We start from the raw sequence: 440,006 nt of genomic DNA, 5'->3' as shown, positions 1-440,006 counted from the left end.
GAACTCCACTTCCTTCTCCATTAGAAGGGAGAAAGTACACATGCATTTGAGTTGAGAAAGACAAGAGAAGGAATAGATGGGTTGGAGAATGCTTTAATCTATCTGCAAACAAACCATTCTGAAAATGAGTGTTTACTCCATTGTAGTTCTGTATCTGGAACTGTGCAGATGAAGATGATGAGGCTGACTGGAAAGCTTAGTCAACAAACAGGAAAGGATTGTTACATTGACTTTATAGTAACTAAAACTGAAGCTCAAGTGGGTTATCTTCCTTCCCCGGGTCATGCAATAAGTAATGTTGAACCAAGACTCAACCCAGCTTTTCTGATTCCAAGTCCAGTTTTCTTTCCATCATTCTAAGCCTCTCTCTCTTTTACATATCATTGTCATACCCTTTACCCCCAAGCAATACTAAGGACAGCTCATCAATTCCCAAGGTAAAGAAGAAACAGTTGATCATGTATTTACAGTGAAGAGCAAAAGACAAGTTTTTGTTTTATTCTTATTTCCACTTGCTGCTCCTCTTGTTGTTAGAGCAACACACAAGGTCAACTCTAGGAAATTAATAGCCGTTTTCAAAGAACTGAAGATACTACATCCCAAGACTGCAATGATGGAAGAAACCAGCACATACATCCCCATGAATATTATCTGAGACTTGGGTGAAGTTCTCTGAATGTCTCTGGTGCATGTTTACTCTATTTTAGGACAAAACTATTTTTCTGGGGCAGGGGCAGGCATGCTGGGGATTAACCCAGGGATATTGCTACCACTGAGACACATCCCCTGTTCTATTTATTTATTTACTTATTTACTTATTTTGGTACCAGGGATTGAACTCAGGGGCACTCAGCCACTGAGCCACATCCCCAGTCCTATTTTTGTATTTTACTTAGAAACAGGGTCTCATGGAGTTGCTTAGTGCCTCGCCATTGCTAAGGCTGGCTTTAAACTCGAGATCCTCCTGCCTCGGCCTCCCAAGCCCAGCCCCTTCCCCAGTTCTTTTTAAATTTTTTATTCAGACACGGGTCTCACTATGTTGCTGAGGCTGGCTTCAATTTGCAATCCTCCTGCTTCAGCCTCCAGAGTCACTGGGATTACAAATGTGCCACCATGCCTAGATTAAGAAACAACTTTTTACTAGTTCTACTTACTCTGGCTGTTAAATGAAGCCTTAGGCAAGTTCTTTAATCTCTTGAGCCATTTTCTGTCAAACAGTTAAAAAAAAATTCTTAGAATGGTATTGGACAAGTAGATGAAAATAATGTCCTGCTTCTTTTCAATCTGTACATCCATATTAAAGTAAGATATCATCATCATTATCAGCCAAGAATCACCCAGCCAGAGTTATACTAGTTATTCTTTCTTTCCAGATCCTTAAAACACTTGCAATTGAAAATCCTGTCAAGAGACTACCATAAGGAAGGGACAGTGGAGAAGGAGAAGCATATTAATTTTCTCATTTCTGAGAACTGAACATGAAGGGAAAGAATGTGTGTTATGCTTACGACCCCTGTGACTTTGAGCAGATACATGAAAAATATAAACACATTCTGTGACATAATAATGATAGCTTGGATGTATACAGTTTTTATCTTCCCAAGACTTCAAAGTCCTTTCATATATATTATTTCATTTATCTTCTCAGCTTCCCTGTGGAGCAGTAAAGACAGATATAATTATCCCCAAGTTGCAGATGGGGTGGGGGATGGGGGACAAGAAATAACAGAAGTTATTGCTCTTAGTGGTAACACAAATCAGACTGTAAAAGTCCCAGCCCGATGTACTCTTCAATAGCTCTGGTGCCATGCTTATACATGCGCACACATATGTGTCTGATTATGATTTTCCTTCAGAATTTTTTCCTCCTACAGTAGCTATGATATTGGTAAATGACACATTATTTGTCCAGTTGCTCAAACCAGAAACCTAGGTGTCATCTTTGACTTCTCCCTTTTTCTCTCCATCCCGTTCCATCAACAGATCCACTTGCTTCTCTCAAAATATTTTTTCAGTCTCTACCCACTCCCTTTACCTCCGGCTATGGTTTGAACCCTCCAAAATTCTCCCTGAATTTAACAGTGGTGGGAGATGGTGGAGCCTTGAAGAGATGTTAGGGTCATGAGAATGCCACCTTAATGAAGAGATTCATGCCTCTCTGGTGAGACTAAGTTAATTCTAGAAGTGAGTTCGTTCTCCTGCGTGACTGGATTACTGAGAGAAGATTGTTATGAAGTGAGATCATTCCTCAAGCTGTCTCTTCTTCATGTGCCCACTTGCCTTCCACTTTTCCACCATGTTATGATGTAGCACAAGACCTTAACCAGAAGCCAGAAAATACCAGTGCCATGCTCTTGAACTTCCCACCCTCCAGAGCTGTGAGCACAAATGAACCCTTCTTCTTTATAAATCATCTAGTCTCCAGTATTCTGTTAGAGAAACGGCAAATAACTAAGCCACCATCCATTGCCTCTGGTCCTCCTAAGTAGCCTCTTTGCTTCTACTCTTATTCCCATAGTCTTGTCTGGAAAGTAGTGGCATTCAGTATAAGTTGCAAAAAAAAAAAAAAAAAAAATTGGGGGAGCCGGGTGTTTTAACATGTGATGTTACTTCCTTGCTTAAAATTCATTAATTATACCTGAAATGAAAATTGAACATCTTCCATATCTTACAAGATCCTCTGTCACCTGGACCCTGCACCATCATGTTCTGCCAAAGCATTTATTTACCTTTCTTATAGTACTTTTTGCTAATTTTTCCATTATTTATTGCCTTCGTCCTTTACCTGAATATAAGCCAGGGACGGGGTCCATTGAGAGTTCTGTTAAGAGTTTTTGTTACAATCTATCTATCTGTCAATAAGTTTTATGTAGAAGATGAGAACACATGATTCTTCCTCATGCATTTCACTGTGAAGCTGGAGAAACAGCTAAATAAATGCCAGCTCTTAAACACAGAATGTAAATGCAGTACCAGTTCATCTTCATTCTAGGTCTTAATTACGGTGTCACCATCTACTTAGTTCCCCAAGCATGCAAGAAAATTCACAATTATCTTCATCTCTCCCTTTTCTCCCGATCTCTCCCATTCTCACCTTCTCCATATAGATACCACAGAGATCATCGGAAGTGTCTGGTGAATCTCTCCCCATACTTCTTTCAGGCCTGGTTATCACCCACCTGGACAATAACTATTTGCCCTGCCCCCAATCTCTCCAGTACTTGATTCTTAGAGGTCAGAGGTTGTGCCATCTCTTAACTTGACCTTGGGAAAGTTCATCTTCTCTGACTGTAATTTCCCTTGTACAATGGGCATAATAATAATAATAATAATAATAATAATACCTCAGGGTTTTGAAGTAATTCTTACCTAATAAAAACAAAATGGCTAGACTATGTCCAACACATTGTAAATGTTTAATGTATGATTTATTGTTTTTATTAGAAACAGATTCAATCCTGGATCTACTACCTGTTAGCTGAATGACTTTGCAAATTTCTTTAATTTCCCGAATTTCAACATCCTTATCTATACAAATGAATATCATACTATCTACTTTGAAAGCTTGTTGAAAAACCTAGCACAGCACTTCTGGAGAATGTACTCAGAACTCAATAAAATGGTTTGCTTTCTGCCTTTTTCCCCCATGTATCTGACTGCACCCATTTTCTTTCTTTCTTTCTTTTAATTTTTTATACCTTTATTTTATTTATTTATTTTTATGTGGTGCTGAGGACGGAACCCAGGGCCTTGCACGTGCTAGGCGAGCGCTCTACTGCTGAGCCACAACCCCAGCCCCACTCATTTTCATATAATTAGAGAGTGGCTTGGGTTATGTCTAAGGTTCTTTCCAGCATTTATTTGCAACCTAATTGCATTAAGGACATCCAAGGGCAGTGGAAATCCCCTTGTACAAAGCCAAATGGTCATGAGGCACCAGAGCTGTCATGAAGCAGAGCTCCTGGAGTCAGGCAAGCCCAGAACGACTATTTTGGTCTACAGTAGTGGGAAGGTGGTGTCTGGCAAAAACTCTGAACAGATGGAGTATTTATAGGCACTTCCCGAGGATTTCAGTTCAGTCAGAGAGGATGCTAGGGAGAAAGTTAGATGGTGAGTGGGAAGCAACTGAGCCGCATCTTCTGCCAGCCCTCTTGAATCGTGTCTGAACATTTGAGAAGCTGTGTTTGACAGCGGAATACCTGGGAGAACTGCAGCCCTCTAAAACTGACTAATTCTAGCCCGATCTTCAGGGAGTGTTCTTGAAATTTAGCTCAGAGTTCACCTGCTAAGCTCCTTACAGGTGTGGCTGCTCTCCATCAGTCCTAGGACCAGCCTAGGTTCAAGAATGAGGAGAGCCTAATGTAGCTCATACTAGCACCATTATTCAAGAAAGGCGAACCTAGACTCACCCAGAGGCATATTAAAAAGGAAGTAACCAGATGCTGATTAGACAGCTGATCCAGAAGGGGCACCCTAGGGCTCTGGCTTTGTTGAGAAGAATAAAGAATCTTGGACCCAGAGCTCCTTTGCTAAGGATAATATGAGAGCAATGACATTGATATTTGTGTTCATTCCACTCCACCCCCCACTCCCCTGTCCACCCCACCATACACTGTTCAGCCTTTCCATTTAATAAATGTTGGACAGGTAAAAGAAAATCTGTTTTGAAAAGGAGCCAGAATATTAGCCTGCCCAGAGAAACATACATGACTGACCCAAAACTCAGCCCAAGTCCCCACAAGTGGACAAGAGTCAGCCACATCACCCACATTGCTAAGGACTATTCAATTCCAATGAAAACATAACTGAAAATTATTTGTCCCTAATATATTTCTGACCCAAGTTCACTCAAAGATAAATTTAATCTATTTGGGGGAGTTGGAGGGACAGGATTATTTCCTTTCTACTTAAAATATTTTATCTTGTCAAGTTCCATTATCATTTTAAAAGCTTAAACCTGGAAGTAGTCTTTTTTGCTTCTAAGCAAACTTTACCTAATCCAAACTTTCAAAGAGGAAGTAGATAAATGTCCATCACTTTATCTAATCATCTTTAGGAAATGAAATTTCATAATCTTTCTTAGAAACCCATCTTTATATATTAAAGATTACTTATCAATTTTCAGACTTCTTTCTTTCTGATCGAGTTTAAAGATACAGGGAGATTTTTCTAATGCAGTTACATAAAGCAGTTTAAAAATACACACAGGAGGAAGAGATATATAAATTCCTTAGAGTCTCAAGAATTAGAGCCCAGGCCTTTTTTATTTTTATTTTTTTTAATGATAGTATTAAGCAAAAGATGTGGGCCTTTATCAGTTCACCCACCCTTATTTACACACAAGTACGCACAAGTCAAAGCCTATGTTTGGCGACCCTATAAGTAGAAATGATCCCATCATAAGATTTTCTTTTGTCTCTAGCTAACTCTCCACCTTTTTCTTGCTCTTTAATAAAATGTATGTTTATTCATGTTCATAAATGCATAATAATCATCACACCAGGCACTGATAAGGCCATACTCATACCTCATTTTCCTAAAACTTGCCTAAATTCACTGTTATTTTCCTTCTTTCACTGAAATCAGTTTTCTTATTATTTTTCTGTCTCAGAAACAAACATCACTGGGCTGGGGCTGGGCCTCAATTGTGGAGCGCTTGCCTAGCATGTGTGAGGCACTGGGTATGATTCTCAGCACTGCATGTAAATAAATTTAAAAATAAAGTTCATTGACAACTAAAACATATTTTTAAAAAAAAAACTTGCATCACAAAATTTTCACCTGATATCCACATGATTCCTTAGGATTTCTGTCCTTATATCTTTTTTTGTTTTGTTTTGTTTTCTGAACTCTCACACAAATTGGACTCAGGCAGGCATATCAAAGTTAGAAGGGCAATTTGAAAAACAATTTTTTAAGTAATAAACATAATTTTAAATTAAGTTTCCCTCATCTTTTTATGCCATATAAATTGATCTTATGGAGGATCTAATACATTTATTATAAGCCATTTCCTATGTAAATTATATAGTATGTAATAAAAGTACTCATTCATCAAAAATATAGTAATGGTTGATGTTACTGAATTAAACCTACATATAACACAGAAAATAATACTTTTAATGACTCAATGAAAATAATATCTTTCTTCTGTAATCCAATGAGTAGCTATGGAGTGTTTTTTTGTTTTTTGTTTTTTGTAAATTGGAACCCAAGATTGAATCAGTCCAGTTGACATTCTTTCTCTTTGACAAGATTGTACAAGACTAAAGATTAAGATAATTTCATTGTTTTCCATGATGCTTTTATGCAAAAATGATGATTTGCATAATTTCTTTTCAGTCTCAATTGAATTTCTGAAGCTATTTTTCAAGCAAACTTCCACATGTCTCCAGTGTACACCATCTGTCTCATCTCTCTTTCTCTCTTTTTTTTTCAAGTATCACAATTATCTTGTAACAGGAGCTGTCAAATCTTTATTCCCAAAGGATTCTTTTCTTTTGATAAATGAAAAGGAACTGTATATATTGTTACGTGTGGTTGTACAAATGTGACGGGGGGTTAAGGAAAGGTTAGATGTTCAAGGCAGTTATGGCAGAGTTGACATATTGGAGGAAATGTGATCAGGTAAGATGGTTAGTCTTAAAATCAGATTATTTACTTTTGGAAAATAAAAGAATGTTTAGTGCAAAGTTTAGGCAGAGGAGGGGCTCTTATAGCAAAGAATTTGCAAACAGCTTTAGTGAGGGTTCTGTGGTTCATACTATGAAATATTAGAGGAAATATGAAAGTAAAGAGAGATGGTCTTCACTGGCTGCAAATTGCTTATAAAGCCTATTGGCATTTGCAAGCCGTTGTTGCTTTAACTAGGGGAATCAAGTTTTATGTTTACATAGTAAGTGTATACTCAGCAGGAACTTCCAGGAAATCACATGGATTGCCAAGAAAAAGTCCATATTGAAGTATTATTTAGAAAAAAATTCCTGCCAAAAACACTAAAGAGTCTTTTCTAAATTGAAGTTCACGAGGAAGTGCAATAGATAGAATTTACGCAGTTCTCAGAATTTACAACCAATATATTTTATAGCATTGCATAAAAATTTTAGTTGCCATTCAAATTAATTTGTAGCACTCCAATTACTGAAACAGATTAAGAAGCTTCAAGATACAATTAAAGCTTCATTTATCCAAAGTCATTCAAGAATGGGTAACTCTGAAAAAATGTTTTGTTTTGTTTTGTTTTCCTGCAGTACGGGGATTGAGCCCAGAGGTGCTCTATCACTGAGCTGCATCCCAGCCCTTTTGTCTTGCTTGGAGACAAGGATCTTGCTACATTGCAGAGGATATCCTAGAAATTGCAATCCTCTTGACTCAGCTTCCAGAGTTGCTGAGATTATAGATGTGCACCATGGAGCTCTGCCAAAACCAACTTTTATTTAGATAAAAACATTTGAAATAGAGTATATTTCTCTGACTTGTGAAATAGAAGACACTGAATTAATTAACATTTATCCTCCAGGCCATCATTATAAATAAGTCATTGTGCAACCATTGAGCTATGTCCCCTGTGCTTTTTATCTTTTATTTTGAGGCAGCAACTTGCTAAATTGGCACGGCTGGCCCAGAACTTATCATCCTCCTGCCTCAGCCTCCCAAGTCATGAAGTGCATATTTTTAATGAGTGCTGCCCGATTTTACACTACAAAAATGGAACACTTTAAATATTTATCATCAAAGTATGAAAATACCTATTCCACATACCCAAACTATCATTGCTGGCCATCACTCTGTCAAGATTGTATCATTTTGGTTGATGCCTATGATACCTAATCAATATTTTAAATTGCACCTTCCTATCTGCTATTGAAGTAATATCCTTTTTTATTAAGGTAATGTCTTTAATATCTTGTTTGTCATTGGGATTTTCTCTATTCGAACTTGTTAGTATTTGTCTTTAGTTTAATGCAAGCACCAGATTGTATTAACCCCCATGTGATATTGACAATGTTAATATTTTTTCCAATCTGTATTTAGTCTTTACAATTTCTCTATAACATTTTTTTTTAAATTGAAACTATCAAACTTACAGAAAAGTCATGATTACACTACAAAGAACTTTCATTTCTCTGAAGCATCTGGGAGTAATTTGCCAACACAATATCCCATCAACTCAGAATCGTCCTATATAAGCAAAATATTGGCCTTAAAATTGGGACATCAGCATTCATATCACCACCAATAAATTTATTGATATTAATAGTGAAGTCCACTAATATCCTGTAGAATAAAACACCATCCCGTTCAGAAATCTGCAGGGCATTTGGGTATCAATCTCTCTCTCTCTCTTTTTTTTTATTAGTTGTTCAAAACATTACATAGCTCTTGACATATCATATTTCATACATTTGATTCAAGTGGGTTATGAACTCTAATCAACTTGGAAATCATTTCTCTTTCTTGAATCTTCGTTGTATTCATAAGTCAAATATTTTGCAGAATTTGGGTTTGAACATATTTCACATAAGATTCAACTTACCTACCTTTGGGAAATGAAATCACAGCTGACCTACATTCCTCTCTTGGCTTCCTACCAGGAGGCACATGACTTAGATCTGGTGTTCTGCAGTTTGATAACTTGTTTAAGATGATGTCTTCCAGTCTTCTCTCCTGTGAAGTTGTTTTTTTTCTTGGGAAGGACTTTGAGACTAAGGATACTCCCTTATCAAACTTTGCATTTCTCTCTATATGTATCTACTCCAGGTTTGCAATGTCATTCAAAGGATTGAGAGTGTTCCTCTCATTAGTTATTCTGGTGCTTCATTTCTCTCCATCTGATGAAGGAAGATACCAATGGACGCAGCATGCAGCAGCCTTCTTGAACTGGCCAGGCTCAATCGGGGGCCTATTGGACTCAGCTTTGTTTCTCGCATCTTGCCTCACACATTTTCTATCAGAAACTTTCCCTGGCTCTTGGTCACGTTTCCAGTAGATTCCACGGCTTTTCAGCCTCTTTTCTGATTATAAGAACAGTCCCATATTTAGATATTAATTAATTTGATCCAATCTAAATTAAAACTTCAGTATCTCATCCAGTTCAAAGCTTCTCCTCTCTGCTCTCTAAACCAGCAGTGAGGACCCACCTCATCTACTCCCCCAGAATCCCCCGAGAGCTGGGGTAGGGAGCATGTGGAAAGGACTGCTGCAGCCCACATTGTTCATATTCTGGTTCTTTCTTTGTGTTCAGCAGTTGAGCCTTTGGAGATTTCCCTGGGGTTTTATCTGTGCAGGTAAGTCTTTCAAAAGATTAGCTTTTAAATATATTTATCCTTTGGACTTCACTTATTTTCTGTGTATTGCTACTTTCCATCTTTATCCTCTCTTCCAGTTTTTGTTGGTTCATTTTACATTCGTATTCTAGCTTTTCTCTTTTGTTTCTTTCTGTTTGTTTTGGTGGTACTGATGATTGAATCCAAGGGTACTTACCACTGAGTTACAACCCCAGCCCTTATTTTATTTTATTCTATTTCATTTTATTTTGAGATTGGATCTCACTAAGTTGCCCAGACTGGCCTCAAACTTTCAGTCCTCCTGCCTCAGACTCCCAAGTTCAAGACTGCAGTTATATACCACGAGGCCCAGTGTCCTTCTACTATCTCAAGTTGAACTTAATTTTATGCTTCTCTATGTCTTTAATAGTAACATATTTAAGGCTATGAATTTCCAGAAGGAATAATTTGAAGTGTGTCATGTATGTTTCTTTTTGTTTTTGTTCTTTTTTAGATATCCATGATGTCGTGTATGTTTTAGTATAATCCTTTCTACGTCGTTGCTTTTTATCTGGATGATGATTTCAGGTTTATTTACATTTTATGAAGGATTATTTAAAATATTGTTTTAATTTTCCAGGTAATTGAAAAATGGAGGGGTACCTTCCCTTTTCATTATTTATTCCTTTTTTCCCCCTTGATTATATTGGGTAATATTGCCTATAAAATTTCTACTTTTGTAAATCAGCTTAGGTATCCTTTAGGACCAAAGATAGGATTAACTTGTATAAATACTCCATTTAAATACAAAAGAAAGATAGTGATGACATGTCACACTGCATACATCTTTCAGGTCAAATTTGTTGGGTTTTTTTTTGTTGTTGTTGTTCATTTGGTTGTCTTTTTATTTTATTTTATTGTTCTTTTTTTTTTATTGGTCGTTCATAACATTACATAGTTCTTAATACATCATATTACACGGTTTGATTCAAGTGGATTATGAACTCCCGCTTTTACCCCGTATACAAATTGCTGTATCACTTCAGTTACCCTTCCATTGATTGACATATTGCCTTTCTAGTGTCTGATGTATTCTGCTGTCTGTCCTATTGTCTACTATCCCCCCTCCCCTCCCCTCCCCTCCCCTCCCCTCCCCTTTTCTCTCTCTACCCCTTCTACTGTAAATCATTTCTTCCATTTGTATTCTCTTGACTTACCCCTCCTTTCCTCTTATATGACATTTTGTATAACCCTGAGGATCGCCTTCCATTTCCATGCAATTTCCCTTCTCACTCCCTTTCCCTCCCACCTCTCATCCCTGTTTACTGTAAATATTCTTCTCAAGCTCTTCGTCCCTACCCTGTCCTTGTTTACACCCCTTATATCAAAGGAGTCATTTGGTATTTGTTTTTTAAAGATTGACTAGCTTCACTTAGCATAATCTGCTCTAATGCCATCCATTTCCCTCCAAATTCTATGATTTTGTCATTTTTTAATGCAGAGTAATACTCCATAGTGTATAAATGCCACATTTTTTTTATCCATTCATCTATTGAAGGGCATCTAGGCTGGTTCCACAGTCTTGCTATCGTGAATTGAGCTGCTATGAACATCGATGTAGCAGTGTCCCTGTAGCATGCTCTTGTTAGGGCTTTAGGGAATAGACCGAGAAGGGGAATAGCTGGGTCAAATGGTGGTTCCATTCCCAGCTTTCCGAGAAATCTCCATACTGCTTTCCAAATTGGCTGCACCAATTTGCAGTCCCACCAGCAATGAACAAGAGTGCCCTTTTCCCCGCATCCTCTCCAGCACTTATTGTTGTTTGACTTCCTAATGGCTGCCAGTCTTACTGGAGTGAGATGGTATCTTAGGGTAGTTTTGATTTGCATTTCTCTGACTGCTAGCGATGGTGAGCATTTTTTCATGTACTTGTTGATTGATTGTATGTCCTCCTCTGAGAAGTGTCTGTTCAGGTCCTTGGCCCATTTATTGATTGGGTTATTTGTTATCTTATTGTCTAATTTTTTGAGTTCTTTGTATATTCTGGTTATTAGGGCTCTATCTGAAGTGTGTGGAGTAAAGATTTGTTCCCAGGATGTAGGCTCCCTATTTATCTCTCTTATTGTTTCTTTTGCTGAGAAAAAACTTTTTAGTTTGAGTAAGTCCCATTTGTTGATTCTAGTTGTTAACTCTAGCGCTATGGGTGTCCTATTGAGGAATTTGGAGCCCGATCCCACAGCGTGTAGATCATAACCGACTTTTTCTTCTATCAGATGCCGTGTCTCTGATTTCATATCAAGCTCCTTGATCCATTTTGAGTTAACTTTTGTGCACGGCGAGAGATAGGGATTCAGATTCATTTTGGTGCAAATGGATTTCCAGTTTTCCCAGCACCATTTGTTGAAGATGCTATCCTTCCTCCATTGCATGCTTTTAGCCCCTTTATCAAATATAAGATAGTTGTAGTTTTGTGGATTGGTTACTGTGTCCTCTATTCTGTACCATTGGTCCACCCGCCTGTTTTGGTACCAGTACCATGCTGTTTTTGTTACTATTGCTCTGTAGTATAGTTTGAAGTCTGGTATCGCTATACCGCCTGATTCACACTTCCTGCTTAGTATTGTTTTTGCTATTCTGGGTCTTTTATTATTCCATATGAATTTCATGATTCTTTTATCTATTTCTACAAGATATGCTGTTGGGATTTTGATTGGCATTGCATTGAACTTATAGAGAACTTTTGGTAATATCGCCATTTTGATGATGTTAGTTCTGCCTATCCATGAGCAGGGTATGTTTTTCCATCTTCTAAGGTCTTCTTCTATGTCTTTCTTTAGGGTTCTGTAATTTTCATTGTATAAATCTTTCACCTCTTTTGTTAGGTTGATTCCCAAGTATTTTATTTTTTGGGGGGATATTGTGAATGGAGTAGTTGTCCTCATTTCCGTTTCAGAGGATTTGTCGCTGATATACAGGAATGCCTTTGATTTATGCGTGTTGATCTTATATCCTGCCACTTTGCTGAATTCATTTATTAGCTCTAATAGCTTCTTTGTAGACCCTTTTGGGTCTGCTAGGTATAGAATCATATCATCTGCAAATAGTGATAATTTAAGTTCTTCTTTTCCTATTTTTATGCCTTTAATTTCTTTTGACTGTCTAATTGCTCTGGCCAGTGTTTCGAGGACTATGTTGAACAGAAGTGGTGAGAGAGGGCATCCCTGTCTTGTACCAGATCTTAGAGGGAATGCCTTCAATTTTTCTCCATTCAGAATGATGCTGGCCTGTGGCTTATCATAGATTGCTTTTACAATGTTGAGGTATGATCCTGTTATCCCTAATTTTTCTAGCGTTTTGAACATAAAGGGATGCTGTACTTTGTCGAATGCTTTTTCTGCATCTATTGAGATGATCATATGGTTCTTATTTTTAAGTCTATTGATGTGGTGAATAACATTTATTGATTTCCGTATATTGAACCAGCCTTGCATCCCAGGGATGAATCCTACTTGATCATGATGTATAATTTTTTTGATATGTATTTGAATCCGATTCGCCAGAATTTTATTGAGGATTTTTGCGTCAAGGTTCATTAGAGATATTGGTCTGTAGTTTTCCTTCTTTGATGTGTCTTTGTCTGGTTTCGGAATCAGGGTGATGTTGGCCTCGTAGAATGAATTTGGAAGTTCTCCCTCTTTTTCTATTTCCTGAAATAGCTTGAAAAGTATTGGTGTTAGTTCCTCTTTAAAGGTTTTGTAAAACTCTGCTGTATACCCATCCGGTCCTGGGCTTTTCTTAGTTGGTAGTCTTTTGATGGTTTCTTCTATTTCCTCTATTGTTATTGGTCTGTTTAGGTTGTCTATATCCTCCTGGCTCAATCTGGGCAGATCGTAAGACTCAAGGAATTTATCTATGCCTTCACTATCTTCTATTTTATTGGAGTATAAGGATTCAAAGTAATTTCTGATTATCTTCTGTATTTCTGAAGTGTCTGTTGTGATATTGCCTTTTTCATCCCGTATGCTAGTAATTTGGGTTCTCTCTCTTCTTCTCTTCGTTAGCATGGCTAAGGGTCTGTCAATTTTATTTATTTTTTCAAAGAACCAGCTTTTGGTTTTGTCAATTTTTTCAATTGTTTCTTTTGTTTCAATTTCATTAATTTCAGCTCTGATTTTAATTATTTCTTGCCTTCTACTTCTTTTGCTGTTGTTTTGCTCTTCTTTTTCTAGGATTTTGAGATGAAGTATGAGATCATTTATTTGTTGGTTTTTTCTTTTTTTGAGGAATGAACTCCAAGCAATGAATTTTCCTCTTAGAACTGCTTTCAATGTGTCCCATAGATTCCGATATGTTGTGTCTGTGTTTTCATTTAACTCTAGGAATTTTTTAATTTCCTCCTTGATGTCTTCTAAAACCCATTGATCACTCAGCAACCTATTGTTCATTCTCCAGGTGATGCTTGCTTTTTCCTTTCTTCTTTTATCATTGATTTTCAGTTTCATTCCATTATGATCAGATAAGATGCATGGTATTATCTCTACCCCTTTGTATTGTCTAAGAGTTGCCCTGTGACATAGTATATGGTCTATTTTTGAGAAGGTTCCATGTGCTGCTGAGAAAAAAGTGTAGCTACTTGATGTTGGGTGGTATAGTCTATATATGTCAATTAAGTCTAGGTTGTTAATTGTGTTATTGAGTTCTATAGTTTCCTTATTTAACTTTTGTTTGGAAGATCTGTCCAGTGGTGAGAGAGGTGTGTTGAAGTCTCCCATGATTATTGTATGTTGGTCTATTAGACTCTTGAACTTGAGAAGAGTTTGCTTGATGAACACAGCTGCACCATTATTTGGGGCATATATATTTATGATTGTTATGTCTTGTTGGTGTATGGTTCCCTTGAGCAGTATGAAGTGTCCTTCTATATCCCTTTTGATTAGCTTTGGCTTGAAATCTATTTTATTAGATATGAGTATGGACACTCCTGCTTGTTTCCGCGGTCCATATGAGTGATATGATTTTTCCCAACCTTTCACCTTCAGTCTATGTATATCTTTTCCTATCAAATGCGTCTCCTGTAGACAGCATATTGTTGGGTCTTGTTTTTTGATCCATTCTACTAGCCTGTGTCTCTTAATTGGTGAGTTTAAGCCATTAACATTTAGGGTTATTATTGAGATATGGTTTGTTCTTCTATCCATATTTGTTTATTGATGTTACTAAACCTGATTTGTTATCCTCTTTGACTACTTTCCCCCCTTTACTGTCCTACCTCCCATTGTTGGTTTTCAATGTTATTTTCCATTTCCTCTTCCTGTAATGTTTTGCCAAGGATTTTTTGAAGAGATGGTTTTCTAGCTGCGAATTCTTTTAACTTTTGTTTATTGTGGAAGGTTTTAATTTCATCTTCTAACCTGAAGCTTAATTTCGCCGGATACACGATTCTTGGTTGGAGCCCATTGTCTTTCAGTGTTTGAAATATGTTATTCCAGGATCTTCTAGCTTTCAGAGTCTGTGTTGAGAGATCAGCTGTTATCCTGATTGGTTTACCCCTAAATGTAATCTGCTTTCTTTCTCTTGCAGCTTTTAAAATTCTCTCCTTATTCTGTATGTTGGACATCTTCATTATAATGTGTCTAGGTGTGGATCTCTTATGATTTTGCACATTCGGCGTCCTGTAGGCTTCTAGGATTTGGGATTCTGTCTCAATCTTCAATTCTGGGAAGTTTTCTCGTATTATTTCACTGAATAGACTGTTTATTCCTTTGGAATGGAGCTCTGTGCCTTCCTGTATCCCAATGACTCTTAAATTTGGTCTTTTGATATTGTCCCATAATTCTTGGATGTTCTGCTCATGGTTTCTTAGCAGACTTGCTGAGCTGTCTATGTTCTTTTCCAGTTGAAATACTTTGTCTTCATTGTCTGATGTTCTCTCTTCTAAGTGATCTACTCTGCTGGTAGTATTCTCAATTGAGTTTTTAAGTTGGTTTATTGTTTCCTGCATTTCTAGAATTTCAATTTGTTTGTTTTTTATTACCTCTATCTCCCTGTGAAATTGATCTTTTACTTCCTGGATTTGTTTGTCAATGTGATCTTTCATTGTCTGATTTTGCTGTCTCATGTCTTCCTTGAGACTCCAGATCATCTGAAGCATATATATCCTGAACTCTTTATCTGATATTCCATCTGTTGCAGCTATTACCTCTTCTAAAGTTGAGTTGACCTGCATTGCTTGTGGTCCTTTCTTTCCTTGTCTTTTCATACTGCTCGAGTTTCTTTCTGCTTGGTGCAACTGTTGTGTTTTGAAATTTACCCCCTATTTATTTATGTTGCTCTTGTATACTTGAAAAGTCTCCCTTGCAGGTGCGGGCGGCGGCTGTGCCCCTACTCCAATTGAGGTGACGTGTCTACCACGCTGGCGGCTCTCTGGGCCTGTTCCGGGAGTGGAAGGCGGCTCTGCTCTGTCCCTATTCCAATTGGGGTGTCGTGACTACAATGCTGGCAGGTCGCTGGGCCTGTTCCGGGCGTGGGCGGTGGGCTTGGCTGGCGGGATTCCACCTAATGGCAGTCCCTAACCTCCCTGCTTGCTAGTTAATGGCTTCTCTGAGGCGCCACGCCTTCTGTAGCTGCGGGGCAGGCCGCGCGAATCAGTTGGCCTGGATCTCCGGGGTCCTGCTGCTGGCTGTTTTGATGTTGCAAGCTGTTGGAGAGTGGTGGTGTATTCTTCAGCTTTCCCGGATGGTGGCCGCTGACTGCCTGGATGGAGTGTCCGCTGTTTTGATGTTGCACTCTGAAGGAGAGTGGCGGTGTATCCTTCAGCTTTCCCGGATGGTGGCCGCTGACTGCCTCGGTGGAGTGTCCGCTGTGGGGGATGGGACTGTACCGCTTCCTTCCCCTTCTGAGATCCCGTGCTCGGCCCAAGGGTCCGTGTGGGCTTGGCTGGTGGGATTCCACCTAATGGCCTTCCCTAACCTCCCTGCTTGCCAATTAATGGCTTCACTGAGGCGCCACGCCTTCTGTAGCCGCAGGGCAGGCCACGCGAATCAGTTGGCCTGGATCTCCGGGGCCCTGCTGCAGGCTGCTGGGATCCCTAGCACTCTATCACTTTGATTTTTTCTGCTTGCCCCTCCCCCAGCGCTGGCTAGCCAGGTTTCGTTTTGGCTGCTACTGGGAGGAGGGGTTGGAGGTCAGGTGTCTCTGGTTTCCCCCTAGTCTGTATGGAGGCTCAGCTTGATACTCCCTCTCCCGGCAAGCCTAGGAGAGATTTTATGCGAATTCCCGCTGTCTGGGGGGTGAGCTGAATGACACCGACCTGTTTTGATGTTGCACTCTGAAGGAGAGTGGCGGTGTATCCTTCAGCTTTCCCGGATGGTGGCCGCTGACTGCCTTGGTGGAGTGTCCGCTGTGGGGGATGTTTATTGTTCTTTTTGTTGTTTTCCTTCTGTGCAGGAGATCAAGCCTTGGCCCTTCAGCATTTGAAGCAAGGCTTCAACCACCAACTTACACCCAGCCCAAAATCTCCTGTTATATTTTTTACTACATTCTCTGACTAGATTTTGCTTTAGATTTTTAATTTCTTGACTGGTAAACATGGTTTGTGGTTGTTATACCTATAAATTACCTTTATCTTTACATAATATTGATACTTGCCCTATTTGGTCTGCTATCAATACTGCCAGACTTGTCTTCTATAGGATTGTATTTGGCTCTATCTCTTCACACAGCCTCTAAATCCTAACCTTTCTTTATCACTTTGTTTAGTGTGGGTTTCTTTTTTCCTTCTTTTCTTTTTGGCACTGAGGATTGAATCCAGGGCAACTCCACCACTGAGCTGCATTCCCCCCACCCCAACCTTTTTGTTTTCATTTTGAAACAGGGTCTCACCACATTGCTGAAGCTGGCTTCAAACTTGTGCTTCTCCTGCCTCAGCCTCCCAAGTAGTTGGGATTACAGGCTGTGCCACACTGCTCAGCTAAAATGGGTTTCTTGAGTAACATGTTTGGGTTTTTAAAACTGTTAAACCATACTGACAGTTGTCAGTAGATTATCCTGTTTTCTGAATTCAGAGTTGCAGATAGCATCTAAAGCAGTCTGACTCTTTTTCTGCCAAAATAACTGGTTCTTCCTGTCTAGAAGAGTGTGGAGCTTGGTCAGTATCTTAGGAATTAGAACATTGCACTGCAATCTCTACTGTGTTCCTTTTTGGGTCCCTATTTCCTTGGAACTCAAAGAATGCTTTCTATTGGAAAATAAAATCTTTCTTGGCTCTGTAAGATTTTTCTTCACCTATTTGTTTAAGTATTGTCTCTCCTCTTATTGCTTTTTTTTCATGAAATTCCTATTTATTTATATATTACAACTTATGGATCTATCTTTCTGGTCCTCTTATATTTACTGTTATCGTTTCTGTCTGTAAATTTTTGCTGTTTTGTGGGTTTTTTTTTTTTTCACTTGTTCTTCCTGACCTCTGTTCACTTCTCAATTTTGTCCTATTTTCCTCCTATATCTGCTGTATTTTTAAACCTAAAAAACACGTTCTTGAGTTCCAGCTGTAGCAGTTTGATGCCCTAACTGGAGCCCTCTGATTGCACTCACTACTTTTCTGTTCGAGTTGCCACATACACCTCTAGCCGTTCTATTTTGCCAGCAGCTTCCTGTTCTGGGTACTGTGTTCTTTCTTCCACTTTCTGGCTGTTATTTTGCCTACCTGCAGTATTATTCTCCCTGAAGCCAGGTCTTGACCACAGCCATCCTATAAAACTAGGAGGCCCCGTGGTCTCCCATTTTGTAGACCAACAAGTTATCAGGTGGAAACTTCCTGGCTCCCCAGTTCCCTTAGTTTTGAAGGTTAACTTTTTCCCATTCTTAAAGATATGGAAATTTGCTGGGCTCAGTGGCACACACCTGTAATCCCAGCTGCTCGGAAGGATGAGGCAGGAAGATCTCAAGTTTGAGACCCACCTGGGGAACTTGGTGATATCCTGTCACAAAATAGTAAAGGGCCGGAGGTGTATGAATTTCAAGTCTGGGGTGCTTTCCTGGCATGATGAGGTCCTGTGTTCAATCCCTGATACTGGGAGGTGGGGGAATATATATAGTTTATATGTATGTAAACTTTAGGTCACCTGTTAACTCACCAGTCACTCCTAGAGGGCCAGAGAGACCACATGGTCCTTCCTTGGAGAGTTGAGATAGCTATAGGATTATCAGATAAAATAAATTCCATAGGATATACTCATGTGAAAAGAATTTGTCATCACTGTTTTGAAATTCAAGTTTAACTGGATGTCCTGTATTCCTTGTGGTTAAATCCAGCTTTCTTAGCTACACTATTCTTTCTCATCTTTCTTCTTACCTCTGGATCTCATGGGTCAAACTTTCACAGTAAACAGAGATCTCTGATCCTTGCCTCAAGGCACCCCTCTTAGGCCCCAGCCTAAGTAAAGATTAAATAAAAATGTTTACCAGTATAACTCTACATCATGTATAACCACAAAAATGGAAAGTTATACTCCATGTGCATATGATATGTGCAAGTATATTCTACTGTCATGTGTTACTAAAAAGAACAAATACATAAAATTTTAAAGAGACTGAAAAATAAATAAATAAAAATGTTTATTTTTCTTGATATACCAGATGATAATTTGTTCAAAATAATAATAGCATTTTATTGTATTTATGTTTACTTATGGATACATGAAGTGAATGACAATAATTATATGAAGGACAAAAAGGAGAAATTAGAATTATTTTGTTATAATGTACTTGCACTATCCATGAATCAATTTAGTGTTATTTGAAAGTGCACTGGGATTAGTTTTAGCTTTAAATGTATATTGTAAACCCCAGGATCACCAAGCAAATAAGTAGGATTTTTAAAAAGCTATAAAATATGCTAAGGAAGAAAATAAAATGAAGTAATGTAAAAGGCTCAATTAAAATCACAAAAGGCTGAAAAAGAATGGAAGACAAGAATAGGAAGAATGAAAAAGGGCATAAAGAGAAAACAGTAATAAATATGGTAGATCAATAAGACTTTGAACATCAGTGTTCTAAATAAACCAGTTAAGAGACAGAGTTTGACAGAATGGATCAAAAAACAAGGTCCAAATATCTGTTGTTTATGAGAAACCCAGTTAAGACATACATGCTTAAAAGTAAATGGGTAGAGAAAGATACACCATGTTAACACTAATTGAAAGAAAGCAGGAATAGCTACATTAATTTCAGATAGGACAAACTTCAAAGCAAGGAAGTTATCAGGGATAAAGAGGGGATTACTTATGATAAGAGAGTCCATACTTCAAGAAGACATGACTATCCTTAATGTGTAGGCCCCTAACAAAGAGTATCTAAATGTGTGAAGTAAAAACTGATAGAACCACCAGGAGAAATAGAAAAACGTAATATTATATATAATCAGAGATTTCAACACTTCTCTATCAGAAATGGATAGAACCAACAGGCAGAAATTCAGGGCATAGTTGAGCTTAACAACCACATCCATCAACCGGAAATAATTGACATCTACAGATAACTTCTTCCAACAACAACAAAATGCACATTCTTTTCAGTCTCATGTGGGACATTAACCAAGACCTCAATCTGGGCCATAAAACACATCCCTGCAAGTTTTAAGACTGGAGATCCTACAAGGCTGCTCTCAGAACACATGAAATTAAACTGGAAAGTAGTAACAGAAAGATAAATATCACAGCACTTAGGGAATGAACAATATACTTTTAAATAACACAGGGGTAAAAAAAAAAAAAAGAAATCTCAAGAGAAATGTAAAAAAAAAAATTTTCCCCCAGTACTGAACCCAATTACCATTGAACTATATCCCCCAATCCTTTTTTTTTTTCTTTTTTGAGACAGGATCTAACTTGCTATTATCCTGACTCAGTTCTTGAGTAGCTGGGATTATAGGTGTGCACCACCATGCCCTGCTTAAAATTGTGTGTGTGTGTGTGTATGTGTGTGTGTGTGTGTATTTCTTTTTTTGTGCTGGAGATTTAACCCAGGAGCACTTTATCACTGAACTACATTCCCAACCCCTTTTGTTGTATTTATTTTTTGATTTGTTTTGTGAAAGGGTCTCACTAAGTTGCTTAGGGCTTCCCTAAATTGCTGAGGCTGGCCTTAAACTTGCAATATTCCTGTTTTAATCTCCCAAGCTGTTCACTACTGCACCCAACTTAAAAAAAAATTTCATAAATAAAAATACACATCAAAAATTGTAAGAAGCAGCAAAGTCGTGCTTAGAGAGAAGTTTATAGAACTGAATACTGATATTAGAACAGAAGATCTAAAATCAATCATTGACATTTCCACCTTAGACACTAAAAAATGAACAGTAAATAAAATCCAAAGGAAATAGAAGAAAAGAAATAATAAAAATTGGAGCAGAAATCAATGATAGGGAAAATAGAGCTGGGGATGTTGCTCAACGATGGAACATTTGTTCAACATGCAAGAGCCCCAGTGTTGGAGGGATTAAAAAAACAGGAACTGAGACAGAAATGGAGAAAAGAATACAAGAAAATAATAGAGAAAACCAATGGCATAAAACACAACAACAAAAAAAATGGTTCTATAAATGAAATCAATAAGCCTCTAGCCAGGCTAAGTAAGAAAAAAGAGAGAGAATACAAATTACTAATAACTGAAATGAAACAAGGGACATTATTACAGATGGCAGGACATTAAAAGCACATAATCAAGGACTAGCATGAATAACACTGTCTCATCTAACCTAGATGAAATGGAACAATTTCTTGAAAAAACTACAAGCAGAAATGGCCAATCTTAATATGTCTATATTGTTAAGAAAATTAAATTGATTAGTTAGTAACCATCCCAAACAGAAATCACCTTGCCAAGATTGGTTTACTGGTGAATTCCATCAGATACTAAGGAAGAAATGATGCCAATTGTCTATGGTCTCTTTCAAAGATAGAAGCAGAGATTACTTCTAAACTCATTCTGTGGGGCTTGCATTATCTTGATACCAAAACCAAAGGCATTGTAAGAAAAGGAAATTATGGAACAATATTTCTCAAGAACACAAATGCAAAAATCATTACTAAAATGTTAGCAAATCAAATCCAATAGTATGTAAAAAGAGGTATTGATCATAACCAGTGGGATTTATCCCAGCTATGCAGGCCTGGTTCAACATTTGAAAATCAATTAATGTAATCCATTGTATCAACAGCCTGAAGAAGAAAAATCTCAGTACATGCAGAAAGAGCATTTGAAAAAATCCAACACATTCATGACTTAAAACAAACAAACTAAAAATCTCCCATTAAACTAGGAACAAAAGGGAACTTTCTTGCCAGGCATGGTGGTGCACAGGCCTGTCATCCCAGCGGCTTAGGAGGTTGAGGCAGAAGGATCATGAGTTCAAAGCCAGCATCAGCAAAAAGTGAGGTACTAAGCAACTCAGTGAGACCCTGTTTCTAAATAAAATACAAAACAGAGCTGGGGATGTGGCTCAGTGGTCGAATGCCCCTGAGTTCAATCCCTGGTACCCCCCCCCCACAAAAAAAAAGGGAAATTTCTCAGCATGATAACGAATATCTACAAAAGACTTATACCTAGTATGATGCTTCATGGTGAGAAATGTGAATTTTTTTCCACTAAGGTCAAAAACACAGCAAAGGTGTCCCCTCTCACTACTGCTTGTCACCATCATAATAGAAGTTCTAGCAAATCCAATAAAAAATAATTTAAACATGTACAGATTGGGAAGACAGAATTAGAACTGTCTTTGTTCACAAATGACATGATTGTCTATGTAGAACATTCAAGATCATTGAGTTTTTAAATTTCTGGAACTAATAAGCAATTATAACAAGATTTCGGGACTCAAGATTAAAATATAAACACCAATCATCCTCCTGTATGCCAGCAATGAAAAAGTAATATTTGAAATTTTAAAAACACACAATACCATTAGCATTCTCTAAAATGAAATACCTAGGTATAAATCTAACAATACATTCAAGATCTATTTAAAATACAACAAAACTCGGATGAAAAATAATCCATGACATACTCAATAAATATTGAGAGATTCCAAGTTCATGTTCAGAGTAGACCACAGGCTGTTCTTTCTAATTTGATCTGTAGATTCAACACAATCAAAATCAAAATTGAAGCAAGTTGTTCCATAGATATAGATAACGTGATTTTAAAGTTTATTGGTGAAGGCAAAAGCCCCAGAATAACCAACACAAAATTGAAGGACAAGAACAAAGTTGGAGGACTGACACTATCTGGGTTCAAGACATACTGTTAAAATACAGGAATCAAGACAGGATGATATTGGTAAAAGAACAGGTCGGTAAAACAGAATAGAGTCCATAAATAGATCCACATAACTATAGTCAAATTATCTTTAGCAAAGGTAATAGAGTGGTGACTATTTGTCTCTTTAAAAAACCCAACTCACAGTGGATCAAGGACCTAGGAATTAGACCAGAGACACTGCTCCTAATAGAGGAAAAGTAGGCCCAAATTTTCATCATGTCAGATTAGGGCCCAACTTCCTTAACAAGACTCCTAAAGCACAAGAAATAGAGTCAAGAATTAATAAATGAGATGGATTCAAACTAAAAAGCTTCTTCTCAGCAAAAGAAACAATCAATGAGGTGAAGAGAGAGCCTGAATTTTGGGAGAAAATTTTTGCCACACGCATGTCAGATAGAACACTAATCTCCAGGATATATAAAGAACTCAATAAACTTAACACCAAAAAAAACAAAACAAAACAAACAAACAAACAAACAAAAAACAAATAACCCAATCAATAAATGGGCTAAGGAGCTGAACAGACACTTCTCAGAAGATATATAATCGATCAACCAATATAGGAAAAATGTTCAACATCTCTAGCAATTAGAGAAATGTAAATCACAGCTATTCCAAGATTTCATCACACGCCAGTCAGAATGGCAGCTATTAAGAATATAAACAACAACAAGTGTTGGGGAGGATGTGAGGGAAAAGGCATACTCATATATTGCTTGTGGGACTTAAAATTGGTGCAACCACTCTGGAAAGCAGTATGGAGATTCCTTAGAAAACTTGGAATGGAGCCATCATTTGACCCAGCTATCCCACTTCCCGGTCTACATCCGAAGGACTTAAAATCAGCATACTATAGTAATGCAGCCACATCAATATTTACAGCAGCTCAATTCACAATAGGCAAATTATGGAACCAACCAAGATGCCCTTCAATAGATGAATGGATAAAGAAAATGTGGTCTATATACACAATGGAATATTACTCAGCATTAAAAGAGAATAAAGTTATAACATTTGCAGGTAAATGGATGGAGATGGAGAATATTATGCTAAGCGAAGTAAGTCAATTCCAAAAAAACGAAGGCCGAATATTCTCTCTGATAAGTGGATGCTGATCCATAATGGGGTGGGGCAGAGGGGGGGAGTGGAGAAACTTTAATTGGGCAAGAAGAAGGGAGGGGAGGGAGTATGGGGACAGGAAATATGGTGGAATGTGATGGACATTATTACCCTAGGTACATGTATGACTGCACATATGGTATGACGCTACATCATGTATAATCAGAGAAATGAAAAGTTGTGCTGCAATTGTGTACAATGAATCAAAATGCATTCTGCTGTCATATATACCTAATTAAAATAAATAAGTAAATTTTTTAAAAGAGTGAAAAAATGGAACAACTGGACATTCATGTGCGAGAGAGAGAGAAAGAGAGAGAGAGAGAGAAAGAGAGAGAGAGAATTTAGACACAAGTCTTATGGCCTTCACAAAAACTAATTTGAAATGTATCACAGGCCTAAATGTAATATACAAAACTGTAAAAGGCCTAGAAGGTAACACAGCAATAACTATAGAAGATCCTGGATTTGTCAATGACTTTTAGACACAGAACCAATGGCAAATCCATGAAAGAAAGATTTGATTAGCTGGATTTTTTATTCTTTTCTTCTTCCTCCTCTTCCTCCTCCTCCTCCTCTTCTTCTTCTTCTTCATGTGTGTGTGTGTGTGTGTGTGTTTCTGTTTTTACTGGGGACTGAACCCATGATGCTCTACCATTGAGGTACATTTCTAGCCCTTTTGTCTTTTACTTTGAGACAGGGTCTTCCTCAGTTGCTTAGGGTCTTGCTAAGTTGCTGACACTGGCCTTGAATTTGCCATCCTCCTGCCTCCGCCTCCCAAGTTGCTGGTACTCACCACCATGCTTGGCTCACAAAGAACTCTTAAAACTCAACTTTAAGGAAAAAAATATTTTAAAAATAGGCCATAGACCTTAAAAAACAGTTCACTAAAGAAGATAAACAGATGGGAAAAACATCTGAAAATATGTTCTATATCATACGTCATTAGGGAATGCAAATTGAAGTGAGATATACACCTCTTTAGTAGGGAAAGAGAGAACTCTTAATGCTGAGATACATTAGTAAGTGTTTTGCAAAGAAACAGAACCTGCAAAGATTAAAAGAGATACATTTAGGCACAATGTGATGCACCATAATTCCATTGATTCTGGAGGCTGAGGCTGGAGAATCACAAGGTTGAGGTCAGTCTCTAAAACTTAGTGAGACCCTCTCTTAAAATTAAAAAAAAAAAATTAAAATGATTGGGTATATAGTGCAGTGATAGAATGCTCCTGAGTTCAATCCCCATTTCTACAAAAGAGAAAGGGTAGAGGGAAGATTATGAGATTTATTAAAGAAAATTGGCTCACCTGATTTTGGAGGCTGAGGAGTTCTACCATCTCTGTGGTCTGTCAGCTGAAGACCCAGGAAAGCTGGTGGTATAATTTACTTCACATCTGAAGGCCTGAGAACAAGGAGGACCAATGATATAAACCCCAGTCTGAGGCAGGAGATGATTTGAGATGTCCTGGCTCTAGCAGTGACCCCTCAACTGATTTGATGATACCCAACACTTCGTGGAGAGGAATCTGCTTTACTGAGTCCACTGATAACCTGCTAATGTAACCCAGCAGCACCCTTATAGAAATACACAGAAACAATGTTTAGTCTTGGTCCATTTAAATTGACACATAAAATTAACCATCAAGTATCCCTCTGTCAACTTGGCACCCGTACACATCTCCTTAATCCATACTTAATCTCCAAATAAAGACAAAAATAAGGCCATATTTCTGCCTAACAAAATGCAACTATTCCACATATAATTAAAAACATACTTCTGGGGCTGGGGTTATAGCTCCGTTGGTAGGGTGCTTGCCCTGCATGTGTAAGGCTGTGGGTTCAATCCCCAGCATCACACATACACACACACACACACACACACACACACCAAAAAAAAAAAAAAAAACATGCTTCTGGTGAAGGTGGTGGGTTAGAGGCAGGGTGCTATTCTTAGACGTTTCTCAGTTCAAGATTCAAATAGTGGAAAGACTTCTCGGTGGGGTGGGTGACTAAGGGAATTCATTGACATTCAACATTGGTCAGCCAAATAATCAGAGAGACACAGAAAGTTGGAAACTTCGTACATAATATAAGAAAAAATACATGAGAGACACACCAGCCTGGCTGGCGCTGCTGTCCCCAGCTCACTGCAGAGGGGAGGGAGAGCACAGGCAGGGGGAGAGGAAAACCAGGTGAAACAAAATTGACTTGGAGGAACCTGTGGGCCAGAGAGGGAGGCTGATTTGAACTAACCCAGAGACAGTGGGGAAGAGGGTGAGTGCAAAGCAATTCAAAGCATTTGACCACTCAGCAGAGCCCAGCCAGAATCAGTCTTCGCAGTGGCAGGAACCAGTTTTTGAATGTCTGTGCAGCAGCAATCAAGGCTGGAGATTGGGAATGCATAAAGGAAGTTGCCAGTCTGACACAGCAGTTACCTATTAGGGGACCCAGAGTGTGCCTGGACCAGTATGTTTGAAAGAGGCACAGAGAGGACTGTGCCTGTGCAGGCTGAGGACACTGAAGAGGAGAAGCCCTGTCTGTGCTGGCGTCCCATAGGAGCATCTAGAAGGATGCCAGAGACTGATCAGACAGGTGTGTCTATACTCCAGGTCTGACCCTGGTAATTCCTAACCACGGAGATGGAATATGTGAAGCCTACAAGGTTTAGACTTTTTTTTGGAGATCCCTGAGATCCAGACATCCAGCAGAGATGGCATCTCCCCAGGAACAAGAGGGTGAGGAACAAATCTTAAATATCTACCGACGGAGTTCCAAAAGCCAGACAAGACTACACCCCCAGCTACTGGAACTTCCAATTTAGAACTCCATGTGAGCTCCACTACAGGATCACACTACAAAGACTCCCCAATTATCCCATCCTATACTGGGAGATGGAAAGCTGAGAGCTACTAAATTGGCTTTGGCTCCTGGCCACCATGATGGGCAGCTTGGTAAGAAGCAGAGATGTGGGACTTAGCAACCCTCAACCCTTGACCCAAGCATTACAGAACCACGGAAAAAAAATATACAAAGAATGGCAAAACAGCATAAGCAACGAACATCTATCTACCCTTGCCAACAGTTTCGACCACCTTGGTGGAAACAAGTCGGGAGATCGGAAAAAAGGGGGTTCGGAAACAAGGGGGAATCAGAAAAAAGCTTCATGATAACAAAGATTTTTCCTCTTTTTAAAAATTTTTGATTTTATTTTTACTTTTTATTATTATTTTACTTTTTTTTTTTTTAGTTGTAGCTGGGCACAATACCTTTATTTAATTTATTTTTTTATGTGGTGCTGAGGATCAAACCCAACGCCTCACACGGGCTAGGCAAGGACTCTACCACTGAGCCACAACCCCAGCTCCTTATTTTACTTTTTTAAAACCCTTTTTTTCATTTTATATGATTGCATGAGTGTGTGTGTTCTCATGGTGAGGACAGGTTCAAAAATATACAAGCCTTCACCAAATTTTTCTTTCATTTTAATTTTTCTCTTTTTCACCCATTTACTATCTAGACGTCATTTGACTTTGTGGGGAAAAAAATTTGACATGGGTCTGATTTGTTTTGATGTTTTATTTGTTTGCTTGCTCTTATGTTGGTTTTTGTTCCTCTTATAACCATTCTTCACTCTATTCCCACACTAAAAGTCAATTTTTTCTGTTCCCTTTTCCCCTTCCTTATTTTATTACTTTTGCTTTTTAACTCCTCCACCTTTATAGTTATTGTGTTTTACCTATCTCCTCCCTCTCCTCTGTTCACTTCTTAAATATTTCAAACTGACTCTTGCCTTTCTACCATATTTTCTCTTCACTTAAGGGAACTTTAATTCCACTATCTGATGGAATTATGTAGTAAATGTAATTCCTACCCCATTAATTTTGTTGTACTAATATAGTGGATAACAAGTAAAACCCTGCTGTTTAATATCTGATCTATTTCATGGTTATCTATTGTTGGCGCTGATCTTAGACGCTGACCCCACCATTCCTATATAGGTGTTGTAAAAGTAGACATTGGACATTTATTTTAAGTTTATGCATCGTTTACATTATTGCTATTCCTTGTTCCTCCTTTCTCTAAGAGGGGCTGAGAAGTAATTGGGACATTTTGAGTTCACAGAGTAGAGAGACTCCTACCAAGAAACATTCACAACTCAGCCAAGTGACAACAAACCTCACTCCATACACAAAGTAGCCTCACTTGAACCTCAACAATACTTTATCACATAGAATAGGAGAGAGGAAACCCCCAAACCAACAACCAGGTCCCAAGTAGAAGCAACTAGTGGGGGAAAGTCAGAGCTCACTGGACATCTACTCATATATCAAAACCAGAGAGAAGTCCCTAGAGCAAAAAAAAAAATAAGTACACACCCAAGGACACATATGTAAAAGAGGAACCCATCTCAACAGATGCATAGGCCAGACCTCTGAAAACATAAGTAAGCCAGCAAACAAAATCCTCCCCCCAAATTCACAATCCCCCAACAAAGGAACCCACAGATATGGGAGAGGGTGAAATTCCAGAGAAAGACTATGAAAACATATTATTAAGATGAATGATGAACTAAAAGATCATCTAAAATCAAGAAGGGCTTGGAATGAGATATTCCAAGCTTAAAAATATTTTAAAAAATTAAAATTGCCCAGCCAGTGGGCTGGGGTTGTGGCTCAGTGGCAGAGCGTGTGCCTAGCATGTGTGAGGCAAAGGGTTCAATCCCCAGAACCATAATAAAATAAATAAACAAATAAATAAAGGTATTGTATCCATCTAAAACTAAAAAAATTTTTGAAAAAAATTATCAGCCAAGATTATTATAGCCAGCAAATCTCTCTTTCAGAACCCACAAAGAAATAAAACTTGCCATGAAAAGAATGAACTAAAAGAATTCATGTCCACTCACCCAGTTCTACAGAAAATGCTTAAAAATATGCTGCACACAAACTCAAAAACAAACCCCAAAGTCCTCAAATATATGAAGCTTATTAAAAGAAAAACTAAATGAAAATCAAGACAGAGTTAACCAGCAACCAAACCCAAAGGGCAAGGAATAATAAATATCTATCCATAAAAATACTAAATGTAAAGTATCTCAACCTATAATTAAAATATATGGGCTGGAAGAATGGATTTAAAAAGAAAATCCAACTATATGCTGTTTGCAAGAGACTTATCTAAAAGGCCAAGACATTTACAGACTAAAAGCAAAAGGATGGAAAAAGTATTCCATGCAAATAGAGTCTGAAACCAAGCATGAGTAGCTATTCTTATAAAACTGAAGAGCATATTTCAAGCAAAAATTAATCAGAAAAGACAAATAAAACCACTACATACTGGTAAAGGGAACAATTCAACAAGAAGATATAATAATAGTAAATACTTATGCCCCAAACATCAATACACCTAATTATATAAAAAATGTTTCTTGACATTAAATCCCAGTTAGACTCAAATATAATAATGCTGGACTATTTTAATACATCTCTATCACCAATAGAAGTTGGGCACAGTGGAACACTGTACCTATAATCCCAGTGGCTTGGAGGCTGAGGCAGGTAGATTGCAAGTTCAAAGTTCAGCAACTTAGCATAGCCCTAAGAAACTTAGCAAGACCCTGTCTCAAAAATTTAAAAATATATACATATAAAAAGGGGATGTTTTTCAGTGGTTGAGCACCCCTGGGTTCAATCTTGGCTACAAACAATAAAAATTAAAAAATGGATAAGTCATTTAAATAAAACCAATATGGTTATTTCAAACCTAAATAATATTATAAGTCAAATGGACCTAATAGACATCTACAAAACATTTAAAAAAACAAAAGTTAAAAAAAACACCCAGAAATAGATTAATTCACTTTCTTCTCAGCAGTTCTTAGAAACTTTTCTGAAATAGACCACATTCTAGGTCACAATGTAAATTTTAGAAAACACCAAACAATTGATAAAATTATATGCATCCTTTCATAATGGAATGAAATTAATAATTGACAGCAAGAAAAATTATAGAAGCCACATAAACACATGGAAATTGAACAATACTCTTTCAAATGAGAAATGGATCATAGAAGAAATGAGAAATGAAATGAAGAAATTCTTAGAAACAAATGAGAACAGAAATAGAACACAGAAAAATCTCTGAGGCAGTATGAAGGCAGTTCTACGAGGAAAGCTTATACCATTAAGTGCCTATGTTAAAAAAATAGAAAGATCCCAAGTAAATAATTTAATGCCATATCTCAAAGCCTTAGAAAAGGAAGAAAAAACGAATGCCAAAATTACTAAAAGACAGGAAATAATTAAAATTAGATTTTAATTTTATTAAAAATAATGAAATTGAGAATTAGAAAAATACACAAGATAAATGCAACAAAGAATTGATTCTTTGAAATGACTGATAAACTCTTAGTCAAACTAACCAAAAGAGAGAGAAGATCCAAGTCAACAAAATAAGAAGTGAAAAAGGAAATACCACCACAGAGATTTCTGAAATCCAGAGGATTATATAAATTTTGAAAATTTGTACTTCAATAAACTGGAACATCTAGAAGACATCAACAAATTTCTAGATATATATAATCTGTCCAAATTGAACTACAATGATATAGAAAACCTAAAAAGACCAATATCATGCAATGAAATTAAAACAGCAATTAAAAACTTTCCAACAAAGGAAAGTCCTAGACCAAATGAATTCTCAGCCTAGTCTACCAGATCTTTCAAGAAGAACGAACACCTGTATTCCTCAAATTATTCCATGAAATTGAAAGAGAGGGACTCCCAAATATTTGCTTAGAAGTCAGTGTAACCCTGATATCAAAACCAGACAAAGACACATCAAAGAAAGAAAACTACAGACTAATATTCCTGATGAACAAAGTTGCAAAATCCTTTATAAAATATTAGCCAACTGCATTCAATCATACATCAAGAATATAGTACACCACTGAGATGAAACTAGATTCTTCACTTCTTTGGGCAGGTGGTGTCTGTGGAAGCTACATGTATCTACAACTGAGAAGGCCCATTTTAGTGTTAGCAGCTAATCAAGGCAGCTCCAAAGATCAAAGCCAGCAAGGCCAGATTCTTCACTACCATTGAGGGACATGTTGCATCTATTAATGGTGAGCTATGCCCTCCTGTGTAGACACCAGCAGCTCACTGCCCATTTCTTCTGCTGGGTTCTTGTCTCATGAATTCTAAGAATGAAATCCACAAATGAGAAAGAGTGAGTGTAAAGGAGTAGGATTTATTGAAGTGAGAAGGAAAGAGACAGAACTCTCACTGTGGGGACCTGATAGGGCTTGCCGCTTGGGCGTACTAGTCTAGGAGTTTATATAGTTCTTGGGTCAATGCTATAGGTCCAAATTTATGCTAATAAGATTTGGGGTTGAATGTGGTGGCCCAGGCCTGTAATCCCAGAAGCTTGGGAGGCTGAGATAGGAGTGTTGCAAGTTCAAAGCCAGCCTCAGCCACTTACTTAGTAATACCCTAAGCAGCTTAGCAAGCCCTATCTTTAAATTAAGAAAAAAAAAAGAGCTTGGGATGTGGCTCAGTGGTTAAGCACCCTGGGTTCAATCCATGGTACCAAAAAAAGATTTTGGAGAGTATGGACATTATTAGTTAGCCCTTGAGTATCTTTCTTGCAATCTCCATTCCAGTTTTCCCCCACTTCCATTTTTCTTCCACTCATTGGGAAGTGGGAGGTTGAGGTCAGTAGATGGTGGATGCTTGGAGGTGCTGGGCTGTGGTGCTCCGTGGAGTGGGCATCCATAGTGGGCATGGGCTGAGCTGCTGTATTGCGACAGGTTGGCACACTCCAGCTTGCCTTGGCCTAAGCTCTCTTTGCCTCCAGCCTGCACCAGCATGACGGGCTCCACACAGCCTCAGCCTGTGCTCATTGCCCATGTTCCAGTCGGCCTGAGCCACTGCTCCACTGCTACTTCTACTTGGACAAGGACTTGGATTCATTATGATCAAGTGGTTTTCATTGCATGGATTCATTTGGTTCAAAATACACAAATCAAAAAAAATAAAATAAAATAAATCATCACATAAATGAAGTTAAGAGTAAGAATGATACGATCATCTCAACGGATGCGGAAAAGGTCTTTAATAAAATCCAGCACCCATTTATGTTAAAAACACTGGAGAAACCAGGAATAGAAGGAACTTACTTTAAAGTACCAGGGACTGAATGCTCAAGCACTGACACATATCCTCAGCCCTTTTTAAAATATTTTATTTATAGACAGGGCCTCACTAAGTTGCTTAGGGCCTTGCTAAGTTGCTGAGCCTGGCTTTGAACTCATGGTCCTCCTATCTCAGGATCCCAAGCCACCATGATTACAAGGCGTGTGCCACTGCACCAGGCTAGTTCTTGAAACTCTAGCCAGAACAATCAAGCAAGAGAAGGAAATTAAAGGGATATAAATAGAAAAAGAAGAAGTCCTATTTATCTGTTTGCTGAAGACATGATCCTATATCTAGAAGACCCCCAAATTCTACCAGAAACCTTCTAGAGCTGATAAATAAATTTAGCAAAGTAGCAGGATACAAGATCAACATCCATAAATCCATAGCTTAGGTGCTTCTCAACAGATGATTGGATAATGAAATGTGGAATATAAACACAAATGAGTTTTACTTAGCCAAAAAGAAGAAGAAAATCATAGCATTTGCCAGCAAATAGACAGAAGTGGAAAATATCACGTGAAATGAGATGAGCCAGACTCAGAGATTCAAGTGTTGAATGTTTGCTTTCGTATGCAGAAATTAGAACAAAGTAAGAGAATAAAAATGGGGGGTGGGCGGGGGGAGGAATACATACCATAAAGATCATAAAGGTAGAGGGGATAGCAGTGGAGTAGAAGAAGGAGATTTAGGGAAACGGAGGAGGGGCAGGAAAAGGGAAGAAATACAGAATAAATTTGACAAAATTTATTTATACATGCTCTATGTGTATGTATAAATATACCACAGTGAAATATATATGCATGTATGCATGTATGTATGTATGTATGTGTGTATGTGTGTATATATATATATATATATATATGTGTGTGTGTGTGTGTGTGTGTGTCTGTGTGTATGTGTAAGGTAGACCAGTAGAGGAAAGGGAATAGGGGGAAGAGAAGGGGAGGAAAGTGGATAATCTGGGACTAAAATGGAGTAAATTAAATTCCATGCATGTATGATTATATCAAAATGAACCCATCTATTATGTACAACTATAATATAGTAATAAAGCCAACAAAAAAACAACCAAAAATTTACTTCTTCCCCAGAACAGAAGGTAAAGTCCTTCAATGATACTCTTCTTGATATCTCAAAACTCAACCACTATGACATAAAGTACTTAAATACTACAATATAAAACCAATACATAGGCATTGCTAGGATTTGTAACCACCTTCTTCTACTACTCATTCTGTATTCCCTTTGTCTTCTGTAAGTACCTCAGCTAGCCATGTTTCTTTCCTCGTGTGCTGACCCAAATCTTCTTTCCTGAAGGGTCTGGGTTATTAGTAATTCTGCCTGGATTGAGCTGCTACAGTTTTCCATTGACCTTAATCACAGAGCATAGTAATACTGAGAGATGCCCTGAGGGATTTCCTGTATTCCAGACTTACATTTCCTTGCCTCCACTGCAGAAGAGTAATACAATTTCCCTTTGGTAGTCAGGAGCAATTACACCAGCCAATGTCATTACTCACTTCCAAGAGGAGACTCACAATGATTCCACTGAGCTGTTGGGATCCCTGCAACAGAAACTCTTTTTTTTTTTTTTTTGCTGCTGGAAATGCAAAATGGTATAGCCACTTTGGCGGGTAGTCTGGCAGTTTCTTACAAAGCTAAACACGCTCTTAATATACAACCCGGCAATTGTGCTCTTTGATATTTACTCAAAGGACTTGTATTTTATTTCCACATAAAAACCTGTACACACATGTTCATTGCAGATCTACTCATAATTGTCCAAACTTGGAAGCAGCCAAGATATCCTCCAGCAGTTGAATGAATAAAGGAACCGTGGCGCATCCAGACAATGGAATATTGTTTAGCAGTGAGAAGAAATGAGCTGTCATGCCATGAAAAGACCTGGAGAAGCCTTAAATGTATAACATTAATGCATATTATGAAGCCAATAGAAAAAGGGCTATATATGCGTTTGATATGGAAATATAGGACATTTTGGAAAAGGCTAAAATGTGGAGACGGGTAAAAGATCAGTGGTTATCGAGCCTTGTGGGGAGGGAAGAATGATGAGGTGGAGTGCAGAGAATTATTAGGGCAATAAAACCACTACATACAATACTTTGATCATAGATATATGTTGTCATAAATTGTCTAAAACCCATAGAATGTACAACAGAGAGTGAACCCTAATGTAAACTCTGGACATTGGATAATGACGTGTCAATGTAGGTTGGTCATTTGTAACTAACACACCACTCTGATGGGGTGTGCTGGTAATGGTGAGGTGGTGTATGAGTAGAGACACAAGGTCCATGAGAAATCTCTGTATACTTCGGTTAATTTTGGTACAAACCTAAAACTGGCCTAAAAAATTAAAGTCTATTAAAAACGGCTTTGGGCTAGTGATGAAAAACCCCATGTGTGCAATTGTAGGATGCATCCACATCTCTTGGTATAAAAGCCAAGATTTTCAAAATCTTCACTTGCCTTAGTTTCTTCATCTGTTAAGTGGGGTCAATAATGGTGAGTGCCTTAACGGACCATGGGGAGGAGTAAATGAATTAAGGATAGAAAATAGTGCCTAGGACACCGTAAGAGCAATTTCAGTGCTAGCAATTGTAATTAGTGAAGGTCAGCAATGCTTTGTCTATTGGAAAAGTAAGCTCAAGTACAGACAGACCGGTAATAGGAACATTATAAACTTCTAATTGTCATAAAAAGTTATACTATACAGATAGAATGCAAAAAAAAAAATTAAAAACTCCCTTAGCTATTGTAACTTGGTTAGTTGCAACACCAGTATGTGCTCGACTGACATCTACTTGAAAATTGTGTACATCGAAAGAGTAAAATGATAGATTTGGGGCCATTTTGTCCAAAATAGGGCAGTATTTTCCAATAAAGCACTATATCATATTGCGAAAAGAAAAACTAATATCAAGCCAAATATAGACTCATACAAAACACAAACTAAGAGAAATTTTATGCTGATACAACATGCTACCACCTGCTTCTGGGGCAACACTCACAAGGCCCTGAAATCCTATGCGCACAAGGTTTGCTTGGGGAGTGAAACTGTCCCTGTGACCTCATCTTGATTCAGAGCCTCTTGTTTATTTCTGGTTTTAGTCATGCCCTCAGCATAATTCAGATGCTCAAAAATATTTATCATACTTGTTCACGTTTCCAAAGAGAAAGGATTTGCTGTTCCCTGTCGTGGGAGGGGAACACAGAGTGAGGACACCTGCTGTCTTTCCCGTGCCAGAGGGAGCCCCTGGCATTTCCCAGGCTTTTCTAAAAGACAGGGTCTCAGGTCCCAGGTGGCCCAGCCCACAGCTCTGTCGGGCCTGCTGGCCATCAGGCAGCCTGGGATTCCCTTGCATGTCCAGTGTCCTCTATGTCGTCTTCCTCTTCTCCTTCTTCTCCCTTCTGGCAACCAGGAGGATGAGGCCAGCTTGAAGTTCTGTGTGGCTGCTGCGTAAGTGGATCCAATGGCCACCCTCCAGGTCTAGATTTCATGAGGAAGTGGACACCCCCACAGGCTTCTGTTCTAAGCCTCATTCTCCAAGAGATTCTTAGAAATCCTGCTCATTCATTGATAAAAATGGAGCTCTGCTCCACATTGAACCAGTGAGTCTTAGATTTAGCTTTTTTTTTTTTTTTTTTGTATCAGGGATTGAACCCCGGGGGCACCTTACCACTGAGCCACATCCTCAGCCCTTTTTATTTTTATTTTTTATTTTAAGGCAGGGTCTCACTCAATTGCTTAAGCCCTCCCTGAGTTGCTAAGGCTAGACTTGAACATGTGATCCTCCTGCCTCAGCCTCCTGAGTTGCTGGGATTACAGGCATGCACCACCATGCCCTGCTTAGTCTTTCCATTTCTGAAAGCTCTAGAGAGGAACTCCTAGTAGAAGGCAGGTAGTCACTAGTAGTTATATGCCTACTATCTCATGAACTTAAAATTTTTATATAAAACATTTGGAAGGGGAGGGAAGGATAAGTAGTTAATGTTTAACAGGCATGGAATTTTGGTTTAAGAAGATGAAAAACATCCTAGAGAATGGATGGTGGTATTAGTTGCCAACAATGTGAATGCACTTATGTTAACTAGATTGTACATTTTAAAATGGTTAAAATGGTAAATTTTATGTTATATATACTTTGCCACAACAATAATAAAAAACCTCAGAACAACAACATTGTAAAGCATGCATCTATACATATAAATTTAAAAATGTATTTTTTCATCTGTTAGGTTCTTATTAGAATGATCAAGATGACAATAAATTTTCTCATAACATTCCCAGCAGGTTGGTGTGATGCTTTTGAATTGGACAGTCCAGATCTGAATTCTAACTATGCTACCCATCAGGTATATAACCTCAGGCAGGTTACCAATCTTCTTAAACTGCAGTTTCCTGATATTTCAAAGGTATAGATTTTTATATATGTCCTCAATTTTCAATGAACTAACATGTAAAGGACTTTGAGGCAAATCTGGAAGAGAAAGGGCATTCAAGTGTTCCATCCATGTGCATGTAGGGTGCCCTGCATGTGGGTTCTACAACCAATCCCCCTGCCTCTGTAGATTTTTGTGCCCTATTCAGCTAGCTCCAGAAGTTCTGTCTGGTCTATGGTAAACCCAATCCAATTTGCTGTCTCTAAGCTTACCAAAAGCCAATCTAAAGACATTGTGGGCTATTTTGTAGGAAGATTGGAGCTACACCCTATTCACAAAGTGTTTGAGATAATAGATGATCTCTTTGAAAAATGTTTCTAGCTTTAGAACCACCAGACAGCATCCCAACAAGAACTACTCTGGGTTTCATGCCCAGACAGTCTGTACCTTAACTAGTCAGGAGCCTTATTGTCAAGATGGCAGTATGACTGCAAAGCAGATACCAGTAAAGTCCAAAGAGCCTAGAATTGCTGAATTCTAGATATTTGGTTGGTGCAGCAGGTTGACTTCAGAGGCAGCCAATCTCTATGTACATCCCCAGCTTGGTAAGAGCATGAAAACAAATTAAGCCAGAATCTCCTCAAATTAAATAATAAATTAAACCTCTTCTATGAGTCAGATTATGATTAACAACTACTCTTTATTGTCAGGATAAGATAAAATGTGAAAATTTGTATTTATAAGAATGCACGAAAGTCACAGAATTGTTCTATGATGGTTTGAAGAATCTTCAAGCCTTACATTCTGTCCATCTAGGCCGCTCTGCTATCTTGGAATTCCATTCATAGGTGATTAGGTTTAAGGGAACTAGCCCGTCTCCTCTGTTGTCAAGTGAGGTCACTATAATCTGTCAACACTGAAGAGAGAGGACCTTAACACAAGGCCTGCTGAGGTTCAGGTGTCAGGGAGTGTGTGGATGTGAGGACAATGAAAGCCAGCTGGAGACAGATTAGAGTCAGACATCCAACGCATTTTGGAACCAACTCGTTCTCCTGGCCGCATCAGATATGTCACACCACTCACCACCAAACAAGTCACTCCTGAAGGTTTTCTGTGTCCATGGTGGGTGATCAATTGCATCATTTTTGAAAATCTTTTCCACACCAAAACTATTTCTGCCCTTGCTTTGTGGTTTTAGGGACTCAGAACCTCAGAGTAACATTTATTTACTCAGGTGGTCCAGACCTGTTCCTGAACAACAACAAAAAAATCTATATTTGTGTGGCCACTTTAATGTCAATGTAGGATATCTTCCCACTCGGTCAAAAATAAAGGCTAAGATCCACAACTTTCATATTTGAAAAGTATCTGTGTATGAGTTCCTGCTTTGTTTTCCTAAAAAAGAAAAAAAATATATATCCCCACATAGAACAATATTTAGGGAATGTCACAGGGACCAAGTATCTAGAATTCAGCAATTCTAGGCTCTTTAAATTTGACCTTAATTCAAGTTAGTCCACTAAACACTGAATTTTAGACCCCATTAACTCAGTGCTTAGTGCTAGGATCATCTTGACAAGTTTATACGTCAATGTTCAGCATTCAGATTTTATTGAAGAGAACTGTAAGTACCACTCCTTTGAAATCTGTTTTTGTATTTGTTGCAAAAAAAAAAAAAAAAAGAAAAAAGTAAAAATCCTACAGAGGACACCATTTATTCCAATGGCATCTCATTACACAAGCATTTTACTTCGAGAAGCAGCCATTCGTACTTGGACAGTGGGTAGGGAGTGGGAAGTAATTTCAATGATGTAACTTAAAATAATATAAAAGTTATATTTCACATATGTTCTATTTATTATATACTGCATAGTTCCATATATGTTATATTTATGTATGCTTCACTTTATGGACACCATAAGGAGTTTTGCAAGAGTCATTTTGATTAAATGCAATTTTTCCTTATACCCATTTAATCTGGAACTTATGTGGAGATCCAGTCGTCATTATCTGGACCTGTGCCAGATATCATTAGTTAAGGCATAGTCTCTGGCCTGGTGAGGCCCCTAATTCCATGAGCAAGGTCCCACATGAGAAGCTGCCCCTACTGAGAGTGGTGGTTTCCTGCCTCAGCCCAAGTGTTCTGGCATCTCCCTAGTTCAGTCCACTTCTTAGACCCGAACTCCACCCACCTGTTAATGCTGCTGCTTGCTCAGCTCTTTCTCCTGCGTCACTTGACCATTAACTGCTTTGGAACAGGACCGGTCTAACTCTATGTCTCAACAATCTTTAGCACAGTATCTGGCACCTAGGAAATGGCAAATAAATATGTGGAACAGAACCTGCAAGGGCTTTATCATTGCTCCTGTTGCTGCATCCTTGAGAAAGGAGCTACCAGCAACAACCTCCCATCCAGCAAGCATGCCTTTCTGTACCAGCTTGAAAGCAGCCCTAAGAGTAACCTAGGCATCTTGTCTGTAAAATCCCTGTGCAAGAAATACTTAGCATCTAGGGCTAGGAAACTCCCACTCCAGGGACTAGTATATTTACCCTCTTCTAATAATGAGAGTCATGAAAATTATTCATATATTCTTTCTCTCTCTCTTTCTCCCCCCTCCTTCTCCTTCTGCCTCTCTCTCCCGGGTAAGAGTTGCTAAGACCCTCAAAATAACCTGAAACTCAGTCAGAACCACTGTATCAATCCCATTGGTTACTATTTGGGAGTACTTTCTTCTCTTTGATCCTGATTTTCAGTTTGGGGGGATTCTATTGCAGTTTTTCTCCAAGTTCCCCCTGGAACTACCTGCAGCAGAATCCCTATCAAGTTCATTTGAAATGCTTTATTCCTCAGCCCCTCAACAGACTTTTTCATCAGAATCACTAGAGGTGGGACTCAGGAATTTGCATACTACAAAAACATCCCAGGTATTTTCATGCTCAGTGAAGTTTGAAAATCCCTGACTCATTTTTATATATTTTTTGTTATAAACACCCATATTCTTAGAAGAAAAGGGAATGTAGACAAGTGGTGTCATCTAAGAAAATATCCTACACAATATGATGATGATGGTGGTCTTCAGGTAAGTTAATAGCATTACTTAATATAGTTACAGATATATCATCTTCATTTTCACTTGACTTTTCTACAATGTGTGTGAAATGGTTCTCCACCAAGATTTATGTTCACAATGTTCTACAAATGCATTACAGTGGTATTGAGTGGGCATATTAAGTAAAACAAGAAATTGATGACTAAGTGCTAGAAATAAATGATGATCTATACAATCAATAAAATATGTATCGAGGGCTGCTATACATCAGGAACTGCCCTCAGTCTGGAAGCCACTGCAATGAACAACACACAGTCCTACCCTCAGGTTGATTATGGTCTAGTGGGAAATGTAGACATGTAAGCAGAAGAAACCACTCCCTTGTGCAGAAACAGGCCAGGGACATAAAGAAAATCATCTTAATCTCAGCCACACTGTGTCCAAAAAAAGGATACAAAATCAATTCCTTACTCTCCCAGAGGAAAGAATGTTGCAGTCCATATAGGAGCAACTGGAACACCCCAACCCCTCACCCCCACCCAAGATCATGGTTACCCTGAGCCTCCTCTCTTGTCCCCACTGTATCCTTAGTTCTGGCTTTTTGTAAAAGACTGGTCCTAGTCAGGTCTAGTGGTCCACACCTGTGATCCCAGTGACTCTCCAGGTTGAAGCAGAAGGATTGCAGATTCAAGGACAGCTTCAACAACTTAGTGAGACCCACCCTCAAAATAAAAACTAAAAAGGGCTGGGGATGTAGCTTAGTGGTAAACCACCCCTGGGTTCAATCCCCACTACAAAAGAGAGAGAGACACAGGTCTAACAGACTGCTCCTGAAAGCTGGTTGTGGAGAGGATGCCTGTCTCTGATTCTTCCCATTGGAACATCTAAAAGATATTTTTAGATGGAAACTGTCCCCCCCCACCCCCCCAGGATCTGCTGGCTCACACAAAGTCTGTTTTCTTTAGCAAGGCCCCGCTCCATACTAGTCCTGGGATGTGTGGGAAGACTGGAGATGGAGGAAAGTTCATCCCATCCTAAGTGCCACTCAGGCCATTTCAGCACCTTGGGCAAGCTCTGCAGCACTGGGAGTAGCAGGTCTAGCAAGAGCACAGGAAGGACAGGCCTGAGTCCTGTGAGCCATCACAGAAGCCAGAGGTGGCTCAGGGAGCAAAGGCAAGGAGATTCATGGCAGAGGGACTGTGTGTGTAACAGCCTGGAGATCAAAGAGGACACAGGAATTCAGGGAATTTCTAGCCATTCTAAATCCCCAGAAAAGGTTTTCCTTCAGTGGGGAGCCTGTAATAGAGATTTAACCCAGGGCACTTTACCACTGAGCTACATCCCCAGCCCCCTTTAGTTTTAATTTTGAGATATGGTCTTGCTAAGTTGCTTAGGGTCTTGTTTAGTTGCTGAGGCTAGCCTCAAACTCAAGAACCTCCTGTCTCACCCTCCTAAGTCACTGGGATTACCTTTATGCACCATCACATCCAGTCAGGATAATAAATTTAACTCCTACTCATATTTCAAGATTCCACTTAAATAACACCTTATCTTTGAATTTCTCTATACTTAACTGCTCTCATCCATTTCCTTCCTAAGCATCTACAATATCTATCATTGTATTGATGACTTGACATTTCATTGTATATTCACTATTACTGAATTATCTGACACTTGTTCATTTATATGATATGAACATTCCAGTTCCTTCAACTAGACTATAAACCACAGGAAAGCAGGGACCATACTTTATAGTTTCATTCTTTAGTAATAATATTATTGAGCTGTAATTCATATGTCACACAATTCCACCATTTAGAGTGTACAGTTCAATGGTTTTAGCATATTTAGAAAGTTGGGCAACAATTCTCACAATTTTAGAACATTTTTATCATCCCCAAAAGAAACTTGTACCCATTAGCAATCACTCCCCATTTGTTCAAACTGTGGGCTTCTGAATTGTGACCCCCAAAACGGTATGTATCCTAATCCCTAGAATTTGGAAACATGACCCAGTTTTGAAATAGGTTCTTTGCAGATGGAATCAAGTTAAGATGCAGTCATCCCGGATGAGGATGAGTACTAAGACTGATGTGACCAGTTTCCATATCAGAAGAGGGAAATTTGTATTAAGGAACACAGACATACAGGGGAGAAGTCCACATGAGGATGGAGACAGAGATTGGAATGACACACCGTTAAACCAAGGAATGCTGAGAATTGTAGGCAATTACCAGAAGCTCAACAAGAAAGGTTTTCCAGGTTCATCAATATTGTAGCATGTATCAGTATTTTAATCATTTTACTGCTAAATAATATTCCCTTATATGGGTATACCACATTTTGTTAATCCACTCACCAGTTGATAGATATCTGGATTATTTTCACTTGTTGAATTGTGTGAATAATGCTGCGCTGAAGACTCATGTACACGTTTTTGTGTGGATTTCTCATTTCCCTTAGGCATCTACCTAGGAGTGCAATTGTCGGGTCATATGGTAACTTTATATTTAAGAGTTAAGTTTGAGGAAATCTCACTCTTTTCTGAAGTAGCTATATCATGTTACATGCTCACACTTCTTGTGTATAGGAAGATAGGAACTTATGGCAAACACTTGTTATGATCTGTTTTTTACTTTTTATTTTTTTTGCTATGCTGGGGATTGAACCCAACACCTTGTGCATGCTAGGTAAGCAATTTCCTACTGAACTACACCCCCAGCCCCTATTTTAAAAATTTTAGCTCTCCTAGTGGATATGAAATGATATTTCATTGTGATTTTGATTTGCATTTCCCTGATGACCAGGGCTGTTAAGCATATTTTCACATGCTTCTGGGCATCTTCCTTGGAGAAATGTCTATTCAGATCTTTTGGGTGTCTTTTAATTGGGTTATTGTTTTCGTCTTGTTGATCTGTAGGAGTTCCTTGAATATTCTGAATAATTTGCTTATCTTTATTATTGTGTTATTTTTATGTCTTAGAGTTTTAAAACATTTACCCGTGTCCCTATATAATACTGAACAAATGATGGGGGTTGTTCATGCTGTTGGACATTTTTGGTGTCTAAAAGATAATTGGGTTTTTTTATTTCATGTTCAGTGAATGGGCTGGAATAACATCATCCAGGGTTGTTGGGTCAAAGTTGTATATAGAGAGGAACCTAGTATTTATGGACGGCCCACTAGGCAGTATGTTACCATGCGATCCTCACCATAACCAAGGAGATTCTATCCCCAATGAGCAGACACCCACAAAGACATTCAATAACGTACCAGACACCATACAGGTGAGGGCAACGGTGCTGCTTTTGTCTCTATTTTTTAAACATCCTGCACTTTTTAAACATCCTGTCCCTCTAACCCCCTTCATGATATAGCAAAACAGATAAATCAAAGCCAGACTCCCCTGGCAGGTTTCTGATGCATGCAAAGTATCCCAAGTTCATGTCTCATCCAAGGACTAGGAAGTAGTTTATTTGGTTTTCAGTTCATAAATTAATAAAATCCATTCAAATACTTCCCAGAAGTGAACTATAAGAATAGAGAAAAAAATGTGAGAATAAGATTAATTGGCCATGTCAATAGTTTGACTTATTTTCGGAGGGCTGTCCAAACAGTGATTTGAAAAAAGGAATTATTTTGTCATGAGACACCCTAAATCATCCCTGGGAAAGAGAACTCACAGGAACATTTTAGTTTCTTCTTTCATTCTCCCCAGTTCTTTCTTTAAAAACTGAAGCACAGGGCACTGGGGCTGTAGCTCAGTGGCAGAGCACTTACCTAGCAAGTGTGAGGCACTGGGTTTGATCCTCAGCACCACATAAAAAATAAATAAAGACATTGTGTTCATTCAGAACTAAAAAATATTAAAAAAAAAACCTGAAGCACTGAAATGGGAACATGTCTGTAGTTAACAAACAGGGAAAGAAAGAACGTGTGATTTTGGAGTTTAGGTGGGGAATGTATGAACTCTACAGAAAGATGGACTTACTTTAGAACCTTCCAGCACTTTCTAGGCCATACAGAGTGCAAATGGTTTCTGCAGCTCATAAACCTGGCTCCAGGCCAGCAACTTGCTCACTTGAATTGCAGCCAAGTACCCTGGACTCATCGCCCGAACATGTGAGTGGCAGGCACGTGTTCCTGCGGCATCCTGTCCTCTCCTGGAGAGACGCTGACATCTAATTCTCAAGAATCTCATTTCATTTTTTATAGACAAGTGTCTTCACCCTTCTAACTCTAAAAATAGAGGTGAGAGGAAGACACAGTTTGGAGGGCCTTCGAAGTTCTGTATAAAGTCCTCCAAACATTAAGAATCCTCAGATTCTTCTCTGGGAAATAGCACATCAGACTATTTGAATAGACAGCTTATACTGGAATATACAGCTACTTGGAAACCATTCCTGTTTGTAAAAATGGTATTTTCCTAAAAGTCCAAGGAAGACAACTGAAAGTGTAAAAAGAAATAGAAAGTGAACTAATTTCTTGAAATTAGCCAAATGGATTAGGAGTAAGACAACCTTTAGTACTCAGAAAAAAAAAAATACACAAGATTGTGATTAATTGGCCCTCTCAAAACTTTTGACTTATTTTCACAAGGCTGTTCAATCAGAGACAAAGCAAGGAATGATTGCCACAAGATAAGGCTTAATCACCCCTGGGAAAGGGAATTTGCAGGGACATATTTGCTTTTACAAGAAGGGCTGTGTCCACACTGGAGGCCTCTTTGAGGTTTTCCTCACATTGTTTGTGCCTGTGGAGTTCTGGACCTACTTCTGGGTTGGGTGCTCCCCCAAAGTAGGCTACACCTCCATCTGCAGCGAACTACTTCTTCAAGAATTCCTAGGCAAATTGGACAATGGGATTTTACTCCTTGATCTTGGAAAAGTGCAAAAAAAAATTTTTCTGTTTTCCCCAAGGGCCGCTTGAGAAATGTTCTGTTGCCCCCAGAAGTCCAGCCTTTGACCTTCCTCACTGCTGAGAGTCCATCAGCACCTGCGGGGTCCTTGCCCTTTCTTGATGACAGATGGGTGTAGTTTTGAGATGTCCCTGGGCCTTATCTCACTCAGCTCTTTGAAGCCCCTGACAGCTGCTGCTACTGCCACTTTCTTATCCTGAGAGAGGAAGTCGCTTCTGAAGGCTCTGGGAGCCAGTTCACAGTTGGGGTGTTGGCAGGGTGAAAGGTCATTTTAATGTGACTTTTCAATTTATGCAATGCTCAGCTTTTTAATTCCATATTTCCAGGAGGAACATAGTAATTGAAATTGTTGTCATCTAAGGCAAGAAGGGATGAAGACTGATGGGAGATTTTCCTCTGATTGCTAGCTTTCTACCTTTTCTTTCCCCCCACTGAAGTGTCACGAAGTTCTGTCTGTCACATCTGAAAACCTAGTCTGAACTTTATTTTTATTTTTTAAATTTTATTATTTATTTTTCGGCGGACACAACATCTTTGTTTTTGTATGTGGTGCTGAGGATTGAACCCGGGCCGTACGCATGACAGGCGAGCGTGCTACCGCTTGAGCCACATCTCCAGCCCTAGTCTGAACTTTAAAATGGAATTGAGAGGAGCAATTGAAGAAAGAATGCCGTTTTCTCTAATAAAATGTATTCAGTGAGTGCTAAAAATTTGAAGGTCTTATTTTGATTGAATTGTTGGTGGTCAGTGAAGTTAAATAGATTAGTTCTTGTAAGAATATACAGACTGCACACAGAAAAGCATGTATAACATAACAATATATAAAGTAATTATTTTAAATATAAATATGTATTCCTGATCATGTTGATGAAATAATGCATTTTTGTTTGTTTGTTTTAGGAAAGTACAAACTCACCACATACAATTACAATTATCACCTCTGGGATAATGATACTGATTTATTGTGCACTTACTATGATGTTTTCAGATGCGACAGACAGAACTTCGGGACACTTCAGTGGGAGGAAAGAAAAGGTAGAAAGCTAGCAATCAGAGAGGAAAATCTCCCATCAGTCTTCATCCCTTCTTGCCTTAGATGACAACAATTTCTAGTCATTTACTGATTATTCTTTTTAAGCATCATATGGTAAATATTATGCCTATTTTTGCTAAAGTTTAGAGTGAGATAATTTGCCTAAGAACTGAGCCCCATAGGATTGAAAATAAAGTCCACGGGACTTCATCAGACCAAGTAAATTGGAAGTTCCTAACATGAACACAGTAGAGGACACAGTTATTTAGAATGAACACAAAGTGCATGATTCGTGAGGACACAGGAAACCCAATCATCTGGGTATCATCCTGAAAATATGTGCACCACTGCAGTACCCCTGTCTTTGCACATAGTCAAAGGTATGAGGGGTTGGGAAAGTGAGATACAGTCACAGAGAGTATGTAACTGAACATCGAAGTACAAGAAGATGGATTTGGAAAATTCATTTTGGGTAAGATTTGAAGGTGGTGAATTCTAGGAAAGGACTTTACCCTATGGGTGATGCCACACAGCTGCTAACATCTTGAGTAGTGTTAGATAAATGCCTCCATTTATGTGATTGCACTTGACCCTGAGAGTGTGAGAGTTGGTGCTTCCAGAGAGGTTAGGTGACTCTCCCAACACTGCTAAAATGGAATGACCTGTTTCTAGAAAGTTACCAGTGGAGGTACCTGTTTCTAGAAAGCTTGTATTTTTTTCTATTTTTTCATATTATTTACTAGCTTCTAAAATATGTAATCCTTTGGGATTATAAATTGCCATCAAAAACCATCAATAAAAAGCAAAGTATTTTGCTGGTCATGGAGGTGCACACCTGAAATTCCACCAGCTCAGGAGGCTAAGGCAGGAAGATCTCAAGTTCAAAGCCAGCCTTAGGAATTTAGCAAGGCCCTAAGCAACTGAGTGAGACCCTACTTTTAAAAAGGGCTGGGATATAGCTCAGTGGTTAAGCATCCCTAGGTTCAATTCCCGGTGCTCCCTACCCCCACCAAAAAAAAAAGAAATGAAGGAAAGAAAGAAAGAAAGAAAGAAAGAAAGAAAGAAAGAAAGAAAGAAAGAAAGAGAAAGAAAGAAAGAAAGAGAAAGAAAGAAAGAAAGAAAGAAAGAAAGAAAGAAAGAAAGAAAGAAAGAAAGAAAGAAAGAAAGAAAGAAATATTGAGAGAATAGCACATGGCCAAATCATTATTCTGTTAGCATGGATTATAACAGTTTTCCTAAAAGAGAGCTAAGTCCAAAGGAATAGAAGCTAGGAACAAGAAAATAGTTACTTATGAACTTTTTCTTATTAATTAAAGTACTAAATATTTTATTAAAAATTTTAAAAATAAAAAAGAAGAAATCAAAACTCACCTATAATTATACAATCAATAGATAATTTTAACATTTTTTGGTGCATTTCCTCCCCGTCTTTGGTATACTCTACAATCTGAATTGCATCTAACCCATCCTAGTCCTGTGACCTATCTTCTGAATATATCTCCGACTCACCAGAGTCCCCGGGCCTCTACCCTTATGTAGGCCGCCACCATCTCTGCCTGGATTACACCTCTCTCCTCCTAAGCATCTCCTTACCTCCATCTGCTCCACTTTCATTCCTTAGCTGAAGCCCGAGCAGCTTTTCTAAAATGCAAACTGCTTCACTGTCTTAGGTGCTCAAACTACCCTGGTTCTCAAGGCCCTTGGCTTCGTGGGGCCCACCTGGTCTCTGTCCACTCAGGCCTTCACGCTCCCACCACCAGGTTGACAGAAAGCTTCTAAACCAGGCTCTGCCTCTCACACCCCTGGCATTCACCAAGCCCTAGTGCTCTGCCCCAGACTCCTCGCCTACCTGCTTTTCAGCTTTCAGACTCCACTTCTTATTTCAATTCCTTAGGGAAGATTTATTTGACCCCCCTGCCTCTCTCTCTACAGGATTAGAGACCCCTGCTTGTCACCAGCTGGCGGGGCTGGCGAGGTGAGCTGGGTTCAAAGGAGCCAGCTGCAGAAATAAACTGAGAAAACAGCGAAGAAACCACAAACACAAACATGAGTTTCGAGGGTAGGACTGCCCAGTGACCTCAAGGGTCAGCTCCACGCTGGATAGCACTGGAAGGAGCAAGAGAGAGAGAGCACACCCAGAAGCCCCCTATTTATTGGGGGAAAGACATTCAATAGAATATTCCACCCAAATAAGGCAGGGATAGGGTTTTGAAGGTGGAGTCGTGCTTGGTGATGTCTTGTGGTCAGCAGATTGATTGACATCTTGGTAAGTCACACCCATCTCAGGTGCTGTGTGGGATCACAGGCAGCGGGAGAGGAGAGGCTCTCTGTGTCACACAGCCCAATCAGTGTGCGACACAGACCAGTCCCCTCATATGCTCAAATGTGCATAGCTCACCCACACAGCCCATGGATGGCTCGCAACTCCTGCTACCCTCTCAAGTCCCCCTCCCCATAACAACACTTATCTCAGTGTATTCTCACTTTTGTATTCAGCTGCTTACCTCCTCCACTAGGTAGTAAACTTTTTTTTTTCTATTTTCTGAAACAGTGTGTACATAATGGAGATGACCTGTTCCAAAATGTTGGGCAGAACTTGTTTTTTAAACACTATCTGGACCTCACACATCTGTTATCTATATCTATATATGTCCATTAACCAAAGCTTGTCAATTATTTTACTCAAATCATCTGTATCCTGATGACTTTGTCTTTTTAGGACTTTTAAATTTGTCTTTTAAATTTCAAATTCCGTTTTCTACAGTAAAATTTCCTCTGTAGTGCCTTCATAAGTATTTTAGTTGTGTCTTACTATTGTTTCATCCATTTCATACAATTTTATTTGTATCTCAACCCGAATTGTTTTGTCTTTAAATGTATCTTCCATGTCATGGGCTCAAAAGCTTGTTTTGGGCTCATGGTTTCATAGTTGGCCAGCTTTACTGCTCTGGGCCTGAAGTAAAACAGAACATGGCAGAAGAGGAGCTGCTCAACTCTTGGCAACCTGCATGTGGGGAGTGGGAACAGGAAAGGCAGGAAGGGCGGAGGGTGGAATAAGATGAAGAAGCAGCAGCTGAAAGTTAATATGGTCTTGTAACTGAGATCACAGAGAAGTTACTTTCCAAGTCAGCTTCCATTTCTTATGCTGTAAAATCTTTCAAGGTATACATTTGTTTTGCATCTTTAAGGATGTGCTCATTTATTTATTTATTTTTGGAGCTTTTAGGTTCCTGTAATGTTGTTCAGTTTATTCATTTTTAAATAAGAAAATACGTTTGGTCATGGTGACACATGCCTGTAATCCCAGCTACTGGGAAGGCTGAGGCAGGAGAATTAAAAGTTTGAGGCCCGCCTTGGTAACTTAATGACACCCTGTCTCAAAATAAAATTTAAAAAGGGCTGGGAATGGAGCTCAATGCTTGCCTATCATGTGCAAGGTCTGAGTTCAATCCCTAGTCCTGAAAAAAAAAAAAAGAAAGAAAGAAAGAAGAAGAAAGAAAAGAAAAAAGCTGTTGGCAAACATATGGATACTATATATCTGTTACTGTCAAGGTTATAGAGGTTCTAAAAAAATATCAGAAAGGTTACTTGTCTGTGTTAGTCAGCTTTCTGTACTGTAACAAAATATCTGAAATAATCAACTTATAAGTAGGAAAGGTTTATTCTGGCTTATGATTTCAGTCCATGGTTGCTAGGCCCTGTTGATTTGGGGTCTGTGGTACAGCAGAAGATCATAGCAAGGAGTATATGGTGGAGCAAAGCCACTCACCTCATGTTGGCTGGGAAGCAAAAGAGACAGAGAGAGAAACAGAGTCTGGCCTTTCACCATCTCCTTCAAGGGCATGTCCCCACTGACCTAAGACTTCCCATTAGACTCTATTTCTTAAAGGTTTCTCTCACTTTCTGATAGTGTCAAGCTAAGGACCAAGCCTTTAACACCTGCGCCTTTGGGGGACATTCCATATCCAGACATTCAGGATCACCATAGGATGGTGTGCATACTCTACACAATATCTTACTCAGATGGGCATTTTTCACAATACTCAGTGTTTGACACAGTCCCAAGGAGCACAGGCCAACACTGTTTTTTCAATCTTGTGAAATCTTTTATGCAGTTTTATCAATGAGAATTTCACATAGGTTCTCCCTCTGCAGATTAGCCAAGGCATTTTTTTAAAAAAATGAAACAAAACAAAACAGGGAGAGAAAGAGATCATCAGTTAATTGTCTTGTGACATCCTAGCTCTGAGGAACTGGGCCTCAACTCGTGTACCAGCTCCAGTTGGCTGAGAGTAGCTGCCTGAAGCTTGTTGAAAGAATCCTGATGCCCTTTCTCGCTCAGAAGGAAGGAGTGCTTTGATTAGTCACCTGGGCTAAGGGCCTGGGAGCGGGGCATGGCTAAATGAAGACCACAGATTTGCTGCTCCTATCTAATGACAGTTAATGGGGGTGACATAAAACATAGCAATTTTTAAAGGACCTTGGCCTCCTTAAATCTTATAAGGGACTCATATCCACATGACTCAGTGGATTTGGCTTGCGAAGTGCTTGTGCCAGCCATTAGTGATCTGAAATTGGCCCCAAATCCAGAGACTGGCTGACTAAATCCAGGCCAGTGAACTGCGTGAGCATCGATGGGTCTAGATGTGAACTCATCTAACTTCACAGCCGTCTCTGGGCTGTGACTACAGAAATGGCATCTATTGTCAGAATTGCTAGGATCTCCACCCCCCATGCTTCCATCCTTTTATCATCCTTTAGGGGAACTTGTCTTCCCCATGCCACGTAGAACCCATCAGTGCAGAGGATTAGGCACACGACCCCGTCCTGCCCAGTATTCGTTCAAAAAGTGGTCCCCAAGTGGGCATGCAGCCTAAGCTGGAACCAAGAGTCCTTCTCTTAGATTTCACGTCTGAACCTTGAAGGAAACCACTTTCTCTCAGCTACAGTAGCAAGCTAGGATGATAGAAGCCTGGAGCTCTCTGATGCCCACCTTAGGAAACACACCCCTGTGTAGTGAGGGAGAAGGAAACTAAGCAGAAAAGCAGAAGCAGAGACACAGAAAGGAGAGGGGACACCTGGTGACATCATCAGAGTTTCTTGAGCCCTTGATTTGTATTACACCCCTGACTTTGATTTTTTCTTTATTTTTGGTACCAGGGATTGAACCCAGGGGCACTTAACCACCAAGCCAGATCCTCAGCTTTTTAAATAGTTTATTAGAGACAGGGTCCAGCTGAGTTGCTTAGGGCCTCGCTAAGTTGCTGAGGCTAGGTTTGAACTCATGATCCTCCTGCCTCAGCTTCCCGAGTTGCTGGCATTACAGGCATGCACCACTGTGCCCAGCTTGGACTTTGGTTATGGAGTCAGTAAATTTATTATTAATTGAACTATTTTGATTTGGGTTTATGCCCCTTATCACTTAGTCTCAATAAATATAGTACTTACTCGTTTCATTAACTGTCCATGTAGGTTGGGACTGGTTAGTTTGTCTCTTTATTTTAGAAGGGATTAATGAGCAAAGGCTCTGTCACTTGTATTGCCACCACTGTCCTTAAGGCTTTCCAGATGCCCCAGGCATCCACCCTCTCCACCCTCAGCCATATGGCCTGTGGGGAATGGGTAAATGTGTTAGGAGGAGTCCTGCAGGCAGGTGGCACAATTTTTGTGCCTGAGAGTTCCCTATAGTATTGAGTGGCCATCTGGCCTCTGGTTAACCCTCCCTATGCCAGGTGGGGGAACATGGTGGCAAGACCTTTAGCCTTTTCCTACTTCTGTATTGCCCTATCTCCTTCATCAATGCAAAACCCAGAGTGTACATGACATAGACATTTCTCAATCCAGTCCATCAAAGATATAGCTTCCCAGAATTTAGCATATGGCTGTCCATCTAAAAGGTTGCTAGTAGATCTTCTGGCCCTCTCCAGGAGCTATTTCATTAGAAAGCAAGAATGGAGGTGAATGGAGGATTGTGGGTTTGCGACAGTGACAATTTGGAAATTCCCAGACAGGTATGTTTCAATGGTATTATGGGGATTCAGAAAGGACCAGAATTGGACACTGGAGGTGACTACCTTGGGCAGCTGGGAAGTAGCCTGGAGATCCTGGTGAAAGGTGTTAACACAAGAAACAGAGCGGGCGGTGCTGGAGACACACTTAGACAGCTTTATGACATGGGCTCTAGCCTCCCCTGACTGGCTGAGGCTTGTTCACTAAAACACGCTTCCTATCTCTTCTCCTGCCTCGTTTGGAATGATGACAGCATTGTTAATGCGATGCATTCACCACATTGAACCACACAAATGGCACCAACCAGTTATTTCATGAAGTTCAGCTTGCACCAGTACAATGTCTTCTCTTCATTATCTGGGGTTGGTAGGGGCCAACTAGAGGGACGGGAGTGGAATTTGTATCTCTAGCCTGAAGTCAAGTTGTCAACAAGTCAGCGCTTCATCCAGTTTGAGGTGACAGGTAGGGATGATATAGTCTGACAAAAGAACCCTTGACTCCATACAACTTGGTAGAGATAATAAAAGATGATCCTCTTCATATGCTCATCAATGTCTGTACTCCTGGACTTGACTGTTTTTCAGATGCAAAATTTTTCTTCTTTATGTTTCCCTTCCCTCCCCCTGAAACATGAGATACCTGTAGGAAATTTTCTCCCAACAGTATACAACATAAAGTTAATCTTGCACGGTTCTGGAGGTGAGGGGTCTGTTGGCTTAGCCATGCTCCCTCCAAAATCTCTAAGGGAGCACCCTTCCTTGCCTCTTGCAGCTCCTGGTGCTCCAGGGTGGTGGCTGCATTTCCCCAATCTCACCTCCATCTTCTCTTGCCTCCTCCTCTTCTCCCCGTGCCTCCCCTCTGTATGTCTCTGATCAGGACACTTTTCATTGGATTTAGGGCTTACCCAAATAGTTCAGAAGGATCTCATCTTAAGATCCTTAATTTAATTAACCTACAAGGAGACTTTTCCTGAAGTGAAGACACATTCACAGGTTCTGGAGGTTCAGACATTTATTCGAGGGTACATTTCTTCAAAGGCCACCATTCAACCGAACTCTCTCAGCTTCTGTTAAATTTTCCCATGAACACACCACTCCATAACCCGTGGTGATTCATCTGAGAGACTAAGACCAAATTCACTCAATTTGCCTCAAGCAGATCTTAATTAAAGCGACCACGAAGAGCACTCTAAGGATGAGTTCAGGTTACAGTGTTGACCTCTCTCATACCTCTCCAAAGTCCCGGGATTGTGAGGAAACCAATTTTAGAAACCCTCAGGGTCCACCTTGGAAATCCAAGTGTCTTGCTCTCTTTGTTTTGACCTTTGGCTGGAGGTATTACATTCTATCATCAGTAATAATCCTGGCCAGTGAACTAAAGTTATCCGATTGCCTTGCAAGGCTGAGGTTTTCCTTTCTTAAACTCCAGGAACTCTTTTATGACTATGCCTCATTTGCATACCACTATGTTTCCAGAAGGATGCAAAGATACCTGGGGGGGGAGGGGAGGGGGGATTTTTTTTTCTAATTGTTGGTACCCCATAAATCGGACCTCCATGGAGATGACAGACCTAACTGGCTAGTATGAACTAGGATTCCCATTGCAGGAGAGTAATTGAATCTAATGCTTGTTTTTGAGACATTGCCTAATACCACTCTGTACAAAATGTCCTTTTTGTCTATGTCACCAGCTGAGTACCACTTACTTGCTCCATGGGATAACTGACTGATGCCTACAATATTGGGAAGGAGAAAGACATCCAGAGGTATTGGCAACCATGTTGCCTGGGTTAACAAGAACTGGGGATATTCCTGTAGCTTCCATTAGATTTTTTTGATAATGTTAAGGGGAATAGAGATCAAATCATGGTTAGAGTTATCTGGTGAGAAATGGCAGGCCCAGCAACCAGAGGCAAGGTATTCAGTACAAAAAGACCATTTTCTTTTGTGGGAAAAAATTCAGGGTGATTCTGAAAGACAACAATTTTCAATGCCCTTCATGCTTTCTGGGGTCTCAGTTATGCCAGGTCTCACTACCACAAACTAAGTATGTCAATTTCAGTAGTTAAAATTTGTTTCTAATTATCTCCTCCTTGTACCCAGACCTTTTGTCTAGATAGGTTAGGTGCAAGAGGGACAAAGGCAATTTTATAAAACATACAGAGACCCATTATATCCTTCATTCTGACCCATGTGAGCCAGTATAGGGAGACTCAGTGGTTATTATCATGGTCACCTAAGGCACATCAATGCAAGAAAAGACTCCACAATTCCCAAAGCCCCATTTTAAAAGGTTGTCACACCTACACATTCAGCAATAGAATTATTGTACCACATAGTACATTAAACTGTTCCAAAGGGCCCTGGCACAAGACTACTTTAGCTTCCCATTTCCTCTGCAAACCTTGCCCAAACTCTATCATTTGAATTCGGGAACCCTTACTGTCACAGGACCAGTTAGGATAGTGAGTTTGGTACCCACATTCAATGGAATCATACAAAGTTAACTCCTCCTTACTCCCTCCACCCAAACTCTAGCATATTTGGGAAGGTGAGCATCACCCGTAATTCCCCTTGTAGACAGGGAAACTTCAGCTTCATGTTTGTTTTTCTCCTTGAAGTGCTTAGAATCAAGGTGGAGGAAGAGGGCATGAAGAATTAGAGCATAAAGAGAGAGAGAGCAGAATGTCCTCATGGCTGGTACCCTTGATTGCAGAAGGTATATATATCCAGGACAAATCTGGGTACTACTTGTTGCAATGAGGTGGACATGAGGCTACCACCAGATTGGCAAAGAAGTCCTCCATCTGGAGAATGGCCAGCAACAATGAGGGCCCTGTTTGGGTAGCCATCTTTGAACCCACCTCTAATATTCAACTGCAACCACCTTTCCAATTTCCCCTGATCGACCAGACCAGTAATCGTGTGGAAGACCACTTGTTGATGTAGTGACCATAAAATTTAGTCAACATGCTTCCTGCTCTCTCCTGTGGACTTCCTCCTCATATCACCTTAGCTGGCTTAAAAGGCCCTCGTCCATTTTATTCCAGAAAGGCACATCTCTGTCAGCATTCCAACCTTTTCACCAAAATTGTCAAGAACTTGGAAAGGTGAGTTAATACATGAGCCTGGTACAGTTTCATACATGGTGTTAGAAGACATGAGATTCCTGGAGTAGAGGCAAAAGACAACTTATTACTCACAGCAATAGAAGTAGCCTGAGTATTGCTATTTTGTCACTGGTTCCCTGAGTCACAGTTCCTATAGAGATATAAAGTCCAGAAGATTCCTGCATATGCTGTGGGTTGTGTTATGTGAGAGAAAACCTGAGCTTAGGGAACCTACATATTTTCAAATGGACAAGCATGCCTATGCTTTGCTGTGAAGGGAGATACTCTAGGCTCCCTAAAGAGTAAGTCCTGAACAAAGGGCAGTTAGGGCCTTGCTTTCAAGATGTGCAGCCATGTAAGAAGTCCATGAGGAATTACCTCCCCAAAATGCCTGTTCTCATTTGACAGAATACTGTGCCAAATGTTCATAATTATTTTGCAATGTATTTCTGTGGCATAAAATATCACAGACAATGCAACAAAAATTTTTTGCCATCAACACCATTAGGAGAGAATGTTAAATATTTGCCTCCAGAATGACTCTGACATGGATAATGATAAAGCCTCCCTCTCTGCCAGTAATGCACCTAAGAAATGGCAGAGTTTTTTAAAAAAATCAAACATTTTAGGGCTGGGGATGTATCTCAGTGATAGATTGCCTGCCTGGCATGTGTGAGGCCCTGAATTCAATCCCCAGCACTGAAAAAAAAATTAATGTTGAGATAAATGTAGATTCACTTGTAGCCATAAGAAACAATATGGAGAGATCCTACTTACCCTTTACTCAAACTTCCCCAGTGGTAACATCTTGCAAAATCATAGAACAACACCATAATTAGGATATTGACATTGGCAGAGTCACGATGCAGAAAATTTTCATTACTGCCAGGATGCTGCATGTGTCTTCGTAGAGTCAGTGAGAGTGTTTAAACCTCCCCAGTTCTCTCTAAATATTATTTTCTTGGATAATCCAAACCTTCATTTAATCTGCTAAGATATGGAGTCTTACGCAACCCATCTGTCTGGTTTTAAGGTAAATCAGTACTTTAGCTAATTAGACTGATGGCCACAGACCAAAAGGATAGAATGTTTTAGACTATGATGGAAAATAATTTCATGCATTCTTTTTGAAAATATAAAGAAAGTAGTTCATCATAGAACATTTAGAATGCATGGAAACAAAAAGAAGTAGGAAAAAAAATAGCTACCACCTCTATTGACCAATTATCTTTTTTCTGTGCTGAGAGCGAGAGAGAACTACATTTATTTATCTGTATATCTAACTAGGCATAAATATATTTTGATACTGCTATGCTTTGACTATCCCCACCAAAACTCACCCTGAAATTTAATCCCAATTGTGAGACATCAAGAAGGTACAAATTTAGCCAGGCGCAGTGATCCATGCCTGTAATCCCAGCAACTCAGGGGGCTAAGGCAGGAGGACTGCAAGATTGAGGTCAGTCTCAGTAATTTAACAAGGCCTTAAGTAACTTAGCAAGATCTTGTCTCAAAATTTAAAAAAATAAAGTGGACTGGGGATGTGGTTCAGTGGTTAAGCACCCTTGGTTTCAATCCCTAGTATCAAAAAAAAAAAAAAATGGATGCTTAATGACTATGATATTTGGAGATGGGACTTTTGGGAGATGATTAAGGTAAAATTAGAAGCCATAAGGGTGGAACCCTAATCCAGAGGGACAGTGACTTTCTAAGAAGAGGAGGAGAGACGTGAGCTAGGACATTCTTTTATTTATTTATTTATTTATTTATTTTTGGTACAAGGGATTGAATCCAGGAGCACTCTATCACTGAGCTACAGCCCCCACTTTTAAAAATTGGAAGCAGAGTCTTATTAAGCTAATCAGACTGGCCTCAAACTTGCAATCCTCCTGCCTCCACTTCCAGAGTAGATGGAATTTCAGGCGTGTACCACTCTGTCTTGCCATGTGATGGTCCACAGAGTTTTGGATTCTGTGAAGTCTTTACTAGCAAGAAGGATCTCTCCAGGTACAGCCGTCAGACCTTGAACTTCTCAGCCTTCAGACCCAGGAGCCAAATAAACCTCTATTCTTTATAAATTACATAGTCTCTGGTATTTCTTTTTAGCAACAGAAAACCTACAGAAACAGTTTTGTTCTTGAAATCAGTAACATCATTGAGGGGGACAGACGATTCTTATACCCTTTTCCTCTCATATTTACTGTAGAGACAGTGGATGGGGTAGCAGGTTCTGTGGCAGTACTTCAGACAGCCCTGACTACAAGGAATTCCACTTACCCTACAGAGACTACCTGTCAGCAGGCAGATGGCCAGCAGCTTCTGATAAGCTGAACAAAGAACAAGCCCACTGGCTTCTGGGTTTGGCCAGTGATAAAAGGGAAACTGGACAGATGAGGAAGTGGTTGCCCTCCAGAGAGGCACATTTTTTCAATCATCATTAAGTTTATGATAAAAAAAAAGATGGTAGAAGCAATAGTGTAAAATGCATAACTCTCCTTGAAGGTCAAAGCATGAGTCACCGTGAATTAGGCAGTCAAGGCTCTTTTTAAAAGCACTCAACCCAGTCTCTGACTACCCTTCCTCCTTCAATGCCAGCCCCTAACCACAGATCTGGTGGTGCTGGGGGAATTCTGCCAACAGTGTTCCAAATGCCAGCGGGCTGATTGGTCAGTGCTTACTCAAATGAGCCTTCCCAGTGAAACCATAATTACCTCCCACTCCCAGAATAGGATTTACAAATGCAGTTATTTATGTATGATCCTTTTACACATGATCTCATGCATTTTACTCCTGCTAATGAATATTTCCCATGAGATTTTATGTTTCTTAGGAGACTTTACTCTCAGAAAAATCCTCTTATATGAATGCCATTATAAATAACTTATTGGCATAAAAAAGAACCTTGTTAACCACAGATTGCCACGAGGGTAAAAGTGTTTATCCCTTCATGCAATCATACATTTCTCTTATTTTAAGAATGCTTTCTTTCATTTGAGTCATGAATGAGGCTGGGAATCAATTAAGTTTCAAGTGCTGAGATACCGGATATAATTTCTAAAAATAAAACAAAATAAATTTGGATGTACTTTAGAAGTAAATCTAATAGGACTTTATTCAAAAGCTTCCAAATATAACTATGTGAACTTATAAAAATCTATCTGAACATCTATTTCATCATCTATAAAATGGAGGTAGTTTATGCCAATGTCACAGGATGCTTAGATTCAATAGCGAGGCTTGTCTTGTGTGGTGGTTCCAGAAGTCCCGGGGACAGATGCTTTGCAGTGTTCTGATTTAGCCTATAGAAGCCCTGCTTGTGAAAGTCTCAAGTTCACATACTGGCCTTGGTCCTTATCAGGAAAAAGGAGCTAAATTGATGCTTTGAACTTAATGTCATTAACCAGCTGGTGCTTGTGAGCAAGGCACAAACTCTCTGGATCTCACTCCATCCACAAAATGAATGTGGTAGGGGCTGGAGGGCAGCTAAAGTGGATCAGAGGTATTTAATCTCGACAGCACATTAGAGTCATCTGGGGATATTTTAAAAACGCTAATGCTCAGACCACACCTGAGAGCAATTAAATTAGAATCTGTGAGGTTAAATCACATCAATGATTTTTTTAAACCTCCCCAGGTAATTGCACAATCCTGCCAAGACTGAGAATCACTAGACACCATTCAACTAAAAAAATTCAATGATTCTAAACATTTTGCACTCAGAAAAGTAAAACATTATTAATGTTGTTATTGCTCCATAAAATTCCAATTCAAGAATCACAGTATTTTCCTGGGTTAAAGATGTTAGAGGTGGACATAGTGGTTATAAGAGATCAAGATTCTTCAGAGGGGGATGGGCCTCACACATCCTCAAACCTGCTTCAGCCATTATGGTCTTAGTTAGCCTTTTGTTGCTGTGACCAAAATACCTGACTCAGAGGAAGAAAAGCTTATTTGGGCTCACAGTTTCAGATGGTCCGTCCATGGTTGGCTGACTTCATTGCTCTGTGCCCAAGAAGAAGCAGAACATAGGCAGAAGGGTGTGGCCAAGGAGCATGGCTCCACTCATGGCAGCCAGGGAGCAGGTAGAAAGGAAAGGGCCACAGGGAGATGAACCTTTCCAGGGCTCACCTCCAGGGATCCACCTCCTTCAGCCATGTCCCACCTGCCTACAGTTACCACTTAGTCCGTATAAACAAGGATGGACTGATTAGGTTACAGCTCTCATATCCAATCATTTCACCTCTGACTATTCCTGCATTAACACAGAAACTTTGGGGATAATGCTTCATATCCAGACTGTAACAGATCATGATTTTGAGAGGAGTCTATCATAAGATTTTTAAGTACTGTGGTTGCTGATGCCACAGCATGGTCTTGGGCAATCAGTGGCATCTTATTGACACTTGCCCTCCTCTGAAATTGGGAGCAGTGGTAGACTAGATTTTATATATATATATATATTTCCCTCCAGCTTTAACTTTTTAGGGGTTTTAATGCAGTATTTTTTCTTACTTCTTTTCATTTTTTATTTAGAGACAGGGTCTTCCTAAGTTGTTTAAGGCCTTGCTAAAGGCTGGCTTTGAACTTTCAATCCTCCTGCCTCAGCCTCCCAAGATGCTGGGATTACAAGTGTGAGCCACCATGCCCAGATGTTTTTTTCTTATAATAGAACATTAAATGTTTGTGCCAAAATACTTTTCTAGGGGGAAGGTATGGAAATGTGGCTGGTAATTCTACTACTATATAAGGAAACAAAAGCCTATTGCATTAAATTATGGAGAAAAATTTCAAGAGGCGATTTTACTTTTCATCCTTAAAGAGGGATGTTTGCTATGTTTTCAAAGTAGTCAGATAACTTAGAGATAGATATCACACATGTGGCTTTTATATTTCAAAAAATTATTATGTATGCAAATTAACCGTAGTTTTATGCTGCATCTTGAACACATCTGATGCTGGAAACTCTGCTTATTATAATTTTATATGCAAAACATAGGCAATACTGTATAATTAAATCACCTATAAGAATAATGAGGTCATAAATTCCAATAAAACATAACATTCTATCAAGAGCAAGCTGCAGCTCAGACTCATAAAATGATAGCCATATTTGCATTATTACGAGAACGTAACCCAGGAGACAACGTTTTGAAGTCTGTTTTTATGTATGCACAAACTAATGGAACACAAAGTTTCTATATTGATTAAAATTTCTCTATCTTGATGGATTTTATTTTCTGTAGAATATGTAGGATTGATAGTACTCACTTCTATATATATGTGTGTGTATATATGTATATATACATATATATTATGTATATACACACATATATATATAAATTAAATTTTATCACAGATACATAATATATATTTATTTATAAAAATAAATAAAATACAGGTATTATGTTAATATATATACACAAATATATAATCTCAATATATATATATTGTCTCCAACTAATATATATATATTATATATATAATATATATATATATAATTTATTTATTTTTATGTGGTTCTGAGGATCAAACCCAGTGTCTCGAATGTACTAGGCAAGTGCTCTGCCACTGAGCCACAACCCCAGCCCAGTACTTACTTCCTTTTAATTGCATGTTATACATTTCATCTAAGTTTAAAGTTTCTCTGTTGTCTACATTACTGCATATAAGGTGTGTTTTTGATTGTGAAACATGAATAGGTCACAGATCATCCGTCAAGTTTGATCTAAACTGGAGGGGGAGAAAAGCTGTCTGTAGTGATTCATTAAACTCTGAGTTGTATCCCAGTAGGGAGAGGTGAAATGTATTTCTTTCCTGTGTGTTTTGGTTATATTTTCACCCTTTTAAAAAATACAGGTATGTTAAAAAAAAAAACAGGTGTATGGATTTTGTGCTTCCTATATTTGGGAAATTCTCCCCTGGATAAGTGTGGAAAGGAGCAAAACCTTTTTTCACTATAAAAAGGTGAAAATATTAGATGAAGAAAAAGATTAGACAACATCAGTATGACACCCATTTTCCAACAAGGGAGGGATCATATGACCTGAGCAGAGCCACTGAGAGGATTCTATCCACAACTTTGAATCACATGCTGTGATACAAGGAAAGGAGGCCACAGGGAATCTACCTGTTGGCAGCAGGGGCAGCCGTCCTGTGCTGCTGGGACAGGATGCTCATAGAGGTGTCCACAGTTCAGAGTGGCAGCAGCCTCCCTTCTGGCTCCGGCTTTTCACAGTGATAATACTGTCACTTCAGCTGCTGGGCTCTGTCTGAAGTTCTCCAAGTAGTCCTGGTGATTTTGTAACCTACTGGGTATCCTTTAAGTAAATTCCTTCTCTACTTGTAATCAAAAGCCCAGAATAGTAAGGCTGTATAAACAACTTTGATGAGTATACTTGGGGTGGAAAAATAACACAGAGAACAAGGAAATCCTTCATCCTTAGGTTTTGTCAAAGGAAACAGACAAGATGCTTTGGTCTTTTGTTTTTGTTTTAACTTTCTTGTCCAACTGATACATAAAAAATAAATGAACTTTCTTTTCCAAATGGTGCATGTGTGTGTATATTTTATATACATATATATACATATATAACCTTTTCCATAAGGCTTAAGGCACCTTGTAAAAATATTGTAAAAATATATCAAGATCACATTAAATGTAGATAAAAATGTTCCAAAGGGGAAAAATTGATGAGACATAAAGTAGAACCCAGAATGAAGTTCATGTCCAAAGATATATAATGAAGTCCTATGTACTTGCTAAACATTAAGCAACAAATTTGATTCTAAGTTTTCTACCAGCCAAAAGGAAGAAAGAAAAGCAATCAATCACAATTTGTAGTTGCTTGTGAGAAATGCCTCTATTTTTAGTATAGCAGTCCCCTCTCACCATGGCTTTGCTTTCCTCCGTTTGAGTTACCCGTAATCAGCTGCAGTCTAAACATATTAAATGAGAAATTCCAGAAATAAACAGTTTTAAATTGCATGCTGTTCAGAGTCGTCTGATGAAATCTCACACTGTCCTGCTCTGCCCTGCCTGAGAAACCCTTGTCCCTTTGTCCATGCTCTACACGCTACCCACCTGTCAGACACTTGGTAGCCACTTAGTTATCACATCCACATAGAGGTGCAGTGCTTGTCAACTACCTCGGCTTTCTAGCTTAATGCCATGTCACAAGGCCTGCGTCATTTACCTCACTTTGTCTCACTGCACACACACTTTATAATCTCATATTATCACGAAAAGCTGGGTGGGGACAGCACAGTAAATATTGTAAGTAAGAGAGACATAGTCTCATAGCTTTTATTACAGTATAATTGTCCTATTTTATTCTTAGTTGTTAATGTCTTACAGTGCCTACTTTATAAATTAAATTTTACCACAGATACTAAGTATAGGAAAAGACAGAGGATATATAGGGTTCAGTACTTTCTAGTTTGAGCATCCACTGGGCGGGGACGGGTCTTATGCCCATTGGGTGAGGGTGAGTACAGTACTCTATTAAGATTGGGTCATGGGAGGGCTGGGTTGTGGCTCAGTGGTAGAGTGCTTGCCTAGCATGTGTGAAGCCCTAGGTTTGATCCTCAGTACCACATAAAAATAAATAAAATACAGGTATTGTGTTCATTTACAACTAAAAAAAATTAAATAAAAAAAGACTGGATCATAATTTTTCCCAAGGGTCTTAACTAGCAGGATAGAGTATAATAAAATGAGCACAAATCTCAACAAAGAAGAATTGTAGGAAATTTTGAGTGTAGTAAGTAGCTATGTTTTGAGTGACCAAGTTAGGGAATCTCCTTCATTCTTTTTAATTTTGCTAATATATTTGCAACCATGTCATTTGTGCACCAGGACTATTTGAGATGAAATTTGGGGGGAAGAAAAAGGAAAAACATCTATTGATTTCTCACTGTGGGCCAGAAACTGTGCGAGGTATTATATATGTTACCTTGAAGACCCTCATCTATACTCAAAGGCAGTCCCATTTTATAGATATGCAGACTGAGAAGTAACTTGGGTTAGGGCACCAGGTTAGAATTCACTTTTCTCTGAAGCAAATTTCATCAGTCTAAGGGATTTCCTTAGGATGCATTTTTGGTTTTATGTAAAAGTTGGTGACCCAAGAGGCCTCTTATTTGTATCAACTACCTCAAGAATATTAATAAAACTTCAACAAGTTTATGAAGCTTCATGCTGAAAACTTGAGGAAAATAAAAGGGAGCTATAGATAGTCCCTTCCCCCACCTAGGGAACACATGACTTAAAGTGTTAATCTTTCTGATATTTTGAATAGGTAGGTATATATTTCAAATAAACATGAGAAGTCTGTTACAAATTTCTGTGCTCACAATTCTTTATTCTGTGTTACCTTACTTATTTTAAAAAAACTATTTTGTCTTGTCATGGTTGTTGGCTAAAATGACGAATTAGTTGACTCTTTAACTTTTAAATCTCCAAAGGAGCAAAAAGGCTCTGAATTGGAAATTGATTCCCACAAAAAGGGCTGGGGAAGGACACAAGATCTAAATCACTTATGCTGTAATTCAGGGGCCCTTCTAGACGAACCCTCTCCCACTACAGTGTCTGCTATAGAACAGGAAATCTAGAGTTTCTTCCTTAAGCGGCTTTAAGACAACTTCAGAAAGATGGACCACTAACCCAATTTGCATAGATATGAGATTCCAAACTTTCTGGACATCACTTTGAGAAAGAGAAGAATGATTTTCATAAGTAGAAAAACAAGATGAAGAGGTGGGAGAGTACTCAGCAAGACCCTGGGTAATGTCCCTAGCACACACACACACACACAAAAAAAAAACAATTTAAAAATTAAAGTCCCCCCCACCAAATAAATAAATAAATAAATAAATAAAGGACATGCAGGACTACTGGAAGGCGGGAGTAGGGCCTGAGCAGGCGAGGGCCAGTCTGAGTGGAAAAGATGTGAGAAATGAAGAGTAGGTAAGATGTGGGGAACAACAGATGGCATTGCTGGGACATCAGAGTTGGACAAGGAGAAGCTAAAACCTGAGAAGCAGAAACATTTTCCATGTCTAATCCGACGAAAAGCCAAAAGTATGTATCCCATCTAAGCAAGTTCTTTCCTGCTTTCCTCAATATCTGTAAGTCACCTTTAATCAGGTACATTCCATGATAATAATCCCAAGTCTCAGTGTTCTAAGAAGCATTTTTGTGCCATCAAGAAAGAGGAAACGATTGGTTTTTAAGTCATTGTGATTCCTTCAGACAACAAGACTGGGCGCTTGGGAGTAATCATGGCGACTGGCTTATGCAGCTAATTAGCTGATGACCTCTTTGGAGTGACGTCAAGGAAGGGCATAACCGGAGCCAGGGATCCTGCATTTGGCAAGGCAGAGAGGCATGACTGCCAAAAGGTGCTGTTTGTGAAGCGTGAAACGAAACCAGGGCAAGATAAAAGGAGCTTAGTCCTTATAAAAATAGTATTGTTTTCCTTTAATGAGCTCTTTTTAATCAAGCAGTCTTAATCAAGAAAGCTTTTTCTCAACTGAAGTTTTAAATTTTCATTTTCAGGTGAGATCCCTTCTGTGCCAAATGTAAAAGTTATCTGATGAGGCACAATAACTTTTAATGGCATGCGAGAGGGAGTTTATCATTTAATTGCTTTTGTCTAATTAATAAAAGATACAAACTTCATACTGTAGTCAAATTATTCTTTCCCAGAATTTCCACAGGCTATAAAAAAAAGTCTTCATTCATCCAGTCAATAAACATTTATTGAATACTTATCGTCAACTACACATTTTTTAAAAATATTATTTTAGTTGTAGATGGACACAATAACTTTATTGTGTCTATTTAGTTTTATGTGGTGCTGAGGGTCAAACCCAGTGCCTCACACATGCTAGGCAAACACTCCACCACTGAGCCACAACCCAGCCCCTTAACCACACAATTTGCAGTACTCTAGAAATGCAGAGGTGAGGGATAGTCCTCGGGCAAAGAAGTTCACGAATCAAAAAAATTGAGGTGGTGTAAGAAGTGCAAAAAAAAAAAATTTTGCAGTGTGGATAAATTGTGGAGGGATTCACAGAGAAATGGAGAATGAGTATCATTTCAGGTTAGTAGGAGGGCACAGAAAATGTCAAAGAAGACCAAAGTGACAGCACCAAACGACATGTTAAAATGAAAACTAAAGTGCAACCAGTGTGAACCAAACCTCACTCATCTTTGTATGAATTTAATAGTTTGTATCTTATCTACATATCACTTATACCACTATTTATTTGACACTGTTCTTTAAAATGGCTCACTAATTACATGTTTCTAACAATATTTGCACCAGGCAATATTCTCCTTTCTGACTTTTTTTTAAAGTATCACTTTTTCACATTTTTTGCCACTCTTTCTAGGCTTCAGTGCTGCTTTTTCTTCTAGCAGTCAATATGTGAAACTTTCCTTTCACCAACTGCCCTCCTGCTACTGGAGCTACTTTGCCTCACATGCAAATAGCACATAAAAATGCTTAAATATTTGCTGAGTAAATTGTGAGGAGTTATACTAGTCAGAATGGCAATTATTAAGGATACAAGTAACCATAAGTGTTGGCAAGGATGTGGGGAAAAAGGTACACTCATATATTGCTGGTGGGACAGAAAATTGGTGCAAACACTCTGGAAAGCAGTATGGAGATTCCTCAGAAAGCCTGGAATGGAACCATCATTTGACTCAGTTATCCCCCTTCTCGGTATACACCCACAGAACTTAAAATTGGCATATTACAGTGACACAGCAACAGCAATATTTATAGCAGCTCAATTCACAAAAGATAGATACCCTTCAACAGATGAATGAATAAAGAAAATGTGATATATATACACAATGGAATATCACTCAGCCATAATGAAGAATGAAATTACAGCATTTGCTGGTAAATGGATGGATTGTCATGCTAAGTGAAATAAGCCAATCCCTCAAACCAAAGCCTGAGTGTTCTCTCTGATATATGGATGCTAACACACAATAAAATTGCATACAACTTTCCTGTATTCATATATTAATACACGACCAGTGAAACTATGTCATGTACAACCACAAGAATGGGATCATAATTAGAATAAGCTATACTCCATGTAGGTATAATATGCCCAAATACATTTTACTCTCACGTATATCTAAAAAGAACAAATAGAAAATTTTTTTTTAAAATTGTGTGGATGATGTGATACAGCAATTTGTATACGGGGTAAAAGCAGGAGTTCATAATCCACTTGAATCAAACCGTGTAATATGATGTATTAAGAACTATGTAATGTTATGAACGACCAATAAAAAAATAAATAAATAAATAAATACTTCAAACAATGCAAAAAAAAAAAAATTGTGTGGAGAGTTGAGGTCATGGCTTTGTGGTAAAGCGCTTGCCTAGCATGTGTGAGGCACTGAGTTTGCTCCTCAGCACCACATAAAAAAAATTTAAAAATTAAAAATGTGTGGAGTTTTAAAAAACATAATTCCAAATTTAATTTTCTATTAGAATTCTTCCTCTGATTGCTGAATATATTACTATATATGTCTATAAATCTAGTATAGGTAGACTTATGAGTATTTTTTAAATTTTTTATTCTAATTTGTTATATATGACAGCAGAATGTATTACAATTCATATTACACATATAAAGCACAATTTTTCATATCTCTGGTTGTATACAAAGTATATTCACACCAGTTCGGGTCTTCATACATGTACTTTGGATAATAATGACCACCACATTCCACCATCATTTCTACCCCCATGCACCCTCCCTTCCTCTCCCACCCTTCTGCCCTATCTAGAGGTCGACTATTCCTCCCATGCTACCCCCTCCCAACCCCACTATGAATCAGCCTCCTTATATCAGAGAAAACATTCGACATTTGGTTTATGACTGTTTCATTAGATAAAAAAAATAGGATTGGTATACCATGGAGCATTCCCTATCTATCTTGGTCATTTTTGAGGATCTAAAATCTTTGAAAATCAACTTTTATACCTGGTGAAGGCGTTCCACCTCCCACTGTCTTGACAAGGTCATAGTGAGGAGGGCAAGTGTTTGGCAAGGTCACACTTTCGGGAAACCAAAACCATGAGAACCTTTTTTATGTAATTGGGACTTTTTATTTTATACTCAGCCTGACAGAAGGCATGAGTAGACCTTAAATTCTAGATGGCCAAGAATATAATAGGTGGGTTCATGACTTAAAGGCTGTTTTACTATCTGTCAGGACATTGAGGACAAAACAGAAAAATATCAACAATCATTCTAAGAACTGCTGCAGGAACTCTAGGTTCCACAATTGATTATATCAACTAAGAATCCAAATTCATATCTTCACTCTCTCAAAAAGCCTAAGCAGATAGTTATCATGCCTATTGCACGAAGCCCACCATATGTAGCCTATTTGATTAAGGATAGGTTATGGTATTCATCCAGGGGAGAAAAGGTTGGTAAAAATATATTTTCCTACTAATAGGCCCTCCTTAACTTTACAGAGGGATTTATGATAAGCACAGTTAATGTTAGTGGTAGGGTATTGACATGCAGAGCCTGCCCTTTAGTTAAAGATTAGTAAAGAACTGGTGTACTTTGACTAAGGAAAAAGGAAACTCTGAGAAAGCAGCTCAACCAGTTTTATGAGAATAAATGTAGGCATTTTAGATGCTTTTAAAATATATTATAAGAGGACTTATAGATGGGATCTTAAGTACAGGTGTGCTTTACACTTAAAGGTTAATGACAGGGTAGGAGACATAGAGTCTGGTTACGTAGTTTGGCATCTGTTAAATAAGGAAATGTCAAATCCTGGGAAAATCTGGAAAATGTAAATTGATGACGCATTTTATTAATGATTCTGTACCCATTTTGATGAGAAAAAGTAGAATAAAAAGAGATAGAGAGAAAGCAGTTTTAGAGCTCTTTCTCTGGAGATTGCTCAAAAGGAACTCCTTGTCTCATCCCTTGCGCAGATGCCACTCATCCTTCAAGACCCCCTGGGCCCTGCTGGGGCAGGACCCTGGCATATACCCAAAATATTTGTATGTATATAATTCCATTTTACCAACAGTAAAAGATCAGATAACGGGCTCAAGGTTGTCTGCACTACTAGCACAACTGATTGTCCTTTAGCCGCATATGAATAATAGAAGAGGAAATGGAAAGTCCATAGGTCATCCTCTCAGAAGATTTGTTTGAGCCTAGATTTTCCTGTCTTGTGCATATCACAGATACAGAGTATTAATTTCTCATTTTATAAAATAAAAATAGTAATATGCTCCCTCTCTCTCATAGGATTGTTACAAAGATTAAACTTGCTAATTTACATAAAAGCTGGCACAAATTGTTAGTATGATATCACTACTAATAATCATACTTTTTTATTATAATTTTTTTCTTGGAGTCTTATACACAAACTGTCTTTAGTTCATATATATCTTTCAAGTTACATATATTTGAAACAGAAGTAAAAACTGTATTAGTAAAGAGAATGATACTTGAAACTAAAAACGAATTTCAAGCAAGTAGTGACAGGAATGTAGAGCTACTGAAACACTTATTCAACATTGTAGGGAGTGTGAATTTGGTACAGCCACTTCTGAAAACTGTTCACAAAATGAACATATGCCCATCTTTTTTTTTCTTAGCTGTTGATGGACCCCTTTATTTTTATTTTTTTTTTATGTGGTGCTGAGGATTGAACCTAGTGCCTCACACATGCTAGGCAAGTGCTCTACCACTGTACTACAACCCCAGCCCATGTATGCATATCTTAAGACAAAAATTTCATTTCTAGTTTGGGTGTGGTGGTACACATCTGTAATTGCAGAAACTTGGGAAACTGAGACAAAAGGATTGCAAGTTTGAGGCCAGCCTCAGAAACTTAGAGAGACCCTGTCTCAAAATTAAACAAACTAACAACAACAACAACAACAAAAAGGATGTGGCTCAGTGGTAAAGTGTCCCTGGGTTCAATCTTGAGTCTAAAAAAAAAAAAAAAATTAATTTCTAAGCATACACTTAACAGAAATTCATGTATATGCTCACTAAAAAATATTTTGAACACTTATTACAGCTGTATTAAAAATATAAAAAAAACTGGAAATAGCCTGTCAACAGTATAGTGAATACATAACAGAATCTTTTCTAACGTGAATGAACCAAGTAAACAACCTACACTAAGTACAACAACATGGATAAATCTCAAAAAACACAATTTCAGGCAAAATGGAATCAAACAAAAAAGTTCATACCATATAATTCTGTGTATACATATTTCAAAACAAAACTATGGTATTGAAGAAAAGAGTAGTTTTCCTTGAAGGGTGGAGTAGAATGGGATTTCTGGAGTACTAATGATGATCTCTGTCTTCACCCCTGTGTTGGCTGCATGAGTATTTTAGTCAGCTTTTTTTCACCACTGTGACAGAAGACCTGAAAAAAACAATTTTAGTGGAGGGAAAGTTTATTTGGAGATCACAGTTGCAGAGGTCTTAATTCACAGACATCCAGCTCCATTGCTCTGGGCCTGAAGTGGGGCAGAACATCATAGTGGAGGAAAGCAGCTCAGGACAGGACAGCCAGGAGGCAGAAAAGGACAAGATATATACCACAAAGGCATGTGCCCAACGGCCCACCTCCTCCATACCCTACCTGCCTACAGTTACCCCTCAGTTAGTTCCTATCAGAGAATTAGGTTAAAACTCTTATAACCCAATCCTTCCAGCTCTAAACTTTCTTGCATTGGCTCACACATGAGCTTTTGGGGGACACCTCATACCTAGACCTTAACAATGAGTATAATCTTTTTGAAAAGCAACTGAGCCGAATAATTATGATTGGTCACTTTTCTGTATTTTTTTTATCCTTCAATAACAAATTTACCTAAAGGAAAAACAATTAAATGGAAGGTTCAAGAGTAAATCAGACTGAGTAAATTGGTTTTCAGAAAGGAAAAAAAAAAGCCTTGATTTGTAACATTGGCCAAATTTTTTAATGTAATTTCTCTTACAATGTTTAGCTTTAGGATGTCAATGATTTAACAATTATCTCATAAAAGTCCTGAATACTTAACAATCAGATCTCACTGGAATAAATCAATCCTAACACACCAAGTCGACAAACTGATGAGAGAATTAACTCTAGGAATGCCTTGTCCCTTATAGTTAACTAATGGTCTTTGATTCTAAATATGCTCAATAGTCCTCAAAAGAAAATCATTATATTATCACAAAAGGTTCAGTTTATAAAAATGGTATAAACCTAACATACCTAACAGTGCATCAAAATATATAAAGTAAAATGGACAAAACTACGAGAAAAATGCATACAAATCCATGATCATAATGAGACACTTTAATATATCTATTTTAGTATTTTATAGAAAATCAATAAAAATTAATAGATAATAACAATTGAATAACACTAAATTTAAATGTTACTAATGGCTGTGTAGACCTTGAATCCCATTTTTGCATAATGCACATCATTTTAGGAAAGAACACACCTCAACAAATTTCACTGGTATCATGTAGAGCAGGGGGAAAAAAGGTCAGCACACTATGTTTTCTTGGGCCAAAGTCAGCCCATTATTTGCTTTTGTAAGTAAAATTTTATTGAAACAAGTCATGCTCATTTGTTTACTTATTGTGTATGATTGTTTTTGTACTAAGATTTAAAGGATGGAAAATAATACATAGTAACACTAACTGAAGGCAAATAGGAGTGGCTCTATTAATATGAGACAAAGTAGACATCAGAACAAAAAATATCAGGGATAATAAGGATCATTTTGTAATGGAAAATGGATTGATCAATTTATTAAAAGGATATAACAATCCTCAAATGTTTACGTACCTAATAATAGAACCTTAAAAACATAAGAAGAAAATGAATATAACTGCAAGGAGAAATAAATATAATAGTGTATTCTTTTTCTATTGCTACATAACAAATCACTACAAATGTAGCACCTTAAAAGATGATCTATTTATTATCTCATAGTTCTATAGATGAGAAGTCTGGCATTGCATGGCTGAATTCTCTGCTTAGGTTTTTTTTTGGGGGGGGGGGGCAATACGGGGATTGAACTCAGGGGCACTCGGCCACATCCCCAGCCTTATTTTGTATTTTACTTACTTAGAGACAAGGTCTCCCTGAGACCCTATTGCTTAGCACCTCGCTTCTGCTGAGGCTGGCTTTGAACTTGTCCTGTCTCACCCTCCTGAGCCGCTGGGATTACAGGCGTGCACCATCATTCCTGGCTCTGCTTAGGATTTTTCCAGGCTGAAATCAGTTTTGGCCTACGTGAACTGCTATCTGTAGGCTCTGGAAAGAATGAATTCCCAAGTTCATCCAGGTTATTGGCACAGATGAGCAATTTGTAGTCATAGGACTGATGTTCCCGTCCCATTGGCAGTCAGCCAGGGGCCCCTCTCAGTTCCCCAAAGGCCACTCAAATTCTTCATCACCCCGCTCTCACCAGCTTCAAGCATGCTGAATTCCTCTCACATTTGGAATATGATTTCCTCTTCTGTCACCAGAGAAAATTCTCTCTTTTTAAAAGGCTTGTGTGGTTAGATTCCTCTTGGATAATCTCCATTTTTTTATGGAATGTAAAATAATTGTAGAATGCCATTTCTTCGTATCTATAGGTTCCACCCACACTCAAGGGATGAAGGGATTATACAAAGCTGAGGGTCATGGGAATCATTCTTGGAAGTCTGCCTATGATAGTCTTTCCTCTGATTTCCAGTGACTTACAACCATCCCACATTAAAACACACTTACCTCAAGGTCCTCAAAAGTCTCATCCCATTATAACATCTATCCCTAAATCCAGATTCTCACTGTTAAAATCATCTAAGTCAGATGTGGATGAGGTTGTGAGTATAAGCTATTAAGTACAATTCTTATGACACAATTTATCTTTATCTGCTGTAGGTTCAAGAATTAAAGAGGAAAATGGTCCACTCCAGTACTTTCAATATACAATGGCATGACAACCAACTAGTCGCAGTGGTGCCCACTGTTATCCTAGCTACTCAGGAGACTGAGACAGAAGTTGAAGGTCAAGGCAATACAGCGAGATACTGTCTTGAAAATGAATTATATATATTCCATAATTGTCAGATAATTCATAATTTTGTAAACAAAATGAATTATATATATTCCATAATTGTCAGATAATTCATAATTTTGTAAACATAGATTGATATAAACACTTGTGTTTTCTTTTCTATGAATTTGTGGCTTAGACCAGAACACAGAGACAATTTCAAATGGATTAAACATGCAGAACTACACATTCCACCATTGTGACCTGTGAATATAGAACCATCCATTGTTCTTAGCTCATGTCAAACAAGAGACAAACTGTTTCCTAAAGATACATGTGTACCCTCTTGAAGATGTTTATTCTTTTGAACTTTGACAGTCTGAATTATCCACAATAATTTTACACAGAGTATTTTACCAAGAAAGAAGAAGGAAAAAAATGGAAAGAGTAATAACAAGAAGGCAATCACGGGAAAAGTAACAATAGTTTTAGATAGCTCAAAACAGAAAATTAAGTGAAGAGTTGATCAGAAGAAATGTATATCCCCAGGAATCCCAGAAAACATATGCTGAGTTTTCCATAGCACTTGGAATAAGTATCCAAACTATTTTATTTAAGTATTGAAAGACAGTATTTACTGAGTACCTATTGTATATATAGGCCCAATACCCAGTGTCAATAATGAGTCTTATTTCTCAATGCCATTCTTTTAATACCTTTTATATTTTCAACATTCTTTTGCTAATCCTTATAAATTTAAACATCCCTATTAATTTGGTTGATTTTGCTTTAGCAAGAATTTAATGACAAGAAGAGGAGAAAATTAACCTTTTGGAATTCTATCCCATCTCAATAGCTAAACATACCATGTGCACACAAAGGAATGAACACGTTCTAAATGTATAGTTTAATAAATTTTGGCAAATGTAAACACTTGTGTAACTAAATAAGTTCCATTTTTCCCTTCTCAGTTATTCAACACCTCTCCCACTTATTCCTAGGCAACCACTAGTCTATTTTCTATTACTATAGATTAATTTTTTCTAGTGTCAAATGAAAGATTTGGTTCAATTCTACAGTTGTTTAGAATATTTTTGTACTAAACCATACAGTATCAATTGATGATTCTTATTTGTTGTTGAGTAGTATTCCATTTTATGGATGTACCACAATTTATTGATTTGCCAGTTGAGAATATCTGGGCTATTTCCAGTTATTGGATTATTATGAATAAATTGATATGAACATTTATGTGTAAGTCTTCATGTAAACATGTTTTCATTCTTATCAAGTAAATGCCTAGGAAAGAAATGAGAGGGATGTATGTATGCACAGTGTACATTTAATAAATGAAACTGCGAATTCACAGAGTGATTATATCAGTTTTCATTCTCACCAGCAGAGTATGAGAGCTTCTGCTATATCACATTCTCAGTAGCCTTTCATTTTAGTCACTTTACAGTTATATAGTATCTAATGTAGGTTGCATTTCCTAATAAGTATGAGAGTTTCCACTTGTTCATGATTTCGTAGTCAACAGCTTCAGTTACCCATGATGAAGACTGAAAATATTAAATGGAAAATTCCAAAAATAAAACAATTCACAAGTTTTCAAAATGCAAAAGGCACTTTATGGCTTCTCTTTAGCATATCCAAGTTGTCAGCATAACTACTCCTGTGACTTGGAATCATTATAAAGTAAAATAAAATTTACTTGAACACATACATACACTGGTTACAGCAAGAGTCAAGTAAGTGACTATTAAGTGACTAATGATTCTATCTGTGAAACTGTGAAGAAGAAAAAGAAATTTGTGATACTTTTGCTATTGCACCTTCAATATTATAAACAATGCATAATTAAGAAGGAAAAGGCATTAAATTTGTGGGCGGAAGAGAACAGAATATGCATCTTGATTGAAAGCAATAGTTTGTTCCAGAAAGCATTGAGGTTACATGAAGACTTCAGCAAAGAATTCTATGACATGAGTGACAGCAAGCCATTTGCTAATGCAAGTAAAGATGGTTTCACAGATTCAGTCATAGGTTTGATCTGAAAAATATAAAAATTATTGGAGAACTTATCAGAGGGTGGGAATGGGAATGGGAAGAAGTGGATGGAGTGAGAATGGTTAACAGGCACAAAATTTCAGTTAGATAGGAGAAATAAGTTCTAGTGTTCTATAACACAGTAAGATAACTATAATACTAATTTACTGAGTGTTTCAAAATAGCTGTAAGAGAGGATTTTGAATGTTCTCACTACAGTACCTCATAACTATGTGCAATTATGTTTATTAAAAGTAAGAATTTTTAAAAAATGTCCTTTATTCTTGGATGAAGAATGGAAAATCTTTTTTTTTTTTTTAACCCTGCAAAACCTGGAGAGGCTGCGTCTTCATGAAGAAGCTGTTGCCATATTTCTGGCTGAGTGGAAGAAGTTGATTAAGTGGGAAGGATATCATCCCAAAGAAGTCTTCAGCTGTGATGAAACTAGACTGTTCTGGAGGAAGATGCCCAATGGAACCTACTTCATAAAATGAAAAGAGGGAACCAGGGCAGAAATCATGGAAAGGCAGATTAACTCTGGTGCCATGTGGCAATGATGTAGGGTAAAAAATAAAGGCAGGCATAGTTTATAAATCGAAGAATGCATGTGCTCCAAAACAAAACCAGAAATCACCTCCTTGTTTTCTGGCAACATAACCAGAAAGCATGGTGACAACCATCTTGTTTATGGAATGGTTTCACCAATGCTTCATTCCAGAATGAAATAATACTTATACAAAGAGGAGTTGGAGTTTAAAGTCCTATTAGTAACAGAGAATATGCCCGGCCGTCCTGAATTTGTTTGACATGAAAATTCAAATGTTGAGGTTGTAATGTTACCTCCAAATACAATCTCAATGCTTCAGCCCCTTGACCATGGCATTATTGTTTGTCAAGGCCACATACATCCAACTTGTTACTTGATCGCATTATGTTAGCAATTGGTACAGAACCTACGCTGGACATAATGTAGTGCTGGAAATGATTCACTATTGCTGATGCAACAACATTCATCAAAGCTGCAATGAATGGACTAAAACCAGAAATTGTAAATGTCTGCTGGAAGGACACATGAAGCAAATCAAAGGCTTAATGGGGATGATGGGAAAAAATCATTCGTGCCACAAGATGGGTTGGTGAAGGATTTGCACACATGGTTGATGAAGAAGTGGAAGAACGTATTGAAGGCCATCAAGAAGTTATTAACAGAGTCTGGGTCTGGGGCTCAGGGGTAGAGTGCTTGCCTAGCATGTGTGAAGTACTGGGTTCGATCTTCAGCATCACATAAAAATAAATAAATAAAATAAAGGTGTTGTGCCCATCTACACTAAAAATAATTTTAAAAAAGAAGTTATTAACACATGAAGAATTAGAAGAGCTTTATGAGTCACCAACAAAGGAAGAAGATGATGAGAAAGGATCTGAAGCAGAATTGGTGATGAGGATATTATTGTTATTTTGCTCAAGTATTTTTAAAATTTGTTCTTTTTAGATATACATGAGAGTAAAGTGCATTTTGACATATTATACATACATGGAGTATAATTTATTCTAATTAGAATCCTATTCTTGTGGTTGTACATGATGTGGAACTTCACTGCTGGTATATTTATATATGAACATAGGATAGTTGTCTGATTCATTTCAATATCTCTCCTATCTCCCCTCCCGTCACCTCCCTTTGTCTAATCCACTGAACATCTGTTCTTCCCCTCCCTGCCCTTTTGTTGTGTTTTAGCATCCACATATCAGAGAGAACATTTGACCTTTCATTTTGGAGATTGGCTTATCAGTTAGCATGATAGATCCAGATCTTCCATTTACCAGCAAAAGTCACAAAGTCATTCTTTTTTATGGCTGAGTGATATTCCATTGTGTCTATATATCACATTTTCATTATCCATTCATATACTGAACGGCAGCTAGGTTGGTTCCATAGTTTAGCTATTGTGAGTTGAGCTGCTATGAACATTGATTATGGCTGATCACTGTGGTATGCTGAGTTTAACTACTTTGGATATATGCAGGGAAGTGGGTTAAGTGGGTCAAATGGTGGTTCCATTCCAAGTTTTTTGAGGAATCTCTATATTGCTTTCTAGAGTGGTGGGACCAAATTGCAGTCCCACCAGTATGAGTGAACCCTTTTCTCACATTCTATTTATTGTTGCTTGTATTCTTATAAGTACCGCGTGCTAACCGATTGCGCCACTGGCGCTCCATTGCTTGTATTCTTTAAAAAAAAAATTTTTTTAGTTTTTTTTTTGGCAAAAAAGCTTCAACTACAGAGGATCCTCAGCCATCATCTGCTACTAATATCCAATGATATTATGCTACTAATATCAATGAGCCAGGATCACTAGATCCAGATGATCCTTCTGATATATTGTCAAGAAGTCAACAGTAGGGTTTGGGGCTATAGCTCAGTGGTGGAGCGCTTGCCTTGCAAGTATGAGGCACTGGTTTTGAGTCTGAGTACCACATAAAAATAAAAATAAATAAATATATTGTGTCTATCTAGAATTAATATATATATATATATATTTTTTTTAAGTCAATAGTAGCCTAATGCTATGTCACAATGAATGTTTTGGTTTGCCTCATTACATAACCATTGTATTATTTCATATCATCACAAGAATAGGTATGAGAGACCAAACGTGTAGTGGCCGCCAATCTACCAACACATGGCTGTCCTGGATGCTTCCATTTAGAGACAACAGTCAGGACCAGAGAGACCATCACCAAGGTCTCTGTAGACCTGGTTACACCAGAGGTGAGGTATTGGTAACCTGAAGGGACATTACAAGATTATAGTATAGAAGCCACTTCAATGTTTATAGCTGTACAATTCACAACAGCTAAACTGTGGAACCAACCTAGATGCCCTTCAGTAGATGAATGGATAAACAAAACAAAACATTGTGTGTGTGTGTGTGTGTGTGTGTATATATAAACGTTTGGGTAAACAAAACGTGATATATATACACAATGAAATATTACTCAGCAATAAAAGAGAATAAAATCATGGCATTTGCAAGTAAATGGATGGAGTTGGAGAATATCATGCCAAGTGAAGTTTAGCCAATCCCAAAAAATCAAAGGACAAATGTTCACTCTGATAAGTGGATGCTGATCCATAATGGGGGGTGTGTGTGTGTGGGGAGAATGGAGGAAGTGTGACTGGGCCAAGGGAAGGGAGGGAAGTGGAGGGGGTATGGGTGTAGGAAAGATGGTGGAATGAGATGAACATCATTACCCTAGGTACACGTATGACTGCACATGTGGTGTGACTCTACATCATGTCCAACCAGAGAAATGAAAAGTTGTTCTGCAATTGTGTACAATGAATCAAAATGCATTCTGCTGTCATATATACCTAATTAGAATAAATAAATAAATTAATTAAAAAAGAATCCATGATAGTACAGTAGATGAAATATCAGAGGAGTTCAGAATGTACATAATCAAAATGATCTGTGAAGCACAGAGAGCAACTACAGGCAACAATTGATCACTCCAACAAAGAGAAAAGAGAGCAAATATAGGTAGCAAAAATTTACTTCAAGAAAGAGATGGAGGGCTGGAGCAGTAGCTCAGTGGCAGAATGCCTACTTAGCATGTGTAAAGCACTGGGTTCAGTCCTCATTACTGCATACAAATAAAATAAAGGCATTCTGTCCATACACAATTATAAAAAATAAATACATAAAATAAAAAATAAAAAAAGAGAGATAGAGACTCTGAAATTCTTAAAATGAAGGAAACAATAATCCAAATGAAAATTCTATAGAAAGCATCACCAACAGACTAGATCACTTGGAAAACAGAACCTCAGGCAATGAAGACAAAAATATATAATCTTGAAAATAAAATTTGGGCTGGGGATGTGGCTCAAGCGGTAGCGCACTCGCCTGGCATGTGTGCGGCCCGGGTTCGATCCTCAGCACCACATACAAACAAAGATGTTGTGTCCGCCAAAAACTAAAAAATAAATATTAAAAAAAAAAGATTTAAAAAAATAAAATAAAATAAAATTGACCACACAATGAAGATGGTAAGAAACCATGAACAGAACATCCAAGAATTGTGGGATAACATGAAAAGACCAAATCTAAGAATTATTGGGAGAGAGGAAGCCACAGAGATACAAACCAAAGGAATGCACAATCTCCTCAATGAAATAAGATCAGAAAATTTCCCAAATATGAAGAATGAATTGGAAATTTAAATACAAGAGGCTCACAGGACACCAAATGTACAAAACTACAACAGTTATGTGTGTTTATATTGTTGAGTTATACGTGTTATGTATTATATGTGAGATCTTTGTCATATTTTACAAATATCACCTAGTCTGTGATTTATTTTTTAAATAGAATCATTTGAAAAGTTTGTAATTTTGATGAAGTCATTTTTTTCTTTTGTAGTTTGTATTTTTACCTGTTTCAGAAACTTTTGCTAAACCTAAGATAACCAAGATTTTTCCTGTTTTCTTGCAAACAACATTGAATCTTTTGATTCACAAACAGGATATATATGGCCATGTAGGTTTTCTTTAAATTTTTCTCACCAATGTCATATAATCTTGGTACTCAAGTCCTACACAAATTTTGTTAAGTTTATACCTGTGTTTTATATTTTTGATGCTATTATAAATAGTATCTTCGAATTTTCAGTTTCTGATTCTCATATACAGAAATAAATGCTTAGCCTTGACCTTGTATCCTGCCATCATTTTTAACTTTTTTGTTCTTACAGCATTTGTGTAGATTTTTTAGCATTTTCTACATGTTATGACTACCAAATCCTTTAAGTTTTATTTCTTTCTTTTCAATCTGTTTGCCCTAATGTGTGTGTATGTGTGTGTGTGTGTGTGTGTGTGTGTGTGTGTGTTTCATTACTGCAAAAACTAAAATCTCTGGTTCAAAGTGGAAAGCAAGTGGTGCAATCAGAAATCCTTGTTCTTTTTCAGTTTCGGGAGAAAACTTTGTTTTCATCATTAAGCATGCCAGATGTAGATTTGTTTGCTTTTTAGATGACCTTTATCAGACTGATGAATTTCCTTTCTATTCCCAGTCTGTGGAGATTTTATAGGAAATAGACTTGGATTAAAGATTTTTGTTTTCCTGCACCAATTGAGATGATCAGGGGCTTTTCCTTTTTTAATCTAACATAATGAATTCCATTGATTTTTAAAAAAATGTTAAACTAATCTTGCATTCCTGGCATATATTCCACTTGGTTATCATGCATTGTTCTTTTTATGTACTTTTGGGTTCAACTTGCTAAAATTTTGTTAGGATTTTTTTCATTAATGATCATGAGGTGGTTGAGTGTTCTCTTTAATTAGAATACTCCCTTTTTTCTGGCTTTAGGAACAGGTAATATTAGGCTCTTAGAATGGAGAGACAATTTTACCTGCAGTCCTGTATTTTGGAACAGTTTGTGTAAAATTGATACTATTTCTTTCCAAAATACTTTGTGTAATTCATCATTGAAGCCATCTGGGCCCAAAGATTTGTTTGTGGTAAGGCTTTAAACTAGAATTCTATTTTATGGTTTTATAGGGCTATTCAGATTTTCTATCTTTTGGGTGTGCTCCCCCCAAATTCATGTTGAAGCTTTCATCCCCCAGTTTGGCACTATGGGGAGAGGGGGTTCTAAGGAAGTAATTAAAGTTAAATGACAGCCTAAGAGTGGGGTCCTGATCCTATAGGCTTATTGTCCATATAAGAGACACCAGAGAGTGTATGTCTTCCTCCCATGCATCACACAGTGAGAAGGTGGCCATCTAGAAGCCAGGAAGAGAACCCTTGTTAGAAATCAAATCAGCTAGAAATTTAATTTTGGATTCCTAGCCTCTAGAATAATGACAAAATAGATTCTGTGGTTTAAGCCACTCACTTTATGATATTTTATGGTAATCTATTATAGGTAGTTTTTGGTGTAGGAATAATACATTTTAACTAAACTTTCAAATATATTGGCATAAATTGTTCACATTTCCTTGTTATCTATTTACTGTCTCTTAGTACTACTCTTTCTCATTCCACGTTTCCAATTATGTCTTATGTCCATCCTCCCTATTCTCCCTGTGGTACTGGGGATTGAATCTATAAACTTGCACGTGCTAGGCAAGCATTCTACTACTAAGCTACATCCTAGTCCTATTAAAATCTTATTTTGAGGTAGGGTCTTGCTAACTTGCTACATTGTTCTTGAACTTGTGATCCTCCTGCCTCAGTCTCCCATGTAGCTGGGATTATAGGTGTGTGTGTACCACAGCACCCAGTCTGTCTTGAGTATTTTTTAGTCATGTTGGAAATTTATCAGTTTTATTGATGATCTTAAAGAACTAGGTCTTGGCTTGTCTAATTTATGTTTTATTGGTTCTTGTGACTTGAAAACATCATCCCCCCCCCTTTTTTTAAATCTATTTTGGATGAGTTTTCTTCCACATTTTAAGATAGAAGCTTAAGTTTTTGGAAATTTTTTATACTATTGTTTTTTAAAAATATTTATTTTTTAGTTTTAGGAGGACACAATATCTTTATTTTACATTTACGTGGTTCTGAGGATCGAACCCAGTGCCTCGTGCAAGCTAGGCGAGTGCTCTACCACTGAGCCACAACCTCAGCCCTGTATTAAGTGTTAAATGTGAGAAATTTCACTAATCCCTGCTTTAGGTGCATCCCACAAATTTAAGTGTCATATTTTCATTCAATTCAAAATATTTTTTAATTTTGGTATGATTATTCATCTGAGCCACAAATCCTTTAGAAATACATTTGATTTTCAAATATTTGGGATTTTTAAACTTCACTGTGGTCAGAAAACATACTTTGCATGACTTGAATTATTTAAAATTTCTTGGTATATTTTTTAGGTTCAAAATATGGCCTATCTTGGGAAATGTACTCTACCTCTGAATTCTGGCTGATTTAAACTCTAACTTTTGTATCCCTATTTTGGGAAATCCCTGGATTTTTATGCTCCATCTCCATTGACACTACCCCATGCTGTTTCTCTGCAGAAAACCTGAGAAATCATGGTGCCCATTTCATTTTCCCCTTCTTCTATGGCACTGACCTTTGTTGACTGTTGCATGCTGTTTTTATTTAGCCTGGTGTTGTAGTTGCCAAATGTTCCAGGTAAATCTGCTTGCTTTTGCTTCATCATGGTTAGTGGTTAGTCAAAATTCAATATTTTTTCACTCTTAAAACATTTTTGTTAAATTTTGGATTGGTTTCAGAGTCTCCAAAGGTTCCTATGTTGGAAGTTTGTTTCCATAGTAGTGGTGTCAAGTGATGGTCTGGATGGGGCCTGGTTTTAGTCTTAGTTCTTCTGTATTGTAAGGAGATATCCTTAATAGAAGAGTTTCCTAACAGAATATGAAGGCCCTAGGCATTGCCTTCTACTTGCTTTGCCTCTTGAGTCTGACAGACCAAAGTATAAGGTGATATACACTCTTTCCAGTGGATTTATTTTCTCCATTATTCCACTTATCTCTCTGGCTTGTGGCTTTCTTCAAAGCTTTGGCCTAGCAATATATTATCTTTTTACCTTCTGTTTTCCAGGTTTATAACAAACACACAATCTTGAAAGATCCATTATCAATAAGGTGATGAGGGTTAGAATATGTGTTAATTTATGGGGGAAAAAACCTAACTTTACCACTTAAAAATATTCTCAGCAGGGAAGTGTGATATTTAAAATTCTTAAGGCATTAATGCCAAGTGTACTTTTCCTTATCATTCTTTAGAGGAGCTTGTTTCCTTATTTATTTGTCTAAAGTGTTACAGATTTAACCCAGGGCACTCTACCACTTAGCTACAATACCAGCCCTTTATTTTTATTTTTTTGGGGGGTCTTGCTAAGTTGCTGAGGCTGGCCTTGAACTTGTGATCCTCCTGCATCAGCCTCCAGAGTCCCTGGGATTATAGGCATATGCTACCCCACTTAACTAGAGAAGATAAATTTTAAGTGAATGTACAACTCAGTAGCAAAGCTATATAACCAACCTAGGTGCCCTTCAACAGATGAATGGATAAAGAAAATGTGTCATACATACACAATGGAATATTACTCAGCCATAAAGAAAAATAAGCCAATTCCCCCAAATCAAAGCCAAATGTTCTCTCTGAAATATGCATGCTAACACACAATAAGTGGGAGAGGGGAAGAACAGAAGTTCATTGGATTAGACAAAAGGGAATGAAGGGAAAGGAGTGGGGGTGGGAATGGGAGAGCAAGTAGAATGAATTGGACATAACTTTCCAGTGTTTATATATGAATATACAACCAGTATAATTCTACATCATGTACAACAAGAAGAAAGGGAATTTATAATCCATATATGTATAATATGTCAAAATACATTCTAATGTCATGTATAATTAAAAAAGAACAAATAAAAAATTTAAAAAGGAGAGAATGGGCAACTAATAGCATATAAGGGAAATTGGCCTATCCCTGGCCCTTAATGTATCTTAATTTCATGTTATTACTCAATGTCCTTACCTGTTAATGGAGATAATACTAAATTATCCTAATAACCCCTTATTAGCTCTAATATTCTATGAATCTAGATGCTTCCATAGTTTACCAACAATACCTATAATAGACTTTCCTCAACAATAATAGTCTAGCCCGCAGACGCAAACTTTCCATAACACTCCAGTCTTTCACTACCAACTGACTACAGATGAAACAAATCCTATTTATCATCCCTATTCATGTAAATACGACATCTTTTGAAATATGGTTACAATAGCCTTTTCTATTGTTATACCATTATTTGCTTTTCTAGTAGTTGGAATAGTTTATGAATTAACAAATAATCCCAACCCCAATCATTTCTACCTTTTAGGATTATAGAGAATTAAAGTGAAGAATTAAAATATTATTTTTTAAAAAAAATTTTCATACTTGTACAGAATGCCTTTATTTTATTTGTTTATTTTTATGTGGTGCTAGGGTTTGAACTCAGGGCCTTGCATGTGCAAGACAAGTGCTCTGCCACTGAACTACAGACCCAGCCCTAAAATATTCTTGCATTTAAAAAAAGTGTGTGTGGTGGGGACTAATTGGGTACAAAACCAAGCAATTATTCTCAGCTTTGTGTAAAAGCATCTTATTGAGAATAGTACTGGGCTGGGGATGTGGCTCAAGCGGTAGCGCGATTGCCTGGCATGCGTGCGGCCTGGGTTCAGTCCTCAGCACCATGTATAAACAAAGATGTTGTGTCCGCCGAAAAACTAAAAAATAAATATTAAAATTCTTTCTCTCTGTCTCTCTTTAAAAAAAAAAAGAGAATAGTACTGATAAAAGACAATCAACAGTATACTTCAGGTAGATAATAAAAATTTAATAGTAATATAAAATAAACATATAAAATCAACTGTTTATTTTTGGATGTTAGAAATAATATACATAATAATTCTGACATAATATGATAGTGCTGCAAGATAAGATTTTATGTTTTGAATTACAGATTATGCCAATCAGGCTGATTTGTACTCAGTGGTTCAAAAATTCTGCTTTTATTACTAAAAACATCTGGACTGTATCCATCACTAATACAATGATGTAATACTTGGCATATTATACTTGAAGCTATGTGACCTTAATCTTAATGACCTAACTCCTCTCGTGATGGAAATAAGAGGCAAAAAGTTCCCCATACTAGTTACCAAAACTGTCACAATGTCAAAAAAAGAAAAAAAAGATTCCTTTCTCCTTTTTCATCTCATATTGCTATTGAAGCATATGCATGGAAGAAGTTAAAAACCAAAGGGCAACTTTATGATATATGCTAGGTCAATTTTAAAAATTCGCAACCTTGTTTTAGATATAATATTCTTGGTTCTAGTCCTTAAAGAGAAACAAAAGTATTTAATCAACGTTTTAAATATCAGGAAATATAATTTTACTTTTTTCATAATCAAGTCTTTCAATGATTTCTAGGACTATTTCCACTGAGCTAGTTCAGGAGACACAATGGTTGATAAATGGCTTAAGAATATCAACTTCAAGGTTAAAAATACCACTTCAAAATTAAAATAGAGCCCTTGACAAGGTTACTTAATGAAGAATTGCTGGTCAGGATGAACAAGCATTAGACCGAAAGAAAGGTCATGCTTAAATACTTAAACAAAAAATCTCAGGTAGGTCTTCAGTGACATAGGTAATTTTTCAACTTAAAGAAATTTTCTGAAAATCAAAATTCCTTATTGCATGGTAATTTTCAAAACCACTAACTCCAGTTCTAGGTCAGTCCTTTGGTTGGATGATTTAATCAAGTATATATTCTATAGACTTCAACTACAGAATTCAAAAAACAAAAGATAGTGTTAAAATCTTAACTGAAAAATTGCATGTTTCTCCATCTTTTTCATGCAAAAAGCATGCCCATCTTAAATATGGTATTTCTTATAAATAATCTTTGTATTTCCCACTGAAGCTTGATATTCTGATGAGTCAAATTCAAATGCTTTCATACACATGAAGATTAAAGAATGTCCTGAGGATTATTCATCATTATCTGTAGAAAAAAGAAAAACAATTAATCCACTTCATTTAAAATCAAGCTGTGTCTGCTCAGTAAAACAATAACAACAAATCCCCACATCCATTCTTTTTCACACTAGAGGAAGAAATTTAATGAAGGTTGTTATTTTTTATTTTTGCAGTACTGGGGATTGAACTCAGGGCCTTGTACACATAGGCAAGTTCTGTGTCACATCTCCAGCCTTTAATGCATTTTAAATGTAGTTTTTATTGTAATTGCACATACTAATTGTAAAATATTGAAACAATGTATTGGAGAACAAAGTAGGAAGCAAAAATCATCAGAGAAAAGAGAATCAATGTTAAGAATTATACATAAATCTTCCAAGACTGCTTTCCTAGGTATTGCTTTAACACAAATATCTTTTAAAAAATCACACCAAAATGCAGTTTTGAGACATGAGTTTTTCCACTTAAAATACATAATGAGTGGAAAGATAGATAAATGAGTGCTAGAAAGATGCTAAAGATTATAAAGTGTTAATGGCAGAATCTACTCAGTGAGCATACAGATGATCATTATAAAGTTCTTTTAAATTTTCTACATGATAAAAATTTGAATAAAATGTTGTGAAAGAATAAGCCATGAGCCATGCACAGTGGCACATGACTATAATCCTAGCTACTCAGGAAGCTGAGGCAGGAGGATAGAAAGTTTAAGGCCAGCCTTGGCGACTTAGTGAGACCCTGTCTTGAAGAAAAAAAAAAAAAAAAAAGGGCTGGGGATATAGCTCAGTGGTAAAGTGCTGGATCTAGTACGGGGGGGGGGCGGGGAGAATAAATTATGGATATATTCCACATCAATTTTGATGTCTGCATAGTATGGCATAATGACCATTCATACTCATATGTTTTGGTTATCCCCAATTTTTCTTTATTCTATAAAATATAAGGTTGAATGAATTAAACAGGTTTCTTAATGTAATCTTTCAAAACAAACATTATCTTCCACATTCTGGAAAAGTGATTATTCATTGAAGTCCAAGTGCCATGTCAAATCACTGTGCAGCTTAAAATCCTTCACTAGCTCCCTATTGCCTCAGGATAGAACGAATACATACTTCTTAAGGAGGGCTGAGAAGCTTTTTATCATTCTAGCCTTATCAACTTTCAGTTTCTACCTTCCCCAAATGCCCTCATAATTTATGTTTTAGTAACAATGAATTGTTTATAGATCCCCTACTACAACATTTTACATCCCTGTATGTATTAGTACTCATACTGATTCAGGTAAAATTTACATTCTTCTTTGAAAATCCAATTCTGATATCTTCTCCCTCAGGAAGACCTATCCTGTTATCATTATATTTCTTTCAATTGCTGGATCATTGCTTTATACAACTTATATACATTTAAAATTTTTAGAATGTTATTCTTATCACTCTGTACTATAATTTACTATTTTTATAAGTATAAATGTTTAGAATAATCAGAAAATTAATGAACACACATGTACCTGATACCCAGAATTAATAAAAGTTAACTTTGACTCTCCTAGTTTAGGCTATTAAGAAGATACAGAGAGGACCATTTTTTAACCTTATTGCCTTCACCTCTTCTCCTGATATTACTGTATATTCTTCCTTCCCATGGCTTTTCACTCTCATGCACGAGTAAATAAAATTGTTTTTAAAACATTACATAAATGGTATCACATGTTACTTATTCAACTCATTGTGTTAATGCGTATATTCATATTGATAGTTGGAAACTGGACTTATTCATTTTAACTGTTGTATAGAATTTCATTACATAAACACAGCATAGTGGTTCTATCCAAAATGGATGTGGAGGAAAGGTATGTGTATCCTTTTAAGAATCTATAAGCTTGCACCAGAATTGGTGGTGCATGTCTAATCCCAGCAGCTGGATATGGGGTCTTAACATTTCCAATAAGAAAAGCTCCAAAATAGATATCTAAAATAGATATGTAGTCAGTATAACATTTAACTTTCTAATAATTAACCATGGAAAAGAACAAGGTAACTTATTCAGATAATGCATTATAGATTTTATACTAATTTACTTAGTGCCTGGCTACATTAGTAAGTTATAACATTTTATGGGTTATTATTTTAAAAGGTTGCTAGGGTGTGTTTGTGTTTAAAGGTAGCCATTTGGTTTTTGTAATTTTACTTCCCCCATCCCCAGGCTAGAGAAATTGCCACCAAGTTCTAAGATACAAAACACTGGGGTCCTGGTTTCCTTTGCATTTGTGTGCTACAAAAGATGTGATATTGCTGCTGCTTCTTTTATCTTTACTTTAAACCATTGGTTTTTAAAATTTGTTCTTTTTAGTTATACATGCCAGTAGAGTATATTTTGACATATTTATACAAGCATGGAGTACACCTTATTCTAGTTAGGACCCCTGTCTTGTGGTCTGATATTGCTTCTTTTTTATTTATTTATATATATATATTTTTTAGTTGTCAATGAATATTTATTTATTTATTTATATGTGGCATTGGGGACTGAACAGTGCTTCACACATGCTAGGCAAGCACTCTACCACTGAGTCACAACCCCAGTCCCTGATATTGCTTCCTGAAGAATATATTAGCCTAGTCTGATTCTTGGCCTCTGCAGGGCAGATGGCCTATGTAGGCAAGCATCCTTTTGCAGACACTCAGCTGTCAAAAGAGAGTGTCAATTTTACTTCATGGCTCAGTTAATTGTTATAGCTCTCCACTTGAGGGGGGAAAGCAAAATAAAAGCTCTTGCAGGCTGAAATGAAGCCAAGCACATGGTTGTTGATTACTGTGAAAAGCTCTATTAAAATAATACTTAGGATGAACCGTCTGAAGGATGGACAGACTATATATGAATAGAACTGGTTTGATACTCAATGCAGATTTACTTCAATGACATCATTCTCTGGCCTCATGGCATTAAATTATACCATGAACATACTATGAGAAATCTCATGAAATCCAAATATTATACAAATTACTGAGAATATTTTTCATTTAAATATGAGTCCAAGACCTCAGTAAAATCAGGAATCTGTAAGTTCCCAATAATCTTTAAATTTTAGATTATTATTTTGATGATAAAATAATTTTTTAATTTTGGAAAAATGAAACACCTGTTTTACAGTTCTACTGACAGACATTTTCAAAGGCTAACAGTTGAGTACACACTGTGGTCTATGGACCTTTGGATTCCTGTGCCTGGAAAATTCTTTTCTCCTTAAACGCAGCCATGTGTTACTCTAGTTTGAAGAACATCATATGACAGTTCCCCCTTTTTAAGAATCATGGAATTTTTTTTCCTCTGGTCAATACCAAAAATAGCTGCCCTCTGAGCAATGAATATGCATATCCCAATGAATATGCCTGGACTCATTCAATTAAGTTTCCTGCTTTGCCAGAAAGATCTACACCAAACTTGTGTCCTATTTTCAGAAAATGTAGAGATCTTTTGAAAATAAATGTTGTATTATTTTTCATTTCTGGTTTCATATATTGCTATATTCATTTCCTCAATATGCTGACTTACTCAAATACTTTTAAAATTTAATTTTATCTTGTACCTATATGTTTTTAAGTGTAATCTGAAACTTTTTTTGTAATAAAGTGGAAAATAAATTTTATGAAAATTTGATTGCTAAAACTAAGCATCAACATTTAAAATCCTCTAATTTGGTCTATAAATTAAACCTTTAAAGAAATAGAATTAATTTTTTGTGACATTCTTGAAATGAATTCTTGTTCAAATTTTTACCTATTTCTTTATGTGTATAAAAGTTTAATATTATCTCTTTGGTAAGAATTTTTCTAATTTCTTGAACTGCCCAATTAGGAAGCATTAAAAAAAATCTCATACAAATGTTACTTATACATAAAATAAAAAGATACTGACTTAAAGAATCTAAGACAATAAAAGTATATGACAGGGGCTGGGGTTGTGGCTCAGCGGTAGAGTGCTCGCCTAACACACACGAGCATGGAGTTCAATCCTCAGCACCACATAAAAATAAATAAATAAAATAAAGGTTTGTGTGTCTAACTATAACTAAAAATAAAAATTAAAAAAGAAAAGTATATGACAGTGTTAATTTTATAACTACTTAAAAATAATAGATATAATTCAAATACAGACTTCATCAAATGCTTGTGATATAATTTTATCAATTTACATTTTTCATCTCATTTAAACATCTGCATTTTTTTCTTTTTTTTAAAAATATTTTTTAGTTGTTGATGGATCTCTATTTTATTTATTTATATGTGGTGCTGGAATAGAACCCAGAGCCTCACACATGCTAGGTAAGCACTCTTCCACTGAGATATAACTACAGCCCCATAACACCTGCATTCTTTTTGGTGTTTTTTTTGGTGGTGAGGATCAAACCCAGTGTCCTGATGCATGCTGAGCATATGCTTTATACTGAGCTATATTCCCAGCCCTCACATTTTTTAAAAATATAAAGACGTGAGAAAATCTTACCTTCTTGATAGGCTCCATCTGCCATGACTAAATGAAGAATCTTGGCATAAAGATGCTGATGTTCATTTCCCAAAATATTCTGAACTATTGTTGAACAAATTTCAATATTTTCATCTTCATCTTCATGAATAACCTATACCAAATTTCCAAATATTAATTAAAGTTTGAATAACTTTTTATAATCAGAGGCTCCATTTATTATATGTTTATGATAAATCTAATGACCAATAAAGACAATCAGGGCTGGGGCTGTGGCTCAGCAGTAGTGCACTTGCTTGGCATGTTGTGAGGCACTGGGTTCGATTCTTAGCACCACATGTAAATTAAAAAAATAAATAGGGCTGGAGATGTGGCTCAGCGGTAGCGCGCCCGCCTGGCATGCGTGCGACCTGGGTTCGATCCTCAGCACCACATACCAACAAAGATGTTGTGTCCGCCGAGAACTAAAAAATAAATATTTAAAAAAAAAAAATTCTCTCTCTCTCTCTCTCACTCTCTCTTCTCTCTCACTCTCTCTTTAAAAAAAAAATAAATAAATAAATAAATAAATAAATAAAGGTCTATTGACAACTAAAAAAAATTAAACGAAAAAGATAATCAATATCTCTCTAGTAATCCAACAGAGCACATGTCAAAAGTAAATTTTTTAAAAATTATTTTTAGTTGTAGACAGATACAATACTTTTATTTATTTGTTTTTATGTGGTGCTGAGGATTGAACCCAGTGCCTCACATATGCAAGGTAAATGCTCTACCAACTGAGCTACAACCCCATCCCCAAAGTAAATATTTTAAATGACATTGTGCTTACCTTTATTTTCTCATAAACCTCAAAGAACTTCTCAAAACCCATTTCTTGCTCCAGGTGAAGTCTCAGTTCCTCTAAATGGTTAAAGACACTATCATATTCACATTCACTGGTAGTCTCACCATCACTGTTATCTAAAAAGCATAAATAAAAAGATACATTATGATTAAAAAATACTTAATAATTCTTATCTCAATCAAATAAAATTCTATGACAAGTGAATAATGTCACTGAGTTACATTACTTCTATTTTCAATACAAACAACTGCCACTATACTATTTCTCAATTATATAGATAATCAAAGTATATATAAATCTGTCTCAATGAGAATGTTACTTTGGGAAATTTTTTTATAGAATTAATCTTTTTTTTAAAATAGAACTTTCTTTTGTAATACTTTTTCTTTTATAGTGAATTTGGTCTAGAAAAAAATTCCTAGAAATATAATTTAATTTAGTGAAAAATGGAAAGAGCACACCTCTATATTTTTCACTGAAGCAACCAATCCTAATTTCTATGTTTTAAAAGTTGATGTAAACATGGGCCACACATGCAAAAGACAAATGACCTATGACACACATCATAACATTTTAGGAAAGTTTCTAGAAAGTTATAAGTACCTGATATTTTTGTCACATACATGCTACAGATATTTGAGAAAAAATTATTTAAAAACATTTTTTTCACATTAATTCTTCCCAAATAAATATAGGAGGTAAAATATACAAACTTTCCATGCATCTTAGGTGTAATGCTATGAAAAAAGAATAATCTAAAAAAGAAAAGAAACAAATAGAGGGCTAAGAAAACTAAGTTATTTATTATCTTTACTATTGAAAAATAAGAAATACCAAACAACTGAATAAAATGTGTCAAAAAAATCACTGCCATAGATAATGGGAAAGAAATAGAATAACTGTGGATGCACAGTAGGGTTTAAAGAAAAATAATGAAATAAGGGCAGACACACAACATGAACAGTTTTATTTAAAAATGAAAATGGTTCATAAAGAAAAATACACTCTACTTGAAGTGTTTATATACACTGAAAAAGAAAAGGCCCATCTTGATAAGTTTGGTCTGCCATGGTCACACACCTGAGTGCCATTCCTCATTCAGTGCACTTTCACTGCTGGGATTTTCATCATCAGCTAGATCTGTCCCATTTGCAGTCTGCTCCATGTCACTGTTTTTTAAGATGGACTCTTCCTCCTCACTGTATTCTTCACCAGGTTGTTCCCTCAGTAACTGCTCCATGGAGGCCTGAAGTTCTTGTAAATCTGTGTCAGTTTCTTCAAACACACTGAAATAAAAAAAAAATCAAATTAAACATCATTGAAACTTTATTTTTACGTATTAGTTCAAATCAATATGTATGTGCCCCCTTCTACTTAAAAGTATTAATCATAGATAAAAAGAAATTTTAAATTCCTGTATAGTTTTTAACCAAAGAATGAATACAATTGGTAAATATAGCACATTCCACATATTCTGGAAAATATAAGCCAGAAGACAATTTGCTTAAAATGATACTGATTTGCCAAAAAAAATCACATAACTCAATATTATTAATTGCTTAAATTTGGAGCAATGTTTTGATATTTTAAGAGGACAGACTAATGATGTTATTCACCTGCTTTCAAAAATAAATATTTAATACTCAAAAATTTAAAATGTAATTTTGAAAGTTCATCAAAATCTTTGTGTGGCTGTATAATAGTTGTAAAACTATATGAAAAGCTTCCCACGTAAATGCCTACTGGGCATTTGAACTTTTAGAAATGGAAATACATAAGGAATTATATATTTAGGTTAACAGAATAATCACTGAATAAAATGTTTACCAGAAACATTATTACGTATGTTTTCTTGAAAACATTTCTAAAATACATAATAAGTAGACTTTCCTGTGTAATTAGAACATACAAACTTATCACAATATTCACTGGAGAGTCCTGTTTTCAAGGCATTAGGGTATTAATTCTATTTTCATGGAATTATAAATGCTGGGATAGACTAATTTATACATATAGTACCTTATATTTATGTAGTATTTTAGCCTCTTAAGCAGTTTTATCCTATTATTTAAATTTTATCTACACCAAAACTCATGTTAGAGACATGGAAACTGCAATCTAAGAATTTAAATGGCTTGCTCAAGGCCACGTGATAAGTGACAAACAGGATTGAAATCTAAGTCTCTGAGCACTTCTACAATACTCAAGAAGCATAGTTAAAAGCTTTTTGTCTCTTATGACTTCTTTTTCCTAGCGTGACATACATAGAAACACTGTATGTTAAGAGAGTTAATTGAGGTTTTTAGATGTATGAAGATATTTCAGAGAGATTATGGACTCAAGTTGAGGATTTTATCTACTAGAAAAATAATGCTAAACAAGACATAAGGGTTGACAATAACCTTCTAAAAGTTTAGACTCAAACCAATGTTTACTGAAGAATTAAAATATAAACAGTATTTTACACAAGATTTTGAATACAATTTACATTAATAAAAAAAGAAAATAGCCTTTTCTTATGTATAAATATATTTATTTTGTACTTACACATTCAGGCAATTGACTTTATAGAAGCTATAGAAAAGCAAAATTCTAATCAGAAGCAGAAGGAGTGTCTAATCTTTTAGATCATGCCACTAGTATCATTTAATTTAATAGTTAATTACAAGAGCTGCTTACCATGTACACCTGCTATATCCTATTGCTACAATGACGAAACACTGACCTGTCCATAACATCTTCTACTGGCTAGCCTAGAGGAGTTGGTGCCCAATGCAGCTGGGAGTCAAGTAAGTGAGGCTGCCAAGGCTGCTACTACTAGAAAAGTATGAGGAGATTACAATTTTATAAAATGAGAGCTCAAAATTCTGTTTAAGGTACTTTAAAATTTGGTCATGAATTTGGCTTAGTTTACTTCCTTATTATAAAAAAAAATTAAGTGGGAACCAAAAAAATTTCCAAAGACAAATATCAAGTGAAATTTTCCTATAAGGATACATTTTAAATAACATTAAAAATTACGGTTTTTGGATTTTTCAACTAATACTGAAGGCACCTCTCTACCTACTTACATATCTGTGGTAATGGAGATTAAACCCAGGGCATTTTTCAAGGGCTATACCACCAGTCCTTTTTATTTTTTATTTCAGATACAGGGTTTTGCTAAATTGCTCTGACTGGCCTTGGACTCGAGATCCTCCTGTCTCAGCCTCCTGAGTCTCTGGGATTACAGGTATGCACCATCACAATACAGAAGGCTTCTAACTTATATTTTAAAATCAATTCTGTCATCAGCTGGTAAAAAAACACAAACCATGAATATGCTATAGTTCACTCAGATAAAAACTGATGATTCTATTAAAATTTTTGGGAGGAAAAAACCCTGTTATTCAGCACTTTGTTAATCATAAAGGTGCTGGATGTTGTGTTCACCAACAGTTACTAAAAACACAAAATCAAAGTGCTTAATGACCATGATCAAACAGAACAATCAAAGATAAAAAGGTAACTTTCCTTACAAATTGGAGGTCTAGAAAAATATGTAGTACTCTATGAAAATTGAAAAAAAAACTACAAAAACTTTATACTCTTTTAAAATTCAAGTTTTATTAGAAGTTTAAAAAGCAAAGGACAGGCCTGACACTGTGGTGCACAACTGCAATCCCATCAGCTTGAGAGGCTTAGGTAGGAGGATTGTAAGTTCAAAGCCAGCCTCAGCAATTTAGTGAGAACCTGTCTCAAAATAAAATATAGAAAGAGTGTCTCAGTGGTTAAGCACCCCTGGGTTCAAACCCTGGTATCAAAAAAGAAAAAGCAAAGAACAGGCTTAAGAAAAACAAAAAACAAAATAAAATGTGTCATATGCAATGATCCTGGCTCATATATAATAGCAGGAAAAATTATAACATTGATAAAATGCTTTTAATCAGGTAAATATTCTAGGGTCTTTCCATTTAAAGGAAGAGGTGAGAAGCTAAAACTTAAGTTTAAAAAAATAAAATAAATCATATAATTCTAATATTTAATAATTTATTCTTGGAATAATTTGAATATACTATATGTTTTCAAATACTTTATTCCAGGATATTCTGGTTTTATTTCCCCCCAAAGTTTACAATACTTGTCTGAGGGATTGATATTGAAGAAAGTATAGGAGGATTTTTATCGAAGGAGTCACCACTCTCTATAACTCTCCGAAGTGTTATCTGTTAAATTCCTTCTTGAAATCTAAATTCCCCATCGATCACAAAGAAAATAATTTTGTGAAGGCAATCGAATCACATGCAGAATACATCCCACCCCAAATCACCTCTACATATCTGTGCAGGTACATTCCTCCCCTGCCAATTCCCAATTGACATGGCCCTAAAATCAAACATGATAAAAGATACATGTGCAGCTTTCTGGTAATTTTCCTGGGAGGAGAAGTGCAGTGTATTAATTACTTCAAAATTTCCCATTGCAATCCTTGTATCACTATTAAACAGTCATTATCCTGTTAACATTTATTCATTTAACCAAATATTAAGCACTTACTATATCCAAGGTAGTATGCTGGATACTCTAGAGGCAGATATACATTCTCAAAATTTCATGATTACATTTTAAATAAGTTGTAAAAAGTTACAAGTAATAAAACATCAGCTATAGATCATTTAAAAAACTGTCTAGGGGCTGAGGTTGTAGCTTAGTGGTTGAATGCTTGCCTCGCATGCATGAGGCACTGGGTTCGATCCTCAGTACCACACAAAATAAATAAATAAAACAAAGATATTATGTTTACCTACAACTAAAAAAAACAATAAAAATTAAAAAATAAAAAAGAAATGTTAAAAGGACTTTAAAACATTAAAAATAAACTGTCTAGTTAACCTCTCTTAAGTTTTAAAAAATCATCAATTCAGAAATTAGTGCTAGTATTTATTAGTGGCATTATGCTTACATGTCTTCAGAATCAGAAGGCCCTTCTTTAACGTGCTCATCTTCAATTTCGTCTATCTCAAGATTGTCTTGATGAACATCTCCTACAGTGGGAACATCCATTAGGGTTCTGAACAGCTTTGAGAGATCTGGCAGTGAACATGTCCTCAGCATCTAAAAGAAGTTGACAGATTACTTATTTAGAGTAAAAGAATTAAAGTTGAGAAAGAAAATTAAAACTAATAGTAATTTTATATATAATCATATATTTAGAACTAAAGGATCCAATGGTAACTTGCCCAAGGTTAGAACCTAGTTCTCTGAAATTCAGCTCAGTATTTTTTCACAGAGAAAACAAGTTATGATTGAATTCTAATACAGACAAATTCACTTATATCACCTTTAAAGGGTAGGAAGAGGTGTTTAGTTATATAAGTGAACTGGAAGTAGAAATCTATCAGGAGTCAGGGAGTTCTAGAAATTGCCCATTCTCTCCTTATCACTCATGGCTTATGCTGTCCCTCTTTCATGGTATTTCTAGGTGGTCTTCTCACCTTCCTATATGGTCATCTCTCCTCATACTGTCTTGCTCAAATTCTGGAACAAATTCTCTTAGGAGTGGATATGCACAATTACACATAACTGTATCACTTAATCATAGGAGTTGCTGGCTAGCTAACATTGGTTAAACCTGGGGCCTCAAATCAGTGTCAAAAGAATCCTAGTAACACTTGCCTGGACATGGGCTCTGAATAGAGCCTGCCCACTCAAATGGAAGGCTGGAAGAACAAGCACTTTGATGTCAGTACTGAGAGTCACTTATAACAGCAGAGAGAAGGCACTCAGCCAACTATGTTGAGAAAAACACAGTTCACAGTTGAGGTGTTGAAAATTTAAATTTGTGATGGATAAGACCAGGGATAACAGGCATAGCCTCTGTTCACCAACCTTTCAACAATGAGAATGTGACAAATAGACAGGGATATGAAACAAATAACCACATACTTAAGTCTCTGGACTGGGTTAACACTAAAGGAATTCATGAGGTTTGAAACTTGACTACTAAGGCCCTGATAAGAACTCTACACCAGATGGAAGACTTTGAAAAAAACACAATGTTTAGCATATTAATGAAAATTTATATACTTGGCCAATTTTATTAGTACAATCTGTTTTTGAGAATGATGAAGGATAGATTTCCATTATTTGAACATAATTTACATATTATAGCACTCAAGGGAAAAATGGTTTTGAACTACAAATTGGCAAAGATGGTAAAGATGATATACTGCTTTTTAAAGCATTTAATAATAGTACTGAAGGTATGTCTTTTGCTGATTTTCTACTGCCAGCAGAATTTACACTTGACTTGTTTATTACTTTATGGTTTTAACCATGTATATTATGAGCCAGAGGCATGCAAAATAGGCACCCAGTAACAATTTCCTTAGCTAATTACTAATCAACAGAAATAAATAGCATATATGCGTTGTATACCTAAATTTGAGGGGATTATATGAAAGGATATGATAAACTGAGAAAAATCTGAGCTAGCCCTGGTAAAGTAATCTCCTTTTACTAATTAAAATAATCTTCATAACCTATCATAAAATAATACAGTCAGAACAAAATTTAACTGGTCATGTAATTTGACAACCTATCTCTTGAACAGGCTTATATTAAGCCACTAATCCAAGAGCTATCAGCAGGAAAAACCCTTTATGTCTACATAAAAGTATGATAAACTTTATTTTCTTATTTTTATTTTTTTAGAATTTAACCTTTATTTTATTTAATTGAACCCAGGGCCTCACCTGTGCTAGTCAAGCACTTTACCACTGACCTACAACCCTAGCTTGATACACTTTAAGTATGATCTTCATCTTTAGTCACAAATAAGGACCCTTCTTGCCTCTTTCCCTCCGGCCCTGCAAAGTACAACTTCACTACTGAGGTATACCCAGCCTCCTTTCAGTTCTATAATTTGGATTTTCCTAATTTTTTTCATGTTTAAACAATAATATTTCATAGTTTTAACATCCACAGAAAGAAATCCTCTTGAAAATGTTAGCTCATTCCTAACATGTTGCCTGAGATCTCCATTTATAATTTTTTCCTGTAGATTCTCTGTACCACGATAATTTGTAAAGCTAGCATTTAGTACCATTGTAAAATCCAACAGGAAAGCAATGCTTTAGGAAATCTTTAAACTCTTTTTTTTAAATGTATGTTTTCTTTAGTTTTAGTTGGTTAGTTTTATTTTTCTTAAAAATAGAAAACCACAAATATAGCAAATGAATTAAATACCAGCTTATTCACAGAATTTCACATCAAATTCCACTTAAAAGAATTCTGTTAACTCACTTTTTCATCTATACAGGTTTTCATATAATATTATGACTTAATACTGTTGTAGTTATATCATGAATCAAACAATGGGCAAATTTGTTTAATACTTTGTTCAGTGAAATTAAACTGTAACACTGTTCTCTCAAAATAACTTCTACAAATATTTCCTTACTTCAACCCATAAACCCCAACCTACAAATAAATGTAAAACAATTAAAAAAAGTATTAATCTTTACCAAAGGCAAAAATTAAAGATATTGTCTAAGGATAGATATTTGAGCAAACCCAAAGAATCAACATTTGGGCTGGGGCTGTAGCTCAGTGGCAGAGCACTTGCCTAGCACATGTAAGGCCATGGGTTTGATCCTTAGCACCACATAAAAATAAACAAATAAAATAAAGACATGCATCTACAACTACAACTACAACAACAACAAAAAAGAATCAACATTTAAGGCATGTGTACTACTTACGAATTGTACATTAATTGTTTTTCCCCATTTTGCATTTACTATAACAAAAATTCTCAAGTTTTCATAGTGATGTTTTCCACTTCACTTTCCAGAAGGTAAAAGTTTTCGGCATAACACATCTGTTCTCTTTCTATTCCTTATTCACTATCCCCCACTAAAGTGAGAATGAACTGACTCAAGGCAAATGAGAGAAGGCACTGCTAAAAAAAAGTGCCCACCCTTCCTACTCATTCTTAGATCTGCCTGCCTTGAAGGGTATGTGTCTTGCTTCCCTTATGCTGCTTTATGGTAAGTACACCAGGTTAGGACCACCTGCCTTCTGCAAGTAAAATCGGCCCAACCTTCAGTTTCCCTGAAGCTGTATTTGGTAAGGCATAAAGCAATAATGTGTAAAAAAAAAAAGTCTCTAACTGATGACTATATTCTATCCACTGATTATTCAGCAAAAATTTATTCAGCATTACCATGTGTTAGACACTGAACATATATTGGTGGTGGAAAATAGATCTAGATATTGCCTTATGATATTTTCAGTGTAGAAAAATATCGTGACTGAGAATTGTGAACCTAGAGAAGCTGTCCCCATGAGATCAGAGAACAGCTGTGTCTGCATAAAGGATTAAAAGCATTATCTAAATATCACAAGCCATAGTTCTCTCCTAGAATAACACTGATAGGTGAGAGGAGTGGAGGAGGAGGAGAAGAGCAAGCAAGCCTGGGAAATGGAGCTCACTGAATGAACAAACAGAAACACCTAAACTTTTCTAAGACTGTTCTGGTTTATGGGCTAAAAACTTTGCCAGTCTGTTCTGTTAACCGTAATTAATACCATAGGTATATTAGTTTACTCCATATTAAAAAAGACAAACCCCTCTAATCCTTCAAATTATATTTATTTTTTGAACATTACACCCCAATTTTATAGCACTTTCCTCTGTAACAAATTTCAAGCTTTCCCAGGCAAGTTTTTCACATAAAGCAGCAATGGCAAGAACTATTTCACCATTGACCAATGTTATTTTTATGGCAAAACATGTTATAAGCAGTTAAAAAATATATTTTTTAGTGATGTTTAACCATCTTTGTCTCTGTGTAAAGAGATTGGATCAATTTAACACTGACTTTGTGCTATTAATACGTCCCCTCAAAATCTATACTGACCTATGTATGATGTGATCTTTCATCATCCTTATTTTCTCATGTTTAAAGTGGGATAATAGCACTTATCTTACAGGGTAGTTGTAAGAATTAAATTATTATATTTAAAGTAAGGTAGAACAATAGCCAGAATACCACAGATGCTTGATAAAGTTGGTTATTATTACATTAATAATTAGTGTTACATATTAGGTACTTTTGTAAAGTCCAAGTAGGTGACAATCATTTTCCAAGAGATAAAATAATTATAAATAGTGAAAAGCTGTTTTCTGATCTCAAGTCTATGTATTTTGCTGGAATTTTAGTGAATTAGAATTATATACCCCTTTCAGGAACAAGAGAAAGTTAAGTAAACTCTGTATTACTGTGATAATATGGTCTTCACAAACTAGAAATGGACATGATTACAATTTGGTAGTTGTGTTGCTGTCAGACAGTGAAGTAAAAATCACATTAGCAGCCCCTTTCCACAATTTAAGTGGCTGCTATCCAATAACTCAACACAGAAAATTAACTTGCTTAATAGTTATATGGATGTATTTGACAAGATGTTCATCATGGCAATCCATCAGAAAGGCACTCAAAACTGGACATTACTTGGGAGCATTATTGGTATTTTTAATAGCTAAGCAGGGAGACACCACGCTTTAAACACTTCAGGCCCTAATTAGGTCCGCTGCGCTCTATGACAATGTTTCCACAGTGCAGAGGTGGACCACTAAATCCAGAATCATCATTAGTGCTAGTGCGTGGCAACAATGTATATTCCTAACTCTGCTCCAGATACATTAAAAGAGACACCCTTGAGTTTATAGGGCAGAACATCTGAAACAAACATGCCAGACAATGTCCATGTTAGAGTTTAAGATTAATACTCACTCTATGGTTCAAAACAAATTGGTCATTAATCACTGCTGAATGGACCAGAAAGAAAGCTTTGTTTCTTGAAGAAGCTGTAGTTCTGATTGGTAAATCTTGAATAAAAGTGGCTTGCCACCTATGCAGACTAGCATCTAGGTTAAATTATAGTCATTTTCTACTATGGCTACCAACCTTATCATTTCCTTATTTGATTCTAAGTTACAAAGACCTTTTATCAACCAGCAATATACATGCCTTTGCAGCGCCATACACTGAGTAATCGTTGTTAAAAGTAAGCTTACTGCAAAATGTGATTTAAAAACAAAAAAGCAGCTTATTCATTTGGCAACACAGATTCCGTCTTTATGTGAGCAAGATCACGAGGAAAACCATGACTTTAAATTTATTTTTATTTTGACCTTTTGCTAACTTCCTTTCAGGGATTTTCATTTAATCAAGTCACTACTACAACTACCTTAAGAAATATGCTATTGTATTTACAGTAGAAATGGTACTGAAATTATAATGTATCAAGTAATTATATAAAAGCCCCAAAGAGAAATCTTTTATACAGGGAAGATCCAATCAAAGCTTTCCTCATGAATGACTTATATTTTCTCTTCTTTGAGAAATATGGCAGAGTTTATAACACTTTTTACTTTGACTACTACATAAATCTTATACTGAACATTAACAACTATGTATAATAGTTGCTAGTGGCTTGCTGATTTGTAATGTATGTTCATTCTTACAATTTATGTATTTGGATATAATCTTTAATTGTTTTTGTTTGAGGCAGGGCATAAATAATGTAAAAGGAAGAGCAGTCTTTGTTCCAGGCCATCATTTATATATAGACCCTCTGATGGATGGTGGCAATCAAAGCATTATTCTTACTGCCAGTTTTACAGTGATTAACTAAACCACTAATTACTATCTTTATCAGTGCTTAGACATATAATTTGGTTTACTATCATTACATTTTGGTTTCTGCAAAAAGAACCATTTAAAGTACATTAAAAGAATGCCTTAGTATCATGATCCAAAGCACATTTCCATAACCCTAGAATTCTATAGATTTGTTTAAGGAGCCACTTATGAGGTATAGAATGGGGTAGAGGCGAGAGTGCAGGGAGGACCTGAGTAACAAAACAGTTCCTCCTTTCTCTTCCAAACATTGAGTTGCTGTATTCTGGGACAAAAAGACTTCTGAATAGCAGGAAAGGATCCCACAAATTTGAAAACTACCCCTTAAGAACAAAAATGACTGGAATCCCACTCCTTTCACACTTTAGTAACAAAGAACTTGTTGTGATACCTCAAATACACTATGCTGTTCCATGTTTCATGCCAGTTTCTTTTGCTTTAATGTTCTCTATGCCTTTATCATGCACGCTTCTGCTTGAGAAACCTGCCTTTCTTTGTTCTAAGGTAGAAATAATAATTACCTCTTTAGTGTTCTCCCCATTCCATGATTCATCTCTCCATTACAATAATTACTAAAAGTGTTTTTACTTCTTTGTTCTCTCTTATAGCAATGAACACCTTATCACAAATGCAAACTCAGCACCTATCATAAAGCAGCACTTGATAAATATTGGTTGAATTAATGATAATGATTTACTTATACCCTGAAACACTTGAAAGAGATAAAGTGTGGTAGATTTAAAAAAAAATTTCCTAAAGAACTTCTTATATTACCTATAAAAGCAAACTGAGGGCAGAAAGGCATAACAACATATATCTTATTTAAGACAAATCTTCTGTATACTAATTAACAATCCTCACTTTAAATGTCACAGATAAATACATTTCTAGAGGTAAAACCTTTTAGCCCAAATATTATTTTTCAAAATAATGCCTTTTAGAAATTTTTCATCTATATCAAATAATCAAAGATATTTAAGAATATACTCTTACTTTTGGTTTTTTGTAACCACAGTTTTATTTTTAACATATTTATTAATTTTTGTTCTTTTTAGTTATACATGACAATAGAGCATAATTTGACATCTTCATACAAACATGGAGTACATCTTATTCCAATTAGGATCCCAGTCTTCTAGTTGTACATGATGTAGAGATTCACTGTGGTATATTCATATATGTTCATAGGAAAGTTATGTCTGAATCATTCCACTGTCTTTCCTATTCCTTATCCCCCCAAAATTTATTTTTAAATTGATACATAAAAACATAAAATTTTACATATTAATAAGGTACCATGTAATATTTTAATACAAGTATACACGGTGCAGTATTTAAATCAGGCTAAACATATCTCTTCAAACATTTACCATTTTTTGTAAGAGAGAGTTATGGGTATAGGGGCACTTTACCTCTGAGCTATATCCCAAGCCTTTTTTATTTTTGAGAAATGGTCTCATTAAGTTGCTATGGCTAGCCTCAACTTGTGATCCTGCTGCCGCAGCCTCCCTAGTTGCTGGGATTACAGGAGTGCACCACCATAATCAGCTGTGTTTATCATTTCTTTAAAGTTAAAACATTCAATATCCTTTCTTCTAGCTTTTTTTTTTTTTTTTATGGTGTGGGGAGGGACTGGGGATGGAATCCAGGTTTTTTTTTTTTTTTTTTTTTTTTTACCCCTGAGCTACATACCCAGTCCTTTTTATTTTTATTTTGAGAAGAGTCTCACTATGTGCCTTAGGGCTTCACTAAGTTGGTTGAGGCTGGCCTCAAACTTGCAATCCTCCTGCGTTAGCCTCCGAGTTGTAGGGATTACAGGCATGTACCACCACGCCTGGCTTTCTTCTAGCTTTTTGAAATGCATAGTATATTATTATTATTTATAAGAATATAGTTTAAAGTCAATGTAATAAGTGAAGCTGAAAAGCTAATAAATACTATATCAGAGTTTCTTGCATCTATTAAAATAGCATGTCCTATAACTAGGACATGATAACCTGATGACCATGATGATGACACCTAACTTTACTGAGCCCTTATATGATATAGGTGCTTTACTTATTTTATTCTTTCAATGATTCTCTGAGCAAGGGATTGTTATTATGCCTACCTTACATATGCAAAACTAAGGCACTTAAATCACACAACTATAAGTCTTCAGCTAGAATATGAACTAAGCGATTTGACTTCTTACTTTTTTAACTATGTACATATTTGATGTTTATTTACTTTTTTATTTATTAAAAATATCTAGGCCATGGTGGGTAGTAAATATATGTGTAAAAATCTATATAGTTATGTATAATAAATAAGGTTCTTAACCTGAAGAGCATCACATTCTATTGATGGACAGACATTAAACAAATGAGTAAACGAAATTACACTTTGAAATGCTGCTACAGGAGTTGTGGCTCAGTGGTGGAGCACTCGCCTAGCACATGTGAGGCCCTGGGTTCGATCCTCAGCACCACATATAAATAAATAAAATAAAGGTATTGTGTCCAACTACAGCTAAAAAATAAATATTAAAAAAAAGTTAAAAAAAAGAAATAGCTGCTATAAAATAAGTAAGTAATGGATGGAAATTACTAGGAATGGAAATGGAGTCAAGTCCCATTGATAAACATATATTTGAGAAATGAAACTCAAAAGGCAATAATGAGTCAAAATTAAGAGAACAAAAAGAAGCTCCTTCCAGACCAAGATAATGGCAGCACAAAGTCCCTAATTCGGGAAAGGATTTGATGTATCAGAGGAAAAAAAGGAAAAGAGAGTGAAAGGTTCTGAGTTGAGGAAGAGATAGTAAATGCCATATCAAACCTGTAGATGATGGTAAAGAGTTTGAATATAATTATAAGAGCAGTGGAAAACCTCTGAAGTCTAAACATGTCAGTGAATTAATGATTCATAATATTAAAAATCAATTTTGGTTTGTAATTTGGACAATGGATTTCAGACAGGCATGAACTGCGGGAGATTAGTTAAGAGACAACTGCTTGATTTATGGAACAGATAAATGATCTGTAAGAAAGAGAGGAAGAAATAAAGTTATTAGCATTGAAACGATATTTAATGTCAGGGATTACTTAGGGAAAATAAATTATTTGGAGACTTCCTGCTCTAGACACAATGAAACATGGACCAGACCCAACCGCCCACCAAAACAACTAGAAAGCTGGACAAAATACCTGAGGCATAGTTCAGAGACTGAACAACAGACAGGCAAGAATGATCCCTTACTTTTCCACTAAACTGGCCTTCTGTTTGGAGGAAAATATCTGGACTCTGTGTGTAGCCTTGCCGGATCAATGAAATAAAGTTCAGAAAGGAGAGAGTTTCATTGAAAAAAAAAAGCTAGACATGGTGGCACACACCTGTAATCCAGATGCTTGAGAAGCTGAGGCATCAAGAGGTCAAGGCTGGCCAATGTGGTGAGAACTTGTCTCAAAAATGAATGAATGAATGAAAAAAGAAAAGGCTGGAACACATTCCTAGCAAGTGTGAGGCCCTGAGTACTCAGGAAAATCCAAAAACCCTGCAGAAAATTCATAACAAGGTAACTGGTAGTTTTTCTGAGTTGCTGAAGAAGAATAGGTTGTATATGTATAGAGTTGCCTGAAACTTTACAGGGCCAGGCAAAAATAACTGGGGCCCTGTAGGCTGAAAGATGTTCAGAACTCATGCAGATAGAGAAAATGATTAGATCTAACCAAGAGAAGGGAGTTTTCCTCAGTGATCACCTGGGTATATAGTGGAGGTCTCAAAGGGTCACAAGTCATAGGGTAATAGCTTTAAAGACAAGATGACTATATATCTGTCCCAGCAAAGCTGAAAAACAAAGTCTGAAAGTATAAAATAAATTCAAAAGTAAATAGATGTTAAAAAAAGCCCAACATATTTTAAAGAAAGAAAATAAAACCCAGCAATATAATATTTACAAGGTTGAGCTTCAAATAAAGAATTACAAAACATGTCACAATGCAGGCAAAAAATGGCCCATAGCCAGTAGAAGATTAAATCATCTACTGATCCACAGTTAGTAGAAATGGAGATACAGCTTTTACCTCTTTTGTTGTTTCCCAAGTATTTTATTTTATTTTTTTGAGGCTATTGTAAATGGGGTAGTTTTCCTTTCTGAGGATTTGTCACTGACATACAGAAATGAATTTGATTTATGGATGTTGATTTTATATCCTGCTACATTGCTGAATTGATTTATTAATTCTAGAAGTTTTCTGGTGGAACTTTTTGGGTCTTCTAGGTATAGAATCATATCATCAGCAAATAGTGCTAATTGAGTTCTTTTTTTCCTATGTGTATCCCTTTCTTTCATCTAATTGTGCTGGCCACTGTTTCAAGAATTATGTTAAATAGAAGTGGTAAAAGAGGGCATCCCTGTCTTATTCCAGTTTTTAGAGGGAATGTCTTCAATTTTTCTCCATTTAGAATGATGTTGGCCTGGGTCTTAAGAAAGAAATCAAAGAAGACCTTAGAAGATGGAAAGATCTACCTTGCTCTTGGATAGGCAGAATTAATATTATCAAAATAACCATACTACCAAAAACATTATACAAATTTAATGCAATTCTGATCAAAATCCCAGTGGCATTCCTCATAGAAATAGAAAAAGCAATCATGAAATTCAATCTGGAAAAATAAGAGACCCAAAATAGCTAAAGCAATCCTTAGCAGGAAGAGTGAAGCAGGTGGCATCACTATATCAGTCCTTAAACTATATTACAGAGTAATAGTAACAAAAACAGCATGGTATTGGCACCAATTAGACTCATAGACCAATGGTACAGAATAGAGGACACAGAGACTAACCACAAAATTACAATTATCTTATATTAGACAAAGGTGCCAAAAACATGTATTGGAGAAAAGATAGCATCTTCAACAAATGGTGCTGGTAAAACTGGAAATCCATATGCAACCAAATAAAATTAAATCCCTATCTCTCACCATGCACAAAACTCAACTCAAAATGGATCAAAGACTTAGGAATAAAATCAGAGACCCTGCGTCTAATAGAAGAAAAAGTAGGCCCTAATCTCCATCATGTGGGATAGGACCCAACTTCCTTAATAAGACTCCTATATCACAAGAATTAAAACCAAGAATCAATAAATGGGATAGATTCAAACTAAAAAGTTTCTTCTAGGCAAAAGAAATTATCTGTGAGGTGAATAGAGAGCCTACATCTTGGGAGCAAATTTTTACTCCTCACACATTAGAGCACTAATCTCTAGGGTATATAAAGAACTCAAAAAGGGGTTGGGGTTGTGGCTCAGGGGTAGAGTGCTCACCTAGCACATCCAAGACACCTGGGTTCTATCCTCAGCACCACATTAAAAAAATAAATAAATAAAATAAAGATATTGTGTCCATCTTACAACTAAAAAATAAATAATAATAAAAGAAAGGAACTCAAAAAAGCTAAACACCAAAAAAAATCCCAAATAACCTAATCAATAAATGGGCCAAGGACCTGAACAGATTCTTCTCAGAAGATGATATACAATCAATCAACAAATACATAAAAAAATGTTCATCACAGCTAGCAATTAGAGAAATGCAAATCAAAACTACTCTAAGATTTCATCTAACTCCAGTCAGAATGGCAGCTATTATGAATACAAACAACAATACTTGTTAGCGAGGATGTGGGGAAAAAGATCCACTGTTGGTGGGATTGCAATCTGGTGCAGCCAATACGGAAAGCAGTATGGAGAAAAAATGATGAGTAAACTTGAACACATATAAATGGAATCAACCCACAATGAAACACAAAGAGAAAAAAGACTTAACAACAAAATGACCACAATCTCAGAAAACTATGAAAGTACGGAAGTAGTCTAACATCTATGCAATACTTCCTGTATGTGGTTGTAACTCAATGGTAGACTGCTAAAAAAAAAAAAAAAAAAAAAAAAAAAGGCAGACTGACTAGCCAACAAATTTTTTATTTGATTAAAACTATGACCCATAGGGCCATCAGACCCCAAGCAGGATAAAAACACCCCTCCCCACAAAAACCCCCAAAAACCTTACCAAAGTGTTTCAGAGTCAAATTGCTAGAAACTAATGAGAAAAAATTTTTTAAAGAAGCCAGAGGGAAGAAGAAACATTACATATAAAAAAGGAAGATAAAAAGACGGGCTGGGGTTGTATAGGCTCAGCAGTAGAGTGCTCGTCTAGCATGTGCGGTGCCCTGGGTTCAATCCTCAGCACCATATAAAAATAAATAAATAAAATAAAGGTATTGTGTCCATCTACAACCAAAAAATAAAAAAATAAAAAAAAATAAAAAAAGAATCACAAGCCAGGCATGGTGGCTCATGCCTGTCTGTAATCCCAGCAGTTTGGAAGGCTAAGGGAGGACTGTAGCCAATTGGTACAGCCAATATGGAAAGCAGTATGGAGATTCCTTGGAAAATAGGGAATGGAACCACCATTTGACCCAGTTATCCTTCTCCTTGGTTTATACCCAAAGGACTTAAAAACAGCATACTATAGGGACTGAGCTACATCAATGTTTATAGTAGCAAAATTCACAATAACTAAACTGTGGAACCAATAGATGCCCTTCAGTAAATGAATGGATTAAAAAAAAAAAAACATGTAGCATATAAACACAGAGTTCAGAGTCAGTCTTAGCAACTTAGGGAGGCCCTAAGCAACTGAGTGAGACCCTGTCTCTAAATACAATATAAAAAAGGGCTGGTGATGTGGCTCAGTAGTTAAGTACCCCTGGGTTCAATCCCAGCACCTAAATAAATAAATAAATAAAAACAGATACAAATTTCCTGTCAGAAATAATAGAACTTAGAAGACAATTTAATTAACATATGTGTTTTTAAGAGATTAAAACTCAACATTAAGCAAAGCAGCCAATAAGAAATATTACCAAACAGATAAAAATTCCTTTTGAAAACTATACTTGCCTTTGGATTGTTTGCATCAAAAAGACCAGTTGAAAGTCCAATCAGCAAGGAATTCTTGTTTTTATTCCTTGGTGGTGAATCAGAGTGAGAACGAAGTGGAATGGATTCCTCTGGTAAACACTGAATTGACTGACCTTGAGAGTCTAAATTCAATTTTTCAGAATGAACCACTTTATGGAAAAATGGTTCTGGTTGTATAGATTTATCTATATCACAATTAGAGTGCTGAGAATCATCTATTCCAGGTTCTAGGGTATAAAAGAGAGATTATGTGATCAGTCTGAACAGTACTTAAATAAAGCTTTAAATAATTTTGACAAGGCATAGTATTTAACAAGAATTATATAAAATAAACTCACATCTATTGGGAAAACAAAAAATTTGTGAGTATGCTATCTTCTAAATAATCTTTATTATTATTATTATATTGGAAGTCCTAAAATATAGACATAGATCCAAGCATACGTGAAAAACACACTTAATAATGGATTAGGTATTCATATTTTTTTCAGTTTATCTTTGTTCTTATAGAAGAAAATTACATTTCTCATATTTTAAGTAATACTATTTTTAAAAGAGAAAAAATTATTAATGTCCTTAGTATATTGGTTTAGTTTTCACAAGGAATTCTTTCCATAAATACTCAATAAAATAATTTAATAATTTTTCCTGCCTATTTTGTTATAAAATCCAGATTTATGAATGCAGATTCCAATGCTTTACACATACTACATTTTAATGCTAAGTGAAGTTAGCCAATCCCAAAAAACCAAATGCTGAATGTTTTCTTTGATATAAGGAGGCTGATTCATAGTGAGATAGGGAGGGGGAGCATGGGAGGAATAGATGAACTCTAGGGCAGAGGGGTTGGAGGGGAAGGGAAGTGGTATGGGGTTATTAATGATGGTGGAATGTGATGATCATTATTATCCAATGTACAAGTATGAAGAAACAAATTGGTGTGAATATACTGTGTATACAACCAGAGATATGAAAAATTGTGCTCTATACATGTAATAAGAATTGTAATGCATTCCGCTGTCATATATAAATAAAAAAATGACTATGATGACTGATAAGGAATGTTCTGTATGTATATATTGCCCAAATGAAACAAGTTGGTGTTAACCTTTCAGAAAGAAATCAGACTAATGCAATGATACTTACCTGTATGACTCTCACTAAAGTGGTCCACATTTCTCAGGATTCCATCCTTAGAAACTTCATTTTGCTGAATGGCTTCCCTATCTTCCAATCTGCCATAAATGGGTACACCAGTTCAAAAACATAGTTTACCAGAAATAAAAGTGTTCTAATATAAAGAAAACAGAACTCAAATTCATTAGCATCCTGTGATCTCTCTTTCAAATATTTTTCTCACTTATATATATATTTTTTCTTATAAGCATACCATATGTTTCACTTTGTTCAAACTCTAATCATTCATATACTCTGAGAATTCAAACTGATACAACCCCTGGGAAAAAAAAAATAACTAAATTACAAATGCAATCTGTAAAAGTGCAATTGACCCAGCAATAATATTTCTGTATTTTTATCTTACAGATACACAAAAAATTTCTTTATGTAAAATATTATTCATTGCAACATTATTTGCAATATTGCTAAATGTCTATCAAGCAGAAGACTTGATGAGTTAGAGTATCCATACAGTGAAATACAAAAGAGGAGGAAGTCGTTTTTATGTACTAATATGAAAATATTTCTCATATGTATTAGTGACTAAAAATAAACAAGGTAAAAAATATTACCTTATACTCGTAACTATATTTAAAAAGGAAGAAAGAGTGTATATTTATTTATTTATTTATTTAAAGAGAGAATGAGAGAGAGAATTTTTTAATATTTATTTTTTAGTTTTCGGCAGACACAACATCTTTGTATGTGGTGCTGAGGATTGAACCCGGGCCGCATGCATGCCAGGCAAGCGTGCTACCGCTTGAGCCACATCTCCAGCCCATATTTTTGTTTACACATACCTAAAATTATCTGAAGGAAGAAAATAGTGGAAATTGGTTGGATAGAAATAGAGGCAGGCAAGAAATTTTATTATATTTCTTCAAATACTTTATGCACTTGTTAATTTCTGAACCATGTGAATATCTATTAAGAAATTAAATTAGGGCTGGGGTTGTGGCTCAGTGGTAGAGGGCTTGTCTAGAATGTGTGAGGCACTGAGTTCGATTTTCAGCACCACATATAAATAAATCAAGTTCACTGACAATTAAAAGAAATTTTAAAAAGAAATTAAATTATTTTATGGGGTATTGTAATATTAGGATATTAAATTACAATATTAGGTCATTACAGTATTTTTTTAAAGTAATATAAAAGGGTCTTGAAATGTAAGAAAAAAGATACAACATACTTAGTTTCCTTTGTCTCTTTTTCCTCACTAATCCACACATCAGTAACAATACAAGGCAAGCTCCCATCTTTGTTTTTCCTACTTGGTTCCTGTAGAACTTCTGTTTCCAAATCAGGTTCTGCAAAGGAAAAACGGAATAAGAAATGGGTCAAAGCACAGTTTGTTGAAAGAATATGAATAAACATTTAGAAAATATTACTATTTTTAGACTAATATATTAATTATAATAGAAAAATCAAATATTTTATCTGTCAGTTTTTCTTTGTTATTGTATTAACTCTATTTCTGAAAAGACACATTAATTTTTCATCCTTTTCACAATAATAAAAATATTCCAAATAAGTATTTTTTCATTTCATAAAAATTTTCTCTTTATTAAAATTTTAGTAATATGTAAACTGGTTTAAAGAAGGTATAAAAACTAAGTGAAAGAATATGGACATCTGTGGTAATAAGTATATAAGAATACACTATGATATCACAGAAGAAATTTAAATCTTAAAATCTTTCAACAATTGGGGCCAAGGTTGTAGCTTAGTGGTAGAGCGTTTGCCTTGCATGTGTGAGGCACTGGGTTCGATCCTCAGCACCATATAAAAATAAATAAATAAAATAAAGATAGTACCCATCTACAACTAAAAAAAAACATTAAAAAAAATCTTTCAACAACCAAAACAGGGGGAAAAAAAGGAGTAGAACTATTACCTGGATTTTTTTAAGGATACAGAGAACGTAACTGGAGTGCACTAAATCCTCCTACACTTTCAAACAACTAATAACTAGGGTGCTGCTTCTGTTGTAGGCCTCCTCTTCTGACACTAAGACCATTTTGACACTCCACCCTCATGGCCTTACTACCTCCCAAAGGCTGCACCTCCAAATACTATCACATTGGGGATTAGATTTCGACATGGAATTTTTGAACATACATATACACATACACACACACACACCATAACAAGTATTAGTAACTATGACTCTAATGAATAAAATTATTTAAGTTACTGTGGTGAATTAACGATGGTCACAGAATGCAAAGGTCTTTAACATTCTTCTTATCTAGAGTGAGCTGTGTTTCTCTTACTCTTTGATTTTGGTTGGCTTTGTGATTGCCTTGACTAATTGAATACAGTGGGAGTGATGCTGTGCCAATTTCAGGCTAAATCTTTAAGAGAACTGGCAGCTTCTGCTTGGCATCTGGAAGCCTAAGCCATCATGAAAGAAATTCAACAACTTTGGAAAAACCATATGGCAATGCTCTAACATTAAAATGAAGAAAGGGGACCCAACTGAGCCCCACCAAGAAGATAGGCACAAGAACAATGTCTTCTTGCACCTTTCAGATAAGCCCAGCTGATGGTTGAACACCAGTGAATGATAGCAGAAGAACCTTCCCAATTCCTGACTCATAAATGTATGAGATAAAATAAAATAGCTGTTTTAAGCTAAGTTTTAGGAATAATTTGTGTTATAGCAATTGAAACAATTACATATCTGAAAGTTGGTGCAGATATAAAAGCTTAAAACACGTGCACTGGCTTTGGGGCTCAGCAGCAGGCATAAGTTGGAAGGGCTTCATAAAGATTGCTGATGGGAGACTGGCCAGTAGAAAAATGCTAGTGGAGGCTGGAGAAAAAGGGATTCTTGGTCCACAGAAATAGGAAACTTGGTACCTACAATAATAAGGAGGATAGAAAAGAAACTTTATGGATTTAGTGACCTAATTAAGGAGCTAGCTATCAATGCTGAACATTGAAGGTACTAGCTAACTTCTGCTACCAGCCTTATCAGAGTAGAAGATAACAGCTTAATTGAAGAAAAAAAAACTCTTTAAATTATGAACAGAATTTAGAAGAGATACAGAGGGCCCAGAATAATTCCTTTCAGGTAGCAAAAGCATTTCAAAGGAAGACATAACCTCATGACAAAGAGTTAATATAGGGCAGTAAAATGTGGCCTCATGGCAAAGAAGAAGTCAAGGGTAAGACCATAAGCTCTTCTGTTTTGGCACAGGAATATTAAGACATACCTTACAGACCCTTTTTGCTGCACAAAATGATTTATAAAGACTAAAGAGTACTGTCTCAGAGCAACTTCATAGACAAAAAAAGTTCTACTTGTGTATGCACACCAGCTCAGACTGAAAGGTACAACTGTTCAGAAAAGAACCCTTGAGGGGGCTGGGGATATAGCTCAGTTGGTAGAGTGCCTGCCTCCTATGCACAAGGGCCTGGGTTGTATCCCCAGCACTACAAAAAAAAAAAAAAAAAAAAAAAAAAAAAGGTCCTTGAGGGCATCAGTGTTTGGTGCCATTAAAACAGGCTAACAGTGCTTCTGGCCGGATGTCAGAATTTCCATCAACCAATGGCAACTATGTGCTTCCCTTCTTCCCTGGTTTTGAAAAGAAGTCTTTAGGCCTGTCTCACCATTTAATGTTGATATGTAGAAGGCAATTAAATTGACTTTTTATCTTACAGGTCTCCAGATTGAGAATACTTGAGGAATGGTACCCAAGAAAACTCAACATAGGGGCCTGACTCTTCTAGCATCACCCTTTGGCTCTGAGCTGTCATAATGAGACGAGGCTTTGAGAGGGCTGAGCATATTTTGCACATGGGAATAATGTAGAAATTTGAAGGCAGAGGGCAGACTATGGCAGATTAAATATGGCTACAAATTCTTTAAAGCTCTTATCTTTGAGAAGTGATTCCTGTTTTCCCTGTGCTGGTTTTGACCAAGGGAGCATTACAGAAGTGATATTGTGCCAATTCTCGGACTAGCTTTTCAGAGAACAAGCAGCTTTCACCTCAGCATCTGTGAGATGGCTGCAAACTCTTTAACACTCTTCCCTTGGGAAGTGGGTCCTGCTTCTCTCTCTTTGAATCTAGCTCTGGGCCCTTGAAAACAGGTCAGACTACCTTACTAGAAAGAGTCACAGAATGGCCCTGAGATTCCATGGAAAGGGAGGGAGGCCCATCTTAATTCAGCCTTCTAGCTGCACCTTACAAGACAGCAGTAAAGCCATCTTGGATCCTTTAGATGGCCTCACTGCCAGCTGAATACCATACCAAGGGATCTTTCAAATAAGGGAACATGAATTGGAAAAAATCATCTGAGTCAAGCTTTAATTCAGTCTCTGACACATAAGATAATAAACCATGGCCAGTATAAAATAAAAGTATAAAAACAGCAAACTTAATTTGAGGTGAATTAACCAAACATATATACGAATCTCGATAATCTGTTTATAAAGAAGAGATTTAAGTATGAGTAAATCAAATCTAGCTTATTTTGAGGTATTAAAACATACCTTCTATATTTCTTTCTAGTTTCATTGATATCTGTGGAGATGCCTCACTAAACTTAGGACTTTTTGTATCGATGGAAGAGTCAACAGAAGCTGATGGATTTATTTCATGTGAAACACATTGTATTTCTTCTCCAATAATTAAGGGTGTGTATTTTTCTCCTTCAGAAGAAATCTCTGTAGAAACAAAAAATGAAAAATTATGCTCTCAAAATGATTTGAATTTTATTTGTTATAACTTTTAGAGCTAGGTTAAAAAAATGCATTCTTCCAATAGGTACCTATTAAATTCTGCTATTGACTAGAAATTAATAAATAATAAGATACATGATGGTCAAATTTTATTTCAATTGTATATGATTTCTAGGGTGGTTAACAAGGTTGACATTCTTTTTTGGGGGGTGAAGTAAATACATGTATATCAGAATAGCATTTTAAAAATTAACTAATTGTTTTTGTTCATATGTAAAACTACTAGTTACTTTTAATTGCTCAGAAGCTCTTTATACTGTTAACTCATGGCAGGAGAGAATGGATTCATCACATATTAACTTATTGCAGTTATCTACCCTCAAGGTATTCTTCTTCATTTATTGAACATTTTACTTTCTGACTCACCATCTTTCCAATACTAATTCTGTCATAACTAATTAGACAATGTCTATATTTGCAACAACAATCCTTCTAATATCTACAGATAGTTCACTGAATTTCACTGTACCTCTATCTTCACTCTAACTTGGTCACTCCATCGGTCAAATCAAGGAGATTTTATCATAAATTACAGTTCCTGAGAATTTCCAGTTTTAAGTTCTACACTCTCCAGTCTCTAATATTCTATTTTTGTAGTTATCTCCCTCAACTATCCAACTCTGAAAATATTTTTACCCTGCAGTTGCCTACAATGCACTGATCCTGCCACATCTTCCTTCTCCATCATTCCCATTAAGATCCACTTAAAGGTCATCATTACAATTTTTTTTTTTTTTGCATACACCCTCAACTCACTGTACTCACTTTATTGTACTCAAGTGGTAAAAAACCCATTTCTACATATATGCATTTGTATGCCTACCATATCTCCAACACCTGGCTGAAATGCTTGGAGAAAATGAGAGATCCATGCTCATTGGCCTCAGTTTCAATTTATCATTCTACATGTGGTTTGGATATGGTTTTGAAGACTCAAGTATTGAAAACCTTCAGAGGTAAGTGTTAAGGTGGTTAAATGTTAAATGGTGGTGGGACCTATAGAAGTAAAGGATAAGGAGAGGTCACTGAGGGTGCTGCCTCTGGAAGGAATTGGTGTGGTATGCCTGATATCCATGTCAACATAGTTCTTTCTTTTTTTTAATTTGTTATTTTTAGTTATTTTAGTTATTTTTAGTTATGCATGACAGTAGAATGTATTTTGACATATTAAACATACGTGGAGTATAACTTTCCATTTTGTGGTTGTACATGATATAGAGATACACTGTCATGTATTCATATATGAACATATTCATATATGAACAGTTATTTTCACTTCATTCTATGGTTTTCATATTCCCATCACCCTCTCTTCCCTTCATTCCCCTTTGATTAAAATCTAATGAACTTTTATTATTCCCTCACCACCACCCTTATTGTTTATTAGCATCCGCGTATCAGAGAGACCATTAGACTGTTGGTTTTTTGGGATTGGTTTATTTCATTTAGCATAATATTCTCCAGCTCCATCCATTACCAGCAAATGCCATAATTTCATTCTTCTTTATGACTGAGTAATATTCAATGTGTATATATGTGTGTGTGTGTATGTGTATATATATATATATATATATACATATTTTTTTTCACATTTTCTTTATCCATTCATCTGTTAAAGGGCACCTATCTTTTGTGAATTGTCCTGCTATAAATACTGATTTGGCTACCTTACAATAGTATCTTGATTTTTAAATTACTTGGGTACACGCTGAGGAGTGGGTTAACTGGGTCAAATGGTGGTTCCATTCCAGGTTTTATGAGGAATCTCTCTCTTTTTTTTTTTTTATGAGAAATCTCTGCTTTCCAGAGTGGTTGCACCAATTGTCCAACCTGCAACGGATGAGTGTACTTGTTTCTGCACATCCAATTTACTGTTGCCGGGCTGGGGATGTGGCTCAAGCGGTAGCGCGTTTGCCTGGCAGGCGTGCGGCCTGGGTTCGATCCTCAGCACCACATACAAACAAAGATGTTGTGTCCGCTGATAACTAAAAACTAAATATTAAAAAAAATTCTCTCTGTCTCTCTCTCATCTCATCTCTCTCTCTCTTAAAAAAAAAATAAATAAATGGCAATTTACTGTTGCCGGTACTCTTGATTACTGCCAATCTGCCAGGAATGAGAGGGAATCTGTGTAGTTTCAATTTGCATTTTTCTAATTGATAGATGTTGCACTTTTTTTCATATATTTGTATTTTTTCTGTGAAGTGTCTTTTCAGTGCCTTTTCCTGTTTATTGACTAGGTTACTTGTTCTTTTGGTGTTAAGGCTTTTGAGTCCTTTATATATCCTAGAGATTAATGCTCTATCTGAGGTCCAGGTGACAAAGATTTTCTCAGATTCTGGAGGTTCTCTTGTCATATTCTTGATTGTTTCATTTGCTGTGAAGAAGCTTTTTAGTTTGATAACATCCCATTTATTGATTCTTGATTTTACTTCTTGTGCGCTTTGAGTCTTGTTGAGAAGTTGGTGCCTAAGTTGATATGATGGAAAGTTGGGCCTATATAATCTAGTAGGAGCAGGTTCTCAGGTCTAATGGCCAGGGCTTCAATCCACTTTTGAGTTTTGTGCAGAGTGAGAAATAGGGGTCTAATTTCATTTTGCTACATAGAGATTTCCAGTTTTCCCAGAATCATATGTTAAAGAGGCTATCTTTTCTCCAAAATAGGTTTATGGCATCTTTCTCTAGTATGATTCTGTGTCTTCTATTGTGTTTCATTGGTTTTCATTCTATTTTGGTTCAAAAACCACACTGTTTTTGTTACTGTAGCTCTGTAGTATACTTTAAGGTCTGGTGTAGGGCATGGCTGCCTGCTTCCTGGTCTTGAGGCCACACATGTGGCTGGGGTGGCTTCTGGCAATCAGCCAGGAGGCGGTGCTGTGGGGGGTGATGGAGGAGGCGGACCACATCCAGGATAGGTCCAGGACTCTTCTGCCTTCGTGGACAGCTCATTCCTTCCCTTGTAGACTATGGGATGGGTGTACACGTGAACTTGCTCCACCCCTCTGACCTTTATTCTGATTGGCTCCTGTGCAGTATATAAGCTGTGTGTACTTCCTCATTAACCAAATCCTGCTTTGACTGTTCTCCCTGGCATGTCTGATTGTCCTCTGGCAAGGGAGGGCTGGGTGTGGGTGGCCAGTCGACCTTTACCTTTCTTGGCTCGTCCTGGTCAGGGCGTGCTTTCCTTGCTTCTCCCGCCAGTCAGGAGGAGATGGGGGGCTAAAAACCCCCGACAGTCTGGTATTATGATGCCTCCTATTTCATTTTTCTTGCTAAGGATTGCTTTGGCTATTCTGAGCCTCTTATTTTTCCAAATGAATTTCATGACTGCTTTTTCTATTTCTGTGAAGATTGTCATTGGGATTTTAGTAGGAATTGCAATAGATCCTTATAAGGCTTTTTGTAGTATGGCCACTCTGACAATATTAATTCAACTTATCCAAGAACTTAGGAGATCTGTCCATCTTCTAAGATCTTAATCAATGTCTTTCTTTAGTAGACTATGGTTCTCATTGTAGAGATCTTTCACCTCTTTGATTGATTCCTGTATATTTTATTTTTTCAAGACTATTATGAATGGGATAGTTTTATTAATTTCTCTTTCAGTTGATTCATCACTCATATATAGAACACAATTGATTTATGGGTGTTAATTTTATATCCTGTACTATGCTGAATAAATTTATGAGTTCTAGAAACTTTTTGTTATTTTTTGGGGGGTCTTCCAAATATAGAATATCATCAGCAAATAGGGATAGTTTGAGTTCTTCTTTTCCTATTAATAGCCCTTTAATTTCTTTCTACTTTCTAATTGCTTTGGCTAGGGTTTCAAAACTATGTTGAATAGAAGTGGTGAAACACGGCATCCCTGCCTTGTACCAGTTTTTAAAAGGGAATGTTTTCAATTACATTTTTTAATTTAGACTGATATTGGCCTTGGATTTAACATATATATCTTTTACAATGTTTAGGTATATTCTTACTATTCCAAGTTCTTCTACTGCTTGGAGCAAGAATGGAAGCTGAATTTTGTCAAATTATTTTTCTACATCTATTGAGAGAACCATGTGATTCTTACCTTTAAAGTCTATTGATGTGATGAATTGTGTTTATTGATTTCCAGATGTTGAATCAACCTTGCTTCCCTGGAATGAACCCCACCTGATTATGGTGCACTATCTTTTTAATATGCTTTTAAATGCAATTTGCCAGTATTTTCTTAAAATTTTTAAAATCTATGTTCATCAGGGATATTGGTCTGAAGTTTTCTTTCCTTGATGTGTCTTTGTCTGGTTTTGGTATCAGAGTGATACCAGCATTGTAGAAGTTTGGAAGGGTCCCTCTTTTTCCATTTCATGGAATAATTTGAGTAAGATTGGTGTTAGTTCTTTGAAGGTCTTGTAGAACATGGCTGAGAATCTGTCTGGTCCTGAGGTTTTCTTTGTTGGTAAGCTTCTGATAGTGTTTTCAATTTCACCGTTTGAAATTGATCTGTTTAAATTTTTTATATCCTCCTGATGGGCAAATAGGGATAGTTTGAGTTCTTATTCTTTCCTATTTGTATCCCTTTAGTTACTTTCTTTGTCTAATTGCTCTGGCTAGGGATTCAAGGACTATGTTGAGTAGGAATGCTACAGGGCATCCCTGTCGTGTTCCAGTTTTTAGAGGGAATTCTTTTTATTTTTTTTTTAATTTGGAATGATGGTGGCCATGGGTTTAACATATATAGCTTTTATGATGTTGAGGTATCCTTATTTTTTTAGTGTTTTGAGCATGAATGGTGCTGAATTTTGTCAAATGAGTTTTCTGCATCTTTTGAGATACTTATATGATTCTTATCTTTAAGTCTATTGATGTGATAAATTATATTCATTAATTTCCATTTGTTGAACCAGCCTTGAATCCCTGGAATGAACCCCACTTGACCATAGTGACCTGACTTTTTAATATGTTTTTATATGTGATTTAACTTTTCTTTCTTTGATGTGTCTTTGTCTGGTTTTGGTATCAGAGTGATACCAGCATTGTAGAACAAGTTTGGAAGGGCCCCTCTTTTTCCATTTCATGGAATAATTTGAGGAAGATTGGTGTTAGTTCTTTGAAGATCTGGTAGAATATGGCTGAGAATCTGTCTGGTCCTGAGGTTTTCTTTGTTGGTAAGCTTCTGATGGTGTTTTCAATTTCACCGTTTGAAATTGATCTGTTTAAATTTTCTATATCCTCTTGATTCAATTTGGGGAGGATACAGGTCTCTCAAAATTTGTTGATTATCTTCATGATTTTCCATTTCATTTGAGTATAGATTTTCAGAGTAGTTTTTGATGAATGTCGGTATTTCAGTGGTGTCTGTTGTGGTATTTACATTTTCATCACACATTTTAGAAATTTGAGATTATACTCTCTTTCTCCTTGTTAACCTGGCTAAGGATTTGTCAATTTTATCTATTTTTTCAACCAACCAACTCTTTCTTTGGTCAGTTTTTGTAAATTGCTCTGTTTTTTTTTTTTTGTTTCAAGTTCTTTTGATTTCAGCTCTGATTTTAATTATTTTCCGTCTTCTACCACTTTGGGTGTTGATTTGTTCCTCTTTTTCTACAGCTTTGAGATGTAATGTTAGGTTACTTATGTGGTGATTTTCTACTCGTTTAATGAGTGAACTCAATGCAAGGAACTTTCCTCTTATAACTGCATTCACAGTGTCCCAGAGATTTAGATATTTTTTGCTATTCTCATTTGCCTCTAAGTATTTTTATTTTTTGATTTCATTTCTGATTTCTTCTGGTATACATTGGTCACTCAATAGCATATTATTTAGTCTCCAGGTGTTACAGTAGCTTCTATTTTTTATTTTATTGTTGGTTTCTAGTTCCATTCCATTATGATCATATAAAATGCAAGGTATTATCTCTATTTTTTTATTACCTAAGAGTTGCTTTGTGGCCTAAGATATGATCTATTTTAGAGAAGAATCTGTGTGCGGCTGAGAAGAAAATGTATTCAGTCATTGATGGATGAAATACTCTATACATGTCTGTTAAGTCTAAATTATTAGTTGTGGTTTTTAGTTCTATAGCTTCTTTAGCTGTGTGTACTTCCTCATTAACCAAATCCTGCTTTGACTGTTCTCCCTGGCATGTCTGATTGTCCTCTGGCAAGGGAGGGCTGGGTGTGGGATCCTTGTTTGAAGGATCTATCCAACGATGAGAAGTACATTAACGTCACCCAGTATTATTGTGTTGTGGTCTCTTTGGTTTTGAAATTGAGAAGAGTTTGTTTGATGTATGTAGATTCTCCATTGTTTGGGGCATAAATATTCACTATTGTTACATCTTGTTGGTGTATAGTTCCCTTCAGCAATATGAAATGGCCTTCTTTGTCCCTTCTGATTAATTTAATTTTGATTTGAAACCCACTTTATCTGATATGAAGATAGAAACCTCTGTTTGTTTACAACATCCGTATCAGTCTGTGTATGTCTTTGTCTATGAGGTGAGTCTCTAGGAAACAGCACATTGTTGGGTCTTGTTTTTTAATTCAGTCTGCCAGTCTATGTCTTTTGATTGATGAGTTCAGGCCATTTATATTCAATGTTATTATTGAAAAATGCTTTTTATTCCCTGTCATTTTATTTCTGGTTTTTAATTAGAATTAGTTTCTCCTTTGATTGGCTATTCTTCTAGTGTAGCTCCTCCCTTTGCCGGTTTTCTCTTTTATTTTTCATTTCTTCATCATGAAATATTTTGCTAGGAATGTTCTGTAGTGCAGCCTTTCTATTTGTGAATTCCTTTCTCTTTATGAATTCTTTTAACTTTTGTTTACCATGGAAGGTTTTAATTTCATTGTCAGTTCTGAGTCTTAATATTTTGGGTTATAATATTCTTGGTTGACGTTCATTTTCTTGCAGAGATAGGTATATGTTAATCCATGACCTCCTAACTGGGTTAGAAGACAGATAAGATCAGATTGGTTTTGCATCTAAAAGTAACCTGTCATTTTTTCTCTGGCAACCTTTAAAATTCTGCCCTTATTCTGTGTGTTGTGCATTTTCATAATAATGTGTCTTGGTATAGGTCTGTTGTGATTTTGTACATTTGGTGTCCTATAAGCCTCCTGTGTTTGATTTTCCATTTCATCCTTAATGTTTTAGAAATTTTCAGATATTATTTCATTGAAAAGATTATGCATTCCTTTGGTCTATATCTTCAGGCCTTCCATCTATCCCAATAAATCTTAAATTTGGTCTTTTCACATTATTTCATATTTCTTAGAATTTCTGTTCATGGTCTATTAACACCTTTCCTTCATGGTCAACTTTATTTTCTAGAGTATATTTTGTGTCTTCAGTGCCTGAAACTCTGGCTCACAATTCATTTAGTGTGCTGATGATGCCTTTCAATAAATTTTCCATGTGGTTTATTGATTCCTTCATTTTGAGGATTTCTGCTTGGTGTATTTTTTCCCCCCAGAATCTCTCTCTTTATTCAAGTAATCTTTTGCTTCCTATATTGTCTCCCTTACATCATCTTTTCCCTCACGGATCGGTTTAACTCTGAACATTGTAAACTCCTTCTCTTACATTTCTTCCAACTCTAGGGCCCAGCAATTTTTAGTCCACGCTGGAAATAGAAAATCTAGATAACTTTGGGTTTGCCAATGACTTATTTTAGATACAACACCTAACATATGACCTGAAAGAGGATGAATTGTTAAGGTAGAGTTTGCTAAATTGAACAATTTGTGCTACATTAGACAATGAGGATATAAAGCCACAAACATGGGAAAAAATATATATTTGCAAAAGACATCAGATAGTGATTGTTAACCAAAGTATTCAAGGAACTATTAAAAGTCAACAACAAAACTAACAATTAAAACATGGCAAAAAATTGAAACAGATAACTTACCAAAGAAGATAAACAAATAACAAATAAGCATATGTCAAGAAGCATACAAAAAAGGTGTTCAGCATCATATATTATTAGGGAATTGGATTTAAACACCAATAAGATACCAGTATACACAAATTTAAATGCCTCAAATCCAAAATACTGGCAACAGCAAATATTGGAGAGAATGTCAAGTAAGAGTACCTCTTATTGCTGGTAGGAAAAGTTACATGATTTGTTAAAAAACTGAACATGTTCTAACCATATGATCCAACAATCAAGTTTCTTCATATATTTACCTATACGAGTTGAAATAGCATATCCATACAATGTCATAAATAAATGAACTATAAGACAAAAAGTTATGGAAGAACCTTCAGGGCATATTACTGAGAGAATCCATTCTGAAAAATGCTACATATTGCATGATTCCAACTACATGACATTCTGGAAGAGACAAAACTATGCAGCCAGTAAAATGATCAACAGAGGACAGAGATGGGGTATAAATAGGTAGAGCACTGAAGACTTTTAGAGCAGTAAACTATTTTGTATGATTCTATAATGGTGGATACATGGCATACTTCATTTGTCAAAAAAACCATAGAAAGTATAACAGGAACAGCAAATCCTAATGTAAGCTATGCATTCTGACAATAAATATGTCAATATTGGCTCATCAAATGTAATAAATGTACAACTGTGGTGTGGGATGTTTATGGTGGGAAGGCTGAGCATATGTGGGAGAAAGGGGTATTCATCAGGAATCTCTGTACTTCCTATTCAATTTTGCTGCAAACATAAAACTGTTCTAAAAAAAGTATATTAAAATTTAAAAAGACAGCTGATATAAAAATATTGGACTTTTGAAAACATTGGACTTTAAGAAAACAGTTGGACTTTTTCTAGGAAGAAAATAAAGATACTCTTTGAATATTTGAGTAAAAAGACTAAGTCACTTATCCAGGAAAGAAAATAATACTGTCTATGGACTTTCTGACCGAAATGCTTTATGCCAGAATACAGTGATGTCATATATTAAAGATAATAAATTTTAAAAAGTCAAGGATTTTATATTTATTCAAAATGATCTTCAAGAACAAAGCTGTAAGACAAACTTAGGGACAAAACATCAAGATCTCTGGGGTATAGTGTTCACAGTAGTCCTTCCTACATAATCAATTACAAAGAGAGCTTCAGAGACTCAAAATGACAAAAGACACTGACAAAACAATTAGAAGACTACAGAACATCACAGTCTCTCTTTTAATTCAAAAACAATCTTTGATAATAGTGCTTCTAATCTACATAGGGAGAAACTGAATGTCTATGTTAAAGGAACTTACCCATGACTGCTTAGCAACTGACAGAGTCAGAATCAGAACCACAGCCCATACTTTTTCCACACAAAGCGGAGAAAGCTGGTACTCTCACAAATGCATTAACCACACCTCTGTGTCTTTGCATATACTGGCACTAAATTTTGTTCTTTTAAAAAAATTTCTTTGACTTAGCTCAAAATAACTTGCTTTCTCTGTAGATTTTCCTAATCCAAAAGGGCCAATATATTATTGTTAGTCCAACTATATTAAAGTAAAGTTTCTTCCTCTGTGGCCCCAGAACATGTCATATATAACATTTTAACACAGACTCTGACACATGTTATATTCACAATGCCAAGAATTCTCACTTTTTTGTCTTAAAATCTCAGTATAGAGCATATTCTTCTGAGTAAATGTAGTTGGGGAAAAAATAAAAAAAGAGAGCAGCTAACAAGCCTGACTTTTCAAGATAAAGTTACTTACTTAAACATCTGCGAAGTACCTTTGAACACTGTGCATCCTTTTTATTCTTGCCCTTTTCATGCAGTGTTATAATTTGTTTTCATTTTTTTTCTATCCTCTTGAGCTCAAATATGAATTTTTATTTCTTTGTGAATTCACCATATCACACATAATAGTGTGGATAGCTAATAAGTGTTCAATAAATAGTTGAAGAGCTAAATTTTAAAAAGTCAGACAAATAGTAAGCTATTCCTGTAGATAGATTATGGTGAACATGGAGAATGAAAGCCCTATTTTATGCTGCTTAAGTTTTATTGTATATCAAATTATATACATTTAAGTAATAAAAATTTATATGAGAAATCAGAATCTGATATTTTAAAAGAAATATTTCTAAAGGACATGAACATATATAGGACTTTTAGACTATAAAAAGATCTGACATTTTTATCGTTATTTAAGAAAGTCTTTATATCCTGGAGACATTTGTATGCTGGAATAAAACCTGAGGCATTATGAAAATCAGGCTAGAATAAGGTGTATTAAATTATTAGAATTTTTGTTTTTGATAGTGTTAGCATACAACTACACATTTTCCTGATGAGTTTGAACAAATTAATTACAAATTAATTATAGGTCTATACACTTTGTGCTTTTGCTCTTTAGCCAAACAAATAATTATACTAACCCTTCTTTATTCATAGTATTTTCCCCTTAATATAAAAAAATAAAATGATTAATTGCTAAGAGATGCATCCTTAATAAGAAAATAGCAACCTACTTTTGCCCCTTTAGTAACATGTGCATAGGCTCATTTCACTAATTATCAGCATCTAACTAATGTCATTATAGAACATGTCAATAGCCTCATCTCCTTGAGCTTCAGAATGAGTTTCACTATAAATTTTAGGGAGAGACAAAGATCAACAGAGAAAAACAGCACAAAAATTCACACACACACACACACACACACTCTCACTCACACCTGGACATACTTTTCCAAAGAGGAAAACTACGTTCAATATACTTATCATGTGGACAAGCTGTTTAATTTGAAAACACTTGTTATATATATGGAAACTATTCCTTATGCATAATTGTAATACCAAATCCCATAAGACTCATAGATCATGAAGGTTTTCCTTCTGCCTCATAACTCTCCCTCCCCATTCCTAGAATAATGTCTATCACTACTACTACTACTGATCTTTTCATCAAATGAATTCCTGAATCTACATCAAAACATAAACCATTCATCTTTAAAATTGCTCCTATATTTTTCTTCATGGAAAACATTGTTCTGGTTAGAGAGAGAAGATGGGAGGGGAGGGGAGAGGAGGGGAGGGGAGGGGAGGGGAGGGGGGATAGTAAAAGATAGGAAAGGCAGCAGAATACAACATACACTAGTATGACAGTATGTAAAAAAGTGGATGTGTAACCGATGTGAATCTGCAATATGTATACGGGGTAAAAATGGGAGTTCATAATCTGTTTGAATCAAATGTATGAAATATGATATGTCAAGAGCTTTGTAATCGGGCTGGAGATGTGGCTCAGCGGTAGCGCGCTCGCCTGGCATGCGTGTGGCCCGGGTTCGATCCTCAGCACCACATACCAACAAAGATGTTGTGTCCGCCGAGAACTAAAAAATAAATATTAAAAAAATTCTCTCTCTCTCTCTCTCTCCTCTCTCACTCTCTCTTAAAAAAAAAAAAGAAAAGAGCTTTGTAATGTTTTGAACAACTAATAAAAAAAAATCTTTAAAAAAAAAAAAGAAAACATTGTTCTGATATTTCCAGCTTCCCCCATGAATTTTCTATTCCTTTTTTTTTTGAAAGATAGGGTCTTACTATGTTACCCAGGCTTGTCTCAAATGCACAATCCTCCTGAGTAGCTGAACCAACAGGCATGCACTACTGTGTGCCCAGCTTCCTATTTCTTTTATCTTTAGATCCTGTTCAGGCCACAGGAGTCAAAACTCATGACACTACCATGTAGTATATCAATTCCCCAGAAAATTAAATCATTATAGAGATATTAGTGAAATATTATTACAACCAAAAAATGATCCATTTCAAATAATTCACTATAAATGGAAACATCTTAAAGCATACAATTCAATTTTTAATATTACTTCTAGTATAGAAAAACAACTACTTTCTGCTTACCACTTTTAATAGTTGTATTTTCTAATAATTCTGTCTGGAGTTGTAGTTCTGCCTCTCCAAGTATCTTCAGAACTGAATCTGCAGGGCTTTTACCCCAGACTTTTCTTGGAGATCCACTAGGTTCTATTTTAACAACTTCTCCCACTGTATGCTCTATAAAAAAAAAAATACAAAGAAGTAATTTTCAATGATAGAAATAATAAATCTGCACTGGAAGATTTGGTGTCTTTTATCTAAGTGATTGCTTAAGGAGAAAAAAAATTATATCCAAAAGATATCAGAGAATAAATATTAAGATACATATGCTTGTGGATTAAAAGTAGAAAAAGTATTTCTAGTAAAATTTGTTATATTTTATATATCATTGGACACTTTTTGACAATAACAATTTGGCGTAAACTATTTTAATAAAATTTAGTGAAGTGGGCCAGGGTTGTGGTTCAGTGGTAGAGCACTTACCTAGCATAATGGGTTTGATCCCTGCATCACATAAAAATAATAAAATAAAATAAAGGTATTGTGGCCATCTACAGCTAAGAAAAAAATATTTTAAAATTTAAAAAATTAGTGAAGCATTAACTAGAAAATTATCTACTAAAGTCTGAGTCATTGGAACATTTAGTAGTAAAACATAAAGCCTATAGGTACCAAGGAGTAATACACAGGATACAATATATTATGGGGCATAAGTTATACAACCTTTCAATTATAAACTATATGGTTGATACAGTTTCTTTGGTACCAGTTCCATGAAAGTAAGTATATGAAAAATAGCAGGTAATATTCGGTTTTGTACAACCAACAAACATGACCCCAATTAGGAGTTAATTTTTAAAAGGATGATTAAACTGATAACGCAGAAACAGATCCATACCTTTAAAGTCATCTGATGTTTTTTTTTCCTAAAAGTATTTTTTTTTAGTTGTAGTTGGACACAATACCTTTATTTTATTTATTTATTTTTATGTAGTGCTGAGGATTGAACCCAGGGCCTCGCACATGCTAGTAGGCAAGTGCTCTACTGATGAACCACAACCCCAGCCCCAGTCATCTGATGTTTGACAAAGATGCCAAAACAATGCAACTGGGTGGAAAGAATCTTTAAGAAACAATACAATTGAATGTATATAAGAAAAAAAAAAGAACATAAAGTTCAACCCTGTAAATGCATGGAGAGAAAACTCAGGTGGACTCAGTGGTCTAAGATGAGAATACAGAGCCTAGGGAGGCCAAAGTGGCTAGTGTTTGCAAGATAGTAGTGCTGAAGAATAGAAAGTTACACAGAAAGAGAACTCAGGAAAATTGTAAAAAACCATTTCAAGATTTTAGCTGAGCACTAATAAGCACATCAGTATATCATTTGTAAGAAAATTACTGGTATCCAGAGAAAAGACCACACAAAAGGAGTAGAGGGAATAATACTTTGGAGTTTACACAGGGCCAGAAATAGTTCTTATTTCTAAGCAGGAAAAGAAATACTTACGATTCACAAGGCATCAGGCAAATTATTAAGAAAGGTTGTTGACTTAGCTAAGGGCAAGATTAGCAATAGACTAAACACTGTTCTGTTTCACTTAACAAAGCTTAAAAGCAAGACCTAAATGGGTCAAGTTATTCACAAGTAACTAAATTGCATCCCAAAATAAAGGTCAAGAATATTTATAGGAACCCAAAAATATATGTACTACAGACTGAAGTTTATAAGGCTTGGCCCCCCAAAATCACCCTAGCAGAATACAACCTGTGATAAAAGAAAAAAAATAAAGTTGAACAATTGAAATGAACCGTATTAATGGACAAGAACATTTATAATTGTCATTAAATCATTATATGAATTCCATATGTTCAACAATATAAAGAAAAGACTGGCCATGGTAACTCAAAATAAGGAAAATATTAACAAAGATAAAGGAAAAAAGAAAAAGAAAAACAAGGACAACAACAACAAAAAACCCAAACCTGGAACAGCTAATGCTCCCAAATTTTCCAGATTTGATAAAAACTATAAACTCATAAATCCAAGAAGGACAACAAAACTCAAGCAAAACAAACTTGATGAAAATGACATCGAGGGTATCATATTCAAATTCACTACAAACAAGGTTACAGGGAAAATCCGAAAAGCAGGGGAAAGAAAAGACAATATATAAGAATAAGAATAAGAGATGATTTCCCATCACAAGTAATACAGACAGTGGGGACATCAATAAAGTATTAAAAAATTAGAATATTTGCAAAATAAAGGAAAAATATAAGTTTTTACAAACACATAAAAACCAGAACAATTCATCACTAGCAGGACTGCACAGTAAGAGGTCTTAAAGGGAGTATTACAGGACCATATTAATGGACAAGAACATTTATAATTGTCATTATAGCTGAATTCCATATGTTCAACAACCTAGAGAAAAGACTGGCCATGGACAGAAATTTGTCCTACACAAAAGAATAAAGAATAATGGAAATGGTGAGATTATGATAGATGAAAATAACCTTTTCTCAGTAATTATTATTTAAATTGCTTCAAAGGATAGATGACTTTGAGATATTATGGGATATGTAGCATAAATAAAAAAACCAAACAAACAAAAAACAAAAATCCAAAACAATAGCACAAAGGTTGGGAGGCAATAAATTTAAGAATATTGTTGTAATGTTCTTACATTACACTTGAAGTATACTAAATCACTTGAAATTAGATTGTGATTTCAAGATACTACTAACTCTAAAATAAACACTAAAATAGAACAATGAGCTAGAGATAATAAATCAATGATAAAATGGAATTACAAAAGTATATTCAACTTGTAAAAAATTCACGAGCAAAGAAGAGGAAAAAGGAATAGGGAAGAAAAATAGAAGGTCCAAACAGAAAACAAATAGCAAAATGGTAAACTTAACATTCTATTGCTTGTAAGTAGTGTAAAAATACCAGTAAAAGGTTGTAAGAGTATTTTTAAAAAGGCAAACCCAACAATATTCTGCGTATAAGAAACCCACATTAAATATAAACACACAAATAGATTAAAAGGGAAAGGAAAGGATAAAGGTACTCCCGGGCTGCCAGGAACTAGGTGCAGCCCTGAAATCCCAGCAACTCTGGAGGCGAGACAGGAGGATTGCTGAATTCCAGGCCAAGCTAGGCAACTTAGAGACCCTGTATCAAAATTTAAAAAATAAAAGAAAGGGCTGGAATATAGTTCAGTGATTTCAGAAAAAAGTTGCCTCTGGGCAACTTCTGAATCACTACTGACTCAAAACCATATTGTCAAATGGGCAGACACACAAACAACATGAAAAAGCAACTTCACTGAAAAAAATCACTTAAAGCTGGGCACAGTGGCCCATGCTTGTAATGCCAGTGGCTTGAGAGGCTGAGGCAGAAGGATCCTGAGTTAAAGGCAACCTCTTCAAAAGCAAGGTGCTAAGCAACTCAGTAAGACCCTGTTTCTAAATAAAATACAAAATATGGCGGTGGATGTGGCTCATTGGTTGAGTGCTCCTGAATTTAATCCCTGGTACCAAAACAAACAAATGAACAAACAAACAAGAAAAACACCTCAAACAAACTAATAGAATTCAATAACAGAATCCATCAACAAAATAGTGGAAGAGATGACAGAGAAGGAGTTTAGAATGTTCAGAGTGAAACTGATCTGTGAGGGAAAAGATGATGTAAGGAAGAAAATATAGGAAGCAAAAGATTACTTGAATAAAGAGAGAGAGATTGGGGGGGAGGACAACCAAGCAGAAATCCTCAAAATGAAGGAATCAATAAACCACATGGAAAATTTATTGGAAGGCATCATCAGCACACCAAATGAATTGTGAGCCAGAGTTTCAGGCAACGAAGACACAATATATATTCTAGAAAATAAAGTTGACCATGAAGGAAAGGTGTTAATAGACCATGAACAGAAATTCTAATAAATATGATATTTAAGATTTATTGGGATAGATGAAGGCCTGAAGATGCAGACCAAAGGCATGCATAATCTTTTCAATGAAATTAATATCTGAAAATTTCTAAAACCTTAAGGATGAAATGGAAAATCAAACACAGGAAGCTCACAGGACACCAAATGTACAAAATCACAACAGACCTACACCAAGACACAACTAATAATTTAGACTTAACAGACATATATAGAATATTTCATCCAAATGATGAAAGAAAATGAATACATTTTCTTCTCAGCCGCACACAGATTCTTCTCTAAAATAGATCATATCTTAGGCCACAAAGCAACTCTTAGGTAATAAAAAAATAGAGATAATACCTTGCATTTTATATGATCATAATGGAATGGAACTAGAAACCAACAATAAAATAAAAAATAGAAGCTACTGTAACACCTGGGATGAAAAAACAGTCATGAAATTACTTTGGAAAAATAAGAGGCCCAGAATAGACAAAGCAATTCTTAGTGAGAAAAGTGAAGCAGGAGGCATCACAATACCAGACTTTTAATTATACTACAGAGCTACAGTAACAAAAACAGTGTGGTACTGACACTCAGACAGACATGAAGACCAATGGAAAAAAAAAAAAAAAGAAGACACAGAATCATACCCAGATAAATAAAGTAATCTCATACTAGTCAAGATGCCATAAAGTTATTTTGGAGAAAAGATAGCCTCTTCGACAAATGGAGCTGGGAAAACTGGAAATCCTTATATAGTAGCATGAAATTGAACCTCTATCTCACCTTACACAAAACTCAACTCAAAGTGGATTAAGGACCTAGGCATTAGACCAAAGACTGTGCCTACTTGAATAAAAGGTGGGCCCAACTCTCTACCATGTCCTCTTAGGAACTGACATCCTCAATAAGACTCCTAAAGCACAAGAAGTAAAATCTATAATCAATAAATGGAACAGTATTAAACTAAAAAGCTTCTTTACTACTAAGGAAACAATCAAGAATGTAAAGAAAGAACCTAAAGAATGGGAGAAAATCTTTTCCACAAGCACTTAGATAGAGCATTAATCTCCAGGATATAAAAAGAACTCAAAAAACTTAACACCAAAAACAAACAAACCAATCAATAAATAAGCAAAGGAACTGAACAGGCACTTCACAGAAGAAACAATAAGAACTGTCAAAAATATATAAAAATAATGTGTAACATCTCTAGCAATTAAGAGAAATACAAATCAAAACTATACTGAATTTCACCTCAACCCAGTTAGAATGGCAATTATCAAGAATACAAGTAATGATAAATGTTGGTAAGAATGTGGGAAAAAAGGTTCACTTATACTTTGCTGGTAGGACTGCAAATTGGTACAACCATTCTGGAAAGAAGTATGGAGATTCCTCAAAAATCTTAGAATGGAACCACTATTTGACCCAGTTATCCTATTCCTTTGTTTATACCCAAAGGACTTAAAATCAGCACACTATAGTGACATGGTCACTTCAAGTTTATAGTAGCTCAATTCACAAAAGTCAAGCTAAGAAGACAATCTAGTTGCCCTACAACAGATAAACTGGATTAAGCAAATGTGGTATATATATATACACAATGGAATATTACTCATCCATAAAGAAGAATTAAATTATGGCATCTGCTGGTAAATGGATGGAATTGGAGAATATCATGCTAAGTAAAATAAGCCAATCTCAAAACACCAAAGGCAGAACATTGTCTCTGATATGTGGATGCTAACCCACAACAAGGGAGGGGAAATTAGAAGTTCACTGGATTAGCTAAAGGGGAATCAAGGGAAGGGAGGAGTGGAATAGAAAAGACAACAGAATGAATTGGACATATCTTTTTAATCCTTAAATATGAATGTACAATCAATGTAACTTCACATCATACACAACCACAATAACAGGATCCTAACTGGAACAAGTTATACTTATTCTATGTATGTATAATATGTTAAAATATACTCTACTCTCATGTATATCTATAAAGAACACATTTTAAAAACTGGACAAAAAATACAAACAATAACAATGCTGAAGAAGATGTGGATAAAAAGGACCATTTTTACGCTTTGGTGGGATTATAAATGAGAACATCCACTATGAAAATCGGTATGGAGGTTCCTCAAAAGACTAGACATGGAACCACCATATGACCCAGATGTATCACTCTTCTGTATTTATCGTAAAAAATTAAAGTCATCATACTATAGGGATCCATGGATGTATACCCATGTTTACAGCAGCACAATTCACAATAGCCTAACTATGGATAAGAAAAAAGTGGTTTACCCACATAAGAGAGTTTTATTTAGCTATAAAGAAAAATGAAATCGTGTCATTTGTAGGAAAATGGATGGTACTAGAGACCACTATGTTAAGCAAAATAAGCCAAGGGTTATATGTTTTCTTTCAAATGTGAAAGCTAGAGAGGAAAAAGGAAAAGAAAGATGGGGGGGGAGGGCTGAAATTTCACGAAAATCAAAGGGAGATTAGTAGGAAAGGCAAATAGGAGGAAGGGGAGAAGAAAGTGTGCTGGGGGAAATATATTAGTCATATTATATTTTTATATTGTGTGTATGTACAACTACTAAACCACAAATTCCATCATTATATACAATTATAATGCACCAATAAAGAATGTAGAAAAAAATTAAGGTGAAATACTTTCTCAATATACAAGAGTTTAAAAAATCTCTTGTTTTATAAGATTTGTAAAAAAAAAAAGTCTTTCAGGCAGAAGGAAATAATATGGAAATACAAACTGAAACAAAAAAATCATGAGCACCAGAAATGATAACTAAATGGGCAAACACAAAAAGATTTTGAAAATTTAAATCTCTTAAAAGATAGAGTTCTGATTTCTACTAAGATGGAAAAGGCACACATCAACCCATAGCTCGCATTAAATATAGCTATAAAAACTAGGACAAAATGCATAAAGCAACTGAGAACTCTGAAAGGCAAAAGCAGCTGCAGTGGGGAAGACAAAAATTCAAAGTACCCTAAACCAGTGGTGAAATACTCAGTGTTTCCCAGTTAAGATTCAACACACCACAACCCCAGAAGTAGGCACCAGACTGCAAACACAGGAAGTACAGGAGCAGCTTTCTTGTTCTAGCTTGAACAAAGGGAAAGGTATATCCTAAAGCTCAGATAGAATACAAAAGTCCCCAACATTTTTCAAAATTTCTTTATTCCTTTATTTCTTTTCCTAAATCCTATACAATCCCGTGGTAGTGGGAAGAGCAGTTGATAATGGGAACCCACAGGAGTCAAAACCGGGAGAGAAGCTTCCTTTTTGTCCAGAGGAGATATGGTATCAAGAAGACAGGGCCAAATCCCATTTTTCTCTCTAATTTCTGGCCACTTGGCTCCAAGTATACAAACAGCACCAAGTAATTAAAGTCCCAGCTTTCTGACCAGATGAGGAAAGAAAGGAGTTCCAGGAAACTAGAAAATACTAGGAGATAGTGAAGACAACAAAATTCAAGAAAGTGACCCCATAAAGCAATTCTTTATTACTTCAACTCATAGTTCAATATGCACATGCATGAATCTGATCCTTTCTGGCATCTCAAAAGACTTTGGAAACTAAATTAATAGATTATACCCTAGGTCCCAGAGTAGTCAAGGGGTGGTACGCATGGTCAAAGTTAAGAAGTTTAACAGATACCATATTGACTGTAAAACCTAAAATATTTATTATCCGGTAATTTAGAGAAGATATTTGCTGATTCCTGTTTTAATAAGTCTCCCCTCTGCAGTAGGAGTTTGAGTCAACAAGAGAAACTGGAGTCTACAAAGGAAAGAAAGGGAAGAGGTGTAGGAAAAATATTTGAGGAAATAATGGCTGAAAACTTATAAATTTTACAAATATTATGAAGTCAACATGTAGGACCCCCCTCATTATCTAGAGAGCTAGATAACCCCCAGAGGGTTATCCCTTCCAAGTCTTCTTGCTTCATTCTTTGTCGTGAATTTTGAACATTAGAAATCCATGTTGAATTACATCTATTTCCCTGAGCTTCTCCTGTATTTTTACTCCTGTCCTAACTATTCCCTGCCCAAAACCCTCTGTATGGGTTTGGTTTAGCTAATTACTTCTTTCCTCAACATATAACATTTTCTGGTAATCACTTCCTTAGTGTCCCAAGACTGACATATGTCCTTGCAATTATTCTTACAGTAACCTATGATTATTCCTGGTATATTACTTATATTATTTATCAGCTCCAGTTGCCTCTTACTTTCCATCCTTCCCACTAAACACCAGCCACCTTAAGAACAGGAATTGTGTCTTAACCATTATCGTATCCCTACTGCTTAAGAGTGTGTGGCATGTATAGGTACTCAATAAAGAACTGCTGAATAGGGCTGGGGTTGTAGTTCAGTAGTAGAGCACTTGCCTAGCATGTGTGAGGCACTGGGTTCGATCCCCAGTACCATATAAAAAATAAACAAAATAAAGGTATTGTGTCCATCTTCTATTAAAAAAAGAGGAACTGTTGAATAAAGAAACAAAACAAATGCTATCAAGTCTTTGGGGTTTTCTCCAATGTGAGAAAGACTTTGGCAAAAATTGCCCATTAATTTTTTTTCCCTTAAAATTAGGCTTGTCCATGCCCTTTTAGAATATAAGAATCACAAGTGCACCTATATTTCTGTTTTATGCATTGGTGTATCTCTGGTGCCCAGGATAATGTAAAAAAAAGAGTGGGTACTTGGAAATTATTGCTGGATAAATGAATCATTAAATCAGACCTTTTCAATATCTCTGATAAGTTCTCAAGGGACCTTCCTGAGATTTTACCAAAGTTCACTACTCTAGTACTTATTAATTATTCCCAGTAACAGATTAATCTAACCTGGTGTAAAGGGCTAAAGTAACATCATTAGTTCTCTTTCACACTATATACTTTGTATAAAAATCCTTATTATTCTTTTTTTTAATCCTTATTATTCTTAACGCTGGATTATTTTTTACATTCTTCACATTGCACTAAGAGAGGGAGATACTTCTCTAAGAGGAGAACAAACCAGAATGCTTCCAGCCTCTCTCAGTCTCTCTAAGTGCTGGTTCCTTCAGATAGCCATTCTACAAAAATTTGTATTTATGTGCATGCTAAACCAAAATAGGTCATTAATTTGTTCATACATACTTTCAGTTGCAGAGAAAGATGTATCCAGTGTTAATTCATCCAGGGGAATCACAAGTTGACCTCCCACCTCCCACTTCTTTCGATCAGATGAAACTGGTTTTTCTTTTTCACACTCTTTGGTATCTTCATGAACAATGATCTCACAAATATCAGACTGATGCTGCTTTCCTTTTTCATCTTCTTCTTGAGCTTTAAGATTTTCATTCAACCTACGTAGTATTTCTCGTTTACTCTGAAACAATTATGTTTTATGCAAATATTATTAAGTAAAATCTTTTTAAATTCATTTTCAAGCATTTTTTAAGATGGACACAATACCTTTATTTTTATTTATTTATTTTTATGTAATGCTGAGGATGAAACCCAGTGCCTCAAATACACTACGAAGGTGCTCTAACACTGATCCAACCTCGGCCCCTTAAGTAAAATTCTAACGTGTATATTATTAAGTAAAATGATTGACAGAGAAACTCTGAAAACAGCACTTACTGAAATAGCATTGTTGTTCTTTTGCATTTCTTCTGAAGTTTCCTGGGTATCAGTTAAATTTATGTCCTTTAAACACAGACAGATATAGAATAAAAAATAATGTTATCCTAAAAGTCTGCCTTAAAAAATATTATTTTTGGTTTTTCATCAAATTGCTCCTTGTTAACTTCTTTTTTCCTGAAAAATGTTAATACAGCATCCTTCATTATCAGCAAAGATAAACATTTAAATATTATCAACTAACAGGCTTACTATAGAAGAAAGGCCAATTCTCAATTATTTGTAATATCTTCAATTTACTGCTCACATATTTAAATTTTCTTCATCTTTCGCAAGTGATTTTTGGTCATTAAAGTCAATGGTAGAAATAAAAAAAATTAATTCACATATTTTAAAAATTAAAGGTAGAGAAAAATCTGATAGACAAAATAATTGAAGACAGACTTATTTTAAAATCGTCTTTTTGTTACACACACACACACACACACACACACATACTTTTGTTAAGACACAGCATTAAACACAAGTGGGAACTGGCTTTCTTCCCTAAGAGGGTAATAAGAATGAGTTCTGAGTCCTTTGTATTATTAATAAATATTGACTTATGATTAACATAATGAAATCATTCTAGATCACCTAGAATTTTTTTTAAAAATGTTATTTTTTATACCTTTATTTTACTTGTTTATATTTACGTGGTGCTGAGGATCAAACTCAGTGCCTCAAGCATCCTAGGCAAGTGCTCTAAAACTGCACTAGAGCCCAGCCCCTAGAATTTAAAAATATAAGAAAAAGAGAATTCATAGTAATTAAGTTTTGAAAGCAAAGATATCTGGAAGATATCTTTCACTAAGAACAATTTTCAAAGTTTTAAACAAGCAATGTTAATTGATTTATTATCTTAAGAATAGTCATTTTAGTTACATGGATTACCTCACACTTTGTAATATTCGAAAAAAATATAAAACAATGCAGTGGTCAGTTTTAAAGTAACATGTAAATGAGATAAGGAACATTTTACCCAGTAAAGTAGTCAGGAATTAGCAGTCATTACAATCAGAGAGAGCTGAACAACTACTTGAGATATGAGACTGGGTACCAGGAAGGAAACCACACAGTGATATCTAAAAGGTTGAAGTGAACAATGTAGCACATGCAAAGTTGTTAACAGAAAGAAGAAGAGACAAAACCTACTTGAAGAACAATAGTTTCTTATATGAAGGTCTGGAGAGTGGTCAAGAAACAGATTTTTCTACTCAGTCTTATTTTCAATACAAGCACAAAGGCTGTAAAAAAATTAGTGTACTAATCAAAAATATTGGAAGTCTGCAAAAACTTTTGAAACTCAAAAAATAAAAGACATTGACATTAATTACTAGGAAAGAAGCAAATGAGGTTAATGTGTTATATGGTTCAGTAATTCTTTTCCCTTCTATCAAAATGTTGAAATCTAGACAGAAACTCTACATTATAAGCCTGTTTCTCTTAAGCCCAGAACAGAACCTTCTTATGTTAGATCAATACATATGTCTAAGTTCAAATTTTTACTTGTCCATATATCTTTGCTTCACTATCTGTATAGCATGTAGATTCAGAAGTAGAAGGCAACAGGAATAATTGATGAATTAAGTATAATTACACTGAATCCTCTATCATTTGTTATATAACAACATTTTAAATAAATATAAACATGTGTTGGACTTGTGAACATTTGTTAATCATGAGGGGCTGGGATATAAAAATATTTGTTGCACTGTTTTCAGTACATTCCTATATACATTTTATTTGTTCAATATTCAAAGTAGGCAAAAAGAGAATTATCCGCAGTATATGTGAGGGATGGGTTCTAAGACCTTCCTATCCATACAGATACCAAAATCCATAGATGTCAAGCACCTTATACAAAATGGTGGAGTATTTGCACATAACCTACACACATCTTCCATATACTTTAAACATCTCTAGATTACTTATAATTCCTAATACAGTGCGAATGCTATGATTTACTTTAAATCACCTCTAGATTACTTATTATACCCAATAGAGTGTAAGTGCTAAATAGTTGCCATATATATATATATATATATAGATAGATAGATAGATAGATAGACAAGAGTAAGTTTGAACATGTTCAATGTAAATATAATCATCACAGACCTAACCACACAGTACATGTCATCAACAACATAACACTCATTTTTTAAAAAGTATTTTTGATTGGTGGTTGGATGAGTCTGTAGATGTGAAGCCCTTGGAAACAGAGGGCTGACTATATTGCTTAATTACCATGTAGTCTTAGATATAAAAGTCTATGAGCAGAAAGGTTCTAATATTCATAGTAAACCAAAAAAAAATCCTAAGTAATCTTTTCTCTAGAAAACAAGGGGAAACATTGTGAAATTACTGTGATTTTGTTAGATTTAATTTCCTTTTAAATAATCTTTGGACTCTAAGGAGTATCAAATTTTAGGAAACTTACCATACCCACTTCTTTCAAAGCTGAAGTCACAGAAATAACTGATTTCATCTGATGCTTTGAGGGAGAGCCACCTGTTTCATGCTGTCCCAAAGGTGGAGAAACATCAGAACTCTTTATTCCTTTAGCCACCAACTATAAAAAAGAATTTAATTAAATACATGGGGAATTTTATATTTGCACAAAAAATTAAAAACCTACAAGATCAATGTTTATTCACTCTCTATATACAAGTAGCTTTCTCATTACTACATTGTTTATTAAGCAAGGCAAATGACAGATACTAGGGATAAACACTGAGAAGAGAGAGAAACTTCTAGCCTCATAAGTAAACATAGTCATGCATCCTAACTTGCTTCCACTGAATTATCAATGTTTCACAAAATGTTCTTAAAAAGTAGGCTGCTACAATACTCACTTTTAGTCCTTCACTTTAATTTTAATTCATTACAACTTTTGGTGGGAAGAAAACTATTTTATTTATTAATTGTATACCTTAAAAAGAAATGCTTCTGCAACTTCTGCAAATTTTGGTAAAAGCTCCTTAAAGATTAAACATGAATGACCCAACATAAGACTGCTTACTACAAAAAAATGTCAACATAAATAAGAATGGAAGGAGTGACAGTTGCATATGGTAAGATCTGCTTCACTGAAAATGCTGTTATATTCATATATGTGTTTGTTTTTGTCTTACCATTGAAACTTTGAACAATATGAAGTAAGATTCTGAACCTTACTAAAGTAAGAAGAAATGACATTTGCAGGTATGCTAATAGTAACATGGCAGGAAGTCTGTTCTCTATTTCTATTCTTCCTTAAATTAGTAAATAAGACTTTCTGAAAAGTATACATTTCAAACACAATATTTATTGAACATCTTCTAAGAATAAAGTAGTAATATCATTCCATTATTTAGGCTTCTAGATTTTCTTTTTATATTCAATATCTATTTTGTTTAAAAACAGAAATAGAAATGTTGCTTTAATCTCATAGCTCAACATTAGTGAAAAGGTATACTGCTTTTTAAGATGTGAGTATAAAAACTTTTAAAAATCTAGAGCTTACACAAACAAGTATTCTCATCTTAAAAATTATATTAAAATATTTTGAAACTTTATTTATGAAGTTTTATAGGTGGATATATACTGAAAGGTTTCAAAAATTCTGAAGGGAAAAAAACCTCCAAAGTTGTTCTCAATGCTAGCAGCATTTTTAGAATACACTAAAGGTTACTTCTAAAAACTCATTTGTAAGAAAAACTGGGCAGATACTTACAATAGAATCATTAATAAAGAAGACTTTAATAATATATTTGTTATACTTTGGATATGAGGTGCCCCTCAAAAGTTCCTGTGTTAATGCAGAAATGTTCAGAGGTGACATGACTGGATTGTAAGAGCTGAAATCTGATTAATTCATACGAGTTTGAATGGACTTACAGGGTGTAACTTTATAGGCAGGTGTAGTGTAGCTGGAGGATATGGGTCTATGGGGGCATGCCCTTGGAGGGGTACATGTTTACTGCAGTCTGACCCATTCCCCTGCTTCTTCCTCTCTCTGCTTCCTGGTTGCCATGCCTGGAGAAGTTTCTCTACACCACACTCTTCCTCCATGATGTCTCACCTAGGCTTAGAGCAATGAACTTGGCTAACCATGAACTAACCCTCAAGAAATGTGAGTTTTCCTTGCTCCAAGTTTTTCTGGTATGGTATTTTGATTACAGCGATACAAAACTAACACAATACTGTTGTTCTGAACATTAGCATCATTTTAGAACCTAAATTGCATTATATCAATTCTCTTAAGGATTTGGATTTTGGGGGAGTGGGCTGGGGCACCGGGGGGTGAACTCAGGGGCACTCGAACATTGAGCCACATCCCCAGCCCTGTTTTGTATTTTTTATTTAGAGACATGGTCTCCTGAGTTGCTTAGTGCCTTGCTTTTGCTGAGGCTGGCTTTGAACTCTAGATCTTCCTGCCTCAGCCTCCTGAGCCTCTTGGATTACAGGCATGTACTATCTGCTTTGCTGCATTATATCAATTCTCTTAAAGAAATTATTTCTGCTATTTCAATACATGAATTTGATGTGGATTTTTAGGAGAAAAATTCACAATATTTTAAAAATTACTTTACCAGTACATTAAAAGATGTGTTAAGTACTTGTTAGTGCCAAAGATAATTCTAGAGAATCAATATACAAAATGAATAAGATACAGTGTTTTCTCTCACAGGATTATAAATCAGAAGAGAAAGAGGAATATATACATTAACCAGAGAAATAAAAGTAAGGAGATGTATATCAAATATCTGAGGTAAAAGAAAACAAAGAACTAAACATGTTAAAGCCAAGAGCAGGGTTAATAAGAGTAGCCTTCACAGAGTTGCCAATGTTTGAACAGACATTCTTTCAAGAAAGCTATCAAGTTCTCAGAAGATGATATACAATCAATCAACAAATATATGAAAAAAATGTTCATCACAGCTAGCAATTAGAGAAATGCAAATTAAAACCATTTTAAGATTTCATCTCACTCCAGTCAGAATGGCAGCTATTAGTGTTGGTGAGGATGTGGGGAAAAAGGTACACTCATACACTGCTGATGGGACTGCAAATTTGTGCAGCCAATATGGAAAGCAGTATGGAGATTTCTTGGAAAATTGGGAATGGAACCACCATTTGACCCAGCTATCCCTCTCCTTGGTCTATATCCAAACGACTTAAAAACAACATACTACAGGGACACAGCCACATCAATGTTTATAGCAGCACAATTCACAATAGCTGTACTATGGAACCAACCTAGATCCCCTTCAATAGATGAATGGATAAAAAAATGTGGCAATATACACAATGGAATATTACTCAGCATTAAGAGAATAAAGTCATGGCATTTGCAGGTAAATGGATGGAGTTAGAGAAGATAATGTTAAGTGAAGTTGGCCAATCCCAAATAACCAAATGCTGAACATTTTCTTTGATATAGAGGCTGATTCATAGTGGAATAGGGAGGGAACATGGGAAGAATAGACGAACTATAGATAGAGCAGAAGGGTAGAAGGGGAAGGTAAGGGGTATAGATTATAAATGAGGGTGAAATGTGATGATCATTATTATCCAAAGTACATGTATGAAGACAGGAATTGGTGTGAATATACTTTGTATACAACTAGAGACATGAAAAATTGTGCTCTATATGTGTAATAAAGAATTATAATACATTCCACTGTCATATATAAATTAAAAAAAGAAGACCAACAAGCAGTTGAAGTAATATACTTCAATACTCAAATCCCCCAATTCTCATTTAACAGTCATACAATTTTTCATTATTTCATATCTTCTCTAAACCTCAAATTTTTTGCTCTCTAAAATGAGAATGCTATACCCATCGTCTCCTGGTTGTAAGAATTAAATAAAACAATTTTTGTAAAGCACACAGTGGTGGATCTGATAAATGGTAGTAATTATTACTTATTTAGTTTGTATTAAATTAGGTTACTTGACTTAAACACCAAAAGTCTGGTTTTAGTCTCTGATGAAATGAATTAACTTGCAGAAAGCAAATTTCTGATACTTAGAACACAGAATAAAACAAAAACTCTCCCATCCGTGAATGATCAGAATTTAAAATGTAGGCAATGCATAAAGACATTTTAGGACACAGAAACCCAAAAGCCAAATACTTCACATTATAAACTGAAAGAAAAATACCATTTAAAATTATTAAGAAAGTAATTTAATTAAATGAATGTTTAAACAGGAAAGATAATACAGATGTAGACAAATTTACTAAAGTAGGAATAGCACCAACTTCTCTAGTCAACCTATAATACAATTTTCATTCATACTCATATAGGTTATTTTATTTTATTATTTTTTATTTTTATTGATTTTATTTTTTAAAAAATATGACAGTGGAATGTATTACAATTCTTATTACACATATAAGCACAATTTTTCATATCTCTGTATATAAAGTATGTTCACACCAATTCATGTCTTCATACATGTAATTTGGATAATGATGTTCATCATATTCCACCATCATTGCTAACACCCTGCCCCCTCCCTTCCCCTCCCACCCCTCTGCCCTATCTAGAGTTCATCTATTCCTCCCATGCTCCCCTTCCCTACCCCATTATGGGTCAGTCACCTTATATCAGAGAAAACATTCAGCATTTGTTTTTTTGGGATCAGTTAACTTCACTTAGCACTATTTTCTCCAACGCCATCCATTTACCTGCAAATGCCATGATTTTATTCTCTTTTATTTGAGTAATATTCCATTGTGTATTTATGCCACATTTTTTAATCCATTCATCAACTGAGGGGCATCTAGGTTAGTTCCACAGTTTAGCTATTATGTACTATGCTGCTATAAACATTGATGTGGCTATGTCCCTAATACAGGTTATTTTAAACGTCATTCTAAAATTACCGGGCAAACCATCTATAATAGAAACATTAGGAAATGCTTAAGAAAAAGAAATCACCCACACATCTACTACTCCAACTAATTATACTTCAGTTATACATATTCCTTAAAATTTTTCTTTTAGGCTAGGGATGTGGCTCAGTGGTAGAATGTTTGTTTAGCATGATAAAGACAGTAGATTTGATCTACAAAACTGCAAAAAAATTTTTTTGTTCTTATAGACACACGTAATTCTTATACAACTTAAATAAGGCATTAGCACAACTCTCTGAAATTGTCAGCTTATGGCCTAAAAAGAATTTTAAAAACCTCTAGGGAATACTTAGCAGATTTTATTCTAATTTAAAGAATAGCATAAATCACATAAGGGGATTAAAAATCCTTTATCTAGACCTTATATTCTTAAGTGAGCTATAAAATATGCTGAGTAGAGGTAGTTCTGCATTAATCTCAATCTTAAGAGAAAACCAACATGGCAAAGACAAAAATCTACTTCTTCTTCTTCTTTTTATTATTATTATTATTATTAAAAATGGTATAAATACAAACCAAAGATAATCAGATTTGGTACAAGTTGTGGTTTCTATTTAATTTTCTTCACACTATCATTGTACCCACAGAAACACACCTTGAGGCAGGAAGATCTCATGTTCAAAGCCAGTCTCAGCTAAAGTGAGGTGCTAAGCATCTCAGTGAGATCCTGTCTCTAAATAAAATAAAAATAGAGCTGAGGATGTGGCTCAGTGGTAGAGAACCCCTGAGTTCAATACCCGGCCCCATTTTTTTTTAAATGAAGAAAATGTTCACATATTACCATTAAAATTTTACATTTTTTTTAAAAGCTATCTGGTTTCCATATATATGCTAACAACTAGTATACAGTCTGTGATCCAAAGTATCTGGTCCAATGTGTAAGACCAATTTATTGGTACTTTATAATTTTGGTTGACTTCCAGCAGCTTTCAACAAAAGCTTATCCTCTATATTCATCAAATTTATCTGGGTCAACTCAGCTGAACAGATGAGAAGAACCTGAACTTAGGGGCACAGAAATTCAGACATGAACTCTAAACCAGAAAGCAGCAATAAACAGGTCATTCTACTACTAAAATTACTTAGTAACAAAACTTGGTCAGCTCTTGAAAATTTAAAGGTAGTTCAAGACATGGTGACCTCATCCTAAGCCAAGGTCATCCATATCACCAACTTATTAGAACTTGGGCCTTCTGTGTAAATAGCATGGATATTTCATTTATAACCACAACCTGAAGGCTGTTCAGTATCAACCAAATCTTGAGACAGAAGACACACTGTTAATTGTCAAAGAAAAAAATATTAAACATTCATTTAGAAGGTTGATCAAGCATGAAAAAATGCAAACATTACATTAACTAAACTAGCAAAACAAAACAGTTTCACACAAGATAAAAACATAACTGAAAAAAGAACTATTTTTTTTTTATAAAACCAACGACACAGCTAAATCCCTGTAAGCAGTGTTTCAAAACTCATTTTTAAATATAACAACTTGTAAAAGGAATAAAATATTGACCTGAATGTTTCACAAATCAGTTTTACTGGGGATTCAACCAGGTGCACTTAAACACTGACTCACTTCTGAACCCTTTTTATTTTGAGACAGGGTCTCGTTAAGTTGCTGAGGCTGTTCTTGAACTCATGATCCTCCTGCCTCAGTCTCCTAGGACTTACATCAGTTTTTTTCTTTTTTAATATTTACTTTTTAGTTGTAGTTGGACACAATACCTTTATTTATTTATTTTTATTTGGTGTTGAGGATCGAACCCAGGGCCTTGCATGTGCTAGGTGAGCGCTCTATGGCTGAGCCACAACCCCAGGCCTTTATCAAGTTTTTTTTTTTCCTTTCATGAAAATTTTTACTTATTTATTTTTTTTTAATTGGTTGTTCACAACATTACAAAGCTCTTGACATCTCATATTTCATACATTAGAATCAAGTGGGTTATGAACTCCCATTTTTACCCCAAATACAGATTGCAGAATCACATCGGTTACACATCCACATTTTTACATCATGCCCTATTAGTAACTGTTGTATTCTGCTACCTTTCCTATCCTCTACTATCCCCCCTCCCCTCCCCTCCCATCTTCTCTCTCTACTCCATCAACTGTAATTCATTTCCCTCCATGTTTGTTATCCCATTCCCCTCACAACCTCTTATATGTAATTTTGTATAACAATGAGGGTCTCCCTCCATTTCCATGCAATTTCCCTTTTTTTCTCCCTTTCCCTCCCACCTCATGTCTCTGTTTAATGTTAATCTTTTCTTCCTGCTATTCCTCCCTGTTCTGTTCTTAGTTGCTCTCATTATATCAAAGAAGACATTTGGTATTTGTTTTTTAGGGATTGGCTAGCTTCACTGAGCATAATCTGCTCTAGTGCCATCCATTTCCCTGCAAATTCCGTGATTTTGTCATTTTTTAGTGCTGTGTAATACTCCATGGTGTATAAATGCCACATTTTTTTTTTATCCATTCATCTATTGAAGGGCATCTGGGTTGATTCCACAGTCTAGCAATTGTGAATTGTGCTTCTATGAACATCGATGTGGCAGTATCCCTGTAGTGTGCTCTTTTAAGGTCTTCAGGGAATAGTCCGAAAAGGGCAATAGCTGGGTCAAATGGTGGTTCCATTCCCAGCTTTCCCAGGAATCTCCATACTGCTTTCCAAATTGGCTGCACCTGTTTGCAGTCCCACCAGCAGTGTACAAGAGTACCCTTTTCCCCACATCCTCGCCAGCACTTGTTGTTGTTTGACTTCGTCATGGCTGCCAATCTTACTGGGGTGAGATGGTATCTTAGGGTGGTTTTGATTTGCATTTCTTTGACTGCTAGAGATGGTGAGCATTTTTTCATGTACTTGTTGATTGACTGTATGTCCTCCTCTGTGAAGTGTTTGTTCATGTCCTTGGCCCATTTGTTGATTGGGTTATTTGTTTTCTTATTGTCTAATTTTTTGAGTTCTTTGTATACTCTGGATATTAGGGCTCTATCTGAAGTGTGAGGAGTAAAAATTTGTTCCCAGGATGTAGGCTCCCTATTTACCTCTCTTATTGTTTCTCTTGCTGAGAAAAAACTTTTCAGTTTAAGAAAGTCCCATTTGTTGATTCTTGTTATTAACTCTTGTGCTATGGGTGTCCTATTGAGGAATTTGGAGCCCGACCCCACAATATATAGATCGGAGCCAACTTTTTCTTCTATCAGACGGAGAGTTTCTGATTTGATATCTAGCTCCTTGATCCACTTTGAGTTGACTTTTGTGCATGGCGAAAGGAGGGGATTCAGTTTCACTTTGTTGCATATGGATTTCCAGTTTTCCCAACACCATTTGTTGAAGATGCTATCCTTCCTCCATTGCATGTTCTTAGCTCCTTTATCAAATATAAGATAGTTGTAGCTTTGTGGATTAGTCTCTGTGTCCTCTATTCTGTACCATTGGTCCACCTGCCTGTTTTGGTACCAGTACCATGCTGTTTTTATTACTATTGCTCTGTAATATAGTTTGAAATCTGGTATCACTATACCACCTGATTCACACTTCCTGCTTAGAATTGTTTTTGCTATTCTGGGTCTTTTATTTTTCCATATGAATTTCATGATTGCTTTATCTATTTCTACAAGAAATGCCATTGGGATTTTGATTGGCATTGCATTAAACCTACAGAGAACTTTTGGTAATATCGCCATTTTGATAATGTTAGTTCTGCCTATCCATGAACAGGGTATATTTTTCCATCTTCTAAGATCTTCTTCTACTTCTCTTTTTAGAGTTCTGTAGTTTTCCTTGTATAGGTCTTTCACCTCTTTTGTTAGGTTGATTCCCAAGTATTTTATTTTTTTTGAGGATATTGTGAATGGAGTGTTTTTCCTCATTTCCGTTTCAGAAGTTTTGTCGCTGATATACAGAAATGCCTTTGATTTATGTGTGTTGATTTTATATCCTGCCACTTTGCTGAATTCATTTATTAGTTCTAGTAGTTTTTTTGTAGACCCTTTTGGGTCTTCTAGGTATAGAATCATGTCATCTGCAAATAGTGATAATTTAAGTTCTTCTTTTCCTATTTTTATGCCTTCAATTTCTTTTGTCTGTCTAATTGCTCTGGCCAGTGTTTCGAGAACTATATTGAATAGAAGTGGTGATAGAGGGCATCCCTGTCTTGTTCCAGATTTTAGAGGGAATGCCTTCAATTTTTCTCCATTCAGAATGATGCTAGCCTGAGGCTTAGCATAGATAGCTTTTACAATGTCAAGGTAAGTTCCTGTTATCCCTAGTTTTTCTAATGTTTTGAACATAAAGGGATGCTGTACTTTGTCGAATGCTTTTTCTGCATCTATCGAGATGATCATATGGTTCTTATCTTTGAGTCTATTGATGTGGTGAATAACATTTATTGATTTCCGTATATTGAACCATCCTTGCATCCCAGGGATGAATCCTACTTGATCATGGTGCACAATTTTTTTGATGTGCCTTTGTATCCGATTCGCCAGAATTTTATTGAGGATTTTTGCATCTAGGTTCATCAGAGATATTGGTCTTAGTTTTCTTTCTTTGAGGTGTCTTTGTCTGGTTTCGGAATCAGGGTGATGTTGGCCTCATAGAATGAATTTGGTAGAGCTCCCTCTTTTTCTATTTCCTGAAATAACTTGAAAAGAATTGGTAATAATTCTTCTTTAAAGGTTTTGTAAAACTCCGCTGTATACCCATCCGGTCCTGGGCTTTTCTTGGTTGGTAGTCTTTTGATTGCTTCTTCTATTTCATCCATTGATATTGGTATGTTTAAATTGTGTGTATCCTCCTGACTCAGTCTGGGCAAATCATATGACCTAAGAAATTTATCAATGTCTTCACTGTCTTCTATTTTATTGGAATATAGGTTCTCAAAATAATTTCTAATTGTCTTCTGTATTTCTGTAGCATCTGTTGTGATATTGCCTTTTTCATCTCGTATGTTAGTAATTTGAGTTCTCTGTCTTCTTCTCTTCGTTAGCATGGCTAAGGGTCTGTCAATCTTATTTATTTTTTCAAAGAACCAACTTTTTGTTTTGTTAATTTTTTAGTTTCTTTTGTTTCAATTTCGTTGATTTCTGCTCTGATTTTAATTATTTCTTGCGTTCTGCTGCATTTGCTGTTGTTTTGCTCTTCCTTTTCTAGGGCTTTGAGATGAAGTGTGAGCTCATTTATTTGTTGGTTTTTCCTTTTTTTGAGGAATGACCTCCAGGCGATGAATTTCCCTCTTAAGACTGCTTTCATTGTGTCCCATAGATTCCGATATGTTGTGTCCGTATATTCATTTATCTCTAAGAATTTCTTGATTTCCTCCTTTATGTCTTCTGTAACCCATTGATCATTCAGTAACGTATTGTTCATTGTCCATGTGATGTAGGATTTTTCCCTCCTTCTTTTATCATTGATTTCCAGTTTCATTCCATTATGATCTGATAAAATGCATGGTATTATCTCCACCCCTTTATAATTACTGAGGGTTGCCCTATGGCATAATATATGGTCTATTTTTGAGAAGGATCTATGTGCTGTTGAGAAAAAAGTATATCCACTTGATGATGGTTGATATATTCTATATATGTCAGTTAAGTCTAGGTTATTGATTGTAATATTGAGGTCAATAGTTTCTTTATTCAACTTTTGTTTGGAGGATCTGTCCAATGGTGAGAGAGGTGTATTGAAGTCACCCATGATTATTATGTTGTGATCTATTTGATTCTTGAACTTGAGGAGAGTTTGTTTTATGAACATCACAGCGCCATTATTTGGTGCATGAATATTGATAATTGTTATGTCTTGTTGGTGAATGGTTCCTTTTAACAGTATATAATGTCCTTTCTTATCCCTTTTGATTAACTTAGTCTTGAAGTCGATTTTATTCGATATTAGGATGGCCACCCCTGCTTGCTTACGAGGACCGTGTGCGTGGTATATTTTTTCCCAACCTTTTACCTTGAGCCTGTGTATGTCTTTTCCAATCAGATGTGTCTCCCGGAGGCAGCATATTGTTGGTTTTGTTTTTTTAATCCATGTTACCAGCCTATGTCGCTTTATTGGAGAGTTTAAGCCATTAACGTTTAGAGTTACTACTGATGTATGGTTTGTACTTCCAGCCATGTTTGATTATTTATCTTCTTTTAGTTTGTTTCTCCAAAATTAGCTTTTCCTCTGACCTCTGACTTTATAGAGGCACTTCCCACTGATGGTTTTGGTTATTGTTATTCATTTCTTCCTTGTGTAATGTTTTGCTCAAGACGCTTTGCAATGCTGGTTTCCTGGCTACAAATTCTTTTAGCTTTTGTTTATCATGAAAGATTTTTATTTCGTTATCGTACCTGAAGCTTAATTTTGCTGGATACAGAATTCTTGGTTGGCATCCATTGTCTTTCAGTGTTTGAAATACGTTGTTCCAGGATCTTCTCGCTTTCAGCGTCTGTAATGAAAAATCCGTTGTTAACCTTATTGGTTTACCCCTAAATGTAATCTGCCTCTTTTCTCTTGTAGCTTTTAGTATTTTCTCTTTGTTCTGTATATTGGATATCTTCATAACAATGTGTCTTGGCGTTGGTCTACTGTGATTTTGCGTGCTTGGTGTCCTGTATGCATCTACAATTTGTATATCTGTTTCCTTTTTTATTTCTGGAAAGTTTTCTGTAATTATTTCATTCAGCAGGTTACTCATTCCCTTGGTATGAATCTCTGTGCCTTCCTCTATCCCGATGACTCGTAGGTTTGGTTTTTTTATGTTATCCCAAATCTCTTGGATGTTTTTCTGGTGATTTTTAACCAGCCTATCTGAGTTGGCTAGACTCTTTTCAAGATGATATATTTTGTCTTCATTATCTGACGTTCTGGCTTCTACTTGCTCCACTCTGTTAGTGATACTCTCGATTGAGTTTTTAATTTGGTTTATCGTTTCCTTCATTTCTAGAATTATTGTTTGATTTTTTTTATAATCTCTATCTCCTGATAAAGATGCTTAACTTCTTCTTTTATCTGTTTATGTAATTCATTTTCAATGTGATCTTTAAGGTTCCTTTCCATCTGTCTAAGGTGTTCCTTGAGTTCTTTATATGGCCATTTTTCTGATGACTCTAGGTCCTCCTGACTATTTAGGCTGTCCTTCGTTGTTTGTACTCCTTTTCTTCCTTGCTTTTTTATGCTCATGTTACTTCTTGTTCTGTTTGACTGCCGAGCTACTGTTTACTCTTATAAATTTATTTGATGCTTGGGAGGAGAGATATTAGAAGGGAAGGGAAGAAGTCACTAAAGAGAATGAGTGTACGCAGGTAGAATTCAAGATAGGGGGAATAAGAAAATTGAAAAGAAATGAAAAGACAAAAGAGAAAAAGTGAAAAGAAAGAAAGAAAAAACGTAAAAATAAAAATTTAAAACAAAAAAAAATTTATAATGATTATTAAAAAATGGAAATTAAAGTTTAAAAAATAATAGTAATAATAATAGAATAAAAAGAATTAAAAAAAATTGAAACCATTAATAAGAAAGTTAAAGAACAACAACATCAACAACAAAAAGTGAAAAAAAAAATAAAAAATTAAAAAATTAAAAAAATTACTAATAATAATCATTAAAAATAATAATAATAAATGCAGTCATAGAGCTCGATTAACTTCTCTTCCAGTAGGTGGAGCTATGCCCACTGGGCCAGGCTTCTCTTCTTGATAGGTGGGAACCAATCACTGTGCCTCAGGTTTTCTTCCCAGACTGTGCGGGTCTCCAATCGAGAGTGCCTAGGGCCTTCTCTTGTGGTTCCTCAAGCCAGGCCCCGCTCACCTGTGGCGCTCACCACAATACTGGCTACACGCCGGGTCTGCTGCTCCTGGGAGCCCTGTTATCATGGATGCCTGGACACACCCTTTCTGTTTGCCTCCCTCAGACCCTAAATTTGTGGGCTTGGGGCTGAGGAAGCAGGTGAACCAGAACTAGAATGCAGCCAATCTGGGCTCGGTGTGTTCTGAGAAGGGCAGACTATTCACCCGGGATCTCCTTCAGCTCAACAGTGCCTAGTGGTCCTGATCGAACAGTATTTTGACACTTTACTTCTCCCTATGCCCGCGCAGCTGAAGGGGTTAGAGACTAGATCTCTCTGCGCCCGCCGCCATGTTGGATCACTTAGATTTTAAATTGTCACTCACTCATCATATCAGCTGTTCCATTTTACTCGGCAGCTCACTCTCGCAGTGAAGAGTCTGCTCTAAGCTGCTCCGCGGGAAGCGCCGCGGCGGCGGCAGCCCAGTTGTGGCCGTCGGGACCCCTGGGGAGGGGGTGCAGGCTGGGGGAGGGGAGGCAGCGCCTCGGGGCCGTGCGGGCCGGGTACTGGGTACGCGAGGGGGGGGGGGGAGAAATTGAGATCAAGATTTAGGGAGTGAGCGTGGGAGGAGAGACGGCGGGGGATAAGCAAAGCGAAAAGGTGGAGAGGAGAGGGAGAAGGGGCCGAGGGAGCCGGGCAGCTCAGGGGCTACAGCCTTACTGCTCGCACTGAAGTCGTGATGGACTCTCTCCACCTTGGCTGGAGTCGTGGCGGATACACTCCACCTAGGCCCTTTTCTTGACACGGTGCTGAGTCTTTATCGACAGATCTCCTTTAATGATCTTTACTTCTTCTTTTAAGACGCGGCAACATACGCTGTGGGCGCTGTGGCGCGGAGCACGGAGCGGCTTACTCGCTTCCCGCCGCCATCTTTTCTCTCCCATGAAAATTTTTAATGATGTCTTGCTATTCCTTAGCATCAAGTTCAAACTCCTTACTATGAAAAGACCCTCTAGTTGGCTCTGTTTCCTTCTCAGCCTCACTATATTTTAGCTCCTTCCACTTATGGCTGATTTCATTCACTTCAGTGAGTTCATCCTTTATCAAGTTTTTAAAAATGCTTTAGATGCTTTTTCATTTCCTACCAGTTTTACCACAGGTTCATAAATTTAAGACATTTCCACATTATTTATATCTACAAAAGGATTTTAATTATCACTGTAAAACTGTTTCTAGTTCATGTGCCAGTTTTACAATGTGCTCACAATTAATCACCAGTGCCACCAAATGGCAAAACATAAAATTTCACCAAAATGTGGGACCAGGTTACATGATACTACAAGTTTACTTACTCTTGAAGCACAGAACAATAAATACTATTTCATCTTTATATGCTGACTTATTTAAGTATTTAATAATGTATGTTAAAAATATTAATATAGCCTGATTTCATATTTTCAATTTATAATAATTTCACACATAGTTTTATATAGCCTAAAACTGTCATAGCCAAATTTTATCAAATTGAAATTTTATGTCTCAAAACCCTCTGTGAAGAACCAATTCAGGTTGAATATTCCAAATCTGAAAATTCAAAATCCAGTTAAAAAAAAATTCACACCTGACCTCATGGGATGGGTTGTAGTCAAATATACAACAGTATTAAAAAATATTGTACTAAATTACATCTGGTATAAGGTGTATGTGAAATATAAATGAATTTTGTGTTTATACTTGAATCCCACCCTAAGATGTCTCATTATACATATGCAAATATTCTAAAATCCCCTAAAATTTGAAATCTGAAATCCTTCTTGTCTCAAGTATTTTGGATAAAGGATATTTAAAAGTATTTTTAAGCAAACAATTTTTCTGAATTAATATTGCTATAATACTTATATAAGAATATTTAAGAACAATTCAAAGTAGACCTAAGTGGGAAAGTATGTCCACTACAAAGGAATCCTTAGAGAGAATGCAAAGCCTGAAAAATAGGACAAAAAGAACTAGAAATGAAATACTCAAGAAAGAGGTAAATGCAATTAGAAAGGAACTTATCATATTCAAAACAGTCTCCAACCTAAAACCAAAATAGGATTTCCCTGATTCTACTTTTTACTGAATTTTAATTTCAAAATATATTGCTGCTTGTTTGTTTTGTTTGTTTATTTTTACCAGGATTGAACTCAGGAGCCTTGCACATGCTAGCCTACTGTTCTACCACTGCACTGCTACCCTTCAAAAAACCTGAATCTATCTACATGCTAGCTAAGAAAGTCAACACTAAGCCAGGCATTGTGGCACACACCTGTAATCCCAGCAGCTCTGGAGGCTGAGGCAGGAGGATGGCAAGTTTCTTCAACTTAGCAAGGCCCTAAGCAACTCAGCAAGATCTTGTTTCAAAATTTAAAAAAAATGTTACGAGCTAGTGATGTGGCTCAGTGGTTTATGTGACCATGGGTTCATTCCCTGGTACTAAATAAATAAATAAAAGTTAAAGGCAGAGAAAAGTGTCAAATGGCATGTGAGGGAATCTCTATTAGATTATTAGAAGATTTCTCAGAAGAAACTTTTTAGACCAAGAGAGAATGGGATGATATATTCAAAGCACTGAAGAACAAAATTGACAGTCAAAAATACTATCGGCAAAGTTAACCTACAGAAATGAAGTAAAAGTCTTTCCTAGACAAGAAAAACTTGAATGAATTCATCATTACTAGGCTTTCCTTACAAGAGTTTTAAGGAAGTTCTTCAACCAGAAACCATAGGTCAATAATTACTAACATAAAAACATATGTATAAAACTCACTGGTAGAGGTAAATTCACAGTCAAATTAAAAATAATCCATTACCGGGCTGGGATTGTGGCTCAGAGGTAGAGTGCTTGCCTAACATATATGAGGCACTGGGTTTGATCCTCAGCACCACATAAAAATAAAATAATGGTATTGAGTTCACCTACAACTAAAAAGTAAATGTTTTAAAAAAACTCCATTACAATAATGGTAGTGTGTAAAATAGTTATTACATCTATAAGATGCTTTATGTAAGCCTCTTGATAATCACAATGTAAAAAATTATAGCAGATATACAAATAAGAAAGAGAAAGGAGCCAATGCATAGTATTATAGAAAATCACCAAATTTCAAAGGTAGATAAGAATAAAGAAAGGATTTACAAAAAAAAAAAACCTTAAAAATACTAGGACTAAGTTCTTATTTAGCAATAATAACCTTGAACATAAATGGATTAAACTCTACAATTTAAGGACAAGGAGTGGATGAATGAATTAAAAAAAAAAACAAAACAGATCCAACTATATGCTGCCAAAAAGCAACTTACCTGAGCTTTAAGAACAAAGACTGAAAGTAAAAAAATAGAAGATAGTCCATGCAAATAGTAACTAAAAGACAGGAGGGGTGGTTATACTTAGATAAATTAGACTTCAAGTCTAGATGGGCATGAGATAAGGCTATTGTTTAACAATAAAAGGATCAATTCATCAAAAGGACATAACAATTGTAAAAATATATAAACGTGTATGTGTGTGTGTGTGTGTGTGTGTGTGTATCCCCAACACTGGAGCAACTATACATACAAAGCAAATATTAATGGACATAAGGGGAGATAGATAGTAATACAATACTAGGGCATATCAATACCCCATTTTCATTCAGACAAGAAAAGATTTTACACCATTTTTCAGTGCCTAGATAACAAAAAATTTCAAGGGTTTTTCTCTTGTACTGTATAATAAGTATATAAATGTTCTTGAATGTTGGATGGGTGTAATGGGGCCAGTGTAGTCTTTAACTAGTAGAGAACCTTGGCTCCAAACGGTCATTTGAGAACACTGAATTAATGCCACTGCATAGTTGCCCAATAAAAATATATATAAAGAGAATGTAAAGTGCTTTTTTCAAAGCTGAATCAGTGGTTGACATAATTTGAAAAAAATGCATATTCATTTGTTGAAATATAAACTCTAAGAGTGCTTCCAGAGGTGACCCTACTCCCTCATAATCACTACTATCACCATGTGTACAACCCTACTCCCTCATAATCACTACTATCACCATGTGTGCAACTTATGTTCCTGTTGCTTAGGGAAAGTTCATTTTTGTGAGGAAAATCATCAGAGTACAGACTTTGAAACAGAGGCCCTAAGTTTAAGTGAAATAGTGATTCTTTCTGATGTATTTGCATCCTTTGATGTTAAATAGTCATATCTCTGGTAGTACATTATCACCCAGTAACAGCTGACATAGGGAGCATGGTTGCAAACTGAACTCAGGATGTTTCTCTTTAAGTGAATTAGAATGATGGCAAGACTAAGGATAAGAGTATTCTGAGGTAGCCAGGAAGGAGGAGGCTGCCCATCCTGGAAGAAGCCTTATAGGCAATAAATGGGAAGTCTGAAGAATGGTACAAAGATATAAATAGAAATAAAATAATCAAAAAAGTTAAATAAAGAAGAAACTCACTGTATTCAAAATATAGTTTCTGACCTAATGAAGGAACAGAGTTCCACAGATATGTTGCCTAAATTGATGCTATGAAATATGCAGATTTGGCCCTATGCTATAACAACTTAGATGAAAAAGAAGGTAAAGAGATATATTTATATACTTATTATACAGAATAAGATGCAGAACTACAATTTAGAGATACTGATGGAAGTGGTGAACACAAATGAGAACAAGAAGGTAAAGAAATGAAGCAGTAAACCCAACAGATTATGAACATGGCTAAACGAACACATATATGTTTACCCTTACACATTGGTTATAATATTGTTGAATGAGCAGGAAAATGAGAAGTTTAACAAGGAAGCCTGTTTGGTGAGTTGCTCTTTAGAAAACTATTATATAAGACACACTTAAAACCACATTTAAATGTGTGTGTGTGGGCAATATTTCTTCCTACCAAGAGCAGATTTTAGGAAAGAAATATAAGTTCATGCAGCATAACTTTTGAGTCATTCCAGTGAGTGCATGACTGGAGAAAAGGAAACAACTCCCTTCAACAAATTGGCCAAACCAATATGCCACAAGCCGATCACAGAATGAACTAAGACCCAGTGATTCATTCTATTTTGAGGGAGTACAGGTAACACAGTAAATCGAGTAGAGTATATAGGCCTGCTGCCAAAACAGGGCCTGGGCATGCACAATGATGAGAGTAGATATGAAGTGGATGATTCAGTCTCCAAGACTACGGGGTATCACATAAGCAAAGCCATGTGGGCTATTATCTAATACTTTGATTCACACCACAATCATTATGCTAAAGAGTTCACATTTTTAAAATAAAATTGAACTGCATTGAGTACAAGCTCATCATATTTAAATGGATAAAGTGATATCTCAATCCCTTTCATGGGTTATATAGAATGTAAGAGTGCTTTATTAAAGACTAAAGTAAAATCTATAAAGGGGAGTTGGGTACCATGGTGCACAATTTATAACACCAGCTATCTGTAAGCTTGAGGCAGGAGGATCGCAAGTTTGAGGCCAGCTTGGTCAACTTAGCAAGACCCTGACTCAAAACAAACAAACAAAAAAATTAAAAATTAAAAAAAGGACTAGGGGCGTGGCTCACTGATAAAACATTCCTACTATCACAAAAACAACAAACGAACAAAAACTACAAGAGGCACTGGGCCTCAAAGTTTGCAATTGTGATATTGTAGCCGAATACAAGGATGATAGCATGAGGAAAAAGCTAACTAAAACACACACACACACACACAGTTTTACACTGATTGGACTTAGTTATAGTCCTTGTCCACTTATTAACAAGGGCTGGGATGTTTCTGTTTCTTGTGCTTAACACATAATTCCAAGAGAATTAAAGCAGATTGTTTTCAACTGCTATGTATCACCAGAAGTGGATTCACAATTACCTTCCACATCAGGTTAAGTTCAAAAGGGATTTGGATATCAGGAGTAATTGCTGCTGACTGTGAAGAGAAATTATTTCTACTTCTGACAAATTTGGTTGCTATAACTTTCTCTTTGGAAAAAAGTGACAAATCATCACATTTATTATTTCATACTAATGCCCTATTCTTATTATATCTGAAATAAGGGGAAGGAAAAAATGAGGAGCACGACTAAAAATACTGTTCTAACAGCGTGAGAATCTTTAAGTCAGGTAACATTATGGTAAATGGGCAAGGAATAATCACTAGTCACTCTTGAGGAAAATGGGACCCTTGTTGCATTATTCAAATATCATTCATGCCAAGTCTAAAGCGAAGGAAAGAAAAGGGGGAATAAGTTGAAAGGGAGTTCTCCACTGATGGTTTATTAAAATCAAAGAGAAAATACAACTAGTAGAGGGTGGAGAACTCAGAATGGTTATCACCTAAAATTACTTTGAATAGGAATAAAAGAATGGATTGAAAAATTATTCGTCTTATTTCTCACTTTTGGAGTTCTGACTCTTTCACATATATCATTTTTATAACAGATTTTTTTCCTTTGGCAATTTTGTAAGAAAAGAATCTCCCTGCATATTACATCAATGAGTAGATTAAGAAGAAACATATTGATTTAACAGGTATTTAAAAAAATCACTTTTGTAGGATTACAAAACATACTTTGATTAAAAACTGTCACGATGTGACATAAACATGCTTACTATCTTACTTCACATAATGCTATTATGAACAATTTCCATTAAAGACAGGAATAAAATATTATACCCATTACTACATAATATTATCCTGGAAATTCTGGCCAATTCAGTAAGAAGCAAAATGGTAATAAAAGACACACCTTATAAAAAGCAGGGAAAATTCCATAAGAATACAGACTTTGACATTAAGCAGACCCAGGTTCAAGTCCTTCATCTGCCCTTACTGGAAATGTGACTTCATATCATCATCTTTTCTATATCTGCTTTGTAAAGTTGAAAGATTAAACAAAGCAACATGATGATTATAATGAACCTAACATACTATAAATAATAAGTTGGAAGAACTGTTATCTGATGTCTATCATGACCATTTGCCAATGAGATAGCTGCATGCTAAATAAAGACTCAGAAAATCAACTGAAAATTGGTAGAAGAGGAAGAATCACAGCATAAAAGATAAGCAAAACCCTAAAATTTCTCCAAATATTAGCACTATTCTCTTAGGGGAGGAAAAAAAAACTTTAAAAACAAGGCATGGAGGGACTAGGGTTGTGGCTCAGTGCTAGAGCACTTGCCTAGCACATGTGAGACACTGGGGTTCATCTTCAGCACCTTATGAAAATAAATAAATAAAACAAAGGTATTATGTCCATCTATAACTTAAAAAAAAGAATTTATGACATGTAATTATAAAATATTTAGAAATAATCTTTGTAAGACATACAACAGATATGTATAAAATGATCAAAATTGTTTTGATATAAAAGAAACAATGAATAAGGGTACAAATTTAATGTGTTTCTGGATAAACTATTGTAAACATACCAGTACTTATCATGTTAAAAGTAATACCAACAAAAATTCCAAAAAGAAATAAAATTTATCTTAAAATATATTAAAAATTAAAACATATTCTGAGAAGACCCAGAGAAAAACCCACACACCTACAGTTATCTGATCCTTGACAAAAGTACCAAAAACACAAGAGAAAACACAGCCTTTTAACAAATGGTACTGGGGCAACTGATTATCCACATGTAGAAGAATGAAACTAAACCCTATCTCTCACCCCACAAAAAGTTCAACTCAAAATGGATCAAAGATGTAGGATTTAGAACAGAAACTATGCTACTCCTAGAAGAAAACATAAAGTCAACACTGTAGCATATAGTCACCGGCAATAACTTTCTAAAAAGGACAACTAAAGCTCAGGAAATAATGTCAAGAGTTAATAAATGAGATGGGACCAAGTTAAAAAAGATTCTACACTGAAAATAAAACAATTAGGAACTTGAAGACAAAATCTACAGAATGGGAGAAAATCTTTGCTAGCTATTCTTCTGACACAAAATTAATATCTAGAATATATAAAGAACTCAAAAAACTTAACATCAAATACCCAAATAACCCAATTAATAAGTGGGCAAATGAATTAAACAGTCACTTCTCAAAAGAAGAAATAAAAATGGCCAACAAATATATGAAAAAATGCTCAATATCATTAGCAACTAGGGAAATGCAAATCAAAATTACCCTGAGATTCCATCTCATACCAGTCAGAATGGCAATCATCAAGAATAAAAATAATAATAAATGCTGGAGAGGATATGGAGGACAAGGAACACTTTTACACTTCTAGTGGGATTGCAAATGAGCACAGCCACTATGGAAATCAGTATGGAGGTTCTTCAAACAACTAGACATGGAACCACCACATGACCCAGCCATATCACTCCTCTGTATTTATCCTAAAAATTTAAAGTCATCGTACTATAGGGATATACATATGCATATTCATGTTTCTAGTGGCATAATTCACAATGACTAAACTGTAGATAAAAAAAAAGTGGTATATACACACAAGACAGTTTTATTTAGCCATAAAGAAAAATGAAATCATGTCATTTGTAGAAAAATGGATGGTACTAGAGACTGTTACAAAATAAGCCAAACTCAAAAGGTCAAGGGTTATATGTTTTCTCTCAAATATGAAAGCGAGAGAGGAAAGAGGAAAAGAAAGGGACCAGAGGGAAGAGAAAAGTGCTAGGGAGTGATACTGACCAAATTATATTGATGTATTATTGCATGAGTGTATGAATAAGTAACAATAAATCTCAACATGTACAACTATAATGTACCAATAAATATGTGGAAGAAAAAAAAGCCCACCAAAAAAGACAAGGCCAAAACACATATTCTGAGTCTCTAATACAATAAGATTCTGATAGAACAAGCAAATAGAGAAATAAAGTAGAAGAGAAAGCCCTCCCCCCAAAATACCTTGCTGCACATATACTAGGGGTTAATTTTCTAGTGTATATGAGAATCTAACAAATCTTAAAGGTAACATTCTAAATAAGTGGCAGAAAGAAGGTGTCATCATTACATGATGATGGGACTTTACTATTTGGAAATATGTAAATAAAAAATTAAATAAAGTTGTTACCTCAAATCAAATCCTAAAGAAAACTTCCTAAAAGATTATCCTTAAATATGAAAAAGAAAAAAAAACAGATAAGAATGAGAATTTTAAAAAAATAGAAAAAAGGAATTAAAAAATTTTATAATACTGATTTCCAACACAGTAGCAAACAGAAGAACAATAAAATAAACAGGATTAAGAATATGAGTTAAATCTTACATGCTCTTCCCACACTTTCTTTTCTCTTTCATATGCTTCCTTTCTCTTTCTCTCTAGTTGTTCTTTTAGTACAGCAGCACGTGCATTTGCTTGGGCCTGAAAATAAAGACAAAATTAGTTATCAGAAAGAGGACATGTGGTTTCCTTTCTATGCAAGTCTAAAAAGATACTGACTTATTAGCCACAAAGAAATGTGCATGTAAGCTCACTCTATATCCCCAATACCTTGAATCAGGCTTGACATACAGCAGGCCTGTCATACAAGCTCACTAAATATTTACTGAATTAAAATAAATGCAAGTACATTTGAATGAAAATTAAAATGTAAAAATATTTATTATATAAAATTTCATTTATCTTCAGAGAAATAGATAACTGTGTATTTCATTTTTAAGGTTATTGTTTTTTCTTTTTAGGATTACTTGTGTCATACTTTTACATATTTATGCCATGACTATGTTCAACTATTATTCATAAATATGTTATACACAGAAAAACACTGTATTTCAAAAACCAATCAGTAAAAGATGAAGTGGAAGGAAAAATTAAAGCAAATGAATAATGTGTTCTAACTATGAAAAACTTAAGAACATAACTTTCTATTTCAATTTTCTCTAGAAAGTGCAAAATTATTTCTAGTCTATACCTTAAGTGATTCAATTTTTTTGCGCCTCAAATCAGCTTCCTCGCTTCCTTCTTGTCCTTTGGAATTATTCGTTTCTTTCTACAAAATAAGTAGATAAGCATACCACTTAGGACAAAACCATCAAGTTCAGTGCAGAGCTCCATGACAGATAATATGAATACTGACATTTAAAAATGGGAAATCATTCAACGCTGTTAATTTTCTCCCAAAGCTGAAAATGAATTCTCACAACTATCAACCCTGTAGACAACTGAACAAAACGTTAAAAACAGAATGATATAAAATGCACTTTAATCCTTTGAAGGATAGTGGATAATTCTGTTCTCTCACAATTCCTCTGCAAAAAAAAAAAAAAAAAAAGTTCTTATCAAGTTAAAATCATATAAATACGACTTACTTTATTCCCTGAACAACTGTGTGTGTGTGTGTGTGTGTGTGTGTGTGTGTGTGTGTGTGTGTGGTGCTGAGGCTTGAACCAAGGGCCTTGTACGTGCAAGGCGAGCATTCTACCAACAGAGCTATATCCCCAGCCCGGAACAACTTTCATGTTCACTGTATTCATCTTTTTGTTGTTGTTGTTATTGGCATAGCATTTCTAATCTTAAACTAATTTTAATCTAATCTAATGATTAATAATATCATTCAGTTACTTTTTATTTATTTCCTTTATGGCAGTGCTAGGATTTGAACCCAAGGCCTCAAGCATGCTAGGTAAGTGTGCTATCACTGAGCTATGTTCCCATCCTCGATTACTTTTTATAAAGTCTCAAACTACCTTTTCACCACGAAGTCTGGCTTTAATCTGCTGGCGCTCATTGAAATTCTGTAGTCTTATTTGCCTTAGTCTTGCCAGATAAACCTACAAAGAAGAAAAACACACAACATATTCATGTAAAAGAAAAACTATTAACATTTTTACTGCTAAAAAATTTATAATTCAAGGGAAAGTGTTAATCTGAATATAAGAAATAAAAGTTCTGAAATCTGGTTAACAGAAATGTAATATTAGCTTTCAAGTGCTTAATTTAGAGCAATTTATTTCTGAAAAGAAAGAAATATAATTAAAAATTTTTAATTTGATCAAAAGAAAAAAATTAAGCTTACAAGACTGAATAACAGTTATAAGGCAAAATTATGACACAGCATGTCAGTTAAATTATAGTAACAGGTCCCTATAAACTTACAAAATCTTTAAACAATTGTTAAGAATTTAAACCATGCAAGAAAAGGAGGCAATAAACTCAAAAAAATGGCTGTGTGATGGAGGTAGCGAACATGCGGGAAGCATACCTCTTCCTCTTTGTTTCTTGGCTTCCCTCCTCTTGAAGAGCTGGACCTGCCTCCATACATAGCTGCCAGGTTTTGCAGGATTCCCTGTTTATCATTTAATGTACTAAGTTTAAAGAATGACTAAGGCTATGCCATCATCTTACCTATGAATAGCCATGTGCCACTTAATTTCCTTTGGGCAAATACTGACCATTTCTAGATGCTAAACTCTAATAAAAATCGTGGCATTTTCCTATATCAATTTAGCAAATACATTTAGTGAGAAGTGAAGAAAGCAATTAAGTCTCAAATATAATCATTCAAAACAGAGACCAGTTGTTTTTATTACTCAATTAAGAGGGTTTTAGAACTGCTTTAGAATTAGGTAAACACCAAATCGATTTTTTCCTCTAAAAAAGACCCAATTCATTTCTTTATGTCTGTGAATCAATCTCTCACACATGCACAAATATTTGAGCTTACTGTTCTTGAATTCAACAAATGTGTTGTATATTAAAAAATGAAATTCTGAATCATGATTAGTAATGAAATCTGGTAAAATGAAACTTTTTGGTCTCAGTCATGTCCTGTTACTATTCTGGAAATTATCATACCCAGGCACAAGCTTACTTACTTTTGGCTATAATTTACCACTAATGTGAAATTATCTTTTTAGAAATTACTAATATTCTTCAGTAAAACTATCAGATTGTCAAATTATTTACTCTTTTTTTTTTTAGCATGTAAGTGTGCTTCAAGATTCTCCCCCCAAATTCTTAGTCCTACTTCTCATCAGCTTGTTGTACTTTTTTATGCTTATACATCTCCCTTTTCCTGATGGCAGTTTGATTTTTTAACCCCCTGAAATCTAGTTTCCGATTCATGATTCTGAAAAAAATTTAAGGTCACCAATCACTCAGAAGTGATTTAAATTGAGTCTGTTGAGACATTTTTGCACTTACTTCCACTGAAAAACTGTTTTGACTGAATCCATTAAATTGAGTATATAATACTTTTCTCTTATAACAATATATATTCACTGTAGAAAATTTATAAAATAAGGAACTGTGAATCATTTATAATTCTAATATCTGAGAACTTGTAATTTAAAGACATTCTAAATTTCCTTTTATTCATATGTATGAATGTATACGTATTTTAACAAAAACTAGGATTTTACTATTTTTTATTAATGTTATATTCTATCTTTTCCCATATTCAATTAATACTTCTTATAAAAATTACTCTTAAATGACTAAACACTATTCACAATATTCTACTTAATAAATATTCTGTAATTCACATGTTTTTAAGAAAAAGTCTATCTTTCAGTATTTATAACAGCAATCTCTCCTAGGTTCCTCTATCTTTGCTGTTTTTCACAGGCATCTTTTTTCCTTTCTTGGCTCCTTGCTAAATGTCACTGTTTTCTTGAGTTTCATTCTCTGGTCCTTCTCTTCTCATCCCCAGATTTTAACATATGTTGCTGATTCCCAAAATTAAATCAATCTCCCACCCAGCTACTCAAGAGGCTCTGTCAGGATGAGGCCTCTGGGGAATACAGAAGGCCCTGTCTCAAAATACCACCATCAAAACAAAACTTCATAGTGCTTTTTCTTCTGAATTATAGAACTTGGGAGTTTACTAAACTGTCATCTGGACATTCCACTTTTATGTAGCAAAGATACCTCAAACAATTTACAAACCTGACTTTTTAATCCACTTTTCTTTTTTTACTATGTTTTTTTATTCCTAGCTTATGCTAAGCCACATGAATCAGCAAGACAGGAGTTATCTTTTCCTCTTTCTTACCAACAATATACAAATGACTGCCACATTTCCAATCCGATCTCCTAATCCTCATAATTTATACCTTTAATTTCTGTCTTAGCTCAGGATTTCTTCTCTTGAATTTATAAAAAATTTTCCTAACTTAACATCTTACTTCTAGTCTCCCGTCTCCAATCTATTCTTAAAAGATATTTGAAGTTACCTTTCTATAATTATTTTTCACACCAGGTCTCACATAAGTCTTTCAATGGTTCCCATTATTTTCAGACTTTAATCCATTCTGTTGAATGGCAGATTCATTTCTGTCCCTACTCAATAATAAATCCTACATTCTAGTCAAAAACCGTGTGTGTGTGTGTGTGTGTGTGTGTGTATACACACATACATGCATACATACATATAATCTCACTGGTCATCTTAAAATGATTAACTCTATTCATCTTGCAAAACTCAAATCAAATATCCCCCTGAAAAGTTTTGCCAAAGCTTTCTGTAGTGAATCAAGTTGCCTCCTCTGACCTACATATCAATGTTTATGTAGACCTCTCACAGCAGTACTCATTAGCATAGTATACTATGACAGTTAAGAACATGGTCTACAGACTATGAAGTCTATCCCATTCATCTTTTTGCCAATGGCAACCTTACGCAAAATTACTTAAACTTGCTAAGTCTGGGCATAGTAACAGCATGTACTTCAAGGATAATAAAGAGCAAAAAAAAAAAATTACTGTATGAGCATGTTCTGCCTTTTTCCTCTTGAGAAAACACTTTCAACTCACCCAGTTCACCCCACCTTCAAGAAGGTCCTGGAATCAGCTTATCAGTTATTTGAGCTTTGGGGATATAGGTCAGAGTTGGGGAGGCAAAGGGAAATAAAAAATAGGCAGTAGTACATAATGATATGAGGTGAACTAAAAAGATATGGAAGTATCTATGGCATTCTTGGAAGTGAGCTGAGTATTACTATGGACTTTTATCTTTCTCAGTATTTGAGAAATAGAAGAATCTGAGTAACTTTGAAGTTAAAAAAAAAAGTGCTCCTTTTTCAGTTCATGTTAAAAAACTGCCTGGTCAAAAATGGCCCTAAAACTATCTTCTGTCCCCTTTTTTTAAAGAAGTTTTATGTTTTATATCAAAACCTGATTGAGAGCTGGGGTTGTGGCTCATTGATCTACATACCTATGCTTTCACTAGTACTAGATTATGTTGATTACTATAGCTAGAAATCAACCTTAACATTAGAATCATTCCTTTTTAAAAAAAAACATAATTGTTTTTGTCCATTTTAGGACTAAAATTAATTTTATGTATTTGAGGGGTACTGGTAGAGCACTTGCCTAGCATGTGTGAGGCACTGGATTCAATTCTCAGCCCCATATATAATAAAATAAAGGTCCATTGACAACTAAAAAGTATTGAAAAGAAACCTGATTATCAGTCTTGAGCTATTTTATAAGGTGTGAAGTTTAGCTCAAGGTTCTTCTTCTTTTGGCAATGGATGTTCAACTCCTTCAGCAATAATATTGGAAAGACTGTCCTTCTTCCACTGAAGTGTTTTTCTTTGTGAAGAGCAAATCAGGCATATTTGTGTGGATATGCACTAAGCTGTTCCACTGATCTACATACCTATGCTTTCACTAGTACTACATTATATTGATTACTATAGCTAGAAGTCAGCCTTAACATTAGGATCATTCCTCTTTTTTCATCACAATTTTTGTCTATTTTAAGGCCAAATTAAATTAATTTTATATAAATTTTATTTATTTGAGGGGTACTGATGATTGAACCCAGGGGCACTTAACCACTGAGCGCATCCCCAACCCTTTCTTATTTTTTAAGACAGGGTCTTATCAAGTTGTAAGTCTCCTGCCTCACCCTCCAGAGTTGCTTTGGTTGTAGGCATGCTCCATAGTACCTGGTTATCATATGAATTTTAGAACAAGCTTGTCTATATCTATTGAGAACTTCTGGAATTTTAAGAGTAATTACATTGAAGTTCCAGGGAAATTTAAGAAAAACTACCATTTTTACTATGTGAAGTCTTCTAACTCATGAACATAGTATGACTTTCCAAATTTTGTGATTCTTAGCATCTGGGGTTGTGGCTCAGTGGTAGAGCGCTTGCCTAGCATGTGGGAGGCACTGGGTTCAATCTTCAGCATCATATAAAAACAAATAAATGTCTATCAACAACTAGAAGAATTTTTTTTAAATTGTGATTTTAATGTCACAAATCTTGCAGATATCTTGTTAGATTTTCTTTTTTCTTAATTTTGTCTGAAGTACCTATAAGTAGGATTGCATTTTAAAAATCAGTTTCCACTCAATGTCAGTAAACAAATTCAATAGATTTTTTGTTTATCTTATAACTATAATTAATTCTTTTTATTTCTAGAATTTTGATAGAATTCTTGGAATTTCCTATGCAGATACTCGTTACTAAATAGCATTGATTTTATTTCTTCTTTTCAAATCTATGTTTTTCTTTTCCTTGCCTTATTGCAGGAACTAGAACCTATAGTATTATGACAAATAAGAGTGGTGAGAGCACACATCATTCCCTTTTCTGTGACTGTGGAGGGAAAGCATTCAATCTTCTACTTGCAAGTATGATGTTATATTTAGGTTTTTTTGTAAATGCTTATTATGAGATTGAGGATGTTTCTATTTCTAGTGTAAGAACTTTGATCATGAATAGGTCAAAAGATTTCCTTTATCAATTGATATATGATTTTTTTCTTCTTCAGCTTGTGGATACACGGATCACACTGATTTTTCTAACACTGAAATAAACTTGTAATATCCTGACTAAATTCTACTTGGTTGTAGTGGGATTCAACTTACTAAAATTTGGTTGGATTTTTTCATCTAAGTTCATGAGAAACAGTGATCTATATAGCTTCCATTTTCATGTCTGTTTGTTTGGGTGAGTCTGTTTGTTTTTATCTGTTTGTGTTTTTATCTGTTTGTTTGTTTTTTGGGGTGGGTCTCTTTCCACAGCTGAGAATGATTCACTGCACTACTATTTTTTGAAAGACAACTTATCACTACATTGAATTGGTGTTGTTCTTTGAATGTTTAGTAAAACATTCCACTCCAGTAAAAACATGAAGGCCTGAGAATTTCTATTTCAAGAGCTTTAAAATCACAAATTAAGTTTCAAAAATAGTTACAGAGTTATTATCTATTTTTTGCTAGTTTATGGCCTTTGAAAAATTGGTCATATTTATTCTTAATTTGTTCTAAATTATTGAATTTATAAAGTTGTTTTTTATTATCCTTTTAATTGCTATAAGATCTGTAGTGACATCATTTGTTTTACCTTCAATACTGGTCATTTGTTATTTTTTTTTTTTCCATCTTTGTTAATCTTGCTAGAAATTTATCATTTTTACTCCTATTTTTTTAAGAACCAGTTTTTTGTTTCAGTAAACTTGTCAATAGTATTCACTCCACTCTTCAATTTTATTGATTTCTAAACTTAATTAACTTCATTCTGCTTGCTTTGGTTTATTTGCTCTTTCTTTCTTTACTATCTTGAGGGAGGGACTTAGATTATTAATTTGAGACATTCTTCCTTTTTACTGCAAATGTTTAGTGCTATAAATTTCCCTCTCAGCAGTGCTTTAGCTATATTCCACAAAATCAGACATGTTGTATTTTTTCATGCAATTCTGTGTATATTTATTTAGAAGTGCATTAATTTTCTAGTGACTAAAGATTTTCCTGTCCTCTTTCTGTTTGATTCCATTATGTTCAAAAGGTTAATAATTCAGCTTTCTGTCTATCTCAGGGATTTTTAAATGAGTGCTTCAAAAAATGATTATTCTGCTTTTGCTGGGAGAAATATTCTGTAAGTTTAGAGCTTGATGGTAATTGGTAGGATTCAGCTATTTTACATCCTTGCTGATTTTCTGTTCAATAGTTCTAGAAATTGTTGATAGTAGGGTGTGAGTCTCCAACTGTAATTATGGATTTGTTTATTTCTGCTTTATATACTTTGAAGCTTGGGGTATTTGGAGTATATACATTTAGGATTGCAGTAACTTTTTAGTGTACTGACTCTTTTATTATTATATTATTATATAATGTCTCCTTATTTGTTCTTAATGCCTTTATTTTGTTCTGTTACCAGAAAATTCTTTTAGTTTTCTTCATTTAAGAATGCCTTTATCTCCGCTTTATTCTTAAGGGACATTTTAATCAGATATAGAATTTGAGATGGACAGTAGTTTTCTTTCAGCACTTGAAATATGTTGTCTCACTTCTTTCTGATATCCTTGGCTTCAGATGAAAAATATGCTCTCAATTTGGTGTCCTTTCTCTCTGGCTACTTTTATTTTTCACAGTACTAGGGATTGATCCCAGGGCCTAGTGCATGCTAGGCAAGTGCTCTATCATTGAGCTACATTCCCACTACCCTTTCTGGCATTTTAAAGGTTAGTTTTCTTTTGTCTCTGACTTTCACAACTTTAGTTTTTGAAAGTTATTATTATTTTTTGGTTATGGATTTCTTTGAGTTTATCTTATTGTAGGTTCACCTAGCTCTTTGAATCCGTAGGTTTCTATCTTTCACCAAACATGGAAAGTTTTCAGCTATTACTTCTTCAAATACATTTTTCAGTCACACTTTTTCTTGGCTTTTCAGTTCCAGTAAAACAAATACTAAATCTTTTGTATTATCCCATAACTTCTTGAAACTATGATTTTTTTTTCTGTTATTTTTCCCTCTGTTGTCCAGATGAAATAAATTTAATCAATCTGTCTTCAAGTTCACTGATTCTATCTTCTATCATTTCCACTATACTACTATTTTGTGAATTTAAAATTCTGTTATTGTACTTTTCAGTTCTATAATTCCCAGTTGGTTCTTCTTTATAACTTCTATTTCTTTGCTGAGCTTTCTTTTTTCATCAAGAGGATCTGTAATCGATTATTACAGCAGTTTTATGACAGTAGCTTTAAGATCCTTGACAGAAAATTTCAACATCTGATTCATCTTGGTCCGATGAATGCTTTTCTCACTCAAACTATTTTGCCTTATCCTTGGTGACAAATGCTTTTTAAAAATTGTATCTTTAATATGGTTATTATGTTAGAAGACTCTATCTTATTCATATCTTCTATTTTAACAGAAAGTAGCCTGCTCTAGAGATAGCATTCAGGTTCTGGACTATTTTTTCTGGGCTTGAGTTACAGTGATAGCTGGAGCTCTTGCTCAATCCCTGTTGATACTTTCTGATAAGGATGGAATTTGCTTTCCCAGGCCATATGCTGTTGCTGGGAGACTTCCTGAAAGTGGAGGCAAATGCCTCTGGGTCTGTTCTCCTTATCTAACTAGATGGAACATATGGAGACAGGCAGCTTTACACTCATTGCTACCAGAGGTAAATGGAATCAGTTGTTAGCATTATACTTGTTGAGATGGGATGGCCCAGGGCTTTGTCACTGGTTGAGGATTAAGCTGGTCTTCAAGTTAAATGTCTATGCCCAGTTGTGAAGTGGAGTTGGGACCACTTGAGACTTTTACTGCTGCCTCCAGCTTGAACCACTCCCCAGGGGTCTGGTGTGTAGAAGGTGATGGAGACGCCCATTTCCGTTGGAATTCTATTTTCCTAAAACTTAAGGGATGAATGATGAGTGAAAGCAGTCTTTTCTTGTTTCTTTTTCTTTTTTTTGTCTTTGTTTCTGGCCTCTATTTAAATCTTGGATAGACTCTACCAGTATTGGGTATAAGAAGATGAAAAAAAAATTCAGAGAAACTTAATGTTATTCTTCAAGTCCTCAGTCCCTAGCTAGTTCACCTTCTTGACAGCATTTAGAATTATATCATCATTGTATGCTAAATAACTGCTAAGTTATTTAATTGTATTTAGAGGGGAAGTGAATGGAAAAGTGAATCTATGCCAGCTGTTCTGGAACTGGGAAGAAACTGCTTTTTGATAGCTAAGATTTTGATACTGCAAAATACTCTATGGTATAAACAGTACATCAAAGTTCAACAGAGTTATATGGATTGTTGTAAAGACTGAAAGAGATTTTTATGAGTTGACCTGTGTCCCTCTACAAATTTATATGTTGAAATCTAATACCTGGTACTTCATATTGATCTTATTTGGAGATAAAATTTTTACCAATTTAATATTGGGGGTAATAGGATGGGCGCTAATGTAATTTGACTAGTGTGCTAAAGGGAAAATTGGGAGATAGACTCACATAAAGAGAACACCGTGGGAAGACGAGGTCAAAGGTCAGAATAATGATTCTAGACACCAAGGAAAGCCAAAGATAGCCAGCAACTACTAGAAGGTAGGAAAGAGGGATAGAGCATATTCTTCCTCACAGCCTTCAAAAGTAAACAACCCAAATGACACACTGATCTTAGTCTTCTTGCCTTCAGACTGTGAGATAGTAAATTCAATTGTTTAAGCCATTTAGTTTGTTGTATTTGGTTATAGCACCCCTAGCAGACGAATACAAAAATAATGTTTTTAATAAGATCATTAATATAAGTAAATTTCTATTAGTGATAAATAAATACAATATGATTTAAGATAAGTTCATAAGAAAGTAACAATTTTCAAGAGAAATAATACTGCTTCATGATTTTTTGGTAAAATTCAGAGGTTCTTCTGCTAAGTTATTCCACAAAAACAAAAGCAAACAAAAAAAACCCCCAGATATCCAAGAAAAACTCTTACACACAGCAGAAGACATCTATAAGAATATTCAAAGCAGAACTATGATCAACTTCAATAAATATTGTAAAGAGAATTAATAATTATGATATAATCACACAATGGAATATTATACAGCTATACTTAATTACATGTATGAATCTTAGGAAAATGCTTAATGAAAAATAAAGGCTCAATTTACATTATTTGTAATATTTATATAAATATTATATAAAATAAATAATAATATATAATATAAATATTATAAATATTTACAATATTTATAATGCCCTAAAATAAGTAAAACTGAACAATATATTGCTTAGGCACATATACATGTGTGAAAAAAAGTGTTTAAAAAATCCAAAGGAATGGTAAATCCAAAATTCAGAATAATGATGCAACAGAGGCAAAGGAAAAAGTTAGGATGCAACTGGCAAACCATAGCCTATGGGCCAAAATCCAGTTCACCACTTCTTTTTCTATAGCCCATAAACTAAGAATGGTGGGGAAAAAAATAAGAGTATTTTAGACACATGCTAATTATGTGAAATTTTAATTTCAGTGTACATAGATAAAGCATTATTGAAACACATACATGTTCATTCACTAATACATTGTCTTTGTTAATTCTGTATTGTGCTGTAAAACAAAATTCAATAGCTATAACAGAGAACTTATGATCCAGCAAAACCATGAATATTTACTATCTAGCACTTTCCATAAGCACATCTGCCAATCCTTGAGGCAGAGAAGAATACATAAACTCCAGGGCTATTTTGTTCCAACTCTAGGGTATACTATAGTGTTCCAACTCTAGAGTATACTATTTTGCGTCCTAATTTACACATATATTACATATATTCTTTTCTATGTAACAAATGTTATTTTACAAGGATTAAAAATATTTTTAAAGATCTAGAAAAATAAACAGCAATGTTGAAGAATTAATTTACTATGTAAGATACTCTGTAACAAGGACTAGCAACCTATAGTCAACAGGTCAAATCTAGCCTGCTGTCTAATTTCCAAAATAAAGATTTTCTAGAACATAGCTACATCCATTTGTTAGTTTTTCACTATTATGGTAAGACTGAGTAGTTGCATAGGGCACCATATGAACTATAAAGCCCAAGATATTTACTATGTTATATTTTAAAGAAAATATTTGCTTATCCTGCCTCTATAATATCATCATATCTACAAGTTTTATCTAAATTAAAGAAAATATTAATATAAAAATTTAAAAGGAATAAATAACAGTAAAATAGTTTAAAGCATAATCTTTTTTTTAAAGAGAGAGTGAGAGAGGAGAGAGAGAGAGAATTTTTAATATTTATTTTTTAGTTCTCGGCGGACACAACATCTTTGTTGGTATGTGGTGCTGAGGATCGAACCCGGGCCGCATGCCAGGCGAGCGTGCTACCGCTTGAGCCACATCCCCAGCCCTAAAGCATAATCTTAAAAGTCAGACACTGACTACTTCTTGGGCATATTATATGACCGTGGGCAAAGTACTAATGGTTCTGGGTCATCAACCCATAATATTGGAGTAAAAATCTCCACCACAGGGACTGCAAATTGATATAATCACTATGGAAAACAATATGGAGAGTCTTAAGAAAACTTGGAATGGAATCATTAATCCAGTCATCCCACTCCTAGATTTACCCAAAGGACTTAAAATCAGCACACTATAGTGATACAGCCACAGCAATGTTTACAGCTGCTCACGTCACAATATCTAAACTATGGAACCAATCTAGATGCCCTTCAAGAGATGAATGAACAAAGAAACAGTGGGGTGTGTGTGTGTGTGTGTATGTGTGTGTGTGTAATGGAATATTACTCAGCCTTAAAGAAGAATTAAATTATAGGATTTGCTAGTAAATGAATGAAACTGGAGAATATTATGCTAAGCAAAATAAGCCAATACCAAAGAACCAAAGTCCTAATGGTTTCTCTGACATGCAGATGCTAATTCACAATAAGGGGGTGGGGTTAAGAATAGACATATTTTGGACTAAATAGAAGGGAGTGAATGAGGGGGTTTAGGGGTAGGCATGATAGTAAAATGTACATTACTCTATGTGTATATATGATTATATGATCTGTGTAACTCTACATTATATACAACCAGACAAATGATAAGTTATACTTCATTTATGCATGATGTGTCAAAATGCATTCTATTGTCATATATAATCAGAACACATTTAAAAAAGCATTAAAAAAACTCTAACACAGATAATTGTTATCAGGAGTAGACTCTCAGTAATATTAATTAACATTTATAGATAATGTCATAGCAAAATAAACAAACCCCATAAAACCACACACACAAAAAAACACCACCAGCACAATTACCACCAAAAACAGTTGAATTGATGTATTCTTTGTCAGAACTTTACTAATATGCATTTCAGCTGCCTGTGTAGGAAAAAGTTTGAATCCACATAAAAGCATATAAAATAATTTTTAAAAACCATGACTTCTTTAAAATGTATCCTAAAAATCCCTGTTGTTCCAAATGCTTATTCATAGGTCAGAGGCTTTATTTGCCATAGAAATTAAGTTTTAATTCATTGTGGTTTCCCAAAGAGATTAATAAAATGTACTGATCAAATAATTTATGGCAGTTTTCTGTTCCAGAGTTAATCCTTAAGACTCAAAAAACTTCGTCTTGGGCTGGGATTATAGCATGTGTGAGGCACTGGGTTCGATCCTCAGAACCACATAAAAATACATAAATAAAATAAAGGTATTGTGTCTATTTACAACTAAAAATATATATTAAAAAATAGTCTTAACTGTTTAGGATTATTCATAATATGATATTAAAAGTACCAGAAAATATTAGATTTAACACCTGAATCTCTTTTAAGACTGTATCTTTTCATCAACAGATATTTTTATGAGTAATTATAAAAATAAACATACAATTTCATGCATAATTCCAAATTATTGAAACAAATTATGGATATTTATATTTATCAATGGAAAAATATTTAATATATGTGGCCTTAAATCAATGATGTTAATATTTCTTCCTAAGGAGTTAGGCCATTATCATAAATATCCGTCTTAGTACTGTGCTAGAGATATGCAGCTACTCCATGAAGAGTTCAGCAGTTATAATGTTAAACTGAGAAGCAACAGTTACCATGGCCCCAAAACATGCATGAATGACTACTATAAACATGCCTTAGTGGATCACTATAAAATTAGTCCCTTCATATCCCTCCAATTCTCAACACCAGCTTCTATTCATACTCTTCATATCAAGATCTCTGTTGGTTAATCTTTCCCTGGGTGTTGAAGATTGTGAATATCTGATAATATAATGCACATCTAACTCAAATCCACTGATAGGGCTAGAATGTAGTTCAGTGGTAGAGTGCTTGCCTAGCATGCACTAGGCCCCTGGAATGATCCCCAGTAGTACACAAACAAAAATCAAAAATAAATCTGCTGATTAACAAAATTGAAAATCTTGCCAAAAATGAAGAATTTCATGAAACAATAACATTGATAATGGAAACCATTCAAATTCACCTATAAAAATGACAGAGTTACATAAATTAATAACCAAGTAAAAGAAAATTGCAAAGAATTCTGAGGTTTGTGCTTCAGAATTGTGGGAGTATCAAGACAGTAAGAAATGATCTTTGGAAAACTGGCACTTTTATAATATAGCTCTTTTATAATATAGTAAAAATAAAGCATAAAGTAAAAAATATACCATATCTCATTGTCCTAATACAAACTTTTTTTTTTTTAACATCTCTGAAATGGGAGTGGAATCTTTATAGTCAAAGGTATCTGACAGTCACTGTTGACCAGGCAGCACTTAAAAACATAAATGTTACTGCCTGAGTAATGTATCAGTTTTGGGGTGTGTGTGTGTGTGTGTGTGTGTGTGTACAAGACTGTATGCAGTCCCTTAAAGTTTCAACTGATAAATCACTTATGGGTTATTTCAAGAAGAAACACAGACCTGGTAGTTATTAAAACCTTCAATAATACCTTCAGATAAAAGCAAGAAAGTGCTAACATTAAAACTTTCAGGTTAGGGTTGACTCCTTGAGAGAAAAATCCCAGAGACAAAAACAGGAGCACTCTGTTAGAAAATATTATCATCTCCATGTGCTTGGAGACAACAGAGGATAATATTATGTGAGAATACATGAACACCATGTGACCCTGATTTAAAAAAGACTGAAAAATCAAATTATGAATGTGAAGCATATTTAGGAATGAATACAATTATCAATTGACTTAATTCACAGTTTCCTTTTTATAGATGCACAATAATTATATAATAAAAAAAATCTAAGACAGGCATTTTATCAAGTATAAAATAAAAAAGTTGAGTAACAAAAAGCACTACATCAGCGAAATTAGAAACTTTTTCCTTTTTCAGTTATTTGTAAAATAAACAGGCATTTCATCAAGTATAAAATAAAAAGGTTGAGTGATAAAAAGCATTTTATCAGCTAGATTAGCAATTTTTTTAGTTATTTGTAAAATATAATGTGCCCTACATCTGTTTCCTCTTTAATTTTTTTTTTAATAGTGCAGGAGATGGAACTCAGAGTCTCACACATGCTAGGCAAGTGCTCTACCATTGAGCAACATTCCTAGTTTTCATCTTTAATTTGATAAAAATAGATAGAACTTATTATATTATGCTATCAGAAAAACTGAAATCTTCTCCAGATTACTAATTTTCAGAATTAAAACAAACATAACCTAAATTCTGATAGATAAAATAATTAAACTGCATTTTCAAGGTAAAATCTCAATTAAATACCCCAACTTGTTCTAAAAAATGTAGAGCTATATTTTAGCTGGATTTATTGTAACTGATCTCTTTCTAGTATCAATGATCAAGGAGGATCTTGTAGATATGACAGAGAGTTGAAGAACAATATGTCACTATTAGGGATTATTCCTACAGACTTCTGAATTTGTTTTCAAAGTGGATTCTGAAACTCTCTATCCTCTTCTCCTTCCCAACTAAGAGCCAATACACTCTAAGAAAGGGTATGCCTTACTGTTGTATCCTCAAGATCTAATGCCTCAAGACCTAAAGGTATGTCTTACTGTTGTATCCTCAAGACCTAATGTGTTGTACTAATGCTTGTACAACACAGATGGGCAAGACACCTTATTTAATAAGATCAATTCTTTTCTTATGGTAATAATATAACATCTGTATTATGAAGGTGCTATGAAGATAAGTGAAACAAAAAGATGTTTTGTAAACTATAGAGCACACTATACATATTAATAATTGTTTCTACAAGAGATTGTCATTTCCTCCACTGCATTAGAAATTCAATAGTACTAAAAGTAGATTTACTTTGTTGCCTCTCTGTCCCACATCTTGTACAGTAATACCCAAGCCAACAAAGCAACACAGAAGTGCCACAAACTCTCTCTAAGAAGAGCAATGGTATTTCAGGTAAGAACAAGAGAAACATGGCACTGTCAACTGCAAACAGGTACTACTCAAGTTTGAGGGATAAAAGAGGAAAATCAAGAGAGGTAAGAGAACCAAAAGATGAAGCTTTCTGCACCTGAAAAGTTTTTAATTTATACTTTAAGCAATAAAGAACCACTGAATAGCTTTTAAAAGATGAGGAATGTGTTTGATTTCATTTTAGAAAGATCATTTTTACAGCTTTAATAAGAGATGCATTAAAAGGATCTAAGGGGATTTTATCATGGATTTTGTGTGTGTGTGTGTGTGTGTGTGTGTGTGTGTGTTGGTTGAATACTGACAGAAGGTAATAAAAGGTGGGTTTAATTTCCTACTGGGACTCAAAACTATCTACACCTCAAAATAAAACCATCTTTGTTGGTGATGCTCCACAGTGAGAAAGGCAATACAAAAAAGACAGCAAGTTTGAAGACAATAAAATGAATTTAGTTTTAAAAATGTTAAAAGAGATGTGAGAAAATTCTGGTATAGGTAATGTAGAATAAGCATGTGTCAACTTTCTCTTTCACTGAATAAAACTCTAAAATCTAGACAGAACTTTTGAGGAATCTAAAAAAGTAAAAAGTGGTTACACTAGAGAATAGCAGAACTAAAAAGTACCACCTACCATGTAGTGAGTACCCCATTTTCTAAAATTGATGTTATCCCATAGTCTGAACTGAACTTGGCTGACAACTTGAAACTGAGTACTCTGGAGATGGCAGAGATACAAGAGAAACTCTTTAGTTCTGGCTCAAGGAGTGGGGAATGGAATGCCTAAAACCAAGGAAGAAGGGAGTAAATCTCCATTTTTTTTCTCTCTCCTCCTTTCCTTTTTTCCTTCCTCTTGTGCTCCAGCACCCAGGAAACCTAACTGTTGTGAGAACTGCTGCAACAGAAGATCATAAGAACCAAAATTTTGAGGAAAAGCATCTTTGTCTTTTGTAACATGGATGCTCCCAAAAGGAAGGGCCAAAACCCATGGCTTCTCTCTTTGTCCTCCTGCTGCTTGCTTCTAGAGGTGATGATATAGACTGTGGGTTTAAAGCTAGGAGAGTGAAAGTTGAACCCCAGGAAATGCGAAATGATCAAGGAGAGGAAAGACTGGAAGGAGCCCAGGAAAATAACCACATATCCCATACTAAAGTTCTAGGCTTACCTATAATCTGTATGTGAATGGATCTAATCCTATTGGGCATATCACAGACTTTGAGCACTGAGCTACCTAGATCTCAAAGCAATCACACTGGGTGGCACACACATGGGACAGATCTGAAGAGTAGTACTAGGCTTTGAGATAAAGAAGTGTAACTGGAGCCACACGGCACAGAAAGAAAATAGAAACTTGTAACTTGAGCCTGATAGTTTGACTATCTGCTAAAGTAAATACAATCAACAATATCCATAAAATTTAACAAAGTCCTGAGTTCTAATAATGTAATATTCTAAATGTTTAGGATAAATTCAAAATTAATCAGCATATGAATAAATACAAAAATTTTAACTTACATGGAAATAGATGATAAAAAGATATATTAGATGACCCATATAATTATCTGACAAAAACTTCAAAGACATGATAATAAAAATGTACAAACAATCCAATCATGACCACTCTTGAAAAAAGGTTCAATAAAGTGCTATAAGCAAAGAAGTTGAAATAAAAAGAAATGAAAATACAATAAATGAAAAAATATGATTACCAAATGAAACATTTGCTGGATGGACATAATAAGCAGAATAAGGTTAAGAGAAAACATGACTAGCTCTCTTTCTGCTTCCTGATTGCCATGTCCTGACCTGCTTTCCTCCACCATACCCCTCTGCCCATTTTGGTCCAGAGCTAATCTGAGATAAAATAAACTCTACCCCTACATTGCTCTTGTTAGATTTTTTGGTCATGATGAGGAAAAAGCTGGCTAAAAAGAAATTGAGGGGTTCAGGTTGTGGCTCAGAGGTAGAGTGCTCGCCTACCATGCATGAGGCACCAGGTTCGATCCTCAGCACCACATAAAAATAAGATAAAGATATTGTGTCTACCTATAACTAATAAATAATGTTTTAAAAAAATTGATACTGAGATGTGGAATAGTTGCTGTGATTAACATGACCATGTGGTTCAGAAGCTTTTGGAGACTTTTAAAGTTTATGTGAAGAATTTTGAAAAATTTAGATATACAATCTGGAAAAGCTGTAGAATATTGTAAAAGCACAATCTGGAAAAGCTGTAGAATATTGTAAAAGCAGAGCTTAATAGGTGATTCTAGTGGGAGCTCAAAAGAACTAGAATGCTAATAGGACTGTGGACAATAAAGACTAAGGTTCCAGAGGAGGACTCTGTAAGAACCCGGGAGAATTTCTGTGAGGCTGAATTTAAAGGTGGTAGACTAATTAATCTGGTGGAAGAAATTTCAAGGCAGCACAGTATTTAGGGGTTATAATGTATATATTGCTGATGGCTTTTAGACAAATTTACCGTGATCATAAAGAACAGAAAGTAAAGCAGAAAGATTTGAAAAACTTGGAGTATGGCCAGAATAATGCCAAGCAAAACTGGGTCTAAGGAAGGCATGGTTGTTAAAGAGATTACAGCCACTAAAGAAATGCTAAGTACTTTACCCAGAAATGGAAAAGATGATTTAAAGGCATCTCATGAATTGGCAAGACCATATCTATCTCAGACTCAAGGGTGTAAAAGAAAAAAAATTCCTTTGTGTGGAGGCCATGGGAGCATTCTGCTTGCACAGCAGGACTTAGGAAGTTTTTCACCATGCTCAGCTGCCCAAGCACTCAGAGGCTGCTGTAGCTACGGTCCCAGAGACTTGGCTACTGCTTGAGATGGTTGCAGATTTTGGTATCAAACATGTGGTTCTGAAGGAATACAAGATGATAAGTTAGGGGGTCATGGAGGCTTTGAACTTACACTAGTAACTCTCCAGGGCACTCTCAGGATTGTGCCTCAGAGAGGGAACTGCATTATCAACCTCTCTTATTCTGAGGCTTCTGGCTTCCTGAACAGACGCACTACTACTTTTCCTAGCTCTCAGAAGGCCATTGGGAAATTTTTAGCTTCTGTGATTATGGAAGCTAATCTAATAAATTATCTCTTACATAAATATATCATCTATTGCTTCTGTTTTTCTAGAGAACTCTAATATAATAGTGTGTATATTCTGGTGCAACATTAAACCATAAATTAATCTAGAGATAACTTAGAGTGAGCTTTATATTAAGCTTTTATTAAGTTTTATTATCCCTAATAATCCCAAACTGCTTAACAATTTGTTTTGTTAAATTAGTAAATCAGCAAAACAGATAATATAATATATATACCCAAGTACATGAAAAAGCACAGATTCTTCCTTTTTGCTATATCTTTCTAAGTCAAAGATTTATGTACAGATTTAGTCATCAAGAAAATGAAGAAATTCAATGAAGTTTAACAGAATGAATTTTGATACATAAAGATCATTATCAAAATACATTGCTAAAATGAAAACACAATAATAAAATGAAATAAAGCAACTGCTGTAGCATTGGAGGAGTATGTAGATACAGTTCATTGAGAAAAAGAGAAAGAGAGAGGAAAAGAGTAAATTACTAGTTAACCAGGAATACACCTAGAGGTACCTTTCACTTTGTACTATAGCATCTTGCCCAGGCAAGGGAGAAACATTTCCTTCTTTTATTTTTTATTATATAGTTCTGGGGACTGAACCTAGGAATTCTTGCATGCTAAGCAAGTGTTCTACCACCAAGTTATATTCCTTGCCTGAAATATACTAATTCCTGATTGCAAGATGACACAGTGAACAGTTCAACTTCCCTTCTTGCTCATTTCTAGAATAAAATAACTATGTATAGTTTTAGGTTTTGCTTTTTGTGTTGCTAGGTTGTTGTTCTTTTTAAAAGTAAGTACACATAAGTAAGTCCTAAGTAAGTACATATAAAGCAAAACTCCTGGTAGTACCAAAATGAAAAGATATCCAGAGACAAGGAAAATGCACAAAATCAGTGTGAAACTTATAAAAGCAAAAGCCTGTCAGGAAGACTGTTACAACAGAAGATGTGAACAGCATAAAGCATGCTCCATGACATGTTGGAAGCTAAGAGTATGAGAAGGTCTAACAGCAGACAACAGTGTATATAGTAAGAGGGTGACCTCCAAGACACTACCCATCTCTATAAGTCAGGAAGCAGTGCCAGTTAACTTGACATAGGAGCAGTAAGAGAGAGCTTGAAGTGAAAGGATAAGCTAATGGTCTGGGTGACTGATGAAACTTAGGAAGAACAAGAGACTTTTGAGCCCAGAAAATAATCTATCAAGCTATTTGTAATGACAGAATATCCCTATGCCCCACCCATTCTCTACTCTTACTGAAGATTATAGAAGACGGGTTATAGCAGTAGCACACTGTTACAAACTGACATTTCCAAACATGAACACACTACCAAGAACAATAAACATCTGAGGAGTGCCAACACTATGAAATAACTAACAAAACCCAAAGAAGTCAAGCTAATGCAGCTAATAGCTCACTAAGAACAAGACTATAACAACTATAATATTAGGGAATGAAAGCACAAACAAGGATTTTAGGAGAATTATTAGAATTAATGGGCAGGAAAAAAAGTGAAAAATCTTTAAAGGGATTTTTATTTGATTAAAAAAAATTCTTTTAAAAAATATTTATTATAGTAGACTGCATTTTGACATATTGTACACAAATGGAGCACAACTTCTCATTCCTCTGGCTGTACATGGTGCAGGGTCACTCCAGTAGTGTAATCATACATGTATACAGAGTAATAATGTCTGTCTCATTCTACTGTCCTTCCCATCCCCACAGCCCAATCCCTCCCCTCATTCTTCTTTTTCTTTCTTTCCTCTCTCTTTCTCACCCCCCTTTTTTTGGGGGGAGTGGTACTAGGGATGGAACCAATGGGCTCTGCCACTGAGCTATATCCCCAGCTTTTACATTTTTAAAATTTTGAGGCAGGCTCTCACTAAGTTGCCCAGTCTGGTCTCACACTTGCAATCCTCCTGGCCTCAGCCTTCCTTCTCACTGGGATTATAATCATGTGCCACAGTGCCTGGCCATTTGATAAAAAATTTAAACCCAAAGATCTGAGAAGCTCAATGAACTTTGGTACAAAATAAACATAAATAGAAATACACAAACTACATCATAATCAAATTGCTTCTAATGATAGGAAAATTTCAAAAAGTAAAAAAAAAAAAGGGGGGGATATTACACACAGAGGAAAGAAAAAAATGACAACAGACTTTTCCTCAGAAACAAGGTATGCCCTGTTAAATAGGTAAGTAGAGAGATATATTTAAAGTACTTACACAAAAAAGGTTCAACCTATAAAACTAAGCCCAGAAAAAAAAAAAAACTTGTCAAAAACAAAGGCAGAATATTTTTTTAGACATAAATCATGAAGAAAACTAAACCTAGGGCAGAATAGTAGGATATAAGAGACTGTTGAAAGAAATGATTAAATCTTGATAAGTCTAAACTTATTTTAAAATATTTTAAATAAAAATCTGCAATCAAAATTTCAAATGTTATTAACCAGGAGATAGAAAGGAAAAAGGCAGGAGGAGATTCTCTTCTACTATCTAGAGGAAGGATACAAATACAGATTAATTCCAGATGTTAGGAAAACAAACTGAAGTATGTGTGTTAAAAATAGAGGGGGTAAAGGCTGAGTTGTGGCTCAGTGGTAAAGCACTCGCGTAGCACATGCAAGGCACTGGGTTCGAGCCTCAGCACTACATAAAAATAAAACAAATAATAAAATAGAGATAAAAAAATAGAGAGGGTAACTATTAACAATTTATCTATCTTCCTAGGATATGATTTCAAAGAAAAAATTTTAGATTGAATAACTACTAATAAGTTTACAAAGTTATCAAATATAAACTTATTACAATAGATATGTTAATAAGTATAATCAAAATATGTTATCAACTAATTGGCCTATTTCCTACATTAGTGTAATGATTCATGGGGTTCTGAGCTGAGAGAAATAATAATTGGGAAAAAAGGAAACAATCATTGGTTGTTTTATTTTTTAAAAAGGTAAAAAGGCACTTATGCACTTCTATGAGTCAAAACTATTAACAGGTGCAACTACTGAAATGATTATTCAGAAACAATATTTTCTAGGACACATGACTTAATTCAGTTAATTTGCATAATCAAAGGCTTTAATATGATTTTGTTTCCAATTGCTTTTGAGCAAATACATGGTTAAACATACATTTACCCAAATATTTATTTCCCATTGTTCTTCTAACAATTCTTGGCCACTAAGAAGTATTTAAAACTAAGTACATATTGGGGAGAAATCCAGCAATTTAAGAACTTATTTCTCTAATACGAATATCTGAGTTATTATACCCACTTCCACTCTTTTTAAAGAATAGAAAACAAAGTAACAATATAATGCCACTCTTCATTTAAAAGATATAGCAAAAGACAGGTTAAAATAAGAATATCAGAACTTTATACTCTGCAAATTATTTTGAATATCTTTCCTATTGTTATGCATAGACTTCTTGATTATAATTTTTATTTATACTTACATTATTCTAGAACTTTACTTTGAATATTAATATGTTCAAAATTTCAAAAAATTATCATACCATCCCGAAGGCCTGCAGCAGGAGTTGACACAATGTGATTTCTGCCCAGTGCTCTGAATGCCAAAGAAATTCAGTGAAGCACGGGTAAATGGGGGGAGTAACTAGGACTCTCTTAAGGTAGCCAAATGCCTCATCATCTAATTAGTGATGTGCATGAATGGATGAAGGAGACTCCCACTGCCCCTCCCTCCTATCCAGTGTAACCACAGCCAAGGGAACAGGTTTAGCAGAATCAGCGGGGAGAAGACGATGCTGTAGAGCTTGTCTGGCTTGGTGGAGAGACATAAGAGGTGCAGATTAAGTGGAAGACTCCCAGTGCAGCTCTGTCCCGAGAAGGGGCCGGGCTATCCCGGCTCATTTTTTTCACTGACCCAGTGAAGGGGAGGTGGTGAGGATGGGCAGCAAACCGCAACCCAGGGAGGGGGGGGGAGTTCACTTCTGGTGCCAAGTGCCAAGCTGTATGCTCAAGGGACAGTGCCAGGTGGGGAGTTTGACTGGGGCAGTAGATACACCTGTCAAACCCTACTGCAGGTGTCCTCTGGAGAGCACAGGGAGGACACAAACCTCTCATGGAGCAGAAGGAGAAAAGCTCGCTTGAACTTGATTTTCAATACAGACAGTAAAAGTGGGGCCTCAGGATCCTTCTGACCTTTTTGGGTTTTAAGCAGGAGGTGTCAGAAAAATTACCAAGCGTTCATAGCCATGTGGCTTTCTGATCCTTTGATATCAGCTCTTCCTATCATTGTGAAGCAGAATTCATCAAGGGTTGGATTGTTCACCCACTACTAGGGAATATGAGCTGGGTTTAGACCGTGGTGAGACAGGTTAGTTTTACCCTACTGACTATATGGAAAAGTTATAAAGACTTAGGCCAATGAAGTCTACCCATTAAAAAAAAAAATTTGCCTTATACCTTATGAACAACTGTGAAATTGTTGGCTCACAGAAAGTCTGACAATAAACAGTATGAGCTAAATATATATTATATATATATATACATATAAATATATATAAAATTTAAAAAAATTATCATACCATATGTCCTTCAGCTCGGGCTTTATTCTGCATAGCTTCCCGTTTTCGCTGTAGAAATTCTTCCACTTGCTTAGCTCTTTCTATATCTAGCTGCCCTTTTTGCCTAATTTGGACAAATCACAAAGTCAACAATTATGAACAATAAATATTTTAAATCATCCAAAATTTATACTTAAATACCTTTTTATTTCTTTGCAGAATATGAAAAGATTAATGTAAAATAAAAATTCTCTGGGGCTGGGGATGTGGCTCAAGCGGTAGCGCGCTCGCCTGGCGTGCGTGTGGCCTGGGTTCGATCCTCAGCACCACATACAAACAAAGATGTTGTGTCCGCCGAAAACTAAAAAATAAATATTAAAATTCTCTCTCTCTCTCTCTCTCTCTCTCTCACTCTCACTCTCTCTTTAAAAAAAATTCTCTGTAATGAAGAAATCACTGTATGTGTATTGGTAGCTATTACCTCAACTCACTCTTTACTATTATGAACAGAAGTGAAAGCTATGATATCATTCCAAATCTTGACAAGATTTCTTTCTTCAGGTATTGGGGGTTCTACCCAAGTCCTTGTGCATGCTAGGCAAGCACTCTACCACTGAGCTACATTCCCAGCCTTACAAGAAGGTTTCTTTTACAGTCAGCTATTCTACTTACACACATATATTATTTTAGGCTGTATTACAGAACACTCTTCAAGTTTCCAAGTTTATTTTAGAAATATCAAACATAGTAAGAATTTTATTTAGTCAGTATTGAAGTCAAATGAAAGTACCATAGGAGCAATTAAAAATAAAAAAGAATGAAAAGTTTATTTAAGTGTGAGTTTTCAAATATTTAGCAAAAGCTATGTCTGAATTCCCTAAATATCGTAAGTACTGTGAAGCAAAATGGATAGATTAGGGAAAAAATTAATAGCATATGTATTTGTTTCAATCTTCTCTAGTTTATTTCTACATTTGTCTTCCTTAATTATGAGAACACAAACATGTGAAACTTAAAAATATCAATGACAAACATTTATTAAATACCTACCTACATGATACCAGTTATTAAGTATGGAAAACACAAAAATAAGTAAGACACAGCCCCAGTAATCTTAGAACTCACAGCACAGTATCAACTGTGATTAATTTTGGAGATGAGGAAGAAAGGTGAGTAAATTACTGGCTGTGCTTCTATTTGGATTCTGAAGTACAGCACATAAACTTCCTGCAGTCTCTTTTTGAGACTATAAGGTATACATGAAATCATGCTTTTTCTGCAATATTTAAACACTTGTCATTTTCATGCATCAAGTAATAATTTCTTTACCACTGTTCTCATTTCTAAATGAAACATAAAATTATTTTAAATATAATAATGAGCTGTAAAAACTTAAAATCTACTAACATATCTATAAATGATACTGGTCTAAGGTTCATTTACTTTATGTGATACTTAAGAGATTCTCATGAAATTTATATCATAGGAATTTTCTAGGATAAATTTCTATAGCCAGTTTTAAGATCCTATTACTACAACTCTCAGGTGTTTCTATATAATCTAATTCCACATCAATAAAATCAGAAATGCATTTCTCCAACGCCATCACAACTCAAGTAAGTTGAGAATAATAAGTATTTGTTCATGCCTCTGAAATGTACATGTGCTATCCTCTAGCAGTCATATTATACACTGTATACTCTGAGATTAATAAGGCATATCTGGGCTGAATACAACATATCTCTGCATATATCCAGGCAAAGCTGTATTCTGCTTTGCCACAGTCCCATTTATATAAGCCTGAGCCTGAAGAGTGCAGATAAAGTACTAGGTGTCTTGTTCAGACATGTCATCTGAAGTTGTATGATTTCCAGTAAGCCTCTTTTTGGTGGTCCTGGTAGCTTAGATCACCACAGGCAATTAGACAAAATAGCTGATATCTCTGCTATGTATCCTAACTGCAATGACTTCCTTCTTTAACCTTTAAAGTAGTAAAACATATTTGATTTCCCATTCTAAGACATTGTCTATGTACAGCTTTTGTCAGTCTAAAACTCTAACTGGCATATGTTAATATAGCAATTGCACAAAATTATTTTACCAAGAACCTGGTCATCCATGTAATGGCTTTGATTTTCAGGTTTTCACATCATTTATTTATATATGGTACTACCTGCTTTATGTATTTATACAATTTGTGTGGTTTCACTGAACAGTGATTTCCTTAAGCTAGATCAAATTAGTAAGTTTATATTACTGGCTGCTTTCAAATACAAATTTAAAATATGTAATGATTCTTTTAACACTATTTTTAACTTTCATTTACTTAACAAATATTTATTAAGTGTCATCTTTCTGCCATATTTTATTAATCTTTGAAGATACAAAGACGAATAAAACAGAGTTCTGGGAAGCACAGTTGGTTCAACAAATGAAAACCAACCAGGGTTCAACCAATTCTGTGACTATGTTTAAAAACTTATAAATAAAAGTGTACTTTTCATATGTATTACTGATTACCACTTTATAAACACCAAAAAGAACTCACAACTCATATTCTTGTATATTCTCACTATTCTCTAAAGTAGTAAAACTGCTAATTGTGGGCATAAATTATGATATGTGCTAGGCTCATGAAGATAAAGAGTCAATTTACTTAGTAATAGTCATTTTCTTCATTAAAAACTATTAAGAATTCATATACAAATGCTCTTTTACAAAAATTGGACTATATCCAAAATTATTGCTTTTAATAGCAGCAAAACATTGATCTGAATTAATAAAAGAATGATAATATAAACATTATATAAAACAAGTATACAGTAAGAAATTAGGAATTTGGATAGTAAAATACAAAGACATTAAAATGGGCCATAAATGTTATAAACAGGAAAAGGAACATAAAACAATGAAGCAACTGAAGTATGGTATTATTCTGCTGAGAAATATATTCTAAGACAAACTTTTCTTTTTTTGTCCTGAAAAGAGAAGTAAAAAAGATTTTCTTCCTTTTCTCATTGTAAATTCATGAAGTACCAAGATCTGGGTGAAAACGTCATACCTCATATTCATGGTTCAAATTTTTACTGATAAGGGAAATGTAAAACTTTTAAAAGATAATTATAAGTGAACATTTTAAGAGGTGAAAAACAACATAAAAATAGGTAGCAGTCTAGGTAACAGATAATCTGAGAGGAAAAAGCAGTAACTATAGTTATAATAGAAAAACTGGGTGGTATTGGGTTAATAGTAAAGACAAAATGATGCAGAGGATTTATTTATTAAGCTTCCTCTTCTCTGTAAGGAACATAAATTGTCTATCAGATGGAATGTAACAGTCAGTTTTACTCAAAAGAAAAAAATTTCAAGACAAGAAACAATTTCAATTCCAAGACAAGAAGACTTGGAAAAGTAAAAGTGCTATAAAAAACAAATGTTAAGAGGCCCTACTATAAAGTAGTCTTACATGGTTTGAGGTCTTAACATTAAAAAGCTAATAAAAAGATCATTAAGGCATGGATAAAAACAGAGCTGCACTAGATAGAGTTACTGATAAGAAAGGAAGAAGAAAATAAATAACATAAAAGAAGAAATAAATAAATATGGGGGATCCAAAATTGTGAGGAAAGAAAATTCAAAGAGTCCTAATGACTGTAGATTTGTTTGCCAATTAAGCTTGAATCAAGGAAAAGAACTGACTAGGAATGACAATGCCATAAGTATTACAGGAACCAATTATGACAGTGTGGAGAAATGGCCACAAAAAGAATAAGAGATGTTGGATATTGTGTCATGCACCTGTCATCACAGCTATTTGGAAGGCTGAGAAAGGAGGATTGCTTGTATTCAGGAGTTTAAAGCCAGCTGGGGCAACCTCACAAGATTGAAAAAAAAAAAGACCAAAGAGTTAACACTCAGATTGGAGAAACCTTAGGTATTTACTAGTTGAACTATCCATTGAATAAAGTGTTCTCATATTACCATCTAAATGTCCTGTCACTTAAATCTCTGGTTCATATTCCCAGTTCTAAGACATTAAATTCCACACAGGTCCTGAACAGCTTTCATAATGGACTAAAATCTATTTCTCTCCTTGTTTAGTCATAATTATTCTATCTTGCAAAAATATAAAGAAGTCTAATTCCTCTTCTATGCGACCGGCACCCAGTTTTTCCATTTGTGGAACTAAATAGATGACAAAAAGGACAGTTGTTTATAGTATGAAGGCTGAAACATGAAGGCTGAGTACATTTTATTAGTTAAACCTTAATTGGGAACATGAGAATTGGGCCACTCAAAGTTCTTGAAGTTCTGCATTGGGCCACAAATGACCATGAAAGTTCTGCAAGCACTGATTTTAGGGTTACAAAGAAATTCTAACAGTAAGCATATTCACAAACACGGAATCCATGAATCATCAGAATTGACTATATATATAAATTTTTACTAGAACAGGTCCTGCCATGGGAGCCTGATTAAAAAGCTGCTGCTTTTTACTATTATCATCATTTCCATCATCACTATTCAAATTGGTATACAGTTTGTCATTATCCTACTATGTAACAAGTTCAGATTGCAGAGAAAACTTCATTTTCTGTACTACTTTGCATTTAAATTTGATACTTTCAAAAAACTTCTTTATTTTCTAAGAAGTTACTGGTACTGGTCAGAGGGCAGCAAAATCAGCAAAATGGGCACTATCATAAATGATTAGATGGCATATAATAGGCACATATAATAACATTTCTTTCTAGAATCTTCAAGAACATAATTGACCTAATCCTTTAATCCAATGACTATACTTTTAAGATTCTATTACACAGAAGTAATGAAAATTGAAGAATTAAATGTGACAGAAAAATAATTTAAAAAGTGAAATATCTTCAACTTGTTGTACTAGGGAATTTGTTAGAAAATTTACAGTACATTAAGAAATTGAGATTTTACACGACATTAATACTTGAAAACAATTTTTAACAAGAGAAATAAATATGGTAACATGAATGCTAAATTTAAAAAGATACAAAATAACATGTGATTTGACTTCCACTATAGAGGAGAAATAAGTAAAAAGAATGCATGTAAATTAGACCCAAGTCCTCCAGTGGTTTTCTCTGTAGAGATCAGGAATAATGCTTCTGCTTGTTTCCTAATATCTTCCCTACACATTCCAGTATTTCTAGAACTATCCTAATCACTTTGGTAAACACATAAACAAGACAAAAAGTTACTTTCTTTGTCTTTCCTTTGAGTTTTCTTTTTCCTTAGGCAAAGGGAAAGAAAAAAGTACAGTTTGAGTAGTCCTTTTCTGAAATGTCTGGTAAGAGAAATGTTTCAGATTTTGTATCTTTTCAAATTTTGGAATATTTGCATGTACATTATATGAGATGTCTGGGAATAAGATCCATGTCTAAAATCAAATGCATTTGTTTCATATATCCTTTATACACAGTCTGAAGATAACTGCATACAATATTTTTAGTGTGCCTATGACTTGTCACATGATATCAGGTTTGGAGTTTTACACTTGTAGCATCATGTCAGATTTGGGGGCATTTCAGATTTTGGATTTTCAAATTAGGCAGGCTCAATATAAATGAACATTTGGTTAAGAATTGTAAGAATGATGAGAAAGTAGTCAGCTGCTGACATTTTAAAAACAGAAATATATGAACATTCTTGAACTTGACGAAGAAAACAATATTAAAAGGAAATTTAAGGATGAGAGGATGAAAAATAAAATAAAATGCCTCTGAATAAAACAAAATACTGGGCTGAGGCTACAGCTCAGCAGCAGAACACTTGCCTAGCATGTGTGAGGCACAGGGCTCGATCCTCAGCACCAAAAAATAAACAAACAAAATAAAGACATTCAGTCCATCTGTTAACTACAAAAAATAAAAACAAAAACAAAAACAAAAAACCCAAAATACTAAAGGACAAGACAATAGCTTAAGTTTGGAGTACTGAAAATTACTAATCCACGACAGTCAAAAAGGATTACACTGTATATGTAAATATGAGACAATAAATATTAGGAAGTATGAGATTAAAAGAATATCATATGCATCATAGTTAAATCATTTTCTTATCAATTATTGTAAAGTATGAGCATTTTATAGCAAGAAAATAAGTAGTTTGAAGGATTTTCTACTTTTTCATTTACAAGTTTTCAGGAAGAAGCAAATCTTTTTGATACGTTTCAGATTGTTAACGTATAAAATTATTTTTTCCTAACTTAACCTGCTGGAATATATATTGATAAAAGATATGATAAAAATGGCCTGGTACAGAGCAAGCCTTTACCAAAAAAAAAAAAAAGAAAAGAAAGAAAAAAATGATAAAAGAAAAAAGTCCGACTTCTTTCTCAATATTAAAAGGTTAAAAAAAAAAGACTGTTACAGCCACCCAAATAAAACAAAATGGTTTTGCTGGCAAAGATAAAAGTTTTGTTGATATCTGATCATTATTCATATATGGATTAAAAAACCATCTTCCATCTTAGATGATGACAGTGGTAATGGTGAGAGTGATGAAGGATGCCAGACAAACCCTTTGGTAATGCTATCTGAAAAAGGGCCAAGGAAGGGATGCAGAACTCATAGTTTTAAAGCCTCTTCCAACAGGTTTATTTCTATTATATACTTTGTCCCTGGCTCTCCTGTTTTCTCTTTTCTTCCTGGCTGTCATAAGCTGAGAAGCTCTGCTCCACCGTGCCCTTCTGCTATGATGGAGATGCTGACCATGAACTGAACCTCTGAAACCATGAGCCCAAAATAAACTTTCCTCCTCTATGTATTCTTGTCAGGTATTTTGGTCACAGTATTGAGCTGACCAACACAGAGGAATATTGCATGAGTTTTCAAGAAGATATAACAACTCTTAATGTATATACACTTAACAACAAAGCATCAAAATATGTGAGGCAAAAACTGATAAAAGTGAAGGAGAAATGATGAATTCACTCTTAGAGACATTATTACCCCTCTGTCGAATGGACAGATCTAGTAAGCATAAAAATTAGTAAGGTATAATTGAACTCAATGTACATTTATAGAATACTTCAACAATAGAATACACATTCTTCTCAAGGCCATATGAACATGCCCAAGAGACCCCATTCTTGCCATAAAACAAAACTTAACAAATTTAAAAGAACAGATTTTTACACACCTGCTCTTACACTTAATGGAATTACTAGATATTAATATTAGAAACAGGAAAATCCAAAATATGTGGAGATTAAACAACACACTTCTGAACAACACTGGGATCAAAGAAGAAATCCCAAAAGAAATTTAAAAAAATTTTTTAAATTGTAGGTGGACACAATACCTTTATTTTATTTATTTATTTTTTACGTGGTGTTGAGGATTGAACCTAGTACCTCACACGTGCTAGGTGAGTACTCTACTACTGAGCTGCAACCCCAGCCCCAAGAAATTTTTAAATAATTTGAATTATTTAATTGAAATTTTATGAAAATAAAAACACAACTAATTAAAATTTGTGGGATTCAACAAAAGCAGGACTTATTGGGAAATTTTTAGTACTCAGTGCATATTATTAGAAAAGAAGAAAGATTTATATCCTCTTCTGAGAAGTGTCTGTTCAGGTCTTTGGCCCATTTGTTGATTGGGTTATTTGTTTTTTTATTGTTTAACTTTTTGAGTTCTTTGTATACCCTAGAGATTAGAGCTCTATCTGATGTGTGAGGGGTAAAAATTTGTTCCCAGGATGTAGGCTCCCTATTCATCTCACATATTATTTCTCTGAGAAAAAACAGAGCAGATTATGCTAAGTGAAGTTAGCCAATCCCTAAAAAACAAATGCCAAATGTCTTCTCTAATATAAGGGGGGTGACTCAAAATGGAGTAGGGAAGAAGAGCATGAGAAGAAGATTACCACTAAATAGGGAAGAGAGGTGGGAGGGAAAGGGAGGAAGAAGGAGAACTGCACAGAAGATGGAAGGAGACCCTCATCATTATACAGAATACATATGACGATGTAACGGGAAAAAGAAAAAAAAAGAAGTGTGTCACATTAGATTGGGTAGAGAGAAGTGATGGGAGAGGAGAAGGGGGAAGGAAGGACAGCAGAACAAAATAGACTTTATTATTGCTGTATGTATATATGTGACTGTATGACCAATGTGATTCTGCAACCTGTACACTCAGAAAAATGAGAAATTATACCCCATCTGATTCAAATGTATGGTATGTCAAGATCATTGTACTATCATGTGTAACTAATTAAAAAAAAAATAATCTAGCTAGGTTAAAAAAGAAGAAGAAAGATTTAAAGTCAATTTTGTTACCTTCCACTTTAGAAAATCAGAAAGAAAAGAGCAAATTATACCCAGAGTAAGTAGAGAAAAAGAAATAATAAAAATCAGAGCAAATCAATAAAATTGGAAATAGGAAGTCAACAGAAAAAAAAACTCAATAAAACCAAAAGTTAGTTATTTTAAAAATCAATCAAATAAATAAGTCTCTAGTAGGGCTAAGAATAAAAAAAGGACATAAATTATTAATATCTAAATGAAAAAGTGACATCATTACAGTTTCATACACACTAAAAGAATAATAAATATTATGAACTATGAACCCAAATTTGATTAATGTAGATGAAACAGACCAGTTCCATGAAGAACGGATTTGCAAAAAACAATCTGTTCAATAAGAAACAGACAACCTAAATAGGCCCATATCCATTAAAGAAACTGATTCAATTATTAATAATTTTCTAAAATATACCAGTCCAAATGGTACAATGCTAAATTTTATCAAATTTTTAAGAAATTATACCAATATTTCATAACTCTTTCAGAAGACAAAAGTAGATGAAATACTTCCTAACTCATTCCATGAGGTATTAGTCTACTACCAAAACTTTTGAAGACATAAGAAGAAAATTACATGCCAATATCTTTTATGAATATAAATATGAAAATCCTTCATAAAACATTAACAAGTCAAATACAACAAGTATAACAACATATAGCAGCACCAAGACCTAGTAAAACCAGATGTGCAAGAATAGTTCAATACATAAAATCCATCATATTGACAAACTAAAGAAAAATCATATGAGCATATCAATAGATGCAAAAAATTTTACAAAATCCCATTCGCATTTAACAAAAAAAATGCATTTTTTTCCTACAACTTCATAAAAAATCAAAATATAACATCATACTTAATGGTGAGAAACATGAAGCTTTCCTGTTAAGGTCAGGAGTAAGACAAAGATGAGAGATTGGAAAGGAAGAAATAAAACTGGTTTTGTTATTATTTTAAAATAAAATAAAACTGGTTTTGTTTACAGATGGCATAACTCTGGAAAATCCAAAAGAACTGACAAAAAGTGCCCCCTGAAATTAATAAGTAATTGTAGCAAGGTTCCAGGATACAACATTAATATGCAAAAGTTAACTGTTTTCCTACAAATCAGCAATGAACAAGTGGAATCTGAAATTAAAAATATATTGCCATTTACACCAGCACCCCCCAAAATTAATATGTATTTTATAAGTCTGAAAAAAGTACATACAGGAAAATGAGGAAAACTGAAACAGTCTAATGAATTCAAAGAATTAAATAGAGAGATAATACAGGTACAACAGAAGAACAGAAAGACTCAATATTGTCAAAATGTAAATTCTTCCCAAATTGATCCATAGATTCAACACAACCTAAATAAAAAACACAGCAAGTTATTTTGTAGATATTGACAAACTAATCTAAAGTTTATATATAGAGAAAAAACTAGAATAGCCAAATCAATATTGAAAGAGGAAAAAAAAAGTTGGAGGATTAAAACTATCTGACTTTAAGACTTACTATAAAGCTACTTGTTATGATTTGGATATGAGGTGCCCCCAAAAGCTCCTGTGTCAATCCAGGAATATTCAGAGGTAAAATGATTAGACTATGAGAACTGTAACCTTATCAGTCCATCCTAGTTTGGATGGAATAACTGGGTGGTAACTGTAGGTAGGTATAGCATAGGTGGAGGAGGTAGGTCCTAAAGGCATGACCTGGAAGGATTTTTTTTCCCCTACAGGCTCCTTCCTACTTCCCCTATCAAGAAGAATGGAGTCAGCTGACCATGGACTGAACTTCTGAAACAATGAGCCAAAATAAACTTTTTTTTCCCCAAGTTGTTCTCATTGGCTATTTTGATCACAGCAAGGAAAAGTGGACTAACACACTACTATAATCAATACAGAGTGGTATTGGTGAAAAATTAACAACAATATATCAGGGGACAGAGAAGAGAACTCAAATAATTCCATATAAACAGAGTCAACTGATCTTTGACAAGGGAGCACAGTCAATTCAAGGGAGCATAAATAGTCTCTTCAAAAAATGCTATGGACCAAATGAATGTCCCCATGCAAAAAAAAAAAAAATGAATCTAGACACAGGCCTTAGATCTTTCAAAAATTAATTCAAGGGGCTGGGATTATGGCTCAGTGGCAGAGCGCTTGCTTCACACATATGAGGTAGTGGGTTCGATCCTCAGCACCACATAAAAATAAATAAATAAATGAATAAGTGGATAAATAAATAAATAAGTAAATAAAGGTACTGCGTAAAAAATTTCAAAATTAATTATAGACTTAAATGTAAAAGACAGAAGTATAAAAATTCCTAGAAGATAACACAGGAAAAAACCTAGATGAACTTGGCTATGGTGGTAACTTCTTAAATACAAGGCCAAAGGCATCACCCCCAAAACAATGGTAAGAGGAATTTCATTAAAATTACAAATGTCTGCTCTGTGAAAGATAATATCAAGGAATAAGAACACAAGCCACAGACTGAAAGAAAATATCTGCAAGAGACATTATCTGGGGTGGGGATGTATCTCAGTGGTAGAGTGCTTGCCTAGTATGACCAAGGCCCTGAGTTGGATCCCCAGCACTGCACAAGGAGGAGAAAGCGATTTGATAAAGAACTGTTATCCAAAACTCGCAAAGAACTCTTAAAATTCAACAAGAAAATCAACAACCCAATTAAAAAATGGACAAAATACCTTAACAGAAAACGAACTAAAAAAGATATACGGATAGCAAGAAGTATGTGAAAAGATGTTCAACATCATATGTCATTTGGGAATTATAATTAAACAACACTGATAGCAAAACACACCAATTAAAATGGCCAAAATCCAAAACAGGGACAACACTGTTCATTGTTGGTGTGAAAGCAAAATGGGACAGCTACTTTGGAAGACACTTTGGTTGTTTCTTATAAAACTAAAGGTACAGGGGCTGGGATTGTGGCTCAGCGGTAGAGCGCTCACCTAGCACGGGTGGGACCCGGGTTCGATCTTCAGCACCACAAAAAAATAAAGGCATTGTGTTGTGTCCATCTACACCTAAAAAATAAATATTAAAAAAAACTAAATGTACTCTTAACATAGGATCTAACAATCTGATCTTTCATGATTTGAGAACTTATGTCCACACAAAAACTTGCATATAGATATTTGTAACAGGTTTATTCATAATTGTAATAACTTGTAAGCAACGAAGATATTCTTCAGCAGGATAATGAATAAACTATTCATCCATACAATGTAGTATCGTTCAGTGCTAGTAAGAAACGAACTATGTATCATCATGAAAAGATATGGAGGTACCTTAAATAAGTATTACTAAATGAGAGCAGCCAATCTGAAAAAGTTGCATACTGTATGATTCCAACTAAATAACATTCTAGAAAAAGAAAAATTATAGGGACAGCAAAATAATTACAAGATTGCCAGAGGTTAGAAGGGAGGGAGGGAGGTAAAAATAGGTAGAGCACAGAGGATTTTGAGCATAGTGACATTTTTAAATATAATACCACAAGGGTGAACACATGGAATTATACTTCTGTCAAAACCTACAGTTCAACACAAGAGTGAGCCCTAACAGAAACACTGAACTTTGGTGGTAATGGGTCAATGTGAGCTTATTGATGGTAAGAAATGTTGTTCACTCTGGCTAGGATGCTGACAGGGAAGTTGTACATATGTAGAGAAGGTGTGGACGGGAACTCTATATTTTCCACTCAATTTGCTGAAAACCTAAAAGTGCTCTAAAAATAAAGTTTACTAATTAAGAATGTATATGTAATAGAAAGATCAACCCTACAGGAAGATAAAAACCTCACAAAAAATTTGCTTCACCATTCAGCAAAAATAAGCACATTTGTGAGTCTGTAGCCTTCCTTTGTAATGCAAAAAATCTTTTAATCAGTTTCACAATTTAGGTTTCTGTATATAATATGTAATGTATTCATAATGTAATTTTACACTTAACTCAATTATTTATTATATTCAAATACATTGGTTTTTTTTTCTTTTTCATTTAGTTTTTAAATGTGCTCAAGTACACTTTATAATAAGAGGACCATAAAGATTTTTATAGCACCGTAAGAAACAAGGAAAAGATGATGTAATTAAAATTTCACAAAACATTACCTGTTCTTTCACAACTCATCACAATGCTTTTAAATGAAATGGGACTACCTTAGAAAACACACATGCAAGTATACTTAACAAAAAAAAAAAAACTGTGTGGATTACAGCTATGTTAGTTACCATTATTTAATTAACTCAATAGAATGATAGGAAAAATCTGGTGAAAAGGATCACATATCAGAGATGGATGAAGAAGAATATGTTAAGATAACAAAGAGAAAGCTTACTTCTCCATGATGTGCAAAAGACAAAAAAAAAATGAGTTTTGCATAAAATGTGATTACATTTAAATTTATATTCTGATTTACTTAAACCAAGTGGATGAAATTATTATAACCATATGTTGGCTGAAAGTTATAACATGTTCCTTTAATAGTATGTGCAGTATAAACATATAAATAAGCCATAAAAATCAGGCTGATTTGAAGAGCTAAATGTTTGTCATAATATAATCATGGACCAATTTTATACCTAAGAAAATTACTGCATCCAGGAAGCAAAAATTATTCCATGTAAACAATGGAGAACACATCTACAAGTGAGAGTAATAAGTTATATGTGACAAAAGACAAAATTACACACAAGGATGAATTCATGGATCACCACAGTCCAACCTGTTTGCATTGGCTTGTTTAGACAGGGCCTTCAATCTTTTCAAAGTTTTTCTAATAGCATCAGCATCAGGGAAATGGTGATGACCTGCAGCCCCTTTAGGAAATCCTGGACGAACTCCAGGTGGAATTCCTCTGTAGATAGATATGCACAGTGACTTTCATTGCTTTCTCTGAAGTAAAGCATAAGAAATTTCTGCCGAACATAGTCATACCTTTCTGGACGACTACGTATTTCTCCTTTCCATTTCACTTCATTATCTTCTGCTCTTTGTTGCTGCATTTGATCAAAAATGGCATGGTAATGTTCATACTGTCCTCGAGAAGATGATGGAGCTACAGCCCCTCCACTGCCAAAAAAGGAAGCCTAGGGATTAAACAAAGAGCTCTTACAATTTATCTTACAAGGCCCAAAAGGCCTATACCATTCTCAAAATAAAAACTAAATTTCAAGGCTTAACTTTAAAAAAGCAATTACCTAAAATTTGAGCAAATTAATTAACATGACCAAAAAGCAAGATGTTTTCTTATTATGCTATAATAATTAACAATAGAAAAGTAGAATTTTCTACTGGTGTGACTCTGTACCATTTACAGCCAGAGAAAGGAGAAGTAGTGCTCTATTTGTGTATAATGTGTCAAAATGCATTCCACTGACATGTATAACTAATTAGAACAAATTTTTAAAATTTAAAAAAAGAAAAGTAGAATTTTTGTTAACAATGAAGCATAAATTAATGTGACAAACAAAAACATTAAAGTGTTACTACATTCTTTTAAATGTGAAAAAATTTGGTCTTACTAAGTTTTGAAACAAATATAGATTATATACTTCATGTAATTCTGTTCTATTAAGTTTAAATATGTAAAGCCATTATATGCAAAGCAGAGCATGCTTATATAACACTTAAAATGACGTTTGACAAAAATATTTGCATATGACTTTTACTATGCTTCAAACTTATTCACCAAGTTAATGTGAAGGTATAAACACTACTGAAACATATTCTGTGTATAGATAAAAGAGCCAAAACTTCATATCTATCGGTAAATAGTTTTCAAACAAGTTGGGAAAGAAAACACAAAATGGGAAAAACATTTTAATCTTTTGGTAAATGAATGATTATAGAGACATTCCAAAGTAGTATATACTAAGCAAATTCATAAAATGAAAAAAAAAAAAGATGAAAAGCAAAATCCCTATTTAAGAGAAAAAAAAAGTCTTGAAGAAAGATATTATTTAACTTGGCCTTGTGATAACAGAGAGAGATATTAGATATGAAGCTAGGTAATATAGCAAAAATAAGCAATAGATGTGTATATCTGGATGCCAGAAATAGAGGGAAGAAGGAAGTATGGTGACAAACATAATCAGAAGGAAGACAAGGAACACTAAGCTTGACTACAAAAGCTTGGTTGGTAGAGACTAGGTGCTATTGGCCCTGGGTATATGCATTCATATATAAAACACAACTGGGCTGGAGCTGAGCTCAGTCACAGAGAACTTGTCTAGCCTGTGTGGGCCACTGGGTTCAATCCTTAGCACTATGTAAAAATAAATAAAGTAAAGGCATCTGTCCATCTATAACTACAAAAAAAAAAGGAAAATTAAAAAAGAAAAACAAAAATCATTTCCAAACTTACTAGCAATAGTAGTATACTCTAAAACATCTTCTAAAAAGCTTAAGTCAATATTATGCATTATGACATATAAGAGGAAAGGAGGGGTAAGACAAGATAATACAAATCGAAGAAATGATTTACAGTAGAAGGGGTAGAGAGAGAAAAGGGGAGGGGAGGGGAGGGGAGGGGAGGGGAGGGGGGATAGTAGAGAATAGGACAGACAGCAGAATGCATCAGACACTAGAAAGGCAATTTGTCAATCAATGGAAGGGTAACTGATGTGATACAGCAATCTGTATACGGGGTAAAATTGGGAGTTCATAACCCACTTGAATCAAACTGTGAAATATGATGTATTAAGAACTATGTAATGTTTTGAATGACCAACAATAAAAAAAAATATATTATGCATTATAAGCAGAAATAAGCAATATACCAAGGTAGAAAAACTAAAGGGCTGTTGCACTGACACCAAGCCAAGAAGACCAGAGGTAAAAAAGAGAATCAATGAAAAAAAGTAAATGCTGAATGGACTTGTGAATTCTCTGCGAGAACAACAAAGGATAAAGGTAAAGATATAAGGACACAGCCACAGAGAAACAAAAATTCAACCACATGGAAACCCCATAGTCAGAAAATAGAGACATTAGAAATGGTTAAGAGTTAAAAGTAAATAAAGAGTATGATGCTATAGAAGTTACAGTGAAAGAATTTCATTGAAAAGAAGAAATCAATGATCTGAAATGCAGAGGTCAAAAGCACTGCAAATAAGATAGTTCTAAGGTTGAGTGATAGCCTTTTAAAAAAAAACCACTGTGTGTGGGGTGGGGGAGGAAGGGAGGGAGGAGAAGGGATGGTGAGAAAAGAAGCTAGAATACGGAGAATTGAGGAAATGCTTTTCCTGGTAATAACATTTTATTTAAGAAGTCTGAGTAAGAAAAAATACAAAGAACAATATTAGAATCAAATAAAAGAAACTTTAGTGTAACCCAGTAAGAGGAAATTTGTTTTAACACCTTAGCACAGTAAGCACACAATTTTATGAGAAAACATGAATTTTTAAAAATAATTTTAAGGGATGCAGAGATAATTAATTAAAGATGTTCAAATAACAAGAATGGAAGCTGCTAGAACCAGGAAAGATAAATGATTAGGCTGGAAACTCCATCAAGGAGGTCCTCCTCATGTACATTCTCAAAATATATATTTCAAGTCAAGAATCAGAAGAATGACTCTGTAAAAAGGTGGTCACATTTTTTGTGGAACTGACTACACTTACAGTTCTCTACTAATATTCTGGCTTTGAGTGTTCTACTGTGCCTCATTAGCAAAAGCAGGTAAATATCTCTCAAAGACTTTTACTCAAAATAAAACTGAAAATATTGTACTAAAATACTAAAGCAATATGATCTTTTAAAAATAAGTTTTAGTAAGGCATGACTTATACACAATAAAATTCACCAAGTTTAAGCACAGATTGAAGAAACATGCATGTAACCACTGCCATAGTGACAATTATCCCAGAAAGTTCCTCATATTCCTTTGTAGTCAATGATCTCTTACTGCCAGAAACCAATGTCCCACTTTGTGACACTATGGATTGGACTTGCCTTTTCTATAACTTCATATAAACATAATCATACAATATATATTCTTTTGTCTGGCTTCCTTAACTCATTTTCGAGATGGATCCATGTTGTTGCATATATAAACACACTATTCTTTTTTTTAATGCTGAATAGTATAATTGTGTGTGTATGTTTTGTTTTGTTTTGTTTTGTTTTTGGCACACGGGATTGAACTCAGGGACACCTCAACACTGAGCCACATCCCCAGCCTCATTTTGTATTTTATTTAGAGACAGGGTCTCACTGAGTTGCTTAGCCCATCACTTTTGCTGAGGCTGGCTTTAAACTTGCCATCCTCCTATCTCAGCCTCCCAAGCAGCTGGGATTATAGGAATGTGCCTCCATGCCTGGTGATATATCTTAAATCTCTTACATAAACCTCATACATACTCTGATCACCAGATAAATAAAAATATACATGTGGATTATATCACAATTTTTCTAAAAACACATTCATAAGAAAAACACTAAAAGCAGAGAGTACAAAGAAGTACTAGATATTGTAAATACCAAATAAAGTCAGTCAAATGTTTGCACTTGAATATCAATGCTTATTTAGAAGTGTGTAATAACTGGCTTATTGTAGTGGCACCTGTCTGTAATTTCAGCTACATGGGAAGCTGAGGCAGAAAGACTCCAAATTCAAGACCAGGTGAGGCAACTTAGTAGGACCCTGTCTCAAAATGAAAAATAAAAAGGTATGGCATTGTAGCTCAGTGATAGAGCACTTGCTCACATGAGTGAGGCACTGCTTTTGATCCTCAGCACTGCAAAACAATAAATAAATAAAAATATTGTGTCCAACTACAGCTAAAAAAAATATTAAAAGGTCAGGGGGTGCTGGGGATGTAGCTCAGTGGTAGAATTCCCTTGGATTCAAATCCTAGTATCCCCCTCACACCAAAAGTGTATAATAATCATATTGATCTTGAAATATTTCCCTTAATGTTTACTTTTAATTTTATCTTTATTTGAGGAATTCCTTAATTTGATTCTCATTATACTGAGCCTCTAGGTTCTAGCAATCATGTAGAAATCAAACAGCTTAACAAGAAAAATATTTCAAACTAAGGAATAAGTACATAAACTAACAGAATTTGTTTAAATCATGGAAAATAAACTGCTTTATTATCAACGACAGCATTATAGAAGTATATTAAGTGAAGCAAAAATCTATTATACACAAAATGTCTTTTGAAAAACTAAACAAGATTGATAAATCTGAACTTTTAGGATTAAATATAGCTTTAGACAAAACAGAGGAAAAAACACTTAATTACAAAAGAGATATATGAGGAGGAGAAAAATCACAAACATCACACCATTTATCATGGACATGACACAAAGTCCTTAACTATAGTTTTCACTTCCCAATTAGGTAAGACAAAGGATGAACTGATTTTAGAATAACCCAAATTTTGTACGAATCATTTCCTATCATTCAAAGCAGTAAATTCTATTTAATTAGGCAACACTGAACTTACTAAAAACACTATATAAATCTACATTAAAACAGAACTGGAGGGGTTGAGGATGTGGCTCAAGCGGTAGCGCGCTCGCCTGGCATGCGTGTGATGCGTGCGGCCCGGGTTCGATCCTCAGCACCACATACAAACAAAGATGTTGGGTCCACCGAAAACTAAAAAATAAATATTAAAATTCTAAAAAAAAAACAGAACTGGAACAGATGACTATTACTGAAATTTCGTTATGTTATATGAAAAACTGCATCTCAACAGACTAATTCAGTACCATATGTGTGGATAAAACAAACAAACTTTTATTTAAATCATAACTTTTGGGCTGGGGTTGTAGCTCAGTAGCAGAGTGCTTGCCTTGTATGTATAAGGCACTGGGTTCGATCCTCAGCATCACATAAAAATAAATAAATAAAATAAAGGTATTGTGCCCATCTACAACTAAAAATATATTTTTTTTAAAAATCAGAACTTTGGGGGGAAAGAAACAAGAACGCTAGTCAATTCAACTTGACAAATATCTACTGTATACCTAAATATCAAGGTTAATGGGCATGGTTCAGGTGACTTTACAGTTTAAAGACATGTTGATTCAATGATAGAAATTAAAATAATACAGAGGAATAATAGTGCATTCACTTTCTATTGCTGTGTAACAACAAACTTACCAGCTCAAACAATATTCATTTATTATCTCACATTTTCCCTGGCACAGGAGTACAGATACATTTAGCTGGGTAACCAGCTCAGAATCTCACCAGGCAGAAATCAAAATGTCAGCCAGAGTTATAATTTCCATTTGAGACTCAGATCTTTTCCAAGCTTACTGGTTCTTTTCAGATTCATTTCTTTGTGGCCCTATGACTAAGGATATCATTTTCTACGTAGTTATCAGTCAGAGACCACATACAGCATTTAGAGGCCACCTATACTTTCTTGCCATATCAATATTTGCTCCCGTCTAAGCTAACAAAAGTATCTCTCCAGACTTCTCCTTCCTGGTCTGCTGTTAGGGAGTCTTACACATTAATAGAATAATGGGGTCAACTATTCCACAAACATTTCCTGCTAATCAAAGGAGCTGCTACAGATTACACTCATAATTCAAAGAGAGGGACTACAAGGTATATACACTATGGGTTTGGCATCCTGGCAATCATCTTAGAGTTTGGACTATCACAGATACATAGATAGATGAGATGGGATGTTCTGTGAGCAAAAGAGGAAGTACAAGGCTCAGACTGACAGAACAAAGAGAGGAGGAGTAAATTATTGTCTGAGCCCTTGCTAGCCAAGCTCTGGGGGTAGGGGTAAAGGGTGGGAGATAGCTAAGAAACTGAAGCTCAGAAAAGTTAAGTAGCTTGCCCAATGTTATACGGTCTGTATTTACCCAAAGGAAATGTTTGAACAAACCAAGTTTCTGGTTGCCTAAGTAATAAATAGGGCAGGGATGAACTTGAGGAAGAAAGGAGGATGTCATCTAGTAAAGAGAAACACAAGCTGGGCATGGTGGTACACACCTTTAATCCTAGCAACAAGACAGGCTGAAGCAGGAGGATCACAAGTTCAAGGCCAGCCTAAACAACTTAGTGAGGCCCTATCTCAAAGAGAGAAAGGGGGGAGGGGCAGAGGGAGAGAGAAACACAAGGGCAAAGACAAAGAGATTCAGCAGACGCATACAAAGAAGCTTCACATAATATAGCATTAAGTAAATGGAAGAGATTACAGATGGAGATGAATTTGGAAACTGGCAGGGGCCACTTTTAAGAAGAGTCTTCCAAGAACTTAACATACATAAAAATCAATGACAAACTTTCATTTTGCATTTGATTTGTATTTGTGATTCCTCTGACAGGAACAGAGTATCACAGTCTTCAAATGAAACTTCTAAAAGCAATTTTTAGTGTCGCATATTAGTTAGCATCAGTTTCATATCAAATAAATGCAGGAGAGCTAAGAAATAATATTAAATGTTGGAGACCTCTAGATAAATTAACTGTGCAGAAAAAAAAAGAGCAACCAATAATATATATTTTAAAGAGAAAGATGAAACTGGAAAAAATAATAACAGTAGTATAACTATGTTGGTATTAAATACCTACCTTTACTTCACTGCTTCCACCAGCACTTAGCACATTTTTCCATCCTTGTTCCCTGGCCCTATTTATTCTCTCCAACTTTTGGGGAAAAAAACAAACAAACAAAACACCATTTCAAGTATTTAACATAAATACCTGAAATATATTTAGCAATAAAATTAAAATCAGTGCATTTTTCTCATATTTTTATTGGTACATTGTAATTATACATGATGGTAGGATTTGTTATTACATATATGTACATGCTCAGTGCATTTCTTTAAAAATATATGTGGGGGAGAGGAAGAAATGTACCACGAAAAAAATGAATTATCCCCTTACCCTTTCCTTTTCTTGTCTTTTCATTTGTTCAGCCTTCATTAAACTAATCTGTAACAATTTAAAGACATACTTCTTAGAACTCAAAAGTATTCTCACCTACAAGTTGGCAAAAGAAGAAAAATAAGGAAAAAAGGTTCCTACCTGATCCTTTTGCTTCTTCTCTTTTTCAATAAAGTCCAATCTTCTCTTTCTTGCTTGTTCCTTAAATTAAAATAATAATAATAATAATTTTTACTGATAATAATTCCTACTTTTCTATTTTCTTCAGGAAAGTCAGTATGCCAACGGCAGATGTAAGCCCAAGGAAATTAGGAAAAAATGCTTTTTTGTTTGAAAGAATAAGGAGGAAAGGTTTGGAGGTTTTATATTGTAAGATTTTGTTTCTGTTTTTAGTAATTACTTTTGCAAAGCTTTAAAATAAGCAGACAGATGTCTTTATACCTCAAACATTTTCCTCCTTTCTTCTCCAGGATTCACTTTCTTCACTGGAGTTTGATGGGCCTGGACAAAAAGTAAAACTACAAATTAGATAAAGACTTTAAGACACCCATTTAAAAATTCCCAACTTATGGAAATTTAAAATAAGAAATAGGTAATGTCAATACTGACATAACTTTTTTGAAAATTATCTTTATAAAAAAGAAACACTACTGTTTGTATTTGAAATGTTTTCTGCTAGAAATGCTAGATTTAAAGAAACTATGTAAAAGTGTTCTTCCCCATTTATCAACTAGTTTTGTCCTCATGTATGGATATTAATTGTAAGTTTTCTAACGTTATGATAAAATATTATTTTAAAAGTCCAACAATAAGGAGATAAAGTTTTCTTTGAAAATTACACAGTAGTATGTTCATTAATAAAATTCAAATAAGAATAAAAGGGCTGGGGATGTGGCTCAAGCGGTAGCGCGCTCCCCCGGCATGCGTGCGGCCTGGGTTCGATCCTCAGCACCACATACAAACAAAGATGTTGTGTCCGCCGAAAACTAGAGAATGAATATTAAAATTCTCTCTCTCTCTCTCTCTCTCTAAAAAAAAAAAAAAATTTAAAAAAAAGAATAAAAATTTATAGTCTACTTAATTCGCCATTCCAGAAGTAATTGTTAATATTTTCATGAGTATCCTTTCATTTCTTATGAACTTAAATATATATGTACCTATATACATATACAGAATTTTAGCTTTTATAATTTTACATGTGTAATAAAAATGTGCTATTAGATTGTAAAAAAAAAAAAATCTAAACAATGTGCCTTGACAGTTCTACATCATGTTAAGCAAACTAACAATGACAGTATTCTACATGGAGCTCTAATTAATTTAACCATTCCTCTAAACAACAGCCACTGGGCTGTTTCTAAAATTTTCCCTCTTTATATGCAAAAAGGAACTACTTTGTACATACAGCTACATGTTGAGTCTTTTAGAGGGCATGTTTTAAGAAATGGAAACACAGCATAAAAAACATTTCAATGTTGAAAAAAAAAAAAAAAAAAACGCCCTCCCAAAAAGTCTTTTCCAATTATACTTCCACCCATTTCTCCACATTCTCACAAATACTGAATTTTCAGACTATCTTGAAATTCTGCTCCTTGAAAAGGCTAAGAATATCTCTGGTTGTATACATAGTATATTCACACCAATTTGTGTCTTCATACATGTACTTTAGATAGTAATGATTCATCACATTCCACCATCATTTTTGTGCTCTATATATGTAATAAGAATTGTAATGCATTCTGCTGTCATATGTAAGTAAAAAAAATTTACAAAAAAAAGAGAAAAGGCTGGGGCTGGGGTTATGGCTCCACAATAGAGCACTCGCCTCGCACATGCAAGGTCTTGGGTTCGATCCTCAGCACTACATAAAAATAAATAAATAAAAGTTATTGTGTACAACTACAAAAAAAAATAAATATAAAAAAAAGGCTAAGAATACTTTCCAGTATATCAGATATGTTTATTTCTTCTTTTATGAATGAATTATCACCTAATTTGGGGGTTATACAACTTTAGGAGCTCTTTCTATATTATGAAAAGTAAGATGGCCTATTATAGGTATTTTAAAATACTTTTCCCACTTCTTTACTTTAATGCCTGTCTATTATTTTACTGCACAGAAGTTAATAACTTAAATACAGTTAAATCTACCAATCTTTCTCTTTATGGTATTCTGCCTTATTCTATCTTGGAAAGGAAAACATTTTTAATTTTAAGTTTCCATTTTACATTTAGATCTTTATCTGAAATACATTTCTGATAATGAAATGAATAGAAATCTTTTTTTTCCTTCAAAAATCCAATAATCTCAACAACTTATAGAGAAATCTCTTTCCCCACTAGTTTGAAAGGCCTATTTTATCATATGATAAACACACACACACAGAATCACCACAAATACATATTAGTTTCTGGAATTTTCTGTTCTGTTCACTTATCCATCTTCTCTTTTTCATTCCTTTTTTTTTACACTGTGATATAAAACCACCCATAGAAAAGCAGATAAAAGACAGAGATTTAATTAATACAAAGGAAATACCCATGTAATCATCACCCAAGATAAGAAACAGAATACTGACAAAACTGAAGTCCTCCAAGTACCCTTCCAAACCCCCTACCTTTCCTACTGAGGTAGCTGCCACTATGACTTCTGTTATTACCATTCTCTTGGTTTCTGGTATTATTTTAAGCCTGACTAAAAAAACTAGTTTGTTTTATAAAAATGGATTCATATAATACATATTATTTCAGCTTTTTCTTCTTTTGATCAATATTGTTTTTAAGATTTGTTTTGAATCCACATTCATTTTCTTCATTGACATACAGTTTATTAATATAGATTCTTTTCTTTCACAATTATCTTGTACCTTTCTTGTAAGATCTATTCTGAACTTTGAAATGGGGGTTACTATTTATTTCCACTTCATTTTCTAGCCAATTATTCATTTTTAAATGTTGATCTTCTACCCAACTACTTTATTGAATTCATTAATATAGTTGTCTGCTGTTTCATTAGAGTATCTAGATGGCAATCATATTATCAGTAAATAATGTATGTTTTCTCTTCTTTTCCAATGTTTATGTTTCCAATTTTTCCTTTTAATTTCCTTGACTAGGACCTGGCAAAACATTTAATGATGCCAGTGATAATAAACACCCATGACTTATTCCTGACTTTAATGTTTCCAATTTTTCATCATTATGTATAATGCCTTTGGTAGATAGCTGTGTGCGTGTGTTTGTAACACTGTATTAGCTTAAGAGCTTTGTCTTCTACCTTTTGAATCGAAGAATTTTTAAAAACAAAGATTAGTGTTAAATTTACTAAATTTTTAGATTGTACTGAGGTGATTTTTATAAAGTTTTCTCCTCTAATTTGCTAATGCAGTAAAATTCTAATAATCAAGTTTTCTACTATTGATCCATTCTTGTATTTCTGAAATGAGTCCTACTTTATAATCATTATTCTCTGGATAATTTGCTTGATTTTAGTTGTGATTTTTAATTCTTTTTTAGGATTTTTTAATGCGTGCTCAGAAGTATAACAGACTTATGATTTTCTTTTCTTTTTATTCTGTTAACTACCCAATTTTGTGATCAAGGTTAAGTCATTAGATTAATGCATTAGATTAGATTAATGCATAATCCATTTTTCCAAAAATTTAAAATATAATTTTCTACATACCAAATAAGATAAAAATTATTTATAAAAAAATTTAAGTTATATACGTCCATCTCACATTTCTCAGCTATAGAATAAATGATATTCTAGAAGAATACTGTATATATTTTTTTGTCTGTGTTGGGTTTCAGTACAAAGGAAAGCAGATGCTATTCATATATATTTTTATGCTATTCATATGTATATTTTTAGTTTTAAATAAATATTTATTTTTATATGTGGTGCTGAGAATTGAACACAGTGTTTAAACACATGCTAGGCAAGTTCTCTACTATTGCACTTGACCCCAGCACCCAGATGCTACTTTAAAAAATTACTTTGTATAAAAAATTCTTCATGGTCATTTATATTATTATTCAAACAATTCAGCATTTGATTAAATCATGCAGTAACAACTCTGTTTCAATAGCAGCTACATTTTAGCAAATGTCAATGTTATGAAAAAGTAATTTTAAACACTATTCATTGTTTGAGTTTTCTAAATTTTGTAGAATGACCAACATAGGTAGGCACTAAAAATCTGAAAAGCAATTCAGACCCTTACAAAATAAAAATGACACCTATACATTAAAAATTAATAAGGTTGGGCTGGGGATGTAGCTCAAGTGGTAGCACGCTCGCCTGGCATGTGTGGGGCACTAGATTCGATCCTCAGCACCACATAAAAATAAAACAAAGATGTTGTGTCCACTGAAAACTAAAAAATAAATATTAAAAAATTTTCTCTCTTTAAAAAAATTAATAAGGTTAATTTTGAAACTATAGCTGTTAAATTATATTGCTCACAATATATAAAGAATAACTAGAGCCAGGTGTGGTGACGTATACCTGTAATCCTGGCAGCATGGGAGGCTAAGGCAGCCTCCTGCCTTAGGATCACAAATTTGAAGCCAGCCTCAGCAACTTAGTGAGGCTCTAAGCAAGTTAGCGAGACCTGGTCTCAAAATAAAAAATAAAAAGGGCTGGGGACTGTGGGAAGCCATTTTAACACGTGATTGGGTGACTCCCGTTAAGGGCCTGAGGCACTTTGGCTCTGTCGAAGCTTTCCTGGCCCTTTCCTGATGAGAGAGCCCATCCGTGTGGGGGTGTGCCTGACCACTGACCCCGGGGACCCAATCACTGACCCTGACCTTGGAGTGCAGCCCCCCCCCTTCAACCTTCATTGGATGGAATTCTCCCCTGAATCTCTTGTTCCCCAATAAAAGGCTACTCCCCGGCGTGTTCACTCTCTCTCTCTCCTGCTAGCCCTGAGTAATCCTTGCTGCCCTGCTGGGCGGTTAGAGGTGGGAACCAGAGAGGTGAGCCGTCTCGGACCTAGCAATATAAATAAGGTAACTGAGTCTGTGTGTTTTATTTCGATCTCTTCTAACTAACTTTATGCCTAGAACCTCATTAATGAAACCATTGCGCAGGCCGCGTGGTAGAATGGGGACGTGACTCAGTGGTAAAGCACCCTGCAATTCCTTCTATGAAAAAACTAAACAAAATCCTACAAAGGCACAAAAGTTCACTCGTAGTGAAAAAAATTCAAAAAGATATTTAAAGTTTCTGTTCAAAAGGAAAGCATGATAGATAATGTAAATGGTACATAGTGCATCTTCTACATTTGTGGGTTCCATATCTGCACATTTATAGATCCAAAATATTTTTTTCAATGTATTTATACTGAACATGTCCAGACTGTTTTTTCTTGTTATTATTCCCTAAACAATACAGTATACAACTATTTACATCAGCACTTGCATTGTATTAGGTATTATAAGTAATATAGAAATAATTAAAAATATATGGAAGAATGTATAGATGTTATAAACTAACACTATGTCATTTTACATTCAAGAAGGACTTAAACATGTGTGGATTTGGGTATTTGCAGGGACTCTTGAAACCAATCCTCAGAAGATATACCAAGGGTTGACTGTATTTCCCTTTTATGAAATGAAATTATTTGGCTTCAAATGAATATATTATTTAATGAGTCCAGTATTATTTATTTATAAGAAAATAATAAAATATATAAAACCATCTAGTTGGTTCATAAACTTATAAAAAGAGAATGATTCTAATATGCTTTGGCATTTTTACTAAATGACCACCATAAACCAATCTATTTTACTGTTACAATATTTTGCCTCAAAGCTAAAATGTGATAAATAGTACTAAGTTTAAAACTTGATTCCACTCTCATGACTTCCTGACAAAATAATCCAAGCAGTGAGTCGCCAGAACCATCATATCACACATGCTCACTGTATTACTAGTCCCTAACTCCTAACCTCCAATTTTGACTAGTTATTTCAATTCAACTTCCATTTAAGCTAACCATGTACCTTACCACTTAACCCAGAAAGAGACACTAGAATTGATTAAACGCGTGCTCAAAGATTTAAAGAATAGTGGCTTTCAAACTTTTTCTAAAAGCAACCCACAGTAAGAAATATGTTCCCACCTGAACCTAGAGAAGAAGTGTATGCACATGTATACACATGTCCAAAGTTTCATAAAAAGTCACTACACTTTATTCACTAAAATGATTTTGTCACAATTAGTGGATAGAAACCCCCAGTTTAAAAATAGTTATGAGAGACCTCTGGAGACACTATTTTTGAAACACAAGAAATAAAAATTGTAGATAATGCTCTTCATAATATTTTAAAGACTCAGTTAACATTTTCAGGCATGTTCTATGTATAAAGAATTTAAATTAGTGGATACGGGGAGTAGGGGTATAGATCAGTGGTAGTGTGCTGGCCTAGAATATGTGAAACCCTGTGTTCAAACCTCAGCATCAAAGGTAGGGGGGGTAGTAAAATGGTGACAAGTGTTACCCAGGAACTTTGTTAAACATACACACACACACACACACACACACACACACACACACTTATATATATATAAAACAATGCCATAATCAGAGCACTAAAGTTGATTTTCATTGTTAGAAATGCTATTAGGTTCCAATAATAATCATGGTTTTCAACTTCCACGGTTTTCTGATTTTCCTCCTTTGTTGATATGAATACTCAAAAACAATTTGGTTGTCTTTAAAAAACAATATATAACTGATTATCTTGATTTTGTTAAATTTCAGATTTAGGTAAACACAAATAATTATATAGCATCACTGGCCACAACTGCGGCACTGCACACTGTACTCATTACCTTAAAACACTTAAGTGTCAGCAAATGCTTTGAAATATTATATGTTATATAGGTTTATTTCTTTTCTTTTTATTTTTTATTTTAAATTTATTTACTTATTCTAATTTGTTATATATGATAGTAGAATGCATTTCAATTCATAGTACATATATAGAACACAATTTTTCAAGTCCCTTGTTGTACACAAAGTAGATATATATATTTATTCTATAAACTCCAAAAACTCTTACATAATCATCTTCTGTAGAAAGAAAATATATAGTATAAGTATTCCACGCAAATAAATATTATTTGGCAAAAAGAAATAAAACAGTGACACATGCTAAAACATGGATAAACCTATAAATACTATGCTGACTAAGAGAAGCCAGCATAAAAGACCACCTATTATACTATTTCATTTATATGGAAGAATCAGAATAAGCAAATATGTAGAGACAGAAAACAGATTAGTGATTGCCTAGGGTTGTGGCAGGAGTCCTTCTCCCATTAGTAACTGCTAATGGGAGAATTTCTTTTGGGAGGAGATTGGTATGTGCTAAAATTGGAAAAATGGCTACCTAAATCTGGGAATATGCCACAAATTATTTAACTGCAAACTGTTAGTGGGTGAATTATACCGTATGTGAAATATATCTCAATAAATCTCTTTTTTAAAAATACATATCTGCTGGATACACTGTAATCCAATAAATAACTTAGCAGGCTGATGAAAGAGGATTGAAAGTTCAAAGGATTAAAAGTTGCCTGGGTGACTTGGCAAGACTCTGTTATTAAACAAATAAAATAAAATGGTCTGAGGATACAGCTTAGTGGTAGAGTGCCCTTGGGTTTATATACTGGGTATGAACGTGTGCATAAGCACACACACACACACACAAAAACAAAACAAAACAAAACAAAAACCCAAATCAACAAACAACACAATAAAAAATACATGATTTCTAAGAGTTTCTGAGTCATAATTTTTGGACTCAGAGCTCTACATTATATATTTTGACAAGTTCTAAATGTTACTTCATGTAGCCAATTTAGCACCAGTATATTTGTGAATCACAGATACAATATTTAACCAAATAATTAAAAAGTATGAATTTGAATAATACAGCAATTTGGTATAAATGACTAGATTTTATACTAGTATGGGACTAGAAGAAAAGGCTTACCTAAGATATAATCTTAGGTAAGTTACATGAAGGTAGACATTTTCATCTTTTTTTACATATAAAACATCAAAGTAATCTGAAAATAAAAATGCCACGCTGTTCCTCTGAGATCATGTAGGTATTTTCAGAACACTATTTATACACTGAAGAAAAAATATAGTAACATAAAACATCTACACTTAAAAATCAGAACCAAAGTACTGAAATGTATTCATGGAGCTCCCTCTGGTGGCTTAATAACCACTCTTGTTTTAGCTGTTAACTAAAAAACAAGCTGTGATTATAGGAACTAAAGCAAAGAAAGTCTTCTGATACGCAAATATTTTGATGAAATGCTGAGTATTGCAACAAAACTCATCTTTTGGTTAAGTAGTTATGGTTTTCCTTATAAATTTCCCATTTCAAAAAAAAAAATTCCCCATTTCCAACCTAAAAATTTAAAAATTCCAGCAAGTCTTGTAAATCTAAATTTAAAAGATATTTTGTAATTGCTGGGGGAAAAAGAAGTCTTCTAAACAAATACAAATCCTATAACAATCAAGGAAAAAAACCTTAAGAATCATACTTAAAATACTTTAGAAATTTGGTAACTGTTCCCCCCAACCCTGTTTAATTCTTTTAACTGTTAGAATATTTGAAATTTTCTTCATACATTTATTTGTTATGTTTTCTTGGGGTTTTTTTTCTGTTTATTTTCCTTTATTTTTTTCTATTTTTTCATTGTGGTAAAATATATAACCACACTTACCATTCTAACTATTTTTAAGATTCAATACTGTGGAATTAAGTACATTCACATTACTGTACAAAGAAATTTAGTTTTAAGTGTTCTTAACATAAGCTATACAATATTCCAAGTTCTAATACTATTTAGTTTTCAATGGTCAAGCTTCCTAAAAAAGCTTGAGACCAATGACTTCTCCTGAAGCCCAAACATTTGTAACTATCATCTGAATCACTTGTCTATTATTCAGAATATTTGATAGATGGCATCAATTATGCAGAACATTAGGAAATGGAATCTCAAAATTCCACAGCATGCTGTTCTTGTATAATAAATAAATATTAACTGAAAATGAGGGAAACATTAAGAAAAATAACATTATATGATTCTAAAAGATACATGACAAAAACAATTATATATCTATTTTTTTTTAAAGAGAGAGGGAGAGAGAGAGAGATGATTTTTTTTTATATTTATTTTTTAGTTTTCGGCAGACATAGCATCCTTGTTTGTATGTGGCGCTGAGGATGGAACCCGGTCGCCCGCATGCCAGGCGAGCGGGCTACCGCTTGAGCCACATCCCCAGCCCTATATATCTATTTTTAAGATGGACAAAATGTCTTTACTTATTTTTCATTTATTTTTTTTGTGGCTGAGGATGGAACCCAGTGCCCTCACATGTGCCAGGCAAGCGCTCTACCGCTGAACTATAACCCCAGCCCCAGAAATTATATATTTGACTACAATACTGCTCAAAGGTGATGAACCTTCTATTATATCATTAGTTCAGCTCACCAAAATTCTAAGTTCTCTCAGACTAATACATGGCCATCTAGAGATAAGATAACTCTATTTCTAGAGTTCAACAAAGTATGTATTCCTCATTGATAATGGCATTCTCTGGCCCTCACCAATAGTAGTTTTCTTCCCTGGGAGGGCAGATATTATACATGAGTATATTCCAAATCTTAAGATGGATTTCAATTGTAAAAACTATATATCTCAAAAATTAACCATGAAATAAATTTACTTTGAACACACATTTTACTGAACTCTATTTAGAAGAACATATTCCAAGGAATTTAGGATCCAGGACCTGAATTTTTTTAAAAGGACATTTGTAAGAATACAACCAACGTAAATTATTTCATTTCAACAATATGTAATGCAACCACAGAAAAAAGTTATCCCTTTAAAAGTTACTTCCCTAAAAATAGTTAATAAATATTTTAATTTTCTCTGTTCAAATCACTGTGTAATTTTTGTCTCCTGACTCCATCCTGACTTATATAACTTATTTGAAGACTCATTTACAGTAATCATTTAGAATTATTTTGTGACAGATTTTTACCAAAGTGATGGATTATTCTGACTATGAAGTTTAACTTGTTCCTACAAATATATACAGATACGTGTGTGTATGTATACATAGTCCCAAACAGGTCCCATATATCACAGCATACAATACTGACATGTAAAAAACATTAAATATTCTACAACTGACACTGGGTTCTTGCGCATGTAACTTAAATGTTTTCATCTGAAATATGATAGAGTAGACTGTATGACTATATTCCTTCCAGCTCTATGATTTAATTTGTGAGTAATCATTTACAAAATTTCCCCAGATGTTTATCAAGTATATCACAGATATTTACTTCTTTCATGTACAAACCAAATGGTTCAACTCAAGTCATTCAAAAGTGATTACATTTATAACATCACTTTATTTTTACTGCACGAACTAGTTTCTTAATATATCTATTAAAAGTTTCTGCAAGACTTCTGTAAGACTCCTTAGTATTAGAAGACTAGTACAGTGGAGAACAGTAATGTTCCTTGATAATTAATAAAAACAATCCCATGAATATCAAGATAACTCAACTGAGCTACTATAAGACCAAATTGATTTGTTGCTAATCAGAGTTTGTAACATGATCATACCTGTTTATATTTTTGAAGTGGTTTCTTTTCAAGTAATTTTTTATCTCCATGTTTCTTATATGTTAAAGGTATTCCATATTTAGCAGCAGGCTTTGTGATTTTCTGAGCAGGCATAACAGAAACCAAGCTTTGTCCTGAAGTTGGCCTTTTACCTACATAAAAAGACATAAAGAATTTTTATATTAAATTTTTAATTAAAATTTTTCAAGATGGCACTTTTTCACTTTCTCAATTACAGCATTTGAAACTTTCTATAAAATACCTTATTTATTCCTGAGCATATATCAATGACAACTATTTTACACTAAATCCACCTTTGGAAAGAAGCAAAGAGCCAAATTCCCCTAAGATGCTGAAATTCCTTAAATATTAAAAACAAAACAAACAAACAAAAAAACCTAAAATTGACTGGGGGTAGGAGGGTTGTACGTATCCGTGAATACATTAAAAAAAGAAAGAAAGAAAGAAAGCCCAATAAATTGTAAATTCTAAATGGGTAAAGTTTATGGTATATGAATTCTACATCAATAAAACTGCTCAAAACAAATTTTATTTTTTTTTATAAATTACTTTAAAGCCAAGCAAAGTGATATATTCCTAGAATTCCAGCTATTCAGCTACTGAGGCAGGTGAATCGAAATTCAAAACTAGCCTGGGCAATTTCATGAGATCTTGTCTCAAAATAAAAAAAGATGGGCTGGGGATGTGGCTCAAGCGGTAGCGCGCTCGCCTGGCATGCGTGCGGCCCGGGTTTGATCCTCAGCACCACATACCAACAAAGATGTTGTGTCCGCCGAGAACTAAAAAATAAATATTAAAATTCTAAAAAAAAATAAAAAATTAAAAAAATAAATAAATAAAGATAAAAAGAGTTAGAAATGTAGCTCAGTGGGGAGAGTGTCACCTCCCAGTCCCTCAAAAAAAAATAATTATATTAAAAAATCAAATCATAAAATTCAAGAGCAACTAGTAAACATTAATTCCATCACTATGAGCAATTTTCCCCCCTTCATATATGGTCTGAATAATGTTTATACCTAGAAGAACAAATACCTTAAAACATTCATTAGCTTAAGGCACCACAAGATAGGTATCTTTATACATTGTTGGTAAAAAATAAATAAATTAGCCAAACTTTCTGGAGGACAAATCTATATCACAACCACTGTTTATAAACTGACTTTAAAGAAATAATTAGAGAAACATAAAAATTTATGCAAGAGAATAAACCTTACAGCATTATATATTTAATCCTTATTGAAGCCAAGATGAGATTCGGTCTAAGAACAATAAGTTGAAGAAAAGTAAAGAAATTCAAAGGAAATTCTACTATTTATTCACATCTCTCAAGGATATTAAATGAATTCAAAGAGTATGAGCTACATCACCCTTACCCAAACCCTCTTTCCTCTTCTATTTTCCACATCTGCCAAGGTACCTCTGTGCTCAAACTCCCCCACAGCCTGAGTAGGAGCTTGCTTTCTTTCTTCCTCTTCCAGCCCACTCTCTAGCTCAGGATTTTATCATGTGCTAAATCAATTTAAATCAATCTTTTCCAACAAGTATTCTTCCTTTTTAGGAGGTGAAAGGAGAAAAAAAATTTAACTGGTAGTTTACAATAAAATACTACCATTAAACTCAGATCTTCAAAGAAAATGTAATTGCAATAGAAAGTGTCATCATAATAATGTGAGTTAAAATAAACAAAACTTTGTTTATAACATAATTCTAATTCAAAGTCATTATGAATATGTCATCACAGAAAAATATATCAAATAACAGTGTGTGTTAAAATTGGTGTATTTTTTTCTTTAACATTTTTTTTAAAGTGTTAAACATTTTTTTAATTTATTTTTTAAGAGAGAGTGAGAGAGGAGAGAGAGAGAGAGAGAGAATTTTTAATATTTATTTTTTGGTTCTCGGCAGACACAACATCTTTGTTGGTATGTGGTGCTGAGGATCGAACCCGGGTCGCACGCATGCCAGGCGAGCATGCTACCGCTTGAGCCACATCCCCAGCCCTTCTTTAACATTTTAATAATGAATACATATCATTAATATAATTTAGTAAACTATTTCAAAAACAAAAAAATGTTAGCAATTTGGTTGGCATGTTAGAGACTCAGAAATAATTTATGTTGATGATGTGTTACACAGTGTGATGGGGTAAGGTTTTCAAATTATATAATTACATACACTGACCTGGAAACTAGTAAGTGTGAGAAATTCAACCACATGATCAAATTAAGAGATTCAACCTACGATTGAATTAGAACACAGATATACAAAGTCACAATACTGTAACTTGACTAATTGTACTAAAATAACCACAAAAATGTGTGTGCCAGAAAAGTGACTGAGGGCACAAATGCATAAAAATGATGATTCCCAAGATACAGATATGAATAGTTCCCAACCCCGTTCCAGAGAAGAGGGAGAAATATTTATCTGATTTTTGAGTACTTCTCAGGTTTAGTGTCAAGGTTGCCTCTAGCAAGAAACAATGTAGAGGCTGGAGTCCATAAAAATATTTATAAACCCACTAGCAATACCACCTTATTTTAGCCCCATACTATTGAACAATTCCTTCTTTCAAATGCTCTTAAAACAAATGACTTTCTCTTTCGAATTCCTACATAGATTTATCCACATGGAAAGAATGTCTTGACTGATGTTGGGTGTTTTCAGCTTTTGACAATGAGCTTTTTGATTAAGATTTGACTTATGAAGCTTGACTGCTAGGAGAGATCATGCCAATTCTGTTATTCTTAGTCTCTTGTGAAATTCTGTGTGGAGTGAGTTATTTCTTAGGGACCTACACACTATACAATGAGAGAATGAGTTTAAGGGTCATTAAAAGGAGCTAAGTGGAGTTGGGGATACAGGTGAGGGGCAGGACACTTGCCTAGCATGCCATGAGGCCACATATTTCAGTATCACATTTAAAAAAAAAATACAGCTGGTCTTCCTGAGAACAAACTGCCATGCCATTTCCATTCTATATGGACTCATGTTATGATAGTTATATGTATTAATCTATCCAAACTCAAAAAAATATATTTCTCACACCTTACATAACGTTTCAATGATTTTAGAAATCACACCTTTCAATGATTTTAGAAATCTATTCTGATTCTATGCAGGAAAAAATAGTTTCCTTCTCACACAAATGTGTGTGTATGAGTATATGTGTGTATGTTTATGTATATCCATGCATTTATATAGGTATAGGTATAGTTAATAACCACATAGGCAATACTACAAATTTAATGCCAGTAGTCACACTTAAAAGAAAACCTATGCTTAATAAATTCATATAATATAAGAAAATTTTAGAATATGAAGTATTTAAAGAAAAATAACTTACACAAAGATTTATACCTATACTGGATAGTCTATAACATTCTATAACAATGTTCTTAGCAGAGCATTTGACAAATATATAAAATTGCAAGCCAGGTTTAATTTTTAAACATTTTTTAGTTGTTGATGGTCCTTTATTTTATTTATTTGTAATGTGGTGCTGAGAATTGAACCCAGAGCCTCACACATGCTAGGTAAGTGTTCTTCCACTGAGCCACAACCCCAGCCTTCAAGCCAGGATACATTTAAATAAGACAGATAAGAAACAATTTTTAATTTATCAAAAAGTATTGTACAGTGCCATATATTGTAAGCAATTTTAAGGCATATATCTTCTAGTTTAAATTTAGCCTACAATCATCCCAATTTCTTCTTTCTTTTCATCTATATGTCTACATACATTTCTAATATAATTAGGATTGATTGTCACAAACAGATGAAAAGCCCATTTACCTGTTATAGGCTGTGCTCCAAACTTTGAAAATGTTTTTAGACAAAATTCTTCTGCAATAAGCTTAGATTAAGAAAGGAAAAAAAAAAGTTAAAAAGATTTTAAATTTCCAAAACCAAAAGACCCTATCCATGCATCACAATACAGTTTTTCTTTTTTTCAGTCATATGCTGCCAAAAGAGCTGTTCAAATTAAAACCAAATAACCCATTCAAAAGTCTCAAGCTAACTCCCTCTATCTTTTTATTTTTATTTTTTTTTAGTTGTAGTTGGACATAATACCTTTATTTTATTTGTTTACTTTTTATGTGTTGCTGAGGATCAAACCCAGCGCTGCGCATGTGCTAGGCAAGTGCTCTACTGCTGACCCACAACCCCAGCTCCAACTCCCTCAATCTTACCAACTTATTTTTATTACTTCTCCAAGAGAAGTTTCTTCTCAAACTAATCTAATGTACAACCTAGACAACCATTTACCACTTACTTGCTTTGTATGCAAATACTTAAACAAAATTACCTATCTGGAATAATCTCTATGTCTATATGCATTCATATCCATCATTTACTTCAAAATGCTTCAAGAGTCATGTGTTATCTAAAGATACTCAGAATCATTTCAGCATATTCAATGAGTTCACACACAAAAATTGTGAATGTTACTGGATATATATTCTTACATAATGTTTTTCAAAATATTTTTTTAGTTGTAGACAGACACAGTGCCTTTATTTTATTTATTTATATTTATGTGGTGCTGATTGAACCTAGTGCCTCACACATGCTAGGCAAGTGCTCTAGCACTGAACCACAACCCCAGCCCTACTCTTACATAATTTCATAAGTGTCTCTTTTCATCCTTACTTTAAACATTTCATTACTTGTTCCTCATCATGTGCAAACATTTTCAGAAGCAAAAAATCACTTACACTTCCTGAAAGGAATTTTCTCTCTCTACTCCAAATTTTTTTTAAGTGTAAAATTATGAAACCAACCAAGATTTAGCTTCATAAGCTTGCATTTTTTGTTTTTTTAAACTGGATAAAGACAGGAAAGACAAATGAATTTTCTCTTTTTCCAAGAGAAGTAAGGCTAGTGGAAAGAATAATCTTATAGCTACAATGGACCAGACTGCAATTGGCAGAAAACCATAACCTAAGATGGTTTTCTTTCCCATTAAATATCACCTATAGGGGGCTGGGGTTGTGGGGTTGTGGCTCAGTGGTAGAGCGCTCACCTAGTATGTGTGTGGCCTGAGTTCGATCCTCACACCACATAAAAATAAATAAAGGTATTGTGTGTCCAACTTCAACTAAAAAATAAATATTAATAAAAAAAGAAAAAGAAGATCACCTATAGGTCTCAAACCAACAGAATTAGTATTATCGGGACTATTAGTTATACAAATTTTCAAGCTTTACCTCAGAATTACTGCAACAGAGATTGTGATGGGTGAACCTGGAAAACCCCTCCAGGGGATTATGATGTGTGCTAAACTTTGAGAAACCAGTACAGTAAAGGATAAGTGTAGGTGAAAGTGGTTCACAGGTATTATAGAGCAAGTATGTGAATGTTTTCTCTTCTGAACATCTGCATTTTTTTCCCTTTATGGATGAAAATGGATGTTTTATGATCTCCACCTTGCTCCAAAATTGAATAATTCTTCTTACTGAACATGAGTCTTTTCTCTTGTTTACAAGCTCATGTGAATTGAGAGATAAAATCATAGAATCCAAGAAGATTCTGGAATCCTTATGTTGTGCTAATACAATATCCACTATATATGTCTATCTTTTGAATTAAAATTTAAAATAAGTGTAATTTAAAACTCAGCCCCTCAATCACACCAGCCACATTTCACGTGCTCAACAACCACAAGTGGTTAATGGCTATAATGTTTGAAAATACTGATATATGGAACAGCTTCATCTTCACAGAGTATTCTAATGGACAGAACTTATATCCACGATTTGTCAGGTAACATCCAGGAAGAAATGCCAGGGTGTACAAGATTGAGAACTAGGCCCTAGCAACCTTGGCTTATGGCACTGAGAAAATTTAGGTATTAAAAATTAAAACTGTACAAACCATTACAAAAATACTAGAAACAAAAGTTATAGTAAAATCACAAATTGTGTCAAAATTACAGCCTTAAAAAAATTACCACATACTGGGCACAGTGGCCCATGCCTATAATTCCAGCTATTCAGGAGACTGAGGCAAGAGATCACAAGTTCAACTCTACCCTCAGCAGTTTAGCAAAACCCCGTCTCAAAATAAAAAATAAAAAGGGCTGGAAATGCAGCTCAGTAGTAGAGTACCTCTGGGTTCAATCACCAGTATAAAAAAAGAAAGAAAATGTCACAATTTTTCTCTCCTGAACATGAACAAGTAAAATGTAACAAATAAAAAATGAACTCAAAGAATAAAAGATGTAAGTTTTCATGAAAAATGAAATCTAAGAGGTACTTAAGTACCAATGAGGAGGGTCAATGTATATATTAAACATGTAACATTAAAAATTCCATTTGTTAATAATCATAATCTGCTCATTCCTCCAATGAATTTTGCATATTTCAGGCTTTAATATTTTCCCTTGTATTGCTAGCTCACTGAATTCCAGTGTTTTGGCCTTGGATTGAGTGTCCTAATTGCTTGAATGGGGCATAGAAACTTTTAACAAGATTAAATGAAGTCACTGTTCTTCTCTAGTAGCTGTCCCAAAAACAATACACTACATCATAAAACTGTCCCTATAAATGTTACTTATAACAAAGAACTCTTATAAGACACCCACATCTCAGAGGTTGTTGCTATGTTCTATACAAGTAAACTTTTAATTGGCTTTCTTGCTTACTAATGCATTCTTTTGGTATTAATAGTGAAATCCACATCTCTGTTTTCTGAGGAGCATTTGTTCGCAGGAATGTTCTCTTAAGCCAGAAGGATATAAAGTTATACAACCATGATTTTACTACAAATTTACAAAATTGCTTAAGGTTGGTTATTTTAATTAACAAATGTTATATTAAACAAGAAAAGTAAAATAATTCCAATTTCAAAGGATCACATTTTTATGAGTAACTCATGCTAACTGATTTGATATACACTGATTTATAAAACTGGTCACATTAAAATTCAGTTCAACTCAACAAATATTTATATATTTGAATACGAGAGGAAAAATCATGAGTCAATAATCTAATACACATACATAAAAATGCCCACAGAACAATCATTTCCAATCATTTTTTGTCAAGTAAAATATAATTTTAACCATATAAAATCATGTTGATAATATATTTATATAGTATAACAGATTGATATATAGATGGCATCTAATATATATTAAATATTTGGAGCACTTATGTGCTAGACCATTGAGCATTCTATTGTACTATCTTTAATTCTCCTAACTATCTTACAATATAGATATATTTATAATCCCACTACAAAGAGAAACAAAAAAAGGTTTGATAAATTTACAGTTAGAAACAGAGAAATGATGTACAACTAGGAAAGCAAAGAGAAAGAAATGGAGTTATGTAAGATGGAAAAAGGAAAATGACACCAATAAGTTTGAAAAGGCATCTCATTCCCCAAGGTTCTGATATGCTTTCCATAAAAACAAAGTGCAGATTCTAAGTACCATAACCCTATTGTTTAATTTTAATTATAAAATTAAAAAAAAACATACCTGAGGTGAGAGAAACTTTTCAATGCGCTTGGCTATAAAACCTTTCTCCAATATGGAGTTGACTGATGGTCTATCCCTAGGATTTCTTTTAAACAACTGAGAGAGCAAACTGCGGAGATCATAGGAATAATGCAAAGACACAGGTGGGAAAGATCCAGATATTATCTTCAGTACCAGGTTTTTCATATTGCCAGCTTCAAACTAAAAATCCACAAAATAAATCAACATATATGAAACATAAAGAAACTGAAACTGGGATTATCATCAAGGAGAAATAGTTTTTTCCTATTAACAGAATAGAAATATAAAGCTCTTTCTTTTTTTTTAAAGCAATTTATTTTTAATATCTATCTTTCTTTTTTTTTTAAAGAGAGAGGTGGGGAGAGGTGGGGAGAGAGAGAGAGAGAATTTTAATATTTATTTTTTAGTTATCGGCAGACACAACATCTTTGTTTTGTATGTGGTGCTGAGGATCGAACCCAGGACGCACGCATGCCAGGCGAGCGCGCTACCGCTTGAGCCACATCCCCAACCCCTAAAGCTCTTTCAAATAATTTAATCAGCATGTGTTCTTCTGCATATCTATAAATGTATTTCAAAACGAATGTTAGTTTTCAGAAAACAAAATGTGATAATTTACTCTAAGAGTAATTTTTACTTATTCAAAATGCTAAGAAATGAGATAGAATTATTAATGAGAGATTTTAGACAATAATCAAGATGATTAAAAACTATGTCTTTGAGGTAGGAAAATTAGGGTCAAAGAACCAGAAAGGAGGTGATGTGGTTGTGGCTCAGTGGTAGAGTGCTTGCCTATCATGTGAGGCACTGGGTTCAATCCTCAGCACCAAACAAAAATAAATAAATAAAATAAAGGTCTAAAAAATACAATAACATTATTTTAAAAAAAGAACCACAAATGAGGGGGTGGACAACAATCTTTTAGTCTTCATTTAAAACCTTTATTCCTATGCTTCTGTTGTAATATCTAGAATAGATATTAAATATAAAAGTATTTAGGCAAAATATAACAAATAAACCTGCTAAATACTTTCCTATTAGTCAGTGTCTATTATAAATTTTGTGTTTGATGCTCCAAGCTATAGAATCAGCAATATGGCAAACATTCCAACATAGAATACAAGCTATGTTAAGAGTAATATACAAGCCAGGTTCAGAGGCACATGCATGCAATCCCAGCAGCTCAGGAGGCTGAGGCTGGAAGAAGGCGAGTTCAAAGCCAGCCTCAGCAAAAGCGAGGTGCTAAGCAACTCAGTGCCTCTACATAAAATACAAAAAAGGGATGGGATTGTGGCTCAATGGTTGAGTGCCCCTGTATTCAATCCCCAGTAACCCCCAAAATAAATAAATATATAAAGAGTAATATATATTTTAGGATTAAATACAGTATAAATTGAAGTTTAAAGAAAACAGAGGTAGGGCAGTATAAGATCTAAAGATTTCATTTTGAAAAACAAAAGCAAAATTATACTTTTGATAACTATGCTAAAATAACAGAACCGTTGTATACTCCTGATATGTTAAAATACACATTGAGTTAAATGTGCCATAAATTAAACATCAGCCATTATAACAATTATAGAGAGTTCCATTAAGTGCTAAGCTCTCCCAGAACATTTTAAGAATATCACTCAGTTTATAAAAATTAAGGTCAATTTTATAGAAATATCTGTATACCTAAAAAGGAATCCTAAATGCATAAAAAATATGATCCTCTGATAAACTTTCCTTTATGTCTCAACTAACAAACTCTTCATAAATAAAGATTACTTAACCACAGGTGTCCACTAAAGAGTAAATAATATTAATGAAAAATTTAAACACACAAACATTTAATGTTTGTACCTAAAATGATGGTATCACAGAAAAACTAACCAATTCATTTAAACACATATCTGATAAACACTATTCCACATCACTTTGGCAGCTTCTGCATTTTTTTTTCCTTAAGAAAGAAAAAATGAAATCTAAGCCAATATAGTTAAAGTATATACACAGCCATTAAAAAGAATAACAAAGAAAAATAGATCCCAAATAATAAAAATAGGCTCTAAAACTGCTAAAGCCCCAAGATTCTTTATATTTTTATGTATTTTCTTAAATTTTTGGTAACAAAAATTTTTTTTGTTTAATCAGTGTGAAAAAACATGTTAAAAATAATTTTGAAATGAAGAGTGATTAATATTAAATCTATTTGTGAAGAGTATTCTTCCTTTTTTGTGTATTTTTGTGCTGCTTTAAAAAAAGATAATAATAATAATAAATACTCTGACTTAAGGAATATTTAAATTGATAAAACTCTTGGATGAATGTGTTGAATGAAGTTCTTTAACTTAAATAACTTAAGTGATTCTAAACTCAAATTATTTGGGTACTCTGAGAGAACTTGCTAAAATGAAACTAATAAAAAAATTTAAGTTTAAAATGCAAATTTATAATAAATAAATTTAACATTGAGGACAAAATATATTTCTATCATCAGAAATAACAGAAAAAAGTATAAAATATATAACAGTAAATATATAACATATTCATCAATACTAAGGGTAAACCAATTTAGATTCATACTTCAGAAAATACAGCAAATTTAAAAACTGACTTAGAGAAACATTTTTAGTATATGAGGTCATCTGAAAGATAATACAATTTAAAAATACTTCAGAAACTTGTACTTACTGCATGTTTAAGTGTACACATCTCATAAAGGACACAGCCTAGAGCCCAAATGTCACTAGAGAAGACAAAAATGAGAAATTTCTTCTTAGTATATATTTAAATTTTTTTTTTACATTTAAAGGAAACAAAAGCAGCATGGGAATGTTTTAGAAAAAGATATACTAGATAAAACATTTCCTTTAAAACTGAAATTTTCAACCATCATTAAATGACAAGAACAGCTGTCTCAGATTAGAAAATATTGTTGTCTAAATAATCATTTTAAAGTGTCATTAAAGAATTAAAGATTTAAAAGAAAAATATCAAAACTTGGGGCTGGGGATGTGGCTCAAGCGGTAGCGCGCTCGCCTGGTATGTGTGCGGCCCGGGTTCGATACTCAGCACCACATACCAACAAAGATGTTGTGTCCGCCGAGAACTAAAAAATAAATATTAAAAATTCTTTCTCTCTCTCTTACTCCTCTCTCACTCTCTCTTTAAAAAAAAAAAAATCAAAACTTTCATGTCCATTCCATGTAGTTATTTTTATTTTGCAAAAGTCAAGTGACCTTATTCAATTGTTTGCAAAATGCCATGATTTTTAAAAATACTACAAAAGCAAAACATTATTTTAATTAACAAAAAAATATTAATTTACTAAAATCAAATCTAAAAGAAATCTATAAAAGCCAACTAACATTTCTTGGTTGGGATTTTCCAATTAGAAAGAGGAACAGAAAATAAAGGGTGACTAAAATTCAGTGTCAAGGCTGCTCTTTCCATCCACATATTACACAATCTGTTAAGTCATAGTTCAGATCAGTGATTATGGATATAGGCACCAGATAGTTAGTTTTGATACTGGCCCCACCACTTAGTAGGCTGAGTAATTTCAAAGAAGTTAGTCTATCTCTCAGAACTTGGTTTTTTAATACAGAAAGTGTTTAAAACAATATCTGACATATAGAATGTGTTCAACAAAACTTAGCTATAATTCAATAGGAACTGACTATTGAGAACATTCTATTTCTAATTATAACTTAATAAAGTGATTCTATCTATAGTTCCTTTTTTTAATAATTTCCTTCATCATACATGTGTGTGTGTGTGTGTGTGTGTATATATATATATATTTATATTTACATATGTATGTTATTGATTTTAGAATAAATCTCAAGGTTCACAAATAGAGTATAACAGAAAAATTTAAAGGAAAGATAACATATCATTTTAAAATACCTTTTATTATTATAAGGTTTGTTTTCACAGATTTCAGGTGACAGATAGTATGGAGTTCCTATGCAAGTTCGAGCCAGCTCTACAGTACTAGAACAACAACAAAAATCACAGAAGAAACTTAAGATGTTAAAGACATAATAAATTTCCATATATACATAATCATTGATTAAAGTTTCACTGAAGATATTAAATCAAAACAAAGTTGAAAATTGATCTGTTACCTATTGAGAACTCTAGCAATTCCAAAATCCCCAAGTTGTACTGTCCCATCTTTGGTTAGAAATATGTTCTGTGAAAGAAAGAAAAAAAAAAAAACACCCAAATATTGTTACAGTCCAGTTCATTGTCTGAGTCAACAACGTTTTTCATAAAAATTAAGCCAGTAAAAAAAAAAAAAGCTCGAATAACTAAATTTTAACATGTAAAAGAATAAATGTAGTCCCCTACCTCATACTGTACACAAAATTAATTCCAAGTGGACTCTAGACATATAAAAACAAAAAATACAAAACTCCCAGAGAAAATTTTAATTGGGATAGGCAATGGTTTCATACACAATACCAAAAGCACAAGCAAAAAAAAAAAAAAAAATTGGATTTCATCAAAACTAAAACCTTTTGTGCACCAAAGGACACCATCAAGAAAGTGAACAGACAACCCACAGAATGGGAGAAATGTACTTGCACATTACATATCTGAAAAGAACCCTTAAAGTCAGCAACAAAAAGACCAAAAAAAAAATCCTATTCAAAAATAGGCAAAGACAAATATTTAAATAAAATGTTCCATTTAAATAAAATGTCATTGGGCTGGGGATGTGGCTCAAGCGGTAGCGCGCTCGCCTGGCATGCGTGCGGCCCGGGTTCGATCCTCAGCACCACATACCAACAAAGATGTTGTGTCCGCCAAGTACTGAAAAATAAATATTAAAAAATAAATAAATAAATAAATAAATAAATAAAATGTCACGTATGTAAACTCATAGAGACAGAAAATAAGATTCATGATTGCCAGGATCTAGTTGGAAAAGAAATGAGTTGTGACAACTAACTGGTATAGTTTCTCTTTGGAGTCATAAAAATGTCTGGGAATTAGAGACTGGTGATGGTTTCAAAACTCCATGAATATATTAAAAATCATTAAACTGTACACTTTAAATGAGTGAATTTTATGATATGTAAAATATACATACCCTGGAAACACCCCACCCACCAAAAACCTGCCTAAAAATTCAAACTAGTCTAAGTGTAACCAGTCAGCCTTAAGAGTTTCCAGTAATTTAACCAACTATTTTGCATTCATAAATACAAAATTCTAATGTTTGGTAACAGAAATTAAATTTCATTCTTTTGGGGGGCAGGGTGTTTGACCAGGGATTGAACACAGGGTCGGACACTGAGCCACATCTATAGCTCTATTTTGTATTTTATTTAAAGACAGGATCTCACTGAGTTGCTCAGTGCCTCGATTTTGCTGAGGCTGCTTTGAAGGTGTGATCCTCCTGCCTGAGCCTCCCAAGCCACTGGCATTACAGGCATGTGCCACCAAGCCTGGCATTTTCCAGAGGAAACATTCTCCTATCAAAAACGTAGAGCATTGCCAGGCGTGGTCACGGTGCACACCTGTAATACTAGGGACTAGGGAGGCTGAATCAGGATCACTGAATTCAAAGCCAGCCTCAGGGACTCAGCAAGGCCCTAAGTGAGACCCTGTCTCTAAATAAAATACAAAAAAGGGTTGGGGATGTGGCTCAGTGGTTTAGCATCCTGTGAGGATGGCCTTAGGCCTGAGCTTAAACAACTCCATTTTAAAAACTCCAGTTTAAAACCTGCAGTCTCACCAGGCACATCCAACAGATTCCTCCAAAATGGCCTCAAACAAGTTACTTCCCCTCACCCTGATAAACAGAGTGAAGCCTCTGGCAGGCTATCCTTGCCTGATAAGAGGGAAAGGTGAGAAGATCAGGGTGGAGACCACCAGACCAGATGTTTCTGACCCCAGGGTAAATGATGTCATGGAGAAATCAGATGGTAGCTGATAAGGATTGAAACGGGGTCAAAAGCCCCAAAACTTAGTATAAATAATAGATCTAATGAACACGGATTCAGCCAGACGAAACAAGGATGCACTCAAGCTGGAGGCCTGATGAGGACCTGATATCCCATCACTTGTCATCGTTTCCTGATCCTCTGTGTGATCCTCACTGCTCTCAAACTCTACTGCCTTCTTCTGGACCCTGGTGAGAGCTGCAACTTCTCCTACAACCCCCTCCTCAACCAGTTGTCCACTCCACTCCAGGAAAAACCTGCCTTGGTTCCGGACCTGATCACTGCAGTCAGAGTGTGCATCTGCTGGACATAAAGCCTAAGGCTTAAGACTTTTGATCTGACATTTGAACTTTAGCATGCAGAGGGAATATCTATTATTAGCCTGTCATGATTAAGTGTGTTTTACAGTGCTTAGAATTAATCTAGAATTGTTTGCTGTGAATTAATTAATCCAGAATTGTTTACTGTGAGTTGATTATGTCTATTGCAGTGCCTAGCATTAAGGATTGTCGTTTTCTTGATTAAGAACCTATAGAGTGAAACTGTATTGAGTACTTTGAGGGGATAAAGCACTGAAAGGGGCAGAAGCTCATGGACATCCTTTATTTCCCCCCTCAACTGCATACGTCGCAATTCTGCCCCCTCAAAACACATTCCTGGGTTCAATTCCCAGTATCCAAAAAAAAAAAAAAATGCAGCATTAATGAAAGAAAAGTGAGCCTCACCAATGTACAACACTGTGAAGTTTCATAATAGGAACAAACAGAACATCCTAAAATCTTTCAGAGAAAAGAAATAAGGATAAGAAATTATAATGGCTTTAAATTCCTGAATAGTAAAACAAAAAGCCAGAAACCAAATGAGCAATATCTTCAAAATTTTATAGGAAAACAATTCCCTACCTAGATTCTTTGTTTGTTTGTTTGTTTGTTTTGGTTCTACCAAAAGCCACACTCTCAACTCTTTTTATTTTTAGAGATAGAGTCTCACTAAAATGCTGACGCTGGTCTTGAATTAGCAATCCTTTTGGTTCAGCCTTCTGAGTTGTTGGAATTATAGGAGAGTGCCACCATCATGCCCAATCTCTTAACTGGAAGTTTATTCCATTAATGAGAAATAGAATAAAGTAATCTTCAGACATGCAAAATCTCAAAAATTCTACCTCCCATACATTCATTTTTTATTGTGTTTCATCATGGGGAGAGAGGAAATCAAAGAGAGAAAGATATGAAAAGGAAGCAGGCGATCTAACAGAGGATTATTAACCCCAAAAGAGGATTTCTAGAACTAGACTGAAGAAGGAACATTGAAGAAAGACAGATAACACAATGCACATTGAACAGGGTTCAAAATCAAGCTCAATACATGTTCCATGTCCTTATCCATTCAGAACTTACTAATGACAGAATAAACATACCTGTGATTTTATGTCTCGATGAAGAATTTTTCTATCATGTACATGTTTCAGAGCCAAACATATCTGTACAAACCAGTCCAAAATCTAGGAAGAAAAATCAGATCTGTCATATCTTTTAAAAGTTACATATCATGGTATCTTTCCTTGATCATTGAAAGGATTCAGGAACATATGGGGTTAAGGAAAACTAAGTTGCTAAAAAAAATGGGGGGCTACAATTTCTTTTTATTTTTATTTTATAGACACTAACATTAAGTAGATATTCAAGTAAACTGACTTACAGAATGTGCAAGAACACATACTAAATCTTAAATGAAAGAGATACTATTGAAGCATCTCATAACTCAAAGTATGGAAAGAAACTTGAGTCAAAAATGTAATTTATATTTTATAATAGTATGAAGATAGGTGACTTTTCTTCATTTTTTCTATAATGCTTTTTTCAATATAAACAAAAATCAAACACAAAAAAAAATAAGGCTAGAAAATGGGAAGACATCTCTCACTTTTCCTTTCCCCTTATTCACCATGTGTATATAGCCTCTGGGGCTAGCAATTTGGAAGTTTAAAAGGGCTTAATTTCTACCTCGATCCTAACACCGAAATAATTCCAAGATAATGACATTTTTAAAAAATACTTATGTTTTAATTGTAGTTGGACACCATACCTTTATTTTATTCATCCATTTTTACGTGGTGCTGAGGATCAAACCCAGCGCCTCGCACATGCTAGGTGAGAGCTCTACCACTGAGCCACAACCCCAGCCCCCTAAATGACATTTAATTTTTTTTTTCTTTTAGTTGTAGATAGACACAATACCTTTGTTTTATTTATTTATTTTTATGTGGTGCTGAGGATCAAACCTAGTGTCTCACAAGCACTCTTCCACTCTTCCACTGAGCCACAACCCCAGCAGCAAAGTCAATGGCATTTTTAACATGAAAATCAAACTGATAAAAGAAAACATAGGCTAATTTTTTATAATATTTGAAGCAGGACTTCCAACACATGACAGAAAACTATTAATAGCATAACATAAAGACTGATAAAGTTGACTACATAAAACTTAAAACATCTACATGGCAAAATATATAATCAAATTTAGTAATAATTATTAAAAAATACTGCAGCATGGGCTGGGTACAGAGCTTGCCTAGCATGGGTGAGGAACTGGGTTTGATCCCTAGCACCACATAAAAATAAACAAATAAGAAGCCAATTTGGAAAGCAGTATGGAGATTCCTTGGAAAGCTGGGAATGGAACCACCATTTGACCCAGCTATTCCTCTTCTCGGACTATACCCAAAAGACCTAAAAACAGGATACTACAGGGACACAGCCACATCAGTGTTTATAGCAGCACAATTCATAATAGCTAGACTGTGGAGCCACCCTAGATGCCCTTCAATGGATGAATGGATAAAAAAAATGTGGCATATATACACAATGGAATATTACTCAGCACTAAAAAATAATAAGATCATGGCATTTGCAGGGAAATGGTTGGCATTAGAGCAGATTATGCTAAGTGAAGTTAGCCAATCACAAAAAAACAAATGCCGAATGCCTCCTCTGATATAAGGGGGGTGACTCAAAATGGGGAAGAGAGGAAGAGCATGGGAAGAAGATTACCTCTACATAGGGAAGAGGGAAAGCGAGGGAGAAAGGGAATTGCATGGATGGTGGAAGGAGACCCAAACTGTTATACAAAATACATGTATAAAGATGTAAGAAAAAAAAAGAATATGTGAGACACTAGATTAGGTAGAGAGAAGTGATGGGAGGGGATGAGAGGGGTTGGGGAGATAGGAAGGATAGTAGAATGAAACAGACATTATTATTACTGTGTGTATATATGTGAATGCATGACCAATGTGATTCTGCCACCTGAATACTCATAAAAATGAGAAATTATATCCCATATGATTCAAATGTATGATATGTCAAGGTCATTGTACTGTCATGTGTAACTAATTAAAACAAAACAAAAAAAATAAACAAATAAAATAAAGGTATTGTGTCCATCTACAACTAAAAAAAAAAGGATAAAAAAAACCTGCAGCATAATTGACAGATTGCTGATTCTGCATTACGTAAAAGTTCTTCCAAATCACTGAGAAAAATACTGACAGCCAAAATAAAAAGTGTATAAAAGACTGGAAAGGCAAACACAAAGGGAAAAAAGCTGAATAAAAACCTACATAAAATACTAAATCCCCTTCAAATTGAAAATAACAAGATATCATTTTAACTGAACTTGAAATAATTTATAATATCAGTCAGATATAGGAAAATAAGTCTTTTTATGCACCATTTATGAGAAATTTAATTCTAATCACTTCAAATCAAATTTTAGATTCACATACCATTTTAAATGCAAGTTAAATAAATAATTGCAATTTCAAATTTATTCTACAGATATAGTGTCAGAAATACCAAAATACATGCATAAGAATGTTTGTTATAGCACTATTAGATCCAAAAATATTTTAAATAACAGGCCACAAAGGAGCGTGAAATACATTGTGATACATATACTAGAAATATTCTGCACCCATTGAAAAGAATGAAGCAACCAGGCGAGGTGGCACATGCCTGGAATTGCAGTTGCTCTGGAGGCTGAGGCAGGAGGATTGTGAGTTCAAAGCCAGTCTTAGCAAAAGTGAGACACTAAGCAACTCAGCGAAACCCTGTCTCTAAATAAAATACAAAAAATAGGGCTGAGGATTATGGCTCAGTGGTTAAGTGCCCCTAGTTCAATCCCTGGTATCCATCCTCCACAAAAAAAGAATGAAGCACATTTATGTATAGTTTATATAGTGTTAACTAAAAAGAGTTGCAGAATACATAGTATACAAATGCATAGTATACTCCTATATTTATAGCACATACTTGAGCTCTATGTGATTATAATTTTGTGTGTGTGTGTGTGTGTAGGAAGGAAAGAAGGAATAAAGTTAGGAAACAGAAGGACAGCTACCAACCAGAAAACAGGGTTTACCTCAGGAAAGTGGATTTGCAGGGAATTAAATAAAATGTAACAAACTTTAGTTGTTCAAATTTATAGATATGCAAGTAAAATCTGGTGGAAGATATTATGTTTTGTTTCCTAGCCTTGGAACAAATAATAAATAGTCTTTAAAAACCCAATCCAAGATTCTTTATGAAAATTTCTAGACAAAAATAAAATCTGTGGCCTTAATAACTATTTGATACTATAAGACTCTAAGTTTTTAGAGCAAATTCAATTAAAATTAAGAAGGGGTGATAATGAGAGATGAATGGAAGGAATTTAGAGAAGGAAAAAACCACAGAAAATGAAGAATATTTAAAGAAGTTGGGACTTGAACTGAACTGGAAAAAAATAAAGGCAGCTTATTAATAACAAAGAGTTAGGGGAAAAACATTACCAAAATAAAATAAGTAATCAGAACAACTATAAAGACAATGAGATAGATATATAAACATACAGCCTAGTGGCTAACACAAAGTACCTGCTCAATAAATATCTCCTAAACTAAACAAAAGAGGTGGAAATTTAGGGAATAATAGAAAAAAAAATAAAGCTACTTAGATAGGGTAAGGCTATACTTCATTGATCTTGGAAATCAAAACAGAGATTAGATTTAACAGTTGCCAGTGCAAGCCTTCCAGAGCTAGAGTTATGTAGAAAAGCTACCTGTTGGGGAAGATTTGATCTGGCAGCAGTAAACCATATTGTTGGGACCCTGAAAAATTAAACACTTAAAATGAATAAATAAGTTATATACATATAGTCAGGTGTGGTAGCAGGTGCTTTTAATCCTAGCTACTCAGGAAGCTGAATCAAGAGGATCACAGGTTATACTCAGCAAGACCATGTCTCAAAATAAAAAATAAACAGGACTGGGGATGTGGTTAAGGGGTAGAGTGCTCACCTGGCATGTGCCAGGCCCTGGGTTCAATGCTCAGTTAACACAAAGAAGAAAAAAAATATACAAATATATATACACACATAGGATACATGTAAATATACATAATATACATAGGATGTAACACATTAACATATAAAAATATACTGTTACAGAACTAGAAATGAGATAGAGAACTATACAAAAGTGGGAGTTAAATAGTCAGAAATGTGCCAAAGGTATTGAATATACCAGGCTGCCCTAGTTATTACAATTAGCATTTGTAGTTAGAAATAGATACACACATAAATAACCAAATAGCTCATTTTTGAGCTATTTCTCAAAAACAGGGTAGGAATGAAGCTCCTACATACTCACTTACCTGATCCTCTTGAAACAAAATGCCTTTCTGAGCATTTATCCGCTTAAACAGATCTCCTCCTTCACAATAATCCATCACTATGTAGAGAGAGCCATTTTCTACAAAATAAAACATTATTCCCTTTTTTAAAATGTATATCAATGGCCCAACTAACTTAAAAGTACTTAAAAATTTACTGAAAAGCAACCACTAAGCAAAAAGTGCAGAACCACACTCATAAGAATTAAGGTGCAAGTTTCAGGTACACTGTTATAAAGACTGTATAATGACAAGTTATGTGCACTCAATCATGTTTTTTTTTTCCAAATCCAAGAATACACTGTCCTATTGAAGAAAGGTGTTCACATTAACTTTAACATCTCTGGAATACAGATAAAATGCAGAGATACTTGATTTCATTCAATAATGAATAAAATAAGCTTCTGAAACGTCATATGCAAAATCATACTTTTCTACCTATTTGTCAGATATGAGTTATCTTAGTTTCCAAATGACCATTAATTTTCAGGTTTTTTTTAACCCACATGAATCAATTACTTATAAAATAAATGTGATAATATATATTGTGATAAAATCTGAAGAGCTTTCTTACATTTTACTCTCTTTAAAAAATGGTGTATAACTTGTGAATGAACATGATGAAGGGGCTCTACCTTATTTACCTTTATATCCTGATTCACAGAGAAAGAGACTTCCATGTCTCTTCCATGGTGGAAGGGACTAGAAACACTTTTTTTTTTTTTTTTTTTTGGTACCAGGGATTGAACTCAGGGACACTTGACCACTAAGCCACATCCACAGCCCTATTTTGTATTTTATTTAGAGACAGGATCTCATTGAGTTGTTTAGCATCTCGCTGTTGCCGAGGCTGGCTTTGTACCATCTCAGCCTCCCAAGCTGTTGGGATTACAGGCCTGTGCAATCACACCCAGCTTAGAGAAACATTTTTAATCATTCTTTGCACTCCTATGTGGCCAATATAATTTCTTACATTTATTGAACCACTACTTACTAGTGCAACTATCATAATTCAAAGCAGAGTTTTCCACTTCTCATTTCCTTACCATCTGTTATGGCTTTATTCTTAGTAATATTTATTTTACACTTTGTGGTGGTGTGTTCATGCTCCTATATCATATTTTGCTACACTGCTTAAAATACACTATTAGAATTGAGAACTTGTAACTGGGCATGGTGGAATATACCTATAATCCCAGCAGTTTAGGAGGCTGAGGCAGAAGGATCGTGAGTTCAAAGCCAGCCTGGTAACAGTGTTAACTCCAAGAAAAGAACAAAACTATGCTAAGGATAGCAAAAGAAGGTAAACCTTCTACTGTTCTGTAACCTCTGAATTTTGTACCATATGTATATAATAAAAGATAAAAACAAAAAAATATGTGTAGGGGGAGTTAATAGGACCTGAGAGAGGGATGGAGAAGCAATCCTCCCTTTAAAGGAACGGAGCTTTAATATATGAACTCAGTAATATATTTTGCCACTAGATATTATTTATTTTTTAGATTAATACTTATCTATTCTTTATTCCAACATCTTACCACCAATTATTTACCAGGCATTTTGCTAGGTATATACAAATACAAGACACTTCCCTTTATCACCAATAAGTTTGTACAGTAATAAAGGCCCTCCCCAAAGTCAAAACAATAATTCCACCTAGAAATGGCTTAGAGTTATAGTCACAAGGCTAAAAGGCTATATAAATCAAATGATAAAACCCCAATGAATGTTAGAGAAAAATGGTAATGGGGACTGATTTATAATCAGTAAAGCATGTACTCTTGGTTAGCTAACACAATAGCCAATTAGAGCACTCTTTTCCCTTCACCACTCCTCAATTTAGAAGCTAAAAAAAAAAAGCCAGATGTTTTAGCTCCCGTTTCCCATCACAATTAGAGGTAGTCATCTGACTCAGTTTGGGTCAGTAAAATCAAAAGTAATTCTGAAAAGTGGCTTCTGAGAAAGCATTTTTCTAATTAAGGAACAGAATCAAGATGTGCTGCTGTTGCCACCATTTCCTCTTCTTTTGGCCTTGGATGCAGACATGTGCCTAAAATTGCAAGTGCTATCTTGGGACAAGAAAGCATGAAGCTGAAAAACTTATATACTAAGGATGGCAGAGTAGAATGTCAGAGCCTGGATTATACTAACACAGATGAGCTGCCATGCCAAAGGTCTGCTTATCTTAAGACTTGTTACCTGAGACAATATCTTTCTCACTTAAGCCAACAGTGGTCAGATTTTCTATTACCTGCAGCCAAAAGTAATCCAAATTTAACTCCTATGAGAAGTCTTTTTTTCAAGTTAATTAGATATTGGCAGCAGCAATGGGGAACAAGTAAAATGCCAACCTCTATATCAATGAGATTGGCATGCTTGCAAAAAGATATAAAAACTAGAAATAAGAACTCAAACAAGAGGATAAAGGCAAAAAATAAAAGCAATTAGAAGATGACAGTCAAAGACAACCAAAACCAGAAAATTATATATTAATAATGGAAGCAGAAAGTCAAAAAACTATACCATATATAAACCATACACTCAAATATCTGGTCGTATGAAGCAATCCCCTATTTTCCCAATCATAAGATCAAAATTTTTACTTATATGCATTTATAAATGGAAGGAAATCAGACGAAACAGTCTAATGCCTATAATAATTAAAATTAAAATCTATCATACACTTATATTTTAAATTATACACACACACACACACACAAATAGTCTTCTACCCACTTTCAAGGTTTTATCAAATAATTTCATCCAAACTATTCCAGTTTATTTTCAAATCAATGCCTTTTACTGATTCACCTATCCATTTTTCCAGTCCATATGATCTGCACTTAACTGAAAAAAAGAGAAATTTTTAATCTGTTTGTCAATGGAATTTCTTCTCATGCACTAATTCCCAGGTGCATAATATTGGGATTTTTAAATAAAGCATTCCCAGATAGTATGGTAGCTCAATGGCAGAGTGTGTACTTAGTATACACACATACACAAATCAAGAAGGCTGTAGGTGTGATTGTCATAACATTCCACACTCCCTTGTAAGTAAATTTAAAAGGCTATTTACAGGATTGGGGTGTAGCTCAGTGGTAGAGTGCCTGCCCAGGATGTGTACTGCCTCTTCATTCAATCCTCAGTACATACTCCCCACCTAAACACACATACCAAGGCTTACTTATAATGGTATCTAATATCTCTCGCCCACATCCTGCACAGGTGGCACAAATGGGGTTCCCCTTAGTGGAATGGGCTGGCTGAGAAATAAAAGCTAAGAAAAATAGAACGACAAAAAAAAACCCACAGGACATAGAAATGAACCTGAGGGTTGGGGTGGAGGAGGCAGACCTCCATTTGTAGCCAGTCAGGCAGAAGTTCCAGAGGTCTGGACTTATGAATGGGTCAAAGTAGAGACAACCTCAAGTACTGAACTCTTAATCTCAAATTGAGTTAATCTTTTGAGGTCATAGAAGTTTTTTATATTGATTACAGAGAAAAAAATAAGGTAGTTTATTTTTATTAATACAATATATTTTGCACAGCCATAGAAAATAAAGAACAAACACTGAATTGTTAATAGCGCTTATCCCTAGGGAGTAGGAATGAGGATGGAATTACAAAAATGGAGTACTTACCTTCTAGTCATGCATGTCTATACTTTTTTAATGTTTTTCATGAGCATGTATTCCTTTAAACTTAATAATAAAATCTTAAAGAATGTGCATCCCTTTTCAATCATTCAGATGTTTCTATCTGTAGTACTAATATAAATACAAAATATCTGCTGGAAATTTGTCAACATACAGTCAAAACCTTTTAATTTGATTAAAACTGTGGCACTAAGCTGGATGTCCTGGCTCACACATGTAATCCCAGCAACTTGGGAGGCTGAGAGTGTGGATTTCAAGTTCAAAGTTTGCCTCAGCAACTAAAAAGGCTCTAAGCAACTCCTTGAGACCTTATCCCAAATTTAAAAATAAAAAAGCCTAGGGAGGGAAGGGGTTGTGGCTCAGCAGTAGAGTGCTAGCTTAGTATGTGTGAAGCCCTGAGTTCCATCCTCAGCCCCGCATAAAAGTAAATAAATAAAGCAATTATGTTTAATTCAAATTCTAATTCCTTAGGAATTTCTTAACTTAAAAAAAAAGGCTAACATCTTTACTGAAAGTTAATAATATTTTTTTAATATTTATTTTTTAGTTGTGTCCAACTAAAAAATAAATATTAAAAAAAAAAAAGGTCTAGGGATGTGGCTCAGTGGTTAAGCACCCTTAAGTTCAACCCCTGGTACCAATAAATTAATTAATTAATTAATTAATCAATTAAAATTGTAGAGCTAAAAGAAAAAAATTAAAAGATAGATGGTGGGGAAAGATAAATACAGGAAATTCAAGGTCCTGAGAATGACTAACATTTTACTCTTTCACATAAGATAAAAATCTTCAATTTACTGTCATCATAAAAGTTAACAATATGATGTGTTAATTTAACAATATTTTTAAAAGTATCTTTTCATTTAGTAGGTATTAAGTTTATCTAGGAACAAAGTAATTTTAGCTATAACTCATACTCTGAAACTAGTATGTGATTCAACCTTGAACTAGTCATTTCAATTATCTTCTACCTTTACTTTATCTTTCTTTTGTAATTTATAGAGATTTATGATAATAATGGAAGTGATAGGACTTTATTGAGTAGGACTTGAATAAACTACTTTGAATTGCCTTTCAAAAAGCTTTGCCCTATCTTACTTCCTACATTATCAAATATAATAGCATATAGTTCCAAAATAGCCATGACAATTACTACATTTTAAGAACTTGAGAAAATATTCAATATATTTCAATGTTATAATGAGGGATAGCAGAACATACTAATACAAAGGGTACTTTCTAAAGATGAGAACATTTTCTCAGTGGTAGTGTTTGTATGTTTAAAGGCAGTTTAGTTTAAAAATATGTTAGGGATGCAGACATCACTCAGCGGTAGAGTACTTGCTTAGCATCCATCTACACCTGGATTCAATCCTTAGTACCATTTTAAAAAACAAAGATAATTACTGTTTTGCTTCTTCAAATTCTTGTACTTACTATACTGCTTCATTTTAAGCAATCACTAATAAGAACAAGTCAGAATTAAACTACCAAGGAGATGGTATGGTGTCAGTATTATCTTAGAATCAAGCTGATATTTATATGCATATGTGCTGAAGCAAAAAAAGATACTCCTTTTTTTTGTACCTGAGAATACATCCACAAAATGAATCCTTACAAGGAACATATCCAAATTTATCAATGGCTTAGGACTTATATTGAATTGTCTTGCAAAATTTTTCTGACCTTCAAATGATTCTCTATATTGGACAATATTTGGATGCTTCATGTTTGCCAAGACAGCAACTTCTCTCCTTGATTCTTCCCTTTCTTTACTGGACATCTTAAGTTGGAGAAAAAAAGGAAAATAGTAAATCAAACCATTAGTAAGAGAGCTAATAAAAAAAATAATGGCACTAATATAATCCAATCAACAAAAATAGCAAGGAGTTAAAAAGGATGAGCTGCCAGGCCTGGTGGTGCATGCCTGTAATACTAGTGGCCTGAGAGGCTGAGGCAGGAGGATCACGAGTTCAAAGCCAGCTTCAGCAACTTATCAAAGCCCTAAACAACTTAATCTTATTTCAAAATTAAAATATAAAAAGGACTGGGGATGCGGCTCAGTGGTTAAGCGTCCCTGAGTTCAATCCCTGGTTCCAAAATAATAAAAATAATATTTTTTTAAAAAATAGAAAGCATGAACTGATTCTATATATAAAAACATTTTAAGATATTTAAGCTAGATTAAGTTACAGGACAATAAGCATACTTTTCTAAACACAAAAACACAAGGACATAAATCTGACTATTCTAAAATCAGTGGTACTCTTTAGGATTATGGCAGCCTTTTGCTTTAAGGTATACATTGCTATTTTTTTTCAAGTCCTCTAATGAGCTCCATGTAACCAAATCAGTACTTGTGTAATCGAAGTAAAAATATACTTACTCTTGAGATGCTAATTTCCTTGATAACATATTGTCTGCCATCCTCCGTAGATTCAACAAGAATGGCTTTCCCAAATGAACCTTCTCCGATCTTTTGCACTCTAGCATACTTCTCCATGGTTCTTTTTCTAAGGCATTTTTATGGGTATACTAAAAAGAAGGATAAAAACAGTTAAAAGAGCAATTATGTTTAATTCAAATTCTAATTCCTTAGGAATTTCCTAACTAAAAAAAAAAAAAAGCTAACATCTTTACTGAAAGTTAATAACCTTTATCTCAGTTTCACTCCTGCAACATAGTTACAACCCAAAAGCCAGACAGTGACATTTCAATTTTGTAAGAATGCTTTGGAATTTCAAATATTTTTCATACTTAAAATTATGTGCAGAGAACAGCAAACTTTTTCCTACATAAACGACTTAGTAGCGATATTTTATTATATCTAATAAGAATGTAAGCTTAATAAGATACTATCTACCAAAGTTATTTGTTTGCTATTATAAAACAACTTCAGATAAAATTTATGTACATATATTTTAGTGTACTTACAAGGATTTCCTTAGGATAAATTATAAGTTCAGAGAATATACACATTTGAAAACTTTCAAACATAGTGTCATACAAAAATGTCTACCAATTTATATTCTAACTTGCAGCATTTTTGTCATACAAAAATGTCTACCAATTTATATTCTATCTTACATACCTTCATTAATACTGGCTATTAATTATTAAAATCTGTGAGAGGCAATAAAGGGTAGTAGTTAAAGAGCACTGAAGAGAGATTGTGTTTAAATCTGGCTTTATCACATACTATATGGTCTAAGACAATTGACCTATCTTTACATGTTCATCTATAAAATGTAGATAACCATAGTATGTACTTACAGAACCACTGGGAGGATTAGTTAATATAAGTCATGTACTGAGCACAATGCCTGGCATATGGCAAACACTATGTCACAATTTGTTACTCTTGTTTGATGAAGGAAATGATGTTTCATTTTTATTTGAATGAAATAATGCTTAACTGGTAAACTTAAAAAATTCTTCCACATTTATTGAACATTTGTATTTCTTCTTTTTTGAACTATTCATCTATTTTCTTAATCCATTTTCTACTAAGATAGTATTCTTTTTAATAATTTGCAAAAACTCCTAATGTAATCAAATCCTTCTGCTTTAGATATTATACATATACCCTTACCATACCTAAGTAGTTAAAGTCATCAGTAGCTTCAGCAACAGTAATTTCAAGAGAGCGATAATTTCAGGAAAAGCCCAAGTACACTACACTAGATAGTAAAGCTTAAAAAAATAAAAAGTAGTGTGTGGGGGGAATGGGTGGTAGAGATAGGGAGCAATAATCAGCATAGCCTGCTGGCAAGATTACCTTTAATGTGGACATACATGAATTCACTATGTTAATCTGAAACTCCTTCTAAATATTTCAATTACCCAACTTGCTCTCTTCTATTTCCATTTACAGCAAACAAGTTTCCAGTGTATGATTCCCTTCTGGGAGAAAATGAGCTTCCCAGGAAACTATTTTAAATTTCTGTGACAGTTATTATATTTCTTTCTCATTCTAAATTAATAAATTGATGCTGTCATTTCATCCATCAATACTAAATTTGTTTAATTTTATTTTGCTTCTAAAAAAAGAAAGGCTAGGGGGCCAGGGTTGTGGCTCAGTGGTAGAGCACCTGCCTGGCACGTGCAAGGCACGGGGTTTGATCCTCAGCATCACATATAAATAAATAAAATAAAGGTATTGTGTCCACCTACAACTAAAAAAAAAATTTTTTTTAAAAAGGAAGACTCAATCTCAATAAATAACAAAATTCATAGTCTAGGCCTGTAAAACCAAAGGCTAGAACACAGCCTGTGGTAAAAATTGATGGGTAATTATACTGTATGAAATTTTGTGGGAGTCTTCCTCTACTTTAGAAAACATGGCCATATTCCATTTCAAATTTCTATAGGAAACAAGAATGTTTTTAGCAACTTTAAGAGAAACAATAAAAGAAACATTATCAGTGAGTTAAAGAGGAAAAGTCATTCCAAACATATTAAATTCAAGTTTTATCAACTGGTATAATATAATGTTTAATGTCTATCTGGGAACCATCCAAAATTTAAACAATTATGTCCCATTGTCCCATTTATGGAACACCTAAAAAACTTATACTGAGCAAAAAATATACCACTTATGGTAACTATGAAATGCACAGTTATGCTTTTAGAGTTCTATTCTTTTGAGAAAACAGATGAAAAACAAGTGATAATATACACTAGTATTATTTGTAATAATAAATTATATAAGCTATAGATTAAGACTTCTAACCTATTTTAACATACCTGTGACAATTTCACTGAAATAGTCATGGAATTAAAAACTTGGGATTTCATGGGTTAATGATTTCTCCAGGACAGGAATGTTCAATATGTCACATTACTATGCTACTTAAGAAAATAAAAAAATCAAGATACACTCATCTTAGAAAACTAAATTTCATAAAATAAATTATAATACATACTAATCACATAATAAGATTATTTCACAATCATCACTATCCAGTGACTGCCATGAAAGGAAAAACAAAATTAGTCATTTTGGCCTTTCTTAAAGTTTAGTTGCCAATTCCTTTCCAGGGATCACATGAAAACATGGAAGCTCCAAGAGTCCCTAACATTGCATTCTACTGCCAACTACATTACTGCATCTCTTATTTATAATTAATTCAGTAAAGCAGAAGAGAATCTACTACCCCTGGTATTGATAAAAGATAACTCTAACTGCAATCAAAATAATGGCACAAATACAAACACCTGTCCAAGTAATAAAAGACTTGTGGCAGATGAGTTTCAGAATAACTGACATGCTCTCCTTTTTTGCAGTTAACATACATAAGAGGAAATAAAAGGAAAACCATGAAAAAAATAGGTTATTTTCAATGTCTTATAACATATTTAATTGAGCTACTTATTTCTTTGTGGTAAGACTTCTCAACTGAATTATAATCCTAAAAAAATTTTCCAAACAAATGAAATAAAACAAAATGCACTGTCCACATTATAACATGTAACTGACACAACACAGAATCCTGTTCTTATTTCATTATGGTAATAAACTAAATTCTAAATAAATGTTCATCTTTTCAATGCTTACGTAAAATCACAATTTTCAGTATATAAAAACCACAACTCACCACTAAATATATGAGATTGAACATACTACTTCTTCTCCACACTAAAGGGGTCAAAAAGACAGAACAGGATCTCAAGATAGCAACAGCAAAACAATTCTGGAAACTGGCAAACAACACACGCAAGGCAGCAACAACTGACTAGGAACCAACAGAAAGCTGTATTTTAAGCCAGCAGAGGGAAATAAGAGAAATAAGAATGCAAAAATAATCAATTAAATAAGTTGATTCCCTCCACATATAGCTCAATACCCAGGTGCACATGAACGTCGGCTAATACTAGGATTAAAATAGGACTGGTTGAAAGGCTAAGCAACAGCCACATATACAACGTGCCTCCTTCATCTCTCCCAATCAGGGAACTACATATCTTCCATGTTGGTAAAAAACTGAGATGTCTCTAGACTGGGAACCTCAAGTTCAGCTGGGAGATTAAGAGAACGTCCACAAAATAAATGTTGAGACTAGACTCTGACCATCCCACCTCCAAAAGCAATTTAAAACCTAAAAAAAATGTATGATGATAATTATTGAGAGGTGGCAACTATTAATAAGTTCTACATTCATCCTAGCCTTTTCTTCCCCTGAAGACATCTCCCATGTGCCACAGTGAAATAGAACTCTAGTATAAAGACGCAGTCTTCCTGGGCTGAGGAGAGAAATGAATTAGTTTTCAGAGCTTCCAAAATCCTAGAAAGAAAAAAACAAAATAGGAGTCTAAAAATCTGCAAGTAAATCCACTTCTGTCAGCCCATTTCTAACCTATGCATGCACACAAAAAGACTGAGACATAGTTCTAACAAAACCTCAGAACCATTGATAGGACGGGAGTGTTAAATAACTGAAATAGAAAAAATAAAACCATAATAATAATAAAATAAAACACAAGAGAATGAGTTTTTTAAAAAATCACTGAGTGGGTAGTTGAAATATACCATAAAAGCAAAAAGTCTTAATGGATTAATGACTACTAGCATTAACTAGCATAAAGCAAATAAGAATGATAAAAAGTATATGTTTTAGCTCATACCCCCAAAGGATCACTTTTTAATAAATAAAAAGCTATGTACTCATAGGCATAAAAGAAAAATCCAACAGAAAAGTGAACAAAGAAGATGAAGTTACTTAGGATGTATGTAGTTCAGCAGTTTACCTAGCATGCACAAGATCCTGATTTAAATCCTCACCACCAAAAAAGTTAACAAAGCTGGGCACAATGACACACAACTGTAATCCCAGCAACTCAGGAGGCTAAGGGAGGCAGAAGGATTGAAAGTTCAAGGATAGAGTGGACAATTTAGCAAGACTCTGTCTCAAAACAAAAATATAAAAAGGGCTGGGAATTTATCTCAGTAGTAGAGTCCCCCTAAATTCAATCCCCAGTACCAGCCAAAAATAAAAAGTAAAATGATAATAATAAAAAGAATAAGTTGTAGGGGCTGAGGTTGTGGCTCAGCGGTAGAGTGCTTGCCTCCTATATGTGAGGCACTAGGTTCGTTCGATCCTCAGCACCACATAAAAATAAATGAACAAAATACAGGTATGAAAAAGAATAAATTGTATATAAATTATATTAACATGCACAAAGGTAGCCAGGCATTGTGACTCATGCATGTAACTCCTGTAGTCCAGGGACCTGGGAGGTTGAAACAGGAGAACCGAAAGTTCCAGGCCAGCATAAGCAATTTATAGCATGAATGTGTTTTAAAAAAAAAAAGTACAAAGGTATCCAATCTTCTGTAAAGAGTAATCAAATTTGAAGAAGAGATAACTTTCATCTTATGCATATTTTACAATAAGAAAAAAATTCAAGAGAGCATTTTTCACCCATCAGATTGGCAAAATTCAAAAAATTTATTATTGTACTGTTTTGGAGGGAAATAGAAAGAAACAATATGGTGATGCAACACCGTGGTAGTGTAAACTGGTCTACATGCTAAGGAAAATGATTTGATAATATCTCCCCAAACTGTAAATGTATAGACACTTTGATACAATAATTCCATTCCTAGGAACTCACACTATAAATACTTCCAAATGTACAGAAAAATGATATATTTACAAAGTTATCCTCCACAACAGTTTCTAATAGCAAAATTTAAATAACCATAAACAATGAAGCAGCATTTGTATTAATATAGAGTAACTTCTAAGTATTAAATTTTTAAAAAAGATCAAAATAATAAATGTGTATATAGTACTCCCCCCTTATCCACAGAGGACATGTTTCAAGACCCCCAATGATGCCTGAAACCACAGATAGTACTAGATCTGATGTTTTCCCTATACATATCTATGATAAAGTTTAATTTAGAAATTAGGGACAGTAATAGAATAACAATAAAATAAAACAATTTTAACAATATACTGTAATAAAAGTTACATGGTTTCTCACTCAAAATATCATATTGCACTATTACATTTTCACTTAAAGGAAATACTTTATAGCTTCTGTTTGTCATATCCAAATTGCCAGCATCACTACTCTTGCTCTTCGGTGATCACCGAGTAAAATAAGGATAACCTGAATACAAGCACTGATAGTCAATGTGATAACCCATAAGGCTACTAAGTGACAGGCAGGTAGTACATATGGTGTGTGAATATGCTGTATAAAGGGATGATTCAGGTCCTGGGCAAGACTGCTTGAGATTTCCTCATGCTACTCAGAATGGCATGTAATTTAAAATTTATGAATTGTTCATTTCTGGAATTTCTCATTTAATATTTTCAGACCAGGGCTTGGATTGTGACTCAGTGATAGAGTGCTCGCCTAGCATATGTGGGGCCCTCAGCACCACATAAAAAATAAATAAAATGAAAATATTGTGTCCAGTTACAACTAAAAAATAAATATTAAAAAAATATTTTCAGACCAGTTGATTACAGGTAAATGAAACTGGATAAGAAAGGACTAATGTGCTATTATTTATGTAATAATTGTAAATATATATATATATTTATACATGTGTGTATATACACACACATATGTATACACACACATATGCACATATATAATAAGTCCTCATCAACTGTTTTACAAGTTGTCCTGAAGGGAAACATTAGTAATGTCAGAGCAACAGATTTCACGAAGTCTTTTGACACTGTCTGCAACTACAATCCATACATACTCTTTTCCTAAAACAATAAATACCAATTTGAATTGTGGGAGAGGGCCAATTTATCTTCTCAGGGAGGAAAAGTCCCTCCCTTTTTTCTCATTACTCAAAAAAGCAAAAAACAAAAATGGAAATACTATTGGACTTTTTTTCCTAAATACTTGGGTTTTTTTTCTAATATCTATCTATTCAGATAACACTCAAGAAGGCCTGTAGTGAAAACTATCAACATGTAAATAAAGCTTTTATATTCATGAAAAGGTATCATGTTCATGACAGATTAGAAGGCAGATTAGACAAGAGTAAAATTTACTTGGAATACAATGTCAATGTATTATTAACATGACCTCAAAAGAACTCCTGTGGTCAAGTTCCATAACCTTTACAAATTTCTGATGGTAATTTTCACTGTGCAAAAACTTGTTTTTCCACAATATAGGTTCCTTATTTTTCACTTAGAACAACAGACAATTCTAAATGAACTAGATCTGTAGATCTTCTAAGACCAGACAAATAAACTAGAAACAAAGAACTACTTCTCTTCATATTTGGTTCCCCTCCATCATCTCTACAGTATTGCTGCATCATAAGAAAAGGCCATTATTAGCTTAGGTTGGATACTACTTTTAATCCTTCATAAATATTTCTGATGAATTTACCTAGGCAATAAAAAAATTATTCTTCTTGGGAAACTTACATTAGAAAATAAAATTAACACCTGCATTAAAAAAAGACTTATGGGGGCTGGGGCTAGGGCTTGGTGGTAGAACACTTGTCTAGTATATGCACAAGTCCCCAGCACCCCCTCCACACACACACACACACACACAAGTTGTGATTAACACTTAGAAGTAGTAGAATCTTTAATACCTTACATATGGAAACTGTCAAATCATGGAAATAAAAATATAAGATTATGGGATAACTAGTTAAATACTATTATCTCCTTCTAATTAAAATGCAGATAATTTAAGATTGGAGATATCTAATATAACCAATTTAAATGACTGTTTTTCCATATTAAGGTTTATATTATTATTTTAATTCCATTATCATTTTATCTTTTAAAAAATGTCTAAGGAACGTTTTGAAGTACAGTTAGTTCTTTCAGAGAATTACCATTTTAATGATGTGAAGGTATTATTCCCGCAAACACTTAAGGTGACTATCCATGCAATCTCTACACAAGCAAATCTAAATAGGTCTCCTCGTTTCCACTATGATTTTACTCTTTTGCACATCATTGCTTCCCCCAAGTGCAACTCACCTCAATGTCACAGGAATTTAGTAGGAATAACGGTGATGATCAAAAGCATCGGTCTAGAGGTGGTAGTCAGTTCCTAAGAGACTTAATGAGGCAGAGTCACCATTCTGCATTTTGAAAATAACATCCTGAAAGAGAAACCAATCTAACTAGCAGCAGCTCACAGCCCAGACTGAAAGGGAGCACTGAGACCCCCACACACAAAAAAAATCACACCAGCCTTTAGTTGACACCTCAGGGTTGACCCCGTCCCTCCTTGCACAACCCGGTTGGGACTGACCCACACTACCCAAAGGAAATAAACACACTGTTTTCTGACCCCCTTGGAAACGGCGGGTGGCAGCAGGGGGAGTGCCTCCGTTACCGCCCATCCAACTTCACAGAGGTCGTTGCTAGTGGCCAAGGAGGGGTGGAGGGCAGGCAGCACTTGGGACTGTGAGGCTCCCTGACTGCCACGTCCTCCTGCCTTGCTACAGTGGCTCTAGTTTCCGGGATAAGGGGACAACAGCTTGGGAATACATGGTAAAAGTAACGCACCCAGGCGCCCGCACCCTGGAGCGAGTGCAGAAGAAGGGGGAGCGGCAGGCGTGTCACCGGCGCTGGCGTGTGACGTCAGCGCGCGGGAGCCGGCGCGACGCGGAGGTGGCTGGGAGGAGCGGACGCGCGCGGGGCGGGGCCGCTCGAGGCGGGGCGGGGCTGGGCTGGGGCCGAGTGGGGCGGGGCCGAGTGGGGCGGGGAGCGAGGCGGAGCTGGCCATCGGGCCGAGCTGGTGTGGAGGGAGCGCGGAGGGCGTGGCTGATGGTGAAAAGGAAGGTCGGGGCCGAAACGTTGGGGAGAGTTCTCTAATAGAAGCTAATTTGGACTAAAGCATTTTATTAATTTTTCCCGCATATAGTACACATACAGGTTTTTGTTGTTGCTGTTGTTTTTAAATCTTAAGGGCTTCCGACATATGGCTGTGGCTTTTTTTTTTTTTGGTACCGGGGATTGATATTTTATATCAATATTTTTATATCAATATTGATATATTTTATATCAATATTTTATATCAATATTGATATATTTTATATCAATATTTTATATCAATATTGATATATTTTATATCAATATTGATATATTTTTATATCAATATTGATATATTTTTATATCAATATTTTATATCAATATTGATATTTATATATTTTTTGAGACAGGGTCTAGCTTAGTTGCTGAAGCTGGCTTTGAACTTGAAATCCCCGTCTCAGCATCCCAAGCGGCTGAGATTACAGGCATGTGCCACTGCGCCAGGCAGAGATGTCACATTTTATAAGTAATTTGTTTAAAAAAAAAAAAAAAAGAAGTTTTTTTCCCAAATATATTTTGGCAGATTAGAGCAAGGAAGTATTTTGAATCCTTGAAATTAAAAAAAAAAAGTATAAAGGTATAATTGGTTTTCTATGCCTTTACATCATTATGTATGTTGAAGGGTTTGGCGGTGTGTTGTATTAAGTACATTTCTTCATTGCAGGACTTGAGAAAATACTTGGGAACAGATTCCTTTTAAATCAAATCTATTTTCCTGAGTAATTGAACTCAGTAATCTAGCAGCCCGTTAGGCTGCCTCACCTAGAGTAACCTGGAGAATTTGAACTTGAAGAGGATAGTGGCTTGTTATTGCTATCTCAGTTGCCCCAAGCACTGTATATGGCCACAGTGGAGAGACAGCAGGCTGCCAGAGACCTTGGTGGAATGTTTCAGATCTTTGTTTCAAATAAATTCACCTCTTTCTTTCCCATCCCCTTACCTACACCATAGACCCCAGATAACTCTGGGTTCTCATGGCAGTCTTTAAATGGTGGTGCTCATAAGAAATACTTTATTGCTAGCATGCAAATTGAAAGTTTTTGGCTTCTTTGCCAGAAGATGGCACTAATAGTCATCCAAACTGGCACACTGGAAAAATTATGCCTTGGTTTCTCTCTCCAACCTCAGTGAAGCTATAAAAGACTTATTTTCCTTAATCTTTACTTTTCTGGGCTAATTTTTGAGCCACTCCCACTCCTAGTTAGTCGTTTGAAATTTTGGTGTCTGAATGCACAATAACTTTTGTTCTACCCACATCCCACGGTGCAGTGAAATGACTTGAAAACATTGCCAATTGCTAATCTAAGCAAATTCTTTTTTGCTGCTTACAGAAGGAGTGGGTTGTCAGATAGTTTCTTAGATAATTCTTTAGGCTCCTGTCATAAACTGTTGATGAGAATATAAATTGCTAAAATCGTTCTAGAACGCATGCTAGTAATACAGTTATCCTTAAACTCGGCAATTTCACTTTTAGAACCAAAATGCCAGGAAATTTTATAACCAGGAAAAATTAGAGATGTAATGTCTAATGAAGAATTTATTGAATAACTTATAATATATTCAAACAATGGAGTAGTCTAAAGCCATTACAAAGGATAAGAAGGATCTATTTTTATTAACATAGAAATATATCCTTGAGGGGCTGGGATTGTGGCTCATCGGTAGAGCGCTTGCCTAGCACAGGCGGGACCTGGTTTCATTCTAAGCACCACATAAAAATAAAATGCATTGTGTTGTGTCCATCAACACCAAAAAATAAATATTAAAAAAAGAAATATATCCTTGATATTTTATTGAAAAAATAAATCAGACTGCTTTACCAGAGTTATAAACAGGATTACCTGATAATTTCCCCTTCTGATTTACAAACCTTTATGTAGTTTAATGTTTTTTTACTTTTTTGAGGGGATACTGGAGATTGAACTCAGGGCCACTGGACCACTGAGCCACACCCCCAGCCCTATTTTGTATTTTGTTTAGAGACAGGGTCTCACTGAGTTGCTTAGCACTTCACTTTTTTTATGTTGAGGCTGGCTTTGAACTCGTGCTCCTCCTGCCTCAGTCTCCTAAGCTGCTGGGCAATGGTTTTTACTTTTTACAACAAAAATGGTTTGAGGTTTTTTTTTTTCCTTTTCTTTAAATATTTTATTGGATTTTTCTTCCAGACAAAAGCAGCTTTTGCTCCTAGCAACAACCCAACTGCAAAAGTATACAAAAAAATAAAACTTGCAGTCTCTGTAATGCCAGATTCGTGGGACCCCAATAGAACTCTGATCCGATGCAATCACACAAGAGTCTTTATTGCAAGCTTGAGCCTGGACTCACAACCATTTCCGATGCAGAGGTCCCAGGGAGTGAGTCCTGGTCCTTTATCCAGAGAGATTTTATAGGTTTTGTGGTGATACTCTATGTGTCACAACATCACACAGCAAATCATTCCATACAGCAGGAAAATCAAATAACTCCTCTTAACATTGATTAGCACATTCACTGGTGGGAACAAGTTGGGTAGGGGTGACTGGTTAGTAAAAGAGGGGGATTCCTTTGAACAGATTGGTTTAAGCCACGAGGGGTGTACATGCTAAACTACATGGTTTCCCAACATGTTATCAACCACCATAAACTACTGGGGATCATCTGGCATCCCAAGTATTTTCCCTGTCTCATGCTGATTGGTGGTTGCTAGGGGGTTACTATGGGTCTTCACCTAGCCTGAGTCAGGGACACCTGGCACTGCATATCTCTCCTGTTATTTGCAGACAAGCAACTCAGCAGGGTAGGTATGTGCCTAGAAAGGCTCTGTGGGTTTTTCCAAGGACAAGGGTCAAGCTCCCTTCCTTAGGACAGGCCTTGAGGTAGAAGCTGCTGTTATTTATTTATTTTCAAAAATGAAGTCACATCAGTTTCTCATCTCCATACTCAGAGTTCACCTCTGTGCACACTGCTCCATGAATTCAATATTAACAGTTTTACAAATATCATCTCCATTTTCTCTAAGTTCATAAGAACATAAAGAAGCCTGTATTTATGTGTTTTAGTCTTAATCCTTTAAAATGCATTTATACATATTATTTTGCAACTTACATTTTTAACAGTGTACCATGAACATCTCAAAGAGATCACCCAATTCTTGTCAATGATATTAATATCCCACGATATGGATGTACCAAAATCTATTCAACCATACTCCACTCAGTAAAAGAGACTGTTTTCAATGGTTTTGTTATTTCTAAGGTAAAGATTTCTAAGAGTAGTTTAACTGTGTCAAAAAGTATGCATTTTTCCATTTCAATAAATACTCTTGTGTATTGGATATATACTTTTGTGTAAGAAACCACTCTAAAACATAGTGGCCTAAAACAACAATTGACTATTTCTCACAATTTTGTGAGCAGGAAATCAGGGAGAGTTCTGCGGGGCAATTCTTTTGTTCCACGTGGCTTTAACTGACTTATCTCTATTCGGCCAGCAACTGTGCTGGACAGGGTGGTTCAAGAAGCTTCATTCATTTGTTCCTCCACAATCCTTTCAAAAGTCTAGCTAATTTCTTAAATAGCAGCTAGTTTCAAATTAGGAGAACATAGAGTTGCCCATCTTTTTGAAAGCTAGGTGAGGAACAAGGGTGGCATACTTTTGACACATTCTTGGTAAAAATAAGACTCACAGGCAAAATTTAAAAGGTTAAAAAAAAATCAATGGCAGCCACATTTGGAAATGATCTACCATGTGGGAGACCAACCTTACACGTGACTGAGTCACACTCCCCGGCTGGGTGCTGAAGCGCTCAGTCACAGAAATATGGCAGAGCTTTCCCCACCCTTCTTGGATTCAAGGGTCATTGTCTCATGCATGGGTGTGTCTTGCTACAGCCCCATGGGTGGAGCTATGCTCACCTGTTCCTTTGTAATACAACCCTTTCCATGGAAGTGCCTTGTGTGTGTCCCCTTCTCTTACTGTGCCCTAGGGTGTGGCCTACCCAGGTGTCAGTCAACCTGCTAACAGTGGACATCATGAAGATAGACTCAGCCCCCTGAAACTTGACCCTTGCCTCATTTGAATAGCTTCTCCTCAATAAAAGGGCTCAGCTCCTGCTCTGGTCAGAGGAGCTGTCACAGCGACCCCAAACAAAAAGAGACACAATCTTGTGTGGTTATTTTGCGCAGCCCAATTTTTTTTTTTTTTTTTAAAGAGAGAGAATTTTTTTAATATTTATTTTTAGTTCTCGGCGGATACAACATCTTTATTTGTATGTGGTGCTGAGGATCGAACCCAGGCCACAAGCATACCAGGCAAGCGCGCTACCACTTGAGCCACATCCCCAGCCCTGCGCAGCCCAATTTAATTGGAGTGAACCCTAAGCCTTTTAGTCGAGAGAAAAGAAACCCAGCACTACCACATTCTGGGTTATTAGTCACAAGTTTAATAAACTTGAACACAAAATAACTTTATTTTAAAAAAATGCCTATTTCCACAAGCACTGTTTGTTTCTCTCTTAATTTTGCAGTTTGTCCCCCTGCCCCCTTTCAATTTTGTGGTACTAAGGATTGAACCAAGGTATGTTTTACCACTGAGCTATACCCCCAACCCCTTTTTAAAAATTTGAGACAGGGTCTTACAAAGTTGCCCAGGTTGGCCTTGAACTTGCGACTCTCCCATCTCATCCTCCTGTGCTGCTGGGATTATAGGCATGTGTCATCATGCGTGGCTTAATTTTGTAAAAATTTTGAACTTCTCCCTGTGATCGAATTTCAAATCCTTTTTCCTTTTCTATTAGGTTATCTTTTTCATCAATTTTGCCGCAGTCTGGCTGGGCACAATTCAGGAGCCACTTGTCAAAAGAAACGAACTTTATTTTTAGAACCACACACGCCAAACAAAACAGCTCCTCAGGAAAACCTTCAGCGCCCAACTGCCATCACCAACTTCCCACAAGCCTCTCCACCTCCCCCAATCCTCCTGCTCTTGAGGCTGATTGGCTGGGTCGTGTGGGCGGAGCCAAAAAAGTCCCCCAATGAGCAGCTCCGTGGTCTGAAAGGGCAGGGAAACAGCCCAATGAGCATCACCTCAGAGGAGCCAATCAATTGGCAGCTAGAAGTTGCTGGGGCTGCTGTGAGCCAATCATCAGCTGGCAGCTGGAAGTTTGCTGGCAGCTGGAAGTTTGCTGGGGCCCCTTCCGGCTGTGGCTCTCAACAAATTTGAAGGAGCTATTTGTAAAATATGGAAACTATTTGTCATATTGTGGAACAAATGTTTCCTGCCAGTCTCTAATGTTTTAATTTGTTTTATGGTATTGTTGGACATACAGAAATTTTCTATGCGATCAATCTTGTCATCCATGTTTCCCATTTTGCCAATAAGATACTTCTTTGCCCATATGGTTATCCAAATACACTAAAATTCTTTTTGCTTTAATATCCTTGATACATTTGAAATTTATTTTTCTATAATTAACATAGGAAAACCAGCTTTGTGTCCTTTAGGGGGAAAGCTAGTTAAATATTATTTCCTTTTCCACTGATTTGTAATGTAACCTTTATCTTATATTCAATATAATATTTATATTTGTATATATTTCTAGATTTCTCTTCCATAACTTATTGTACTCTGCCTTAGTACATTTCTATTGCTTTAACAGAACATCTGATACTGGTTAATTTATAAAGGAAAGAAGTTTATTTAACTCATGGTTCTGAAGGCTGGAAGTCCAAGACCAGGCAGAAGCATCTGGTGAGGGCCTTGTGTGGTATCATAAACATGGCAGAAAAGCAGAAATGTTAATGGGTATGTGCAGAAGAGCAAAACATGAGGAGTGGCCTTGCTTTTAAACAACCTGCCCTGGAAGTGGTTAATCTAGTCTCTCATGACCCAAACACCTCTTAAAGGTTCTACCACCTCTCAACACTGTAATATTTGGGAATAAATTCCAACATGAACTTTTTGGGGAACAAATCACAGTCAAACTATAGCAATCTCCTACTTTTTGTCATTTGAAAAAAAATGATGTTTGTTTTAATCAAGCAATACTGTAATAATATTTTAATATAAGGAAATGCCAATATAAACTAACTTATTAAAAATCATGATAATTATAATGGACTCCAAATATTAAAGGTAGTCTTAAGTTATGTGCCTCTTCTCTGGTAGAAAAAATTAAATTTCATTAATCTTTATTAATAGTGGTAGTATAATATATCAAGGGGAAAGGGACTAGTGTAGGTACCTAAAGAGTTTTCTACTAGAAATAAATTCTATCCTGCATTCATCATGAATTGACTCCTATGCTAGATTATGGGGACACTCAGGAAAGGGTATTGTTATTTATTCTTTCCAGAAAGAAAGTGATAAGTTGAAACAAGCTAGATAATAACAAATTACAGCAAAATGTTGGCAATAGAACTACACTGAATGTTTTCCCTTTGTGAAGTCACTATGTAAATAATAATTTTATTTAAAAAGCACGAATTTATGTAGGTAGATGTGCTTGAGTAAACTGTGCTGACAAAAAACCAATCACTGTGATTGGAGGCAAGAAGGACCTAAAACTTTATCATGAAGAAAAGCATTCTCTAAAATTCAGATCTCTTACAGACACGCAATATTCAAGTACAAAAAAAAAAAAAAAAGAAAAGAAAATCGGTGTCTTTTCGTTTACTGTTCCATCTTCTTCCAGAAGAATTTTTTAGCATTAAGCTAGATTCCTGAAAGTCTACTCTAACCTTATGTAGTTTAAACTAACAATTAACTATGTACTTGGGACTGTAGCTACCTGATGAATTTCTGGATCTTAATCAGCTAGGCCGAGCTCAATATGCAAAGATAAAATATTAGGCCCTGGGATCCGGGCCCAGGCCCAGAGTAGGCGCCCTTTGAGCAGCCTCGGGATGAGCCCCCCACGCCCAGAGCCCTGAGCCCACAGTCCAGCGCCTGGGACCCTAGCAGCTCGCAATGGTAGGTCCCCGAGGAGGCCTAGCGCCCCCTGGAGCAGGATCTGAGCGTCTACTAGGAACTGCTTGACTTCTACAGGAGCCCGCAGTGTGAGAGCCACCACACTAACTGGCACCACATCATGGTGCCACACTGCGACCCCGAGGTCCCTATCAGCTATTCCCCTTCTCCCCACCAGCCCCGCCCCCACCACAACGGCTTGGGCTCCAGTTTCTATCCCAAGCTGGGGCCCTACAGCTTCTGAATCCCGGATCAACGTGCTACTGGAGCACATGACCCAACTCAAGGCAAGCCACTGTTGGTTTCTTGGTTCTCTTCTGCTACCCACCTGGCATGGCTGATGATATCACAGAACCCTCAGATGACCTTGTACCTGCTCTTCTGGACCCGTCACATGGTATAACATCCTATGGCTCTCCTAGTGCATTTTACAGGTATAAGAACATGGGCAAGAGCCTCCGACTTTTTCATATCTGGGACTCACACCTGAAGGCCCTGGAGGCCTGGACACATCTCCTCACACCAACCGGAAACATCCCCTAGATAGGTCTTCCCTCTCTCCTGGTGGAGGATGGCCACACCCAACACCTCCAGGCTGCAGGATTCAAGGGTATGTGCATTTGCTTTGCCTCCAGCCCTTTCTCCTTTGGCTCCTCCTATCAGACTGTAAGCTGTGAAGAACTTTTGTGCCGACAACAACCACGCTGTCCATTCCTAGCGTGGCATCTGGCTACATTGACACGGGCCCTACATTCCATCAGGGTCCTGGAACACACATTACTTGGAACAGACTAAATGGTAAGTATTATGAGACAGCCCTGAGGGAGCCCTGACTGTGGGGCCCTAGATCATCTCCGTCACTTCTTTCAATGAGTGGCAACTTGATGGGGGCCATTCCCAAGAAAAGGCCAGCCAACTTTGTCTGCACCTGGATTATCTGCTTCATCAGCCCAGATGACCCAAGACTGGGCAGAAAACTTCTTTAAGAAGGAGACTGGTTGATGTGAGGAACCTATGAAGAAGAGCATGAAGTGCGAGTGTCCAAACCTGGCTTGAAGGTGTAAACCATGTGGCTGAGCTGAGGTTATAGACACTCATTGGTCCCCAAGTCAGCAGTGGGGTGCTTCTGGGTCGGCCATTAAGCAAAGACGCCTTTCCTCAAGCAAGTAGTGTTAAGGTGCTCAGTTGTGATGGGAAGCAAAGTAGTATTTCGGAGGACAGAGTAGAAGCTGGCAGGTGATTGCACTTAGCCTTGGCAGCTCTATGTTCTAAGCGTATACTCTCATATAACCTCTGGCTTTGAACTCTGCTGCATGTGGTGGTTGTATAGTGGACTTACCCAGTCACTGCTCTTGAAAGTGTTTCTGCCCTCAAGACCTCACAGTTTCTGATTTTAGATTCTGTGAAAAACTGACACATGGGCTGGGCTGGCAATAGGTTTAGCACAGTGAAGAGTGGGTTTTCTTAAGATCTTACTAGTATACCTAAGGTTTCTAGAGGGACTAGTGAACTGGTGCTTATTTACAAATAAAATAATATGCTAATTGTGTTAAAGCAGTACCCAGGAACATGAAAACAAAACAAAAAACAACAAAAAAAGTTGGTTCTTGAGTTTCTTGCTTTCTGGGTCACCTGCAAGGGCTCACAGTGAGGAGAGTTAGCTAGCTGGAGAGGGTGATCATACTATATTTCTAGTAAGAATAAAATGAAATGCTGAATCTTTACCTGTGCAGAACATGAGAAAGGAATCACTTTGTGAGAATGTTTTGAATATGTGAATCTCCACCTGAGGAGGCTCAGGAAGGATTTTATAGAAAAGAATCACATGGAACTGGAAAACTGTTTGCCATGTCAAAGGCCTCCAATATAAACAGGAATGCAAAGCTATTCTACATACCTTGATATTATCTTTGTGAAAAAGACAAAGGACAAGAAAAGAAAAGATCATTATTCAACTATTTCCCTGGGGCTGGTAGAATCTGGAGACAAATCTAGATTAGAACTTCGATACTATTTCATTGATAGAGTCTTTTTTGTTTGTTTGTTATTATTTTAACCCGGTCTATGTTGCCCAACTAGCCCCAAACTCCTAGGCTTAAGTGAAAAAGAAGCCAAAAACTTTCAATTTGCCTCTGGGATTACAGGCACATGCCACCTCATTTGGCTATTAAGAGTCTCTTTATCCTTTTTATTCCCTTTTCCAAGTGTATGACACATAAGCAGTAAAAGTTCTTGTTTTGAAACAATTCACAAATATATGAGGCAGATTTATGCCTTGCTTGTTAGTCTCGTTTTCTGTTGAAATTTAAAAAAATGTATTGTTATTAAAGGAAATAATCCCATCTTGTTTTTTCACTTGAAGAAAAGTTCAGAGAAGTTTGACTGGGTCCTATAAGTAAGAATCTAGGAGACACTGAGATATGATTTCCAGTGCTCTTTTGGACTTTTTTTTTTTTTTTTTTTTTGGCCTGTTCTAAGAAATCCAACCCACCATTTCCAGAACAGAATTACTGACAAGAGGGTAAGGTTTAACTCACTTTCCCTCACTGGTCATGTCCACCATTCATTTCTCTCTTTATCTGCTAGGTTACCAGCAACACAACTAAACAAGCTATCCTAGATCTGGTTGAAATTGCTAAACTCTTACTACTATGAGTTAAATCTTTTTCTTCTTTTCCTCTTCCTTGAGGTCTTAAGGATTTGGTTGATTGGGGGGTTGCACATGGGGAGTAATCAGGGAGGAGTAAAGCTAATTTGAATACTGGTTGAGTTTTTCTTATTATTGCTTAAGGTCAGTCCTAACAACAACAACAACAACAACAGCAAAAGCCCCTGTGACTTAAAGTAGAAGAAACTGACTTATTTGGATAATTTATTTTGCTATGTCTTCAAATACTTCCTGTATACTGAGGGCTTATAAAAATATATATTAAAATTGGGCACTGTGGTGCACATCTATAATTCCAGCAACTCAGGAGGCTAGGGCAGGAGAATCATTAAGTTCAAGGCCAGTGGCAGCAATTTAGTGAGACTCTGTCTCCAAATAAAAAATAAAAATGGCAAAGGGCTGGAGATGTAGCTCAGTGCTAGAATTTCCTGGGTTCAATTCCCCAATACCCAAGCCAAATAAAACAGAATTTTTGGGAAGGGGACTTAAGCAAAGATATTTTTTTGAAACTCCCTAAAGGGTTCTGATGCAAAGTGAAGATTGGAACTTCTAGTGTGATGATTCTGTACACCAGAAAGTATGCATTTTAAAACAAGTTCTTAGAGGTGAATAAAGTGTGCATACTATAAATAGTTTTACAGCAAACCAAATATACAAGTAGACTTGTTTTTGTCCACATAAAAGTTACCTTGGGATAATCCACCAGTAGGAACTAACACTACTGTAAAAGAATTCTTTTTCATCTTTATAGAAAGCAGATGATTGACAGACTGACTACTGTCTATTGTAATCAAAATCTAAGTGATTCTTTCCAAAATTAGGCTACATATCTACAATGAGAAAAGAAAACATAAAACATCTGCAACTCTCTTGTGAAAAATTTCACTGTTTAGAAAAATTTTTGCTTGATTTCCCACATTTTCTAAAAAGAAGCTAAGAAATTTACCTAACAATGTTTAAAATGAAAGAAAATTATGCTTCTATAGTATGATGGTTTCACAATTCTACCTTAATATAAGTCATAAAAGCAATCATAAGCAGCTTGACTGCATTGTGAACACACCCACCACCACCGTGGGCACTATGCTAGCTTTGAAGCCCTGGCCATGTTTGAAAATACACAACATCCCCCATTTCCCCACCCCGGCAAAAAGGATGGAAAAAACTCACTTGTTAAAACAGACAAGTTGCTAACCTATGATAAAAATTTGATAGAGAATATGTATGTGAATATAGAAAATTTGTAAAGACTAAGACATACATAATATTAACAAGATACTTCTACAAAAAGCAGCTGGTATTAAGTATTATATTTATATATTCATAAAACATTAATTATAGATAAGCCACTCAACATTCACAGATCTTAATTCTGCCACCCAGCGGTGGTACGCATACTGCTCAAGAAGTGCAAAGCCTGCACCAGCTCACCAAAGTGGCTACACTTTTGTAGCCTAGGCGTTCTTCCCCCTGCAGCTTTTCGCTCTGCATGGGAATATAGCTCCTTGAGCACGAGAAGCTGGCATACTGAATTCTGTGACAGGATATAATTGTAAACAGAAATAATTCAGATTATATATTTCTCCAGAATAATTTTCAAGCGTTAGTTTTGAAAGTGCGTATTGCTAAATTTAGGTTATCAGTTTTCCTCCCATGTATGTTGAGTGCACAATCAGCGACGACGATGTGTAAGGCGAGAGGACACTGGTGCATTACTCTGTCTGCGACCTAGAGGCACAGATATTTGGTACAGGTCTAAATTCCAAGGCCCACATCTCTTGATCTGTTTGAGAACTAGAGCTCGTTGACGGCTGCTCTGGCTTTTCCCTGCTGCGCCCAGGGCTCTCTGGTGTCCCACGCGCTGCTCCCGGGCACTGTGGTCTCTCGCCGGAGTGGAATGCGAGTTTGCAATGACACCAGAGTGAAGCGCATCGGCAGCCTTTTGAAAATGCCTCCCGCTGCAGGCCTCCTCCGGTCCTTTACCGAGGTCACCGCAGGGGCAAGCAAGAATGCGTGAGTGACGGTGAGGTGATCGCTGAGCCAGGGCTTCGCAGCCAGCTCGCCCACTCCTCCTCCTCCCCGCGACCCAGCCCCAGCCCGCCCACTGTTCCCACACCGCCCAATAGGCGCCGACGAAGCTCCGCGAGTGGCCTGAGGAGGAGGTGTAGGGGCGGCTGGACGCTGAACGGCCGTTCACGTCAACGCGTTGACGTCACGCGTCGACGCCGGGGACGTACCTGTGGGGCTCCGGACTCTTGCTGCTTCTCTTCCCCTTCCGTGGGTCAGGGCCTGTCCGGTCCGGAACCTGCAGCTCCTTTCTCACAGTCCTAGTTCGTCTGCGGCCTGGAATCGGGCTGGATGATGAGGAAGGAGGGTGTGGTGGCTTGAAAGCTATTCTGTTTTACCCCTGGATTGGAGCATGGATTCAATTTTCGTCTTTTAAGAGGGGAGTGTGGTTGGAGGTTTTAATTTTAATCTTGGACAGAAGCAGGTTGACTCTAGGGCCTTGCAAAGCAAGAGGATTTAACTTAATGCTGCTCCCGTGTTTGAAGGAGGACAAAAAAAAGTCCCACCTGGCAAAATTTACGTAATCTCTTCAGTACAAAACACCAGGTACCTTTTAAATCGCGATAGCGATTTCATTGTGTCAGGTTTCTGCAGGTGAAGCTCCCTGGGTAGCTAGGTTTTAGGTTTGAAACAGATGCAGAATCCAAAGGCAGCCCAAAACACAGCCACCGATTTTGCTATGCCTCTGAGCTGCGAGGTGAGTTGAATTGTACCAGCGAAGATTCGTTAGCTGTCATGTTCACGGATTTGGGGTCAACTGTGAGGCTAGGACTCTCATGATGGTTTATTTTACAACAGATATACCTAAGTGATGTTAAACTCATCCTGGTTACGGATGTACCCTCATTCATACTTGAAATTTCACCCTTTTTCTTCAGGACGTCGAAGAACTTGAATAGAATGGAAGTATGACCCAAGAAAATATTAATTTTGAACTTAGTGGATTTTACTTTCGCTAAATTTGCCCAAATTTAAGCATTATATTCAGTTTTTCTATTTTAGATTTATTTGTGTATATAAAAACATGTGTGTGTGTGTGTGTGTGTGTGTATGTGTGTATATGTGTGTTTTGATGTTAAAACTTGTTGAACCACAGAAGCCAATGCCATGTGGTTCTGTGGTATTCTTTATTTGTATGCCATTTTAAAACTGTGGAGCACATAGAAAATAATTACATATACATGATGCATATCAAAAGCTGACATTTGTTTTCCTTTGAAAAGAAATTCCTGTTTATAACTGAAGCAGTAGTGACCATGTATAAACACATATATGAGATTCAGAAGTTCACTTCTACAAGCAAACTTTTTGAGCCATGCAGCTCAGTTCCTGCAGCATCATTGTGGCTTATATAATTGTTTGTTGACTTGAATGCTTTTCCTTTTATGCATAAAGAATTAATTTAGAAGTTTATTTTCTAGATGATGAAGTCAGTATGGAAATAATTTAACTGTCAGTTCTACATACCTTTTTAAGTCGCTACAATATAATAGTATTTGTTTAGTTCAAGAGTACGTATGGGAGTTTAAATGCTTGTGTGTGTCTTGTTGACTTTCATCTTAAAAGGTGCTACTGCTGCTACTATTATAGGAGTATGGCTTAAAAACCATGTGTGTGACCTATAGATAGGTATTTTCTTAAATTGAATATACTTATATGACCTTTGGTTATTAGACACAGTTACTGTTGGCAGAATCTATTAAAGTTTGCATTCCTCTTCCACCTCTTCCTCCCTATATCCTATCTAAAAGACTGATTATTTACTTGAACTATGGGTCAAATTATTTGAAGAGGTCACTATGAATGTATTGTATTTATCTTTATGTGAAAATTGTGCTTTAATGTGTGTTAATCATATATAACTCATTAGGAATAAAAATATTTAACTCATTTTGGATACATACAGTTCAAGGGAACAGATTTGTTGAGGTTTTGGGTTTATGTTAGAAAATTGGCAATTGTCCAGGTCATGTTGGTGATAGGCTTTCCATTTCCTGTTGTGACATGTTGGGAATAATTTTCAGACCACTCAGGAAGCCAGATTTGATCTCTGTGGTGGGTCATATATCAAAGCAGTATCCTGTGGGGTTTGGCAACTATCACTGCTTTGTAGAACCTCCAGCTTAGTTTGTAGTCAGACTTGTCAGCAGGCATCTCAAATATATAATATAATACAATATAATAAGTATTAATAATTGAGCATGTTCTATGGTTCAGGCTCTTTTCGAAGTGTTTTTGTGGGTTATCTCAATTTTTACACCAAAGCCAAGAATGATGTAGGTGCTTTTCACTATCCCCATTTTACAGATGTTGGAAACTGAGGCACCAAGGATTTAATTAACTTGCCCAAGGCCCCACAATAATAAATCAGGATTGAGACTGAAGCTCAGCAGTATGATTTCAGAACTCACTGTACTCTACAGCAGGAACGACTGCATTGTACTGCAGTTTCTGCTGGTCAAAATTTCAGAGAAGAAGAATGAGAGACATGACAGAATAGGGCCATTTATTTTTATTTATTAAGGAAAAGACATTGTAGAAAATAGTGGTTTTAAAAGAAAAACACTCTGCTTTCCTTTTGAGTTTGACCTACTACTTTAATAAACTCTTTTGTGAGCTGGGTATGATGGTGCATGCCTATAATCCTAGCTATTCAGGAAACTGAAACAGGATAGTCTTAAGTTCCAGGTCAGCCTGGGCAACTTAATAAACCCTGTCTCAAAAATTAAAAAGGTCTGAAGATGTAGCTCAGTGGTAGAATGTTCCTAGATTCAGCTCCCAGTACCACAAAAAAGAAAAAAAATGACCCCCCCCCCCCGTTTTTTGTATTTTTTAATGTGCACATTCACATCTGTACATAAACGTTATACCTATGATAATTTTGATTCTTAAAAAAATATTCTATTAATGTGAATATAGCATGACCATCACTGCTTCACTTTCATTGATGAAATATGGAGAGATTTGATCAGCAACTTTGAATGGAACCAAGTTAAGTAAATATATTTCTCATTATCCTCATAGTTGAACAATTTCTGCTTTTTTAAAAGTCATGAAAACTAGTTTTCAAAGTCTCAGTCTTCTCTAGCATCTTTTTATTGGAGTATTGTTTTACATTTCTTCCTTTTTCTAATCTGACCTTTATATTCGTGTTTCCTTTGCCCTTTTAAAATTATCAAGCATTTAACTGCCCCTCCTTGAATTTGTTTCTTTTTATGTATTTTTAATTGACAAATCATTATATGTATGTATTTATGGAATATAATGTGATGTTTTGATAAGTCTATACAGTTGTAGAAAGACCAAGCTAACATCACCTCACTTGCTTGTCATTTACGTGTGTGTGTGGCCCTGAGAACACTTAAAATAGTAATTTTGAGATACATAGATCACCAAAACTTATCCTCTTGCCTAACTGAAACTTTGTATCCTTTGAACAGCCTCTCCCCCTTTGCTTATCTACACTTCTTCAGCTTCTGGTAACCACCTTTTTACAGTACTTTTGAGTTTGACTCTTAGAGTCCACATGTGAGATCAGGCAGTATTTGTTTTTTTGTGTCTGTTTTATTCATCTGTTGCTAGACACTCAGGTTGTTTCCATATCTTGGCTGTTGTGAATAATAGCATTTAATTTAAAAGATTTTTTTTTTTTTTTTTTGGTACTGGGGCTTGAACTCAGGGACACTTTGTCAAGCTACATTCTCAGCCTTTTTTATTTTTATTTTGAAACAGGGTCTTGCTAAGTTGCTTAGGGTTTTGCTAAATTGATGAGACTGACCTTGAACTTGCAATTTTCCTGTCTCAGCCTCCCAAGTTGCTGGGATTACAGGTATATGCCACCATGTCTGGTCAATTTAGAAGGTTTTATAAGTCTTAAGAGATTTTCTCTAGATAGCTAATTCATTTAACAAGTTGTTCATTTATGTTTGAAGAAAATATATAAGATACAATTTGAAGTATACCTAACTAAAGGAACATAAAGGATAAAATATCAAATAATATTTTTTGGGGAAAGTCAGTTTGATTATTTTATATCTTGTTAACATTTTATCAAAATGTATTTTTTGTTTTAATACCCTATGAATTTAATTAACAAACATTTCTACTCTTTCCTCAGTATCTTATTCTTTTACATCCCACCTTTTTTTTTAAATGTCTTATTTTCTGTCTTTTATTGTGTTGCTTTACATGGTTCATGTATGTAGATGAATTTGATAATTTGCTTAAACATATTTCTACAAAGAATGCAGTTTTTCTGTTTTTTTGTTTTCTGTTTCTAAAATGAGAGACTATTCATGGCTTTATCATGTTTCTGATAGAAATTAGTGACACTAATATATAATGAATTCTTTCAAGTATCTCTGTTGTCTACATAAATGCAGTGGAAGATCTATTATATCTCAAGAAAAAAATTATAAAAACAATTATCAGATCAGTGTAGCAAGGATTAGCTATGTTGACTTTACTTTAGTACTTTGAAAGTTTGTTTTAAATTGAGTCTGGTCAATGATCACACTTAAATTCTGTGATATAGTCGTTGCCCTTATGACCTGTCTTTTCTGATATTTTTAGATCTGAGTTTTCTTCAAAAAATTGTATTATTAGACCATCACTGAGATATTTGAACTATTGCATTAAATTTCTTTAGATCTATATACATACTTAAAAAATGGTTTCTTTTACTATATAAATACTATCCTTAATGTCTCATCAGTCTTATACATCTCAAATTAATTATCTGGGATGTTCAAAATATGTGTATTTTATAATTAATTTTCATTTTACAGTGATTTTAAAATAAAGTTATGATTGTTCTGTGTATAATTAATTTGTATTAGTTAATAACTATTTCTGCATGATTTTAATATACTACTTTCTTTCTCATTTTGTTTTGTAATTACTTGGTTAGGTAAAGGAGAAAAGAAAAGATCTCTTCCTCAGTATGAAATCAGATGGGAAAAAGAATATGGCACAAACTCCCAGTGGGAATTCAGTGGATTCATCTGCCCACTAAATAGATATTTCTATCCAGATATCCTGATCATCACATATGCAGTGTGTTCCCCAACTTTTCTCTCTGTTTTCTTCTCCAATTACTTTATACTTTTCACTTTTCAATTTCTAGAAAGACATAAGTCTTTTCATTAAAAATAGAGGAGCTGGTCATGGTGGAGCAGGCCTGTAATCCCAGCGGCTCTGGAGGCTTAGTCAGAAGGATCTGGAGTTCAAAGCCAGCCTCAGCAATGGTGAGATGCTTAGCAACTCAATGAGACCCTGTCTTTAAATAAAATACAAACCAGGGCTGGATATGTGGCTCAGTGGTTGAGTGCCCTGAGTTTAATCCCCAGTACCCCCCCCCCAAAAAAAAGAGGAAGAAACATAAACTTGTGAGCCATTCTGCCTACCTAGTTCCCATTTGAGTCCAGATTTTCTGATTTTATTTATTTATTTTTTTTGGTGACACTTGAATATAAGTTCTTTTCTGTTTTCATTGTGGCTTTAGATTCTTGATAATGATGATTTTTTGTGGTTCTGGAGATCAAACCCAGGGGCTCCTGTATGTTGGGAAGGTGTTCTACCTTCACTCCCACTTCATTTATTATTTTTTATCAGAATGGTTCTGAAACATCTTAAGTGTATACCTGCCTTCAGTCTCCACTTGCTGGTACATTACTTACACAAATGCCATTTAATTCTTCAGAGAAACCAGTTATGGATCATTCCTTTGTTTAGCTCTTCTACCTCCATTTAATCTGGCATTCTAGTTCTATTATACTTAAGCTTTGATTTCTTTTTCTAGGATTTCCCCTTTTTCCATCCCTACATGAACTTTAGTACCTTGTGTATAAGACCACCATTCCATTCCCAAAGTACATATATTGTGAGGAATACCTTTTGTGGTGTGACTTTGAACCTGCAATCTTCCTGCCACAGCCTCTTGGGTAGCTGGGATTACAGGAGTGTGCTGGTACCTGGCTTTAAGAACTTTTCTTATGCTTTTAGCCATTCCAATTTTAGATGGGGAGTAAGGAAACCTTTTATAGGACTAGTTCTCTGTAAACATACTCACTTATTTACAAGTGTTTTTGTTTCTTTCTCCGTAACTTGACTCATGTCACTCATTTTGTTTCAGATAATTTCTCCCATCTCTGCACCATAAAATTCCTGCTTACTTTTAAAGGTCTGATTCAGGTGTGTCTCTTCCAATAAAGGTTTCTTATTATTAATCACAGTGAAATTTGTTTTTTGGGATTTGATAACAATTCTGTGTCTTCTGTGACATCTACCATGTACTGCTTTTGATTATTGGAATGTATACTAATGTATAGGAAAATATAGCAACATCCCCCTCAAGGATAGTATATAGTAATTTACACTGAAGTGTGCTGAAAGCTGAAAGCTGTAAGGCCAATACAAAATACAGTTATTAAGAAGATAAAAATTGTGTTTTAGTTTGTTGTAATTTCTGCTACTTTGATAACTCTTCTATAAACATTAGCCAACGAGTGATTATTTTGAAATTCATAATAGTTGTCACACTTTAATGTGTGACCAGTGCCTCACACAGAGTTTTTAAAAATTTTAAATGAGAATACTTCTTATATACAAATGGTTTGATCAAGGTTTTTATAAAACCTTCCTGCCCCATCGCTGATCTTGAGACTTTTGTTTCATCTTTCTAGTTGCTGACATTGAGGATTTTCACTAATTCTTTCACCCAGATTGTGACCTACTTTTCTGCTTAGCTTACTGTTCAGACAGTTGACAGACATACCTTTGGTACTTAGCCACGATCCTCGGTTCTGCCCATTCTACTTTATGGGAGAGACAGAACTTTGTGGGGAGCCACAAAACTGTGATTATCTCAGGTTTTGGGCCCCTTAAGATACCTGTTTCTAGGATCTTCCTATCGCTGCTTCCCCCACCACCCAAATTCAGGTGGTATGCTACTTAGTATTTGCCGTTTGGGAGCTAGATTGTTGTACTGAAGGTAACCATACTTCATTTAATCTGACCTTAAGCAGAAAATGAAGCTTGGATTGTATAATACTAAAGTTGGTTAGAACTCTGTAGACTTGAGTCCTGTGATTTAGAGAAGGCTGAAATTTATTTATGTCACCTGGTTTAAAATTAGTTACTCAAGTCAGAAACTTAGTCAATATCTTAGATTTCTTCTTCTTCACCATTCCATACACTTTATTATTTAACAACTCCTCTTAAAATATTAAAACTTTTTCTGCTTCTCTATATTGCTGGCTTAGTTCAGTTATACCCTATCTCATGTTTAGAGCTATTTGAAGGTCTGTTCTCATCTGATTCCTGTCTGTAGGCCATCAATCTTTTGCCCTTCTAATTTGTCTTCCACCCTGCTGCTAGTATTGACTTGATAAAATTTATATCTGATCATGTGGTTTTTCCTTTTTTTAAAAAAAAGAGATAATTTTTTAATATTTATTTTTGAGTTTTCGGTGGACACAACATCTTTTTTTTTTTTTTTTTTAATTTGTATGTGGTGCTGAGGATTGAACCCAGCGCCCGGCACATGCCAGGCGAGCGCGCTACCTCTTGAGCCTCATCCCCAGCCCAGTGGTTTTTCTTTTTAAAACTTGTAATGGTTTCCTGTGTGTGTAGATGAGTATGAAGGTTTCTTAGCATAAATTATGAGCCCCTCCCTTCATGGTCTGGCATCTGTCTATCTCTCTAGTTATTCTCCAGTCTCTTACCTCTTAATTTGACCCAAACTGGCTTCATTATTATACTTCTGTGTTGTTGACCTGTGTTGAGTTTTCACCTTATAGTTAATCTATCCTAGTCTTTCAATACTCTGCATAAAACATTTTCCTAGTTAAAGTATTCACAGACTCTTTCCCAGCTAGCATGCTTACTTCTCAGTGTTATAAAATACCTTTTCCATGATGCTTGTTATACCATAGGGTAGTTATCTGACTTCCCAGTGACTTGGGAATAGGAACTGTATCTTATTGATTACCTCAGCACCTGATTTCGTTCCTGGATGGATTAGGTGCTCAGTAACTTGTTGGGAAAAATTAATAAATAATTCTGTAAGCTGGCTTTAGCTACTAAATAAATGTTATCCTGCAAACTAAGAGTGGGAAAGTAGGAGGACAAGCAAGTTTAGGGCAAATATTTATTCAGTTTAGGTCTTGTTGATTTTGAGTTATTGTACAACCATCAGAGATGTATTATTCATTATGTACTTGTTCATTAATGCTATATATATGTTAATTGAGCCCTTGAAATTTTTTTGTTTGATATATACACGACTATTCTAAAATTTACATGGAAAGGCAAAAAAGTTAGAAATCAATTACCCAATTTTAGGATTTATATAGCTTCAGTTATTCAGACTGTGTTATGGGTATACCTATAGACACATAGTTCAGTGAGATAGTAGAGAACTCTGAAACTCACACAAATATGCTTAGCTAATTTTTAAAAAATATATATATGTTTTTATTTGTATACAATACCTTTATTTTTTTGTTTGTTTATTTTTATGTGGTGCTGAACCCAGGGCCTCGAACGTGCTAGGCAAGCACTCTATTGCTGAGCCACAACTCCAGCCCTTAGCTAATTTAAAAAAAATTTTTTTTTAGTTGTAGATGAACACAATTTTGTTTATTTTTATATGGTACTAAGGATCGAACCCAGTGCCTCACATGTGCTAGGCAAGCATTCTACTACTAAAGCACAACCCTAGGGATTGAACCCAGGGCCTCACATTGCTAATAAGTGCTCTGCCACTGAGCTGCATTCTCAGCCCAAACCAACTAATTTTTGACAAAGGCAGAAAACAGTTCAGTGGAGGGAAGATACCTTTTTCAACAGATGGTGATGGAGCAATTGGATATCCTATGCAAACAACAACAAAAACCCTAAACCTTTGAACTATGTCTCACACCTTATACAAAAATTAAAATGGATACAATGAATTACATACTGAAGTATAAAAAAAATCCAGATATTTGTTATTTGTCAGACGTTATTTGCAAATATTATCTCCTATTCTGTACACTGTCTTTCCATCCTTGAAAGAGCTGTAACACAGAACAAAGTATTTAACTCAATTTATCATTTTTCCCTCGGTAGACTTTGCTTTAGTTGCAAGTCAAATAAATCTTTGCCTATTCCTACCTCCAAAGACTGCCTTCTATATTTTGTTCTAAAATCTTATGGTTTTCCATTTTTTACTTCCTCCACTGAAGATTATTCCATTATATAAGAATAATACCAAATATGTTCCAGATACTGTGCTAACCATTGAATATGCAGTGTTGAGCAAAAATTGACAGTGTGTCAGATCTCATGACACATGGGAAGGGAAAAGAGACATATTAATAAGATAATCACATTAACAAGTAAAATAATACAACCATAGTTAAGTGCTATAAAGGAGAGCTGTAAGAACTAATTATGAGAAAATTTGTCGTGGTCAGGGAAGATCCAGGTAGTAAGTAGGTCAGAAAGGCTCTTTTGTACTAGCTTCATGACTTTGTACAAGTGTTAAACTTTTTGTGTCTCTATTTCTTCGTTGCTTATGTGGGGATAATAATAGCACCTAAACTTTAGAGTTGTGATTATATTCAATATAAAGATTAAATGTAAATATTTAAATGTTTAATATAAATATTGAATTATTTATAAAGTGTACAGTATAGTGCTAGCATAGTAAGCTTCATTTATTAAATAAAGGGATACTTGATCTGAGATCTGAAGAATGAGTAGGAGAGTTAATTAGATGAAGAGGAGAGGGTATCAATCAAAGTCAGGTAAAGGGGGTATCAAAGGCAGTTGGGCAGGTGGCAGAAAAGATCCTGGTAGGATGGAGATGGAAAGATCAACGAGTCTATAGAGTACTGCAAGAAATATACTCTGCAAAATGAAGCTGGGAGTGGTGGTGCCAGTTTGTAATCTCAGCGGCTGAAGAGGCTGAGGCAGGTCAATAGCATGTTTGAGGCCAGCCTGGGCAACTAAAAAAATAAAAAGACTTGAGAAATAGTGCAGAAATAGTGCAGCACTGGCGTAGCATGTGTGAGGCCCTGGATTCCATCCCCAGTACCAAACAAACAAACAAAAAAAAAAAAACTGGGGAACTGGGCATTGGCCAGGCAGAATAGGACTTTGCTGTTAAGGACTCGATTTCCTAAGAGTGCTGGGAAATGATGAAAAGATTTGAATCCATGGAGTAGGGACAGAATACTGATCAGACTTACTGTTTGAAAAAAACTACTGGCTTCAGTGTGGAAATTAAATTCGACAGGGGCAATGTATTGTATATAGATGATTAAGGGATTATTATAGTAAATTTAGCTTAATCTCTGGGGATTTTTCACAGGTTATCACTAATCTTCATATAATCAAAGAATATGTTTGCAAGTTACTGTGTATTTAATACAGTGTTGTCAAATTTATTTTAAATATTTTTTTACAAAAGAGAAAGTGATTTTGCATTATTTTTCATTTTTTAATATGCAAAAATTCAACTGGTTATCATTTATATAGCTTTTTGTGATTATATCTGGAAACTGAGTTAGAACCTAAAAAGATTTAATGCTGGTATCCAGACTTTCTTCTATTTCCTTTATGCTGTCATAGAAATTTAAATATTTTATAGAAGTATCCTTCAGTAAAAATATTTGTGCTGCTAGCGTGAACCACATGCGTAATTTAAAATTTTTTGATAGCCATTTAAAAAGGTAGAAAGTTAATAATATTAAGTTTAATGTGTTTTATTAACCCAGTATGTCTAAGACATTATTTTAATCTGTAATCAAATATAAACATTAGTAATAAGATTCATGGCTTTTTTCTATTGTCTTTGAAACCTGGTAGGTATTTTATACTTAGAGTTGATCTCTGTTTGAACTAACCATGTTTCAAGGGCTCACTAATCAGGTGTGGCTTATCCTTGCTTCATCGGACAATACAGTTCTGGGTTAATAAGAGGAATGTTATTTTTTTTTTAAAGTTATCAAGTTTATAGAAATAGGTTTCTACTCAGGTCTGAGTTTAATTAGTTTATTTGGAATTGAATTGAATTCTCTTTTTATAAAGAAAAGTCTGGAGTCTTGAATGCCTCAAAGGTATTATGAAAATATATTTTTTAAGTTTAAAATAATAAAGTTTCTAGTTATTACTTAGTAGTTTTTAAGGGACTTTTAGGGATGATATAGGAGGAGTATGTTGGAACTTTCTGATTGAAGCCCCACTACAAAGAAAAGTTTGTTTATTTTAAAAGATTTCCTGATGTTGTGGAGCCTCTAGTATTCACTGAAATATGTTATTACAAAAGCCCCTTTCCTCTGTCATGTAAAGAAGTGAAGAATAGAATTTCTGTATTATTTGCAAAATCTTAGCATACTTGCTTTGATACATCAAAACTAAAATGATTCTTGGGGTATTAATTTTTTTTTAAGCCTTTTGGTTATTTATGCAGAAGCCATAATGTTTAATTTGGTTGTCTTGAAGGAACTACAAAATTCTTAGCATGAGCAGTTATTTTCCTATTTTAATATTTAACTATAAAACTTGCCTTAATTAACACATTCTTACAATCTCAGTGTAATAGGCCATCTTTGGTAGAAGTAGCTAAAGACATTCATAAAGCTGCAAAGCAGCAAATATTTAAGTTTTTCTTTTAATTTATGTGCTAGTTTTTGGTTATTCCTCCAAGACCAGCTTAATACAGTTGCAGAGATTTGTTTATTGAAAACTGAATACATTTCTCTTTTGGACTTCATTGACTGAGTGAATAAACAATTTGACATTTATTGCCCATATATTGTGCCAGTCATTAGTTTATTTGGAACTAAGTGGGATGCTCTTGTTACAAAGAAGGGTCTAGAGTCTTTATGACTCAAAGGTGTTAGGAAATTCATTTTTTAATGCTGTGACTAGAGTCATACTCTCAAGATCTCAAGGAGCTCTCAATATGTTACTTTCTTTAAAGTGATCTATAAGGTAGAGGATTTATATCTCATATCTCATTAAAAGATGGATGTTGGGGCCGGGGTTTTGGCTCAGTAGTAGAGCACTTGCCTAGCATGTGTGAGGCACTGGGTTTGATTCCTGGCACCACATAAAAATTAAAAAAAAAAAAAAAAAAAAAAGAAAGAAAGGTATTGTGTTCATCTACAACCAATATATATATTTTTGGTTATATATATATATATATATATATGACTTTGGCTTAAAAAAGGGTGTTATTAGTGATATTTTCCTAAAGAGAGCTGTACTTTGTAATATAAATGCTTTATTATTAAAACTCTTTGAGGTTAATTATTTTTCCATGAACAGAAAGAAAACTTGCTGAAAATGAGTTTGCCTTTTTTTTTAAGAGAGAGAGAATTTTTTAATATTTATTTTTAGTTTTCGATGGACACAACATCTTTATTTTACTTTTATGTGGTGCTGAGGATCGAACCTAGTGCCCCGTGCATGCCAGGCGAGTGTGCTACCCCTTGAGCCACATCCCCAGCCCACTTGTCTGTTTTTTAAAAAAATATTTTTAGTTGTAGATGGACACAAAATCTTTATTTTGTTTATTTAGTTTTTTTTAAGTGGTGTTGGAGATCGAACCCAGTGCCTCACGCATGCTAGGCAAGTTCTTTACCACTGAGCCACAACCCCAGACCAAACTGGGTCTTTAGGATTAGAATTCAGTACTAGAATTTAGTGCTAGATATTTACTTTCATTTGTTATCTTTCATCTTTTGTACCCTTACTATGACCTTATCTAACTAGTCATGTTTTATAAACCTTACTGGTTTGACTGCTTTTATCATTTTCTTTCGAGTGCCACATATGTACTTTTCAAGTTTATTACTAATGTCAGTACAATTGTGTTGAAGTCTTATTATGATGTTGAGCAAGAATACAAATATATTTTGGACTGGGGATGTGGCTCAAGCGGTAGCGCGCTCGCCTGCCATGCATGCGGCCCGGGTTCGATCCTCAGCCCCACATACAGACAAAGATGTTGTGTCTGCCGAAAACTAAAAAAAAATAAATATTAAAAAATTCTCTCTCTCTTAAAAAAAAAAGAATACAAATATATTTAAAAAAATTAATTATGTACCAGCAATGTTATTTCTGGAACATAACAATAAAAATATTATTATAGTGAATAAACTTAATATTTAATATTTTTAATACAAGTATCATTTTTTGTGTATGTGTGATGTTAAACTAGGTATTTGTATTATATGTTGGGAAAATGGAAAAACTATTTCATATCCCCCCTTTTTTTTTCCCTAGATAATCAGACAGCTAAATGGAGTCTGAGCAGCTGTTCCATAGAGGATATTATAGAAACAGCTACAACAGTATAACAAGTGCAAGTAGTGATGAGGAGCTCTTAGATGGAGCAGGTGTTATTATGGACTTTCAAACTTCTGAAGATGACAATTTGTTAGATGGTGACACAGCAGTTGGTAAGTTCAGCATTAATACTCAGTAATAATGTTCATGAGTATCTACCAATAAATATATTCATTGTTTTATTGAGACTGACTTTTTGGATAACTTTTGAAAATCGAGGTGAATACAGGTAACGTAAACAACCATTTCAAAGTATAAATTTAAGTGGCATTCAGCACATTCACTGTGTTGTACAACTACCAATACTATCTAGTCCCAAAATATTTTTCTTTACCCTAAAACAAAACCCTGTGTTTGGGTAAATTTTTAAATTTAAATATAATGTAAATGCAAAGAGAGGTATACAATCATTAAGTCATAGGTATATCTGTAAAGTGAATACAATTCATGTAACTATCCCTCAATCAAGAAAAAAAAATTTTACCAATACTCCCAGGATCCTCTTTTGGTCCCTTTTAAATTTCTAAGGTAACTATTATTTTGATTTCTGTTTAGATTAGCGTTGTAGGTATTTAAATTTGACATAAATGAAGGGGTTAAGAGGTGTAGCTCAGGGTTAGAGCACTGGCCAATCATGCATAAGGCACTGGGTTCAATCCCACTGAAAAGAAACAAAGAGTTGTTGGTGGAGTTGCAGAGTCCCTGACCCCAAGGGTCTCTTATAAGTCACCTTATCCATTTGTTCAATATATATTGTATGCTTGGTATAGCTAGGTGTTATATATAATGCGGAAAACAAAAGGGATAATATTCAACTTTGTATAAACAGAATCATATGTATTCTTTTGTGTCTGATTTCTTTTACTTGTGTTTTGAGATCATCTATGTTGTTTGCATATAGTGGTAATTTATTTTCTTTTCCATGTGATATCCCATTGTGTAAATATACTGCAGATTTTTCATATTTTGTGATAGTTGTATATACATATGAAATGTTTTGGGCATGGCATCAAAGTTGACACATGAAATTAATTTATATACATAGCTAGGAGGTGGTATACAGTATTTTTAGTGTGTCTGGCACATGAAGCTAGGTATAGAATTTTCCACTTCTGGTGTCATGTCAGTGCTGAAAGAGTTTCACTTTGGGAATATCTTAGATTTTGGATTTTTAGATTAGTGCTGCTCAAGCTGTGTAATACTTCCTGAGCTTCAGAACTCAGAAACCACAGAGTATAAAGACTCAGAGGTAGATCGTTCTGCCTAAGGTCTTATGACTCTACCATTTATGCTAAAACTTATTTTCTGAGCTTCTAGCATTTGCATTCAAATATCTATTATTAGATTTAGTTTTATTCATGATGTTTATGATTTTATTTAAATCATATCCTTCTGTGTGGGATATTCATAAATACTGTTTCTCTGAGAAGTATTTCAGAAGAAAAGAACTGGCAAAGAGATACAGAGTGACTATTCCAAAAGCTGGCTGATCTTAACACGACACCTCTTAGGATGAAAACACATCACAGTCTGGGATCAAGCTTTTGGTCCTACAGACACAGAACGATGGTACCACTATCATGAAATTTGAGTTCTAAGAAGTGAATTTGTATTAACTTCTTTTTTTTTTTTTTTTTTAAAGAGAGAGTGAGAGAGGAGAGAGAGAGAGAATTTTTTAATATTTATTCTTTAGTTCTCGGCGGACACAACATCTTTGTTGGTATGTGGTGCTGAGGATCGAACCCGGGCCGCACGCATGCCAGGCGAGCGCGCTACCGCTTGAGCCACATCCCCAGCCCCTGTATTAACTTTTTTTTTTTTTTTTTTTTTTTTTTTTAGAGAGAGAGAGTGAGAGAGGAGAGAGAGAGAGAGAGAGAGAATTTTAAATATTTATTTATTTTTTTTTAGTTCTCGGCAGACACAACATCTTTGTTGGTATGTGGTGCTGAGGATGGAACCTGGGCCGCACGCATGCCAGGCGAGCGCGCTACCGCTTGAGCCACATCCCCAGCCCCTTAACTTCTTAATATAAATTTAATATACTAATATTCTATTTTATTTTAAAAAAGGATATAAACCTTTTTATAAAGATTTTACAAAATTCCATTTTTAATGTATTTGACAATGATGGAGTAAAAGGAAAACAACTTGAGATGACATAAAATATAGAGATGAGACTGATTTAAAAATGTTATTAAGCCAGGCATGGTGGCAATGTCTATAATACTAGTGACTTGGGAGGGTGATTCAGAAGGATCACAAGTTCAAGGTTAACCTCAACAATTTAGTGAGACCCTGACTCAAAATAAAAAATACAAAAGGGCTGGGGATGTAGCTTAACAGTGGAATTCACTTGGGTTCAATCCCCATTATATCACAAAAAATAAAAATATACTTTCTAAGAAGAGACTACAAATTTGTTTTATAGCAACAAATGAATAGGAGAATCTGTTTGGTTCAGTGATTCATAATGTTTATAAGAAAAAACACTGGGGCTGGGGTTGTGGCTCAGCAGTAGAGCACTCGCCTCGAATGTGGGAGACCCTGGGTTCGATCCTCAGCACCACATAAAAATAAATAAGTGAAATAAAGGTATTGTGTCCAACTACAATTCAAAATAAATATTAAAAAAAGAAAAAAAAACTAACCAGTAGCTCAGCAGACACCCTATTTTTTACTGAGTGACCTTCTTTCTCTTTTTCTGGTGACATTTTAAAGTGGTTACTGCCTAATGCATTAAACAGTGATTTTTTTTTTAAAGGAATATGTTTGGAGTAAATAGTAGTGATTTTCACAGGGCTTTTGTAATAATATCCATCGATATCTCCTAATTCTATCTCAGGATCTAATTGTAAGGGCACCAATTGAGCATTCCCTCATCCAAAAATCTGAAATTCAAATGCTCCAAAATCTGAAACTCTTGTGAGCTCAGAAATGATGCCACAAGTGAAAAATTCCACACAATAAAACTTTTTCATCCACAAAATTATTTCAAATGTTAATTAAAATCTCTTCCAGGCTTTGTATGTTTAAAACATAAGTGAACTTTTTGTTTAGAATTGGGTCTCACCCCCAAGATTTTTCATTATATATATGAAAATATTCCAAAATCTGAAATATTCCAAAATCTGAAATTTAAAGCACTCTGGTCCCAAGCATTTTGGATAATGGATATTTAGCCTATATAGCATTGATTAGTTGTCATGGTATGGCAGAATTTGTAAATATATTTTAGAGTATCTTGTAATAGATGGACTATATAGAATTTTAGGAGGTTATCAATATGTATTTTTTTTTTTTTTGCTGAGATTTGAAAGGGATTTTAGAATGATATCAGAAGTATTTATCTTGCTAGATTTCCTTATGAAAGAGAATAGGCCAGGCACAGTGTGGTGCATGCTTCTAATCCCAGCTATTTAGGAGATTGAGATAGGAGGATTGCAAAGTTCTAGGCTAACCTGTGCAACTTAGTGAGGCCCTGTCTCAAAATAAAATAAAGGGCTGGGGATATAGCTCAGTGGTAGAGTACTTGTTTAACATGTGGAAAGTCCTGGATTCAATTTTATTAGAAGTCGTCTTAATGAAGTAAAAACTATCCATGGGCCAGTTTTTACCCACATCCTCACCAGCATTTATTTTTGTTTGTATTCTTGATCATTAACATTCTGCCTGGAGTGAGATAAAATCTTTTTTTTTTTTTTTTAGAATTTTTTAATATTTATTTTTTAGTTCTCGGCGGACACAACATCTTTGTCTGTATGTGGTGCTGAGGATCGAACCCGGGCCGCACGCATGCCAGGCGAGCGCGCTACCGCTTGAGCCACATCCCCAGCCCGAGATAAAATCTTATTATAATTTTGATTTGCATTTCCCTGATTGCTAAAGATGTTGAACATTTTTTTCATATATTTGTTGGCCATTTGTATTTCTTCTTTTGAGAAGTATCTGTTTAATTCATTTGCACACTTATTAATTGGGGTTTTTTGCGTGCGTGTATTGAGATCTTTACATATTGTGGATATTAATCCCCTATTAGAGGAGAAGCAGGCAAAGGTTTTCTCCCATTCTGTAGGCTCTCCTCTCACTCTTTTTTTGTTTTTAATCTTTATTTTGTTTATTTATTTTTACATGGTGCTGAGGATCGAACCCAGTGCCTCACATGTGCGAGGTAAGCGCTGTGCCACTGAGCCACAACCCCAGCCCTCTCCTCTCATTCTTAATCATTTCCTTTGCTGTACAGAGCTTTTTAATTTGATGGCAACTCATTTATTGATTCTTGGTTTTATTTCTTGAGTTTTAGGAGTCTTGTTGAGGAAGTTAGTGCCAACACCAAATGATGGAGTGTTGATCCTATGATTTCTTCTAGCATTTGTAAGATTTCTGGTCTAATTCCTAAATCTTTGATCCATTTGGCTTTTTAAAAAAATTTTGGCTGTAGATGGACACAGTACCTTTATTTTTTTGTGATACTGAGGATTGAATCCAGTGCCTCATATGTGCTAGGTAAGCACTCTACCAGTGACTACAACCCCAGGCCTCTATTTTGAGTTTTGTACAGAGAGAGAGATAGGGATCTAATTTCATTCTTTTACATATGAATGTTCAATTTTCCTAGCATCATTTATTACAAAGGCTGTCTTTTCTCCCACATATATTTTTGGCGCCTTTGTCAAGTATCAGATGGCTGTTAGCCTGTATTACTAACATTTAAAAAAGTAAAACAAAGCTGAGTATTCCCCAGTGTTATTCACAAAATAAGAGGCTTTGAGGAACATTTCTTCTTTTAGGCAGCGGTTCCCTAGCTTTTTATTCCCAAACTTTCTACTATTGAGGTCCCCTAACAGCTTTTTAAAAGTGTAGGTTATAATGATCAGTGTTTACCATGTTAGAAACTAAAACAGAAGAATTTAAAAACATTTAATTCAATTAAAAATAACAGTAGGGGGCTGGGGTTGTGGCTCAGTGGTAGAGCGCTTGCTTAGCACTTGCGAGGCACCACATAAAAATAAATAAAATAAAGATATTTTAAAAAAATAATAACAGTAGGGCTGGGGATATAACTCAGTGAAAGTTCTTGCCTAGCCTGCATGGGGCCCCAGGAAACCCTTCAACAAACAAACACAACAAGCAAATCCCCACAAAAAGCAATAATAAACTAATTGCATTTTAACATTAATAAGGTTTAAATAAAAAACATATTTTCCAAAATAAAAATAAACTTAGTGGAAAGAATGGCATTGTTTTACCTCTTGCAAAGTGTGCCCAGGACTGGGAAGGACTGGGGAGCAGCTCTATGATTGAGTTCCTGTCTAGCCTATGTGAGGCCCTGGGTTCCATCACTAGTACCTGGTACTTGTGGGGTTAATCTCTAATGCTTGGTTTAATAGAAGATAGCTAGATATGTTCTTTAATCTCTTTATAATGTTTTGGTTGAAATTACAAAAAAGGATAATAAAATTCAACCTTTTGTAAATATAAAGTTGGAAGAAATAATTTAATAGCTTTTTCAGACTGTTGTGAATATTCTTCTTTGAAATGATACCAGAACTTGACAAGTGAAAATTTCTTAAAGGTTAATTGCAATGTGGAAAACCCCATTAATGAACATTTTGTGTTCTGTTAAATTAAAATCCATTGTCTCATCTTGCACTTTTAAAGTATCTATTACCCATTCATGACTTTATAATATGCATTAGTCATTTGGAAAAGTGATTCATTGATATATTAGTTTCTCTAAGGCTTATATAACAAAGAACCACAGGCTGAGTAGCTTTAACTGCATATTTATTTTCTTTTATTTAAATCACATATTTATTCTCTTTTCTGGAGTTGGCAGGGGTTGGTTTCTTCTGAGGCCTTTCCTTAGTTTGTAGATAACCATCTACTCTCTATGTCTTCACATGGTTTTTCATATGTGTGTATCTGTATCCTAATCTTTTTTTCTAAAGAAGCTAATCATATTGGATTTGTACCCACCATAATGATCTTATTTACCTTAATTATCTCTTTAAAGTGTTCATTTAGACCTTATCCCCAAGTACAGTCACTTCCTGAGACATGGGGGCTAGGACTTTAAAATACAAATTTTGGGGGAACACAAGTCAATCTGCGATGACTGATCTATGTATAACTTGCTAGTGTTCACTATCTCATTTCACAAAATCAAGAAGTCACTTCCTTCCTTCCTTCCTTCCTTCCTTCCTTCCTTCCTTCCTTTCTTTCTTTTTTTTATTATCACCACCAATCCCATCAGAAAAGTCTTTAACTATTGGGAAGATGTTTGACTTACAGTGGTGAATGTAAGTTTCTAAAATTAAATTTTTGCTTGAAAGCTTGAATTTTGTTATTGACAACAAATACTGTCAGATATTTTACTTGAAGAGACAGGCTCATTTTATATGTGCTGAGAAAATATCTGCCAGATCTCTAGGTCTAAACAGCTATAGTTAGCATTCTTTCAATGAAAATGGTAAACTGTGACACACACCTATAATTCCAGCTGTTTGGGAGGCTAAGGCAGGAGGATTTCAATTTTGAGGCCAGCCTGGGCAACAGAGGAAGACACTGTCTCAAACAAAACAAAACAAGACACAGAACAAACAAAAACTGGTGTTCCCTGAAAAAAGTTTAGCTCACAACTCAAACATTCACACAAGTACTTTTCATTAACATGGAATGTTTATACAACAGTATGAATAAAAGTGCTATATATATTCTTTCAATTTTGTCACATAGACTAGTATTAAAAAGATAGTATCTTTAAGAGTTATGACTTAAAATAAAATGAATATTATTTATAATTTTACCCAGGTCATTTGGAAGAGAAACTGACTTTTGCTTTTTTTTTTTGGCAAGTACATCATGGTGAAAAATATGACTTCTAGTACATTCTGATGCCTCTGCTTTGAGTGGTGCTAGATGACAGCTGTTTTAGCCACTATTGTTTTTGTACCATAATTGCAAAGGTCATGAAAAAGACAAAGAATATTGTGGTTGGCTGAATAATGACTCCTTCCACATCCTAATTCCTGGCACCTCTAAATATGTTACTGTACGAGATAAAAAGCACTTCCTTGTGATTAAATCAAAGTTTTGAGATGGGGAGATTACATGGATATATGGGTAGAACTAATGTAATCAAACAGGCCTTCAAAGAGAGAGGCAGGAGGATCAGTGTTAGTGGTAGACATGGTGAAGGAAGTGAGTGATTAAAGTGATTCCAGGAAGATACAGTGAGTCAAACCTCTGGTAGCTGGAAAAAGCAAGGAAACCATTTTTTTCTTGAGGCTTCCAGAAAGAATGCAGCCTGTAAAAACATCAAAGACCAAGGAGTTTAGGAAGACATGATAGCTAAGTACATTGTGGCATCCTGGATAGAGCCTGGAAGACAAGGATCATTAAGAGAAATGCTGCTAGGGGTAGGAAAGACGGTGGAATGCAGTGGTCATCGTTACCCTAAATACATGTATGAAGACACAAAGGATGTGACTCTACTTTGTATACAACCAGAGATATGAAAAATTGTGCTCTATATGTGTAATATGAATTGTAAAGCATTCTATTGTCATATATAACAAATTAAAATTAAAAAAAGAGAAAAGCTGCTGAAATCCAGGTAAAGTCTAGAGTTTACATAGTAATAATATTTCACCATTAGTATTTTGCAATGTGCGATGGAAATATAAGATGTTAATCAATTGGGGAAAATCAGTGAGGTATTGAGGATCTTTCTGTACTACCTGTGCAACTTTTTGAAATCTAAAGTTCATTTTAAAAATGGAGTTCACTTTTATATAATAAGAGCAAAATGTGCTTATTATAGAAAATATTGGTGATAAAGAAAAATAAGGTAGAAGACAATCCTGCCCCAGGGGTTACCAGTTTTTTTTTTTTAACTTTATTCTATGCATATTCCAGTCAACAGTAATTATTAGGTTACTTTATGGGCCAGACAACAGGATAAATGCTTGGGAGAGAACAGTGAAGAAGAATGATATGGGTCTTTGTCTTAGGGAGCTTACACTGTAATGAGACAAAACCATTAAAATATATAAATAATCCCACCCTACCCCCCAAAATTATAATAGCACAATTAGTGTGATATAGTAAGTTATTTAATGTGAGAACAAGTAAGTGGGGGAACCTAAGATATAATTATTTAAGGTGAGGACTTAAAAATGAGTACAATTCAGACAGGTGAATGAGGGAGGCAGTGAATGGAGGCGCTGGGACCTGGATCTACAGAGTGCAGTTTGCAGGCACAGGGAGCAGCTTGAGAGAAGGCACTCAGGTATGAACAAGTTTGAAACTTGAAAGAAAAGTGGCTGGAGTGCAGAGAATGAGAATTAGAAAGGAAAGGATTGAGGCTGAAGAGGGAATTAAACAAGGTCCAGATCATGTAAATTAAAGTTTTGGACTTTTTTTTCTGAGAGTAATGAAGAATCGCTGAGACTATGGAGGTAAAAGTAATAATTATGAAGAGAGACAGTGATGTACAATGTTTTAAAAATTGGTGGTAGAATTATTGCTAAAGATAAAAGTTTTAAATGTTCCTAAGACTACTGGAATTGATTGCTGGCTATGAATAAGGAAGCTCTTTGATATCATTTCAGTTTAAAGCGCTAATAAAATAATCCAAGAGTAGCTTTTTAGTAAACATACTATCCTTGATATGGATTTATAAGCAAAAAAAAAAAAATCTGATAGTATAAAGTTATGGTATCCAAGAAAGGGATTCTGAGTTAGAGTAATTTGATTTTGCCTCCAGTGTTTTAAAGATTATGTTTGTGTGGTTTTGTCTTCAGTAGATGACAAGATGATTTTAGTTGTATTGTTTTATCTGGCATCTATTGATAACATTGGTTGTATGTTCTAATGAATGAGATATTTGGCAACATGTCAGATTTTAAACTCGAATTTGACAACATAAACTCTTTTAGAAAGTATGAAATCAATACACTGTGAATCTTCAGTAAAGGGTGTTTTAGAAATTCATAAAATGAAGTTAACAAACACCACTGCTACCATTTAATGGCTGGCTGTTGGGAAAAGGTCAAAACTATTTCAAATGGTTTACCCAGGGTTATTTTTAGAAATAATTCCAAAGTTCATCTGATACTTGTTCTAAGCAAGACTATGTTCTTCGTACATTTGATACCCTTCACATTCTATTGCCAACTACCTTATAAACATTTCCTGCACCTGCATCTCCAAACTGCTTCATCGAGCAGCCTACTTAACCTGCTTAATATATGTGGAAGTAAGGGACTGCCCAAAGTTGTGTGCTTATATGAGTAAGGTAATGCATTTAGGGAAAATTAACCCATACTAAGCTTATGAAATGTTGTGATTCAGGATGTTTCAAAAGCACTAGAAAAAAGATAATGAGACTTAATATTGATAAACTGGTGCTTTCATAAAATCAGCCAAAGATTGCAGTGGTAAGCTAATCAAGTACATCGGAAAGAAGTGAGCTTAATTTTTATTAAGACCTGATGATTTGTACCTCACATATTATCTGCAGTTATTGCCATTACTCTGGAAAAAAAATTAAAAAGGTCCAAAGAAAGCTAACTAAAATTAAGTAAATGAAGATAGTGTGTGTGTGTGTGTGTGTGTGTGTGTGTGTGTGTGTCTGTCTGTCTGTCTATGTGTTTTGTACACTCTGTCTCCCTTGAATGTCATGATATAATGAATTAACTTCTTTTTTTGGTGCGTGTACGCTATTACATAAGACAGTACAAGAACTGTCCTTGAAAAAGTTACCACTTAGAGGAAATTTCTTAGAAGCAATGTTTAGAAGAAATTTGAAGTCAGCGTAGATACTCGATGAATCTTGTTACCTGCAACTGATTGAGACTTTGATTACATATGCTGTTTAAAAATAAGATTATTACTGGCTCCAAAATAAAAGATTAAGCTAAAGGAAAAATAAAAAGAAGAGAGGGAGAAGTTTCTAACTCTAAGACTTGAATTGTGACATAGCACACATCAGAAAATCCATAAAACACAATTTTACAGTTTCATAAAACAAGCATCTCTGCAGCCCTCCCAGGTAATAAAGCATAGCCATATTCCAAAAGTTTCCTGCATGTGCCTCCTTGATCATGATACCTTCCTTTTCTTCTAGAGTTAGTTTTCTCTTTGTAAATCACTTTATTGCTTTACTTTATGATTTGATCATCTGTGCATCTTTTTTTTTAAATTTTTTAATATTTTTTAGTTTTCGGCAGACACAACATCTTTGTTTGTAGGTGGTGTGAGGATCGAACCCGGGCCACACGCATGCCAGGCGAGCGCGCTATCGCTTGAGCCACATCCCCAGCCCCTCATCTGTGCATCTTAAAGAATGTAATTTAATATTACCAGGTTTTGAAGCTTAAATAGATGGAATCATTTGATGTATATGCCTTTGTTTCTTGCTTTTATGCAATGTGATTTTTAAGAATCATACTTGTTGCAAGTATTGCCATCTATGATTTTGTTCTAAATTGTATCATTTTTAAATGAATATGCTACAGTTTGCTCATTCATTTTATTTTTGATATATCTTCAAGTTCTTACTTAACAGTTTTTGGTAGTTACAAACAATGCTACTTTGTAAATTATGCATGTATCCTGGAGTATAAGTACAAAAATTAAAAAGGTCCAAAGAAAACTAACTAAAATTAAGTAAATGAAGATTGTGTGTGTGTGTGTGTGTGTGTGTGTGTGTGTTAGGGTTTCATTTGTCCTAGGTGAGATCTAATTGGGTCATAGATTGTTTTCCATAGTCTATTCTAGTTTACACTTAGAATATATGAAAGTATTTATTGCTCTATATTCACCAACTACTCAATATTGTCAGATGCCTAATTTATCATGGATTCTAATTGTGGTTTTAATTTGCATGTTCTTGGTAGCCAAAGAAGTTGAACATCTTTGCTTACTAGCTATTTGGAAATCCTCTCTAAGAGGACATTTGCCCATTTTCTGTTGAAATGTGTATCTTTAAAGATTTTTACTTCTTTGTTTTATAGACCCAGACTTTTTATTGAGATGGTGCTGTAAATGATCTTCTGTGTTGTGGATTGCACTTTACCCTGATAATGAACAGATGTTCTTAATTGTAATGTGGTCTTATGTATTAATCACTTGCTTTGTGGTTTTTGTTTTTGTTGTTGGTTTTTGGTACCTGGGGTTGAACACAGGAATGATTTATTGCTGAGCTACCTCCCAAGTCCTTTTTATTATTTTTTTCATTTTGATATGGGGTCTTGCTGAGGCTGTCCTTGAACTTGTGATCCTTCTGCCTCAGCCTCCCAAATCATGGGGATTACAAGCATGTGACCCTGTGCCCACCACTTGTGTTTTAATTAAGAAAAAGATATTCATATCCTAAAGTCACGAAGATGTTTTCCTGTATTATTTTGTAAGAGCTTTATTTGCATTGTACGTTTAGGTCAATAATCATCTGAATGTATTTGTGTGTGGGGTGTGTGTGTGTGAGGGTGTATTTAATTTTTTTTTTTGGTATATATATATGGACAGTTATCCTTTTATCAATTACTGAGAAAATAATTTTTTTCCAGTCTTGTACAGTGTTACCTCTGATCTATATGAAGGACCCGAATATAGGATGATCTATTTCTATACTCCATATTCTGTACTATTAGTTTATTTTTTTGTCCCAATAATTATCATTTATGTCTTCTTGTACTGCTGATTCTAATTCCTCCCTTCTCCCTTCTTCCTCCACCACCCCTCCTTTCTCTTTTCCCTCTTCCTTTTCCTTCCCATCTCTCTATTCTCTTCCTTCCCTTATTCATCTGTCACTGTAGATTTTTCATTAGTCTTTTCAATAAATCAGTTTGCCTTTATTTTTCTATTATATACCTGTTTGGTTCATTAATTTCTAATCTTATTTTGTTCTACTTTCTTTGGGTTTATTTTGATGATTTTTTTTTCTAACTTCTTGGTTGCCCTCTAGATACTGTTTTATTTTTTATGGCATAAACCTTTATTATCATTATCACTAATTAAAAAAACATTTCAAATTTGTATAACAATATATATTTTGACCTATCGATGACTTACAAGTGCAGTTCATAATTTCCAAACTTATGAAGAGTTTCTGGTTATTTGTATAGATTGAACCCAGGGCCTTGAGCATGCTAGGCAATCTTCCACCCACCTATATCCCCAGCTCTTTTAAAAATTTAATTTTATTTTTAATACATGGTTTCACTAAGTTACCCAGGCTGTCCTTGAACTTGAAATCTTTCTTCCTTGACCTCCCACGTAGCTGGAATTACAAGGAGTGGGCCACTGCAACTGGCTGGTTAAGTTTTTAATTGATTTATAATATTATTATGCTGTGATGAGAGAATATACATTGTATAATTTCAATAAGTTGAATTTTTTTTTCAGCTTGCATGGTGGCTCAGGAAAAAGGCCAGTTTTTATAAATGTTTCCTATCTGCTATGAGAAAGAAAATGAATGTATATGGTTTTTTTTTGGTTATGGTGTTCTCTAATGCCCACTGGGTAAAGTTTGTTACAGTCTTTTGAAATCATCTGTTTTTCCTTTCTGATTTTTCTCCTTGTTTCAAAATTTAGTATTTGCTAATGAGGTGTTGAGAATTTTCACTGTATTTATAGATTTGCCTACTAATACTTGTCATTTTGTCTGTTTTTACTTTATATACTTTGAGCTCATGATAGTAAGTTATATCCTCTTGGTGAATGGGATGACTTTTTTTTTTTTTAATGATTTTTTAAATTTCCACTTAACTTTCCCCCTTAATGTTTACTTTGATATTACTCCCTGAGTTTCTTTGAATTAGTGTTTGCATGTTATACTTTTTTAGAAATCCTTTTACTTTTAGCTTACATATTTTAGTTGAGACATAATCACATAGTTGGATTTTAAAACTCCGGTTAAATGGTATTTATCATTTAATTGGAGCATTTATTTAATTTACACTTAATGTAAATATTGGTATGTGGGTTTAAATTTTTCTAAAAATTAGAATTCTTCATTCTTCTTTTGCTTAGTCCTTAAACCAGCTTGAGTTTGTGTGTGAGTATATTTGACAAATTCCTTGAAAATGAATTGTTTAGGTATAAAAAATAACTATTTTTTTTTTGGTTCTAATTTTGAAAAAGTGATTTTTATGTGATGTTTGTGAAAGAAAACTTTGTTTTTAATCCTCTGATACCAGACAGCCATGTTAAGAATTAAAATCATTTATGTGTATGAGGTATGAATATTGCAAAACTTTTTTCTTTTTGATGCTGGAATTGAACCTCGGTCCTTGTGCATATGCTTTACCACTGAGCTGTATCTCCAGTTCCTAAAACTATGTTTTATTTTAAAATTTATTTTTTGGTTTGTCTATTTTCAGGATTCTTAACTGTTCTTTCTTTCATGCTATAATAACTTTGTAGCTACATGTGTAGTTTTCGTTGATTTTCTTCCTTGAAGGTTTTGCTTTGTCTCTCCCCCCAACCACCAACTTTTTTAGTTTTCAGATCTTTTTCTTAGGAAAGAGGACTTGACAACGCAGGTTAAAGTATAATGCCACATTATGTGTGCAGATGTAAATCTGCAGCACCCACTTACCATTGTGATCTGTGGTTTTTCACCTGCTGCTTCCAGTGAAGATTTTAGTTTTAGAAGTGAAAGATATAATTTTTATAAATTAACATTTATCTCATATAAGTGCTTTTAATTTATAAAACCATTTAAATATTTTCACTATAGAAAAATCTTAAAGCATAGAGATGAGTAGTGTTGTACCTTCTTATCTTCATTACTTAGCTTAAATAATAATTCATGCCAATTTTGTTTCATCTCTCTTCTCCTTATTTTTAAATAAATCTGAAGTATTTCATATAAGTGGATATATGCACATATATATTTCATTATGTGCTTCTAAAAGATCAAGGTTCTGTTTAAAACTATTATCTAAAATAGAAATGGTTCCTTAAAATCAAATGTTTCACATTTCTCCAATTGTTGCACTAAAAATTATACATTAAAATTGATATATCTTTCAGTCTTTTTTTTTTTTTGTTTTGTTTTATTTCTAAACTTTATAAGTTCCCTACCCTTTTCTCTCACTACTTATTTGTTCCTACGTTCAATTTTCCTGATTGCATTTTTTGGGCTGTCATTTAATATGTTTCTCTGTCCCTGTATTTTCTGCAAATTGGTAGTTAAATGTAAAAGGAAAGAGAAGGGCTAGGGTTGTGGCTCCGTGGTAGAGCACTTGCCTAGCATGTGTGAGGCATGGGGTTCAATTGTCAGCACCGCATATAAATAAATGAATAAAATAAAGGTTCATCAACATCTAAAAAAAATTTAAAAAATAAAAGGAAAACATATTTTTATATATAAATATCTCTTAAAACTAAGTGGTATATTTCTTGAATCTTTAGAATTACAAGGAGCTTAAAGCATTATGATGCTCTCGTCATCTATCCTTACCCCCTGGTTTTCAGATAATGGTAACACATCCTGAAGAGGTTGTGGTTTATGCAGAATCCCATGTCTAGTTGAGGTTAGAATCTAGGGTCTTTTGAAGATAGAAATATCCTTTCTTAAAATCTTTTTAAATATTTTGTTTTAGTTGTACTTGGACACAATACCTTTATTTTATTTTTCTGGGATGCTGAGGATGGAACCCAGTGACCCGCACGCACTAGGTGAGCACTCTACCACTGAGCCACAACCTCAGTCCCTTCTGAATTTTTAAGTCCTACATGTGCTACCACTTCAGTGTTTTGGATTTTTCAGTATTAATCCTGAGCATTTCCCCCAAGCTAGCACAAAACTTCATGAATTTGTCATCTGCTCGCCTGCTTTAACCTCACTTTATTGTAATTCTGTTATCCTGGTCATATCTACTCTGTATCAAAGTCCTGTTTGCCACACCTTCCAGTGTACCTTGTACTTTTCTAAAGTGTGACTGGAACACATTTTAACCTAAGTCATGATTATTTTACTCTGAGAGAAAGTGGTATTATGGACCCCATAAGCATGGGAAATTTGCTAACTCATGGAATTTTAAAAAATTTCACACTTACTGTTACAAAGTAATATATTTTGTTTTACAAAATTAAAGTGATGGGAAATTATTTAAACACTGAATGCAACCCCACCTGCCTACTTCTTTCTCATTCCTCATGATAACAATTATGAGGTTTGCTTGACTCATTAAAAAATTAACTCTGGGGGCTGGGGTTGTGGCTCAGGGCTAGAGCACTTGCCTAGCACGTGTAAGGTGCTGGATTTGATCCTCAGCACCACATAAAAATAAATAAAATAAAGGTATTGTGTCCAACTACAACTAAAAAAAAATTTTAAATTAACCATACAAATACAGGTACAATTATCTATATCACATGTACACATGATTTTTTTATCTTTAAAAATAAATATATTTGCAAAACTTGTACTTATATATCATTGTCAATAGTTTTTACAGGAAGAATATTCTCTTTTTAGTTAGTACTAGCTGTCATTTTCATTCTTTATGACCAAGTTGTAGATCAGGAAAAACAAGTTTGGATAGTACCTACCAATACCAGGAAAACTTGTAGGTAGGTTTTCCATTTTATGTAAAGTCATGTAAGAATGTAAATAATATCATAAAAAAAAGAAATCATTTACAGATGTCCATAGAATATCTTTTTAGAAATTTTTATGGTAAAAAAACACACACCAAAGAACCACGCATGACCAAATTTATATTGTGGTAATTTAGTAAAATTAACTTTGTCAAAGATTTCCCAGTCCAAACAAAACAAAAAACTGTTTCCAATAAAATTTGAAAAACATAGGGGATTCTATCACTTTATTCCTGTCATAAATGTGAATAGTTAGCATCAGGATTAAATGGAATGTTCCTGTGGCAATAATTCTAGTCTATATTCCTTTCCTGGAACCATGTCTCCCAATCTCTAGTGGAATTTTTCAAGAAGTTCTATTTATCTGAAGGTTCATGTTTTTTGGAATTTAGAAGCCTGTTTCATTTATAAAATTGAAAGAAAAATTTTAAAAAGATCCCAAATAACTAAAATGTACTAGAAAGGTCAGATAGAACTTTCCTCTTTTACTGCTTTCTAAAGTCTGTCTTTCCTTCTCTTACCTGCAATTTTCATATATTCATGTTGAGTTGGAATGGTTGTCTCATTCAATACTAAAGAAAACAAAATTTTTTAGAAATTTCCTGAGTTCTATGAAATTCTTTCTATGGACAATCCTTTTAATTTAGTGGCACTATATAAACATAGGCATTTCAGAAGGAGAATACTCCATTTTAAAGAAATCATCTTAGAGGTGGCTATAAATTTTTGAACTGTGATTGAAAATGAGCATCAGTTTTGTTTGGATTAGTTTTAAATAAAACTTTATTTCTTATTTTGTGATGTTATAAAATTTTCTAGCAGAGAGGCAACTGGAGTACTTTGAAACATTTTCTACTACAAGCCTTAAAAGCACAAAGTCTTTGTGAGATAGGAACAAAATGGGTAGGTAGGAGAGAGAGGAAACTCTCCTGCTTAGTAAATCCTTTTTTTTTTTTGCATACTCCACACACAATAGTTAAGTTACTTAGTATGTTGATAAGAAGTTTCTCTTTTCTTCTCCAAAGATAGAATGTCTTACTGGTTAGTTCCTTGAAGGAGCTGCTGGAGAGGATTAGTAAATGAGATAAATCCCTCAATTTACAGTTATTCAGTCTTTTAAATCTTAAGTTGAAGACTGTGGTACATTTTAGCCAATCAAGAATACACTTAAAACTAAGTTTTAAGTGAGAAACCTTTGGTATGTTTTAGTTTTTTCATTGTTATGACTCTTAAGACATTACTGAACAAAATTAGTACATTTATATTATAAAAGTGTACAATATTATTGCAGTGTCGCTTTCATCTGCATTAGAAATGAAAAGGGTCATTGTCTTCATCTATAACCTCCTTTTTATGTCTATTAAATATTTTGTTCTCCTTATGTTTATCTTAAAAAGAAAGAATGTTTATATTGTCTTACTCCAGTTGCAACCGAAGCTATTGAAGTTATATTGTGAGTGCTTTCAAATTCTCGGACCAGTTCTGTCTGTTAGAGTTGGCGCTTAGTCATCATCACACGTAGCAGGACCTGATTAAGAAGGCTGTTCCGCCTCTAAGCCTTGCTAGATTGTAGCCACTAGCAACCAGGCTGCAATAATTTCCCTTTGATGACATCATCCACTGTGGAAGAACCCAGTTGCTTCAGCCAGTCGAACTACAGTTCTAAACCCTCATCAAATATGGCATCTCCCTTCCCTGCTGCAGCAGGGGTGGGAAAAATGCCACTGTCTTTTTAAGCTAGCAGCGTTCTTTTTCTTTTTCCTTTTTTTTTTCTTTTTAAAAATTCTAATCATGGATGCTTCTTCTGATCCCTATTTGCCTTATGACGGGGGAGGAGACAATATTCCCCTGAGGGAATTACATAAAAGAGGTAATACCATCCCCTTGCTATGAATCCTCTGTTGGTATGTTTTGCATGCTGCTGGGCGGTTCTCTAGCTTAAACAGGTTCTCTTGTTTGTCCTTTAAATGCTGCAGTATGTTGTTTAGTTGCCCAGGCTTGTTGGGGGGAAATGCAGTCTCCGAACGGTTCTGTTGTCGTCCCGATTGTTTTCTCTGGGCAGATTAGTACTGCTTCAGATCACATTGGGCTCCGACTCCATCTTCTGAGTGAAAATCCTCTTTCTGTTTAACTATGAAAATGAATTAAGCTGCTTTTACAGCTAAAGTCGTATTGGTTGCCACCTAAAAGTAATGTTTTTCTTCCTTCAGAAAACTTATGTTTCCTTTAATTTACACAGAGAAATAAAGTGTATGTGTACTACTAAATTTCAGCTGCTGCCAATTGCCATGTAGATTTACTGCAAAGTAAAATTATAGTAAAAGCTCTTAGTTACATTTTAGAACATTTAGAAATGGCAATAAAGATGAACAAATTTTTATATTAACATTTTTCATTTAATATGGATTTAGGTAACTTGCATGTACTACATTGTTTTCCACAGGTATCTTATAAAATTTGGTATGAATAAAACACATTTAGGGTGATTTTTGTACATCTGAAAAAAACACATCTGGGAGTTACTAAAGAGGTCCATGTTTACTTTACTGCTATCCTTTGCAATTTTAACAGCATTTGTATAGAAAAGCACCCGGTGATTGTGTAAATCTTTTGGCAGGCACTGCCGCTGTCTCCTTAAAACTAATTGCATGTTAATTAAATTCTTCTTTTATTCATTTTTTTAATTGATAATTTAAAAAATTGATTGACATTTGTTGTTCTAGAAGAAAAATCTCTTACCTAGGTAACTTTGTTTATGAGACCTATTAGTTTGAATTACTGCATGACATTATAAACTTACTTCATGGTTTAACCCAAACTTTTATTTATGAAGAAATAAGGAAGTCATGATTTTCTTGTGTATATTAGCCTGCTTTATTTAAAATATACTTTGTATCTTTATAACAGTTTTAAATCCTACTAGAATTTATGATATTTTCTACAAATATTTATTGATTGCATTGTGTGTACTAGACACTATTTTAGGCTCTGAACAGTTGCAGCATTATTTATCCTGAGGAATTCTGTAGTTAATAAGAGATTGCTATTTTATATTTTGAGAAAAATTCTGTAGAGATCACTTTACATGTATTGTGCTTTCTCCTCCGAGTTGCCTTTATAAAATTTCAATATATATGTAAATATGTTAATACACTTGAGGAAATACCTTCAGGTATAAAGAAGAAAATAATTTCTGCTAATCTCACCACCAGGGATACTTTTTTCTGTTATAATTCATAATGAGGTGATGATATGTTTTTCTTTACCCTATATTTCCATGCTCTGTTCCCACTTGTGTTAAGAATTTCTTTGAACAGGAAGCAAGGTGAATGAATAATGATTGTTTAAATGTCACATTATTTGCTAATCAGTAATTCAACTGTAAAAGCAGACAGGCAAGTTTTCTCTGTGCTGTTACAACATCCGCTTGTTAATGCTGATAAACTAGAAGGCTTGAGCTTGAGAAATTTAAATTCTGTGTGTGAACTCTGATGGGCATTAATAGAACTTACTAATAAACTCTGTAAAATATATAATTAACGAAAAACAAGTCAAAGCATTAATGAGAGAAAGCATGGTCATCGCCATAATAAAAGTTTTTTATTTCTATTATATTTTCATAAATAATTCTTTTAAGAATCATGCTTAGGGCCTAATTTGACCCCACTCTAGGCAGCTCACATAGGTTCCTCATTCTTTGATGAGATGTGCTCTATCAATATAAAGTAATTTTTCTTCTTTTTTGGGGGGAAAACAACATGTACTTGTGGATCAGTCAGTTATGAGTTTTGTTTGACTGTACTGTATTACCTAGAGCATACTATTGTGTCCTAGTTTCTATGGGTAAGAGGTGGTAGTCTATAATATATGATTCATTGAAGCCATGGGTCAACACAAAGGAACTGGTAATGTGTAGTTTGGCAGCTAACATGAATCAAGAAAATGAATCAAGGACTGGGGTTGTGGCTCAGTGGTAGAGCGCTTGCCTAGCATGTATGAGGTACTGGTTTCAATCCCCAGCCACACACACACACACACACACACACACACACACCCAAAAAACAACAACAACAACAAAAAAACCCAAAGAAACAAAATAAAGCTATTATGTCAATCTACAACTAAAAATATTTAAAAAAATGAATCAACTTCCCTATGAGGACAAAACTTCAATGATTAAAAACAGATCTTCAGGCTGATAAAGAGTGAAGAGACAGATAATCAAAGTATAAATTTGCAAAGATTATCAATAAATTAAACATGGATTTGTTTTCTAAAAACCTGCATGCTAAAGCTGAGGCTTACCTTTATTGGGTAAACTAGTACTGTACCAGTTTTTTCTTGTCTTTTTTCTTTTCTTGTCATCCCTGGGAATTGAGCCAGGATGCTTTGCCACTGAGCAAACTCTTTTTATTTTTTATTTTGAGACAGGGTCCCACTAAATTGCTTAGGGCCTCACCAAGTTGCTGAGGCTGGCCTTGAACTTGTGATCTTCCTGCCTCAGCCTCCCAAATCACGGAGATTACAGGTTTGTGCCACTGTGCCCAGCCTATACCAGTTTACTATGATTGCTATTGATAGATTAGAAATTAACATTACATTTTAGAAATAGTCATCTTTGGGGGTAGTAGATTTCCTATACAGAACTAATCAAGCTACCTCATACATTTCTCTTCCTTTTTTGTCAGGGGACTAACCAAAGCAAAAAAAAAATTGATTTGTTTGGACTGTTGTTAGTTTTATTTAGTACTCTTGACTTTCTTCTTTTGTTCATTAAGTTTAAAGTAGTTTTGGGGATTGAATTCCTTTCTTTTACCAAATCCTTGTAATGGATCTTTGGGCCCTGAGTCTCCATTTACTCCATGAAGAGTTGTTTTTTTGGTGGTCTTAAAATTGAACTTGGCCTAACACATGCTAGACAATACTATAATACTGAGATAAACCCCCAGGCCCATAAAATCCTTTAAAACTTATTTGAATCGTGTTTGTTTGTTTTTTTTTTTTTTTTACTTTTTTTCTTATTTATTTACATAAATAGTTTTACAAATGAATGCCAGATTTGTTACTACACATTTGGTTGGAAAAACCCTTTTCTCATTGACTTGCCTTTGCATTTTTGTTGAAAATTTATTGACTACATATATATGGACCTTTTTTCTTTTATTGATATCAGGGATTGTACTCGGACACTCAACCACATCCCCAGTCCTATTTTGCATTTAAAAAAATTTTTTTTATTGATTTTATTATTTTTTTAAATACACAACAGTGGAATGCATTACAATCCTTATTATACATATAGAGCACAATTTTTCATACCTGTATATAAAGCATGTTCACATCAATTTATGCCTTGAATATTTTTTATTCATAGTATTTATTAAACTCTTGTGTATATATAAAGCTTAACCAGTTGCTGTGGAGAATGATGGTGGTAATACTAGCAATATTAATGATAGCTAATGCTTATGGAATTACTGCTTGCCATATGCTGTTCTATGTGCTTTACATTTATCAAATAATTTTAATCCTTATCATAACTTTTCGAAGTAGGTATTATTATAGTCTCTATTTTCCAGGTGATAAACTGAGGTAAAGAAATGTCAGGATTTGTTGCAGATATTTGGCTCATCCTCTAATCCTAAGGATATATGCTGCTCACTGTATATATCTGTAATGACCTGCCTGGGAAGGCTGGTTAGGGCCATAAGAAGGCATCCTAAGTTGAAAACAAAGAAACAAATTAACTTCCCCAAGGAAGTTAATAACATTTCTAGTGAATAGTATAGACAGCATTTTCTGTGGGACTTAGTGGGGGAAGAGATAAGTCTCCTTTTAACAAGTGTTATTTAAGTAGACGTCTTCCAAGTATGAAGGAAATTTGATAGGATATATCTTGGCAGAGAAAACAGAATAAGTAAATGCTATGACAAGAGTAAATGCCTAGTATGTTGGTACCTGATTGGTTTGTTGTATCAAAACTAATATACTTGCTTTTTTGTTGCGTCAGCAGAAGGAGTAATAAAGAAAGGTAGATGTAAATATAGCCTTTCCCCCCCCCCGTTACAATAGATGATTTTGTTCTTTTTTCCCCCTCCTGAAAGTATTAGTAGTTAGCATTTTTTGCACATCATTTTTAAATCCCAAAAAGATATGCTTATTGCCAAAGGGACATTGTTTAGGCTCCTTGTAAAATGATTTTAGGATTCAAGTGCTTGTTGCCTTTTTATTACCCCTAAGTTTTCATTCAACCAGAAAATTAAACTTCTTAAAAATTAATTCATCTGCATGTCTGTAAATTGTTCTAAAAAAGAACAAATAAAGAGTCTCTATTTGATGTTCAAAACTCTTTGTTTTATACTATGGTTTTAGAATAGTCTTAAATTTTATTGTGTCTATAGTATTTGAATTTTAAATCTTCAATAAAATCTTGACTATTTTACTACCTATTTTACTGCTCTATTTTCTAAAAATAACTGATACTTTACTGTGATTAATTTTATATCATCCTATGGCTTGTCAGACATCAGAAATAATTTTTTTATTAAGATTTCAAAATGTTGCTGAACATGGTGACTGGGGAAGCTAAGGCTGGAGGATTGCAAGTTTCAAGCCAGTCTCAGTAACTTATCAAGACTCTGTCTCAAAAATAAAGACTGGGGATGTAGTTCATTGGTCAAGTGCCCCTGGGTTCAATCCCCAGTACTAAAACAAACAAAAAATGTAAGCAGATTTTTTTGCCATTTTTGTTCTTTATAACATTTAATTTGTAGTTTTTGTAGTCCTTTACCACTTAAATTAGGTCAAAAATAAATCTACTTTCGTTTCTTTTGTAAATTCATAAAATTTTTATCATGTACTATTCAGGTCAATATTCAGGTCACTCTAATATGTAGAGATATTTCATAAACATGGAATTTGCTTCCAAATGTACATATGTCCTAATATCCACTCTACCTAAGGATATTGCTTTTTATTTTGAGCTGGTGGCAAAACAGAGAAGAAAGTAGTGAATTGAATTGCAAAATGAGCTCAACTTTGCTACTGACTGGTTGTATATATTTGGTCAGCTTTATTGATGTTGGCTATAGTCTTTGCAATTTAGTTATATATGACTGTGGGTGACTGTACAGATTCTAAAGAGCATTCTCTTTATTTATACTGTTCATTTATCCATCCAACATTTAATTGACCACCTACTAAGTGCAGGACACTATACTTTACTATTACATTTTAGTCCTTGATTTGAGAGTCTATTATTCTATTACCAATAACTTTCTAAAGCTTCTATTATCAACTTAAAACACTACTTTTCCCTCCCTTACCAGGGTGCCCATTTCTTATCAGTAAGGTTACAGAGGGAGAGGGAAAAAGCACATTTCATGTATATCGAGAGGCAGGGTCAGTAGGGAGAGGAGACTAGACTTTCTGCTAATACAGAAGTAATTCCATCGTCAGGGAATATATGGAATGTTGGATTTCTGCTTCCTTTCTTCAGTATTTTTTAAAGTGTATGTTTTCTGATACAATAATAATCTACATTATGAGTTTAAATGGCAAGTCTTATTATTCTTACATCTTTGGAGATGGACCTCAGAGGTAGTCTAAGATATTGGGATCTAGGTAACTTGGAACTCCCTTTTCAAGGAAACCTGTTTGAGTGTTCCTCTTTAGGAAGAATCTTAGGCTGCTGTTGATATAACTGTGAACTTTACTATTGAACTCAGTATAAGATGCAGCAGCGTGTGTGTGTGTGTGTGTGTGTGTGTGTGTGTGTGTGTGAGAGAGAGAGAGAGAGAGAGACAGCGCGAGCGAGCAAGCGCAGATAATTTCAATTAATGCTTGTTTTTCTCTAGTTTAGCATTCATTATAGTACAGGTTAACGTGTTCAGCACAAAATTGATTGGATTGTACCTGGTATTTAAAAAAAGAATGAAAATAGAAAATGAAATATCACTATATGTAAGAGTAAACATTCATTACTAACCTTTGGTTTTACTTGAGTACATATCTGTTAAAGTTGGAGAATTAGTTTCTAAGTATTTACTTGGAAGGATAGTTACCTCTGCCAGGAGTAAAGCCTTCTTGTGGCATAAGATGAATCTAGAACAACCTGATGATAAAAAGGGGTGCCTGAGTGTCAAAGATTTCTGCTGAAGCATGGGAATATGAATACTGGGAACAAAGCACCCTCATGGCTATTATTGCAACATTTGAAGTGCTATAGGAAAAAGTGGGTTGGAACCTGGAACCAAAGGCCAAGGAGGAATAGTGATGGTAAAAGGTAGGGTTATATCACTCATCCAGAGGCTAAGTGCATTGGCACGTGTGTTTGGGGAGAGGGCAGTAGCTAACAGTTCTTAACCTACTGCAAGGGAAGAGAGTATACACATATCTTAAAATATACAAGTGAACCACTCTGAAATTATTTTCTTAGGCACCATTGGATAGTGCTAATGACTTAGGAAACAAACTGAGTTTGAATTCCTGTTCACTACTTACTAGTAGTATGACCTTGAGTTTATTTTCTAATATTCTCTGTCTTGTTTTTCAAATAGAAAAATAGAGATAATAATACCTACCTTGCATGTTGTAGTAAATGAACTATTATATGTAATTACTAGTACTCAATGAATGCTAGTTGTTTTTATTGTTATTTTGAGACACAAGCTAGTTAACAATGTCAACCTCTGCATGGGAGAACTTATTTAATTCTGATTTACTCTCTTTTATCTGTCTTTTCCTTCATCATTTGTGGGGTTTATTGTTGTTGTTTGTTTTAGTGGTATGGAGAATTTCACTCAGGACCAAAAAATTAATTGTTTTGTTTTTGGTATTGGGGGGTGAACTCAGGGCCTTATGTATGCCAGGCAGGCACTGAGTTATACCCCCAGCCCTTTTCAAAATTTGAGACAGGATCTAAGTTGGCCAGGATGGTTTCAAATTTACAATCCTCCCACCTTGCTTGTTGAGTAGCTGGGATTACAGGTATGCAACATTATGCCTGGCTGTCATTTGTACTTTGGTGATATATCTGAGGCCATTACCTAACCAAAATCATAAAAATCTGCTCTTGCATTTTCTTTTAAGAGTTTATAGTTTCGGCTCTTAATTTTAGATCTAGCATCCATTTTGAATTATTGTTTATGTATTTGTGTAAGGAAGGGTTCTACTTTCATTCTTTAGCATGTGTATAGTCTATTGTCCCAGCATCATTTGTTATTTCCACATTAGCAAATTATTGTTACAAAGAATTATGAATATTTTTTTAATATTTATTTTTCAGTTTTTGGTGGACACAACATCTTTATTTTATTTTTATGTGGTGCTGAGGATCAAACCCAGTGCCCCACGCATGCCAATAATGAATAATTTTAAACTTTTTGAAAATAATTTACATTCTTTTGTTTAGATTACAAATGGTTGTATATAATGGATTGTGTTATAGGTATTCTTGAATTTTATCAAGTTCTGTGTGGAAAAGTAAGTCTAAAAGTCTTCTTGGTACAATTTTTTTTTTTTTTGCAGGTAAATTGCAAGCCTGTTATAGTTCATTCATTGGATAATTTTTTCTATTGCTAAAATATTTCGGTCTTTTTAATATTTAAACTATGAAAATGTCTACTCTTAATGGAAAACTTGATCATTGATCATGCATTTTAAGAAATTATTTCTGTGTTCATATGACAAAAATTAAATTATCAGAAATTATGGAACATAAAGAATTAAATTATCAGAAATTATGGAACTTTTGCTTAATGTAAAGCTGAAGAACTTATAGTCCAAATTCATGAGAATGTTTTCTGTCATATTGTCAAATTTTCAGTTAAGGTTAATATCATGAGTAATATAATACAGCCTAGTGAAATTTTAAACATCGAAGTATTTAAGCAGAAATAATAGCTTGTGTTAATTGATCTCCTATTTTCTGTCAAATGTGATGTTAAATATTTTACCATATAGATTCATATACTAAAGATTTCTTTAGTAAATTATAGTGTGTCAAAACAATTGAATATGTTATACGTGTGTGTATACACACATGCACACACATATATGGATCTAGTCTGCACACTGCAGAAATAGATGACAAAGTGAAAGTATGTCAAAGAAGTTAATAAGTAATTGGTACTGGTTTACAGAGATGGAATTTGACTCTTGATCTTTCCAACCTCAAAGTGCATTAAAGTCATGGAGTTTCTCTACTAGGCCACTCAGAAGGAAAAGTGATCTTTTTTTTATAGCCTTTTTTTGTCATGTTTTTCAGCCAGTAGGAAGTAAAATTAGATAGTAAATTAGATAGTATGATGGCAGTTACTGGCATCTGGAAGTCAGCTCTTGAGGAAATTTTTGGATTATTATATTTTTAATTTTTTTCTTAAGTTTAGAAGTGAATTTGCCCAAGATCAGACTTTCTTATAGTCTAAGATATTGGGATCTAGGTAACTTGAACTATCCTATATCCATTATTTTCTCCCTCATGGAGTGATAATAGCTTTAGTCTTGATCATTTTTATTTTTGGACCTCTTTAGGAAGAAGTCAATGCTTAGAACAAAGTTATAAATCCTAGAAGAGACTTAGGCATCAGGTAGGAGGATGGAGACATAAATGGAAGGAGTGAGCAATATATATTTTGGTAGACAGTCCTTTCTAATAGGGCACTTAACTATTAGGACCTACATATTTTGGTTCTAGGTTTATTCTAGGAAAAAGCAAAATTACGTTGATCCCAGAGGCAAGATAAACAGCAGGATCATATCTAATAACAGGAACTAACATATACCCAAGTTTTTGAGTGTGTATGAATCTAAAAGATGGTATTAGTATTAGCCCTATTTAACAGACTAGAAAATTGAGGCTCAGTTAACCAAGATTAAGTAACTTAGCCAAAGTCACACACAAATAAAGAGTTATAGAAAATAAACATAGAATAACTGCTTGTATCCTTTTGAAGGTTAAATTGTTAAAATTAATTGGCTCTAAATGCCTTATATCACTCTATCTTAGGATTTATATATTCAGGAACTAGAGTTTTAATTGGTTTAACTTGAGTCATCTGTTTCCTTAGATGTCTAGGGTATCTTGATTGATCCCTTCACAAAAACTGCATGTAGTGAGGGGTAGAAATTTCTTTGAAATAATTGAGTTCTGTTATATAAAGAAGGGGTAGAGAAACCAGGTAGGCAAGAAAATAAGGGCCTATTAGACAAATAATAACTATGTGAAGATGATTACTTATTGGATACTGTGCTTGTTTGGAGATATACCTAATTATTAATATTGAATATCTGATAGTGGGGTTGGTAAAAACTATTAAGAACAACTGCAAAAAGACTTAATATTAATATGTTAAACGTGAATTGGAAAAGAGGATGACTAGGGGCTGGGGTTATGGCTCACCAGTAGAGCGCTCGCTTAGCATGTGTGAGGCGCTAGATTTGATCCCCAGCACCACATATAAATAAATAAATAAATAAATAAATAAATAAATAAATAAAAGGTATACCAAAAAAATTGTAGATGGCAAATGCATAAACATTTTTTAAAAAGAGGATGACTAAGCAGATACAAACATTTCAGGTATTGTTTGTAATGACATACTAATCCTAAAGATTTGTTTAGTAAATTATAGTGTGTCAAAACAATTGAATATAGTAATTTGAAATCACAAAAAAATGATGTGTATGTGCATTTAATGAAGCATGGCATAGTGGCGCACACGTGTAATCCCTGGGACTCACAGGAGGATGAAGGGGGAGGATAACAAGTTCAAGGCTAGCCTCAGTGAGTTAAGGAGATCATCAACAACTTAAAATAGATAAAGGGATGTAGTTCAGTGATAAAACACCCTTCTGTTCAATCCCCAGTACCAAAAAAAAAAAAAAAAAGTATGAGTGGAAAAAATAAAACAATTTATAAACAACTGCGGCTAATAATATATTGTGGTCTCATGTATTTTACTTATGGAAAATGTAGAAGACTGAAGCCAATTTCCAGTTAAATGATTGTATCTCTCTTGTTTACTCGATTTTCTCTCTTTCCCTCCCCAGCAGACCTTATGTAGTTGCATAAAATTGTTTCTTCATCTGATTTATTTTAGAAACTTTAAGCCTTTTACTTAAAGCCTTTTGAAAACCAGAAACCCATCTCCTACAACTCAAAAGTATATTTGCTTTGACGATTTTTGTCTTTTGTATGGGTTTCAGAGACCTTAATTTGAAATGTGGAAATGATAATATTAAATCTTGTTCTCTATGGCCTGCATTGAACCTTACCTATGATAGTGGGTGTCTTGGACTGAATTGGTTGGGGGATGTGGACAGAATCAGGAAATACTGTGGGCTAAGGAACCTTTAATCTTTATTTCCAAAAGGTATTCTACTACATCCTCCATTAATGTCGTCAGAGGTAAGTAAGTGTGAGCTATATATGTATCAAAAAAATGGGCAATCCCCTGCAAATCCTGTCATTTATGTTAATAAAATTCAACTGTAAGAAGAGCTTTTACTGAGGACAAAGAAAGCCATCATCAGGGAAGCAGTGATCTCAAAACCTGTGTATTCTCTTGAAGACCTCTTGCCAGAGCTCCCTTCCATGTATCAGTTTTAGTAAAGTCATATCATTTCCTAATTAACCAAATCTTGGAATATTGTTTTAGGAAAGAAGGAAAGGTGCATGTTACATGAGAGAGAATTTCAATTTGTGCATATGGACTACCTAAAGGATATGCTTCATGCATATTGAAGTTGAGAAGTTAAGTTGGGTAATTTGTATCTTAAACTGTTATTTATTTCCAGCACCTTAGGATGCTGAGTTAGGAGGGTTTGAGTTTAAAGCCAGCCTCAGCAAAAGTAAGGTGCTAAGTAACTCAGTGAGACCCTGTCTTTAAGTAAAATACAAAATAGGTCAGGGGATATGTCTCAGTGGTTGAGTGCCCCTGAGTTCAATCCCTGGTACCACTCCCTTCCCAAAAAATTTGCTTATTTTAACATTTGTGTATAATTTGGCCATGTATTGTGGCTATGTTTTGAGAAGTATAGAAGTTTTTAGTTTTTGCATGGAAAACTAAAAAGATCAGAAGTTTGAGAAATGTTGAAATTTGCAAAACATTTCATGAGAGTCCCTTTAAGAAAGTAATTTCAGGGTTTGGAATATAGTTCAATAGTAGAGCATTTGTTAAGCATGGACAATCCCCAACATTGAAAAAAGAAAGGCATTTTCAGACTTACAAGGACTGAAAAATAATAGTGTTTTCATGTGTCCTTCACCCCGATTCCAAAATGTTAACATTTTACCACATTTGTTTATTCTCTTTTGTTCTTTCTTTCAGTATTATATATGCTACCATATATAACATATAGCATTTTATATAGATAATAGTGCATCTACAGCTATGTATTTTTTCACTACATTATTTTTTTCAGAATAATGTAAAGAGTAAAATGAAAAGATAATACACATTTACCTTAAAATATTTAAGTGTATATTTCCTCAAGGAAGGAAAATCTCTTGTAGATAGCCATCAAACAGTTTTCAAAGTCAGAAAATTGAGTGTATTGGATCTAAGGAATTTTTCCAATATTTCCATTGTACTACCATGTCCTTTAGTTTGAAAGGAAAGACATGTTTTTTTCCAGGATCTAATTCTGGAACACGTGTTACAGTTACTTGTCATGTCTCTTTTAGTCTTTAATCAGTTATTCTTTATCTTTCTTAACTTTGACATTTTTGAAGACTACCAGCCACTTATTTTGTAGAATTTTCTTCAGTTTGGGCATACCCGTTTTTTTCCTTATAAGATTGAGTTTATGCATATTTTGACCAGAATACTGCAGAAAGAAATACTTTATATCCTAACAGAATACTGTAAAAGGCTCTTGACTCTTTCTTCCAAAAATATTTTTAAGTTCCATATTATCATATGGAAAACAGATTCTCAGATTTGTTGGTATATTACGAGTCTTCCTATTATATTTATTTTCCAATTGCTTTTGCTTAAGAAAATTTATAGCCTTTAAAGTGGCTTTTACAAAGTAAAAATTATTGAATGAAATCAGGATGGGATAGAGGTGGGGAAGAGTTTTAAGCTTTAAGTATAAGTTTGAATGTATGTTTTAGGTAACGAACATGGGCATTGCAGTGCAGGGATTGGGCCTTTAAACCTTTAGCCAAGATTGGTAAATTATTTATTCCTGGAGTACTTCTGCCAGAACACTGAAATCAATATACTCTTTTCCTTTTAAAAGTCTTACACCTTCCCAAGGCAAACATTCAAATGTGTTAAATAGGGAGATAAGAGAGAACACTGTTAGATAAAAGCAAATACACTTTTAAGTTTACTAGTACAGTATTCACTTTCAGTGAAATGTTAAGTCTTTGTGCACTTGTTTAATCAATTCTTAGAAGTAGGAATCTTGTGTTTTGATAAGCACTTTCTAATTGCCCCTACAAATGATCATATCCATCTTTTTTTACAGTCAAATCCAATAATTTTCACTCTTGAATTATAATATTTCTTACCCTGTTTTTATCTTCAAATTCTTTTTCTAACAGTAATATTTAACTGTCTCTTACAGACCATATTTACATCATCTGTTTCTTCTTTTCAGAAATAGGAATAAAAGTATCTAACTTAAAATGTATATTTATAATTCTCATTGTGAAACCAAAGCCTAATAACTTCATATTACCATTTAAAATTCATATTCTTTAGGACATTTTCTTAAATGAATCCCACTTAGTTTGAGATACTATAGTGTCCCCTATTTTTTTTTAAATAGACACATTTTCTTTTTTTTTTTTTAAAGAGAGAGAGAGAGAGAATTTTAATATTTTATTTTTTAGTTTTCAGTGGACACAACATCTTTGTTTGTATGTGGTGCTGAGGATCGAACCCAGGCCGCACGCATGCCAGGCAAGCGCGCTGCCGCTTGAGCCACATCTCCAGCCCGTGTCCCCTATTTTTAATAACAAAGTAATAAGATTAAAATTTGCTTTATAATGCTTCAATATTGGAACTTTATAAATTGGATTGTGCCTTAAAATAAGGACTTTTGCCCAGTATCTTTGTATCTGCCAAGCTAGATACAAAGAAGAGTGCCATTTATATAAATAATTAATAAATGTCTTCAGTTGAGTTTGGTTTGTGCTGTATAAATTTTAGATCAGGGGTTGACAAACTATAGCCCATATGTCCCATCTTACCCTTCAAAAACATTTTATTGGAACACATTCATACATACTCATTGACATATTTCTGATATCTTTTGTGTTTCCATTGTAGAGTTGAGTAGTTGCAACTGTGTGGACTTTAGAACCTAACATATTTATTCCCAGAATCCTGGTTGACCTCTGTATCAGATTATAAGCAATTTAACATTAATGTATTTTTTCTTTGTATAGTGCATAGTACAATATTCTACCCATTCCATGCATAATTTATGGATTTATTTAAGAATTTTGTGAGTATAACTGGGAAAATTTTATAGGAGTGAGTTTGCTATCTGTGTATATTAAATTTGGGTAGCTTTTCCCTTCTCAAAGGGGTTCTAACAGTTTATACTTAAATTACCAATTTTGTGACTAGTTATATTTAAATTACTAAAGGCCTCTTCATAACTTTGCTGATTCCGTGCATTCACACACTTTCTTTTTATTTTTTACCAGTCTCATGGTTAAAAAAATGATATAGTGTATTTGATTTTCTTTTTATGTGTTAGACTGAACTTATTTTCATATTTAAAAGCCATCTGTTCCCCCCCAATCCCTCTCTCCCATTTGTTAATTTATTTATTTATTGCAGTGCTGTGGATCCATCCCATGATTCTAACTAACACTGAATTACATCTCAATCTATATTTCTTTTTCTTGGAGTACCTTTTAATGTCTGTCCTAGAACCTTCTTTACATTCATCATACTCGTATAAAATATATAGGGAACACATGTTCACTATAGTTTTATTTGCCTCTAGTAAAGGAACTAGCATTATAACAAAGCTGATTCAAAGGAGGGTGAGACTAAAAATGGTAGTCAGTGAATGAAAGAAATTTCTTACAAGGCATGCACAAGCACACACACACACACAAAACACTACAACTCCAAGGAGTTTTTTCCCCTATTGGACAGAATCCATTTGCATTTTACCAGATGAAAATCATCACTTTCAATTCATTATTTTTTTTACAAGGCATTTTCTAACTATAGTCTATCCCTTAAGACATCTAGAATTCTCTTCTCCAGAACACCAGATGACTATTAGGCAGGCTGCTGATTGATAATTACGATATGGCTGTGAAAGGACATGAATCTTTTTGCCTTATTTCTAAGTTTTGAGTAATTTTTCTGAACATTTCCTCTTTTATTGAAATTATTTCAAGTGATATTATTTCTATATGATTTATCTATGAACTGATAAGAAAGTTACAAAACTCCCCGTTATCTTTTATAAAACATACTCATTTTTTCTTTCCTGCTCTGTAGGAACTCATTATACAATGACAAATGGAGGCAGCATTAATAGTTCTACACATTTACTGGATCTTTTGGATGAACCAATTCCGGGTGTTGGTACATATGATGATTTCCATACTATTGATTGGGTTCGAGAGAAATGTAAAGACAGAGAAAGGCACAGACGGGTAAGTGTTTACAGTAAGTTTTAAAACTATAACGCATAATTAATCATTTAATAATGCATTGCTGCCAGTGATCTTCAGCCACCAAATCTATGTTATACTTTAAAATAAATTTAATTGTATATCTGATAAATGCTGTTTTCTGTTTCTGTGTGTGTTTGCTTTTTTTCAGTTTGTTTATGTTTCATATCTTTCCAGATAGGATTTGAGGTAGCTCAAAAACAAAGAAATAGAATTGGAAGACAAAATAGGAAGGAAAGGGAAAAGCACAGCACAAGAGTTGGCGGGTAGATCAAGTCACACTTAAGATTAGGAAGTCAGCATGATTTTTGGCCTTAAGCAACTCAGCATCTGAAGAGTTGTGAAACTCTTATTATGAAAAAAAGATATGTACTGGGAAGTCATTTTGTGGGGTTTTGCAGTTTTCTTTTGTTCCTTTTGCCAGTACTGAATATTTCTCAAGTTGGATCCTTATTAAGACTTTTTGTGTGTCATAACAAATTACTAATCAAAACCAATTTGACTTTATGGAACTGGGGTTATAGCTCAGCGGTAGAGTGCTTTCCTCGCACACGTGAGGCACTGGGTGTATGAGGCACTGGGTTCAATCCCCAGCACCACATAAAAATAAATAAATATATTTTTAAAAAATTTGACTTTAAAGTATAGTACAATATATAGATCCTTTTTATTTGCAGTTGTGGCTTATTGGTGTAATGTAACACAATATATATATTTTTTAAAAAAGAGAAGACAATCTCTTTTGAAAAAAATTCCAAATCTCCAAAGCCTCTTTCTAATTTTGGTATCTGAAATTTACTTGTAAATGAAAATAACTTTATACCAATTAGTTATAAGCTTTCATATAAATGTATACATGTGTACAAAATGTGAAATTGGTTTATATTTTGTTGTTTATAAAAAGTATAGCTTCTGAGATTCATTAGACAATATTTACCTTCAGGACATATGTGAGGAAATATATATTACATACATCAATATTCTAAGCCAGTGATCCTTAAATGTTTTGGTCTCAGATTTCTTTTAAACTTTAACAAGTATTGAGAACCCTCAAAGAACTTTTAAAATATAAGTTATATTAATAGATATTTATCTTATTAGATACTAAAACTGAGAAATTTTTTAAATATTCACTAATTCATTAAAAATAATAGTAACAAGACCCATTACTTGTTAACATAAATGGAATTTCATAAAAATAACTATATTTTCCAAAATAAGAGATATTTACTGAGTTCTTATATTACATTTTTATAACTCCCAGTATTGACTGGCTTAATAAAAGACTGCCTGATTGTTATATCTGCTTTTGCATTCACATTTTATTATATCATTATTATCATCATAATCATCATCTTTACTTGTAGTACTGGGTGTTGAACCTAGGAGCACTTTACCACTGAACTACAATCCCAGTCCTTTTTTTTTTTTTTTTTTTTTGGAATGGGGTCTTGCTAAATTGCCAAGGCTGGCCTTGAACTTGAGAACCTCCTGCTTTAGCCTCCCAAATAACTGGGGTTACAAATGTGTACCACTACACCTGGCTGCATTCAGACATTGTGGTATGTTCTTTTGATTGAAGTATATAAAGAAATTCAACCTCACACAGATAATGTAATTGAAAAAGCTAAAAGTATTTTAATAGGCTTTAAAAGATAATTGTGGGTATTCTTTGATACTATACAAAGTAACAAGTACTAGTTTCTAAAAGGTTAATTGTAATGTGTACTCTGAAATTGTACTAGTGAACTTTGTCCTACATTGATTTACTTTAAACTTTGAATTTTGAATATACAATTTTGTAACATGTAGTGACCATTTGGAAAACAATGATACATTAACTTATGCAGCTCTTTCAAATGTTGACACTTAAACAATGAAAATACTGTATCAAAAAGTCACTGATTTTAATATTAAGTTTATAATATCACCATGGTTCTCTTTTTCTTAAGAAAAAAGTCTTTAATATTGGTACTGCTCACAGTACTAATTTTCACAATACTAATTTTTTAAATTCTAATGTTTGTGTGCACATTTTATCACTGGAAATGAAATGACAGGACTACTTGATTTTTGTTGTTTTTGTTGTTGTTACCTAGAATTGAACCCTCAGAGGCTCTTAACACTAAGCCACATCACCAGTCCTTTTTATTTTTTTATTTTGAAACAGGGTCTTGCTAAGTTGTTAGGGCCTCTCGCTGAGTTGCTGAGGCTGGCTTGAACTTGTAATCTTCCTGCCTCAGCCTCCCCAGTTGTTGGTATTACAGGTGTACACCACCATGCCTATCCTACTTTGTTCTTTATTGAAAAAATACTGTAGATTCAGAAATCTAAAAAACCATATTTTGATGTCAGTGTTTCTTTTGAGTAAAAATGACATTTCATATAAGACCTAACTTATTTTGCAGCTCACATTACACAAGTGCTTCTCCTTGAAATGTAGCTTCATATTCAGTATGTGGCAGACATGCTTTATGCAGCTATTTGATCACACATGATATAATACATAACACATAGTAACTTCTTAATATTTTTAAAGCAAAATTGGCATTTATTTATTTTTTTACTGGGATGCTTGACAATTGAAAGTGACAGGTGACACTTCCTGATTCATGCTAAAGAACCAGCAATTGTTTTTTACATTATCAATAAAAATGTCAGCATGGAAAAAAATCAAAAAGGCACCTAAAATTTTGCTATTATTATAAAAATAGTTTTGATCTTGGAGACCCCTTTAAAAAGGTCTTAGGGACTTTTGTTAGTGGATCACATTTTGAGAACCTCTGTTTTAATCCTTTGTGCCTAAGTCAGACACACTATAAATCCTGACATATGTAATTACGGGGTAAGTACAATTGTACTGAGAGTATACATTCAGAGTCAGTATTCAGGTTGGGGTTTAAATGTGTTCTAAAGTGTGGCAATCTGACAGTGTCAAATATAAGCCACTATGTTCTTAAACTTTTAGGGAAAATGGGGACTAAAAGAAACCAAAACAAACTCTTTTCCTCTGATGTTTGAATAGTCTATAGTTCTTGAAAACATTTCAAATAACATAGCAATATATGAAGGAGCTGATATGTGTCCTAGCTAATCATTTTTTCCTAGTCAAATATTTTGCAATTTTTAAATCCACTCTTATATAATCAATTTTTAAAGCTGGGAAATTCAACACATTTATGTTCTTACACTTATTCTTAAAACATTAAATTTTTAAAAATTTACCATGTCAATGTATACATGCACTTGATTCTTTGTCATTGACCTTTTTATTTTCCTCAAAGCCCTCCTATTCCAGATTATTTTGAAGCTATTGACATTATCTGATCAGATATTACTGTTTAAATATTTTACAAAAAGGTGGTAACCAAATTGTGTTTTAAAAAATTTATTAGTTTAAATACTTCTATAAAGAGAACCTTCCCCTCATCAACTATTCAGATTCTCTGATGAACAGATCGTACAGCAAAGAGAGAGTTTGAAAAATGTGGTTCCTTAGTATCTTGAAAATTGACCAGTGAGATTTTTGTTTGCTTGTTGGCTTTTGTTTCTGTATCTTCATGAACTCATGAATTTAAATATTTTATGTGTCATAATTATCACAGTTACTCTTTTTGTTGAGGTCCATGTTCCACTTTAAAAAAAAAAATCCTTTTTTTGTTTATTTTTGGTACTGGGGATTGAACCCTGAGTTGCTTAATCACTGGACCACATCCTCAGGCCTTTTTTAATTTTTTATTTTGAAACAAGGTCTCAATAAGTTGCTCAGTGCCTCACTAAGTTGCTGAGGTTGGTCCTGAACTTGTGATACTCCTGCCTCAGCCTGCGTAGTTGCTGGAATTACCAGTCTATGATACCATGCTCAGCCATGTTGTTCTACTTTTGACTAGTGGGAGTGAATTGATATTGGTTGGTGTCTGTGTTCTCTGACTGAGTTCGGGCGTGATGTATTCTGGGAAAACATTATGTTATATTAGTTTATCTTACACATTTCAGCAGAAAACCTAAAGTCAGCCATTTCTCCAAGGAGTTCTGTCCCATTGAAGGAGAATGATACATAGAGACAATCTGGGCAAAAGTGGGTACTGTTTGCTTGTGGGTTGGTCATTATTTCTCCTAAGTTTATACTACTGTTCTAATTTAAAATCATTACCATAGGGCTTAATATCTAGTTCTTCAATGTGTGCCTCATTTAAAGCATGCCAAAAATCTCAACATCACAATCAGAATCATTTAATTTACCACACTACACACACCCACACACACCAGTTATGTAGAATATTCTCATGATTCCAAGCTAAATGTAAAAAAACGCATTATAGTCAAAGAAGTCTAGTTTCTTTATGTTCTAACTTAATTGTCTTCTTTGCCTTATAAATGTTTTACATTTTTAATTTTATGGTTTATCCTATCTTTCTTAGACAAATAACATAATTCTAGCTACCTTGTCTTTGTCCTTCATCTCACTGCTTCTGTCTCCTTTTTAATTGCTGAAGTACTTTTCATATTTTACAGTTTATTCAACTGTATTACATATTACTAAACATTAAATGTTTTTGTTAGAAGTAGTGATGAGTGTACACTCTTGCACATACAGTATCTTTTTGTGTTTGGTATACGCTATCAAGCAAATGTTTGTTAAGTGACTATAGTAGTATGCAAGCAGTGGTACAAGAAGAATGTCTGACTCAGCCTGAAAATAATATTTTATTAGACATTATAGTTATTTTTATTAAGGAAAATCAACATAAAATTTAGTGATTATTAAAAAAATGACCTGCCTCCAATTCTAAAAGTAGTTAATATCTGTGTTTGGATGTTTATAGTATAGGAGTAAAATTACCTCATTCAACTTAGAACTTATTCTGTGTGTGTGTGTGTGTGTGTGTGTGTGTGTGTCTGTGTATGTGTGTATACTGGGGATCAAACTCAAAGCCTCACATATGCTAAGCAAGCGCTCTACCACTGAGATAAACTCTCAGCCTTCTTGTGTCTTTTTAATGGGGCCTTTTGCCTTCAAGTAGACCATAGGCTTGAAATAAATCAGGTCATTGAAGCCCTCCTATGGGATGGTTGAGCACTATGTAATCCTAGGTGGAGAATATAAAACAACAACTGTAGTTGGACAGAAGAGTTTAGTACTCTTTAGAGATAGCTTTAAAAATGCATTCTTACAGGGAGAGATAAGACTTGCCTTCTTGTGTTTCAGTAGAATGAGATCAGAAAAATCTCTTACCTTCTTATTAATCTCCTACCTGCCTATACTATATTGCCTTAACATTGTGATGAAAGAGCCCCTGCACCTTACCAGTGAGATTGGAGCTTGCCACATCTTTGTATATAGGTCTCTAAGTTTCGGGAGTCTATTTATCCATGTGCCTTTTCTACGTTTTATTTATGGGCATTTACTGTCACATACTTATCTTTTAGACAGTTATAATTCAGTTAACTTCTAGCACCAGGGAATGGTAGACATTTCCAGTCACTTCCATTAATATAAAGTTTGTACCAAATATAAATCCAAAATTGAATTTGATTCATTTAAAAACAGTCTGTGTCAGATTTTTATGTGGCTTATGGTCCCATTGCACTTAAATCTGAGGTTCTTATAAAATGCTGGATAAATGCTTATCATCTGGCTTATAGGTATAATGACTATCTGATAGTGATTTTTCCCCAAACTCACCTTTCCCGTTATTTAGTTTAGAAGGTACTGTTCTGATTATGGTAACTGAGAAAAATTGCTAGATATTAGAATTCTATCTTCTATTCAGAGTTTGAAAAATGAAGCATAAACATTTCTAATTTCAGATCAACAGCAAAAAGAAAGAATCAGCATGGGAAATGACAAAAAGTTTATATGATGCGTGGTCAGGATGGCTAGTAGTTACACTAACAGGATTGGCATCAGGTAAAGAAAATTTTTAAAGTAGTCCTTTTTTAAAAAATTAACAGAACTGTAAATAGTTCTCTCCTCCTTCCCTCAAAAAATTTTTTTTCAGGTACTATTAGATTTTTAAAAGCATGTGTTTTTCTCCCTCAAAAATTTCTCATATTAAAAGAGTAGGAGGCAAGAGACTTTAGTCTTTTCTTGGTTCTGTCACTTAAAGGGTCTATCCAACTTGATTGATCTTTCTGGGTTCAGTTTCCATCTCTATAACATAAGTGGCATGAACTAGATGACCAATAAGATCTTTTATTTTACCATCATAATTAATAATTTTTTTGAGTGCTATATGTGTCATGCAGTGTTCTAAAAATGGCATAATTACTGTGATTATAACTATGGTACAGATCAAGAAACTGAAGCACAAGAGAAATTAAGGAGTGTGGCTGAGATCATATGGTCAAAAAGTGGCTCAGCCATTTATGCATTCCAGCTGTTTAGCTCAAGAGACTGACCCTTTAATTACCATGCTGTATGCATGGCCACAAAGTCCTAGGTGAGAAATGTTAGGAAATAACAGTTAAGTAAAAAAAAATTAAGAACTTTTAATTATTTTCAGTTTCCGTCATGGAAGATTGTGTCCAGAAAACATGAAAAATTAAAGTTTTTGTGGAAAACAGAGAGAAGTATTAACAATACTGATTGGCATGCACAAAAATTTTGTGACTTCTGTGTGTATGACCAATTGATCTTTTTATATAAGAATGACCCAGATTTGACTATGAATTTGTGTATTTTTATATTCTGTCAGTAAAATAATCTCGATACATATAGTTTTCTATTATTTAAGAAAAAATTGTTAATCTGTCACAGTAATTCATGAATGAATTTCACTAATTATTTCTAATGGACATTAAGTTTTAATGAGATTGACATTATTTCTTAATGAAGTTTTGGATTGAAACTGGATAGTTAAAACATTTGCTTCAATTGCCAGATATATGAATCTTCTGCCAAGCAGCTTTCTTTTAAAGGTATTTGAATATTAGAACCTTTTTGTAATTATAATTAATTTGAATGATGCAGTTGAGTTTTATTCAAAGAGTAACAATTTTATTTTAAAGAATAGTATTATAGTTTTTTAAAGTAATAGTGCATTTAAAGTAAATGTGCATTTATAGATAAAATTTGAAAATCTTAAAATCATGTTCCTTAGTGAAACTATTATTTATAGGAAATCTCCTGTTTTCTATTAATCTCTGAACTAGATAGATCTTAGCTCCCAAAAATATGGATATGTTTTTTTGACCATCTCCAACATGTTTTTACAGGGGCATTGGCTGGATTGATAGACATTGCTGCTGATTGGATGACTGATCTAAAAGAGGGCATTTGCCTTAGTGCATTGTGGTATAACCATGAACAGTGTTGTTGGGGATCTAATGAAACAACATTTGAAGAGAGGGATAAATGTCCACAGTGGAAAACATGGGCAGAATTAATCATAGGTCAAGCAGAGGTAAGTTTTGCTTTGCTCAAGATGAGTTAATCATTGATACAGTGAAATTATAGAATTAATCACATATTGGATGATTGTAACCTGCATTCATCCAAAAGAAAAATTATGTAATAGAGTAGAATGGAAAAATACAAGAATATATTACAGCAGGAAAAAAACTAAGGATTGTTCTAAGCAGCTTTTGTATCATTTAACAAACCACCTGGAGTATGGTACAAATTTATTTATTGTGAGTTGTAGTAGAAGGGATAAATCATTGCAATACAATCTGTGTAAAGTTATTATGAAGTGATTAAAATGATTTGACACATTACATCACTAAGATTGGGAATTGGGAATTATGAAAGTGTAAATTATTTTTAAAAATCAGTAAGATAAGCCAAGTAGCTTATTGTTAGAAATTCAGAGATTGAAGAAATTCAGAGATTTTTTTTTTTTTTTTTTTTTTGTGTGTGTGTGTGTGTGACATTACAGTATTACATTTTTATTTTACTACTTTTATGTTTTGTAGTGAAGAACATTCTGGAACTTAGCATATCAGATATTAAATATACTCACATACAGATAGAATTTAAAATTTTTGTTACAGTTGCACTTCAAAGCTAAAAAGAATATATTTGCTGGTAAGATATACAATGAATGCTGATTCTTGCCTGACTTGATTGAATTCAATTTAATAATGTTTTAAGAAAATTGGAACAGAATGTAATCTTGAGTGACAATTCAGTTTTGTCTCTACCAGCTATTTCCAAAAATTTGTTTATGGGTAGGCAGCAGTTAAAGTATAACTTAGATGTCTTGGTAACAATACCTAGGGATCAAGACAAAGATTAATGGGATTAAGGCTACTTAATATATATAAGAACTAGTTTTTAGATTATGCCTAAATATTTTTTAATATAAAGTTTTGGATTACTGTGAAAATAAACCAGGAGATTTCTAAAAGATTTACCCATTTTCGCACAGTAGCACGTGCCTGCAGTCCCAGATGCTTAGGAAACTGAGGCAGGAGAATCATTGAGCTCAGAAGTTCAAGGCCAGTTTGGGTAACATAGTGTCTCAAAAATTAAAAAAAAAAAATAAAAAAGTTTTACTCGGGTTCCTTATGTGGCAAGCATTAGAGGTTGCAGTGAAAGTTAATTTCATACTTTTGAACTATTTTTGCTTTTTAGGGTCCTGGTTCTTACATCATGAATTACATAATGTACATCTTCTGGGCCTTGAGTTTTGCCTTTCTTGCAGTTTCCCTGGTAAAGGTATTTGCTCCATATGCCTGTGGCTCTGGAATTCCGGAGGTAAGTCATGTAATACTATCATTAGGCAGTAATTGTTATGATTCTTTTGCACTTAATGAAAGCAGTTTGGGGGTGGGATTTTGTTATTGTTGTATTAATATGAAGAAATTTTTGAAAAGTGTAAGTTAATTGTAGACATCATTCAAAAACTTCTTCCCCATAATCATTTCCTCATTTACTGTAGAGGTTGATGGTTTTTCCTTCCTCTCACCACTAATTTAGCACATGATTAAGCGGATTATCAAGAAACTTGGTCAAACTGCAAAAATATTTTGTGGCCTAAGGTTCTTTGAGAGATGATACTTTCTGTTAAGACCTTGACATTTATACATTGATTTACTTTTTTATAACTCTCTGTTCATTAAATAAGTTAGGGACTGGGGTTCATTAAATTAAATAAGTTAGGGCTCAGTGGAAGAGTGGATGCCTGGCATGTGTAAGGTACTGGGTTCAATCCTCAGCACCTCATATAAATAAAATAAAGATATTGTATCCATCTATAACTACAAACAACAACAATAACAACAAAAACCCATTTTTGAAACTTTTAAAAATAAATAAGTTAACGATTCTTCAATCTGGCTTTTTTTATTTTTATTTTTTTTAGTACCAGGGATTGAACTCAGGGACACTTGACCATTGAGCCAAATCTCCAGCCCTATATTGTATATTATTTAGGAACAGGGTCTCAGAATGTTAAACAGGTTGTTTAGCACCTTGCTTTTGCTGAGGCTGGCTTTGAACTCATGATCCTCCTGTCTCAGCACCTGAGCTGCTGGGACTACAGGCGTGCGCCACTGCGCATGGCAAAGTTTGGCTATTTTATGCTTTGAGAAAACGTTTGATTAAAATAGGTCAATAGTATAAATTCGGGGGTTTTGTTTTATTTTTTTTTTTTTGTAGTATTGGATATCGAAGCCAGGGCCTGTACATGTAGACAAGGGCTCTCTCTACCATTGAGTTACAAAGTTACAGGGTTTAACTTTCATCAACAGTAATTTATTTATTTATTTATTTTAATCATCTTTTTTAAAAAAAATGTATTTTTAGTTGTTGATAGACCTTTATTTTATTTAGTCATATATGGTGCTGAGAAACGAACCCAGTGCCTCACACATGCCAGGCAAGTGCACTACTGCTAAACCCCAGCCCCAGCCAACATTAATTTAAAGGAGAATTAGATTTAGGTTTGAACTCATTTCTTTCCCTTTTTAATTTTTCCACATCCTCTTTTTCTAGTGTATTTTTTAAAGACTAAATTATGGTGATTTTAAAAGGATAATCAATTAAGAATATATTTAATAAGGAACTGCATCATGTGGTAGTTAGAAGTGTTCATTGTTCCTTCTTGTATATAGTGAAATACATTTCACATAATTGAAGTACTCGGAAAAGGCATAATAACTTTATTTTTGGTGGAAAGTCCTAAGTATCTAAATATGTTGTTTATTTCTACAACAGAAATATTTAAATTTGCTATTTTTTGTTTTTGTCATTATACCTTTGTACTTAAGATCTGTATTTCCTTTAACATGGCTTATAATTTTTATTTTTTTCATGAGGTAGGGTTATCTTTTAAATTTATTTGAGTAGAGAATAAGAATACAATATAGATTTATCATACACATAATATACTTTTGAAAAATTAATTGTGTGTTGTTCCATAGTTGTTCAAACTTTCCTAGGTTTTGTGAGTAAAATGAGAATATTTTTGATTAGTTATATTCTCCTGTTTCTTAAAGGAAATTAAACTGCTTTTACTTTTCTTTGTAGATTAAAACAATTTTGAGTGGATTCATCATTAGAGGTTACTTGGGAAAATGGACTTTAATGATTAAAACCATCACTTTAGTACTGGCTGTGGCATCAGGTTTGAGTTTAGGAAAAGAAGGTCCTCTGGTACATGTGGCCTGTTGCTGCGGAAATATCTTTTCCTACCTCTTTCCAAAGTATAGCACAAATGAAGCTAAAAAACGGGAGGTAAGTGTTTTCTGTAATTATTTGACAGAAAAATATCTATTTTGTAGACTTGATATCAGTTGGGAATTTCCTAATGTGAAGATCATATTTTACTGTGTTGGGATAAATTTTTTTTAGATTAAAATTTTTGAGATTAGTTTGTGCTTCTTTTCCTTTTTCTGACTATCTAACATCTTTTTAGAATCCACTCTACTGCTACTTAGTCACTCCTGTGTTTTAGAATGCTTTATAGACAAGCTAGTATTCACTGGGTTTTGGTTAAATTACACAGAGATCTTTCTTAGTTGTTTTCACTGTGCCTAACGCCCAACCTCTTTGGAAGTTTTTCCAAACATAACATTGCTTTAACTCTTATTTCTCAACATTTCTTAACATGTCTAGGGTTGGGCAAACTCAATTGCTGTGTTTTCTTTTGGGGTCAGTCAGTGTTTTATGCCATTGGAAGTGGTGTGTTATATGTAGAAAACTTTCTAACCCAGTGGGGAAATTCTGAAGACCTTGAGGACTTCCCAAGGTTTAAATCAGAATTTCATTTTATTTTTTTATTTGTGTGTATGGGGGCTCAGATCATTTTTGTGAGGGGATTGGAGGTAAGGAATAAATACCGAAGAACCACTGAAAAGGACAATGAAACTGGATGTCCTTTGCAGGGCCAGATCTTACCCTTGCCAAAATCCCCTCCACTTAAAGGGGATGTGAGAAATTTTCTTTATTCAGTTGTTTTAAGGCAATTTCCTTTACCATTTCTTTGGAACATCATAAGGTCTTCCAGCAGGCCTTCAAACTATAGACTTTCCCTCATGTCTCTTTTTTCTGGGTATTTTCTGGAAGAAAAGTGGGCTCCTGAGACTTTGGTTAGTGGCTTTAAAACCTAGTCCCCCCAAATGCAAATCTGTAGCTCTAGGTGGGACAGAGATTTTTTTTAAAAATTTTATCTTTCAGAATCATCCTTTTTTATTGTGTACAGAGTTTGATTACTTTTAGTATTCCATTTTCCCCATTTCTTTAGATATTAAAATTAAATTCGCCTGAGGCCAGTTATTCTAATGATTTTTTGTATACTCGTTTAGAAGTAATTATAAAGTGTTCTACAAGACCTGAGTGAGACACTTGCATTGCTTCACCTTTCATCGTTATAGTATTGAGTTAAATGTGGGAGCCCAGCAGCTATACAGGTAGCTAGCTCTAGAGCCCATTGCTATACTGCTATACTGCAGTTCCTCCATGATTGGTGAACATTAACCATTAGTGTAAGGGATCATGGGACAGAGATCTTAAGAGTTGTTTTGTTGTTGTTGTTCTTTCCTTAGTTTTTTTTTATTAGCACATATTAATGTACAGATTCATGGATTTCACTATGATGTTTCCATGCATGTGTATATTGTGCATTGATCATGTCCACCCTCCTCCCTTACACCCTTTCCTGCCTCCCTCCCAGTTCCCTGTAATAACCCAATTAAAGTTCTTTTTTTAATTAATTAATTAATTTTTATTTATATATATAAGCGGGATGCATTACAATTCTTATTACATATATAGAGCTCAATTTTTCAAATCTCTGGATGTATACTTAGTATACTCACTTCAATTCGTGTCTTCATACATGTACTTTGGATAATAATGATCATCACATTCAACCATCATTAATTACCCCATGCCCCTTCCCTTCCCCTCCTACCCCTCTCTCTGCCCTATCTAGAGTTTGTCTATTCCTCCCATGCTCCCTCTCCCCATCCCATTATGAATCAGCTTCCTTATATCAAAGAAAACATTCAGCATTTGGTTTTTTGGGATTGGCTAACTTCAGTTAGTATTATATTCTCCAACTGCATCTATTTAACTGCAAATGCCATGATTTTATTCTCTTTTATTGCTGAGTAATAATCCATTGTATATATATATATGGCACATATTTTTTATCCATTTATCTATTGAAAGGCATCTAGGTTGGTTCCACAATTTAGCTATTGTGAATTGTGCTGCCATAAACATTGATGTGACTGTTTTCCTGTAGTTTGCTGTTTTTAAGTCCTTTGGTTATAGACCAAGGAGAGGGATAGCTGGGTCAAATGGTGGTTCCATTCCCAATTTTCTAATTTCTTAATGCATGATTTTTTTTTTATACATGTCATCAAATACTGAAAACTCGGGTGCCTCTGACTTTAGCACAGACCTTTTCATCCTGCTGTTTTTTTTTTTTTAATATTTTTTGGTGATGCTAGAGATTCTCAAACCCAGGGCATTATGCATACAAGGGAAGAACTCTGCTACTGAACTATAGCACAAGCCTCATCCTGGTGTTTTTTGTAGTGTAACAAAAATAATAGAATACTTTATCAGGCTATTTAGTTCTTTAATTGAAATAATTCTAGTACTTTCTAATATCAGCACTAAAATATCATTCTTGCATTAATAGTGGATATTCCAAAAATGGAACACTTATAAAATCATAATATTCCATCTCTAAATAATGCTTGTGAATTATTAAATAATATATAGTAAAATATATAGTTTACTATATAACAAAAATTGCTAGCATTATTGATTACTTATTGTATATATGATGCTGTAGCAAATAATTTACTTGCATTTTAAAATTTAATTTCACACTAATTCTAGTAACATAGCACTGTTTTCCTTTTCTATAAATTAGGAAATGAAGGCCTAAAATAGCCAACTGACTTATTCATGACCACATAGTTAGTGGTAGAATGTGGATTAAATTAATTTTTATCTGATTCTGAAGACTATGCTTTTAACTACTATGCTACCACTATAATTGTGGTAGCATAACAAAACAAAACAAAACCCAACTATATTACAGTATATCAACTTAGAGGCTAAAATGCAACTGTAGCATTTGCCTCCCCAATTTTATTCCTTTTCTTTCTGTTATATGTTGACAGGACACATTTTTTGGTAAGATTTTTAGTCATTATAAGTTCAAATATGTATTTATTGGAATATATTGTTTGAATTGAATTAATTCACCTATATTTTAATGTCAACACTGTGGTAATTAGGTAATGTATATGATGTCTTATACATAGTAAAAATTCTCTTATTAGTTGCAAGTATTAAGACTCCATATTTTGGCTTTCTTCCTATACCTACTTCCCTGATATTTTTCAATTAAATGCTCTTTGACACCTCCTACAGATTAAAACGTGTGTAAATTATAGATACATTGGGTATTAGCTGAATTGTAAAATTCTTAAATGTAGAATCAGAACAATTAATGTGTTGTCTATAGCCCTATTAAGTAGAAAAAAACATGGAAGCTAAATTTGCTCTCTTTCTTCTTCTAAATAAGTAGATTCTACATTCTAAAGCCAGATACCCTTTAATTGAAGCAAATATTTGCTCATTTATAATTTATCAAAATTTTATTAATTACTTACAAGGTGCTACATACTATTCTACATACCTTACTCACTTAATCCTTATGTAATGTTAATGTATCCTCATTTTAGAGAAGAGAAAACTGAGGCTCATGGAGGTTAAGTTACTTACCCATCGTTACGTAGTCAGTATTTACAACAAAAGAATGTTTAGCCTAGCAGCTTGACTGTGCAGTTTGTGCTCTTGACCATTTAGAACTTAATTTTCTCATTTCCCTTCCAAAAATGAAACAATAAATTATTTGAGGAAATATTTTAGGTTGCTTTTATTTCCTGTATTACAGTGGTAAAATAAATAAAGACTTCCTAGATATGTTTGCAATTGTTTCCTTACTTGATCAGTTGATGGACCAGGGAATAATCAACTGATGGACCAGTAAGTCAGTTGGACAGAGGTTCCAGAAGAATGTGTGTAGATTGTTCTCTTCCTTTAATTTATTCTTTGGGTTCTGGCTAGAGAGACTCTTAACTAAGCTGTTTGTGCTTTCAGAATGAGACTCTCTACATTGAGGATAGCAGGATGTTCAGGGGACTTAGGGTAGTAAAAATATAGGGAAACTATTTAATAGGTTTTAAGTTCCCTTGATATCTTGCCAGGATTTAGAATAGAGTAATTACTAATGGTGAAGCATCTAACTCTCAAATCTGGAGAAATTATATCCTATTTAAAAGTAAAGAAAGAACTGCCCCCCCCAATTCCATTTACTGCTCTTTTCTCTTGTCCACACAGCCATATATATTAAAAATTGTCTGTATTTATTGCCTTCTCTTTCTTACAACATATTCACATTGGTATTTCTGGTCCAAATGTTTTTAACTGAGTAGTGAATATGTGAATGAACTTTCAATTAAAGCAGAAGAGAAAAAAATCTTTTTAGAAGAAATGAATACTTGCCCTTTGCTTGGGGAGGAGGACATGTGAGTTAAATGTAGAAGCAGCTTTTGGGAAATTCAGGTAATAGGAATTTTTATTTGGCAGTATTTGAATTTATAAGGGAATAAGCAATAAGCCACCTCCTCTTTCTAGGTGCTATCAGCTGCCTCAGCTGCAGGTGTTTCTGTAGCTTTTGGTGCACCGATTGGAGGAGTTCTTTTTAGCCTGGAAGAGGTAGGTACAAAAGTATAAGCATAAAAACTATATGTTATTATAATTATTATTATAATATAATAATAATAATATTATATTGTTATTACCATTACAAATATATCTTATCACACATTTTAAATCAAAACAATTTCTTATTGGTAAATTTTAATTGTACATAATAGTGTGATTTATTGTTTATCTAATAATTCCCTTTCACTCCTATCCTCCCTCCCCCTGGTCCCCACATTTCAGTTTTATACCTGACATAATAGGTAAAGAGTTTCTTTTTAAGTTTTCAGATTTATTTTTAGAAAGTTTTCACTAGTTCTTGCTAGGTGCAGAGGCACACACCTATAATCCCAACAGCTTGGGAGGCTGAGACAGGAAGATCACAAATTCAAAACCAGCCTCAGCAAAAACGAGGTGCCAAGCAATTCAGTGAGACCCTGTCTCTAAAATACAAAATAGGGCTGGGGATATGGCTCAGTAGTCAAGTGCCTCTGAATTTAATTCTGGACCACAATCCCCCACACCCTCCGCAAAAAAATTGAATGTTTTTACTAATTCTTGCATTAAAAGTAATATACTACATTACTTTTAGGCAAGTTCCATGTCTAGAGAAAAGCATCTTAAATCTATTATTCATTTATAAATATTAGTCATTTTTTAAAGTTGAACTTTGTTGAAATAGTTAAAATTAAGAAAATGTGAATTTGACTTAATAGAAGACATTTAGAACAACCTATTCTTAGCTAAAGTGTAATCCATATTTTTATTTTATAATATAAAATCAGTTCCTAAATTAGCTTTTAAAGTTTTTCTTGTGATTATTTCTTAAACAGTTATTAATGTTTAAGGAAATAATTTTTGTTGCTTCAGTGGAATACATAATATGTATTATTATTAATTTTAAAACTTTCCTTTTACAAAATGTGGCCAGGGGTGTTTTTGAATTTCATTTTTTCTTCTAGTTTTTATTCTTTTTTTTTTAATGTAGAAGAGGCAAATCAAATACATGTTTATGAGCTATTGATGGTACATTTAATTTTAACTATCATGATAAAATTGAATGTGACATTCAATTTAAAAATAAAACAATGCTAGGTATATGAAATAATTATTAGACATTTATCATCAGTTCTTGTAAATGATGTAATAAGGTAGCTAAAGATAAAACATTTTTTATTGGTGTAAAACATGTAAACTGTAGCTGCAACAAAGTTTAGAGTTAGCTGCATTAAAACTTACAGAGATACTTCCCATTCAAGTTATAAAATATCAGAAGCATCTTTTGAGATGATAATATTAATTTTTCTTTCTTTTTTTTAGGTTAGCTATTATTTTCCTCTCAAAACCTTATGGAGATCATTTTTTGCTGCTTTAGTGGCTGCATTTGTTTTGAGATCCATCAATCCATTTGGTAACAGCCGTCTGGTCCTTTTTTATGTGGAATATCATACACCATGGTACCTTTTTGAACTGTTTCCTTTTATTCTGCTAGGGGTATTTGGAGGGCTTTGGGGAGCTTTTTTTATTAGGGCAAATATTGCCTGGTGTCGTCGACGCAAATCCACCAAATTTGGAAAGTACCCTGTTCTAGAAGTCATTATTGTTGCAGCCATTACTGCTGTGATAGCCTTCCCCAATCCATACACAAGGCTCAACACCAGTGAGCTGATTAAGGAGCTTTTTACAGACTGTGGTCCCTTGGAATCCTCTTCTCTCTGTGACTACAGAAATGACATGAATGCCAGTAAAATTGTTGATGATATTCCTGATCGTCCAGCAGGCGTTGGAGTCTATTCAGCTATATGGCAGTTATGCTTAGCACTCATATTTAAAATCATAATGACAGTATTCACTTTTGGTATAAAGGTAAGTGCTAATATCAGGTGGTCTAATCTTGGCATGTTCAAAACTTATATATGGAATAAAAAATTAAATTTTTATATGAAGGTTATTGTTTCATAAATGAAGGCTGAAAAAGCACATCTTTGAGGTTTAGTTTTAAATAGGGAAAAAAGTAGTTCCTTAAGCAGATTATTAAGTTTATTATTTGTTACTGTTTAGCAAATTACCCCAAACTTTGGCATCTTAAGATAACTACCTGTTTTGTTCTTGATTTGGGAAGAGCTCAGCTGGGCATTTTTTGCTTATGTTTTGTACAGTTGTTATCAGACATATCATCTCAGACTTTATTCATATGTCTAGCCCCTGGACTGAGAAGATTCAGACAACTGCTACTAGAACTTCTAGGCTTCTGGAATATACATGTCTTGCTTTCTCTCTGTGTTTTTTCCAACATGGTAGCCTCAGGTTAGTTGGATTTCATATGTGGTAGCTCAGTATTCCAAAAGCAAGTGTCCCAGGAAAGCTAAAGAAGTCACACAGTATGACTTCTGTTTTGTTTTGTTTGTTTTTTTTCTATTCACTGAGGCAGTGACAGAAAGCCATTCAAGTTCAGGAGGAAAGACATGTACTTAGTAGAGGAAGTGTCATTACTCCTGGTCATGTTTTAAAACCAGTTGTATTAGTTTTTTATGGTTGCTCTAATAAATTTTCATAAGTATGGCTTAAAACTACACTAATTTATTATTTTACATTTGTGCGGTCAGATGACTTAAAAGGTTTTCACTGGGTAAAATTAAGGTGTTCACAGGGCATTCTAGAGGCTGTAGGAGTGAGTCTGGGATTTGCCTCTTCCAGCTTCTAGAGGCTATGAACATTCCTTGGCTCATATCCCCTTCTTTCATCTTCAAAGTAGAAACAACTGGTCAAGACTTTCTCTAGTCCCATTTTTCTGACGTTAACCTATAAATCTCTCTTCCACATTTAACAAAACCCTAGTGATTACTTTTGACCCAGCCAGACAATCCAGGATAATCTTCTGTTTTGGTATCAGCTGATTAGCAACCTTAATTGTCTGTAACATTAATGTCTCCTTGCCATGTAACAGTATTCACAAGTTCTGGGAATTAGGATATGGACATCTTCAGGGAATCATTATTCTGACTGCCATAGCACTATAGGGTATTATTTTGAAAAGATACTACAGAATTGAATTACTGGGTCTGTGAGTACTATGCCTTTTTATATCAAGGATTTAAGGCAGTTAAGCCTAAGTTTGTGGAATGTTGTTTCTCTTGTACTTAACAAAAGTGAGAATAACATTCATTGATTAGTGATCTGCCAGTAAATATAGTTTGAACCCAAGAGCACTTATCACTGAGCCATATCCCTTTTTAAAAAAAATATTTATTTTTTAGTGGTAGCTGGACACAATACCTTTATTTTTTTTAAATTTTTTTTATGTGGTACTGAAGATCGAACCCAGGACCTCACACATGCCAGCCGAGCGCTCTACCTCTGAGCCACAACCCTAGATCCCCTTTTTTACTTCATTTTTTTTCCTTTTTTTTAATTGTTGTTCAAAACATTACATAGTTCTTGATATATCATATTTCACACTTTGATTCAAGTGGGTTATGAACTCCCATTTTTACCCCGTATACAGATTGCAGAATCACATCAGTTACACTTCCATTGATTTACTTATTGACATACTCATGTCTGTTGTATTCTGCTGCCTTTCCTATCCTCTACTATCCCCCCTCCCCTCCCCTCCCCTCCCCTCTTCTCTCTCTACCCCCTCTACTGTAATTCATTTCTCCCCCTTGTATTATTTTTCCCTTTCCCCTCACTTCCTCTTGTATGTAATTTTGTATAACCCTGAGGGTCTCCCTTTTTTACTTCTTGAGACAAAGTTTCACTAAGTTGTGAGACTGGCCTTAAATTTGGGATCTTCATCCTCAGCCTCCCAAGTCACTGGCATGTGCCACTGTCTTTTGATTGTTAGTGATGTATATGGGGAAGCAGATGTTGGCTTGTCCTTTATCTTTAAATAACATTCATTGATTATCGATCTGCCAGTAAATATAGTTGAAACCCAAGAGCACTTATCACTGAGCCATATCCCTTTTTTGTAATAGTTTACATAATAGTTAATATTTGCCAATGATAGTGTGCTTTCACATTTGTGGATTATGTGGAATAGCAGCTTTATTTCTAAAAATTGTAGTTGCAGTAATTTTTGAAGTAAGATCTTTATTTCCATTGTCCTTGTTTAGTCCATTGACTATAAAGAGTTATATAACAGAAAAGCTTTGAGGTTTTACTTTTTTTCTTAGCAAATCAAGTTAAAGGAGCTCTTAAAGCTCCTTTTACTATAATAATCTATTTTCTATAAATCCCAACTTTATCAGCTACTAGAGTTAACTGTCATGGACAGTTATATAAGGAAGCTGGAAATAGTTGGCAGTTAAGTTCCAGTTTATGTTTGTTCTAGGTGAAGGAGTGTAACTGTTAGGAGATCTTAAAAGGCACTTTGATCTGTTCTATTGTATATCATTTTAATGACCCTTGGGCTCTCTATCTTTTCATCATTTTGTGCTCAGCTTGTTTCATGACCAGAACAGGTTAGAGCAATTAACCTGTCAGTGGTCTTTAAATCATTTTGCTTAAGAGATTTACTATTTTTATTATCCTTTTTTAATTTAGTCAATAAGGGCTGGGGTTGTGGCTCAGCAATAGAGCGCTTGCCTAGCACGTGGGAGACCCTGGATTCGATCCTCAGCGCCACATACAAAAATAAATAAGTGAAATAAAGGTGTTGTGTCCAATTACAACTAAAAAATAAATATTTTTTTAAAAATTTAGTCAATAAATATTTTTGACTTTTGAGTCAAAATATTGGGGGACTCTAATAAGATTGTTCACTTTGCATTATACCTCTTAAGAGGAATAGCATCTATTTCTGTCATTTGTACATATGTAGGAAGGACATAATCTTGGAGTAAAGTATAGTGCTTCAAACTGAATTTTATGAAAAATACTCATTGTCCTTTTTTTTTTTTTCATTTCACATGAACTAAAGAAATTTTGTTAGGGGATAGCATTAGGGAATCCCTGAGATAAAAGGATTTAATCCTTGAGTTATTTTCTCTTTAGCCTAGAGAATGTGGTTTGTTACTTTGTAACTAAATTCATGGAATTGTTAAAGTACTGTTAAACAAGATTTTGCTATATTTGTACTAATATTTTGCTTTATCAGTAAAATGTGAAAAGAATCGAAAGTGTTAAAACCACAGAATGTAGGTATGAACATGTAATTTAATTAGAGGATCTCTGCCTCCCAAGAGTTCTGTTTTTGTTTTAGGTTCCCTCAGGCTTGTTCATCCCCAGCATGGCCATTGGAGCAATAGCTGGAAGGATTGTGGGGATTGCAGTGGAACAGCTTGCCTACTATCACCATGACTGGTTCATCTTTAAGGAGTGGTGCGAGGTTGGGGCTGATTGCATTACGCCTGGTCTTTATGCCATGGTTGGTGCTGCTGCATGCTTAGGTAATATGTCTTTGTCTTGCCTCTGTTTGGATGTTTGCAAGTCTAAGAAAATAGCCAATGGTGTAGTACACTCACACTTAATTGGTAGGCAAGTTGGTGGGAGACAGAGGGTGTAGTATTGAGTGAGAGATTATTTTAACAAAGGAAACAGTAGTGCTTTTATGGTATCATACAGTACTGGTTTTCATTTTACCTGTGTGAGAACATTTGTAATTGCAAAAATGGAATAGTAGTTAGCATATTTGTAATACCACATAATTCTTTATGACAGAAATCATCTCAGTACAACATAGGCTTAATTCAAATCCTGTCCAAGAAGATTTTTGTTTCCATTACTAAGGATCTTAGCTTATCTCTAACAATTATAGCATTGTTAAGATTAGCATTGTTAAGATTAGCATTATAACAAAACTTCAGAATAGTTTGGGTTTAAGCTTTATAAATAATTTATTGTTAGCCTTAGTAAAACATTTTTTTATCAGCCTCCCACCGCTTAAGGTGCCTTTATAGTAAAAGGAGAAAACAACTAATTTTAACAAAAATAAAAGCAAACTATCTGTATTAAATACTCAAGAGACTATTATCTTCTTTGGCATGAGAAACAGGTCATTTCTTTTTATATTTAAAATATAGTTAAACTTTGGTTATAATATTTAATGTTTTTTAAAAATTTTGTTTAGCGAGTCAAAATTATGTAATTATTGATCTTCAAAAATGTAATATCAAATGGAAATGAAGGACAGAATATTTTCATTAAAGTAGCAAGTAATTATTAAGCTTCCATTTTCTTTTTTTGATACAAAAAGTATAAAACATGGGCCCAACCTCAACTACAATCACGCTGGGGAAGAGAAGACTAACACTGAGAAAACAAGAATGAGCAATGACAATTATTATATACAGTGCTGAAAGAGTCTAAATATTATAGGAATCTAGAGGAACAAAGAGCTAAAGTAGTTCAGGAAGAATAGAACTTGAGCTTTATTTTATTATTTTGAAAATCAATTCATTGTTTTAAACAAGGCAATTTATGCTTTTTATTACTATCACGTATTTTTTTCTTTTTTAAAATTAATTATTTATGTATTTATGACAGCAGAATGCATTATAATTCTTATTATACATATAGAGCACAATTTTTCATATCTCTGGTTGTATACAAAGTATTTTCACACCAATTCGTGTCTAAGTCCATCCATTTTTATTTAAGGAATTTCATGTGTTGTGATTCCTTCCATTACCCATCTAGGTCACTTTCATTCTTCTTGAGTCAAGATTTATCTCCAAAATAGCCCTTAAAAATAAACAAACAAAAACCTCCTAAGCATTGATGCTCTATCCACAGATGTAATATCAGGCCATGATTCGTTTATATGGGCTGCTTTTCTCTCTACTTTGAATTATGGACACACTGAAAACAACTTCAAAATTCCCTTCCTGGAATCTTTGGGATTTAATTTCTTTTACTTTAGGGTCATTTTTAGAGTAGCCAGACCTGCCTGGTTTTCAATTACTGATACCATCTGTAAGCATGAATGAGGTCAAATCATATTTGGTACAGATCTGTGGGATATACTAATACCCTATTATTACCTAATATCTAAGGTAAAAAGTTTATTATTATAACTATCCTTTAGTTCTTTCTCATAGATATGACAAATAGTTCTGTGAGTAGTGTAAAACCATCGTTACTCTATCAGGTATTTACAGCAATGTGTGCCCATAGGAAAGGCCCTATCGGGATGGACCTCCACCTGAGCTTTATTTTAAAAGATTAGTAAAAATTTAAAAATAATTCTTTTGAAGATGGTAATGTAAAGACAAAAAAATTGGGATGGGAATAATTTTAGTATATTCTTGGGGCTTTGAAGAAACTTATGATATTTGAGTACATTTTTGATACTTCTGGAAAACAAAGTGGGTTGGTGAGAAGGAACAGATTATACCAAAACAAGGGCCCGAGACTTGGATTGTAGCTCAGTGGCAGAGTGCTTGCCTTGCACATGTGAAGCACTAGGTTCAATCCTCAACACCACATTTAAAAAAAAAAAAATTAGTAAATAAAATAAAGGTATTGTGTCTATCTACAATTAGAAATTATTTAAAAAAAAATAAAAAGACAAGGGCCCAGATTTCTGTCATGATGAATTTGTATCTGGAATAGGATTTGTGACAGAACCCTGGCTTTGCCATTTTCAACTTAAATAACTTTCAGTAACTTTCTTTTCTTCTTCGATTTTTAATGTTCTCACCTATAAAATGGAAAGAATAGCTGTTTATCTCCTATGGTTGTTTTGAGGATTATATGAGATTAAATGCATGTAAATGTGAGGCCCTGGATTTAATCCCCTGCACCAAAACAAAGAAAAACATGTAAAGCTATTAGAATGGTGCCTGATAAGTTAAATGCTTAGTTTTTTTTTTTGTTTTTTTTTTTTTTAAAGCCTTTGTGGGGCTGGGATTGTGGCTCAGCGGTAGAGCGCTCGCCTAGCACAGGCGGGACCCGGGTTCGATCCTTAGCACCACATAAAAATAAAGGCATAGTGTTGTGTCCGTCTACACCTAAAAAATAAATATTTTTTTAAAAGCCTTTGTAAACTGAGTAGGACATGTCAGGTATAAAGCAGATATATGATATATATCTCCCTTCTATTTGAAGGATAAAATAAGAGGAGGAGTTTAAGTTTAGTACAGTGTGAATTGACTAGCTCCATGTAGGTTTTTTTTTTTTTTTTTTTTTTTAAAGAGAGAGTGAGAGAGGAGAGAGAGAGAGAATTTTTAATATTTATTTTTTAGTTCTCGGTGGACACAACATCTTTGTTGGTATGTGGTGCTGAGGATCGAACCCGGGCCGCATGCATGCCAGGCGAGTGCGCTACTGCTTGAGCCACATCCCCAGCCCCTCCATGTAGGTTTTTGAACAAAGAAACAACATGGTATAAAGTAGTACTTAGGAAAGGCTCTCCTGGGAACATGGCTATAATGTGGATTGAAGGTAATGGGGCCTGGAGTCAAGGCAGTAACATAAAGTGGTATTAAAATTAAGGAGCAAAGTCTTGAATGTCTAGACTAGGCTGGTAACAGTGACCATACTGAAGAAGAAACCCGTGTTTGGATACTTTGTCGAGGAAATTAGGATTACATGGCAGTCTAGATATTGGAATAAAGGGATAAACCAAGAATGATCACTTAGGTTGCTAAGAAGAATGTGGTGCCAGGAATTGGGGTTAGGGAAGTTTAAATGAGGATATATGAGGAAGAAAAGGAGTTTGGTATTATGTTTTCTGTGATGTTGGGTCTTCCAGAGTCTTCACAGTTGAAACAGTTAAGATATCGTGTGCAGAATTTGAAGTATGTGGAAGAAAGGCAATAGTAAATAAAAGGATGTGGATTGGAGGCATCACCATCTGGATAATAGTGGAGAATGATGATTTGAGTAAAGGAATAGGTGATTTCTTACAGGGGGCATATTACTTATATTGTGGATATAGATCCCAAGGCATCAAAATATTTTACTCATTTTGAAAAGATTTAGAGGATAGAAATTTATTAAAGATTGATATTCTACCCATAAAGGAGCTTAATCTGTGATTGGTAGCAAACAAGACAACAGTGATGTGCTTCACCAAATTCTTTAAGAATTAATAATAACTGTTTGTAAGTGTGAACTTGGGTTTTTGCTACAGCAGTAGACCAAAGTGGCAACATTGTTTTAGTTGGTTATCTGTGATTTTTTTTAATATATATTAGGTGAACAGATTTTGAAATGTAATTCGAATAGGCTTCTGTGTTATAAACAAAGATCTTTTTTTTCTCTACATTTTATTAAAAGTAGTAATTATAGCTGGAGTTGTAGCCAGTGGTAGAGCACTTGCCTAATGCATGTGAGGCACTGGGTTTGAACCTCAGAACCACATTAAAAAATAAATAAAATAAAGATATTGTGTCCATCTACAACTAAAAAATTTTTTATAAAGGAAGTGATTATTGTCCTAAGAGGAGTAGTTTTTGATGATGATGCTTTTCATTAAGTTGTAGCTACAATTTTGTATCTATTGTTTGTTTAGTACAAAATTCTAGTCACATGTGATGGTGAGGATCCTGTCTTTTCTGAACAGTGGTACTTATTTTTTTCAGGTGGTGTGACAAGGATGACAGTCTCCCTGGTGGTTATTGTTTTTGAGCTTACTGGAGGCTTGGAATATATTGTTCCCCTGATGGCTGCAGTAATGACAAGTAAATGGGTTGGAGATGCCTTTGGCAGAGAAGGCATTTATGAAGCTCACATCCGATTAAATGGATACCCTTTTCTGGATGCAAAAGAAGAATTCACTCATACCACCCTGGCTGCCGATGTCATGAGACCTCGAAGGAATGATCCTCCCCTAGCTGTCCTGACACAGGACAATATGACAGTGGATGATATAGAAAATATGATTAATGAAACTAGCTACAATGGTTTTCCTGTCATAATGTCAAAAGAATCTCAGAGATTAGTGGGATTTGCCCTCAGAAGAGACTTGACAATTGCAATAGGTACCCTTTTATAAAATATGTGTGTCTGTCTGTCTGTCTATACGTGTAATAGATTTGAAGAAAGGAAAGCAACAAAGTTTAATTAGGGGCTAGGGTTGTGGCTCGGTGGTAGAGTGCTTGCCTAACACACATGAGGCCTCCCTGGATTGTATTCTTAGCATGTCATATAAATAAATGAAATAAAGGTCTAGTTACACTAAAAAAATCTTAATTTGTTGGGTTTGTAAGGGGTAAGGAGCATAAATTTATATTCCTTTAAGTCTCGTGTTCTACAGGAAAGGAATTTATGCCTTAATGAATTGTATTTCTGCTAAATATGGTTTTATCTTTCAATTTAAATCAAAGGAAGTAGTTTTGCAATATTGATAAGAAGGCCAGGTAAGAGTTTTGATCTTCTCAACACAATCTAAACCTTATTCCCCCTGGCACCCAAAGGCGATAAAGGCTAAAAACATTACACCATTGCTTTGTTATGCCCCAGTTTCTTATATAGGACCCTGACCTGGTAATGTTGTGCATTTGGTCTTAGCCCAGAAGACATCTCTGTGAGGTGCATGTTACCTTCTGTCCAGTTTACCTCTGTGGCCCCTATACAAAAGGACTATAAAATAATTCTTGTGCCATTTGATAGGGAAGACTGGACAGTATAGGTGGGGGGATTGTTTCTCAAATCAAATTGGAAATTCAGTTTGCAGAGCTATTGAAGAGAGGAGGGAGGAAAGAAAAAAAAAAACTACAGAGAACACACAGTTTAGGAAAAGCCTACATATTTGAAAGAATTTTTCAAAGATTTGCAGTCCCATAATTCCAAGTTTTGCTTTTGCTTGAGTAATAGAATAGTTATTGCCAGGGATGACAAAGTATGCTGTCAGACTTGATATATTCAAATGTTTTAGTTTCGAACCTTTACGTGGCAAAGTTCTTTCTAGTCAGAAAGAACTTTGTTGTTAGATACCCATTCTCTGGATTTTACTGTTATCCAGCCAAAGAAAAGGAAAAGATGAGAATTAATATAGAAATTCAAAGGAAAAAAAATCCTAAAAGAAGTGCTAAAAATATTTTTTAAGTCTTCTCACTGTCTTGAGAAAAAAAAATATTGGGATGGGAGAAAATGTTGATTTTAGGGAGTAGGGGTACTTTAGAAGTACAAGATATCAATCAATACATGCCCTCAGAAATGTTAGGCGCATGAGGACTTTTAGAACACACCTTTAATATTTACAAGTATTATTTTTGTGAAGTTTTAAATATTTTGCTGGGAAAACAGATCCATACACTACGTTTTGTATATATGTCATTTTCTTTCCCATACCATAATGATGCTGGTGGCCTCCTAAGTACTGCCTGTTAGAACCTCCTCACTTAGTGCCTTGCTACTTGGACATATTACGGCACAGTTAAATAAAGGCCTTTAGTCATCAAAAGGAGTAAAAAGTATTTCAGTGTTTGTGAATGGTAATATCAGCTTCTCAATCTACAATTGATGGTATTTTGGCTTAAATATTTTTGCAGCAAAATTTATGTTCAAAATGTTTTCACTAAAACAAATACCATATTTATACGCATATGGTTTTGAATACCTTAAAATAGAAACATGAAGCTGAATGAGTATTTTATTTGCGTATTCTGTACATTTTGGGTTTCCTTCTCCTTTCTGTAGTCTCTATAGTTTTCTCCATCTTTGCTACTTCTTGTATAGCACCTTCAAAGGTGGAAATGGAATTAACCAGCAGAATAGAAGAACTGGAAGCAGAGCCCGCTAGATAGGTAGAGAAATCGACATAACTTTTACAAATAAGACCTCCCAAAAAGTCAGTCTGTACCCATTGCAAGCATAATTGTAGTTTCTTCCCATCTGTAATGCTTATGATTCATCTGGAAAATTACACTTTAACATCTGAAAAAAAGAGAGCCAGTTGATTAGAAAGAGAAGTTAGTACAACAGAGTCAAAGGAAGGAAGAAACTTGTTGGTCTTATCTCCAATACAAAATAAGAGGTAGACTTGATTCAATGATGGATTCCTATAATGAACAGCTCTCAGAATGTATACATGTTTTAAAATTCCACATTCCAAACATGTATCCTTATTTCCTAAGGTTAGAAAACAGCTTTGGCTTCAGTAAAGAAAAATTGTATCATGATATAATTATGCCAAAAATATTTTAGTTACATGAAGATTATTGGTCATTAATAGATTCTGATTAAAAAAGAAATTACTAGATCACTTTTCAATTGGTTCCTTTCTTGGTTAAAGAGAAGATACAAAAAAGTTATAGAATACATTTATTATTTACCTCCAAATAAACAAGTTGCCTATAAAAAAACCAAAACTCATCAATTTAAAATTTTTGGTCTCTCTCTTTTTAGAAAGTGCCAGAAAAAAACAAGAAGGTATCGTTGGCAGTTCTCGGGTGTGTTTTGCGCAACACACCCCATCTCTTCCAGCAGAAAGTCCTCGGCCATTGAAACTTCGAAGTATCCTTGACATGAGCCCTTTTACAGTGACAGACCACACCCCAATGGAAATTGTGGTGGATATCTTCCGAAAGTTGGGTCTGAGGCAGTGCCTTGTAACTCACAATGGGTAAGTCTGACACCACAGACGTCAGTTCACTTAACCAGAATTTATGATCTGTATGAGTGGGATCCTCGTAGGGGAGAGTGTAAGGCAGCTCCCAAAGGGAAAGTCTGTGACAGTATACTGTTATAAAAACAGGATCAGTCAACTCCATTTCATAAGTACCAAAAAGTAAGACTTGCAACTGCCTACAATTTGCCAAAACATAAAGTAGGATTTGTCGAGAATTCTGTACTTCATAATTGGAAAGAGATGCTGAAACATCTCTAACATGATTGTAGAACATTTCCTTTCTTGGAGGAATAGTGTGCCTAATCTGTATGGAGTACTGCAGAGACCTATTTCCTTTTTGTGAGTATTTCATTTTTAGTGTATAGATTTTTCATACAATTATATCTTTCTAGATATTTACTAATTACTTTTTCAGCCAGAATTTGATTTGTCATGTAATGAAAGAAAGAATATAAATGAAAATTGTAAATTAGCTAAAAATGTCCTTTAACAAATGCTCTGTTGCTTTTTGTCCACCTTTTCCATCCATAAATCTTGTGTATAAACAGCTTATGACACACACACACACACACACACACACACACACACACACACATACACACTCTCAGGTATTTAAAATGTATTCATTGGTGATTTATTTTTCTGCCTTTTATGTATAAGCTGCCAGTGTTTGTCCATGACAAATCTCAAAGGGGATCTGCAAACTCTCCTGCTTCATTATCCTGCTCTCTTTTCCTGGGCCTGGGATCTGTGTCTCTACCTGTTCTTTCTTTATGCCTCTGTATTTCCTTTATTTCTAATCCTTATTAGAAGTCTTAAAAACATTGTTTTATATGAAAGCAGGTAATAGACTAGAAAGGGGAAACAAAGAGTATTCCAGGACTGGGGTTGCAGCTCAGTGGTAGAGCTCTTGCCTTGCATTTATGAAGCACTGGGTTCAATTCTCAGCACCACATACAAATAAATAAAGGTATTGTGTCTATGTACAACTAAAAAAAATTTTTTTAAAAAGGGTATTCTAGGATTATGTATGAACCGGATGACTAACCCTGGCTAAGTGGCTGAAACTGTGCTAGACACTTAGAAAATCACAGCAAGTTTGTATTTTAACATTTTGTACAAAGCATGTGTAAAACATCTGACCTCTATCTAGAGGAAGGAGGGAAGAAGAACAATTCAGGAAGTGAAATTATTTACTGAACACCTTCAAGTTTTTGCATTTAACTTTGCAAAGTAAATCATGGTATCCTGCTTTACACATGTAGTAATTAGAGTTCAGAGAGTTTTAACATAAAACCCAAGCTCTTGCTACTATCTTACACTATAATTTTTACTAATGAAATTTATCCTCTTTCTCTGTGATTTCTTAAACTACTAAAACATTGTCTTGGCCAATACACTAGACCATATTGGGTTAGAAATAGAAATATTATATTTATATAAATAGAAAGCTGGAGAATTAGATCTATATTTAGTGTTTTTCACGTGTTAATTAAAATAACTTCAATATGAAATAAATCATTAAAGGAATAAAGCTCTTAATTAAGGGCAGGAAGCTTAGAATAATTAAATATTGATACTGACAATAGAAGAGATGTGTGTAATAAAATATTACTGTTAACTATTTTTGTTTAAATTATTTAATTAAAAAATAATGGAACCAAAATTCATTATTTAAAACCTTAATAAATACTATTTAAATGGGTAACTTTTGATATAGCTTTGGGCCCCTTTTAATTATTAAATGGCTCAATTGGAATCTAAGCTGATTTGTTATGAGCAATTTTTTTTTTTAGCTATTCTCTGTACTTGACATAGTTTGTCAATTAAATATAAATGTTATTCTCTGAGTTGATCAACTATGAGCAGAAAGCTGCTACATGGGCTAATTTTTTATATTTCACCTTGTTGATTAATTCTGATTTGGGCAGCATAGAGTTAGAAAGAAAAAAAAATTAAAGGAAAGTGTAAAACAGTAAAGTCAGTAGAGGTATATAATTTAACATTTATCTGATGCTGCTTGTTTATATGAAAAATGGGGGAGCTTTTTTCTAAGGGAACATATTCAGTAAAATAGATTTATATACATGGAAAGAAAAGAGATCATTTGGGGAGGTACGGGATTTTTTTTTTTAAACTCTGTAAGAATGTAGGGTGTTTTTTTCCTCAATTTTAAATGATTTAAACCTAGAAAAGGAATCCTGTCTTCTGGTTTTTAGAAGAGAACATGAAGTTTGGTTGTTATTGATGTTTGAAAGTTGATACTATAGAACCTTAGAAATGGAAAATAGTTATTTGGGGGAAGAGACACAACAAATCTGGGACCTTTGATGCAAGAAGGAAAGGAATACAAAAACTAGGGGAAATGTGTCTGTAAATTGTAAACATATCAGTGAGATATTTATGACCCATGTTTTATATTTTAATTTAGCAGAATTTTTCAAATTTTTTTAGTCTTTTTTTTTTTTTTAAAGAGAGAGTGAGTGAGAGAGAATTTTTAATATTTATTCTTTTTTAGTTCTCGGCGGACACAACATCTTTGTTGGTATGTGGTGCTGAGGATCGAACCCGGGCTGCACGCATGCCAGGCGAGCGCGCTACCGCTTGAGCCACATCCCTAGCCCCAAATTTTTTTAGTCTTGATGGAGCTAGCAGGATGTTAATAGGAGTTACTAACAACAACAAAAAGTTTTGTGACCATAGGAGTTTAAAAAGTTAAGGTTTCTTTTTTGTGAAACTCCTCAGAAGTTTAAAAATACTGATAGTTTTTTTATCCTTAGAGGATAATAGGAAGCATAGTTTTCCAAATGTATTTGAAAATGCAGTCATTATTTGATGGGGCAAAGTGAGTAGAAGAACATACTTTAAATGCTGGAAATGCTGGTTTATGCCACTAACTCTTACATCATTACTTGTTAGCACAAAAAAGAAACAGCATTTTGCATTGATTTTCCTTCTATTTCTTAAAATTAATAAAGCAGCACAGAAACTGGCTTTACTAGCCTCAAATCAATCTTTGTTAACTAAAGAGAGAAACTATGTGAATTTTTCCCTTTTTAGGGATATATTCCTTTGTAAATATAGGGATTTTTTTCTAAGTAGTTTGTCACTTGGTCTTTATAAATTTGTAATTTTCTTTATTGTGTGTCTTGTGGTTACTGAGAATTTACTAATGTAAATGATATTAACTGAAATTAACCAATTAACTACTTAATTGGGTAGAAAAGCATAAATGAGAATTAAACTGGTATTATTCTATTTAAATACCCAAGATTGTCACATTTTCACATTTCTTTACTTCAACAATAAAAATCAAGTGAATTGACGACTTTTTTTCTTTTTTAAACCTCAAATAAATAAAGGTATTGTATCTATGTACAACTAAAAAAATTTTTTTAAAGGGTATTCTAGGATTATGTATGAACTGGATGACTAACTCTGATCAATATAATTCTTTTAGTCAAAGAATCTCTACTTATTGACTGAATGCTTATTTTATTTTATAGAGTGCAGTTTCTGGGCTTTGAGGAGCGGAAGTTGTTTGTATCCTCTGAGAATTTTTAAGGATCAGTACATAAGTTTTTAAAACAATGAGAAAACATGAGCAGAAAACCTATTTCTGCCCTTCAAATTCTCTACTCCCCCTGCTTCCCCAACACCAGCCATTATTTTAAGTTACTATTTTATAAGTACATAAGATCAGATTGCTTTGAAGGCCCCTGGTGATGTTCTTCAAGAAGTCAGAATAAAATGTACAAAGATAGTTTAAGAGAACAGTTGATTTACCCAGATCACCAAGGAAATGTCTGATCACCCTGATGGGCATTTTTTTTTTTAGTTTTTAACTTTAGTTTTATTAATTAATTTTTATTACTAAAAATATGGTAGAATTTAGATACTAAATATATATGGATTTTTTTTAATTTATTTTTTTAATGTTGGTATGATGGGCATTTTGGATAGGCTTCCAGAATTTCGAGTCTTTTTCATTTTTTTTAAACTTTTGCTATTTGTGTTGCCACATATTGCAGTTGACTTCATTATTTTCCATTATAAAACCAGTACCAGACTTTTGTTTTAATAACTAAAAGCAGTCTAATTAGTTTTTTCAGGTATCCTCATTTTGAGAATTCATGTCTATTACTTTGATGTGATAATAATGACAGGTTAACGGGGAATCTATTTTTAGAAAAAAATTACATAAAATAAATGTCATTTTGATCCCTACTTGTAAATGTGTTTTATTGGGTTAAGAAGTGGCATTCAGGGCTGGAGATGTGGCTCAGCGGTAGCGCGCTCGCCTGGCATGCGTGTGGCCCGGGTTCGATCCTCAGCACCACATACCAACAAAGATGTTGTGTCCGCCGAGAACTAAAAAAATAAATATTAAAAATTCTCTCTCTCTCTCTCCTCTCTCACTCTCTCTTTTAAAAAAAAAAAAAAAAAAAAAGAAGTGGCATTCAGTTCCTGTAAATTAGGAAGACTTTTTGTTGGTCAGCATTAATTTTTTAGTAAACATTGCTTTAGTTTTAGCTCCTCCTCAAATCTCCTCAGAGGCATTAAAATTAAGTCTTCCTTCACTGCTGAGGTAGTTCCAAAGATGGTGGCCATGAATCTTAGAAGTTAGAAAATACGTTTCTTTAAGGAGAGAACACTGAAAATAAATCTCGAAAGAATTTATAGATATGTATCATTATTGTTTCTTTAGCAGTTTTCTTTTGTTGTCATTTTCATGCTAAGCTTTCATAATTTTGATTTTAATTTGGAAAGGAGAATAAGCCACCAATATTTTAAAACAGTATTGTGTCACTTTTGAAAGACAGTAGAATTTATGCAAAAGAAACCTGGGATTTTAAATCATTTTCATTTTTATTTTTCTAAAGTTCATGAGAAGCATTCTTATGGTTCATGTTTTTATTTTCTTCTCTCATTCTTTATCATTATGATTGGAACCTCTTTTAATTTAATTTCTCACACAGTTATTAGCATAATAATCTGTTTCAGGATTGTCTTGGGGATCATCACAAAGAAGAACATTTTAGAGCATCTCGAGCAACTAAAGCAGCACGTGGACCCCTTGGTGATTAGATGTGTCAGATCTCCTCACTAGACACCTTAGAAGTCAGGAGGCATGAAACTTGTGAACTGTTCAGTTCTCTCCCAGATACCTGCCGAACAAAAAAGTCCTACCATGCTGCCAATTACTTTTGTATCAGATGTCTGTAAGATAAATTAGATATGTGTAAAATTCCATTCATAGAAAGTAAGCAAAAGTTAGTATTGTTCATCAAAATCATTAGTTACAATTTAAAGACTGCAAACAGTTTGATAGTTGAATGAGGAATATATCGGACATGCTTAAAGTAAACGTGACAAATCTGTCAATTGTAGGGGATTCACCGGTCTTAGAAGACTCCTGACTGGTTAAAGATGTCTGCCCTATCACCCCCAAACCCTTTTTCTTTTTTATGTTGCCTAGTCTGTGGTAGTCTTGTGGTAAATCTAAGCTCCTAAGTGATTTTAACCGAGCTTAGCAATTAGAATTGCTGATGGATAAATGGATTTTTAAAATGGGCACACTAACTATAGCACAATGTGTATATATTTGCAATCATAACATCAGTTCTTTTTCTGCTGTACCCTGCATACCAGAGTGTGTGTCCTGCCATTTCATTAGGGAATTGTATGTAGATATGTATGTGCCCCTTTTGTATGATGTCTCTAGAATGCTGTAAGCAGCTTTTGGGGGTCAGAAGTGTTTGTTTTAACAGGCTTTATGTCCTAGTGGTTTCATGACTACAGATAAACTTTGAATTATCTTACCATATAACAAAAATTGTCTGGCTTTAGCAATTAATGCCTGAAATTATTTTGCCCTGTAATTGTCATGTATATGAAACCTGTCCCCGTTTGCTTTAGTACACAACTGATTATGTATTTCTGTTGTATGCTAATATTTCACAAGTGTTTCATGCATCCTTTTTAAAAAAATCTACTAACCAAAATAATATAGTAGCTACTCATTCTGCTTTCTGCTTCACCTGTAATAATCTGTTAGGACTGCTTCTTGATTTCTCACCTTTTTTTTAATGTAAGCATTAACACCCAAGACTTTCATAAAAGCACTGTATCTTATTTATTGGGGCCAAAATTAAAAAAGGAAAACAATCAATATACTAGAAACATGGGTTGCATTATAGATTTGTTCTTGGGGTTCTGAAGTTTGGGAGTGGAGTTTTGTGTTGATTATTTTATATGCATTTTATCTCAATTGTATGTGCTTTCATGAAGCTTCTGCATACAACTGGGCAATCCTTGAATTATTTCTTTAAAATTGGTTCATTTTAGTTAAACAAAATTATGGAAGTACTGAAGGGGTTTGGGCTTTTTTTTATTGCTTTCTTGATGTGATGGGAATGAATTTTCCTTCTCAGATGGGATCAGTATCATTTCCCTTTCCTACACCTATTTTTTTATTACTTTTTTGTTGGCATACATTAATCAGAATAGCTGTGCTTCAAAGAGGCGTCCAGTCCTCAGAGTCTCAGTGGAAAGGACCTCACTATGAGTGGCCATAATACTTTTGATATCAAAGGATGGTTGCTGAATAATTTTATCATCTTTATCAGTAAAATACTTTGGAAAACACAAAATCAGGCTGCTTGCTTTGCTTTATTCCTGTCAACAAAAAGGATTTAAGTATAGACTTAGCTTCTGTTTTTCTTTTTCCCTTTTATTTTAATAGCACTTTTCTGTTTATTCCTTTCAGGCGCCTCCTTGGCATTATAACAAAAAAAGATATCCTCCGTCATATGGCCCAGACGGCAAACCAAGACCCCGCTTCAATAATGTTCAACTGAATCCCATAGATGAGGAGAGAGAGGAAACAGAAGAGGAAGTTCATTTGTTGAATAGCACAACTCTTTAACCTGAGGGAGTCGTCCACTTTTTTTTCTCCTTTAAAAAAAAGGAAATATAAAAGCCGGCTTGTGCAACATGGTTTGCAAATAATGCTGGTGGAAAGGAGGAATTGTCAGGGGAGGGAGAGGAGAGAGAGAAGGAAAGGAGTGAGGTTCCACTGTCTACCTGGAGGGCAGCATCCATCTCCTGTTGTTCTGCACTGGATGCATTCAGCTGAGGACGTGCTGTGATAGTGCAGGCTGGAGCCTCAAGGAGACACCACCAGAGCCCTGGAGCACCTGGCCTATTATTCCAGCGTTACAAAGACATGCTATTGGTCCCTGTTCCTCGAGGGATTACTTTGAATTGAGCCATCTGTAAGACTGCGAGGTCTTGCCCTTTTTTTATCAGAACTGTTCTGTTTCATTCATGAGTCGTATAACTAAGCATTACCTTTCTACATTCCAGAAGACCTTTTATTTCTTCTTTCTCTCTCTCTCCCGAGCTGTAACAAAGCCTCTTTAAATTGGTGTACCTTTTGAAGCAGTCCTTTCTCATATTGAGATGTACTGTGATTTTACTGAGGTTTCATCACAAGAAGGGAGTGTTTCTTGTGCCATTACCATGTAGTTTGTACCATCACTAAAGGCTTGGAGCAGTGCCCACACACCACACCAAAGGCTGCCAGACAGGTAAATCTCAGATGAAGCATGAACGAAATCTCCTGGCTTGTGTGCTGTGTGGTTCAGAATCAAAAAGAGTGAAACTTGACTTTAAAGGATAAACAGTTTTGTTTTATTTTTTTTCCTCTCAGACTTTATGGATAATGTGACCTGGTCTTATGCAAATTTTCTATTTCTAAAACTACTTCTATAATATACAAGTGCTGTTCAGCATAATTAAACAAAATGCTGCTGCTTTGACAGTAAAGAGGAGGAAGTATTCTGTTTAGCTGTAACTGGAATTAATTGCATGTTAAAACACTGGATTTTTTTTCTTGAAATTAGATCAGTGATTCTTTTCTTTCCTTGAGATATTTCACTGCTGACACTGAAGATGAAATGTAATTCATAACTTGCACTAAATGTATATTTCTTTTCTTAAAAATTTACCATTCTTATTTATATTTTTATGGATTAAAATTTATAAAATACAGATCAGTTAATATCGCACTTAAATAATTTTACCTTTTTAATGTGATTTTTATAGACTAATTCAGACTTACAAATATGGATATATGAACAAAGTTTACAATGGGAGCAAGGGTTAAAAAGAGGTGTGGTTACTTCTCTGTGATCCAGTGCGTACATAAACCTTTTTCTGATCTTCCACTGCCATCTCTTGAATTATGTCTTCTGACCTGTCCATTTTGACCCAAAAACTAGAAAGTTAAAAACACTACAAATTACTTAGTAGATTAAAAACAAAAGTGTTAATTAGCCTTTTTGAGGTAATCAAACCCCAAGATGAAAACAATAAAGTTTCAAAGGTAGCAGTGAAAATTTGAATCTGAGCATAACCTTTGAATCTTTGGGTTGGTCACATCCATATTTGAAGTATTCAATGATGGTTGGAATAGTCACAGTGCACAATTTGGCAGGCTGAGTTAAAATGTACTGGAGTATGCTTGGAATTTTTGGTTTTGGAAATGTCTGTTTTAATTATGGTCTTAATTTACTATTGGCAAAGGCAGTTTACTCAGAGGACTAGCCTAAATATCACATGATTATGCATTTTTGATAGGCAAGTGAATTTTTGCAGACAGACATTTTCTGAAACAACCGGCAATGAGCCATTTTACATTTTGAAAGTGATTCTTCACTTCCTAGTTCTTAGTAATAATATACCTGTAGGATCTGTAAGATCACTAAAATCTGTACGATCTTGAAGACTTAAAAGATCATGAAGCCATATTAGAATGATGATTGAAAGTTGAGCAAAATTTTAGGAATTCCATGAAACACTGTTAGCTGTGCTATCTGCCAAAAATTAGTATTTTGTCTTCATTATTTCCTTTCTTTGGCAGACTTCCAAATTTTATTCATAGCCCCTTCAGAGTTTTTTTAGCTCTCCAGAGTGAAGTCATTTCTGAATGATAGTTCTGTATGTCTTCAACTGGTCTCAAGTGTATTTGCAGTGTGGACGGCACTGCTAGAGTATGGACTCCTCTGCATGGCTAATGGATGACTTAATTGCTTGTCATGAGTTACAAGCCTTCAAAGGAGAAACCAGTTTTTTTGTTTTTGTTTTTTAGATAGTCGTTGTACATTAAACTGCTTATGGATTTTATTTTCCACATTTCCCTTTTTGATTTCAGGTCCTGCTTTCATTGCCCATCTTGCTTCAGAGACTGAGATTTCAGGGTGCACATTGAAGCATAAATTTTCTTTGGTATATTCTTTCTCTGGTGTGTGTTCCTGCTGAAATATAGGAAAAGTGCTGTGCTTTTAATGCATTCAGTGGTTTTCTTTGGTATTATCTGTTCCACTTTTATTTTTGATTCATTGAGGTTTGTCTGCTTTTCAACCAAACGATGAAATAGTGGAGACCATGAAATACATGTGCCTAGCTAATTGGCAAATTAATTGACCAATATGAGCATAGCGCCTTATTTGAGTACCCTTTTTGAGAAGGTATGATGAGAATGGGCAAGGGTGTCAGCATCTCTTCTTAATTAATAATTGTTTTCAGTTTTGGTTCATGAAGAATGCTTAGTTTGTTAATCTGTGATGTTGCCTAGAGCTGTATTTATCTGTTTTTATTTATACTAGTGTAGTAAAGCTGCATATCATTACAGTAGAAATGATTACTGTGATGAGTTAATCAGAAAATCTATTAAAATCTCTATGACAATGTGTGGTTTCGCCTTTGATTACACCTGTGACAGCCCTCCCTCTGTACTGCCACCCCATGCCATGTAGGCCAGTATGACTGGCACAGGGAGCCTCAGCACTTCTCTGAGGTTGCAAAGCCATTTCTTGTGCGTTGTAAGCGAGGAGCTGGATAAGGGCAGATGCTGGCCTGAAGAGCAGGAGCACATGCTACTAGCAATAGGCTTGCAGCCCCAATTGTGAGCAAAAGTTGCAGTTCTGCAGAAAGGTTTCATTTCAGTTCACTTTCAAAAATGTCATTATTTAAGAAAAATTATGCTATATGCATGAAGAGAAAACAAGTAAAATAATTTACATGCTCTAAAAACGTTACCTTGGAAATTTTCCAATAGGTTTTAAAAGGGAGTGGTAAGAAACAATTGAATGAAATGTCAGTAGTCTTCTAATATATTAAATTTTTTAGTACAAAAGAAAACACCAAGAGTCCAGGGTTGATCTTTTGTTATTCACTTATGTGTTCATTCTTTGTTTATTGAATTTAATGTGTTCCAGGCAGAATTCTGTACTCTTGAAATTTACATTCCAGTAGGAAAAGAAATATATAGTATGTCAGATGGTGATGAATACTATTAGTTCATCAACCTAAAACAAAATGATTCCTACGTCAGACATTATTATAGGTGAACAAAATTAGGCAAAAATTCCCATCCTAACAGTTTTTCTAATGGAGAAAAGGTATGTGCATGTTTGAATGCAGGTAATCTGCTTTTATAAGGGTGATCAGGCAAGGGCCTCAAGGATAAGGTAACATTTGAGCATAAACCTAAAAGAAAGCAAGGGGATGGCATCTGAAAAAAGTGATCCAAGAAGAGAAATATTACATACCAACATTGTGAGGCAAATATGCCTGCCAGTTTACAGAAACATCAACTTTTGGTAACTGTGGTTGGAGTAAGGAAGAAGGGAAAGGGGTGATAAGGAGAGGTAGGGGGCATAGGAACTTGACTTTCGATCTAAATAAAATGAGAAGCCATTGAGGCAGAAGTGATGTAATTTGACAAAATTCTCTGACTGTTCTTGGGAGTAGTCTATAAGAAGGAAGGGATGGAAGCAGGAAAACTAATTAGAAGGCTCCTGGAATAATCCAGGTGAAATATGAAATGCCTTTTAGACTTCCAAGTGGGGGGTCAATGAAGGCACTAGTATATAAATGATGAAATTCAGAAGAAAGTTCCAGTCTGAAAGCTAGACAGAGGATTCACCTTCCATAGATAGATAGTAAGAGATTACAAGGATTTAAGTGTGGATAGAGGTCCCAGGACTGAACACTGACGTGTTCCTGTGTAGATATGGTGAAGTGAGGGCCAGCCAAGAGAGGAACCAGTGAGGGAGGGTGGGGAGTGGTGCCATGAAGGAATGGTAATCTAAACCAAGTGAACTGTCATTCCAAGGAGTCATCAACCCTCAGGAGTTACTGATAGAAGTAAATAAGGGCGGAAAGTTGATCACTGTGAATATACCTCATAACTTGGACCACAGCAGAGACCATGGGATGATGGCAAGCAATGTTCTCTCTGGATTGGGTTTGACAGAGTTTAAAAGAAGAATCAAAGACTGCTGTGAGGTTTTCAGAAAAGGTATATGTTATAAAGGGTTTTGTTATAACTTTTTGTTGCAGCTGCTGGTGGAAATGGAGAGAAAATTTACGACCTGAGAGAAATCAGATTTTAAGATGCAGGATAATTTAGTTTCTTTTGTTGCTAATTATGGGAATATTTGAGAGGAAAAACTAATGATCTACAAGAGAGGTCCTTGAGCAAATGAGAGGCTAGGCTCTTGGACAGAGAACATGAAGCAAGATTCACAGAAATGTAGGAAGGCAGCATAGAATGGGTCTTGAGATTTTATTGAAGTTTTCCTGATGGCTCCTACTTTCTCATTGAAATTAACTGAAGTATTGGAAGCCCAAGCAAAGTTGAGAAAGTAGCAGGATCAACGAGCATCCAGCATGGCCACCTTTGGTTAAAATAGGATCAGCTGGCATTTTTTTTTTTCCCCCTCTAGCCCCTTGATATTGAGCAGATTCAGGTAAGGAGTGGGCAGTTCCTCATTTGGCTTAGGCATCTAACAGATACACACAGACACATGTATAACTCAAGTGGAGTTGAGGCTGTAGGTGTGAATGATAGGATGACAGGGAATTGACCCTAAATGCTGTGTGAAGAAGGAAGCAGAATGGACTGGGTACAATGAAAAGATTAGTAAATCTTGGGGTATGGTCAGGTTGAAAAATTGCTGGGGTAGTAGTAAAAAGATGGGAAATGATGTTTAGATAGTAGAATGCTTGGAATTGATATTAGGGAGGTTTTCATTATTGGTACTGACAAGGTATTTGTCAAGCCCTAGTCTACTAAGTCATTGAAAGAGTAAGTCAAGGAATGGAGTGGTCAGCATATTAAAGGAGTCATCTGGATCAGTACCAATTATGATAATAGTAATCTGGACGGAATCCCACTTAAGCCAGTAGGTAAATGTTTGAACTTGGTCTTGTGTCATTGCCAAGTAATATATATTATCTTCCAGATCATTTTATAAATTTCATTTTTCCTTGGTTATATTATTCCACATACATGTTTAAAAGTATACGTAGAAACTCCACTGTTGAACTCCTAAGAGTTCACATTAAGTAAACTTGAGTCCGGTAGTGATTTTTTATTAAATCCAGGTTGGATCAGTGTTTCATGAAAGCATAGACAAAGAGTGAACAGAGAAGAGAGGTAGGGAAGTGCCCTTTATAAGCAACTAATAATAGCAGAGGAAGGGAAAGAGAGGTCTTTTTTACTCCAACAGGCCCAGGCGTTCAGAAATTTTGTAGTAAGAAATCCTGGCCTTCAGGTTCCACTAAGGTGTTGCCCTAGCCAGGAGCCTTTCAACTCTCAGAGGGAAAGACCTGGCCATCAAAAATAAAAGACTGTTTCTTACCTCTAGGTGCCTAGGGTGTCTGGATTTTAACAGAGAACTTGCAGTCTCACAGTGAGATACCTGGATCACTGGTTGGGAGAACAGGAGTCATGGAGATATTGTTAAAATGTAGTTTTAATAAGCCTGAGGCCAGGTACTCCAGAGGAGAGCTACCATGTCCCAAGTTGCCTGGTCAGTTTACTTGTGACCCTCCTGACCCGCAAAAACCCAATCCTTGTAGCTGTTATTAACTCAAGGCCCAGAAGAAACAAATTCTTAGTTGCCCATGCAATAAATACAGGTTGAGTATCTCTTCTATAAAATAATTAAAACCAGAAGTATTTCAGGTTTCAAAGTCTCAGATTTTGTAATGTTTGCATAAAACTTCTTTTTTTTTGGTACTGGGGATTGAAACCAGAGGTGCTCAGCCACATCCCCATCCCTGTTTTATATTTTATTTTGAGACAGGGTCTTGCCGAGTTGCTTAGGGCCTCACTAAATTGCTGAGGCTGGCTTTGAACTTGCTATCCTCCTCCCTCAGCCTCCCAAGCAGCTGGGATTACAGGCATGCACCACCACTACACTTAGAAAACTTTCATTCAAGCATCCTAACCCAAAACCAAAATGTTCCAAAATACAAAACCTTTTCAGCATCATGTTAGCATTCAAGAACTTTCAGATTTCAGAGTTTTGGATGAGGGATGGTCAACCTGTATTGAAACTAAATTTCCCGTAAGAGGAGGAGAGTCTAGGCATCCAGAGACATTAGACAATGACTTCCTGTGACCTTCAGATGACTTTAGTTGTCTTCCAAAATAGAATCAGGGTGTCACCAATTAGTCAGTCTGACTGCCATTTATTTGCATGTGGAAAAAAAAATAGGTCAGAAGAGCCTTATAAAAATTTTTAGTTAATTTTTTCCATCAATTTATTTCCGTATTTCTTAAAAACAAAGTTTGATACTGTTTTAAAATACTGTACACCAAACAAAGCAAACGGATTCATCCTGCAAGTTGGTCTACGTTCTCTTTACTTCTGTTTGCCAGATGATCTTCAATAATTTCTGCAAACAGATTCCTCTTCAACAGATTATATGCAAGAGGTAAAAGCTGGCCAGCTACTTTATGAAAATACTGAAAAATAAAAGAATATGACATTAAGCAGAGTAGCAGACAATACAAAAAAAAGCACTGTTTAACAAAGCCTACTTCCAAAAATGAACAACTAGCTGCTCAACCAGTGAACAGTGAATTTGGGGGCAGGCAACTGGTATTTTGTCCCACAAAGCAATTGTGTATCTCTAAAAGACTAATAGCACGTCTTGAAGGAAATTCAGAAGAAAAACAAGTTAAAATTAAAGCTTCCCTAGTCACTTAGGTTTTATCAAAATTTTTCATCCCCAGTTATGCCCTAAGTCCTCTTTCATTCTCTTCAGGGTATTCCCACCAGTCTAGATAGATATTAAGCTTTATTTTCTTTTGTAGCTTCTATAAGAATAGGTATGCCAAATACAGGGTTACAAATCACTCTCCCCTTTATCCTCAAACTTCTCTCCCACCCCTACCAATTAACCACTTCATCCCTGTTAAGAGTTATAGTCAGGTTTACTGAATTATTTTATCGTACTGCTTTTACATATATACTAATAGAAAAACTAGCAATGCTATATTCTTTTGTTGATAAGTTGTAAACATTTAGCACTTCACAAGAAGTACTGTGCTAAACCCTTTCATTATTTGTATATTACTCTTAAAAGTGTGCTATTTAGCTGAGTCACATCTTACAGCTGCTCTACTTATTTATGACTAGGTCCTTTCTGGCAGATTAAGTACTATCCTGGTCAATGCCTGTATCATTCTGGTAGTTAAACATTTTCATGAATTTTCCTGAAAACCACCATATATGAGGTAGGCGGGAAAAGGCAGTATTATATGATTTTATCAGGGTGCCCAGGATACACTCTTTCTGACCAGTGACATCAACTTCACCTGGTAACTTGTAAAATGCAAATTTTTAAGACCCACCCAAGAGCTCAGTCAAACTTGGGGAAGGATGGAGAGTACCAATCTATGAACAGTCCTCCAGATGATTCTGATGTATGCTAAAGTTAGCCATTGGTTTAGTCTTACTCTTCAAATGTGGTCTGTAAAGCAGGAGCATTACCATCACCTATCAGAAATGTGTAGTCTCAGTCTCATCCCAGATTTACTGAATCAGTTTGCATTTTAACAGTATCTCCAGGTGCTTCATAAGAACTTTACATTACAGTTCAGGAATTATGGACTTAAGACGCCGATTTTGAAATCAGACTGCTTATGTGAACACAGGCAAGATGCTTTACCCCTCTGACTAGTTACAAAGTAGGTTAAATGAGAACTAAATGGCCTAAGTGTAGTGTATATGCACATGTTATATATAACTAGATACAAAGATGTTGGAAAAAAATTGCCCAATATTACACATCCTAGGAAGATATGATTTAAATCCAGTTTAGCCCTAGAAGCATGTAAGAGCTTCTACACCTTATTGTCTTTTTAAAACCTTGAGACAAATAACTGAGTAAGCACTGATTTAGCTGTGAAGTATTTTTTTATTTAATTAGCAAATATCTAATAATTAATGATACCCCCCATATCTTAACCTAAAAAGTATGTTAAAATCATTTGTTGTTCAGCACAGTAGCAGCATGGTGCATGCCTATAATCCCAGAAACTCTGGAGGCTGAGGCATGAGGATTGCAATTTTTGAGGCCAATCTGGGAAACTCAGGAAGACCCTGTCTCAAAATACAAAGGCTGGGGATGTAGCTCAGTGGTGGAGTACCCCTATGTTCAATCCCAAGTACCACCAAAAAAAACCCCAAAAAACAAACAAAAAAAACCCTAAGAATTCAAGTATGATAGCAGATACCCCACCACAACAGAAATGAAATGGAACCAAAGGAAAGGTGTATATGTATGTATATGCTCTCATATGCACACTAACACACCAAACTAAATGGTGTTCCCCTAAAATATGTCTGATAGGTAATGTTAACCTGAAAGAAATCATCCTGGTTATTTGCCTTCACCAGAATACAAAATAGATTTCAAAAAATTACTTTCAGAATGCATGCTTAAAAATCACTTCAAAAAGTTCACTTTGAAATACATGCTGAATCCATACCCTATCTCTGCTGGAACTTGGGGATATAAATGTGCACAGAGGAGTGTGTGGTACTGGGTGGGAGGTGGAGTTTTACTCACGTGTGAACCATAGCAAAAGAGGTCCATTCCCAGCTCTAGCCCCATGCCATAATCACACTCATCATTGGCAAACTGCACAAAAGTCATCATTTCCTGAATGGGAGCGAATGCTTTCAGTCTCTCCTCATCACTTGCAGCCTCAACAATTGTCTTGCAAATTCTCTTGAGGTCAGCTAAAATAAATCAATGATATAAAGAAATCATCTATACAATTATAAAGATCATAAACATTTTCATCTGTAAAAATGATGCGACTTTAGTAATTTGCCTTGCTTCAGTTTAGAATGGAAATTTTATAGTTTTTCTACTTGGGGTTCAAGCATAAAAATGGATTAGCAGAAAAGACTTTTTGTCTTGGCAAGGTGTGACTTTCACAATGGAGTTAATTTTAATCCCGATTTTATATAAGCTTTAGATGAGTTTTCAGGAGGGTAGTCTAGGAATCTACAAGCTTTGAACAACCCTGGCTCATCTTTATTTTTTATTTTTTTATTTTTGGGCAGCACTCAGGGATTCTATATCACTGAGCTACCTCCCCAGCTTTTATTTTTTTTTTTTATTTTGAGGGGCGATCCTCCTACCTCAGTCTTCCAGGTCTCTGGGATTATAGGCATGTACCAATATGCCCAGCTTCATCTCAGTTGTAATTGTCCTCAAACTGTAGGCAGTTAGTTTAAATTTGCCTTTTTAAGTAGTTGGAAAATAAAACAAAAAACCAAAACAGGAATATGAAGCAGAGACTGTAGCTCACAAAATGCAAAATATTTGCTGTGGAGCCCTAGACAGAAAGATTACCAAGCTCCAGACCAGACCATGCACTGTGTTAGGAGGTGGATTAAAAACAGAAAATACAAATAAAGTTACTTTTTTTTTCCTGCCCTGTCCTATTAAAAAGAATTATTATTTTTGAATAAAAAACAAAGTGACAGCTATATAGAAGACAAAAAAAATTGCAGAATTACATCTTTACTAAAGCCTTTACCAAAATGGGAAAAGTGTAGCCATGGTGAAAGTGTAATTTGAGGTAACAAAAGAAAAATTTTAATAAGAAGGAAAAACAGTGACCTCACATTTCTAATTTGGCTTTCAACATTTTCTTAATTTTCTGAATGCCAATCTATCTCAGATCTCAGGATGTAAATGAGACTGAATATCCTAAATATCTAATTAGACTTCCTTTTGTCAAACAGCAGTACTTTTGACAAATTATGTCTTAACAGATTACTAAAAAAACCATTTGTAGACAAGGTGATACAAGAAATGGTTCAAATATTAATAAATGCACTTGAGAATGACATATAATTTAAAGTTATATGTCAAAGTCACAATATTCTGATAATACTAGTTAAAAAATATGGTGATTATCAAAAGCAGTAAAGGTATACCAGGATTTTTAACCTGGTGTATATTATTTGATTCAGTTGTGATGGCCATGCAGAATACATGCTGTTCTATGAGGTGACATAATATGTTCTGTTCCCTTTCCCACCTTTGATAGCCAGTATCACACTGGATAAATAACCTTTATCACCTATATTCCTAGCTAAAAATGATAGTGATGTTTATTGGTTTCAAATCTTTTTAAAGTTAAATAAGTTTCATGATCTTTTTTTCCCTCCTTTGGAAAAATCGGTGCCAATTATTTCAAGGAAAAGCATGAGCTTCCTTCAAAACCCTCCTTTCTTAAGAATAAAAAAATAAGTGGTTCCTTCCTGTAATCATAAAATATAGCTAACTGATCAGGACCCTTAGAATCTATCTCACCACAGTGCGCCAGGCCATCAATCAGGGTTGCTATGGAAGTAAAGATCTGTTTGTTTTAGGAAACACTTTAAGGTTTATCAATTTCTGGTATTATATTTTCAGGTTTTGTCCCTGGCAAATCACATGGGCTAGAAAAGAGTAAGCAACTTACAAGAATTATTGAGCTAGAAAACTACTGAAGAACAGAGATGAGGACAGCTTACTATCAACATAAGGATAAAACATTCTACAGAAATTCATTTAACAGAAGCTCTATTGTAATTCTCTGTGAATACTGACTCAAAAATGAAAGCTTAAATGTTACTACTCAGAACACTTGATTTAACAATTTTGGAGGTCTAATACTTAATTCCTATTGTAGCCTGTCACTAACACCAACTGGAATACTTAAGCTAGGCCACAGTAGTTTTGTCTAAGATTCAGGTAACTGTCTAAGCAACTATTTTCACTTTGTATAAACTCTACAAGTATGAGATCTAGTTCCCTCATTTACTACTACTAATAAACACTGTGAACCTATTTCCCTTTTGAAAATGGGAATAAAATGATGAGTTATGTGAAGATCACATAATATTATGTATATAGCATTTTATATAGTGAATCATGACATTTGAGATTGTGCCATAAACTGGGCGTGGTGGTCCATACTAGTAATCCCAGAGACTTGCAAGACTGAGGCAGGGGGATCAAAAGTTCAAGGTCCGCCTTGGCAATTTAGGGAGACATTGTCTCAAAATTTAAAAAATGTAGTTCTGTGGTAGAGTACCCCTGAATTGAATCCCCAGTGCTAAAAAAATTCAGGTTAAAATAATAATGTAGGAAGCTTCAAAGAGGATTTTGAATCGTTAATAACTAGCAAAAAGTTTAACTGACTTGCTGATCCCTGTCACATATTAAACTGCCAATCGATTATACCTCTTGGCAGGCAACACTTGGCAAGACAAGAAGATATTAGATTCTTAATTTTACATCTTTCTACTACTTTCCATTCAAAAATAAGCTATAAAAGAACTTAAAACCTATAATAGTAGGCTTAATATTGAACACAAAACTTCAAGACCACAACTAAGGTAAGATAACAGCCTTTATTCCAGGGTGCCATGATTCAAAATCCACTACCCCAAAGTTTCAGACTGCTATCGCTATAACAAACACTCTCAACTTTGCCTAAATGAGATAGTAATGATGCTTTTTAAAGCTGTGGGTGGACTAGTAAGCAGGAAGGCAGAAGAGAAGGTCACTTAGGGTACAAGAGAAAGACTGTACGACAGGAACTAAGTACTATACTCCTTCCCCAACAGAGATCAATTGAGAGATATGGGACAGATCAGCTTGTCTAATTAAAATATAAAACGGACTAATTATACAACTGATGTTTTTCTAGTATCCACATTAAAGAAAACTGTGAAATTAAGATATTTAACCTAGTATTTCTAAAATAGTATTTCAACATACATTCAATATAAAAATTAATAATGCTGATTCAACTTATAAATTTACATTAAAATTAAAATAAATTACAAATTCTTCTCTCAGTCATACCAGCCACATTTGACGTGCTGGTGGCCACAGGTGGCTAGTAGCCATGGTACTGGACAGCTTAGCCACCTTTATTTCCTCATGAATTCCTCTAATGTGGTAGGAATACAGGAAAAAAATAGTTATAAATGAATAGTTGTCTTATAAGACATCTCAATCTCAAAGTCTGAGAACAGGTCCTCCAGAGAACTGGTTAAAATGCAAACTCCCAGGACCAATACTAGAAACTGGAATGACCAATATTAATTAGTTCTGTTCTGAAAAACGGATGGTCAAATGTGTGTGCTGGGCAAGAATACTTGTTTCCACCTTGAGGAGGTGCTAATTTTTACTTCCTATTAAGTTCTCTTCAACAGGATGATAAATAAAAGAATACCAACAGGGATGCTCACAATAAGAAGTGAGTAGAGGGGAAGAGAAAAGAGCTGAGAAATGATTTCAATTCTTTTTTTCCAACTGCAATAATTAGATCTTGTGTAGTAGTTCATTTTCTAAGTGTCTTTCATATATATATATATATGAGTATTTCAGGATCTTGGGTTTATAAAAACGAAATAGTTTTACATGAAGATTATAACGTTTACAAAAAACTATAAAAATACTATTTCAAAAATCACTATTTTGTAAGTTGACTTAATGTCAAAGGTTATGAAAGAGCTCAGAAAAAGTAATTTACGTGACAGGTTAAAATTCTTTAAATTCTTAAACATAATTAGCATACTCAGCACTATGAGGCAAGCACTGTATGCTAACACTTTATATAATCTTTTACTTCTCAAATACCTCTATAAACTGAGTGCCATTAATCTCACTTTGCACATAAAAAAGACAAGGTTTAATGAGGCTACATAATTTGCTATGAACCCAGTTTTAATTCAGGCATGACTAAAACCTAAGTTTGCTCTTTATTACTACCTATTTCTAAATATAAGGAAAACCTTCTTCCATATATATTAACATATTTGCACACGTTTACGTATAAAATATATTACCATCTGTTTCAGGGAGCTCTCTGTACCCAACATCATTTTTATCTACTGGAACAACCAAACCTGCACTGTGAAAGGTCTTTGTCACGACCTAAATTAAAGAAAGAGATAAACATGAAATTAAATCACGGCAAACAGACCAAACAAAAAGGAATAAGAGAAAAACCTAAAATAAGCACACAAACTCTGAATATATTTGTTTAAACATAACATTCCATGATACTTAATTTCAGAAAATTTGGACTCTGGTGAAAATTCGATATTCTCTCCTTTAAAATTAGCTAGAAGTCAAATACTTGTTTTTATAATTGTAAGTAATTATAAAAGAATGATATAAATGGCTTTTATTAATTGTGCTAGTCATTTTTTAAGTCTGTATTTGATCCATTAGGAAGGAATCTAAGTACTTCCTATTACAGGAGGCAGGTCAGAACATGGGTTTTTCCCTGAGGTCAATGCATCTTCCAGGTACAAAGCATAAAAACCAGGGTTTAAAAAGAAGACAGAAGGAACAGGGTTCTTTTAGTGAGAAGTAGAGGACAGCATTTCTCTCATTTATCCTGCCAAAATCACTCCCTATTTTTACCTGGAAAATTCAGGCCTGTTGACAAACTTCCCCAAAGTAGGGCAGTTTTTAATTATGTGGTGCCCTTTGCAGGCAAATCATATAATCTTTGCTTTTATTAAGTGGTAATTATCATAGATAAAAAAGGCCCGACTAGGACTACCACCATCATAATTCTTCCAATCAACATCCTTCCTCTTATTCACACCAGTGGAGTTATTTTTAGGTTATTCTTTTAATAAAAGATCTGCTTCAATAGTCTACTTCTTTGTGCAGTCCAGTGAGAGCTACCAAGACAGAAGAAGGGCACATTTCAAAAGTAAACTTTTTTTGGCGGGGGGGGGGGGGGGGGGGCAGTACTGGGATCAAACTCAGGGCTTCGTGCATGCTAGGAAGCACTCTACCATGAACCTATATTCCCCATTCCTTTCTGCTTTGTTTTATTTTGAGACAGTCTTGGCGAGTTGTCCAGGCTAGCCTTGAACTTGCCATTATCCTGCCTCAGTTTCCTGGTAGCTGGGATTACAAATGTATACCATGATACCAGCAAACAAACTCTCATTTTAAAATTTTCTCACTTATGTCTCTGTACATTATATTATTTAATTCACACATGTCCATTCTTGCTTCTTTATCTTTTATTGCTGGGCACAGTCTATAATCCAGCCACTCAGGAATCTGAGGCAAGAAGATTCCAAGTCCCAGGCCAGCGTGCATAACTTAGTAAGATCTTGTCTCAAAACAACAAAAAAAAAAAATCAAAAACAATAACAAACCAAGGATTATAGGATGTAGCTCAGTGATAAAGCACCGCCGAGTTCAATCCCCAGTAGCCCCCCCCCACGCCACACACACACACACACACAAACATCCTAAAACACAATGTCCTCATTATCTTTTATTAAGCCACAAAAAGGATAGATTTTGCAAAGGAAGTTTACAGACAACTACTCACTATTTGGGATAAAACAAAGTTATAGCCTTGTATCTTTATACCCCCAAAAAATTACAGATGGATTTTAGGATTAATATAAAAACAAACCTATAAGTAAACTACTGAAAGGCAAATATTTTTTTTCTAATTCTGTGTTGGAGAAGGAAAAGAGCTAACAATATTTAAACAAATCAAGTAGGAAAAAAAATCAAGAAAACAATTTAGACAAATTAACTGATGGAAAATAACTGCAAAACATATAATGATAAAATTCATAGTTGGGCACAGTGATGCATGCCTGTAATCCCAGTGACTCAAGAGGCCGGAGGATCCCGAGTTCAAAGCCAGCTTCAGCCAGCCTCAGCAACTTAGCAAGGTTCTAAGCAACTTAGTTGAGACCCTGTCTCAAAACAAAATATAAAAAGGATGTGGTTCAATCCCCAATACCAAGAAAAAATAAAATTACTGTCTCTAAAACTATAAAGCCTTTAAAGGAAAAGACTAACACTCAAAACACAAGAATAAGAATAATTCTAACCTTGATAGAAAAATGGCCAAGTTAGGCAGAGTCACAAAATAAAGACAATTGCTTGACAAATATCTTTCCTCCTCAGAGGTTGTAAGAAGAATCTTTTTACAGCAAAGCAAAATTCTGTTAGCTTATCTGTAAACTTACCCTGAAATTTACGATTAAAAAACCAAAAGGATCCACAACTCAGAAGTGCTTGCTTCTTTGCAAATACTTTACTCAACACTGCAGGCATTAGGTGATACAAAAATAAATGTTGATGGGAAAGAGGAAGGACTTTAATAATACATGTTTAATACATGTTAACTGGAGAGAATGAACAAATCCCCCTCTACACACTGTCTTTCAAAACAGAACTATCTTCAAGGTCCTTACCCAAGTCACTCTAAAGCCTATCTTTGCAAAACTAGCCCCTTCCAAAAATAAAACAAAACCTGGCACTAAGCAACACATCTTAGCCATTAGAAAAAGAAATTTAAATAAATATTAATACATACAAAGCTGCTTTCACTTAACTTTAACAAAGGATCAACTGATATAACAAGATTAAAAGAGTAGTAAAGTTAACTGGCACAAGTTAAGTGACTTAGCCTGTGTAGCAACCTACAGGAGTCATGTGACTGCTGCCCCACTACTATCCTCCTGGAGGTATCTGGAGGCCACCCAGGGAGTCCCTGAAAAATGGCTTCCAACATTTTTAGGATAGGGCTAGAGAAGAGAAAGTGCAGGTAGGGAAATATCTGCTAAACAACATAGCAGTCAGATCAACACATTGAAATCATACTTTCTTATCTCTCTGTTTCATCTTCAGGGTTCTCTGTTCAAGTGAGTACCCCAGTTTTCTGGCTGCTTCTGTGAGTTTTTCATCTACGTTTTTCAACAGACTAGCTTTCTTTTTGTCTGTTACTTCTTTAAGTTTTTTCATCAAAAATAATCTGGAAAAGAAGTAAAAGCCCACATTATATTGCTGATCACTGTACTAAGTACAAAGAAGCTAAGATAAAAACACCAAATTCCATGCAAGAAAGTCTTCAGAATCATTACCAATGGTTCTCTCGAAATTCCTAATAGTTTTCCTCAAACAAGGGAAAAGTAATATTAATAAAAAGTTGCCAGTCACAGAAATAGCAAATATGATTCAAGTTTGTAGTATTTCTTAATTATAGAGAAGTAAGAGCTATTTAAAAAGCTGAGATTAAGTCAAGTCTTAAGCATTGCTTGAATATTAAGACACAGCATGCTGCTTTGGAGAAGTCTGGTATAAGACGTCAAAGTAGTACGTAAATACCAAAAAGGATTTTTTATTTTTAAAGAGCCAGAGGACACTGTTATAATACTTAGGGTAAACAGATTTTTTTAAATGTTCACTTCAAATCTGTTAAGACAAATTTAGAAAATATAGAAGGAAAGCTTATACAAAAGCATAGTCCAAAGCAGTTTTTTAAAAGACTGTTAATGCCCAAAATAATTTTATATTTATCATAAGCAGGTTAAGATTTTTATCAGCAGTATAGAAGATCAAGAGTAAAAGGAAGAGCTGGAGTGGCAGCTGAACACACATGTTGATCCCCTTCCTTTGTAGCCAGTGCTAGGCCCCAGGAAGAAACACTTCTATTTGCTACCTACTTTTAAGAGTTTATAATGTCCACTGTAACACTGCCATGAGTTGAGAATTACAAAAGTCTTAGAAAATTTATAGTGGGTGCTATTCTTCACTCCTTTTTACATATCAGGAAACTGAAACATAAAGGATAATCAACTTACCCCAGTTTGGAGAGCTATTAATGGTGTTGATTAAAGTGCCATAGAAACCCAAAACACCCAAACCAGTGCTTCCTGATTCCAACACACATAGTTATACTAAACCTTACCTTCAATAATCATCAGCTATATACCTAGAGAATATATTCATATTAACTATAAGTTAATCAATCTTCAGTCCTTCCCAAGCTCTCTGGCATGGCATATAGAGCCTTCAAGTTTCTCTGGCCCACATATTTCCCACATTCATATGGAATTACTGCTCCCTTGCCTAAAACACTTTCCTTTCTAATCTTTCTAGTAAGTTCTTATGCAGGCATCAAGGCTCTTTACCACATTATTATAAGTATCTTTATACTTATTAGTGAAACATTGTCTCAGCTTCAAATGTACTTTCCAACAGTCTGCTTCTTTATATTGTTATTTTTTTTTTTTTTTTTGGTCAGTGTGGTGCTGGGGATTGAGCCCAGGATCCTGATCATGTTAGGCAAATGTTCTAACACTGAGCTATATCCTCAGCCAAAGATTAACCAATATTTTCATTAAATAAAATAACTAGATATATGACACACGTTTTGTCGAGATAATCCAAGATTATCTACAAAAGTCATGAAAATGCTCTCTAGAAATCTACATCTTTTGGATTACCATAATTCCCCTTTGCAATAGACTGTAAATGTGCTAACAGATATTTAATTGTAAATAGAAGAATTGAAATAGAACATTTTCTTACTTGACTGCAGCAAACACATTATCTCCATTTTGAACAATTGTACAATTTTTCTTTGCTTCATTTATACCAACATATACAGGCAGTTCATCAGGAGAATCCCTGTTTTAACAAAAGATCAAAAATTTAGCTGCCCATAATGTATATTATCAGTCAACTAGAATTTAAAAGTAACAATTTATGCCTGTAAAACTAAAACAAATTTGCTAGGTTTTAACTCTCAGTTTCTTAGGAATATCTATGATGAACCTTATTTATACAACAGAATCTAAAATTAAGATTTTTAGTACCTACTTTTATACCCAAACACAAAGAAAGGGGGAATAAGGCCTGTCAAAAGAAATAGGAAAAATTATACACAAAATATACATAATCATTGATTTTAAAAGCTGTTAAAAATGGTGAAAAACTAAAAAAACAGGATAGAAGATTATAAGACAATAGAAATGACATGATCTTATTCAAGTATGTAATCAAACTGTTTTATTTTAAAATTGAGGAAACCAACACAGAGAGGTTAGGTTACTTGTACTAGGGCCTAGCAAATTAATGTCAAAGTCAGAAACAGAATCTAAACAACCCAATTTCTAGCCCCATGAGCATTCTTCTGTACAATACTTCTTCCTGGGTTCATTTTATCTTTTCCTCTATCATACTAAATCTCTAAAGAATCTCTACTGGTACAGGTGAACAAGGTATTTTCCACCTCAAACTAATTTTATTTCTTAACATTCTAAGCATCTGCATATATTCATTTAATCCTCCTAATATTCCTATCAAGTACATACAATTATTATTGCCATTATTTCCTCAGGGAGGAAACCGAGTCACAGAAAAACCATAGTCACTAATGACTCACATAGAAGGACCAGTCTTTTCAACTCTAGAGCCCACTCTAAACTACCAACTGCTACTGTGTCCCTTGGAAGCACCTGGCTTACCTAAATCAAAACAGCTGTTCTAAAATATCTATCTTTAGCTAAAGGAACGTTTCTGAACCCCCAAGGGAAAACAGGTTTATACCTACAAAGGAAAAAAAAAAAAAATCAGTGAGTTTCAGCCTGAAGAGTCACTATCCTATAGTAGGTTAAAACATCAAGAATAACAGATGGTTCATGTCATCACCAACAAGGGGAAAATGGTCTTTCACATTGGTAATGCCAGTGAATGTCTATTTACACTCACTGAACTACACCCTCAGCCCAAGATTAAGCAATATTTTCATTAAACAAAATAACAAATTATATGAGAGGCATATAAGAACATTAGTAGCCACATTTTAGAGGAGAAAAAGAAAAGATCCTTTACCTGAAATACCCCATGTGGTACTGAGTTTTATTATCGCCAATAATAATGGTCTGGAACTCAGGAGGATCATAGTAAAACCTCCAGTGAAGATTAAAGTTCAAACCTAATGATTTTTTCTTCATTTTATGTTTTCCAGCCAGAATATCATACGGACCCACTAATCGAAGTCCAAGACTTGTGGAAAGTGAATCTACAGAGAAAATAAATTTAGGCAAACAGGAAATACTGCCCTTTTATTAACAAACTACTTCTAAGTAATTACTACTTTAAAGAGCTTCTAAAAATAAAATACAAACAAACAAAAAACTTCATATGTGAAGATGTTACTTGTAAAAATTCCCATGGAAAAGAAATCAAGTGTTAACATTTAGGATTTTTTAAGATTTCCTCTTAAATTCACTAACAATCAGATTGATACTTCAAGCATTCTTATTTCAACCAAAGTAAGACTTTTGAACTGCTATAGGCAAAATAGAGCCAGAAACACTCACCTTACTCCTTACTACACTGCTGTCAACCTTAGATACATCAATTAAGGGACAGACAACAGATAGCAAAAAAGTGTGGATTAAGAATGATAAAACAGAGGCTGGGGCTGCAGTTCAGTAGTGGAATGCTTGCCTCATGTGTCTGAGGCCCTGGGTTCGATACTCAGCACCACACAAAATGAATAAATAAAATAAAGGTATTATGTCCACATACAACTAGTTTTTTTTAAAAATGACAATACGTTTTTTCCTCTTTATTTCAGTTAATTATCACTTCAGATTCCCTTGACTCTCTGATAGTCTATTTGGCCAATCCTAATCTTCCATGATTCCATTCTTTCTCCATTCACAGACCACTGAGGTACAGTGCTAAATAAAACCACAGTCATGAAATCTATGCAAAGATGCAACTTTTAACTCAGATGGGCCCTTGCTATTTCTCTAAGAGAAGGTAAGCACTCCTCCAGGCAGGATCCAGTTACACAAGGACACAGGGATGCAAGAGAGGTAACAAAGTGACTAAAAGCCTGGAAACATTGAAGATGTTCTTTTTTTTTTTTCTTTCTATGAACTACTTGTATCCTTGGTCCATGTTCCTATTATCTTTTTCATTTGGAGAAGCAGAATATTTCTGGAGCAACTCACCAGCTGGCTTTTCAGGATCAAGTTCTTCACAAAACTTCCAGAAGTGATAGAAATCTTCAGGTAGGGAAAGCTTATAATGATTTTCTACTTCTTTGCGAAGGTCACTGGAGACATCAGCTTCACAGGATTTACTCTTCTTCACATCAACTGCCTTTTCACACTGAAAATTGGCATATACAACTTTGTTCTCCAAAAGCAATTTCAGCAATTTTCCTTGCATAACACCATTGCTTATTCTTATTCACCCATCTCTGTGTGTATTTGTGCTTTTAAACACTTTTTTTTTGTACTGGGATTGAACCTAGGGATGCTCTACATAACTGAGCTACATCCCCAGCTCTTTTTTTTTTTTTTTTTTTTGGTTTATTTGACACAGAATCTTGCAAAGTTGCTCCGGCTAGCCTTAAACTTATGATCCTCCTGCCTTAGCCTCCTGATTCACAGGTGTGTACCTCTACTCATAGCTAAACACTCTTTTAAGTGTTAATTCTGAGTAAAGGCCTGGGAATTCTTTTGGACCAAGAAAAATGAAACATTTATATGGTGGTCAAGAGGAATCCACATAGCAAGTCTTTAAGTACATTTCTCTAAGATAACGGAAACAGAAAACAAAAAAGTAAAAAAAAAATTTAAAAAAGAATAAAAAGCAGAAAAAAAGGAAATAAAGGCAAGGCAGGTTTTGCTTTTATTTGGTTATCAAGATATGATCATGCATTTTGTTTAAAAAGCCACTAATCACTGCTGGGCATGATGGCACATGCCTGTAATCCCAGTGACTCAGGAGCTAAGCCAGGAGGACTGCAAGTTCAAGACTGGCCTCAACAACTTAGTGACACCCTAGGCAACTTTGCATGACCCTATCTCAAAAAATAAAAAAGAGCTGAGGATGTGGCTCAGTGGTTAAATACCCCAGTCCCTGGTTTCATTCTCTGGTACCAGGAAAAAAAAAAATCATATCAAAAGCAAATTATCATAGATAACTGTAAATAACTGAATATAGGAAGTTAATCAGTTAAAAAGCTGTTTCTTGAGCAAAGTGCAACCAGAGTTTCTTCAGGGTTATTTACTACAAGCATTACCGAGCCTTCCATTTTCGAATGATTTTCTCCTTTCTGACATTCCAAATAAAGAGGTTAGAAACAAGGTTAAGCATCAATAGTCTCTAACAAAATTAGAAGAATAGTGCTAAACTCTGGGCCCCAAATCCAATTATTTCAGAAAAGGCCTTTTAATGTCAGAAGTAGGTTATAAAACCTCTCTCTAGTGCCTCTGAAATGTGAATAGGCTAGATTTTACAAAGCCAGATGGATATCTGGTAAGTTTCTGCAGACAGTATAATTAGTTGAAAGATCTCTCTCTAGTTTTCTAAGTAGCAACTGTTTTTCTTTACAGGAACCTAAACCCTTTCTTTGTGAATTAAGTTCTTCCCATTTTATTCTTTTTTTCTACCTAATTAGTGGTTTCCAAATAGGAACCATCCTTCCCCTGACCCCACACCTTCCCAAAGGACATTTAACAATGTCTGGCAAAGTTTTGGTTGCCATAAAATAGGGGGCAGGGTTCTAGTGGCATCTAATGAGATAAGAGGCCATAGATGATGCTCAAATTCTACAATGCACAGGATAGATCCCCTCAGCAAATATTTTATCTGGATACAAATGTAAATAGTGCTACAATTGAGAATTCTGACCTAGATGTTTCACATATTTATATTCTTTTACTTTCCCATAGACTCAAGTTTACTGATGTTATTTTATGTATCAGTCTATAACATGTTTATAAATTAAATGATACAATGCTCAGGATGGCACTGTTCCACCAAGAAACCAGAACAAATGAAATGCCTATTGACAGAATGGGCGGTTAATATTTTTCAAACAATGGAATGTTATACTTACTGAAAAGGAAATACAGTTAAATGGCAATATAGACCTATCTTAATATAGAATTTAATGAAGAAAAAAGTCATCCAGATTATATGCAGTTTGACATTGGTATGTGGTACATGTCTATAATCCTAGCTACTGGAGACTGAGGCAGGAGGACTGCAAGTTTAGGGTCAGCTTAGCAACTTAGTGGGACACAGTCTCAAAATAAAAAATAAAAAGGACTGGGTCACTGCTCAGTGGTATGGCATTTGTTTAGCATTTTTAAGTCCCTAGGTTCAAACCCAGTAGCAAAAATTTTATATGCAGCATGACAGCCTTTTTATGATGTTCATAAACTAAAAAAAACATTGTTTATATACATGTTCACAGGTGATAAACTGTAGAACAAAGGCAAGGGGAAACAAAGTTCAGAATGCTATCTACACTGATTAGGGACTATAAGAAGTTAGGCAGGAAGGCTAGGGGAGGAACACATGTAGATGTGGAGCTACTGTCTGTGTTTGAGTTCTTGGGGTGGGCAGTGGGTTTACAGTTGTTGTATTAAATAGACAAGGTAAAAGAGGATCAGAAATCGACCAATAAGTTTATTACAGCCAGACTTATAATGCATCAATCCAAGGTCATTAAAATATTAATTTGAACAAAAGTATTGAAATAGGAATCAAACAATAAGTCAACAATAAGAACCATTTATAGTAAGAATTATAAAAACAAGGAATATTTATTGTGTACTTGTGTCTTACCACCATTCTAAGCACTTTCTACGGATTATCTCATTTAATCTTCACTAGCTTATGAGCTAATACTAGCATCCACTTTGCAGACAAGGACATTGAGGTTATGTAACTTTCCCTATATCCCTAACTAGAAGGTTGAAGAGCAGAGATTTAACCCCAGGTTTAAACATGGCTCCAGAACAGATTCTTAACTACCTCAACATATTGCTTCTGCAACTACAAATAAAAAATAGTAGAGGGCTGGAGATGTGGCCCAAGCAGTAGCGCCCTCACCTGGCATGTGTGGGGCCCTGGGTTTGATCTTCAGCACCACATAAAAATTAAAAAATATGTTGTGTCCAACAACTAAAAAAATATTTAAAAATTCTCTTAAAACAAAACAACAACAAAAAAACACCACACAGAAATATATGAAGTCCTGACTGGTCATCTCTTGTTTTTGTAACTGTCTTTGGCTCAAACTTAAGATGTTAGAAAAGCCTTAATGTGCATTGCAGAAAGGCAATTTTGCATAATGGTTAGTTTGTCTGGGTTTATCCAGACTTGACTCCACTGGTTTCCAGCTGTCCCCCTGGGCAAGTTACTTAACTTCTCAGTGCCTTGTTCTCTCATCTATAATTAAGGACTATAAAGTACCTGTATCACAGGATTGTTATGAGGAATAAATTATATTTAAAAATAAGAACAATCTTAACTAGCTATTATTGTTAGCTATTGATAGTCTCTACAGGATCATCTTCACCTTTGGTATTTTATTTATTTTTAAATGCATTTTTTAATACTAATTTTTTAGTAGTAGTTGGACACAACAACTATTTTATTTTTATGTGGTGCTAAAGATGGAACCCAGGGCCTGGCCCATGGTAAGCAAACGCTCTACCCTACAACCCCAGCCCCTGGCATTTTATTTTTTTGATTAAACCAAACCAGCTTTTCACTGCAGTTTCAAAGACTCACACACTAGTTCAGCATCTCCAAGTCCTTAACGACTAAAAATTTGAGACAGCTGTTCTCTTCAGACTTCACTCTCACCCAGGTGTTCCTAGAACGCATGCCTCAACGAGAAGAATGCCTGTAACCATAGCCCTCTCAACAATTAAGCTTTCAAACAATGCCACACCCTATCCAGTTTAATACAGCCAGAGAAATTTTTGTAAAACTTTCAATATCACAATGACACTTCTTTCCTAATTCCCTTATTACTAATGCAGTGCTTATGCGACTCCTGGAACTGTGTAAAAGTGTAAGAGAATGCGTACACTTTCTGTCCGACCTCAATAGTGCCTTTATGATCAGTCCTCCTTACTTCCCCATCTCCCAGGATCCTGCCAGGTAGAATGCTCCTTTGGGCCCCCCAATCCCCTACACTTTTACGTCAAAGGAACTCTTTGCTTTTCTTCTCTGCCTTGAAGAACCTTTTTCAAACACCAGTTGTCTTAAGTCTTCTTGAGCAATCCCCTGGAACTCGTTAAATCCTCCTCCAGTGTTTCCAGAGCACTTTCTACTCTCCAGCATTATCATCTCAAACAAAAAAGGTTACCGTAAAATGTTTATTCACTTGTGCCCGGTCTTCCCAGGCTGGGGGGCTCTACATGGGGCAGGGGTCGCCGGGCTCCTCCTGAACCCGCGGCGTCCTGCACAGGGTATGGGACGGCGTCGGTTTCCAATCAATGTGGCTGCGTGAATGAATGAGCAGCGCAGCTGGGTGGTTCAATCTGCTTCCCGAGGAACTGAGCCGAGAAAAGTCGGGCAGCAGACGTAAAGGCTACTTCCCAGTCCAATCCCCCGCAGGGCGGGAAACAGCGGCCCTGGACAAACCGCTGTTCCCGGGCACACAGCTGGCGCTCAATGGTTACCCGACGAATGCAAGGTGCTGCCCCCAGGTGTCCCGACTACACCTAAAGCTCCCCGCAGAGCCCGCTTAGCCTTTCAGGAAGTACCTGCTGCCCCTCCCTGGCGGGCCTGCGCTTGCCGCCGCCGCCGACCATTCTGCCTCTGCCGCGCCAGCGGCCGCGGTCTCGAGTTCCGGCTGCTACCGAAGGCATCCGACTGCTTCCGGGTTCAAAAGTCACCAATCCGAATCCCCACGCTGCCCCGGGAGCGCCAATTTAGAGCAAAGGCTCCGCCCATTCCCCGCCCCCTGAGAGTCACAGCGGGCCGCGGCCCCGCCCACCGCCCCCTTCCCTGCGGTGGCAATTGGTGCTTGATCTCTGCCCGGGTTCACTGTGCCCTCGGAATTGCCTTCCAGGGATGCTCCAGGATTCTCCACAGCTACCTAGTTTTGGTCTCCTTGAGGTGGACTTGAACCCGGGTGCGGTGGCCCAGGCCTGTAACCCCAGCCACTTGGGAGGATTGCAAGTTCAAGGCCAGCCTTGGCAATTTGACAAGACCTGTCTCAAAGTAAAAATAAGAAAATAAATGTTAGGAGTGGGAGGGGAAAGGAGGGGGTAGAAGGCATGGAGTAGAAAAGAAGGTGGAATAAGATGGACATCATTACCCTAAGTACATGTGTGAAGACACGAACGGTGTGAATAAACCTTGTATACAACCAAATATGAAAAGTTGTGCTCTATACGAGTAATATGAATTGTAATGCATTCTGCTGACATATATAACTTGGGAGGATTGCAAGTTCAAGGACAGCCCTGGATAGAATAAAAGAAAAAGAAAACAATGTAAAGGTGGACCAGAGGGAGGTTGAATGTATGACTTTGTCCTCACTTCAGCTCCTTCATTGTTTTTTTCTTTATTTCTATTAAAAAATTAACCTGTTGCTCTCCTTTATCCTCTCCCTCCCGCACTATGCTATAATTGCCTGATAATAATTAATCCCCAATTATCTCCCAGAAGTAACTCAATCTCTACCCTATTCTCTTGCCCCATCTCCCTCCAGGTGTTTTTAGTACAGTGGGTTTTCTTAATCCCGGCTACCCAAAGTGATATTTGAGAGTTCTTTTTAGTCTATTCTTTTTATATCATCACATGTTTTTGTCATGGATGTGGTTCCTTTTATGTACCAAGACATAAATTGCAGGGTTTTTAAAAATGCTTTCTACATAACTGCATTGGCTTTGATTCTTTTGAGTTTCTTTTGGTTGGCAGTTTGTTTATATTTGGTCTCTGTCCTTAATGCTAAAGGCTTTCTTTAACTTTTGTGATGAATCTGCTGTAAATTTACATGTAGAAGTATTGTTCTAAAACAGTGCTTTGAGGATTTAGGAAAGGCTTGTCAACTGCTAGGCAAGATGGATGAGGGGGGAAAGGGCCTGATTGTTTTCTTCCAGAGACTACTCTTCTAATTACTTGCTTTGAGAATATACCATGGGAAAGGAAGCTGGGAATCTTAATAAGTTTAGTGTATACACAGTATTAAGTTTCCCCAGAGAAACAGAACCAATAGGCTATTTATCTATCATAAGTTCATACGACTGGTGTGGGACAGGAGGAGCTGAAAAGTCCTACAAAATCTCAAAAACTTGTTTGCAGGCTGAAGATCCAGGAGGGCATGTGCTGTGATTTGAAGCTCTGAGAGCCAGGTTACTGGTGGGGAGCTGACAGTGGTGCAGATTCTAGTCCCAGTCAGGAGGACTGTGAGCTAGGGTTGAGGCAGGACAGAAGGAATAAGAAACAGGTAGAAAGGAGACATAAAGAAAGCATGAGGAGAAAAGATTTTAATTCAGTTCCACATACTTTTCCAGGCCTGTCTCTCCTCAAGCCAGTCTTTCTCCCAGATCTGTTACTCCTAAATTCCTAATGAATCTGTAAATCTCACTGTGTACTATTAAAACCCCCTGTTTGATTATGAGGTGTCCCCCAAAAGCTCATGTGTTAACATAGGAATATTCAAAGGTGAAATGATTGGATTGTGAGAGCTGTAATCTAAATCAGTCCACCCTAGTTTGAATGGGGGTAGGCTGGTGCTGGTGGGATTTGGCTGGAGGAGGTGGGTCACTAGGGGTGGGCTTTGGAAGTGTAGATCTTCCCTGTGGCCCCTTCCCCATACCCCTTTTCTTCCTGGCTGCCATGCCCTTTGCCATGATATTCTGCATTACCTTGGGCCTGTAGCTATGAAGTTGTTTATGAATTGAACCTCAGAAATTGTGTGGCAAAGTAAACTTTCCCTTCTCTTAAATTATTCTTAGCTGGTATTTTGGTTATAGTCGTGAAAAGCTAACAAACACCCCTCCCCCATCAATAGATTAAGTAAAGAGAGAGATTGCTGCAGTCTGGCTGCAGCAAACTAAGGCGGGGGTATGAAGAGCAACTTGTGAAGGTTGATATAGCAGGAGTGGGAGCCGCTTTATTATGGGACAGAGAGGTATATATACTTAACCAATTACACACAGCTTATCTTAATTAACATAAACTAGATACAGCAGTCAGTCATTAAGGAATTTCCATAATCTTAACGGCTCTCTGGCATTATTTCACAAACCACTCCTGGCAAAGTGCCAGGCGCCATCTTGACTTGTTTATGGACCCTAATAAGAGATGAATTTTTTTTTTCAGTACTGGTGATTGAACCCAGGGGTGCTCAACCACTGAGCCATATCCCCGGCCTTTTAAAAAATATTTTATTTATAGCAATAGGGTTTCAGTAAGTTGCTTAGGCCCTTGCTAAGTTGCTGGCTTAGAACTAGTGATCTCTTGCTTCAGTCTCCTGAGCTGCTGGGAAGCAGGCATGAACTTTCATGTCCAGTTGAAATACAACATCTTGAGTCCATATGAGGAGTCCATAATTGGGGACTTTCCATCACTATCGATTGTTCAGATAATGAAGATCACATCAATGTGAGGATCCTGAGATTGACCAGACCACCAGAAACTGTCTTGCATCACTGGACTGATATTGTTCCTACATGTGCTCCAATAACCATTCTTCACCAAATTTCCTTTAAAAGAAGAGCCAGGAATCCCCAAATTGTATCTCTCACTCTTGATATTGAAAGGAAAGTGACCACAATAATCTAATCGGAGCGACCAAGAGATCTTTAATGCAGCAGTGCAAAAGAGGAGAAAAAGAGAGAGAAGAAAGAAAGAGCAAGGGAGAGTGAAAGCAAGAGAGGGAAACAGAGAGAGCAAGAGAGAGGGGCCTGGCAGGAGGGAGTTTTTATAGCCAAATTCTAATGGGGTCTCTGGGTCTGCAAGCTGCCTTGTTGGCGTACAATGATTGGATCATACAGTAGTTGCTAAAGGTGTCGTCTTCTGTCTTCAGGCAGATGGGGCAGAGGTCAGATGTGGGTTTCTGTTGCACCAGACCGGTGAGGTGGGGGTCGAGTGTTCAGCCTTGAGTGGGGTTGAGCGTTCAGACTTGATGCAAACATGTGATAAAGGACCAGACCGAGGGGGGTTTGAGTGCCTGGGTTATCCTGCAGCTAACATTCGTTCAGCCTGCCCTGCAGACTTAGTTCAGCCTGCCCTGCACCTAACAGATATGACTTGCATTCTTGCTTCAATATGTATCTATTTTCCTTAATAAATCTCTGTCTATGCCTCTAACTGGTGTGTGGTGAGATTCTTTTCCATTAAGTAAATTAAGAACCCTACTATTCCTGAGTAGATTCCCCCTTCTCTCTTGAAACTTGTGGAATCCTTCTTTGGAGGCTTCTCCTGGGGACAGAATCACTAAGGGCAGGAAACGATGATCCAGCTGAAGGAGTCTGGCAGAGAAAAATGAATCCTCCCTTCCTCCTTATTTTTGTTTTATTTGGATCTTGAATGGATTGATGACCCCACCTCCTGGATGCCAACAGCCTACTTTATTTGGCAACTTCACAGACATGCTCAGAAGTAATATTTACCCAGCTACGGATATCTTGTGATCCAGTCAAGTTGACACATAAAATTAACCCTCACATAGATTTTCACTTAGACCATTCTTCAATTATGGCATCTGTGCCTTCAGTTGTGTCTGCTGTCTCAGAATCCATGTCTTCCTGATTTAATATTTCCAAAAAGAAATATTTTTGCAGGTTGCAGGATGGGAATAGAGGGTAGAAAATGTTTTTCTGACTTTGCCACTAGGGGAAATCTAGGAGTCAAACTGACTAAATGACATTTTTTTTCACCTCATACTTTTGTGAAGGTATGGTGCTAGAAATTCCTGAGTCTTTGTGATGTTTTGCTATGTTAATCTGCTTGCTTTCAGAGCTCTGAAAAAAAACTTGGGTTTCAGTTTACTTTGGCCTGCTGTACTAGTTTCCTCCTTTAAGATGATTATCTCAGGTATTTTGTCACTAACACAACAAAGATATGGCACTTTTTCATTGAATTCAGGGACAGTATGTCAGTATTGGTATTGCTATGGTTTGGATAACAGCTCCTGCTTATGTAGGAAAATTCCAAGGTAAATGATTAGAGTATGAGAGCTGTAACCTAAACAGTCCATCCTAGTTTGAATGGACTGACTGGGTGGTAACTGTAGGCTGGTGGGATGTGATTGGAGGAGATGGGTCACTGGAGACCCGTGCATCTTCCCTGTAGCCTTTTCAATGTTCTTTCTCTCCTTCCCTCCTTCCCTCCCTCCCTGCCTCCTTCTCTCTCTTCTTCCTAATCCTTGTGAGCTGAGTGGCTTTCCTCTGTTGGGCCCTTCCCCCATGATGTGCTGCCTCATCTTGGGCCCAGAGCAATGGAGTAGGCTGTCTATGGACTGGGACCTCTGACCATGAGCCTCAAATAAACTTTCCCTCCTCTAAATTGTTCTTGTCAGGTATTTTGGTTATAGCAACCCAAAAGCTAACTAAAAGGTATATTGATAATACACTACTTAATAAGTAATAGTATTATATCTTAAAATGACAAATAATTTTTTATTCTTATGGGGTGCAGTCAGATGTTTTTTGATATGTAGCCATTCCTCAGTATTCGCAGGGATTGGTTCCAGTATCCCCCATATCAAAATCCTCAGATACTCAAGTTCATTGAATAAAACGCTTTCATATCTGCTTATAACCTATCTATATCTTTTAGTATAGTTTCAGTTTTCTGAGATTACTTATGATACCTAATACACCATAAGTGCAACATAAATAGTTGTTTGTGTTGTATTATGTAGGGGATAATGATGAGAAAAAAGTCTGGACATGTTCAATACAGATGCACTGTTTCCCTGAAGGTTTTTTTTTTTTTTTTTTTTTAATCAGGGATTGAACCCAGGGGTGCTTAACCACTGAGCGACATCCTCAGCCGTTTTTTAAATATTTTAATTAGAAACAGGGTCTTGCTAAATTGCTGAGGATGGCTTTGAACTCATAATCCTCCTGCCTCAGCCTTCCCAGCCACTGGGATTACATGTGTGTGCCAGTGTGCCTGGCTCCCTGAGGGTTTTTAATCTACAAACTGTTGACTTTGTAGATGTGGATCCTGTGAACACGGAGGGCTGACTGTATCATACATTGTGGAATGATTAGATCAAGTCAATGAACATCCATCACTTCATATACTTATTTTGTTGTTGTTGCTTTGAGAACATCTCAGATCTACTGTTAGCAATTCTGAAATATAAAAATACATCATTCTTAACTATGGTCACCATTTTGTGCAACAGATCTTGAAAGAATTTTCCTCTAGTTTAACTGAAATTTTGTACCTTTTGACCAGTGTCTCCCACTTTCCTACCCTCAAACCCCAGACTCTGGCGACCCCTACTCTACTCTTCTATAAATTCAACTCTTTTAGATTCCATGTAAAAATGAGTTGATGCATTATGTGTCTCTCTATACCTGGGCTTTTTACTTAACATAATTTTTTCCAATTCCATTAATGTTTTCACAAATAACAGACTTTCCTTCTTTTTAAAGGTTGAATCTGAAAATATACCATATTTTTGATCCATTTTTTTTCTGATGGATACTTAGATTGACTCCATATCTTAGTTATTGTGAATTATACTGCAGTGAGTATGGGAATGCAGATATATATTTCATATACTGACATAAATTCCTTTGGATATATACCCAGAAGTGTCATTGTTAGAGCATATGGTTGTTCTATTTTTAATTTTTTGAGGGTCCCCCATACTGTATTCCATATTGGCTGTACTAATTAACATTCTTATCAACAGCATACTGGGGTTTCTTTTTCTCCTTATCTTTGCCAAACTTGTTATCTTTTCTGTCTGATAATGACCATTCAAACAGGTGTGAGATGACACCTCATTATGGTTTTCATTTGTATTTCCCTCATTATTAATGATGTTGAACATTTTTCATAAACCACAATAGTATTATTCTACTGCTTTACATATATTAACTCACTTAATCCTCATAATGAGTCTATGAGGTAATTCCTATTTTTATCCTATTTTTGTAGTTGGGGCAGCTAAAACTCACAGAGGTTAAATGAATTTTCCAAGGTCACACAGCAAGTACTAGGAGTAGGAATCAAGCCTGATAATCTGACAGTCCAGAGTACTCCCCAAACTATGGAATACTGTCAGGAAAGGAGAGTTCACAGAGCTATATTAATACACTAAATAAAGTCTGTATTTTACAGAATAATTTTTGAATCCTATTTTAATTAAGAAAATCATTTCTAAGGGATACATCTCTTCTACCACATCCTCCAAACCTCCTTTTAACCAAGAGAGTAGACAAAATGATGGGTTCATCATTTTCAAGATGATCAGTTAACGAGTAAAAGGGGATATGCAATAATTTATTATTTCCTGCTGTGCTCTTTAAGTTCATCTTGAACTTCTTTGTAATTACTTTGGGGAAAATAACTTACCTTTTCGTTTACCAGGGCTAATTGGTACTTTTCTCATGTCTGTATGATTGCTAGAATTCTCAAACAAAATTCAGAGGAAACCATTTGAAGTTAAAAAATTTTAATTTCTCAATTCTGTTTTCCCCTAGTGAGTGGGTCATAAGTGATATTCCCTTTCAATATGAAAGACCTTTTTTAATGTTTTCAGTGATACAGATTAAAATTTTCCTAGAATCAAGCTACGGTATACCCATAGCTTTGTATAAGACTGTTGACTTTGTTAGGTAAAAAAAATAATAATAATATTTTGGGATTATTTTTCTTTTTTTTTAAGAGGGAGAGAGAATTTTTTAGTGTTTATTTTTCAGTTTTCGATAGACACAGCATCTTTATTTTTATGTGGTGCTGAGAATCGAACTCAGCACCCTGCTCATGCCAGGTGAGCACTCTACCACTTGAGCCACATCCCTAGCCCGCTTGAGCCACATCCCCAGCCCCAGGATTATTTTTCTTTTTGGCCAAATATGGGGTGACACAATTATCACCAACATACTTTAAAATAGATGTCTTCTTAGGGATAATGCTGATGAATAATAGAATAATTTTCTGTATGAAAACAGGAGAATTCATTCTTGATTGCTAGGACTTCTGATTTTCCCTTAAAAAATTATAACATGACATTTATTGAAATGTATATCAAAGAAGATACACAGAACATGATTCTGTAGAATTCTAGTAAGAACCCTGCCGTTGGCTACCAAAACAAAGTAGTGACAAGAATAAGAAATCTTAAGATAACATGGTTCAAGGTTCTCGAACCAAATACAATGCTAGCAAAGAAAAGGATCCTAACCACAGTACAAATTTACAAAACACGGCAACAATGGAAGCTTTGAAATGTATCTCTTTTAGATATAAAAGCTACTGGATTTACTACGCAGGTGGCAGGATGTTAATGAAACATGGATTAATAAGAGACAGATAATAGAAGCAAGACTCCTACATATCTTTAGAAGAATGATTGATTTCTAGTATTTGTTTAGCTTTAAGTTTTGATCAGAGATTTTTTTTTTAAAGAATACTTCTTTCCAATCTTTTGTATCCTTTCAAGACCATATATGTCACATGGAGTCTCTTAAACAAACACTTCTTTCTGCATTTATTAGGAGAGCTATTGAAAAAGGCTAGACAGTATGCCACTTAGGGTTTCAGATCTTGGAATGCAGCCAGACTCTCAGCATTGAAGTGTATTCAAGGCAAGATGGCCACATGCAGTGACACATGTGTAAGGAATTACAGGCTCAGACAATTCAATTCATAAGGCTCTTGATAGTAGAAAGCATTCATCCAGCAATTAGGCATGAGATGAGTCCCTGTTACTGAGGCCATGGACCCTCCCTGGAGGATAACTTCAGCCTCTGAAGACCCAGAAATCCTCAGGACATTCAGATAACTAACCTATCCTGTAAAATAGGACTCCCTTTATAGGCTATTGAGAAAGGGGGATCTAATTTGGGAGATACAAGTGTTAGGTCGGGAAGAAAGGGAGATTGTGAAGGGTAAACTTTTGTCAAAAGTTTTGCCATATTAAAAGTCATAAGAGCTTCAAGCATAGCTAATCCTGGTGGTTACTACACTGAGGGACTGTAAATGAGCTGCGGCGTTAACCTTTGACACCATACTTTGAATTTATCCGTGACTGCTCAATTCTGAAAAATTATTCAACTAAACAGTAACCGAACTGATTCACCCAAGCATGTGTAATTTGGATTAATGACCCTAGGATCATGTAACCTTTAGTTGGCACTATCTAGGTGATCTAAACACATCTTTATTTTTTTAATTTATTTTTAACCTTTTTAATTTTTTAATTTGTTTTAATTAGTTATACATGACAGTAGAATGCATTTATGCACTTTGATATATCATACATAGATAGGATATAATTTCTCATTTTTCTGAGTGTACATATTGTAGAATCACATTGGTCATGCAGTCACATATATACATAAAGTAATAATGTCTGTTTAAAAGGCTCCAAATGTTTCCCAGTCTTCAGATTTACACTGGGTGGAAAGTATAGCTGATTTGCCAATTCATTTTTTTTTCTATCACAATTTCTTGTAATCTAGCTCTAAGCACAAACCTACCCACTCTTCTATCCATTCAGTCATTTATTTAAAACATTCATAATGTGCCAATTATGTATCAGAACTGTTAGGCACCAGAAAGACCCAGAGGATACTGTTGCTATATTCCGAGAAATTACAGTGGACCAAAGGGACCCATAAATGTAGTGCAGTCTTTATTCCTGTTACTCACATAAAAGGTGAATAAGAATTATGTGTCTTTATGATACTCCAATCTTTTAGACATGTTGCTCCAGATCAGTCTTCTTAAAAGAACTGCTCTAATCATGTTACTCCTTGTCCATCACTGAGTTGTCCAGACCTAGAATTCTGAGCAAATAACATTAATACCAGTAAATAAAAAGTGACACAACAGCAAAGGGTGAGGTGGTGCAGAGCAAGCTGGGCTAATAGAAAGGCTTTACTAGTTGATGATAGAGGGAGGATCAAAAGCATCAGCCAACTTCAAGAACTGGGAAAAGAGCCAAGGAAATAGAAGATGGGCTCACAGGGAGCAGTTTTTACTAGAAGGATCCAACAAGATACTGCTGCTGAGTAATAATAGCTGTGTTGTCAAGGTTGCCCACCTTCTCCTCCAAGTTTTTTTTCTTCTTATGAATATTATGCTATAATATACATTGAATTTAAAATATTTAAATAGTATGGAAAAATAAAAATAAGGAAATTAATTACCATCTCCCATCACCTAGAAGCAACCTCAGCTATTATTTGGTATAATCAGCATTTTTCTACATGTTTCTTACATATTGTTTACATACTTGAGATAATATTACAAATAAAATTTTGTAGTTGGCTTTAAAAAAAAATCAAGCTTTCGATATGGTGGCACATGCCTGTAATCCCAGCAAGCTCAGGAGGCTGAGGCAGGAGGATTGCAAGTTCAAAGCCTTGGCAAAAATGAGGTGTTAGGCAATTCAGTGAGACCCTGACTCTAAATAAAATACAAAATAGAGCTGGGGATGTGACTCAGTGGTCGAATGCCCCTGAGTTCAATCCCTGGTATCCCCTTCCCCCAAATTAAGCTTTCCAACAAATAAACATTGTTGAAATGCTTTATCGGTATTCCAGCAGCTCCAAAAATCCAATACGATTGGATAGGAGTTTTAATAATGTAATTAACTGTTGTTTTAGTGATAAGTTTTCATTTTTCTCTAATGGTTCATTGCTATAAATAACTGTGATCAACATCTTTATATATAAAGATTTCTAAAAAATATTTTGGAATATTACCTTAGCTTAGATTCTTAGAAAAATTACTGGATCCAAAAATAGGAAAAACAAAAAACAACAACTTAGTGTCCTGATATGTATTTCCAAATTGCTTTGTAAATAAGGCAGTTGGAAGTTGGAATAAAATGATATACATCAATGTGACTGTATTAACAATACTGTGTAGTACACTTAAAATTTGCTAAGAGAGAAGATCTTAATTTTTCTTACCACACGTACATAAAAGGTAACTGTGAGGCAATGATTTTGGTGACTTTTTAACAAGGTATATGTATATGAAAACATCAAGTAGAACACCTAAATATATACAATTTTAATTTCTCAATAAAGCTGGTAAAAATAAGAGTAAAATAAAGACATTAAGATCAGTAAATAAATAAAAAAGAACACATTATTTTCATACTATCATGAGATAATATCACTACTACCTAGAAATAACCTATTGTCAAAAAGTGAAATCACCACAAATTTAATTAAAAGATTTAATTTTATTTTTGAAGCACCTCACTCTATGAAATAGAGCGTTCCAATGAGCTGAACAAAGGATAATGGCTTTATATATAAGACACAAAAGGGCCCAAGCAGAAATAGGAAACAAAAAGCAGATTGGTTCTTTCAAAGTTACATCCTCATAGGATCAAAAGAGAGGGGACTTCCTTAGTATTCAGACAAAGATAGTCTGAATTTTCTTTGGAAAACTGGTCCACTTCAAAGTACAGTTTGATTACATGTGTGACTCCATTCTGGATAGAGGCCTGGAGTAAGAGGCTAGTCCCAAACAGTGTTCTCACATTAACACTCCACATGGTGGGATAATAAATTAGGGACTCTTCTGGCTTTTTCCATTCTGTTTGTCTTCACTCCCTTCAGAGTATAACTGAAAGATCATGTTTTTAAAAATGTATCGAATAAGGGTTTGGCAAACCTCAGTTCTGTGCCTCGCATCTGTGCCACGTTTCTTCTTAGAAATCTCGATAAATCAGTCATTTTTTTGGAAAAATGTGGTTCCCTAAACTATAAAATAAAGATGTTATTGGTGGTGGGGAGAGGCAATAAATTAGAACAAAAATGTTTTATCAATTAAACTTTTCAAAACAACTTTGGGAATTTTCATTAAACATCTTTGCTAATTGCTTTGTTTTGTATTTCGATTGAGGTTGAACTTGCAAAAAACTAGCTAGCTATTTACCAAAGACTTGTGTTTACCTTTCCTTAGCATTGCCTTATGTTAGGCAAGAGCAGTTGACCAGCTAGAACTTCCTTTCCAGCCCAACTTGCTCCTGGTTTGGCTATGTGATGAACTTTTGCTGATGGAAAACAAGTATGTCACAATAACCAGTAATGACTTAATGTATTGTTTAAAAAGTAAGAGTTAAATATATGTTTAAAACCAGTCAGCACATTTCAGCCAACCATCTACTCATCCAGCCACCACTTAATGTATGTTTGTTGGGGGTCACTTACATGCATGTCCCTGAGGATAGGTCACTGTAAGTTCCAAGTGGCCCCCAAACGTAGCCACTGTGTAGCACCCTACCTAGAATCAGTGGCAGCCCATCCAAGACAATTTATCAGGAGTTCTTTCTCTAGAGAGGAGGTGAAAATTCAAGATTATTCAGTTCATGTGCTTTTATACAGGAGAGAGGGTGGCCATTGCACCTGAGGGGAGTGTATGGGAAGGGAGGCCCACAGGCAGGAAAGAACTGGGACATCATCAGTGTGGTCCATGGACATTTTGAGATAGTGGAGATAAGAAAACATCATTAGGAAGTGGGCCAAGGTTGAGAGATGTGTGAAAAATTAGTAGAGAAGGGGTCACTGTTATTCCATTACAGATGTACATATAGAGCCTCAAATCCTCACCAGGTGAGATTAAGAAACCTTCACTGGATCTTAACAAGGAGCAACCATCCATTTATTTTTAATAATTTTTTTCTGTTCTGAATTTTTTTCTGTTCTTACTTTCTTGGTTTTGATCTATCTGTTGGGTGAACTGAGACCTACCAGATAAATTATTTCTAGATAAACGGCAGGTTCATTTTTCATTTTACATTTTGGGAAATTAGAGTCATGGGTAAGCCAGTTTTCCTTTTTTTTTTTTTTTTTTTTCAGATCTAGTTTCTCATTGACGACATAGCTCTGGGCCATTCCCTTTGGTAAACTATCACTGTGAAATTGATAAGAATGGCTTTAGATGCTATCTGTAAAATAAAGAGGCAAACTGTTCCTTCCATCCTTAAGCATTATTTATCTTTCTAAGGAAATATATATTTGTCATAGGACTGTTTATTCCCAGGACTCTTGGACACAAAGCACATTGCCATTGCTACAGCTGCAGTAAAACTGCTTCTTTATGTTTTTCTGCTTAGATCAGGGAAAATTTGCTGGATTAAATCATCCACAGGAGGGCTCCATTGCAGTGTCTGGGGAAAAAATGATTCTGCAGTTGTACTTTCCTGGCACACATTTCATCCTTGCAGTTTTCAATGGCCCATAGCTATGTATAACAGTCAGATAGAGAGCCAGAACATGTACCTCAGGTACATTTAGAAGAACCATTAAAAAATTCCAGAGAATTTCCGGAAAACTTTAAGTATATTTCTATGGGAAATAGCATGAAAATGAGACTTGAGCCCTGTGTTATGGCATATGCCTGTAATCCCAGCTACTTAGAAGGCTGAGGCAGGAGGATCACAAGTTCAAGGGCAGCCTCAGCAACCTAATGAGAATGTCCTGCAATAACAAATTAAAAGGGTTGGAGATGTAGCTCAGTAGAAGAGCACTTCTGGATTCAATCCCTCATACTTAAAGAGGAGAGACTGAAATGATAAACTCCGATTTATTCATTTTATTTTTATCTCAAACATTTTAAAGCAACAGCTTATATTCAGGATATGAAACTTATAGGTGTCTAGTATATTTATAGTTTTGTATTATCCATTATTTTTCTTCCAGTCAACCAGAAAGACCTTTATTACAATCAAGTCTGACAGTCCAGATGTTACACATCTTTCTTTTCATTTATACCAGTGCTTCCCAATGTGTCTACAGGATGATAATAACTACTACAGGAAGAAAAGTATGGAGCTTCCAGATGAAACAAAATTAATACAAGTTTTCACTGTAGAACTTATTACCAATTAGGGTTCTTGAAGCTTTGTTTTTGAGATTTCTTAATAAAGTGATAGGACAAACATTCAAATAGGAAGGAAATCCCCACTAATGAGGATTTTAAAGAAAAGTTAACTGATATTTCTTATTCTACACACTAGAAATTTGATTGTAATATTCAAATAGGGTCTATTTGAATCATTCATAAATACATAGCAGTGACTACAGGGTCCTTTTACCTAGGGACTTTATGAAAATTACAAATGTACTTGCTTGCAAGCTATTGAATACATTAAATAAGATATACATTCATATAGCAAGTTTATGTGTTTGAGTTACAAATACATAAACATAACTAACACTGCACAACATGATTCTGATAACAGGTCCCAAATGCACTAAGGAATTGATAAGCATCTTCAATTCCCAGTGAGACCTAAACTGCATGCATCCCAGAGACCCTGCACATCTCCCTTCCATTGCACACTGTTATGATACTCATAGTGGTGGCATCATTAAGCATCTCCTGATGGCACCAGCTCATATATATTACTTGTTAATCACTTCACAACCATTCCACATGGACACCATGAAGTTGTCATCACACAGAATTAGACTCCATCAATTACCTGCTGGGCTTTCAGGAATCAATGACAAGGGATGGGAACTCCCAAATTATTCACACAATGTGAGCAACTGTGAAAACTATAGAGACTGTTTACAGGCTCAGAAACCGCGATGATTAAATTAACTGTTGTTAAATTATGTGTGGTTAATTGAGGTGTATTGATAGGTAGCTGATTACAATGAGAAGCATATTTTTCGGTAATCAGATTAAATATATACACTGTCAAATAGTGATGAGATAGACAGATTACCTTTTATTCCTCAGAAGTGTCTTTGGATTCAATTAATACCTTATCAAGTGCTAATGAAATCTTTCTTTGAATAAGGAAAAATAAAAAGAACTTATCAGCAATTCACTGTGATCTCCTAGAATGGCATTTCATTATTTCTTCTTCTTCTTCTCCTCCTCCTCTTCCTCCTCCTTCTCCTTTTTTGTACTGGAGATTGAAACCAGGGACATTTAACCAGTGAGCCACATCCCCACCCCACCTCCCGCCCCCCCCCTTTTTAATTTTGAGACAGAGTCTTGCTAAATTTCTTAGAGCCTTGCTAAATTGCTGAGGCTGGTTTCAAACCTGCAATCCTCCTGCTTCAGCCTCCTAAGCCACTGGGATCACAAGCTTCTGCCACTGCACCTGGCTGAACTGTTGAGTTTTGAAGAAAAATCATTAATTCTCATCATTTTAAAAGGACATCACTTTATAAGTCACTAAAGATAGCCAGTAGTACATAATTTTCTTTTAAATAGAAGGGCATCCTTGTGGCTAAAGGATAGTTTAGATCACACTTCTTTGTTTTATTTTTTTAATTGTAGATGGACACAATATCTTTATTTTTATTTGTTTATTTTTATGTGGTACTGGGGACAGAACCCAGGGCCTCATGCATTCAAGGCAAGTGCTCTACCACTGAGCTACAACCCCAGCCCTAGATCACACTTCTTAATAAGACCCCCCCCCAAATTAATTTTTCTTTTGTTTTAACAAATCTAAAATCCAGGTCATCTTGGTATTTTATTACCTAGTATTGACTACTATTCCTCCTCTCTCCCATGGCTCATTCCTCCTTCCCTTCCCCCACCCAGCATACCACAGGTTGAACCAAAGCAGTCCTCCCTGCTGGGGACTGTTGATTGGCACCTTTCGTTATCTGAGCTATGATAAAGGAGACCTGCCTAGGTACCAGGCCACATGGCTGTGTAGATAGAGACTCTTCTCATAAGGAAGTTTTCAGGTCAAATTCTGCTGCCATAATAAAGAAATAAGGAGGTGAAATAAAGACAACTTGAGCTCATGAAAAGCACACTACTTGGTGAGCACCCAGGACAGGTGGGAGAAGACAAATGGGAGAAGGATCTATGAATGGTTGCTTTGTTTTGTTTTGTTTTTGCAGTCCTGGAGCTTGAGACTGGGAGCGCTCTACTACTACCCAATAGAAACATTTTTAAACTTTCAAATTCAAATCCCACTTCCTCATCAAGTGATCTCCAATCACCCCTGTGGAAAGGATAGTCTCCTTTGATGATTTCTGGCTGTGCTTACTGTTGTCATGATAATAGGCTCTTAGTATACATGGTATTGTGGCCTGGTGACTTGTGTTTCTGTTTTCTCAACTGAACTAGGAGGAAAGTTTTTAGATGGTAGGGAGTTTGTCTTATTGCAGTATCTAGCATAGTGTTCTGTATGGAGGAGGTAGCCCATAAATAATTATTAAATCAAAATTGGTTGCATGGACTAATGATTTAGGTGGTCAACGACCAGTTTTTCTGACTCCATTACATGAAAAGCTTACAAATGTCTGGCATAGAAGATTAGGATACCTAAAGAAGTTTTGGGAGAATTCAGCCTCTGGGGACCCAGAGGCACTTGAGTAGCAGGTGCCAGGTATGGGTAAGGGAGGCCAGAAAGGAACAGAAAATTCCAAACTGCACTTTCCCATGGTTGGTCTTGGTTGAGAGGGAAGGCTTTGCAAAGATTGAATTCCACCCCCCACTCCCCACCCCGTGCTGGGGACAGAACTCAAGGCTTCTCACATGCTCAGCACACCCTTTACTCCTGAAATATATACCCTACCCCCAGTTTCTGAAGATTGAGATTTTTATTATTGTACCAGACTGGACATATTCATCACTGAACCCAAACTAATTCCTAATGATCTAACATTGCCAGAAGACATTTTGTTATTTGAGAGTGACTAAGAGCTATGTGACCCATTCTAGTTTTTAGCTAAACACAAGAGGAAAACCTACACCAGATGAGTGGATTTGATGGCCAAGAGGGAAAACAAACTTGTTTTCTAATTTTACCCCAGGAGTCCCACTGCTAAGCTAATGGTTTCATGAGATAGACTTAAGTGTCCATCCTGGCCTGCTGGAGAGCAGGGAGAGAGTTTACAGCCATCAGAGGAACGCAGGGGTCATGAGAGGCTGATGTGCCCCCACAGAAAGGGGAAGGGATACTGCTGTGTGGCCAACTGAATTGTTGCCCCTGCAGCTGTTCTGATTGCTGTGCAGCTATGGATGGCTCTGCCAGCCATCTTTACTTTCCTTCCTCCCCACCAAGTGGGAGACCCACCTCATTTTCCTCTGTAAAACTGTCACCCAGAGCCATTGCCCAGGTTTTGCTTCTTGGGCCCCACAGCATGAGTACACACCTCTATTTACCAGGCTCTCAGGACAGTTCTGATTCTTTCAAATCTGTTAGATTTTTTTTTTTTTTTTAATGTTTCTACTGAGATACAATTGTCAGTTGCCATGGTATTCTGTGCAAACAGAAGCCCTTTTATTCTACGGTATTCTTTCAGAGAAGTCATCACACAGTATGTTTCCTGGAATGAATTGTTCTGATAACCAGTTTGTTCACAGGTTACACCTCTAGCTGGCAAGTCCTTGAGAACTTACCATTTATATTAGCTGCACCTGAGATCCGCTTGAAACTGGTGCTTGTGAATCATTACATGTGAAATCATGAGCTCTCACTTTAGTATTTATTGGTATTATCTTGGGGAGAGAGATATGCATTTTGAGGGCTGGTGAAGATAGGTAGACTTGTTTTCTGTTAATGCCCAAGAACTTGGGTAATACAGAATCAGGTTTGGTTGTTGTACCATAACAACAACTGGCCCTATGGTCAGTTTTAGAAAACATGTTGGAATGTTTGTTTTGTCATTTCTTTGGCTTCCTTCTTCTCTGTGCCTTATTATTTCCTCTGGTCCCCGCTGCCTCCCGTCAGCCCTTACTTTTGAGCCTCTTTTGGTGTGGATCTAGAATATTCACGTGACTTGGTCCCCAGCGGTTGACCCTATTTTGAGGTGGTGGGAACTTCTGGAGATGGGGCCTGTTTGGAAGTAGTAGGTCACTGAAAGAGTGAGTCATTGAAGGGGATACTTTGTCCCCAGCCCATTTCTCTGATCTTTCTCTCTTCTTCTCCCTTCTAGCTACCTCTATTCCAGACTTCCATTATAACGTTCCCATCTAAGAGAACAGCTAGGAAATATGACATACAAATCAAGTTGTTGGCATTGATGACGAAATGCATGCCATTTGGGGCTTGAGAGAACTATTTCTAAATTACACTGGGAAAAGTAAACTTTGTTTAGTACAGTTCCCAACTTGAGCCAGAACTCCAAGAAATTTATCCTCTTTGGGTATTGGGCTAGAAGAGAATGGTTTCATTGTGGGTGCCTGAGGGAAAGCTAGACTGCCAAGGAACAGGTTGCTGTTTGTCAAGCAGTAGCGGCTCAGCATGTAGATTCTACAGCCCAAGGGTCTGGGGTCAGGCCCAGTTCTACCACTTAATAGCTAGTCAAACTTGGAAAAGTTGCTTAATCACGTGTCTCCCAGTTTTATTTTTGAAATGAGGGTATTTGCTTTGAGTTATTTGTTTAATCTACTCAGTTCATGGCACATGTGTTATGTCAGTACCAGTTATTAATATTATTAATATTAATATATCTGTTTCTCAGCCTTTCTCAATGGAGTCCTTTCTGATCTGGGTGAGGAGGAGGGCTACAGGAAGGACTCTATGAGACCAGGGATATGGCACTGTGTCTATTCCTAGTTGAAAATCTATGCACCAAACAAGGGTGTTGGGGCGGCCCAAGGGGGCTATAGTTAGGCTTTCAGTTTGTAACCAAAGCTATGAATTGGCTATGTTATGGTCAGTGTGTAGTCAAGGTCATAAACTCCCTGATTCAGCATATGTACTCAAGGTCATAAAGATTTGCTTGTGAGTATGTGGCCACTGACATAACCTGTTGGCAATGTACCTTTTTTTGTCTGGCCTGGATATAAAAAAGGCCTATGGAAATGGCTTGGGGGCCTTTGGAACTGTCTGGGGATGAAGATGGAGCTGGGGACCAGCTAAGGGCTATTGCCACCCCCAAATAAAGCATGTCTCCTATCCCAACTGCATTCTGCATCTTCTTCCACCTTCAGGGATCCCGAATCTGTTTCCTGGGCCTGATCCGCATCCCCCTCCCTCCACATGACAAATGGTCTGTCTGTCACCTTGAGGAGTGTGACGTGACACTGTGTGGTGAAGGATCTTCAGGGTTTCTTTGGAACATCAGCAGATAGTATAGATTTCATGGAGAGAGAGGGACCAATGTCCATGCCATTGGTCTGGCAGCTAGTATCTGGGAAGGTAACCGGATGGAACAATATGAGAAGCCTGTTTGTGCACACAGGACTCAGAGGATCTCTTCAGGGGATGCAAACCCCATTATAAAGGCAGGAGTAGGAATGAGTTTAACCTGAGTTTTAATCCTTAGGCCCCATCATTACACTAAAGCTGGCAAGGCCTTGGGAAACTCCAATTAAACTAATGAAAAATATCTCGAAAAATCCACTGACTCTGAGGAAGTCTCCTGGGGGCTCTCGGTTCTCCTTCTTTTCTTGCTAGTTTTTCTTTATATGCTTTCTGAACCACATGACTGTTCCCTGAAGGTCTAGGTTTTAAAAATATTATTGGTCTTTCTAGGAGACCCAGAAACAAGACTGGGAAGCTATTACTAATTGACACTACTCAGGGTTTGGGGTTCTTTCTTGTGGATGCTGCCTCAGATCCACCTCTCTTTTCCTCCATAGTCTGTATTATTCATTAACAATAAAGTCATTGTGAATGCTGATGCAAATATTGCTAGGAAAGCTGAGATAATGCCAGAGCAATGATTGCACCTTTGGGCTTGTTGATGATGTAATTTACTTTAATAAGACTCATCTCATTGCTAGGTAAGCATAAGGAGGCCTGGGCATGCCTCCCTCCAGGGCTTCTTTTTGAATAAACCAGCCGGCCCTTGGCCTTTGATGATGGATCTGCTCAGTCAGGAGAGACCTATGGTCAGCATCTTAGAGTTTGGTTCTTACTTTCTCTCTAAACAACTGCTGTTTATGTGTCAGTATTGTCTTTTAAGAGAGATGATCGTTTCTTGGGGCAAGGGCTGTCTTGCATTTCTTTGGTATTTCTGCAATGCTTAGCAGAACCTAGAATACACTAAAAATAAATATTTTATTAGCCGTGTAAAAAAATAGAGCAATGAAGTAAATGTTTTCTTCTTTCATCTCACACAGCTTCCACGTTCTTCTTGCTCCTATACTGTTTCAAATGTAAGGAGGGATAAGTCCCCATACTATCCTTACTTCTCCATGCCTCTCATAGGAATGGGATTTGTATAGATTTTCTACATATCAGGGTAAACATTGCTGCCATGTGAAGATTTATGGAAAGCTGATTGCAAGAAAGGGAGTTTTTTTTTGTTGTTGTTTTTTAAACATATATTGTAAATCGGCAATGAAGGCAAAATATAGAGAATGGCAGTGATAATCTAGTGTGTCAAAGTAACATCAGACTAATGCATCACAATGAATGTGTGGTAGACCAGAATGCCGAAATCCAAACTAAGTCCTTATAGTTAGATTCTTATTAATTTACCGAGCAACGTACCTCATTTTATCCCAATTTATTGGGAGCAAACCTTTGCTAATCATGTGGATATTTTGTGTAATTGCTCTTGTGTATTTTTACATACACTATATTTTGAGGATGCAGTTGAGAGTTGAATTTTTGTTCACAATTGCTCCCTTGTACTGCCTTGACACAGAAATTATTATGAACAGTGACTTCTCTTTGAGGATTGTGCCTTTCTTTTCCCAAGTGTTGAACTCAGTGCTAAATTAAATAAGCAGGCAATGCAATTAAACACAAATCCCAGCAGCTCCGGAGGCTGAGAGAGGAGGATTGAGAGTTCATAGCCAGCCTCAACAATGGCGTGATGCTATTCAGTTCTGCTAGTCCTCTCTTTCCACTCAAGTGCTCCTTCTCAGTCTTTTTCCTTCTCACTGTAGATGGTCCTGAGCAGGAGCTGTAGGGCCATTAGACCTGTCACTTTCCACCTAGGGGTGCATATTATTCTACCAGGGCTGCCAGAATAAAGCACCACAGACAGTGGCTTAAACAACAGAAATTTATCTTCCGGCAATTCTGGAGCTAGCAGTCCAAGATTAAGCTGTCAGTACTTTAGTTTTGATGCTGAGTTTGGTCCTTGTCCTCACTGCCAATCCAATAATGAGAAAAGGGGAAAATAAGTTTTATAGATTTCCTAGCAAATGAGGAAAGCAGTGCACTCAGGCCTTAGAGGTCTTGATTCTATCTGCCACCAGGAACAGAAGGCTTTTCAAAAGGGGAATACAAGGGCTGAGCTCCAGGTGTGACTCTCAGGAGACGTCAGGGTGGTAGCCTTGAGAGGCAGCCTATTTTTTGGAAGGGGTACTGGGGATTGAACTTGGGGGCACTCAACCACTGAGCCACATCCCCAGCCCTATTTTTTATTTTTTATTTAGAGACAGGGATCTCACTGAGTTGCTTAGCACTTTTCCTTCACTGAGGCTGGCTTTGAACTCCCTCAATCCTCCTGTCTCAGCCTCCCTAGTTGCTAGGATCACAGGTTTGTGCCACTGGGCCTGCTGGAGGCAGCAGCCAGTTCTTAGATTGACAGCTACCAACTCCCAAGTCTGCATTTCTTCACTCCTGTGGCCAGTAGCTGAAGGACACAATAATTCCAGCCTAGGACAGGAAGAATGTGAACATTGCTTCCCCCCTCAAAGAGGAGGAGAGGGAGAGGAGGAAAAAGAAACATGTGGATTTTAAAATAAATCACCAGTGGTCAAGCAGCAAGGTTTATGTTTAGGGCTTGAAGTGGATCCCCCTTCATGAAAGAACCCTTGTTAGAGCATCTTCTGGGACCTTTCTCCTTGGCTTGAAGATAGTTGCCCTCTTGTTATGTCCTCCCATGGTCCTCCTTTGGTTTGTGGTTGCTGTCTTCTAATCTCTTATTCGATGATGACTTTCTTGTCTTGTTTTATTCAGAACAAAGGTTTGTGAACGTTAAGCATATATCTTAAAATATTAGAAGTGGATGCCACTTTCAAACGTATAGAAAATAATTTCCTTCTCTTCTCTAGAATAATTAAATTGTTTTCAACAAAGGCAGAACAGCACTCTTTGGCAAAACAGCATTTCAGAAACCTGCTGGTTTTTGTTTGTCACAATGATTGGAGTGGGCACTACGTAAGGCATAAGCTTCTGGCTATTTCTGTAGCAGGCACATGTTGAAATACATCTTTCAAAATTACAACTTTGTTACATGCTGATATAATAAGAACCATATCTTTTTGGTCTTTATCCCTAGTTCCTAGCATGGAGCTCATTGAAACACTTGTAATTTCCTGAATGATGGGAGCATCTTTTGTTGTAATATTTGGCCTTAGTATCTGGTTGCTGACAGAGCTCCTAAGACCTTTGAAGTCTCAGAAATGATAAAAAACGTCCTTTGTATGCTAATGAGGTGGTTTGTATGCTAATTGGTGGTTTCATCCTCTAGGCAGCTTGAGGAGGAAAACTGGGTGACAGAAAGACCCTGGCGTGATTGGAGGACTGGACAAAGGAAGAGAGAATTTTCAGGAAGGAGGGCAGCATCATACGCCCTCAATTTCTTATTTTTCATAGAGATTCATTTGAGGATTGCCCTTGGTTTGTAATCCCCATGAGCTTGGTTCTGAATGTTTTTCTTTTTTTTTTTTTTTTTTTTTTTTTTTTTTTTTTTTTAAAGATTTTATTTATTTATTTATTTAGTTCTCAGCAGACACAACATCTTTGTTTGTATGTGGTGCTGAGGATCGAACCCGGGCCGCACGCATGCAAGGCGAGCGCGCTACCGCTTGAGCCACATCCCCAGCCCCCTGAATGTTTTTCTAAGTGGAACTGTTATCCCTGGGATGTCCAGTTGAGTGGCTCCTTTCTTATACCCTGCCTCCACCATCTTGGTTTCCCTGAACTTCTACCTCACAGAACCTCTTGTATCCCCACCCCTTCATATTCTCAAAGGAAAGAAGGATGAAAGGTGGGAGTCAGAATCTCCTATTCCTTACCTCTATGTCTAGGAAAATAAAGCAAAAACAGTTTGGTAACCCCAATGTGTCCCCTGGGAAGCAGACTGGGATGGAAGTCAACAGGCAGAAAGTTTAGCTGTCAACATTCTCAGGGTTTACATCTTCAGAAGAGAAGGAATGGGAAAAAAAATTGGGTAGAGGAAAAAAATCAGGCTATAAGGAAGTCTTGACAAGCCTCAGCTGATCCCATGTGGAATGCCAAAACCCATGTCCTTCTGAATTTCCCATATTGCAGGGGTGGGGCTGGACATTTGGCCAGTCATTGAATGCAGGCTGCCCGTTCTTACCTTCCAGGAGGGTGTGACCTTGAATTATTATTTTTTCTTTTTTAACTGAGAATGATTTCCAGAGAGGGAGTCAAATGAGAGCTGTGAACTCTGAGCCCTCCCAGCTGCCAGGGTCGGGGGTCAGGAGCGAGGTCTGTATTCCTGAGGGGAGATTCGGGGGCTTCCCACAGTGTCAGATCTGCTTTTCTGGGATTTTGCTTTAAAGGCAGCAACTGCACAATAGAACCAAGCTTGTGATGTTAAATGTTCCAAATAAAATGGGGTCATGATTTTGTTAGTCTCTCTCTGACTCATGGGGGGTCTTCTTAGCTTTTCTTTGAGGGTTTCCAGTCTTCCCTTTCCCTTTTGTCCTGGAGACCAATATGAAGAATGAGAGAAACGCACCAAAACCTAAAAATAGTCAACTCAATGCTGCATCTAAAGCAGATAGATGAACATTTATTTTATGTCCTAATGAAGAGAATTATTCCTGTTTGTGGATTTTCGGTCATAAAGACTTCTGTTTCCATGTGGAACTGACAGAACAAATAAAACAATTTAAACACTGTCCTCTCATCTTCCTTTAGAATGAATGAAGCCACCAAAGTGTCCTCTGTACTCCTTGTTCTCTTCCTTCTATTTGTTTCCTGTTGAAATGAAAATTAGGCTTTCTACCTCCTTCCTGTAAGATACTTCTATGGAAATTCTCCAATAATGTCCTCAAATGATCTCCCACATTCAAATATGTTTTCCTCAGCTGAAAGACTTAGGCTCCTTATTCAAACTAATTTTAACTCAGACAATTTAAAAGGCTGGTGTTTTACTGACTAGAAGATGGTTTCTGCTTTGGGGCCAGAAAAATCTATTTTGATTTCATACCACTGACTGAGAAATTTATGCTACACAGGGCATAAAATAAGCAGGAAACTCAAAGTAACATTTCTCCTGGTTTCACGTGGCATACACGATCTTTCAATGCATTTTCACAGTAAGTAGTTATATCTTTACAGAAAATACATGGATCTGTTTTTTACTTCTTTTAATCTGTTGACTAGAATGCTCAGATTGTTACGTTGAATACATTGCTTAAAAATATATGCTTCATTTAAGTCCTGCCCAGAGCCTAAGCAGTTCCTTAAATGTTCAAGGAGCTCAACGTAACTTTCTTCATTGGCTGTTTGTCTCCTGTTATACCTTAGACTTTGATTTTTCCGTGATGGTTCTGCTTGGTGGGACTGTGGAAGGTAGGCTGGTACAAAACCAGCCCCTACCTGGGCACCCAGCAGCTTCAGAGAGGGGAGGCCTTGGATGCTACCAGGATTCATTTTTCTGGAGTTGACTCTCCTCTTCCCACTGGCTTTTCAGATTTAACATTATTTGTGAGACAGAGTTGAAAATTGTTCATTGTCTTTGTGGGGCTGGGAGTCATCTTTAAACCTCGTTCCTCTCACCCTTTCTTATATTTCACCATCAAATCCTACTGATGTAATCCTTAAATATATCTTAAGTCTTACTCCCCCTGCCATTTTCCTCAGGGGCGGCCTAGGTCCTGCCAGTGTGACTTCTTGCTAGACTGCTGCAGTTGTCTTTTGATGACCCCCTCACTTCCACTCCCATTTCCCTTCAATCTTGTCTACACATGCAGTGTAACCTTTAAAAAAAAAAAACAAACAGGTTATATCATGTCAGTCAAGTACTTGACATATGTCTTAGTCTCCAGTTGGGATATGGTCCAAAGCCCACGCATGGCCTACAAAGCCCTGCATGACCTGGCTTGTGCCTACCAGAGTCTGTGTCCCTCTTGGGACACACTCTGTAGCTCCAGTAGATACCTTCAGTTGCTCAAAATGATCAAGTTCTTCCCTATTCTCAACTTCGGTATATTTTATTTTTCCTTCTTGAAATAATTTCCCATCCTTCCTTAACTGGGCAAATTCCTTCTCAGTCACTTCTCAGAGAGGCCACCTCCCTGATACAGTTGTCTCTATTGATGTCCCTGTCATTTTCATTGATGGTGATTGCCACATCCAACATCAACATCTCTACATTTGCCAACACCACAGTTCCTGTGTGTTTCATGCTTCTCTTTCCACTACACTGTGAAACTGTAGTGTCTAGTACAAACCCTGGTACCTAATGACTGCTCAAAAAATATTTCTGGAGCAAAAAATATGAAAGTAAAGTTTAAGGACTTTGTCAGAGTTTACCAGAAAGTGTAAATGAAATGTAAATAAAAGGAACTTTTATGCCTTTTGGATCTGAAAGTTTTCAGCTGAAAATAGGTAGATGGGCATCAGGATTTCTTAGCACCTTGCAGATCAATCAATCCATAGACAGCACACATTCACTTAATGAGCTGCTCTGGCCAAAGCCCTTTCTTCAATTGCGCAGAAATAAAACCCCTGAATTAGAAGGAGCATAAACCTCACACCAGGTACACTTTTACACTTTATAGTTGGCTACATTCACACATAACCCATGGGCAATGATATTAATTCCATTCCTTATTTACTGTTCTTCTCCTTCACCACCCTATCAAATGCATAACAATGTAAAAAGTAAATGAGCACCAAATAAAGTGACAGATTAAGTTGACCAAACTCTGGATTGTTTAACGACCCTTAGGCCACAAGAGGGAGCTGTTTAAATTCTTGTTAAATAAAGAAACAATTGAAAGAGAAGATTTGGCAATCATCAGATTGGCCAGATGGACACCTATTTATATTATATTGACTGAGGAATTCCATTTATTTTTAAGCTGCAAAAATTTCAACTCTTATTATCTGCAGTGTGATTTACATTTTGAACAGTGTTATTAAAGGCAGAGAATTGGTTTTGCTCTAAAATCTGATTTTAGGATTATTTAATTAGTATGGAATATGTAACTATACAATTAAGTGACAAAGAAATGCTAATCCCTTTCAAACGAAGTCTATTTCCTTAATATGTATTAATGAATAGATTTTAAATGTTTAAATATCTTCAATCATCATATTTTTAAAATAATGCCCAATAATGACTTGAAAACTCTTCTTAAGAATATTGAAGTATAATTATAGGTGCATTTACATACCGCGAATCCAATTATACAGTAGCCAAACCTGCCAACCTTCCTGGTCACCCTGAGTTGCAGTTAATCTGTCTGAAGGGACGTGACCCAAGGACAGTAGTGTGTTTTTCTACAGAGAGGCTAGTGATGGGGCAAGTTGTTTGGACTCAAATGACCAAACCACAGTAGTAATATCCACTGTGTATTTATATAGGCCAAGCTCTGTGCTTGAAGCACTTTACATGAATTAGCTCATTAATTCCTTCCAACCCTGTGGGGTAGCTACTATTATTGTTTTTATTTTAGAGATGAGAAAACAGAAAGGTTAAGTGACTTGCACAAGATTAAAAGCTATTAAGTGATGTAGCCAGGATTTGGATCCCCTCCAGGGGAAGGCTGCTAAATGTAATTCTCTTCAATTGGCAAATCTGACCGTGAGTCAAATCCTGGGGCCTCTGGGCCCAGTGTTTGTCTCCTTGTAACGTGCCAAACCTGTACATGATTATCCTTATTTTGAACAAGGATATTCTGCCAAGATTCTCTTCTTCCCATAAAATATTTTGTTCTAAGAAGGGAGAGAAAAGCTTTTGTAGTTGTATAATGGGCACCTCTATTGAGGATGATTGTCAGTAAATAGGAAATGTGGGAAAGATGATGGTTTTCTGCTGACTCACTGTGTGATGTCAAACCTTATGGGAACGCAGACAAACTTATCTGAATCATAAAGAACAGACGTCATTTAGTGTTAAAAGAGAAGCCACCAAAATGTTCTAAGACACAGGACTTTTTAAAAATTCCTACATTTTACTATAGTGGTCCTGGAACGGGAGTGTGTTTTGAGTAAGTATTCAAATATGTTCTTGAGCAGAATTCTAAATATCATCTTCCTGGCTCAGAGTGATGCTGTGGCCCATATGTTATGGGGAGACAGAGGTTTCAGAATCCTTTTGCTGACGATTGTCTGTAGTCTTCCGACATCTTCTCCTTAACCCTACCCTCAACCTATTCTCAATTGGGATCTTCACTTAGAAAACTTTGCTGATATTTCTTATTAAGAGTATTTATGAGAAAATGTCAATCCCAAATATAAAAATAAACAACCCAATCATAATCCTTTCATCTTTTGTAATGTCTCCTCAGGCCTCTACTGGAGTTTTTCTTGTGAACCAGGCACAGAACTTAAAAGAATTTTTAAGAAGAACTGAAAATCACAGTGCCTTGGGATTCCTGCATTTTCCTTTTGCTGTGGTTTCAATATGATTCGTGCCCCCTTAAAGGATCATGGTTTGGGAACTTAGTCCCAGGGTGGTATCGGGATGTGGTACAGACCTTTATAAGGTGTATCATTAGGTCCATTAGAGGTGTGTGCTTGTGAATGGGACTGTGGGACCTTGGTTGCTTTTTCCGCTTCCTTCCTCATCTGTGATCTTTCCTTCTCCATTGACCATAGGCCCTTCCCCAGAGCCATGCCATTTGGACTTTGATCCTTCAAAACTGTGAGCTAAATAAACCTCCTTTTCTTTATAAGTAGTCTGTGTTAGGCATTTCATAATAATGACTAAAAGCTGATTAAATCATGGTAGCTTGCACTTTAAAAGTATATATTTTTTAAATTTTTAACTGACACATAATAACTGTATATATTTTATAGGGTATGATGTGATAATTCAGTACATGTATATATGTGTCCTAATCAGATCAGGGTAATTGGCATATCCATTACTACCAATATTGACTATTACCTTTTGTTGTTCAAAATCCTCTCCACTAGCTATTGTGAAATAAACAATTAATTGTTGTCAACCACAGTTATCCTGCTATTCAGGCTACCCTTTAAATTTCAGTGATTAACAAAGTCCAACACCAGAACTAAAACTATAGCATAATTTTGACCTTAGAGACATGTGTTCAAATATGGCAGCAAGAGTAAGAAGGGTCTGTGAAATAGATTTTGCTTCTGATTTCAATGATCCCTCCCCACAGGGTTGTCAGTTTAAATATAGGCTGTTCAATTAAATTTGAATTTTGGATAAACAAGAAATATTTTTACAGTATGATTCAAATATTACATGGTAGATATTTGCGTTAAAAATTATTCACTGTTAGCTGGGCACAGTGTCTCACGCTGGTAATCCTAGTGGCTCAGGAGGCTGAGGCAAGAGGATTCAAGGCCAGAGTCAACAACTTAGTGAAGCACTAAGCAACTTAGCAAAAGCCTGTCTCAAAAAATAAAAGGGCCGATATAGCTTAGTGGCAAAGGGCAACAGATTCAATACCCAGTAGAAATGAAAAAAAAATTATTCACTTTATCTGAGGGTCAAATATAAGGGATTGTCTTGTGTCTGTATTTGCTAAGTCCACCTGCCATACTTATTTCCCCCTTTATGCATTGGTTGGAACTTTTTTTTTTTGGAAGACAGTAATTATTTTAATAGATTTGTTTGTACAGATTAATTTTGGCATTGACTCCTAGTCCATTGGTTGGAACTTAATGGTTAAGAGTAAAGGCCATGAAACCAGACCATTGGCAAGACTGGTTAGAAGAATTTCTAATTCTGTGAGAATTTCAGCATGTTTCTCTGTGTTTTAGTTTCTAATCTGTAATAGAATCTACCTTTCTCATAGGTCCATTGACAGGGTTAAATGAATGAATGCATTAAAGCACTTTGTCTTAGTTCAGGCCACTATAACAATATATATGGACCGTGCAGTTCATAAACAATAGAAATTAATTCTCACAATTCTGGAAGCTGGGAAGTCCAAGATTCCAGTTCCAGTAGATCCAGTGTTTGGTGAGGGTCTGCCCTATCACTGGTGTCTACGGGTAGCATCCTCACATGACCCAAAAGGCAGAAGGACAGAAGGGACTGGGGTGCTCCCTTCAATCTCTTTTATAAAAGCAACTAAGCTCATTCATGAGGGCAGAGCACTTTGGCCTAATCACTTCCCTTAATCAGTTCTTAATATAGGTTGAATATCCCTAGTGGGAAGTGTTTGGGGCCAAAAGAGTTTGAGACTTGGTTATTTTCAAAATTTTGTAATATTTGCATATACATTATGATATAGCTATGTCTAAACATGAAATTCATTTGTGTTTCACAGACACCTTATACACGTAGCCTGAAGGCAATTGTATGCAGTAATTTCAGTGCACCTGTATTTGGTCTGTGATTGGTTACACGAGATCAGATGTGAAATTTCCACTTGTGATATCATGTTGGCATTCAAAAGTTTCAGATTTTGGAGTGTATTGGATTTAGGATTGGGAATGTTCAACCTGTACTATCATATTGGGGAATTAGGTTTCAAGCCTTCAAAGCACAGAAGTAATTGAGTAAATATTTAACAGTGTTAGTTATTAATAGTATTGTTGCTTTTGAGATGTTCTTCGTACCTAAAATTAGGGATAATTGTAGTTTGTATGTCACCAGAACTTTGACTTTCATCAATTTTCAAATATTGTAGAGGTGAAGATATGGTACCTTGTCTTACGACTACTGAAGAAAGGTTTTTGAAAGGTCCTTGTGTATGGGGCAAGAGAGAGGGTTTAGCATATATATTTCTTCTCAACACTGATTTTGGACACTTGTGATTGAGCTTGTAAATTTATTCTTATACAAGATTCTAAGTCCTGAGAGAGCTTATACATTTATTTTTTTATACACAAATCTAAGTCCTGGGAGAGCAAATGATTTGGCCAAGGGCAAGTCACTCCTTGTTATGTCTAAGACCTATTGGTAGTTGGGCTTGTGAGGCAATGAGGGGGGTGCCCTGAAGAGTCTCTCCTGGCCTGGGGCATTTGACTAGGTTATGTGTCTGTGCCCACACTGCTCTCTAAAGTGCTGGATGCTCTCACTACTCACAGGAGATGGTGGGAAAGGGAGTGGCACCCCCTCACTGGGGTGTGAGGATGACCACCAGCTGAACAGCTCCCCAGAGGCCCCTTTCAGAGCCAATGAATCTTCCCAAGAGGCTCATTCATCCCCAGGGAAGGACTTGAGTGGAGGAGAGAGTAGTTATTCATGCGTAGCCTCAGCTATGTCAGGGGGCAGTTGAGTATAAATTCAAGGTCTAATAATTTATATTATCTATTAATGGCTGAGCTACGGAAGGCCTGTGAAAACTGAAAATCTGCAGCTACCAAGAGCTATATGCCTGCAATATTGATGAGGCTCTTATCCTATCATCAATTTTCTCACTTGAAAATCTCTAAAAACAGGATAAAAAGAAGTAAAACTTTTCTTTTCATGTTATCATTTACTCCAAAGATTGCTCTATGGGGCCATGAGGCTAGAGAACTAGAGTTCTATTTCAGCAAAGGCCAGAGAAGAGAAAAGAAAACTGCAAGCTTTGGACTTGGCTTTTGTCTACATAGAAAACCCAATGGAGAAGAAGAGCAAACCTAAATAGGAGCATCCATTTACCCCTTAAGGATGTTAAGAGTGCCTCAAATTTGGAACCAGAAGCTATCAGAACTGGAATGAGGCATAGATATCTAATATATCTAATGCATCCTGCCAGTTTACAGATGCAAAAGCCAAAGCTCAGAACATTCTGGAGAATTCCACAAGGCTACCTGTCCGGTTAGTGGTAAACTGGATTTATAACCTTGTCTTCTTAATTACCACTGGGCTTGTGAAACGATTGTTGCCGTTCTTACACAAGGGCCAAGCTGAAAAGAGCTGTCCACTGAAGCCTGTGGGAGATGAAGAGCTACAGTAAGGATGTGTCCCCATTGCAGGGATAAAGATACCTTTCAGGGAAATGGGAAATAACTGGGAAGGTTTCCAGTGCTGACCTGTCTTAAGAGTCTGGGTAATCTGGATATTAAGTTTATCCCTTCTATGAAGTGGGTATGTGTGGGTGAGGGACAAGTTCCCAAGAGTTTGGGACAGGAAGGGTTTCAATGAACATGGTTCAGGATGAAGGAGAAGCCTCGGATTGGTTCCTGTCTAAACCAGGTGGAGAGGCAGAGCAATCCCACACGGAATCAGGAGAGGTGCTAATTTCTATTTCTTCTATTCTATTTCTCAGGTGACCTAGCTTCTGTGAGTCACTCCAACAAGAAAAACCGCTCTGTGTCTTTAAGGTGGCATGTGTTATTTCTGAGGAAACTAGGAGTCCTAAGTCTATAGGGTTTCTATTTACTAGAAGACAAAACGCCAGTCATCTACAGACAGCTTTGCACAATTTTAGAATTTTTGTCCAGAAATTGCTACCATGTGGTTGTCGTACCAGGAATATGCTGTGAAATATTTTTTTTGGTGACACTGTAGTTATGATTGTCATTTTTTCTTTGTTGAGTCAATTTTTTATATGTCTGTTCTCCTCTCTCTCTCTCATCTTCCAGGGCCAGATATTTATTTGTAATGTAACCCTTTAGCGTCTTCTTAAAAATAGCTCAAGATGCTTGTTATGTGCTCTGGGCTTTACAAAGATGAGACAGGCGTCTTTTTCCTGGAGGAGCACAGCGTGCCCTGGAGATGGGAATGGAGAGAAGCAGAGAGGATGGGGGGAGGAGGGGTCACACAGGCACACAGATTCCTTTACCTCAAGGCGGATATAAAAAATAGTGCCACGAGATAGGTATCCAAACATGCTATGTCTATGCCTTGGAGATTTAATCTGCTTTCAGGGCAGCCTTCCAGAAAGAAAGGGAGATATTAGAAAAAAGGACATGCAGAAGGTGGCATTTGAGTTGATTCTTGAAGACCTAGCAGGCATGTGTCACAAAGCTGTTTATTGGGAGTGAATGAATAGCCCAGTTTGGCTGGGAGGGAGGTTACTTGAGAAAGCTGGTAGAGATAAGGAGTTTGAACTGCAGTTGATAAGCAATGGGGAAGCCCTGAAAATTGTTGAGCAGAGGAATGACACACAGTCTTACAACTCACTGTTTTTCCATATGGTACTTTTTTAAAAAAAATATTTATTTTTTAGTTGTAGTTGGACACAATATCTTTATTTTATTTATTTATATGTGGTGCTGAGGATCCAACCCAGGGCCTCGCATGTGCTAGGTGAGCACTCTACCACTGAGCCACAACTCCAGCCTCCATGTAATACTTTTTAAAGAAAGAGACAAATGGCAGAGAAGGTAGCTGATATGGAGATCACGTAAAGAACAACTGTGTGGTGCCACAGAACTGACTTTACCATATCTCCCATACTTTGTACATATTTTTCACTTTATGTATAAATGTTGTTCATATCAGCGGCATGAGGAGCTGTAAACACTGTTTAAGGAAGCATCAAAAGACATCAAAAATACTGCTTAGGGATTCAACATGGATGAATCCCAAAGGCTTTGTGCCATGTGAAATAAACAGATTCGAAAGATTCAATGCTGTATGAATCAAGTCATATGGCATTCTGAAAAAGGCAAAACTATAGAGACAGGATAGACCAGGGATTGCCAGGGGTTAGGAATTGGGAAGTCTGATTGCAAAAGGAACAAAATGAAGGAATTCTTTGGGATTTTTTTAGATTTTTGTATCCTGTTTATGATGGCAGTTATAAGAATCTATGTATATATTATGGTTTATAGAATTGAAAATCAAAAATTTTTACGATTTAAAACATCAACAAAGAAAAGGAGGTCTGAGCATGTGATGGTACACACTCATTCCCAGCTACATGGGAGACTGAGGCAGGAGGATCTCAAGTTTGAGGCCAGCCTTGGCCACTTAAACCCTGGCTCAAGAAAAAACAAAAAGTTTGGGAATGTAGCTCAGTGGTACAATACCCCTCTCTTCCCCAGTACTGATAGAAGGAAAAAGGAAAAATAGAAGAAGGATTCATTATATTTAAGTAATTTACTGGAAATATTTTTTTTACTATTCAGTTATTCAAAAACTGGTGATTTCTTTGTATTATACATGGCAAATATGTGTGTTTACAAACAAAAATATGTACACATGCAAGTATGTATGTATGTATGCAGTCATTCTTCTTTATCCTTTGGGGACTGGTTCTAGGACCCACACACACACCAGGTACCAAGATCCATGAATTGTCAATTCCTTTATATAAAGTGACATAGTATTTGCATATATCATATGCATATTTTTCTGCATACTTTAGCATTTTTTTTTTTAAATTTCTTTCTTTCTTTGAGATGGATTATCACTGTTTTGCCCAGGCTGGCTTCTAACTCAGGGTCCTCCTGCTTTAGCCTCCCAAATTGCAGCCATTATAAGTCCTGTATTCGTTAAATCATGTCTAGATTATTTATAATACCTAATGCAATCTAAATGTCATGTAAAAAGTTTTATACTATATTGTTTAGGGAATAATGACAAGAAAAAAATTGAGAACATGTTTAGTACAAATGCAGTTTCCCTCACCAAAATTTTCAATCTGCAGTTGAATTCTTGGATGTGGAACCTATGGATATGGAGGGTTGATTGTGTGTGTGTGCGTGTGTGTGTATGTGGTTTTATGTGTGTGTGTGTGTGTGTATATATATATATATATATATATATATAAAATCACAATTACAAAGTATATATTGTGGCAATAAGAGAAAGTGTATTTTCTGAAAAAACCCAGGGGCTTCATTGGAGACCCCATGGCTCTGGTGTATTAAATAAGGCACTTGTGAATAGTATATGAATTATTTTTATAGTGACTACTCTTTCACTATTTCATCATGATTTTTTTAACATTTATTTTCCATCTAGTTTGTTTAGATATTTGCTTAATAAAAGTTTTTTTTTTTTTTTTGCTATAATAACATTACATGTAAACCTGAGGTCCAATTTGATCTCACAAATAGTGAAGTTGGTTTTTGAAGTCTGGTTCTTAGAAATACTCTCCTTTCAGAAAAGCATCTCAGTGATTATTGATGATGTTTTTTAAAAGCGTAGCTATTGCAGCACAAAATCCAAGTCAAAGTTTCAAACCACATTATCAAAGCACTGAGGATGGAAAGTAAAGGGCTCTGTTGTTTATTATAGCCCAGAATAAAAATAGGGACTGACCTATTATAGATCAGAAGTTCCAAATGATTTCATTCCATGTTTTCTTTGAAGTTTTTTTCTAGTAACTCTCTTGTGTGCTTTTGTCTAAAACGATGGTTGATGATTCTTTTAGAATAACTCATTGCCTTTTCACTTAAGCCTGTGTTTAACTCTGTAGAATAACAGGTTCCCTGATCTGAGAGTTCTGTCCCTCAATGCCACTGTGATTATGGTGACTCCTCTCTAAGAAGTAGAGCTGCAGGTATTAACTATATAAAGTCCTTTTGTAGTATGGGATGCAACGAACAATTCGGATGTGCATTGGTGGTTTTAGTTTCATTCTCTTGTATTTTGTCACTGATTATACAGGGTAATATATATTGTTAGAGTTATTTTTAAATTAGTAAAATTAGGTTGTTGATATTTTAAGGTCCTTAAGATATTTCAGGACACTGTCTTCAGCAGATATAATTTGAACATTTTTCACTGGTACACTGTATTTCTATTGCATATTTCATTATTTCTGCCCCATCACCATTGGGAAAAACCCATCCTGAACCATCACTTGTCCTGACTGTTCACTGTCTGTCTTTCATTTACACACTTGCAGGACTGACTGAAAAAGCAGAGGTATTTAAAACTCTTTAGTGGATCCTCATTATTCTCAGAATAAAACCCCAAATCCTCAGCAGAACTCAAAAGGCTCAAATTATCTGGCCCTTGCTGACTCTAAAAGATGCAATTCTTCTTGCTTGACTTCTTAAACTTAGTTCTTCCTTCCTGAGAGCCCTAGCACATGATCCCTCCACCTGGAGAACTCTTCTTTCTTCCCCATTTTTCAGATCTGTGTTTGAACCTCCCTTCTCAGAGCCAATACACCTAAGTCTCCAGCTTGAGTCAGTGCTCCTTGATGTTAATTTCTTTTGTTTCTCCCTAGCAGCACCTGTCAAAATTGTGACTGAGTAGTCAGTTATCAAATTGTTCATTGGTTTTTTTCCCTGTTAGAATTAGCTCCATGCTTCTAGTGAATATTTCTATTTTATTCACTGGTATTTCTCCAGAACTTAGCCAAGTGCCTTGTTTATAATGCTTGTGCAATGAATATTTGTTGAATAAATGAAAAACCAAGGTGAATATAACTTAAAGTATAGTTTACAAATATTTTTAGTTAATGCTATTAAATGAGTAAAGTAGTAAATCACCCAGGGAGGCTTCTAAACATATGGCTTCTCAGGTTCCAATCTTGGAAACACTAATTTCATACCATTTGGGACAACGGCCAGGAATCTGCATGTATAATGAGTGTTGTGGTTGATTTTGATGCAAGTGTTTGGGGGATACTCATTGAGAAATGCTGCTGTGAAATAATGATTTTCACATAAAACCTGCCTGAGATTGTATTAACAACTGTATTCATGAACACTGTTTGGTATGGTGATCAAATTCAATACAGCCACATTGAAAACAGGTTTATAACATTAAAAAGAATAAAAAATAAACTATTACACCTGAGTTGTAATTAAGGTGTCAAGGCTGGGTTTGGTGGTGCATGCCTATAATCCCAGCAGCTTGAGCGGCTGAGGCAGGAGGAACAGGAGTTCAAAGCCAGCTTCAGCAACTGAGCAAGGCCCTAAACAACTCAGTGAGAACCTGTCTCCAAATAAAATATTAAAAAGGGAGGCTGGAGATGTTGCTCAGTCAATTCCTGGTACCAAAAAAAAGTGTCAAAATATTCAAAAAAGTTATTAAATTTAGATTAATAAAATTAGGTTGGAATTCTTATTGACATAGTAAATAAATCCAATGAATGTTGGTAAGTATAAACCAGTTGTGATACAAAAGATTAGTTTTTTCCCCAACTAATCTTTTATAGGAAACACAGTCTATCCCTACCTCCCTTAACAACATGAGCAGTAGAGATACACATAGTTCTACTTGGGAATTACAATTCAATGTCTCTGTGATCAATTTTGGCACACATACTGGTGTGTGATTCAGGCAGGGCCAAAGTGGTTTTATACATCTTCTGATATGATAACCTGATCTCAAAGTGGATAATGCTGATTCAGAAGGAATGTAAAAGGAAATAAGTCCAAGGGCAAAAGATTACAGTTTTCACTGTTTATTTAAGTTTTTTTCCACTTGAGCCAAAACCGGAGGCTGGTTGGATCCCCTGGGCTTTTGCTTTAATGGGATAATGGAAGAAAAAGAATGCGACTGAGGGAATGTGCTGCTTCTGACTGGTCTGTTTTTTTCATTGTAAGTTTTAAAAGACATGTTATAAATGCATTTTCTTGATTCTCAAGTCTTTTTTGAGAACATTTTATATTGTAACTATCTGGGCAAATTACCACCTTATTTAAATTAAGCATCCTTAAAGAAATCAATTCACTGCCTTCAAGCTAAATTCCATGTAGTAATTATTGCTTCAGAGATTTCGTGAAAACTACCAGGATTGTCAGCCCTTAGTACTAATAATTCTATTCCAAGACTCAGCATCCAATTTTTCTAATGTAGCTGGGTCGTTGTAGGTTGTGTTACAACCTATTAAAAGAACCTAGATGACATAAAAGGCCATATTTGAATTGTCATTGTGAATATCTTTGCTCAATGATACATTTGTGAGTGAAGCCTGAGATTCTAAGATAATACTTCCGTTTATAAAACCATTGCCTTTTCTTGAGCTTCCATGTCAACGCCCTTCTAAAACTGGACTTTTCCTTTTTCTTTTGAGGGAATCATGAAAATAGCCTTCATGTTTATTGAGTCAATTCAATATCATGATCTCTTTCATTTAGTTGGAGCCCTGATGATCCATGGTTTTCCTCAAAGTATCCAGTTGTCAATTTATCCATATTGGCCCTTCAGTTAGCAGCTGTTTTCAATATTTTGAATTGTGTTAAAATCCCTAGACGCATGATCTGGCAGGGTTTGGCATTCACCTAGGAAGAATACAGTTTAGGGAGGATAAATTTCCTATGTCCCTTCCCACATGATCCTGTTTTAATTCCCAGGGGCACCATCACCTAATGGCATCCTGTGACTCCTTTCCATTTGATAAATTAAAAGCTTTTAGTGGTGTGGAGTAAGCATAATTTTCTCATACAACAGAAAATAAGTCTGCCATATGCATGAAGTTCTTTTTACCAAGTGAGGTCTCTGGGAGATGGGACTTATCATTTAAACCCAGGTTTCTGACAGTAAAAGACCTCAGGCTTGCTTGAATCAATTTTGCCAACAGGGAGCTATCCAGGGTACTGGACTCCTCTGTCACCACATGCTGGCTGTGGAGGTCTGACTCCATTATACTTGTTGCTCACCTTGTCCTGACACTTGCCATTTTGTTAGAAAGAGGCCCATTCTTACTACTTGAACCAAGTTCTGTCCTGCTTGACATGATCTGACCTTTGCCTGGCCTGGCCTTGCCTAACCTCTATGCCTCACGTAACCTGTTGTGGTTGAAACATTGTCTACTGTGACAGTTGTCCTAGTTATCCCCTAGACTAATGATTCACAAACTGGTCCTGCTTCAGGGTCATTGGGGAAACTTTTAATGTGAATCAGAATCTCTGGACATGGAGTCTAGGAATTTAGGGACCATTATCTTAAATGAATGTCTTAGTTCTCTTACCATGTTTCCTTCCAGAATTGGACCTAATCTTTCTTGTTTTTCTCTTTCATTTGATGGAAAGTAAATGTATAATACCTAAAAATACCTAAAGTTTTCATAATGGGTAAACAAACTAAATATATATATATATTCAATGGAATGCTGCTCAGTCATGAAAAGGAGTAAACCATTGAACATGCTACAATGTGAATTAATCCAAAAATAATTTTACTGAAAGAAGTAAAAATAAAAGCATATGTGCCACATAATGAAATCCATGATGATATAAAACTTAGGGATGGGGTGGCAGGCAGGGGCACCAGAGGGCTTGGTGTATCCTGGGTACTTTGTTTTTTTAAATTTTTTTTTAGTTATAGATGGATATAATAATTCTATTTATTTATTTATTTATTTATTTATGCGGTGCTGAGGTTCTTCAGATGTGGTAGGCAAGCACTCACCACTGAATCACAACCCCAGCCCTACCCTGGGTACTTTCATTTCCTTTACTGTGGTCATTATTTTGTGGGTGTACACTTGAAATTGGACTCTCTAACCATTTTCTATTTGTTGTATGTCAAGTATAATGCAATAAAACTGTTACAACTAAAAATTAAAATAAATATATTTTTAGAGGGGTAATTGGATAAGTGTATTTTAAAATCCATATTCTGTTGAAAGCATTATGAAGTTTCTTAAAAAAAATTAAAAGTAGAACCAGTGTACAATCTAGCAATCCCATTTCTGGATATACATCTAAAATAAATCGATTTGTCCAAGAGATATTTTTCTGTACTCCCATGTTCGTCACAGCATTATTCACAACAACCAAGATATAGAATCTTCCTACATGTTCATCCACTGACGAGTGGATAAGGAAAATATGGCATTATACACACAATGAAATACTACTCAGCCTTAAAAAGAAGGGAATTCTGTCATTCATTTGCGACAAGATAGATGAACCTAGAAGACATTATGCTAAGTTAAATAGTCAATGACAAAAATATTTATTCTATGATTTCACTTATATGCTATATTTAAATACTCAAACTCAGAAATAAATAGTCGAATAGTTGTTACCAGAGACTTGGAGGAGAAAAAATGAGGAGATGTGAGTTAATAGGTATAGAGTTTCAGCTTTGTTAAATGACAAAGTTTAAGAGAACTGTTACATAAAAATCTGAATATAGTTAACAATACTTGAACTGTACACGTAATGTGGTTTAGATGGCAAGTTTTGTATTCTGTTTTTTTATTACAATCAAAATATTTATGTTAAATGCTTAATTGAAAAATATTCTATGTTGGGGATGTTCAATTCAAGGCATAAATGAATAAATTGCTTGATAAGATCTATATATTTTCTAGGGTCTAGTTACCTTGGATTTTACACTTTATTTTGCTTTGTTAGCAAAATTTTATTTAATGTTTCTATTAGCAGGATCTTCAAGTGTCCTTATAGGAAAGGACAGTCTCTAGAGATGTTATCCATATCTTGTATCAGACCTTAGGGAATTCTTAAGCACTTATTTCCCTGGGTCAGATGTTGAATTAATTATTTTAAATTTTGTAGATATTATTTGATTTTATTGAAGTGTGTGTGTGTGTGTGTGTGTGTGTGTGTGTGTGTGCGTGTGTGTGTGGTGCTTGCTCAAATGCATGTTTGGTACTGAAGATTGAACCCAGAACCTTGTGCAGGCTACACAAGCACTTTGTTGCTTAACATTGAGCTAAATCCCACTACATTTCCTACATTCCCTTTATATTTGGGCAGGGTCTACTAAGTTGCCCAGTCTGACCTCCAATTTGCAATCCTCCTGCCTCAATCTCCTAAGTAGCTGGGATTACAATGTGTGCCACTGTCTCAGCTCACTGAAATATATTTAATTCCAGTCTAAGTGATGACAGTGTACAGAGTTGGGAGAATTTTTAGCAGCATAATGTAAATCTCAGTGGGTCACTATTAATCACTAGTGTTCAATACATAAGAAAATGCAATGGGAAAATTATTTTAATAAGAAATGATCTAACTTTCTCCTTGGAGCATTTCAGGGAGTCTACATATTCTTGATTAGATTTGACCCTTTTTCGATAAGCCTGCTTTAGAGCTCCCATGAACCTTTGTTTTGGGTTAGCAACTCTTCAGAGTTTGCTATAAATAGTTCCTGGGGACATGGACTGAATGAGCCCATCTCTAAGATGAATAGGACACCTATTCCAAAGTTCTTGGGACAATTTGGAGAATGCTGGTTGCAGAAGATCTATACTAGATCCTCTACCCCTCCTCAGATGCATGTTTGAGAGGAGAAAGTGATTATTTTCTAGTCATATCAAGCTGTTTAAATTTCTGCCTTAGATTGATGAAATTATGAAAGAAAGAGATTCAGTGAGAAACTTTGAACTTGTTTTCTTTTTTTCTTCCCAAATATTTCTTCTAAGTCTTTCATGGGTTTATTGAAGACAATGTTTTTTTTTTTTTTTTTTTTTTTAAAGAGAGAGAGAGAGAGAGAATTTTTTAATATTTATTTTTAGTTTTCGGTGGATACAACATCTTTATTTTATTTTTTTGTGGTGCTAGGATTGAACCCAGCACCCCGTGCATGCCAGGCGAGCGTGCTACCGCTTGAGTCACATCCACAGCCAAAGTTTGTTGTTTTTTTTAAAATTTTCTTTTAGTTGTTGATAGACCTTTATTTATTTATATGTGGTACTGAGAATCGAACCTAGAGCCTTACACACATGCCAGGCAAATGTGCTACTGCTGAGCCCTAGCCCCAGCCCAACAATAAGTTTTTTAACCTCTTCTACCTAAATATTTTTGATGATCCAAAATTGTCTTTATACTAGAGCAAACCTTCCTAGATCATTATTTGACAAAAAACATTACATAACTGATATTCATGAAAATCAAATCAAAAGAGGTCCACAGAGACTTAGCAAAATTTCTATTATCTTATAAACATGAGACCAGCGTTAAACACGAGGGAGGTGGTTACCATGAATTGAACCCAGGGGCACTAAATTACTGAGCCACACCCCAGCCCTTTTTCAGATAGTTGATGTGATTGAAAAGTAAACATCTATTGTTTGGCCTACTCTAACAGAGATAGAAACTACAGGCAAGATGATTAGCTAGAAGTGTGCTAAGATATAGTCATTTATTTTTCCTTGAAATAGCCCACAAAGATATCAAGGGGGTAGTAAGATAAAATCCTTTAAAATAAGTAAAAAAAAAATTAGAGAAAATAAATCAAAGTAGGAAGGGAAGATGAAGAAGAGACAGTATCCAGAGGATTAGGCAACTGAGGCAGAACACAGATGGAATGGAGAAGAGAGAGATGGAGTGAATTCATGGGTGTCCACAGAAAAGAGGAGAATGGGTAATAGCTGAATATAAGAGCAAGCCAAAGATGATTGCAAGGTTCTGGATTAGAGTTGAAAGAGTAGTGGTACCAACAATTTAAGTGGTATATATACAGTGAAATAGATGTTTATAGCATGTATAACATTAGAACCACTTTAGCAGAGCTAATCAAGCTTACATTCTGGTTATACTGCCTCTATCTTTGTACTCTCTTGATATCACTCATCTCTGTTTTGTTTTTTTCTTCCTTCCCTTCTTAGCATCCTTCCAAGATTCTTCTTTCCCTGACTCCTATTTAACTGTGGGTGTCTTTCCAAATTTGGATTTCACTCTGCTTTTTTATTATTCTACATAAAGGATTCGCAACTTTTTTTTTTTTCTGTAAAGGACCAGATGGTAAACATTTTAGGCTTTGTTTTCCATATGGTCTCTGTTGGAACAACTCAACTTTATAGGTAAGGCCATGTTCCTATAAATCTTTATATCATAAGAAACAGGCAGTTGGCCAAGTTTAATCCAAGGTTCCAAGTTTGATGACCCCAGACTTTCACTGTCCTTTTGGCAAGATATATACTCCTGTGACTTCATATACCATTCATGTGATGGTGTCTCCCACATTTTGTTTCCTCTCACAAAAATCATCCCCTAAACTCCAGAAGCCTGAGTATTACGTCTTACTAGACAGCTGAATATGGAAACCATCACTTCCGGTTTGGAACTTACATTTGTCTCCCTCACACCCTTCAACATCCTTTTCCTAAATTCAGAATCACAATGAATCACTCCCTCATCAGTTAGGCCCAAACAGAAACCTGTGAGTTAGCTATCATTTATTCTCAATCTAATTATACAACATCCTCTTTGACCTCCCTACCACTCTCCATTCTTGCTCTCTTTCAACCTGTTTTCTGAACAGAGAGATCTTTCTAAGTTCTTCCCCTGTTTAAGGGGAAGAACCTTTGGTGAAACTTCGGAATGAAATCTAAACTCCTTAGCTTAGCAAGTAAGGCCCTTCACCATCCAGCCCCTGCTTATTTTTGTAGCCTCACTTCAAGTTGTCATCCTGCAGCTGGTGCTCCGGCTCAGTAGGACACCAGCAGATCTCAAATTTCCTGTGTGTTCCATGGGCCCTCATCTTCAAGCCTTTGTAAGTGCTGCCTTCTATGCTGGGATCAGTATCCTTTATATACCAACGATCCTCTGTTTTAGTCAGTTTTTTTTTTTTCCTGCTGTGACTAAAAGACCTAACCAGGAGGAAAAGTTTATTTAGGGGCTCATGGTTTCAGAGGTCTCAATCCATAGACAGCTGTCTCCATTTCTTGGGGCTCAAGGTGAGGCTGAACATTATGGCAGAAAATTATGGAAGAGAGAAGTGGTTCACATTATGATCAGGAAGAGAGAGAGACTCCACTCTCCAGATGCAAAATATATACCCCCAATAGCCACATTCTCAATAACCCACCTTCTCCAGCCACACTGCACCCACCTTCAGTTACTGCTCAGTTAAGCCCATCAAGGGATTAATTCACTGATTGGAGTAAGGGTCTCATAACCCAATCATTTCTCCTCTAAACCTTGCATTGTCTCACACATGAGCTTTCAGGAACACCTCACATCTAAACCTTAACATCCTCCTTAATTTGCCTCGATCCAATCCCACCTGTCCTCTCATCAGGACCCAGCCTGTCATCATATTCCTCTAGAAGATTTCCACAAGCTCTTATTAGAAGCAGATTCAGGTTTTTGTAGAGCGTGAAACCTACAAAATCAGCAACCCTCATTAAGACAAATAATACAAAAATATGCTTTTTAAATTTATCAAATTTGTAACCACGTTTCCTGGTTCAGTACCTAACATTCTCCATTGAATTATAAGCTCCGGATAATAAGTTCATTCCCTGTTATTCACCTGTTTATACCCATTTTCTGGAATAATGCCTGGATCATGGTTGGATTTAATCAAAACTCTCTGCTCAATAAATGAATAAATGATCTGCCCATTCTATGCATGCTTTGCGCACCAGGGCATAGATCTTATGAAATGAAAGGTCTCCTTATACCATCTCTATGTAATTAGAGCAGTTTGATCAAGTGGAGAAGGCAGAAGTTTTGGAGCTAGACAGTCTTGGTTTTTGAGACATGGTTCCATAGATGTTTGGCTTTGAACCTCCTGGTGTTTCTGACCTATTTTCTAATCTATAAAATGATAATAATTATACCTACTGCTAGAGTTTGTTTATGGAGTTCAAATAAAACTGATTTTAGTAGAATCTGTATCTATAACTTACAAATAGCATATCATCACAGCAAGGAATATATGCCTATCTTTATATCTATATGTGATATATAGAAAGATATGTACACATGTACTATACATATAGAAAGATATATGTGTACATACATGTTATTGCTCAGAAGAATGATTGATTTCTTAAATTCATTAAGAGGTAGCCTTCTAGCATAAATCAGAGTTCTTAACCACCTTATTTAATTGACATTAATTGGTGTTAAGAGGGTGAATTTATAGAATCTTCAATTTAAAAGGGCATTTCCTCTTAGAGTTGATTTTTTTCTCTCCTCCTTATGGTGCTGGGGATCAAATCCAGGGCCTCACTCATGTTAAGCAAGTGCTTCACTGAGCCACATCTGTAGCCCCCTCTTAGAGTTTTGAAGCTGGGAGGGAAGAACCACCATGCTTGCCGTTCAGGAAGTCCTTGAAGTGCATGGTTAACAAATAGGTCAAGGAGAAGGGTGTTGAGGGACCCCTTTGAAGTACTTTCAAATCTTTTCAAATGTCAGTCAAGAAATGGTATCTTCCAAATAAAGGTTATTTCCATGAGGGGCCTATTGTATGTGACAACATCTTTCTCTTTTCTCCCAGAAGGACTAATGAAAAATATATTTCCAGCAGCTGCTTTCAGGAAATAAGTGTATACTTTCTTCATAGCTCTCCATGTTTCCCACACTACCTTACTAACTGAATGTCTCTGTTGGTGACTCATGGCTTAATTGTGCGGTAGGAACAGGAAGTGCTGAATTTCCTCAGATAATCCACAGAGCGGAAAATTGATTTTATGACAAACAAGGATTAGCAGAGAAAAAAAGAAATCAGAGTGTAAATGGTTATTGCCATAACCATTCTTCTAAAGAACTCAGTTGGGAAAGTGTTGTTATATCTCCATGTTCTTTACCCCCACCATCCCATTATATAGCTCCATATTATGTAGAAGATGGCTCTATGCCACCATATTAGTAATATTGAAACTAGTGATAGAGAGAGGTTTAATAATTCGCACAAAACTACACAGCTCACTTACAGCTAAAGTCAGGACTCAAAGCTAAATTACTTTACTATAATTAACCGGTTATGCCAAGTTAAAGGACTAAAAAGGATTTAAAATGACTGGCTGGCATGACTTCATGTTACTGCTGAGAACATTGGGGACAGAAGAGACAGACAGTGACTCATCTGAAAGCCCACTGCTGGTGAGTGGCAGAGTTGGAGCCACAGAACAGCATTCTCTTGACCATGAAGCAATAATGCCTCATTTAGATATTTTGGCATTTTTTTTTCTTTTCTTCTCTGCTCTTAAAATTTCCTTTTCAACTGGAAATGGTCAATAAGTACATAAAAACATGCTCAATCAATATCATTAGCTATCAGAAAAATGAAAATCAAAGCTCTAATGAGATGCCATCTCACCCCAGTTAGAATAAGCTATTATCAATAAAAACAAAAAAATAACAAATGCTGGCAAGGATGTTGAGAAAAAGGAAATCATATATGCTATTGGTGAGAATGAAATTAGTACAGACATTATGGAGAATGCTATAGATGTTCTTCAAGATATTAAAAATAGGTCTTTCATATGATCATTAATCAATTCCACTGCTGAGTACATACCCAGAGGAAATCATTATACAACATACTGAAGGGATAACTCCATGCCCTTGTTTATTGTGGCACTATTCACAATGGTTAATATATGTAATCAGTTTAGGTGCTCAAAAGCAAAAGAATGGATAAAGAAAATGTGAGATATATATATATATATATATATATATATAAAAATTCAGTCATAAAGAAGAATGATATCATGCATGCCATCTGCAGCAATATGGATGGAAATGGAGGACACTGTGAAGCAAGACACAGAAATACAAGTATAGTCTTTTCTTTCTCATGTGTGGAAGCTAAAAATAAAGTCAACCTGAATGTTAAATAGTGATTAATAGAGGTTGGGAAGTGTGTGGGGAGTTGGGGTAGAGTGTGGCTAAAGGGAGGTTGGATTTGATCAGGGCACAGACTGTGTGCATGTATGAAAATATCACAATGAATCCCATTAATATGTACAACTAATAGACTAATAAATATAAATTAAAATAAGTTAAAAATTTACCATGTCAGATTGATCTTGAACAAAGGTAATTCTTGTCTTTTAAGTTTCATTTGAATAATCAGTCTTCTAGATGTGAAACAAGATTCCAGGAACTATAAAATTATAGTTCTCTTCAATGTATTTAGGTGACATTATGATACAGAGTATCAATTTGTTAAAATAATGCTTTCTTCCAAAAGATATTTTGATTAGGCATAGCCATTTTATTTCTGGCCCATAATAATTGGTGATGAAATCACCTTAACACGAGACAACAATTGGTCATCAAAAGCTGTAGGTAGTAAGTTGGGTTCTTTGAACTTCCCTGTGACAAAGCTTCTACATCCTATTCTGCAGTAGTTACTTATAAAGAAAAGTCATGCTTTTAAAGTGGATCCAGAAAATGAATACAGTTAATTTCAAATACAGATGCCATGATTACAAGCTATTTTGTTCTTCTGCCATCTAATGACACTTGTGAAAATTATAAACTTAAACATTTCATATCTCCATAGTTAGCAAAGGAGGTTCAGCTAGCTAATAATATTTGGCTAACATTTACTCCATGTTATCCGTGTGGTTAAACATTTAACATTATTAACAGTTACTATTAACTAAGTTTGTCGATAGTTTACATTTCTATTGAAAGAATACTTTTTTCCCTAATATTTCCTTCTTATAAGGAGGAGGCTCATAAGAGAGGCCTTTTCTACACCTTCTCAGAAAGAGAAGTTTGAGTTTGGAAGGAGAGACTGAGCATGTGCCATGGGGTCCTTCTTCTCCCCCTCCCTGCAGGGAGCACACATTTCCCCAGCTTCTCCATGCTATCAGGAGAACCCTCTGGCAAAGCGGCTCTGTCTGGGACTGGCTGGGTGAGTGTCTCATTCTAGGCCTCCATAAGGAAGTCTGTTTATCTGCACAAAGAATCTACTTTCAACCTGGACCTTATCAATGCAGCATGTGATACCTCAGCTCTCCATCAGCTGCCTAAGGTCTTATTTCTTAACTGCTTCAGGACTCAGTGGAAAGGACAGACCTCAGTTGTCGGATGTCTCCCAGACCCAAACCTCTCTGAATCAATAGGCTGTGAGTCGTAGGTCATTGGGAAGAAGTTTTCAAGAGCAAAGTATCATGGGAAGATTGAGGTTTCTGACTTGGCAGGTGCCTTCAGCTTTGGCAGCTCCGTACCAGGTGCTAAACGTATTCGGTTTTTTACCATGGTGTGTTGCAGCTTCTGCCAGCTTTGTCCACAGGCAAGGGGCTGTTCTTATAAAGGTGGTCAAGTTTTTCTAGAGGTAGAGATGTGTAGGTGCCACGTTGTAAGCTAGGGCCCAGGCCTCATCAGGTCTGCAGAGAGAACAGACTGCTCAGGGTGTTCTTCACTCTAAGCAGGCAAGGCTGAGGCAAGCAATTGATTTTAGGGAAGAGTCTTGCCCCACAGCCTTTAGCTCTTGGGTGCAGGACAGCATTTCTTATGTTAAAACTGTCACAGCAGCTGATTTCTGCACGGGTTAGAAAGAACTCGTTGCATTCTATGTTAAATCAGCAGTGCCAGATTTGAGCAGGCAGTGTAGATTGGCTGCCCAATTTCTGCTTTTTTCTTCTGAAAATTTTTTTTTTTTTTTTTTTTTTTTGCTATCTGCAAAGCCAAGAGAAAGATGGACTAATCTTGAATTTATGTGGCTTGTCCGCAGCAAAAGAAGCCAGACACAACACATCTCAATTGTCTGATTCCATTTATATGGTGTTTAAAACTCAGGCGTGCCAGGAGTGGTGGCTCTTGCCTGCATTCCCAGTGGCTCAGGAGGCTGAGGCAGGAGGATCACAAGTTCAAAGCCAGCCTCAACAACTTAGTGACACCCTAATCAATTTAGCAAGACCCTGTTTCTAAATAAAACAATAAAAAGGGCCAGGGATGTGACTCAGTGATTAAGTGCCCCTGGGTTCATTTCCTGGCACCAAAAACAAACAGTAAAAACCTCAGGCATGACTAATTTATGGTGATAAGTATCAGAATATTTGGTGAGTCATTTGAAGGCTGTCAACTGAATAAAGGCTCAGAGGAACCTTCTTTGGGGTGTTGGAAATATTGTATACCTTGATCTAGGTATGGGTTACTCAGGTATATACATGCACAAAGATTCGTTGAAGTGTGCACTTTTAAGTGCACTTTATTAATTCTCAATTTTAAAAGACAGAATTTCTCTGGTCATAGATGCACACAGATGACTTCTTCAAGCAATTAACTTAGCAACAAATTCCCAGTTTGAATATTTGCCCTGGTAGTCCCTGATGCCCACACAGGATATGCACCCTGGTAGGTGAAAGGTCCTGTCATATTCTACAAAGCACTCATGCACTACAGTTTTCAAATTCACTTTAAAATATTTATTTATTTATTTATACTGGATACCTTTCTGGTCCTTTTTGATGCCCCGAGTGCTCACCAGAATAGTGTGAAAGAATTGCCAGGTCTAGAGTGACGGCTTTAATGTATTTTTGAGTATTTACCACGCAACCAGGTGAATCAAAGGTTTGTGTTCTAGGCATCCCAAACTGCAGCATGGCTCAGCTTGACATCTATTCCTATACAAGATATAAAGTTCATGTGCCATGTTATACAACAGTCATATACAACAGTCATCTAAGCCAAGAGTTGGCAAGGTTTTTCTGTAAAAAATCAGATAGTAGGGCTGGGGATGTGGCTCAAGTGGTAGCGCGCTCGCCTGGCATGCGTGCGGCCCAGGTTCGATCCTCAGCACCACATACAAACAAGATGTTGTGTCTGCCGATAAACTAAAAAATAAATATTAAAATTTCTCTCTCTCTCAAAAAATAGATCTGAATTAAAAAAAAAATCAGATAGTCAATATTGTGTGCTTTGGGGCCCTAAGATGTCTGGCAAATGCTCAATTCTGTCTGAGAGCAGCCACAGACAATTTATAAACAAATGGAAGTGGCTATGTTCCAACAACATTTTATTTACAGAAACAGGTGGTGGCCCAGATTGAGACCGTGGGCTGCAATTTGCCTGGTCTGAACCATGTAATCATCCTGAAAAGTTGACAAGGTTGAGTTTATTCCATCTTTTTTTTTTTGTTTTACTTTTGCAAATGAGGAGACAGAGGCTTGGCCAGCCGAAAGAGCTCCTCAGGTTCTCACTGGATAGTGAGTGATTTCTGACCAGAGCTCAGGTGAAGAATTATGTTCATGCTGTTGGCATTTTGTAGTTGTGTTTAAAGATCTGTGAGAGTAACAGCCCCGTCTAATAGTGCTTGGTATTCAATGGAGCACTCTAATATTTTCTCATTTGAACGATTTTGTATGACTTTGAGTCTTGAAAAATCTTCCTGTCCTGGCTTCCTTCTGAGGTTATAGTCAGGCAAAAGGCAATGTGTGGATGAATGACAAATCAGAAATCAAGACTAGATTCTAGCTTTTTCCAAGCTGGCTGTGTTAAACTACTTAATCCCTCTGGATGAGGCTTCACATAGGACTCCTTCTAAGGCATTTACATTTTAAAAGACAATATATGAGGAAAGCAAGACTCTATCATCAGTGGAGCTTAAAGACACACAGATGCAGGAGATGGTTCAGAATAGCAAACATCTCAAGTCTAACCATATCAGTTTATTACTTCATTTATTAATTGTGCGTGTCATAACAGGCACGCTACATGACATGGAATGCTGTCCCAATCATGCCTCATCCTTTGTAGCCAGTAACAGGCTAGAGAGAGTTTTTAGGCTAAAGGAATAAGTAAAATCATTGCTAAACACTGTTCTATCAAAAGATGCATTATATACATTTCCTTCCCCTGAGTGCTTCTGAGCTCTACCCAAAAGTAGCAGTCATTTGACTATGTGTGTCAAGACATCATAGGGCACACCTTAGGTGTACGCAATCTTAAAAAGACTTCAGAAACACAACATTTCCTCCACGTTTTAAATAAAGGAATTGAATTGCTATCCTATTGCCTTTACTTAGATTTTATTAATTCAGTCAGCATCCTCAGGAACTGTCTGCCACATCATGCTGCCTCCAGGGGCTATATGCGAACCATCCATGGTTACTACTTTGTCTCTTGAGATGCTTCTTACCTTTTAGATTGCATGAACCATAACACAGTGACTCAGGAAAAAGCAAAAAGAAAAGAAGTTTTTTTGTTGTGTAGGTTATCTACTCTTCTCTCTTTGCAAAAATACATTTGAGGGGTAAATTATTTACTACTACATTACCCTCTTGTTTAAAGGAAAGGAAAAGTAAGGCCTTTTTAATTTTTTTCTTTCTCAGTGAAGCTTGATCAGCTTGGGCCTCCCAGTGCCACCCGTAAACCTCTGTGAGCCAGTGAGGCACAGGGAGTAGGGTGGCGGGAGGTTAGGGGAACTTATTTTTGCTTTCTTCCTGCTTTCACTTGGGTCTACTCCTGCAAGACACAAAGATTCCTTACTTATGTATTCTAAGCGCAACTTTCTGGAAACAGAAAATCAATTTCTTCTTTGTCCTCCTTCCAACCTATTCCATATCCAAGGGACCCACCTCATGTGAAAATCTGATTCTGTCAATTGACTGCTTTAAAATTCTTAAGGTGTTCCTCACTGTCTAGAAGGAAACTATATGATCCTTAGCTTGGAATGTAGTTCTTTTATAGTCTGGCCCTCCTCCACTTTTTAAAATGCTCCATTTCCATGTGCATCCTGGACTCCAGCCACTCCAAATGGAAGCTACTCTTTGTGCCAAGCTATTTCTAGTCTCAGTACCTTTGCACATGCCAGGCCTTCTCTTTAGAATATCCTTTCTCTGGTTGGCTCCCCACATGAGCACCCACTCTAGCTCAGAGACTACTACCTGTGGGAAACCATTTGACTTGCTCAACCCGAAATGGGCATTTGCTCACCACTATGCCCGAGTGGCCGCGAAAGGGAAAGTTTTCCTTGAGTATTAGCCTCCCACACCAGAACATGCACCCTAACAAGATCTGTTCATTTTTGTGTTCCTTAGTGCCTGGCCCAGAGTAGAATTTAGTAAATCTGTATTAGAAAGATTAGAGGCTGGACTGTTCCAGGGTCTGCTAATGAGATTTGTACTGTACCTGAAAGTAGAAAGAGTGAGTGACTATTTTATAAAGGAAAAAATTTTGGATTTCTAATATTCCATTTCATAATAATCCTATTACAAAAAGGAGGTTTTCAGAGGTCCGAGGCTAAGTCTCATTTATCTTTGTACTTCTTGTGCTAACGTAGTGCCCTGTAGTAACATTTAATAAATGCTTAGCGAATAAATGGAGGAGTGAGTGAATAAATAGATGATGTGTCGTAACGATCCAGTGGATGCCCAGAGCTTGGCTCCATTCATCACTCTACAGACAAGAAACCCCGTAGCTCTAGGCAATGCCAGACTCAGAGCTCCTCTCTTTAGTCGAATGGGCCAATGAGATGACAAAGGGCCATGGCCACTGCTCAGAAGACTGTAAAGTCACAGGTTAACATAGTAAAGCATGCCTTTCTTAAGTTTTTAGTTCACGTGTATATTTATATTTTTTGAACCACAATTCCTAATCACAAACCCTTGAGGCCAGAAATGTTTTAGAATTCAGATTATTATTATTTTTTTTCCTTTCAGATTTTAGAAGGGTTATATTCCACGGGAGCATATAAAATGGCGTCTAGGGCAACATCATGTAATACAGCTTGTTAATGTTTCTGCAGAAAACGTATTTACATTTGTGTTATGTTGTGGGATACACAAAAATTGTAAATAGGCTTATGAGAGTTCAGCTTAGGTTTTACTTTTATATGAGCTCAGATCCATCAGGTTTTTCTGCTAATTATGTTGTGATGAATCTTTCTCCAGAGATTTTTTGGGTTTTGGAATTGTGGATCAAGGATTGTCTAACTGTAAGAATTTTGCTCTGAAAGTAATTTCCTTTGGAAGAAGAAATTTAGAAATGTATCTAGCAAATAGACACTCTGTCAGTGATTCCCAGGATGGTTTTGTGAGCAAAAGTTATCTCAAAGGATATTAGTAAGATCTAAAGACAAATGAATTTAAATGTATTTTTTATTAAAAAATGAAGCTTGATATTGCATTATTACTCTTAACCAGTGCAAAGTAAATCTAATAAGCAGGATAGAGGGCTTCTAATGTTAAAACAGCTGTTACTTGTAATCTTTACTACAGGGAAATTGGTGAAGGGCAGGGCAGGAGGGCAGCAATAAAAGAACCAGAGGAAGTAACTACAATTAGAGGCTGGACTGTTCCCGGGTCTGCTAATTAAATTTGTACTGTACCTGCAAATGCTCTGGAATTGTTACTTCTTCCTGTTATTTAACACTGGACATTCTTTTTATCTATGCAGAATGGATTCTTTCATAGCAAAAAAAAAAAAATTATTCACAGGAACAACTGCCCTACATAAAGGGTGGAGAATAATATTCTCTCAATGAAAATTCAAGCCTCATTGCCTCTGTCCAGATGGTGTCTGGAATTTTACCAGTAGGTGAAATCCTCGTTAAAAAGCTGTTAAGAGCTGGGTGCAGTGGCACAGGCCTGGAATCCCAGCTGTTAGGGAGCCTAAGGCAGGAGGATTGTGAGTTCAAAGCCAGCTTCAGCAACAGTGAGGCACTAAGCAACTCAATGAGATCCTGTCTCTAAATAAGATACAAAATAGGGCTGGGGATGTGGCTCCGTGGTTAAGTGCCCCTGCATTCAATCCCTGGTACCATAAAAAAAAAAAAAAAAGCTGTTAAGAATCACACATGAAATATAATAAGAAGTACACATTTCCCTCAGTTGTTCTGATTCCTGAGCCACTTCCAAGTGTTCCTCTCTGGCTATTCTCCTGGCTTTTGTGGATAATTAGGACTCTGCAGGTGACCTACTTTTTGAGGGGCTTCATCAGAATTTATCAGGATGTCCTGGTAAAAACTTGTCAAAGAAGAGTTTGGGATGCAGGCAAATCTGTGGACTCTTTAGAGATTGGGATTGTGCAGTGATCTGAAGAGTGCAAAGTGGCAGAGTCCCTGCGGTCTGTCCCTTCAGTTTTCTTCCTCCTGGGCTGCCCCACCCTGCCTCACCTGCCCAGGCCTGCTCCTCCATTTTGGCCACAGGCTCTTTCTCCTTTTAATCTCCACTCCAGTCGATACTGGATCACTGACACCAGAACTTTCGGTGTTGGCTTGGAGAATTGCCACAGTCTGGCTGGGCACAAATCACGAGCCGCTCTCAGCAGAGAATATCTTGGATCTTTTACTGAGACAACATTTTCCGCTTTGCCCTTCTTGAATTTAGTCTTTCTTCTTGTTTTTGTTCTAATGAGGCTAACCATGACAGAAAAGATGAGGACAGTCTTCTAACACGCTTAGGAGGGATGACAAGGAAGAGAGATGATGCCATTACCGTAGTGGCACTGAGATTAATTTTAGGAGGAAAGGAAAACATCACCAGTGTTTGTTCAGATAGCTGGGAAAGAAAGAAGGTTTTTACAACGTAAGTCCTCTCTCCAATTAATTAGAAGATTAAGGACTCTGCCATCCTATAAAGTATGTTCAGAGGTCAAAGCAGGTGGAAGATTGAATTTCATAGGACTGGGAGATCTTTTTGTTGGCTCTTTTTTTTTTTTTTTTTTTGGTATCAGAGATTGAACTCAGGGGCACTCAACTACTGAGCCACATCCCAAGCCCTTTTTTGTATTTTATTTAGAGACAGGGTCTCACTGAGTTGCTTAGTACCTCACTTTTTCTGAGGCTGGTTTTGAACTCACAGTCCTCCTGCCTCAGCCTCCTGAGCCATTTGGTAGGCATATATATTTTTTTTTTTTATTGGTGCATTACAAGTGGATATAATGGGATTCATCGTGACTGGGAGATCTTGATGAAGTTAAAGACATTCATTTATGTGAGGCTAGAAAGAGATTGTCTTGGAAGGCCACGGCAGAAAGCATCGATTGTTTCATTGAAATCCAGCTCATGCTCACCGTTGAACATTTCTTAAAATCTGAGCATCACGACTCTGAGGCTTCTCATAAGCAGACTTTAGAACAAAAGCCATTTGGGAGTCATGACAGCTACAGCCATTTCTTGAACACATAGAGATGCCACCTACTGAGCTATGCATTGTCCTCACAAGGACTCTATGAGATGGGGAAGATTAATGTTCTCCTTTGATGGATGTGGCCACTGAGGTTGGGAGTTCGGTTATTTGGTCAAGGTCACATGGCTGCTATGTGGTGGCAGGCAGGCTGGCTGCAGCCTCTTGCTCAGCCCTGCTGTGTGTGTGTCCACATCACACGTTCAGCATCCCTCATCTGAAAAGCTTGGGCCCAAAGTGTTTCAGATTTTGAATCTTTGAACATTTTTGAATATATTCACATATTCAAAAATGTTAATATATCCAACATGACTTTTTATATAATGAGATATATAAAATAGGATATATATATAAAATGAAATAATACATATATATATGCATATATATAAATAAATATAAATGAGATATATTGGGGATGGGACTCAAGTCTAAATCTAAACATGAACTTCATGTTTATTTCCTATAAACACAGTCTGAAGTTCATTTTATCTCACATTCTGATGCACCTGCATTTGAATTGTGACCTGTTTTCACATGAGATCAAGTTTGGAATTTTCCACTTGTGGCGTCGTGTCTACACTCAGAAAGTTTTGGATTTTGGAGCATTTTGGGTTTAGATTTTGGATTGGTGATGCTTCACCTGTATCATGTATAAGCTGAAGTCAGAACAGGAGTGGGCAGGGATGGTGGTAGCTACAGTGGTAATAAAGATTTAAAATAAGGCTAAAGGGGAACAAATAAAATAGATGACTCTTTCTCTAGATTCAGGATGAGCCGCCTGTTTTTGAGAAAAGCCAGGGTGGGGCCGATTCTTGCCAGATATACTCTGACCTCATTTTTCTCAAGGCTGAGACTGTAGGTAGTTGAGCAAGAAAAACAAGTTAGGATACAGCAAGTGAAGGAAGGGGAACAGAAGTGAGAGTTGGGGTCCTCCCAGGAAGGAGACCTGGGGGGTCTTAGCCCTTCTTTGTGGTATAAACAATGGTGCTTTTCCCATCTTGTAAAGTGCTGTCAACTGGTGATTCAATGCCCACTCTCAGATGAGGTTGCTGCTTTAGCCTAAGCTCTTTTGTTTCAGAATGGAAACTCTGCCCTAGGCCGGTGTTGAGGAAATTCTAGGGAAACTGAAGAGACTCTGGAATTGATCCTCTGGAGGCAGCTGATCTACCTGAGTTGGAGGGTCTTCTGTAGCCAGAGGGTAAAAGGTGGCTCTGGGGAGAGGAATTAGGGAAGATGACAAGAAAGGAAATCTGGTTGTTGTCCTGATTTTCCTAAAGCAAATATAGTACAAAAACACTAGCTCCTTGGTTTCCATTTTTTTAATGCATTTTTATGCATTTCACAAATACAAACTATTTGAGCATTTCTCATATAATATTTATAATTTGAGACTAAAATCTTCTTTGGGATCCAGTATATATCTGTAGGTACTTACCTGTTGCATATTTCTTTTCAAGAAGTCCAAATCACTCTGTAACAAAAACTAGCCCACATTATGGTGGTTTGGGACAGAGTTGAAAGTGCATAAACTCTGGGTCAGCAGCCTGAGGCTTGAATCCTGCTGTCATGGTTTGATACTTCTGTGTCTTTGGTCAAATTTTCAAATCTCTCAGAGGCTTACTTTCTTAATTTACTAAGTGAACATAGAATCTACCTTGTGCTACTGTGATTAAGATGAAATGAGGTAAATAGAAGTGCCAATGTGTTGAACAAATAGTAGACATCATTATATATGAATAGATCTCTGACATAGGCAATATTTATTTATATAAGGATTGGAAGCTCTCAGTCTAGAGTTGGCAAATGAAAACAGTGGCATATATGTTATAAGAATGAATTATATTTTATGTAGAATTCATTGTACATCATTCCTCAAGCCAATTTACCTTGCTAATGACCTGTCACTCTGGCTACTATTATTGTCTTTCCCAGCAATCCCTGATGTCCTGATTGATAAGGGATGGCAGCCCTGAATCATTCTGAATGGTTCATGAATAATTGTGTTCAGGGAATTCAGCCACAGTGTGAGTGACACCCTCTCCCCTCCAAATTGATTATCTATAAAGAAGAAATCCTTTGGAAACTTTTTTTTTCCTGTAAGTGTTTATTGCTCAATTTTAGTCTTTCTGTCCTCATGTGCTCTATCATCTCAGCATGACTGAAATAAGGTTTCTCCCCTGATTGCTTACAAATTGCCACGACATGAATGAATCTCTTTAAAGTTATGTAGCATATTGTAACTCTTCCATAGGCACCAGGAGATTCAGTTTTCTCAGATTTCACTTTATCTCTTCTGTAACATCCAGGACAAAAATGAAACCACGGCAGAGTGCTCTCATCGATCAAGCATCCTTTTAATGACTTCCCTTTTGCTTCTTGGATGTATGACCTCTGATCTCTGCTATGTGACCCAATGTTTGGATCATCATTGTTGTAACCGAACTAACACCCCTCTAATGCTTTAGATATTAAAGGGTACCTTGTTTGTTTTATTTTAATTGGAAGAAATACTAGCTACATAATGCCCTTTAATCTTATTAGTCAGCAAGCACACAAATACAACCTGGAATATTGCCTTGATAAACCATTGCTTGCTTCCTACCTTATAAAACTGGGGTCATAAACTCTATAAAACACCCCGTAAAGCACAGTAATCACCATGAGACAAATTCCCCTCACCTCTGGATTGCTAAACAGGTGCATCCCAGACTAGTTTGGTTTTAAGTTTTTACCTACCCTTGGAGCCCATGTTGAACAAGTGATTTACCCAAAAGTGACAGGTTGTATCTGTCATGTCATCTTAGCAATCAAACAAATGCCTTGTGTGGAAGTGAATGGAAATAAAAACTTGTACTGCCATCCTCTGTAACCAGGGGCTGTAGCATTTCTTTTCTTTTTCTTTTTAATATTTATTTTTTAGAAGTAGTTGGACACAGTACCTTTTTTTTTTTTTTTTTTAATGTGGTGCTAAGGATTGAACCCAGGGCCTTGCACGTGCTAGACGATCGCTCTACCGTTGAGCCACTATCCCAGCCCCTGTAGCATTTCTTACACATCATCCTTAGCAGAGCTGGGTAGAAAAACTTAAGGCCTGTAATTGGCTGAGTCACTTATTTAGTGATTTTTGATATTTTGAAATTTTATAAAAATACTTAATCTATATTACATTAAATAGTTTCGTTATATGAAACAATATTCATTAACTTAAAAACATTATTTTAAATAAGGATGTTATTTAAAATACTAAATATTCAAGATTTATTTAGAATATTATTTAAGTAGATATTAATAAAATTATAAAATTAATATTATTTGAGCTTAAAATGGTGAATATTGAGTTGTGAGAGGGCTTAAAAAATGTATCCCTCTTTTCAATAGAGAAATATAAAAGAATAAGTTGGATGGGAGTTCCAGATATCTACGGGTAGCAGAGAATATAGCTTATATCTGTGGATTTAGTAGTAGTTAGCTCCACTGAGGGTGTAACCGTGGTAGAGCACTTGCCTAGCATGTGTGAGGCCCTGGGTTCAATTCCAGCATCAAAAGCAAATAAGTAAATAATAGTGAATTTTGATGTTGATAATGCTCTTAATGTGAGAATCATCATCATTCTTGCCAGCAGGTAGAGAAGAAAACTGATGAGCTCAGGTGAGAAATTGAAAAAGCCTGAGAATAAATGTCAATGGTTCCCATGGCTTGGGAAGCAGTACATTTAACCCTAAATGTCGTCACTGGACAATCACTTAGCAACACAAACGGGACTGTGAACACACACCTATGCCTGAAAAATCTCATGGAGTACTAGACTATAATATGCTCATCCACATGATCCAGAATATGCTTATATAAAAATTTAAGGTTTTAAATCAAATCAAAATGGAAATACAAAGTAAAAAAAAAAAAATTTGTGTGGTACCTGGGTGTTAGGGTTTAGATATGTGTCCCTCCAAAAATCATGTGTAAGACAACACAAGAAGATTTAGATGTAAAATGACTGGGTTTTGAGAGGCTTAACCCAATCAGTGAATTAATTTCCTGATAACTTGGCGGTAACTGAAGGCAGGTAGGGTGTGGCTGGAGGAGGTGGGCCTATGGCGGGTGTGCCTTTGGGATGTATATTTACTCCTTGTGGAGCAGAGCTCTGTCTTTGCCTCATGGTGCCATGTTCCCAACAGCTCTCCTCTGCCACACATTTCTGCCATGGTGTTCTGCCTCATCTCAGGCCCTGAGGAATGAAGTTGATCTTTCATGGATTGAGATCTCTGAAACTTAGAGCCCCAAATAAACTTTTCCTCCTCTAAAATTGTTCTTGTAAGGTCTTTTGGTTGCAGATATAAAAAAGGTGAGTGAAACACTGGGATTGAGCCCAAGGGCACTACTACGGAGCTACTTCCTCCAACTCCCTCTCTCTCTCTCTTTTTTCCATTTTGAGATAGGGCCTTGCTAAGTCACCCAGGATGTCCTCAAACTTGTGATTCTTCTTCTCTTTGGTCCCCTTGTCATGGGTGTCACCCTCCTGAGTCCCTGGGATCACAACCTGTGCCACCACATCCGAGTCAAAGAAAACAAAATTTCTTAGAGCTTTCAGAACCCTGAAAATATTAATGCAGAAACTCAGGTTGAGAAGCACAAAGGTAACACAAATAAAATTAGGAGGTGAAGCCATCAGAAAATGTCTCCTTGGTTCTATGGCCCAACAGCCACTCTCAAGGCCAAAGTACAAACAAAGGTGCTCCGATCTTCACCAAATACCTGACCACCTGCCAAGTGCAACCTTTGTTCTGGATTCTCCTCCCACCTTGCTTTCTCATAATTTGCCTGTCCATAATGTTTCAGCTATTCTCCTACCATCCTAGAACTGGGGATCCTGGAGAAGGAAGTTAACCATTTCCCTAGGACCTGAGGAGACTAGGAGGATTGATAAAGAGGTATGAAGACAGACTAATGCAACGATCAAAGTTTGGAGTTAGGCTGGGTTTGAATTTGAGCTCTCACTTCTAATTGTGGTACTTGTACAAATTATTTAGCCTTTCTGTAAGCCTTTTTCTTTTCTTAAAAATTAGAAATAAAACTCAAAAGTATCTGAAGCATAGGAGGCAACAAATTATTCAATTTAGAAAAACTTTGATGTTCTGAAATTATAGCAATTGGAATTTTCAAGGACATCCTTCAGTCATTGAATACACTCATTTGAAAAAAAATATGAATTTCATATAACTTTCAGATATTATAAAAGGGTCACATGTGACAAATTGTCATTAGCACAGAAAATATAAGATATTTTAAATTCAGCATATAATGCTATCGTATACATTGTGATTTTCACTCTCTTAAAGCAATATCTAGAACAAGATAGTAATGTCAAGAATCAGTATCATGCTTCATGTATATTACATTTTCATCTATATATACAGAAAAAGTACAGAATAGTATGAATTCTCTAACATGGAAAATACACCTCAGCCTCTGGGTACAACTGATACACATCTCCTGTTAATTCATGTAGACCTATAAACCTGTAAATGAGAACATAAAAAGAAGGAAGAAAATAGACACATGATATTTGAAGCAGATTTATGTTCATGTAAAAATAAAAATTGAAGTTCAAGGTTACAGGTCCCACTGTGCCAACACTGAGTCCCAGGTCCTGAGCGACAGAGGTGTCAAACACTCTTTAATACATCCTTAATACATGTTGTGGGCAGGAACTATTGTACCTCCCCACATTTTTTTTTTTTTTTTTGTATGTGGGTGGCATACAGGGCCTACTTCCCGAGCTCAAAGAGTGATACCACTGGGAATTTTTGTTTTCAGATACTGTTGACCTGTCAGGTGTCAAGGCCACCAAAGAAAATAATAAGCCAAACTGGAAGGTTTGACATTTGAAGGTTTATGCACTTAGTACAGAGGAATGAGCAAGAAGCAAAAAGAAGGTGCTGGCTCCCCAGTGTTCCCCATAGAACAGCAATGGAGGGTCAGGTGGCACAACACACAGATGGTGGGGGATGGTATTAGTATGCATGGATCTGGAATAGGAAGCCTTTTGTGGGCCCAGGAGGGTCTGGAGAAGGGAGAGAGAAAGGAGTTAGGAGTGAAGAATCACTGACTCAAAATGGGGAGAAGCTCCTCAACCCAGGCTTCCTGATAGGAAGGAAAGGGGAAGCAATAAAGGGATTTCTCAAAAGAGAAACCTGGAAAGTAGGTGGGCACCCTTCATGGCTGGCCTGGTGGTGGGAGCAAGTCCTCCACTGTGACTCCTTTGGGGCAGTTGCAGAGCCCACTATAAGAGTCTGGTGCGGAGAGGGTGGCTTTCCCCCAAGGGGCCTACCAGGTGGTCAAAGGTCACATATGATTTTGGCCTGGAGTGGACTCCTCACTTGCTATGTGGTTTCCATTCAGGATCTCATGTCATTCTCCCCATGATCCCACGAAGTGGATATTATCTCCGTTTTCACAGATGAGGAAATAGAGATTCTGTGTCAACAACACATCCAGTAACACATGTGTCAACAACACATCCAGTAACAACCCACAACTAGTAAATAGCAAGACCAGGATTTGAATTCCAATTTCTTTCACACTTAAGCCCCTGCTCTTTCCTTAGGGACATGCTGTCTGCTGAAAAGTTCTGAAAGAGCATTAAATTAAAAACTATTGTCCCCGGCATAAAAAGAGCCGATACTCTCCTCAGTGACATAAGGCATACAAATAAGATATAAAGAAAATAGATTAAATTTAATTGTATACAGAAGTTTCAAGCAACTGGTCTGGACCATGTGCTTCATTTGGCCAGTGATTCCATGCTCCATACAACATGGCTTCTACTGCACAGCAGAGATGTGGCGAACTGCAGCCCAGGGCCAAATCTGGATAAGCTCATTTGTCTTCAACTGTTCATGTCTGCTCCCTTTCCACAGTGGCAGAGCTGAGTATTTGTGACAGAGAGTGTATGGCTCATAAAGTTGAAAATATTTACTCTCTGGCCCTTTATAGAGAAAGTCTGACAATCTCTGCTGTAGACCATAAAAAGAACAAATAGCAGAAATGGACGTACGATAAATGAACATATAGCCGAACAAACCATCTGCTGTAATGAATACATCTAATTTGGTTCTTTAAAATAAGAAATGAATGCCTTGGTTCTTACAGAAAAAAAAAAATCTTATTATCTGTTATATATTATTAAATTACAAATAAGCATTTATTTTAGGATTCTGACAAAAATGTGAGGTTCTTTCATTTCTGGACACTTTAAGCAGTGACTTTTTTTGAGAGTTAAAAATTTTTAAAAAATTTTCAGAAAGCTTTGCTCAAAATATGTGTAATTTTGTTGAATTTCTCATTCGAATGCAAGATGAAGCAGGATATTAATCCTAAGAGCTGGAGTTCCCATCGACTTATCTTACATATGGGGAAATACTCTTGGCTCTTTATAAACTTCCACCTTAATTACCTGAAGGCTTTACATTCTTTGGCCGGGCGACTTGTTTTCGAATTTTGTGTAGTGAATAGCTAGAGAAGAAAAACAGGAAAAGCTTGCAGTGTGGTACGGAGGAAGTGGCTTTGGGAGCCTGGACTTCCAATCCTGGCTCAGCAGCTCACAGGGTCATCCAAACAGCAAATCTCTCTCCATCCTCATTTCCTGTAACAAGTTTAGAGACACAGCTTTGTCTGTGTGGGAGTAAGGCCTTCAACCTAAATTCCTACCTTCCCTTTATCAGAACATCTATCCCACCTCCCATATCCTTTAATTTCAGCGTGTGTCGTGATGGTTCTAGAAGTATTAGCGGCCTCTTCCTGGATGTAAAGTGAGGTGATCTGGGCGTATATTAGTTAACTTTCTGAAACTAGGAGAAAATGCCTGAGAGAATCAACTTATTATAAAATGTTTATTTTGAATACATCGAAGTTGAATTTTGGCTCCTAATTTTAGAGGTTTTAATCTCTGGTCACTTGGCCCTGTGGCTTTGGACTTGTGGCAGTGCAGTAAATCATGACAACAGTGCAGGTCAGAGGAGCCCTGTTTACCTCATAGCAGCTGGGAAACAAAGGGAGGGGGGAAGGGCCTAGGCCCCAATATTGTTTCAAGGGCACGTCCCCCCCCCCCCCAACCTAACTTCATTCCACTAGGCTACACTTCTTTAAGATTCTGTCACTTCCCAACAGCACTGCAGCCTGGAGAAGAGGCTTTAATAGAGAGCTTTTGGGAATATTTTAGATCCAAAACATAGCAAGGGCTGAACCAGGAAAGAGGGAGGCCTTCGTGTGTTAAGTAATAAAAATCTCTACAATGTGAGAGCCTGTTGCTCCCTGCAAGTCTGGTTAGGGAAAAGAAATTGAAAAGGGACACTTCAGTCTGATCTGCAGAAGTTCTAAACTCTCCTTTGCCAGAAGAATCCACTCTATTCAGATGAGCCACCAGTGTTCTGTTTGATTGTCCAAAATGCCCCAAATGGCCTTTCTGTTCAGACTTCTACAGGGCAGGACCAGTCAGCCTGAGGCCCCGTGGCCTTCGCCTGTAGATGTTCTGCTCTGTGGAGAGTCTGGAAGCTTGGTTCTCTGGAGTCTGTGGGCATGTGGCTCAAGACCTCCCTTTGTAAGTGCTGAGGTCACTGTTATTTCTTGGTAGGGTTGAGCTGGGCTCTGGACTTCTCCTTTTAGGTTGTATCTTAAACCCTGAACAGATGTCTAGTCTGGCTTCTTCTCAGGTGTGAAGGAAATCTGACCTCATTTGATTGATCCCTGTGGAGTCCAGCAGTTTCTCAGTTCTCTTTCAGGAAATTTCTTCATAAGGTGAGAAGAGAAATTAGGCTATTCTCCCTAGGGGGTTAGTTCAGTGTTTTTCAATTTTAGATATCATTTACTTTGCTTGGTTTATTTGTTGCTGGAAGAGGTGTGTTAAATTTCTATGAGACTATGGACCAGCCAATTCCTTTTTGCAATTTGGCCAATTTTTGTTTTAAAAAATTTGAGGGAATGTCTTAGGTGCACACAGGCTTAGGACTGTTATATCTTCCTGATTAAAAAACAAATAGCATTATGTTTTTAACCTTTATTTTCCTACTATTTTTTTTTGTCTGAACCTAATATAGCTAGTTTTCACCTGCTTAGGTTTAATTGATTTTATTTTGTTGGTAGCCACATCAGGATCCTGAATTCTCTGCATTGACCCCCTGGTCATCCCCAGATTCTTAAGATGATTAAGGATTTCCTGATCAGGAGATTGAGTCACTTCTCAGAAGTCAGCGGGAGACAGCTATGCCTTGAAGATGGCATTCAAGGTGGCATAACCCAATGTTTTAGTCAACTTTTTCACTGCTGTATCCAAAAACACAGGACAAGAATAACTGAGAGGAGGAAAAGTTTACTTGGGGCTCAGTTTCAGAGGTCTCAGTCTGAAGACGGCTGACTCCGTTGCTCTCGGCCTAAGATGAGGCAGCAGCACATCATGGAGAAAAGGCCCAGTGAAGGAAAGCTGCTCAGCTCATGGGAGGATCAGGAAGCTGAGAGAGAGTGGGAAGAAATGACTTAGGGAGGATGGATCCTTCCAGGGCATGCTCCCAGTGACCCGCCTCCTGCAGCTACTCCCCACCCACCTACAGTTTACCACTCAGTCCATTCAAACGAGGATGGACTGATTAGATGACAGCTCACCCCAATCTTTTCACCTCTAAATACTCCTGTATTAACACAAGAGCTTTTCTATACAAACTGTCACAGCCAAGTTACCCAGAGTGGCAGCAATTCAGACTCTCCATTACTGGCAGCCTGTTTGGCAGAGGGACAGTGAAAATATACGTAAGGAGAGGAAGGCTCAGATGCACAAGCTCAGAGCCACGGCACCGCGGCAGACACTTTGCAGAGAGAGAGAGTGGGAGTGGCTTATTTATTTCCCTAAGAGTTTTGCCTCAAAGGGATAACGGATGTCTTGCCTAGATGATGGCACCACGAATACCAGGTGCCATTTCCTTGGAGCACTCAATATCTTGACAGTGGTTTGCTGATCACCCTTTTTATGTCTCTGAAGGGTTGCCATCTTTAGGACCTCATTCTCAAGAGATGGACCCAGGATGAAGTCAAGGAAGGAAACAAGGGAGATTTCCTCCAGGAACTTGACCACTATGTTCTTCCATCAGATGGCCTTTCCTCAGAATACAAACAAACAAAAAAACCCCAATAAATTTTTTTTAAAAAATTTTTAGTTGTAGATGGACACAATACTTTTATTTATTTATTTATTTATTTTTATGTGGTGCTGAAGATTGAACCCAGTGCCTCACACATGCGAGGCAAGCACTCTGCTACTGAGCCAGAATCCCAGTCCCCCAACTAACTCTAAAAAGGAGGAACTCCTTGTTGTATTTATTTTTAGGATAGTAATCAACTGGCCACAGAGCCATTGCTAAAGAATAAAACCAACAAGCTGACTGCTATAGCTTGAATGTAATAAGAAGGAGGCTTTCTTTCAGAAGAACTTAGCTAAGATTTACATTCATAACCAGTGTAAATAGAGTCACATTTTTAAAATTTTTTATACAGTTAGAAGTTTGAGAATAATCTAAAAGTGCAGGTTCACAGACAATGTCTGACACTGTAAATCATATAACTTTCATATTTTCCCCTGAAAATAATTAGATGAATTTTTTTTTCTCAAGTTACATGTATGTTTCGCGGTACTGGGAATTGAACCCAGGAGTTTCAATCACCAGCCCTTTTATAAAATTTTGAGACAGGCTCTAGCTAAGTTGCCTAGGCTGGCTTGAATTTGAGATCCCCCTAATTCAGCCTCCTGAGTAGCTGGAATTACAGGTGTGCACCACCACACCTGGTTTAGATGGGTATTCTCAAATCTTTCTTAGGGGAAGAAAAGTGCACTTATATGCAAATATTTCAATACATTTCCAGAACACTCATGGGGTTTCTTGGAGCCCACTTAAAAGACTTCAAGTTAAGATCTTTTGAATTTTTTGGTATTTGAGCTAGAGTTAAAATAAATTCATATGTGAGCACCCTTGCTAGGTATCTGATGCGGATCACAATTTGATCCTTTCAGTCTCTCAACAATTTGATTAGTTTTTTTAAAAAATCATGTAGTATCTAAGAGCAATCCTGCTGATGACAAAGTAGAGGCCAGGTTGTAATATGGGTTAGTGGGAGCCAAATGGTTGTCCTAACCAAACTGCAGGATTAGCCTGACCTACCAAGCCAGATCTTGGCCATCTGGACCAGGCTGGCATGGCATCTCTAGCTGTGAGTTCTGCTGCGATAAGTAATACTGGAGGGAAGAGATGAGGGGGAAGTCACGTTCTTGAAGGATAAGCTCCTCTGAGAGAAGGGAGGGGGTGGAATTAAGATATAGTTAAAAATTTATCAATCAGTTAAATCCCTTCAGCTCCCAAGGGCAGAGGGAGTAAGTGGTAGAGAGAGGCTGGGGAAAATCCCTCCCCATGCAAATCCCGAGATCTAAGAGATTTCCCCTCAGCAGGGCTGACCACAGATGACAGGTGCTTAAGTGGGAATAAGAGGAGCTACATTGCTTGAGAACAGGTTGTGAAAAATCCTCCACCTGAGTAATTTCTATCCAGACAGGCTTGCTGGAATTGCTGGTGCTGGCAGCGCAGCCACCTCATCACAAGAGGCATTTAGAGGCTGATGAGGAGGGCTCTTCTGATGCCACTCTGTCTCCCTGGCAACGCGACTCTACCTCTGCAGCTCCAAGAGGCAAGTCTCCCAAGCCTATTGTCCTTGCAAGGATTAACCATATGCGCCTATGTTGACGGGAGACTTAATGTTACCCCAGGGTTACATTTTTAGGGAGTTTGCAGTAGGGTGGAAGGGGCTGATACAAGTCACAAAAAGGTCAAATCTGTCCATTGTGACACAACCCTTTTGCTTGACACTAATTGAGGAATATCCATTGCTTCTGATAACTTAGCACTTAAAACTTTGCATTCTTATTCACTTTCCTGAAAGCTTGATTTTTTTTTTCCTTGTGATATTTGGCTCATGCTCCTGACATTAGGAACCCTTGACTATTTTGCTCTGTGTTGCATTGCTCCTGTGCCTTATCTCAGTCTCAAACTTGCCTTTTCTCCCCTTAGATTCTTTCTCATTCTTCTGGTTTAATGACTAAATTCATTACTTTCCTAAAAGCCTGGGAAAGATAGTGTGTCTTCTAAGAATCCTTTAAGGCACGATGTTCTTACTGATGCACTGTCGTTAGTTGCTGTGGATGTGAAATCTTTGGTTCTTATTTTACATGAACTGGGATTAGTATTTCTGAGCCCCAAAGCTCAGCTACTTCTGTCAGAATTCAGTGGCATCAATCAAGGACCACAGGGCAGTTGCGAATCACCCTGTAAGGACCTCTCTCTCTTAGGATGCAATAACAAACCCTAGCTGCTAGTATTAATAAACTGTGTGGGAAATATTTTCCACCAAATGTTTCAAATCTGTTCAACTTGTCTTATAAAGCCTTGTTTACTTTCAGAATCTAGGGAGGAAGCAAAACTTTTTATTTTGTAGATAGTCCATGTTTATTTGATTCCTATTACCATATTTGGGTAGGTACTAAATAAAAATGTTATATAAAACCACTGACTAAACTATTGGCCCATTTCATCCAAATTCTTTTAACTGAAAAAATTATAAACAACGTATCATACATTCTCAATGTAAAGAGTTCAGACAATATGAGAGTAAAATACAAAAATCTTCTTTCCTCACCATTCCATTAGGTCTTCTACCTCTCTCAAGATGCAACTATGGAATGTATGAAGATATTTATCATTCTGGCCTTTCTTTGTATATATATAAAACCTATAAAACTTAGGTTTTATATATATGTATGCCCACATACACTACATGTATTTACTTATTCATTTATTTAAGAATGCAGTGCCTTAGTCTGTTTTGTGTTGCTATAATGATACCTGAGGCTGGGTACTTTATAAAGAAAAGAGGTTTATTTAGTCCACAGTTCTGAAGGTCCAAGAGCATGGCAATGGCATTGGTTTTAGTGAGAGCCTCACAGTGGATAGAATCAGAGGCCATGAGGGTGTGTGTGTGAGAGGCGAGTGTGGAAATAGCTCGCACAGATTGAGCAAGGAAGCAAGAGAGAAGAAAGAGGCCAGGATCCCTATTTTATAATAGCCTGCTCTTGTGAGAACGAATTCCTAGAAGACCTAAGCCATTCCTGAGGGAGCAGCACTGATTCCTTCATCTCCTCTTAACTCTACCTCTTAAAGATTTCACCAGCTTTCAAGAGCACCACCCTGGGACTATAGCTTCCATAACAGGAGGTTTTTGGGGACCCAAATAATATTCAAACCATACCATGCAGTTAGACTGCTTGTTTTGAACTTGCTTTTACTCACTTAATTGTTCATTCCCCCCCCCCCCATTTTAGAGTGATAAACATAGTAATTGGGTTCATTTTACAAAGTCACACATACATGGACTTTGATTTACTTCATTCCAGACCCTGATCCCTCTTTACCCTTCCTCCCCCTCCCTCTAATCTCCTTTCTCTATCTACTGATCTTTCTCTCACTTGTTGATTTACTTGTTTATTTGTGATTGACGCCTTCTACATATACATAAAGGTGGAATTCCCTGTGGTATATTTATAGATGCACATAGTGTGATTTTTAAAAAAATTAATTCCACATTTCCTCCCCTTTCCCATCCTGCCTTCCCTCCTCTTGATCTGTTTTTCCCCCTTATTTTGCTCTAGCTTTTGCATGTGAGAGAAAACTTTCAACTCTTGGTTTTCTGATTCTGGCTTCTTTCACTTAACATGATGTTCTTCCTCATTTCCATCCATTTATCAGCCAATGCCGTAATGCCATTCCTTATGGCTGAGTGAAACTCCATATGTAGATATAACTGCATTTTCTTGATGCATTCATTCATGTATTGACAGGCACCTAGACTGAATCCATAATTTGACTATTGTGCTGCTGTAAACACTGATGCCCCACTTAATAGTTCTAGAAGATATTTACATGTCAGTTTAAACAGGTATACCTCATTTTTTAAAATTGCAACCTAGTATTCCGTCTCTATTAATACCAACATTTCCTCAGGTGCCTTATATGTTTGAAAGAAATTGGTAAATATAAGGCTGAACACATTTAGCTAGGTTTTCTTTATTATAGAATATCTGAGCCTTCAGAATGGTTATATGTATTGTAAATCTCTAAGATAGCTGTCCAGGATGGAGTGTTGTGTAACTGAGTTTACCACTTGCTTTGCTTTGATTTTAAAGTTGCTTCAGGACAGATGCTGCTTCTCACTGGATGATATTGCAAACCTGGGAGAGAAGACTAATCTTAGGATGCCTGATCTCAACTGGATAAACCCAGAAAGTGCAGTTACAGGATATGATTTAAGAGGACTAAAAAGGTTGCACATTGGTTTTAAATACCTGTAGCATAATTATAGAATGAGAATTAGTTATTTTTAGAAAAAGGAAAGCCTTTAGATGAATGCAATATAAGCTATTAAGCTGATTTGTCTATTTAAAAAGCTAATGAAAATTTCAGATGAGTAATTGGAATTATGGTGCTCAGATCAATGGAGATTATTGCTTCTTTTTGATCCAGCTTCAGTCCTTTACTTTCTTATAGGAAAGCCCCCCTCTTAGCACCAAGAGCCAATCAAGTGCTGTACCCTTAATCTTTAGCCATTCTTAGAGGAGGGAGGAAGGGATAGGAGGGACAGTAGGAGCCTGAAGATGCTTTATACAGATATATTAGAGTTTATAGAGGATTTCTTGAAGGGTCTATGTCCCATTTCAATTCAGTTCTGCAGACATGATTTCCCTCATTTTACAGAATAAAAAAAAAATGAGCCTCAGAGGCAAGATCAGAGCAAGATCTTAGGCCTAATTCTTTTGATACAAAATCTAGGTAATTTCAGTGAGATCATTGTGTTTGTAATATATTTTTAAATATAATTTTTTAGTTTTTTTTTAGGTGGACACAATATCTTTATTTTATTTTTTATGTGGTGCTGAGGATTGAACCCAGTGTCTCAGGCATGCTATGTGAGCACTCTACCACTGAGCACTCTACTCTGACACTCTCCAGAATATTCCATCCAGAGTTAATCTGATTTTTCTTTCCCTCTTTGCCTCTCTATTCCTTCTTCCCTACCCACCATCATACTTCTTTCCTTCCTTCCCTCCCTCTTTCCTTCTTTCAGTAGGCAGTCTTTCTATGCTGCCCAGGCTGGTCTCAAACCCCTGGGTTCAAGTGATCCTCCTGCCATAGGCCTCCCAAGTAGCTGGGACCACAGGTGCTCAACACAACTGGCTCTGTGAATCTTTTGTTTTGCCTTTTTCATTAAGTTAATGGAAAACAAAGATTTTTGGATAATAAACAAAATTTGTGTACAAATTATAATTTGTGAAAATAAATTTTTTAAAATTTTCATTGTCCTGTATCAATCATTTTTTAAATATTTATTTTTAAGTTAAAGTGGACACAGTATTTTTTATTTTATGTGGTGCTGAGAATTAAACCCAGTGCCTCATGCATGCTAGGCAACTGCTCTACCTCTGAGCCACAACCCCAGCCCTGTATCAAAAACAGATATTTCAATTACATTTAAAAATACTCAACACATCACTTGAAAAAATACTATTAGGGCATTGAGCTTTTGAGTAAACTTCATGGAATTGGATTTCAAATCTCAGAAACATGTTGAAAAATTTTTGAGAGACATTAAATTGTATTGAAAAAAAAAGCTTTGGAAGATAATGATAAATATCATGAGAACAGATTGAAAATGGGCTTCTTCCTTCTTTCATGAGCTGTGGTGCTTGTGATTGACAAGGGCATTATGGATGGACTAAATCACCTTTAAAATATTTACTCAAATGTTTTAGCTGCCTTGTGTAAGTAAGATCCTTCAATCAATCAAGTAAAGTTAACCCATAACTAATTAGTAAATGTCACTCAATTCTAGGTGCTTTTGGGGGAATCAAAAAAGTTAAGGCAAAGCCCAAGAGCATGAGGAAATGCTGATCAAGTGGAAGAGAGAAAGCCATGCCTGACAACAGAGTAAGAAGAGCTCATTCCCTGTTTAGTGAACCAAAGAGTTTCCCCACCCTCCACTTATAGGAGTAACTCATGTGGTGCAGATATTACATGAGAACCAAAGAGTTTCCCCACCCTCCACTTATAGGAGTAACTCATGTGGTGCAGATATTACATGAGAAGGCAAAACAACTTCATGTAGGAGGTGAGATGGAGTGATGGGGAAGAATAGGCAGGATGTGAAGTGCAAGAGAAGAATCCGGAAATCATCAGAAGAAAGTAGGAATGGCCAGAGGAAAAGAAAAGAAAGAAAAACAGTCATGAAATATTTATAACATCCCAGATTCTATGTGTATATTGTCTCATTTATGTATTTATTTTTTCAGTACTTGGGATTGAATCCAGGTGCCTTCAAAAAAGGGAATTGATCCTTATCCCTTTTTATTTTTTGAAACAGGATCTCACTAAGTTGCTGAGGCTGACCTTGAACTTATAATCCTCTGGCGTCAGCCTCTGAATGCAGCTGTGTGCCCTGAGCCCAGCTATGCATTGTTTCATTTAGTCCTAAGAGCACCCTGTGAAGTGAATCATACTTTGTCCATTTTTCAGAAAACAAGTGTTGTGACCCGGATTCCAAAATCTTACCTCTTTCTGGGGCATATTTCCTCTGTGACAGTGATAAGGGTGACATAACTTTCCCTAAATTTGTTGTGGAGATTGAAAATGAACAAAATCCTCATTTGACATAGACATACAAGGAATTATATGCCTATTAAAATTGAAATAGCCATTTGGGGCCACTATCAATTCATCCAGATGACCAAGCAATTCACCTTTCTTATATACAAAATCACATTTGTGTTTCGGAAATGTCTTTGAATTCCGTCTTTTGTTAACTTGACCTCTAAGGTATTTGTTTCCTCATGGCTATTATTTCCAAATTTATGAAAAAATAATCTGTTCAATGTGGGTCTGTGCCTAAGCAATAGTAAAAATTTGGTCTCTGCTGGGCATGTGGCACATGCCTGTAATCCCTGCGGCTTGGGAGGCTCAGGCAGGAGGATCTCAAGTTCAAAGCCAGCCTCAGCAAAAGTGAAATGCTAAACAGCTCAGTGAGACCCTGTCTCTAAATAAGATACAAAATAGGCTGGGGATGTGGCTTAGTGGTTGAGTGCCTCTGAGTTCACGCCCTGGTACCAAAATAAATAAATAAATAGGTAGGTAGATAGATAAATAAATAAATGAAATAGCTAGGACTCTGTTGTATGTATCCTCGTGAACATTTTCTCAGAAGAATTAAAAAAAAAATGTGGTCTCTGGTGAAAACCCTCACTGTCCTGTGACATGGCTCTTTCTCTCTTCCTGAACAGAGAAAGAAGACCCATCTCACCTGGGTTCTTATTGACTCTGTCATTAATGGAAATGCTGAATTATTTTAAGTAATTATCGGGGACTATAAATTTTTGTTTAGCTCCTATATGTAACTCTTAACTGGCAATACTATTTAGAGATTGATGGAAACTGGGAATCTAAAGTTGCCACTGAGGTTTAAAGAATATAGACAAACTTCACAGAAAGACGGGATTCTAAGATGGATTCTTCTTTACTCTCTTCATGGTAGCCACCTTTGTTTCACTCATGAATGACAAGTTGACTCCTGCTCTGGGAACCAAAGGCCTCTCCTGGGACTTCTGTTTATGCCTACTATAAATTTCTTTCCTTTGAATGAAGTCACTCTCTGAGAGCTTCAGAAATGCACCTTCTCTGATGTTACCAGAAGCAGCATTTTGCATTAATCCAGGGTTGTCTTTTCTATCTGTAGAATTCATAAAGTTTGTAACTACTTGTTTAAAATTACCAGAATGCAGCTGGGGGTGTGACTCAGTGATAGAGCACTTTCGTAGCATGTGGGGGATCCCTGGGTTTCATCCCCAATGCTGATAAAGAGAGACCAAAACTTGCCAGAATTCTATGCCTGGCCTAAAAATTTTAGTTGCTAAAGAATTCTTTGAGGTAATGAAAAAATAATAAATTTTAAATTTAATTATTAATTTAATCACAACATAAAAATTTCTTTTCACATATTGTTGAAAAAAAAGAGAAAAAAAATGTGACAAACAGAACCAACACAAAGTCTCATAATCCTTTCTAAACTTTGGTAAATATTCTCCCTAAATACATTTTTGAAGATGACAAAATTTTTTTTTTTAATCTTACATGTCTCTATTTTTCATGGACATTTTTTTAGCAATACATGAAAATGGGTTTTATACACGTGAAAGCTGAATAATATTCCATCATGTGTATACATAATAAGTCTATTGATGAGAAATTGGTTGCTTCTCTCTCTCTCTCTCTCTCTCTCTCTCTCTCTTTTTTTTTTTTTTTTGATACCAGGTATTGAACTCAGGGGCGCTTAACCACTAAGCCACGTGCCCAGCCCTTTTTATGTTTTATTTAGAGACAGGGTTTTGCTAAGTTGCTTAGGGCCTTGCTAAGTTGCTGAGGATGGCTTTGAACTTGTGATCCTCCTGCCTCAGCTTCCTAAACTGCTGGGATTACAGGCCTGCACTACTGTGCCTGACTCATTCTTAACTTTTTATAAAACAGGCTCTCATAAATAATATTTTACATGCAGATATTTCATTCATATCATTTTACACTTATCTTTTTAGATAAATTTCCATTAATTGAATTGATGGGTCAAAGGGTATATTTATTAATATTTTCATATATAGAGTTAACTTGTCTTCTGGAAATTTTATGCTAGTTTATATTATGAGGGTACCTATTTTATATTCTCTCTCTCTCTCTCTCTCTCTCTCTCTCTCTCGTTCTAGGAATTGAACTCAGGACCTAGTGCATGCTAGGAGAGTGATCTGTGACTGAGCTACATCCTCAGCCCTTTCCCACTCATTGTATGGCACCTGATATTAATACATTTTATCAAACAAATTGGCAAAAAATGATAACTCAGTTTTGTTTTTATTAGCGTTTCTTTGATCATTGCTGCTGATGAGCATATTTTCCTTTGTTTAAAGTCTATACTTCCATAAATCATCTTTGAATTCTTTTCCTACTGCTCTTTTTCTTATTTATTCCAAATATCTCTTTAAATATTACAGCCTTTAATCCATTGCTATATGTGTTGCAAGTATATTCTCCATATTGTTGTTTGTTCACTTTGTTATTCAAATATGGTCATGTTTACATTTAATTTTTAATACATCTGGAATTTGTTTTGGTGTAATGAAGGAGTCTAACCTACTTCGCCCCCAAGTGGTTCAATTTTCCCAGCATGATTTATTGAATAATTCATGGTGTTGGATTGATTGTAGTAATGGCCAGTTGGCTTACTCCTCCTTGTATCGTATCCTTTGGTAGCACCCTTCCCCCACTGCATGAGTCAATTTGCTGCTGCTCATAACACAGACTGGGTTAAGTTAGAGACAAAAGAAACTTATTAGTGCTAGCCTAGAGTATACGAGGCCCTGGGTTCAATCCTCTGCACCACATTAAAATAAATAAATAAAATAAAGGTATTGAGTCCATCTACAACTAAAAAATAAATTTAAAAAAATATTTTATGGGGCTGGGATGTGGCTCAAGCGGTAGCGTGCTCGCCTGGCATGTGTGCGGCCCGGGTTCGATCCTCAGCACCACATACAAAGATGTTGTGTCTGCCGAAAACTAAAAAATATATATCAAAAATTCTCTCTCTCTCACCTCTCTGTCTCTCTCTCACTTCTCTCTTTAAAAAAAAAAATATTTTAAAAAAAGTAACTTATTTTGCCTCATGGTTCTGGAGGTACAGGGTCAAGAGGCCACATCTGTTGATGACCTTGCTGAGAGAGTCCCAAGATGGCCTGGAGGGGCATCACATGGCAATAGTCAGGGAGTGGATATATGTAAGTGTGCCTGTCTTCTCTCTGTCCTTTCTCTTATAAAAATCACCTGTTAGGGTTTAGAGATGAGGTGTCCTGCTGAGGGCCATTGCCAAGTAGGAATGACGCATCGTAATCCTCGCCAGCGTACCCCATGTTAAATGGACTTGCCTTGGAAATTTGCTGTGACATTGCATGTGTGTTTGAGAAAGGTGACCCTGCTCAAGGACCAGGGTGGATCCAGGTTCAGGGTGTATCCTGCAGGTTTTAGGAAGTATCCCGCTCCTTGGGTTTAAGGCGTTCCCGGTTTAAGACAAGTTTAGGGCGTTCCCGGTTTAAGACAATCTGGGTTTAGGGAAGTTCCAGGTTTAAAGTTATTGCTGCTGGGAATAGGGCGTATCCTACTGCCTGAGTTCCCGTTGAGTTCTCGTGGAATTGAAAAAGTTTTTGGGACGTGAATTGGCGGCAGAACTTGGATTTCCCCAGAATGTATTTGTACAGGACCGGTGTGAGTTCGGGAATAAAGAATTGCTGTTTGAATCTACAAAGCTGTGAGTGGCTCGTGATTTTGTGCCCAGCCAAGACTGCGGCAGTGTCCCCCAAAAGCTCATGTGTTAGACAATGCAAGAATTTTCAGAGGTGAAATGATTCGATTATGAGAGGTATAACCTAATCAGTGAATTAATCCCCTTATATGGATTAACTGGGTGGTAACTGTAGGCAGGTAGGATGTGACTGGAGGAGGCAAGTCACTAGGGGCATGCCTTTGGGGTTAATATTTTGTCTCTTCTCAGCAGAGTTCTCTCTTTTTGCTTCCTGATTACTATGTCCTGTGCTGCTTTCTTCGTCCATGCCTTTCCGCCATGATGTTCTGCAACCCCTTGGGCCCAGAGCGGTAGACTCTACTACCTGTGGACTGAGTCATTTGAATTTATGACCCTCAAATAAATCTTTCCTCCTCCACATTGTGCTTCTCAGATCTTTCGGTCACAGCAACAAGAAAGCTGATTAAAACACACCAGTATCCAATCACAGGAGTGTCTACCCTGATGACCTTAGGTAATCCTAATTATCTCCCAAAGACTCACTTTTAAACACCAAACACCATAGTTAGATTAAGTTTTCACCCTTATTTTTTTTTTAAGATGCAGTCCTGCTCTGTTACCCAGGCTGGTCTCAAACTCCAGTGTTCAAGTGGTCCTCATGCCTCAGCCTCTTCATTGCTGGGAGTGTAAGCACATGGCCCTGTGCCCAGCTAGTATTCACCCTCTTAATATCTCACAATGAGTATTAAATTTCAACACATGAAGCCTTGGGTGACATAATTCAACCATATCCAAGCCGAGTGACCTCTGACTCTGGGTTTGGGCATATGATTTGTGTGGGCCAATGGAATAGTTGCAAACATAGTGCCAAGTAGACCCTGAAAAGTGCTTACGCTTTGGGGCTTGCCTGCTTGCTGTGCTTGGAACTTGGGCGCTATATGAATAGTCTCAGGTTGGCTTGCTGGATGATAAGAGACAGGTGGCTTCATCTCCAGTGTTTCTCCCAGAAATCTTGACACACAATGAAGATCATTCAAAATAAGTCAGCTTCAGCTGACAAACTAGCTGGCTATAGACACACAGGAGCTCAGCTAAGATCACCCAGGCCTGGCCTAGACCAGTTTCCCCTAGCCCAATCGCCATATCACAAAATCATGAACCAAATAAATGGCTCTTATTTCAGTTCTCTGAATTAAAATAACTGATCCATCATATTACCTGCATTGATTTGAATGCTATATTTATCATACTCCCAATTCCTATAATTCCCATTTACATGCATTTCTGAGTTTCTTATTCTGTTTTTTTTCTTTTTGATATATCTCTTCCTCTGCTAATGTCATACTTTGAACATTAAAATTATTGAAGATTTATGGCATGTTTTACTATCAGTAGGTCAATCCTTACCTCACCCCACTGCACCCCGGTACTATGACTATTTTCTTCTCTTCAAATTCCCCTAAAAGCCTTCTTGGGTTTTCATTCTGAAATGCAGTATGATTTGGAATATTCTGCATTTGTAGTATAGAAGTTTGACAAGTCTCTTCATCTACTCTTCAGTCTTTCAGCAGTATTTGACATTTTTTTCTTATAAAGGTTTCACGCAAATTCTGAAGTTTATTATCTATTTTGTCTGTCAGAATTCTACTAGAGAAGGACAGCCATTAAGAGGTAAATATTAACATCTGTGTTTCCCCAAATTATGTAAAAGTTATGCAATCATAGGGGCCAGCTAGGCCAGTCTAAGTCTTTAAGGCCACCAAGAAGAATAGACTTGAACATGGTCTAAGTCTTTTGATGTATTGAATGAGGTTCATTCAAATCATTAATTCCATACTTAAGGTCAACTGATTAAGGATTTTAATCACATCTACAAGACAACTTCACAGAAACACCTGGTTCTTTATTCTATGTTAATCATTATATTTTATTATGATTGATTTTCAGTAGAAAAATAAGTGAATTAAAAAAATAAATTTTCTAACCAGTTGGGTGGTGCGTATCTGTAATCCCAGTGACAAGGGAAGCTGAGGCAGGAGGATCACAGGTTTGAAGCCGGCCAGGGTAACTTGGTGATACCCTGTGTCAAAGAATTTTTTTAAAAAATAGCTGGGGGTATACTCAGTGGTAGAGTGCCTCTCAATTCCGTACCACAAAAATATTGTTTTCTCTTATGTCTTATAACTACTTATGCATTTTTATTGTGATTAATAGTTGGGGAGGGGTTTGCCTGTTTTCAAACAATAATATTTTCATATCATTCATATATATATATATATATATATATATATATATATATATATATATATTCTGGGGCACTTAACCATTGAACAACACCACCCAATCCTTTTTGTATTTTATTTAGAGACAGGGTCTCACTGAGTTGCTTAGGGCCTTGCTAAATTGCTAAGGCTGGCTTTGAATTTGTGATCCTTCTGCCTTAGCCTCCTGAGATTACACATGTGTACCACCATGCTCAGCCCATATATACTTCTTCTATATAATCTTTATGGGAAAAAATATGCCAAATCAAAACTGTTTGTGTGTATATATATATATATATATATATATATATATATATATGCATATGTATGCATATATGTATATATATGAAAAATCAACACAAAAGATACTCTTCTTTTTTTTTTTTTGGTCAGAACTTCCAGGAAAATGTTGTAGGATGGAATAGGACTTTTGCTTTCAGGAATTTCAGATGAGGTCATTCAGACCAATTCTCTTTTTGGAGACAAATAGAATAATCTGCACACAACATAGAAAACCTCTTCCCGTAATCTTTGAACAGCAATGAAGATGGTGAGGAATTAGACGAAGAGAATCCAGAATTTAAACCCAGAATTTAAATTTCCTTTTGCCTCAGGGTATTCTCTGATCAGGAGGAGATTGCAGTCTCATATTTCTATATCGTTTTTTGTGTCTACTTTTTTTTTCTGAATGCTCATTCAAATTTTGAGAGAGGCATGTTAAAATCTCCAAATATGATGTTGGAATATCACAGTCTTAATTTTGCCAGTTTTTCAATTAAATGCAGTGTCATTTGGTGAAAAAAAAGTTTGATTCTTTTGCTAGTTTGGTGTAATTCTTATCAATAACTTTCATTTTAAAACCAAGTTTTCCCATGAAGTGTGCTTTGATATTAATATAATCACTTCTGCTTCCTTTCTCTTTGCATCTGTTTGGTATGTATTAATATGT

General features: G+C 35.6%; 3 protein-coding genes, 1 non-coding gene and 1 pseudogene across 14 annotated transcripts; 2 read left to right on the top strand and 3 right to left on the bottom strand.

Annotated features, from left to right (window-relative positions):
* Positions 1-82,907: 82,907 nt before the first annotated feature.
* Positions 82,908-246,288, bottom strand: Nek1 (NIMA related kinase 1). 7 transcript variants are annotated; one of them, XM_026389744.2, is made up of 36 exons: positions 246,227-246,288; positions 245,693-245,817; positions 238,099-238,247; positions 237,399-237,495; positions 232,039-232,136; positions 227,766-227,849; positions 224,522-224,589; positions 224,301-224,387; positions 223,083-223,137; positions 220,386-220,586; positions 216,695-216,755; positions 212,879-213,030; positions 202,642-202,701; positions 202,342-202,401; positions 202,201-202,248; positions 201,883-201,957; positions 195,267-195,418; positions 195,055-195,186; positions 181,988-182,090; positions 160,360-160,443; positions 159,845-159,928; positions 159,070-159,147; positions 158,424-158,519; positions 136,887-137,018; positions 134,408-134,473; positions 133,919-134,150; positions 124,819-124,971; positions 112,732-112,905; positions 109,422-109,539; positions 108,200-108,288; positions 107,033-107,280; positions 94,340-94,491; positions 90,478-90,683; positions 89,383-89,513; positions 88,572-88,704; positions 82,908-84,093 (listed from the first exon to the last, which is right to left on the bottom strand). In XM_026389744.2, the coding sequence occupies exons 3-36, from the start codon at positions 238,213-238,215 to the stop codon at positions 84,080-84,082; spliced, it is 3,840 nt and encodes a 1,279-aa protein (XP_026245529.2). In that variant the 5' UTR covers positions 238,216-238,247; positions 245,693-245,817; positions 246,227-246,288; the 3' UTR covers positions 82,908-84,079. The 7 variants fall into 7 exon arrangements, with proteins under 7 accessions (XP_026245529.2, XP_026245531.2, XP_077648675.1 ...); XM_026389746.2 differs by lacking the exon at positions 246,227-246,288 and adding an exon at positions 245,998-246,069; XM_077792549.1 differs by lacking the exon at positions 134,408-134,473.
* On the top strand, positions 246,209-254,479 carry LOC113183459 (glycoprotein endo-alpha-1,2-mannosidase-like protein pseudogene; annotated as a pseudogene).
* Positions 254,480-258,377: 3,898 nt separating this feature from the next.
* Positions 258,378-341,608, top strand: Clcn3 (chloride voltage-gated channel 3). 5 transcript variants are annotated; one of them, XR_003300881.2, is made up of 15 exons: positions 258,378-258,909; positions 271,491-271,666; positions 303,647-303,804; positions 309,634-309,733; positions 311,041-311,228; positions 312,401-312,523; positions 314,297-314,503; positions 318,932-319,012; positions 320,321-320,866; positions 324,207-324,393; positions 328,531-328,929; positions 331,298-331,514; positions 336,525-336,600; positions 338,290-339,112; positions 340,738-341,608. XR_003300881.2 is itself a non-coding variant. In XM_026389717.2 (14 exons), the coding sequence occupies exons 2-14, from the start codon at positions 271,507-271,509 to the stop codon at positions 338,446-338,448; spliced, it is 2,601 nt and encodes an 866-aa protein (XP_026245502.1). In that variant the 5' UTR covers positions 258,378-258,909; positions 271,491-271,506; the 3' UTR covers positions 338,449-341,605. The 5 variants fall into 5 exon arrangements, 4 of the variants coding, with proteins under 4 accessions (XP_026245502.1, XP_026245504.1, XP_026245503.1 ...); XM_026389717.2 differs by having other exon boundaries at positions 338,290-341,605; XM_026389719.2 differs by lacking the exon at positions 336,525-336,600 and having other exon boundaries at positions 338,290-341,604.
* On the bottom strand, positions 326,018-326,147 carry LOC113183469 (small nucleolar RNA SNORA18). The gene has a single exon (XR_003300884.1). It is a non-coding gene; the product is annotated as a small nucleolar RNA SNORA18 (small nucleolar RNA).
* A 3,449-nt stretch (positions 341,609-345,057) lies between the features above and the next one.
* Hpf1 (histone PARylation factor 1) lies at positions 345,058-363,358 on the bottom strand. Its single transcript, XM_026389727.2, has 8 exons — positions 363,275-363,358; positions 358,709-358,868; positions 357,576-357,765; positions 356,271-356,369; positions 354,561-354,711; positions 351,752-351,839; positions 347,457-347,629; positions 345,058-345,345 (listed from the first exon to the last, which is right to left on the bottom strand). The coding sequence occupies exons 1-8, from the start codon at positions 363,320-363,322 to the stop codon at positions 345,214-345,216; spliced, it is 1,041 nt and encodes a 346-aa protein (XP_026245512.1). The 5' UTR covers positions 363,323-363,358; the 3' UTR covers positions 345,058-345,213.
* Positions 363,359-440,006: the final 76,648 nt, after the last annotated feature.

This window comes from Urocitellus parryii, chromosome 14, assembly GCF_045843805.1.
Source record: "Urocitellus parryii isolate mUroPar1 chromosome 14, mUroPar1.hap1, whole genome shotgun sequence".
Taxonomy (NCBI): Eukaryota; Metazoa; Chordata; class Mammalia; order Rodentia; family Sciuridae; genus Urocitellus; species Urocitellus parryii.
Note: the sequence above shows the minus strand (reverse complement) of the source record. Positions and strands in the feature narration are given on the sequence as shown.

Excerpts from the sequence above, each read along its gene's own strand:
- Clcn3 (XM_026389717.2), top strand. The coding sequence starts at position 271,507 with ATGGAGTCTGAGCAGCTGTTCCATAGAGGATATTATAGAAACAGCTAC. Across the intron at positions 309,734-311,040 it reads ACTAACAGGATTGGCATCAG|GGGCATTGGCTGGATTGATA; the intron begins GTAAAGAAAATT and ends ATGTTTTTACAG. Across the intron at positions 324,394-328,530 it reads TGGTGCTGCTGCATGCTTAG|GTGGTGTGACAAGGATGACA; the intron begins GTAATATGTCTT and ends TATTTTTTTCAG.
- Hpf1 (XM_026389727.2), bottom strand. The coding sequence starts at position 363,322 with ATGGTCGGCGGCGGCGGCAAGCGCAGGCCCGCCAGGGAGGGGCAGCAG. Across the intron at positions 354,712-356,270 it reads AATGTGTTTGCTGCAGTCAA|ATTATTTTTGATGAAAAAAC; the intron begins GTAAGAAAATGT and ends CTTCTTTTCCAG. Across the intron at positions 345,346-347,456 it reads TCTTTTGCTATGGTTCACAC|TATTTTCATAAAGTAGCTGG; the intron begins GTGAGTAAAACT and ends TTTATTTTTCAG.
- Nek1 (XM_026389744.2), bottom strand. The coding sequence starts at position 238,215 with ATGGAGAAGTATGCTAGAGTGCAAAAGATCGGAGAAGGTTCATTTGGG. Across the intron at positions 107,281-108,199 it reads CTTTAGTGAGAGTCATACAG|AACCTGGAATAGATGATTCT; the intron begins GTAAGTATCATT and ends TTTATACCCTAG. Across the intron at positions 94,492-107,032 it reads TTGATGCAAACAATCCAAAG|ATGCTGAGGACATGTTCACT; the intron begins GCAAGTATAGTT and ends AACTTCTTTTAG.